General features: G+C 37.3%; 1 protein-coding gene, 2 long non-coding RNA genes and 1 pseudogene across 5 annotated transcripts; 2 read left to right on the top strand and 2 right to left on the bottom strand.

The window, feature by feature from the left end:
• Positions 1 to 14,328: 14,328 nt before the first annotated feature.
• On the bottom strand, positions 14,329 to 15,318 carry LOC129144170 (NADH-ubiquinone oxidoreductase chain 1-like; annotated as a pseudogene).
• Positions 15,319 to 15,474: 156 nt separating this feature from the next.
• Positions 15,475 to 59,599, top strand: LOC134810091 (uncharacterized). The gene is made up of 3 exons (XR_010157285.1): positions 15,475 to 15,675; positions 56,847 to 56,894; positions 58,101 to 59,599. It is a non-coding gene; the product is annotated as an uncharacterized LOC134810091 (long non-coding RNA).
• Positions 59,600 to 72,740: 13,141 nt separating this feature from the next.
• LOC129144001 (putative inactive deoxyuridine 5'-triphosphate nucleotidohydrolase-like protein FLJ16323) lies at positions 72,741 to 473,778 on the bottom strand. 3 transcript variants are annotated; one of them, XM_054684463.2, is made up of 6 exons: positions 473,258 to 473,745; positions 320,202 to 320,402; positions 216,754 to 216,830; positions 174,403 to 174,485; positions 88,498 to 88,591; positions 72,741 to 75,120 (listed from the first exon to the last, which is right to left on the bottom strand). In XM_054684463.2, the coding sequence occupies exons 1-4, from the start codon at positions 473,280 to 473,282 to the stop codon at positions 174,465 to 174,467; spliced, it is 324 nt and encodes a 107-aa protein (XP_054540438.2). In that variant the 5' UTR covers positions 473,283 to 473,745; the 3' UTR covers positions 72,741 to 75,120; positions 88,498 to 88,591; positions 174,403 to 174,464. The 3 variants fall into 3 exon arrangements, with proteins under 3 accessions (XP_054540438.2, XP_063667504.1, XP_063667505.1); XM_063811434.1 differs by lacking the exon at positions 216,754 to 216,830 and having other exon boundaries at positions 473,258 to 473,778; XM_063811435.1 differs by lacking the exons at positions 72,741 to 75,120; positions 88,498 to 88,591; positions 174,403 to 174,485; positions 216,754 to 216,830 and adding an exon at positions 283,511 to 285,533 and having other exon boundaries at positions 473,258 to 473,778.
• Positions 85,395 to 98,984, top strand: LOC107974789 (uncharacterized). The gene is made up of 5 exons (XR_010157284.1): positions 85,395 to 85,504; positions 85,588 to 85,643; positions 87,502 to 87,601; positions 88,107 to 88,212; positions 97,640 to 98,984. It is a non-coding gene; the product is annotated as an uncharacterized LOC107974789 (long non-coding RNA).
• Positions 473,779 to 541,167: the final 67,389 nt, after the last annotated feature.

Here is a 541,167-nt window from a genome sequence, read left to right on the forward strand (position 1 = left end):
CTCATCTATTGCCTTCTGGATTTTTTTTCCAAGATTCCCAAGGAATTATTCATTCTTGTAGTTCAGCAATTTCATAGGACACATTCAGAAGCTGATCATCCTGGATCATTTTTTTCTGGAATAGAATATAACTTTTTAATTTATAGTTTTAAATTGTTGTGTGTTGGTCTAAGTCAAGTTTGTCATGACAATTTTTAGTCTATTTTGATATACAACAGTAGCCTCCCACATATTTGGAGTGAGCAATAATTAGCTATTCCCCTACAACCTCACTACCAGATTTTAACAAAGGTAAGGTTCAGGCCACACTTACAGTGTTTAAATAACAAGCCAGCATAAAACATTTCAGTCAGCATTTCAGTCTTTTGAAGTACATGAAGTCCCAGTGCTCTGTACTTTTAGGTGACCCAATCACACATAGACAATTTACTTAAAGAAGATAGTACAATATTTGAGAGACGGGATCCTTTTATCCATATGGTTATCATCAGGCAATGAGGAATCTTCTTTCAATACCTAAACACCAGAATGTTTACAGATAAAGCTTTGTGTGTTATCCTCAAAGGTAGAGAATACAGGACTTGCTCGAGTCTTATATGCTGTTCACCTAAGTGTAGAGTGTTTAAAATATTTTAACCATCCCACATACCTTGAATATTTTTAATTTCACTAACGAGAGCCCATTTTTAACCTTCCACATGTTAACTAATTACCTACTAAGTGCTCCATGAAAACCTTTTTCTGACATTCAATATGCTAATTAGAAAAGTTCCAGGTGTTAATCAAGTTGTGATTAGCTGAAGCACTGGCAATAGATGCCTCTGGAGTGAGATCCTTCTGACATAACGTCTGGACTATATACATCATTCATTGGGGCACTGACAGGCAACAGGTACATAAATAACTCCATATTGTCTATGCTGATAAATTTTAAATTAAATTAAAAACCTCAATACAATAATACAAGTCTTCCTTCATTTCAGAAAAGATTTATTCAAATACATCTTTGAGTGTTTGTTTTTCCATTTGGTCTGTTATTTGATTCAGGAACAGTTTTTCGTATGTGAGATTGTTATTGCAGCATTCCGCAACTTTTTTTTTGTTTCTTTTCATTTTCAATACTTGATATAGTTAGGATGTGTATCCCCACCCAAATCTCATATTGAAATGTAGTCCCAAATGTTGGAGGTGGGACTGGTGGACGGTGACTCAATCACGGGGGCAGATTTTTCATCAATGGTTTAGCACTATCTTTTCTTGGTCTTCACGAAAATGAATGAGTTCTTGTGATATCTTGTCATTTTAAAGTGTGTAGCACCTCTCCCCTCACTCTCTTGCTCTTGCTATGTGACAGACGTGCCTGCTCCCTCTTTGCCATGACTGTAAGTTTCCTGAGGCCTCCACAGAAGCCTAGCAAATGCCAGCATCATATTTCCTGTACAGCCTGCAGAACCATGAGACAATTAAACTTCTTTTTACAAGTAAATATCCCATCTCTGATATTTCTTTGTAGCGATGTGAAAATGGACTAATATAATACTACACAATTTTTCAAAGCTGTCCTCCCTGATAATGACTGTTTTCTGCTACATCAGTTCTCTTCTTTTGCATACTGTTTTCTGTTTGTTTTTTGTTGTTGTTGTTGTTTGTTTTGTTTTTGTTTTTGTTTTTTATTTATTTATTTTTTTGGCAATGGAGTTTTGCTCTGTTGCCCAGGCTGGAGTGCAGTGGTACAATCTCGGCTCACTGCAACCTCCACCTCCTGTGTTAAAGCAATTCTCCCACCTCAGCCTCCCGAGTAGCTGGGATTACAGGCACTTGCCATCATGCCTGGCTAATTTTTGTATTTTTTTTAGAGAAGGTTTCACCATGTTGGCCAGGCTGGCCTTGAACCCCTGACCTCAGGTGATCCACCTGCCTTAGCCTCCCAAAGTGTTGGGATTACAGGCGTGAGCCACTGCACCCTGCCCACATTCTTAATTAATTGTTTAGTTTGTAAGTGATGTAGCTATTATCCTCAATTTGTTTCTCTGGCACCATCATCTCCCCTTTCCTCTCTTTCTGTTACCTGTTACATTACATTTGATCTTTTGCTTTTTAGATTTACATTATCTTTTGTGCCTTTGCAGGAGGCATTCTCCATGGAAATTCTTCTTTTTCCTGGGGTATAACTTCTCCCAACATGGATTATTATTCTGCCTTTGCACACTGTATTGCATCCTTTAATATTTCATCTTTGCATACCTAAAGTACCCAAAGCATACAATATTAAGTGCTCAACAAGTATTTGTTGAATCAGTGGGTTAATAGGTTCATAGTGATTAACCAATTCAGCATGCTTCAACATTCAAATTTAACTCATATTCTACATGCAGAAAATATCAAAGAAAGAAAAATCATAATAGTCATATTAATTTTTAAGCACTATAAATTCTATTTTAATAATGGAGGCCAGTAAACATATTCAACAGCAGCAAAGGGCAAAGGAAATAACAGTGAATATTCATTGAATTCTCAAAATCAAATGCACAGAAAGACAAAGGCTACATAATCTTTCTTATATGGGGAATTTAAAAAGTTGAACTTCTAGCAGCTGAGAGTAGGACAGTGGGCACCTGGGACTTGGGGGAAGTGGCAAGAATTGGGGAGGTATTGGTCAAATGATACAAAATTTCAGTTATGAGGAATAAGTTGAGATCTACAGTATACAATAGTGACTACAGTTAATAACATGTATTGTACACCTATTGTGCTACAATGTGGATCAACCTTGAAAACTTATGCTAAGTGAAATAGCAAGAAGCAAAAAAACAAATACTATATGATTTCACTTATCTGAAATGCCTAGACGGTCAAATTCATAGAACAAAATAGAAGAGATTACTAGGGGTTGCAGGGGAGATCGAAATGGGGAGTTATTGTTTAATGGGTAGAGTTTCAGTATGGTATGGTGAAAAATGTCTGGATAGTGATGATGGTTAAACAATGATGGGAATGTACTGAATGCTGCTGAAATATACACTTAACAGCGGTTTTAAAAAAACAATGTGTTATATACTTGAAAATTGCCAAGAGAGTAGATTTTAAATGTTCTCATACACACAAAAAAGTATATGAGGTAGTGGCTATGTTAATTAGATTGATTTAGCCATTCCACAATGTACACATGTATCAAAAATCATGCTATACTCCATAAACATATACAATTTTTATTTGTCGATTAAATATTTAAATAAAGTAAAAAGCATTTCCAAAGGGCTCCCTCATAATTTATTGTAAGGTGAGAAATCACATAAAGTTAAAACTGTGGAACTTGAGAAGTTGTAGGATCTATAGATCCCACAATATTTTAAAGATTTTGAATAGTTACTGTAGCCAGCACTCCACCCACAATAATCAATGGCAGAGATAACACAGAAGTTTTAATATACAGAAAATTTGTCATGATGTTAAATCCACCCTTGTAAGTGCTTTTCATGTTTTTTTAAACCAGCATTCATAATTGGTTTAAATTTCAACATTTTTATCCTCCCTTGTAACTAAGTAATGCCAAGCAATAAAATGGCAAAAGTATAGCAACCAAAATCATGAAGCTTATAAAATCTTGATAATTTCATTAATAAGTGCTGTGAAATTGATTTAATTTTTCCCAGAGCAGCTCCAAATATAGAGTGGGTTTCCAAAACCCTACAAGAAAAAATTGTGCTATGTAATCCTATACTCCCTACAAACTATACAGTGAAAACATCATCAACTAGCTGGACAGTTAAGACTGTGACTCCAAGAGTAGATATTATATTGGCAAATAGAGACAAAGGATAAGAGGTTAGCAAATGAATGGTGGCATTCAAGAAAGGCACCTAATTGCGGATTTGTATGAATTCTGTAATTCATGGGAATGCAAGGTTCAGAAGCACTATATTACTTTCTTAAAAAGAAAGCCTTTCTGGCCCAACTTTGACAAATACTCATCTAAAATGTGTTCCTTAACCGTTAACGAAGACAAACCTACCATACATGAAGGTCTGGTCAAAATAAACAATAATAATAATTTTATATGGTATAAATCATGGTGACAACGGTAGAAAATGCTCCATTTTTGAAGCTTACAATGAATTAAAGTCATCTATGAAGCAGCCTCGTTGTCAGGGGTGACAGCCGAGGTTCTGGGTCTCACAGTCATGGAGGTCAAGGACGTGGACACACACAAAGGGTGAGGTTTAGAGCAGAAATGTAATAGGCGAAAGAAAGAATAGCTCTGTGCTACAGAGAGAGGTCCCGGAAAAATGGGTTGCCAATCTGCGGTGACATGTAAGGGTTTTTATAGACAGCTAGTGGGAAGGCGGAACCTGATCTACATAGGGCACGAAAAACCGGTTAGAACCAGATGTGCCATCTGCAGAGGATCTGAATCTCTGACAGCCCCCACCCCAGTCTTTTATTATGCAGGTGGGTCCTCTGCCTGAACTACTCCATGTTGCTTATCTCTTTCCTACTGTGCATGTGCTAACAAAAAAGGGAAGGTGGAGCCTCCATGGTGAACATGCCTAGCCCCAGGTAGCCCTTTCTATCTGTGCAGCCGCCGGCATCCCCCTGCATGCAAGCTTCCAGCTTCTTCATCTATGTTTGAAGCCTGATCTTCCAGGCTGTTCTTTGTTAGAAAAAAAGTGATTTCTTGGGCTGCTTTTTGTTAGAAGGGAAGTTCTGCCAAGGACTCTTGTGCCCTCACTATCTGCCTAAATAATTTATTTCTATCTCCTGTATCATCTCTTTGCAAAATGGAAATATTTTAAACTGACAGAGATGGAAGGGCTAATATAAATGCACTTTTCCATCTTTGTGCTTGAACCCAACTCTCTGATACATTTTTCAGCATTGTTAGAAAAGGTTCTCATATGAACTTTGTATATTGGTAGAATTAACTAAAATGGCTCCTCGACCGTGACAAAATCTTGTAAATCAGGTAGAACAAGGCTGTGAAAGTTGATGATAGAAATCGGGTCACTCTTGTCATACCCAACTGAAACACAGTCGAGAAGCCGGGGGAAGAGCACTCAAGGCAGGTAACATTGCTCCAAGAATGTAATCCTCTGCAAGCCTCGTTGCAAAAAAAAAAAAAAAAAAAAAAAAAAAAAAACTCTTTGCTGTAACCTGAAACCAGTTGTGTCCATCTAATGGCTTCTGAAACTTCCTGCAGTTACCTGTAAGACTAGTTTTACCCACTGCTATCACTCATCAATCAGAGCTTGCCACCTCCTCAACACTTCACTAAGGCCAATGAACTTTCTGGAAAAACAGTAGGTAATATTTCTCTTTTTTATAAAACTTCCAAACTCCTCTTTGTTTTTCAGACATACTAAAGACCACCCAGCCTGAGTGTATGCCCCAAATGGCAATTTTTTTCTTCCCAAATAAAATGTTACATTTATAAATTCATCTCTACATTTTATTTTGACTTCCACAAGGATAAAAGCAGTGATCTCCAATATTCATCCTCTAGAGACTATGACTTAAGGAATCAGCTGTCTAAATGCAATTCTAATGTGCAATCTGGCATATTTACAATAAGTAATTTAAAAAATATTATACCATTATACTCTTGATGAGACACGTCACTAGTCTACAGTTACAAAATTTGAAACCCTGTAAGTGGGAAAATTTTAATGGAGGGTGTAGAATTATTTTTGCTGTGTGTTTTCTTTGATATTTTCCCAGTTCACCTCCACAAATATTTCAATAATTAAAGATGGAGATTTTACTATAAGTTTGCTCAAGATAGCAAAGTTTCAAAAATGCTTTAGATAAAACCATCTAATTAATATCTTCACTTACTTAAACAATTACTTACTAAACCCTTAAAAAGAAGTCAGTGATAAAAAGCCAAGTTTGCATGATCTATGAAAAATTGTCCAGGCCCTTGGAAAGGGTAGACTAAAACACTTTCATCAGTATTAATTGTGCATATTTCATGAATATCTTTTTTTGTTGTTGTCATCCAGGCTGGAATGCAGTGGCAATCACTGCTCACTGCAGGCTTGCACTCCTGGGCTCAAGTGATGCTCCCATCTCAGCCTTCCACAGTCCTGGGATTATAGGCATGAGTCACTGTGCCCAGCCAGGAATACCTAAAGAACATAATAATCTCTCTAGGCCTGATATTTTTAAACTTTATTGCATATAGGATTCACCCAGAAAATCTGTTAAATGTCAATTCTCTGGCCTAGAAACTGTATCTATTGGTCCGCCACTCATTATATTTTAGGGATGAAGTGGTCCTGAGAATCAACAAACTCCTTTAGGAGTTTCTGCTGCAGATGGCTTAATGATAAGTCTATGAGAAATTGTTCTAGGATCTTCCAAGTATCTTCATAAAGGCCTCAGAATATCCCTGGGGATGGAGGGATGTCCAAGACAAATGTCTGTATTTTCTCAATGTATTCATACAGGTAAAGCTAGGTTAAAACAAACATCAGTGTTAGACTTTAAAAAGTAAATAAGTCATAAAAGGACAATATGCAATCAGACATTCAGGAAACATAGAAAAGCAGCTCTACCATTTTACCTCAAGACAGGACTGAAACACATTAGTATATATGAGTCCCTCCAGATTTTTCTTGTAAAATTGCAGGAAAAAAAATAAATCCTTGTCACCTACTGCTCCCATCTCGAGGCTCAGCCCAAATAATGGCTCTGGAGCCCCACCATCACATGGGGAACTGAACGCTAGGGTGTGCTCCCCAGATCCTCAAAGGCACAGGGCTGAAGGATGGGAACCTCTGAGGAAGCACTGTGGCTGACAGCTCCCAACTATCAACTCTCTCCAGAAATTGCTTCAGCTGGAAAGAGCTCCTCACCTGGGGCTCCTTTCTGGGGCAGCCTGCATACAATGACTGATCAGAAGAGGAACAAATGTTTAAGCCACACTGAAGAGAGGAGGTGACAGAATACTACACAAACATTTAGTTCTGATTTGCATCAAATTTAAGAAGCTTGATTTCTGGGGAATGAAGTAGTAGGGACACCTATTCTACTTCCTTCCCCATGCACATATCATGCTGTGCAACATCTGCCCTGAGGCGTTATGGGTAAAGATGAGATGATTGTCAATATTACGATCTTGCTTAGAAAGACACATTGCTTAGCACATCAGGAAACCAAACAACCTTAGAGGTGAGTGTTCTGCTCTAGTAACTAACATGAAAGCCCTTATACTAGCTATTGATATTATTATCTTATTACTTTGCATTTATATAGCTACAGGGAGAAAAGGGGCTTTAAAAAGTCTGAGGAAATGGAAATAATACCACTTTACTGCCAAAGACACCCGGATACCCATTACAAATTCAGTTGTCAGATAAACGAGGTTGCATTGGAGGTGCCCTATTTCAGAATAAGCAGGATGGGAGGAACTTTTCAAATCCCTATTCTGGAAATCTGTCTTATCGCCTTTCAATGACATTGGATTTGTGCATTTATCTGGAAATCAGAGGTGATTTCTGTCAACTCCTTGCTGTAGTCACATTTCAATTAAAAACCTGAAAGAGCCCTCTTATCAGGCCCCAGCATTCGTCTGAGTCATCACTGAATATACTTTCCTCAGAAACAGGATTTGTATTTTCTGTTTCATTGACTACAGAAGTTATTCCAGATTAAATGTGGCTTTGCTCACCAACCTACTTCTCAAAATTCATAAGGTCTTCAGTTCCCAGGATACACTGCCTTCCTCCACCAAAGTAAACTCAACAGTTCGTGATTCTATTTAACACAAATTCTAGAAAACTTGAGATTCACTTAATAGTGATTTGTTAAAATAAATTAGTTTTTTTAATTAGAGTATTTAAACGTGGGCCCTTAGAAAAGACTATCAATCCAGTTAATAGAACTAATCATTAATGACAGTACATCTATTTGTTCAACCACTTGGGAAAAATACCTAATCTCTGTAATGTCAATTACCAAACAATAATCAAAACATTATCTATATTTTCAAAGAAACCTGTTAGTGGCATATTTCTAGGGGTTTTTATACCTCACAATTTCTAAAATCTTCATTAAGCTTGTAAATACTGAACACTAAAGAAGATATCACATCTACCTATGTTTGTATGTACACATATGATACATATTCACATGTGAGTAAAGCCCTTTTTGTTTTAAAGATAACCCACCTGGATGGAGTGTATCTAAATCAAGAGTATGGATGCCAAAAATCATATTTCTTTGCAAGATTGTGATTAATCTTAGAATTCATAAAATTTATAAATTATCAAGACATGGAAAAATCTTGGAAATTATATTGTTCAACTTTAATTTAACATACAAGAACACAGAGAACCATCAAGATCTCATCTGAAATATACTCAAATGAATATACTTGAATGAGAGTAGACACATTAAAGCCTGGGTTCAAATTCTTCATCTACCACTTGGCTTGAGGAAGTTATTTAAAGTCTCTCAGCCTCAGTGTCCTCATTTATAAAATGGGACTAAGTTCACTTGAAAACCGTTTTAAGATGAATTAAACATTGAACATCAAACCTGGCATAGGTGCTCAATTAAGTATGGTTGTAGTTATTATTACATGTGCCTAGTAACTTAGGAAGTACTATGAAGTAGCCACAAAATTAAATATAACACCAGGCTAAGAATAATTTACATATTTTAAAGGATCCAGAGCTGAGAAAATGTGAAATGGGGTAGTTAGCCTGGACTAGAACAATAATTTAGAGGATAGGGAAGAGAGGTGTCTCTTTCAGCTGATATAAAAAGCTCAAGAGATAAGGTCATATATTTTCTGAAAACAAGAAACAGAATAATTTCCACGACTCTGTCTGCATACATTCTGCAGCCTGCTGCATTACCCATATAAGCTCATTTTCCCTCCAGTGCAATGTATCCAGTAAAAATGTTTATAATATTTATCATTAACCACGGTTTTACCAAAATCAAAATGTTAAAGAGGTTGCATAACATATAATATGATATACTTAGACCCTGAACCTAATCGTTTTTTGGACTACTGATCCTAATATCCATCATGTAGTTTATCATTGATCTTAATGGAAATTTTACAGAGCCATTAAAATCATGGAAGAACTAAATGTATTTTAAATTTATTTGCAAAAGTGCTAATAAATGAGTCAATACTTTGGAAAAGGTAAGGAAAGAATATAACAATCTAGAATAACAGATTTTTTAACAAGTACTTTTCTCTTTTATCTCTAAATGATGTTTTTAAAGTGGAGAATGTTTTTAAATTGTCAATTAAACCTTTAGAATATATTATGCACCCAATATTCTGCACTAAGCCACAAACTATAATGCTCTGTTCCTACAAGTAACTGAGCATTTCCTCTGTCCTGCAACTAAATATTCTAAGCAAGAGGCAATATTATGTGCTCCAAAATTCTGTTTGTTGCCATCACCAGAGTATTTCAGTCTTTCTCATTTCTCCTTCATGCCAAGCCTGGACAGATAGTGGTCCTGCTCTGCCAAACAAAGGTCCTGGGCTAGTTCATCAACCAGCCAATGAGCCAAAAAGTATTTCTTAAAACCCTTACCTCAGGCTGGGAGCGGTGGCTCACGCCTGTAATCCCAGCACTTTAGGAGGCCGAGGCGGGAGGATCATTTGAGGTCAGGAGTTCAAGACCAGCCTGGCCAACATGGTAAAACCCCGTCTCTACTAAAAAAAAAAAACACAAAATATTCGCCGGGTGTGGTGGCACATGCCTGTAGCTACTCAGGAGGCTGAAGCAGGAGAATCGCTTGAACCTGGGAGGCTGAGGTTGCAGCGAGCCAAGATTGTGCCACTGCACTCCAGCCTGGGAGACAGAGCAAGACTGTCTCAAAAAACAAAAAAACAACCCTTACCTCCTTGTGTTCAGCATTGCAATGACTACTATTGGAGATTACAAAAGATGTAGAGAACATTGTCTACATCCTTGAGAAGACCATATTATGATTAAGACACAAAATGGCAATAATAATGATAATGATAGCTGTCATTTATTGGTGCATATTGTACCAGATGTTTTACCTACACTTCCTCCCTACACACACTTAATTAAATGGTAAGTATTTAAAAATTATATATAAGCACTTAAAAATGGCTCTGCGTATTGGTACTATAGATGTTTAGACAGAAAAATCAACATCAATTTCTAAAAATAGTGACTGCATAAGAGTGCTGAGATGACAAGGGATTCACTTCTTCATTTGTCAAATAATGTGTCATGTTTTAACATTGTTTTTAAAATTTAAAAAATGCATAAATTTGATTCATTGTACGAGTAAGTACATTTCTTTGAAAACTGAAGATGTCTCTTAGATACCAGGTATGTTGTATGAACAAATTTAAATGATACGCTGTATGCAAAGAGACTACCTGAGAACAGCGAATTCTCAATCAAGATAAATTATCTTTTCCTTTCCTGCAAAGAAAGAGTACCGTTCATTACTTTGCCTAGAAGAATGCCAGTAATAAATTTAGATAAGCCAATCTCATTGATTCCTAACGCAAAGGATTAGCATAAATAAAAGAAAAAACTCAAGAATTGACCTGTTTATTATAATAATTCAAAGCCATGAAGCATATCAGAGAGAAATACTATGTAACACAAAGGTCTTTTTTTAGATCATAAATGATAGCTCAGTTTTTAAAATTTCCCTTCATATCAGAAAGTGATTTCTCCTACCAGAACAAAGCTGGTAGATCATCAACACCAATATAAAATATATATGCAATGTAAAACCAAGGGAAACCTCTCAATAGATGCAGAAAAAGTATTTGGCAAAATTTTATACCCATTGTGGTAAAAAAATCTCTCAGCAAACTAGGAATAGAAAGGAACTGCCTCTATTTCATAAAGACTGACTTTTAAAAAAACTACAGTTAATAACATAATTAATGGTGAAAGACTGAACTTGCTTTCCCTAAGAGCAGGAAGAAGATGATGTCTGCTTTTAATATTTCTATTTAACATTGTATTAGAGGTTCCAGTCAATATAATAAGGCAAGAAAAAATAAAGACATATAGAAAATACCAACAAGTCTATAAAAACTTTCCATCCATCTATTATGTGAGTTTAGCAAAGTCACAAGATGCTAAACCAATACAAAAAAATCAATAGTATTTCTATACATGAGCAAAAATTGATTTAAAATGGAAAATTTTAAAATACTGGTTATAATACAAGCAAGATCATTTTTAAAAAATAAACAAGAAATAGTTGAGATTCAATTAACAAAATATATGAAAACTTTATACCAAAAAGCAAAGATTTTTGTAAGAAATTTTAAAGACCTAAATAAATAGAGAGATATATTATGTTCATGAATTGAAAGATTCAGCGTAGTGGTCAATTCTCCACAAATGGATCTGTGGATTCAAAGTTTCAATCCAAGTCCCAGGAAGCTGTTTTTGTGAATATTTAAAAGTTGATTCCAAAATGTATGTAAAATGTAAAGGACTTAGAATAGCCAAAACAATTTTGGAAAAATAAAACACACAAACACACACAGTTGAAGGACTTACACTATCTGAATTGTGAAAAAGCTACATTAATCAAGATAGTTTGGCATTGGGAAAGATTTGGAACATAGATCAATTGAACAGAGTTCAGAAATAGACCTACATGAATAATTCGTTTTGACTAAGATTAGAGGGTAATTCAGTGGAGAAGGCATGCTGGGACAAGTGGATATGCCAAAAATAAAAATAAAGAGCTTTAATCCTTACCACAACCTCATTGATTTCTTTCCAAAACAAGCCAGTGTTGACTTTAAGAACCAAGTCTAATTACCTAAAGTTAATTCTCACACAGTTTAATAGAAGAACCTTTTTTTCCTTTTAAAAAAATTTAAACTAGAGGTTACCTTACTTGACGTTTAATGTATTTTTCATGTTTTCCCCTATTGCTTTAAGATAATGCATATAAAATAAAGTTCAGACAATATTCTTGAATAACCATGCATTTTCACAAATTGTTAGAATACTGAAGGACGTCTTTTTAGGCTTAGTATTTTGCTTACGTAAGGAGAGAGTGAAACACAGATGTTGTCTCTTAAACTAACTCACAGAGGTGCCAACGTGGTCATCAAGAAAGAGGAGCTAAATTTGCTCCACCCTTCATTGGTTTTAAGTGGTGATTCTGAGTGGTGGTTTTGCCTTCAGTCAGAAACCAGCTGCGGTTGTTTTTAAAATACATTTCTGAGCTTCACCCAGACTTAATCAGAATCTTGGGAGCTGGCTTCAGGAATTTGCATTTAAAATCAGTTTTTCCAAAAGATTCTTAATATAGTTTGAAAACCACTAGAAGAGTGGGTATAATAAACTGTAATAACATGGAAAAAGTCTGACTTTGCATAATTTTGTAACAAACCTAAAATCTTATTGTTGTAAAAGAGAGACTGGAGAGTGGATACTCTATTGGTATGACTAAAGCAACGAGTTCATTCCTAGGGAGTCAGTGGTTCTGTGTCAAGGTATCAGGGTGCCCGGAGCCCGCCGCAAGGGCAGGCGAGACCTCCTCCGGCCGTATGACAGGGCTCGTTTGCAGCTGCCCCGCAGTGCCTGCCCGCGCTGTGACGAGCTCGCTGGTGTCTAGCTGGGGCAGTGCCGAGAGGCCGTGCGGGTGAAAGGCCGGGATTCGTGGAGCCGGGCATTCGAGCGCATCGCTGCATCGCGCTAGGGCAGACACGGGCCCGCAGCCGGGATCCCGGGCCGATCGGCCAACCGTGCCAGGATCCCACTCGAGGCCCGTCTGGCCCCCGCCCATCGCCCTAGAGCGAGCCTCTGTCTGAGCTCGGCCCCTGAACCTCGCAGAGCGAGGTCGACGTCCTGGCAAGGCGTCCTCCGCCCGTAGCCCGAAGATTGGAAAGCAAGGGCGCCATATTGTGGAATGTTCCGGAATGCCGTTAGATGTCGAAGTGGGCAGCGATTGACAACTGTGGGCCTTTGACAGTTACTGGCTAGGCTCTAGGCCAGGCTAGGCTGGCCTTGGAAAGCAAGGGCGCCATCTTGTGGAATGTTCCGAAATGCCGTTAGGTGTCGAAGTGGGCAGCGGTTGACAACTGTGGGCCTTTGACAGTTTAGGCTAGGCTAGGCTAGGCTAGGGAGATGGGTAGAAGCAGTGTGGTAAGGATAATGAGTGTAGGGAGGAAGGGGGTGGGTTTTGTATGTTCGAGTTGTCATTTTATTTTTACGTTGTTGGATATAGGAAGTAGTGTAATTGAGGTGGAATAGATTAGGCGTAGGTAGAAATAGAGGTTGAGGAGAGTGATAATGGCCATGATGGTGGGGATAATGAGGCTATTGTTTTTTGTGAATTCTTCAATGATAATTCATTTGGGCAAGAAGCCGGTTAGTGGGGGTAGGCCTCCTAGGGAGAGGAGGGTGGATGGAATTAGAGGAGTTAATGATGTTAGCTTGTTTCAGGTGCGAGATAGTAGTAAGGTTGTGGTGCTGGAGTTTGAGTAACAGAAATGCGGTAGTAGTTAGGGTGATGTAGATAGTTAAATTAAGAATGGTTATGTTGGGGTTGTATGGTAGAACTGCTATTATTCAGCCTATGTGGGTGATTGAGGAGTATGCTAGGATTTTGCGCAGCTGGGTTTGGTTTAGTCCACCTCAGCTGCCTGCTATAATGGATAAGATTGAAAGAGTGAGGAGAAGGTTTACGTTCAGTGATGAAGAAATTTGGTATATAATTGAGATGGGGGCTAATTTTTGTCATGTGAGGAGGAGTAGGCCGGATATTAGGGGGGTGCCTTGGGTAACTTCTGGAACTCAGAAGTGAAAGGGGGCTATTCCTAGTTTTATTGCCATGGCTATTATAATTATTAATGATGAGCACTGATTAGTAGTATTGGTTATGGTTCATTGTCCGGAGAATATGTTGTTGGAGAGGACAGCTATTAGGAGAATTATGGACGCGGTTGCTTGTGTGAGAAAATATTTGATGGCAGCTTCTGTGGAGCGAGGGCTTATTTTTTTGGTTAGAACTGGGATAAAAGCTAGCATGTTTATTTCTAGGCCTACTCAGGTAAAAAATCAGTGTGAGCTTAGCGCTGTAATGAGTGTGCCTGCAAAGACGGTAGAGTAGATGATGGGTTGGGCTAGGGGATTAATTAGTACGGGAAGGGTATAACCAACATTTTCGGGGTATGGGCCCGATAGCTTATTTAGCTGACCTTACTTTAGGATGGGGTGTGATAGGTGGCACGGAGAATTTTGGATTCTCAGGGATGGGTTCGATTCTCATAGTCCTAGAAATAAGGGGATTTGAACTATTATTTACTCTATCAAAGTAATTCTTTTATCAGACATATTTCTTAGGTTTGAGGGGGAATGCTGGAGATTGTAGTGGGTATGGAGATGTATCACATGAGTGATGCTAGGGTGAGTGGTAGGAAGTTTTTTATAGGAGGTGTATGAGTTGGTCGTAGCGAAATCGGGGATGTGCTGTTCGAATTCATAGGAACAGGGAGGTTAGAAGTAGAGCTTTGGTGACAAAATATGTCGTGTAGAGTTCAGGGGAGTGTGCATTGTATGTTGTTCCTAGGAAGATTGTAGTGGTGAGGGTATTTATTATAATAATGTTTATGTATTCGGCCATGAAAAATAGGGCAAAGGGGCCTGTGGCATATTCGATGTTAAAGCCTGAGACTAATTCAGATTCTCCTTCAGTAAGGTCGAAGGGGGTTCGGTTGGTTTCTGCTAGTGTAGAGATAAATCATATTATGGCCAAGGGTCATGATGGCAGGATTAGTCAGAGGTGCTCTTGTGTTGTGATAAGGGTAGAGAGGTTGAAGGAACCACTTATTAGTAGTGTTGATAATAGAATAATGGCTAGAGTGACTTCATATGAGATTGTTTGGGCTACTGCTCGTAATGCGCCGATCAAGGCGTAGTTCGAGTTTGATGCTCACCCTGATCAGAGGATTGAGTAAACGGCTAGGCTAGAGGTGGCTAGGATAAATAGGAGGCCTAAGTTAAGGTTGACTAGGGGGTTAGGCATGGGGAGGGGAGTTCATAGTAGGAGGGCGATGGTGAGGGCTAAGGTTGGGGCGGTGATGTAGAGGGTGATGGTTGAAGTGGAGGGTTTTAGGGGTTCTTTAGTGAAGAGTTTTATGGCGTCAGCGAAAGGCTGTAGTAGTCCGTAGGGACCTACAATGTTGGGGCCTTTGCGTAGTTGTATGTAGCCTAGAATTTTTCGTTCGGTTAGCATTAGGAATGCTATTGCGATTAGGATAGGTACAATGAGGAGTAGGAGGTTGGTCATGGGTATATTGTTAAGAAGAGGAATTGAACCTCTGATTTTAAAGTTTTAAGTTTTATGCGATTACCGGGCTCTGCCATCTTAACAAACCCTGGTCTTGGGTGGGTATTGGTGTGGTATTAAATTGAGATGATATCATTTATGTGGGAAGGCGCTTTGTGAAGTAGGCCTTATTTCTCTTGTCCTTTCGTACAGGGAGAAATTTAGAACAGATAGAAACCGACCTGGATTACTCCGGTCTGAACTCAGATCACGTAGGACTTTAATCGTTGAACAAACGAACCTTTAATAGCGGCTGCGCCATCGGGATGTCCTGATCCAACATCGAGGTCGTAAACCCTATTGTTGATATGGACTCTGGAATAGGATTGCGCTGTTATGCCCGCCTCTTCACGGGTAGGTCAATTTCACTTGTTGAAAGTAAGAGACAGCTGAACCCTCGTGGAGCCATTCATACAAGTCCCTATTTAAGGAACAAGTGATTATGCTACCTTTGCACGGTTAGGGTACCGCGGCCGTTAAACATATGTCACCGGGCAGGCAGTGCCTCTAATACTGATAATGCTAGAGGTGATGTTTTTGGTAAACAGGCGGGGTAAGATTTGCCGAGTTCAATTACTTTTTTTAACCTTTCCTTGTGGGCATGCCTGTGTTGGGTTAACAGTTGGGGTAATAATGGCTTGTTGGTTGGTTGTAGATATTGGGCTGTTAATTGTCAGCTTAATATTTTGGTCTGATGTAGGCTTATGCGGAGGAGAATGTTTTCATGTTACTTATACTAACATTAGATCTTCTATAGGGTAATAGATTGGTCCAACTGAGTGTAAGGAGTTCAGTTGTATGTTTGGGATTTTTTTTTTTTTTGGTTAAGTGTTTTTTTATTTTTTATTTATTATTATTATTATTATTTTTTTAATCATACTTTAAGATTTAGGGTACATGTGCACATTGTGCAGGTTAGTTACATATGTATACATGTGCCAGGCTGGTGCGCTGCACCCACTAACTCGTCATCTAGCATTAGGTATATCTCCCAATGCTATCCCTCCCCCCTCCCCCCTCCCCACCACAGTACCCAGAGTATGATATTCCCCTTCCTGTGTCCATGTGATCTCATTAATCACTGGATTAAGAAAATGTGGCACATATACACCATGGAATACTATGAAGCCATAAAAAATGATGACCTCATATCCTTTGTCGGGATATGGATGAAATGTTTAGGCTAGGCTAGGCTGGGCTGGGCTGGGCTGGGCTGGGCTGGGCTAGGCTAGTGGGCTAGGCTAGTGGGCTAGGCTAGTAGGCTAGGCTAGTAGGCTAGGCTAGGCTAGGCTAGGCTAGGCTAGTAGGCTAGGCTAGGCTAGGCTAGTAGGCTAGGCTAGGCTAGGCTAGGCTAGGCTAGGCTAGGCTGGGCTAGTAGGCTAGGCTAGGCTAGGCTAGGCTAGGCTAGGCTAGGCTAGTAGGCGAGGCTAGGCTAGGCTAGGCTAGGCTAGGCTAGGCTAGTAGGCTAGGCTAGGCTAGGCTAGGCTAGGCTAGTAGGCTAGGCTAGGCTAGCCTAGGCTAGGCTAGGCTAGTAGGCTAGGCTAGGCTAGGCTAGGCTAGGCTAGGCTAGTAGGCTAGGCTAGGCTAGGCTAGGCTAGGCTAGTAGGCTAGGCTAGGCTAGGCTAGGCTAGGCTAGTAGGCTAGGCTAGGCTAGGCTAGGCTAGGCTAGTAGGCTAGGCTAGGCTAGGCTAGGCTAGGCTAGTAGGCTAGGCTAGGCTAGGCTAGTAGGCTAGGCTAGGCTAGGCTAGGCTAGGCTATGCTAGGCTAGTAGGCTAGGCTAGGCTAGGCTAGGCTAGGCTAGGCTAGTAGGCTAGGCTAGGCTAGGCTAGGCAAGGCTAGGCTAGGCTAGGCTAGGCAAGGCTAGGCTAGGCTAGTAGGCTAGGCTAGGCTAGGCTAGGCTAGGCTAGGCTACTAGGCTAGGCTAGGCTAGGCTACTAGGCTAGGCTAGGCTAGGCTAGGCTAGTAGGCTAGGCTAGGCTAGGCTAGGCTAGGCTAGTAGGCTAGGCTAGGCTAGGCTAGGCTAGGCTAGTAGGCTAGGCTAGGCTAGGCTAGGCTAGGCTAGGCTAGTAGGCTAGGCTAGGCTAGGCTAGGCTAGGCTAGGCTAGTAGGCTAGGCTAGGGTAGGCTAGGCTAGGCTAGGCTAGGCTAGTAGGCTAGGCTAGGCTAGGCTAGGCTGGGCTAGTATGCTAGGCTAGGCTAGGCTAGGCTAGGCTAGTAGGCTAGGCTAGGCTAGGCTAGGCTAGGCTAGTAGGCTAGGCTAGGCTAGGCTAGGCTAGGCTAGGCTAGTAGGCTAGGCTAGGCTAGTAGGCTAGGCTAGGCTAGTAGGCTAGGCTAGGCTAGGCTAGGCTAGGCTAGGCTAGGCTAGGAGGCTAGGCTAGGCTAGGCTAGGCTAGTAGGCTAGGCTAGGCTAGGCTAGGCTAGGCTAGTAGGCTAGGCTAGGCTAGGCTAGGCTAGGCTAGGCTAGTAGGCTAGGCTAGGCTAGGCTAGTAGGCTAGGCCAGGCTAGGCTAGTAGGCTAGGCTAGGCTAGGCTAGGCTAGGCTAGTAGGCTAGGCTAGGCTAGGCTAGGCTAGGCTAGTAGGCTAGGCTAGGCTAGGCTAGGCTAGGCTAGGCTAGGCTAGTAGGCTAGGCTAGGCTAGGCTAGGCTAGGCTAGGCTAGTAGGCTAGGCTAGGCTAGGCTAGGCTAGTAGGCTAGGCTAGGCTAGGCTAGGCTAGGCTAGGCTACGCTAGTAGGCTAGGCTAGGCTAGGCTAGGCTAGTAGGCTAGGCTAGGCTAGGCTAGGCTAGGCTAGTAGGCTAGGCTAGGCGAGGCTAGTAGGCTAGGCTAGGCTAGGCTAGGCTAGGCTAGGCTAGGCTAGTAGGCTAGGCTAGGCTAGGCTAGTAGGCTAGGCTAGGCTAGGCTAGTAGGCTAGGCTAGGCTAGGCTAGGCTAGGCTAGGCTAGGCTAGGCTAGTAGGCTAGGCTAGGCTAGGCTAGGCTGGTAGGCTAGGCTAGGCTAGGCTAGGCTAGGCTAGGCTAGGCTAGTAGGCTAGGCTAGGCTAGGCTAGGCTAGGCTAGGCTAGGCTAGTAGGCTAGGCTAGGCTAGGCTAGGCTAGGCTAGAAGGCTAGGCTAGGCTAGGCTGGGCTAGGCTAGGCTAGGCTAGTAGGCTAGGCTAGGCTAGGCTAGGCTAGGCTAGGCTAGTAGGCTAGGCTAGGCTAGGCTAGGCTAGGCTAGGCTAGTAGGCTAGGCTAGGCTAGGCCAGGCTAGGTTATGCTAGGCTAGGCTAGTAGGCTAGGCTAGGCTAGGCTAGGCTAGGCTAGTAGGCTAGGCTAGGCTAGGCTAGGCTAGTAGGCTAGGCTAGGCTAGGCTAGGCTAGGCTAGGCTAGTAGGCTAGGCTAGGCTAGGCTAGGCTAGGCTAGTAGGCTAGGCTAGGCTAGGCTAGGCTAGGCTAGGCTAGTAGGCTAGGCTAGGCTAGGCTAGGCTAGGCTAGGCTAGTAGGCTAGGCTAGGCTAGGCTAGGCTAGGCTAGGCTAGGCTAGTAGGCTAGGCTAGGCTAGGCTAGGCTAGGCTAGGCTAGTAGGCTAGGCTAGGCTAGGCTAGTAGGCTAGGCTAGGCTAGGCTAGGCTAGGCTAGTAGGCTAGGCTAGGCTAGGCTAGGCTAGGCTAGGCTAGGCTAGTAGGCTAGGCTAGGCTAGTAGGCTAGGCTAGGCTAGTAGGCTAGGCTAGGCTAGGCTAGGCTAGGCTAGGCTGGGCTAGTAGGCTAGGCTAGGCTAGGCTAGTAGGCTAGGCTAGGCTAGGCTAGGCTAGGCTAGTAGGCTAGGCTAGGCTAGGCTAGGCTAGGCTAGGCTAGTAGGCTAGGCTAGGCTAGGCTAGGCTAGGCTAGTAGGCTAGGCTAGGCTAGGCTAGGCTAGTAGGCTAGGCTAGGCTAGGCTAGGCTAGGCTAGGCTAGGCTAGTAGGCTAGGCTAGGCTAGGCTAGGCTAGGCTAGGCTACTAGGCTAGGCTAGGCTAGGCTAGGCTAGGCTAGTAGGCTAGGCTACGCTAGGCTAGGCTAGGCTAGGCTAGTACGCTAGGCTAGGCTAGGCTAGTAGGCTAGGCTAGGCTAGGCTAGGCTAGGCTAGGCTAGGCTAGTAGGCTAGGCTAGGCTAGGCTAGTAGGCTAGGCTAGGCTAGGCTAGGCTAGTAGGCTAGGCTAGGCTAGGCTAGGCTAGGCTAGGCTAGGCTGGGCTAGTAGGCTAGGCTAGGCTAGGCTAGGCTAGGCTAGGCTAGGCTAGTAGGCGAGGCTAGGCTAGGCTAGGCTAGGCTAGGCTAGGCTAGTAGGCTAGGCTAGGCTAGGCTAGGCTAGGCTAGTAGGCTAGGCTAGGCTAGGCTAGGCTAGGCTAGGCTAGTAGGCTAGGCTAGGCTAGGCTAGGCTAGGCTAGGCTAGTAGGCTAGGCTAGGCTAGGCTAGGCTAGGCTAGTAGGCTAGGCTAGGCTAGGCTAGGCTAGGCTAGTAGGCTAGGCTAGGCTAGGCTAGGCTAGGCTAGTAGGCTAGGCTAGGCTAGGCTAGGCTAGGCTAGTAGGCTAGGCTAGGCTAGGCTAGGCTAGGCTAGTAGGCTAGGCTAGGCTAGGCTAGTAGGCTAGGCTAGGCTAGGCTAGGCTAGGCTATGCTAGGCTAGTAGGCTAGGCTAGGCTAGGCTAGGCTAGGCTAGGCTAGTAGGCTAGGCTAGGCTAGGCTAGGCAAGGCTAGGCTAGGCTAGGCTAGGCAAGGCTAGGCTAGGCTAGTAGGCTAGGCTAGGCTAGGCTAGGCTAGGCTACTAGGCTAGGCTAGGCTAGGCTACTAGGCTAGGCTAGGCTAGGCTAGGCTAGTAGGCTAGGCTAGGCTAGGCTAGGCTAGGCTAGTAGGGTAGGCTAGGCTAGGCTAGGCTAGGCTAGTAGGCTAGGCTAGGCTAGGCTAGGCTAGGCTAGGCTAGTAGGCTAGGCTAGGGTAGGCTAGGCTAGGCTAGGCTAGGCTAGTAGGCTAGGCTAGGCTAGGCTAGGCTGGGCTAGTATGCTAGGCTAGGCTAGGCTAGGCTAGGCTAGGCTAGTAGGCTAGGCTAGGCTAGGCTAGGCTAGGCTAGGCTACGCTAGTAGGCTAGGCTAGGCTAGGCTAGGCTAGTAGGCTAGGCTAGGCTAGGCTAGGCTAGGCTAGTAGGCTAGGCTAGGCGAGGCTAGTAGGCTAGGCTAGGCTAGGCTAGGCTAGGCTAGGCTAGGCTAGTAGGCTAGGCTAGGCTAGGCTAGTAGGCTAGGCTAGGCTAGGCTAGTAGGCTAGGCTAGGCTAGGCTAGGCTAGGCTAGGCTAGGCTAGGCTAGGCTAGGCTAGGCTAGGCTAGTAGGCTAGGCTAGGCTAGGCTAGGCTGGTAGGCTAGGCTAGGCTAGGCTAGGCTAGGCTAGGCTAGGCTAGTAGGCTAGGCTAGGCTAGGCTAGGCTAGGCTAGGCTAGTAGGCTAGGCTAGGCTAGGCTAGGCTAGGCTAGAAGGCTAGGCTAGGCTAGGCTGGGCTAGGCTAGGCTAGGCTAGTAGGCTAGGCTAGGCTAGGCTAGGCTAGGCTAGGCTAGTAGGCTAGGCTAGGCTAGGCTAGGCTAGGCTAGGCTAGTAGGCTAGGCTAGGCTAGGCCAGGCTAGGTTATGCTAGGCTAGGCTAGTAGGCTAGGCTAGGCTAGGCTAGGCTAGGCTAGTAGGCTAGGCTAGGCTAGGCTAGGCTAGTAGGCTAGGCTAGGCTAGGCTAGGCTAGTAGGCTAGGCTAGGCTAGGCTAGGCTAGGCTAGGCTAGTAGGCTAGGCTAGGCTAGGCTAGGCTAGGCTAGTAGGCTAGGCTAGGCTAGGCTAGGCTAGGCTAGGCTAGTAGGCTAGGCTAGGCTAGGCTAGGCTAGGCTAGGCTAGTAGGCTAGGCTAGGCTAGGCTAGGCTAGGCTAGGCTAGGCTAGTAGGCTAGGCTAGGCTAGGCTAGGCTAGGCTAGGCTAGGCTAGTAGGCTAGGCTAGGCTAGGCTAGTAGGCTAGGCTAGGCTAGGCTAGGCTAGGCTAGTAGGCTAGGCTAGGCTAGGCTAGGCTAGGCTAGGCTAGGCTAGTAGGCTAGGCTAGGCTAGTAGGCTAGGCTAGGCTAGTAGGCTAGGCTAGGCTAGGCTAGGCTAGGCTAGGCTGGGCTAGTAGGCTAGGCTAGGCTAGGCTAGTAGGCTAGGCTAGGCTAGGCTAGGCTAGGCTAGTAGGCTAGGCTAGGCTAGGCTAGGCTAGGCTAGGCTAGTAGGCTAGGCTAGGCTAGGCTAGGCTAGGCTAGTAGGCTAGGCTAGGCTAGGCTAGGCTAGTAGGCTAGGCTAGGCTAGGCTAGGCTAGGCTAGGCTAGGCTAGTAGGCTAGGCTAGGCTAGGCTAGGCTAGGCTAGGCTACTAGGCTAGGCTAGGCTAGGCTAGGCTAGGCTAGTAGGCTAGGCTACGCTAGGCTAGGCTAGGCTAGGCTAGTACGCTAGGCTAGGCTAGGCTAGTAGGCTAGGCTAGGCTAGGCTAGGCTAGGCTAGGCTAGGCTAGTAGGCTAGGCTAGGCTAGGCTAGTAGGCTAGGCTAGGCTAGGCTAGGCTAGTAGGCTAGGCTAGGCTAGGCTAGGCTAGGCTAGGCTAGGCTAGGCTGGGCTAGTAGGCTAGGCTAGGCTAGGCTAGGCTAGGCTAGGCTAGGCTAGTAGGCGAGGCTAGGCTAGGCTAGGCTAGGCTAGGCTAGGCTAGTAGGCTAGGCTAGGCTAGGCTAGGCTAGGCTAGGCTAGTAGGCTAGGCTAGGCTAGGCTAGGCTAGGCTAGGCTAGTAGGCTAGGCTAGGCTAGGCTAGGCTAGGCTAGTAGGCTAGGCTAGGCTAGGCTAGGCTAGGCTAGTAGGCTAGGCTAGGCTAGGCTAGGCTAGGCTAGTAGGCTAGGCTAGGCTAGGCTAGGCTAGGCTAGTAGGCTAGGCTAGGCTAGGCTAGGCTAGGCTAGTAGGCTAGGCTAGGCTAGGCTAGTAGGCTAGGCTAGGCTAGGCTAGGCTAGGCTATGCTAGGCTAGTAGGCTAGGCTAGGCTAGGCTAGGCTAGGCTAGGCTAGTAGGCTAGGCTAGGCTAGGCTAGGCAAGGCTAGGCTAGGCTAGGCAAGGCTAGGCTAGGCTAGTAGGCTAGGCTAGGCTAGGCTAGGCTAGGCTACTAGGCTAGGCTAGGCTAGGCTACTAGGCTAGGCTAGGCTAGGCTAGGCTAGTAGGCTAGGCTAGGCTAGGCTAGGCTAGGCTAGTAGGGTAGGCTAGGCTAGGCTAGGCTAGGCTAGTAGGCTAGGCTAGGCTAGGCTAGGCTAGGCTAGTAGGCTAGGCTAGGGTAGGCTAGGCTAGGCTAGGCTAGGCTAGTAGGCTAGGCTAGGCTAGGCTAGGCTGGGCTAGTATGCTAGGCTAGGCTAGGCTAGGCTAGGCTAGGCTAGTAGGCTAGGCTAGGCTAGGCTAGGCTAGGCTAGTAGGCTAGGCTAGGCTAGGCTAGGCTAGGCTAGGCTAGGCTAGTAGGCTAGGCTAGGCTAGTAGGCTAGGCTAGGCTAGTAGGCTAGGCTAGGCTAGGCTAGGCTAGGCTAGGCTAGTAGGCTAGGCTAGGCTAGGCTAGGCTAGTAGGCTAGGCTAGGCTAGGCTAGGCTAGGCTAGGCTAGTAGGCTAGGCTAGGCTAGGCTAGTAGGCTAGGCCAGGCTAGGCTAGTAGGCTAGGCTAGGCTAGGCTAGGCTAGGCTAGTAGGCTAGGCTAGGCTAGGCTAGGCTAGGCTAGTAGGCTAGGCTAGGCTAGGCTAGGCTAGGCTAGGCTAGGCTAGTAGGCTAGGCTAGGCTAGGCTAGGCTAGGCTAGGCTAGTAGGCTAGGCTAGGCTAGGCTAGGCTAGGCTAGGCTAGTAGGCTAGGCTAGGCTAGGCTAGGCTAGGCTAGGCTACGCTAGTAGGCTAGGCTAGGCTAGGCTAGGCTAGTAGGCTAGGCTAGGCTAGGCTAGGCTAGGCTAGTAGGCTAGGCTAGGCGAGGCTAGTAGGCTAGGCTAGGCTAGGCTAGGCTAGGCTAGGCTAGGCTAGTAGGCTAGGCTAGGCTAGGCTAGTAGGCTAGGCTAGGCTAGGCTAGTAGGCTAGGCTAGGCTAGGCTAGGCTAGGCTAGGCTAGGCTAGTAGGCTAGGCTAGGCTAGGCTAGGCTAGGCTAGGCTAGTAGGCTAGGCTAGGCTAGGCTAGGCTAGGCTAGGCTAGGCTAGTAGGCTAGGCTAGGCTAGGCTAGGCTAGGCTAGAAGGCTAGGCTAGGCTAGGCTGGGCTAGGCTAGGCTAGGCTAGTAGGCTAGGCTAGGCTAGGCTAGGCTAGGCTAGGCTAGGCTAGTAGGCTAGGCTAGGCTAGGCTAGGCTAGGCTAGGCTAGTAGGCTAGGCTAGGCTAGGCTAGGCTAGGCTAGTAGGCTAGGCTAGGCTAGGCCAGGCTAGGTTATGCTAGGCTAGGCTAGTAGGCTAGGCTAGGCTAGGCTAGGCTAGGCTAGGCTAGTAGGCTAGGCTAGGCTAGGCTAGGCTAGGCTAGGCTAGTAGGCTAGGCTAGGCTAGGCTAGGCTAGGCTAGTAGGCTAGGCTAGGCTAGGCTAGGCTAGGCTAGGCTAGTAGGCTAGGCTAGGCTAGGCTAGGCTAGGCTAGGCTAGTAGGCTAGGCTAGGCTAGGCTAGGCTAGGCTAGGTTAGGCTAGTAGGCTAGGCTAGGCTAGGCTAGGCTAGGCTAGGCTAGGCTAGTAGGCTAGGCTAGGCTAGGCTAGTAGGCTAGGCTAGGCTAGGCTAGGCTAGGCTAGTAGGCTAGGCTAGGCTAGGCTAGGCTAGGCTAGGCTAGGCTAGTAGGCTAGGCTAGGCTAGTAGGCTAGGCTAGGCTAGTAGGCTAGGCTAGGCTAGGCTAGGCTAGGCTGGGCTAGTAGGCTAGGCTAGGCTAGGCTAGTAGGCTAGGCTAGGCTATGCTAGGCTAGGCTAGGCTAGTAGGCTAGGCTAGGCTAGGCTAGACTAGGCTAGGCTAGTAGGCTAGGCTAGGCTAGGCTAGGCTAGGCTAGTAGGCTAGGCTAGGCTAGGCTAGGCTAGTAGGCTAGGCTAGGCTAGGCTAGGCTAGGCTAGGCTAGGCTAGTAGGCTAGGCTAGGCTAGGCTAGTAGGCTAGGCTAGGCTAGGCTAGTAGGCTAGGCTAGGCTAGGCTAGGCTAGGCTAGGCTAGGCTAGTAGGCTAGGCTAGGCTAGGCTAGGCTAGGCTAGGCTAGGCTAGTAGGCTAGGCTAGGCTAGTAGGCTAGGCTAGGCTAGGCTAGGCTAGGCTAGGCTAGAAGGCTAGGCTAGGCTAGGCTAGGCTAGGCTAGGCTAGAAGGCTAGGCTAGGCTAGGCTGGGCTAGGCTAGGCTAGGCTAGTAGGCTAGGCTAGGCTAGGCTAGGCTAGGCTAGGCTAGGCTAGTACGCTAGGCTAGGCTAGGCTAGGCTAGGCTAGGCTAGGCTAGTAGGCTAGGCTAGGCTAGGCTAGGCTAGGTTATGCTAGGCTAGGCTAGTAGGCTAGGCTAGGCTAGGCTAGGCTAGGCTAGGCTAGTAGGCTAGGCTAGGCTAGGCTAGGCTAGGCTAGTAGGCTAGGCTAGGCTAGGCTAGGCTAGGCTAGTAGGCTAGGCTAGGCTAGGCTAGGCAAGGCAAGGCTAGGCTAGTAGGCTAGGCTAGGCTAGGCTAGGCTACTAGGCTAGGCTAGGCTAGGCTACTAGGCTAGGCTAGGCTAGGCTAGGCTAGTATGCTAGGCTAGGCTAGGCTAGGCTAGGCTAGGCTAGTAGGCTAGGCTAGGCTAGGCTAGGCTAGGCTAGTAGGCTAGGCTAGGCTAGGCTAGGCTAGGCTAGGCTAGGCTAGGCTAGGCTAGGCTAGGCTAGGCTAGGCTAGGCTAGGCTAGGCTAGGCTATGCTAGGCTAGGCTAGGCTAGGCTAGGCTAGGCTAGGCTAGGCTAGTAGGCTAGGCTAGGCTAGGCTAGGCTAGGCTAGGCTAGGCTAGTAGGCTAGGCTAGGCTAGGCTAGGCTAGGCTAGGCTACTAGGCTAGGCTAGGCTAGGCTAGGCTAGGCTAGTAGGCTAGGCTACGCTAGGCTAGGCTAGGCTAGGCTAGTACGCTAGGCTAGGCTAGGCTAGTAGGCTAGGCTAGGCTAGGCTAGGCTAGGCTAGGCTAGGCTAGTAGGCTAGGCTAGGCTAGGCTAGTAGGCTAGGCTAGGCTAGGCTAGGCTAGTAGGCTAGGCTAGGCTAGGCTAGGCTAGGCTAGGCTAGGCTGGGCTAGTAGGCTAGGCTAGGCTAGGCTAGGCTAGGCTAGGCTAGGCTAGTAGGCGAGGCTAGGCTAGGCTAGGCTAGGCTAGGCTAGGCTAGTAGGCTAGGCTAGGCTAGGCTAGGCTAGGCTAGTAGGCTAGGCTAGGCTAGGCTAGGCTAGGCTAGGCTAGTAGGCTAGGCTAGGCTAGGCTAGGCTAGGCTAGGCTAGTAGGCTAGGCTAGGCTAGGCTAGGCTAGGCTAGTAGGCTAGGCTAGGCTAGGCTAGGCTAGGCTAGTAGGCTAGGCTAGGCTAGGCTAGGCTAGGCTAGTAGGCTAGGCTAGGCTAGGCTAGGCTAGGCTAGTAGGCTAGGCTAGGCTAGGCTAGGCTAGGCTAGTAGGCTAGGCTAGGCTAGGCTAGTAGGCTAGGCTAGGCTAGGCTAGGCTAGGCTATGCTAGGCTAGTAGGCTAGGCTAGGCTAGGCTAGGCTAGGCTAGGCTAGTAGGCTAGGCTAGGCTAGGCTAGGCAAGGCTAGGCTAGGCTAGGCTAGGCAAGGCTAGGCTAGGCTAGTAGGCTAGGCTAGGCTAGGCTAGGCTAGGCTACTAGGCTAGGCTAGGCTAGGCTACTAGGCTAGGCTAGGCTAGGCTAGGCTAGTAGGCTAGGCTAGGCTAGGCTAGGCTAGGCTAGTAGGGTAGGCTAGGCTAGGCTAGGCTAGGCTAGTAGGCTAGGCTAGGCTAGGCTAGGCTAGGCTAGGCTAGTAGGCTAGGCTAGGGTAGGCTAGGCTAGGCTAGGCTAGGCTAGTAGGCTAGGCTAGGCTAGGCTAGGCTGGGCTAGTATGCTAGGCTAGGCTAGGCTAGGCTAGGCTAGGCTAGTAGGCTAGGCTAGGCTAGGCTAGGCTAGGCTAGGCTACGCTAGTAGGCTAGGCTAGGCTAGGCTAGGCTAGTAGGCTAGGCTAGGCTAGGCTAGGCTAGGCTAGTAGGCTAGGCTAGGCGAGGCTAGTAGGCTAGGCTAGGCTAGGCTAGGCTAGGCTAGGCTAGGCTAGTAGGCTAGGCTAGGCTAGGCTAGTAGGCTAGGCTAGGCTAGGCTAGTAGGCTAGGCTAGGCTAGGCTAGGCTAGGCTAGGCTAGGCTAGGCTAGGCTAGGCTAGGCTAGGCTAGTAGGCTAGGCTAGGCTAGGCTAGGCTGGTAGGCTAGGCTAGGCTAGGCTAGGCTAGGCTAGGCTAGGCTAGTAGGCTAGGCTAGGCTAGGCTAGGCTAGGCTAGGCTAGTAGGCTAGGCTAGGCTAGGCTAGGCTAGGCTAGAAGGCTAGGCTAGGCTAGGCTGGGCTAGGCTAGGCTAGGCTAGTAGGCTAGGCTAGGCTAGGCTAGGCTAGGCTAGGCTAGTAGGCTAGGCTAGGCTAGGCTAGGCTAGGCTAGGCTAGTAGGCTAGGCTAGGCTAGGCCAGGCTAGGTTATGCTAGGCTAGGCTAGTAGGCTAGGCTAGGCTAGGCTAGGCTAGGCTAGTAGGCTAGGCTAGGCTAGGCTAGGCTAGTAGGCTAGGCTAGGCTAGGCTAGGCTAGTAGGCTAGGCTAGGCTAGGCTAGGCTAGGCTAGGCTAGTAGGCTAGGCTAGGCTAGGCTAGGCTAGGCTAGTAGGCTAGGCTAGGCTAGGCTAGGCTAGGCTAGGCTAGTAGGCTAGGCTAGGCTAGGCTAGGCTAGGCTAGGCTAGTAGGCTAGGCTAGGCTAGGCTAGGCTAGGCTAGGCTAGGCTAGTAGGCTAGGCTAGGCTAGGCTAGGCTAGGCTAGGCTAGGCTAGTAGGCTAGGCTAGGCTAGGCTAGTAGGCTAGGCTAGGCTAGGCTAGGCTAGGCTAGTAGGCTAGGCTAGGCTAGGCTAGGCTAGGCTAGGCTAGGCTAGTAGGCTAGGCTAGGCTAGTAGGCTAGGCTAGGCTAGTAGGCTAGGCTAGGCTAGGCTAGGCTAGGCTAGGCTGGGCTAGTAGGCTAGGCTAGGCTAGGCTAGTAGGCTAGGCTAGGCTAGGCTAGGCTAGGCTAGTAGGCTAGGCTAGGCTAGGCTAGGCTAGGCTAGGCTAGTAGGCTAGGCTAGGCTAGGCTAGGCTAGGCTAGTAGGCTAGGCTAGGCTAGGCTAGGCTAGTAGGCTAGGCTAGGCTAGGCTAGGCTAGGCTAGGCTAGGCTAGTAGGCTAGGCTAGGCTAGGCTAGGCTAGGCTAGGCTACTAGGCTAGGCTAGGCTAGGCTAGGCTAGGCTAGTAGGCTAGGCTACGCTAGGCTAGGCTAGGCTAGGCTAGTACGCTAGGCTAGGCTAGGCTAGTAGGCTAGGCTAGGCTAGGCTAGGCTAGGCTAGGCTAGGCTAGTAGGCTAGGCTAGGCTAGGCTAGTAGGCTAGGCTAGGCTAGGCTAGGCTAGTAGGCTAGGCTAGGCTAGGCTAGGCTAGGCTAGGCTAGGCTAGGCTGGGCTAGTAGGCTAGGCTAGGCTAGGCTAGGCTAGGCTAGGCTAGGCTAGTAGGCGAGGCTAGGCTAGGCTAGGCTAGGCTAGGCTAGGCTAGTAGGCTAGGCTAGGCTAGGCTAGGCTAGGCTAGGCTAGTAGGCTAGGCTAGGCTAGGCTAGGCTAGGCTAGGCTAGTAGGCTAGGCTAGGCTAGGCTAGGCTAGGCTAGTAGGCTAGGCTAGGCTAGGCTAGGCTAGGCTAGTAGGCTAGGCTAGGCTAGGCTAGGCTAGGCTAGTAGGCTAGGCTAGGCTAGGCTAGGCTAGGCTAGTAGGCTAGGCTAGGCTAGGCTAGGCTAGGCTAGTAGGCTAGGCTAGGCTAGGCTAGTAGGCTAGGCTAGGCTAGGCTAGGCTAGGCTATGCTAGGCTAGTAGGCTAGGCTAGGCTAGGCTAGGCTAGGCTAGGCTAGTAGGCTAGGCTAGGCTAGGCTAGGCAAGGCTAGGCTAGGCTAGGCAAGGCTAGGCTAGGCTAGTAGGCTAGGCTAGGCTAGGCTAGGCTAGGCTACTAGGCTAGGCTAGGCTAGGCTACTAGGCTAGGCTAGGCTAGGCTAGGCTAGTAGGCTAGGCTAGGCTAGGCTAGGCTAGGCTAGTAGGGTAGGCTAGGCTAGGCTAGGCTAGGCTAGTAGGCTAGGCTAGGCTAGGCTAGGCTAGGCTAGTAGGCTAGGCTAGGGTAGGCTAGGCTAGGCTAGGCTAGGCTAGTAGGCTAGGCTAGGCTAGGCTAGGCTGGGCTAGTATGCTAGGCTAGGCTAGGCTAGGCTAGGCTAGGCTAGTAGGCTAGGCTAGGCTAGGCTAGGCTAGGCTAGTAGGCTAGGCTAGGCTAGGCTAGGCTAGGCTAGGCTAGGCTAGTAGGCTAGGCTAGGCTAGTAGGCTAGGCTAGGCTAGTAGGCTAGGCTAGGCTAGGCTAGGCTAGGCTAGGCTAGTAGGCTAGGCTAGGCTAGGCTAGGCTAGTAGGCTAGGCTAGGCTAGGCTAGGCTAGGCTAGGCTAGTAGGCTAGGCTAGGCTAGGCTAGTAGGCTAGGCCAGGCTAGGCTAGTAGGCTAGGCTAGGCTAGGCTAGGCTAGGCTAGTAGGCTAGGCTAGGCTAGGCTAGGCTAGGCTAGTAGGCTAGGCTAGGCTAGGCTAGGCTAGGCTAGGCTAGGCTAGTAGGCTAGGCTAGGCTAGGCTAGGCTAGGCTAGGCTAGTAGGCTAGGCTAGGCTAGGCTAGGCTAGGCTAGGCTAGTAGGCTAGGCTAGGCTAGGCTAGGCTAGGCTAGGCTACGCTAGTAGGCTAGGCTAGGCTAGGCTAGGCTAGTAGGCTAGGCTAGGCTAGGCTAGGCTAGGCTAGTAGGCTAGGCTAGGCGAGGCTAGTAGGCTAGGCTAGGCTAGGCTAGGCTAGGCTAGGCTAGGCTAGTAGGCTAGGCTAGGCTAGGCTAGTAGGCTAGGCTAGGCTAGGCTAGTAGGCTAGGCTAGGCTAGGCTAGGCTAGGCTAGGCTAGGCTAGTAGGCTAGGCTAGGCTAGGCTAGGCTAGGCTAGGCTAGTAGGCTAGGCTAGGCTAGGCTAGGCTAGGCTAGGCTAGGCTAGTAGGCTAGGCTAGGCTAGGCTAGGCTAGGCTAGAAGGCTAGGCTAGGCTAGGCTGGGCTAGGCTAGGCTAGGCTAGTAGGCTAGGCTAGGCTAGGCTAGGCTAGGCTAGGCTAGGCTAGTAGGCTAGGCTAGGCTAGGCTAGGCTAGGCTAGGCTAGTAGGCTAGGCTAGGCTAGGCTAGGCTAGGCTAGTAGGCTAGGCTAGGCTAGGCCAGGCTAGGTTATGCTAGGCTAGGCTAGTAGGCTAGGCTAGGCTAGGCTAGGCTAGGCTAGGCTAGTAGGCTAGGCTAGGCTAGGCTAGGCTAGGCTAGGCTAGTAGGCTAGGCTAGGCTAGGCTAGGCTAGGCTAGTAGGCTAGGCTAGGCTAGGCTAGGCTAGGCTAGGCTAGTAGGCTAGGCTAGGCTAGGCTAGGCTAGGCTAGGCTAGTAGGCTAGGCTAGGCTAGGCTAGGCTAGGCTAGGTTAGGCTAGTAGGCTAGGCTAGGCTAGGCTAGGCTAGGCTAGGCTAGGCTAGTAGGCTAGGCTAGGCTAGGCTAGTAGGCTAGGCTAGGCTAGGCTAGGCTAGGCTAGTAGGCTAGGCTAGGCTAGGCTAGGCTAGGCTAGGCTAGGCTAGTAGGCTAGGCTAGGCTAGTAGGCTAGGCTAGGCTAGTAGGCTAGGCTAGGCTAGGCTAGGCTAGGCTGGGCTAGTAGGCTAGGCTAGGCTAGGCTAGTAGGCTAGGCTAGGCTATGCTAGGCTAGGCTAGGCTAGTAGGCTAGGCTAGGCTAGGCTAGACTAGGCTAGGCTAGTAGGCTAGGCTAGGCTAGGCTAGGCTAGGCTAGTAGGCTAGGCTAGGCTAGGCTAGGCTAGTAGGCTAGGCTAGGCTAGGCTAGGCTAGGCTAGGCTAGGCTAGTAGGCTAGGCTAGGCTAGGCTAGTAGGCTAGGCTAGGCTAGGCTAGTAGGCTAGGCTAGGCTAGGCTAGGCTAGGCTAGGCTAGGCTAGTAGGCTAGGCTAGGCTAGGCTAGGCTAGGCTAGGCTAGGCTAGTAGGCTAGGCTAGGCTAGTAGGCTAGGCTAGGCTAGGCTAGGCTAGGCTAGGCTAGAAGGCTAGGCTAGGCTAGGCTAGGCTAGGCTAGGCTAGAAGGCTAGGCTAGGCTAGGCTGGGCTAGGCTAGGCTAGGCTAGTAGGCTAGGCTAGGCTAGGCTAGGCTAGGCTAGGCTAGGCTAGTACGCTAGGCTAGGCTAGGCTAGGCTAGGCTAGGCTAGGCTAGTAGGCTAGGCTAGGCTAGGCTAGGCTAGGTTATGCTAGGCTAGGCTAGTAGGCTAGGCTAGGCTAGGCTAGGCTAGGCTAGGCTAGTAGGCTAGGCTAGGCTAGGCTAGGCTAGGCTAGTAGGCTAGGCTAGGCTAGGCTAGGCTAGGCTAGTAGGCTAGGCTAGGCTAGGCTAGGCAAGGCAAGGCTAGGCTAGTAGGCTAGGCTAGGCTAGGCTAGGCTACTAGGCTAGGCTAGGCTAGGCTACTAGGCTAGGCTAGGCTAGGCTAGGCTAGTATGCTAGGCTAGGCTAGGCTAGGCTAGGCTAGGCTAGTAGGCTAGGCTAGGCTAGGCTAGGCTAGGCTAGTAGGCTAGGCTAGGCTAGGCTAGGCTAGGCTAGGCTAGGCTAGGCTAGGCTAGGCTAGGCTAGGCTATGCTAGGCTAGGCTAGGCTAGGCTATGCTAGGCTAGGCTAGGCTAGGCTAGGCTAGGCTAGGCTAGTAGGCTAGGCTAGGCTAGGCTAGGCTAGTAGGCTAGGCTAGGCTAGGCTAGGCTAGGCTAGGCTAGTAGGCTAGGCTAGGCTAGGCTAGGCTAGGCTAGGCTAGGCTAGTAGGCTAGGCTAGGCTAGGCTAGGCTACTAGGCTAGGCTATGCTAGGCTAGGCTACTAGGCTAGGCTAGGCTAGGAGGCTAGGCTAGGCTAGGCTAGGCTACTAGGCTAGGCTAGGCTAGTAGGCTAGGCTAGGCTAGGCTAGGCTAGTAGGCTAGGCTAGGCTAGGCTAGGCTAGTAGGCTAGGCTAGGCTAGGCTAGGCTAGTAGGCTAGGCTAGGCTAGGCTAGGCTAGGCTAGTAGGCTAGGCTAGGCTAGGCTAGGCTAGGCAAGGCTAGGCTAGGCTACTAGGCTAGGCTAGGCTAGGCTAGGCTAGTAGGCTAGGCTAGGCTAGGCTAGGCTAGGCTAGTAGGCTAGGCTAGGCTAGGCTAGGCTAGGCTAGTAGGCTAGGCTAGGCTAGGCTAGTAGGCTAGGCTAGGGTAGGCTAGGCTAGGCTAGGCTAGGCTAGTAGGCTAGGCTAGGCTAGGCTAGGCTACTATGCTAGGCTAGGCTAGGCTAGGCTAGGCTAGGCTAGTAGGCTAGGCTAGGCTAGGCTAGGCTAGGCTAGTAGGCTAGGCTAGGCTAGGCTAGGCTAGGCTAGGCTAGGCTAGTAGGCTAGGCTAGGCTAGGCTAGGCTAGGCTAGGCTAGGCTAGGCTAGTAGGCTAGGCTAGGCTAGGCTAGGCTAGGCTAGTAGGCTAGGCTAGGCTAGGCTAGGCTAGTAGGCTAGGCTAGGCTAGGCTAGGCTAGTAGGCTAGGCTAGGCTAGGCTAGGCTAGGCTAGGCCAGGCTAGGCTAGTAGGCTAGGCTAGGCTAGGCTAGTAGGCTAGGCCAGGCTAGGCTAGTAGGCTAGGCTAGGCTAGGCTAGGCTAGGCTAGTAGGCTAGGCTAGGCTAGGCTAGGCTAGGCTAGTAGGCTAGGCTAGGCTAGGCTAGGCTAGGCTAGGCTAGGCTAGGCTAGTAGGCTAGGCTAGGCTAGGCTAGGCTAGGCTAGGCTAGGCTAGTAGGCTAGGCTAGGCTAGGCTAGGCTAGGCTAGTAGGCTAGGCTAGGCTAGGCTAGGCTAGGCTAGGCTAGTAGGCTAGGCTAGGCTAGGCTAGGCTAGGCTAGTAGGCTAGGCTACGCTAGGCTAGGCTAGGCTAGGCTAGTAGGCTAGGCTAGGCTAGGCTAGTAGGCTAGGCTAGGCTAGGCTAGGCTAGGCTAGGCTAGGCTATTAGGCTAGGCTAGGCTAGGCTAGTAGGCTAGGCTAGGCTAGGCTAGGCTAGTAGGCTAGGCTAGGCTAGGCTAGGCTAGGCTAGGCTAGTAGGCTAGGCTAGGCAAGGCTAGGCTAGTAGGCTAGGCTAGGCTAGGCTAGGCTAGGCTAGGCTAGTAGGCTAGGCTAGGCTAGGCTAGGCTAGGCTAGGCTAGGCTAGTAGGCTAGGCTAGGCTAGGCTAGGCTAGGCTAGGCTAGAAGGCTAGGCTAGGCTAGGCTGGGCTAGGCTAGGCTAGGCTAGTAGGCTAGGCTAGGCTAGGCTAGGCTAGGCTAGTAGGCTAGGCTAGGCTAGGCTAGTAGGCTAGGCTAGGCTAGGCTAGGCTAGGCTAGGCTAGTAGGCTAGGCTAGGCTAGGCTAGTAGGCTAGGCTAGGCTAGGCTAGGCTAGTAGGCTAGGCTAGGCTAGGCTAGGCTAGGCTAGTAGGCTAGGCTAGGCTAGGCTAGGCAAGGCTAGGCTAGGCTAGTAGGCTAGGCTAGGCTAGGCTAGGCTACTAGGCTAGGCTAGGCTAGGCTACTAGGCTAGGCTAGGCTAGGCTAGGCTAGTATGCTAGGCTAGGGTAGGCTAGGCTAGGCTAGGCTAGTAGGCTAGGCTAGGCTAGGCTAGGCTAGGCTAGTAGGCTAGGCTAGGCTAGGCTAGGCTAGGCTAGGCTATGCTAGGCTAGGCTAGGCTAGGCTATGCTAGGCTAGGCTAGGCTAGGCTAGGCTAGGCTAGGCTAGTAGGCTAGGCTAGGCTAGGCTAGGCTAGTAGGCTAGGCTAGGCTAGGCTAGGCTAGTAGGCTAGGCTAGGCTAGGCTAGGCTAGTAGGCTAGGCTAGGCTAGGCTAGGCTAGGCTAGGCTAGTAGGCTAGGCTAGGCTAGGCTAGGCTACTAGGCTAGGCTAGGCTAGTAGGCTAGGCTAGGCTACGCTAGGCTACTAGGCTAGGCTAGGCTAGTAGGCTAGGCTAGGGTAGGCTAGGCTAGTAGGCTAGGCTAGGCTAGGCTAGGCTAGTAGGCGAGGCTAGGCTAGGCTAGGCTAGGCTAGTAGGCTAGGCTAGGCTAGGCTAGGCTAGTAGGCTAGGCTAGGCTAGGCTAGGCTAGGATAGGCTAGTAGGCTAGGCTAGGCTAGGCTAGGCTAGGCTAGGCTAGGCTAGTAGGCTAGGCTAGGCTAGGCTAGGCTAGGCTAGTAGGCTAGGCTAGGCTAGGCTAGGCTAGGCTAGTAGGCTAGGCTAGGCTAGGCTAGGCTAGTAGGCTAGGCTAGGCTAGGCTAGGCTAGTAGGCTAGGCTAGGCTAGGCTAGGCTAGGCTAGGCTAGGCTAGTAGGCTAGGCTAGGCTAGGCTAGGCTAGGCTAGGCTAGGCTAGTAGGCTAGGCTAGGCTAGGCTAGGCTAGTATGCTAGGCTATGCTAGGCTAGGCTACTAGGCTAGGCTAGGCTAGGAGGCTAGGCTAGGCTAGGCTAGGCTACTAGGCTAGGCTAGGCTAGTAGGCTAGGCTAGGCTAGGCTAGGCTAGTAGGCTAGGCTAGGCTAGGCTAGGCTAGTAGGCTAGGCTAGGCTAGGCTAGGCTAGGCTAGTAGGCTAGGCTAGGCTAGGCTAGGCAAGGCTAGGCTAGGCTACTAGGCTAGGCTAGGCTAGGCTAGGCTAGTAGGCTAGGCTAGGCTAGGCTAGGCTAGGCTAGTAGGCTAGGCTAGGCTAGGCTAGGCTAGGCTAGTAGGCTAGGCTAGGCTAGGCTAGGCTAGGCTAGTAGGCTAGGCTAGGGTAGGCTAGGCTAGGCTAGGCTAGGCTAGTAGGCTAGGCTAGGCTAGGCTAGGCTACTATGCTAGGCTAGGCTAGGCTAGGCTAGGCTAGGCTAGTAGGCTAGGCTAGGCTAGGCTAGGCTAGGCTAGTAGGCTAGGCTAGGCTAGGCTAGGCTAGGCTAGGCTAGTAGGCTAGGCTAGGCTAGGCTAGGCTAGGCTAGGCTAGGCTAGTAGGCTAGGCTAGGCTAGGCTAGGCTAGTAGGCTAGGCTAGGCTAGGCTAGGCTAGGCTAGGCTAGTAGGCTAGGCTAGGCTAGGCTAGGCTAGTAGGCTAGGCTAGGCTAGGCTAGGCTAGGCTAGGCTAGGCTAGGCTAGGCTAGTAGGCTAGGCTAGGCTAGGCTAGTAGGCTAGGCCAGGCTAGGCTAGTAGGCTAGGCTAGGCTAGGCTAGGCTAGGCTAGTAGGCTAGGCTAGGCTAGGCTAGGCTAGGCTAGTAGGCTAGGCTAGGCTAGGCTAGGCTAGGCTAGGCTAGGCTAGGCTAGTAGGCTAGGCTAGGCTAGGCTAGGCTAGGCTAGGCTAGTAGGCTAGGCTAGGCTAGGCTAGGCTAGGCTAGGCTAGTAGGCTAGGCTAGGCTAGGCTAGGCTAGGCTAGGCTAGTAGGCTAGGCTAGGCTAGGCTAGGCTAGGCTAGTAGGCTAGGCTACGCTAGGCTAGGCTAGGCTAGGCTAGTAGGCTAGGCTAGGCTAGGCTAGTAGGCTAGGCTAGGCTAGGCTAGGCTAGGCTAGGCTAGGCTATTAGGCTAGGCTAGGCTAGGCTAGTAGGCTAGGCTAGGCTAGGCTAGGCTAGTAGGCTAGGCTAGGCTAGGCTAGGCTAGGCTAGGCTAGTAGGCTAGGCTAGGCTAGGCTAGGCTAGTAGGCTAGGCTAGGCTAGGCTAGGCTAGGCTAGGCTAGTAGGCTAGGCTAGGCTAGGCTAGGCTAGGCTAGGCTAGTAGGCTAGGCTAGGCTAGGCTAGGCTAGGCTAGGCTAGGCTAGAAGGCTAGGCTAGGCTAGGCTGGGCTAGGCTAGGCTAGGCTAGTAGGCTAGGCTAGGCTAGGCTAGGCTAGGCTAGTAGGCTAGGCTAGGCTAGGCTAGTAGGCTAGGCTAGGCTAGGCTAGTAGGCTAGGCTAGGCTAGGCTAGGCTAGGCTAGGCTAGTAGGCTAGGCTAGGCTAGGCTAGTAGGCTAGGCTAGGCTAGGCTAGGCTAGTAGGCTAGGCTAGGCTAGGCTAGGCTAGGCTAGTAGGCTAGGGTAGGCTAGGCTAGGCAAGGCTAGGCTAGGCTAGTAGGCTAGGCTAGGCTAGGCTAGGCTACTAGGCTAGGCTAGGCTAGGCTACTAGGCTAGGCTAGGCTAGGCTAGGCTAGTATGCTAGGCTAGGGTAGGCTAGGCTAGGCTAGGCTAGTAGGCTAGGCTAGGCTAGGCTAGGCTAGGCTAGTAGGCTAGGCTAGGCTAGGCTAGGCTAGGCTAGGCTATGCTAGGCTAGGCTAGGCTAGGCTATGCTAGGCTAGGCTAGGCTAGGCTAGGCTAGGCTAGGCTAGTAGGCTAGGCTAGGCTAGGCTAGGCTAGTAGGCTAGGCTAGGCTAGGCTAGGCTAGTAGGCTAGGCTAGGCTAGGCTAGGCTAGGCTAGGCTAGGCTAGTAGGCTAGGCTAGGCTAGGCTAGGCTACTAGGCTAGGCTATGCTAGGCTAGGCTACTAGGCTAGGCTAGGCTAGTAGGCTAGGCTAGGCTACGCTAGGCTACTAGGCTAGGCTAGGCTAGTAGGCTAGGCTAGGCTAGGCTAGGCTAGTAGGCTAGGCTAGGCTAGGCTAGGCTAGTAGGCTAGGCTAGGCTAGGCTAGGCTAGGCTAGTAGGCTAGGCTAGGCTAGGCTAGGCAAGGCTAGGCTAGGCTAGTAGGCTAGGCTAGGCTAGGCTAGGCTACTAGGCTAGGCTAGGCTAGGCTACTAGGCTAGGCTAGGCTAGGCTAGGCTAGTATGCTAGGCTAGGGTAGGCTAGGCTAGGCTAGGCTAGTAGGCTAGGCTAGGCTAGGCTAGGCTAGGCTAGTAGGCTAGGCTAGGCTAGGCTAGGCTAGGCTAGGCTATGCTAGGCTAGGCTAGGCTAGGCTATGCTAGGCTAGGCTAGGCTAGGCTAGGCTAGGCTAGGCTAGTAGGCTAGGCTAGGCTAGGCTAGGCTAGGCTAGGCTAGGCTAGGCTAGTAGGCTAGGCTAGGCTAGGCTAGGCTACTAGGCTAGGCTATGCTAGGCTAGGCTACTAGGCTAGGCTAGGCTAGTAGGCTAGGCTAGGCTACGCTAGGCTACTAGGCTAGGCTAGGCTAGTAGGCTAGGCTAGGCTAGGCTAGGCTAGTAGGCTAGGCTAGGCTAGGCTAGGCTAGTAGGCTAGGCTAGGCTAGGCTAGGCTAGTAGGCTAGGCTAGGCTAGGCTAGGCAAGGCTAGGCTAGGCTACTAGGCTAGGCTAGGCTAGGCTAGGCTAGTAGGCTAGGCTAGGCTAGGCTAGGCTAGGCTAGTAGGCTAGGCTAGGCTAGGCTAGGCTAGGCTAGGCTAGTAGGCTAGGCTAGGCTAGGCTAGGCTAGGCTAGTAGGCTAGGCTAGGCTAGGCTAGGCTAGTAGGCTAGGCTAGGGTAGGCTAGGCTAGGCTAGGCTAGGCTAGTAGGCTAGGCTAGGCTAGGCTAGGCTAGTATGCTAGGCTAGGCTAGGCTAGGCTAGGCTAGGCTAGTAGGCTAGGCTAGGCTAGGCTAGGCTAGGCTAGTAGGCTAGGCTAGGCTAGGCTAGGCTAGGCTAGGCTAGTAGGCTAGGCTAGGCTAGGCTAGGCTAGGCTAGGCTAGACTAGTAGGCTAGGCTAGGCTAGGCTAGGCTAGGCTAGTAGGCTAGGCTAGGCTAGGCTAGGCTACGCTAGGCTAGGCTAGGCTAGTAGGCTAGGCTAGGCTAGGCTAGGCTAGGCTAGTAGGCTAGGCTAGGGTAGGCTAGGCTAGGCTAGGCTAGGCTGGGCTAGTAGGCTAGGCTAGGCTAGTAGGCTAGGCTAGGCTAGGCTAGGCTAGGCTAGGCTAGTAGGCTAGGCTAGGCTAGGCTAGGCTAGGCTAGGCTAGGCTAGTAGGCTAGGCTAGGCTAGGCTAGGCTAGGCTAGGCTAGTAGGCTAGGCTAGGCTAGTAGGCTAGGCTAGGCTAGGCTAGGCTAGGCTAGGCTAGTAGGCTAGGCTAGGCTAGGCTAGGCTAGGCTAGGCTAGTAGGCTAGGCTAGGCTAGGCTAGGCTAGGCTAGGCTAGTAGGCTAGGCTAGGCTAGGCTAGGCTAGGCTAGGCTAGGCTAGTAGGCTAGGCTAGGCTAGGCTAGGGTAGGCTAGGCTAGGCTGGGCTAGTAGGCTAGGCTAGGCTAGGCTAGGCTAGGCTAGTAGGCTAGGCTAGGCTAGGCTAGGCTAGGCTAGTAGGCTAGGCTAGGCTAGGCTATGCTAGTAGGCTAGGCTAGGCTAGGCTAGGCTAGGCTAGGCTAGGCTAGTAGGCTAGGCTAGGCTAGGCTAGGCTAGGCTAGGCTAGGCTAGTAGGCTAGGCTAGGCTAGGCTAGGCTAGTAGGCTAGGCTAGGCTAGGCTAGGCTAGGCTAGGCTAGTAGGCTAGGCTAGGCTAGGCTAGGCTAGGCTAGGCTAGGCTAGGCTAGTAGGCTAGGCTAGGCTAGGCTATGCTAGGCTAGGCTAGGCTAGTAGGCTAGGCTAGGCTAGGCTAGGCTACTAGGCTAGGCTATGCTAGGCTAGGCTACTAGGCTAGGCTAGGCTAGTAGGCTAGGCTAGGCTAGGCTAGGCTACTAGGCTAGGCTAGGCTAGTAGGCTAGGCTAGGCTAGGCTAGGCTAGTAGGCTAGGCTAGGCTAGGCTAGGCTACTAGGCTAGGCTAGGCTAGTAGGCTAGGCTAGGCTAGGCTAGGCTAGGCTAGGCTAGGCTAGGCTAGTAGGCTAGGCTAGTAGGCTAGGCTAGGCTAGGCTAGGCTAGGCTAGGCTAGGCTAGTAGGCTAGGCTAGGCTAGGCTAGTAGGCTAGGCTAGGCTAGGCTAGGCTAGTAGGCTAGGCTAGGCTAGGCTAGGCTAGTAGGCTAGGCTAGGCTAGGCTAGGCTAGTAGGCTAGGCTAGGCTAGGCTAGTAGGCGAGGCTAGGCTAGGCTAGGCTAGGCTAGGCTAGGCTAGGCTAGTAGGCTAGGCTAGGCTAGGCTAGGCTAGGCTAGGCTAGGCTAGGCTAGTAGGCTAGGCTAGGCTAGGCTAGGCTAGGCTAGGCTAGGCTAGTAGGCTACGCTAGGCTAGGCTAGGCTAGGCTAGGCTAGGCTAGCCTAGGCTAGTAGGCTAGGCTAGGCTAGGCTAGGCTAGGCTAGGCTAGGCTAGTAGGCTAGGCTAGGCTAGGCTAGGCTAGGCTAGGCTAGGCTAGGCTATTAGGCTAGGCTAGGCTAGGCTAGGCTAGGCTAGGCTAGGCTAGTAGGCTAGGCTAGGCTAGGCTAGGATAGTAGGCTAGGCTAGGCTAGGCTAGGCTAGTAGGCTAGGCTAGGCTAGGCTAGGCTAGGCTAGTAGGCTAGGCTAGGCTAGGCTAGGCTAGTAGGCTAGGCTAGGCTAGGCTAGTAGGCTAGGCTAGGCTAGGCTAGGCTAGTAGGCTAGGCTAGGCTAGGCTAGGCTAGGCTAGTAGGCTAGGCTAGGCTAGGCTAGGCTAGGCTAGTAGGCTAGGCTAGGCTAGGCTAGGCTACTGGCTAGGCTAGGCTAGGCTACTGGCTAGGCTAGGCTAGGCTAGGCTAGGCTAGTAGGCTAGGCTAGGCTAGGCTAGGCTAGTAGGCTAGGCTAGGCTAGGCTAGTAGGCTAGGCTAGGCTAGGCTAGGCTAGGCTAGTAGGCTAGGCTAGGCTAGGCTAGGCTAGTAGGCTAGGCTAGGCTAGGCTAGTAGGCTAGGCTAGGCTAGGCTAGGCTAGGCTAGGCTAGTAGGCTAGGCTAGGCTAGGCTAGGCTAGGCTAGGCTAGTAGGCTAGGCTAGGCTAGGCTAGGCTAGGCTAGTAGGCTAGGCTAGGCTAGGCTAGGCTAGGCTAGGCTAGTAGGCTAGGCTAGGCTAGGCTAGGCTAGGCTAGGCTAGTAGGCTAGGCTAGGCTAGGCTAGGCTAGGCTAGGCTAGTAGGCTAGGCTAGGCTAGGCTAGGCTAGGCTAGGCTAGGCTAGTAGGCTAGGCTAGGCTAGGCTAGGCTAGGCTAGACTAGGCTAGTAGGCTAGGCTAGTAGGCTAGGCTAGGCTAGGCTAGGCTAGGCTAGGCTAGTAGGCTAGGCTAGGCTAGGCTAGGCTAGTAGGCTAGGCTAGGCTAGGCTAGGCTAGGCTAGGCTAGGCTAGTAGGCTAGGCTAGGCTAGGCTAGGCTAGGCTAGGCTAGGCTATTAGGCTAGGCTAGGCTAGGCTAGGCTAGGCTAGGCTAGTAGGCTAGGCTAGGCTAGTAGGCTAGGCTAGGCTAGGCTAGGCTAGGCTAGGCTAGGCTAGTAGGCTAGGCTAGGCTAGGCTAGGCTAGGCTAGGCTAGGCTAGTAGGCTAGGCTAGGCTAGTAGGCTAGGCTAGGCTAGGCTAGGCTACTAGGCTAGGCTATGCTAGGCTAGGCTACTAGGCTAGGCTAGGCTAGTAGGCTAGGCTAGGCTAGGCTAGGCTACTAGGCTAGGCTAGGCTAGTAGGCTAGGCTAGGCTAGGCTAGGCTAGTAGGCTAGGCTAGGCTAGGCTAGGCTAGTAGGCTAGGCTAGGCTAGGCTAGGAGGCTAGGCTAGGCTAGGCTAGGCTAGGCTAGGCTAGTAGGCTAGGCTAGGCTAGGCTAGGCTAGGCTAGGCTAGGCTAGTAGGCTAGGCTAGTAGGCTAGGCTAGGCTAGGCTAGGCTAGGCTAGGCTAGGCTAGTAGGCTAGGCTAGGCTAGGCTAGGCTAGGCTAGGCTAGGCTAGGCTAGTAGGCTAGGCTAGGCTAGGCTAGGCTAGGCTAGGCTATTAGCCTAGGTTAGGCTAGGCTAGGCTAGGCTAGGTTAGGCTAGGCTAGGCTAGGCTAGGCTAGGCTAGTAGGCTAGGCTAGGCTAGGCTAGGCTAGTAGGCTAGGCTAGGCTAGGCTAGGCTAGGCTAGTAGGCTAGGCTAGGCTAGGCTAGGCTAGGCTAGTAGGCTAGGCTAGGCTAGGCTAGGCTAGGCTAGTAGGCTAGGCTAGGCTAGGCTAGGCTAGGCTAGTAGGCTAGGCTAGGCTAGGCTAGGCTAGGCTAGTAGGCTAGGCTAGGCTAGGCTAGGCTAGGCTAGGCTAGGCTAGTAGGCTAGGCTAGGCTAGGCTAGGCTAGGCTAGGCTAGGCTAGTAGGCTAGGCTAGGCTAGGCTAGGCTAGGCTAGGCTAGGCTAGGCTAGTAGGCTAGGCTAGGCTAGGCTAGGCTAGGCTAGGCTAGGCTAGGCTAGTAGGCTAGGCTAGGCTAGGCTAGGCTAGGTTAGGCTAGGCTAGTAGGCTAGGCTAGGCTAGGCTAGGCTAGGCTAGGCTAGGCTAGTAGGCTAGGCTAGGCTAGGCTAGTAGGCTAGGCTAGGCTAGGCTAGGCTAGGCTAGGCTAGTAGGCTAGGCTAGGCTAGGCTAGGCTAGGCTAGTAGGCTAGGCTAGGCTAGGCTAGGCTAGGCTAGGCTAGTAGGCTAGGCTAGGCTAGGCTAGGCTAGGCTAGGCTAGGCTAGTAGGCTAGGCTAGGCTAGGCTAGGCTAGGCTAGGCTAGTAGGCTAGGCTAGGCTAGGCTAGGCTAGGCTAGGCTAGGCTAGGCTAGGCTAGGCTAGTAGGCTAGGCTAGGCTAGGCTAGGCTAGGCTAGGCTAGGCTAGTAGGCTAGGCTAGGCTAGGCTAGGCTAGTAGGCGAGGCTAGGCTAGGCTAGGCTAGTAGGCTAGGCTAGGCTAGTAGGCTAGGCTAGGGTAGGCTAGGCTAGGCTAGGCTAGGCTAGTAGGCTAGGCTAGGCTCGGCTAGGCTAGGCTAGGCTAGGCTCGGCTAGGCTAGGCTAGGCTAGGCTAGTAGGCTAGGCTAGGCTAGGCTAGGCTAGGCTAGGCTAGGCTAGTAGGCTAGGCTAGGCTAGGCTAGGCTAGGCTAGGCTAGTAGGCTAGGCTAGGCTAGGGTAGGCTAGGCTGCGCTAGTAGGCTAGGCTAGGCTAGGCTAGGCTAGGCTAGGCTAGGCTAGTAGGCTAGGCTAGGCTAGGCTAGGCTAGGCTAGGCTAGTAGGCTAGGCTAGGCTAGGCTAGGCTAGGCTAGGCTAGGCTAGTAGGCTAGGCTAGGCTAGGCTAGGCTAGGCTAGGCTAGGCTAGTAGGCTAGGCTAGGGTAGGCTAGTAGGCTAGGCTAGGCTAGGCTAGTAGGCTAGGCTAGGCTAGGCTAGGCTAGGCTAGTAGGCTAGGCTAGGCTAGGCTAGGCTAGGCTAGGCTAGTAGGCTAGGCTAGGCTAGGCTAGGCTAGGCTAGGCTAGGCTAGTAGGCTAGGCTAGGCTAGGCTAGGCTAGGCTAGGCTAGGCTAGGCTAGTAGGCTAGGCTAGGCTAGGCTATGCTAGTAGGCTAGGCTAGGCTAGGCTAGTAGGCTAGGCTAGGCTAGGCTAGGCTAGGCTAGGCTAGGCTAGGCTAGTAGGCTAGGCTAGGCTAGGCTAGGCTAGTAGGCTAGGCTAGGCTAGGCTAGGCTAGGCTAGTAGGCTAGGCTAGGCTAGGCTAGGCTAGGCTAGTAGGCTAGGCTAGGCTAGGCTAGGCTAGGCTAGGCTAGGCTAGGCTAGGCTAGTAGGCTAGGCTAGGCTAGGCTAGGCTAGGCTAGGCTAGTAGGCTAGGCTAGGCTAGGCTAGGCTAGTAGGCTAGGCTATGCTAGGCTAGGCTACTAGGCTAGGCTAGGCTAGTAGGCTAGGCTAGGCTAGGCTACTAGGCTAGGCTAGGCTAGTAGGCTAGGCTAGGCTAGGCTAGGCTACTAGGCTAGGCTAGGCTAGTAGGCTAGGCTAGGCTAGGCTAGGCTAGTAGGCTAGGCTAGGCTAGGCTAGGCTAGTAGGCTAGGCTAGGCTAGGCTAGGCTAGGCTAGTAGGCTAGGCTAGGCTAGGCTAGGCTAGGCTAGGCTAGGCTAGTAGGCTAGGCTAGGCTAGGCTAGGCTAGGCTAGGCTAGGCTAGTAGGCTAGGCTAGTAGGCTAGGCTAGGCTAGGCTAGGCTAGGCTAGGCTAGGCTAGTAGGCTAGGCTAGGCTAGGCTAGGCTAGTAGGCTAGGCTAGGCTAGGCTAGGCTAGGCTAGGCTAGGCTAGTAGGCTAGGCTAGGCTAGGCTAGGCTAGGCTAGTAGGCTAGGCTAGGCTAGGCTAGGCTAGGCTAGGCTAGTAGGCTAGGCTAGGCTAGGCTAGGCTAGTAGGCTAGGCTATGCTAGGCTAGGCTACTAGGCTAGGCTAGGCTAGTAGGCTAGGCTAGGCTAGGCTACTAGGCTAGGCTAGGCTAGTAGGCTAGGCTAGGCTAGGCTAGGCTACTAGGCTAGGCTAGGCTAGTAGGCTAGGCTAGGCTAGGCTAGGCTAGTAGGCTAGGCTAGGCTAGGCTAGGCTAGTAGGCTAGGCTAGGCTAGGCTAGGCTAGGCTAGTAGGCTAGGCTAGGCTAGGCTAGGCTAGGCTAGGCTAGTAGGCTAGGCTAGGCTAGGCTAGGCTAGGCTAGGCTAGGCTAGTAGGCTAGGCTAGTAGGCTAGGCTAGGCTAGGCTAGGCTAGGCTAGGCTAGGCTAGGCTAGGCTAGTAGGCTAGGCTAGGCTAGGCTAGGCTAGTAGGCTAGGCTAGGCTAGGCTAGGCTAGGCTAGGCTAGGCTAGGCTAGTAGGCTAGGCTAGGCTAGGCTAGGCTAGGCTAGGCTAGGCTAGTAGGCTAGGCTAGGCTAGGCTAGGCTAGGCTAGGCTAGTAGGCTAGGCTAGGCTAGGCTAGGCTAGGCTAGGCTAGTAGGCTAGGCTAGGCTAGGCTAGGCTAGGTTAGGCTAGGCTAGTAGGCTAGGCTAGGTTAGGCTAGGCTAGTAGGCTAGGCTAGGCTAGGCTAGGCTAGGCTAGGCTAGGCTAGGCTAGTAGGCTAGGCTAGGCTAGGCTAGGCTAGGCTAGGCTAGTAGGCTAGGCTAGGCTAGGCTAGGCTAGGCTATTAGGCTAGGCTAGTAGGCTAGGCTAGGCTAGGCTAGGCTAGTAGGCTAGGCTAGGGTAGGCTAGGCTAGGCTAGGCTAGGCTAGTAGGCTAGGCTAGGCTAGGCTAGGCTAGTATGCTAGGCTAGGCTAGGCTAGGCTAGGCTAGGCTAGTAGGCTAGGCTAGGCTAGGCTAGGCTAGGCTAGTAGGCTAGGCTAGGCTAGGCTAGGCTAGGCTAGGCTAGGCTAGTAGGCTAGGCTAGGCTAGGCTAGGCTAGACTAGTAGGCTAGGCTAGGCTAGGCTAGGCTAGTAGGCTAGGCTAGGCTAGGCTAGGCTACGCTAGGCTAGGCTAGGCTAGTAGGCTAGGCTAGGCTAGGCTAGGCTAGGCTAGTAGGCTAGGCTAGGGTAGGCTAGGCTAGGCTAGGCTAGGCTGGGCTAGTAGGCTAGGCTAGGCTAGGCTAGTAGGCTAGGCTAGGCTAGGCTAGGCTAGGCTAGGCTAGTAGGCTAGGCTAGGCTAGGCTAGGCTAGTAGGCTAGGCTAGGCTAGGCTAGGCTAGGCTAGGCTAGTAGGCTAGGCTAGGCTAGGCTAGGCTAGGCTAGGCTAGGCTAGTAGGCTAGGCTAGGCTAGGCTAGGCTAGGCTAGGCTAGTAGGCTAGGCTAGGCTAGTAGGCTAGGCTAGGCTAGGCTAGGCTAGGCTAGGCTAGTAGGCTAGGCTAGGCTAGGCTAGGCTAGGCTAGGCTAGTAGGCTAGGCTAGGCTAGGCTAGGCTAGGCTAGGCTAGTAGGCTAGGCTAGGCTAGGCTAGGCTAGGCTAGGCTAGGCTAGTAGGCTAGGCTAGGCTAGGCTAGGGTAGGCTAGGCTAGGCTGGGCTAGTAGGCTAGGCTAGGCTAGGCTAGGCTAGGCTAGTAGGCTAGGCTAGGCTAGGCTAGGCTAGGCTAGTAGGCTAGGCTAGGCTAGGCTATGCTAGTAGGCTAGGCTAGGCTAGGCTAGGCTAGGCTAGGCTAGGCTAGTAGGCTAGGCTAGGCTAGGCTAGGCTAGGCTAGGCTAGGCTAGTAGGCTAGGCTAGGCTAGGCTAGGCTAGTAGGCTAGGCTAGGCTAGGCTAGGCTAGGCTAGGCTAGTAGGCTAGGCTAGGCTAGGCTAGGCTAGGCTAGGCTAGGCTAGGCTAGTAGGCTAGGCTAGGCTAGGCTATGCTAGGCTAGGCTAGGCTAGTAGGCTAGGCTAGGCTAGGCTAGGCTACTAGGCTAGGATATGCTAGGCTAGGCTACTAGGCTAGGCTAGGCTAGTAGGCTAGGCTAGGCTAGGCTAGGCTACTAGGCTAGGCTAGGCTAGTAGGCTAGGCTAGGCTAGGCTAGGCTAGTAGGCTAGGCTAGGCTAGGCTAGGCTACTAGGCTAGGCTAGGCTAGTAGGCTAGGCTAGGCTAGGCTAGGCTAGGCTAGGCTAGGCTAGGCTAGTAGGCTAGGCTAGTAGGCTAGGCTAGGCTAGGCTAGGCTAGGCTAGGCTAGGCTAGTAGGCTAGGCTAGGCTAGGCTAGTAGGCTAGGCTAGGCTAGGCTAGGCTAGTAGGCTAGGCTAGGCTAGGCTAGGCTAGTAGGCTAGGCTAGGCTAGGCTAGTAGGCGAGGCTAGGCTAGGCTAGGCTAGGCTAGGCTAGGCTAGGCTAGTAGGCTAGGCTAGGCTAGGCTAGGCTAGGCTAGGCTAGGCTAGTAGGCTAGGCTAGGCTAGGCTAGGCTAGGCTAGGCTAGGCTAGGCTAGGCTAGGCTAGGCTAGTAGGCTACGCTAGGCTAGGCTAGGCTAGGCTAGGCTAGGCTAGCCTAGGCTAGTAGGCTAGGCTAGGCTAGGCTAGGCTAGGCTAGGCTAGGCTAGTAGGCTAGGCTAGGCTAGGCTAGGCTAGGCTAGGCTAGGCTAGGCTATTAGGCTAGGCTAGGCTAGGCTAGGCTAGGCTAGGCTAGGCTAGTAGGCTAGGCTAGGCTAGGCTAGGCTAGTAGGCTAGGCTAGGCTAGGCTAGGCTAGTAGGCTAGGCTAGGCTAGGCTAGGCTAGGCTAGGCTAGTAGGCTAGGCTAGGCTAGGCTAGGCTAGTAGGCTAGGCTAGGCTAGGCTAGTAGGCTAGGCTAGGCTAGGCTAGGCTAGTAGGCTAGGCTAGGCTAGGCTAGGCTAGGCTAGTAGGCTAGGCTAGGCTAGGCTAGGCTAGGCTAGTAGGCTAGGCTAGGCTAGGCTAGGCTACTGGCTAGGCTAGGCTAGGCTAGGCTAGGCTAGTAGGCTAGGCTAGGCTAGGCTAGGCTAGTAGGCTAGGCTAGGCTAGGCTAGTAGGCTAGGCTAGGCTAGGCTAGGCTAGGCTAGTAGGCTAGGCTAGGCTAGGCTAGGCTAGTAGGCTAGGCTAGGCTAGGCTAGTAGGCTAGGCTAGGCTAGGCTAGGCTAGGCTAGGCTAGTAGGCTAGGCTAGGCTAGGCTAGGCTAGGCTAGGCTAGTAGGCTAGGCTAGGCTAGGCTAGGCTAGGCTAGTAGGCTAGGCTAGGCTAGGCTAGGCTAGGCTAGGCTAGTAGGCTAGGCTAGGCTAGGCTAGGCTAGGCTAGGCTAGTAGGCTAGGCTAGGCTAGGCTAGGCTAGGCTAGGCTAGTAGGCTAGGCTAGGCTAGGCTAGGCTAGGCTAGGCTAGGCTAGTAGGCTAGGCTAGGCTAGGCTAGGCTAGGCTAGACTAGGCTAGTAGGCTAGGCTAGTAGGCTAGGCTAGGCTAGGCTAGGCTAGGCTAGGCTAGTAGGCTAGGCTAGGCTAGGCTAGGCTAGGCTAGGCTAGGCTAGTAGGCTAGGCTAGGCTAGGCTAGGCTAGGCTAGGCTAGGCTATTAGGCTAGGCTAGGCTAGGCTAGGCTAGGCTAGGCTAGTAGGCTAGGCTAGGCTAGTAGGCTAGGCTAGGCTAGGCTAGGCTAGGCTAGGCTAGGCTAGTAGGCTAGGCTAGGCTAGGCTAGGCTAGGCTAGGCTAGGCTAGTAGGCTAGGCTAGGCTAGGCTAGGCTACTAGGCTAGGCTATGCTAGGCTAGGCTACTAGGCTAGGCTAGGCTAGTAGGCTAGGCTAGGCTAGGCTAGGCTACTAGGCTAGGCTAGGCTAGTAGGCTAGGCTAGGCTAGGCTAGGCTAGTAGGCTAGGCTAGGCTAGGCTAGGCTAGTAGGCTAGGCTAGGCTAGGCTAGGAGGCTAGGCTAGGCTAGGCTAGGCTAGGCTAGGCTAGTAGGCTAGGCTAGGCTAGGCTAGGCTAGGCTAGGCTAGGCTAGTAGGCTAGGCTAGTAGGCTAGGCTAGGCTAGGCTAGGCTAGGCTAGGCTAGGCTAGTAGGCTAGGCTAGGCTAGGCTAGGCTAGGCTAGGCTAGGCTAGGCTAGTAGGCTAGGCTAGGCTAGGCTAGGCTAGGCTAGGCTATTAGCCTAGGTTAGGCTAGGCTAGGCTAGGCTAGGTTAGGCTAGGCTAGGCTAGGCTAGGCTAGGCTAGTAGGCTAGGCTAGGCTAGGCTAGGCTAGTAGGCTAGGCTAGGCTAGGCTAGGCTAGGCTAGTAGGCTAGGCTAGGCTAGGCTAGGCTAGGCTAGTAGGCTAGGCTAGGCTAGGCTAGGCTAGGCTAGTAGGCTAGGCTAGGCTAGGCTAGGCTAGGCTAGTAGGCTAGGCTAGGCTAGGCTAGTAGGCTAGGCTAGGCTAGGCTAGGCTAGGCTAGGCTAGGCTAGTAGGCTAGGCTAGGCTAGGCTAGGCTAGGCTAGGCTAGGCTAGTAGGCTAGGCTAGGCTAGGCTAGGCTAGGCTAGGCTAGGCTAGGCTAGTAGGCTAGGCTAGGCTAGGCTAGGCTAGGCTAGGCTAGGCTAGTAGGCTAGGCTAGGCTAGGCTAGGCTAGGCTAGGCTAGGCTAGTAGGCTAGGCTAGGCTAGGCTAGGCTAGGCTAGGCTAGGCTAGGCTATTAGGCTAGGCTAGGCTAGGCTAGGCTAGGCTAGGCTAGGCTAGTAGGCTAGGCTAGGCTAGGCTAGGCTAGTAGGCTAGGCTAGGCTAGGCTAGGCTAGTAGGCTAGGCTAGGCTAGGCTAGGCTAGGCTAGGCTAGTAGGCTAGGCTAGGCTAGGCTAGGCTAGTAGGCTAGGCTAGGCTAGGCTAGTAGGCTAGGCTAGGCTAGGCTAGGCTAGTAGGCTAGGCTAGGCTAGGCTAGGCTAGGCTAGTAGGCTAGGCTAGGCTAGGCTAGGCTAGGCTAGTAGGCTAGGCTAGGCTAGGCTAGGCTACTGGCTAGGCTAGGCTAGGCTAGGCTAGGCTAGTAGGCTAGGCTAGGCTAGGCTAGGCTAGTAGGCTAGGCTAGGCTAGGCTAGTAGGCTAGGCTAGGCTAGGCTAGGCTAGGCTAGTAGGCTAGGCTAGGCTAGGCTAGGCTAGTAGGCTAGGCTAGGCTAGGCTAGTAGGCTAGGCTAGGCTAGGCTAGGCTAGGCTAGGCTAGTAGGCTAGGCTAGGCTAGGCTAGGCTAGGCTAGGCTAGTAGGCTAGGCTAGGCTAGGCTAGGCTAGGCTAGTAGGCTAGGCTAGGCTAGGCTAGGCTAGGCTAGGCTAGTAGGCTAGGCTAGGCTAGGCTAGGCTAGGCTAGGCTAGTAGGCTAGGCTAGGCTAGGCTAGGCTAGGCTAGTAGGCTAGGCTAGGCTAGGCTAGGCTAGGCTAGGCTAGTAGGCTAGGCTAGGCTAGGCTAGGCTAGGCTAGGCTAGGCTAGTAGGCTAGGCTAGGCTAGGCTAGGCTAGGCTAGACTAGGCTAGTAGGCTAGGCTAGTAGGCTAGGCTAGGCTAGGCTAGGCTAGGCTAGGCTAGTAGGCTAGGCTAGGCTAGGCTAGGCTAGGCTAGGCTAGGCTAGTAGGCTAGGCTAGGCTAGGCTAGGCTAGGCTAGGCTAGGCTATTAGGCTAGGCTAGGCTAGGCTAGGCTAGGCTAGGCTAGTAGGCTAGGCTAGGCTAGTAGGCTAGGCTAGGCTAGGCTAGGCTAGGCTAGGCTAGGCTAGGCGGCTAGGCTAGGCTAGGCTAGTAGGCTAGGCTAGGCTAGGCTAGGCTAGGCTAGGCTAGGCTAGTAGGCTAGGCTAGGCTAGGCTAGGCTACTAGGCTAGGCTATGCTAGGCTAGGCTACTAGGCTAGGCTAGGCTAGTAGGCTAGGCTAGGCTAGGCTAGGCTACTAGGCTAGGCTAGGCTAGTAGGCTAGGCTAGGCTAGGCTAGGCTAGTAGGCTAGGCTAGGCTAGGCTAGGCTAGTAGGCTAGGCTAGGCTAGGCTAGGAGGCTAGGCTAGGCTAGGCTAGGCTAGGCTAGGCTAGTAGGCTAGGCTAGGCTAGGCTAGGCTAGGCTAGGCTAGGCTAGTAGGCTAGGCTAGTAGGCTAGGCTAGGCTAGGCTAGGCTAGGCTAGGCTAGGCTAGTAGGCTAGGCTAGGCTAGGCTAGGCTAGGCTAGGCTAGGCTAGGCTAGTAGGCTAGGCTAGGCTAGGCTAGGCTAGGCTAGGCTATTAGCCTAGGTTAGGCTAGGCTAGGCTAGGCTAGGTTAGGCTAGGCTAGGCTAGGCTAGGCTAGGCTAGTAGGCTAGGCTAGGCTAGGCTAGGCTAGTAGGCTAGGCTAGGCTAGGCTAGGCTAGGCTAGTAGGCTAGGCTAGGCTAGGCTAGGCTAGGCTAGTAGGCTAGGCTAGGCTAGGCTAGGCTAGGCTAGTAGGCTAGGCTAGGCTAGGCTAGGCTAGGCTAGTAGGCTAGGCTAGGCTAGGCTAGGCTAGGCTAGTAGGCTAGGCTAGGCTAGGCTAGGCTAGGCTAGGCTAGGCTAGTAGGCTAGGCTAGGCTAGGCTAGGCTAGGCTAGGCTAGGCTAGTAGGCTAGGCTAGGCTAGGCTAGGCTAGGCTAGGCTAGGCTAGGCTAGTAGGCTAGGCTAGGCTAGGCTAGGCTAGGCTAGGCTAGGCTAGGCTAGTAGGCTAGGCTAGGCTAGGCTAGGCTAGGTTAGGCTAGGCTAGTAGGCTAGGCTAGGCTAGGCTAGGCTAGGCTAGGCTAGGCTAGTAGGCTAGGCTAGGCTAGGCTAGTAGGCTAGGCTAGGCTAGGCTAGGCTAGGCTAGGCTAGTAGGCTAGGCTAGGCTAGGCTAGGCTAGGCTAGTAGGCTAGGCTAGGCTAGGCTAGGCTAGGCTAGGCTAGTAGGCTAGGCTAGGCTAGGCTAGGCTAGGCTAGGCTAGGCTAGTAGGCTAGGCTAGGCTAGGCTAGGCTAGGCTAGGCTAGTAGGCTAGGCTAGGCTAGGCTAGGCTAGGCTAGGCTAGGCTAGGCTAGGCTAGGCTAGTAGGCTAGGCTAGGCTAGGCTAGGCTAGGCTAGGCTAGGCTAGTAGGCTAGGCTAGGCTAGGCTAGGCTAGTAGGCGAGGCTAGGCTAGGCTAGGCTAGTAGGCTAGGCTAGGCTAGTAGGCTAGGCTAGGGTAGGCTAGGCTAGGCTAGGCTAGGCTAGTAGGCTAGGCTAGGCTCGGCTAGGCTAGGCTAGGCTAGGCTCGGCTAGGCTAGGCTAGGCTAGGCTAGTAGGCTAGGCTAGGCTAGGCTAGGCTAGGCTAGGCTAGGCTAGTAGGCTAGGCTAGGCTAGGCTAGGCTAGGCTAGGCTAGTAGGCTAGGCTAGGCTAGGCTAGGCTAGGCTAGGCTAGGCTAGTAGGCTAGGCTAGGCTAGGGTAGGCTAGGCTGCGCTAGTAGGCTAGGCTAGGCTAGGCTAGGCTAGGCTAGGCTAGGCTAGTAGGCTAGGCTAGGCTAGGCTAGGCTAGGCTAGGCTAGTAGGCTAGGCTAGGCTAGGCTAGGCTAGGCTAGGCTAGGCTAGTAGGCTAGGCTAGGCTAGGCTAGGCTAGGCTAGGCTAGGCTAGTAGGCTAGGCTAGGGTAGGCTAGTAGGCTAGGCTAGGCTAGGCTAGTAGGCTAGGCTAGGCTAGGCTAGGCTAGGCTAGTAGGCTAGGCTAGGCTAGGCTAGGCTAGGCTAGGCTAGTAGGCTAGGCTAGGCTAGGCTAGGCTAGGCTAGGCTAGGCTAGTAGGCTAGGCTAGGCTAGGCTAGGCTAGGCTAGGCTAGGCTAGGCTAGTAGGCTAGGCTAGGCTAGGCTATGCTAGTAGGCTAGGCTAGGCTAGTCTAGTAGGCTAGGCTAGGCTAGGCTAGGCTAGGCTAGGCTAGGCTAGGCTAGTAGGCTAGGCTAGGCTAGGCTAGGCTAGTAGGCTAGGCTAGGCTAGGCTAGGCTAGGCTAGTAGGCTAGGCTAGGCTAGGCTAGGCTAGGCTAGTAGGCTAGGCTAGGCTAGGCTAGGCTAGGCTAGGCTAGGCTAGGCTAGTAGGCTAGGCTAGGCTAGGCTAGGCTAGGCTAGGCTAGTAGGCTAGGCTAGGCTAGGCTAGGCTAGTAGGCTAGGCTATGCTAGGCTAGGCTACTAGGCTAGGCTAGGCTAGTAGGCTAGGCTAGGCTAGGCTACTAGGCTAGGCTAGGCTAGTAGGCTAGGCTAGGCTAGGCTAGGCTACTAGGCTAGGCTAGGCTAGTAGGCTAGGCTAGGCTAGGCTAGGCTAGTAGGCTAGGCTAGGCTAGGCTAGGCTAGGCTAGTAGGCTAGGCTAGGCTAGGCTAGGCTAGGCTAGGCTAGGCTAGTAGGCTAGGCTAGGCTAGGCTAGGCTAGGCTAGGCTAGGCTAGTAGGCTAGGCTAGTAGGCTAGGCTAGGCTAGGCTAGGCTAGGCTAGGCTAGGCTAGTAGGCTAGGCTAGGCTAGGCTAGGCTAGTAGGCTAGGCTAGGCTAGGCTAGGCTAGGCTAGGCTAGGCTAGTAGGCTAGGCTAGGCTAGGCTAGGCTAGGCTAGGCTAGTAGGCTAGGCTAGGCTAGGCTAGGCTAGTAGGCTAGGCTATGCTAGGCTAGGCTACTAGGCTAGGCTAGGCTAGTAGGCTAGGCTAGGCTAGGCTACTAGGCTAGGCTAGGCTAGTAGGCTAGGCTAGGCTAGGCTAGGCTACTAGGCTAGGCTAGGCTAGTAGGCTAGGCTAGGCTAGGCTAGGCTAGTAGGCTAGGCTAGGCTAGGCTAGGCTAGTAGGCTAGGCTAGGCTAGGCTAGGCTAGGCTAGTAGGCTAGGCTAGGCTAGGCTAGGCTAGGCTAGGCTAGTAGGCTAGGCTAGGCTAGGCTAGGCTAGGCTAGGCTAGGCTAGTAGGCTAGGCTAGTAGGCTAGGCTAGGCTAGGCTAGGCTAGGCTAGGCTAGGCTAGGCTAGTAGGCTAGGCTAGGCTAGGCTAGGCTAGTAGGCTAGGCTAGGCTAGGCTAGGCTAGGCTAGGCTAGGCTAGGCTAGTAGGCTAGGCTAGGCTAGGCTAGGCTAGGCTAGGCTAGGCTAGTAGGCTAGTCTAGGCTAGGCTAGGCTAGGCTAGGCTAGTAGGCTAGGCTAGGCTAGGCTAGGCTAGGCTAGGCTAGTAGGCTAGGCTAGGCTAGGCTAGGCTAGGTTAGGCTAGGCTAGTAGGCTAGGCTAGGTTAGGCTAGGCTAGTAGGCTAGGCTAGGCTAGGCTAGGCTAGGCTAGGCTAGGCTAGGCTAGTAGGCTAGGCTAGGCTAGGCTAGGCTAGGCTAGGCTAGTAGGCTAGGCTAGGCTAGGCTAGGCTAGGCTATTAGGCTAGGCTAGGCTAGGCTAGGCTAGGCTAGGCTAGTAGGCTAGGCTAGGCTAGGCTAGGCTAGGCTAGGCTAGGGTAGTCGGCTAGGCTAGGGTAGTAGGCTAGGCTAGGCTAGGCTAGGCTAGGCTAGTAGGCTAGGCTAGGCTAGGCTAGGCTAGGCTAGGCTAGGCTAGGCTAGGCTAGGCTAGTAGGCTAGGCTAGGCTAGTAGGCTAGGCTAGGCTAGTAGGCTAGGCTAGGCTAGGCTAGGCTAGTAGGCTAGGCTAGGCTAGGCTAGGCTAGTAGGCTAGGCTAGGCTAGTAGGCTAGGCTAGGGTAGGCTAGGCTAGGCTAGGCTAGTAGGCTAGGCTAGGCTCGGCTAGGCTAGGCTAGGCTAGGCTAGTAGGCTAGGCTAGGCTAGGCTAGGCTAGGCTAGGCTAGGCTAGTAGGCTAGGCTAGGCTAGGCTAGGCTAGGCTAGGCTAGTAGGCTAGGCTAGGCTAGGGTAGGCTAGGCTGGGCTAGTAGGCTAGGCTAGGCTAGGCTAGGCTAGGCTAGGCTAGGCTAGTAGGCTAGGCTAGGCTAGGCTAGGCTAGGCTAGGCTAGGCTAGTAGGCTAGGCTAGGCTAGGCTAGGCTAGGCTAGGCTAGTAGTCTAGGCTAGGCTAGGCTAGGCTAGTAGGCTAGGCTAGGCTAGGCTAGGCTAGGCTAGGCTAGGCTAGGCTAGTAGGCTAGGCTAGGCTAGGCTAGGCTAGGCTAGGCTAGGCTAGGCTAGGCTAGGCTAGGCTAGGCTAGGCTAGTAGGCTAGGCTAGGCTAGGCTAGGCTAGGCTAGGCTAGTAGGCTAGGCTAGGCTAGGCTAGGCTAGTAGGCTAGGCTAGGCTAGGCTAGGCTAGGCTAGGCTAGGCTAGTAGGCTAGGCTAGGCTAGGCTAGGCTAGGCTAGGCTAGGCTAGGCTAGTAGGCTAGGCTAGGCTAGGCTAGGCTAGGCTAGGCTATTAGGCTAGGCTAGGCTAGGCTAGGCTAGGCTAGGCTATTAGGCTAGGCTAGGCTAGGCTAGGCTAAGCTAGGCTAGGCTAGTAGGCTAGGCTAGGCTAGGCTAGGCTAGGCTAGGCTAGGCTAAGCTAGGCTATTAGGCTAGGCTAGGCTAGGCTAGGCTAAGCTAGGCTAGGCTAGTAGGCTAGGCTAGGCTAGGCTAGGCTAGGCTAGGCTAAGCTAGGCTAGGCTAGTAGGCTAGGCTAGGCTAGGCTAGGCTAGGCTAGTAGGCTAGGCTAGGCTAGGCTAGGCTAGGCTAGTAGGCTAGGCTAGTAGGCTAGGCTAGGCTAGGCTAGGCTAGGCTAGGCTAGGCTAAGCTAGGCTATTAGGCTAGGCTAGGCTAGGCTAGGCTAAGCTAGGCTAGGCTAGTAGGCTAGGCTAGGCTAGGCTAGGCTAGGCTAGGCTAAGCTAGGCTAGGCTAGTAGGCTAGGCTAGGCTAGGCTAGGCTAGGCTAGTAGGCTAGGCTAGGCTAGGCTAGGCTAGGCTAGTAGGCTAGGCTAGTAGGCTAGGCTAGGCTAGGCTAGGCTAGGCTAGGCTAGGCTAGGCTAGGCTAGTAGGCTAGGCTAGGCTAGGCTAGGCTAGGCTAGGGTAGGCTAGGCTAGGCTAGGCTAGGCTTCGCTTCTAAAAAAAAAAAAAAAAAAAAATTCTGGAAAGTAATGCAGGACCCACACAAAGCAGGAAAATTGGTCATTTGTCCCAGGTCTCATATTTCCAAGGAAGTTAATGATTTAGGTTATTAATTACAAACTAAAAGATGCCATATATGCAATAGTCATATTCATGTATTATGGATTAAGATGTAAATTTGTTTATAATACATTTAAAGAACAGCAATTTTATAATTCGGTTTGGATTTCTTCATTATTAACATGTTACAAACCTAAAAAGTTGGTAATGTTTTAGACCTCTCTCAGCTTCTTTGTCATCTCAGGACTCATGCATGTTCTTTATCTTTTTTTTTTTTTTTTTTTTTAAGACAAGTTCTTGCTCTGTCACTCAGGCTGAAGTTAACTCTCACTGCAGCCTCAGTCTCCTGGGCTTAAGTGATCCACCCACCTTAGTTTCCTGAAAAGTAGCTGGCACTACAGGCATGTGCTTTGATGCCCAGCTAATTTCTATATTTTTAGAAATGTGGGTCTATAATGCCCAGGTTGATTTCAAACTCCTGGCCTCAAATAATCTTCCTGTCTTGGCCTCTCAAAGAGCTAGAATTACAGGCATTCACTGCTGTGCTTGGCCTACTCCCAGGCTCTTTAGATCTTAAACTACCTTCAGATTTACACGGGGTTATGAAAGAAAATATCTGTTTTCTTCTTGGTCCACAGTGTTAGAAAGGAAGGTTCATTCCCTGAAAGAACCTTAAAGGAGCTTATCTATAACCACAGATGTAGCTGCCTCTCCAGTTCTAACTCTTGGTAACTTAGAATCACTATACTTACAGATTTTGTCGTCTTCTCAAGTTCTGTTAAATGCCTTCTCAACATAGCCCATTTCTGGAATATGAATGCTTGTCTTCAAAGGCATTTTATGCAATCATTTATAAAGAAGAAGCAAATCTTTCATATTTTGATGTAATTTGCTGTTATAAATTATATTGACGTTTTGACTTTTTATGAGTAATTAGTTGGATATAAAATAGCATTACTTTTAGTTAGTTGAACTATTTATTTCCATGAAAACCACTAATGCAAATAAAAAATATTTTATCACTGCTAAGGTTGCCAACATCATGTTAAGATTAGGCCTTTTATCACCCTCCCTTTGTTAATGCATTTCATATCTATAAATTCCAGATCCTTTTACTTGAGACAAATAGTGCCAAAGGAAACGTTCAATCATCTAGTATTGCCAACTGCTAGATTTTGTCTTTCTCAAGTGATCATAGCTGCTTATGGACATAATGATCACACTTTTCCATTATAATTAAAGGAAGATTTGAGTAAAAGGTAAAGAAAATGTTAGCGACTAAGAATAAGGGACCTTCTTGAAACAGCTTCTGATAATTCCAAGACACATTTGATACATTTTTCTTTGTGTACTTATTCCTTTATAACTTACTGGTGCCAAGTTCTTATGTTGTTTGTTTGATTTGATCTTACTGTAGGAACAAAAGCAATGTTTGATTATTATATTTTTAATATTCAAGGTTTCTAACATAAAAAAATAAAAATTCATACTTAATGGATGCACCTATTCTTAAAAATAAGGATAATAATTACAGATACATCAATTCCATACATTTCATTAAAATCCATTAATGTCAGGAAGAATCATTATGTGCATGAAGACTTTAGTATTTAACATTATTCAAGTTTTTGCTATACTCTGGCCTCTTTAACTTTAATAGCCCTTTCTTGTCCAGATAGGAATTTATCCAATTGCACAGATGCAGAAATACATTTCAGCTCATTAAAACAGAGAAGGACTTACTCTGGCAAAGTGTAGTATCTTCCAAGTGCAGCTTCTAAGTTACCAAGAGTTAGAACTGGAGAGGCAGCTACATCTGCAGTTATAGATCACTTGTCTTCCAAGTCTCCCCAGTACAGCTAATTTGTTCTTTATGTGAGAAGTTTATTATTATTATTATTATTATTATTATTATTATAAGTATGAAACACTCTAGTTATACAAAATGACATACCAGCCTTTTCCCTCTCCCTTTAAAAATAAAGTACGGAGCACTGAATTATTTTCAATAATTGTGTGCTGTGTATAAGAAGGTGGGTGTATTTTTTTAACATCTTGAAAAAAATCATGAAATGTAAAGTAGAACTCCCCCATTTTTAAAATCAAATTATCAGTTTCATAAAAATAAGTGTTTTGTGAAAGCAAGTAATGTAGTAATCATGTCAGCAATCAATTTATCTTTCTCTTAATACTTGAGTCTGTATCTTGAAATAAAGGCTTTAAAAGGTGTTGACCTTTTTTTCTAATTAGTAGTTTTGTATTTATAATTTTCATAGGCTATCAGTGGAAATTATTATTTACAATTGGGTAAATATGGGAAGCAAAATTTAAGTTTAGTCTTGAGGTAAGTGTAGGATTTCAGCAGCTAGAAATAAAAAAGAATGTGGAACAAAAAATTTAGGAAAGGGAACTGATGATGATAAGAGTTCCTATACTAATATGGTTAGGCTTTGTGTCCCCACCCAAATCTCATTTTGAATTGTAAACCCCATAATCCCCATAATCTCTATGTGTCAAGGGAGAGACCAGGTGGAGATAATTGAATCATGGGGGCAGTTTTCCCCATGTTGTTCTCATGATAGTGACTGAGTTCACATGAGATCTGATGATATTATAAGGGGCTTTTGGCTTTTCCCTTATACTGGAAGCTTTTGGTTTTCCAGTAAAAGTGTGGCTTTTACTCCACACTTCTCCTTCCTGCTGCTTTGTGAAAAAGATGCCTTGCTTCCCCTTCGCCTTCTGCCATGATTGTAATTTTTCTGAGGCCTCCTCAGTCATGCTGAACTGTGAGTCAATTAAACCTCTTTTCTTTCTAAATTATCCAGTCTCGCGTAGTTCTTTGTAGCAGCATGAAAATGGACTAATACATATCTACTACTTAGCTAATCTGTTCGGGCGCTATGATATTGGCTTTTCTTGTTATTTTGTAAAATTTTATCTTGATATAATCTTATTTTCTATGACATATGAGGAAACTAATCCAAGATATGTTATGTGACTAACCAGAATAAATTATCAACTACTTGAATTACTAGTATTAAGAAGTTACTTTTAGTCTAGGTCTTTCTGACATAGGTGAATGCTATTTCAAATACACCTATCAGGTGAACAGAAAGTGCTGAGTTTTCCATAGGTCCTCCAAAGAACCCAAAATTATTCTTATGACATTAGTTTGCATTATGTTGAAAATTGCTATGACTCTCTTTGTTTTGCTTTATATTACTGCATTTCATTTTATTTCATTTTACTTATTTTTTTCAGGGGAAAAATATTTCAGCTCTTGTCTTGAACTAAGTTATGAAAATTACGGTGAGGAAAATTCTGTATGTGCTATGCACTATATTCATATACAAATGTATATGCTATATTCTTTTTATTTACTTTAAGAAATTTATTTAAATAGGATTTTTATAACATGGTTGGGACATCAGAAACCCTTACCATTCGCAGAAATAACCATAATGTTATTAACTATTAATTTTTTGCAGTTTTTTGTATCATTGTAAGATCTCATTACAAACAATATCTAAATCTTATTTGGAAAAACAATGCATACATACATTTGGCAAATGCCAATATTCTTGCATGAAACTTTGACTCCTACTTGCATAATTACTGTTCCTGAAGGTACGTAAGAAGACTTATTCTCATTTGCAGGGACAGTTTGCCTAAAGACAGTTTGACCTCAACAACCTATAGTGGCATACATTTGGCAAACTCCAGTTTTCTTTCCATAGGGGAGAACAAGATGCCTTATTTTGGCCCTGTCTTTTATTTCTAAAGAGGCAGGCTCCTCTAGCCACTTTCCTACTTTTGAAATTAACAAAAGAAAATAGTCAGTGTCTATGTTCACTCAGTCTACGTTCAAGTGCAACCATAAACTCCACGGGGTATATCAGACTCTCTCAAGTATTCTCCATGTTTCAATCTAATAAATTTCCAAATCATTTCTTTTTCTTCCATTTCTTTTTCACATTTTCCTAAGTATGGTAATTGCAACTCTATTAAACTTATAGGCTATAACCTCCTACAGCTGGATCATCTGAGTCTTTTTCTGTTGTCTATTTTTCCCTTAGAAACATCATCTGGAACCTCTAAAGAGAGTAATAGAAAATTATAATCAATCTAAAATTACCAGATATTCTAAGAGAGAGGACGAGCCCCAGATGAAGGGAAAAACCAAGCTTTATACATATATATATATATAAATTAATAAATAAATAATAAATAGGGTTATGCAACACATAATAATGTTTTAGTCAACTACAGGACACATATATGAAGGTAGTTCAAATAAGATTATAGTGAAGATGAAAAATTCCTTTCACTTAAGTGATGTAATAAAATACATTATTCACATTTTTTGGTGATAATTGTATAAACAAATCTGCTGCTCTGCCAGTCATACAAAAATGTAGCACATACAATTATGTAGAGTACATAATATTGATAATCATAATGATTACTATGTTACTGATTTATGTATTTACATTACACTTTTTATTGTTATTTTAGAATATACACCTTCTACTTATGAAAGCAAAGGTGAACTGTAAAACAGACTTAAGCAGGTCCTCTAAAAGGCATTATCCTCATAGGAGATGACAGCTCTATGTGTGTTATTGCTCCTAAAGATCTTCCAGAAAAACAAGATGTGAATGTGGCAGGTGGTAATACTGATGATCCTGACCTTGTGTAGGCATAAGCTAATGTGTGTCTGTCTTCGTTTTTAATAAAATAGCTTACAAAGTCAAATAAATAAATATACTTTAAGAATAGAGAAAAGCCTATAGAACAAGGATACGAAGAAAGAAAACCTTTTGAATAGTTGTACAACATGTTCATGTTTTAAGTGTAATTACAAGAGTAAAGAAGTTTAAAAAATTAAGATTATAAAGTAAAAAAGTTACAGTAAGCTAACATTCAATAACAATTAACAAATTAATTGTTATTAAATTTATTTTAAATTTTTGTGTAGCCTAAGTGTACAGTGTTTATAAAGTCTGCAGTAGTGTACAGTAATGTTCTAGGCCTTCACATTCACTCACCACTCACACACTGACTCACACAGAGCAACTTCTAGTCCTGCAAGCTCCATTCATGGTAAGTGCCCTACACAGGGGCACCATTTCTTAAAATCTTTTATACTGTATTTTTACTGTGTCTTTTCTATATTTAGATATGTTTAGATAGACAAATACTTACCATTGCATTACAATTGCCCACAGTACTCCATAAAGCACCATATTGTAAAGGTTTGTAGCCTAGGAGCAATAAACTATCACACTTAGCAATCAGCTAGGTTTGTAGGAGACTATACCATCAACATTTGTGTAAGTACATGCTATGATGTTTGTACAATGACAAAATTGCATAACACATTTCTCAGAAGGTGTCCCCATTGTGAAGTGGCATATGACTATTTATGTAGGTGTGTATGTGTGTCACCCTCTCTCTCTCTCTAAAGATTTTTGAGAAATAAACAATGATATTTTAAAAAACTTAGAAGCCTGGAAAGAGAAACAAATATAGTTATTAATAACAATAATTTGGTTAGTATAGTGGCATTATCCGTGATACATATTTTTGTTATTACACAGGTTCTTTATAAGTAGTTATTTTAATGATTTTAGTCACAACAAAACAGAAAAAATATATATATTTCTAATTTTTAAAATAGATAAGTATTTCCTTTTATTTGTTCTGGTTTATTTGATGTGTGTCCTAAATAAAAGACTTGTTTTCCCAAAAAAAATATTCTGGACATGCAGAGCTCAGTCTCTATGCTCAATATAAAGGCTGATTTAAGTCTCACTAATAAGAAAATGGAGTCCAGTTTATAATGTGGAAATATTTCTTATTCTTTCACTTTGTGCTAGCCAGGATTTATCATTTCTGGCTCTTCAGAAGATGAGTATTCATAATACGAATGGTCATTACTTAACCAAGTTGTAATTCATTTCAACATTATGTAATATTTTTTCTTAGTAATAAAGCATCTATTTTTATTGTTATCTAATATGTCAAGTAGTGCTTATATTACCTGGGCCAATGTTAATTTAACAAAAACATTCTGAATATTTGTGCCAAGAGAGGTTCAATTATGTTATTGCTCAACCATTTCAGCCAATCTGTCTTTATTTTCAAAGAATAGAGAAAAGCCTATGGAACGTGGATATGAAGAAAGAAAACCTTTTGAATAGTTGTACAACATGTTCATGTTTTACAACATGGTTCTTAGAACCACCCTTTAATTAAGGGTCTGATACATTTCTCCCCTCTCATTATCTGTTTGTAAATCTATCACAAGGTAAACAATTTAAGATAGAACACATGAAAATTTACCACATCAAAACTAGTAGATAAATCATGTAGCTGTGAGCATGATAGTCAAGTTATCCCTCTCGGTAGCTAAATGTAAACTCCTTGGATAAAGTTATTAATGGAAGAGAAATGGGTTGGGAAAAGAAAAAGAGCATCTGAGGAATTACAGTAACTACAGATACTTTACCCTAAACAATTCCTGCTCAGAAACAACGACACATTATTCATACATTCATTCTACAGATTGTAAGTTCATTAAAGGCAGAGAAACCAAGGTCCTATTCATCACTGTTTAAGCAGCACCTAGCACGGTGTCTTATATATAGTAGAAAGTTAAAATAACATACTGAATAGCTGTTGGTATTTATAAAATTAGCTTACAACTCTGTGGGGTCCCTCATCCTGAAAACATTGCAATGATCTGCCAGTGAGTGTGAATTATAAGTCTCTAATTCCATTCTCTGTGTAATATTTTCTCCCATAAACTCCAAAATACCAGCATCATTACTGAGAATAATTATTATTAATTCAGAAAAACTACAGGTATTTATTAAGTATCCGCAAAGTAATAGGCACTATGTTAGGTAAACAAGTCAAACACACACTCACTTTCCTATAGCTCACAGCCTGTTAAAACAATCAAATTCAATATAATGGAATTAGTGGTATAATGGGAATAATAGAGGGTACACTCTAAATAGGAAGGTGCCTAAACACGTTGCATTATGTCAGGAAAAGCTCCAAAGAGAAAGTGGTATCTAATCTGAGAAGTGAATGAAATAGAAGCTGATCAAATGGAGATTTGAGAATGAATGTTTCCGGAAGAAGGTTCTGTAGCTAAAACAAAAACTTTAGTTGAGAGAAACTTTGGCTTCAATGAGAAATGGAAAGAAATTCAATAATTCTGATGCAGAGAATGGGTGAGGGGAGAGATGAGGATGAAATACTGCGTGGGGTAAGGGAAGGAAGGTAAAAAGAAGCTAGATTATAAAAGGCCTTGTAAATTCCCACATCTGTGCTTTTATGTCATCTTTGATATTTACAAATCACTTTTATCTTTGAATTGCCCAGTTTTTGACTTATTATTCATTGAATTTGCAATAGATTTTTCTCATATATCCTAAAGGACTTCAGATCAGATAAATGTGAAAAGTTATTTCTATATTTGGTAAAGTTTAACACATTCATTCGATTCTTGTGAGTTTTAAAGAATTTCATTGACTGGGATATTTATGGAAACCTACAGATGATAACCAGAAAAACCTCAGGAAAAAAGTAATTTTCAAAGTATACCTAGAAATAAATTATTTACATACTAAAATAATCTTATCTAGTTGAGATATTATATATTTTTATGTATTATAATTTGAATTTGAGTACTATTGGAATAAATTATTTAGTAAGCAAATGAAATACTATTGGTTGCAGAATCCCAAAAAGAGCACATGTAAAACAAATCATAGATCAAATCAATTTCATCTTTTAATAGTCCATTTAGACTTTGTGCTTTGTACACTGTAACAAATAGAATGCCCCACAGCTACAGGTAACAAAGTATTTAACTCGAAATAAGTTTAATTAATTTTTTCTGTCTTATAATGAAAAGGCCTGGTAGTAGAACTTTATGAAATATTACCCCAAATGTTCAAAAAAATGACTGAGAACCTTAGAACCCTTTTTATCTCTGCCATTCTCAGAGCACTGGTCTTGTCTTCTTTCTAACTCTCCTACTGTCACACACTGGGTGCTGCAGTTCCATGCATCACACAAAAACACAATAATGTCCAGTGGGGAAAATAAGGTGCAGCCTCCTCCAATTTAGTTATTTTAAAAACAGACATGTTTCCAAGAAACCCTCTTGCTGACATTTCTTCACTTCTCATTGGACGGAACTGTATTCACATGCCAGTCCTACATTAATCATCTGTAAATGGTTTGAGATTTCCATAATGAGTTTACCCTAAAGCAGATTTACTTTTAAATTTAGGACAGGGTTGTTATGTTTTTAAAGTAGATAACTGAACAAAATCAGATTCTGCTAATAAAAAAGAATGAAAGAAATGGTTGTTGGTTAGAAATAGAAATCATATACTGTCTGATATATTCACACCCACATGACTGGTAAAATAATATAATACAATTTCATTTTATTAATAATATAATATAATTATATTATTAATTTTATTAATATTTGGAAAAAATATGAAGTTAAGTTCAGTGGATAATTATGTATTTATTGTACTCTGAACATTACTAGTTTGATTCTTGGCTTAGTTGCTGTATCAGGCTGGTCTTGTATTTCTGTAAAGAAATACTTGAGACTGGGTAATTTGGCTCACGGTTCTGCTGTCTGTAAAGGAAGCGTATATAGGAGCATCTGCTTCTGGAGAGGTCTCAAGAAGCTTCCAATTATGGTGAAAGGCAAAGGGGAAGCAGTCACATAACATGGTGAGAACGAATGGGAGCAAAAGAGAGAGAGTGGTGGCAGGGAGGTGTCACGCACTTATAAATGACCAGATCTCTCAAGAACTGACTATCATGAAGACAGCACCAAGCAATGAGGGATCTGCACCCATGATCCCAAAACCTCCCACCAAACCCCACCTCCAGCACTGGGAATTACAATTCAACATGAGATTTGAGCAGGGATAAATATGCAAAGTATATAAGTTGCCAATAATATAATTATACAGTTTTCAAATACCAGCAATGAAATACAATTATATATATATATATATATATATATATATATGAGCATTTGCTTATAGATAAACATTTCTAAATTGCTTCATAAGGCATGAAAATATTTAACTTGAATAATATTATAGGGATAAAAGATAATCTGTAAAGTGCTATGCACAAAAACTGGCACATGCTACATGCTCAGTAATTGACAGGCAAATCGATGCTCCATAAAAGGCATAAAAGTAAATGATGGATTTTGTTTATTCCTGAGTTCTTCTTAATGCTCACCTACGTAGTAATATATGGCAAATGCAGTTCTCATCTTTTTATATTTTCTTAATCTAAAATCATCATATTTGTATGACTTTATAGTCAGTGGGCTAAGTTGTCTTCACTACATGTTGTATGAAAATATGTCTCTGGGAGATTTTAGTAGTCAATAATGTAATTCCCAAGGTGATGAAATACAGATCTCATGGATAAAGAAATGGTAAAACACAATAGAATAAATTTGTCAGGAAAATATTTTTGGCTGAGGGGTATACAATTGACTACCTATGTTAATAAGCAGTGTCTGTCATATTAAAAAGGGTTTTTACCTTTCCCAAAACAAAAATAGCAAATCAAATTGAAGCAGGTTGCATAGAATTTAATATATTGGCACGTGATTTTATTTTTGTAATTTTTTTTTAAGTTCGGGGGACATGTGTAAGTTTGTTTTGTAGGTAAACTTGTGTCATGGGGGTTTGTTGCACAGATTATTTCATCACCCAGGTATTAAGCCTAGTATCCATTAGTTATTTTTCCTGATCCTCTTGTGCCTCCCACCTGAAAACTGGAAAAGCCACAATGTGTGTTGTTCCCCTCTGTCCGTGTGTTCTCATCATTTACCTCCCACTTACAAGTGAGAACATACAAGATTTGGTTTTCTCTTCCTATGCCAGTTTGCTAAGGATAATGGCCTCCACCTCTATCCATGTCCCTGCAAAGAACATAATCTCATTTTTTATGGCTGCATAGTATTCCATGGTATATTTCTACCACATTTTCTTTATCCAGCCTATCATAGGTGGGCATTTAGGTTGATTCCATGTCTTTGTTATTGTGAATAGTGCCACAATGAACACATCTGTGCATGTGTCTTTATAATATAACGATTTGTATTCCTTTGGGTGTGTATCCAATAATGGGATTTCTGGGTTGAATGGTATTTCTGTCTTCAGGTCTTTGAGGAATTGCCACACTGTCTTCCACAATAGTTGAACTAATTTACACTCCCACCAACGGCGTATAAGTGTTCTTTTTTCCCACAACCTTGGAGCATCTGTTATTGTTTGACTTTTTAATAATAGCCATTCTGACTGGTGTGAGATTTTATCTCCTTGTGGTTTTGATTTGCATATCTCTAATGATCAATGATGTTGAGCTTATTTTCATATGATTGTTGGACACATGTATGCCTTCTTTTAAAAAGTGTCTGTTAATGTCCTTTGCCAGCTTTTTAATGGGGTTGTTTGTTTTTTTCCTGTGAATTTAAGATTTTACAGTTGCTGCATATTAGATCTTTGCTGAATGTGTACTTCGCAAACATTTTCTCCCATTACATAGGTTGTCTGTTACCCTGTTGATAGTTTCTTTTGCTGTGCAGAAGCTCTTTAGTTTAATTGAATCCTATTTATCAATTTTGTTTTTGTTGTAATTGCTTTTGTCATCTTCGTCATGGAATCTTTGCCTGTGCCTATGTTGTGAATGGTATTGCCTAGGTTGTCTTCCAGGATTTATATAGGCTTGAGTTTTACATTTAAGTCTTTAATTCACCTTGAGTTAATTTTTGTATATGGTGTACGGAAGGGGTCTAATTTTAATCGTCTGGATATGGCTAGCCAGTTATCCCAGCACAATTTATTGAATTCAGAATGCTTCCCCATTGCTTATTTTTGCAAGATTTGTTGACAATCACACAATTGTATATGTGCAGTCTTAATTCTGTGTTCTCTATTTTGTTCCACTGGTCTATGTGTCTGTTGTAGTACCAGCACCATACTGTTTTGGTTAGCCCTACAGCATAGTTTGAAGAAGGGCAACATGATGCCTCCAGCTTTGTTCTTTTTGCTTAGGATTGCCTTGGCTATTTGGGCTCCTTTTCAGTTCCAAGTGAATTTTAAAATAGTTTTTCTCTAGTTTTGTAAAAAATCTTAATGGTAGTTTAATAGGAATAGCATTCAATCTATTAATTGCTTTGGGCAGTATGACCATTTTAACAATGTTGATTCTTCCTATACATGAACATGGAATGTTTTTCCATTTGTTTGTGCCATCTTTGATTTCTGTGAAAAGTGGCTTGTAGTTCCCCTGGTAGAGATCTTTCAACTCCCTAGTTAGCTGCATTTCTAAGTATCTCATTCTTTTGTGGCAACTGTGAATAAAAGCTCTGACCTGATCTGGTTCTTGGCTTGATAATTATTTTTATATAAGAATGCCAGTGATTTTTGCAAACTAATTTTGCATTCTGAGACTTGCTGAAGTTCTTTATCAGCTTAAGAAGATTTTGAGCTGAGACTAGGGGTTTTCTAGGTATAAAATCATGTCATCTGCACAGGGATAACTTAACTTTCTCTCTTCGTATTTGGATATTCTTTATTTATTTCTCTTGCCTGATTGGCCTGGTCAGGACTTCCAATACTATTTTGAATGAGAATGGTAAGAGTGGGCACTCTTGTCTTGGGTCGGTTTTTAAGGGGAATGCTTCTAGGTTAGCCCATTCAATATGATGTTTGCTGTGCATTTGTCATATATGGTTCTTATTACTTTGAGGTATGTTCCTTCAATACATAGTTTATTGAGAGTTTTTAACACGAATGAATGTTGAAGTTAATTGAAAGCCTTTTCTTCATCTATTGAGATAATTATGTGTTTTTTATCTTTAGTTCTATTTATATGATGAATCACGTTTATTGATTTGCACATGTTGAGCCAACCTTGAATCCCGGGGTGAAGACTACTTGACATTTCTGGATAAGCTTTTTGATGGGTTGCTGGATTCGGTTTGCCAGTATTTTGTTGAGGGTTTTTGCATCACTGTTCATCAAGGATATTGGCCTGAAGTTTTTGTTGTTGTTGTTGTTGTTGTTGTTGTTGTATCCCTGCCAGGTTTTGGTATCAGGAGGAAATTGGCCTCATAGGATAAGTTAGAGAGGAGTCTCTCCTCCTGATTTTTTAAAAATAGTTTTAGTAGGAATTGTACCAGCTCTTCTTTGTACATCTGGTAGAATTCAGCTGTGAATCCATCTGGTCCTGGGCTTATTTTGGTTGGTAGGCTATTTGTTACTGCCTGTATTTCAGAGCTCATTATTGGTCTGTTCAGGGATTCAATTTCTTCCTGGTTCAGACTTGGGAGGGTGCATGTGTCCAGGAATCTAACCATTTCTTCTAGATGTTTGCAGAGTTGTTCATTATACTCTCTGATGATTGGTTGTATTTCTGTGGGGTCAGTGGTAATATCCCCCTTGTAGTTTCTGACTGTGTTTATTTAAATCTTCTATATTTTCTTCTTTATTAGTTTAGCTAGTGGTCTATTTTATTAGTTTTTTCAAGAAACAACAGTTTATGTATTAGTTGATCTTTTGAATGGATTTTCATGTCTTAATATCCTTCAGTTCAGATCTGATTTTGCTTATTCCTTGTCTCCTGCTAGCTTTGTGATTTGTTTGCTTTTGGTTCTCCAGTTCCTTTAGTTGTGATGTTACGTTGTAAATTTGAGGTCTTTCTACCTTTTTGATATGGGCATTTAGAGCTATAAATTTCCCTCTGAACACTGCCTTAGCTGTGCTCAGATATTCTGCTATATTGTATCTTTGTTCTCATTGTTTTCAAATAACTTCTTGATTTCTGCCTTAATTTTATTATTTACCCAAATGTAATTCAGGAGCAGGTTATTCAATTTCCATGTAATTGTATGGTTTTGGATGAATTTCTTAATATTGATTTCTAATTTTATTGTTTCTGTGGTCTGAGACACTGTTTGTTATTATTTCATTTCTTTTGAATTTGCTGAGGAGTATTTTACTTCTGATTATGTGATTGATTTCAGAGTAAGTGCCATGTGGTGATGAGAAGAATGTATATTCTATTGTTTTGGAGTAGAGAGTTCTGTAGGTGTCTTATCAGGTCCATTTGATTTAATGCTGAGTTCAGGTCCTGAATATCTTTGTTAATTTTCTGTCTCTATGATCTGTCTCATATTGTCAGTGGGGTGTTAATGTCTCCCACTATTATTATGTGAAAATATAAGTCTTCTTGAAGGTCTCTAAGAACTTGCTTTCTGAATCTAGGTGCTCCTGTATTTTGGTGTATATATATTTAGGATAGTTAGATCTTGTTGTTGAATTGAACCCTTTACCATTAAGTAATGTCCTGCTTTGTATTTTTGTTATCTTTATTGGTTTAAACTCTTTTTTTTTTCCAGAAATTAGATTTCAACCCTTGCTCTTCCTTTTTTCCATTTGCTTGGTAAATTTCCTCAATCCTGTTATTTTGAACCTATGTGTGCTTTGCATGTGAGATGGGTCTATTGAAGACAACATACCGTTGGGTCTTGGTTCTTTATCCAGCTTACCACACTGTGTCTTTTAATTTGGCCATTTAGCCCATTTACATTTAAGATTAGTATTGATATTTGTGAATTTGATTCTGTCATCATGATGTTAATTGGTTATTTTGCAGGCTCACCTATGTAAATGCTTTATAGTGTCACTGGTCTATGTACTTCAGTGTGCTTTAGTAGTGGCTGATAATGGTCTTCTCTATTCATATTTAGTGCTTCTTTCAGGAGCTCTTGTAAGGCAGGTCTGTTGGTAAAAAGTTTCCTCAGCATTTGTTTGTCTGAAAGGGATGTTACTTATCTTTTGCTTATGAAGCTTAGTTTGGCTGGATATAAAATTCTGGGTTGGAATTTCTTCTCTTTAAGAATGTTGAATATTGGTCCCCAATCTCTTCTGGCTTAGGATTTTAGCTGAAAGTTCTGCTATTAGTCTTATAGGCTTCCTTTTGTATGTGATCTGGCCTTTCTCTCTAGCTGCCTTTAACATTTTTTCTTTCAATTTGGCCTTGGAGAAATTGATGATTATGTGCCTTGGGGATAATCTTCTTGTGGAATATCTTACTGGAGTTCCTTGCATTTCCTGCATTTGAAAGTTAGCCTCCCTAGCTCAGTTGGAATGTCCTCATGGATAATGTATCCTGAAATAAGTATTCCAAGTTGGTTCCATTCTCCCCATCTCTTTCTTGTACACAATCAATTGTACATTTGGTTTCTTTACAAAATCCCATATTTCTTGGAGGTTTTGCTCATTCCTTTTTATGTTTTTCTCTATTCTTGCCTGCCAGTCTTATTTCAGAAAGCTAGTCTTAAAGTTCTGAGATTATTTCCTCCATGTGCTCTATTCTGCTATTAATACTTGTGATTGCATTATGACATTCTTGTAGTGTACATTTTACCTCTATCAGGTCTATCAGGCTGCTCTGCCAAGAATTCACACTCTGTGTGTCAGATTGTTGGAGTGAGTTCATGAGGGGATCTCGGACCTGAGGGATGCAAAGATTCATGGGAGAGGCATGGGTTCCTAGGGTCACGTGTTCACTCACAGCATCCCCAGATGGGAGTGGTTCCCTTGGCTCCCTGTCAGTCCTGACTGGGTTGTTGTCCTGCCTTGCTTTTTTCCATTTACTGGAGGTCACGTTGTTTCCTTGATTAGTCCCAATGTGAGAACCTGGATGTTCCAGTTGAAGGTGCTGTATTTACTTGCCCCTTTCATTCCTCTTTTTGAGAGTCATGCACACTAGCTGCCTCTAGTCAGACATTTTGGCCACTCCTTTCATGTGATTTTATTAACTGCATAAAGGAGAAAATAATTTTTGGATCTATTGCATATATTTACATACATGTATTTAATATATGTGTTAGCTTAAAAATCACACTAAGTTTGGAAAGGAGACTTCAGTTTTTATAAATGGTTACAACCTGCAAGACTGTTATCCTGCAAGCCGGGAAGCACAGGCTCCAACCAAAGCCCAGAAAAAGGCACTTCAAATAGAGGAAGATTTAGGGTAGGAGATTTATGCTGAATGAGTTGGCTAAGGATACATATTTAACAAGTTACAGGAGGAGCTATGTATATTCATGAAGGTGGTCTTGACACATATGTATTGAACAAACACATATGTAACATACAACTCATGTTCACATTGGAGCAGAGACTTATCATTAAATATATTACAATTAGGCTGGATATGTCAAAAAAATCATTTCAGAACACATAAGCACTCAAGTGTGCAGCCTCCATAAACTGGGAAGAATCAGTTTATGGTCAGTAGTCTTCTTCTTTTTTTTTTTTAAATTATACTTTAAGTTCTAGGGTACATGTGCACAACGTGCAGATTTGATACATAGGTATACATGTGCCATGTTGGTTTACTGCACCCATCAATGCATCATTTACATTAGGCATTTCTCCTAATGCTATCCCTCCACCAGCACCCCCACCCCACGACAGGCCCCAATATGTGATGTTCCCCAACCTGTGTCCAAGTGTTCTCATTGTTCAATTCCCACCTATGATTGAGAACATGCAGTGTTTGGTTTTCTGTCCTTGCGATAGTTTGCTGAGAATGATGGTTTCCAGCTTCATCCATGTCCCTGCAAAGGACATGAACTCATCCTTTTTTATGGCTGCATAGTATTCCATGGTGTATATGTGCCACATTTTCTTAATCCAGTCTATCTTCAGTGGACATTTGGGTTGGTTCCAAGTCTTTGCTATTGTGAATAATGCTGCAATAAACATATGTGTGCATGTGTCTTTATAGTAGCATGATTTATAATCCTTTGGGTATATACCCAGTAATGAGATTTCTGGGTCAAATGGTAATTCTAGTTCTAGATCCTTGAGGAATTACCACACTGTCTTCCACAATGGTTAAACTAATTTACACTGCCACCAACAGTGTAAAAGTATTCCTATTTCTCCACATCCTCTTCAGCATCTGTTGTTTCCTGACTTTTTAATGATCACCATTCTAACTGGTGTCAGATGGTATTTCATTGTGGTTTTGATTTGAATTTCTCTGATGACGAGTGATGATGAGCATTTTTTCTTATGTCTGTTGGCTGCAAAGATGTCTTCTTTTGAGAAGTGTCTGTTCATATCCTTTGCCCACTTTTTGATGAGGTATTTTGTTCTAGTAAATTTGTTTGAGTTCTTTGTAGATTCTGGATATTAGCCCTTTGTCAGATGGGTAGATTGCAAAAATTTTCTCCCATTCTGTAGGTTGCCCGATCACTCTGATGGTAGTTTCTTTTGCTGTGCAGAAGCTCTTTAGTTTAATTAGATCCCATTTGTCTATTTTGGCTTTTATTGCCATTGCTTTTCGTGTTTTAGTCATGAAGTCCTTGCCCATACCTATGTCCTGAATGGTATTGCCCAGGTTTTCTTCTACGGTTTTTATGGTTTTAGGTCTTATGTGTAAGTCTTTAATCCACCTTGAATTAATTTTTGTAGAAGATGTAAGGAAGGGATCCAGTTTCAACTTTCTACATATGGCAAGCCAGTTTTCCCAGCACCATTTATTAAATAGGGAATCCTTTCCCCATTGCTTGTTTTTGTCAGGTTTGTCAAAGATTGGATGGTTGTAGATGTGTGGTGTTATTTCTGAGGCCCCTGTTCAGTTCCATTGGTCTATATCTCTGTTTTGCTACGAGTACCATGCTGTTTTGGTTACTGTAACCTTGTAGTATAGTTTGAAGTCAGGTAGCATGATGCCTCCAGCTTTGTTCTTTTTTCTTAGCATTGTCTTGGCAATGCGATCTCTTTTTTGGTTCCATATTAACTTTAAAGTAGTTTTTCCAGTTATATGAAGAAAGTCATTGGTAGCTTGATGGGGATGGCATTGAATCTTAAATTACTTTGGGCAGTATGGCCATTTTCATGATATTGATTCTTCCTATCCATAAGCATGGAATATTCCTCCATTTGTTTGTGTTCCCTTTTATTTCCTTGAGCAGTGTTTTGTAGTTTTCCTTGAAGAGGTCCTTCACATCCCTTGTAAGTTGGATTCCTAAGTATTTTATTCTCTTTGTAGCAATTGTGAATGGGAGCTCACTCATGATTCAGCTCTCTGTTTGTCTGTTAATGGTGTATAAGAATGCTTGTGATTTTTGCACATTGATTTTGTATCCTGAGACTTTGCTGAAGTGGCTTATCAGCTTAAGGAGATTTTGGGCTGAGACAATGGGGTTTTCTAAATATACAATCATGTCATTTGCAAACAGAGACAAATTTGACTTCCTCTTTTCCTACTTGAATATCCTTTATTTCTTTCTCTTGCCTGATTGCCCTGCCCAGAACTTCCAACATTATGTTGAATAGGAGTGGTGAGAGAGGGCATCCTTGTCTTATGCTGGTTTTCAAAGGGAATGCTTCCAGCTATTGCCCATTCAGTATGATACTGGCTGTAGGTTTGTCATAAATAGCCCTTATTATTTTGAGATACGTTCCATCAATACCTAGTTTACTGAGTGTTTTTAGCATGAGAAGCTGCTGAATTTTGTCGAAGGCCTTTTCTGCATCTATTGAAATAATCATGTGGTTTTTGTCGTTGGTTCTGTTCATGTGATGGCTTACATTTATTGATTTGCGTATGTTAAACCAGTCTTGCATTCCAGGGATGAAGCCAACTTAATCATGGTGGATAAGCTTTTTGATGTGCTGCTGGATTCAGTTTGCCAGTATTTTATTGAGGATTTTCACATTGATGTTCATCAGGGATATTGGTCTAAAATATTCTTTTTTTGTTGCGTCTCTGGCCAGGCTTCGGTATCAGGATGATGTTGGCCTCATAAAATGAGTTAGGGAGGATTCCCTCATTTTCTATTGATTGGAATAGTTTCAGAAGGAATGGTGCCAGCTCCTCTTTATACCTCTGGTAGAATTCGGCTGTGAGTCCAACTGGTCATGGACTTTTTTTGGTTGGTAAGCTATTAATTATTGCCTCAATTTCAGAGCCTGTTATTCATCTATTCAGAGATTCAACTTCTTCCTAGTTTAGTCTTGGAAAGGTGTATGTGTCCAGAAATTTATCCATTTCTTCTAGATTTTCTAGTTTATTTTCATAGAGGTATTTATAGTATTCTCTGATGGTAGTTTGTATTTCTTTGGGAACTCAATTTTGTTGATCTTTTCTAAAAACAAGCTCCTAGATTCATTGATTTTTTGAAGGGTTTTTTGTGTCTCTATCTCTTTCAGTTCTGCTCCGATCTTAGTTATTTCTTGCCTTCTGCTAGCTTTTGAATTTTTTTCTCTTGCTTCTCTAGTTCTTTTAATTGCGATGTTAGGGTGTCAATTTTAGATCTTTCCTGCTTTCTCTTATGGGCATTTAGTGCTATAAACTTCCCTCTAAACACTACTTTAAATGTATGCCAGAGATTCTGCTACATTGTGTCTTTGTCCTCATTGGTTTCAAAGAGCATCTTTATTTCTGTCTTCATTTCATTATTTACCGAGTAGTCATTCAGGAGCAGGTTGTGCAGTTTCCATGTAGTTGAGTGGTTTTGAGTGAGTTTCTTAATCCTGAGTTCTAATTTGAATGCATTGTGGTCTGAGAGATGGCTTGTTGTGATTTCTGTTTTTTATATTTGCTGAGGAGTGCTTTACTTCCAATTATATAGTCAGTTTTAGAATAAGTGTGATGTGGTGCTGAGAAGAATGTATATTCTGTTGATTTTGGGCGGAGAATTCTGTAGATGTCTATTAGGTCTGCTTGTTGCAGAGCTGAGTTCAGGTCCTGGATATCCTTGTTAACCTTCTGTCTCGTTGATCTATCTGATATTGACAGTGGGGTGTTAAAATCTCCCATTATTCTTGTGTGAGAGTCTAAATCTCTTTGTAGGTCTCTCAGGACTTGCTTTATGAATCTGGGTGCTCCTGTATTGGGTGCATATATTTTTAGGATAGTTACCTCTTCTTGTTGAATTGATCCCTTTACCATTATGTAATTCCCTTCTTTGTCTCTTTAGATCTTTGTTGGTTTAAAACTGTTTTGTCAGAGACTAGGATTGCAGCCCCTGCTTTTTTTTTTTTTTTTTTTTTTTTTGCTTTCCATTTGCTTGGTAGATATTCCTCCATCCCTTTATTTTGAGCCTATTTGTGTCTTTGCATGTGAGATGGGTCTCCTGAATACAGAACACTGATGGGTCTTGACTGTTTATCCAATTTGCCAGTTGGTGTCTTTTAATTGGGGCATTTAGCCCACTTACATTTACAGTTAATATTGTTATGTGTGAATTTGATCCTGTCATTATGATGTTTGCTGGTTATTTTGCCTGCTAATTGATGCAGTTTCTTCATAGCATCAATAGTCTTTATGATTTAACCTGTTTTGCAGTGGCTGGTACCGGTTGTTTCTTTCCATGTTTAGTGTTTCCTTCAGGAGCTCTTGTAAGGCAGGCCTGGTGTTGACAAAATCTTTTAGCATTGGCTTTTCTGTAAAGGATTTTATTTCTCCTTCACTTATGAAACTTAGTTTGGCTGGATATGAAATTCTGGGTTGAAAATTCTTTTCTTTAAGAACATTGAATACTGGCCCCCACTCTCTTCTGGCTTGCAGGGTTTCTGCTGAGAGACCCACTGTTAGTCTGATGAGCTTCCCTTTGTGGGTAACTCGATCTTTCTCTGTGGCTGCCCTTAACACTTTTTCCTTCATTTCAACCTTGGTGAATCTGACAATTATGTGTCTTGGGGCTGCTCTTCTCGAGGAGTATCTTTGTGGTGTTCTCTGTATTTCCTGAATTTGAATGTTGGCCTGCTTTGCTATGTTGGGGAAGTTCTCCTGGATCATATCCTGAAGAGCTTTTTCCAACTTGGTTCCATTCTCCCCATCATTTTCAGGTACCCCAATCACATGTAGATTTAGTCTTTTCACATAATCCCATATTTTTTGGAGGCTTTGTTTCTTTGTACTCTTTTTTCTCTAATCTTGTTTTCTTGCTTTATTTCATTAATTTGATCTTCAATCACTGATACCCTTTCTTCCACTTGATTGAATCAGCTATTGAAGCTTGTGCATGCGTCACGAAGTTCTTGTGCCATGGTTTTCAGCTCCATCAGGTTATTTAAGTCTTCTTTACATTGTTTATTCTAGTTAGCCATTCATCTAGTCTTTTTTCAAGGTTTTTGGCTTCCTTGTGATGGGTTTGAACATCCTCCTTTAGCTCGGAGAAGTTTGTTATTACCAACCTTCTGAAGCCTATTTCTGTCAACTCGTCAAAGTCATTCTCTGTCCAGTTTTGTTCCGTTGCTGGCAAGGAGCTGCAATCCTTTGGAGGAGAAAAGACGCTCTGATTTTTAGAATTTTCAGCTTTTCTGCTCTGGTTTCTCCCCATCTTTGTGGTTTTATCTACCTTTGGTCTTTGATGTTGGTGACCTACAGATGGGGTTTTGGTGTAGATGACCTTTTTTGCTGATGTTGATGCTATTCCTTTCTGCTTGTTTGTTTTCCTTCTAACAGTCTAACAGTCAAGTCCCTCAGCTGCAGGTCTGTTGGAGTTTGCTAGAGTTCCACTACAGCCCCTGTTTGCCTGGGTATCACCAGTAGAGGCTGCAGAACAGTAAATATAGCAGAACAGCGAATACTGCTGCCTGATCCTTCCTCTGGATGCTTCGTCCCAGAGGGACAGCCACTTATATGAATTGTCTGGGAGGTGTCTCCCAGTTAGGCTACACGGAGGTCAGGGACCCACTTGAGGAGGCAGTCTGTCCGTTCTCAGAGCTCAAACACTGTGCTGGGAGAACCACTGCTCTCTTCAGAGCTGTCAGTCAGGGACGTTTAAGTCTACAGAAGTTGTTTGCTGCCTTTTGTTCAGCTATGCCCTGCCCACAGAGGTGGAGTCTTGAGGCAGTAGGCCTTGTTGAGCTATGGTGGGCTCCGCCCAGTTCGAGCTTCCTGACAACTTTGTTTACCTATTCAAGCCTCAGCAATGGCAGACGCCCCTCCCCCAGCCAGGCTGCAGTCTCACTGATTGATCACAAACTGCTGGGCTAGCAGTGAGCAAGACTGCATGGGTGTGGGAGCCACTGAGCCAGGCACGGGAGAGAATCACCTTGTCTGCCAGTTGCTAAGACCTTGGGAAAAGCACAGTATTTGTGTGGGAGTGTCCCATTTTTCCAGGTATTCTGTCACGGCTTCCCTTGGCTAGGAAAGGGAAATCCCCAGATCCCTTGTGCTTCCTGGGTGAGGCAATGCCCCGCCCTGCTTTGGCTCACCCTCCATGGGCTTCACCCACTGTCCAACCAGTACCAATGTGATGAACCAGGTACCTCAGGTGGAAATGCAGAAATCACCTCTCTTCTGCATCAATCACGCTGGGAGCTGCAGACTGGAGCTGTTCCCATTTGGCCATCTTCTGTCAGTAGTCTTCTTAACTGGAGAAAGTTAATGAAATCGGTTTCTTGTCCAATCAAAGTTGTAGTTATGGCTGGTGGAACAGGGTTTCAGTTAGTCATGATCTGTGAGGTAGATGATTTGTAATTGTTTTAATATTGCTTATCTTAAGGTCAGTGCTTATTTAGCTGCTAGAAAAAAAAGGAAAAAAAAAAACCTAAAGAATACAGTTTATTCTTTAAGTGTAGTGCATGACTTAACCCTTACCTGGTATAGCCTTAGGTCCTGTTTATAATTTTGTATCTTATTGCCACAGAGAGTCTGTTCTGTCAGTCTCATGAGGTTAGTTGTTGTGTCTAAACTGCAAAAGAGAGGGGGCATAATGAGCCTGTCGGACTTTCTGTCCTATCATGGCTGGGAACTTTGTTTTTAAGGTTTTTCTGGATTTATTTGGTGAGGGACTTAGGATTTTATTTTTGGTTTACAATGTTTAATTACTTTAATTAAATGGTGTCCAGAAACAGGCAACTCTAGGAATGTACATGTGCTCTTAATTTACACGTGACTGTGTTTTGTATCATTTGCATAGCTGTATTGGTATAGCTATTAAATTAGCAAATTTACTTCTAAGAACTGCCTATTACTGTTGTTTCTAGTCAACATTCTTATCTTCTAGACAGAAGATAAGAATCTCCTGGATCAAAGACAAAGTCCTCTTTGCTCACCGCACAACAATCAGGCTGAGTGTCAGTATATTTGATTAGGTTCATCTTGCCACTAAATCATACCCAGGGCATGCACAGGCCCAGAGGGAGTTTGTACTTTCAGCAAGCTACATTATAGAAATGGAATATGGAGAAATGCCTCTTTTTTATCCTGATGAGACACATTACCTCATCCCTTAAGGTTTATCACTGCAGACACAAATCTGAGAAATGGCTTGGGAAAAGAGGCATCAGGGCCATGAATTCTTGGCTCACTTGGGAAGAATATGCAAGCGTGCTCAGAAGCCATGCTCGGGCCCAACACCTGCTCTCTCAGCATCAAAAAATAGGCGTGACTTTGAAGTCTAGTATCCTTTTGTCCAGATTTTGTTTTATTTAACTTTTTTCACCTTTTATTTATTGTGCCATATATAAATCTTCCTAGCCACTCCAACCTTTCATATTATTAAAGAAAAAGCATTTAATTTAGTCATTTTAGTGAGTAATTTAAAAATATTAATTACATATAATATAGTTAATTTTAAGGTATTAATTATACTAGCATGATTCTATTATATCTTCTGGTTTAATTTTTCCTTCACAAATGAACACTATACCAGTTGGATTATATGTCTACGGGAAAAGAGAATTTGATAAAAAGAATGTTTTACTTTAAAGGATAATTAAAGGAATACATTAATGTGAGATACTTTTCAAATTGGACTGAGAGACACATTAACTTTGTGCTCCACATCAGTGTTTGACAGAGAATTTGAGTCCAATGACAGTAACAGCTGGCCCCTTACTGAGAAGAAAGGTGACAGCTGCCATGCCACTGGGATCAATAATTTCTATAGAAGATGGTTAGGATGCCAATCTACAAGTTGATTACTTTGGTGAAAATGTATATTTGTTTTCCTCAGTCCTTCAAATAGGCAGTTTACAAAAACTTGTCTTGTATTGATTTCATTGCAGAGAGAGCCATAACCCCATAGGCAAGTGACAGAAAGCCTTGGCTTTCATAGTTGAAAATAATCCTTTCTCTAATTAATACTAGACTATTCTATCCATTTTAAGAAAGCTATTTAATCCTCTACTTAACTATGTTTCCTCAGGGTTTTCTAGCTGCTCGTGTTACATATAATGATGCAACTCTGCTATAAACTTTCATAATGGAGTTCAATAAAGTTGTGAGTGAATACACAATCATAACCATATATCAGTGATGCCTCCACAAACTCATTGTGGTAATCAAAACACCAGTGGGCTATTTTTCACCATGATCTCCTGGGGTTAACATCATTGTGGAATGTCTGCTTTTACACAGTTATTGAGGGGACAAATTAATTTGCAGTTTTCTTCCTTTTTCAATTATCAGAGCCATCTAGATTTACATGAAGTACTGTTTTAAAACTATAGCCTGAAAATAAGTTGAGATTCACCCTACTACCAAGTCTTCTTCCTATAAAACTGTAACTACAATTTTTCCCAAGTGTATCTGAATCTAAAGAATAACTAGAATTATAGTAGATCTGCTTTGAAATTTTGCAACAATTATGAATGCTGTGGTACCCTTGAAACTGGAAAATAGAAACAGCAAACTGTGTTTACTTAATGTAAAAAGCACCAATAGCTACAAGTTCAAGAGAAAGACTAAATTGTAAGATAACACATTTTAACTAAGCTAAGGAAAAAAAAAATCAAGGCAGGAGTTTCAACACTGGTCCCCAGTCTAGCAATATTAGCATCTCTCAGCAACTTGTTAGAAATGCAGATTCTCATCAGGCCCTGCACAGACCAATTAAATAAGAAAAGTCAGGCCGGTATCTGGCAACCTATGTTTTAACAAGTCTTTATTGTGATGCAAACTAAAATTTGAGAACCATTGGCTTAGAGGTCTTCTTTCAACTCATTGTAGGTGGCTTTAAAAATATAAGGCAGGAGTGCATCAGTCTTTGGCAATCCATGTGTCTTGTAACATAAGTTCTGAGAAAAACAAAAGGGTTCATGTGGTCATTTCCAAGGAATCTGAAAGATGAGGTCAGTTTGATCAACCTCACACCAGAGAACGTAAGGCTATGGTAAAATCTCAATACATCTCCAGTTACCATTTTAGTAAGGGGTTGGGGAATAATCGTTGAGCCTGTGTCAGACCTGAAGTTTTCTCCATGTTCTTTATTTAATTTCATTTTATTGTATCTTGTTTTCTTTCTACTTTAGTTTATCATTTTTCTCATTGAATCTTTTCTTTTAGTAATTGTCACTAAATATCCTCTGGAAAATTACTTGTCACCTTTTGCAGGCTTGGAGTAGAGAAACTACCCAGAACAGAATACATGCTAGCTGACCCCAAAAGGAGAGATCAGGGTGAGTGCCCAGGCTGTGGGACAAAGGGTGAGAGCCAAGGGAGCCATCATACAGCTGCACAATAAAGAGTCACAGTAGAACACCTAAGGATTTGCCTCTTTAATCAGACAAAATGTTATTACATGGAAATTTACATCTACCACATTTGCTGTTCCCCTAGCCTGAATCAAAATTGTAGAGCAGAATATGAAACTAAATTCTTAGCTGGAAGGCCCTTGACATCACCAATCCAAATTGAGGAAAGCCGAGCCAAAAGAAAACAATTTGCTAATGTCGTACAAATAGATTTCTGTGACCTTGAGCAAAATAATGCAGTGATATACAAACAGGCCTAAATATGAAACTGCCCACTTTTCCATTATGCCATACTATGTATTACAATCCTTAGATGAGTTGCTGGTTTTCTGCTACTTAAATTATCTTAACCGTAAAATGAGGATAATACCATAGCAGTCTAATTGGTACAAGGCTCAAATGTGATAATATAAAAATGGCTTAGAACAGTATCTGGAACACATAATCAGTGCTCAGAAAAAGTGGCATTGCAGTCAATGTGCTGTGATAACAGTCATCTCCCAGGTCTTTGTATCAGTTTGCTATTGTTGCCAAATAACAAAAATTCAGTAGCTCATAAGCTGATGGGCAACCTGGGCAGCTCTACAAGAGTTAAGCATTCTCAGAGGGGATCGCTCACTCATCTGTAGTCAGGTGTGGTCATCTAGCGGTAGTTTCTGCTTATGTCTGGGCTCTCTTACATGCCTGGAATATTCCAACCAGGGAACCATGTGACCACACTGATAACATGTCCATGAATCAGACCTGATTCAGGCCCCATTCATAATAACAGGTGAGAAAGTAAAAATTTGCATGAATCCTGAAGGCAGAGAATTAGAAATATTTGGAGAACACCACCAACATTTCTCACAATTGTTTTCTTTTAGTTGTTATTGTGGGGAGCAAGTCACTTAAAGTAAGATTTATTTTGATATCATTCACCACTTATTTAACATATTCTTCATATGTTCCCTCTGTCACTCTGAAAAGCCCAGCACCATTATCCTTGCCTGAGTTGCAGGGATCATATAAACATACTACTTGAGGCTGACTTTACTGAGTTGAATCTAGATTTTCCCAATATCAAGTTATTTTTTACTAAGTTCACTCATAAAGAAACCTCTCACAACTTTATTAACATCAACCTGTTAATATTAATAATGATTCAAAGTGTTCAGCATTCAAAACATAGTCACATAATTGTGTTAATGAGAGATACTTTCTTAATCCACTGTAACAAATCTTTAGTAATGGACATTTTAACATGAATAATTGACTTAGAGTGTAACTTTTTTTAAATATGAAAACTCCTGAAGTCCTTTTAATCACACTGGCTAGAAGAAATGCAGGCCAATGTAGAGAGAGATATACATACCCAACATTCCATCTGTCACCCCACAAATCCAGCTCCTTCTCTATTTGTGTGAAGCCATCTTTATTAGGATGAATAGACTGCGGAATAGATAGGAATAGAAAAAAGCCGAAGAGTCTGTACCTGTGTCACCATTCATCTCTTTTTTTTGCTCCCATACTATAAGATCATCTGATACTGGATAAAATGTGAACAAACACCTTATCAACATGGGTGTGTGAATGACTCTGCATAAAACGAAGCTCCTCATCAACCAGCAAAGTTCAGGTGGCATGGGAGAAAAATATCTTTCATTGTACTAAGCCACAGATTTGGGGATTTTTTTTTAAAGCAACGTAGCCTAGGCTATTTGACTAACACCCTGACATATATAGTTGGTCTTCTCATAGACTCTTTTTCCTTCTGTCAAAGGTATTATTGTAGCAGAGACTACATGTACAGCACACAAAGAATAACAACATTGGGCATAGAATAGAATTTCTAGTTTTTGTAGCTTGAAAAGAGAATAATTAATGCTGAGTAGACACATACAAACCCCACATTATCATATTGCATCAAATCTAAGCCACTATTAATTGTAAACTAAATCTTAACATATATCATTTATAAAGAAAATATATGCTGCCAATTATAAGTATTACCTACTATTGGTTGTGAGATTATTCTCGATTTATGAAATATAAAAGATAAACCTTTCAGCATTGTCAACATATGGCAATGTTTAAGTCTCCATTGCTTTTCACCTTTCTTGCTTGAAAAAAAAGGAATGTCTCTTGAATCAGCATAAACAAATTTTTGTTTTTGTGGAAAAAGTTATACAAAGATATGGCATTAAAGATGGCTGCAATGTCTTTGTCATTTCTCCTACTGAGAGTTTGAATCTATTTCCTTTTTCCTGGAATCTGAGTTTATTTTGTAAATTGTTTTCACCAATACAATGAGGCAGAAATTACACTGTACAACTTCTGAAGATGGGCCTTAAGAGTTCAGCAGCTTCAAACTTTAAATTTTGGAAGGCTCCTTCTTGGAGTTCATCAGCTATGCTGTGAGAACTCCAAGCATTGTTGAGAAGCTACCTATAGGAGAATCAAAGCACACTGGTTGAGCCCAAACTGAAATCTGAAAATAAATCCAGCAATAATTGCCACCTGTGTGCATGGGCCTCATTGACAATCCCTACTCAATGGAGTTTGCAATGATCTTGTCCCTGACAACACTACATGAAGTTTAAGAACCACTCAGCTGCGCTCAGTTAACCCACAGAATAATGAGATATAGGGAATTTTTGTTGCTTTTACAGTTTTACATCATCAAGTTTTGGCAGTTGGCTTTATAATACTACACAACTTTAAAAAGAGAATTGCAGTAATAAAAGGGCCTAAATTGAGTGACGCTCATTAACATAAGAAAGGAAAGGATGTTACTTACAACATAAAGGACTTCATTGTATGGAACAAAAGTAGATGAGAAAGTAGACAGGAAAGCTAACACAGGTAGAGTTTTATGAGAGAGAGAGAGAGAGAATAAAGCTTCAATTCTGAAGGAAAATAGTTAAAAAAAAAGTTATGAGCAATACGTGTGGGACTTCAGGGAGATAAAAAAAAGCTAAAGAAATTCCAGAGTATTTTTTTTTTTTTTTTGAGACGGAGTCTCACTCTGTCACCCAGGCTGGAGTGCAGTGGTGCAATCTTGGCTCACGGCAACCTCCATACCCCGGATTCCAGTGATTCTCCTGCCTCAGCCTCCCGAGTACCTGGGATTACAGGTTCCTGCCACCGTGCCCAGCTAATTTTTTGTATTTTTAGTAGCGACGGGGTTTTACCATCTTGGCAAGGCTGGTATTGAACTCCTGACCTTGTGATCCACCCTGCTTGGCCTCCCAAAGTGCTGGGATTACAGGCGTGAGCCACCATGCCTGGCCTCCAGGGTATTTTTTTTAATGTCAGTTCTAGTGGAATTTCTTTTGTGACCTCTTTGGGTTAAGAGGTAAACTGAGGCACAATAAAATTTTAATGGATTTATTTAGTCAAACAGCAATTTATGAATGATGCAGTTTCAAATTAGCAATGGTTCAGAGGTTCAATGGACTAACACAAAGGGAGAACTTTTATAGGGTGAACGTAAAAGTAAAGCAAAGCAAATATTTAACTGGTTACAGTTATACCGTTGTCTTATTTGGTCAGTCCTCCCAGAAAGTTCTTAGTTATGTAACTATGATAACCTCTGATTGGTTAGCCTTAAGTTTCATTTTTCTTTAATATTGGCATTTACAAGAAATAGCTGACTCAGGTTAAGTTTTGTTTATGTTTGCAAATCAAGCAAAGTTAAGGTTACTTATGAGGCCTAACTGGCTTTGTCTACTCAGGGATTCTTCATGACTGATCTCCATTTTAATTTACTTTTATAAGTGTCATATTTAAACATTTAAATTACTTTTCAATGTATTTATGTGTCTGCTTACTTATTTTTTTCACACCTGTATTTCTTTTGAATGAGTCATGATGCTAATACTTGCCAAAAATTAATTCATTTTTGCATTTCTTAGAATACAGTTAAACAGGGTGTAATCAAAGTCTGACTTCATTTTTGATGTTTGATTGTTGACTTTTTTTAAACCTCAATTCTTTTTTTGTTCTTGGTCCTACATCTAGACAGACTGATAAGAAAGACTGTTAGGTCACATTCTCATTTAGTGCCAGTGGGAAATTTAAACTTTCTGCTAGTGAGAACATTCCCCAGTCCCATCCCTCCACGCCAGTCACTATATAGGCCCAACCCACTCCTTCTAGTAAGCCCAAGCCAGCTTGGATTTTCTCCTGCTCACCCAGCTGTCCCCAGGAACCCCTTGTGTGAGTAATTAACTTTTTAAAAGTGTAGAATATTATGGAAAACCTATTTTTTTTGCAAATAAACAAAGATCTGTGGCAACTTCAAAAATGAAGGTAAATATAAAAGTCAAGTTTTCTTATATTTTAATAATTATATTACTGTGTGCTCCAATACAGTAGACTTTGACCAAATGCAGCTATTTAAATTTAAATTTAAATGAATTAAAACTAAATAAAATTGAAAGTTCACTTTCTCACGTGTACTAGCCATGTTTAATATGTGTGATGTTAGAAACATCCACATATCAACAGAAAAATATACATTTTTTCCTTTGCCAAGGTGGACTATATTCTTAGAAAAATAAAATTCCAAAAATTGTAAAAGAATTTAAATTTTACAAATTAAATGTTCTAGCCAAAATGAAATCAAATTAAAACTCAACAGCAAAAAGATATCATTAAAATTTTCTAAATTCAAAACATGCAGACATAGAACTAAGTAATTCATGGATAAAAGACCAAGTCAGAAGAAAAAAATATGAAATATTTTGAATTGAACAAAAATTAAAGCACATAATATAAAAATGTATGGGAGGCAGATAAGCAGTAATTATCTTCTCTATAGAGAAATTTATAGCATTAAATGTTTATACTAGAAAACAGTAAAGACTTTAAATCAATAATCTATGATACCTTCTTAAGAAAGAAGAAAAATAATAATAGATAAAATTGACATAAATCTTTAGAATGGAAATAATGAAGTGAAGAGCTGAAACTCAAAATGGCAGAAAAAAAGACCCAACTATATGCTGTCTACAGAAACCCACTTTAAATATAACAATGTAACTATCATTTAAAAGTAAAAATACCATTAAAAGTTAATGGATGGGTCTTGGGGGTATGATGAAAATGTTCTAAAATCATATTGCAGTGATGAATGCAGAGCTCTGTGAATATTCTAAAAAACTACTTATCTTAAATGGGTGGATTTTATGACATGTGAATTATATCTCAATAAAGTGATTTTAAAAAATAAAGGATGGAAAAGAATATTCCATGAAAATATTTAAAAAAAAACTGAAACCACTGAAATTGAAAATAGAGAGAAATCATTATTGCCAGAATCTGTTTTAAGTTTTATTTTTATATTGTACATTGACCAATTATAGTTCTATATATGTATGTGGTACAAAGTGATGTTATTATTTATGAATACCATGTGAAATAATTAATAAAAGGAAAAACAAATTGACAGACTTCCAGTCAATCTAAAGTAAGATAAATAAAGGCAGGAATTATTAGTATTAGGAATGAAAAAAGGTACATCATTGAAGTTCCAACTAACATTAAAAGGATAATAAAGTAATGTTATGAACAACTTTATGGCAATAAATTCTACTACTAGCTTAAAGACAAGCATTTTGAATGATACAGACTACCAAAGTTCATTCAGGGGCAATAGACAACCTACGATGTAAACCTATGACTCTTAACTAGGTTGAATTCATATATAAAAAGCATTCCAGTCAGGTGTGGTGGCTCACATCTGTAATCCCAGCAGTTTGGGAGGCCAAGGCGGGCAGATCACCTGAGGTCAGGAGTTTGAGACCAGCCTGACCAACATGGAGAAACCTCATCTATACTAAAAATGCAAAAAATTAGCTGGGCATGATGGTGCATGCCTGTAATCCCAGCTACTGGGGAGGCTGAGGGAGGAGAATTGCTTGAACCCAGGTGGCGGAGGTTGCAGTAAGCCAAGATCCCACCATTGTACCCTAGCCTGGGCAACAACAGCGAAACTCCATCTCAAAACAACAAACAAAGAAACAAAAAACCCCAAAAAACCACTTTACAAATAAAATTCAGTTCCAAAATACTTTACTGGCAAATTATATCAACTAAGGAAAAAATATTACCAACTGTACAAAATCTCACGCAGAAAATTGTTTTGAAACTTTTTCATCTTGTTTTTTAAGGCCAGCATTGCCATGATGCCAAAACTATACAAAATAACAATAATAATAATAATAATAATAATAATAAAGTAGATAAAAATAAAACTATGGAACAATGATCTCTCAGGCACACGAAAGATTAGAAAATAAAATCTACCAATACATAAAATAATTTTTCATGTCCATGTAGGTATTATCACAGATACGCCAGGGTGGTTTAATTAGAAAATCAATCAACTTAATTTACTGCCTTAGTCGATTAAAAGAGAAAAATAATAAAGTCTATGAGTGTCTCATATTCTTTGGACCAGTAAGTAACTGAGACATACTTTTCTCATAGAAGACAGGAATTTAATTGGCCAACCCCAACAGCCGAAGCAGATTTTAAGCTCACAATACAATTGCAAACAACCCATTGATCAGTGCAAATTCTACAGCCAAACTCAATGTCAGTAGGATAGAAAAGTGTACTCCACTTACCTGGGACAGTGAGGTGAGAAAATATAAATATTTCCTGAGCAATAATCCAAACTACATCACTTATTATATAGTCATCTCCATAAAGCAACACCTTAGGCAAATACTATTGTATTACATATCATACAAGCAGAATAAATATGTCAATAAGATAGATTAGAGAAATGTAGGTTTTGTTACAGATAAATGACTTTTCATTTTCTGATTAACTGTATCAACAATTTTCAGTAAAAGCCTATCTAACAGTAACAGAACAGATGCTCAACACATTCTTTATGTGTAGGTTTGTTTAAAAGGCACAAAGTTAAAGTCTGATAGACCTTGTTTTATATCCTCTTCTGTCACTTGCTAGCCCAAGTAAACCTGAGCAAATTATTTTTTTATTCTGAACCTCAATTTTCTAATTAGTGAAATAATTCTATCTTATATTTTTCTTGAAAGAATTATATATATATACACATATATACATATATATATCTATTATACCATTTCATAATAGCTTCCATATATATGGTAGCCCAATGTCATGCCTACAACATAATAGGTATTCTCATTCATATGTGGTAGCTATTATGAAATAATGAAAGGACTATTATGATGAAGCAGTAGTTAGGTCTCCACCCTGAAGGAAAAAGAAAGAGTAAGGCAATTAACCTGATAACTATTTTTAAAAAAGACCCCAACTTAGACACATAAATTATCTGCAAAACAGGATGTTGTGGTAAGTCTAGTGTTAGAGTCTTCATTATTTTTATATTTATATTTCACCTGCAGCTAACTTTCAACTGGAATATCTTTCCGCAGGAAACAAGCAACTCCGTTGGAACTGTTCAACTTTCAACTTAATTGGAGAGCTAAAGGTGATATGTGTCACAGGCCCTGAAAAAGAACATGGCCTTTGACTGAGCAATTCCATTTATAGAAAGTTGTTTGTGAAGTAAACTAGTAGATAAAAGCTTAATAGCACCAGAGTTTGTAACATAAAAATCTGGAACAATTTAAAAGTTCAAAACATAAACAGTGCTTTAAAAATTCCAACATTATTATAGAAGGAAGACTAGAAAGTTGTTTCTCAAATAATGATATGGTTTAATACTTACTGACATGTAAATACACTTATGGAATATTAATTAAAAAGAAAAGTTGTAACAACATAGACATTAGGCCATGAGCCAATTTTCATTAAATTCATTCAAATATTCTTTGGGTACTAATACATCCAGGCATTTGTATTTTAGGCACTGGTGCTTCAACAGTAACTAAGGGAATCAACATGCTGACCTTAGTGGAATTTGCTGCTTATTATATGTAATATAAGCCTGAGAGTGTAGCCATCAACATATTAACAACCATTTGTCTCAGGTTTGTACAGTATAGGTGCATATTTTATTTTATTTCATAGATAATTTGCATTATTTGTGTAAGCAGCCATTTCAGAAGTCTGAAATGAAAAAAAAAACTTGCTTCACAAATCATCATGATGATACATTCTATTTGCATAGCACATATGTGTTTTTCTCACAAATGTTTCTATGTATATGTATGTCCCTAACCGAAAACTGGACCAGCTTCTTCCAGGAAGTAGCCTTTATCCCCTTCCCCTATGCACAGACACTAGGATCCAGATTATTCCAAAATTCAAAGCCAAGAACTAAAGCCAATTAAGTTTTTCTCCAATATATCACCACATTCTAGTGTTACTGTTTTTCAAAATCTCACTGTAGTTCATGGTTTATTAATTTTCCTGATTTGCTCATGTAAATAAGGCATACTAAGTATGAAGGAGCACAGATATCAACACATTCCAAACAAGGTAAAATAATTTAATTTCAAATTTACTTGAATAGATTATCAGGCTTAGAATCCTTTTCTTTTTGGCAAAGCAGTTTTTATTGTCCATTTCAATGTGTCTGGAAATAAGTTTGTAGGCTTTATCAGCCAGAATTAAAACTGCCCCTTGAGAGGTTTACCTTAATATCAAGGATATTTCCTTTTTGATAAGATCATAATTAAATATACTTTATGTACATACATTTGGTCTCTCATTGATTTTACTTTCTTAATTTTAACTGACCAGAAAATTGGGAAAATTGGACATATCAATTTTATGCTGAATAATGCTTTTGAAATTGTCACTCACAGAAGCTGTCATTGTCACTTAGGTTGTAGAAAATAATAAATGCAATCAACTTTACACAACTGACACTGTAGCCTAACAATGCAAAGATCTGTAGAAACAGGTGGGGAAATACAAACGCCATTTTACACTACATTCAATAGATATTGACAAATACCATTTATCTTTGTAGATCTGATGTGTTCACATTCAAACTGTTAATATAAATGTTGGGAGAAAATTATCCATGAGTTTATTGCATTTCTATATGGTCTGGCCCTTCTGAGCAAAGGAAATGGTTGAATAATAAACATCTTGGAAACTAGAGACAGTGTATCTCTATATATAGACATATACTTCCCAGAAAACATCCCCAAGTATTGAAGAGAAATTCTGGAAGCATTTTCTTGGTTTCCAGTGTAATAAATGTGGAGATGCCTTTCCCCTTCCCACTTGGAGGAGATTTGCTTACACACTGAAGTAATGAGTACTCTCTCACTCTAGAGGGCAGGATGAGCAGATGTGCCAGTAGTCCCATGAAATCTCAGTCTCTTAACAATTTGTGATTCCTTTCTTACAATGTAACCCCACTGCACATGCAGGCCCTCATTGAGTTACCCTGTGAGGAACTGATACAAAATGCTGATCTGGCTGCTGTCAAGAGGATGAAATAGATTAAGCAAGACATAGACAAGTTCAGAGGTAAGAGAAAGCATTGTATATATGGAGATGGAAATTGGTTGAGTACTTTTTAATCTTTTTCATGAGTGGAATTATAAGAGAAGAGTCCAAGGGAGGTGGACATCAGTGATGGCATCTTGTATTTTTTATTCCAAAGATTGTAGTATATCTAGAAGGCTGTGGTGACATCAAAGCATGTTAAGCTTTGGAAAAGAACAACATGGTCAGGTTTACATATTAAAGAAATTGCCTGATTGCTCTATTAGGAACAGATTAGAGAAACCAAAAGTGGAGGCAAAGATTGTGATTGAAGCTATTGCAGGAGTCGAGGTGAAATGTTGGAGGCCTACTTCAGAGACCAGCTACAATCAACTTTAAAATCACCAAATGACAATAATCAAACCACAAAAAAGAAGCAGCTGGTGCTTCTGCCTTTTATGGGAGTTTTTACTTCTACATTTCTTCCTTCATTCATGTATTCATTCACAAATCCAATGTTTACTCTCTATGTTTGGCCTTATTCCAGGTACTCGGTGTGCAGTGGTGAACAGAATAGCTGTATTGTCTGTACTCACGAGTAATAGGATTCTAGGAAAAAATGCACGGCATGCTCAGATTTGAAAAAAATAAAGGTAACTTTAAGCAAAAAATAAAAGCTGTTTACTTAAGTGTGGGCAAAATGTTTGTAAAATACAGGTTATTGTGTAAACTCAGGGTAAGTAATAACTATTACTAAGCTGAAGCTTGAAAGGATAAGGTAAGAGAGTGGTGTCCATAATTGGAGACAAGAAAGCTCTGTGGAGAGGGACAACTTTGAAGACAGCAGGAACCTTTGTAAGTAAGACATAGACAATCCAAAGGAATCATACAGGTGGAAGATAGATACACAAATAGCTCATCCTTGCTTTCCTACCCACCTTTATTCTCTTGCCAGGGATCTCTGGTGGCTGAATCCAATTGCAAGCTGAGCACATGGGAGCCCTGTGAAGTAGTCCTTTTTGGTCATCTTCTCTGAGAAAAAAAAAAGAGTAGAGATGAGTAGATTTGGGTAGAGAATGGATCTAGACAAGTAAACAGGAGACATCTGGCACATGGTTTTGCCAGACTATTTTACGCATTTGTCTCCCCTTTTATAGACTGTGCTTAGTATTTATTTTAACCTGGTTTCAGCCATATAGAACAGTGGGGAGATGGGGTTTGAGCTAAGATGTGTTGACTTTCCCTCAGTGAGTTATTTTTCCTGTCCTTACAGCTCTTTATTAGAAACAAGCAGATATTTGTTGCTAAATCCAATCTGAAATGGGGGTGAGAATTCATTCTTCTTGAAAATTAACAAATTGCTTTTCCACAGACCATAGTGGAAATACATACATACACACACAGACACACACACAACTTTGAATCTGCTTATATTTTTAAATAATTTTATTACTTCCTTGATAATTGGAAATTATGGCTTTTGATTGATTATGAACATATATTTTACACTTTGGGAGGCTGAGGCAGGTGGATCCCTTAAGCTCAGGAGCTTGAGGCCAGCCTAGGCAACATCGTGAAACCCCATCTCTATAAAAAATACAAAAATTAGCCAGGCATGATGGCATATGCCTGTAGTCTCAGCTACTCAGGAGGCTGAGGAGGGAGGATTGCTTTGAGCCCAGGAGGCAAAGGTTGCGGTGAGTCCAGATGGTGCCACTGCACTGCAGCCTAGGTGACAGAGAAAGATCTTGTCTCGAAAAATAAAATAGAAAAAAAGAAAATATATTTTTATTTTTTCTAATAATCTATATTGTTGCCTAAACAAAATTCTATCATTTGGGATAACATGGATGAATCTAGAGTATATTATGCTAAGTGAAATAAACTAGGCACAGAAAGACAAACACCACACAATCACATTTATATGTAGAATCTGAAAAATGTTGAATTCATTGAAGTAGAAAGTAAAATGATTACCCAAGTTGGGGCCAGGGGTGGAGAGTTGAGAGAATGGGGTGTTGCTGTTCAAAGAAACAAAGTTAAGCTAGACAGGAGAAATTGATTTTGAGGTCTATTGTACAGCAAGGTGACTACAATGAATAATGTATTGTATATTTTAAAGTAACTAAGACAGTAAATTTCAAACGTATCACAATAAAAATTGTTAAGTGAGGTGATGAATACATTAATTAGCTTAATTTAATCATTCTACATTTGTATACATTTATAAACATATCACATTATACTCCATAAATATAATAAAATTATGATTTATCAATTAAAAATAGCATTAATTTAAAAAGAAAGTATTGGAAATCAGATTATCCTATTATTTAAAGTTTTAACAATGACATGCCTTTAGAAATAGAAAAAACAAAAAATTTGATATAATTAAAATATGATTTCCTATATTTTATCACCATATTTTTACTGTTTCCCAATAATTTGAACCCTCATGTATATATTTTATTTCAATAATATTTTATACATTTATTAAGCTTTTTTGTGTGATTTAATATGTAATGACTATTGTTTTGGTAAATAGTTTATGAATCCACTACATAAACTGTGACTTAGTGTCTTCCATACATCAGGCATATTCTCACTTAATTTTTGTCTAACTGGTCAGTAATAGGCTCAAGGTCATTTTCTGACTGCAAATATCTGTGTTTTACCAGATTAGCTTTATATAAGTTTTTACAGTTTAGAAATCTGATTTTATCTTATTCAGCATTATGAATTCCATTTGTGACTACACAATGATTATCTTATGCTTTTTCATTCATGCTTTCACAGTTTGGTTCAATTAACATTGAATTCAATGCATTACATATTTCATTATTAGATAATTTTTCTTAAATGTGGATCTTGCAAATGGCTTATTGTAGGATTGTTTTTACATTCAAATGTGAGACTATTACCTTTTGATAGAAAAAAAATTGGGCTGCATACTTTCATTACTATAATTACCACACTAGGTTTGGCTTCAGCTTTTCTGATTAATGACTTCACTTTTAATGTTTTCTTGTTCTTTGTTTTTTTTTTCTACTGTGACCTCAGTATATGACACATCTTTATTCTGTTTATTCATGTTATCATTTGTAAGACAAATATTCTGGTTTTAATTTTTTAGCAGATGTTATTTAAAAACACACAGGTCACAAACATACTTAGTATATGCATTTACAAGAATCATATAAGAAATACAATTATTTTACTTTTATTAGAGGCTAATGGAAATAATTAAACCATTTTGCTATATAATACAAGAAAGATGTTATAAGAAAGAGTGTATTGAATTCAAGTTTCCCGAACTCTTAACTCTCCTGCATGAGTTTGTATAAATTGCCCAATTGTATGTTGTAAAAAATATTTCATCATAATAAGAAAATTGTCAATATACAGCATCAGAACACTCTATCATCCTTCCTTCATTCTCCTATAATGCTAGTAAACATGTAAGTTTTTATAATCACTATTGATAACTCTTGGCTACTACCAACTAAACTAAAACCTATGAATATTCTAAGAACCAATAATTCAATCTTTTAAGAAAAACACCAGAATTATGTGTGCAAACCCATCAGCCATTAACCAAGAAGTAATGGGTTCAGACTATCAGACTTGAGGATTTAGAATGCAAATTGATCAGCCTCAGAGAACCAGTGTCTATTCTGGGGTTAAATTGTTGGAATCAAAAGGTTAAAAATATAAATATTGGATATTCAAAAGAATCTTTCTGTAAAAAATATTACTGCATAAATAAAAACTACAGTATTTCTATATAAATAATTTGTTACCTTATTTCAAAAAGCCATCATGACACAAGAATGTCCATAGTCTGTTATGAGAAAATACATTTTATAGGAATAAAAAGTGTTCACATAGGCTACCATAAAAGCTGGTTTTTATGAGATTCCTAAGAAACCCATTGACAGGTAGAAATGGAATCAACTAAATAATGCCTGATGTGACCTCTAGCTGTTTGTTGCTTTTGTTTGTTTGTTTTATTTTTCTTTCACTTATCTGAATGTAATTATTTTGTATTATATAGTTTCTACACAGATTCCATACAGCAAAATTTCAGATCTCCCTATAATGAGATCTATAGATCAATTCTCTTTCTTGTGCGTTCTTAGAGCCAAGAGTATTACATTTTCTTGTGCTCTGCTCTTCATAGCTAAGAGGTGTATACACTATGTTGAAGGAGTTGAATTCAGACACATTTCTCTGTACGTTACTGCAAAGTTACAAGATAAGGAGCATTCTCAATTATATCCAGCCAGGTAGCAATATTGTAAAATAATGTTGGTAAAACCTTATTCCCATCCTTCCAAGTATGCAGGACTTTCTAACTAATGCTGTGTCTTTCAAAGTAATGTCATAACCCTTCAGGAAGACATGGTTTTCACCAAGCTGCAGAGTGAAAAAGCAGTTTGGAGCATCCCCACCTGGAATTTATCATCATTTCAAACTTTTTTTGTCTACCTTTTGTCTTATTTTTGCCACGATTCTCTTATTCAGTTTGATCTATCATTCTTTATTCCTTTGCTGTGCTGCAGTTTCTCCTTGCTATTCCTTCATCACTGGTTAGCACCTCCTTCTACCATTTCATTCTACTCTAACTCTCTCATCCCTTCCCTCCTTTTTCCCTATTATATTTGTTCCTCTCTCTTGGCTTCACACACACGAACACTCTCACATCACTCAAACACATTCTCCCACACTAGCTCACAGCCCTGATTTTTCTCTGGCTACTGGACACAAACAGTAGCAAACTTATAATAAGATAGGGTGTTTCTACCCATGTAGTTAATTTAAGGGACAAAATAAAGTTATTACCAATCAAAATGAACCTGAGGTGGCAGTGGTTCCCATTACCCTGACTACATTGAGGAGACACATGATCTGGGCTGGATAAATAATATATGTTGCTCTCCTGTCACAGAAGTTTGCCAAGAGGTAGGCAAGGGACTAAAGCCACACTCAAACATTCTGGCCTTTCTTATTTTTCTTCTTCGGTTGATAGCCCCAGAATCTCTTTGCCCACTCCTGATTGCAGCTACTTGAGTAAGAACCTAGAAATTATGGTAGACAAATTTCCTTTCTAGGAAGAAGCTGGTGGAAGTGAATCTGGAACTCTGAGAAAAGAAGAGATTAGATCAAAATCAGAATTCTAGTTTCACAGTGTTACTGATACCAGTCCCTGGGGACCACAGAGATACCTTACTTAAAGCATATATTTATTTAATTCAGTGAAGCTCCTTCAATTCATTTCAGTAAATTCCTTTGTTTCATTTATTTCTTTTATTTTCCTTGTTTATTTGTATTCAAGGTAAGTTTCGGCAACTTCCAATCAAAACATTCCTGCTCATATAATATATTTCTCCACCCTTACCACTAACTACCCATCAGATTCGCTGTTTAGAAACTGACTTGTAAAATTCTGTTTTTAGGGTTTAAAGTGAGAGGAAATTAGGCAAACATATATACTATTTGTAGGTGCTTAAATAGGTACCATACCTATAGAAAATTTGTATATGTATTAAAATTTAAAGTATATCCCTTTTTTGACCCAGCAACTTAATTTCTATAAATTTATACTATTTGTGTTTTATTATTCTATGAAATAACACATATATAGTATATCAACTACCATGTGGTTAATAGCACAAGCCTAGGAATAAACAATGATATTCAAAATATCGATTAAATATATTATAGTACATCCTTACCATAGATTTCTATATAATCCTATATGTAGTGTTACGGATTACTCAGATAAATAAAGAAAAAAAAACAAGGTGCATAATAGGGGTATAAGATTCAACCAATTGTGTAATGCACACACACACACACCCAAACACACACACGTGCACACACACACACACACATTCAACAGATCTAAAATACCATAAGGAGAGTCATTATTTTATATAACACTAAAAAGAAAAAAATTGCTGCCAATTAAACTATGACATAATGCTTTCTTATCTTTTGGAAATTTTATTTAACACATACTAAAACAGCTTTTTGATACTTTAGGCATGGATTTTGATTATATATTACTATTGCATATACAGAAATAATTATGTTAAAATTAACTTTAAAGAACTATTTTTGTAAGTCACTTTTGCCTCAGAAGCATTGATTCTGTGTCTTTTCACATACTCAAGGACATAGATCGTGCTGCATTTCTTTTTCTTTATAATTTTTTAAAATTTAACTCATCTTAAGTTTAGGGGCACACGTGCAGTTTTGTTATATAGGTAAAATTGTGTCATGGGGATTTGTTGTACAGATTATTTCATCACCTAGGTATTAAGAATAGTACCGATTAGTTGTTTTTCTTGATCTTTCCTTCCTCCCAACCTCCACTCTTAGATAGGGCCCAGTGTGTGCTGTTCCCCTCTATGTGTCCACGTGTTCTCATCATTTAGCACACACACACACGCACCCAAACACACACACATGGGGTGTGTGTTTGGGAAACTCCCACTTATAAGTGAGAACATGCAGTATTTGGTATTCTGTTCCTGTGCTAGTTTGCTAAGGAATAATGGCCTCCAGCTCCATCCATGTTCTTACAAAGGGCATGATCTCATTTTTTTTATGGCTGCATGGTATTCCATGATGTATCTCTATCACATTTTCTTTAGCCAGTCTATCATTGATGGGCATTTAGGTTGATTCAATGTCTTTGCTATTGTGAATAGAGTTGCAATAAACATACACATGCATCTTTGTAATATAACAATTTATATCCCTTTGGGTATATACCCAGTAACGGGTTTGTTGGGTTAAATGGTATTTCTGTTTCTAGGTCTTTGAGGAATCACTACACTGTCTTTCATGATATCTGAACTAATTTACACTCCCACCAACAATGTATAAGCATTCCCTTTCCTCCACAGCCTTGCTAGCATTTGTTATTTTTTGGCCTTTTAATGATAGCCATTCTAAATGTTGTGAGATGGTATCTCATTTGCATTTCTCTAATGATCAGTGATGTTGAGCTTTTTTCATATGATGTTGGACACATGTATGTCCTCTTTTAAACAGGAATTTAAAATGCCTGAATAGCTAAGGCAATTCTAACCAAAAAGAACAAACCTGAGCAAACTACCCAACTTCAAACTATACTGGAGGACTACAGTAACCAAAACAGCACAGTACTGGTACAAAAACAGAAACACAGACCAATAGAACAGAATGGAGAACCCAGAAATAAGGCAGCAAACCTACAATTACCTGATCTTCAATAAACCTGAAAAAAAAAAAAAACAAGCAATGAAGAAAGGCTTTCCTACTCCATAAATGGTATTGATATAAGTGGCCAGCCATTTGCAAAAGATTGAAGCTGGACCTCTTACTTACACCATATACAAAAATTTACTCGAGACACAATAAAGACTTAAATGTAACACCCAAAACTATAAAAACCCTGCAAGACAACCTAGGTGATACCATGCTGGACAAAGAATGGGCAAAGATTTCATGATGAAGTTGCCAAAAGCAATTGCAACAAAAGCAAAAATTCATAAATGGGATCTAATTAAACTAAAGTGATTCTGCACAGCAAAGGAAGTATCAACAGAATGAACAGACAACCTAGAGAATGGGAGAAAATTTTTGCGAACTATACATCTGTCAAAGGTCTAATATCTAGCATCTACAATAAACTTACACAAATTTACAAGAAAAAATAACCCCATTAAAAATTGGACAAATATGCTGAATTTCTTAAATGTGGGTCCATTCTCTGTCTAGGATTTCCTTCTGCTACTGACATGCATTCTGCACATTTTGATGCTTTGTACTTTATTGTACAGGTGAGAAGATGTCATGGAATAGTTTTAGGTCACAACCAGAACTCATATTACTTCAGTTTATTGGTTAAAAATGAAAACATTTGTCTAGATTGGCCAAGAGGAATGAAATCCAAGTTTATGCATGTGCAAGCAATAACAATCATATCATGTAAAACCTGGTCAACAGGGTTTGCAAGATGTCATTGTTGATGAAATACTTTCCAGTTTTAGATCCACTAAAATATGGAATAAAACCATATAGCTTAGAATAATTAAAATGCAATGAGTAATGGCATACATACACATTGGATTACATAAATATAAAATATCACTGGAGTTATACATGAGAAACTAGTAACAGTGGTTGTCTTTGGACAATCCAGGGACAGAAAAGAGAGACCTATTTTTTACTTTCTACCCTTTTATACCTTTTGAATGATATGTTACAATCATCTACTACTTATCCTACAATGACAAAAATAATTATTTGTTTCCAGAATAATAGATTTGTTCCTTATTACCAAATCAGTGTTTCAAAATAAATAACATGTCCACAACTGACAGAACATAATATTATTTTAGGTGATATGACTATTTTAAAACAGTTCTATGTATACATTTACCTTAATATATGTTAAAGACAATAAATCATCAAGTCCACTATTTTCATAGTTAAAAATTTCATTCTTCATTGAAATAAATGAGATCATAAGTTTAGAATTAGGATCAGGGAGAGCCTGTTGAATTCAGGGTATAAAGAGAAAATGGAAAATCCTTGGGGAGTGGAAGAGTGTATTTAGTTTTGCTAGATAGTACTAAAGGCCCAGTGAAAATAATCTCTGTTTATAAATTTGAAGTTAGATAGTTAGAAGAACACTGTGTTCTTTTTTAGTTTTACCAGTCATGTTTAGGTGGTTGTGTGCAACTAGTGAGAAGACGGAAAAGCGGGCTTAACAAGGTGTGGTACTTTTCTAGGGAGACCATCTGATGAACAGAGGGATGGGGATTTCTTTGCTCACCTCTTTTTTGACCTCTTAAATGCTCAACACCCCAATGTCTTGCTCTGGCTGACACCACCTCCACAAACACACTGAATTAAACCATTCTGAAGTCAGAGAGTTGTCTGGGCAGAGGTCATGAGAATGCTCATAAGTTTGTTGCATGCTTACCCTTGTTATTGTGTACAAGCCTCCTTAAAGTTTTAAAAACCATCCTGGAGTTGATTTCTCACAAAAGAGACAAGGCTGACATTTGGCTGACGAATTATGCCAGTCTTTAATCAACCCATAGGAATTGTGGGAATCCGGTATTGGATATATCAGAATGAATATAAACAATCAGCTGTTACTAAATAATCATTGATGCAAAATGTGATTGAGCCCTCCGTCTATTAATAAGGAATAGAATTCAGCAGCAAACCTATTTTCAAAGAAGGAAGATTTAAATGAATCTATTTTAATGAAAGAAAATACGTTTTAGAGTTTTAAATATTCTATAAATCTCCCTGTCATTCTATAGTTAAGAGTGACTGATTTACTCTCACCACAGATAGCTATTTGTTACCTCATTGCTGTATATAATTACTCAGTAAATAAGTGCAAATTATAGCTACTAAGGCAAGCTCACTAACACAAATGTTTCATGTCAAAGACAAGAACACCAATCACAAAATATTCCTTTTCTCCTGTTTTGAGAGTTTATTATTTCATAATAGCACTGACAGTATTTGAAAAGCCATTTCAAATATGATTTCCTCTATCAGTATACAGTATGGTGAAATGATGGTGATGATTATTATAATGATATGATGATGATGATGATTGTTATTATTATTGTTTAAAATACAACAGGGTAGTTATGTCCATTTTGAGAGGGGAAACAGAAGTGCTGGTATAACTCTATGCATAGTATAAACAGAAATTGGACACTTCACTTCAATGTTGTTAACATCAAAGTAGTTTTCTTAAACTATTTCTTCACTTTGCTTTTCTCTTAGCTGGAGCATACATGATCATTATATTTTGCTTCCCATAACTCATGTAGTTATTTCAGAAAAGATATTTAAATATAGATAACAGATAATAAATATTTTAATATTATAATAAAATAATGACCTACTCCTTTAAATGCCTATTTATTGACATTTATTTACAAATATAGATAAAGAAAAATGATTTGTGCAAACCACAAATAGTGTTTTTAAAATACTTCTTAATTTATGTTCTCTTAGCTGTAAGACAGTTTATCCTTTGCTCTTTCCTACCTGCAGTTGGGCCTCAGGAAAAAAAAGATGGAGTGAATGCCACGTCAGAAAGGAGAAGGACGATATAGAAAAGCTCTCTTCTTTTAAAGAGTGTAGGGGGTTCACCCACTAAGGAAGGGAAGTAATGCATTTAAATGTGATGGTAAACTTTAAACATCCATGTTCTTATATTTTTTCTGTGGAACTGACGAGTTAGAAAAAGTCGATCTTGAGAACACTAAGAAGTAGTGGTGGTCAGTGACATGATTATCTAGAAGTTTGAGAATGCTGCAGGACACTGGGATGTGGCCATATTTAGCATAGCATGTACGACATTGTGCGGCAGTAGGAGATGAGAGTGATTCAAAATATTAGCCTGAAGTAGCCCCTAGATCCCTACTACTTGTGAAAGGTGTACGCAGGATTCAAAACGATTATGTTTTTGTCCTGGAAAAGGCTTGCAGTGAATCATCACACACCTGGATTGGGATGAAGTGTTTGAAACTACACTATGTAACAGATGTCCACAAAGTGTTAAATGAAACAAAGAGCTCCGTTGCACCTCAGTGGTAATGAGCAAAAGGAACAGAAAGGACCAGCCACAATTTAGCAGAGACTAGGAATGATGCAGAGAGAATTATGTTGCCTACTGTCTCCTGACACTACTACAAGGTCATATAAACCTTATATCCAGCACACAAAATGTATCTTAGGAAAAGCAAATGGAGTGAGAAGAACTCTGTGCAGATTGCATCATTTGAAACAAATATGTAAACATAAAGAAACAGGATCTCTGGATATGAATGAATTTACTGGATTGTTCTGAATATACACGTGAGACTGTGGTTGTTATTTCATTCAACAGGCTTCTGACAAAGAAGTCGTAGAAAACAAAACAAAAATAGTTATATTCTCTTTAAACATCTGAGTATGCATTAACAAAAATACAACTCATTAGACATAATTTTAATTATCATGTGAAGAAATAATAAAAACCCAGTGGTTAGCCACTAAAGCCTGCAACACTCTTAATTATAAAAATAGAAAGAATTCCTAATGCAACTGTCCCCTAGATGTGTGGCATGGAGGACAAGTAGCAATTTTCAAAGAGCAAACTTAAACATACCATTAAGTTTCACACAATTCAAAATCGTATTTAAATGCCTGGTTCTATTGTAATGTCAACAATATAACTTTTTCTTAAAACTACCTTTTTCATTTCCAAATATTAAACAATAATATTGATTAAGAACATTAGAAACAGCTTAATAGGATTTTTGCTTTTATTTTTGTTATTTTAGTTTTTTACATTCAACAGTTGGACAATATGTTAAACACAGAATTTGTTTAAAATAAAGTTTTATATCAATCCAGTTTGTACTTGCTTTAAATTTAGAATTTCTAATTGTCTCCGTTTCAAAGTGATGGTATGAAAGAAAACATCAATGAATCTACCTTAGCACCAAATACAATGATGATCTAACAGCTTGCAAACACAATTTAACATAATATTGTACCTGAAGAATAAATAAGCTCAATTCTCCTAGAGGCATTTTGCAAAATATCGACAAATGCAGAGCATGCTGAGCATGACAAACATGCTCAACAAAGGTCTGCTATTATGGTAGTATATTTTATAATGCAAGTATTACCTGCTTTTTCTGTTAATTGGAAAATTTTTTTATTAGGATGCTCATGCAAAGGTGGAATAAATGACTTCAGGAACCCTTTCAGGGTCCCATTATTTTTGTGACTAGAGAAATGCATTACAAAAACTTCTAAGGGTATTTTTTTGCTTTGTTTATATTTCTGGAAATATATAAGAGAATAGCCATTCTTCAATTCACAGATTATTGACAAAACATTTTTCTAAGTTATTAGAAAATTATGAAAATGTAAGAAACAGAAACCTCCCTGAAGCCCTTAGCTTACCTATAACTCAGCATATATGACAACTCAGGGTCTGAGACTCAAAACGGAGATGTGATTTACATATTGTTTCTAAATGATTTTTTAATATATAAATATTCTGTCCCTAGAATGTTATTTTAATTGGAGATTAGGGTGGTGTATTAATCTGTTTTCACACTGCTATAAATAACTGCCTGAGACTGGGTAATTTATTTTTTAAAAAGTGGTTTGATTGACTCACAGTTCCACATGGCTGAGGAGGCCTCAGGAAACTTACAATCATGGCAGTTGGTGAAGGGGAAGCAAACACCTTCTTCACTAGGCAGCAGGAGAGCGAGAGAAAGAAAGCACCACACATGTATCAAACAACCAGGTCTCATGAGAATTCTATCAGGAGAAGAGCAAGGGGAAAGTCCACTCCCATGACTCAATCACCTCCCACCAGGCCACTCCCCCAACAGGTGAGGATTACAATTTGAGTTGAGATTTGGGTGGGGACACAGAGCCAAACAATATCGGGTGGACAATGTGCAAGCACCCATTTTATTATCTACTGTTATTAAACTTCATTAAGGAGGAGGTAACTCCTTCTTCAAACAGATAAACATAATGTAAGACTTCAAGGACCTGAAAAATCAAGGAAATATGACACCACCAAAGGAAGACAAAAAATATATTAGTAAGCAACCCTAAGAAAATGGAAATCTATGAAATTTCTGACAAATAATTCAAAATAATTGTTTTAGGGAAGCTCAGTGAGCCATAAAAGAACACAGATAAACAATTCAATGAAATCAGAAAAACAATACAACAAAACAAGACATTTAAAAAAGAGATAGAAATCATTTTAAAAAAAAAGTCTGGAGCTGAAGAATACAATGAATAAAATTTTAAAATGCAATCAAGAGTGCCCATAGCAAACTTAATCTAGTTGAAGCAAGAATCTGTGAACTCAAAGATAGGTCATTTGCAGAAAACTCTAATAAGAAAAGAAAAAAGAATCAACAGAAGTAAAGTAAGTCTATGGATATATAGTACACCATCAAGAGAGCTAATAATTTTCATCATAAAAACTTTAGAAGACAATGTTTTTTCCTTCCAAATTTTATTTTAGGTTCTGTTGGTACATGTGGAGGTATTAAACCAGGTAAATTGCCTGTTGTGAGGTTAGGTGTACAGACTATTTCATCACCCAGGGAATAATCATCGTACCGAAGAAGTCATTTTTCTATCCTCACCCTCCTCCCTCCCTCACCTTCAAGTAGGCTCTGGTGTCAGTTGCTCCCTTCTTTGTGTCCACATATACTCAATTTTTAGCTCCCAATTAAAGTGAGAAAATACTCTATTTGCTTTTCTTTTCATGCATTAGTTTGCTTAGGATAATGGCCTCCAGCTCCATCCATATTGCCACAAATGACATGATTCTGCTCTTCATTATGGCTGTGTAGTATTCCACATATATATCATTTTCTTTACCCAATTCACCATTGATGGGCATCTTGGTTGATTCCATGTCTGTGCTGTTGTGAATAGTGCTTCAGTGAACACATGAGTCCATGTGTTTTTTGGTAGGATGTTATATTCCTTTGGGTATAAACCCAGTAATGGTATTGCTGGGTCAAAGGGTAGCTTTTTAAAAGTTCTTTGAGAAATCTCCAAACTGCTTTCCACAGTGGCTGAACTAATTTACATTCCCAGCAGCAGTATACATGTGTTCCCTTTCACCTGCAACCTCATCAGCATCTGTTATTTCTAAACTTTTAGTAATAGCCATTCTGACTGTTGTGAGATAGTATCTCATTGTGGTTTTGATTTGCATTTCTGTAATGATTAATGATGTTGAGCATGATTTCATATGTTTGTTGGCCAGATGCATGACTTCCTTTGAGAAATGTCTGTTCACGTCCTTTGCTCACTTTTAAATGAAATTGTTTGGTTTTTGCTTGCTAATTTAAGTTCCCTATAGATTCTGGATATTATGCCTTTGTCAGATGCATAGTTTGCAAATATTGTCTCCCATTCTTTAGGTTGTCTGTTTACTTTGTTGATAGTTTCTTTTGCTGTGCAGAAGCTCTTTTATTTAATTAGTACCTATTTGTCAATTTGTGATGTCTTTTAACACTTTTGGATCTTTGTCATGAAATATTTTCATGTTCAGAATAGTATGGTCTAGGTTTTTTCTTTTGGGTTTTTTTCTAATTTTAGGTTTTACATTTAAGTCTTTAATTTATCTTTAGTTGATTTTTGTATATGAGGAAAGGAATGATACCATTTTCAATCTTCTGCATATGGCTAGCCAGCTATCCCAGCACCATTTATTGAATAGGGAGTCCTTTCACCATTGCTTACATTTTCCAACTTTGTTGAAGATCAGGTGTGTGGATTTGTTTCTGGGTTCTCTAACAGGTTCTATTAGTCTATGTGTCTGTTTTTGTACTAGTACCATGCTGTTTTAGTTACGGTAGCCTTGCAGTATAGTTTAAAGTCAAATCGTGTAATGCCTCTGGCTTTGTTGTTTTTTCTTGGGTTTGCTTTGGTGATTTGGGCTCTTTTTTGGCTCTATATAAATTTTAAAATACAATTTTTTTAATTCTGTGAAAAATGTTTTTGTTAGTTTAATAGAAATAGCATTGTATCTGTAAATTGTTTTTAGCAAGCAGTATGGCCATTTTAACAATATTGATTTTTCCTATCTATAAGCATGGAACGTTTTTCATTTTGTTTGTGTCATCTCTGATTTCTTTCAGTAGTGTTTTGTAATTCTGGTTTTAGAGGTCTTTCATCTCCCTGGTTAGCTGTATTCCTAGATATTTTGAGAAATCTTATTTAAAGAAATAGTAGTTAAAAGCTTCGCCAATTTTTGGAAAAATATAGACATCCAGGTACATAAAGTTTAAAACTCTTGTCACTTTCAACCAAAATAAAATTTCTCCAAGCTGTATTATAGTCAAACTATATAATTCCATACTTAGAAAACCCCCACAGACTCCAACAGAAGGTTCCTAGAACTGATAAATCACTTCAGTAATGTTTCAGGATACAAAATCAATGTAGAAACATCAGTAGCATTTCTATATACTAATAATGTCTAAGTTCACAGCCAAATTAAGACTGCAATTCCATTTACAATAACCAAAAAAAAAAAAAAAAAAAAGAATAAAATAGCTAGGAATACAGCTTACCAAGGAGGTGAAAGATCTCTAAAACCAGAATTACAAAACACTGCTGCAAGAAATCAGAGACGATACAAATGGAAAAAGGTTCCATGCTTATGGACAGAAAGAATCAATATTGTTAAAATGGCCACACTACTCAAATCAGTTTTCAGATTCAAAGCTATTCCTTTCAAACTACTAACATCTTTTTTTAAAAAAAGAATTAGAAAAAAAACTATTTTAAAATTCATATGGAACCAAAAAGGAGCCTGAATCACCAAAACAATCCTAGGCAAGAAGAACAAAGCTGGAAGCATTACACACAGGAAGAAAAATATTATGTGACCTCACTTATCTGTAGAATGTAGAAAAAAAATTGAATTCGTAGAAACAGAGAGTTGAAAGGTGGTTACCAGGGGTTTGGTATGGGGGAAAGAGTGAGGAGTTGGTCACAATGCACAAACTTGCAGTTATAAGATAATTTTTTTTTAAAAAAAGTCATTCTTATTTTTATGGATAAAGCATAGTAGTTTATTTTAGTAAAGAACTTTATTTTTCTTAAAGGGTATATTAAAGTTTGAAAAATAACATTCTAGTTTAAATCTATATTTCTTAATATTTTTTTCTTAAGTTTTTAATTCTGCAGAATATCTATTGCAAGTCAGGTTTGTCTGTTTATGAGAAATTTAATAGAATTGCCAGTGTCATAAAATAATTTTTATACAAAAATAATTTTATTTTTCCTCCCAGGATTAGGATTATAATATTCAAATCCTCTTTCTATGAATTCAATTTTTTTTTTTTTTTTTTTTTTTTTTACATTTTACAGATAAGTGAGGTCACATAATACTTTTTTTTCTGTGTCTGGCTTATTTCACTTAGGAAAACGTCTTCTAGGTTCATCTATGTTGTCACAAATGATGAAATTTTTATCTGTTTTAAGATTGAGTAGTATTCTATTGTGTAAATATATCACATTTCCTTTATCCATTTATCCACTGATGAATACATTGGTTGTTTCCATATCTTGGCTATTGTGAGTAACGCTGCAACAAACATGGGAGTGCAAATATCTCTTTGAGGTACTGATTTCATTAGAATTAGAATTTCCAAATACTTTTGTCTGAGGATAAACAAATACATTTATGTGTTTTTCTCACGTATTTTCCTTCTCCTCCCTCTCTTCATCCCCCATTTCATTCAGGTGGCCACATCCTTACCACTTTTCTCCTTACACTATAAAAATAAGCACAAAATCTGCTTGAAGATGAGCCTTAAAGAAGTTTGATAATCATTTAAACTTATTGAAGACCTTATGTCAAGACATTGAGGCTGGCATGTTGCTGGGGAGCGTGGATATTGAAACACACCACACACACACATTATGCAGGGACTTTAGATGGTAGTTGAGAGAGAAAGAAGAAATAGAATGTGAGTTAGAAGTAAGAGGAAACAACAGATGCCATTTTTCTCTGCCTGTCAGGAAAACCATGATGCAGAACTGTGAAAAATATTTTCTCTATCTTTTTTCTCTTCCCATTACACTGTTGGTGAAGAATGCTGAGAAAATAGATTGGGTGAGAGAGTACACAAGAGGAATCTGAAATTGCAACAGATGAAGATGGCCTGGACACAGATTTACATTACAATGTCTGAATTCCTGGGAACTGTCATATTGTTCACCATAGGGTGAGTGCATAATCAAATGTCAGTGTTCACAGGTGACACAAAAGGCAGGAGGACAATTTTACTAGGTTGGTGAGAGAAACTAATGAGTTTCTCTGGGAGGCAAGTATAGTGAAGTTTTACAAGGAGACCAGGAAAAATGTTCACACTTATTTTTCTAGGATCATGTGCTCTTAATTATTAACTGTAAACTTGAAACATGTTTAGGATTATTAACAATTTTTTGTTTGTTTTTTTAAATGTAATGACAGAATAGTGGTTGATTGTGATTAAAAAGATCAAATAAACGTTCTCTTTTTTTTAATGGTATTAGACTTATGTAGCCCAATTTCTTTTAAGCACTCAGCTAGTAGGTTAACACCAGTTGGCATGATTGGTATTTTGGGTAGTTACGTTGAATTCATCTTGGGAAAATTTGCAAAATATATTTTTTTGGCATTTTTATATACTTTATTACTATAGTTCTTAGTAGTACACGTTAAGGGAGACTTGAAGAAATCTGCCAAATTGCTATTAAGTAGTTAATAGTATTGAAATGCTATTAAGTATTAATAGTAAGGATAAAAGACATATCAATATGATATGAAAATTCATAAAATAGCAGATCCAAATGGCCAAATACACATAAAACATGCTCAAACACAATACTATGGAAATTTAAAATAAATGAACACTAATTTTTTAATCTAATTTAATTGGCAAAAAACAAGCCATAATATAGAAAAACGATGCTTTTATTTACTGTTAATGGAAATAAGTTTACATCCTTTTTGGACACAATTTGATGATTACAATGAAAAGACATATGGCTGTAAGTAACAGAAGTCTAATACGGCAGTGGTAAAATAAAATGCAGTCATGCTTCACTTAATGATGAGGACATGTTCTGAGAAATGCATCATTAGGTGATTTCTTTGTTGTGTGAATATCACAGAGTGTACTTACACAAACCTAGGTGGTATAGCCTACTATGCACCTAGACTATGTGGTGGCTCCTAGGCTAAAATCCTGCACAGTATATTATTGTACTTAATACTGTAGTCAATTGTAACACAATGGTAAGTATTTGTGTATCTAAACATATCTAACCATAAAGAAGGCATAATGAAAATATGGTATAAAAGATAAGAAATGGTGCACCTGCATAGGACACTTAACCATGAATGGAGCTGGCAGTACTGGAAGATTATCTGGGTAAGTCAGTGAGTGAGTGGTCAGTGAATATGAAGACTTAGGACATTATGGTACACTATCATAGATTTTATGAACACAGTACACTTAGGCTACACTAAATTTATTAAAATAATTATTCTTCAATAATAAATTAACCTTAGTGTATTATAATTTTTACTTTATAAACTTTCAAATTTCTTAAGCTTTTTAACTCTTTTGCAATTTTTAATATAAAGCATAAACACATTGTACAACTGTACAAAAATATTATTTCTTCAGATTCACACTCTATAAGCACTTCTTTTTTTCTTTTTTTACTTTTTAAATTTTATTTGGTTAGAAAGTAGGACAAGGACATACATCAGCCTAGCTCTACACAGGGTCAGGATCATCAGTATAACTGTCTTGCACCTCCACATCTTGTCCCACTGGAAGGTCTTCAGGGAGACCTTCATGGAGCTGCAATTCCTATGATAAAAATGCTTTCTTCTAGAGTACCTCCTGAAAAACGCAACTGAGGCTGTTTTATAATTAAATACACACACACACACACACACAGAGTACATTCGAAAATAACAATAAAAATATAGTATAGTAAACACTAGATGATAGAAATTTTTCAATTCTATTGTGATCTTATTGGGACCACAATTGTATATACAGACAGTTGTTGATAGAAAATGTTGTTATGTGACGCATCACTGTAAAAGTTTCTCTCTCAATTAAAAGAAGACTGGAAGTAGTCAATCTGGTTAGGACACTTGTGAATATTAGGTGTCAGCTTGATTGGACTGAAGGAGGCCTAGATGGCTGGTAAAGTATTGTTTGTGGGTTTGTCTGTGAGGGTGTGGCCCGAGGAGATTGACATTTGAGTCAGTGGACTGGAAGATGAAGACCCAACCTCAATATGGGTGGGCACCATCCAACTGGCTGCCAACATGGCTAGAACAAAAGCAAGCAGAAGAAAGTGGGATAAGCTGCCTTGCTGAGTCTTTCAGCTGCCTTCTTTCTCCAGTGCTGGATGCTTCCTCCTTCTCCTTCTGCCCTTGGACATCAGACTTGAGGTTCTTCAGCCTTTGGACTCTGGGACTTGCACCAGTGGTTTGCTGGGGACTCTTGGGCCTTTGGCCACAGAGTAAAGGCTACACTGTCAGCTTCCCTGGTTTGAGGCTTTCGGACTACCAGCTTCTCTCTTCCTCAGCTTCAGAGGGCCTATTGTGGGACTTTGTCTTGTAATAGTGTGAGCCAATTCTCCCTAATAAACTGCTCTGTCTACCTACCTACCTACCTACCTACACACATATATATATATATATATATACACACACACACACACACACACTTATATCCTATTAGTGATATAGGTAGGTAGGTAGGTAGGTAGACAGAGCAGTTTATTAGGGAGAATTGGCTCACACTATTACACACATATATATACACACACATATATATACACACACACACACATACTTATATCCGTGTGTGTGTATAGATATATATCTATATATAGATATATATCCTGTTACTTCTGTCCCTCTGGAGAACCCTGACTAATATAACACTCCATATAGTCATTAGGGTCCTGTCCATAGCTACCACCTTAACCCATAGGTTACATCTCATGACTCAAGGTGGATAATTGTGTTCCAGCCATCACATTTAAATTTCAGTTAGTATATGAAGAGAAATGCATAAAAGGGCTCATTCTTTCCTTTTAAGGGAATTTTCTATAAATTGTGCTTACATTACTTACTTACGTAGCCCCTTCTATCCATAACAAAAATATATGCTCAGTTAATATTTAGGGGGTATATGGCTAAGAAAGAAGATAAAAATGGTTAAGAGATAAGTCACACATCCTTTGATAAGGCAAAAGAAAAAATAATAGCATACAAAAATATATGGCCAGTGATATTTATTGCAGTGTTACTTACAGTGGAAGAAAATAGGAAACTAAATAAATGTATCTAAATAGCATATTGTTAAATACCTTGGGATGCATTTGGCATGTAATTCTTTGATGCCACTGAAATATATTACTCAAAGGCAAATAAATGTCTTAGAAGTATTTTCACAAACTGTTTTGAAGTATGAAAAAATTGTCATATCTACCTATACATGCCTATAATTATTATTATCTTGTGGTAATGACATGCACTGAAAACCCTGAAGGTGCATTGAAATATAACGAGTGCAATAGAAATGCAACGGATCTTTGTGATACACCCATAGTATAAAATTACAAATACTAGATTAACTCATTCGACAGATATTTAACTCTAGTGTTTTCTCTGTTCTTCATGAGCTGAAAACCTAAACGTTTCTTTTCCAGACTCTTTTAAATATGGAGTTCTAAATGTGATTTAGGTTCACCAATCAGAGGCATTCTGAAACTAAAATTCAGAACTGAGTTAAGTGGGAAGAGAAACAGTGAGGTGCCACTTTCCTGGTGTGAATGATGGCAGAGTCAGCAATGCCCCGGAGCATCAGCTGAGCATCAGATTTCTTACTCAAAAGACACCGTCCTCATCGTGGGCTCCCTTGGCTTCTCAGGTCTATAACGTGACCTGAGAGTTTTTCTGTTTATTCAGCCTGAAGTATATTTTATCAGCTTGCCTAATACTTCTTTAAGTCATTCAGTATTGTGTAACAATAATAATAATAATCCTTTTCTGTTTAAAACAGCAAGAGTGTATGTTTTTCTAGGAAAGTAAACCCTCTCCAGTGTAACGCTATTGCTATATTAATCTCAAAGCATTGGAAAACATCTCTGTATTTCTGTAATTAGTGGTCTTACAACAGAATCCTAAAATATAAAATTTGCCAATACTTATAAATGTTTAAGCTTTATAATTTTGCTAAAATGACTGAGTCATATCATGGCATAATAGCTTAAAAACTATTTGACCAGAGTCTTATCTCTATAAAACTACAATGTTAAATTATCTGACTGGATTAATTTACTAGTCTCTTTTATTATCTTACTTTTACCAATTAACAAATGGTTATGAGATTTTTACCTGTCTCTCCATTCCTCCTTTATAAGTCAAGTACATATTTATTACAATGCTGTGGATATTACCATAAGCCTCTTACCCAAGGGAAAAGTACACAGTCCAAGTTGTTGCCCAACTTACTTTCCATTTTTCCACCCACCCATATGGCCCACTGCAACCTTGTCACAGGGATAATAAGACATATTATTCATATTTATTAGAATATTATAATAAGATATTGAAAAAATGGCTTTACACCAATGTAGAAACATCCAGCCACCTGAGGGAGAGGCCTACTGGGAATAGCAATTCAATACAAGTTAGAAAAATGTCCTCTGACAGCACATCCTTTTATCAAGTGAAGAATTATTAATATATATGCCCAGCAGTTTTGTGACTGATGAAGAGGATATGACATTGGGAAAATCCTGCCTTCAGCTAGATAAGCATAGCCCACAGCATCCGTGCTCTTTGAGTTGACACATCCATATAATTTTCTTCCAGGTATCTAATTATCTTTGCAATGAAGGGAGGGATAAGAAGAAAAGGTGGGGCTGGGAGGACAAAAAGGATGTGTCCTTTATGCCATCAACCTGTATGCCATCAGCTACCGAACAAGTCTCTTCTTTCATAAATACTGCGTTCAAAATCATTGCCAGTGAAGGTCATTCACTTTAATCAGAATAAAAAACAATAGCTATGTAATTTTCTTAATCTTCTGTATGAATTTATTTGCATGCATTACATTTCCATCCCTTATTTCTTTTGTCTTATTGCATGTCTTCTATTATAGTGGCTTTAATATGCCTATTCCCCAATCTCTTACTGGTCCTGCTTCAAATCAGTTACTATAGGTAATTAGCTTTGGTGTGTCTGAGCCTGTCTTATCTCAGTCTGCTCTGTTCACAGCAGAGTCTTTTATGAGTTCCCTTCTTCACTTAGAATGCCAAAAAAGTCAGTGCAGAGTCAATGCATGCTGAGAAGTTTGTGGTTTAGTTTGCCTATAATTTCGAGCAACTAATTTCTCTATGTCATTTCCATGATTAAAAAACACAAATCCAGCAGTATATACACTTTTAATTAAAAAATAACAAGTGAAGTCAATCTAAAATTAAAGAGAGTAAGCGGCTGCCATGTAGCTGAATCCTTAAGTGCAAAACGAAATGTGAACCAATTGCAGGAATATACAGTATAAAAGATGTAAAGAGAGACTTTAGGACAGACTGAAACTGGATGACTAATTTTTGCCTCTACCAATATCAAACAAAATAATAATAATAATAATAACAGACAGCCCTTCATATCCATGGGTTTCACATCCATGGATTCAACCAACTGCAGGTTGATATTGAGATATTTAAAAAACTGTGTCTATAATGAACATGTACAGACTTTTTCATGTCATTATTCCCTAAACATTACACTATAACAATTATTTACATAGTATTTATACTGGATTAGGTATTATAATTAATCTAAAGGGGATTTAAAGTATACAGAAAGATGTCCATAGGTTATATGCCAATACAACATCTTTTTATGTCAGAGACTTGAGCATCCATGGATTTTGGTACCTGAGAGAGGTCCTGAGACGAGTCCCCACCAGATACCACTGGGAGACTGCATATACCAGAATCGTTTTTCACCAGAAGCAATTTATCAGGAAAAGAGGTACAGCATATTGCCATAAAGTTTGAAAAGTAATAGTGCAAAGGAAGCCATGTAAAAATTCTGACATGTTTGTGTGCTGATTCAGTCTTTCCCAAGAAAATATGTAAGGGGGCAGAAAATGTGTTCAGAAGATTCTGAGAATGTCCAACAGCACTCACAAATGCAGGACACGGCACACTGAAGTAATATCTAGAAAAAGTTAGGAAGGAAATCATTAAAGTGGGGTTTCAGTTAAAGCAGAAAAACATTCCAGGAGACAGTTTCATCTATTTTGTCTATTCAGGATGAAAGAAATGTGGATTGAAGAAATAAAATTATCATAGATCTGTCCAGATAATTATTGTGAGCAATAAATAAGAAGCACAGAAACCAGGAGACTTTCTAAGAAAGTGGACTGCTGAAGGTGGCGGCTGAGAAGTACATGGAGTGTTCAATGTCATTTATTCTTCACCCATCACTCTGCAGAAATCTTTCTTACTTTTATTTTTCTTCTTTTGCTGAGTAGGGGAGTGATATCAGCTGTTAGGGAGAGAGAGTCTGAGGAAGTAGACTAAACCATCAGAGGTCTAGGCCTCTAATTCAGTTTTCAAACCAAGGAGAGAATCCTCGAGAAAACAAATCTGCCAACACTTTCATCTTAGACTTCCAACCTCCAGAACTATAAGAAACAAAGTTGTATTGTTTAAGCCACTGAGTCTGTGTTGTTTGATTATGGCAGCCCTAGTAGACAAATATACTGGTTCAAAAGAACTTATATGATCTACATCTAAATAATTCTCTTTTGATTCATTGTGTCCCTCTGTTTTCTTCTTTCATTTTTTCCCCCTGAAACATTCCAACCACCCCTCCAAGACCAGCACCTGAGCCCTTATTTTTCTTCCCAAGATCATCATATGGCTGATTCATTTTTATCATCCCAGTCCCAACTCAAATGACACATAATAAAAGAGACTTTCTCTGATCATCCATTGTGTCCTTACATAATTTGTACCTAGAACACTGGGACATAGCTAGTACTTGATAAATATCCACTGAAGGAATGAAAAAGATAACAAGGGAGGCAAGAACACTTCACCCAAAATATGTAACAGACAAAAAGTTGGAATTGAAACTTTCAAGCATGAGAAAGATGGAGAGAAATGGTATAATATCTATGCAATAATTGTGTTATTGTAGGTAAATACAGGAGGTAGCAAGTGAAGGGTGGAAGAATCACAAAAAAAAAAGATGAAGATTTTGGCTTAAAAAAAAAAAACACAAAAGGAAAAAATATTCTCTGAGTCCCTCTCACTAGCAAAACATCTAAGGTAAACCTAAACCCAATACAAACAAAAATGAACAAAAAGGTAAAATGTTAAATCAACACAATGAGATGAAAAGATATATGCTGATCTAAGAAAACAAATAAGTATCAAACAATACAATAAAAGACGTGAGAAGTACATTAGAAACAATATGCATCAGAAATGATAGAGCAAAATAATCCAAATTCTGGAATGAAATAAAGACTTGAGATGGTCACTGTGCATACACCAGAATATTTTTTTCACCAGAGCAATTCATCAGGAAAAGAGATACAGCACCTTGCCATAAAATTTGAAAAGTAATGGCGCATAGCCAAAGAGTAAAGCAATTAGAATGAACACAATATATAATAAGATGTAAGACATATTGTTTTCACTATCTTCTTTGCATTCTTGTTTCATTATAAAAAGAGTATTTTCCATAGAAAAATTCTGTCTTTTTCTCTGATAGCAACAGGGGACAAACAAACTCCTAGGCAGACAGAAATGGGTCCCCAGTGAAACCCGATCTTTGAAGCCTGAAAACTCAGCTGCCAGTTCCAGGTAGAGCCCACAGCTGGAGTGAGAACTTTCTCAATGCCCTTTACCTAATCAAATGATGCCTTTTCCAAACCCAGCCATGACCCATTCAGGAAGCAGTCCCCCATTCTAAGTCCATAAAAATCCTGAATACAGCCTCACAGATGTCTACCCACTTTCGGACCCCCTCTCATACAGAGGGCTACCCACCTTAGGTCCCCTCTCATTGTCGAGAGCTTTTCTGTTACTCAATAAAATTGTTCTCTGCCTTGCTCACTCTCTAGTGTAACTCATTCCTCTTGGTCTTGGTACAAGAACCCAGACCTGACGAATGTTGGGTGTAAAAAGAGCTGTGATGCTCTTGGCTGACTGGCTGAGCTACAGGTGGCAGGAATAAAAGAGCTGTGACACTCCTGGCTGACTCTTGGAGCTGTGGAAGATGGGAATAAAAGAATTGTGACATGCACCTGCTCACCGAGCTACGGGAATAAAGAGCTGCAACATTCCTTATGTGCTCAGACTTCCAGACTCCCTGAGCAAGAGCTGTGACAACCCTTGGGGCTTTGCAACGGCTGGCCTCTCCGAATTTTCGGGCACTACTGCATTCTCCTAATCTAGGCACTGGTGCCCAATGCGGAAGCCACTCATTACATGCCTGGTCCAGCTGTGGGCTGAGTGTGAATCCTGTGGTGGGCATGGGACCTGGGCCGAGGCAGGAGCAGAATGCAGCCTGCCGGGATGAACAGACGGAGCAAGCCCCAAGTGAGGCCCCAGGCAGAAGTCGTGGTGGCCACAGAGATTTCAGGCTTGTGAAGGAGCCCTGAAAGAATCCTGTAACATGACTACTGTTTCCTGGCTTCCCAACAAATAAAAGAGTGATTTCTCTGCTTAGTGAGTGAGATCCTAATGTCCTTGTCCAAACTTGCTAGGTGGGGTCTATGTGTTAAATCCTGCTACTCTCTGGTGCTTTCTCTGGGCTTCAGTAGATGTGTAGCAGGCATTACACTTCATGCAGCCATCTCAGTAATTGCTTGGCAGGCCCCTACTAGAAATCAGTTCAGGATGCTGGTCTAAGACCTACTCACCTGATATGGTTTAGATTTGTGTCCCCACCCAAATCTCAGGTCAAATTTTAATCCCCAGTTTTGGAGGAGGGGTCTGGTGGGAGGTAATTGGATCATGGGGGCTAACTTCCCCTTGCTATTCTTGTGATAATGAGTGAGTTCTCACCAGATCTGGTTGTTAAAAGTCTGGAGAACCTACTCCTCCACTCCCTTCCTCCTACTCCAGCCATGTAAGACATGCTTGCTTCCCCTTCACCTTCTGCCATGACTGTCAGTTTCCTGGGGCCTCCTCAGCCATGCTTTCTGGACAGGCTAGGGAACCATGAGCCAATTAAACCTCTTTTCTCTATAAATTACTCAGTCTCAGGTAGTTCCTTTTAGCAATGCGGGAACAGACTGATACACCACCTATCTAGTTACACAGGAAAAGAACTGGATATTTTACACTCCTTGTCCATTTATCAGTCCAGAGGGCAAGGGTATAGTTATTAAAAGTACTTCCAATTCAGTACATGGAGTACAAATATCAGGATTTTAATATTCATCTGTACTAATTTTATCATACATGTGGACACAAGCTGTTCTAGATTAGAGATAGATAAGTAATCAACTACTTCACAGTAGATAATAAGTATATTTGCCTACTCTCAGTACAGGCCTTATCTGTAAAATAACATGATCAAAGAAAGGTCAAATATCTCATTAAAAGTAACCTGACAATCCAAAGATAAGGGACAAGAAAAATTATTTAATTTTTTTTCTCACTAAAAGGAAGAAGGAGGAAGCTGATACTTTTCCTCCTATACTCTATCCATTTGATATGGTAATAAAACCTCTCCAAGAGCCAGAAGGCTTTTCTTGACCTTTAATGACCTAAACACTCTTCAATTACTGGAGTTTTATCCCTTTTTCCTTCTAGGGAGATAATATTTTAATCTCCCTCTCACCCTCGGACTTAACCTAAGGATCTTATTAGGGCTATAACCATTTGGCCCTCAGGGATCAGAACAATTAAATGGAGGAATGGCTATAAATTTAATCCTTATGGTATGTGAAGAGAATTAGGAGCTTTTATAAGAGCACTGGAAAATACAGGAAAGTTTTATTTCCCAACAAAAGATAAATATGATTTTTCATAGGGATCAACTGTATGCAAAAAGGTAACATGCAATTAAAGAAAAAATCCTCAGAATTAAGATTTGAATCTAGAAAACTAAAGTACACATTCTTTTTAAAGAAAAATTAATTCCAGTATTCTTACCTGCAAAATTTATCTTGGATAAGTAATTGGATTTTAAAGATAAAAAGATACAAGTTCTTTAATCATTCAGACAGAAAAATCAAGTCACCTACAAAAGGAAAAAGTTAAACTGTCCTCAGACTTCTTTATAGCATTCTGTATCCAGACATAAAATAGTCTCTGAAATTTAGAAATAAAATGTGACTTGGGATATTAGACCCAGGTAATCAGTTTTTTATTTCAATGTGTAACAGACAAGCATCCTTATACATGCAGAAGTCCTTCTTGGAAAATGAAACAAAAACAAAAACAAAGCTACTAGACACATTCTAGCCAAGATAATATAAATGGTAAAAATACGGTAAAAGATTAATTTAATATGCTATTCCAAACAACAAAGCAATGTCTCTGAGTCCTGGGTGAAACTATATAAAACTCAAGATTTTTATATTCCATGAGACACTTATTTGAGTATACAGAGAACAACTATCAAATAAGGAAGAAATTAAAGAATAAATCATCAATGAACATTCCGGGAAATTACAACTTGCTAGTGGATTAGGAAATATATATCATATTAGACATCAGGAGTTGGATTCTGAATATTGGAAATGCTGCAGGATAACGGGAACTTTCTTTTTTTAGTGGAAGTATAAATTAGTAAACTGATTACAGGTCACAATTTGAAAAACAATGGATTTGAATGTTCATAATATCTGTTCCAATAATTTACTTCTAGGAATTTATCCTGAGGAAATTATTTTATAAAGGTATCTGAAGAAAGGCAGTGATGACAGCATAAGTTGTAAAATTGTAAAATTCTTAACTTTCTAATATATTATTGACCACTTTAAAAACTAATGCCATTTTAGATTGTATAAGTGCTAAGAAAAAAAGCTACAATATGTTATTATTATCATATCTATAAAAATAATGCAATATAAAATCCCCATTTAGCATATTTCTGGGGGCAGCCAAAGGCATATGGCCTGACATATAGAATAATATAATCCAAAGCATTTTAATTGTATGTTTAATTTTATAGTTTGCCTTTTTTAATTGATAGCAAAAATTGTATATATTTATGGTATAAAACATCACTTTTGATATATATATACACATTGCAGGATGGCTAAATCAAGCTTATTAACACATATCTTTCTTCATATACTTATCATTTTTTGTGGTGAGAACATTTACAATCTACTTTTAGCAATTTTCAAATTACAATAATTTAAATCTATATTTTAACTTAACTAAAAGAATATAATTGGATTGTTTGTAACATAAAGACTAAATGCTTGATGTGATGGATACTCCATTTACCCATCCATTTACCATGATGTGATTATTACACATTACACATCTGTATCAAAATACCTCATGTAACCAATAAACATATATACCTACTATGTACCCACAAAAATTTTTTTTAATTTAAAAATACAATATGTTGCTATTAAGTACACTCACTATGATTGGTAATAGATTTCTTGAACTTATTCCTTTTATCTAACTGAAATTTTGTAATCTTTGACCAATAGCTCCCCAACTCCATTCCCTGATAATCACCATTTTACTCTCTGTTTATATGATTTTGGCTTATTTTAGATTCCACATAATTAAGATCATGTGGTATTTGTCTTCCTGTGTCTAATTTATTTCACTGGCAAAAGGTCTTCTAAATTCATCCATGTTGTCCCAAATTACAAAATTTTCTTTTTTAAGACTGATAGTATTTTATAGTGTGTATGTAACACATTTTCTTTTTCTATTCATCCATTGATGTGCACTTAGATTGTTTCCAAATCTTGCCTATTATAAATAATGCTGCAGTGAACATGGGTGCCAGGTTGCAACCCAAGCTGGGGTCCGAAGTAAGCTGCTGGATGGGTGTCAGGTAGCTGAAAGAACAGTCAAGGGACTGTAGGCAGTTGGGACATGGATGTATTCTTTCTTCCCCTACAAAGTCAGCAGTACGGTTATAGTTTTCACAGACAACGGTGGCTCAAAGCCAGGTATGAACTTACACAAACAAGTTATGTCAAATGGCTACATAAATGTGATTACATAGTATGTGGGATTGTGCACCTGTGCTCCAAACCCACTGTCTCATACTGTACCTATGGCTGCCTCAGCCTACTTCTGACTAAAGCACAGCCATTTTCCTTACACTCCACACCCTAGGTCGAGGGAGTTCTCTTAGAGGGGAGACATGCCCACAGGGCAGAACTCTGGAGCCAAAGGCCACAGCAGCAATACCGGGAGCAACAACTCACTATTAATATTGCCACTATGCTGCCCATAATTATTAGGGTCCAGCACAGGCCAGAGCCCAGAGACGCCCATCATGTCTGTAGGGGGTTGTCAGTAAGGTTTTCAACTGCCTTGATTTCCTGGGAAACTCCTTGCAAAGCTGTTATTATGTTTAGTTGATTGTCAGGGATGAAGATACAACATTGCATTCCCAAAAGAGCACAGCTGCCACCTTGGGCAGCAGTCTCTGACTGGGGTACTCCTGTGCGCATGCTGGGCACCTCTGGCAGGACCCCCAGATATCTGGCGTTGGCACAGACAGACCCCAATGCTTATTGACCTAATGCATTAGTTTACCCCCTGCATAGCCCAATTTTAGATGCAGCCATAGGGCTATATCTTGTGTAGCTGCTGACTTCAACCACCGAACCTTGGCCAAGGCATTTGTCTCGTTATTTCCAGGGGCAGCCAAAGGCATACGGCCTGACATATGATAAATAGTTACATTCTTTTGGTGTCCCATTTCCCATAGGTCTTGCCACATGGCTTAGCTCCAAATGGGTTGGTGGCCAACTAATCAGTTCTGTAACTTCCAGGTAGTTAACCACAAGGTAGACCTTCATAAACTGCCCAGCTATAGGTGCAGATCACCATAGGTGTTTCCTCCTTGGTGATCACTATCCACACTGCCCTGAGTTCAGCTCATTGACTATTTTGACCATATCGTGGTCCAGGCAGCAGTAGCACCCCAGCTGGACCCATCTGTATATCATGCCCCATTGGGAATTGGGGGCCCCCCTTCTTTAAATGATAATGACTCAGGGTTTAAGGGGGCCTCAGGCAGACCCATGCCTTATCTTGCATTAGGACTACAGGTCCTAAGACTTCTTGTAATTCTGCTGCTAAGGGGCTTGTACTCAGGGTACAATGCTCTTATAAGTAGGTGCCCCATTTTGCTAAGGTGGATGTCTTTGCCGTCCCAGTCTGTGGAGTTGTTATCTATGAAGGTATCCACCCCATTATTGGGTAAGTTGTCCACGTGACAAATATAGCCCATCCCATCAGGCTCTCACAAGCCTGGAGTGTGGCATATGCAGCTGCTAATTGCTTTTCTATTAATGAATACCAGATCACAGCTCCCTTCCAAAGTTGGGACCAAAAGCTCAACTTTGTTCTAAAGTGCTTCATGCACTGCCATAGGCCCCAGCCAAAACCATCTGTGGTCACATGCACATCAAGTTCAAATGGGCACCCCAGGTCAATTACTCGTAGGGCTTGTGCTTGCTGTATGGCTTTCTTGGCTGCTAGAAAAGCCATCTCAGCCTCATCGTTCTAATCCCAGGTAGTTCCTTTTTTTGTCAACTGATAAAATGGTTATATCACCTAAGCCAAATGGGACGTGAATCAAATGCCTGCCAATATCCTAAGAGGCCCATAAAAGTCTGTAGCTGCCTCATTGTTGTGGGCTGGAGATATGCCTGAATTTTATCAATGATGGCCTCTGGTATGGCCTTTGTCTTACTTGACCAGATAACTCCCAAGAACTTGGCAGACAACCCAGGCACTTGGAACTTGGATTCACTGACAGCCCAACCACATGCTGCCAAATGCTGTCGCAAGAGAGGTGCCACCACTTCTAAATCTGCAAGAGAATCTGAGATTCTCATCAATATAATGAAATAGGTGGACCCCCTTTGGATATTTCCAGGTGGCTACAAGACCATGACATATGGTGGGGCTATGCACATAGTCCTGCAGCAACACTGTGAAAGTCCATTGTTGCCCTTCCCATATGAAGGCAAACTGTTCCTGGCTCTCTGGAGCAATGTCAATTGAGAAGAATGCATTGGCTGAGGCCACCACATAGTGGTACTGTCCCAATTTCATCATTAAGCGGTCCAGCAAATTCACTGATAGATGGCACTGCTGCATGTAAAGGGGTGATACTTTATTTAGTTCTCGATAATCCACCGTCATCCGCCAAGTTCTGTCACGCTTTCTGACTGACCATACAAGAGAATTGTAGGGGTTGTGGGTGTCACACACTATCTGCACCTCCTCTAACTTCTTAGTAGTCTCAGTTATCTCCATACGCCCACCTGGCAAGCAGTATTGGCAGGTGGAAGTAACCCGTCAGGGTTGTGGCAGGATTTGGGGACAGTGATGCATGTGTTCATGGAGTACCCCTTAACCACATGTACTCAGAGTCTAAATTCTCTGGTCGTGGTTTGTAAAGCCAAGCCATGTAAAATATCTACCCCTGGAATGTATTTAGGTATGGGCAAGACATACACAGTGTATAAGAAGGGAGCCAAGCAGCCAGTGCCAAGGTGGTTTTACTTTGACTGACTGTCCTCGATAGCCGTCTATATATGCAGTCTTTCCTGAAACTTATCCAGGTTTCCATAGACGAGGCTACAATCTGTGCCAGTGTCAACCAGCACCAGCACTTTCTGTACACTGGTGTAGGACCAGTGGGTTGTCAATTCCACATGTAGCCTCTGGTTGTCTGGTGTCCCTCCCAAGCTGGACACCTTGGCCAGTTTCCTAATTAAACACAAAAGACTCTATACCTCCACCCATCTGCAAGTAGTCCTTGAGCTGGAGTGTCCAGGTGGGACTGGGTTGAGCAGCATCATCCTGCCCACTTTGGGACATTTTCTGGACTTGCTGCTCTAGGGACAATTGCCTCCATAAAGTTAACAGCACTTCATTGGTTTGCCTATTAATTTTTTCCTGGTCAATCCCAGCCAAAATCAAATCAATCTACATCTATGTGCGTGTCACCTGCTCAGGTCTCCTTTTGTCTTCCTCTTTTTTATGGTGCAGACTCTCCAGTCCCATCTACGGCCCTCTGCTTTCATGAGGGCTATCATGTCAGTAGTCACCTCATGTAAGTGGTACCTCACACATAGAATGAAGACAGCAGCCAGGGAGCTGAAGGAACTTGGGATCACAGAGCCCAACACAAGGTCCCTCATTTAGGAGGTAAAGCATTCATCATCTGGCCCTTGGGTATTCAGATTGAACATAGCCTGCCACATACCCATCACCCAAATTACTTGCACCAAATTTATGTACAACTGCCACTTACTTACAGTTTCTGATATTTCTCCAGGATCGTTCCATACTGTTCGTATGGCTGCTATCAGCAATTCAATCAGGGTGTGGTCAACTTGCCCATGTGCTAACCACCCGCTCACCTGCAATCACTGATAGAGGGAGGAATGGGTCATAATGGAGGCCAACTTTTCTATTTCAGAGGCAGAGCAGACAATATTGTCAGCTCCCTCATCCCAAAGGTGAAGCATCCAGGTGGGTAGGGGTTCCCGCAAGCACTGCCAACACTGTTTACCTAATTCCCACAACTCAGTTGGGATATAGGCAGTGTATTACATGTGTTCTATCATGGTAGGGGATCCCTGAAACCATCCCTGGGGACCCAATGGGTGTTCATGCTCTATTTTCTAATGGACCACTGGGCAAGCCTGCAACAGAGGTTCTTCCTCCTGGGTATCGGACCAAGCAGGAGTCTCTGACTGGGATGGTGGGCTCAGGCCCACACTAACTGTGGCCCCTAATTCTCATTTCAAGCTTTGTTTCTGGGCCTCCAGGCATTCTACTTGCACCTGGAGGTGTTTTACCTGCGCTGCATCCCACAGGGACTGAGTGTACACTGCACTTCCTGTAGCACAATCAAAAACGTCCATCCAACTCTGCTGGCAAAGGCGTGCTCCTTCTTTATTTGCTGTGCATCCAGGTGCTTCAGTGCCTTCTCCATGTTCATGGGGGACCCGTCCACTGCCACCCATAATTACACCAGGACACATCCTAGCAACACGGCAGCCACTAGATACCATAATCCATGCTGGGGCCACATGGCCTACCCAGGATCACTGGGGGCCAAGGGCTCACACACCTTGGGATCCTGCCGACTATGCCAATTGTCAGGTTCCAACCCAAGCTGGGGTCCGAGAGAAGCTGGTGGACAGGTGGCAGGTAGCTGAAAGAATACTCAAAAGAGGCCGGGCGTGATGGCTTATATCTGTAATCCCAGCACTTTGGGAGGCTGAGGCGGGCAGATCACGAGGTCAGGAGATCGAGACCATCCTGGCTAACGCAGTGAAACCCCGTCTCTACTAAAAATACAAAAAATTAGCCAGGCATGGGGGCTGGCACCTGTAGTCCCAGCTACTCGAGAGGCTAAGGCAGGAGAATGGCATGACCCCAGGAGGCAGAGTTTGCAGTGAGCGGAGATCGCGCCACTGCACTCCAGCCTGGGCGACAGAGCGAGACTCCGTCTCAAAAAAAAAAAAAAAAAAAAAAAAAACATACTCAAGAGACTGTAGGCAGTTTGGACATGGCTTTATTCTCTCCCCTCTTACAGAGTCAGCAGTGCAGTTATATTTTTCACAGACAACAGTGGCTCAAAGCCAGGTATGAGCTCACACAAATAGGTTATATGAAATGGCTACATAAATGTGATTACATAGTGCGTGGGGTTGTGTGCCTGTGCTCCAAACCTGCTGTGTCATGCTGTACCACTGCCTTAGCCCACTTCTGACTGAAGCACTGCCATTTTCCTTACAATGGGAGTGAACACATCTCTCAACATACTTATTTTAATTCTCTTAAAAGTAGGTATGTGTTTTCCATGGAATAATATATTTATTATGAATTTATCAAACTGCTGGTTTACAAATTGAAAATTTTTATTAACTATGAAATGAAATTCTCAATAACAGTGGAAAAATAATTTCCACAATATATAGGAACCTTACTGAATAAAAGATATCTTTAATCAATTTAAGACATTGTAAATAATTACATATTTGCCTAAGGATAAATTGAAAATAAATTTTCTATGAATGAACAGCAATCATTTAAATAATACAAATATCTGCTAAATATACATTATATATTGGTATATGTATAACTATATTACTCATCTTTGAAATATTTATTGCAATCTGTCCCATTACTTTATGCTATAAGAAGTCATATTTTTCTATCTTTTAATAAGCAGATTGACAAGTCAGCTTATTTAAGGTAAATAAACATAAAATTCTGAACTCAGTTCTGAATCTGAAGTAAATACTTTTGAGCAACAATTCTTAACAAAATATTTGGTTAAAGTTGTAAAATATGTCTTGATTCTAGATAAGTCCTTCAACAATTAGTAATGACATTATTTCCATTATTGTTTGTTTTTGATAATATATTTAAAATGTAACTTAATATTTGTGTTATTTTTAGTAAAATTAGGTACCAATACAAAAATGCAAAAGGAGTATTTATGTGCTGGGATGAGAGGGAAAGAGGCATTATATTTCAAGATTTGCCCAAAAATATATTTTTTAAATGGTACACTGTTAATTTTGATAAAGAAGACTAAATTAAATACATCATTTCCAAGAAGCATTATGTTTTCAAGATAGAAAGAGAAATAGAGAAAGACAGAAATAGTTTTTTAAACATACATATTGCAATTAATGACGAATATGTTGTAATATTTTATATATAATAATAAAATATATAATATAGTATATTGTTATAAAATGATTTGTATATTGTTATAAAATGATTTGTATATTTCTAGAAGTATATATTCAGTGAATACAGAGAATAATTACAGCTTCTCAGTATGTTTTTTTGCAAGAATATAGTATATATATAACACACAAAATATGTATTAATTTGCTATTTATGCTACTGGTAAGGCTTCAGGTCAGTGATAGGCTATTAGTAGTTAAGTCTTTAGGGACTCAAAAGTTACATGCAGATAGTCAGCTGTGCAGAGGATTTGCACCTCAAACTTTGCATTTTTCAAGGGTAAACTGTACTTATACATCAAATATACGAGCTGAGGAGTTAGTTTTTAGGCAAAAAATTTACATAAAAATTTTATTCTCTCATTACCTGCAGCATGGTATAGTGAAAAGAGCACTAGGCTTACAGATAGATCACCAATATTTATGTAATGGGTAAGTCATTTGTCTTCACAAGACCTGAATTGGCTTATTTGAAATGTGAAGATGTTATAGTAGATCAATTATATTGCCTATTCTAGGTTTCTATTTAAATACACTATGATGGTATTATGTTTCATCTCTTATTGTTATTTTTTACATATGTAATCTTATATTTTTTTGTATACTTCTCTCTTCCTTCAAAATTACCCAGCACCAATCTTTGTGCTGTTCTTAGTTTATACCAAAACATTTAAATCACTACTTTTCATTGCTAATACAATATTGATATAAATAGACTAAAATAATATTAATGATAAATCGATGTTCTTTACTGAAATATATTTATTAAAATATAGAAAAAATATAATTTGAGACCTTTAATGGGCTCTGTGAACATAAATCCATTCATAATATTTAAAATTATATTTTATATAAAAGTAGCCTGCTAGGATATATTTACAAGAGGGTTAGAAAAACATTTAACCTGTCAGCTAGGTGAAAACAGAACCTATTATTTTCTTATGTGACATACAATCAAACTACATCTTGAAAATTGAAAAGCAGCTCTCTTTAACAATAATCATATAGCTTTCCTCTAAGCTTAAATCAATATTTTCTTAGCACAAACCAGAAAATAATAAAATAGTAAGTCTAATTAATAAAGACAGTCAACAGTTCCTAAAACTTTTTAAAAAATTGATAAAACTCATATTTGGATGAACACAGACTTCTTTGCCAAGGCAAAAGAACATTGCCTGAAATCAATATATGTGGAAATATTAAATATAAATCAGACAAAAGGAAGTGGTCATATGATACAGTCACCCTTTGACCAAATCCATTGTGTTCATACTACCTTGGCTTTTCTCTGTTAAAATTAATGTTATTAATATGACCTGAAATAAACAAAATATTTGTAAGAGTTTATACTCACTTCAGTGTGAGTACATATAAAGAAAAACAAATACTATCTTAACTAAAATTTAATAAAAGTCATTAGCTTTTACCAATGTCAGCAAGAAGTAAAAAAGAAAAAAATCGTGAGATAAAAGGACACTGAGAAACAAAAATTTCATAAATATCTTGATCAAGTAGTGATTCCTTTCACTTACAGCCAATTCAATAATAGCAGTGTTGACATTCTTTTTATAAATTTAAGATAAAGATTATCCATTTGATTAGAATATGTATGCTAATCAAATGTATTCAAGAATACATTCTTGAAAATCAACTGAATGTAAATATGATTTTTTTGACTAATGACTATGAGCAAATCACCCTATTAAGTGTTTGGGAGACAAAGATGAATGAATTTTAGTCTGCACTCAGGAAATCAGATGAATGATAAAAAAAAGTGTAACTTTTTTTTATTATCTGTAGAACAGTCTTACAAAACAAATAAGTAATTGAAAGTTGACTTTAGCTAATTTTTCAGAAACAAATTTTAAAGGACACTTTCATGTTCTATAAGTATTTACAAGTACCATATATACATCATATATATATTTAGGAATACATATAATATAGAAATATGTATATTTAGGACAATGTACACATATAAGAATATACATATTTAAAATTAAAGTTCTTTAAACTTTTTAGGTATAAATCTAATGATGATTATACTCTTATACCGAAAGCTTTACATTTGTGAAAATATGTGAAAAGATAAAATCTGCATATTTAATGATAGGAAAGGGCACAGGTTAGAATTTAGTATTTGTGTTTTCAATTTGTTTAAGGTAGGCCTTTTGGTTTATTAAATTATTGCTCTAAAGTATTGTTTTTAAATCTACAAGGATCATAGTTTTATCTTCATACTTTGCACTTTTAATATAGAGATATATGTATACAGAATGTTACATAATTAAGTGTAAAATATTCTTATCCATATTTCTCTATAAATTACAACTTAAGGAAGTCTTCTTTTTAGAATCATAAGGTTATGAGACAAGTCCTCTTGCCCAGTTGCTGGTAGTAAAAATTCACTTATTTATGTATTAACTTTTACTTTAGTTTCTGAGGTACATGTGCAGGTTGGTTCTATAAACAAATTGCATGTCACGGGGATCTGGTGTACGTATTATTTCATCACCCAGGTAATAAGCATCGTACCCAATAGGTAGTTTTTCAATCCTCATTCTCCTTCCACCCTCCACCCTCAAGTAGGCCCGAGTGTCTGTTGTTCTCTTATGTCCATGTGTACTCAGTGTTTACCTCCCAGTTATAAGTGACAACATGCGGTATTTGGTTTTTCTGTTCCTATGTTTGCTTGCTTAGGATAATGTTCTCCAGGTTCATTCATATTGCTGCAAAGTACATAATATCATTTTTTATGGTTGTATAGTATTCCATGGTGATTACATACAATATTTTTATTACCCAGTCCACAGTTGATGGGTATTTAGGTTGATTTTATGTCTTTGCTATTATGATTAGTGTTGCAATAAACATATACAAAAATCATCTCATGATGATTTAAAGACTTAAATGTAAAACCAAAACCTACAAAAAAACTCTTCAAGAAAACCTATAATTTTTAAAGGAAACTAGAGATTGTCTGATGAGCATATCAAAGGGCAGAAAAAAATATTTTGTAAGTGTTACCTAAGGGCCTACTGGAGGAAGTGAAACTCATCATGAATCTACTTCAAAACAAAAGAAACAGGTGAATAACTAGGTGAACAGCCAGCTGCTTATGTATTAATACACTTCATGGGAAAAATATTTAATAAAATAGAGCCTTCTGATGTACCTTCAGAACAAAAAATAATAATGATAAAATAGAGCCTCATGTACAAGTTTAAATATGTTTCTTTCTTACTCTTAAATATGATAATGCAGCCAGGCATGGTGGCTCATGCCTGTAATCCCAGCACTTTGGGAGGCCAAGGTGGATGGATCACGAGTTCACGAGTTCGAGACCAGCCTGACCAACATGGTGAAACTGGTCTCGACTAAAAATACAAAAATTATCTGGGCATGGTAGCACATGCCTGTAATCCCAGCTACTCAGGAGGCTGAGGTATGAGAATAGCTTGAACCAAGGAGGCAGAGGTTGTAGTGAGCTGAGATCACTCCACTGCACTCCAGCCTGGGTGACAGAGCAAGACACCTCTCAAAAAAAAAAATGTATATAATAATGCATGTGATTTCCACCAATAACACCTTTCTAACTTTCAACTGAAGCATCATGAAAGAAAGAGAGAAAATAATTTTAAGTCTGAGTGAGGAAGTTACTATCAAGTCAATTCAAACACATCATACAGATTGAATATTCCTTATCTGAAATGCTTGAGACTGAAAGTGTTTGAGATTTTAATTTTTTCTTTGAATTTCGGAATATTTGCCTGTACATGATATATTTTGGGAATGAAACACAAACCTAAGCACAATATTCATTTGTGTTTCATATATACCTTATACACACAACCTGAATGTAATTTTATAGAAAAATTTAAATAATTTTGTGAATAAAAGTCTTTACTGTGTTTGAGTGTGACCCATCATATGATATCAGCTGTGAAATTTTCTACTTGTGGTGGTGTATCAGTCTGTACTCACATTGTGAATAAAGACATAACTAAGACTGGGTAATTTATAAAGAAAAGAGGTTTAATTGACTCACAGTTCCACGCAGCTGGAGAGGCCTCACAATCATGGTGGGAGAGCAAGGGATGTCTTACATGGTGGCAGGCAAGAGAGAGCTAGTGCAGGGGAACTCTCCTTTATAAAACCAGCACATCTCATGAGACTTATTCACTATCACTAGAACAGCACAGGAAAGACCTGCCCCCATGATTCAATTACTTCCCCCTGGGTCCCTCCCACAACACATGGGAATTGTAGGAGCTACAATTCAAGATGAAATTTGGATGGGGACACAACCAAACCATATAATTCTGCCCCTGGTCCCTCCCAAATCTCATGTCCTCACATATCAAAACCAGTCATGCCTTCCCAACAGTCCCCCAAAGTCTTAACTCATTTCAGCATTAACTAAAAAGTCCACAGTCCAAAGTCTCATCTAAGAAAAGGCAAGCCCCTTTCTCCTATGAGCCTGTAAAATTAAAAGCAAGTAAGTTACTTCCTAGATACAATGGGGATACAGGCATTGCGTACATACACCCATTCCAAATGGGAGAAATTGGAAACAAAGGGGCAAAGCCAGTCCAAAATCCAGCAGGGCAGTCAAATTTTAAAGCTCCAAAATGATATCTGACTTCATGTCTCACATCCAGGTCATGCTAATGGAAGAGGTGGGCTCCCACAGCCTTGGGCAGCTCTGCTGCTTTGGCTTTACAGGATACAGCCCCTCTCCCGGCTGCTTTCACAGACTGGCATTGAGTGTCTGCAGCTTTTCCTAGTGCACAGTGCAAAGTGCAAGCTGTTGGTGGATCTACCATTCTGGGATCTGACAGCACCTCCCATCACAGGCCCAGAGGCCTATAAGGAAAAAATGGTTTCTTGGGCCAGGCCCAGGGTCCTCCTGCTGTGTGTAGTCTCAGGACATGGTGTCCTACATCCCAGCTGCTCCAGTCATGCTAAAAGGGAGTAAGGTACAGCTCTTCTCACAGCTCCACTAGGCAGTGCACCAGTGCAGACTCTGTGTGGGGACTCCAACTGTACATTTCCCTTCTACACTGCCCTAGCAGAGGTTCTCCATGAGGGCTCCACCCCAGCAGCAAACTTTTGCCTAGACATCTACATTTTTCCATACATCCTCTGAAATCTAGCTGGAGGTTTTGAAACCTCAATTATTGATGTTTGTGCACCTGCAGGCTCAACACCACGTGGAACCTGCCAGGGCTTGCAGCTTGCATCCTCTGAAGCCACAGCTGAGCTGTACCTTGGCCCCTTTTAGGATGGCTGGAGCAGTTGGGATGCGGGAGACCATGTCCTGAGGCTGCACACAGCAGGGGGTCCTGGGCCAGGCCTGGAAATCACTCTTTTCTCACAGGCCTCTGGGCCTGTGATAGGAGGTGCTGCCATGTCTCCAACATGCCCTGGAGACATTTTTCCTTTTATCTTGTTGCTTAACACTGGGCTCCCTGTTACTTATGAAAATTTCTGCTCCTGGCTTGAATTTCTCCCCAGAAAACGGGATTTTATTTTCTATCACTTTGTCAGGCTGCCAATTTTCCAAACTTATGTTCTGTTTCCTCTTGAATGCTTTACCATTTAGAAATTTCTTGTGCCAGATTCTCTAAATCATCTCTCTCAAGTTCAAAATTCCACAGATCTCTAGGGCAGGGACAAAATCCTGCCGGTATTTTTGCTAAAGCATAACAAGAGTCATGTTTGCTCCAGTTTCCATCAAGTTCCTCATCTCCATCTGAGACCACCTCAGCCTGGACCTTATTGTCCATATCACTAACAGCATTTTGGTCAAAGCCATTCAACAAGTCTTCAGGAATTCCCAAGTTTCCGACATCTTTCTGTATTCTGAGCCCTCCAAGTATCTGGGAAGTTCCAAACTTTCCCACACTTTCTTATCTTCTTCTGAGCCTTTCAAAAAGTTCCAACCTCTGTCTATTACTCAGTTTCAAATCACTTCCATATTTTTGGGTATCTTTACTGAAGCGCCCCACTACCTGGTACTAATTTACTATATTAGTCTGTTCTCATGCTGCTAATAAAGATATACCTGAGGCTAGGTAATTTATAAAGGAAAGAGGTTTAATTGACTCAATTCCACATGGCTGAGAGGCATCACAATCATGGCAGAAGAGCAAGGGACATCTTACATGGCAGCAGGCAAGGAGAGCTTGTCAAGGGGAACTCGTCTTTATAAAACCATCAGATCTCATGAGACTTATTGGCTATCATGAAAACAGCATAGGAAAGACCCTCCTCCATAATTCAATTACCTCTCACTGTGTCCTTCCGACAACATGTAGAAATGCTGGGAGCTACAATTCAAAATGAGACTTGGGTGGGGATAAAACCAAACCATATATGGTGTCATATTGATGTTTAAAAAGTTTTGGATTTGGGATTATTTTGTATTTCAGATTTTCATATTAGTGATGCCCAACTTGTATAAATTAATCCTCATTACAAATTGAAAAATAATTTCATGTATTTTGTATAGTAGATGTTGCATCTGGGATTAATGAGTTGAACCAATCATTGTTAACAGGACTAACTGGTAAGAGCTGCCCTGGAATTGGAATGAAAGATCAACCTCAAGCCTATATGACTATCTAAGTTCATTTTCTTTTCACCACAATGCATTACCTTTAAGATTGCAAATTTCACATAACTTAGATTTAACACAGAAGAGTATCAGTAAGAAAGAAAATTCCAAGAAATGTAAGTAAGTTTGAATGCAGATTTTACCATTTTCAAGGTTTTGTTTCAGAAATAGTTCTTTCTGCAGCAGATGTTACCTGTATTGCTCTTCTAAGAAAGAAACAGTTGACAAATATCTACATATATTGTTCATAAAATTTCTAAAAATGTATATCTTTGAATTTTTTATTAGTGTACATCATTTTTTTTGCAAATATAGAAATATTCTCATACTCTTTAAATCTGTATAGAGATTGACAAAGAGAGATTATGCATATACAGACACTGATATGGTGGTTTGGCTGTGTCCCTACCCAAATCTCATCTTGAAGTGTAATTCTCATAATCCCTATGTGTTGTGGGAGGGACCCAGTGAGAGGTAGTTAAATCATGAGGGTGGTTTCCCCCATGATGTTATTGGGATAGTGCGTGAGTTCTCACAAGATCTCATGTTTTTATAAGCATCTGGCATTTCCCCTGCTGGCACTCATTCTCTCTCCTGCTGCCCTGTGAAGAGGTGCCTTCCACCATGATTGTAAGTTTCCTGAGGCCTCTCCAGCCATGTGGAACTGTGAGTCAAGTAAACCTCTTTTCTCCATACATTACCCAGTCTTGGGTATTTCCTTATAGCAATGCAAGAAGGGACTAATACACACACAGATACACACACACACACACACACACACACTCTCACTGATTCAGAAACCCAGATATGAAGATAGGACCACCAAAATTCACTGTGGAGTATTCAACAATCATTTATATCACATAATGAAGTAATATAGCCTTTACATTTGAAGTAGAAAAATTGAAAAAAATTATATCCTAATAAATATTTACAGATATTTTATTTAAGTAATATACATCTGCTTGTAGTGTAATTGCTAGCCCAGAATTCTTTGCAGAATTTAGGTCTCAGTAGTAAAATATAAAGCTAATACATTTTATAGGTAAATTTGTTTTTAATGTTTATTTTTTAATATGTAGTCTCAATGTATTTTATATTTATAAAGCATTTCACAGGGACAAAAATAACTTATGAGCAAATAAACTTCTATATGAACTGGTTGACTTTACCAAAAAAAAAGTCAGACAAATAGGAAATTTTGGAAATAAAAGTCACCTATTTCTCCTAAGCAATATTTAACATATAACTTCTGATTGCAATGACAATTAGCATAGTATGTGGTAACAGTTGTAAAAATTAAATTAACTGTAATGAACTCATGAATATATGCCATGCAAGTGTGTTTTATTTGCCAGGTTTTTTTTTTGTTTGTTTTGGGTTCTGCAACTTGCTGTGCTTGTCTATTTATTTCTAGTTATATGATTAAAACTTCCCCTTAAAGACTCATGTCCTTGTCATTCTTCTCTTGCAAACAATTAATCAACAATATTAATCAAGATTTCATATACTAAACAACTCTAGTTGTTTATCCAGCCATCACAGAACCAGTATGCAGCAAGATAGTTCTGATTTTATGGTGTGGATCAAGACAGGTTATGGAATTTATTTCCCTTTAACTATCATGAAAATTAAATTTCCTAATGTCATTTTGAAGCCAAGACATTCACAGAATCCTGTGTTATAAGTCTTGGTTTCGAAGGTATTAAAAATGTTCCTATGTCTCTTTTTATGCTTTCATTAGTTTGTTATAGTGTTGAACTTATTAGTATTATTCCCAAGACCAAAACCGCATATAAATGATGCATCTATAAGGTTTATTATGATTCATAACTATCACTATTATGATTTTTTTTCTGACAAAAATTTTAATCGTCTCTAGATAAACATCCCAATTGCTGAATTTCTTCAGGCTAGGTAATAGGAAAAAGCTGAAATACTTCTCAAATTCTGGTTTTATTTCAATATGTAGATTAAAACCTAGGCTTTGGAATTTATATTGTATATATTACATATGTAATTTTAAAGTATTAGTGTGTGTACATATATATATACACACACATGTTGGTATGTATAGATTACATTCGTGTATACATATATAAAATGAACATACACATATAATTTATATATCTACCTGCATATTTATGTTGATTGGTAAAGAAATCTGAGGTGATTGAATATTATATTTAATTTAGTATGTATTTACTGACATAGAAACATTTATGTTTATTAGGAAAAGAAATACTGTTTTATTATATAATCCTTACATATTGTGTTCTCTCATATTGTAGTATATATTTCTCTAAGATTCTCTTATTGGTAATGCTGACACATTGTCTACCAAGAGGTTTGGTAATTGGAAGAGCATTTGTTGCAGAACTGTTACATTAAATTAAGAAACTATAATAAAATTGTAAAGAAACTATAATAAAATTCTAATAAGTTCTCTTTCACTATTTAACTACATTGAAAGCAATAGCATCTGAATAAAAAGGATGCATCTTAATCTACATTTAAAATCAGAGTCAAAATTAAGATCAAATCAGTGATTAGGATACTAAATATTGTATGTCACGGTGTATCACATAAATAATCATTTATTAAATACCTATTATATGGACTACGGCAAGTTAGAATAAATGGCCACTGCCTTCAAAGAGTTAAACATGTATTTGAGGAAAACAATATAATAAGTTAAATAACATTTTCCAACTATAATAAAAGTGATGTCACAAAGAAGTTCAGGAGTAACTGCCAAGTAAATTGTTCAACAATATTACTTCTAGAGTATTAAGGAAAGCGAGTCCATGTTGATGGGAGTGGTCTGGGACTGCTTTATGCGCAGGGAAAGGACATGGAGGAAAGAATAGGCAGTGCATAACTCTACTGGAGGGTTCAAGAAAGCCATCTATAAATATGTGAATTTATTATTCCCCAGAGTTAACATCATAAAAACAAGCAAAAACAAGCTACCTTTGCATTTCTTTTTTGGAATCGAATTTAAGAAACTTTTATTTATTTATTTATTTATTTATTTATTTATTTATTTATTTATTGTTTGAGAAGGAGTCTCGCTCCATCGCCCAGGCTGGAGTGCAGTGGCGCCTTCTCGGCTCACTGCAAGCTCTGCCTCCCGGGTTTACGCCATTCTCCTGCCTCAGCCTCCCGAGTAGCTGCGACTACAGGCGCCCGCCACCACACCCGGCTAATTTTTTGTATTTTTAGTACAGACGGGGTTTCACCGTGTTAGCCAGGATGGTCTTGATTTCCTGACTTTGTGATCCACCCACCTCAGCCTCCCAAGAATTTAAGAAACATTTAAAGCAGATAAACATTGGGTTCCATCTCATCCAAAGGAAGAGTAGTGATAAAGTGAAAGAGTTGCAATTAGCATTACAAGACATTGCAAAGTTTCCCAGTTCTCCTTCGAAGGTAACAAATAAAATAAAAACAACCTATATTTAAAATTTCTAATGAAAAGTTCAAATGTTGTTTTACTATTTATTCACTCAATGAAAAATAAAACATATTAATTGAGAGAATAGACAAGATTCATTGATGGAATAAACAAAATAAGACAAAAGTCTTCCATTGTTGGATTTACCTTCTAGTGAGAGAGGAAAGCATTGGGAAAGACAAGTGTATAAAATCTTACATATATATATATATATATATATATATATATATACACACACACTATATATATATATACACACACACACATTATATATAAAAAACACACACATACACATACATATATATGAAACACCTCTCAGTGATAAGAAAATAAGGCAGAGTAAGAGAAATGAAGAGGAGGGAGGCTACTTCAGATGTAGTAGACAGGTTGGACACTGTAAGTACATGGTATTTTAGCAACACATGTATCAGCTCTCAGTAAGTTTAGAAAATAAAATCCTTGTTTAAAGTTCCCTCTAGACCATATAATTTGTACAAGGGAGATAATAATTTAACTTCTAATAATTTGGCTGGTGGGTACATGTGAACATACTTCAGCAGAGCCCTTTTCTAGCATGTTTAAATGTTACAGAGATTTATGTCCTCAACATAGCTATATAGAGTAAATATGCCATCACATTATGCCACATTCCTTTACGCAAGTGTTAAAAGGACATTCCTTGAATTAATATAACCAAAAAGATAAAGGTGAAGTAAAAATCAGGGGGAAATGGATAAGAGAGAAGAACAAGACTCCAAGAAAAATAACCTCAAAGTAGACTCTATTACAAATCTGCAGTTGAAGCATCATCTGCTAGCTAGGCTTTCCCGTCCTCTTTCCTTAACCTGACCTCCTGAGAACAAAAGGCAGATTGAGCAAGTATCCATCTGTTGTAAAACTATGGCATCTTCAAGAGAATGTAGAAAAATAAAAGTCTTTCCTGATAAATATGGTATTATATTTTGATTCTGGCAGCTGTCCAGGACTGTGTATAAATCATTTTTTTCATAGAACATAAAAGGACTGTATAAAAAGAAAATTCCACTCTACAACCAACTATAGATTATTCATTGTGCCATTTTTGTCAATGAGCGTAATCCAGAGACTCAGGTTACATATCCAAGTTCACACACAGCCTCTCCTTCTGTTTTTTGTTTCTTTCTCCCTTTGATGCTTTTTTCTCTCTTCCTCTCTCCATTTGTCCCTCCATTTCTTCCTCCCTTACACCTTTTCTCCCTTCTATCCTTCCCTCCCTCTTACCTCTTGCTCTCTTTCTTTCCTCTTTCTTTCTTCTCTTTTCCTTCCTTCCTTTCTATTTTTTCTTTTCCTTCCTTTCTTCTTTTGTTTTTTTTTCTCTTATTAATAATGGAAGAATATAATTTTCCTGATTTCCAGATTCAATGTTTTTCCATGTTGCCTCTTAACAGTACAGTACAGTACAGTAGAGTACCATCCATCACATAAATCCTAAGCAAATACACTTCTCCATTTTCTCATTTAATTTAACCAATACATATTAAGTACATGCTAGGCACTTTTTAGGTACTAGAAATACAGAGATTTCAAAATATTTTATACTCTCAGGGAAATCACAGTGTACAAATACAGATGGGCAGTGACCAATATTTGCAAATTGCATTTTGGAAGCACTGGGGTAAAATGTGTAAAACAAGCCACATTTTAGGAAACAGTGGCTGGAGAAACTAATGCCTGAGATAAAACTTCAAGTATGAGGAAGGGAGAAAGTGTAACTTCAGATGAAGCATTAAGTGGAGAGACAGCATCTTATGTGGAGAAATATGCACAATATCTGAAGCAAAGAGTGGTGGGAAGTGAAGTTGAAAATGAGTAAAATGTTTGTTTTAAGAAAATATTCGAGTTGTATAGGATTGTAGACAGATTTGGGAAGTATGTTAGATATAATATAATCAGGGTTTGATGTCTGCATGACTGAAGATGGGGACTGGATAGAATAGTAAGGGTGACTATCAAATGTTTAAATTTGGTTTTAGGAAATCAAAAATTCAAACCAGGATAGAAATATGTTTGATTTTAAATATGTTAAGGTAAGAGCCTCAAATTCACAGAAGAAATCTGGCCTGAATCTAGTGACCTCAATAGTTATTAGCATATAAATGGTACCAAAACCTTGAAGCTAGATAAGATCAACCAGATAGGATGTAGACTCTCTCTAGAGTATAGAAGGCTGCGGAGCATTCACACATAAACTGCTAGATGCTAGGAATATATTACAGATGTAATTTTTTTTAATTTTTTGAATTTAATTTTTAAATTGTTAAATTTTAATTTTTAAATTGTAAATATATTTTAAAATTTTACTCATTAAATATATATATAATTTTTCTCATTTATATGTAAATATATGATTTTACTCATTAAAAATATATAAGCATATTTAATGAGTAGACATATTTAATGAGTAAAATACATATATAGTACATACATATATTTATACATATGTAATACATATATATTTAATGAGTAAAAATTTATTTAAAAATTTATTTTAAAAACAGGTGAACACTATAGAATTTAGAAGATAAGTGATATTTTGGAGATGGTAATATTTAAGAGGTAGATAGAGGAAAAAGGGCTCATGAAAAAATGCTGGAGAGAAAGGTCAGAGAAATTGAATAAAAGGCAAGTTTGAAGAAGCAGGTTAGCAGAACAACAAATTGCAGCCAAAAGTTTCAATAAGATATGACTGACAAAATAAGCAAAATCAGAAATAACAAAGGTAACATTGCAACCTATCCCACAGAAATACAAAAGATCCTCAGAAATTATTATGAAAAACTTTATCTACTCAAACTAGAAAATCTACAGGAAATACATAAATTCTGGGAAACACACCTACGATTGAATCAGAAAGAATTTGAAACCCCGAACAGACCAATATTGAGTTCTAAAATTGAATTAGTAATAAAAAAAACTTACGGTGAAAGAAAAGCCTCCAACCAGATAGATTCACAGCCAAATTCTACCAGATGTACAAAGAACTAGTACCAATTTTGCTGAAACTATTCCAAAAAACTGAGGAGGAGGGATTCCTCTCAAATTCATTATAGGAAGCCAGCATCACCCTGACACCTAGAACTGCCAAAGACACACACACAAAGAAAAAAAAAAAAACAGCCCAATATCAGTGATGAGCATAGATGCAAAAATCCTCAGCAAAATACTAGCAAACCCAAACCAGCCGCATATCAAAAATGTAATTCACCATGATCAAGTAGGTTTTATTTCTGGGATGCAAGGTTGGTTCAGTATGTGCAAATCAATAAATGTGATACATCATATCAACGTAAGGAAGGACAAAAACCATATGATCATCTTAATAGACATGGAAAAAACTTTTGATGAAATACAACACCCTATTATAATTTTTTAAAAACCCTCAAGAAACTAGGCATTGAAGGAACATACCTCAAAATAATAAGAGTCATCTATGACAAACCGACAGCAAATATCATATTGAATGGGCAAAAATGGAAGCATTCCCCTTGAGAACTGGAACAACACAAGGGTGTCCACTCACACCCCACCCCCCATTCTATCTCTCTGCACGTAATATGCATATCTAGACAACCCTAAAGACTCCTCCAAAAGGCTCCTGGAACTGATAAACAACTTCAGTACAGTTTCAGCATATAAAATCAATGTACAAAAACCAGAAGCATTTCTATACACCAATAAAATTCAAGCTGAGAGCCAAATCAAGAACACAATTCTATTTACCATTGCCACAAAAAAATTATATTTATGAATACATCTAACCAAAAGGTGAAAGATCTCTGCAAGGAGATCTACAAAACACTGCTAAAAGAAATCATAGATGGTCCAAGTAAATGAAAAAATATTTTATGTTCATATAGTGGAAGAATCAACATCATTAAAACGGTCATACTGCCCAAGCAATCTACAAATTCAACACTATTTTTATCAAATTACCAGCATTTTTCACAGAATTAGAAAAAAAACTATTGTAAAATTCATATGGAACCAGAAAAAGAGCCTGAATAGGCAAAGCAATCCTAAGCAAAATGAACAAAGCCAGAGGCATCACACTACCTGACTTTATACTATAAAGCCACAGTAACCAAAACAGCCTGGTACTGGTACAAAACAGACACATAGACCAATGGAACAGAATAGAGAACCCAGAAACAAAACACCACACCTATAGCCATCTGACCTTTGATGAAGTCAATAAAAATAAACAATGGGGAAAGAACTCTCTATTCAATAAGTGGTGCTGGGATAGCTGGCTATTCATATGCCGAAGAATGAAACCAAACCCCTACCTTTCACCATATACAAAATATAGCTCAAGATGTATTAAAGATTTAAATGAAGGACCTCAAACAATAAGAATTCTAGAAGAAAACTTAGGAAACACCATTCTGTACATCAGCCTTGGGAAATAATTTATAATTAAAACCTCAAAAGCAATTGCAACAAAAACAAAAATTGAGAAGGGGGATCTAATTAAATTAGAGAGCAAAACAAAAGAAACTATTAACAGAATAAACAGACAATCTACAAAATGGGAGAAAACATTCAAAAACTATGCATCCAACAAAAGTATAATAACCAGAGTCTATAAGACATGTAAACAATTTAACAAACAAAAACAAATAATCCTCATTAAAAAGTGGGCAAATAGGCCAGGTGTGGTGGCTCAGCCTATAATGCCAGCACTTTGGGAGGCCAAGGCAGGCAGATCACGAGGTCGGGAGTTCGAGACCAGCCTGGCCAACATGGTGAAACCTCATCTCTACTAAAAATACAAAAATTAGCTGGGCATGGTGGTGCACACCTGTAATACAAGGTACTCAGAAGTCAGGAGAATTGCTTGAACCCAGGAGGCCAAGGTTGCAGAGAGCCAAAATAGCACTACTGCACTGTGGCCTGGGTGACAGAGCAAGACTCCATCTCAAAAAAAAAAAAAAAAAAAAAGGAGCAAAAGGCCTGAACAGACACTTCTCAAAAGAAAACATACAAGTGGCCAAGAAACATATAAAAAATACTCCATATCACTAATCATTGGATAAGTGCAAATCAAAACTACAAGGAGATATCATCTCATACCAGGCAGAATGGATACTATTAAAAAGTCAAAAAACAACAGATGCAGGCAAGACTGCAGAGAAAGGGGAACATTTATATACCGTTGTTGGAAATGTAAATTAGTTCAACCAGTGTGGAAAGCAGTTTGGAAATTTTAAAGAACTTAAAACTACCATTCTACCCAGCAATCACATCACTGGGTATATGTTTAAAACAAATATATATACCCAGTGAAAATATAAAATACATCATTCTGCCAAAAAGACACATACACTGATATGTTCACTATTCACAATAGCAAAGACATAGAATCATCCTAGGTGCCCACCAATGACGGATTGGCTAAAGAAAATGTGGTACATATACTGTATGGAATACTACACAGCCATAAAAAAGAACAAAATCATGTTATTCAGAGTAACATTGATGCAGCTGGAGGCCATTGCACTAAGTGAATTAACACAGGGACAGACAATCAAATACTGCATATTCTCACTTATAAGTGAGAACTATACATTGAGTACACATGGACATTAAGATGGGAACAGCAGATACTGGGGACTACTGGAGAGGGGAGGGAGGGAGAAGGTAAGGGTTGAAAAACTAACTATTGGGTGCTATGCTCAGCACCTGGGATCAGTACTGAGCATAGTCATACCCCAAACCTCAGCATCACACAATATACCCATGTAACAAACCTACACAGTTTGTTACATGGTATATGGGGTATATGGGGGGTAAACTACCCCCAAATCTATAATAAAAGTTGAAATTATAAACTGTATAAAAGAACTTAAAAAAAGATATTACTGACAACATAGCATTGTCAGTCAAATGCTGGGAGCAGAGCCAGTTAATTTAAGAATGAAAGTGAGGTCAAAAGAAATGACAGTGCATGCACACTAGAACTTTAATAAGATGAGATGTGTGGGATCAAGGAATGAATGTGTGTTTGTTTTAGATGAAAGAAAATTTTTATAATTACTGGAGGACAATGAATCTTCCAACTTACTTCCATTCTGATTGTATAAACTAAATGGCTAGTTTAAGAATAACAATCTCTGTTTGCAAATAACTTATATTCAGAGATAGATAAATAAATATACCTGTGCAGATAAATCAATATTCTCTATTTAGTAATTTTTAAGTTAAAATATTTCCATGTGTAGTTATTTTATTGATTAGTAGGTAATTATTGAGTAGTTAGTATTTGATATACTAACTCTAAGACAGTATACTATGTGCTGAGAAATAAAGATATTCAGTCCATATTTTGTATTTTCAAAGGACTGTCAATTTAGCTTGCATTTTTTACAAAGATTTATTCCATTAATTCATGGGGAAACTACATTATTAGAAAAATAATATATATATATACATGTATATCTTAGTGATTGAATTTAAATGTGCCACTAGTAGTAGAAGCAAAACATTAATTAATCATTTCTGAACTATTATTCCATAATTATGCTTAAACTTTAACAAAAGATTTTCCTAAACTCTTGCAGTATTTTAATAGCTGTGACAATAAAACTTTAGCTATATATATGCTGGGGCCAAAATAATATTATGTCAAGTTATGATATTTTACAATTACTGGGAGGGTCTAACTATGAAGAAAAAAATCACCTTTACTACTTCTAACTACAAAAATAAACCCTCAAAATAATTAGTAATTAATGAGTTTCTAAAACTGTACTTAGAAAATGACCCTTGATTCAAAACAGTGCCATGCCTATAGCAAGAACATAATAAAATCTGAATGAATATAGATATTAATATACATTTCCTAATATGATATGTTATAAAGGATTAATCTTAATGTTTCAGAGTACCTTGATAAACAGGGCATAAACTTGAGATTATTTTTAATGCTTCTGTTAGTTATGGCTGCAAAAACTTTGTTTACCTACCTGCATTTAAATGACGTTGTATACCTCTACTAGAAATCTCATATCTCCACAACCTCTTCTTTCACCCAGTCTCTAAAGAGGTATGTCCCAAGGTCTTTAGTCTTTTCCTCTTTTCACATACCATTTCCCATATATAGACCATTTTGACATAAACTGTCCATGCTATAGGCATTTTGATATCCAGAGCAAGGAAGTCAAAATTAAACATTTTTGTTCATAAGGTTGGAGACTGAGAAACGCAACAGTTTAAATTTTACTTCTTGATACTTAAAAGAAAACTACAAACTTTTACCTTTTTTTCAACATCAATTAGCATTAAGGAAACAATATTAAGGCCAGGAATAGGCATTTTTTCCTTTTCCCTTTTCTCCATATTTTTTAGTGACCAACACTAACTACCCCATCTCCCACGAACTGACGAATGGCTTCAAGTCACTTTCCTCTTTCCTTAGGGTAGGGACAGCTGACTGCCAAATGGTTCTCCATAAGACTATTTTTTTTATTAGGGTCATGTGCTATTAATTCTTTTGATAGTGCTTTCTGCTCTCTTACTAGAGCATACAGGGAAGTGCTTCTTGGGAAGTATTAGGCCAAAGTCATGAGAGTGAGAGCCAGGTCTGTACAACTTATTTCTTCTACTTACTTTCAACACTTTTTGACACTTTTTCTTCTATTTTCTGACACATAAAGTTCTATTCAAACTAGTTTCTGAACAATGTCTTAGCATGTCCTCTATGCCTTTTCCCCTTTTCTCCAATTTTTATGTGTCAAAATTCTATTTATTCATAGAGAGTAATTTACGTTTCATTTTCTCTATTAGATGAGGTAAATTCTTCTGGCATAATGAAATAGTAAACTGTCCTTCCTTTTAACCCCATTGCATTTTTATTTCTTCTAGTACCTAATATAATTCACTGTTTTATTTTCCAATTACTCTCTTTAGTAGGGATTTTGTCCAAAGAGGCCCATACACAGTCAACAGTCATTGATAAATATTTCATTGATGTAGGACATAAACCTAAGCATCATTTAATCTTTAAAGATAAACTAATAAATATTTAAAGTATCTCCTGATTGTTTTATTTCAATTTTAATTCAATGTTTTATCTAGCTTATTATAAGAACATTTCCCATCGGAAAGCATATCTTCTTAAAATTTACTTCAATTCAGTTTTCCATCTAGCTTATTATGGGAACATGTTCCCATCAGAAGACATCTCTTTTTTTAAAAAAAAATAGGAACATATAAATTTAGATCCTCCCTGGAAGACCATTAAGTACAGAAATAATAAGATGCTAAGTATAATTACTTTATTAAGCATCTTAATGTATCTGCGTGAAGACTATGCATTTGAAACTCACAAGCGGATCCCTTAACATGCCAATCATGTTTATGAATTCACATCATTCACTGACCATTGTTAAATTGAGCTTGTGCTCTCTTATTAAAATATCCATATTTAAAGTATAAATCAGTGTTCAATATGTTGCTCAAGCAAAGGCATTCCATAACATGATGCAAAGTTCATTGTGCAACTTTGCAGAGCACAAAAAGATTGAAGAAGCATTAACAAAAGATCAATTCAGAGTTCATCTGTGAAATGGAACACACAAAAATGTCATCTCCATGAAAATAAAACTAATTTTAAGAAGCATAAGACATCATTTACTTTTATTAATAGCTAAAATAAATTAAAATTCTATTTATTGTACATAATTTTAAGGATAGCAGATGAAAAGAACAAAGAAAGTATGAAGGATAAGGGGAATTTATTTACATTAGGACAAGCACCTACACCTTTACTAAAATTTTGGCATGTCAACTTTCTCATATAAAGAGAGTTAGAATTTCTAGAAATGGACTATTAAATGAGTTTATAACCAGGTTCATATCCTTAGAAATAGTTCCAAGCTATGTCCACACAACAAAATTATAGCCACTTCCTGGTAAATTTCAAAATCACTAAGGTGATGTTTATTAAACTAAAAACTCTACCTGGGTAAACACAAGGGAAAGTTTATTAGATAAGTTGATGTATGAAATAACCAGTTTCTACATGTACACTCAAGTCTATAAAAATCTTTATTCCAAGACAAGGCAAATAATGTGGTTTCCTTAATAGTACTGTCGTTTCTGATTCAATACATAAATCTACTGTAGCCAAGAAAAAGGTAAGAAACAGGAGGAAGGCATCTCTGCTTTCAGAGCTTTAACTTAAGCCTTTTGGGAAACCAGCATTCTCTAGCATCTTTTTAGAGCGTTGGGGCAGAGAAAATAGGAAGGTCAACAGGATGATGAATACTGACATCTCGCTTAGGGTCTGCCCACCGATTAAAGGAACAAAGGTACACGTTTTTGTTGACATTTCTGCAGTGACTCTTCTTTTGTCATAGGAGTCATCAGCGCCAGTACAACTGTCAACACCGCTGCACTTGAGAAAGTTGAGCTTGTACTGGGAACAGCTTAAAGAAGCCCACACAGCACAACAGCCTTTGTTGTTTAATTCATGATTCTGAACACACAAAAGCTCACAGGATCACACACACTGTCTCAGTTTTCACTCTACTGTCTATAGTCTCTCATTTCATTTATTGCTTAACTTTTTGTCATATCTTAAATTACCCCATGAGTTGCATTCCCCTCTGTCCCTCTGTTCTTGCTATTTATTTTGTCTTAAGATCAGGAGCAGACTTGAGCACATCATCCACCTCTTTCTGACGGAGCGCATATTGGGTGCCTGGGAACGTCCTGTAAGCACCAACTTCAGCACCTTCTCTTCATCAGACAGAAAAGTTCTGTTCAAGGAAGATAGAGCGAAGGGAAGAAGTCAGTAAAACGCGTGAATTGCGTGGAGCAGGCACTCCCAGAACAAGTTTGGAGGATCCGTGATGGCTGAGCTCTTCCGAGTCCCTGGAGATGTCCCTCCCGCGCGATTGGTGCCTGCCCCGCCCCTGCCAGGGTCACTCTGCGCCACCTCCCTGGGGCTCAGGTTTCTTTTTAGAGGACCCCCCTTGTGCACTGGAGATGACAACCGCCTCTGCAGTTGGGCTCAGGGATGTCACTGGTCCTTCCCCCTTCCTCACAGAGAAATGAGGGAAGAAACAAAACAAAACAAAACAAAAACAGCCAATCGCTGGACTGAAAGGGTGGAGGCTGCGGACGTATCCTGTTGCAGGCGCTGCCTACCCAGTGCTGGGAGAAAAAGAAACAGTCGCAGACACGCACACTCACACTCGCAGGCACCTGGGGCTCCAAGAGAGAGTTAAATCTCCTTCGTGGAGTACCAAAGCCTCAGTCCATGGTGTCAGCCCTGAGACTGTCGACATTCGCATGGAGTGGGCACCTCCGCTGGGGACAGATTACAGACGCGTCCGGCCCAAGGAATGCTTTGGAGAGCTGGGAGTGGGGCTGCAAGAAGGGTACTGTCTTCCAAGCGTCTTGGCTCAGCACACACGCCCACACGCAGTCTCATGCCTCTGAGGTGGAGTGAAACAGGGCAGGGAGGGGTAAGGAAGAGGACGTTTATTGTTCCGTGCACAGCTCAATCTGGAAAGTACAAATACACACGTGAACCTGTTAGCCGATCGCCCACTCAGCATGGGTGGTGGACGACAACCCTAGCTCATGATGGTTCCGGAAACAAGTGTTGACAGAAGTGCCATTAGGAACTTTGTATCTATATCATTCTTTCCTGGCCTTCGTGAATTCTCCTCCTGGGGAAGTGAAGGAAACTGTTCTCACGCAAGTTTCCCAGAGGAGAAACAATTATGAATAAAAGTAGCCACTAAGGACCTCCCTTTTAAACTCAGAGCACCTGCTTACGTTCCCTACTCAAAGAAAGGGAGTGGCAGAAAGACATTCAAAGGTCTCCACAATCGGTTTAGTCTGTTATTTGTCTTTGTAATAGCTAATACTGGAAGCTGTTATAACCCTTCCTGAGGGAAACTTGCTGTTCTATCTCTCCCTTGGTCCGGTGCCATCTTTTACCTGTGCCTTGGTGGTTGGTCCTGGGAATGGGGAAAAGTCTCCATCATCTCAGGATCCTCCTGTCTCCACAGAAACTCCCCCCTGGATTCCCTTGTTGTCTTTGGCTAGGCAGCGGCTGCAGCTATCAGGCAGCCCTACCCTTTGGGTTTACAGGGCCTCTAGGTCAAAAAATACTAGGCACAACTAGTAATCTTCCTCCCTAAGAGAGGCTATCATGCCCCCTGAAGATTTAGAAAATAAGAACCTCTGAATCTAGAACTTGCTGAAGAGTCAGCTGTGTGTTTGGATACAAATCTCTCCAAGGATCCAATAATTATGAACTTTCTTTGACATTTCGGTGTATCACAGAAAGCATTTCTCCATTATGGATACCTTGGCAAATCCGCTGTCACTAATACACTTTTGTTTCTCTTGACTATTTCTCAATCAGCAAAAATTGAAAATTAAACAAAAAGAAGTTGGCATCTGTTGTGGTGATGTTGGTTAGGATTTCAAATCCTCTACATTTTTTTTTTTAATTTTAAACTGGTAAATAAGTATAATTAAGATTAAAATAAAACACCAATAGTGGGCGCCTATGGAGAAATATTCAATATGTCATTAAATTGATCCAGCCTTATTTGATCAACTTCCATGGGGCAGGCTGTGTATGAAAGTGTGAGAACACAGACATGAATATATGGTAGCCCCTGATCAGACAAGGAGGTCATTATCTCAGAAGGAAATCACACATTAAAAGAAATAAATTGCAACATTGTGCAGCTCACTAACAGCAGCTTGGAAGTATGTATCTGGGTAAGCTCCTAGAATGGCAAGAGTGTTAGAAGAAACGAGGACAGCTTCTTGGAGGAGGAAACCTCAAGGCTGTTTTCAAGGATGACTATGGTGTTAAACAAGCAGACAAGACAGAACATCCTAAACAGAGCAGAGTACGTACAGTCAGAGGCATAAAAAGAATGGTGCTTCAGGGAATATCAGGCTGTTCAGTAAAGTTAGAGCACTAAGTGGGAGGGAGACTCTCAAAAATAAGATTAAACATTCAAATGACAATGTTTTACTGTAGAAATGTTTGTAGATGGAACTGTAGCAGGAATTCTCAATGGAAATGTTGGTTAGATAATGAACTTTAGATAGAAATAAAAACAAAAACAAAATATGAACTCCTCACTAAGAAAAAAAAATCCAAACAAGAACTTACATGAAAGTCATATAAAAATTGAAAACCATGAAGAGAAAAAAATGAAACTTTGCGATTTTAATGCTGTTCCTTCTGAAGATTTTATAGAATATGGTGTGTTGGATTGAAAATACAGGAATTCCGCATCCCGTATTAGGATAATTTAGTGACTAGAAAAGTGTTTCCTACATTGTTAATATAATAGGTAGATTAAATACACACCCCATCAATTTGCCAATTAAAAAAAAAAAGTAAGGTGTAACAAACAGGCCAAGTTGAAGACAGTTTGGCGCTACTTAACATGCTACTAGATTCAAGACTACACAGATTAAGTACTCTCTATAAAATGAATTTTAAAATATTTTTTCAGCTAGAGCTATGCAAATGAAACTTTGGGAAGTAGATGTTAAATGTTTCTTGAGAGCTTCCTATTCAGATAGCTTTTGTAATACCGAGGTCTTCACTAATGGGCAGCCTGGGGATGGTTATAACTTACAGAAGTGTGTTTCCCAGGATAAAACTTCAAAATTTTGAAATGATTTGCCAAGATTTCAAAACCAAGAAATTTTTTATGAAAAAACTAAGATTTCAAGGTTCTCTTCAAAAAGAAAAGCAAACCTACTAACATTGGACTAACCGTCCCACATAATAACAACGGTAGTTGAGTAGAAGCTGTCTCTTTTAAACAGGAGTCTTCCTAAATTTGGCCACTATTCCATTCTTACTACTAAATCTAGAAAATTTTCTATTTAACATCTTACTTTCTGAGTTATTTTTCCTATATACGTTTTTCTTTATTCACATAATTTAGCTACCAGGTCTCTCTCTGCATTTGAATGTAAAACTTTCTCAAGGAGGAATCTCATCTGATTCATAATATAAGAAAATAATGTATGTGATGATATTCTCAATTACTTAAAAGATGTGTTATAACTAGTTCCACTCTGTATACATGGGAGAGAAGTTAATTCACCACATACAGTAGATGTCTTAGAGCTTTAGGGTTTAATTCTCTCATGGACCTCATCTCAGAAAGACTTGGATAAGCATGCTTCCATTTTCCAGTTTTCTAGGTAGAACTTTTCATAAACTCCATTTACTTAACGATAAATAGTTGAGAGAAATAACTAAATGAAGCATTTTTGACTTGAAAATGTGAATGCAGGGTTTAGGGGAATTCACACGTTCAGAATGATCTAATGAATATTTACTGATGGGGGTCTATGGCAATCTGGAAAAATAATGAGTATAATTCATATCTGACCTGCTTCTGCCCAAAGTAGTATAAATAATTGATCTGTAATTGGCATTGTCACAATCTTTTTTCACATTCCTTTCAAAGCTTTTCATCAATACATATGGATAACTTAGAGCAAATTGTGCTTTTATAATAATACAGCTTACCCAAATTGCATGTTAGTTACAATTGTTACCTATAATTAGAAGAGTCAAGAAAATGCATTTAAAATTCTCTCAGAAAATTTTAAAATGTATCTGGTCGTTACCTTCAGTGAAACTTAAAGTATAACTACTCACATTTTGTATACATGCCTAGGTAGATAAAAAAGTTATTGCAGTAAGGCATAGCGTTGGAAGTAGGGTGACTTTGCTTACTTAGGAGACACACACACACACAAATATATGCACACACACATATATACATACACATGATATATATGAAATTATATATCTCATATATATCCATTTGCTTGTAAAATATACATGTTTTATATATTTGATATATAATACATCATTTATTCATGAGAAATATATAATATGTATGCTTATGAGATTTATATTATATATAACATCGTATATAACATATATACTGTAATATATATGTAAATAACATAAGTAAACAGATTCACCATACTTACAGCCCTAGGTCTCCACTGCAATGCTGATATGGTTTAGCTCTGTTTCCCTACCCAAACCTCGTGTCAAATTGTAATCCCTAATATTGGAGGAGAGTTCAAGTGGGAGATGATTGCTGTTCTCATGATAGTGAGTGAGTTCTCACAAGATCTGGTTGTTTAAAAGTGTTTAACACTTCGCCCTTTGCTCTCCTCCTACTCTGCCATGGTAAGACATGCTTTTTTTCCCTTCACCATCTGCCATGACTGTAAGTTTTCTGAGGCCTGCAGGCCATGTTTCCTGGATGCCTATGGATCTATGAGTCAATTAAAATTCTTTTCTTTGTAAATTACCCAGTCTCAGGTAGTTCTTTATAACATTGTGAGAACGGGCAAATACAGAAAATTGGTACAAGAGAAGAGGGGCATTCCTATAAAGACACCTGAAAACGTGGAAGCAGCTTTGGAACTGGGTAATGGGCATAGGTTGGAACTGTTTGGAGGGCTCAGAAGAAGATAAGAAGAGGGAAAGTTCTGAACTTCCTAGAGACTTGTCAAATGGTTGTGACAAAGTAACATGGACAGTTGTGAGAAACACACTCACCCATGCAAACCCAAAGAATGGGCCCAGAGACACAAAGAACAATAGAAGCAAGACTTGTAATTGTGGTCTCGCAAGATCGGGTGTCTGGTAGGCAGGCACACCCTCGGCAGTTACAGCAGGTAATTTATCTCCTAACATGCAAGTCCCTCCCCCAGTTCCTCATTAGTCGAGTACCTGGATGTCACCTAAGTTTCATTATCCCCCTTATAAGGTTATATCCCAGTCCACTTCCCTGCTTAGTTTTCGGTTTCCCAATAATGAAACTGTCTTCCCTTTTATAGGCTGACCCCTCCTCTACATTTGGTTTGCTTAGGTGCATGAGCTGTGCGGTTTGTCACATCTGCGGGCTGGCTGCCATTACTTGGATTTATCATGCTTTGAAAATGGACAATTTAAAATGTTTTCTCACACAGTGAAGTCCATGCTGAGGTAATCTCAGATGGAGATGAGGAACTTATTGGAAACTAAAGTAGATGCCACTTTTGCTTGCTTTAGCAGAGAGACTGGCGGCATTTTGCCCCTGCCCTAGAAATCTGTGGAACTTTGAATGTGACAGTGATAATTTAGAGGATCTGGTGGAAGAAATTTCTAAGCAGCAAAGTGTACAAGATGTGGCCTGGCTGCTTTTAACAACTCATATGCATTCACAAAGAGATGATCTGAAATTGGAACTTATATTTAAACGGGAAGCAGAGCAAAAAAGTTTGAAAAATTTGCAGCTTGACCATTTGGCAGAAAAGAAAAACCCATTTTCTGGGGAGGAATTTAAGGCTGAAGAAATTTGCATAAGTAAAGAGAAGCCAAATGTTAATAGCCAAGACAATGGGGGAAATGTTTCAAAGGCATTTTAGAGACAGACCTTCATGGAAGCCACTTTAATCACAGGCCCAGAGGCCTAATAGGGAAAAGTGGTTTCCTGGGCCAGGTCCAGGACCCCGCTGCTCTGTGCAGCCTCAGGACCTGGTACCCTGCGTCCTAGCAGCTTCAGCTCCAGCCATGGCTAAAAGGAGCCAAGGTGTAGTTCAGGCTGTGGCTTCAGAGGAGGCAAGTTCCAAGCTTTGGTCACTTCCACATGGTATTGGGTTTGCAGGTATGAAGAAACAAGAGTTGAGGCTTGGGAGTCTTCACTTAGGTTTCAGTGGATGTATGGAAACGCCTCCAGGCAGAAGTCTGCTGTAGGGGTGCAACCTTCATGGAGAATCTTTACTAGAGCCATGCAGAGGGGAAATGTAGGGTTGGATCTCCTACATGAGTCCCCACCAGAGCACTGCCTAGTGGAGCTGCAAGAAGAGGGCCACCGTCCTCTAGACCCCAGAATGGTAGATGCACTGACAGTTTGCACCATGAGCCTGGAAAAGCCTCAATAACAATGTCAACCCGTGAAAGCAGCCATCAGGGGTGCGCCTCACAAAGCCCCTGGGGCAGAGCTGCCCATGGCCTTGGGAGCTCACTCATTGGATCAGCGTGTTCTGGATGTAAGACAGGGTGTCAAAGGAGATTATTTCAGAGGTTTAAGATTTAAAGACTGCCCTGCTGGATTCTGGACTTGCATGGGGCCTGTAGCACTTTTATTTTGGCCAATTTCTCCCCTTGGAATGGAAGCATTTACCAAATGCTTGTACCCCCATTGTATCTTGATAGTAACTGACTTGTTTTTGATTTTACAGGTTTGTTAGGGGGAAGGGACTTGTATTGACTCAGATGAGACTTTAGACTTGGACTTTGAGTTAATGCTGGAATGAGTTAAAACTTTGGAGGACTGTTGGGAAGGCATGACGGTGTTTTGAAATGTGAGATAACTCTTGCTTATTTCTTACACATACCCCTATATAAACTGAGCATTGGAGACAGGTAGAATGAATGAAGAACAGGAAGGTTACTAGAGTAACTAAATCAGCACAAACTAGAGCCAGAAGGGGGAGAAAGAAGCCTTGTCCAGAATTTAAAGGAGGAAAAAAATATAATTTGAGGAAGAAAAGTGATAATTTTAAGTTACAACTCATGCAGTCAGTTTTAAGAAAAAGGAAGAAGGATGTCAACTGGGTTCCTCAAATGAAATAAAGTATTGCTGCCATATAAACTAGAAAATGCTTCAGAAGTCTAGAAAGTATAAAGCAGTGTCATAATTACTTAAAAACACTCTCAAGATAATTCTGTCTAATAGAATGGGATAACTTATTTCTAAGTTCAATATATATTAGGAAAACCTTTTGATGGGCAAAATAAGCTTTTTGTTTTGGTTTGGTTTCATTTGGTTTAGAAAATTTGTAATAGAATTTATGGAGAAAACAGTGATAATAAAATGTGCCCAATAATAATTTCAAAAGAATCTTATGGCATTTTGTCCTAGTACTTTTTTTCCCCTGTCATAACAGAGCACCACAGACTGGGTAACTTATTAAAAAAAAAAAGAAATTTATTTTTCATTACTCTGGAGGCTGGGAAGCCCAAAAGCACAGATGCCAGCATATGGTGAGGGTCATTCCATGGTGGAATGATGGAAGGTAGAAGTGAGTGCATGAGAGAAAGAGGAAAAAGGAAGCAAACTCATGATAACTAAGTCAGTCCCACGATTACAGCATTAATGCATTTATGAGGGCAAAGCCCTCATGACCTAATCACTTCTAAAAGGCCTCAGATCTCCCCTCCCCTCCCAACCCTTTGGAAACCTAGGCTGGAGTGCAGTGGAATGATCATGGCTCACTGCAGCCTCAAACTCCTGGGTTCAAGTGATCCTCTCACCTCAGCCTCCCAACTAGCTGGGACCACAGGTGTGCACCATTATGCCCAGCTAATTTATTTTTGTAGAGATGGGGCCTCACTCTGTTGCCCAGGCCAGTCTTGAACTCTTGAGCTCAAGTGATCCTCCTGCCTTGGCCTCCCCAAATGCTGGGATTACAGGCATGAGCCACCATGCCCCGCTAGGGCCTCGCCTTTTAATACAGTTACAATGACAATCAAATTTCAACATGAGTTTTGAATGAGGATATTCAAAGCACAGGATTCTACCCCTGGCCCCCAAAACATGTCATTCTCACATACAAAATTTATTCATTCACTCCCAATAGTTCCAAAAGTCCTAACTTGTTCCAGCATCAACTCAAAAGTCCAAAGTTCAGAGTCTCATCTAAATAAGATATAGGTAACACTCAAGGCACAATTCCTTTTGAGGCAAATGCCCTCCAGCTGTAAATTCAAAACAGGTATCTACTTCCAAAATGCAATGATGGGACAGGGGTAGAATAGATAAACCCATTCCAAAAGGAAGACATAAGCAAGAAAAGACAGAACTAGTACCAGGTAAGCCCAAAACCAAGCAGAGAAAACAACATTAAATATCAAAGCTGAAGAATAATCTCTTGATTCCATGTGCCACTTTCTGCATACATTGGGTTTGAGTCCCTAGGCCTCCCTTGGCTTTGCTGGGCTCGGTCTATGCTTCAGCTCTCTCAGGTTGGAGTTGCATGCTGGTGCCACCCTACAATTCTGGGATCTCAGGTGCTTCCCCACTCCCACAGCTCCAGTAGACATTGCCCCAGTTTCATTGCAGCAGGTTTCTGCCTGGGCTTCCAGGTGGTCTGTGGCATCTTTTGAAATATAACTGAAGGAAGTCACAGCCTCCACAGCTCTTGCATAATGCATACCTGCCGACTAAATATCAGATTGATGCTGCCAAGGTATATATGGTCTGTACTTTGCAGAACAGTGGGTCTAGCCACACCTGGGCCTCTTGACCCACAGCTGAGGCATCCAGGGATCACTGTGTGGGAATTCCAGGAGCAGTGACTCAAGATGCTTTTGACTAGCAAGGGCATGGAGGGTGCCCCAGGACCATCCTTTCAAACCACTCACCCTTCTAGAGCACTGGGCCTGTGATGAAAGGGGAAGCCTGAAGATCTCTAAAATACCTTTGGGGTCTTTCTTTCTCTCATTATCTTGACCTGGATTCTTTTATCCATAGTAATCTCATTAGCCAGTGGTCCCTTACAAACACTCTTAGTATGGTCTGCTGAACATATTTTTTTCACTCTTTGCATGGCCAGGCTGCAAATTTTCCAAGCCTTTCTACTCTGCTTTCCTTTTAATTATAGATTCCATCTTTAAGTCATTTTTTCTGCCCTCGTGTCTCACTGTACGCACTTAAAACTAGCTAAAAAGCAGACTGAGTGCTTTGCTGCTTAAATATTTCTTAGTCAGTTCTTTGTTCATCACTCTTAAGTTATGCATTCCAAAAAGCCCTAGGAGACACCATAATTTTGCCAGGCTCTTTGCTACTTTATAATAATATTGACCTGAACTCCAGGTTTTTATACCTTGTTTCTCATTTCCATCTTAGACCTTATCAAAATGGCCTTCCACTGTCCATATTTTTACTAACATACTAGTCATGGCCACTTAGGTAATCTCTAAGAAGATTCGGACTTTCCCTATAGCTCTGCTCATCTGAGCCCTCAACAGAATCACCATTAAATGTCTATTGATGACAACAAAGCATTTTCCAGGCTGCCCCTCCAAATTCTTCTAGCCTCGACCCATTATTCAGTTCCAAAGCCACTTTCATATTTTAGTTATTTGTTATAGCAACAGCCCCACTCCTTGGTACCAATATACTGTTTTAGTCTGTCTTTTGCTGCTATAACAGAATAACACAAACTGGATAATTTATTAAAAAATATTTCTCACAGTTCTGGAGGCTAGGAGCCAGCAGCTGGCAAGGGTAATCCCATGGTGAAAGAGAGGAAGGTAGAAATGCACACATAAGACAGAGAAAAGAAGGGGCCAAACTCCCAGAACAACGAAACCACTCATACAATAATAGCATTAATCCATTCACAATGGTGCAACTTTATTGCCTAAGCACCTCTTAAAGGCCTCACCTCTTAATATTGCTACAGTGGCAATTAAATTTTAACATGAGTTTTGGCAGGGACATTCAAACCATAGCACGTATACCAAACAATTTATTTTCTTCAACTTTAAAGTTCTAGGTTACAAGTGCAGGATGTGCAGGTTTGTTACCTAGGTAAATGTGTGCCATGTTGGTTTGCTGCACAGATCAACCCATCACCTAGGTATTAAGCCCAGCATGCATTAACTATTTTTACTGATGCTCTCCCTCCCATCGCACTCACCCAACAAGCCCCAGTGTGTGTTGTTCCCCTTTATGTGTCCATGTGTTCTCATCATTCAACTCCCACTTACAAGTGGGAACCTGTGGTGTTTGGTTTTCTGTTCCTGCGTTAGTTTGCTGAGGATAATGGCTTTCAGCTCCATCTATACCCCTGCAAAGGACACAATCTCATTCCTTTTTATGGTTGCGTAGTATTCCATGGTGTATATGTACCACATTTTCTATATGCAGTCTATCATTGGTGGGCATTTGTGTTGATTCCATGTCTTTGCCATTGTGAATAGTGCTGCAACGAATATATGCATGCATGTATCTTTATAATAGAATTATTTATATTCCTTAGAGTATATACTGAGTAATGGGATTGCTGGGACAAATGATATTTCTGCTTCTAGATCTTTGAGGAATTGCCACGCTGTCTTCCACTATGGTTGAACAAATTTACACTCCCAACAACAGTGTAAAAGAATTTCATTTCCTCTGTAACCTCACCAGGATCGGTTGTTTCTTGACTTTTTAAATAATTGCCATTCTGACTTGTGGGAGATGGTATCTCACTTTGGTTTCTATTTGCATTTCTCTAGTGCTTAGCTTTTTGTCATGTTTTTTGGCCACATGAATGTCTTCTTTTGAGAAGTGCCTGTTCATGTTCTTTGTCAACTTTTTAATGGGGTTGTTTTTTTCCTGAAAATGTTTTATAAGTTCCTTGTATACTCTGGATATTAGACCTTTGTCAGATGGATAGATTGCAAAAATTGTCTTTCATTCTATTGATTGTCTGTTCACTCTGACGATAGTTTCTTTTGCTGTGCAGAAGCTGTTTAGTTTAATTAGATCCCACTAGTCAATTTTTGCTTGTGTTGCAATTGCTTTTGGTGTTTTCATCATTAAATCTTTGTCCGTGCCTATATCCTAAGTTGTTTTGCCTAGATATTCTTCTAGGGTTTTTATAGTTTTGCATTTTCCAGTTAAGTCTTTAATTCATCTTGAGTTAATTTTTGTATAAGGTATAAGGAAAAGGTCCAGTTTCAGTTTTCTGCATATGGCTAGCCAGTTATCCCAGCACCATTTAGTAAACAGTGAATTCTTTCCCCATTACTTGTTTTTGTCAGATTTGTTGAAGATCAGATGGTTGTAGATATGCAGTCTTATTTCTGAGTTCTCTATTCTCTTCCATTGGTCTATGTGTCTGTTTTTGTACCAGTACCATGCTGTTTTGATTACTACAGCCTTGTAGCATAGTTTGAAGTTGGGTAGTGTGATGCCTCCAGCTTTGCTCTTTTTGCTTAGGATTGTCTTGGCTATTCAGGCTCTTATTTGATTCCACATGAATTTTAAAATATTTTTTTCTGATTTTGTGAAAAATGTAAATCATAGTTTAATGGGAATAGCATTGAATCTATAAATTACTCTGGGCACTATGGCCATTTTAACAATATTGATTCTTCCTATCCATGAGCATGGAATGTTTTTTCATTTGCTTGTGTCCTCTCTGATTTCCTTGACCAGTGGTTTATAACTCTCCCATAGAGGTCATTCACTTCTTTTGTTAGCTGTATTCCTAGGTATTTTATTTTCTTTGTAAAAAATGTAAACTGGAGTTCATTCATGATTTGGTTATCTGTTTATCTGTTGTCGGCGTATAGGAATGCTAGTGATTTTTGCACGTTGACTTTGTATCTAAAGACTTTGCTAAAGTTGCTTATCAGCTTAAGAAGCTTTTGGGCCGAGATGACAGGCCTTTCTAGATATAGGATCATGTCATTTGCAAACAAAGATAATTTGACTTTCTCTCTTTCGATTTGAAAAGCCTTTATTTCTCTTGCCTCATTGCCCTGCCCAGAACTTGCAATGCTATGTTGAACAGGAGTGGTGAGAGAAGGCATCCTTTTCTTTTGCCAGTTTTCAAGGGGAATGCTTGAAATTCCAGCTTTTGCCCATTCAGTGTGATATTGGCTGTGGGTTTGTCATAGGTGGCTCTTATTATTTTGAGGTATTTTTCTTCAACACCTAGTTTATTGAGAGTTTTAAACATGAAAGGATATTGAATTTTATTGAAGGCCTTTTCTGCATCCTTTGAGATAATCATGTAGTTTTTGTCTTTAGTTCTGTTTATGTGATGAATTACATTTATTGATTTGTGTATGTTGAACCAACCTTGCATCTCAGGGATGGAGCCAACTTGATCATGGTAGATAAGTTTTTTGATGTGCTGCTGGATTCAGTTTGCCAGTGTTATTGAGGATTTTTGCATTGATGTTTGTCAGAGATATTGACCTCAAGTTTTTGTTTTTTTTTTTTTGGTTGTATCTCTGCCAGGTTTTGGTATCAGGATGATGTTTGTTTTCTACTTGTAATAATTACTGGGTAATTTAGAAAGGAAAAGAGATTCAATTGACTCACAGTTCAGCATGGCTGGGGAGGCCTCAGAAAACTTACAATCATGAAATAAGTTGAAAGGAAAGCAAGGCACCTTCTTGCAGGGCAGCAGGAAGAAGAAGTGCCCAGTAAAGGGGGAAGAGCCCCTTATGAATCTATCAGATCTTGTAAGAACTTACTCAGTATTATGAGAATAGCATGGGGCAAACCAGCCCCATGATTCAATTAACTACACCTTGTCTCTCCTTTGACTTGTGGGGATTATGGGGATTACAAGTCAAGATGAGATCTGTGTGGGGACACAAAGCCTAACAATATCACCTACCAAGCAAAAAAAGCCGAGTACCAGATGGATTTACAGCTGAATTCTACCAGAGGTACAAAGAAGAGCTGGTACCACTTCTACTGAAACTATTTCAAACAATTGAAAAGCAGGGACTCCTCCCTAACTTATTTGATGAGGCCAAAGCCATGTAAAATAATTTTTACTTAGCCTGATTTCCACTTTAGAAATATGCAAGTACATATCTGGTTTGTCAGCAGGTATTATAAGTCTCCATAAAACTCATGTAAATACTGCTTTACTTGACAAGAATTTAATTAAACATACAGTTGGGGTATAAAAAATAAAATAAAAACAACAATAAAAGATTTGGAAATATATTAGGTAATAATTTAATTGTAAAATCACTCTGAAATTTTATTTTTATACATGCAATAACTTTATCTTAAAGTATGAGTACAGTTCAATAAAAATAATATTTTAATATAGATTATAGTGCTTTAATTGCATTTTAAATATATAAGGAGTTATAATATTTTTAGCAATCCCAAACTACATTTGTGAAGTTTATTATCTTCAAAAATAATTCTTTTTCCAATAACTTTAATTTGGAAATGTTTACAAGAACAGTTTCATGATTCATAGTCATGGTAAATACTGTTACCCAGATAATCATGAAAAATGATTATGTAACTAGCCATTTGTACTATTTATATATTTAGGTTCCTCTTTCCGTTTTGCAACCCTATCTGAAATTTTGAATTGGACAAAGCAATCATCATGAACAATGCATATTTGGAGCAGAGAATGGCTCTGAATTTATGGCTTATAAATAATCTTCCACACTTTTTCCTTCCAGCAGGCTTTTGTTCTAATGCTATATTCCAGAGCCATCATATGAAGATTGGACTACATTTTAGTCATTCTGGGTGCAAGAAAAGAGACAGCTATGTTTCATTCTTCCCAACTAATAGTTGTGATGAATTAGATTAATTTGCTATGCCCCTGCTTATTTTTGTAATTAAAGATTTTGTATAATTAGAAAAAACATTTTGACTAAGTCTTTCAGACCTAGGTGCAAATAATTAAAAAACTAAAGGTCAAGTATTCTATTTCAAAATTTCTGGAAGTACTCACATTCGATTGATCCATACTTGACCAAATTGTTCAGAAAACTGAACTGAATCTGAGCATTTGAAAATATTTATAATCTTGTCTGTTCTGTTTTTTCTCTTTGGTTATTTAAAATATCTTTATAGAATATCCTTGCTATGTGTCCCTCCATTCCTAACACTTATATCACTGCTTGATTTTTGAATATTGTACACTCTCCCATAGTTCTGTTGTACAAAATCGTGACTGTAATTAATAACAATTTATTGTATACTTGGAAATCGTTAACAGAGTAAATTTTTAGCGTTCTCACCACAGACAAATAAGTATGTGAGAAAATGAATATGTTAATTAGCTTGATTTAGTCATTTTACAATGTATACTTATTTCAAAACATCATAGTGGGAGTGTAAATTAGTTCCACCATTGTGGAAGACAGTGTGGCGATTTCTCAAGGATCTACAACTAGAAATACCATTTGACCCTGCAATCCCATTACTGGGTATATATCCAAAGGATTATAAGTCATTCTGCTATAAAGACACATGCACACATATGTTTATTGAGGCACTGTTCACAATAGCAAAGGCATGGAACCAACCCAAATGCCCATCAATGATAGACTGGATAAAGAAAATGTGGCACATATACACCACGGAATACTATGCAGCCATAAAAAATGATGAGTTCATGTCCTTTGCAGGGACACAGAAGACACTGGAAACCCTCATTTTCAGCAAACTAACACAAGGACAGAAAACCAAACACTGCATGTTCTCACTCATAAGTGGTAGCTGAACAATGAGAACACATGGACACATGGAGGGGAACATCACACACCCAGGCCTATTGTGGGGTGGGGGGCTAGGGGAGGGATAACATTAGGAGAAATAACTAAGGTAGGTGACAGGTTGATGGGTGCAGCAAACCACCATGACACGTGTATACCTATGTAACAAACTTGCACGTTCTGCACATGTATCCCAGAACTTAAAGCATAATAAAAAAAAATCATGTTGTTCACCATAAATATATACAATTACTTTATCAATTACAACTAAATAAGTAGGTCATAAACGGTGGCATATATTCTTCATCTTATATATTTGGCTTATTGAAAGGTGTTTGAATTTGTTTACTTAAAAATAGCTGTTGGATGATTGTATAATGAATTGAAAAATAAAATGAAATAATTCCTTGAACTAGTCACAATTTATCTTCTCTTCTCTGAAATCCTTCCAAATTCTTCTATGCTATTTTTGTGTGTGTGTGTGTGCGTGTGTGTGTGTGAACAACCTTGACACCATTAGGAGCTCCAATTCACCTACTCCTAAGACTGTATGTGCATTTGTATGTGCAGCTCAAGGATTCTCTCCAAGCCCAGTCTCATAACTGCTCTGAATTCTCTAGTTTTCATGGGGTATTTTGTTACTCTGCTTTGTTACCCTCAAAGTCTGACATTCTTCATAGCCCAGTTTGGTTCTTTTTTTTCCTAGTTACTGCGTCTTGGATAACCCTTTTCCCATGTTCATGTCTGTCTATATCTAAAGTCTACTTTACACAGCTGCAATACATTTTTCCCCTGCATATCCATACATTTTTATCTTTCTAAACAGTTTATAAATTGAACTTTTTGATAGTGTGTTCTCTCTTAGAAAAAAACCCTTTATTCAAACTGTTCACAAAAGATACTTTGCACTTTATTTTCAAGTGATGCAGATAGTTAGAAATTAGATAAATATAAAATCACAAAATTGTATTATTTTTACAGATACAATTTGAACACATAACTGTATATTCATACCTAATATACAAATTTATACATTTTAAAATGTCAAAAAATTTAATTTGAACATTTTACTTTTAAAATTTATTTTTGAATCAGACAAAGCAATCATCACAAACAACACATATTTTGAACAAAATATAAAATTATAATAGAAGTCAAACTTAGAAATGGCCCTGCATATATGATTCATAATAAGTTGTTTATTTTTAGTAATACAGTTCTTTTGAGACAATAACATATACCTTGTAGAGCTAGTCAAGCACATTCTTTTAATAAATTGTGGAGCAGCTGCAAATTTGGTAAAAAAAAAATCTAATGAATGAAACACATTAATGAGCTTTACAGTCTTGGTCATTGGAGAAGGCCAGGAAGAAAATCCCTCCCTTATACCACAAGATTTTTTTTTCTGTAATGTAAAAACCCACTCTCCTGTATAACCATGTCCACGCTTAACTGTGAAGGGTGACCAAGATTGCAGTAGCCTTCATCTGGTCATTCTCTGAAACCATTAATAAAGTTACTCGACATATATACTTATTGTGTCAATATACATATTCCCAAAGCTAGGCTATCCAGAGCACCCCAATCACCATTTCCATCTATCCCCCTGTGCCATAAATACAAACTTTTATATCCAGTATGCATATTGACAATTGTCTTTGTTGAGGTCTGGCATTGTTCCCATTCAGATTTATGTAGGTTCTAAGAAGAGGGTAACATGGAGAAAGGAACTATATAATACACTCTTCCATTTGTGTTTTGTTTTTGCCTTGGAAAAGTCAGCTAACAGCTTGTCCAAAATACCTGGTCTTCTCAAACCACTGTCAAAGGACATTTGTTATTCATAATGATTAATAACAAAAATGCAATTTGATATGCTATTTTAATTTTATAACAGATTTTATTTTTAAAGCAGTTTTAGGTTCAGAGAGAAATTAAGAAGGTACAACAATCTCCTGTATACCTCAGTCTCCCACACAAGCATAGTCCCTCATTATTAGCATCTCCCACCAGAATGGTGCATTTGTTACAACTGATGAACCTATATTGACACATCTTTATTACTCAGTGTCCATAATTTACATTAAGTTTCACTCTTGGTGTTGTACATTTTATGAGTTTGTACAAAAGTACAATGACGTGTATGTTGCATTATATTATTATACAGAACAGTTACATTGCCCTAAAAATCCTCTGTGCTCCATCTACTCACCTGTCTCTCTCCTAACCCCTGACAATCACTGAATCTTTTTACTGTCTCCACAGTTTTGCCTTTTCCAGAATGTCATATAGTTGGAATCATATAGTACATGATATTTTCAAATTGGCTTCTTTCATTTAATAATATGCATTTAAACTTCCTCCGAGCCTTTTTACGACTTAATTACTTCTTTCTTTTTAGCACAAAATAATATTACATTGTCTGGGTGCACCGTAGTTTATTAATCTATTCTCCTACTGATGGGCATCTTAGTTGCTTCCAATTTGGGGCAACTATTAATAAAGCTGAAGTTTTTTTGTGGACATACATCTTCAATTTTTCAATTATCTTGGGTGAATATCAAGAAATGTGTTGTCTATACGGCATACTAAGAGTATGTTTGGTTTTGCAAGAAACCACCAAACTGTCTTCCAAAGTGGCTGCACCATTTTGTATTCCCACCAGCAATAGATGAGAGTTCCAGTGCTGCACATCCTCATCAACATTTTATACTGTCAGTGTTCTGAATTTTGGCCATTCTAATAGGTGTGCAGTGATATCCCATTTAATTTGCATTTCCTTGATGAACTAGGATGAGGAGCATCTTTTCATATCCGTATTCTGTATATTTTCTTTGGTGAGGTGTCTGTCAATGTCTTTAGCAAATTTTTAATTTTTTTCCTTATTACTGAATTTTAAGACTCTTTTGTGTATTGGGGATAAGAGTCTTTTATCTGATATGCCTTTTGAAAATAATTTCTTTAAGTCTGTGTCTTGACTTTTTATTCTCTTTCTTAGAGCAGAATTTTGTTTTATTTTAATGAAGTAGAGCTTATCAGTTCTGTTTTTCATAGATCATGTCTTTGGTGTTATGATTTAAATGTCATTGTCAAACCCAAAACTATCTAGCTTTTCTCCTGTATTATCTTCTGGGAGTTGTATAGTTTTTTGTTTTACCTTGAGCTCTATAATCAATTTTGAATTCACTTTCTTGAAGGTGTATGGTCTGTACCTAGATTAATATGTTTGCAAGCAGATGCCCAGTTTTTCCAGCACCATTCATTGAAAACAACAACAACAGCAACTCCGATCTGTTGTATTGCACTTGCTCCTTTTTCAAATATTGGTTTACTGTATTTACGTTGATTTATTTATGGGCTGTTTATCCTGTTCCATTAATCTATTTGTCTTGTTTTGTTAACTGATGTCACACTGTCTCAATTACTGTAGCTTTATAGTAAGTCTTGAAGTCAAGTAGTGTCAGCCATTCAGCTTTTTTCTTCTCTTTCAATGTTGTGTTGGCTAAACTGCGTCTTTTACCTCTCTATATAAACTACAATCAGGTTGTTGAAATCTACAAAATAACTTGCTAGGGTTTTGATTGGGATTATGTTGAATTTGTAGATCCAGTTGGTAAGAATTGAAAACTTCACAATATTAAATTTTCTATCCATTAACATGGAGTATCTCTTATTTAGTTATTCTTTGATTTTTTTATTTGAATTTTGTAGTTTTTGTCGCATATGATATATACATATTTTGTTACATTTTTACCTAAGCATTTTATTTTGGGGGAAGCTAGTGTAAATGATATTAACTTTTTATTTTCAGATTCTATTTGTTCATTACTTGTATATACAAAAGCATCTGACTTCTGTGTATTACTGTTGTATCATTCAACCCTACTATAACTACTTGTTCCAGGTGGGGTTTTTGTTGTTGCTGCTGATTTTTCTGGATTTTCTGCATAGATGATCAAGTCTTCAAGGAACAAAGAGTTTTATTTCTTCCTTTCTACCATTTTATTTTATTCTATTGTCTTATTTCATTAAGACAAGACTTTGGGTATGCTTTTAAGATGAGTGGTTGACATCTTTGTCTCGTTCCTATTCTTAATGGAAAAGCTTTGGGTTTCTCAACATTAAGTACGATGTACTGACAGTGCTAAAATAATTGAATTTTATTTCTAGTTTTTTATCAGCTTTAACTATTAATATAATTTTCAATTATAATGTTTTCAAGTCATTTTTCTCTCTCCTATTAAATATCATATCTGAGCACTTCAAGTTTGTGATATTTTGACTACATCATTCCCCACAAATCTATTTATTTATCTATTTACCTAAATTGAAATAGCAAAGTGATAAGAGTTTGAATATATTAGTAAAATGGCCTTCTTCAAACATGCCTATACTTATGTCTCTGAATAGAAACTGAATGCTTCAATGTTACTTTTCTCAACATGAATTTGATTACTTCACAATATATACATATATTGAAACATCATGTTGTATCCCATAAATCCATGTAATTATTATTTTCCAATTAAAAATAAAACTTAACAAAGAAAATGCCAGAGTCTTACAATATTGTTTTTCATTGCCAGATTTTGAAAAACAATGTGTATTTTCTTAAAAAAAAATCCATGAACTGACATTGTAAAGGTAAAAATGAACTTTATATAGAACTGGGAATACATTAAAATAATGGACAGGTGCTTGCTTACTGCTAATTGAGTTTCAAATAACTTTCAGTTATTTGAAAATAAACATAAAAAAAGTATGTCATCTGTATATCCACATAAATGATTACTCTTATTACTCAACGTATATATACAGTTTATGTCATCAAAAATTTGTCATTTATTATTAAACACCTTGAAGGAGCTGAGTATAGGAACTATACAGTTCAATTTTGATTGTGAATCTAAAGGGACTTGAGTTGGATTGCCTCCCTGTCTCAAACATCCAAGGGAGAAACCTCAATACTCTCCGCTACTGTCTCAGACTAAAATGTTGTAATTATATTAAGTTGCTGCCTTCTGACAGCTAGAAAGTGCTAATTTCTTTTTTTTTTTTTTTTTTTTTTGGGATGGAGTTTTGCTCTGTCACCCAGGCTGGAGTTCAGTGGCGCGATCTTGGCTCACTGCAACCTCCGCCTCCCTGGTCCAAGTGATTCTCCTGCCTCAGCCTCCTGAGTGGCTGGGACTACAGGCGAGCACCATCAAACCCAGATAATTTTTGTAGTTTTAGTAGAAACGGGGTTTTGCCATGTTGGCAAGGAGATGGTCTTGATCTCTTGACCCCGTGATCCGCCTGCCTAGGCCTCCCAAAGTGCTGGGATTACAGGCGTGAACCACCACACCCGGCTTTTCAAAAGACATACATGTGGCCAAAAATCACATGAAAAAAATTCAACATCACTGATCATTAGAGAAATGTAAATAAAAATCACAATGAGATACCATCTCACTCCAGTCAGAATAGTTGTCATTAAAAAGTCAAAAAATAACAGATGCTGGTGAGGTTGTGAAGAAAATGGGACACTTACACACTGTTGATGGGAGTGTATATTAGTTCAACCATTGTGAAAGACAGTGTGGCAATTCCTCAAAGACCTAAAGACAGAAATGCCATTCAACTCAGCAATCCCATTACTGGGTATATAACAAAAGAGTGTAAATCATTCTATTACAAAGAGACATGCATGCATATGTTCACTATAGCACTATTCACAATAGCAAAGACATGGAATCAACAGAAATGCCCATCCATGATAGACTTCATAACAAAAATGTGGTACAAAACACCATGGAATACTACGCAGCCATAAGAAAGAATGAGATCATGTCCTTTTCAGGGACGTGCATGGAGCTGGAGACCATTATCCTTAGAAAACTAACACAGGGACAGAAAACCAAATACTGCATGTTCTTACTTATAAGTGGGCCCTAAATGATTAAAACACATGGACACATAGAAGGCAACAACACACACTGGGGTCTATCAGAGGATGGATGGTAGCAGGAGGGAGAGAATCAGGAAAAGTAACTAATGGGTACTAGTTTAAGTATCTGAGTGATAAAATAATCTGTACAACAAACAACCATGACACAAGTTTACCTGTGCAACAGACTGCACATGTACCCCTGAACTTAAAGAAGTTGAAAAAGATAAAAAATAAAAATAAAAAGTTAAAATCCCTTTTAAAAAATAAATAGAAGTTCTGTTATTGAAATCTAGCTGATCAATCTTTTCCTTTTGGGTTAATGCTTTATTAACAAAGTTAACAAGACTTTCCCTACCATAAAGTCATGAAGATAATCAACTATTTTATCAACTAAATATTTTCCTATTTTACTTTCCACATTGAGATCTGCACATTTTAGAACCATTTTTTATAGTATAGTTTGCAACATTTATCAAGGTTCTTTTTTTCCCATACTGATTTTTAATTTTCTATCACTTATTGAAAATGATATTTTTTCCCTATTCTGAATCATACCCAATTTCTAGAGATGTCACATAAAATACAAGGCTCCCAATTACATTCAAATTTCAGATAAACAACAAATTTTTTTAGTACAAGTATGTTCTAAATGAATTGAAATATTGCATGAGACATATTATATTGCAAGATACACATTTGTACTAAAATATTGCTATATTTAATTTTTGTTATATAAAATATAAATGTTATATCTGATACTGAAATGTAACTTGGTAAAGTATCTTGAACTTTTTCACTAACTCTGGAACATTCTCGATTCCAAAATTTCATATAAAGATAAACAGAATCAGCATTTAGGGACACACAATATTATTTATCTCTTTATACCTTCAAGTTACTAAGGAAAAACTCTGTCATCAGTATGGAATTGGGGATAGGTGGTTATACCATAGGTGTTATGGGGGTTAGGGTCAGATTTATGAACCATGATCTGGGGCAAGGCTCTTTAATAGAAATATATTGTGGGCTACATATGTAATTTTAAATTTTCAATTAGTCATATTCAAAAAGTACAAAGAAACAGATGCTATAAATACTATCACTATAGTATATTTTATTTAAATAAATATATCCTAAATGTTATTTCAAAATGTAATAAATATTATTAGATACAGTAATGAGATAATTTCATAATTTTTTCATATGAAATACTTGAAATATAATGTATATTTGAATTCAGGTGCTACATTTTCATCAGAAATACTTAACCTCAAATTTAATATAAATATAAATTTACTTTAAAAAGTAGAGCCCTATATCCAACTGTTTCAAAGTTACTTAAAAGTTTTGTCATAATTGTAATAAATATGTCTTTAAATTTAAATTTATATTAAAGGAAATTAAATATTCAGATTACTAGTAGCCATAGTCATATTTAAAATGCTCAGTAGCCAGAAGTTCTGGGTGGCTACTCTAATGGATAGCACAGGTCTAGAGGCACTTAAAGAATATCCAAAAATAAGCACAAATTTAAAAAGTAAAAATATTAACTGAAGAGGATTGTTGAAATGATGCTGACACCACAACTCATTCATATATAACATTCCAAAGCAGTAGTTTGTACCACTTATTTTCTTCACTAATAAGATTGTGGGCCTAAAAGCCATTTTATGTCATCGTTGTGGTATATAAAGGTGTAATTTTTTTTTTTTTTTTTGAGACGGAGTCTTGCTTAGTTGCCCAGGCTGGAGTGCAGTGGCATGAGATCTTGGCTCACTGCAAGCTCCGCCTCCTGGGTTCACGCCATTCTCCTGCCTCAGCCTCCCCAGTAGCTGGGACTACAGGCACCCGCCACCATGCCTGGCTAATTTTTTTTTTTTTTTTTTGGTATTTTTAGTAGAGATGGGGTTTCACCATGTTAGCCAGGATGGTCTCGATCTCCTGACCTTGTGATCCACCCACCTTGGCCTCCCAAAGTGCTGGGATTACAGGCGTGAGCCACTGTGCCCGGCCAAAGGTGTAATTTTAACACCCCTGAGCCTGTTAAGGATACGCAGGATGGGCCAGTTTTTCTCCCTTGCTTGGAATAAAACTACAGTGCAGTGTCCCTAGCATCATTCATAAACCCAGCCCGATTTTTTCAGTGCAGGGAGTCATCCACCATTCCTGGCTTCCTGGAGCAACTTCCTGGTTGGTTGAACCAGAATATCTTTAAAGAGCTCTCCCATCATACAAATCTATGATTCAAATGCAATGATACATTTTAATGTATTTAATACATTCTGCCTAAGAAAAGCAGAAAAGAATTTGTCATGAAACTCCCCATGTCTTATGTTTTTTGGCTGAATATCAACATATTTGGTTTCAGGTTTTTGAAGGCACATTTTGGAAACTCTGAATGGGCTGTTTCCTTAGACAAAGATGTATTTGAATTTTTCTAGGCAAGTAACCAAATAAAATTATCCTGTAACATTTCAATAGTTCAGGCTAAGAATGAAACAAACACAGTTACTGATAATAAATATTATCTAGCATCTGAAGAGGTGTATTACTTTCTTAAGGTTAATATCCATCCCCTCACCAGGGTTATTATTTCACCTGAACCTTAACAGTGATGTAATGATGGCAGCCATGGCCCATCCGGAGTAACCACTGCTAAGATGCCAGCTGCAGCAGGGAAGGCATACCTGTGCTGTCTGATTCACAGAACCAGAGGGAGCCAGGAACTGGCAGAAACTCACCTCTTCTGAGTTGGAGGGTTGGGAGCCCCATTCTCCCAGGTTTGGATACAGCTGCAGCTACCCAGCCACGGCTGTGGACTTGGGCATTCCTGTGCTCTTGGACTCCCAGAAGTTGCCCCTGCCCCTGCAGGCTTGGAAATGCCTATTCCCTCTGCCCAGCCTGTCCCCACTCCTGGTGCCCACTGAGATTTCAGAGCAAAGTTGAGGGTGAGCCCTAGCACTGTTGCAACTGGCTGGGTGTGCACGTCCTCAGGGCAGTGCTGACACACCAGTCCCCTGCCACCTCAGCCTCCTTGGGACTTTGAGCACCAATGACCATGGGAGGAAGGCCAAGGGGGTGCTGAGGGTGGCTTGGCACCAGCCTGCAGGTGCCCCTCAACACAAACAGCCTGCTGTTTGTGCAGGCCGAAAGTGGGGGAAGACCCACTTTCAGGTCTGAGATGGCCTGAAGCCTGGGGGCAGGCTTCCAGTTCCATGGATCAGAGTGAGAATTGATGGTGCTTTTTCTGGGCCTGCCCATGTCTGTCCATGGTCCAGTTAGCAGGCACTTCCTCTCCTCTGAAGCCCATAATAACCCTGGACTTAGCCAGACTCCTTGGGACAACCTGCCTGCAGAGAGGAGCTACCCCACTGTGGGTCTCCTCTCTGCTAAGAGCTGAACACTCACTGGGATGCCCTGTCTGCAGAGAGGAGCTACTGTCAGTCTCCTCTGAGCTGTTCTATTGCTCAATAAAGTACCTCTTCACCTTGCTTACTTTCCACATGTCCATGTGCCTTATTCTTCCTGGATGTGGGACAAGAACTCAGGAACAACTGAATGGTGAGGCTGAAAGAGCTGTAATGTGAACAGGGCTGAAACAGACCCCTTGCTTGTCACAGTGCAGGTGATTAGAAGTAGACAAAAGAGAAGGAGAGAAGATCTGTGACCTGCTGGGGAACTCAGACTTAGGAACTCCCTGAGCCAGGGCTGTGACACCCTCTATGCTGTTCCTGGCATCTCCAAGCTTCCAGGTGCCACCACATTCCTCAGTGCCAGCCATGGAAGCTGCTTGTGGTACACCTGGTCACAGCTTTGCAAGGAGCCAGTACCTATGCCAGCACCTGTAGCTGCCTACCCAGCAGCAGCCAGCATGCCTGGCTCTGCACAGTGGCTGGACCGCATGCTCGCTTGCTCACACATCCCTCACTGGTCAGTGCTAGGCTCATCCTTGGCAGACATGAAATCCAGGCTGGTAGTTTGAGCTAAGCACTGCCTGCCAGGCCAGATGTAACAAGCCCAGTGGGCTCAAGAAAACTTGGGCAAAGGTGTCACTGGCCACAGAGGTTTCCAGCCAGAAAAGCAACACCGCAAGGATCCTGTGACATAACAGCCACATACCAGACATCTTATTTAACAATAAGAATGTTGAATATTGGCCCCCACTCTCTTCTGGCTTGTAGGGTTTCTGCAGAGAGATCTGCTATTAGTCTGATGGACTTCCCTCTATAGGTAACCTGACCTTTCTCCATAGCTGCCCTTAACATTTTTTCCTTCGTTTAAACCTTGGAGAATCTGATGATGATGTCTGGCTAGCCATAAGCAGAAAAGTGAAACTGGACCCCTTCCTTATACCTTATACAAAAACTAACTCAAGATGGATTAAAGACTTAAATGTAAAGCCAAAAACCATAAAAACCTTAGAAGAAAACCTAGGTAATACTGTTCAGGATATAGGCATGGACAAAGACTTCATGACTAAAACACCAAAAGCAATTGCAACAAAAGCCAAAATTGACAAATGGGATCTAATTAAACCAAAGAGCTTCTGCACAGCAAAAGAAAATATTATCAGAGTGGACAGGCAACCTACAGAATGGGAGAAAATGTTTGCAAACTATTCATCTGACAAAGGGCTAATATCCAGAATCTACAAGGGAATTTAAACAAATTTACAAGCAAACAACAAACAACCCCATCAAAAAGTGGGTGAAGGATATGAACAGACACTTCAAGAAGACATTTATGCAGCCAACAAACATATGAATAAAAGCTCATCATTACTGGTCATTAGAAAAATGCAAATCAAAACCACAATGAAATACCATCTCACACCAGTTAGAACAGCAAACATTAAAAATTCAGGAAACAACAGATGCTGGAGAGGATGTGGAGAAATAGGAACGCTTTTACACTATTGGTGGGAGTGTAAATTAGTTCAACCATTGGGGAAGACAGTGTGGCGATTCCTCAAGGATCTAGAACCAGAAATACCATTTGACCCAGAAATCCCATTACTGGATATATACCCAAGGGATTATAAATCATTCTACTATAAAGACACATGCGCATGTATGTTTATTGCAGCACTATTCACAATAGCAAATACTTGGAACCAACCCAAATGCCCACCAATGATAGACTGGACAAAGAAAATGTGGCACATATAGACCATGGAATGTTATTCAGCCATAGAAAAGAATGAGTTCATGTCCTTTGCAGGGAAATGGATGAAGCTGGAAACCGTCATTCTCAGCAAACTAACACAGGAACAGAAAACCAAACACCACATGTTCTCATTCATAAGTTGGAGTTGAACAATGAGAACACATGGACACAGGGAGGGGAACATCACACACCGGGGGTCTGTCAGGGGGTGAGGGGCAAGGGGAGGGAGAACATTAGGGCAAGTACCTAATGTATATGGGGCTTAAAACCTAAATGATGGGTTGATGGGTGCAGCATACCACCATGACATACATAAACCTGGGTGCAGCATACCACCATGACATACATAAACCTATGTAACAAACCTGCACATTCTGCACATGTATCCCAGAACTTAAAGTATAATAAAAAAGAATATATACATGTATTTTATTATATTGTGTATGTATGTTCTATTGTGTATTTCCTACTATACATATTGAAATATTTTTATTTTAGCTAACTTACCAGTATTTAAACCTGACACTTTAAATATTTAAAACGATGATATTCTAAATTCTGCATAAATACAAACACATTAATACAACAGGAATTCAAGGTTTCAGCCACTGTATTATATGGGCGCATCATAAACAAATGGCATGTTAAGTTCTACTGCCATCACAGTGACAGTATAAATAACGGAAACGTACAGCTAGGATTGCCAATTTGCTCAGTAATGATTAAAAATAAGTGAAGCATGCACCAGAAGGCGTAGGATCATAGATTGCTCAGAAAAGAAAGAATAATAAATTTAGAAATATGCATCTACATTTTCATTTACTTTGTTTTTAAAAGATTTAAGTATTTAAAAAAGTGAAATTATTTTTAAAATATTTTTCTCTCCAGAAGTCTTTCTTTCACCTCTGTTAAGGTTCAGAAAACAATTTAAACTACTTTTTAACTCACCCAAGCTGCTAAAGAAACCATGAAAAGATAACTTTCCTGAACACGTGTTTGCTTGCTTGCTTTCTACCTAGTAACAAACTCAAGGAGCAGATAACATGTCAAAAAAAGGTGGTATGTTCAGGTAAAATTTATTGGAACAATAAATTATTTTGCACTTTTATGAAGACAGTATTCAAGGAACAAGTGTTAGCAGATTCCTATATTGTTCATAACCTTTTAGAGCATGTTTCAAAAGAAACAATTTTTAAATTTGCTTCTTTATAGTTTCTTAATATTTCTTTTTGTTTTGGTAGGTTTTGGCTTAGTATCTATCCTAATTAATCAAGGTTTTTGAACCTAGAATATCTGTAGAAAAAGGTTTGTTTGCATGCATACATACCTGTCGCATTCACAAGCACAGAGAATAAAGTGAAGGAAAGTATTCAGATATCTCATCTGAACATGGTTGGAGAAACCAAACTGGAATCTTGAAGAGTAATGCAATTTAAACATATAGGTGTCAGAAATGCAAAAGGAGAACTAATAACAGGTGGACTATAACTGCATTATAGTGCAAAGTCTGTCACCCTTTCAGAGAGTCACATTAGGGTGATACTCGATAGTTATTTTAGCATATTTATAGATTAAAGAGATTATCTTCCTACCTCAAGAAATGAATCATTAAATTCAAGGAACTATCACAAATGGATGGTATATTTTTACAGTGGTTCTCTTGGGAGTCTACAAAATTATTTAGTGTGGAGAGTTAGTGTTGTTTTGTTTTCTTCTATGAGGCCAGCCCAACAGATATTATCTAATATTTCCCTTCCACAGCTCCAGCTTTCCTACTTCCTGTGTCATAGCTTAGGTGGATGTTTTTTGTTGTTTTGCTTTTTTAAGACAGAGTTTCACTTTTGTGGCCCAGGCTGGAGTGCAATGACTCGATCTCGGCTCACCGCAACCTCCACCTCCTGGGTTCAAGTGATTCTCCTGCCTCAGCCTCCTGAGTAGCAGGGATTACAGGCATGCACCACCACGCCCGGCTAACTTTGCATTTTTAGTAGAGATGGGGTTCTCCATGTTGGTCAGGCTGGTCTAGAGCTCCCGATCTCAGGTGATCTGCCTGCCGCAGCCTCCCAAAGTGTTGGGATTACAGGTGTGCACCACCACACCCAGCCTGGTGTATGTTTCATAAACGTCAATGGACAGAACACTTACCTGGGAAGTGTGTTTAAAACAGAAATGATAGGTCTTAAATGGGTCTTTACCCTCAACCAATAATTCAGAATCAATGAACTAGGATCCTATGGCAAAGAGGTCACAAACCCTGTGATCAACTATGTTTTATGAACATGGAATTTAAAACTGCTTTCTTTCTTACTATTGGAATTTTTGGGGACTTCACTGGGATGATATGCCTTTTGAAACTTTAGAGGTGTAGAATTCAGAATCCTATTTTTTAACAGAATGTCTATCAACATATTTCAAATTATAAGTTTCTGTTTAGCTCTATGTTTATCAATATGTTAAACGGTTTTTCCTTGAAGTAAAATCAACAACAAAACTTTTGTGTAAGATGAATTTTATTTCTTATCTCATATTCTAGTGGCAGATTATGCTCAAAATCCTGAAGTATATTTTGGAATGCTCATGACTCTTGAATATTTTCAATTTTATTAAAAACTTATTTCTAGTTATTTTCTGGTTTGTTCTTTTAGTTTACTGCAGTTTTGTGAATTGGCTAATTCACAAAAGTATTGAGACAATGAAAATAAATATAAACTTCTGACATGTTTAACATCTGGTAGTTAGATGTAAATGGATCAAGTGCAGATGTTTTCAGATATTTGGCTAAGTTCCCCTGTGAATCATAAATCATGGTTACAACCAAATGCTGCATAGCTAAAATAAAGAAATAACTAAACAAACAAATGACAACTTGATGTAAAGTTTTTTTTTTTTTTAACAGAGAGAAGGATTTTGGGATTTTAAAAAACTACATTAGTACTCCATCTATTTGTGTCCCTAGTTTTTGTTGTTGTTGTTTTTTCTTATACCACTAATATTTTCTACTAAGATTATGAGAGAGTACAAACAAGATATCACATCTCAAATTCTGTTGCTGTCAAGTTATCCCTACACAGGATTATATACCCTGATGCCAGTAAGAGCTAATGCTTACCCAACGCTTACTCTGTACCAACGACTTTTCCAAGCGCTTACCATATATTAGCATATTTACACTCAAACCCTCCTCATGATATAGCTTATCTTATATTCATCCTTATTTTCAAGAAATAATTGAGAAGCAGACTGTCTGAGACGCCCAACTTCACATGCTGGTGGTATCTAGGTCCATTTCCAAGATGTCTGACTCCAGAATCCACAGCCTGAATACACACTATTGTGCTTAGTTTTGTTGATTCACTCGAATAGGCTATTCAGTTATGTAAAAAGACACTAACCTAGGTGTTGTTGGGAGAGTATTTTGTAGATGTGCTTAATATCTATAATCAGTTGACTTTAAGTTAAACAGATACCTCTGATAATGTGATGATCCTCATCCAAATGTTGAAATGACTTAAGGATGAAAACAGTATTTCAGGAGAAGAAATTCTGCCTCAAGATTGAAGAATCATCTCCTGTTTGAGTTTCCAGCATGCCAGCATGTACTAAAAATTTAGGACTTGCCTGTATTATAGATTTCAAACTTGCCAGCTCCCCGTCACATGAACCAATTCCTTAAGATAAATTTCTTAGTACAAACACATGTATTTTATTGGTTTTCTTTCTTTAGAGAACTCTGACTGATACACATACCATGCTATAAAATGCCAAGATATATAATGTTTCTCTTCATTAACAAAAATGTGCCCTTACTGGCATATGCCAGCTACTAAATGCTTAAAAAAAAATCTGTCCTTGTCACAGAGTAGTTCGTTATCAAAGAAACCTGGTATGCTGAGGTAAACTAATGCCTAAGTTATGTTCCAAGAACAAATTCTAATGTAATAGTCTGATGTTCATCCCATGAGATAGAGAATAGCCTACATTTATTGATGGCTCTTTATGCTCTTCCTACTTGCTAAAATTCTACTTCTCTTTCAAGATCTGGCTTAGCCACATGTACTCCATTAAAGCCCTGCTGATTATCCAAGTAACATGGACTTTTCTCCCCCTTGAAATAACAGAGCATTTATTCTACACTTTTTATATTGTCCTCTAATTATTTATGACTGAGTATCTTTATTCCACATCAGATTCTGAGTTCCTAAACCATGTCTCGCTAATATCCATAATGGATTTTAGCAGGTGATTCACTAAACAAGTTTTCAGGAAGTACCTGTTGGTTTGTCAATTTGACTTGTAGTAACCTGGAATAAGCCTGTTTTTTAGAAATGCACCCTTTATGAGAATATCTGATTTGCTGTCTCAAAGCAATAATGCTCTATTCAAATGACATTGAAAACCTAAAATAGAGTATGGCATATTTATAGAGACAGAAAAACGAATGATCTTAAGATCACACACTAAACAGTAGCCCAAGAATGTGTCAAAGTTTCATTAAGATTTTCGGCTGCATATGTGTTTTACATGTTATGCGTTACGTAGAATTGATTTTTAATTGATAAGGATTTCTGGTAATCCTTACATTGCTCTTTTTACATAGCTAATCACCATAAACATTTATTACCTTAATGACATTTTACATGATCTAATCATATTAGACTAGTGACATTCATGATATGTTTCTTCAAAGCTATTCACAAATATAAACATTCACTATTTGTATTCTATTTTATGCTTTTGTGTATAAATCCTATGTGATAGCTGGGAGCCATCATTGGTAGTTAAATTGATTTTCAGAGCCTTTCATATACAGAATAAAACTTAAATTTCCTTAAGGGAGTTTTCTACGTTCCAACAAGTAGTAGCTCATTGCAGTATACATGGTAACTATCAACTGAGCAATTTAATACTTGTACAGATTTTCAGCATTTGAGTGTCAAGTTTATTCCTCAAAAACATCTTACTTTACTACCTCTCAGGACTCAGTGACAGTATATTATTGATGAAAAGATATATGTCTTTTGTTTGGAATTATAAAAATCTAATGCACTAACCTAAGCTGAGGTGGCAAAAAATGGAATCTTAGGCTTTAGAGCTAGATATTTTTTTAAAAAATTTTATTTTCTATTGTTTTCTTTTTAAAAATTCTATCATTACTCTGTCATCAATGTTTTTTAGTTAGGAGATTTCACATAAAATTCTATATTTATAAGTTATTTAGTGATATCAAGATATTTGGCAATATGAATGTGTTCCTGCATGGCTAGCACTAAGTAAATTTTCTTTAAAGACAAACATTTTTCTTCCATTAATTCTAATCCTCATTTTATTCTATTACAACTGACTAAAGACAGTCATTGAAATGACCTAGCTGTGCTATAAGATTTTGAGGATAGTGACAAACTTTATCTATATTATTATTGTAGATTCAACTTTACCTTTAAGGCCTATCCTCTGATTCATGGCCCACCATATGTAAGAGTCTCATATAAATAAATTTTTTGTGTCCCAACTCCTTTACTATCATCGTAGGTGTCATTAGTCTATAAAAGATAAAACTACGACTGAAGTCTCCTAATGCTTCAGAAGATAAAGGACATTTGCATAATGATACATTTGGATACACTGCCAACACTAACAATTTTAAAATTCATAATTTAAAAAATATTCTTACTGAATTAGTTGCTTCTATTTTCTCATTCTTATCACTGACAACTTCAGTTAGGGAGGAGTTGATACAGAGGTTTCAGAGTAACATGGTTAGTCTGAAAGTGCTAAATAGGTTATTTAGCTCTTATTTTGCTTCAATTAATAGAAAGTCTTGTGTTTTCAATAACAAGGGAGCTTAAAATGAAGATGTAATTTCACCGATCATTAAGACACTGAAATGCAGAAATGGAAAAGTGACACTAGCCTAGTAGATAGCTCCAACATTTAGCATATCATGTTGGCTGACATGGTGTGACAGTGGCAGAGGAGGAATTGATTAATTCATGAACAAAACAGGCTAGAAGATAACCCATAGTGTTAATTGTACTTATAAATAAAAACCAAAGACTTGTTAGTCCCCATGATCATTGTACCCAGGCACTTCATGTCTGATAGAATAATGCATGACACCATAGGTAGTTCCGCATACCATCCACAGAGCAACACTTTCATCTCTTATTACCTTAAACAATGCAGAATTGGTTCTGTATGGCAGTCATATTTTTGAAAAATGAAATAGAAATACCCAGTATTTAAAAATTGGGGAGTAGGCCACATACATCAAACATTTTGTGTAAGAGATTTTGGGTTATTTTATTTTTTTTCATCCTCTAATAAAATTTAAGAGTGTTAGCCTGCCATTTCCAATTTCATGCTTGCATGCTGATTTTTCTAACTACTTACCATTCTGTTTCAGACAAAGGAACAACAGAAGGACTAAAGTGTAGGAAATTTGTATTTTTCTAAGTAAAATTGATGCATCTCATTTATACACCACACACAACATATGAGCAAAACTTTTAAGAAGGTTTTTATTCTTCAAAAGAAGAAATGTACAGCTTCTGGAATCGAAGACTCAGCTTCATTATTCATGAACCAACGAATTTTATCTAAGTCATATAACCTGCCTGAGCTTCATTTGGCTTTTCTATAAAAAATAATAATAGAATAATAGAACACTTTACAGAATTATAGGAAACAAAAGTAGATATACAGATAAAGGCTACAAATGCCAATCTAAGTTATATATACTACAAATTACTATCATCTTAATGTTTTCTCACCTGAATCCTCCGGATTTCTCTCAGCACTCCATCCCAGGACACTAAGTGTTACCACTTGGAATTCATGTTGACTGTGGTTTTGTCTACAAGAAAAAAAAATCCAAATCAAGAGGTTCTTCTTTTTCAATTTACTCTCCATAACAGCAAAATAAAGCTATACCTCATTCAATCAAGGTTATCCTAGGAACTTATCAAATAAACATTTATAGCTAAGTTGTTTCTGGATTAGGAACTGATTTAACACAAGAAAAAATAACAATGATAACTGTGATAATGAAAATAAATAAAATGTCAGGGTTCTTGAAATGGACAGCAGCCTTTTACATGTAAATTTATCACATATAAAACCATGTACATGTAAACTGACTTTATTTACAAACATCATCTCATATATCTCATAGATACCACCTTTATTTTATTTTTTAAAATAATAGTTGTAATTCATTGAGATATTACTGTGCATAAAGATATTTTTAAATCTTACAAAGAGGTTAATAGTAATCATCATGTTTAAAAAATAAATAAAGCAATGAGAGTCAACTGTTACATAACCAGAAGCATAAGATGATAGAATAAAGGTTGTTTGAGTAGAAAATCCATGACTTATTAACAATTGTGTATCAATTAGTGTGAAGAAAGTATGGTGATTATCAAGAAAAGGACATAACTGTCTTCAATTATTTTGAAAGGCTCATACAAAAGAATAATTAGTTTACATCTTCAGATTCAAATAGGAGAATTAGAACCAGTGAGTATTAGAAGATTGAAACAACAGATTTCTGCTAAATTAGAAGAAATCTGATAAGACTACACATTTAGAATGGAATTGGACTACCACTTGGCTGAGTAAAGATGTCTTTGCTCTGTGCCCTGAGGTTTACCATCATCTTTTGGATCATGGTGAAGACAAAACAAATGGCAGCCATGGACAATCTGGAGAGTAAGAAGTACATAGGCTTGTGGAGGTGGGAGTCAGAACTGATGGCCAGGATAATGAGCAGGTTTCCAAGCACCGTGACCAGGTTCATGGACAGAAACAGCCCAAGAAGGGGCTGCAGTTCTGGATCTCCTGAGAGGCTCAAAATGAGGAATTCTGAAAATTCTGTAAGGTGTTCTGATTGCATGTAGCTGGCATGTCTGCTGGGTAAGGAGGCAAAAGCAACATTCAATGAATAGCCAACTGACACTTCACCTCATCATCACTTTACAGTATCACCCTTAGATAGACATTTTTCATCCTCTTTGGAGTCCTCCTCAAAACTGTGATACCACCTTTATTATATCATATCTATATAAACCCTGTATTATCACCTTTGTCTAAGTCATTCTACAACTAAGTGCTGGATCTGAGTTACCAGATAGAGTTTTTCATCACACAAAACTACCAAAAACAAGGAAATTCACACTCAGTGACTGTTAGCAGAAAACTTTTAAGAAGTTTTTCCTGACACATTAGCGAAGTGCCTATCTGCTCACACTATACAGAGGGCTGGAATAACATTCAGGCGGGTCCAAGCATGGAATAGAGTGAGAATATGTGAAGCAAAAAACACCATCTTGTGTATTAAGGTAATTTACTCTAGCTGTCCTAATAGACAGGTAAAAAAATTTCAGCGACTTAACTATAAAAGTATATTTGTCATTCTTTATAGTCTGATGAAGATCAGGTATCTTTTCTTAGTCTCAAGACCTAGTTAAATCAACTGTAAAACACGGTCCCATGGATACGTAGCAGGGAAAGTGAGATATGAAAGAGACACACCAGCTACTACATGCTTGGATCTCAAAGTTACACATTCACTTCATTTAAAAAATAGCCACATGGGACTATCTTTTTGAAAGTAGGCTGAAATTACAGGTAAGTCATTGCTGTCATTTAACAGTAAGGAGAGGGACCACCTAACCCCATATTTGATGTAGATATATAGACTGGTGATACCACACATGCACCAAGAGGGCATAAACAGATTTCTTACTCATATAAGAAGGTTTTGAGGAAAGAATATGGGAAAGGCTCTCACATAATTCCAAGTAAGTGCAGATAGAGCCAAAATATCAGAGAGGAGTGACTGGCTTGGGGTTTTATAGTGGTGAAGGGATAAAGCTGCGCTAAAGGGTGCCTCACAAGAGCCAGGTTTCAGCTTCCTACCGGCACCAAATAAGAGAGCATGCAGGCTTTCTTATCAGCATTCCCAGCTGTGGGAAAGAAAGGGGAAATGGGGCTTGAAAGATATCAGAAGTCAATCATCAAAATTAGAGTCAAATGCTTTATTATAATTTACTTTTGATGTTTAAGTGATGATTGAAATAGCTTGCTTCATTTATTTGCATTTGAAACTGTTTAGATAAATCATTGGGATAGTCTATGAGGCCTGTAGCCTCAGGTTGATAAAGAAGCCAGAAGTTCCATTGAACGTCTTGTTCAAAAGCCCAGCGTTATGTATTTTAAGTAATAAACTGAATGCTTTGACCATTCATTTTAATAATGCCTAAAGAGGAATTATGTAATTCGAATAACATTACTCAAAATAATAATGACCAATTCTGAAGGGGAAAGGAGCATGTTTGTGGGGACTTACATTGTAGCTTTAGTATGTGTAGAGACATGTGTGTCTTTGATTTGTAGTACACATGTTCAAAATCTGTGCAGTATGAGACTCCGGAATTCTTTGCCCTAAAGGAATACACTAGCATAAGAAATTGTGGTTTCCATTGGCTATATCAGACAGTCAAATAAATGGCCATTGCCCAAGAGTCTGTAAAAAGTGTTCTGACAGGGCTTATTATTTTCAAGAAAATTCATTGTTAAGATGACTACTCGAAGTTCAGGTAATTGTGCTAACTCTTGGGCCTCATCATTTATCAGGTATTTCAGTTAAGCGGTGAAAAACAGTAGCTCCCCAACAAGCTTCATGACATGTAATGGTGGCACTGTCATCCATAAATGTACAATTTCCCTTTGAAATTCACAGGAAATTTCCCAAGTAGTCAAGAGATCTAAGAGATGAGTGGCCTTCTCCAGCATCATGTCATTTGGCAACGGACTAAATATGATACACCAAACTGTCCAGTACTGGTTCTAGCTTATAGGTACAATTTTCTTTTCAACAACAAGGCTTTTGGCTGTGCCTAGCCATAGAATAAAGCTTCTATAAACCAAGGCATAATGGACATCTGGAAATGGAGGGTTACAGGCTAAGGGCCTGTGAGAGACTCTATTTCCAGGTGATCAAAATATGCGATCACCAATTGTCACTCTAATAGCATATAATGTGAAGCTGAGGCAGGTAATTTCTTGCTTAGAACCAATGGACCATTTTTGGTCATCATGGGTAACCCAGAGACTACAGGAGGAATAACAGAATATTGCTAATTTCTTTGCAATAAAGAGGATTCTTGTGAATACTAAAAAGAGTGCCCATGATATTGCAATTTGGATTCCAAGGCCTTTTTAGTAAAAGTTTTATTCAAGGTAGTCCAAGTTGTAAGTAACACCATAAATGGGCTTAAGTAAAATTTAAATAAAGAATTAGTGGCAACTAGAACACAAAAAGGTGAAACAGATGCTGGGCTTATTTTAATATTGTGGTTTTTGAGAGGGTAAATAAATGTCTTGACAGTGTTAGGGATGGAGTGGTCCTCAGATAACCAAATAATTTTCAGGAATGAATGGAGGTGGTGCAGCCTTGTGGTATGTGTGGGGCTATGTCTATATCCTCTTTGCCAGCTCTTTTCTGACCATTTTCATATCCTGGATGAGTATGGAAAATAAATCTTGGAGGTGGAGGATATCATCAGGGTGATGTCACACCTGTGCTCCTAGCAAGAGTTAGATGCAATTAAAACATATTCATAAAATTGTATTATTTACAGTAATCTAAGTTATAATACCTGGCAACTGAAAAATACACAATTCATCAATTCATGGAACCCTTTAAATAACCAGTCACCTTTTCCTTCAAATAAACTCTCTTGACTGCCCCACGTGACCCTCAAAGTTTTCTCTCCGTTCCTCAAAGTTATGACCTTCACCTCATCCACTTCCTTATCTATTCCACCTCATTCACTTTTCTTATCTACAGACTTTATAAAGAGCTTTCAAATAAATTTCTTCATTCGATTATTACAACAGAACTAAAGGTAGTTATGTTCTACGTGCTAAAAGAAGAGAGAACTAAAGTTCTGGAAGGTAAATGGATTACTTAGGGACACTGCTACTAAATAGGAGAAAAACAGCACTAACGAAGTCTTCTAATTCTCTGGCCTATTTTCTTCTGTCTTTCTTATGTTTAAACCCAAAACCCACAGAGTTATGTCTGCACCTGGCTAATGTTAAGGACATGAGGATTTTCCTTATGCCTAGGTAGGTAGAAGAATGCTTTCATGGAAGCTATTAAAAGGTTCTAACCACCAATTTTTTTTCACTACTTATTACTGTGACCTCACTCCACCATCTGTAATATGTGTATCTGGATTAAACCAAAGCTCATTCCAGCAATAATCTGCAAAATACAATTGGAAAAGAAATTCTATTTAGGATAATTGGTTGATTGATTGATTTGTTCATTATGAATTAACTTGTTATATTGCTTAGTAAAAATGTATAAATATAGTTTATTGAACAAGTAACTTTGGTAGGTAAGAAATAACACACGACTGGATGCAGGATTTGGATTTCCTGCTTTTAATGGATATGCCAAATAAAGTTTCATAAAATGTTTTTTGGATAACACAGTTTAGGCTTCAGGAATTAAACTGAGTAAAGATATGAGAAAGCTGATAAAATGATCTCCACTGGTCTTAAAATTTTGCGTAGGTTGATTAACTTCACAGATAATACGATATTAACAGCATTTTAGAAAAAGTTTTTAGTCCATAGTAGAATTTCAAGCAAATGTTTTGAAATCCATAGGATCATAAATAATTATAATTTGAAAAAAAGGTAAAGAACTTGTTTACCTACAGTATTTTTTATATGAGGACAAGAGGACACTAGATAAAGCAAGTAACTTGTTAAAAGTAAGAGACGGGCTGGGCGCGGTGGCTCACGCCTGTAATCCCAGCACTTTGGGAGGCCGAGGCAGGCGGATCACAAGGTCAGGAGATTGAGACCATCCTGGTTAACACAGAGAAACCCCGTCTCTACTAAAAACACAAAAAATTAGCCGGGCGTCGTGGTGGGCACCTGTAGTCCCAGCTATTAGGGAGGCTGAGGCAGGAGAATGGCGTGAACCCGGGAGGCAGAGCTAGCAGTGAGTGAGTTGAGATCGCGCCACTGCACTCCAGCCTGGGCAACAGAGTGAGACACCGTCTCAAAAAAAAAAAAAAAAAAAAAGGAAGAGACAGGGTTTGGACCAGGGTTGATTTTATGGCCATCTGTACTCTATAGTGTCACTACAATGAACTACTTGCAGTTCTCAAATTTGGATTATGTCTTTCGTTTTTTTCTTTTCTTTGCCTATACATTGTCATGGCCCTCTACTCTATTGGGTTCACATGGGCCCTACTTGCCCTATAAGGCTTACTTCAGGATATCTCTAATAACTTACTCTGGGTTAGGACATCAGTCTTAGTCCATTTTGTGCTGCTAGCACAGAATACAGTATAAATTACAGACTGGGTAATTTATAAAGAACAGAGATTGATTCCTCACAGTTCTGAAGGCTGGGAAGTCCAAGATCAAGGGTCTGGATCTGGGGAGGGCCTTCTTGCTGCATCAGGAGACAGTGGAAAGCATTAAGTGGTGAGGCAATACATTCAAGACAGCAAAAGAGGGCCCAGCTCACTCTATTTCTATTTTTATTTTTTTTAGAGATAGGCTGTTTCTAAGTTTTCAAGGCTGGCCTCAAACTCTTGAGAACAATAAACCCTCCTGCCTCAGCCTCTTGAGTAGCTGAGACTACAGGCATATACCACTATACTTGGCTTCAATTCACTTTCATAAGGAACCCATTCCTACAATAACTACATTAATCAATTCATGAGAGCAGAGCCTCATGACCCTAATTATCTCAAAGTTTCCACTTACTAATATTGTTGCACTGGGGGTTAAGTTTGTAACACAAACTTTGGGGGACACATTCAAACCATAGCTGCCTTCCTCAGTGTGTCTTTTATGCCATATGAGATTAATATTATCTAGTACTTATTACATAGAATATACTTAAATGTTAACTTATCTACCCTTTAGACCTCACATATATCCTTATATTCTTAAATTCTATTCTTCTTTTTTAACTTTAATGGTAATTACTATCTCTAATTACTATCCCTAATCCCTCAATGGCTGACAAAAAGTAAATGCCAAATAAATGTTGAATGCAAAATGAATGGATAGATAATTAGAACTTTCATTTTATACAATACAAATTTTCTCTTGTTTCTATATTACTATAATGTAAAATCCCCTCTATGCAACAAGAAATTTAAAATGGACCTTTTTTTCTACCAGACCATTATTTACAATATCATAATGGCTACTAGTAGTTATCTCTTCAAGTTTAATAATATCTCTGTTCATCATAGGTTAATGAATTTATTATATAACTTTAAATCACTGTTATTTCTCAAATTTGTTATAGTTCTTCCATTTCAATTTCCCAGTAAGGTCTCCAATACAGAACAAATCTGTTGGGAAGGATGTATTATAATTTTCAATTGTCATCTTTCCATTCATTTATTCTACATAACCAACAGGCATTTACTTCTATATTTTGACAGTTTCAGTTTCACTGAAATATTCATAATGTTCTTAGCCCCAAGCAGTATTTTCTTTAGAACCTTCTGTAAATTCATATCACATCAGGAGGATAAGGCATTTTAGGTTATTTCAACTACTTTGCATTGAACACAAACACATTCATCAGATTAAAGGGACATTGTCAGAGGCACAATAGAGCATTGGGGATCTCCACGGAAAAAAAGTAGCTAATATTTCACATGTGGAGAAACATTTTATGAAAGTTTTGTCATAATTACTTTCCAAGTAGGAAAGAAAAGGTATATATTTCATCCAAGTATAAGACAACTATGTTGATTTTTCTAACATGCTCAACTTATGTTTTAGAGAAAATTTCCTTTAGTTCCTCTAAATCTATTTTATTTGAGATGTTTAAATATATTCATCAAAAGTGGTATAAAAATTATACATTACATACTTCCTTAATCATGTATTCTATGAGACCATTATATAATTCAAATTAATGTCTTAATCATTTTTAGAAAACATATTTAAGTATCCATTTACTGTTATTTTAGGAATGTAGTTTACAGATGTCTACAATAGTAGAAAATTACGTGTTGTACTTAATTATAAATCTATAAAGTATAGGTTATATCAAGAACTACAAACACCTGAGATTTTATAATACCTGCAAACTAACAAGATAGCTTGTCACAACGTCATGAATACTAAAAGAATACAAAATATTTCTGGATCAGAGACAAAGGGGAGTAATTCCTCATAGAAATAGCAGTAATGGGAGTACCACCATTTTCCTACCCTTATTGCCTGAGCCTCAGTTCCCACAAGAAGATCTGATCATCCTGAAATCATCAGGTGAAGCCTGCACCTGCAATGAATTGTGTTACAGAAGAGAGAACTGAAGTTTAGAAAACTTGAGTCTTTTATATGGATCTGTAAGTGAACTTGCTGTTTTTCCTGAAGCTAGGCAAATTATTGTGACTGAAACACCAGGTGTTTGGGCTACATACTGCTGTTTGCTGCACAGTTTGCTGCACAGAAAGTCAATCACTGAAAAAATGAGTATTGCCAAGTAAGAAGGCTTTAATTGGGTGCTGCAGCTAAAGAGATGAGAGATCAGTCTCAAATCCATCTTCCTGACCAATTAAAATGAGGAGTTTATATGCCAGGAAAGAAATGTAACCATGCGTAGGGAAAAAGGAATTAGAGAAGGATAAGAGAGGGGTTGGTCAACAGAGAGCAGGTGGTCATTTAGGCTATCATGATGGGTGAGGGGTCTGACATCTCATTGTCCAAATGCAGTGAACTGGTGAGTTTCAGCTCCTTGCTATCTCTGAAGCCTGTTGGTTGGTTTCCTGAGAAAGGAACTCAGATAAAATGAATGTAACTAGAATTTCTAAAGTTTTAATACTGGGAGGAACAATATCAATATTTATTCAAAGAAACTATAAACACGAGCTTGATGGGACAACTGGGTCAGATTCATTATCTTTGTTACACTGGAGTAATTATCCGCATTACACTAGAGAGTAAACAAATCTGCCCTCTGCCCTAAATGAATGTACTTTCTATATTTTTAATTATTTATAATCCTTGAAAACAGAGCTCAGAATGAAAGCTGTCAGTGTCTCTGCTTGCAAGATGTGTAGAAATGTGACCCCCATGGATAACTGACCCATGATATGTGACTATCTCATTTAATTTTCACTTGAGATGAAGACATTTTATTCTCCAAAACCTTGTAACTGTGTATTACGCACTTCTTTTAATATTTCTTGAGCTAAGTGGCAGTTGTGGACTGATTTGGAAAGAGTTGTTCAGTAAAATCTAGAATTAGAGAACATATAAATATTAGTCTGGAATAAAGTATTGTTTCTTTCTCTCTTTTTTTGCCACTCATCTCTATTTGATGAAAAAAAATCAGACTTGTTTATAACCATACAGAAAGATAAAGGTGTAACACTCCTGAAAAAAATTCTACCTCCCAGGATTGTTTCAAGGATTAAATGGTAAACCATTATGATTATTTTATTTTATTTATTTTTATTTTTATTTCTTAAAATTTAATTTTTTATTTCAATAGTTTTTGGGGGGGACAGGTGGTGTTTGGTTACATGAATAACTTCTTTAGAGGTGAGTACTGAAATTTTGGTGCACCCATCACCTGAGCAGTGCACACTGTACCCAATGTATAGTCTTTTATCCCTCACCCTGGCTCCCACACTTTACATTGAGTCCCCAGAGTCCATTGTATCATTTTTATGCTTTTGCATCCTCATAGCTTAGTTTCCACTTATGACTGATAACATACAATGTTAGGTTTTTCATTCCTGAGTTACTTCATTTAGAATAATGGTCTCCAATTCCATCCAGGTTGGTACAAATGCCATTATTTTGTTCCTTTTTATGGTTGAGTAGTATTCCACGGTATATAGATATGTGTGTATATATATATGTGTGTGTGTATATATATGTGTATGTATATGTGTATATATACATATATATACATCTATACATACTATATATGTGTGTATATATATATACCCATATACCACATATTTTCCTCTGTGTAGATACCCAGGAGTGGGATTGCTGGATCAAATGGTAGATGTGCTTTTAAGGAATTTTCACACTGTTTTCCACAGTGGTTGTACTAGTTTACATTCCCACCAACAGTGTATAAGTGTTCCCTTTTCACCACATCCAAGCCAACATCTATTATTTTTTATTTTTTTATTATGATCATTCTTGCAGGAGTGAAGCCATATTGAATTGTGGTTATTTGAATTTCCCAGAATAATTAGTGATGTTGGGCATTTTTTCATATGTTTGTTGTCCATTTGTATATCTTCTTTTGAGAATTGTCTATTCCTGTCCTTTGCCCACTTTTTGATGGGATTGTTTGTTTTGTTGTTGCTGATTTGTTTGACTTCCTTGGAGATTCTGGATATTAGTACTTTGTTGTAAAACTATAAAAAACTGCTGAAAAAAATCATAGATGACACAAACAAATGGAAACACATCCCATGGTCATGAATGGGTAGAATCAATATTGTGAGAATGACCATACTGCCAAGAGCAATCTATAAATTCAATGCAATTCCTATCAAAATACCACCATCATTCTTCACAGAATTAGAAAAAAAATGCTGTAATTCATATGGAATGAAAAAAGATCCTGCATGGCCAAAGGAAGACTAAGCAAAAAGAACAAACCTGGAACTATTATATTACTTGACTTCAAACTATACCATAAGGCCATAATCAACAAAACAGCATGGTGCTGGTATAAAAATAGGCATATAGACCAATGGAACAGAACCCAGAAATAAATCCAAATACTTAGAGTCAACTGGTCTTTGACAAAGCAAACAAAACCATAACGTGGAGAAAGAACACCCTATTCAACAAACGGTGCTGGGATAATTGGCAAGCCACATGTAGAAGAATAAAACTGGATCCTCATTTATCTTTTTATACAAAAATCAACTCAAGATGGATCAAGGACTCAAATCTAAAACCTGAAATCATGAAAATTCTACACAATAAATCAGAAAAACACTTCTAGATGTTAGCTTAGGCAAAGACTTCATAATCAAGAACCCAAAAGCAATTGCAACAAAAACAGAGATAAATAGATGGGACTTAATTAAACTAAAAAAGTTTCTGCACAGCAAAAGAAATAATCAGCAGACTAATCAGACAACCCACAGAGTGGGAGAAAATCTTTGCAATCAATCTAAACTATGGTTTCTTGATCTATATAGTCTTGATCCATTTGCATAAGAACTTCTTAGGGAGCTTCATAAAATGCTGCCTTTTGAGGCTCAGCCCCAGATTCACTGGATCAGTGTCTCTAGTGTTGTGATCTGGAAAGTAGACATTTTTTAACAAGCCCTATAGGTAATTTTGTGTGCACTTACATTTTAGAACAGCAGGTAAAAGATAAATAGATAGATATTTAAGGTGATTTCAGAGTAAATTTAAAGCCACTAGATAAGAAAAATATTTTAAATAAAGAGGAAAGTCAGCAAAATCTGGGAAATACAATCTAGGAATATTTGAAAGTTTTGGCTCATTTAATGACTACTTATACACCTCCTTCTGGAATGTGAACCATCCTCAAAGGAGTGCAGAAATTGCAGCAGTCCTTACCCCAGCACATGAAATTTTGCAAGTCACATCCTAAGCCATTGTAGGCTAATTGCCAAAGCAAAGAAGGTATAATTTGATAACAAAAGAAATTGAAATGCTTCTATCCACTAGTGTTAGTTAGTTTTCCAAACCTTGCTAATGTACCTCTCCCAAAACCTTGCTAATGCCTGGCATAATATCAAATAAGTACTTGCTAAACACATGTATCTGTATTTTTATTTATAACTAAGTCTATCTATATCTACATAGGGTAGTGGAAAGCAAACAATTGAATGTAAAAAGTGAGAACGAGTAAAAACAGTATTTTTATATATTTTTTGGAATTAATATTTATGGAATGTGTCTCCGTATCATTGTTTCAGTCAAATGTGGAAGTCAATGTGGCAATTCCTCAGGGATCTAGAACTAGAAATACCATTTGACCTAGCCATCCCATTACTGGGTATATACCCAAAGGGCTATAAATCATGCTGCTATAAAGACACATGCACACGTATGTTTATTGCAGCATTATTCACAATAGCAAAGACTTGGAGCCAACCCAAATGTCCAACAACGATAGACTGGATTAAGAAAATGTGGCACATATACACCATGGAATACTATGCAGCCATAAAAAATGATGAGATCATGTCCTTTGTAGGGACATGGATGAAATTGGAAATCATCATTCTCAGTAAACTATCGCAAGAACAAAAAACGAAACACCGCATATTCTCACTCATAGGTGGGAATTGAACAATGAGATCACATGGACACAGGAAGGGGAACATCACACTTTGGGGACTGTTGTGGGGTGGGGGGAGGGGGGAGGGATAGCATTGGGAGATATACCTAATGCTAGATGATGAGTTAGTGGGTGCAGCGCACCAGCATGGCACATGTATACATATGTAACTAACCTGCACAATGTGCACATGCACCCTAAAACTTAAAGTATAATAATAAAAGAAAAAAAAAGGAGTTTCTAATTAAAACCCAACTTGTGAAAATTGGTTCTATTTAATGGCCTTTAAATAGAAAAATATGGAAGCTCTTCTATTACACTATAGCGCACTACAAGGTCTGTTGATGGCCAAGTTATGTTTACTAGTTCTTTTCAATAATTGAATTTTCTAATCATTTAGCAACAGGAAAAGTTGCAAAAATAACAACTACAGAATTTTCTAGGGCTGATTATCTTAACTCCATTCGGCCTTATGAAACAGCATTAAAGATGTCCTTCCTTTAGCATTTCTGCAAAGTACATTTTGTTCTCCCTTCTCTTCCTTTCAGAGCTGGAATGTGCTTCTCAAATAATCCAAAGTAGCTAAATAATTTACATTATATATAATGTAAATTCTATATGTAATATATATTTAATATATCATATATTTACTTTGTAAATATATAATAATAAAGACAAGATACTACTTTGCCATGGTTTGGGATAAAGGAACAACACTTATTTTAGTCAATGTATTTTTACTCATTGACTAGGCTTCTGATTTTATGCAAGTTTCTACAAACTACAACTCACAGGCTAAATTGTACCTACCACCTATTTTTATAAATAAAATTCTAATCAAATCATAAACCTTGCCAACGATCAAAGAAGGCTAGAAGTCTCAGAAGAAAACAAACAATACTACTGGAAAAGGTATAGTAAGAATATGTCCTAAAAAGTTAAAAACTACTAACACTGTCCTAAACTATGAAAGTGCTGTGGCATTATTAATTTTCTTGAAAGAAATTTAAATCATTTTATGTTATTTGATAAACATCTAACTATTACAATCATATACCAATATGCATTTCCCTTTTATTTAATACATGTTCAAACATTTTTGTAACAGTGAATTGAGAAAGGAGAATGAAGAATTATTTAATTCTAACAATTACATTTCTCTATATTTTTATCCATCACATATCTTACATTTTTCTCTCATTATGATTCAATAAGAGAGAACAGGGTAATGTAGTAGACTACAGGCAGTAATATAAATGGTCAGAATTACCCGAATTCATTGGCATTTCACATGGAAAGCTTTTATCTCTTTAATTATTGAAAATCATTCAAACAAAAATTCCTCTATTAAAGATCACTTATCTTTGGATAAGATACTTGAAATTATAGAATGGTCAAACTGATATTTTCTATGTCAATAAAATTTTAAAATAAATCATACTAGATACTAATAGATATAAATTTTAAGATTCAAATTTTGACTGTTCTATGCTTAAAATGAGAAAATCCTTTTTTAGATATAAAGGTAACTAAGAGATTGGGAATGTAAGTCTCCTATTAAGTTAATGGCTTTACCTAATTCTTCTGTCTGATAAAAGGCAGTTCATTGTATTTAATCCTCTTTTAAAACATTTTTTTTCTTTTTTTATTATACTTTAAGTTCTGGGGTAGATGTGCAGAAGATGCAGTTTTGTTACTTAGGTATACACATGCCATAGTGGTTTGCTGCACTCATCAACTTGTCACCTACATTAGGTATTTATCCTAATGCTATCCCTCCCCTAGACACCCTGAAGTATAATGTACATACTTTATATTTCACCCATTACAAGTACACAATTCAATGATTTTTTGTGAACTTTTGGAGTCGTGTAACCATTTCCACAATTCAGTTTTAGAACATTTTATGACACAAAATGAAAGCTTGTACCTATTTACAGTCACTCCCTTATCTCACTACCAGGCCCAAAGGGCCAATGTTATGCTTTTTGTCTCTATAAATAGACTTCTTCTGGATATTACATATAAGTTGAACCATACAATGGGTCATCTTTTGCATCTTTCTTCTTCCACTCAGCATTTTTGGAGGTTAATCTATGTTGCAGCACATATTATTAGTATTATGTAATAGGTATTAGAATTTTATTCCTTTTTATTGTGAAACAGTTGATGGTCATCTGGATTGTTTTTGTTTTTCGGTTGTTATGCATAATGTTACTGAAAACATTCTCACATATATCTTCACGTGGATTTTTAAAATTTTTCTTGGAGAATATGTAGGAGTGAATTTGTGGGTCCTACGGTCAGTTTATGTTTAATTTTTAAGAAACTGTTAAATCATTTCCAAAATAGCTTTACTATTTTATATTCTCACAAGCAATATTGAGGGATATAGTTTTCTATATTCTAGCAAATATGGCATTTTCTGCTAGTTATTCCAGTGTTCATTTAATTGCTTCTCCCTGATGTCTAATTAAGTTGAGCATCATTTTATATGCTTGTTAGTAATTCATATTTCATTAGTGAAATATCTATTCAAATCTTGTACTCAAATTTTAATTGGGTTGTTTGCCTTATTATTGAGTTTTAACTGGATAAAAACTTGAAATATTCTGAATAAAAGTTTTTGATCAGATATATGATTCACAAGCATTTGTTCCTATCTGCAACTGCTTTATTTTCTTAAATTTGTTTTGTTAAAGTGCAAAAGTTTTCAATTTTTATTACACCTTATCAATGAATTGGGCTTTTAATGTTGTATTTATCTCATTTTCCAATCCTACATCATAATGCTTTATTGTTATGTTGCAATCTAGAAGATTTATAGTGTTAACTATTAAATTGAGGTCTATGATTCATTTTTGGTTAATTTTTCAGTATGGATCTCAGATTTTTTAATGTGACTGTTCAATTTATTTGCTGAAAAAAGTGTCATTTTGTCCTTAAATTGTTTTGGCACCAATGTTAAAATGTTATATTGATCTATAAGCCTGTTTTTGTGCCAAAAACACTCTCTTTGATTGATTACTATAGCTTTATTGTAAGTTTTGAAATTGGATTAAGTCCTTCAATTTCATTCCCTTTTATCAAAATTGTTTTGGCTATTCTAAATCATTTAAATTTCTGTATTCATTTTATGTTAGGATATCAATTTCTGCAAAATAAAAACACTGCTAGTTATTTAAAAGGAATTGTGTGACTCTATTGATCAATTTGGGAATGAGAAAAATCTTGACAATATTGAGTCTTCTAATTCAAGTATATGCATTGTCTCCTATTTTATGTAAATCTTCATTTATTTATTTATTCATTCTTTGCTCAACAATAAATTACGGTTTTCAGCATAGAAGTCTTTCATTTCTCTTGTTAAATAATTTCTAAGTATGCTATTTTGATGCTATTTTAAACAAAAATAATTTCTTTTTGGTGTTTTATTTTAAATTGACAGATAAGATTATATGTGATGTTTTGAAGTATATATGTTGTAAAATGATTAAATCCAGCTAATTAACATATGCATTACCTCACATAATTTTCATCTTTGTGGTGAAAACACTTTAGATCCATCCTGTTAGCATTTTTCAAGAATGCAATATATTAACTATAGTCACTATTTAGTACAATAGATATAGTTATTCCTTCTATCTAACTACAGTTTTGTATCCTTTAACAAACATTTGCTCAACCACCACCCCAACAACCCCAGCTCCTAGTAACCACCATTGTATGATCTACTTCTAAGAAATCAAACATTTTAGATTCCATATATGTGAGATTATGAGGGATTTGTCTTTTTGTGCCTGCCTATGTCACTTAACATTATGTCCTGCAGGTTCATTCATGCTGTCACAAATAACAGGGTTGGATTCTTTTTTATGACTGAATAGTATTTCATTTTGTATGAATACTACATTTTTCTTATCCACTCACCTGTGGGTGGACAATTAGGTTTATTCCATATCTTAGCTATTGTGAATAATTCTATAATAAACATGAAAGTGTGTTTTTGGCATTTTAGCCAAAGATCAGTTGACTGTACATGTTTGGGTTCATTTCTCAGCTCTACTCTGTTCCATTGGTGTATATGTCTGTTTTTAATGACAGTACCATGCTGTTTTGGTTACTGTAACTTTGTAGTATGTTTTAAAGTCAGGTAATGTGATGCCTCCAGTTTTGTCCTTTTTGCTCAATATTGCTTTGGCTTTAGGATCTTTTGTGATTCTGTGCGAATTTTAGGATTTTTTTTTCTATTTCTGTGAAGAATGTTATTGTTATTTGGATAGGGATTGTGTTAAAGCTATAGGTCACATTGGCTAATATGAACATTGTTACAATATTAATTCTTCTAATCCATTAGCATAAATTTTTAAAAATTTATTTGTGTCTCCTTTTTTTTTTAGTTTGCTTTTTTTTTTTAATTTTACTTTGAGTTCTGGGATACATGTGCAGAACGTGAAGCTTTGTTACACAGGTATACATGTGCCATGGTGGTTTGCTGCACCTACCAACTGGTCATCTAGGTTTTAAGCCCTGTATGCATTAGGTATTTGTTCTAATGCTCTCCCTCCCCTTGCCTCCCACCCGCTAAAAGGCCCCGGTGTGTGATTTTCCCCTCCCTGTGTCCATGTTTTCTCATTGTTTAACTCTCACTTATGAGTGAGAACATGTGGTGTTTGGTTTTCTGCTCCTGTGTTAGTTTGCTGAAAATGATGGCTTCCGGCTTCTTCCATGTCCCTACAAAGGACGTGAATTTATCCTTTTTATGGCTGCATAGTATTCCATGGTGTATATGTGCCACATTTTCTTTATCCAGTCTATTATTGATGGGCATTCGAGTTGGTTCCAAGTCTTTGCTATTGTAAATAGTGCTGCAATAAACGTACATGTGCATGTGTCTTCATAGTAGAATGAATTATAATCCTTTGGGTATATACTCAGTAATAGGATTGTTGGGTTAAATGGTTATTTCTGGTTGTAGATCCTTGAGGAATCACCACACTGTCTTCCACAATGGTTGAACTAATTTACACTCCCACCAACAGTGTAAAAGTGTTCCTATTTCTCCACATCCTTGCCAGCATCTGTTGTTTCCTGACTTTAATTATCATCATTCTAACTGGTGTGAGATGGTATCTCATTGTGGTTTTGATTTGCATTTCTCTAATGACTAGTAATTTCTTTCATCAATGTTCCCTACTTTTAGTGTAGATATCTTTTACCTCTTAAGTTAAATTTATTCCTATTTTATTTTTGTAGCTATTATAAATAAAATTATTTTTTAATTTTTTTAGGTTGCTTGTTTTTAGTGTATAGAAAAACTTAATTTTTTCATGTTTATTTTGTATTTTTCAAATTTACTGAATTCATTAATTATTTTTAACAGTTTTTTGGTGGATTCTTTAGAGTTTTCTGTGTATAAGATCATCTTTTCTGCAAAGAGGAACAATTTAGCTTCTTTCTTTTCAATTTGGATGCTTTTTTATTTCTTTCTCTTGCCTAATTGCTCTGGTTAGGACTTCCAGTACCATGTTGTGTCCTTTTCTGAATCTTAGAAAAAAAGCTTTCACCTTTTCACAGTTGACTAAGATGTTAGTTGTGGGCTTGTCATATATAGCATGTATTGTGTTAAGATACATTCCACGCCTAATTATTAAGAGGTTTTTATTATAAAATGATTATAAATTGTGTTGAACAATTTTCTGCACTTATTGATCACGTGGTTTTGTTCTTCATTCTGCTAATGTGATATATTATATTTATTGATTTACATTTGTTGATCCATTCTTGCATTCTTGGAATGAAACCAATTTGATCATGGAGAATGATCATTTAAATGTGATTTTGGATTTAGTTTGCTAGTATTTTGTTGAGAATTTTTGCACCAATGTTCATTTATCAGGTATATTGTCCTGTATTTTTTTTTCTGTATGTCTTTATCTGGCTTTGATATTGGCAAATTTGGTATTGGGATGATGCTGGCTTTGTAAAATGAGGTTGAAAGAGTTCCCTCCTCTTCCATATTTTGGAAGAATCTGAGAATTGGCCCTCATTATTTAAATATTTGATAGAGTTCGGCAGGGAAGCCATCAGATCCTGGGCTTTTCTTTGGTGGGAGACTTTTTATTATTCACTCAATTTTCCTATTATTGGTGTTAAGGTTTTCTATTTCTTCATAATTGAGTCTTGGTAGAGTGCATGCATCTAGGAAAAAGAAATTTTCCTGTTACTTCTAGTTTGTCCAATTTGTTGGTGTAATTTTTTTCATAACGGTCTCATGACCCTTTGTATTTCTGTTGCTTTAGTTGTAAGTCTCCTTTTTTCTTTTTTATTTTGAGTCTTATTTTTCTGTTCTTAGTCCAAGTACAGGTTTCTCAATTTTTTTCACAAAGTCAACTCTCTGTTTTTTAATTTTTTCTCTTGTTTTTCTAGTCTCTATTTTATTTATTTCTGCTCTGATCTTTATTAATTTATTACCTCTGCTAACTTTGGGTTTAGTTTGTTCTTGTTCTTCCAGTTCCTTGAGGTGCAACCTTAGGGGAAGGTACTGTGAACATTGTTAAAATGACAACAAAGGATTTAAAATGTTACATAAACTTAGGTGATAAAGCAGTGTCAGGTTTGAGAGGGTTTACTCCAATTTTGAAAGAAGTTCTACTGTGAGTAAAATGTTATGAAATAGTATTGCATGATACAGAGACATTGTGCATGAAAATAAAAGTGAATTCATCCAGCACACTTCATTGTTGTCATATTTTTTTAAATTGCCACAGCCATCTCAATCTTCAGTAACCACTGTCCTAATCAGTCAGCAACCATCGACATCAAGACAAGACCCTCTACAAACAAAAAGATTATGACTGACTGAAGGCTGGGATAATTGTTAGCACTTTTAAGCTATATTTTAAATTAAAAGACATACGTTTTTAATGTAATGCTACTGCACAATTAATAGACTATATTAAAGTGTAAACACAGCTTTCTTTTTCCTCCCGACTTTTATTTTATGTGTGGGGGTACATGTGCAGGTTTGTTATATGATTAAATTGCATGCCATGGTGGTCTGGTGTACAGATTATTTAATCACCCAGAAAATAAGCACAGATTCCAAACAATCCTCACTGTCATCCCATCCCCCAACTGCAAGTAGACCCTGTTGTCTATTGTTCCCTTCTTTGTGTCCATATGTACACAATGTTGAACTCTCAATTATAAGTGAGCATACGGTATTTGGTTTTCCGTTTCTGTATTAATTTGCTTAAAATATTGGCCTCCAGCTTCATCTATATAGCTGCAAATAACATGATCTCATTTTTTTCTTATGGCTAAATAGTATTCCATGTTGTATATGTACCACATTTTCATTATCCAGTCACTGTTGATGGTCATTTGGGTTGATTCAATGTCTTTGTTTCTTGTGAATAGTGCTGCAATAAATATACAAGTGTATGTGTCTTTTTGGTAGAATGCTTTGCTTTCTTTGGTATATATACCCAATAATGGGATTGTTGGGTTAAATGGTAATTCTATTATTAATTCTTTGAGAAATCTTTGAATTGCTTTCCAAAGTGACTGAACTGATTTGCATTACGAACAGCAGTATATAAGCATTCTCTTTGCCTCACAACCTTGCCAACATCTGTTATTTTTTGACTTTTTAGTAATAGCCACTCTGAGCATTGTGAGATTGTATCTCATTGTGGTTTTTATTTCATTCCGCTAATGGTCAGTTATGTGGAACATTTTTGATATGTTCTTGGCCATTTGTATGTCTTTTTTTTTTCAAGAAGTATCTGATCGTCTGGGTGTGGTTACTCATGCCTGTAATCCCAGCACTTTGGGAGGCCAAGGTGGGTGGATCACCTGAGGTCAGGAGTTATAGACCAGCCTAGTCAATGTGGTGAAATCCCATCTCAACTAAAAATACAAAAAAATTAGCTGGGCATGATGGTGGGCGCCTGTAATTCCAGATACTTTGGGAGGCTGAGGCAGGAGAAACGCTTGAACCCAGGAGGTGGAGGTTGCAGTGAGCCAAGATCAGGCCATTCCAGTCCAGCCTGGGTGACAAGAGTGAAACTCTGTCAAAAAAAAAAAAGAAGTTTCTGATCATTTCCTTTGCACACTCTTTAACGGGGTTATTTATTTTTATTTTTGGATCTGTTTTTCTTTATAGATTCCAGATATTAGATCTCTGTCAGATGGGTAGTTTGCAAATATTTTCTCCCATTCTCTGGGTTGGCTGCTTACCTTGTTGATAGTTTACTTTGGTATGCAGAAGCTCTTTAGTTTAATTAGGTCCAGTTGTCAATTTTTTGTGTTGCATTTACTTTTGAGAATTTAGTCATAAATTTTCTTCCTAAGCCAATGTCAGAAAAGTATTTTCTAGATTTTCCACTAGAATTTTTATAGTTTTAGATATTGTATTTAAGTCTTTAATCCATCTTGAATTAATTTTTATATATGGTGAAATGTAGGGGGTCCAGTTTCATTCTTATTAATAAGATTAGCCAGTTTTCTGAGTACCATTTATTGAATAGGGTATCTTTCCACATTTCTTATTTTTGTCCACTATGTCAAATATCAAGTGACTATAGGTGTGTGGCTTTATTTCAGGGGTCTCTATTTTGATCCATTGGTATACGTGTCTATTTTTGTACCATGCTGCTTTGGTTGCTGTACTCTTACAGTATAGTTTGAAGTTGGATAATGTGATACCTCCAGATTTATTCTTTTTGCTTAGGATTGCATTGGCTATTTGAGTTCCTTTGTCTTCCCACATAAATTTTAGAATAGTTTTTTCTAATTATGTGAATTATACTAGTAATTTGATAGAAATAGCACTGAACCTGTAAATTTCTTTGGGCAATTTGGACATTTTAATGATATTGTCTCTTCTACTCAATGAGCATGGGATGTTTTTCATTTATTTATGTCATCTATGATTTTTTTCAGCAGTGTTTTGTAGTTCTCCTTTTAGAGGTATTTTACATTCTTGGTTAGATGTAACCTTAGATATTTTAATTTATTTTTAATGAGATTATTTTAATTTTGCTCTCTGATTATTATTGGTGTGTAGAAATGCTACCAATTTTTGTACATTAATATTGTATCTTGAGACTTCGCCAGATTTTGGTGTCAGGATGATACTGGTTTCATAAAATGAGTTAGGGAACAGTCTCTTTTTCTCAATTTTTTGAAATAGTTTCAATAGGCTTGCCACTAGCTGTTTTTTATATATATTGTAGAATTCAGCTGTGAGTCAATCTACTCCAGGGCTTGTCTTGGTTGATAGGTGTTTTTATTACTGAATTTCACTACTCACTCTTGGTCTGTTCATTATTTCTGTTTCTTCCTGATTCAATCTTAGGAGGTTGTGTATTTCCAGGAATTCATAATATCCTCTAGATTTTCTAGTCTGTGTGCCTAGACATGCTCATAGTAATATCTGAGAATCTTTTGTATTTCTGTGAGAGCAATTGTGATGTCTCCTTTGTCATTTCTCATTGTACTTATTTGATCTTTTCTCTTTTTTTGTTAATCTAGCTAGCAGTCTATCACTCTTATTTATCTTTTCAAAAAAACAAGTTTTCATTTTGTCAGTCCTTTGTTTTTTGTTGTTGTTTTTTTCTCAATTTCACTTAGTTCTGCTCTGATTTTAATTATTTCTTTTCTTCTGCTAGCTGTGGGTTCCATTTGTACTTGTTTTTCTAGTTTCTTTAGGTGTGAGGTACGGTTGTTAATTTGAGATATTTCTATCCTTTTAATGTAGACTCTTAGGACTACAAACCTTCCCATTTAAAACTGTTTTCGCTGCATCCCAGAGGTTTTGATATGTTGTGTCTGTATTTTCATTTGTTTCGAAGAATTTTTTTAATTCTGCTTTCATTTTCTTGTTTACCCAAAAGTAATTCAGGAGCAAGTTGTTTAGTTTCCATGTATTCATGTGGCTTTGAGAATTCCTCTTGGCATTGATTTCTATTTTTATTCCACTCTGGCCTGAGAAGATTCTTGATATGTTTTCAAGTTTTTAAAAATTTATTGTGACTTGTGTTGATTGAGCATGTGGTCAGAGTATGTTCCATGTGCAGATGAGAAAGATGTATATTCTGTTTTTTGGGTGGAGTAGTCTGTGGATATCTATTAGATCCAAGTTGTCAAGTGTCAAATTTATGTCCAGAATTTGTTAGTTTTCTGCCTCAATAAACTGTCTAATTCTCCCAGTGGGGTGTTGAAGTTCCTGACTATTGTTATGTGACTATTAAAGTCCTTTCTGAGATCTAGAAGTAACTGTTTTAAAAGTCTGGGTGCTGCATTGTTAGGTACATATATATTTAAGAGAAGTAAGTCTTGTTGAATTAAATCCTTTATCATTACATAATGCCGATTTTTATTCTTTTTTACTGCTGTGGGGTTAAAGCCTATTTTATTTAATATAAGAATAGTGAACCCTGCTCTTTTTTGTTTTCTATTTGCATCATAGATCTTTATCCATCTCTTTACTTTGAGTCTATGGGTGTCATTACATGTGAGATGGGTCTCTTGAAGACAGCAGAAGGTTGGGTCTTGTTTTCTTATCCAATTTGCTCTATGTCTTTTAAGTGAAGCAGGTAGGCCATGTATGTTTAAGGTTAATGTTGATATGTGAGGTTTCATTCCTGTCATAATCTTGTTAGCTAGAAGCTTTGTCATCTTGACTGTGTAGCTGCTGATGGAGTCTGTGGGATATATGTTTGTGTGTGCTTTTGTAGTGATAAGTATTGTTATTTCATTTCTATGTTTAGTAACCCCTTTAGTATCTAGTGTAGGGCTGGTGTGGTGATGATGGATTCCCTTAGCAATTGCTTGTCTGGGAAACACTTTAGTTCTCCTTCATTTATGAAGCTTAGTTTGTCAGGATATGAAATTCAGAAATGTGTATTCTCTATTGTAGACAAATAACATTTAATGAAGATTACCCTGGCTTACAATTTTTAAAAATCCCTAACTATATTGCACAGAATATAAATTCGCATCATGTTCTAAATATACAGTAAAGAAATATTCACTCAAATGTACTTTTCAGCAATAGTGCATCTGCCTGAAAATGATGTTTAAAATGGATTGCTACTTTGTGTTATAGGGTATAATGAGAAGGAAATTTCAAATTTACAAGATTTTGTGTTTATTTTTGTTCTCCATCTTGAAGTATAGAGAAGCGAATTCCTCCACATTCTTCCAGCACTAAGTACACTGATGAGCTCAGAGTTTCTAAGCATTCTTGGCCTCATTTCAGAATTCAGTAGTACTTAAAGCCACAAATGCCAAATCTGTGTCAGTTTCTTCAATGCAAACACGTGTGGAAAAACAAGAAAGATAATGCAGAGAGGCTCAAGACCAGGAAAAGAAAGAAGAAATTCTAGCCTGCATGTTTATGAATTAATCCAAATCCAAAATACTTCAGAGCAGGGCAAAGTTCCAAAATATTTTGATCGCATGTCTGACCTCCCTGTCCTCTGCGTGCGTGCACACACACACACACACACACATACACACACACCAACGTGCTTCTGATGTTAACTGCTAAACTATGCATTATTACTTTTCTTTCATTAAACCATGTTTCCACCACTAAATATTAATTTGTTTCATTTTATGTATATTTCCTATTAAGCAATAAAAATAAGTGATATATACTTTATTCTACTTCTCTTTGCTTGTCATTATCTTAAAGCACTGATTCTCATATTTGACCTTTTTTATCATTTTCTAGAATTCATTAAAGAATTCTAAGGTGTATCCTTAGCCAAGAATAATCTTCTTCTATCTAAAACATAGACCTTGAACTCCATCTAATACAAGCTAAATGGCCATTTTTTGCTATTAGTTTATGAATGTGAAAAGAGAAGATTAACATCTGAGTATATTATCTTAATAACACCTAGAAAAATATATACCATTTGATAATGCTAACGCATATTTCTATCTGCATTTTGAAAAGAAATACTAAATATCTAAGAAGGTAATAACATTTTTCTAAGTGCCCCATTATATCAAAATACATTTGAGCCTTCATCAAATCAACTAAGTATCTGACATCAAATGAAAATGCCACAATCAAGTAGAAATTTAACTCAGAGAAGAAAGGTCAAGCCTTATAGATAAGCAAAATTATTAAATAATTTTTCCTAAACTTGTATCGTGAACATAAAAAACTTTTAGAAAAAAGAAATCGTGGTATATTCGTGTGCAGGAGATAGCAACAGCAAAATGTCCTTAAGAAAATGTTAATGAAATGATTACATAAATTCTAAGACAAAGAAAGGTATTTATTACCACAACCTGTCTTTGGTTGGTTCATATAATATGTGAATACTTTTGTGTAAGTAGGGACTATTAGCCAGTATTTATGGTTGTTCCATTCTTCTGGGAATAGAAGCAATATACAAACTGACATCAAATGCCGCCTATCTCCAATTATATATAATGTAGCATTGTTTTAATGTGTACATGTGTCATAAATATGGACAGAAAGATCATACTGCACTTTTATTCCAAACGATGAAATAAAATTTAAGTCAAAATGCAGATTTTAAAGAGATAGTTCTTTAGTTTTAATAAAGTTGTTTGAGTTGTTATGCTTACCAGAATTTAATTTCTGTAGTTTATGCTCTGTTTTTAACAGAGCAGTGGTAGAAACTAAAATTTAGCCAATTTCTTTTATAGCATATGCCATCCAAACAAGATTTCAAAAAGATCGGGCACGTGAGTTCCAGTGGAAAAGTTGTATCTTCACATATATATGTGAAGCCATATATAAAGACTCATATTATATATATTTATATATATAATATGAATCATCACATTTAATTGTTATAAAATATACATAATATAAAGTTTACAATTTAACTATTTTAAATTACGTTTATTAGCATTAATTACATTCACAGTTTTGCAATCATCACCACTATCTAGTTTAAGAATTCTTTTATTACCCCCAAAAGAATTCCCTTTACCTAACAAGAAATCACTTCCCATTTTCTCCTATTGCATTCTCTGGCAACCACTAATCTGCTTTCTGTATTGAATGATTTGCTGTTTTTGATTCCATGTATATTGAATCATACAATATGTGGCCTCTTGTGTCTCTCACTTAGCATAATGTTTCCAAGGTACATCTGTGATGTATGATGTATTAGTCTTCATTTCTTCTTAGTCCTGAAAAATATTCCATTGTATGAATATACCAGATTTTATTTATCCACTTATCAGCTGATGAACATTTGGCTTATTTCCACCTTTTGGCTATTGTGAAGAGGGCTGCTTTGAAACATTGACCAAGATTAACAAATCTATTCGTTTTCAGTGCTAACCAGTGAGGGGGAGAGCTATTAAGTTATAAGAGTATAGAAATAATGTTATAGTACTATAGAACAGGAGAGAGATTCAACATCCAAATTTTGAATGTCAAGGAAGATTCCCAGAAAATAATGAGATAAATGCTTAGATGTGAGGGATAATTTACACTGGTAAATTTTATATAGAAATATGGGGTCATATTTTGGGCATACATCACAGTGCGCTCAGACTCTTGGGCCACAAGAGAATGACATTTGGAATAAATTTATGTAATCTTAATATGAACAAAGAATGTATGTGTGGAAATCATGAAAAGTAAAGGGACTGAAAATATGCAGCATGTTAAGCACATATGGACTTTAACCTAAGAAAAAGAAGCATATGCTGCCTTAATCTAAAATGGAAAGTTGGAAATTACACCACTCACAATGCAAGAAGAAGAAACACGCCAGGTTATAGTTTGAATAAATTCACTAGATAAATGAAGTTACAGGGCAACCAAGTAGCATAAAATATATGAAAAAATTGGTCCCTCCAAAAAGAGGGCACACATAAGCACTGGTCTCTGTGCTCTGTGGTAGAGCACAGGAGAAATAAAAGTCAAAATAGGAATTGATAGAAAACTTCTTCACACTGATAAAGTCACTGGACCTACAGCTAACATTATACTTAATGATTAAATTTAATGATTAAACTCACTTATTTCTCACAAAGTTTAGGAAAAAGACAAGATGTCTGCTCTCACCATTTCTATTCGACATGATACTGGATTTCCTACAAGCACTGTAAGGTAAGTAAAATAAATAGAGAAAGAAATAAAAAGTTTTCAATTCAAAGAAGGTATGATTATTATAGTGAAAATTGTAAGGAATCTATAAAAAGCTAATAGCACTATTCAATGAATCCAACAAAATCTTAGAATACAAAAATATATTTATATAACCTAGTAAGAAACAGTTGAAAATGAAACTAACAAACTCATATCATATATAATAGCAGTACAATTATAGAATAATATAAATCCAACAACATATGTTCAACTACTATATGATTAAAATACAAGATACTGATGAAAGATGTCAAAGAAGATCCACATAAATGCAGCAATATAATGTGTTTGTATGTCAGAAGACTTAGTAATTTTAAGACGTGTATTTCTTCCCAAATATTTAGACAGATTGTTATCGAAATGAACAAGCTAATTCTAAATGTAAGAAAAAGGCAAATGAGCCGGAATAGCCAATACAATTTAGGAAACAACACAGTTGGAAGACTCAACTACCTGATTTCCAAACTTATTCTAAAGTGTACAGCAGTTCAGACAATGTAGTAATGGCAAAATTAAAGACATGTAGATTTATATTTAAGAAAAGACAGTGAAGAAATAGATGAACACACACACACATAGAGACAGAAAGAGAAGATATATGTCCTTTTATTTTATTCTAAGGCACAAAGAAAATTTGATAGAGAAAAGATCAACTCTTCAAAAACATTCGAATACACATATGCAAAAAATAAAAATAATTTTTAAAAAACTTTGACACATACTTCATACAATTTTTTAAAACTCAAGAAGGATATTATACATTTATAGAAACCCTAAGATTTTAAAACTTCTGGAAGAAAACAAAAGACAAAATATTTGTGACTTCACATTGGGTAATTTTTTTAGATACCATCAATAATACAATTTATTAAAAAATAGATAAATAGGCCGCATTAAAACTAAATCTTTTGCTTTTCAAAACATACTGTTAAAAAAATAAAAAGACAAGCCAAATTCTTGGATAATATATTTTCAAAGTACATAGCTGATAAATAACTTGTATCTATAGAATATATGACTTCTCAAAACTCAATCATAACAAAAAAAACTTACCAAAAGCATAGGCAAAATATTTGAATAGGTATTTTTCAAAGAATATATCTATAGATGTCTAAAACACACATGAAAAGATATGCACCACATTTTACATTAGAAAAATAAATGCAATTACAAAGCATAAGAAAGTACTATCACACTTAGAATAGATGAAAGCAAATATATTTGACAATACCAGCATCTAGCAAGAAAGTAGAACAGTTGAAACACTTACGCATTGCTGTTGAAAATGCAAAATTGTAAAGATAACTCCTAAAAGAATTTTAAAAATTCTCCCGAAGTTAAACTTACATCTACAGTATGACCAAGTTTTCCCAATTATAGAAATTTATTGATCAGAAAGGAAACTCAGGTGGGCACTGTGGATAATGCCTGTAATCCCAGCACTTTGAGAGGCGGAAGCGGGCAGATTACTTGAGGTTAGGAGTTCGAGATCAGCCTGGACAACATGGTGAAACCCCGTCTCTACTAAAAGTACAAAAATTAATTGGGCTTGGTGGCGCCTCCTGGCTACTCAGGAGGCTGAAGTAGGAGAATTGCTTGAAGCCAGGAGGCAGAGATTGCAGTGAGCCAAGATCATGCCACTGCACTCCAGCCTGGGTGACTGAGCAAGAGTCTGTCCAAAAAAAAAAAAAAAAAAAAAAAGAGAGAGAGAGAGAGAAAGAAAGAGAAGAAAGAAAGAAAGAGAAAAAGAAAGTAAGAAAGAAAGAAAGAGAAAGAAAGAAAAAGAAAAAGAGAAAGAGAAAGAAAAAGAAAGGAAGGAAGAAAGGAGGAAAGGAGGGAAGTAGGGAAGGAGGGAGGGAGGAAAGGAGGGAAGGAGGAAAGGAGGGAAGAAAGGAAAGAAAGAATGAAGGAAGGAAGGAAGTAAACTCAAGTTCACTCAAAAATTTAAACACAAACATATATTGTGGTTTTATTCCTAAATGTTCAAACCTTTCGCCATAGTAAATTTAGGCTGCCATAACAGAATTCCATAGACTGGGAGGCTTAAACAAAGGTCTATTTCTCACAGTTCTAGAGACTGGAAAGTCCAGGATCAATGCACCAAAAGATTCTGTGTCTAGTGAAGCCATGTTTCCTGTATCTAATATGTCAGAAGAAAGGAGAGATATCATTCTGGGATCCCTCTTACAAGGGCACTAATGCCATTCATGAGAGTGTCACCTTCATAATCTAATCATATCCCAACGGCTTCATCCCTTAATGCCATCACATTGGAGGTTAGGGTTTCAACACAAATTCTGAGAAGATACAAACATTCAGCCCATTACACCTGGAAACAATTCAAATGCCTTTTCATAAAAGAATAGACACAAACTTTGTGACACTTCCATATAATGGAATACTACTTAGCAATAAAAAAGGAACAAATTATTGATTTCTACAATCACATGGATGGATCTCAGGTGCATTATTCCGAGTGAAAGAGGTCACAATCATTTACATTTTGAATAATTCTACTTATATGACATTCCAGAAAAGTCAAAAGTATAGGGATAGGAAATAAACAAAATGGTGCCCATGACTGAGGGTTGTTCATTTGAGTACAAAGGCACATGACAGCATTCTGAGGGATAATGAAACTGTTTTACATATTAATTTTGGTTTTAGCAACACAAGTGCATGTGAATTTAAAACCCATACAATGATCTGCTAAAAAATAAGGTTTATTTACCAAAGTAAATTTTACCTCAAGAAACCTGTTCAAAAATAAAGAAAAAAATGCCATTGAAAATGGAGTGAACTGTGTATTTGTAAGAAGTTTTTTTTGAAGAGTATTTCCTTAATAATGTAAATAATTTGTTTAGGAGTGGGTCTGAGCGAAATAAGAATTTCAGTTTCTTATTAGGGTAGAGCAGTGGCCAGTAGAATAGTGTATTAAGATCAGAGGGTGAAAACAGAATCCATGAGTATAGATGCACAATTTGAAGTGCCATTGTGACATCCAAGTGAAGATATTGGGTATGTAATTAGGTATTTAACTTATTGGCTTACAGACTTGTAAACTATACATTTAGATTTAAGAACTGTCAATATGTATTGAGTAAAGCCATTGATTTCCCAATCATTAAATGTATTATCTTTTTATTTACCTGACCTGCATTTGTCACCATTACTATAAACAAGTGTAACACAGATGTAGTGTCATAATCTATATAAAACTGGTATTAATAACCACACAGGCTTCCCAGGAGGATGGATGTGTAAATCCTTTTAGCATACTAGCACAACTTGGATTTAGAATTAACTAGGAGAACCCTTGACTGTGGTTATTAATGATGTTTGGGTGGACATGGAAAAGACAAGCCCTTCCACTTAGGAGAAGTGAGCATGAAGTCTGAGATAGAAAATTGATCAGAATTGTGAGGCTTCTCACTGTCACTATTTGGCATCATGATGTTGCCTCAGAGTGTAATGGCTAACAAGAAAACAGAACCACCGAAGGCATATTTTAGGTACTTGGGCTGATAAATCTACTCTTTTTTGGCTGCAACAGGTCTATTTTTTTTTCTCTGTGTTTTTTATTAATCTAATTATCTGATTTACATTTTAATCAGAAAGAGTCAAAATAAGCTATATTTAAAACACTTTATATTGATCCCAGGGAGTGATGTCAGAAAGACAGCAAAATAGAAAGTCCCACCCTTGTTTCTCCACAGAAACACAGATTTAACAATGATAAACGAACCAAGATATCTGTATGAGATGTGCATATTCATTGAAGAAGTTGCAGGGCTGTACATAAGCACAAAACTGAGAACGGCCACATTGAAATGGATAAGAAGAGCAATCTAACTATACCTGCATTAGCTGCTCTCCTAAACCAGTGCAGCTCAGTACTGAGAAAGATCACCTAGACATGCAACTTTTCACTTGGGGGAATAGAGAGAGTAGAGCATGTGTCCAAGTTCTCTGGCCTCTCAGAGCGCTGCCCGAAAAACCAGTTTCATTCCATACAGAGTACTGATGGAAACTGTGTCATTTTAACACCGGAGAGTAGGTTAGAACAAAGTAAAGGGACAAATGACTTGCTGAAGGCTGCATGGCTTGATGAGATTGGGAAAAAAACAGAACTTGAGGCTTCACCCCAGAAAGTGAGGGAAAAGAGTGTCTCTCCAGTTATAATCCGTGGTACAGCAGCCACACACCAGAGAGAGGAAAAGATTATAGGACTTTTTTTAAAAAATAAATTGTACTAATTATTTTTTTAAAAGAAAGAAAACTACATGCACAGTCTAAAGAAGGCATATCCATAGAAAAGATTTGCAGTGCTCCAAGAATCTCTAGCCAGACTGACTGGGGAAAGTTCTTCACTGTAGAAGTCAGTCTGTAATGACTGGGGTGGCTATCTGTTTCTTCAAATAAATGGATACCAATGCGCAGATAAGAAATATAAAAAATAAGAGAAGTGTTAGACTATCAAAAGAACAAAATAAATCAAACTAAAAAATGAATTACTTGAAAGGGTTTAAACATAATCATCTTAAAGAAGCTCAGTGAGCTACAAGAGAACACAGAGAAAAAACAGAATGGAATCACAAAAACAATTCATAAAGAAAATGAGAATATCAACAGAGATAAAACTTTAAAAAAATTATGAAGCTAAAGAATATAAAAACAGAATTAAAAATTTACTACAGGGAGTCACTGCTTGTGATGGTTGGAATTTTCATCCACTCTGAAGTTCATGTTAAAATGTAATCCCTAACGTGGAAATACATATTTTTTTATTTTTAAAACATGTTTGTTTGAAATAAATGAGCTTTGTTCATAGCTCCTCTCTGTTCTATTTTCCCTAATGGCTACCAGTACTGTTCTCTTTACATATTGTCCCTATTTTTAATGATAGCTATTTTACAGAGATGACAATTTTTCCCCTACCTCCAAAAAAATCCACACACCCATCCCATACAAACATAGATGACAACATTCTAATATAAAGTGACTGTGTAATGAATTTTCACCTCCTAAATAATAGAGACATCTCTGTCTGAAAAAATGGATATAAGAGGATGTCTCCAAAGATGAAGAAGGACACTACTGGTTTCTAGACAGAACAGCCTTGCTCAAGGGAACCACAAGCCTTAGCCAATTGACCAGAATTCTTTTGATCATTTTGTTCTTAACTTCCACTCCATTTAGGACATTATTGCATCCTCTGCTTGATCAGCTGTACTCCCAAGGCTCCTTGGCTACAGCAAATTCATGAAGCTGTCAGCATGCCTTTGTGCACTAAGCAGCCCTCAGTGAATGTTTGTATAATAAATGAATGATGAAAGAATGATTGGAGAGTGTAAGGAAGCCTCCTGCCATTAATTACAGTATCTTGCCATAACACAAATTCTCCCACATGCATTTCTACTGGTCCAGCATATTGTTACTTACATTTAGTTAGCCTGCTTTTAGGGTGAGAAAATACAAAAAGTATGAGAAATGATCTAAGATGCCTGCAGCTTAATAATTTATTTGTGTTTTCACATTATTTAAGAGATTACCAATGCAAGATGTAGGGCTTTCTTAAGAAATGATATATCCTCAGTGCACTGAATGTTTACAAGAAATTAAGAATAAAACTTTTTTAAAAATTACAAATGCAATATTACTGCTGGTGATTATTTTGTGCCAACCAGGAAATAACTGATCTAATTAAACCCACCTGATTGCCAGCCAGAAACCTAGGCCTACCATACTTAAGAGATTTGACATGTAGGACCTTTAAGAAGTAATTGGATCATGAGGGCAGAGCCCTCAAGAATGGATTAGTCTATTCATGGTTTAATGAATTAAGAATTAATAAGTTAATAGATTAATGGCTGTGATTAGTGTGGCTCTGGCGCCTTTTTTAATTTTTAATTTTTATAGGTATAGAGTAGGTATATATATCTGTAGGATACATGAGCTATTTTGATAAAGGCATGCAATGCAAAAAAATGACATCATGGAGAATGGGGTATCCATCTCCTTAAGCATTATCATTTTTGTGTTAGAAACAATCCAATTGTATTCTTTTAGTTTTTTTTAAATATACAATTAAATTATGATTGACCATAGTCACCCTGTTGTGCTATCAAATACTAGGTCTTATTCTTCTATTACTTTTTACCCATTAACCATCCTACTTCCTTTCTACCACCCCACTATCCTTCTCAGCCTCTGGTAACCATCCTTCTACTCTCTATCTATATGAGCTTAATCGTTTTGATTTTTAGATCCCACAAATAAATGAGAACATGTGATGTTTGTCTTTCTGTGCCCTACTTACTTCACCTGACATAATGATCTCCAGTTTCATCCACGTGGTTGCAAATAACAGACTATCATTCTATTTTAAAGCTGACTAGTACTCCATCATATATAAGTATCATATTTTCTTTATCCATCCATCTGTTAATGGATACTTAAGTTGCTTCAAAATCTTAGCTATTGTGAACAGTGCTACAACAAACATGGGAGTGCAGATAGCTCTTTGAAACATTGATTTTCTTTCTTTTAGATATATACCCAGCAGTGGGATTGCTGGATCATAGATTAGCTCTATTTTTAGTTTTCTGAGGAACCTCCAAACTGTTCTGCATTGTGGTTGTACTAATTTGCATTCCCACCAGCAGCATACAAGTGTTCCCTTTTCTCCACATCCTCCCCAGAATTTGTTATTGCCTGTCTTTTGGATAAAAACCACTTTAACTGGGGTGAGATAATAACCCATTGTAGCTTTGATTTGCATTTCTCTGATGATCAGTGATGTTGAGCAGTTTTTAATATGTCTACTTGGTATTTGTATCTCTTCTTTTGAGAAATATCTATTCAAATCTTTGGCTCACTTTTTGATCGGTTTCTTAGATTTTTTTCCTATAGAGTTGTTTGAGTTCCTAATATACTCTAGTTATTAATCCCTTGTCAGAGAGGTAATTTGCAAATATTTTCTCCCATTCTGGGAGTAGTCTCTTTACTTTGTTGACTTTCCTTTGCTGTGCAGAAGCCTTTTAACTTGATGTGATCCCATTTGTCCATTTTTGCTTTGGTTGTCTGTGCTTATGGGATATTACTCAAGAAATTTTTGCCTAGACTAATGTCCTGGAGATTTTCCTAATGTTTTCTTGTAGTAGTTTTGTAGTTTGAGGTCTTAGACTTAAGCCTTTAATACATTTTGGTTTGATTTTTATATGTGGCAAGAGATAGGGGTTCAGTTTCACTCTTCTGCATATAGATAACCAGTTTTATCAGCAACATTTATTGAAAAGACTGTTTTTACACCAGTGTATGTTCTTGGCACTTTTGTCGAGAGTTCACTGTAGCTGTATGGATGTTTGTGAGTTCTCTATTCTGAACCATTGGTCTGTGTCTGTTTTTATGCCACTATGATGCTGTTTTGGTTACTATAACTCTGTAGTATAATTTGAAATAATGGAATGTAATTCCTCCAGTATTGCTCCTTTTACTTAGGATAGCTTTGGCAATGCTGAGACTTTTGTAGTTTCATATAAATTTTAGGATTTATTTTCTATTTCTGTGAAGAATGTCATTGGTATTTTGACAGAGATTGCATTGACTCTGTAGATTGCTTTGTGTAGTATGGACATTTTGACAATATTGATTCTTTCACTCCATGAACATGAAATCTTTTTCCATTTTTTGATGTTCTCTTCAATTTCTTTCATCAAGGTTTTATAGTTTTCATTTTAGATGTCTTTCACTTCTTTGGTTAAGTTAATTTCCAGGGATTTAATTTTATATGTGGCTATTGTAGATGGGATTTTTTTATTTCTGTTTCAGATTATTCACGGTTGATTTTGTATGTTGAGTTTGTATTCTGCAACTTTACTGAATTTGTTTATCAGCTCTAATAGTTTGTGTGTGTGTGTGTCTGTGTGTGTGTGAAGTCTTTAGGTTTTTCCAAATATAAGATCATATCATCTGCAAAGAAGGATATTTGACTTCTTCCATTCCAATTTGGATGCCCGTTATATCTTTCTTTTGTATCTTTATATCTTTATTTATATCTTTCTTTGGTCTGATTAGTCTAGCTAGGACATCCAGTACTATGTTGACAGTGGGCATCCTTGTCATGTTCCAGATCTTAGGAAAAAGACTTTAGTTTTTCTCCATTCAATATGATACTAGCCATGGGTCTATTGTATATAGCTTTTATTATGCTGAGGTTTGTTCCTTCTACCTCTAATTGTTTTAGGGTTTCTACAATGAAGTGATGTTGAATTTTATCAAATGATTTTTCAGCATCAGTTGAAATGACCATGTGGTTTTTATCTTTCCTTCTGTTGATGTGATGCATGACACTGATTAATTTGCATATGTTGAACTATCTTTGCCTCTTAGGCATAAATCCCACCTAGTCATGATGAATGATCTTTATAATATATTGTTGAATTTAGTTTGCTAGTAATTTGTTGAGGATTTCTGCATCAATATTCATCAGATATTGGCCTGTAGTTTTCTTCTTTTGATGTGTCTTTGACTGGTTTTGATATCAGGGTAATACTTACCTGGTAGAATGTGTTTAAATTATTCCCTCCTCCTCTATTTTTCAGAACATTTTGAGTAGAATTGGTATGAGTTCTTCTTTAAATGTTTGATAGAATTCAGAAGTGAAGCCATCAGATCCCAGGCTATTCTTTACTGGGACACTTTTTATTACAGCTTCAATGTCATTACTTGTTATTGGTCTGATCAGGTTTTGGATGTCTTCATGGTTCAATCTTGTCAAGTTGTATGTGTCTAGGAATTTGTCCATTTCTTCTAGATTTTCCAATGTATTGGCATATAGTTGATCATAGTACCAAATAATGATCCTTTGAATTTCTGCAGTATCAATTGTAATGTCTCATTTTTCATTTCTGATTTTATTTATTTGGGTCTTGCCTCTTTTTTCTTAGTCTGGCTAAAGGTTTATCTTTTTTTTAACTCTTCAGAAGTCAACTTTTTGTTTATTGATCTTTCATGTTGTTTTCTTCAATCTCATTTATTTCTGCTCTGATCTTTATTATTCCTCCTCTTCTACTAATTTGGGTTTGGTTTGCTGCTGTATTTCTAGTCATTTAAGATGAATTGGATTGTTTATTTGAAAATTTTCTTCTTTTTTGATGCAGACACTTACAGCTATAAACTTCACTCTTAGTACTCTTTTTTTGCTGTATCCCACAGGTTTTAGTGTATCATGTTTCCATTATCCTTTCTTTCAAGAAATTTTTCAATCTTCTTAATTTATTCATTGACTCACAGGTCATTCAGAAGCATATTGTATATAATTTCCATATATTAGTATAGTTTCTAAAATTCCTCTTATTAATTTATTTCATTCCATTGTGGTCAGAGAATATGCTTGGTATTATTGCAATTGTTTTGAATGTTTTAAGACTTGTTTTATGACCTAACACATGTTCTATCCTTGAGAGTAATTCATGTGCTGAGGAAAATAATGTATATTCTGCAGTCATTGGATAAAATATTGTGTAAATATTAATTAGATCCATTTGGTCTACAGCGCAGATTACATTTGATGTCTCTTTGTTGATTTTTTTTTTTTTTTGGTCTGGAAGATCTGTCCAATGATGCTTTTTTTAAGAAGAGAAAGAGAGACCTTAACTAGCACACTCAACTACTTCACCATGTGATGTGATATGCCACCCTGATGCTCTGCAAAGAGTTCCCATGAGCAAAGAAGGCTTTCACCAAATGCAGCCCCTCAATCTTGCACTTCTCAGGTTCTGTAACTATAAGAAAGAAATTTCTTTTCTTTATAAATTGCCCAGTTTGGGATATTCTGTTATAAGCAGCAGAAGATGGACTAAAACATAATCTGACTTGAGAAGGAATCAGTGAACTAAGAAAATAGGTTATTAGAAATTATCTAGTCAGATGAGGAAAATAAATAAATAAAAGAGTAAAGAAAACCTAAAGGACTTATGGTACACCATCAAGTGGAACAGTGTATGCATCATAGGAGTCCTTTAACAAGAATACATGTTTAAAACACACACACACAAAACTGAATGCTGATTTTTTAAAAAATATTTTTGAAAACTCCAAACCTAAGGAATCTGAAATGGGCATCCAGACTCATAAAGCCCAACAGCCCTGAAGTAGGTTAAACCCAAATAAGTCTATACTAAAAACACTAAACTGAAATTCTCAAAAGTCAAAGATAAAAACAATTTTGAAAGCAGCAAGAGAAAAATATTTGTCATGTATAAGGAAGCCTCCATAAGAATATCAGATTTCTCAGCAGATATCTTGCAGGTCAGAAGGAAGTGGTATAATATATTCAAAGTGCTAAAAGAAAAACAAAAAAACAAAAATACCACATAAGGGAAAACTGTCTCTCAAAATGAAAGAGAGATAAACACTTTCCCAGACAAAGACTACGGAAGTTTATCAACACTAGACTTGTCTCAAAAAATTTTGAAAGGACGTCCTTCAAGTTGAAACAAAAGAATGCAACACAAATGTATATGAAGTACAAAACTCACAAGTAAATATAAACAAATACAGAATACAGTAATACTAAAATGGTAGTATAAATCACTTAATTATGATACAAAGTTGAAAAACAAAAGTATTTGGAATAACTGTACTAACAAATATATGTTAATGCATACACTATGAAAGGATGTAAATTGTGACAGTAATAACAAAGTGTAAAGGGAAAATACAAGAGTAGCATTTTTGTATGAGATTGAAGTTAACCTGTTATTAGCTTAAAATGGACTACTATAGCTAAAATATGTTTTATGTAAGTTTCATGGTGAAAATATCTACAAAAATACACAAAGAAAACAAAAATGATTGAAGGCATATCACTGCAAAAAAAATCAATGAATCACAAAGGAAGTCAACAAGAGAGAAAAAGAGGGACAAAAGAACTAGAAAACTGACAATTAACAAAGTGGGAAAAGGACGTTTCTCCATATAAATAATTGCTATAAATGTAATTTCTTAAACATTTGTTGAATCAAAAGACGTAGATTGGGCCAGGTGCAGTGGTTCATGCCTGTGATCCCAGCACTTTGGGAGGCCGAGGAGGGTGGATCACGAAGTCAGGAGATCTAGACCATCCTGGCTAACATGGTGAAACCCCGTCTCTACTAAAAACACAAAAGATTAGTTGTGCATGGTGGCACACGCCTGTAGTCCCAGCTACTCAGGAGGCTGAGGCAGGAGAATAGTTTGAACCCAGGAGGCAGAGGTTGCAGTGAGCCGAGATCGCACCACTGCACTCCAGCCTGGGCGACAGAGCAAGACTCCATCTCAAAAAAAAAAAAAAAAAAAAAAGAAGGCGTTGATTGGCTAGATGGATTTTAAGAAAAAGATACAACTATATGCTGTCTACTAAAACTTACTTTAGATCTGAGGACACACATAGCCTGATAATGACAGGATACAAAAATATAGTCCATGAAAATGGTAACCAAGAAAGCAGGGTTGGCTATCCTTATATTAGACGAAGTAGCTATTAAGTCAAAAATTTTCAGAAGAGATAAGAAGAAATCTATTTAAAAGAAGGCCCTCACCAGACACCTAAACTGCTCATACCTTGATCTTGGACCTCGAAGTTCAAGATCTTTGAGAAATAAATTTCTATTATTTATAAGTCATTCAGTCTAGGACATTTTGTCAGGGCAGCCTGAACAGAATGTGACACTTCCAAACTCATCTGTGAGGCCAGCATTATCCAGATACTAAAACCAGATAAGACCAGTACAAAAAACAAAACAAAACAAAAATAACTATAAGCCAATTTTCTTGATACATATGGAAGCAAAATCTTCAATAAAATACTAGCAAACCAAATACAATAGCATTTTAATAAGCTCATACACCAACACCAAGAAGGATTTATCCTTGACATGCAAGATGTTTTAACATGTTCAACCCAAACAAAACAATACACCGCATTAAGAGAATGTAAAATAATAAATCATGTGATTGCCTCTATAGATGCAGAAAAATATTTGAAAAAAAATTAACATATTGGCCATAATAAAACTTTCTATAAACTAGGTATAGAAGAAATTTACCTCAAAGTAATAAAAGCCAAGTATGACAAGCCCACAGCTAACATCATTCAAAATAGTGAAAAACTGAAAGTTTGTTCTCCAAGACCAGGAACAGACAAGGGTGCCCATTCCAAACACTTCTATTTCCCATAGTACCAGAAGTCCTAACCAAAGAAATTACCAAAAAAAAAGAAATAAAAGTCATCTAAATTTGAAAGTAGAAACAAGTTCTGCTTGTTGATGACACAATTTATATATTTTAAAAAATATAAAGACTCCACCAGAAAAAAGAACTACTAAAAAAAGCAAAGTTGTAAGATACTAAATCAGCATAAAAAAATCAGTCAAGAAAGTGGCATCACCAAAATGGCAGAGTAGAAGTCATCTGGCCCACCTTTCCCTTCGGAAAACCAAAAACAACTATTCGGTGCCATCCTTATCCCAAGGAATATCCCGGAACTCAAAACGGAGACAGTTATGATCCTTGGGGCTAAGGGGAAGTAAAAAAACTGCAAGCAGAAGTAAGAGAAACAGATCTCTGTAACCACAACAACCCTTTTCCAAACTGGCAGAAAACATGTCGAAAATATACCCTGGACTCGTGGTTTCTACAGTGGAAAACATGAGATCAAGTCAGGCATTCACCTTCCCCACCACAGGTTTCTTCACAGGACCAACTCTTCCTGTCTCGATGCATGAGAAGCAGAAACCAAATCATATTGGCTGTTCAGCATCAACACACTGTAGGAAGCATGCTCCATGGGTCTTCTGACACAAAGATCACAACACACATGGTGTCCTTTTCGTTTTCTTTACAGAAAACCTCTGGTTGAAATTTCTGTTGTATCCAAGGCACCCTATGGAATGGGAGAAAATTTTTGGAATCTATCCATCAGACAAAGGTCTAATATCTAGAATCTACAAGGAACTAAAACAAATTTACAAGCAAAAAACAACCCCATCAAAAAGTGGGCAAAGAATATGAACAGACACTTCTCAAAAGAAGACATTTATGCGGCCAACAAACATATGAAAAAAACCCATCATCATTGGTCATTAGAGAAATGCAAATCAAAACCACAATGAGATAACCATCTCATGCTAATTAGAATGGCGATCATTAAAACGTCAGGAAACAACAGATGCTGGAGAGGATGTGGAAAAACAGGAACGCTTTTACACTGTTGGTAGGAGTGTAAATTAGTTCAACCGTTGTGGAAGACAGTGTGGCGATTCCTTAAGGATCTAGAACTAGAAATACCATTTGACCCAGCAATCCCATTACTGGGTATATACCCAAAGGATTATAAATCATTCGACTATAAAGACACATGCACATGTATGTTTATTGCACCACTATTCACAATAGCAAAGACTTGGAACCAACCCAAATGCCCATCAGTGACAGACTGGATAAAGAAAATGTGGCACATATACACCATGGAATACTATGAAACCATAAAAAATGATGAGTTCATGTCCTTTGTAGGGACATGGATGAAGCTGGAAATGATCATTCTCAGCAAACTAACACAGGAACAGAAAACCAAACACCACATGTTCTCACTCATAAGTGGGAGTTGAACAATGAGAACACATGGACACAGGGAAGGGAACATCACACACTGGGGCCTGTGGGGGGGTGGGGGCTAGGGGAGGGATAGCATCAGGAGAAATACCTAATGTAGATGATGGGTTGATGAGTGCAGCAAACCACCATGGCACGTGTATACCTATGTAACAGGCCTGCACATTCTGCACACGTATCCCAGAACTTAAAGTATAATAAAATAAATAAATAAATAATAAAAAAATTTAAAAAAAAGAAATTTATGTTGTATCCAAAACACCTTGATAAATCATGTATTGACTCTTGTCGTGCATTACTCTAAATTTAATGTTTGCTAGACAAGGAATATGAAATTACTAAGCAATATAGAATTATTGAATTTTGCCTTCTCTATTTGAGGAAATCAAGAAACATTGTCTCCCTATTGTTTCTTTCATCATTTTATAAGAGGGCATTTTATTATTACAATTGTCAATTTTGAAAAGTAGATCCAAAAGTTGTCTTCTTATATCCCAGTATTTATCAGATAGTCCTTTATTGTTTGCTTTATAAGTGAGAATACACAACCATGACATTTACATATCTTTAGGAAGAATATGCCATTTAAGCAGTACAGTCTAGTATGTCACAAACTAACAATATCATCTGCTTTTTAAGAGAAAACATTTAGATTGTCTTATGCAATTTGAAGTTTTCAGTATATTATCATTATCAAGCATGAAGGGTATTGTTTAGAAATGTTTATTTTTCAGCCAAACAGAATCAAACTAAATGCAGATATTTTATGCTCCATAAAGTAATTTAGGAAATCACTTAGCAAACACATTTTCATCAATGTTACAATTCAAACCATTTCATGGCATTTGCATTTGCAATTCAATTCTCATAAAAGCAAACTACAAAACCACAAATCATTGGTCCACTAAGTAGTACCTGGATATGGGAATAGTAACACTTAATGCATTCTGCAGATTGCTGGACTGCAATAAGCCAGGTACTCCTTTGTACTTCAGACTCTTTGTAAATTATGGAATATAATTGTTTCTGTTTGGCTGTTTGTATTTTATTAAGAGTGGAAGAAAGGGTGTGAGAAAAAGACAAAGATAAAATTTCCCAAGTCCATATGAAATAAAGAAAAATATAATAAAAAATAATTTAAAAATGAAGCTACATGTCTATCACTTTATGAAGACTATTCTACTAAGGTTTCCTCTAGTCTTTCTCAGAAGTGCCAACAGAATGATCTCATTTTTTCCTACTCAAAGGTATATATTATTATTTCTAAACTCATTCTTTAACATTTTGCATCATTTCACTTCATAAATTATTATCTGCCCACATTAGGACACTGTACGACTGAGAGAAAAATCTGAGTGGGGGATATTTCCACCAGTGCCTTCTTGCAATGGACCAATCACAGGCTTATAAATACAAAAATAAATTAGACAATTGTAATCATATTTACTGAGTAATATTGTTTGCAGAACATCAAGTGTTCAAAAAGAAATGCCATTTTGAAATATCTTTTGTCACTTTTGAGATTAAATTTGAAGAATGATAAATTAACTTTTCCCCTAATAATAAAGTATTCTAGTTTTTAGGCTATTATTTAAACCAGTCTTAGTACATAACATTCTACTGTCCAGAAAGGATTAATACCCATAAAGTGATTATCCAACTCTAGTGATAATTAGCACATCAGGGGAATAAGATTTCCATTTAAGGTATAATTTATTCTATTTCATTTGATTCTAGGGGTCATCAAAGTAGCTTTTTATGTACCTATGAGCTAGCCTACTGGCTTCAGTCACTAAATTTCTCTACCATGCACTCTGCACATCCCTTTTTTTCTTTAGCTATTTCTTGTTGATTTGGTTTCTCACAAGCCATTAAGCAGAACTGCATAGTATAAACCTGTCACAATTTTGGACTATACGTTATGCAGAGAGTTTCTAAAAATTTTCTCATAAAAATACTTATTTCAACTTGTGCTTTCAACAGGAGATATTACCCTTCATCTCCAGTGGCAAAATTATTTGAAGCTGATGAGTCATATAATAGTTCTCAACTCCCCAAAGCACCTTTATTATGGGAAACTACTCCTGTACTGTCATTTAGTTTGTGAAATATGAAATGCTACTATGTGATTTTTATCTCCAAATACCTAAGAGAAGAAAATATAGATGACAATTGCTCACTAGATAGGAATCTTAAAAGGTTGAACTTACACTGTTCATGCTAGATTTCTCAAGAGTGCTCTCACATGGATTTAAGGGATGCAACCGTCTGTTAATATTTTGCTATTACCTTCAAAAACTTACTTCTTAGAAATTAAATACAGTTTTAAAGATCCTCTGCTATCTCTTTAATGTATAAACTGAGCATCATAGGAAGCAACTAAAATAATAAGACCTAGAGGGAAAAAAGACCCTAATAATGGTGATAATATAAGCCTTATTTGCTTACTAATAGAAGGACAGTGTGGAAGCTTAATAAATTTCCCCATTTACTCAAGATCCACACTGGTGGTAGAAAGGTGTTAAATAAACACAATGAAATATGAGGGAAGCAAATTAAAATAAATAAACAGACCATTCTGTACATAATGTAATACAAGTTAAAATCTAGAAATAAAAGTTAAAAATATTTCAACTTATAGTCTAAGCTAATGTTATATTTTCTGGATATGTCTATATTGTTTTAAATTGACATTTGCTTTTATACGTTAATGGACATTAAAACTTTTCTTACTGTATTAATGCATTTCTTATGTTTGACCACCACTTGGCCAATGACTTGTATTGATGTAAGAGGTAGAAAAATATTAAAGGAAGCTCCAAATTGAACATTTAATAACTTAACGAAATAATAGTTCTGATAAGGGCAGTATATTAGTCAGTTCTCATGCTGCTGAATAAATACCCGAGACTGGGTAATTTATAAAGAAAAGAGTTTTAATTGACTCACAGTTCCGCATGGCTGGGGAAGCCTCAGGAAATTTACAATCAGGGCGGAAGGCGAAAGGGAAGCATGGCGCATTTTACCTAGCAAGGGGAGAGAGACAGAGAAGAGTGAGGCGACTGTAAAAACACTTTTAAACCACGAGATCTTGTGAGAACTCACTCACTATCAGGAGAACAACATGGAGGAAACCGCCCCCATGGTTCAATTACCTCCCAACAGGTGCCTCCTATGACACGTAGGGATTATGGGGATTACAATTCAAGATGAGATTTGGGTGGGGACACAGCCAAATCATATCAGGCAGTTAGAGAGAAGGAGAAATACAGAAGGCTCAGTTTGAAGAGATGGTATTGAGAAGTGATTTGCAAATTTGAGAAGTAACTAATTTCACATGAGGTAGTGGTAGCTCAGCAAGAAAATAGCATTAAACTAGTTACGTTATTTCATAAGTGTAATTTTTCTTTGCCACTTCTTGGTATAATTCAGAAAACATCTGGAATAATTTCCAATGACTTTGGATGATTAACAAGATTACTAATCAAATGTAACATTGTGCTGATCTTGTCTGATAGTCAGATTAGCTTTATACCCACTACATATATTACTTACTATAAATCCCTTTTGGAATAGTGGGAAGACATACAAAAACAGATAGTATGACAGATTAGAATGTTTCTATCAGGATTCCATAAGGTTATTAAAATTTCATGACTCTGTGAATCTAGACACATAGAATTAAAAACAATACTATTTTATTCCAGAAAATGAATTGCCGTTATTTTAATAAGAGACAGAGAGACCAAAATTATAAATTTTTGGAACAAATAAATTTAATTTCTTTAATTTTTAATAGCTCAGAATACTTTAAAATCTGCTAATTTTGATTCTAAAAATATATAACACTTTTTCTAGGAAAAAATTTCATAGATAGTTAAGGTTTTCTTTTGATTTGTTTGCTTGATTTTGCTTTTTCTTTAGTGACACGTTCAAAGTGGATTCTCTGTTAATTGCTTTTTTAAAGAAATAACTACTCAAATCTTTAAGTGTATGTTATATTTTGATGCATTTTTAAATAACAAAGTAGAAGATTTGATACCATTCTTATCAATTAATATATGGTATACCAAAGTAACAGACAATCCTGTAATTTCAGTGGCTTACACTAACAAATATTTATATTTTTGCTCATGCCACCTGTCCCTCACAGATGATGATGTGGGGAGGCATGTGGGGTGTTCTCGGTTGTAGTCACTTAGTAACCCGGGCTGATGTAGTTTTCACCATCATCTTGGCACATTCATCCATGATTACCAAGGCAAAGAAGTAAGATGTGGTGAATTTTGCATCTTAGCACTCCGAATTCTATGTAAATGTGGTTGTAATCATTCATGCTTTATTATCCAAAGCAAATCAAATGGCAACTCGTAGATTGAAAGGGGCTGGTAGTTGAAAGCCTGTATTATACCCGGATGTGGGCAAAAGCAGGAATATTTGGTGAGCTATATGAATCATTTACATATCCTTTAAAGAGATTTCTATATAACTGTGTAATAGCATATAAAGCTACAAGTAAATGAAAACAATAAAATGAGAGTGGTCGGGGAGAGGGCAAGATGGCCGACTAGACCCAGCCAGGTGAAACTGTTGCCACTGAGGAACTAAGACGACTGGTGCACTCCTACCAGATCTTCAGAGGGGAGGCACGGAGAGTGGAGGAAGGGAAGACGCAGAAGCCGGGCTGAAAGGAGAAGAAGCTGGGAACCCTGCAGAGAGATACTGTGCAATGAGACTCAATGTGGGCTCCCAATGACTCTGGGGGACCAGGTGAATTTGAACTGACAAGGAGTAACCCACTCTCGCCATGGGCCTCCAGAATGCCAACAGGAGGAGACCCCCTTGACCACCGCAAACACTTGAGTTGGCAGGGAGAGCTGTTTACAGAAGTGGTAGGGGCCTCAAGCCAGCTGATGTGAAGTTCAGAGGGTCTGGTGCCAGTGTATCTGTAGCAGAGCACAGCCAGGGAAGGCCATTCCCCTAGGCTCAACTTGCTCCGGTAGGAGACTTCAGCCATAAGAAAACTGTCGGTCCTGAACTCTGCAGAGTGGTCTTCCCTATCAGATGGGGCCAGTTCAACCTGAGCAACTGTTGGTCTGTGGCCTCTGTAGGGTGCCAGCCTGGCCACACCAGCTTGCAGGGCATCTCAGGTGCCTTGGGGGCACGCATCATAGCTCCTGCACCAGTGGATGTGCCTAACCTGAAGAGAACTCTAGCAGGGCAGCCCCCATGGTTATACACCAGCATACCTGCTGCCTCCCCGCACTGCAGCTTACCCCAGGCCCACAGCAAACCCCTCATATTGTTTTGCCAGCACGTCGGCTTGAGGAGGCGGGTTTTGCCTTCCTTGCCCTACCAGCACGAGCGTGTGGATACGCCCTGCCCTGCCACAGCTGTGGCAGGAATGCAGTTTGCCCATATCTCCCCACTAGACCACCGTTGCTGTCAGATCCACAGAGCCAGCTAGCCCCATCCCTGCCAGCAACCCGCTCTTGCACCAACACTACCGTGGGAGTGAAACTAGGCACAGAGAACAGTGGACCTTCCCCTGCCCTGAGCAACCACTCCTGCCTGTGGTGCACAAAGAGCACACACAGACTTGTGCCGTCAGCTCCCTGCCCCCATGCTAACACTACTACCAGCAAATCTCACTCACAGTTTTAAGCAAGGGCCCCCAACCCCACAGCCGTGCTGCCTCCACCACTGGAGTGAACCCCCACATGGAAGCAGGCACCCCGGCACCCACTAGCATCCTGCAGCAGCCAAAGAGTATGCACCCTGCTGCACTGCTGCTGCTGCGGCTGCTGCTGCTCATACTTGTGAAAAAGTAAGGATTCAACTGCCACCTCACTACAAAATGCTTTGGGTGGACCCATTGGAGTTCAATGACAAACGGTCCAGGAGCACCTCATCACCCCCCTCCCCCACAACCAGTGCAGTGGATTCCTAACCTCTAGGAGCTAGATAACAAAGTCAGGCCCCAATATAAGGTCCCCAGAGTTAGAGCATGTAATCCAGGAGTTGAGAGCTGAGGTGCTGGCCACCTAAAATCTTCTAAAAAGGTAGTTTATTGGATGAATTCACCTTATAGCACAGCTAAACCCTCAAGGTTATCAAATAGGATAAAAGAAAAAAAATCCAAAGTTCAGCAACTTCAAAGACTGAAGAATCATCAGCCCATAAAGATGAGAAGAAACACAAGAACTCAAACAACTCAAAAAGCCAGAGTGCCTTCTTTCCTCCAAACAATCATATCACCTCTCCAGCAAGGGTTCTTGACCAGACTGAGAAGGCTGAAATAACAGAAATAGAATTCAGAATATGGATAGGAATAAAGATTATTGAGATGCAGCAGTATGTTGAAGCTCAATCTAAGGTAGCTAAGATCACAATAAAATGATCCAGGAACTGCCAGACAAAATAGCCACTGTAGAAAAGAACATAATTGATCTGATAGAACTGAAAAACACACTACAAGCATTTCATAATGCAATCACAAGTATCAACAGCAGGATAGACCAAGCTGAGGAAAGAATCTCAGAGCTTGAAGTCTGGCTGTCTGAAAACAAACAGCAGCAACAACAAAAAAAAGCCAGTCAAGAATACAGAAAAAAATGAAAAATAATAAACAAAATCTCTGAGAAATATTGGATTATGTAAACAGATCAAATCTATGAATCTCTGGTGTCCGTGAAAAAGATAGGGAGAGTGTAAGCAACTTGAAAAAAAAAGACATTTGAGGGTATCACCATGAGAACTTCCCCAATCTAGCTAGTGAGGAAAATATTCAAACTCAGGAAATGCAAAGAACCCCAGTAAGATACTTAACAAGATCTTCCCCAAGACACATAGTCATCAGATTGTCCAAGGTCAAAATGAAAAAAAAAATGTTAAAGGCAGCTATAGAGAAAGGTCAGGCCACCTACAAAGAGAAGCCCATCAGTCTAAGTGGGCCTCTCAACAGAAACTCTATAAGCCAGAAGAGGCTGAGAGACAATATTCAACATTCTTAAAGAAAAGAAATTCTAACACAGAATTTTATATCTGGTCAAACTAAGATTCAGAAGCAAAGGAGAAATAAGATCCTTTTCAGACACATAAGGCAATTCATTACCACCAGATGTGCCTTACCAGAGCTCCTGAAAGAAACACTAAATATGGAAAGGAAAGATCATTACCAGCCACTATAAAAATTCACTTAAATACACAGGTCAGTGACACTATAAAGCAACCACACAAACAAGTGTGCATAATAATTAGCTAACATCATGATGACAGTATCAAATCCATATATATCAATACTAGCTTTAAACATAAATGAGTTAAATGACCCAATAAAGTGATGCAGACTGGCAAGCTGGATAAAGACCCAAAACCCAACACAGGAGCACCCAGATTCACAAAGCAAGTTCTTAGAAACCTTCAAAGAGACTTAGACTCCCATGCAATAATAGTGGGAGACTTCAACACCCCACTGATAGTATTAGACAGATCACTGAGGAAGAAAATTTACAAAGATATTCAGGACCTGAACTCAGCACTGGATCAAATGGACCTGACAGAGTCCATTTACATCCTATCTACAGAACTGTCCACCCAAACACAACAGAATATACACTCTTCTCATTGTCACATGACACACACTCTAAAATCAATCACACAACAGAAAATAAAACAATCTTCAGCAAATACAAAAGACTAGAAATCATAACAACCACTCTCTTGGACCTCAGCACAATAAAACTAGAAATCAAGACTAAGAAAATCATCAAAACCATACAAATATGTAGAAATTAAATAACGTACTCCTGTCCGACTTTTGAAATTAAGGCAGAAATCTAGAAGTTCTTTGAAAATAATGAGAACATATAACATACTAGAATATCTGAGACACAGCTATGGCAGACTTAAGAGGGAAATTTACAGCACGAAATGCCCACATCAAACGGTTAGAAAGATCTGTTTAACAACCTAACATCACAACAAAGAGAACTAGAGAACCAAGAACAGACCAACCCCAAAGCTAGCAGAAGACAAAAAATAACACAAATCAGAGCTGAACAGAATAAAATTGAAGCATGAAAAAACATACAAAAGGCTAATGAATGCAAGAGTTAGTTTTTTGAAACAATAAATGACATAGACCACTAGCTAGACTAATAATGAAAGAAAGATAAGATATAAATAAACACAATCAGAATTGATAATAGTGACATTACCACCGATCCCATAGGGGGAAAAAAAAACTCTCAGAGATGACAGCTATGAACACCTCTATGCACACAAGCTAGAACTTGGAATTGGATAAATTCCTGGAAAACTACAATCTCCCAAGGTTAAACCAGGAAGAAATTGAATCCCTAAACAGACCAATAATGACTTCCAAAATTGAAGCAGTAATAAAAAGTCTACCAACCAGAAAAAGACCAAGACTACATGGATTTACAGACGAATTCTACCAGATGTACAAAGAACAGCTGGCAATATTTCTACTAAAACTACTCCAAAAAGTTAAGTAGGAAGAACTCCTCTCTAATGTATTCTATGAGGCCAGCATTATCAAACCAAAACCTGGCAGAAACACAACCAAAAATGAAAAAATCATGCTAATACCCTGATGAACATGAAGGTAAAAACCCTCAACAAAATACTAGCCAATCAAATCCAGCAGCACATCAAAAAGCTAACCTGCCAAAATCAAGTAGACTTTATCTCTGTGATGCAAGGTTGATTCAACATACACAAATCAATAAATGTGATTCATCACATAAACAGAACTGCAGACAAAAACTACATTAATTATCTCAATAAATAGAGAAAAAAGCTTTTGATAAAATTCAACACCCATTCAGCCGGGCATGGTGGCTCATGCCTGTAATCCCAGCACTTTGGGAGGCCGAGGCAGGTGGATCATGAGGTCAGGAGATCGAGACCATCCTGGCTAACATGGTGAAACCCCGTCTCTACTAAAAAAATTCAAAAAAAAAAAAAAAAAAGCCGGGCGTGGTGGCGGGTGCCTGTAGTCCCAGCTACTCGGGAGGTTGAGGCAGGAGAATGGCATGAACCCGGGAGGCAGAGCTTGCAGTGAGCTAAGATCGTGCCGCTGCACTCCAGCCTCGGTGACAGAGTGAGACTCTGCCTCAAAAAACAACAACAACAACACCAACACCCATTCATAATAAAAACTCCCTATAAACTAGGTATTCAAGGAACATACTTCAAAATACTAAGACCCGTCTATAAAAAACTGCAACTAACATCATACTGAATGGGTAAAAGCTGAAAGTATTCCCCTTAAAAAGTAGCACAAGTCAAGGATGCCCTCTCTCACTACTCCTATTCAACACAGTATTGGAAATCCTAGCCAGAGCAATCAGGCAAGAGAAAGGAATAAAAGCCTTCCACATAAGAACAGACAACGTCAAATTATCCCTGTTTGCAGATGACATGAATCTATATCTAGAAAACCCTATAGCCTCATCCTTAAGCTGATAAACAACTTTAACGAAGTTTCAGGATACAGAATCAACATACAAAAATTAATAACATTCTTATACACCAACAACAGTCAAGCCAAGAGCCAAATCAGATATGCAATCCCATTCACAATTGCCACAAAAAAGAATAAAATACCTAGGAATACAGCTAACCAGGGAGGGAAAAGATTTCTACAAGGAGAACTACAAAACACTGTTCAAAGAAATCAGAGATAACACAAACATTGAAAAACATCCCATTATCGTGAATGGGAAGAATCAATACAGTTAAAATGGCCTGCCCAAGGCAATTTATAGATTTAATGCTATTTTTATTAAACTATCTATGGCATTTTTTACAGAACTAGAAAAAGATATTTTGGAATTTATATGGAACCAAAAAAGAGTCCAAATAGCTGAGGCAATCCTATGCAAAAAGAACAAACCTGGAGGTATCACACTACCTGACTTCAAACTATATTACTGGCCTACAGTAAGCAAAACAGCATGGTACTTTTATAAAAACAACACATAGACCAATGGAATAAAATAGAGAACCCAGAAATAAGGCTGCACACCTACAACTAAATGATTTTCAACAAAACTGACAAAAACAAGCAATTGGGAAAGGACTTCCTATTCAACAATTCAACAAATGGTGTTGTGATAACTGGCTAGCCATATTCAGAAGATTGAAACTGGACTCCTTCCTTACATCATATACAAAAATTAATTCAAGATGGATGAAAGACTTAAATGTAAATTCTAAAACTAAAAAAACCCTGGAAGACAACTTGGCAATACCTTTCTGGACACAGGAACAGGCAAAGATTTTATGACAAAGATTCCAAAGCAATTGCAACAAAAGCAAAAATTTACGAGTGGTATCTAAGTAAACTAAAGAGCTTCTGCATAGTAAAAGAAACTATCAACAGAGTGAACAGACAACCTACAGAATGGGAGAAAAATTTTGCAAACTATGCATCTGACAAAGGTCTAATACCCAGCATCTAGAAGGAACTTAAGCAAATTTACCAGAAAAAAAAAAATCACTTCATAAAAAGTGGGCAAAAGACATGAACATATACTTTTCAAAAGACATACATGAGGCCAAGAATCATATGAAAAAAGCTCAACGTACTGATCATTAGAGAAATGCAAATCAAAACCACGATGAGATACCATCTCACACTAGTCAGAATGGCTATTATTAAAAAGTCAAAAAATAATAGGTGCTGGCGAGATTGTGGAGAAAAGGGAATGTTTATAGACTTTTGGTGGGAGTGTAAATTAGTTTAACCATTGTGGAAAACAGTGTAGCAATTCCTCAAAGATCTAAAAACAGAAATACAATTTGACTCTAATCTCATTACTGTGCATAAACCCAAAGGAATATAAATTTTTCTATTATGAAGACACATGCACACATATGCACACTGCAGCACTATTCACTATATCAAAGACATGGAATCAACCTAAATGCCCATCAATGGTAAACTAGATAAAGAAAATGTGGTACATATACACCATAGAATGCTATGCAGTGATAAAAAAGAAGATGATTATGTTCTTTGCAAGAACATGGATGAAGCTGGAGGCCATTATTTTTAGGAAACTAACATGGGAACAGAAATTCAAATACCACGTGGTCTCACTTAAAAGTGAGAGTTAAATGATGACAACACATGGACATATAGAGTACACTGGGGACTATCAAAAGGTGGAGGGTAGGAGGAGGGGGAGAATCAGGAAAAATAATGAATAGATACTAGGCTCAATACCTGAATGACGAAACAATCTGCACAATAAACTCCTATGATACAACTTTACTTATATAACAAAGCTGAACACGTACCACCGAACTTAAAATAAAAGTTAAAAAGAAACCGTCTGCATTTTAGTAAGAAAGAAATTTTAGTGAAGAGCATGGAAAGCAGGTGAAAATGATAAAATTTCAAATGCCATTTAAGAAATCCTTCTCTTTCTCTTCCACAGGACAATTAATAACACCTAAAGTACAGTGCTCTAAGGATTCCACATATGCTGTGTGGATTTGAACATTTGCAATGTTACTGATATATTTTCAGGTTACCAAAATTTGGCTTATTAATTGATGTTTACTTGAGAATATATATGACATCATAATTTAAACCAAATTTTACCTAGTGATGAATAACTAAATCAGCATTTCATTTTATTTTGTATTCTCAACTATCTTTATTTTTCTCTCTTTTTTTTTTTTATTCAGGGATGTCACAAATTTCTCAGCAGTGACCTATTTTCATTCCTATTTCAAACCTATTCCTAATGAAACCCTGGTGACATTTTCAGAAGCATCTTATGGATTCTCTTCTTTTCTTTCAGACTTTTCATTTTACCATACTTGTTTACTCCAGGTTTTATTACACTATTATGTCCGTGTGAGCTTATAAGCAATATTTCTCTTTCCCTCCTTATTATCTTGTGAAATATTCTATTAAAATTTGCCTCCCACAAAGATCTTGCATATTCCATTTACTCCATGTTGCTATTGATGGTGACTGCCATTATTCTAGTTCTTTATTGTCATGTTCTTAGCTGTGCCTTGGCTTCTGATGTTTGCATTAATTTAAAAAATCTGTAGTAGAAAGGGTGTATCTAGAATTCTCTTTCTTGTATTATTTCCTGCACTGACAAAGTAATTGTGTACTTGCTCTTGATGAAAGGGCCAATTTCCCAAAAGTGCCACCATGAGAATTATTTCCCAGACAATAAAACAATCATCTTGGCACAATATATATCAGTTCTTCCTATACGCTACGGGAGGAAGTTCCTTCCCATAGCATATGAAGCCAAGTGACAAGAAAAGTTGGGATAAGGAAAATATCTTTTACTGTTTTATTGTTTACGGTTGTTAGTGCACAAAAGAAAATGTTGCCGTCATGAAATACACCTGGACATCAGCTGGAACTGTCTTGAATGAGTCTTCATAGAAAGCCTAAGGCATATATAACACCTAACTAAATATTCAATGTGTTTAGAAATTTATTCTTCTGCCAAAGTTAATTAAACAGAAGGAGACCTGTGTAAAGAACATCAATCCTGATAACCATGGTTTTCTTGGGCTGCCTAAGCATAAACAAATGATATTCTAGTGAAGAATCTAAATAATTTGTTGCCCAACTGGAGGGAAAGCTAACAAAATGACAAGCAATTTCATCTACCTATGGAAAAACAGAAATCAGAGGGTCATCTGAATTATATAGTGAAAGAGCTGGAGAATATCTCAATAATCCATAGAACCAACACGTCCACTGTGCATTGGGAAAAGAAAAACAAGACTTAGAGTTAAAAATAATGGAGAAATTTCATTCCTGGCTGTGTTAGTTTCTAGGGCTGACATAACCAAGTACCACAGATTGAGCGGCTTAAACAACAGAAATTTATTGTCTCATGGTTCTGGAGAATACAAGGTTCAGATCAAGGTGCCAGCACGGTTGACTCCTTCTGATGTATGTCAGAGGGAAATTTGTCCCATGCCTCTCTATTACCTCTTTTTGGTTTGCTGGCAATTTTTGAAGTTCCTTGGCTTCTGATGCACCACCCAAATCTTTGTTTACATCTTAATATGACATTTTCCCTATATGCATGTCTGTGTCTCTGTGTCTAAGTTGCCTTTTTTTTTTTCTTTTTGGAAGGACATCAATCATATTAGGGGCACACCCTACTTCAGTATGACTGCATCTTAACTAATTAGATCTGCAATGATTCTACTTCCAAATTAGGTCAAATTCTGAGGTACCTTGGGTTTAGAACTTAATAAGAATTTTGTGGGGATGCAATTCTACTCATAACAGTAGCTAATGACAGTCCTTCTATTTTAGAGAGCATTTTAAATCAGGAGTTAGCCAGGCGCAGTGGTTACTCCTGTAATCCCAGCATTTTGGGAGGCTGAGGCAGGTGGATCACTTGAGGTCACAAGTTTGAGACTAGCTTGTCTAACATGGCGAAACCACGTCTCTACTAAAAATACAAAAATCAGCTGAGTGTGGTGGTGCACACCTGTAATCCCAGCTACTCAGGAGGCTGAGGCAGGAGAATCGCTTGAACCTGGGAGGTGTAGGTTGCAGTGAGCCAAGATACGCCTCTGCACTCCAGCCTGGGAGACAGAGCAAGACTCTGTCTCAATAAAAGGTACATAAATACATAAATAAATCAGGAGTTAGACTTGTTTCAAAAAACTAGTCATTATTAGAATTGATGAGGGACCTTTAAAATTACACATCATTGTGCCCCACTCCCAGAAATTGTTGTTCAAGCGGTCTTCAGTGGGACTTGAGTGTGGATATACATTTTTTAAATTTCCTGAATTATTCTTAAATGCAGAAAATATAAGAACCACCAGGCTAAAGGAATATGAAGTATTTTAATACCAAAGCATCTGTTAGTTTATTATTCCATTACTTCTAACCTGATGATATTTTCCTATGTTTGAAAGTTTTAAGTTCAAAGCTGCACCACATATTCTGCTGAATGCCGCTAATTCATCTAAGTTTACTGGACTTAACATTTTGTTTGCTTTTCTTTATCTTTCTCCAAATTCACTTGACTCTGTTATTTATTTAAGTCACTTACATTTTACTGTGGATGGCATTCAAAATATTCATTAGTTGATACAGCAAAAGTATTGACCCATCAGAATAGACACCAGGCTGATCAGAAAAGGTTATAAACACTGAGAAGGCATTCTAATATGTGCCAGCTGAATGTCAAGTATGTGAGTATGTCTTCTCTGCCTGAGACTGCTCTGGTTTATCTTATTACTGATTTATTGGTTTTTGAGGGAAAATATTATTTCTGGGCCATGCAACTAAGTAAGAGGCCATTTGGTAGTTTCTGCTCCAAATCATGATGCACCACCCTAAAGAAATTATATTTTTCAAAAGCCATGTTTACCTAATTCAAAACTCTTAGGGAAATATAGTTATTAAAAAATTTTTAGTCAAAATATTTCATTTATTTTCAATGGGTGAAGCAGGCCACCCATCCCCCACACTGCGCTCTACCTCCATAGAGCCTCCTCTTTATATTCACTATATAATTCAGTAGCCTGAATGGCTGGACTGAATGACTAAGGGACATGGAAACCATTTGTAGTTACAGCTCTATCATCAGATGCCACTGTTTGAAAATTGCTTCAATTCCCTCCATTTTCATTGATATAAATCAAATGACAATTCCAGTTACTCTTTATAAAGTTCTTAGGTAAATTAGATAGGCAGGAGTAGTCTTACAGAAACTATAAAATGTGCTAAGCTTTTCTCTTTTATTCGTGAGCGGAATTCTTTTTTCTTTTACTAGCTCATAAAGATATGTTAAAAAAATTTTAATAAGGTGTATCTGAATGATGTACATGTTGGCATAAGGCCAAAAGATTTTGAGATGCTACATTTTATTGAGAAAATTATGATTCTCTGACCATGAAATCTCTTTAGACTCTTGAACATGAAAATGGGGCAATCTTTCTTTAAAATAGCTATCAAGAGTAAGGGAAGGTGAAATAATACATTCTCTACCAATTCTCCAGGAAAAAGTAGATGTACTTTATCTATAAATTCAGCTCAAGGGAATAGTTTAGTGATATTTCCACTACAGCAGTCTGTCACAAAGATCATCAAGTCTGAAAGAAGCTAAAATCTCTGAAACTAAGTGCCTTATTGTAGTCTAAAAATACAATATCATGGATATAAGAATCAAAAACTTCCTTCTCTCGTGTACTGTCCCAAAAGGTATCATTATGGTCCTCATGACATTCAATACCTAGGAAAACAATAATTTTTATAATTCATAACGTGCCTGCATCATTAATTAATTCCTTCTATGCAACCATGTTTTCCTGAGTCTTTGCCTAGTGTGTATGTAACATTGCAGATATGTAATGTATTTTTGAGTAAATTACTTCTGTCAAATTAGAAAATAATCTCTATTAGTCGGTTCTGGCTGATACAACAGAATAACCATAGACTGGGTGGCTTAAAAAGCAAACAATTATTTCTTACAACTTACACTGGAAGTTCAAGGTCAGGATGCCAGCATGATCCAGTTTTCTCTTTTTTAAAAAATTTCAACTGTTATTTTAGATTTAGGGGGGGTACATGTGCAGCTTTGTTATATTGGTATATTGCCTGATGCTGAGGCTTGGGCTTCTATGGATACCATAACCCAGGTACTGAGCGAGTATCCAATAGGTAACTTTTCAACACTTGGCCCCCTACCTCCCTCCCCACTCTAGTAATCTTCAGTGTCTATTGTTTCCCTCTTTATATCTAATGTGTACCCAATATATAGCTCCCTCTTCCAGGTGGGAATATATGATATTTGGTTTTCTGTTCCTGTGTTAAAGGGCTTAGGAAAATGGCCTCCAGCTTTATCCCTGTTGCTGCAAATGACATGATTTTGTTCTTTTTTATGACCTACATAGTATTCCACGGTCTATATTTATATTTTCTTTATTCAATCCACCATGGATGAGCACCTAGGCTGGTTACATGTCTTTACTACTGTGAATAGTGGTACAATGAACACATAAGTGCATCCATCTTTTTGGTAGAATGATTTATTTTCCTTGGGGTGTATACCCAGTAATTGGACTGATGAGTTGAATAGTAGTTCTGTTTTACATTCTTTGGGAAATCTCCATATTGCTTTTCACAGTGGCTGAACTAATTTACATTTCCACAAACAGTGTATAAGCATGTATGAGCACTTCCCTTTCTCTGCAGCCTTGCCTGTCATTTATATATTCATACTTTATTTCAGATATAATTAAGTTATATGAAAAGGAAGTAAATATTTCTGACTTTAGCAGGTAGGTTGGTATTGTCTCCCAATAGCTGTTACCTAATTCATAACAAGTGACTCATAGTGTTCACTATCATGCATTATGATGTATGAAGGGTGACCTTGTTTATACACTTTCACTTTTGCTCTTTCAACACAGGACACTTCCTCTGTGCTAACAAGGCTGAAGTAAATTGCTAATAAAACAAGTTCAGCCCCTTAGTTGCTACCATCTTGCCATTAGGTAAAGTTCCAGGTACCATATCTTTTATCTTTTATTGGACACTGAACTTTTTTGGATATCTTTCCTCAATACTTTAATTCTATTTTGCTGAGCTAAATCCAGAAACTATTGTGCAGTCTCTTGGTATTTAAATTTTTGTTCTTTTTTCTAGTAAAACGGTAAAGTTTTAGTTAGGGATGTGTGTGTGTGTGTGTGTGTGTGTGTGTGTGTGTGTGTGTGTGTGTGTTTGCGTGACTTCAAGCCACACCTGACCTTTTTTAAATCCCAGTTTTTGGGAGCCGGACCTCAGCCAAGATCCTATGTCTTACTTGGCTAGGAGGTTGTTAAAGGCAGTGATGTGCTGGAGTCAGCTAACCTAGACTTACGAAAGCCAAATGTGTACATTTTGTTTAATATTTTTATTGACATAATATTTATACATATTTATAGGGTATATGTGATATTTTGTTGCATGCATAGAATGGCTAATGATTAAGCCAGGGTATACCTCTAATATTTATCACTTCTCTATGTTTAGAACATTTCAAGTCCTCTCTTCTAGCTAATCTAAAATATACAATACATTGTTGTTGTCTAGTTACCCTACTCTGCTATGCAACTTATTTCTTCTATCTAACTGTATGTTTACACCCATTAACCAACCTCTCTTTGTCTCTCCCACCCCCATGACACACCCTTCCCAGCCTCTGATATCTCTCATTCTACTCTCTACCTCCACGAGATCACATGTGGAGTTAGTCCCCACATGTGAGTAAGTACATGCAATATTTGTCTTTATGTGCCTGGCTTATTTCACTTAACATAATGACCTCCAATTCCATCCAAGTTGCTGTAAATGGCATGACTTTCATTCCTTTTTCATGGTCAAATAGTTGGTAGAAATGGACATTAGTATAGGCACTATGGAAAACAGTAGGAAGATTTCTCAAAAACTAAAAATAGAACTACTATGTGATCCAGCAACCTGACTACTGCATATTTATTCAAAGGAAGAGAAATTATATAAAAGGAATATTTGTACCCCCATCTGTATGGCAGCACTATTCACAATGGCAAAAGTATAAAATCAACCTAAGTGTCTATTAAGAGACAAATGGATTAAGAAAATATATCATATACACACAATAGAATACTCTTCGTCCATTTTTTTCCAATTTTTTGTTCAAAGACTTCACTTTGGCAGCTTGGAATTGCCTATGATGGAAGTACTTACATAAGGCATAATGGTAATTAATACAGATCAGAGCCTTTTCCCTTATGGAGAGCTATTATGATTATGAGGGTTCAACTGTGAGGTCGGGGTCTATGTTTACACATATTTTTGATTTGAGAGTCAAGAATGGCAATGCTAATGCCTTTTATCATCCTATAACCCTGTCTTCCCTAAAAGCCTAGGATATTATGAATATGTTTTTATTATATCAATTGCATTTGTAGAATATCCAAAACTAAATTCTGGTAAGATGGATTACTTGGTAGAAAGATACCTGCAATAAACATTTTGATTTTGACAGATAATTGTCCTATATTTTAAGATTTTGTACCTCTACTAGCAAAACAGAAAAAAGGTACATTTACTTCTCAACACTGTCACGAGGGTTTGGTGTTTCCAAGTGTTTAACCATGCTGAGAAGTGAAAAAAAAAATATTCTTTTGGCTTGCATTTCTTTCATTACAAATTATAGTGAATTATCTTATGTATTTATGACCATTTTATATTTGTTTCTGTTTTGGTGCCTAGCACTTTCTTTTGATTCTTTCTCAGAGTTTCCATCTCCCTGCTTGCATTATCCATGTGCATACGGTACTCTTTTTCCTTTAGAACACTTGCCACATTAACCATAGTTATTTTAAATTCCTATTCTGATACTCCAAAATCTGTGTCACATGTGAGTCTAGTTCTGATGCTTGCTTTGTTTTCAGACTGTGTTTTTTGTCTTTTATATGCTGTTTAATTTTTTGTTGAAAGCTAGACATGATATAGCAGATAAAAGGAAGTTAGGTAAATAGTTCTTTAGTGTAAGGTTTTGTTAATCTAACTAGGAGTTAGGCTATATTTACTATTCACTGTAGCCATAGGGGTGAGAAGCTAAATTTCCTCTAATGTTATTTTTTTCTACACTGTTGCTTTTAGGCTTTTCTATAGACTTCTTCTTAAATAGGACTGAACCTTGCAGTTCTTTCAGCTGTAATTCTTTGTTCTTTTACAGAATCTCAATTAATGTGCTAGTAAGGTTTAGGAAGAAGGGAATCATTCTAAAATCCTACAATGAATTCTAATTATTTTAGTGTGCCTGTACCCCTGGGCTGTGACATTTACAAATGCTTTTCACTTTTTTCTCTCACATAGACAAAACATGAAGTCTAGAAGGGGCTGGTGTTTGGTATTTCCATTCCTGAAAGGTCAGTTGGGTTCTGGTAAAATCCAAATTACTTAGGCTCTGGTAAAATAGTTTTCTTGAAGGACGGACTTTTATTAAGAACAGACTCTCTGGGTGCATTTCAAAAATGAGTACATGTCTCATCCTCCTGCCATAAGGATATTTTTCTCCAATTTTCTTAATGAGAACCTGGTGAGGCTCTTAGAAGTAAAACTCATGAAAGTCTGGCAGCCCAACTAAGACTGGACATGCAGGAGTGTTTACCTCCCAAGCTAGCTCTTGCTCGATCTCCAGCAATTGGTCACTCACCTGTTAATTGTTTTTACTTATGCTGGCTCCAGATATGGGCTTCTGCTCGTTGAATAAGTAGTTATTCTCTGTATTTGCCTATTCTCCAGTTTTCAGGGTACAGTTTGCCCTGTGACCTCAATTTTCTGATAGATTAAAGGAGAGTTATTGATTTTCAGTTTGTTTGGCCTTTTTCTTGTTGAGGATGAGGATGATGATTTCTAAACTTTTTTATGTTGAACAGACTATGAAATATTTATTTTTTCAGCAAACTGATTTTTATCTCTTTTAAAAGTATTAAACTATTCTAAATTCTACTTCATGTATCCATTGGAAAAGCATATTTAATGTACAGATGAGAAGCTTAGAAGTTAGTTTTAAATACATTCTATGACTAATTTGGAAGACCTTAGGGACATAATTAGCCCATCCTTGTGTCAGTTCCTCTTCTATAAAATGATAGTAATAACAATTTGTCTATAAGCTAAAGATGATTATATGTTCTTTTGCTTGATAAACACTAGGTATCCAGATTTAACACTAGTTGGCAAACTAAGACCTTTAGTCAAATTCAGCTCACCACCTGTTTCGGTAATTACAGTTTTATTAAAATACAAGCATTGATATTAATCTATTTATTATCCATGGCTCTTTTGTGCTACAATGGCAGAAATTGATAGTTGTGAGGGACTGGATGGAAAACAGTGTCTAAAATACTTATCATCCACACTATCTGTGTCCCAGAGATTCTGGTATGTTGTGTCTTTGTTCTCATTGGTTTCAAAGAACATCTTTATTTCTGCCTTCATTTCGTTATGTACCCAGTAGTCATTCAGGAGCAGGTTGTTCAGTTTCCATGTAGCTGAGTGGTTTTTGAGTTAGTTTCTTAATCCTGAGTTATAGTTTGATTGCACTGTGGTCTGAGAGTTTGTTATAATTTCTGTTCTTTTACATTTGCTGAGGAGTGCTTTACTTCCAACTATGTGGTCAATTTTGGAATAAATGCGATGTGGTGCTGAGAAGAATGTATATTCTGTTGATTTGGGGTGAAGAGTTCTGTAGATGTCTATCAGGTCCGCTTGGTCCAGAGCTGAGTTCAATTCTTGGATATCCTTGTTAACTTTCTGTCTGGTTGATCTGTCTAATGTTGACAGTGGGGTGTTAAAGTTTCCCATTATTACTGTGTGGGAGTCTAAGTCTCTTTGTAGGTCTCTAAGGACTTGCTTTATGAATCTGGGTGCTCCTGTATTGGGTGCATATATATTTAGGATAGTTAGCTCTTCTTGTTGCATTTTCATTTACATTTATAATCAGCTTATGAATTTCTACAAATATGTCTGTTAGTATTTTGATGGAGGTTTTATTATATATATATATATAAGGGGAGAATTATATTAACAATATTTAACTACCTACTATGTGAATTAATTGTATCTATTTATCTGAGTCTTTTTTGTTAAATTTTTTCTTAAGTATTTTATTATTTTTAACATTATTGTGAATGAAATTGTATTCTTAATCTTATTTTTCATTATTTGTTGCTAGTGTATAGAAATGCAATTGATTACTGTGTACAGTGGTCAATTTCTGTATCTATTGGGATGACCTTGTAATTTTTATGGTATTATAATAACATATTAATTAACATATTAATTAATTGATTTTCAGTTAGTAAACTACTCTTGCAATACTGAGTTAAATACCACTTAGTCTTGATTTATGTTCATTTTTATATATGTTGCTAGATTTGATATGCTTATATTTCTTAAGTGCCTTTATGTTTAGGTTCATGAGAGATATTGATTTAAAATTTCCTTTCTTGAGGTTATCTTTTTTCTTCCAAATTTAGTATCAGAATAATACTGGAGTAATAGAAAAAATTGGAAAGTGCATCCTTGTTCTTTACTTTTGAAAAAATGATTTTGTAGGATTAGTACTTTTTTAAAAATATTAAACACAATGCACCACTAAAGTTTTCTGAGCTTGGGCTTCAATTAGTGGGAAAATGTTTACTTAAATATTTTTACTTGTTATTGGTCTATTCAGATTATCTATTATCTTTTTATTTAGTTTTGATGAATTTGTGTCTAAGAATTTGTTCATTATATGTATATTGTCCAGTTTTGCAGAAAGTTTTATTTTCATAATTCCATATGTTTCTTTCTTTTAATTTCTGTAGATAAACAGTAATATAACACTTTTTGTTCAATGACTGTGTATTATTTCTCTTTTTTTTTTCTTGGTCAGTCTAGTTAATGATATATCAGTTTTGATGTTACTTACCAATAACCAACTTTTGGTTCCAGTTATTTTCTCTATTGTTTTTTCTGTTTATATTTCATTGACTTCTACTTTGAATTTATTGTTTCCTTTTATCTTCCTTTTTTGGTTTAATTTGATCTGTTTATTTATTGATTTATATGCTTATTTTAGTATTTTTAAATTGAGGATTTGATTGTTAATTTGAGAACTTTCCTTTTTTTAAAGCTCTAAGTTTCTTTCTAAACACTGTTTTACCTGAATGCCATAAATTTTTATATGTTGTATTTTCATTTTCATTCAGTTCAAAATATATTATGTTGTCCTCCATTGAGTTCTTCTTTGACCCACGGGTTATTTAGAACTGTGTAAGTTGCTGAATACTTGGGGATTTTCCAAATTTCCTTTTATTGTTGATTTTTAACTTAATTCATTGTAATCAGAGAACATACTGTGAATGATTTCAATTATTTTATTTCATTAAAGTATTTTTAGAGCCATGCATGTGGTCTATACTGCAAAATGTTCCTTTGTTCTTGAAAAAAAAGTATATAGTTCTGTTTTTATGTGGAATGTTCTACAAATATCAGTTCAGTTTTTTGATAGTGTTATTCATGTCTGTTATGCCCTGATTGATATTGTGTCAATTATTAAAAATTGTATATTAAAATTTTCAACTCTATGTTACTTTCTGCTCTTGATTCTGTCAATTTTTGCCCCCTGTATTTTAGGGCTTTACTTTGGTTTGTACATATTTATAATTGTATAGCTTTTTGATTCATTGACGCTGGTACATTGTAAAATACATCTCTGTGAGTAGTGCTGCAATTGACATGGAGTCAAGCTAAATGCCCGTAAATGGCAGACTGAATAAAGAAAATGTGGTACCTATACACCATGCGATACTATGCAGCCATAAGAAAGGTAGGAATCTATTATCCTCAGCAAACTAACACAGGAACAGAAAATCGAATACTGCATGTTCTCACTTATAAATAGGAGCTACATTATGAGAACCCATTATGAGAATCACAAGGAAACAACAGACACTGAGGTCCTCTGAAGGGTGGAGGGTGGGAGGAGGGAGAGGAGCAGAAAAGATAACTATTGGGTACTTATTGGGCTTAATTCCTGGGTGATGAAATAATCTGAACAACCAATGCCCATGCCATGAGTTTACCTATGTAACAAACCTTCCATGTACCCCCAAAACCTAAAATAAAAGTTCAAAAAAAGAAATATATAAATTACCAAAGGGATAAAATGATAACACGAGTTTATAATGACAGTTGAGAACAAAGTATTTTCATGACACTGATGATATTAATAAAATCCACTTTTGTTATTTCAAAAATAAAAATCTCTTTGTATCCAATAATACTTCTTGTTCTAAAATATGTTTTGTCTTACATTAAAATAATTGCTCTGGCTCTCTTAACGCTACTGTTTGCATCGTATAACCTTTACCATAGCTAGCTATTTTTATCATCTTGATTTCAACAAATACTCTTATTCTTCACCTTTAACAGTTTGGCTATGTTGGGTCTATGTGTTTATATTTATTCTATGTTAGAATTGCTGATGTGCTTAATATGTAGATTTATGTTTCTCATCAAACTTGGACTTTTTTTACCATTTATTTACATTTTTTGCCTGTCTTTTCTCTCCTTCTGGGGTCCTCATTTACTATACAGGTATACTTAATGTTGTCCCACAGTATATTTTCTCTGGCATAGAAGTTGCCTGTGTCACCTTCTTATGCGTAAGGTCACTGCTCAACTATTTTCTCCTCTTTCTTAGAATGTCTCTGATTTTTTTATTGTAGAAACTTAGACATTTAAGGTCACATAGCTTTGTAACTCTTAATTCTAATATTTTAGAAGGTTTGAATTTTCTTCTTTTCACTATTGATATTTTTAACTATAATAACTTGTAAGATCTGTTGAATTTCGCTTCCTCTCAATGTGCAGCCGCTTTTTACATTCTTTTTTATTTTTAACTTGGATTCCTAGGGGATGCACCTGTGTTTGCATAGGTTAGTATTCAGCCACAGGTTTGGCAGAGGTTATGTTTGAATATCTTACTTTAGTCATGGTTCCATTCTCTATCAAAGGATCTCACAGTGGATTGGACAGTGCATTCAAGAATTAGGCATTTTCCAAGTCCATCCTGGATGTTACTTTTGAATAGGCATTTTCTGCCTCATTTGTGTGCATGTGAAACCTCCTAATAAGCCATGAATTGTGCGGAAATAGTCCCACACATAATGGATCACCTGATATTGCAGACAAATATCAAGTAATTCATTGAGGGGAAAGAATAAAATTTGATTGACACTTTACAAAAGGGAGTTAGAAATGCCCAATAAGCATATGAAAGAATGGTTAATATTTAGTCATCTGGAAAATGTAAGTTATAATCATAATAAAATAACACTATTCATAACTTGAATGGAAAAAGTGAAAAAAAAGTCTAAAATCACAAAGTGTTGAGAGGATAGTGAATAACTTCAACTCTCATACATTGCTAATATCCATTTTACATATAAAACACCATGGAAAAGTGATAGTTTCTAAAAATGAGCACTTGACATTCAATCCAAACATTCCACTCTTAGGTATTTATTTAAGATAAACAAAATCACAAAGTCCAGTGTATAAATGTCCATGGTAGCTTTATTCATAGTGGCAGAAATAAATCCAGATATCTACCAAACATAGTGTTGCACATCTACATGGTAGAATGTTATTCAGTAATAGAAATAAATATGTATATACCAGAAAATACTTACTGATACCTGAAACATAGATTGATATAAAAGTCAGTGTTCTAAATGAAGGAAGCCAGAATCAAAAACTTATTTTATGATTCCACTTATATAAAATTCTAGAGATTGCAAATGAATCTATAAATAACAAAAAGGCAATCAGTGATTGCCTGTGGCTAGGGGCAGCAGAAAAGATGGACTGCAAATGGCCATGGGGAAAATTTTGTAGAGGATGGAAATACTCTGCATCTTGATTGCAGCAGTAGTTTCATTTGACAAGACAAAACTCACAAAATTGTAGATTTGATAGTTTTTGTATATCTGTATGCACATGTGTATACATATATAATATTCCATGTCATTGCAATTGATAACATCTATAATTTACACACATATTATTATCCTTAATTATACAGTCTCTTTCTCTTAGTATGCCTGCTTATAAATTACAGCTGTCCCTCTGTATTGGTTGGGGGAATGGTTCCAGACCCCTACATATTCCAAAACCTAAGCATATGCAAGTCTTGCAGTGGTCCCAAAGAGCCTGCACATATGAAAAGCTGGCCCTCCATATACATGGGTTTTGCATCCTGTGAATACTGTATTTTCCATCCAAGTTTGGTTGAAAAAAATTCACATATAAGCGGACTGGCACAGTTCAAGGATCAACGGTGAAGATAGATGAATACCCTCCAAGGGTGACAAAGAAAGCAATATAAAGACAATAGGGACACCTAAGTTTTAAGACTTTAGAAAGCAAAATGTTAGTCCTTCTATGCACAAATAATCAGCTTAATCCAGATTTGACAAGTTTAAATTAGTTTGGCTAAAATAAATTATACACGATATCCTAAGTATTTTAAATCTAATTTATGCTTCATAAATGATTATTAAAACCAATTATACATACTATTATAAGAATAAACAAGCAAGCAATAAACTTCCACCTAGTTACAGAGCACTGTGGAACTATAAATAATAAAAAAATTGAAATATTATGGTTGAGTTGATTATCTAAGACAAAAATCTAAGTCTTTGCTTTACTTTATATAATTTTGCAAAGCAATCTTTTTTTAAAGAATGATTCAGGAAAAACCCCAATTAATATGAGATTTTTGAAGATGCAAAATTTATTTACTTGCTTGACAACCATCATTACCTGAGTTTTTCACCCACTGTTTCAAGCCCTGGGATACAGACAAATAAGTCTGTTATGGTTCTTGGCCTCACTGAAGTTAAAATTCAGTAGGGGAAAGCAGACAATGAAAAATCAACTATATAAAAACATTTTAAAAATATTTTTCTAAGTACTATAAACAGAATATACATGTGATAAAGAATGGTGGTAATTGTGAAGTTGAGGGTGGCTACTTATAATTAAGTAGGTGTGTACTTTCCAAAGGGACTGCTTCTCTGAGGAGTATGAATGAGAGTTACTTGTGTGACTGTCTCCAGGAAGATCATTCAAACATAAGTCATAAATAGCAAGCACAAAGTACTGGAGACCAGAATGGGCTACATATACTTCATGTAAAGAAGGGAGTCAACTGAGCCTGAAGATAGTGGATCAGATTGGGGTGGGGTGAGAAGTTGGGTGAAAAGAGTTGACGCATTAATTTCATTGATTTACCAAAGAGTATTTTTTTCTAACTAACATTCCTCAAATTCTAGTTCTCCTCAACTTTTTTTTTTAACTTTAAAGGTAATCATGCCTATTGAATAGACATTCTAAGTATACCAAAAAAAAAGGAAGCTAAAATAAAATTGGAGTTCTCGCAAAATTTTTTCTACAAATAACACTTTTAAAAATCTGTACTTGCAAAACTCACAAATACTTTACGTTTAATATTTGCTAGTCTGATTATATAAATGTTGTTACAAATTGGAGATGTCTACTTCATTAATTGAACATGAGATTGAAAGAATTGAGTTATGTCTTGGTAATCTGAAACACTGATGGACATACATATTGGCAATTCACATCATAGGTTATCTGGACCTCAAGCAGTTTAGCAATCTAAAATCTAAGAGACTGTTTTTACTTCAGGCAGAAATTGCTCTTTAGATTTAACTTAAATCTCTCAATAATTTTCCAGAGTTTGAGCAAATGTATGTCTAATAAAAGTTGCATATGTAGGCAGGGCGCGGTGGCTCACGCCTGTAATCCCAACACTTTGGGAGGCCGAGGACGGCAGATGGCGAGGTCAGGAGATTGAGACCATCCTGGCTAACACGGCAAAACCCCGTCTCTACTAAAAATACGAAAAATTAGCCGGGTGTGGTGGCGGGCGCCTGTAGTCCCAGCTACTCGGGAGGCTGAGGCAGGAGAATGGCGTGAACCCGGGAGGCGGAGCTTGCAGTGAGCCAAGATGGTGCCACTGCACTCCAGCCTGGGCGACAGAGCCAGACTCCGTCTCAAAAAAAAAAAAATTGTTGCATATGTAAATATAAAATTTAACTTTATATTCACTGCAGAATTGACTTTGAACTGCTCATATGTTGACCTGCTCAGAAATTTCTGGTTGGCTGATTTGAAAGCTTTAACCTTTGGAATTTATTAAATAAAAATTTTATCCTATGGCCCCAAATATCAGATTTAATTAATGTTTTTAAAATATTTATTGCCTTAGCCACATTTATAATTTAACTCAGATACCCAACTTCTTTAAGATGTCAGCTTCTAAGTGTTTAGAGATCTAATACTGAAGCAGGAGTTCATGTAATGCTTGATTAGTGATATTTAACCAGCAGCTGTCTCCTATCTTCCATTCACTTTTCATGTTTCAGACCTTTGGAATTTCTTACAAAACCCGAAATACAAGTTTACTTAATAGGTCATATTCTAAAATAAATGGATTTTTATTGCTATACCCATTTTATAGGAGAACAAATAAGCTTCTTAAGTAAATAAATAAATGAATATATAAACACATATAAGTATATATGAATAGATAACTAACAAAAAGAAAAAATGCAAGAAAAGAGTTGGTGCCATCTTTGAATTAAGTAGTACATACTAGGCATGGAGTTAGGTGCTGAATATGCATTGTCTTTAAAACTAAGAGTTGTTACATATATATTGTTATCACATCAAATATAAAAAGCAGAGATACAAAAAAAATTCGTTAAACTAAATAAACAATATAAGACAGAGAAACCTGATTCAAAACCTAGTGCTTATGACCCCAGGGCTCTGCTTTTGTCCTTCGTGCCATTTGCCACTAGGTGGTTTAATGTCAAAAGCTGTGAATTAATTGATATCTCATTATTAGTATGAGTCTGCTTTGGTTTCATGTCTTAATGGATATTAAAAGTTATAATAGCATTATTCATAAGGACAGTAACCTGGCATTTGCCTTAAGCAGAATGGGAGAGGGGGTCCTATGTATCGACTGGGTCCCAAAGAGTTTATTTTCAGGGCCCTTTACTTGACCACAAGTCATCAAGTGATTATATTCATTTTACTCATGACCACCTCTACCGAGAAACAGTTTAAAAAACATATTAATAGGAATACATATTTTAACATGTGTTTTTCTACCCTTTCCTCTTCTCTCATCTGTATCATCTAAAGATAGTTCTGCCTTTTTTACTTAGTGTTTTCTGACTTTAACCTTCTTAGAAGGGTCCTGTCATCAGGAATTTTTGGTGTAAGATTTGGAGAAACTAGAGGAATACAAGCAATAAAACAAATTTAGTGTATTCTAGATAGAGATGTTGTGGGATCAAAAGAAGTGTACAAGTTCTGGGCTCATAAAAAGGTGAGAGAGGATGGAGTGGGCTGGGATGGGTTAAGATTAAAGCACTGAGACAGCCATGAGCACCCAGTGTTGAAGGGAGTTTTTTCTGGCTTGGATAGTGATAATCTTTGGGATGTGAGAAGTAGATGGAGAATTGATGAGTTGATAAAGGGGGATTTTAGGAAGTTTTACAGGTGCTCTAGATTATTGCATGACACCCTTGGAAAGGCCACATACCACTAGCTATACAGCAATGCTTATATGCTTATTTATACGCTTATTTATCTCTCTCTCTCTCTCTCTCTCTCTCTCTCTCTCTCTCTCACACACACACACACACACACACACACACACACACACAGAGAGAGAGAGAGACTAGAAAGCTGTTGCAGAGACAGACTGGTACAGTGAAGCTATATTGTAATATCTCTTAAGGGGATCTGTGCTTTAAATAAGAAAGGAAAGTTTGAAACTGCTTATCATTACTATGGATGGCCTTAGATATAAATGACTAAGGCAATTTCTACCTCATAAAGAAAGGAGTGATAAGATCTATTTGTCTGTCCTAAATTTGGATTAGAGATGCTCAGACTTTTGAAGCTATTCAGAAAGAATAATCTACTCACCAGATTCATTATCTTGTAATGACTCACTCTCGTTTTAAACACAATTTGAGGTGCTTTGTTAAAATACCCTTCTGTCTATGAGAGCTGCATATTTCATCCGCAATTTTGTATAAAGAACGTATTAAATAATTTACAGTTTAGCAAGAAGGGAGTCTCTTACTACCTTTTAAAAAAACTATTCCTAATACAATACACTTTAATCCTTTAAATATAATAAATGAACTGATCAATTTCAAAATCAATGTATGATCTTGGATTATGTTCCCTTGAAGTAAATCCCACTACAAAGCTGAATCCTGTAGGTTTCGTTCACGACACTTATAAAAAGATAAAGAGATGAGACCAATGAGTGACCAGGCTAATGAGAAGGGAAAGTAGAGTTAAGTGAAAGTAGGAATGATCTTATATGGAAAAATATTGAGCAGCCTCAATCAGTGAACTTATCTCTGACAACAGAAAAAGATAATAAAACTTCAACTGATCAGAAAATACTATAGTAGGTTATACATTTATTGGATTATTTTCTTTTTTCAAACATCAAGCAGATATAAGCATATTAGGAAATCACATTTGAAATCAAAGTCATTACCTCTGGGATCTTATTTCAGAGCTATATTCTTACAAAATACAGCTTAGAGGGCAGCACTACTTTCTCAGGAATCACAAAAGCAGTCAGGTGTGCAGATGAGACCAGAGACATATATTTGTTTTATCTCAGCCAGTTTAGTCCACTCATTCACCGTCATATAAATCATTTTCAAACCAACATTTTCTTGAATTCACTGGAGACATGCAAAAACAGATTGTGAATAACTCAATAAAATGGATACAGTGATATAAGCCTAATTTTAAGACTTGCTCGAGAAATACCTAATAAAAATGTTTTTATGTAAATAGTTTTCTATTTCTACAGAAATAGAAAATGCAGTACAGAGAGCTACATGTTTAGTGCATTAAAATAGCGTGAATCTTCTGGTACTTATATGTAAAGTACTTTAAAGTACTTCAACACATATTTAACATTAACATATATGTAAAGTAACATAACATATACGTAAAGTAACTTTAACAAAGTGACCTAGGCCTATTCTAGAATCTGAAATTATTTCCAAATTGCTCTGTGAAAATACTTTACATATAAGTTCAAATATAAAACCATTGATACAATGTTATGGTTATAACTTTCAATATAAAACTAAACACATTTGTAGTAAATGCAAACAAAATGGAATAGGGGGAATCCTAAATGTCTGGTTCTAAATTTCTTGCTTTTCTATCTTCCTCTCTGGAGCCACACAATACTCAATAGAGACTACTGTTAGATCTTGGAAGGTGAGTCTCAGGCTTAAAATTCTTAAATATCATGGGGAAAACAAGTGAGAATTCCACTGGCAAAGGCTGAGGAGGTAGCAGCAGAAGACACAGTGGCGTTTCTTAGATACAGGTAGGAAAATCAGTGGATTTCAAGGTGACCTGAGCCAAAATTGCTGGTTTATTTCATTAGAGAAGAATTGTAAGTACCAGCATGCTATTTATACTCTCAAAAAGCTTTGCCTGCTGACATTTTGTGCTGGAATAAAATAAGAACCTCCATCATGTTGAGAAAGAAATGACTGCCCCCCGCTCTTCCTGATGGGTTTTAGACCAGAGATGTGCCCTTGCGGAGACAGTAAATCTGCCAACTCATTAGCTACTGGCTTACTGAAAGAAAGGGAAAACAAAATGAAATACAGAAACGAGACAAAACAACAATAAAAGAAACTACTTTCTGCTGCCTTTGATTTATAAAATAGTGGTAAAAAAGAGAAAGAGAATATTCAGAAAGCAAAAGAGGAAAATGACAAAATGCCTTCAAAGGGACGCGAATAAAACTTACAGATAACTTTCAACTTAAACAATTAAAAACAGAAAACAATGTAATTAAATAACATACCAAGCAACATAAAATTTTATAACCAGTGCTATGGGCTGAATTGTGTCCCCCACACAATCCATATTAAAGCTGTAACCCCCAGTATGACTATATTAAAAATAGAGCCTATAGGGAGGTAGCTACTGTTAAAGGAGATCATAAGGTTGGAGTCCTAACAGGATTAGTGTCCTTACAATAAAAATACGAATGGCTTCTCTCTCTCTTTCTCCCCTCTCATGTACAAAGAAGTCATGTGAGCACACAACACAGTGGGATGGCAGACACCTATGAGTATGAGAAGAGGCCTCCGAATGAAACCTTCCTATCTGGCACCTTGATCTCAGACTTCCCAGTCTCCAGAACCGTGAGAAATAAATTTCTGTTGTTTAAATCACCCAGTCAGTGGTATTTTGTTATTGCAGCCCAAGAAGACTAATATAACCAGCTAAATGGTATCTCCAAATGAAACAAGATAAAGGGATTTTTGAAAAAAAAAAAAAAACTTGAATTTTTCATTGACAACCATATTTAAAAAGGTATTATTTCAGTAAAAATGAAATGAGACCAGTTCAATGATAGGGTAAAGAGTGATTTTAAGAATTAACACGAGAAATCTAAATTAGTATTATCTATGTTAAATAATGTGACAATATTATATGGATTAAATCTATGTAGAATTAAAATGGTGGATATGTGCTGGAAATCGCTTGGCTATTCATGTCCCTCTACGTTGGATACACTGCTGATCTCAAAAGACATTTCCCATATGGAAGTGCCATGTTTATTCTCCTCATACTTATTCAATACTTTTATAAATTCATTAAAATGCATATTTTTAAAAATACACTTTTACTTTTGAATAGCTTTAGATTTACAGAAATGTTGTGAACCTAGTACAGAAGGCTCCTATATACCCTAAAACCAGTTTACCTTATCATTAACATTGATATGCTACATTTGTCACAAGTAATAAACCAGTACTGACATATTATTATTAAATAAAGTATATACTTTACTCCAATTTTCTTATTTTTTAACCTAATGCCTTTTTTTCTGTTTTAGGGTCCCAATCAGGATACCACATTATGTTTAGTAATGATGTCTTCTTAAGCCCCTATTGGCTGCAGCAGTTTCTCAGTCTTTTCCTTATTTGAATGACTTTACGGTTTTGAGGAGTAATGGTGAGGTTTTTTTGTAAAATGTTTTTCATTTGCGTTTGTGTAATACTTTTCTCATGGTTACAGAGGTTTATAGGTTTTGGGGAGGAAGACCACAGATTTCTGTTAAGGTTTCTGCATTTGCTCAAGATATTTTTTCTTTGTGAGTGTGGTGTTCACTGTAATCTTTGGAACATAAAATAATATATTTGAAGAATGATAAATGTTCAGTTAAAACTTGTGACTCACTACAAAAAGTATGGTATTAGCTTAATTCTTTATTCGGAGCAAGTGAACATGTTTGGGTGAATAACTGCCAATGAAGACCAAGTTGGATGTGTTTATTTCTAGTTATTTTTCCTTAGGGACAGAACAAGCTTATGTGAATAAACTTTTGCTAGGTTTTTAAAAACCTGTTATGCATTGGAATAGTGAATTCCATTATATGAAATATCAATGCTTTCCCAGGAAAACTGAGCACAGAGCCATTTTCCCACAACTTTGTCTACCATTATTCACAAAATAGAATATACAGACAAGGCAGGGCCATCGTGTAGGTCCAGGCATAAGGTATTCTATTTAAAACAAATCAGAATTTTTACAAGAGCATTTGTTTCTTGATTCTCTTTGGACATTAATAATGGAGGCTCTCATTTTATATGAATCAATTAAATTTTCACTAATTTTTGAACTGTCAAATGAATAGCCATTTACTGAGCTCTTATTGTGTGCCTCACACTATAATAGTCAGTTCTGTGTATCACAGAAACTGAGAATACGGTTTCTGTATTCAATAAAAAGAATATTTGGAGAGATTCATTTGATATAGAGAAAAGTGCAAAATGAGATTAGAGAATGAATAACGGGAAGAGGCTTCTGAGACTAGAATTGTAAGAAAGTTTTGATGAAGAAAGCAGAACACTTTCTGGATCTGACTTATATGCCTTGGATCACAGAGCAGAAACAAAAGAATATTATTCAGGGCAAACATCACTCTGTGTCAAGGGTAGAATGACATAAATCATCTTGGAGACCATTAGTCTAGGACCTGGGAGGACCTGAATGGTCTGTGTCAAAGAGCAGAGATTAATTCCAAGATTTTATTTTGCTTCCTGGGCTAACAACTACTCATAGGAGACATGTGTAGGAACTCATGAATCATTTCTGACACATAATAGGTCAGTGTAATATAAAACATTACAGAAAACAATGGTCTGAATGATCACTGGCATTTACTTGGGGTGTTTTAGGTTTATATGTTCAAGTGAAACATAATAGTCTAATGAGTAAAGTTTGGCAATCCTGGAAACATGAAATTTTATCTCATCTTTAATTATAACAGATAGCCCTAAATTGTGTGTGTGTGTGTGTGTGTGTGTGTGTGTGTGCTTATTGAAAATGAAGTATCATGACAAGTGCCTGATTATGCATTTCAATATGGGAAATATTCAAAAAAGGAACAGAGTTTAATAAAACCCTACATTAAAATTATTGATAAATGATTTGTATAACATAATGTTTCCTTAGTCTTATGGAAAAAAATTCATTGGTTTGGGTGATTATGTGAAATAAGAGAGTATTTGTACTTTGTCTCCTCCAGAGTGCTATAGACATTTGTTAATCATGAGTATTTGAGCACATGGTACGGTAATCACAGAATTACACTAATAGCTATATAAATACAATTTAGGAAACTGAATAATAACACAAATATCCAAGTGAAATTTCCACACTGATTTCTTTCTTGTTCATTTGGCACAGTCTATGAGTAAATAATAAAACAAAAAGTTGTGCTGAGAGAAGAAAGAAGATCAACCTGCTAATAGAAAAAGATACTTTGGTGCTTCATGAAAGAGAAAATTAAAACTCCAGGTTTCTCATGGGTGATAAGGAGTGAAGACTGCTGCAACACCCACTGCTCATGTTGTTTGGGGGCTGATTAAAAAAGCAGAATAAAGCCAGTGTAGAGGCTTTTCTCTGTGTGGCTCACAGAACCCGGTGTGACGAAACAGGACTGTGAGCTGGCAATGGAGCACGGCCACTTGGAGCTTATTTCTTTAAGTTTTCTATAAATGTGAGTTTTTGGCTGAGCAAACCTTTGTGTGAAGTAATCCACTGATCATACAAGGAAGCAAGGTATAATGGGCTTGCTTTGCTTATTCTTAGCCAAAATGTGCTTATTTTTACAAGAGGAGGCATAAAAATATCCCACACAGTCTTCTAGAGGCCTAGCCATCAGTAGATCTCAGTTCAGTTTTTTGGTGGGGGAGTACTCTTATCTCTCCAGATTTTGTCATGGTGCTTTGACTTGTGACATCAGATCTCTGATGAGTTTGACCAAGAAAGCCTTTACTTTTCTCTCAGCTTTACTAAACTTTCCATAGGCTTCTTCTTGCCACTAGGCCCCTATTCTCCTTCTCCTTAGAGCATTTACTTTAGAAAACTTGCATATTATTTCTCTGGCCCTTTGAGGGCATAAATATTTCTAAACTCTCTGGCCACTGGTAATCACCCTTCTACTTTCCGTTTGTATGACTTTAACATTTTTATATTCTATATATAAAAGATAATGCCAAGGGTTTGGGAGTGGGAGAAATGGGGAGATGTTAGTCAAAGAGTACAAATTGGTCATAAGGTTGAGAAGTTCTGAGGGTCTAATGCACAGCATGCTACTATAATTAATAATAATGTATTGTACACCTGAAACTTGCTAAGAGAGCAGGTAAGTATTCTCACCATAAGCACAAAAATAGTTAACCACGTGAGGTGATTGATATGTTAATTGGCTTAATTGTGATAATCATTTCACAATTTATCTGTATATGGAAGCATCACATTGTACACCTTAAATATATACAAGTTTTATTTGTCAATTATACCTCGATGAAGCCGAAAACAATCAAATAAATAAACCAAAACCACACAAAACCAAGAAACAATGCTCTAGAGCTATTCTAAGCAATACGACAGCTACTAGCCACATGTGGCTATTTAAATTTAAGTAATTGGTTAAAATTAAATAAATCACATATTCAGTTCTTCAGCCTCACTAGCCACATTTCAAGTACTCAATAGCCACATGTGGCTCAACCATATAAGACAATGCAAATTATAGAATATTCCCATCATCACAGAAACTTCTCATGGGCAGTACTGCTTTAAGCAATGGTAGAGCAGTCAGATAGCAAGAAGCTGGGTGCCTAAAGGACAAAACAGGCAAAGCCATCTGCTCATCTGCTATCCCTGCTTACCTCAGAATGCTGTCTGAAAGACAAATAAATGTCTATTTTAAATCCAAAACATAAAACAAACTTTAAAAGCCTCTGGCCAGTTTTGCAACCCATGAATGTCTTTCTCAAGCACCTGGGAGCTATCCTTTGAAATGTACTCATGAAGAAAGATAAAGCCCTTATCTCTCAATATTGTAGGAGTTAGGAGCCTAACAGGTGGACACTTTGCTGCTCCAATGTGTAAAACTCCCTCTTGTCATGAAGATAGGAGAAAATTTACCTTACCTTCTGGTAAAGCCAATTAACATACACATATGGCCTGTGATTCACCTCATCCCAGCTCTTAAAAATTCTTCAGTTATTTGTTTTAGCAGAATTTGAGTTTCTTTCCTCTGTTCTAATAACCTTAAAGTTTTTCCTGCCTGTTTCAGTGTGTCTGGTGTGATTTTTGCTTTGACAGGTTAAAGGACAGTGGCTGATTTTCAGCTTGTCCCATTTTTCTTGTTGTAAGGATGTGAGTTATTATTTCTTAGCTTCATTTATGTCAGAGCTAAAACTAGAATATATACTTTTAACAAAACTATCATCCAACTAGACCTAATTGACACTTACATAGCCTGAAACAGAATACAATATTTCTTAAAGTACACATGGAACGTTCACCAAAACAGATTTTGTTTCAGCCTACAAATCGTACCTTCATAATTTTAAAACAATAGAAATAATACACTTCGGCTGGGCACAGTGACTCACGCCTGTAATCCCAGCACTTTGGGAGGCTGTGGCAGGTGGATCACAAGGTCAAGAGATCAAGATCATCCTGACCAACATGGTGAAAGCTGTCTCTACTAAAAATACAAAAAAATAGCTGGGTGTGGTGGTGCGGGCCTGTAGTCCCAGCTACTCGGGAGGCTGAGGCAGGAGAATCACTTGAACCTGGCAGGTGGAGGTTGGAATGAGCCAAGACTGTGCCACTGTGCTCCAGCCTGGTGACAAAGCAAGACTCCATCGCAAAAAAAAAAAAAAAAAAAAAAGAAAGAAAGAATATACTTCATATTCTTAGATCACAAAATAACATGTAATTTTAAAAAACTACGTGGAAGGCCATGTGCTGTGGCTCACGCCTGTAATCCCAGCACTTTGGGAGGCTGAGGCGGGCAGATCACAAGGTCAGGAGATCGAGACCATCCTGGCTAACATGGCGAAACCCCATCTCTACTAAAAATACGAAAAATTAGCTGGGCGTGGTGGTGGGCACCTGTAGTCCCAGCTACTTGGGAGGCTGAGGCAGGAGAATGGCATGAACCCAGGAGGCGGAGCTTGCAGTGAGCTGAGATCGGGCCACTGCACTCCAGCCTGGGCAACAGAGCGAGACTCTGTGTCAAAAACAAACAAACAAACAAACAACCAAAAAAACTACATGGAAAATTCTCATATATATAGAAATTAACAAACAACCCTCTTATAGGTCAAACAGGGGTTAATGGGAACATTTTGGGAAAATTGAAAATATTTTAAACTGAATAGGAATGAAAATTCAAAATTTGTGAGAAATAACCAAAACAGCTAGGACAAAAACTAATGCTTACAGTCGAAAAGAAGAACAGTCTCAAATAATAATCTAAATTTCCAATTTAAGACATTAGAAAAGGCAGAATAAACTAAACTTGAAACAAGCAGCAAAACAAAACTCTAATATTGCTATCCAAAGGACATTCTGAAAAACCGTGAAATAGCAACACTTCTTTTTCCTAATTTTAATCACTTATTCACAGAAGAGGAACATAATGCAAGCAAAGGCCCATTTACATAATTAATTAGCCAGTGGTGTGAACATAATTATATTTACTTTCCAGTCTATTTAGAAATATCTCTTTATGGGGAATAGCAATGCTAAAATATTGCAGGCCAGTCAAAATGTGAATCTAGGTTTCATTCCCTGCTGAATAAATCAAACTTTAGCCAATTTTATATTTGCCCCTGGGATGTATAATAACAATGAGCTATTTGACTTCTAGAATCAGTGTTTTTAATTATCTCTGTTAATAGAGATTTATTCAGTAAATAAATGCTACATTTTATGCCGCATCTACATAAACATAGCCAATAGCAGTTATTAGTTTCATAACAACATAATAATCCAAGTGTCTCCTATTAATGTGTTCTGGACTCACACTGTAAAGTATGAAGAATAACTGGCTAAGAAAATATAGCCACACTAGCTATTCAAAAACCAAGATATGAAAGGCAATAACATAGTGTTTCAAGATTTCCATTCCTTAGAAGAAAGTTGCAAGGCTGTTTGTTGATGTTCAAATCATTTATGGTAGAGGAAACCTTTACACTTTTTAAATCCTGTCAATGTGTGGACCAAATTACACGTAATTAAATGAGGCTAGAAAATAAATGTGCCATTTTTATTTTTATTTTTTTGGTAAAATGTAGAGAGATTCCAGGCAAAACTGAACACAATTGAAGCAACTGCATAAATTTGGTCAGTATAACGTCTTGCAAAACCATATTTTTTCACAGTTTCAAAGAAGAAATTGGAAAATGTTTATTTGGTGGAAAAAATAAATAAAGGAAATAAAAATCTAGGTTGTAAGTCATTATCTTGGTAATTTAAGTAAATAGGTAATTATAAATATCACTGTCCATTTCTAAGATACCCTCCCTATATCAGGAGAAAAGAAACATTTGTACTGCCAGAGATGGGCAGTCAAAGCTGTGAGAACCCTGTACAAATAGATAATTATCTTCCTTTTGTCTTCCCATATATTTTAATTTTCTGCAATTGCTATTCTTTCTTTAACCTAGTATATAACCACTCAGGCCTATCTACTTCTTTGGGTCCTCATTTTTCTAGTGAGGGCTCCCACATACATGTAAAAACTACTAAATAAAATTTGTATGTTTTTCTCCTGCTAATCTGTCTTATATCAGTCCCAGCTGGATATCCTAACAGGTTAGATGAGGAATTTTACCTTCCCTATAAGTAAAATGAAGAAACTGGTTTAGAGCAGAAAAATGATCACGGTCATTTAGGGCCAGCTTCAATATTTAACTCAAATAATTTTCTTACTCTGTACTAACTTATTGTTTCTTGAACAAGTCTATGTATAAAGGATTGAAAAATTAAATAGCCCTTATCAAAGGCATACAGGTTTTTTTTACTCTACTATAAAATAAAAAAGATAAGCTAGATGATTTCTCAAGGATTTTTCTGTTCTTAGACTGTGATATTTTGAATAACCTAAACATTTGAAGCCTATCTGTAGTCAGACAGTTTAAATGATGAATGATATCTTATAACTTCGTAACTGCCTCCTTAAGGTAGACAGTTTTAGGCTACTGGAAGATATTCTAACCAAGATGTAAGCTAATTTCAAGCCAATGTAATATATGGATAAGAAAACATTTTTTTTCAAATATGTGCTAGAAATAGCATTTTACCTTCAAAGGAAACAATTTTCTCTTTAATGTTGGTTAAATAAATAGACTGTTATTTTTTGTTGATAGGCAGATAAGTGCCTATTTTCATACTAAAATTAGTTACTGAATATTAGTTTATGACCTATGTATTGACATGATTTTATTTTTTCCTTATGTAGTCTTATGTGTCTTCCTATTTCCCATGATTTAAATGTCTCCTTGAAGCTTCCTCAAACATTAGAGGAAAGAGATTAAAATATTGCTACCTAAATTAAACTAGTTTTTGACATTTTTATTATATTACACCATAAAAGGAATGTTTTCATTAACTTTGGAGTGTATGTTTGTGATGTTAAGTCTTAAATCATAAAATTATCTTACGTAATCGAAGTAACTTTTTGAGACTTGGTGCCTGAAACAAGGGTGGGCAGCTCAAAGTTATAGCTGGTCATTTTCTTAATTCTCCAGAGAATTAGGAAGTGCTTCAGGAGACCTTTAGTTAATGCAAATCAAGAGACATAACAGATATGTTGAGATTTAAGTCCTTCAGAATTATTTAAGTATTCAAAAAAAATAGAACTGCTGTGAATAAACAGAAAAAAATATCAGGTTCAAATATGAACCCTAAGTTAAAAGCCACATGATATATTTAACAGCTGACATGGATTTATGATCAAGCTACTTCTCAAATGGAAAACTCTACACTCCTGGGTGAGTAGCTGCAGTGATTTACTTATTTATCTGTGGTTCCTGTGCTGAGGAAGGCAGATAAGCACACAGAACACATGTATTAAAACACATGCCATGGTAACTGTGATTTCATCCTGGAAAGTGAGAAAAAGAAGGAGAGAAACACAAAACTATTTATATTTTATATACTCTTAGGTTGTTTGCATTTTTACCGGGGAAGTTGTGTTACATTTGTGATTCCTTTATAAATTCTACACACTTTTTTAAAACCTACTATGTACCATGCACTGTTCTAGGCTTTGGGAAAATGCAGTGAACAACAACAACAAAAAAATCAGTATTTCCAGTTTAACAGAGCTGATATTTTCGTAGATTAATCAGAAAACAATAAGTTTGTAGATGTAAAAGGCAGATATGTAAAAACTCAGTTCCAACAATACTTCATTAATGATAATAACAAAATAATTTTCTAGCTAGAATTGTTTTTTCAATTTTGCCTAATCTTCCATAATTTTTATAAAAATATATGTATTCATTTATCAGATAATCATAATCATGAAATAGTTTTGTTTGTTAATTCATTCTAAAAGAATGAAATGATTATTCAGTACCAAAAGGTTAATCTTTTAAATTTATTTTGTCACATAATGAAAATGATTTTATGGCAAATGCTGCCAAATTTTCTTCCTTTTTATAGCCTGAGATTAAAAAACAACCACACTAATTATTATATATAAGTACTTTGTTAATAGTTTTTTTTAATATTTATAACTTGGAAATTTACAGAAAAAGACATGGAGAAGCACAGAATTACAGTAAGTCCTCATGTAACCTTGTGGATAGATTCTTGGAAACCACAATTCTAAGCAAAGCAAAGTCTAAGAAGACATATTTGACCCTAAACTAGTTAATATAAACAAGACTTCAGTTCCTATGAAATATTTCTGGTAATAAAAAAAATCATCAAACTTCTAAAAAAAGACTCCAAACTCTTTTAGTATTAAACAGTGACATAAATGTGAGCTATACACACATTTTAAAAAGATTCATAAAAACAAGTAAGATAATTATTTACCCACTTACTTCAGTTCAGAGTCACAGGTGGCCAGAGACTGTCCCGGCAGCTTAAGGTTCCAGGCAGTAACCAATCCTGGACAGGACACCAACCCATCACAGAGCACACTCACGCCCACACTCATACTCACACTGGGACCATCACACAGGCCAACTCATCTCACATGCACCGCTGTGAGACGTGGGGGGACAACAGAGTACCTAGAGAAAACCCACACAGACATAGGAAGCACCTCCAGACTCCACACAGACAGTGGTCCTCGCTGGAAATCGATCTTTATTCTCATCAACATTAAAATGAAATGACATTGAACAAAACAATGTTATTCGCGGACCTGTTGTATTAAATAATCTAAACACCAAGGTCCACTTTTTCTCAGTGTACAAACATCACCAGGATCTATAATCTCTTCAGATTTCCTGAACTCCTTTAGGGGCTGTTTTCCTCTGATTTGGATCAGAAGATGTAGAAGAAATATAGCAAACTGTGTGTCATGCTGCTCAAATATGGAACGTAACTGCATTATATATTGTATTATTTTTACCACGACTGCCATAACAAAGCACCACAGACTGGCTTAAGCAACAGAAATTTATTTTCTCACAGTTCTAGAGGCTGGAAGTCCAAGATAAAAGTACTGGCACAGCTGGTTTCCTTTGAGGGCTCTCTTCCAGCTTGCAGATGTCTGCCCTCTTTCTGCATCTTCACTGGGTCATCCCTCTGTGCACCTGAACTTCTAGTATCTCTCTGTGTGTCCTAATCTCCAATTACAAAGACAACAATCAGATTGAATTAGAGCGGCCTAATGGCTTCATTTAACTTAATCAATTGTTTAGAGGCCCTGTCTCCAAATACAGTCACATTCTGAGGTACCAAGGCTCAGGGTTTCAGCATATGAGTTTTGGGTAGCACAATTAAGTCCACAACAGATTTTTTTTCTCTCCTCTTCTTCCTCCTCCTCTTCCTCTGCCTTTTTCTTCTTTTCCTCCTTCTTTCTTAGGTAAATTTTCTAGTCTAGGAGGGCTGGTAAATTCATCATCTCTATATTGATACATACAACCCCAACTTTAGTTTCCTAACAGAATCCATCCCCATCCCTTATCAACCTACCGGTATAACCCCAACCTCCAAGGCTCTGGTAAAGTCATGTTTCTTCCTAAAAGTCCTCGCATGTCACTTCAGATCCTGCAATGTTTCACTCCCCTGACCTACATCCCCCCTGCCCCTGGCACTTCCCACCAATAAAATAAGGCCTGGCTTCCTCAGAGGTATAGTACCTCAACATCACGCATGAATTTCTGGCTAAGTAGATCTTTAAGTATAGAGATATATTATTTTAAAAGGCATTTCAGAAGATTCTGATGGAGCCCTCTAGAACTCTTATCAGACACTCAATTAATGTTATGTCTTGTGATATCTGCAGGTGACATTTTCACAATTTTTAAATTTTTTTGGTACATATATTTTCTTTTTCATTATTATTATTATACTTTAAATTCTAGGGTACATGTGCACAACATGCAGGTTTATTACATAGGTATACATGTGCCATGGTGGTTTGCTGCACCCATCAACTCGTCATTTACATTAGATATTTCTCCTAACACTATCCCTCCCCCAGCCCCTCACCCCCCAACAGGCTCCTGTGTGCAATGTTCCCCTCCCTGTGTCCATGTGTTCTCATTTTTCAACTCCCACTTATGAGTGAGAACATGCGGTGTTTGGTTTTCTGTCCTTGTGATATTTTGCTGAGAATGATGGTTTCCAGCTTCATCCATGTCCCTGCAGAGGACATAAACTCATCCTTTTTTATGGCTGCATAGTATTTCATGGTGTATATGTGCCACATTTTCTTTATCCAGTCTATTATTGATGGACATTTGGGTTGGTTCCAAGTCTTTGCTATTGTGAATAGTGCTGCAATAAACATGCATCTGCATGTGTCTTTATAGTAGCATGATTTATAATCCTTTAGGTATATACCCAGTAATGGGATTTGTGGGTCAAATGGTATTTCCAGTATAGATCCTTGAGGAATTGCCACAGTCTTCCACAATGCTTGAACTAATTTACACTCCCACCTTCAGTGTAAAAGCACTCCTATTTTTCCACATCCTCTCCAGCATCTGTTGTTTCCTGACTTTTTAATGATCACCATTCTAACTGGCATGAGATGGTATCTCATTGTGGTTTTGATTTGCGTTTCTCTGATGACCAGTGATGATGAGCATTCTTTCATATGTCTGTTGGCTGAATAAATGTCTTCTTTTGAGAAGTGTCTGTTTATATCCCTAGCCCACTTTTTGAAGAGGTTGCTTATTTTTTTTCTTGTCAATTTGTTTAAGTTATTTGTAGATTCTGGATATTAGCCCTGTGTCAGATGGATAGATTGCAAAATTTTCTCCTATTCTGTAGGTTACCTGTTCACTCTGATGATAGTTTCTTTGGCTGTGCAGAAGCTCTTTAGTTTAATAAATCCCATTTGTCAATTTTGGCTTTTGTTGCCATTGCTTTTGGTGTTTTAGTCATGAAGTCTTTGTCCATGCCTACGTCCTGAATGGTTTTGCCTAGGTTTTCTTCTAGAGTTTCTATAGTTTTAGGTCTTACATTTAAGTCTTCAATCCATCTTGAGTTAATTTTTGTATAAGATGTAAGGAAGGAATCCAGTTTCAGCTTTCTACATAAGGCTAGCCAGTTTTCCCAGCACTGGGAATCCTTTCCCCATCGCTTGTTTTTGTCAGGTTTGTCAAAGATCAGTTGGTTGTAGAGGTGTGGTGTTATTTCTGAGGGCTCTGTTCTGTTCCATTGGTCGATATATCTGCTTTGGTACCAGTATCATGCTGTTTTGGTTACTGTAGCCTTGTAGTATACTTTGAAGTCAGGTAACATTATGCCTCCAGCTTTGTTCTTTTGGCTTAGGATTGTCTTGGCAATGCGGGCTCTTTTTTGGTTCCATAGGAAATTTAAAGTAGTTTTTTCCAATTCTGTGAAGAAAGTCAGTGGTAGCTTGATGGGGATAGCATTGAATCTATAAATTACCTTGGGCAGTATGGCCATTTTCACAATATTCATTCTTCCTACCCATGAAAATGGAATGTTCTTCCATTTGTTTGTATCCTCTTTTATTTCGTTAAGCAGTGGTTTGTAGTTCTCCTTGAAGAGGTCCTTTGCATCCCATGTAAGTTGGATTCCTAGGTATTTTATTCTCTTTGTAGTAACTGTGAATGGGAGTTCACTCATGATTTGGCTCTCTGTTTGTCTTTTCTTGGTGTATAGGAATGCTTGTGATTTTTGCACACTGATTTTGTACCTGAGACTTTGCTGAAGTTGCTTATCAGCTTAAGGAGACTTTGGGCTGAGATGATGGGGTTTTCTAAATATATACAATTATGTCATTTGCAAACAGAGACAATTTGACTTCCTCTTTTCTGAATTGAATACACTTTATTTCTTTCTTTTGCCTGACTGCACTTGCCAGAACTTCCAACACTATGTTGAATAGGAGTGGTGAGAAAGGGCATCCTTGTACCAGTTTTCAAAGGGAATGCTTCCAGTTTTTGCCCATTCAGTATGATATTGGCTGTGGGTTTGTCGTAAATAGCTCTTATTCTTTTGAGATGCATTCCATCAACACAGTTTATTGAGAGTTTTTAGCATGAAAGGCTGTTGAATTTTGTCAAAGGCCGTTTCTGCGTGTATTGAGATAATCATGTGGTTTTTGTCATTGGTTCTCTTTACGTGATAGATTATGTTTATTGATTTGCATTTGTTGAACCAGCCTTGCATCCCACGGATGGAGTAGACTTGATCGTGGTGGATAAGCTTTTTGATATGCTGCTGGATTCAATTTGCCATTATTTTATTGAGGATTTTCACATCAATGTTCATCAGGGATATTGGCCTAAAATTCTCTTTTTTTGTTGTGTCTCTGCCAGGCTTTGGTATCAGGATGATGCTGGCCTCATAAAATGAGTTAGGGAGGATTCCCTCTTTTTCTATTGATTGGAATACTTTCAGAAGGAATGGCACAAGCTTCTCTCTGTATCTCTGGTAGAATTTGGCTGTGAATCTGTCTAGTCCTGGACTTATTTTGGTTGGTAGGCTATTAATTATTGCCTCAATTTCAGAACCTGTTATTGGTCTATTCAGAGATTCAACTTCTTCCTGGTTTAGTCTTGGAAGGGTGTATGTGTCCAGGAATTTATCCATTTCTTCTAGATTTTCTAGTTTATTTGTGTAGAGGTGTTTATAAGTATTCTCTGATGGTAGTTTGTATTTCTGTGGGATCGGTGGTGATATCCCCTTTATCATTTTTTATTGCGTCTGTTTGATTCTTCTCCCTTTTCTTCTGTATTAGTCTTGCTAGCAGTCTATCAGTTTTGTTGATCTTCTCAGAAAGCCAGCTCCTGGATTCATTTATTTTTTGAAGGGTTTTTTGTGTCTCTGTCTCCTTCAGTTCTGCTCTGATCTTATTTATTTCTTGCCTTCTGCTAGCTTTTGAATTTGTTTGCTCTTGCTTCTCTAGTTCTTTTAATTGTGATGTTAGGGTGTCAAGTTTAGATCTTTCCTGCTTTCTCTTGTGGGCATTTAGTGCTATACATTTCCCTCTACACACTGCTTTAAATGTGTCCCAGAGATTCTGGTATATTGTGTCTTTGCTCTCATTGGTTTCAAAGAACATCTTTATTTCTGCCTTCGTTTTGGTATGTACCCAGTAGTCATTCAGGAGCAGGTTGTTCATTTCCATATAGTTGTGTGGTTTTGAGTGAGTTTCTTTATCCTGAGTTCTAACTTGATTGCGCTGTGATCTGAGAGACAGCTTGTTGTGATTTCTGTTCATTTTCATTTGCTGAGGAGTGTTCTATTTCCGATTATGTGGAAAATTTTAGAATAAATGTGATGTGATGCTGAGAAGAATGTACATTCTGTTGATTTGTGGTGGAGAGTTCTGTAGATGTCTATTAGGTCCACTTGGTCCAGAGGTGAATATCCTTGTTAATTCTCTGTCTCGTTGATCTGTCTAATATTGACAGTGGGGTGTAAAAGTCTCCCATTATTATTGTGTGAGAGTCTAAGTCTCTTTGTAGGTTTCTAAGAACTTGCTTTATGAATCTGGGTTCTTCTGTATTGGGTGCATATATATTTAGGATAGTTAGGTCTTCTTGTTGAATTAACCCCTATACCATTATGTCATTGGCTTCCTTGTCTCTTTTGATCTTTGTTGGTTTAACATCTGTTTTATCAGAGACCAGGATTGCAACCCTGCTTTTTTTTGCTTTCCCTTTGCTTAGTAGATCTTCCTCCATCCATTTATTTTCAACTTATGTGTGTCTTTGCATGTGAGATGGGTCTCCTGAATACAGCACACCAATGGGTCTTGACTCTATACAATTTGCCAGTCTGTGTCTTTTAATTGGGGCATTTAGCCCATTTGGCCCATTTACATATATTTCCATATTTGTATCTTTTTCTTTAATTAGAATTCAAGATTGTGAGAAAAGTGTCTAACTACATCTTTTTTTTTTTTTTTTTTTTTTTTTTTGAGACAGAGTCTCCCTCTGTTGCCCAGGCTGGAGTGCAATGGTGCCATCTCAGCTCACTGGAGCTTCGGCCTCCTGTGTTCAAGTGATTCTTCTGCCTCACCCTCCTGAGTAGCTGGGATTACTGGTGCCTGCCACCACACCTGGCTAATTTTTGTATTTTTAGTAGAGACGGGGTTTTACTATGTTGGCTGAGCTGGTCTCAAACTCCTGACCTCATGTGGTCCACCCATCCCATTTTCCCAAAGTGCTGGGATCACAGGCATGAGCCACTGCACCCGGCCCTAACTACAGCTTATATTTCTTATATTTCCTAGTATGTTGCTGAATATTTTTAAATTATACATTCACATTTTTAATTGATTAATAAATAAATTCCCTTTTAAAGTAGCTGGTTGAATCTCTAACTAGAGAAGATATTTTTTCAAAGTAATTTTTCTATCTAAATTTAGGATTAAAAAATCATTCTCTAAATTATGAAAATCACATGTTCTATTTTTAGTTTTCTGAGAAATAAACATAATAAGATGGTGAGGTTAGTTAGCTATCCACTATGTACCAAGATCCTAACTGCTCTTTACACTTGTCCCCTAAATGTATTTGTGAATTCTGTCACCTTTTGCACTATTACTCTCCATGGAATTAATCATTTTAGCAACATTTCCTTACATCATAAAATAATTGGCTTATTGTTTTGGAAGAATATTCATCAAATATCAGTAATCTTATTCCTTTGCAGGCTACAGTTACACACCATAAAACATGAAACACAAGCAGTGTAATATGTTTTATAAAGAAAAATTCTATCAAGAAACTATAAACTACATTATGTAGAAAAGTACTGAGACCAAGTTGAAAGGATGCATTTTTTCTTAAAAGAGAACAGAGAACTACAATTTTTTTCAAAGTCCACTAATGCTGTAGCAACTGTACATAACATGCTAAGCCACAGAATATTCCTGAATTAGACCCCAGTTTCCTGGGAAATAAAAGAAATGATTTCTATAAAAAGGGAGGATTCCATATATGAAGGTCAACTGCCTCTTACTTAAGGAGTAGGGCAAACTAGAACCCCTCTTTTTTAAGGATAGTATATTAGTCTAGATCTATCACAGAAAAGAGAAAGTCCTTCTGGAAGTTAAAACAGAAGAAACAGAATGCAACAAATGGATTCCACAGGCAATAGACGTTATCAAAACAAAATAGAGAAAAGAGGTAACTACAAGATTAGCAATATGCCAAGAGCACTGTTTCCTTTTTCACCTTTGATATCTAATTGAGAAATTAAAAATTATAAATATTTAAGGTGTACAAGGTGATGATTTAATGCATGTATATATTGTGAAATGATTACCACAATCAAGCCAATTAACATATCTGTCACCTCACATGATTACCTTTTTATTATTATGGGGAGAACACTTAAGATCTACTCTCTTAGGAAATTTCAAGTATACAATACAGTATGATTAATTATATTAATAGTCACCATGCTCTATTAGACCCTCAGAGCTAATTCATCTTCTAACTGAAAGTTTGTAATCTTTGACCAACTTCTTCCCTCTTCTCCCCAAGCCCTAGACAATAACCATTCTACTCTCTGCTTCTATGAATTAAATGTTTTTAGATTCCACATATAAGTGGGATTGTAGAGTGTTCGTCTTTCTATGTCTGGCTTATTCTATTTAGCATAATATTCAACCATGTTGTTGCAAATGGCAGAATTTCCTTCCTTTCTAAGGATGAATAATATTTCATTGTATACATACACCACATTTCTTTATTAATCAAAGGTCGCATAGGTTGTTTCTAAACCCTGGCTATTGTAAATAATGCTACAAAGAACATGCAGGTGAAAATATTTATTTAAGACAGTGACTTCATTTTATTTGAGCATATACCCAGAAATGGGATTTCTGGGCCACTCTTGGTCTGAAGGAAAGAAAGGGAGAAGGATTTAGTGTTACCAGAGTCTGGAGGTTGGATCCTGTGATGGGAACTGAAAATAGGGTGGACCTATCCAGAGGAAGTAGGACCCACAGATCGATACAGGAGCTTCCAAAGAAGTTCCCCAAGGAAGAGAGCGAAGAGAAAAACATCCTGGCTCATCATTTGCTTTCTTATCCCTACAAGCTAAGATTCCAGTGATTCCTATTAGCCCAACCTGCCAGAAGAAGGTGACAGTAGAGCCTGGGAAATGTGTCCTTCGGGTTTCAGCATCAGAGCAGAGCAGGAGAAAGGAAGAAAAATAGATTTGAGAGCTAGCAGGCTCAGATATGGTGGTGTGGCTGTCAGTTTCTGCTAAGTTTTGAAAATGAATACAAAGCGGTACAAAGACATTGGTGGAAGGTGCTGGATGACAGTTTACTTCTGACAGTCCTCACAACTTGTTCACTTGGCTTTTACTACAAAAGTCCTTGACAAATTTATATAGTTGTAATAATGTCAAAGAGAAGGAATTTACTGTACTACGTTCTGTACTGTTTTTAATAAACACAAGAAGAAGGTAGTATGAACATAATTTATAGGTGAAGGTAAAGTTTGGCCAGCTAAAACAATTGCATGTCCAGGATTCACTTTTTTTTTGTCTTTGGGGGTTATTTTATTTTATTATTATTATTTTTTTAAGTTTCCTCAACCACGTTATACATTCTTCAAGAGAAAGAATCCTCAGAATTCTTAGAGTCTTATATGCAGTAGGAATTCTGTAATGGAACAGAGGTCCAAATACTTTCCACTTGCAGAGTCTAATTAACAAAAGCAGGGGTTGGTAGAAAGAAAGTGACTTTACTAATCAAAACTAGTAAAAGAGAAGTGGCTGGATTCTCATCCCAAGCAATCACTTCTGTTTTTACGGGCAAGACAGGGGATTAAAAAAGAAAAACTTGGCCAAGCAAGGTGGCTCACGCCTGTAATCATAGCACTCTGGGAGGCCGAGGTGGGTGGATCACTTGAGGTCAGGAGTTCGAGCCCAGCCTGGCCAACATGGTGAAACCTCATCTCTACTAAAAATACAAAATAATAGCCAGGCATGGTGATGGGTGTCTGTAATCCCAGCTACTTGGGAGGCTGAGGCAGGAGAATCGCTTGAACCCAGGATGTGGAGGTTGCAGTGAGCCAAGACCGCGCCACTGCACTCCAGCCTGTGCAACAAGAGCGATATTCCATCTCAAAAAAGAAAAGAAAAGAAAAAGAATAAAAAGCTTGATAAGGAAGGTATAGCTTACAAGAATTGTGCTGAGTATGAAGTCTGTGTGTCTGGTTCTGGTAGCTATTCTGGGTCTCAGTCCACATGGATCCCAGGCTAGCATCATCTCAACAATGGCTGGGTTGTTAATTAGCTGCCTTGAAGTGATCTCTGGAATTTTGCAGCTGGATATCCATATTTGGTCTGTCAAGATTAGCCCCTGAAACTTCTAAGATGGCACATAATTAGATACTAGAATGCAGTTAGATGAATGTGAAGGGAGTATATTACAGGGAGAAAGGGAGAGACATGGAGTCGATTTTAAAGCTAAGGAGAAAGGCTTCTGCAGTTTACCTCAAGGTTATATCTTGAAACCCAAAATAAAGAGGAAAAAATAAGCTTAAAATGCATTTTGAAGTTAAGCTGCCTGGTTACAATTCGTCTCCATTTTTTTTCCTAATAACTTTCGGAAAATATGAGTATTCTAAAATTGTTTTTACCTACTAGTTTTAATATTTATTTGTTAGTCATCAAATAAAATCAGTCATAAACCTGATATATAAAACATAAAGGAATAAGCCCTCCTGCTTATTCTCCTTAATGTTTCCACTAAGTCCTAGGCCTTCACAGAACACAGTGTGAAAATCACTGATCTAATTAAATATATTACGCAATTCAAGGGGAGACTGAGGCCTAGAGATATTAAGAGTTGAGGATACAAGATCACTCAGACTAATCCTGGTGGAAGTGGGAACATAGTCTAAGTGTTCTGACTCAATCTAGTGCATGTTTTGCTATTGTTTTTTTCAAAAATAATTTTCCACAGATTATATAATTCAATTAACTAGCATTTAACAGCACTTAATAAATTTCTGATTAAGAAACAATTATAAAGTATTAAAATTAAAAATGAAGTAGAAATTAAAATCATATAAGCATACATATTTTTTTTTCCTTTATTCTAGTTACTTAGTTAACTCCCAGATTTAAAGGTGGGACCTTATAAATGAATATAAATCCAGCTGTGATAGGTTAAATAATGCCTTCCCTACGATGTCCATGTTGTAATCCTGGAAACCGGCAAATATGTTATTTTACATGGCATTATTGGAGAAGAACTACAGCTGACACTTTTCTAATTACACTCTTAAAGGGCTAGGTCTGATGATATTTCCTCCTGGACTAAAATGATAAATGTTACTCTAGAAGAGCTGCTGGGTACAGAATTCCCTAAATCTTCTATCATAAATTTTTCTATAGCCTTGATATTTGAAGGACAGCTTGAGTGCATATAAAATCCTTAGTACACACTTTCTTTTACTGAGCTTTATAAAAATGCTGCTCTCTTGCTGCCATGTTTTGCATTTGGGTTTTGAAAAGTTTGTTGATAGTCAATTCTTTTATCACTTCAAGTTATTTGATCTTCTTGCCTAAAGGCATTGAGGATTTTATCTTCTATAAAATTCAATAATTTTAGTAGAATGTGTTTCATAGATGATTATTATGAGTTGATTTTCTAAGTTAACTGGCAGTCCCTTTCAATATATAGATCCAAGCATTGTTCAATTTTTTTAAAGGTTTTCTTGAATTATAGTTTTAAATATTGACTCTTTTCTATTGTTTTGATTCTTCAGGTTCTCTGCTAATATTAATATCACTCTTCTTTTTCCCAACTATTATTTCTACTACATTTTCTATAACCCACTTTGCATATTTCTTTATTATTTCCATTCCTTTGGTTGTTTTCCTGTCTTTCCCTAATGTTCCTATTACATTTTATTTCACTCTATTCTCCCTTGAGCACCTTGGCATTTATTCCTCATTTCTTATTATTTTTTCTTTCTTTTCTTTCCTGAGTTTAGTTAACATTCTTTGCCTTATATAGTTTTTGACTTTCCGATTCAAGGTGATTTTTTTATATCCACAAATACTCCTTTGAGTATATATAATTCTGTTTGAATTATAATTTCCTTTTTCCCAAGATTGTCTTTTAGAGGTGGATTTCCTCATTTGATATGTGTGCACTTTTATTTCTTGAGATTGTACAATAGGTCTGTGTGAACTGTACATTACTTTTGTTAATTTTTACAATTTTAGTGCATTTTATGATATTTGTAACTTCATAATATCTTCTCTCAGTTTTGCAAAGTTCATGTATTCTGATAGTATTTCATTTAATTGTTTTGGTTCTGAAATAAGTCCTCCAAACCTGCAATTGACTTTTGTCCTATGAGATTTTTATTTTTCCTCTTCACTGGTAGTTACTCCTTTTGCTTTTTGTTGTTGCTGTTTCATTATATGTTCATTTTTGCCCCTGCAAAAGCTGTTTTGAAAGCACTCCTTTAAAGTATATCTGCTCATTTCTATGTCAAAGTATTCCCATATGCATACTTTGAACTCACTTCCCTGTAGTTCATGTTCTAATCTGCCTAAATATATTTTAGTATTTCTAGGTGAAGGGTGAACTTAGTATTTCTGGCCAGGCTTCTCTTTTTCTATCTTTTTATTTCTATTTCTTTATGCTTCTCCTTATTACATATTCTATCATTTGCCTCATATGGATTTCATTTACTTTCTCTTCCATTTTCCAGATTCTGTTTTACAAAGTCTCAAAACCACTCTGAAAGACACATTCACCCTAAAGTATAGGGAAAAGTTGAGCAGGCAAGTCTTGAATTCTCTAGCAGCAGGGATTTCAAAGGAGACTGTAAGCGTTTGTACAAAAATATGTTTTACCTGGCATTTATGCATATACACATGGTACAAGTTCAGATCATGCCCTAATCAGATCATAAATATTTTCTTATCAATAAGTATTTGTCAATAAAAGGTAAATTATTTTTCTTGTAATATATACAGCATGGTGAAAGCAGTTCATAAACAGTAGCTTATAATGCTTCTAGAAAGAATTAATCAGATCTTTTTGCACTGATATAGAACATATGTTATATTAAGTGTGTAAAATCAAATATATACTTATAAATATGCGAATCATGTAAATTAAATGATTACAAACATCTTTACATATTTTCACTTTCCCAGATTTAATCTTTTTTGAGAAACATAGATGATACGATTAATATGTTATATGTACATATTATTCTTGCAACTGCTAATTTTAAATAGAAAAATATTTTGAACATATTTCCATGTGATAAAATTTATATGCGTATAAATTTGCATACTATTCAATATGAGGTGTGCTGGTTTTCTAGCTCTCAATTTTATCACTGTTCTGTGTTCTCCTCTGTGCCATAGGAAGGATAGAGGCTAACAAACTATGTTATCTAGACTCATTTGCAAATTGACTTCAAGTTAGAGTCTTCCAGTGAGAGCCGCTGGCAGGGTACTGCACATGGGGGAGAAAATATGAGCCATTTATTTTTGGTGTCTGTAAACAGCTCTATAAATGCCAGGTAAGTACGGACTCCGAGGTGCCTGCTCAGACAGCGTGGTTCCAACAACAGTAGTGACAGGTGTACTCCAGCATTCTCAGCAGCACACTTCCTGGGTTTCTCTTTATAGGAGCAGCATGTGACTATGGCTTACTGTGAGTTGCTGCCATAATGGCAAGAAGTGGCAATGTGTCTGAGAGCAGAGCTCCTGCTGCCTAATAAAGAGGCATCTGGTAGTGTTTCCAACAGCAGTATCACCAGCTGCTGAGACCACACTGACCTCTGGGGAATACCATGTTCCATTTTGCTTCTCTGGTCATCTGGAAAAGTCGCAGTTTTCTAACATCACTGATCCCTCTATACATTCACCTTCTCTTCAGAATTTCAGCTGCTCTATCGCTTCCCTTTTTCTAAAAATATACATTCTCTATAAGTTTTGTTTTTTTAAAAAAGTGCCGCTGCTTACTATACTATTTACTATTTTTTGCAATTTACTCTCCTCTATTGTTATTTATGCTTACAGAATGCAAAAGTTCATATTCTTTATATACAGATAAATTATTTTTAAAAATGTGTTCAGTATTTGATAAGGTTAAGTTATTTAGATTTACAGATGTTCTAGATTATAGGCTTTTTGAAGGCAGAGACCGTGTCTTGTTCCATTTCACAAATACTTATTTAGCACCTCAATGTGCCAGGGGTTGGGCATGGAATAAGACATAACATTCACCATAAGCAGCTCACAGGCTAGTTGGAGAAACAGACATATAAACATATAAATATAAATAATGTGCAAATAATATATATATATATATATATACACACACCAGTGCACATAGTCATTTTCCATTCATGTGTAAATATTTATATCAGAGCTGTACACATTCACTGAGACATTTTCTAAATAAGGGATGGGATGAGGAGAATATTTAAGTAATGTTTTTATGCTAACTCCTCAAGAACTATGTCTCAAAGTGCTTGTTTGAACCCCTTCAAATCCTTGTATAATATCAACCACAAAGAAGGCAAAAAAAAGTCACATTTTTAGATTGGATCTTTTGTATATTTTCTGTTTCTAAATATGCTATCTCTATGTATTTCATGTTTAATCATCAAAAGTGAAAGTGTGTATACTATATATTAGCAAAATAATGGTACTTATATTTTAATATTATTTTCTCTGAATCCTTCTTCTAGTTCTATGATTACAATCAGGTAATTTGTATTTTCATAAGATCAAGTTAATACTTTTTTATTCCAAATATATATACATTCTCTCTGTGAAAATACATAAAATCATTTTTATTTTTCAGCATGGACAACAACAAATATAAATAACATATCATATGTATAAAAAATATGTCATATATTTGATGTGTTATATATGAGAAACATGTTTCATATATATGACAGTATTCATTCAAGAGATTCCCTATAAGTAGATAATGGCTTTACTTCCATTTTTTCTTCTATAAAGAGTGTTGAAATTAATATACTTACATGAATACTCATTTGATCATTTTCTTAGAAATTTAACAAAATACACAATTAGTAAAGAATATAGGTGTTTTTATGTATGCACTCATATATTCTGCTCAAAATGCTGAAACAGTTTTCACCCTCCAATATAGAACACTGTATTTGACAACACTGATGATACAATGTTGTTGTTTTTAATCTGCAATATTTCAAAAAGATTAAAAATCATGGCTAACTGATCTTCTATTAGGAAAAAATGTGATATTTTACAACTTATGACTTAAAATCTAAGATTTAAAAGATTTTATAAAACGAGATTTTTCTGTTTAATAAAATATAAACTTCAAGGAGAAAAGTTCCATTTCCTAGGTGCTTCCCTTGGCTGAATCGTTGAGTTTATTTTAGGCAATTAGGCTTATAAGGTTCCAGAATAGCTGGGGAATAACAACCATCACTCTTGTATAAAATATTTTTAACATTTACTCTGAAGGTCTCCACATCATCTTGCTTCAGGGTGCACTTAGCATGTTAGTAATGTTTTTCATGGAATCCTTAAACCTAAACAAACCCTAACAGTTTATTTTAAACAGTAGTTAATTCTAACATCTTGATAAGTATTTATGTCTTAACAACTGAGCATGTTTTGATCACTGTACAACTTTTCAAATCTTTGAGTCCTATTGGACATCACCATGCATTACCTATCCCAGATAAGTTTTCATATGATACTTGTGTTTGTTTTTTTATCAAGCAAACTGTTAAAATCCAGCTCTGCAAATATATGTCATTATGAAAATTAGTTTAATGTTGAAACTATAAACTACCTCAAGATAGTAGCTTATGCTGCGTCCAACAAAGGTAGTTATGTTTCCCTTGGAAATGTAAAATACTGCAGAGCACTTTGCTTACTTTGCTGAGTTTTTTTCCAGGTGCCTTGACCCATAGTTTGAAAACTTCAAGTTTAGAGATTTTTGTTTTCTTTGTTTTTAGTATTTTTCTGCAGACTGAAGGAGCTGAAGGTTATTGCCGCACTTGCTTTCATCAAGCAATTTGCTCAGCTTGGAGTGAGGTTATTGTCACTACAATAAAAGCTTTCTGAAGGCCAGCAACTTCTACCCGTATTTTTTAAGAACCATTCTTAATATAGATATCTCTGTTAAATCGAGCAGGCTTTATTCCTGTTATATTTTAATAGCCTTATTGTAGTTTTCCCTTAAATGCTAATGGTTCCATGATTTCTGCTCTGTATTGTACTGAGAGGCTCTGTCCATATCTTTATGTCTTTTAGCTTGCTTTAAAACCTAAAACTTTCTTACATTATACTCTTCATTCAATTATCCAAATGAGATATTTTGTAATAATGGAACAGATGTACTTGCATACTTTCTTAAGGGTATCAATTGGAGATAAAAAGGCCTTCATATAAGATTTATAACTAATCCTCTTTATTTGTTTGGGTATCTTTTGAAGAAATTTGGGATGCAATGTTTTAGTCAATATCATACTCTCTAAGTTTCAAACATCAAAAACATCTGTGATCCCAAATTAAACAAAGATGTGGAATATCATCTTTATTTATTGGTTTCTATTTTCCGTACATTACAGAGGTTCATGTTTACAATGGGTTTGTATTATCGAATTCTAACTAGAGAAACTTTGGAGTCTTTATTATAAATAATAGTTTTGATGTTGTCACTTGTATAAGTTTGTTTGGGCTGTTGCAACAGTATAAAAATTGGGTGGCTTAAAACAACAGAAATTCTGGAGGCTGGAATTCTAAGATCAAGATGTCAGCAGGTCAATGATGTCTCTGAAACATGCAGGGGAATCCTTCCTTGCCTAGTCTAGCTTCTAACGTTTTGCTGGCAATCTTTGGTGTTTCTTGGCCTGCAGCTGCATCAATGCAATCTCTGCTTTGGATGTATCATAATGTTCTTCCTATAAGTCTCTGCCTTCACATGGCCATCTTCTTGTAAGCATATCACTCATATAGAACTAGGGATCTACCCTACTTGAATGGCTTCATTTTAACAATGGTATGTATGAAATCCCTTGATTGATAAATAATGTAGGACATACAATAGAATAGCATTCACTCAGTGTGAGTGATAATGTAGATACACATTTATTGACATGAAAAGTATCAAATACATATCAGTGGGAAAAAGGTACTTAAAAAAATAATGTATCTATTGTTGTTAGCACACACACTAATCATATTAAAAATTGTCGGCCAGGTGTGGTGGCTCATGCCTGTAATCCCAGAACTTTGGGAGGCTGAGGCGGGTTGATCATGAGGTCAGGAGTTCAAGACCAGCCTGGCAAACATAGTGAAATCCCATCTCTACTAAAAATTAAAAAAAAAAATAGCTGGGCATGGTGGTGGTCTCCTGTAATCCCAGCTACTCCGGAGGCTGAGGAAGAAGAATTGCTTGAACCCGGGAGGCAGAGGTTGCAGTGAGCAGAGATAGCACCACTGCACTCCAGTCTGGGCAACAATGCGAAACTCTGTCTCAAAAAAAAAAAAAAATTGTCAAATACATTTGCCTATTAGAATTACCTAACTTATTTAGGTGGTAATATTGTGGGTACTATAAATTTTCTCTCTTTGTCCCATCTTTGAGTTATAGTAGTATGTACAGGAAAAATTTAAGAAGCTCACATTCTCAACATCGGTTATGTTAGCTACATGTTGGGCTGGTCTTAACGTGCGGTACTGTGGAAGACAGCCAAAGATATGTAGCATAATTTTTTACGTGCAGTTAAGTCTAGTCTGAAATTAATAAACTTAGGTGTTTTCTCATATAAACTAAAGTGACAAAAATCTAGATCATTAAGATGTCATAATGATTAAATAGTAATACATAAATATATAGAGATAGATATATAAAAATACATATATGTTTAGAGATGGTGTTTCACTATATTGCCTAGAGTGACCTTGAACTCCTGGGCTCAAGCGATCTTCCCACCTCAGCCTCTTGAGTAGCTGGAATTACAAGAACCTAGAAAAGTATTTTCTAATATGGTTTGTAAACAAATGTTAGATCAAACTTCTTTTTTTTAACACCCTGGTTGAGAAAGAAGTAACACATTAATTAAATCCGCCCCCAACACTCATCTCAGAAACATGTGTAAATCAACATATTAATTAGTTTGAAGAGAAAAATGCTCTCAAAGCCAAAAAGAAGATCATACAGTGTATATAAGAGTTAGCAATATAAAAGAGAAAACCTTGAGTTAGAGGGAATCAGACTTAAGGTTCTAACATCTCTATCTCTCCAAGCTCTGTGGCTCTTTCTTTGCCTCATAATTCCTTTTCATCTTTTATGCTGGCATGATATTGATGTATTCAAAGGGAACCACAGTAAAAATTTAAAGGCAAAGCAAATAGAAAGAGAAAGCCATGGGAATAGAAATACAGTGTTTATTCATCTCTTTATATATAAAGTAGTTAGATACAGATATAGAAATGGAAAATAAAGATAATAACACAGATAAGCTTGATTATAGATTGATTTGTAAGAAATCATCTTACAAAGAGTGGTATACTTCCAAGATGGTATCATGGTATACGTACAAAGAATGCCTTCCATATATGTGGCATTCTGTTTCTTTTTTTACATTAGCTCTTCTTCTACATCTCCTTTTCTTTTTAAAAAAATTAAATCAACCAGCTTTTTAAATTATGTTAATCAGCCTTAATGAAGTGTATTCTCTTACCCAAAACTGTTGCATTTTATTAGAATTTAGAACTAACTTTTCTAATTACTGCACATTTTAACGGTCAGGGTCATGATTCCTAGAAATTAAGTGACATTTTTTTCTCTCCAATAACCAACAGTAAGCATTCATTTCTGAATTTTCATTATGTGTTTCTTCTTCCATTTTTTCTCTTTCTTTTCCTTGCTTTCTTGTTTTATTGCTTTTGTTTGTTTTTAGTATGGGAGACTAATTTCCATTGCAGAGCTGCCATGAGCATTAATGAAACAGGATGTGAACACTTGCTTTTGTGTAACCAATGCCAGACAACATACAGACAAGTAAGAATTCAGTTGAAACTACAGGAAGGGCTACATTTCATCTCATTGCCTTTCTTTTTTCTAAATTTTCCTCAAAAGGAGAAGTCCACAGGAACTAACAAGGATTTGCTGTCTGTATCTCTGTGGAGAAATAGGTTTGCATGATAGAAAGAGTAGCCTATCCTGGAAAATGCACAATTCTTCCAAGTGACTCCTGTCTGGATAAACTGCAGTGTTTGCACTAAAGCCATTATTCCCTCGGGCTGCTCTTAGTCAATGACTGCACATGCTGGGGATAGTTCAGGACCATTCCTGTAAGATATGGAACTCCCCTGATGCATAACTCATCTTGAGAACTCCCCGTCAGTCTGATTGGTACTACTCAGGACTGCAATACAGCACTTTCTGACCAATCTTTTTTAGTTCCCTCTCTCTTCTCATAGGTGTCAGGTCTGCATTAACTCTGAAGTCTCTTCATGCCTATTTCTGCATCCCCTTTATTTCTCTGGCATTCCTTCTCCCCAACCCCAGTAAATATTTCACGTATCTAACTCTGTCTTGGCGTCTGCTTCTTGGAGGAACTAAATTAACACATTCCTAAATTAAATTATAAAGTCTTATAGTATAGAAATAGTATATTTTCTTTGTATATGCCTCTCAGTATATGCCCAATGCCTCAGTATATGCCCAAATTTTTACTTAAATTCTGCATGATGTTATAAAAGTAAACAACTCTCATTCGCATAAGAAATTTTGCCATGCAATGTGGACCGAGGATAAGATGTTTATAATGTGTTTTAGTTAGATTAAAGGATCACTGAATTTTCCATGTATCAATTTCATAAAAGAAAACTTTTTTAATCTCAAATTTCAGCTCACAAACTATTAGGGTAGTCATTAGCATCACTCTGAAATGGCCACTTTTCAACATTGAACATTACATTTACACTGATGTGAGATAAATATAGAATTTTATAAGTTATCAAAATATTAATGCTTTCCAATTTGTTTTTCAAAAAGTGAAAACAAAAAAACACCCTATATCTCCATAGATGTGCTTTACTGCAAAAGCTTATTAAGATTTTGTTTATTATATTTTACAGTAAATAGGACCAGAAGGAAATTCCAAATCTATACCTGTTCCCATGCCATTTCTAGGTTACGAGTAAATTTGAATGAGTAATGAAGTTGGCTTTCTTTCTTCCTAAATAATCCTGTGACTGAGAAGGCACCTGAGAATACCAGAGCTTTTCAGTTTAGTTTTAGGTTTTAGAATGTGTGTGAGAGAAAATTAGGGAGAGTGAGGATTAATGAAGCGGCATTTACAAAGGCTTTCTAGCATTCCTGCTATACTTTTGCCTCTCCCAGTGTCCCAGAGGTGACTTGACTTAGCTTTCTTAAAACAAGTCTTCTCCTGGCTCCCGTTTCCATCTAGACCCTTTACCAGTGCCCAGCTCTGGGAATTCTTTCTTAGGTCCAGAACAATCTCAGTAATGCCACATCATTGTTTCCTTGAACTACACAGAAAGCAGTAATTGTGCAATACTCATGGAAACTGCCAAATGAGATCTGTGTGCCAGAAACAAGAGAAAAGATTCCAGAACTGTTTTAAGGTATTTCCAGGTTTCTGTAGCTATTTACAAAGATTTGTCTTTGTTTTTTTCCCAGGCAAAAGACCTACTTTAAAATAGCATGAATAAAACAGTAAATGTGTTACACAATGGTCTGACCTTCCATTGTTAGAATATGGCAAATAAATAACTTCCACCTTCATGACTAAAGACAAAAGCTCTGGAGGGTCTCACCCTTAATATGAAGTTATCTATTGTGAGTAATCTCCAGCTGACTCTGTGTAGCTGCTATGGTTCAAAAATAAATTGTTTCTAATATCTAGAACACTAATCTGAGTTAAATAATATGTACAACACAAATTGTGAAAAAGGTGAAAATATAATTTAGGTCAGAATGGAGAACATATTAAACGTCTGAAAGTAAAACATCTTTCTTTAAAACTGAGTTATTTATTTCTATTTTGAAATAATAGCAAGCTAGAAGTTTGCTATTAGAGCTGAAACCTTTTTGCTAGTCGTGTTTCTCTTGTTTTGGAAAAGGTTGACTTGAACATTGAAATTTTGTACAAAACAGGGTGGATGACTTTTGTTATTTTAATCAATGGAGGCATTGATAAATGCCACTTACAGAAATGTTCTAGTTTTTGTGTGTAAAAGCAATAGGAAAAAAAACACAATATTCCCAGTATTAGAATATGGTTGCCCCTTGAGGAACAGCATGGTGTTGAACTGTGTGAGTCAATATAGACGCAGATTTTTTTAATATATATGTTGGAAAGTTTTTTTGGATATTTGCAACATACTGAGAAAACCTGCAAGTAAACCATGTAGCCTAAAAATATTGAAAAATTTTTTAAAGTTAGGTGTTATGAATGCATGAAATTTGTATAGATATTGCCAGGCATAGCGGCTTACGCCTGTAATCCCAGCATTTTGGGAGGCTGAGGGGGACAAATTACTTGAGGTCAGAAGTTCGAGACCAGCCTGGCCAACATAGTGAAACCCTGTCTCTACTAAAAATAGAAAAATTAGCTGGGCATGGTGGCACATGCCTTTAATCCCAGCTACTCGGGAGGCTGAGGCAAGAGAATTGCTTGAACCTGGGAGACAGAGGTTGCAGTGAGCCAAGATTGCACTTCAGCATGGGTGACAGAGTGAGACTCCATCTCAAAAAATAAATAAAAATGAAGTATGTGTAGATACTACTCTCTATTAATATTTACTACCATAAATATACACAAATCTATTATAAAAAGTTAAATTTTATCAAAACTCATACACATAAATACTTAAGAGCATACACAGTACCATTTGCAGTCAAAACAAATGTAAAAATATGTAAATATACAGTATTAAATTATAACTACATAAAATTAAATGTAGTACATACTATATACTACTGTCAATAATTTTATAACCATTTCCTGTTGCTAGTGATGTGAGCTCAAGTGTTGTGAGCATCCCCTAAAATGCTGTATGATGCTAATTGTCTTCCTGTGAACAGTTCATCTCTCCAGTGAATTACATATCACAGTAAAAATGATCTCTTATGGTTCTAGCATATGTTTTTCATCACATTTAGTGCAATACCACAAACCTTGAATAACACCATGGACCCAAGTGAAGTACCACTAGTGATGCTGGAAATGCTCATAAGAAGCAGAGAAAAGTCAAGACATTACAAGAAAAAGTTTCATGGATTGATATGTACCATATATTGGGGTCTTCAACTACAATTGCCTGCCATGTCAAAGATAAATGAATCCAGCATAAGGACCACTGTATAAAAAAAGAAGAAGAAATTCATGAATCCATAGCTGCAGCTATGGTAGCATGCATGGAAATCTTGCACTTTTTGTGAAATACCTTTTTATCTTATACTGAAAATGCAGTGTGTATATGGGTGTAGGATTGCTATAATAAAGATATACCTATAGATTCTCATATGATGTGAGGAGAAGTGATTATATGACAACTTAAAGCAAAAGGAAGGTGAACAAACTAAAACTGAAGAATTTAATGCCAACAAAGGATGGCTTGACAATTTTAGAAAGAGGTTTAGCTTTAAAAATGTCAAGACAGGCCGGGCGCCGTGGCTCACGCCTGTAATCCCAGCACTTTGGGAGGTCGAGGTGGGCAGATCATGAGGCCAGTAAATCGAGACCATCCTGGCTAACATGGTGAAACCTCGTCTCTACTAAAAATACAAAAAATTAGCCGGGTGTGGTGGCACACACCTGTAGTCCCAGCTACTTGGTAGGCTGAGGCAAGAGAATCACTTGAACCTGGGAGGTGAAGGTTGCAGTGAGCCAAGATCACGCCACTGCACTTCAGCCTGCTGAAAGAGCGAGACGCTAAAAAAAAAAAAAAAAAAAAAAAAAGTCAAGATAATAGGAAAACAAGCTTCTATTGGCCAAGAGACAGCAGACAAGTTCCCAGATACCATTAAGAAAATCATTGAGGATAATGGATATCTGCCCAAATATGTTTTTAATGCCCTTGAAAGTATTCTATTCTGGAAAAAAAATGCCACGAAGGATATTTATTAATAAGAAAGAGAAGTGAGCACCAGGATTTAAGGCAGGAAGGAATAGGTTCTCTATTGCTTTGTGCAGATGCAGTCAGGTTTATGATCATAACTGTCCTTATCTATAAAGCTACTAACCCCCAAGCTTTGAAGGGAAAAGATAAACATGAGCTGTCAATCTTTTGCTTGTACTATAAGAAAGCCTGAATGAAACCCCTTTTTTTCTGGATTGGTTCCATTGATGCTTTGTCGCCAAACTCAGAAGTAGCTTGCCAGCAAGGAACTTCCCTATAAAATTCTGTTAATATTAGACAATGCCCCTGGCCATCCAGAACTCCATGAGTTCAACACCAAAAGCACTGAAGTGGTCTACAAATTCCCAAACACTTTGTCACGTAGTGACAAGGAACGTTAAGTCTCATTACACATGCTACTCTAAGAAAAGGATCATCAATGCTGTGGAAGAGAACCCTGGTAAAGAGAACATCATGAAAGGCTGGAAGGATTATACCACAGAAGATTCCATAGTTGTTATAGAAAAAGCAATGAAAGCCTCAAAAATAATAAATTCCTGCTGAAGAAACTGTGTCCTGATGTACACGTTTCATAGGATTTATGAGAGAGTCAAGAAAATCATGAAAGAGTTTGTGCGTATGACAAAAAGGTGGAGGGTGATGGATTTCAAGATATAGATCTAATAGACACCACATCAGAAGAATTAACAAAAGACGATTTGATGGAGACGAATGCTTCCAAATCAGTGCCCAAAGATGAGGAAGAAGATGTAGAAGAAGCAATGCCAAGAAACAAATTGACACAAGATAATCTGGCAGAAAGGTTCCAATTATTCAAAAACACTTTTGACTTATTTTACCACATGGACCTTTCTATGATTTGGGCACTGAAACTGAAGAAAATGGTGGAAGAATGATTGGTATTATATACAATATTTTTAGTGAAATGAAAAAGCAAAAATGTAAAACATAAATTAGGATGTATTTTCATAGTTACATTGAGTGTGTCTACCTCTCCTGACTCCCCTTCCACTTCTTCTGCTTCTGCCAGTCCTGAGACAGTAAGACCAACTCCTCCCTCCCCTTTCTCTTCCACAGTCTGCTCAATGTGAGGGTGGTGATGATGAAGATGTTTACGATACACTCCCACTTAATAAATGATAAATATATTTTCTTTTCCTTATGATTTTCTTAATAGCCTTAGCTTTTTTCTAGCTTCATTGTAATACAATACAGTATATAATGCATATAACATTCAAAATGTGTGTTAAGTGACAATTATGTTATTGGCAAGACTCCTGGCCAACAGTATGCTATTGAGAGTTAAGTTGTTGGGGAATCAAAAGTTGTGCTCACATTTTCCACTGTGCAAGGGCTTGGCATACATTTTTCAAGGCAACCCTAACCTCCACATTGTTCAAGGGTAATTCTATTTGAATGACTTCAAGAGTTTGCTGAGCTTTTGAATAAGAGTTCTTTAAAAATCCCCCTTGATAATAAGGAACATACTTTGTAATAAATGTATCATATCTTGGGGGTAAGTCACTTATTTTGTTCCCTAAGGGCATTTCGTTTCATGTTCTCTCCTTTATGTGTGTGCGTGTATCTTTATATATATATTTATAAATATACATATGTTTATATGTATATAAATATAGATTTTTAATTTCATTTTATGGCCACTGTATATAGCTGTACAGAGCTCAGGGAGGCAGCACTTGCATGTGCATATGTGTTATGATAGTTTTCAAGGAAATGGAAGTAAACTTGAGGCAAAGAAGAGACAAGCATTTTTTCAATTTAATTAGAGGCACCATTTAGGTTAGGAAATTTTATTTGTTATTTATTTAAAAATTATTATAACATTTTTATTAGATTTCTTTCATACTATATATATTCTTCTTAAAATATATTAGTGTTGAACTTTTGATTGTTACTAATAAACTAAAAGTTTTAAGAGTAGAGTATGTGTCTTACTTGCCTCTTCTTTCCCTGAAACATTAGGCATAGCAACCTGCTTGCTGTAAGAATATAAAAATAAAAATAAACTTAATGGAGTCAAATGGAATTGAAATTGGAATTGGTAAAGTAGAGAAAGCAGGATCTAAGAGTACCTAAAAGTCAAAAGCACCAGCAAATATCTTTCAGAATCACAGCAAATTTTCTCAACTCTGAAATATTATTTTGGATGATGTATCTAAGTTATCAATGACCCGATATGAATTAGCATGAGGAAGACAAAGACATAAGACATCAGGGTATCATTCTTCTGACCATAGTTGTTTCTTGCATTCCTCAGAAATATCTTAGTTTTTCTATCTTCTTTGTATTTATAATATATACTGGAGTTGGGCCAGGTGCGGTGTCTCACTCCTGTAATCCCTGCACTTTGGGAGGCCAAAGTGGGTGGATCACTTCAGGTCAGGAGTTCGAGACCAACCTGGCCAACATGGTGAAACCCCACCCCTACCAAAATATAAAAATTAGCCCGGTGTGGTGACGGTCCCTAATCCCAGCTACTCAGCAGGCTGAGACAAGAAAATTGCTTGAACCCAGGAGGTGGAGGTTGCAGTGAGCCAAGATCGTGCCACTGCACTCCAGCTTGAGGGACAGAGCTAGATATTCCATCTCAAAAAAAAAAAAATCTTATCCTCATGAATTCAGGTTACTCATGGTGAATGTGTTCCAAGTTTTCAATTCAATAATTCACCATTTGAGGGTGGTTATTGTACGTTCTTGGCTATGCTAACAGGACTTCTTTTTTAAGTTTTATTTTAGGTTTGGGGGTACATGTGAAGGTTTGCTACACAGCTACTCATGTCACTGCGGTTTGTTGTACAGATTATTTCATCACTCAGGAATTTAGCCCAGTACCCAGTAGATATCTTTTCTGCTCTTCTTTCTCCTCCCAACCTCCACCCTCAAGAGAACCCTAGTGTCTGTTATTTCCTTGTTTGTGTTCAAAAGTTCTCATTATTCAGCTCCCACTTATAAGTGAGAATATGCTGTATTTGCTTTTCTGTTCCTGCATTAATTGGCTGAGGATAATAGCCACCAGCTCCATTCATGTTCCCACGAAAGACATAATCTCGTTCCTTTTTATGCCTGCATAGTGTTCCATGGTGTGTATATGTACCACAGTTTCTTTATCCAATCTGTCAATGGGCATTTAGGTTGATTCTGTGTATTTGCTATCGTGAATAGTGCTGTAGTGAACATTCACGTGCATGTATATTTATGAGAGAATGCTTTATATTCCTCTAAGTATATACCCAGTGTTGGAATTGCTGAGTTCAATGGTAGTTCTGCTTTCAACTCTTTGAGGAATCACCATACTGCTTTCCACAATGGTTGAGTTAATTTACACTCCCACCAGCAGTGGATAAGTGTTCCCCTTGCTTTGCAACCTTGCCAGCATAATTTGTTTTTTGACTTTTTAATAATAGCCATTCTGAGTGGTTGTGAGATGGTATCTCATTGAGGTTTTGATTTGCATTTCTCTAACGATCAGTGATATTGAGCTTTTCTTTATATGCTTGTTGGCAGCGTGTATGTCTTCTTCTGAAAAATATCTGTTCATGTCCTTTGCCCACTTTTTAATGGGGTTGTTTGTTTTCTTCTTGTAAATCTGCTTAAGTTCCTAATAGATGCTGGATATTAGACCTTTGTCAGATGCATACTTAGCAAACATTTTCTCCCATTCTGTAGGTTGTCTGTTTACTCTGTTGATAGTTTTTTTTTTTTTTTTTCTGTGCAGAAGCTCATTAGTTTAATTAGATTTCATTTGTCAATTTTGGCTTTTGTTGCAATTGCTATTGGTGTCTTTGTCATTAAATCTTTGCCTCTTCCTATGTCCAGGATGGTATTGCCTAGGTTGTCTTCTAGGGTTTTTAGTTTGGGGTTTTACATTTAAGTCTTTAATTCATCTTGAGTTGATTTTTTTTTTTTTTTTTAGAAAGAGTCTCTCTCTGCTGCCAGGCTGGAGTGCAGTGCCGCTATCTTGGCTCACTGCAACCTCTGCCTCCTGGGTTCAAGGGATTCTCGTGCTTCAGCCTTCCAAGTAGCTGGAATTACAAGTGCATGCCACCATGCCCAGCTAATTTTTGTATTTTTAGTAGAGACGGGGTTTCACTGTGTTGGCCAGGCTGGTCTTGAACTCCTGACTTCAAGTGATTCTCCCACCTCGGCCTCCAAAAGTGCTGGGATTACAGGCGTGAACCATTGTGCCCAGTAAAACACATCTTGAGTTGATTTTTGTATATAGTATAAGGAAGGAATCCAGCGTCAGTCTTCTGCATATGGCTAGCCAGTTATCTCTGCACCATTTATTGAATGGCAGCCTTTTTCTCATTGCTTGTTTTTGTCAGCTTTGTTGAAGATTAGATGGTCTTAGGTGTGTGGCCTTATTTCTGGGCTCTTTACTCTATTCCATTAGTCTATGTGCCTATTTTTGTACCAGTACCATTCTGTTTTGGTTACTGTAGCCTGACAGCATAATTTGAAGTCGCCTAGAGTTATGCCTCCATCTTTGTTCCTTTGGCGTTGGATTGCTATGGCTATTTGAGCTCTATTTTGGCTCCAGAAGAATTTTAAAATAGCTTTCTCTAGTTCTGTGAAGAATATCATTGGTGGTTTGGCAGAAATAGCATTGAATCTGTAAATTGCTTTGGGAAGTATGGCCATTTTAATAATAATGATTTTTCCTGTCCCTGAGCATAGGATGTTTTTCCATTTGTTTGTGTCTTCTCTGTTTCTTTTTAGCAGTGTTTTGTAATTCTCATTTTAGAGACCTTTCACCTCCCTAATTAGCTGTATTCTTAGATATTTTATTCTTTTTGAGGGAATTGTGAATGGGATTGCTTTTCCGATTTGGCTCTTTTCTTGGATGTTGTTGGTGTATAGGATAGGAATGCTAGTGATTTTGTACATGGATTTTGTATCCTGAAACCTTGCTAAAATTGTTTATCAGCTGAAGGAGATTTGGGGCCAGAACTATGAGGATTTCTAGATACAGAATGATGTCATCTGCAAACAGAGAAGTTAATCTGAAATCAAATAATCCTCATAAATAATGTTTTAACTTTTTCTTTACCAAAATATTTTGAAAGATTCCTTTATTTTCACTATAAAGTGGTATTTATATCATTTGAATGGAGATCTGTGAATAGGTAAAATTGACTTTCACTTTTTAAGTTTACCAAAAAAAAAAAAAAAAAAAGAGTACTTAAACACTGGTTCTTTTCCAAAGCTACTTCATTCTTCCCTTTCCTACATGGAACCCTGAAGAGGAGAGCCAACTGACCCTCCACAGTCAGTAGCTATTTTTTTTTTATTATTATACTTTAAGTTTTAGGGTATGTTATTTGTCAGTGTTCTTTTTTTTTTTAATACTTTAAGTTTGAGGGTACATGTGCACAACGTGCAGGTTAGTTACATATGTATACATGGGCCATGCTGGTGTGCTGCACCCATTAACTCATCATTTAACATTAGGTATATCTCCTAATGCTATCCCTCCCCCCTCCGCCCACCCCACAACAGTCCCCAGAGTGTGATGTTCCCCTTCCTGTGTCCATGTGTTCTCATTGTTCAATTCCCACCTATCAGTGAGAACATGCAGTGTTTGGTTTTTTGTCCTTGCGATAGTTTCCTGAGAATGATGGTTTCCAACTTCATCCATGTCCCTACAAAGGACATGAACTCATCATTTTTTATGGCTGCATAGTATTCCATGGTGTATATGTGCCACATTTTCTTAATCCAGTCTATCATTGTTGGACATTTGGGTTGGTTCCAAGTCTTTGCTATTGTGAATAGTGCCGCAATAAACATACGTGTGCATGTGTCTTTACAGCAATATGATTTATAATCTTTTGGGTATATACCCAGTAATGGGATTGCTGGGTCAAATGGTATTTATAGTTCTAGATCCCTGAGGAATCGCCACACTGACTTCCACAATGGTTGAACTAGTTTACAGTCCCACCAACAGTGTAAAAGTGTTCCTATTTCTCCACATCCTCTCCAGCACCTGTTGTTTCCTGACTTTTTAATGATTGCCATTCTAACTGGTGTGAGATGGTATCTCATTGTGGTTTTGATTTGCATTTCTCTGATGGCCAGTGATGATGAGCATTTTTTCATGTGTGTGTTGGCTGCATAAATGTCTTCTTTTGAGAAGTGTCTGTTCATATCCTTTGCCCACTTTTTGATGGGGTTGTTTGTTTTTTTCTTGTAAATTTGTTTGAGTTCATTGTAGATTCTGGATATTAGCCCTTCGTCAGATGAGTAGGTTGCGAAAGTTTTCTCCCATTTTGTAGGTTGCCTGTTCACTCTGATGGTAGTTTCTTTTGCTGTGCAAAAGCTCTTTAGTTTAATTAGATCCCATTTGTCAATTTTGGCTTTTGTTACCATTGCTTTTGGTGTTTTAGACATGAAGTCCTTGCCCATGCCTATGTCCTGAATGGTAATGCCTAGGTTTTCTTCTAGGGTTTTTATGGTTTTAGGTCTAACATTTAAGTCTTTAATCCATCTTGAATTAATTTTTGTATAAGGTGTAAGGAAGGGATCCAGTTTCAGCTTTCTACATATGGCTAGCCAGTTTTCCCAGCACGGAAAGGAGTCCCTATTTAATAAATGGTGCTGGAAAAACTGGCTAGCCATATGTAGAAAGCAGTAGCTATTTTTCACTCCTAGCAAGGATGACATTATTCACTTTGCAAATTGTGTGATCCAACCCTAGCCTGCCCCACTCTATGGACTAGAACCACTTCCATCACTTAGGTGACTCAGGCCATTGGTTCCCCACACAAGGCATTTCTGTAATAATGAAATAATGAACTTCATTTTTTGGCAGATTTTTAAAAAGTAAAGTCTATAAATTTATATATATTTTTATATATTTATATTTTCATATACAAATATACACATATATATGTTTGTTTTCAAATTACCTTTGAGTGCCTGGCAGAGATATTTTCGGACCGGAATTAAATAGGGAATTTTCCACAAGTAACACTTTTCTATATGCAGCAAAGGTTTGTTTTCAGTTCCAGCAACCATATACATTTTATTCTACATTCACATTCTATTGAGGCCAATGTGCTTTCTGATGTAGGACACTGTAGTGGACTGAACTCTTTCAAGCCTGACAAACAGTAGTTTGGTATAGTTGGAAGATCTCATTTAGCTTTGGCAGGTTAGGGAGTCCAGGGCTAAGAGAATTCTCCTAAATTCTTGGCTGAAATATTTCTGTTACTTAATTGCACATTTGTTCTTTCCCTAAATTTAGAGATTAAGTTTACTCCCTGGGAACTGCATCTTAAGTTAGTAACAAGTAGAACTTCACCATCTAATATTTTCTTCTATTTTATTAGGTCAAGGACTTTCTATCCTGATAAAAATATAGTTTCATTATGCTCCTTTTTAGATATTTTGCTTTCATAATTTGGTTGTGTGTGAGGATATCTGTGTCTTTTATTAATACTGCTTACCCATGAGTTTCTCAAGTTGCAATTTTACAGAGTGCATGAGGTCAGCTGACAATTGAGTTGTGGGCATGCTACAAGCATCTTTAGTTGCCTTTTTCATCATGTCAACTGGAACAAACAATTTCTCTGTCTTGAAAAAGACAACTTGTCATGGACCTGAATGATGGCTGATGATAGCCACAGTCACAGAGATGAACAAATGATGCAGCCTCTGTAATAACTCCAACTACTCAGAATAATTTGAAAATTGCTTCAGTTATAATATTTGCTTTTCAAATGTCATTCTTTGATGTAAATATTCATAACCATAGATCCTCAAAGAACCAAAAAGGCTTAATACCCCAAGTGAAAAAAGGGTAATGATTTCACAACCATGTAAAATTCAGTACAATGGATACAGTTTAATGTACAATAGAATACAGATTGTCGAAGTTTTTTGTGAAATAAGTCCTCCACACTCCACCCTCACATTTCTTTCTTTTTTGTGTTTTCCCTTCTAACTAGCTGTGAGTGATTGTGTGTGTGTGTGCGCCTGGAGAGTGTATCTGGTTTCTGTGTAAGTTGTCCCCAGCTTGTCTGTACACAAGGAAGGGATATTAATCTTAGATAATTCCTCAATATTCCATGGTTTCCTTTTCTCAGTCCTTAGCAAAGACAAAACAAAATGAAATAAAAATAGCTGGAGATCCACAGTCTGCTTTGAGTATGGTCTGCATGTTACCAGCCTCCAGAAGTGCTCCTGCTGATGCTTGCATGTCTTTCACGTCTGAGTCGTGAGTCACCTTATAAAAGCCTAACATCAAACCACACCGAAAGAAGCCAGTGAAACTCCCCGCATAATAGACATGGAGAAAAAAAAAGTCATTCTTTCTGTTTGCGTAAAATGTTTATTTCATTTCTTCCCTTATAGTATGAGGTGATTGGGCAAATTAATCTGTAAATCGCTTCAGGAGCAAACATTCTAATTTTCTTCTAAGAACTTCTGTTGTTACATAAGAATATCTCATTAAGCTTTACATTTCCAAGAGAACAGGAAGGCAGTAGATGATAATGAAATAGGAAAGAAAAAGATTTCAAAAGTTATGCTTTTACTAATGAAAATAAGATGTTAAACACACTTTTAAATTAAGCATTTTCTTAAATTTAGGATTCGAGCATCTGTTTGATTTCCTTTCTGGAGGCTGTTAATGACAATTTCTCCTCTATGAAGAGACAATGTGAGTGCATTGACATTATTAAACCTGTTAAAGCCTATTGCCTAATTTAGAATTTATCTGGTAAGCTGATTAAAAGAATAATTTTCCTTTTGATTGGAGTAAATTATACAGAAACTTTTTATCTCTTAGAGTTTTAATATCTTGAGTTTATCATTTTTATTCAAGAATCTAAAATGGGATGCTTTTTGTAGCCTCAGGCAGAGATATTATATAGCAAGATGAATAGTAAAATCAAAATATTGTCATACATTAAAACCCAACGTGTTTGAAACTGCTTCATCACCCACGATTCTCCTGAACTAAACATCACAGTTGATTTAAAATTTGTATTCCTTTAAATTCTTATTTGTGATATTCAAATGAAACAATTTATTGTATTTTAAACATGCTTTCCTTATTGTATATTAGGTATTTTTGCAGTATGTTACTAAATATGTTGATAGATTCTTAAGATTTTGCAATGAGTAAATAGTCATGCAGTATGTGTGGTTTTCTTTATCTCCTAAGATTAGACTCCCTTTTAAACTCATAGATTCCTAAAAAAATCAATTCAAAAATTGTTATAATGGTAGACAATGATTTACATGAAAAATATTTGCCCTTTGGCACTATCATTTTACTTCACAAAACGTTAGTGTTGCAGGACGGTGAATCTATATCTACCTATCTATATTATAAATGTGGTCAAATTTTAATAGATATAGCTATATATAATTTTAATGGTACTGTAAACAGGTATTGATGGAAGAACTTGTAGTTTCGTGTTCAGTCTGGCTTTCTTTATAACTGGAATAAGGCCATATACATTTTTATAAATTATGTTATTTTAAATAAGAGGATTTTCCTTGTAGATATAAATCTATTTCACTACATTCCATTTTTAAGTGTGCCATAATAATTTTGCACCATGACATAAGGAACAATTTTGATACTAATAGACATTTAGTCTATCTCCAAGTTTTTAGTATTTCTTTGTACAAATATTTTTCAGGATATTTTGAGAAAGCATTTCTGAATTTAAAATTATGCAAATTTTAAACATAATACATACTGTGATATTGCTTTCCAAGAACACTGAACCAATTAATAGTCCTTTGAAATATTCATGAGGGTTTTCTCACGACTTGGCCAATTCTGGACTTTATCCAATATGTCAGATGTATCTATTTTTCTTCCTTTATATTTTGCAGTCTGTTGGAGAAAAGTATATAATTATCTTTGCTTTTATTTTCCAGATGGCATGTGAGGTTAAATATTTTCAGATGTTTAAAAGTAATTTTGATATTCTGCTGTGTGATTTTCTTGTCCACAAACTTTTCAAGTTGTTTGGTTAAGCTTTATCTGGTTTTCTTCTTTCCATTATTTTCCTACACATTCTTTGTTTCTGATATATGCTTTAAATATTTTCCAGCTTGTGATTAGTATTTAAAATTTGTTTCTGACGTATTTTGTAATATAAAAATGTTTAATGTTATGTAAACAAAGGCATCTGTTTCTTTATAATTTCTTCATCTTTTGACTTAAGTGGATCTTCCTTATCCTAAAATTATAAACATATTATATTTTCTTCCAGTATTTTTAAAGTTTTGTGTTTTATATTTCAGTGTCTGAAATTTATGTGTTATGTGACTAAATACAGGTTTCCAACCCATTTTTCAAGGTTAATATCCAAGTTTTATCATATCATTTTCTGACTTAGTGCATATTTTATATTTAATGCCAATTTATATATGGTAAAGTATACTCTTTTCAGTATATAGTTCTGTGAGTTTTTACAAACACCTGAAGTTCCGTAGTGACCACTATAATCAAAATACAGAACAATTCAGTCACACCAGAAATTCCTAACTGGCCTTTTGTAGTCCAACACTTGTCAAACACTCAGTCTTTGAAAATTCCTAATCTTTTTGCTATTCTTAAATTTTTCCTTTTCCAACATAGCATACAAATAAAATCAAATGGTGGTATGCAGCCTTTGAATCTGGCTTCTTTAACCTACCATAATATATCTGAGGATTATCCATGTCATCATGTTGTCATGTGTGTTAATAATATATTTATTTTTCTTACTGAGTACCATTTCATTTTATTTTTATTTATTTTTATTTATTTTTTATTTTTGAGTCAGAGTCTCACTCTGTTGCCCAGGCTGGAGTGCAGTGGCGCCATCTCGGCTCACTGCAACCTCTGCCTCCCGGGTTCAGGCCATTCTCCTGCCTCAGCCTCCCAAGTAGCTGGGACTACAGGCGCCCGCCACCATGCTCAGCTAATTTTTTATATTTTTAGTAGAGATGGTGTTTCACCGTGTTAGCCAGGATGCTCTCAATCTCCTGACCTCGTGATCCGCCGGCCTCGGCCTCCCAAAGTGCTGGGATTACAGGGGTGAGCCACCGTGCCCGGCCGAGAACCATTTCATCTTATTGATGAACCAGAGTTTATGTATCCATTCTCCAGTTGACAGACAATTGGGTAATTTCCAGTTTGGGGCAATTATGAATAAAGTGTCTAAATATTAGAATAGAAGTTTTTGTCTGTTGATTTTTATTTCACTTGGGTAAATAGCAGTGGGATTGTTGGGCTACAATAAGTACATTTTTAATTTTATAAGAAAGATCTTATCAAACTCTGCAACCTTCAATGTCTAATATGACTGTTTTGACAATATTCAATTTATCAATTGTTAACCATTTGTGCATTTTGCATATTACTTAAGAACTGTTTGTCTAACTCAAGATTATATGAATTTTCTCCTATGTTTTCTTCCAGAAGCTTAATATATTTTTATCTATGATCCATTTGGACTAAAGTGAGTGAAGTGAATTTTTGTATTTTGTGTGAGGGAAGAGTGTAGTTTCTTTTTTAAAATAATACAAAATAAATATATGTCTATCCACTTGTTCTAACGCCATTTATTGAAAAGATTTTTCTTTCCCCAGTGGCAACTTTGTCAAGGAGAAAGAGGAAAAGAAGGAGGAGAATGAGGACAATAACAACAACGTCAAGATGCCTGTGGGTATATTTATGGGGATTCCAATAGAGATGAACCTGTTCTGTATCTTGATTGTGACAGTTGTCACACAAAGGTACATGTGGTGACAAAATTGCATAGAACTAGATATGCCCATATACTAGCCTACACACATGAGTTCATTTAAAACTGATGAAATCTGAAGAGATTAAGTAGATTGTATCAGCCTCAGTATTCTGGTTGTTGTGATATTTGATTATAGTTGTACAATATGTTGTCACTGGAGAATACTAGGGGAATAGTATAAGGGACCTTTCTGAATCATTTCTTACAACTGCATGTAACTCTCACATTCACCTTTGGGAATTATCACAAAATAGAAAGTCAAAATTAGTTTTGAAATATTCTAAAAGTGAATGCTTGTCACAAAAATAACTGGAAATCCTTCAAATAAGAGCCAAGGGTGATATGAACATAGTGGCCATAAGAGACATAGTAGAATAAAACAAATTTCTCAAATAATGACATATTTAATAAACAAGCAACTATTGGAGGATAAATTATGTTACTATCTATTCAATAATCTCATTTGCTACAGTAAGCTTTTTCATCTCAGCAGAATGACCTAAAAGGAACAGTACAGGGTGAAGAGGTCAGTAAGAATTAGCTAAGACTTTCATAAAGCAGGCTAATGACCAGCTAAATTCTATAAAAGTAGAAATGTACTTCACATCTCCATGCAGCACTGGTTTGATTATTTAACTCTCCAGTCAATTAGTTCAAATAACACATTCAGTAAAAGCTATTAAACTAGTTGTGCATGTAAATAAAATGGATAAAAATCCAGTTGCAACAGAAAAGTAATTAAGATATTAATTAGTTAGAATTCTGCCTCTCTTACAATTATTAAGACATGTCACCTTGAGCAAAAGTTTCTTTTCTCAGGATGTCTATAAAATGTTTCTTTTTTCAGGATGTCTATAAAGTGCCTAGGAAAACAATTGTACAATGAGTTTCCATGATAATTTTTTAAAAAAATTCGCATATCAACACATCCATGAGGCTTCTACAGGAAGGCAGATGACCATTCAATATAAAATACGTGTTCTACCATTCAAAAATGTTTGAAGATGAAGTGAGCTCTCTTTTGAAGATAGCACGCTCTTTTCTTGGATGTGTTCAATCATAGCAGTTATATAAATTTTAACTGGAAAAAGTATAAATTGCTTTAGACATGCGGATTGTATAAAAATGTACTTCCTAATTGATATATTTTGAAAATGGAAGACTTTACGTCTTAATGACTAAGTAATTATCTAATAAATCTAGCCCCAAACTACATTTGAAAATGCAAACAAAAGAAGCCCAGATGTTAGTGTTGCAGCTCAGAATAGAAGCCAGGTATCCTGAAACCAGACCTTGTTACTAGTCCTTTTCTCCCTGAATATTAGCCAACATTAAGTCTCCATTGCATATTTAACTGTTCAGTTCCAAAACAAAAAAGAAGAAAGCAAGAAGTTGTAAATGTAATGAATGGTTGTTAACATTTTTCATATTTCCTTCCACTTTTTTTAAATTCTCTATTAATTGCCTCCCCTCACAGGCACTGTTACTTGAATTGTTACACACAACTTCTTTTAATTTTCATTCACAGCAACCTTCTGAGGTTTGTACTAATTATTCCATATAGCTGAGAAGAAGTGAGGCACAGGAATGGCAAATGACTTGCTCAGAATGGCATAGTATATGAAAAGAGGACGTAAGATTTTTTTCATTTTACCATGTGTCAGCAATCTAAAAGGAAGAAGCTGAGGCAAAATTAACATAAAGAGTTTATTTGGGTCAAGGTTGAGCACAGCGGCCCAGGACACACTTCCAAGATGCCTCAGGGAGTGCACCAGAGAACAAAAGAGAGGTTCAGATTTTTAAAGATAAAGGAATGAATCAGAAGTGATGGGGGCAATTTCAAATATATGCACCCAATACAGGAGCACCCAGATTCATAAAGCAAGTCCTGAGTGACCTACAAAGAGATTTAGACTCTCACACAATAATAATGGGAGACTTTAACATCCCACTGTCAACATTAGACAGATCGATGAGACAGAAAGTTAACAAGGATACCCAGGAATTGGACTCAGCTCTGCACCAAGCAGACCTAATAGACATCTACAGAACTCTCCACCCCAAATCAACAGAATATACATTTTTTTCAGCACCACACCACACCTATTCCAAAACTGACCACATAGTTGGAAGTAAAGCTCTCCTCAGCAAAGGTAAAAGAACAGAAATTATAACAAACTGTCTCTCAGACCACAGTGCAATCAAACTAGAACTCAGGATTAAGAAACTCACTCAAAACCGCTCAAATACACGGAAACTGAACAACCTGCTCCTGAATGACTACTGGGTACATAACGAAATGAAGGCAGAAATAAAGATGTTCTTTGAAACCAACGAGAACAAAGACACAACATACCAGAATCTCTGGGACACATTCAAAGCAGTGTGTAGAGGGAAATTTATAGCACTAAATGCCCACAAGAGAAAGCAGGAAAGATGCAAAATTGACACCCTAACATCACAATTAAAAGAACTAGAGAAGCAAGAGCAAACACATTCAAAAGCTAGCAGAAGGCAAGAAATAAATAAAATCAGAGCAGAACTGAAGGATATAGAGACACAAAAAACCCTTCAAAAATTAATGAATCCAGGAGCTGGTTTTTTGAAAGGATCAACAAAATTGATAGACCGCTAGCAAGACTAATAAAGAAAAAAAGAGAGAAGAATCAAATAGATGCAATAAAAAATGATAAAGGGGATATCACCACCGATCCCACAGAAATACAAACCACCATCAGAGAATACTACAAACACCTCTACGCAAACAAACTAGAAAATCTAGAAGAAATGGATAAATTCCTCGACACATACACTCTCCCAAGACTAAACCAGGAAGAAGTTGAATCTCTGAATAGACCAATAACAGGATCTGAAACTGTGGCAATAATCAATGGCTTCCCAACCAAAAAGAGTCCAGGACCAGATGGATTCACAGCCGAATTCTACCAGAGGTACAAGGAGGAACTGGTACCATTCCTTCTGAAACTATTCCAATCAATAGAAAAAGAGGGAATCCTCCCTAACTCATTTTATGAGGCCAGCATCATCCTGATACCAAAGCCTGGCAGAGACACAACAAAAAAAGAGAATTTTATACCAATATCTCTGATGAACATCGATGCAAAAATCCTCAATAAAATACTGGCAAACCAAATCCAGCAGCACATCAAAAAGCTTATCCACCATGATCAAGTGGGCTTCATCCCTGGGATGCAACGCTGGTTCAATATACGCAAATCAATAAATGTAATCCAGCATATAAACAGAGCCAAAGACAAAAACCACATGATTATCTTAATAGATGCAGAAAAGGCCTTTGACAAAATTCAACAACGCTTCACGGTAAAAACTCTCAATAAATTAGGTATTGATGGGACGTATCTCAAAATAATAAGAGCTATCTATGACAAACCCACAGCCAATATCATACTGAATGGGCAAAAACTGGAAGCATTCCCTTTGAAAACTGGCACAAGACAGGGATGCCCTCTCTCACCACTCCTATTCAACATAGTGTTGGAAGTTCTGGCCAGGGCAATTAGGCAGGAGAAGGAAATAAAGGTAGTCAATTAGGAAAAGAGGAAGTCAAATTGCCCCTGTTTGCAGATGACATGATTGTATATCTAGAAAACCCCATTGTCTCAGCCCCAAATCTCCTTAAGCTGATAAGCAACTTTAGCAAAGTCTCAGGATACAAAATCAATGCACGAAAATCACAAGCATTCTTATACATCAACAACAGACAAACAGAGAGCCAAATCATGAGTGAACTCCCATTCACAATTGCTTCAAAGAGAATAAAATACCTAGGAATCCACCTTACAAGGGACGTGAAGGACCTCTTCAAGGAGAACTACAAACCACTGCTCAAGGAAATAAAAGAGGATACAAACAAATGGAAGAACATTCCATGCTCATGAGTAGGAAGAATCAATATCGTGAAAATGGCCATACTGCCCAAGGTAATTTATAGATTCAATGCCATCCCCATCAAGCTACCAATGACTTTCTTCACAGAATTGGAAAAAACTACTTTAAAGTTCATATGGAACCAAAAAAGAGCCCGCATCGCCAAATCAATCCTAAGCCAAAAGAACAAAGCTGGAGGCATCACGCTACCTGACTTCAAACTATACTACAAGGCTACAGTAACCAAAACAGCATGGTACTGGTACCAAAGAGAGATATAGATCAATGGAACAGAACAGAGCCCTCAGATATAATGCCGCATATCTACAACTATCTGATCTTTGACAAACCCGAGAAAAACAAGCAATGGGGAAAGGATTCCCTATTTAATAAATGGTGCTGGGAAAACTGGCTAGCCATATGTAGAAAGCTGAAACTGGATCCCTTCCTTACACCTTATACAAAAATTAATTCAAGATGGATTAAAGACTTAAATGTTAGACCTAAAACCATAAAAACCCTAGAAGAAAACCTAGGCATTACCATTCAGGACATAGGCATGGGCAAGGACTTCATGTCTAAAACACCAAAAGCAATGGTAACAAAAGCCAAAATTGACAAATGGGATCTAATTAAACTAAAGAGCTTCTGCACAGCAAAAGAAACTACCATCAGAGTGAACAGGCAACCTACAAAATGGGAGAAAACTTTCACAACCTACTCATCTGACAAAGGGCTAATACCCAGAATCTACAATGAACTCAAACAAATTTACAAGAAAAAAACAAACAACCCCATCAAAAAGTGGGCAAAGGATATGAACAGACACTTCTCAAAAGAAGACATTTATGCAGCCAACACACACATGAAAAAATGCTCATCATCACTGGCCATCAGAGGAATGCAAATCAAAACCACAATGAGATACCATCTCACACCACTTAGAATGGCAATCATTAAAAAGTCAGGAAACAACAGGTGCTGGAGAGGATGTGGAGAAATAGGAACACTTTTACACTGTTGGTGGGACTGTAAACTAGTTCAACCATTGTGGAAGTCAGTGTGGCGATTCCTCAGGAATCTAGAACTAGAAATACCATTTGACCCAGCAATCCCATTACTGGGTATATACCCAAAGGATTATAAATCATGCTGCTATAAAGACACATGCACACGTATGTTTATTGTGGCACTATTCACAATAGCAAAGACTTGGAACCAACCCAAATGTCCGACAACGATAGACTGGATTAAGAAAATGTGGCACATAAACACCATGGAATACTATGCAGCCATAAAAAATGATGAGTACATGTCCTTTGTCGGGACATGGATGAAATTGGAAATCATCATTCTCAGTAAACTATCGCAAGGACAAAAAACCAAACACCGCATGTTCTCACTGATAGGTGGGAATTGAACAATGAGAACACATGGACACAGGAAGGGGAACATCACACTCTGGGGACTGTTGTGGGGTGGGCGGAGGGGGGAGGGATAGCATTAGGAGATATACCTAATGCTAAATGACAAGTTAATGGGTGCAGCACACCAGCATGGCACATGTATACATATGTAACTAACCTGCACATTGTGCACATGTACCCTAAAACTTAAAGTACAAAAATAATAATAATAGTAATAAAAAGAAGTCTACATAATAAACTTATTCCTCAATTAAAAAAAGAGAGGCTGATCATTTCATTATTGCATGGCATTTTAGTGAATTATGTGTGCGCACAGAACCTCACTATCAGCAGAGTCCAATATGGCATAGGAAGCTAAGACTTATTGCTGTTTTCTCTCTCTTGTGAAAATTATTTGACTGTAAATAAATATTGGCTTATTTTAACAGCTAAGACTAGTTTCTCTATGGGCCTTATTATATTTTGTCTATGTATAAATTAATCTTGTCAAGTAGAAGGAATCGTGGTCATACATGTCAAGGATACTAATACAATGTTATTCCTATAAATTTTTGCCATACTCCTTTTGTTCCTGACATGACTTGTAGGTACCAAGAACGTTCATGCAATTTCCTGGCTTCAAAGACAGGCACCTTGTCTGAGGTCAACATCTGACTAATTGTAAAAAGCCACTCAATCTACAGTTTTAAGGTACTCTAGAATAGTTCCTGGAGGGCAGAGCCTTTATTCGCCTTATCCTATCCCCATAACAGGTGTTAGTGACTCCATCCAGCTCTAGAAGTGATGAGTGAGTGAAAGGGAATTTTGAGGTTTTTAAATGTATTTTCCAAATTGTTTTGCAGAAACATTGTGTTAAATTATATTTTTATCAATTGTGTGTGAGAGGGTTTCTGCCCATTTTAAAAGTCTTATTTGATGGGAAAAAATGTATTGTTTAACTTATGCTTCTTGGTTAATAAAGTTGGATATTACTTATCAAAAAGTAGTATTCCAATATTTACTGCAAAAATAAATGGTACATTTAAAAATAACTAAAAGAGTCTAATTGGATTGTTTGTAACACAAAAGATAAAGACTGGAGGGGGTGGATGCCCAATTTACCATGATGTGGTTATTACTCATCGCAGGCTTGTACCAAAATATCTCGTGGACCCCATAAATATATACACCTACTATGTACCCACAAAAATTAAACATAAAAAATTAAATAAATAAATAAAAATAAAAAGAAATAGAAAAAAAAATGGTGATTCACTAGACCATAGAGCTAATCTCTGTATGCCTGGGTCCATATTCTATTTGTCATGAATTGAGAAAGAACATTTGCAAATTTTTCCAAAGAATTTGAAGAAGGACTAGCATGGGGACATTCAACATCACTGATAATTATACCTATTAATACCTTCCAAAGAGTTAAAAAGCTCAAGTTCTGTTCTTAGTCACTATGAAACAGTGCTTGATTTCTTCTCAAACACATTTTGTTGAAAATAAAAGTCAGTGTTTATTAGCCCATAAACTGTGTATATCCTTCAAGCATTTAGTGAAAAACCCAGTGTTAAATTATCATATCTGTTTCATGCTGTTTACCTTCACTTGTCTTCTGTGCTTTTATGAGATCATTACTACTCTAAATCAAAGCATTTAAATAGTCATACAAATATCTGCTCGTCTACTCATCTGGAACTCATTATGATTTATGTTGAGAGAATAAAGAAGCCTCTGGTTTCACTGACATTGTGATTTATAATGCCTTGAGGAATGAAAAAAATACAATAATTTAAAGCCAGTACTGTCTGTCATTTTTAAAATGCAGACTTCAACATTTTTGTAGGTAATAGCTCCTCTTTTTTCTAGCACAATATTTGGAAACTTTAAACGAATGAGTAAAAGAAAATTGGTTGTCTACTCACTGCCAATCTTCCCATTTTCACATTCCCAGATTGACAGGATTACATTTTATAATTTTCAATAAACCTCCCAAGCATATGACTCATAATAATAATCTTAGTTATATGATCAAGAGAATTAACGCTTGAGTATCAGGTCTATGTAATAAAAATAATTCACATTGTAAGAATATACTTTGGAAGTTTATTTAAAAATGTATGCTAAATCAAATTATACTTGTTGCTTAGTACTATCAAAGAGAGAACAATGATAAAATCAAAATTGAAACAAGTATTGCAAGTTCAATCTTGCTTACATCTTGACATCCCAATTTGTGATTTTTTTTCACTATGTTCAAAAAAATGGAAAATTATAATTCTGAGGGAGGTTTTTTCTAAATTGGACATAACACTAATCCATGAAGTAGTGTACTTCAAAGCACAAAAACATATTTTGAGTATATAATCCCTAATGTACATTTTTTAATTACTAATTTACAAGATGTTTAAATGCGCATAGGTGATTAAGTGAATTGTTTATTAGGATAATTTGAGTTAAACAGGTGCCTCGATTAACTAGCTATATCAGACAACATGTTCTCTGGCCTCATTCACTCAAACTGTCTACATTTAAATTTAAATTTTCAAACAAGAACATAGCTCAAATAATTTGATTAGCTGGTAGTATAAATTTCCCACTCCAAATTTTATTTATGAAATACCTTTTAAAACTCATTAAACATATGTAACTTTTATCTTGACATTGTTTCTTTATATATTTTTAGGTACAGATTAAGTGTAGTCATATATATAAATACATATATATAGCTTATTTCTAACATAACCTATATATATTTATAGAGAAAATTTAAAATAGCTATAGAACTTTATAATACACATTGTATTTACACAATCTTTGCCACCTCTCTCTTAGTTGTACAATATAGAATATAAGCAGGTCAGAAGCTAGGCATATGCCTACAGTCCCAGCTACTTGGGAGGCTGAGGTGAAGCTCATATGAGCTTGAGAGTTTGAGAGCCACCTGGACGACAGAGTGAGATCCAGTCTCGAAAAAAAAATTTAAAAGCAAATAAGCATATAATTAATGAAATATTTTGTTAGCCTTCAGACAAATGGAAATATACAATTTTAATAGGACATATACTTTTGTGGAAGGGACAGATCTCAGCAATCAAATGATAGTATTAGCAACACAAAAAGAACTATCTATGAAAGAGCATTGACAAGATGAACTTTTAAAACATTACAACCTTCTTCTCTGAAAAAAACTTTTAAGGGATCAAAGATAAATATAAGCCTAGAAAACAAATATGTGGAAAACACATATCTGATAAAGAGCTTGTACCCAATACATACAAATAACTCTTGAAACTCAAAAATAAGATTAAAAATAACTCAAGTATTGGGCAAAAGACCAGAACAGATATCCAATGAAAGAAGATACACATATTGCAATTAAGCATATAAGATGCTTAATATCATTTGGCATTGAAAAATTGCAAATTAGAACATCACTGAGAGCGCTGCACACCTTGAAGAATGACTAATACTTTAAAAAAATGATAATACTAAATGCTTGCAATTATATGGTACAATAGAAATTATAATTCACTGATAGTGAAAATGCAAAGTGGGCCAGCCATTTTCGAAAATGATTTGGCAGTTTCTTACAAACCTAAAACTTGTTTTACCATATAATCCAGCAATTACACTCCTAGGCAGTACTATGAAAATTCAAGCCCGCACACAAATATTCACATCAGTTTTATTCACAATCATCACAATTGAAGCAATCAAGATTTTCTTCAGTAGGTGAATGTATAAAAAATCCATTACATCCATAAAATGGAATACTATTTAATAATAAAAAGAAAAGGGCTTTCAAGCCATGAAAGGACTTACAGGAACCGTAAATGCACATTTCTGAATGAGAGAAGCCAGTTTGAAAGAATTATAGACACTGTGTAATTCCAATTATTTGACATTCTGGAAAAGAAAACTATAGGGACAATTAAATATTCAGAGTTTGATGAAACACAGGGCATTTTTGACAGTGGCAAATTATTCTGTATGATGCTGCAATGGTGGATATATGATACTACACATTTGTCAACCCCATAAAACTTCACTGGACAAAGACTGAAACTTAATGTATGCAAACTTAAAGAAAAAGTCATTTAGGAGAAAAGATCTGAAATAGAATGCAAACTGTAAGAAAAGAATCTATCTGTATTACAAACATGGAATGGCATTGCTGAAAATAGTTAGGAGAGAGGACAGTAAACCTGCTGACCTTAGGAAGTTTAGAAATGAATGGCTTCTGTAAGTTTAGAGGCAAATGGAATTGAACATAATGCACTGCATTGCTGATAAGGCTGTTTCTTGCAAGGTGCGGATTAAAATGGTGATACTGCTATACATACATAGCAAAATTCAGTAATTAAGTAAATACATTGTAAATGGTGGGAGTCAGGTTTCTCACCATTGGTGTGGGAATTTACAAATAACCCAAACGAGTAGCATAGAATGATAAATTTGGCAATGGATTAGAGCTAGAGACGTTAATATGAAGTAATATTTACCTTAACATAGATAATAGTTGTGTGCTGAATAAAAGGAACCAGGGTTTCCTGGAAGAATGACTCAGTGTCATTGTGGAAAGGTACAAACTGAGCCTGGAGTGTCTTGTATAGCCAAAAAGTAAATACGCACTAAAACACATTGATAGGGGTATGTCAAAAGGACACAGGAGCCAACTGAAAAATCTCTCAATGGCCAAAGCTGAAAGAATCAGAACAAGAAAACAAATAAGTAGTACTATACAATAATCTTCAGTATAAAATAAATATTTATATATCCATATTGATACAAATAAATTAATTAATAAGTAAAAGTGAGATGGAAGACCAATCTCTCATGGAGAAAAAAATCCAAAGAACTTATATAAATACCCTGCCCTCAGGAGGGGAACTTAACTCTTTATTAACTAAGAGTGGACTTCCTTCCAAAGATGGAAGTATGAAAAGAGGCCATGGGGAAGAAAAGTAAACTTACAATGAAAAAACCTGGCAAATCTTTCCTCAGACACATCATTAAGGTCAACATCAACAACACCAAGAATGATAAATCACATTGGTAGTACCCTTCATACGATGTAATGAATATGGCAATTTACCTCTGTGGTAGATCCTCTAAAATCCATAACCACAGTCTAAATATGAGAAAAACATTTGACAAATTTCAACGAAGGAGCATGCTACAAAATACCTGGCCAATGTTCCTCAAAACCATCAAGGTCATATAAAACAAAGAAAACTGGAGAAGCTTTCAGTCAGGAGGAGCCTAGAGAGACATAATGACTAAATGTAATGTGCTATTTTTGGTGCATTCCTGGAACTCATAAAGGACATTAGATAAAAAATAGAAAAATATGAATTAACTGTCAATGTTAATTAATAATGATGTATTATATTTGTTCATTCATTGTAACAAGTGTACCAGGTAAGACGGAACACATACATGTATTAATGTATTTATCACATTCTCTTTGTAGGAAAAAGTCCTCCATAAAATGTTCCTTCCTTCTATATAAAGTTTTATTTCACTTTGGATCTCTCTATTTTCTTTCTCCCAAATTATTTTTATCTTACATATTTACCTTTTTAGTCCCTCTTGCTTTGAGTATGGATTTTCTTCTCTATCGAATCCCTGGGACTTCAAAACTGATACTCTTTATATATTCCTGTGACTGCCACACTCAGAATTCAATTTTCATCTGGCTTCTGCTATAAGATTCTGTTTTGCTCCATGGACATAACAAAAGGACAGAGTCACTCTGTCTCCTGAACATAGTATCATCCAGGAAGATCAAAGCAAGGGACAGAAAGTATTTCACTTCTCTAGAAGGAAAATTTGAACACCTTTAGCTTTTAGCCAAGTTTATTTCTGGCCAGAGTAATGTAAGTCATAGCGCTTTACTGTCTTCAAATATCTGGAAAATTGTTGCCCTGACTTAATCACCAAAGAAAACAACAATAAAATAAATAAGGAAGTGTTCCTTGCAGGTTTAATATAGAAAATACTTTTTATTTGATAATAGTTAATACATTCCGCCCCCCCGCCCAACAAAATGGCCTTTCTTGTAAAGAATCATATCCCTGTGCCTAGACATATTATCAATGATACGATATGATCATTTTTCAAAAGAAATATTTTAGAAAAAGATTCTGAGCAGATTTGAACAATTAGCCAGGTCCATGATCATCAAACTGTGCTGGGGGAACCTCAGAGTCCTATTGTGGGGGATGAAGCCAAGCTTGCTTCTTTCTCTTGAATCAGAGCTGCTGCACTTTCTATCTGCTTTATTATTGGGATTCCATATACAATTGTATCTGAAAATAAAAGAGTTGTGCTGGCAAAGTAAAGTTATAACTCACTGGGCTGGATGACTTCTAAATGCTTTTCCATCCCAAGAATTTTATGGTACAACTTTAAGTGTCTATGATTCAATGTGCAATATAAAAATATAAAGTTAAGAAAAAAATGTAAAAGGTAGAATTGCCATTGTGTCTAATGATCAATAATAACTTAATTTTATTGCTATAATTTAATTAAAATAGTTAATAAAGTTTTGAGACAGTATGGCAAAAATGCACTATCCAGAATAAAGGACGCTTTGGCTAACGTGTGCCTATGTGTCAGGAGAGAAATGAAGATTAGCAAGAGGTTACTAAATCCATAAAGTACAAAAATGATTTCCCAAATACATATTTATGTGCAATTATTGTATACGGACTCAATATTTTACTTAAGATATATTTTAGAAATATTTAGATCCATCATGGTTCAACTGTTTAAAAGGTGTTTGTTTTCAAAGGAACCATCGAAATATTTATGGTAAATAAATTTTCTTTTAATCTGAAATGCTTTACAGACAATTACACATTCATTAACAGCAAGATCTAGACCCTCTTTAGAGTCTGAAGTATTAAAAACTATACTTTTATTCTGGTATACTTGAGGAATAGTAATTTCCATATGAAAAGCCATGATGGTGAATTTCAATATGAGTAAAATTCTCAATTCCATAAAATGGAACCATCCAATACTTAAGCACATTTGTAATAAGGAAAAAAATAAGCCAATAGTTTGACTCAGCATTTATTGAGTATAGATAATATAGATCAAGTATGTAAGCCAGTTTATCTTTTTCTTCTTGCCACTGGTAATATGAGACATTCTCAACTGCATTTCAGCTTCTGTGTATTACAGAACTTATACCACTCACTGACTTCAGATAACTAGGAATCATATCACGATGATATTGTTTTACTGTTTTTTCTGTGGTGAGAACACATAAGATCTACTATCTAACAAATTCCAAGTGTACATTACAATATTAACATAGTCTCTATACTGTATATGAGATCTCCAAAACTTATTCATCCTATGTAATTTAAACTTTGTACCCTTTGACTAACATCTCCCCATTTCCCCCTGCCCCTGCTATTAGAACTACCATTCTACTCTCTGCTTCTGTGAATCTGACTTTTTTTAAATTTTGCATATAATGAAAATCATGCAGTATTTTTCTTCCTGTTCTGGCTTATTTCTCTTAGCATAATATGCTCCAGGTTTATCCATGTTGTCACAGATGGCAGAATTTTTTTAAAGGTTGAATAATATTTCATTTTATACACACACAGACACACACACACACCACATTTTCCTATCCATTCATCTATTGACAGACACAGGCTGTTTCTGTATCTTGGCTATTGTGAGTAATGCTATAATGAACATGAGAGTGCAGACATCTTCAAGATAGTGATTCCATTTTCTTTGAAAAAAATGTATATATATATATATCTTAAAAGATATATATATATATATTATTTTTTGATGTCATCCTAACAAGTATGAGGATATATCTCATTTTTTTAATCATATATGTTTATTTATTATTATTATTTTTTCCGAGACAGGATCTCACTCTGTTACCCAGTCTGGAGTGCAGTGGCGCAATCATGGCTCACTGAAGCCTCAACTTCCTGGGCTCAGGTGATCTCCCACCTCAACCTCCCAAGTAGCTGGGACTACACCACCCAAGACCAACTAATTTATTCTATTTTGTTTATTTATTATTAGTTTTTTTTGGTAGAGACAGTGTTTCACCACATTGCCCAGGCTGGTCTCAAACTCCTGGGCTCAAGCAATCCACCCACCTTGCCTCCTAAAGTGCTGGGGTTACAGGTGAGAGACACCACATTCAACCTATTGTATATATTAAGGTGTACAACATGATTGTTTGTGTTTTTTTATTTTAGCTTCAGGGGACACATGCTCTGGATGTAGACATCCCCAAGGTACATAGTATATGGTGGGATGCTGAGGTTTGGGCTTTTCTTGTTCCCATCACCCAAATAATGACCATAGTACTCAGTAGGTAGTTTTTTAACCCTTGGCTACCTCCCTCACCCTATTTGGAGTTCCCAGTGTCTGTTGTTCCAATCTTTGTACCTGCATATGCCCACTTATAAGTGAGAACATGTGGTTTTTGATTTTCAGTTTCTACATTAATTAATTTAGATTAATTACCTCCAGCTTCAGACATGTTGCTGAGGGGGACATGATCTCATTCTTTAATACGGCTGCATAGGATTCCCTGGTGTATAGGTACCACATTTTATTTTGGGAGGTAGAGACTTTTAATTTTTTTATTTCAACTTTTATTTTAGATACAGGGGATAAATGTGCAGATTGGGAGTAATGCATAATTCAGAGGTTTAGAATATGGATCCCATCATCCTGGTAGGGAGCATGGTACCCGATGGGTAGTTAGAACCCACCTACACCTCCCTCTGCCCTCTAGTAATCCTCAGTGTCTATTCTTCCCATATTTATGTCCATGTGTGTTAAATGTTTAGCTTCTACTTATAAGTGAGAACATATAGTATTTGGTGTTCTGTTCCTGCATACATTTGTTTAGCATTGTGGCCTCCAGCTCTAACTATGTTGATGCAAAGGACATGATTTCATTCTTTTCATGGCTGCATATTATTCCATTGCGTATATGTACCACATTTTCTTTATCCAGTCTACCATTGATGGGCACCTGGGTTGATTCCATGTTTTTGCTATTGTGAATAGTACATCAGTGAACACGGAAGTGCATGCATCTTTTTGGTAGACTGATTTATTTTATTTGGGGTATATACCCAATAATGGGATTGCTGGGTCAAATGGTAGCTCTGTTTAAAGTTCTGTAAAATATATCCAAACTGCTTTCCATAGTGACTGGACTAATTTACATTTCTACCAACAGCATATAAGCATTCTCTTTTTTCTACCAAGCATTACCAGCATCTGTTTTTTGTTTTGTTTTGTTTTTTTGACTTTTTAATAATAGGCATTCTGACTGGTGTGGGATGGTATCTCATCATGCTTTTGATTTACATTTTTCTGATTAGTGATGCTGAGCATTTAAAAAATATGTTTCTTGGCTACTTCTATGTCTTCTTTTGAGAAGTGTCTATTTATGTCCTTTGCCCCTTTTTTAAAAGGGTTATTTGTTTTTTGCTTGTTGATTTATTCGAGTTCTCTATAGATTCTGGATATTAGACTCTTGCTGGATACTTAATTTGCAAATATTTTCTTCCATTCTGTAGGTTGTCTGTTTACTCTGTTGATAGCTTATTTTGCTGTGCAGAAGCTCTTTAGTTTAATTAGGTCCCACTTGTCAATTTTTGGTTTATTGCAATTGCTTTGGGGGAGTTACCTAAAAGTTTTTGCCAAGGCCGATGTTGAGAGGATATTTTCTAGGTCGTCTTCTAGGATTTTTATAGTTTGAGGTCTTACATTTAAATCTTTAATCCATTTTGAGTTAATTGTTGTATGTGGTAAAAAGTGTCCAGCTTCAATACTCTGCATATGGCTTGCCAGTTATTCCAGCACCATTTTTTTGAATGGGGAATTCTTTCCTCATTGCTTGTTTTTGTCACCCTTGTTTGAGATCAAATGGTTGTCATTGTGTAGCTATATTTCTGAGTTTTCTATTGTGTTCCATTGGTCTATGTGTCTGGGTTTTTTTTTTTTTCCAGTACAAAACTGTTTTGTTTACTGTGGCTTTATAGTATAGTTTGAAGTCGGGCAGTGTGATGCTTCCAGCTTTGTTCTTTTTTATTAGGATTGCTTTGGCTATTTGGGCTCTTTTTTGGTTCCATATGAATTTTAGAATAGTTTTCTCTAATTCTGTGAAGAATGATGTTGGTAGTTTTGTAGGAATAGCATTGAATCTCTAAATTGCTTTGGGCAGTATAGTCATTTTTATGATATTGATTCTTCTAATCTATGAGCATGGACTGTTTTTTTTCCAGTTATTTGTGTCATCTCTGATTTCTTTCAACAGCGTTTTGTGCTTCTCCTTGTAGAGATATTTTACCTCTTTGGTTAGCTGTATTCCCAGGTATTTCATGTTCTTTGTGGGTCTTGTGAGTGGGATTGTGTTCTTGATTTCACTTTCAGCCTAGATGGTGTTGTTGTACAGATATGCTACTGTTTGTGTACATTGATTTTGTATCCCAAAACCTTACTAAGACTGTTTATCCATTCTAGAGCCTTTTGTCAGAGCTTTTAGGATTTTCTGGGTACAAAATCATAACATTAGTGAAGAGAGATAGTTTGACTCCTTCTTTTCCTACTTGAATGCCTTTTATTTCTTTCCCTTGCCTGATTGCTCTGGCTAGGACTTTCAGTACTATGTTGAATAGGAGTGATGGGAATGGACATCCTTGCCTTGTTCCAGGCCTCAAGGGAAATAGTTCAAACTTTTGCCCACTCAGTGTAATGTTGGCTGTGGGTTTGTGATAGATGGCTCTTATTATTTTGAGGGATCTTCTTTTAATGCCTAGTCTGTTGAGAGTTTCTACTTCGAAGGGATGTTGTTTCTTATTTAATGCTTTCTCTACATCTACAAACATGATCATATGGTTTTTGCTTTTGATTTTGTATACGTGGTAAATCACATTTATTGGTTTGTGTACGTTGAACCAGCTTTATATCTCAGAAATAAAACCTACTTGGTCATAGTGTATATTAACTTTAAAAAAAAAACTTTTATTTTAGGTTCAGAAGTACATGTGAAGGTTTTTAACATAGGTGAACTCGTGTCACAGGGATTTGTTGTGCAGATTATTTCATCACCCACGTATTAGGCCCAGTACCCAATAATTACCTTTTCTTTTCATCATTTAGCTCCCACTTATAAATGAGAACATGTTGTATTTGATTTTCTGTCTCTACGTTAGTTTGCTAAGGATAATAGCCTCTAGCTCCATTCATGTTCCCAAAAAAGACATGTATTAAGTTTTTTTATGTGCTGCTGGATTCAATTTGCTAGTATTTTGTTGAGGACCTTTATGTGTATGTTTGTGAGGGATATTGGTCTGAAGTTTCCTTTTTTCGTTGTGTCTTTGTCAGATTTTGATATCAGGCTGATGGTGGCTTCATAGAATGTGTTAGGGAGGAGCCCCTCCTCCTCAATTTTTTGGAATAGTTTTAATATTGTTGGTATATTGGCATTTCTTTGTGTGTCTGGTAGAATTTGGCTGTGAATTTATCTGGTTGGGGCTTTTTTTTTGAGGGGGTGCTCCTTATTACTGTTTCAATTTCAGAAGTTGATATTGGTCTATTCAGGGTTTCAATCTGTATCTCATTCAATCTTGGAAGATAGTGTACTTCCAGGAATTTGTCCATTTCCTCTAGATTTTCTAATTTGTGTGCATAGAGTTGTTCATAGTAGTCTCTGATATCTTTTGTATGTTGTAATATCACCTTTGTCATTTCTGATTGTCCTTATTTCGATCTGTTTTATTTTGGTTAGTTTAGCTAGGGGCCCATCAGTCTTATTTATTTTTTTCAAAAAAACCATCTGCATTTCATTGATCTTTTGTATGGAATTTGCATTTCAATTTCAACAAGTTATTCTCTAATTTTAGTTATCTATTTTCTTCTGCTAGTTTTGGGTTTGGTTTGTTATTTTTTATTCCAGTTCCTTTAGGTGTAACAATAGATTGTTAACTTGAGACTTTCTAATTTCTTGATGAAGGAGTTACGAGCTATAAACTTTCCTTGTAACACTGCTTTTGCTGCATCCCAGAGATTTTGGTAAGTTGTGTACCTATTTACATTAATTTCAAGTTTTAAAAAATGTTTGCCTTAATTATGTTTACCCAGGAGTTATTCAGGAGTAAGTTGTTTAATTTCCATGTATTTGTATCATTTTGAGAGATATTCTTGGTATTGATTTCTATTTTTATTGCACTGTGGTCCAAGAGTGTGCTTGGTTTGGTATGATTTTAATTTTTTTGGATTTATCAAGGCTTGCTTCACCACCAAGCGTGTGGTTGATCTTAGAATATGTTCCATGTGCAGATGAGAGGAATGTATATTCTGTAGTTGTAGGGTAAAGTATTCTGTAGGTGTCATTAGGTACAGTTGGTCAAGTGTCAAGTTGAAGTCCAGAGTTTCTTTGCGAGTTTTTTGCCTCCGAGATCTGTCTAACACTGTCAGTGGGGTGTTAATGTCTCCCACTATTATTCTGTGATTGTCTAAGTCTTTTTGTTGGCCAGGAACCCATTTTATGAATCTGGGTGCTCCAATGTTGGGGGTGTATATATTTAGAATAGTTAAGGCTTCTTGTTGGATTGTACCCTTTATCGTTATGTAATGCCCTTCATTGTCCTTCTTAATTTTGATTGGTTTAAAGTTTGTTTTATCTGATACAGGAATAGACTCCTGCTCTTTTTGGTTTTCCATTTGCATGCTATATATTAGTCTACTCTTTTATTTAGCCCTTGGATATCATTATATGGGAGGTGGGTCTCTTAAAGACAACAGATGTTTGCGTCTTGTCTTTGTATCCAGTCTGACACTGTGTCTTTTAAGTTAGACATTTAGACTATTTATACTCAAGGTTAGCATTGATATGTGTGATTTTTATCCTGTCATAGTGTTGCTAGCTGGTTGTTACGTAGACTTGATGCGTAGTTGCATTTTATAGTGCCTGTGGGCCGTATGCTTAGATGTGCTTTTGTGATAGCAAGTGTCCTTCTTTAGAATCCATATTTAACAGTCCCTTAAAAACTTCTTGTAAGACTGGTCTAGTTGAAACATATTCCCGCAATATTTGCCTGTCTGAAAAGGATTTTATTTCTCCCTCACTTATGAAACTTAGTAAGGCAGAATATTAAATTCTTGGTTGGGTTTTATTTTCTTAAAGGACACTGAAAATAGGCCCTCAATGTCTTCTGGCTGATAAAAGTTTCTGCTGAGAGGTCTTCTGCTAGCCTGATGGGGTTCCTTCTTTAGGTTACCTGAACCTTCCTCTCTAGCTACTTTTAAGATGTTTTCTTTTTCACTGGCCTTAGTGAATCTGATGACTATGTGTCTTGGGGATGGTTGCCTTGTATAGTATCTGGCTGGAGTTCTCTGTATTTCTTAGATTTTCATGTCAACCTCTCTAGCAAGATTAAGGAAATTGCTGTGGAATATATCCTCAAATATAATGCTCAAGTTGCTTATTCTCCCTTCTTCTCTCTCAGGAATGCCACTGAGTCACAGGTTTGTCTCTTTAGATGATCCTGTATTTCTCAGAGGTTTTGCTCATTTTTCTTAATTCTTCTGTCTTTATTTTTGTCTGACTTAGTTGATTTGAAGCATTAGCCTGAAGACTCTTTCCTCAGCTTGGCTATGTTGCAGTTAATACTTTCAAATGTATTATGAAATTATCATACCGAATTTTTCAGCTCAAGAAGCTCAGTTTGGATTTTTCTTAAAATGGGAGTTTCATCTTTCAGCTCTTGAATAGTTTTACTGTATTGTTTCACTATGTTAGATTGTTTCAAGTTTCTTCTTGATTTCAATGAGCTTCCTTGCCATCCAGATTCAGAGTTCCATGTCTGTTATTTCAGACAATTCAGACAAGTTAAGAACCATCACTGGGGAGCTAGTGGGCTCATTTGGAGGTAAGGGAACACTCTGGCTTTTTGAATTGCCAGAGTTATTTCACTGATCCTTTCCCACCTGGCAGGGCTGGTATTTCTTTAGTTGTGGTGTAAACTGAGAATTGCCCATTGCCTTCATTTTTGGAATTTCAGAAGACTAATGCTTTGTACAGATTCTTTGTTGTAGCGTTCTTGCTGTTTCCAATGAGAGAGAATTTTTGATGTAGTTTGGGCTGCGATCCAATAGATGGCACTTGAGAGCCATAGGCAGTTCCTAGCCACACAGTTCCTTTGTATATCTTCACATTTGCAGTTGTGTTCTGCAGTGCGATGGGGATAGAGGTGACACCCTCACCAGATCTGCTCAAAGGCCCCGGGGGAGCTACCCCTGATCACCAGCAATCTTCTCATGATTTTCTTTCCTGTTGCTTTTAGGTCTTTCAGGCCACAGGGCTCCCTTGGGGAGAAGTCCCTTAGAGAATCAGGCCACACCCCAACCGAGTGGAAGGAGGCACAGCCAGGTCCCACATCAGCCCATCAAACTGTGCAACCCAGCTCTTCCAGTTTTCTGAGAGTGTGACTCCTGCCCCTTTCAAATGCAGAGCACAGCTCGCAGCTCAGTACTTCTGAGCCACAGGCCATAGCTCTAAGGTACTAGGACCCTCTCACAGCTCCCTCCTCCGGGCGCTTGGAGTTGGGTTTTGGGTGCAGCCTGACATCTAAAGGACATCTACGTTGCTGGAAAGTATGTAGGTGGAGCAAAGCAACTGAGCTGGGAAGCAGAGGCTGCATTATATACAAACTTGTATGGAGTAGCCAGGCAGTGGCCCTAGGAGAGGCTGGCGGATAGGTGGGCCTGCAGGAAAGATAAGTCCCAGTCCCAGGGAGAAACTGGCCTGGCTTTCCCCATAGCCATAAGCTGGGGCCACAGCCTCTCAAAGGTAGATGGGCAGCCCTAGGGAATGGGTGCTTACAGCTGAGCTTTGCCAGAGCTGATCCACTCAAAGGTCCCCAGCTTTGTGCTTGCTGCAGCTCCAAGTCCATCTAATCTCCAGGGAGAATCCCCTGCCGGCTCACACATTCATGGGCTGTGGGGTCACTGCAGCTAGGATTCCAAAGGTTTGCAGCAAGAGTGAACAGTCCCCCAGTCCCTTCACTCATCCATACCCAGGCATCTTTTGGAGCAGTGAACCAGATGTAGCATTTAGATAACCACATAGGGTTCCTAGTCTCCTCTCTCATCAGCATCAGTGACTGTGTCTTCACCATCCACATTTGGCATTTTTTCCCCAAAGGTCTGTACAAATTATGTTGGTATGGCCAAAATCCTGGTTTCTCTCTGTGAGAGTGGCGCTTCCCAGTTGCATCTAGTTACTTATCTTAAACACATAACCACATTTTCTTTATCCAGTTGACCATTGATGTACACTTGGGTTAATTCCATGTCTTTACTATTATGAATAGTGCTGAGATAAACATATAAGTAAAGGTATCTTTTTTATGGAAAATTTATTTCCTTTGGGGTATGTAATCAGTAATAGGGTTGTTCAGTCAAATGATAATTCTATTTTTAGCTCTTCGAGAAATCTTCTGATATAGTTTGGATATGTATCCTCTCCAAATCTCATGTTGAAACGTGATCCTCAATTTTGGAGGTGGGGCCTACTGAGAGATATTTGGGTAATGAGGCTGGATCCCTCAGGAACAGCTTGGAGCCCTCCTGGAGGTAATGAGTGAGTTCTTGCTGAGTTCAAAGGAGATCTGGTTGTTTAAAAGAGTGTAACACTTCCCCATCAATCTTGCTTCCTCCTTTGCCATGTAACATGCTGACTCATTTCCCCTTCCCCTTATGCTATGATTGTAAGCTCCCTGAGGCAGATGCCAGCACCAAGCTTCCTTTACAGTCTACAGAACCATGAGCCAAAATAAAACTCTTTTCTTTACAAATTGCCTAGTCTCAGGTATTCTTTTATAGCAGGGGTCCCCAACCCCTGGGCCACAGACCAGTACAGATTTGTGGCCTGTTAGGGACCCTGCCACAGAGCAGTAGGTGAGTAACCAGCAAGCATTACCCCTGAGCTCCGCCTCCTGTCAGATCAGGGGCAGCCTTAGATTCTCATAGGACTGTGAACTCTATTGTGAGCTACACATGCAAAGTATCTACGTTATGTTCTTTATGACAATCTAACTAATGCCTGATGATCTGAGGTGGAACAGTTTCATCCCAAAACTATCTCCGCAACTCTGCCCTGTTCATGGAAAAATTGTGCCAAAAAGGTTAGGGACCACTGCTTTATAGCATCTCCAAATGGCTTCACACAGAGGCTGAAATAGTTTACATTCCTATCAACAGTGTATAAAGTGTATATTCCCTTTTCCCTGCAACCTCGCCTATGTATGTTATTTTTTGATGATGTTATTTTTGATGGTTATATTTTTAATAATAGCCATTCTGACTGGTGTGAGACGTTATCTTATTGTGGTTTTGATGTTTATCTCTCTAATGATTAGAGATGTCAAGCATTTTTTCATCTTTTTTTGGCCACATGTATGTCTTCTTTTAAGAATTGTCTGTTCATGCTCCTTGCTCACTTTTTAATGGGGTAATTTGTCTTTTATTGTTGATTTGTTTAAGTTTGATTTGTTTCATTTTATTGATTGTTTCCTTTGGTGTGCAGAAGCTTTTAAGTTTGATGTAGTGCCACTTACTTATTTTTGCTTTTGTTACCTGTGCGTTTGGTGTCATGTTCAAAAAAATCAGTGCCAAAACCAATGTTAAGAAGAGTCTTCCCTATTTTTTCTTATAGGAGGTTTACAGTTTCTATCCTTAAGTATTTAATCCACTTTGGGTTGATCTTTGTGTGTGGTGTAAGATGAGTCCTATTGCATTCTTTTGCATGTAGATATCCAGTATTTCCAACACAATTTATTGAAGAGGCCACCCTTTTCTCATTGTATATTCTTGGTGTCCATGTCAAAATTAGTTGACCTTATATGCATGGGTTATTTCTGGGCTCTCTATTCTACTCCATCAGTCTATGTGTCTGTTTTCATGCCAGGACCATACTTCTTTGGTTACTATAGTCTTATAGCATAATTTGAAATCAAGAAGTGTGTCTCCAAACTTGCTCTTTTTTTGTCAAGATCGTATTGGCTATTTGGGGATTTTTGTGGTTCCACACCAATTTTAGAATAGGTTTTTCTATTTCTGTAAAAAAAGTCATTGGAATTTTGATAGAGATGGCATTTAATCTGTAGATCTTTTTTGGTAGTATAGATATTTTAACAATATTAATTCTCCAATCCAGTACACTCTGCTTGCTGCAATTCAGACCATCTTCACGGCTCCTTCATGAATCATGTTTATCTAAAATAACCCAATAAATGTGCACTTGAAACCTGCCAACTGATTTTTTTATAAAGTACAACATGTTTAAATTCCCCTCAGGTAAACTATTGTCTTAAAAAATGCTCCTATAATATGAAAAAAGTCTTACTGGTACAGTTAATCACCATGAGTTATCCGTTCCACATAATTTATTGCTAGGTTTCCTAGGTTTTTTTAGAATTTAATTGTGATGGAAGATGTGATCACAAAATAATGATTACATTTGACATTCTGTTGTCTCATAATACATCTGTTTAGCCCTTATTAATTGCATAAATTTGAGCCAATCAATCTCTAAACAAAATTTGTTCATTTGTAAAAGGAGGACAATAATAGTTGCAGATTCATGGAGCTCTTGGGAAATTATAGAGAAATAATCCAAGTAAGGTAGTGACCACTGAATCTGGTACAAGGTATATACTAAATAAATGGTGCACATAGTCTTGTCTTATTTTGTATTACATCATGCATAAAATGCATACAAGCATCATGAAACTCAAGCACTCATTACTCTCTTGGAAAATATTATTTATAATTTATTTTTATTTTTTGAGATGGAGTTTTGCTCTGTTGCCCAGGCTGGAGTGCAGTAGTGCAATCTCAGCTCACTGCAACCTCCACTCCCAGATTCTAGTGATTCTCCTGCCTCAGCCTCCCAAGTAGCTGGGCTTACAGGCATGCTCCACCATGCCCAGCTAATTTTTTTTGTATTTAGTAGAGACGGGGTTTCACCATGTTGGCCAGGCTGGTCTCGAACTCCTGACCTCAAATAATTCACCTGCCTCAGCCTCCCAAAGTGCTGGGATTACAGGCATGAGTCACCACACCTGGCCTGGGAAATATTATTAATAGTAGTTACTTACTTGTTATTAGAGACATTATTAAATTTTAGTTAAGACAATACTTCAATGTATACAAATGCCCATATATACTCTGTATAACATGATTACATTTTTAAAAGATAATATGTTCTAAATAACTTTACTATGACTATAAGAAGTTATAATTTAAGTAACACATAAAAGTAAATTGAAATGGTATTTGTATAACTATAACTCAATCTTAACATTCATAATGGTCAGAATTATTGTACATAAATGTAGCTTTATGAATGCAGTTAATTTGACTTAATTTGCAAATGAGCACTTTTAAATAATGATTTTGAATGTTCATATAATAAAGAAAAGGAACACACCATTCTCTAACATTTTTAAATAAAATATTATTCACTTATAGGGTTAATTTATTGTCAAGATATAAACAAAAAATACATGTGATTATCTAATGACATATAAATATTATAATTATATATCAAGAATTCTGTAGGAACTCTCAGGAGAGTAGACTATACATCTATACCCCATTAACTTTGATCTTGGTCACACGACTTGCTTTAACCAAGGAAACTCTCACCCACATGAAATGGTGCCACACCAGGCAGGGACTTTGAAAGGTGCTACATACTTCTATTTGCCCTCTTGCCTTCTGCTATCTGCTACAAAAAGAGCATACCCCCAATGACTGCTATTTATTTTACCTCCGTTTTAGAATCAGAGATACGTAGAACAACCTTGAATCCAAACCTAGCATATGGCACCCAAGCCACAAATTGATTATCCAATTCATGGCTAAAAAATATTGTCACAGCAAAATGATTAACAGAGAAATGGATTTCATTTTACTTTTTCTTCATAGAGAGAGGCATTTTCTATCAGGATGACATGTATAAGCATAACAAATTAAAAAGTATAAAAAAGATATAAATAGATACCTTATATAAAAGAATAAAAATTACTCTGTTCACATTAAAGACTAGTTTTTTTAGATGTCAAATTTATCATGAACATTTTAAGAGAAACTTGAGTTTACTTGCACTGCTAAAATATCCTGCTGCACTTCTTTAAGAAGAGCATACTTTGAGTACATCAAATACATGTGCTATTCTCACAATGTGTAGAGTTGGAGAGTTGAGGTTATAACAACCATAATATGCGCTTTAAAAGTCCACCTATAAACACCAGTTAGACCTGCTAACTAACAAATTCAAGGCTCTTTATCTCTGTAAATGACCTCTTTAATCATGGTACCTGTATACAGTTATTTTTCTTGGATCTTCTCCTAAAACTTCCAGCAGGATAAGCAGTCAAGCCATACTTGATGACTACAGTTTTGACATGTTGACATGCTTTATTCACTATCTAGCTTCTTGGTTATTTCAGTCATTTAATATATTAAGTGATTTCAGCTCCTCTATGTAGAAGTCTTAAAAACCTATACTAGTGCTAGAGCAGTCTATTGAGGGAAGTAACATAAAATAACTCCAAAGACAAGTTTTCCCGTTTTCTCCATTTTTTGTAGGTTTTTTTTTGTTCCAGTTCTCTACCTTATCTTATCTTCTAAAATTCTTTCTATTTTATTAATTATTTAAATGATGGAGAGCTCTGAAAATTAGGCCAAAGACATTACTGGTTATGTAAAAGATAGCATAAATTAAAAGACATAGTATATCTAAATGAAAATGACCTACTTGCTGTCATGTTACCATATACTACACAGTGAGCCAAAGGACATTAATAAATATCTAAAGTACCTTGTATCATATTTGCCTGATTTTATTTTCATAAAGATCATTATCCATGAAGGTAGAATAAATGTACTTCATCTTCCAGTAGACCCACAGAATACTATCATAACATGATAATTATCATTTAATAGAAAGTATGTTTTAGGACTTTGCACTAAACATAGGTGTTAGAATCAGCTACATTCTTTTGTGGTAACAAATAAAGCATAAATTATCAGTGACTGAATACTATAAAAATTTATTTCTCATTTGTGAAAAGTCAGTGCAGCCAGGTAGGGGTTTCCCTCCACCTTCTGATGGCTGCTTTCCATGATTTCTAGGATTGTCAAGGCAGAGAAAGAGAGATGGAAGAGAAAAAGAAACATACTAACTTATACATGCCTCTGACTAGAGGAAACACATCATTTTAACTCACATTCCCATTCCAGAACAGTCATATGGTCCTGCACTAACTTTGATTTTGACTTCTGAATGTTGTCATACTGTCAGTCCATAAAGCGAAAATCATCAGTTGAACAATTAGAACTGTCTTCACTAAATGATGAAATATGCTATCCTTTTAAATATATTCATACTTCTATGAATTTATTCTCATGATTATTAATTGCATGCAATCCCAGAACTCTTCCAAACTCAGGTCTGCAATTTTGTACCTTTCAGCATATTTATAATCATAGGATTGTTGAGAAAATTTTAAAATATACTTCTAGAAACAGATTAGCTAATTGGCCATAGTTCTGCAGTGGATAAATCTATGTAAACCTGACCCCAAAGTCTGAGGAATCTTAGGCCAAAGAAAGAGGCTGACAAATCCAGTTTCCCACAAAGAAACATTTAATAGGGACTTACAAACAGAAGACCTGTCTGTGTCTCAGGTGGCAGTGAGACAAGATGGTAGATCCCCATGCCGTTATCCTGCAGACCATAGGAGAGGGATAGTTTAGAAGAGATGTGTAGGACAATTGAAATACAATAACATTAAGGTTATTGACCTAAGGGCAGGATTTATGGTAAGTACCTGCTGTACCTGCTCTTACACAACAAGCAATAGATAGACTGAAATCTTAGAGGTCTTCCAGGAACAGGGGTTAATCAGAAGCCAACATGGCAGATTAGCTTCCAAGATAGAGTTGCTTTGCCCTCCACAGCCATCTTTATGTAACTCGAGAGCATTTAGCCCCACTCTGATATTTGCCCTCAGACAAAAATTTTGAGAAACACTCCCCTGGTGGAGAGCTGCCATTTTCAGAGTTGGGTAGGTTATGATGTTCACAGACGCATTAGCCTCACGCATGTAATAGAAATAGTAATAAGTGTCAAGGTTATAGCAGATATTATTAGGCTAACTGAAAGATGTCACATGACAGATCATGTAAAGATGAACATTTAGAAAGAAAAATAAGAAAACAGGTATAAGCAAAGAGAGACGAAAATGAACAGTGATAGCAAGAGAAAAAAGTCAGCAAGACGAACTGAGCTGCAAAAGAGCTGAGAAACTTTGACCATCTCTAACAATGTGGCAGCTTGACAAAGACTTTTCAGGCTTTCTCTTTTTTAATTTCTTCCTGCATTTGGTCTTGTTCTGTTTGCTTTTTTTCTCTCTTCTCTCATATTTGTCTTATTAGAAACTGTACAGAAATATTATTTAAAAATTCTCTTCTTTAAAACAAACTTTGAAAGATGAGATTAGTCATCATATGTAGAACTTTATAGATTAATATTTAGTAAGTGGTTAAAATGCCAAACAACTAAAAAATTTCAAGTATCTCCCTAATTACTTCTTTCCCTCTCATTCCTTAACCCTGACCTCCTTTCCTTACTTCCGTAAGAACAACTGAGTGAATGTCAGTGAGTGACTTCACTTACTGTGAGGGAGGAGACAACAAAATCAGGCCTTTAATCTGAGCTTCCAAAAAATAAAAGCTGGGTTCAGGCAGGCATGTGCTGCACTACTGCATCCTGAGTGCTGACATACTTATATATCTCTCTATTTTCAGTGACAACATCCAAAGTAATTTCAGCAGTTGATAAAAAAAAAAAAAATGACTTCCCACAACATTACCATTAGAGCATTTTACAGTGCCATGAAAGAGGCACTAATCACCATAGGAAGTCAGGGACAGCTTTATATTATTCCCTCTAAATGACATAAACCATTGTAAACTCTAGAGTTAGTATTATTCTCCTCATAAGCTTTTTTTAAGATTTAAATACAGATTATTTTCAAGATCATTTTGCAAAACCCATGTTTGAAGAATCATGAATGACAAATTTACCCTACAAACATTTCTTAAAAATTGATATAAGGAATTTATTTCAGTTACAAAACAAAAATGTTTACTTGTGTTAAATAATCACCAGAAAGTGTTTCATATTCAGTCCTCCAATTTTCTACTTGATTCCTTATTAAAAACAAATGAAGTTTTGCAAAAAAATGGAAAGGATTTAAACATGGCAACTTCCAATAGAATATTTCAAAAGTTGTTTTCATTCTGCAGGCACTAAACCTGGACAGGAGAGGGTTTTATTTTATTGAATTATTAGGACAGAATAAGATCATGCTTAAATGTTTTTAAATGTACTTTTGACATACTAATAAATTCTGTAAGATTCTTCATGTCATAGAAGTTTTAATAAAATAAAAAGGAAAACAAGACAGCTCTGTATACATTACAGAGACATTAAATACTGGCTGAAAACAAGATTTGTTCAATCAGAGGCTGAATACAATCATACTTTGAATACAGTCTGTTGTTTCTTCTAATGTTTAATCCTATTTTAGGCAATTTCAAATCAATAATTCTATTTTATAACCAAGCTACAATTTGTCAAATTATTATATTTTACCACAGACTGTGCTGAGCTTAGAGTCATTAAATAGTCACTTAAAATGTATAATTAGTAAAGATTGACAGAGGACATAGATCCCCAATTTTATCACTCAAAGTGCAGCCGCAAAATAGAAGAAAAAAAAAGTAAAATAAAAGAGGCTCAGCATAAAAATTTTACTGTTAGCTAGCTATAATAGTATTTTAAGGCATAGTCTTTATAAAAGTATCTTAAAAAGAAATAAAGCACAGAGAAAAAACACGGCTATGTGTCATCAGAAATATTCTTCGTTACTCCAAAAAAAAAATTCTAATGTTACTTAAGAAAGTAAGAGAGTGAGAAATAAGCAATACCATGCGTTCATTAAATGCCAACTATGTGCCAGGCACTATGCTCTTTTCTTGGAATTCAAACATGAAATGCAGTCTCCTCGCCCTTAAGGAGCATGTTTTGGGAGTAAGCAAGAAAATGTACACACAGTTCTAATTCAACTTAATCATGACTATAAAGTAAGTATGTAAAAAATGTAGAAGAATAGATTAAATACTTCTGAGCTTAAAGCTTCCACTTGTTCTGTCTCATAATGGCTTTTTCTATATTGCTTTTGAATATATGAAGATTACTACAAAATATGTAACTGTCCTATGAATTATTTTTCTTTTTGAAAACCAGGCATACGTCTTAATCAAGGTAAGATTGTGAGAGAAAACTAAAAGGAGAGTTTGTCTGTGTTCCTATTCTATGAGATTATATTGCCATTTTTTTCTATTTGGCCTGAAATTAAGTAAATTGAAATTATCAGCTGGGATGATTCACTGAGCTTTGTAGGATGTATACTCTACAAAAACTATCTGGAAAAAAATGGGTATGTAAAGGTAAAATCCAGCCTACATGTAGGACCATGTACCTTAGCACTGAGAGTTGTCCATGGGCTGTGTCTACTTCAGGTAAAGATTCCTAATGGACGAATGAAAACCCTGTTAGGTCCCCAGTTATTGGGCATACCCTCAGAAGCATGCCCCTATGAAATATCTACAAAATGAAGCCAAGCTTTCTAAAGAATTCATCCACACTCTGCTCATAGGGTTCACAACCCCAGTAATTGGGTTCAGAATGTCCTTGGAGGATATATCTGTTCATTTTAAACTTCCCTTTTGGAAAGGATGCAAAAAGAACCTATAAACCTGTAAAAGAAATCATCTTCCTTGGGAAATGCAGTTCAGGATATGTAAACATTAATTATTGCAGGAAAATTTTCAGATGGCAAAATGTTCCTTATGTCAAAGTGACCCCAGTTATTTCCTTTATTATTTCATAAGTCTTACTTTAACCTTGGGAAATTGTATACATTGTTAAACACTTTGTTCCAAGTGGTGAATCCTAGGATCCATTTTTCCAAACTCTCATATTCCAACCCAATTTGTTCCCAAAATATCTTTTCATGATTCCCTTCATAGTAATGTGACATACTAGATGGCTTAAAAATTAAGCATGGACAACAGAATCATTAAACAAACAAATAATAATTTGCTTTAAAACTGTCTTTCTGCACCTTCCATGCCCAGTTTGTCACATATTATAAAGACTATTCTATCATTAGCAATCTTGACAGAGTCAAATACTGCGCTCAAAGACATCAGTTCCTCAAAAGCTACTGGACTGGATTCCTCATTTCCTTTCTTGCTGGCCTCAAACTAGGGGATACTATTTCATATTTCATCATTAAGGAATTCTTGTATTAAAAATAAAAACACTCTGAGGCATCTGTGCTCAAGAAGACTGAGACAGATTTTCATTCTATATCACACCTATGCTTTCCCTGATGTCGTGTTTCTTGTATGAGAAATGTTCCCTTTTACCCGCAACTATTAAGAGCTATTAAGGCTATTATCTCAGGCTTTTGGGCTGAAGCCCCTAAGGAGAAGCTCTTGGCCTTAATGGCTTCTTGTAGGAAGATAACGACATATCCTGCCCTTCTATGGCCTCTTTCCATGCAGCTACTGTCATCTACAAACCATATGTCTTCCAAGCCAGGAAGAAGACATTCTGCAAATCCTTTCTGCAGGAGTATTTCCTCTAGGGTGGCAGAGCAGTTGTGGATTAGGCTAGGATTAGGGGATCTTGGGTACTGGGAATTAGGGTAGCAGGGTTAAGGGTTTAGCATGTATACTCGCAGATGTTGGGGTGTCTACCAATCGGGCCTGATACTGCCACACTCTGCTGCTTGTCAACTAATGATGCCTTTTGGCCTCTAATACATTTGTCATTTGGTGGGGGACCTGAAGAGTTGAATCCTGGCCCATTGTGCACTTCTTGGCTTTCTGGATAAGCACACAAGTGGCGCCACTGACTTAAGGCAGGGGCTGAGCCCCTTGTTACAACATCAAGTTTTCTAGCGAAGTAGGTCACTATAATTTTCACACGTCTTAGCATTTGGGTCAGTCTGAAAGCTGTTTCTTGCTCTTCATGGATGCAAAGAACAAAAGGCTAAGTTGAGCTAGCAGTCCTAGGGCCAGAGCCTCTAATAACAGGTTTTGTTAGCTTCCAACAGGTCTGATCACATTGACCATCTCATTCAAAAGCGTTAGTGTTGGTGCTCTGAAGTTTCTTATAAAGCAGCTTTGCTATGAGCTTAAAATTTGGGATCGAGATGCAGCAGAATCCCACCATGCCCAAAAATCTGCACAGTTGCTTGCAATTTCTGTGAGAGGCCAAGCAGCAGAGAGCCAATTTCTGGTCTTAGGGAAGCCTTGCTGCCCCTGAGAGATAACATACCCCAAGTACTGGACCATCTTTGAAATCTGAGCCTTTTTCTTTAACACCTTACAGCCCCTTGCTGCTAGAAAATTCAGGATTAGAATTGTAATTTTATCAGAATCTTCCTTAGTGAGTCTGGCCATAAGGATATAATCTACTTATTGGTAGAGCCATGCCCTGCTCCTATGTGCAAGTCCCACAGATACCAACTCAAGATTCCCCCCAAAATCGCTGGGGAGTTCTTGAAACCCTGGAGAAGGACTATCCCGCAATACTGCTGCCCCTGATGCATCTTAGAATATTTCCATTCAAAGGCAAATAATTTCTGAGAGTCAGGGCTTACAGGGACACAAAAGAGGGCATATTTGAGATGTAGCACAATAAAGGTTTTTGTCCCCTGGGAGAATGGCTAGAAATGTATAGGAATTGGGCACTGTTGGGAGAATGTCCTGAACAACACTGTTGATTGCTTAAAGGTCCTGCACAAACCTATACTCTCCTGCTCCTGATTTCTGAAGAGGCGGGATAGGGGTGTTATATGGGGATGGGTAAGACCTGATCTGCCCCTGGTATAAGAAGCTTTCTAACATGGGCTATATTCCTGTAGTGCTTCAGGTTTTAGGGGAAACTGTTTTACCCTTGGTGTTGGGATGTTTGGTTTTAACGGTATCTTTACAAGTTCTGCTATGACAGCCCTTCTTACTTTGCCCTGTAACCATACTTCAGGGTTCTCTTGTGCTAAAGTATTGTGTTAGTCAGGGTTCTCTAGAGGGACAGAACTAATAGGACAGAGATATATATATATATATATCAGCCCAAGGTTTGCCTTATTTGAACATGGTTTGAACATATAAATATAAATATTTTATTTATATATAAATATATATATAATATTTATATAAACAGGTTTATATAACTCAGATAGATAGATGATAGATAGATAGATAGACAGATAGATAGATAGATAAGAGTTTATTAAGTATTAACTCACATGATCACAAGTTCCCACAGTAGGCCATTTACAAGCTGAGGAGCAAGGAGAGCCAGTCCAAGTCCGAAACTGAAGAACTTGGCATCCAATGTTCAAGGGCAGGAAGCATCCAACATGGGAGAAAGATGTAGGCTGGGAGGTTAGGCTATTCTCATCTTTTCATGTTTTTTCTGTCTGCTTCATATTTTAGCTGTGCTGGAAGCTGATTAGCTGGTGCCCACCCAGATTAAGGATGGGTCTGCCTTTCCCAGCCCTCTGACTCAAATGTTAATCACCTTTGGCAACACCCTCACAGACACACCCAGGATCAATACTCTGTATCTTTCAATCCCATCAAGTGGACACTCATTATTAACCATCACAAGTCCACGCCTTCTCAACTTGAACCCATACACCTGAACCACACACTCTCCTGAGATCATACATAATCTTCAAATAAAGACAATAATAAGGTCATAATTATTCCTAACATAACTATCCTTCATACAACTGAAAACCCACCAGTCCCCAACCCAAATAATATTACATAAAGTTAACAATACTTAAATGCTGATGTGAAGTCAGTAAATCTTATGTCACATGATAAAGGAAAAAGGAATGAGAAATGAAGACATTTTCTTAGTACAAGTGTATACATGCACAAACATATTTTCAACAAAAGAAGGAGGAAATATTAATGACCATTACAATCCTCATTTCCGCAGCTGGTCACGTGGCCATAGCTAGTATTGATGACTACCTTCTTCTACTGCCCATTCTGATTTCCCTTCACCTTCAGCAAGCACCTCAGCAGGTCGTGGTTTTTTTCCTGGTGGAGTGACCCAAACCTTCATTCCTGAAGGGTTTAGGCCATTTGTACCCCTGCCTAAATTGGACTGTTGTAGTTTCCCATTGACCTTAATCATAGGGCATGGTAATACCAAGAGATGCCCTAATGGATCTCCTGTATTCCATGCATACCCTTCCTTACCTCTGTTGTGCAGTAGTAGACTGATTTCATCTTGATAGTCCAAGTCAATCACCACAGCCAACACTGTAACTCCTTTCTTAGCCTGTTGACTTGAAGGTAGGAGGAGCACGAAGTGTCCAGGTGGCAATCTTAACTTCCAGTTTAATGGAATTGTTGTTGTGTCTCTTGGTGGCAGCATTCCTCCCTTTGGGACTAAGACCTCTAGCAAGAAAAAAATAAAAGAAAAAACAATTTGAGAATCTGGCAAGTCCCATAAACACAAGAGATTCAGAGAGACTTTAGAGCTGTCACATGGCCAACTAAGATTTATGAACAGGAAAAGGAAATCGATGTACAGAAAACAGAAGTGAGTTACAGAAACATCTGGATTGGTCACAGCTCAAGATTTGCCTTATTTGAACATGGTTTGAACAGTTAGCCAACTGTGAGTGAAGGATGTGCTGTGACTGGCTGAGACTTGGCTATTGTTACAGAAGTGTACTCCTAAGTTAGATTTTTAAGCTTGTTTATGTATAGAGTTAGGTTGTGGTTCCTGCATAAAAACTCAAGTCTGCAAGTACAGAAGCTTTCTCAGGCCAAATTTTAGTTTGATTTAACAGTAATATTGGCTAATTCTCCAAGTTCCAGCACCTCCTTGGACACAGCTTAAACCCTCTATTAGCTCTCATAGTGCCCTGAGAAGCTGATTTGTTTCATCAATACTTTTTCCAGGCGGGGTGCAGTGGCTCATGACTGTAATCCCAGTAGTTTGGGAGGCCAATGCAGGTGGATCACATGATGTCAGGAGTTCAAGACCAGTCTGATCATTACGGTGAAACCCCAACTCTATTAAAAATACAAAAAAATTAGCCAGGCATGGTGGTGAGCACCTGCAGTCCCTGCTACTCAGGAGGTTGAGACAAGAGAATTGCTTGAACCGGGGAGGCGGAGGTTGCAGTGAGCCGAGATCACTCCACTGCATTCCAGCCTGGGTGACAGAGTGAGAGTCCATCTCAAAAGGAAAAACAACAACAACAACAACAAAAAGTTTTCTCAGAATGCTAACTCTAATTTCTGCTGAACAAACTGCATTTCTCACCTTGATTTCTGGTTAGTTTACTTGTTTTTTGCAATATTGCCAGCTTAATCAAAACCAACATTTCCACACTGGAAAAGCGGAAACTGGAAGCCATTATAGTGCAACACATTTATCCCTGAAAGTTCTAAAGAAATTTTAAATTTTAAAAGAAGATAATTCTAAAGTTTTCTACTAAAGCCACATTTTCAGAGACCTAAATAAGAATAAAAGGTTGATTAAATATGTCAGTCACACAGAGAAATCATAAAAGCAGGGAAAGTGCCTAGGAAATGGGACAATTTTTTTTAGACAGAACACAGAGTTAGTAAGAAAAATCTGTGGACATAATAGCCTTAGATTTAAGACCATTTTCAATAGAGTACAAAATACCAAAGACTAACCTATGGGGTCATGAAATATGATCATTTGTAATGAGCATTGAGAACAATCATAGGTATACTGGATGGCAAGAGATTTTAGGCAGTGAAATTGACCTAACCTGAAAAGAGAATTGTTATCCATATGGGGATTTGGTTCTAGAGAACTTAACTTTAATACCTGGGATGAGAGATGTGGCATAAAATAGCAAAATGTGTAACTGCAGGGCAGTGATACATCAGTAAAAGTAAGATAAACATAAAGTAAAATAGAATGATATAGTTAAAACAAATTTTCCCAGAGCTCAGTGATTAGTATTTAAATAAATATTCATGGAGTAAACATAATTTGAAAGGCAATAAAAGTATATGTAGAATAAGAATAAACAAAGAAATAAAGAAAAATATATAAACATTTTTGCAAAGAGGTTAGCAAAGGGCTATAGGTCTCAATAGTTATTCAGAGTAAAATAAAATTTTTAAAGTCAAATTATTAAAAGTTAAAATTGTTAAAATATAATAAAATCATTTAACTGACCACATGTAATGATACAGATACTATGCTGATTAATAATCATTGCTTGCTATCACAAAATGCATTTTATATTTTTTCAGACAACAATTTCCATACTTTTTAAAGATTTTTTTTAATATTTTAAAATTTGTTCAGGCAAGTAGAATTTACAAATAAAAGATTACTTTAGTAAGCACTTAAGAGGAAAAACATATTAGAACACAAGTTGACATTAATGTTTTTGAGAATATAAAGCACTGAGATCTTTTATTTTAAAAGTAAAAGATATGATTGGAGATTATTTAAATATCAGCTGTTATAAAGCTTACATTATTTTTTTGAAGTCTGTTTATCTTTCATCTTTGTGTATTATCTATTTCAGCAAAACAAAATTGTGTTTCTGGCTGGACTGATTGATTTGGTAAGAATGGCAGAGTAGCCTTCTATAATAATTACCAGGACTCAGAAAACAATATCCCAAAATGAAGACCTCAGCATCAGCCCCAGAAGCAATTTTTTTATCTGACCTTCTCCTGACCTTCTATCTCTCAGCCCCATTCTCCCCCAAAGCTAACCATAAAAACTAGAATTCCTTTTCCCCAAGGTGGGCGGTAGAAACCAGAACCTCTTTTCCCCAAAGCTAGTCATAAAACCTAAAAATGTTACTCTTTCTACCTTATCTTTGTAAAAATTGGCCATAAAGAAATTATCTGAACTTCCTTGTTTGAATGTAGGTCATAAGACCCCCATTCCAGAGAGGGTCCTGCCTCATACCTCATACCCAGAAGGAAGAAATGCTTGCTCAGAGAGGCCAAGACGATTCTGGACAGAAAGCCCTGGCTGAGTTTTCCCACTCAGTCTGTTAGCATTCTATCACATCCCTTTTTGTTCAGTCATATTTCTAGATGGCTGCCCATACTTTATTAAACCTAAGCATAAAAATGGGCAATATTCCCTGTATCTTTAGGTTTGTATTCCGTAGTGTCTCATGTATACATGTTATATAAATTTGTATGCCTTTTCTGCAGTTAACTTGCCTTTTGAAAGTTGATTTTTCAGCAAACCTCCAGAGGTCCAGAGGGAAAGTTCTCCCTTGGTCCTTAAATACCAAACATGTTTTAGTTATTTCTCAGAACTGTATCTTAAAAATCACATTATATATATATATAATACATTATATATATAACATATTACAAACAACTATAATTATATATATATATAATGTTTCATTTATTTTTGCCTAAAAATACATTAAGGAATGAAGCAGAGTAGAGACTTCTACATCCCATAAGAATGTACTATAAGAAGAAAGAAATTTGTGCCTGTGCAAATAACAATATCTTATAGCAAATATCTCCTATGTGCTGTTGGAGAAATATAGTTAAAAACAAAAGCTTCTCCCAACCCAGAAAACATCTCCATGAAAGAAAAGAGAGAAAAAAAAGACGAACTTATTATTATTATCGAATAAGCATCAAACCAAAATGTAATGCTCATTAAAGGCAATCTGGCTAAGAAATTGAAAACAAAAATAAATAAATAAACAAGCAAAAACACCTCACCCCTTTTATAACTAAATAGATACAACCCGTTACACACGTTTTGAGGATAAACAACTCGTCCTCAAGTAAGAGGACTTGACATCAGCATCAGTCACATGCAGTTTGTCTTAAGTTTACCTCATAATTTTGGTGACAGTTTTTGTTGCCTACTTGGCTTTATCCAAAGGAAAAAATACTCATACTTTTACAACAATAAAAAATAGTTTTGCAATTTAATGCAAGACCCACTAGGGAAGTTAGGCTCCTAACCTTCCACAGAGACTAATGAATAGGGGGCCCTATCTTCTCTGTATGTTTATATTCCAGTGAGATGGTTCTCAGGTCCTGCAGAAAGTCATTCCCGAGACATTAAACTGACAAGTGGTACATTTAAATTTTTAAAAGATTTTCACACATTTCAAAGAGACAGAAAGAGAACTTATGCTTACATGTTTTTAAAATAAATGCTCTCAGAAAAAAGGGGCAAGGAAAAAATATCCTCCCTTATTTTCAACAGAGCAAACTAAGGCTCTTATGTGTATTTGCCCTTCAGGTGCCAAGTCCTGCTGGATGCTCTGAAGCTCCACAAAAAATAATATGTAATCACTGCCCTTAAGAAATTCACATTACAACCAAGTAATAGTTTAATCTGATTAATATGTTCTTTCTTTGAAGTCATAACATATTTATTACAAGGTTAGTAGAGACTGACAAACATGAATATTGTAGATATGGTAAGGCATCCAACATCTGTTTCAGTTGCCTTTAGTGTGTCTTTGTGAACTACAGAATCTATAAGGCTAAAAACTATATTGTTCACATTGCCTTGCAGCTATGTTTGTAGAGGGAAATTAGGTTCCAATAATTAGAGGTATCTATGTTTAAGCAGTGGCCGTCTTTCTCTGCTTTTTAGCTATTGTACCTCACAAGCTACTTTGCAGAGGTAGTAAGGTTGTTTGCAATGGCACATAGGTGTGCATGTGTTGGCATCATGGATTTCAAGAGGCAGATGCAATAGAGGAGGCAGGATTTGAAGCTGTAATTTCCTATGATGGATGAAAAACTAGGACAATGTATCCTTTGATCTAACAAATTCCATGGCAACCTTCTGATTCTCCATCTTAGCGGAAGCAGCATTTCACCTTGAACACCTGTTAAGTGATCTTTTTCAAAACGATTTTCTTCATGGTCCAGGGCCACTCTACCAGCACCTTCACTGCTTATATAAGACACTAATTCTGTCTATATTAAATTCATTTCTTTTTAAAATATTTAGGATAGCTTCTGGTTTCTGCAACTTAGTCTCTGGTCTTAAGCTCAATTGTTGTATTCGTTTGTTTTAATCAGTTTTTTGTGCACTTAAAGCCCTAAAACAGACTTAATAATTATATAGAGAAAAGAACTATCAATGCAAGCAGATTTTATTAACATGTGAATCCAGAAGGGAATAGCCAAAACCACCAATGTTCTTAAATAAATTAAATTTATAATTATACATTGTATTTGTTATTTTAATATATGCAATATATGAAGGCTCATTAAAGCTAACGTCTGTCTTCTCTTAAATGTTTTACATATGTGGATTGACATAAGTGATACGTGATTGGAGATAAAAATAGGAATAACAAGTACAAATTCAGTACTTTTTAATGTAATTTTTAACAATGAGACAAAGAGTGAAAGAAAACAAGTAGAACAAGAATTTCCAAGTAAGTTACACTGTCCTTTTATTTATTTCATTATTTACAAAGTAGCAACAAAAAACTTTCCCATGATAAGACTTTTGTCAATTAATAAGCTCTTGACTATATCTTATGACATGACTTAAGCAACATTCAAATACAAATAATTTTAGAAATTCAATACATAGTTTTTAAAAGTTAGCTTTAAGCACAAAGAATAGAGAGAAACTATAGATTACGAGACCCCACTTCTTCTTTGTTCATATTTTTCTCACAATACTACTCTAAAATCAGGGGTGGCATATAATGCTTTTTTATTGTTTTGCTGTTTCATTTGCAATGAAGAAAGCATATCGATTTTTACATAGTTGATTGGCTAACACAGCAACTCATTGATCAAACTGGGTTCTAGCACACCTTTTTTCAAGACAAATACATATGTGTCCGGAATTGGTGGGTTCTTGGTCTCACTGACTTCAAGAATGAAGCCGCAGACCCTCGCAATGAGTGTCACAGCGCTTAAGGTGGCGCGTCGGGGGTCTGTCCCTTCTGATGTTCAGATGTGTTCGGAGTTTCTTCCTTCTGGTGGGTTCGTGGTCTCGCTGGCTCAGGAGTGAAGCTGCAGACCTTCGCGGGGAGTGTTACAGCTCTTAAGGCAGCACGTCTGGAGTTGTTCATTCCTCCAGGTGGGCTCGTGGTCTCGCTGGGCTCAGGAGTGAAGCTGCAGATCTTCCCGGTGAGTGGTACAGCTCATAAAAGCAGCGTGGACCGAAAGAGTGAGCAATAGCAAGATTTATTGCTAAGAGCGAAAGAACAAAGCTTCCACAGTGTGGAAGGGGACCCAAGCGGGTTGCCAGTGCTGGCTCGGGCAGCCTGCTTTTATTCTCTTATCTGGCCCCACCCACATCCTGCTGATTGGTAGAGCCCAGTGGCCTGTTTTGTTAGGGTGCTGATTGGTGCGTTTACAATCCCTGAGCTAGGTACAAAGGTTCTCCACATCCCCATCAGATTAGTTAGATACAGAGTTTCCACACACAGGTTCTCCAAGGCCGCACCAGAGCAGCTAGACACAGAGTGTCGACTGGTGCATTCACAAACCTTGAGCTAAACACAGGGTGCTGATTGGTGTGTTTACAAACCTTGAGCTAGATACAAAGTGCCGATTGGTGTATTTACAATCCCTGAGCTAGACATAAAGGTTCTCCACGTCCCCACCAGAGCATCTAGATACAGAGTGTCGATTGGTGCACTCACAAACCTTGAGCTAAACACAGGGTGCTAATTGGTGTATTTACAATCCCTGAGCTAGACATAAAGGTTCTCCAAGGCCCCACCAGAGCAGCTAGATACAGAGTGTCCATTGGTGCACTCACAAACCTTGAGCTAAACACAGGGTGCTGATTGGTGTATTTATAATCCCTGAGCTAGATATAAAGATTCTCCAAGTCCCCACCAGACTCAGGAGCCCAGCTGGCTTCACCTAGTGGATCCCGCACAGGGGCTGCAGGTGCAGCTGCCTGCCAGTCCTGTGTCGTGCGCTCGCATTCCTCAGCCCTTGGGTGGTCGATGGGACTGGGCGCCGTGGAGCAGGGGGTGGTGCTTGTTGGGGAGGCTCGGGCGGCACAGGAGCCCATGGAGTGGGTGGGAGGCTCAGGCATGGCGGGCTGCAGGTCCCGAGCCCTGCCCCGCGGGAAGGCAGCTAAGGCTCGGTGAGAAATCGAGCGCAGCGCTGGTGGGCTGGCACTGCTGGGGGACCCAGTACACCCTCCGCAGCCACTGGCCCGGGTGCAAAGTCCCTCATTGCCCGGGGCCAGCAGGGCTGGCCGGTTGCTCCCAGTGCGGGGCCCGCCAAGCCCACGCCCACCCGGAACTCCAGCTGGCCCGCAAGCGCCGCACGCAGCCCCGGTTCCCGCTCACGCCTCTCCCTCCACACCTCCCTGCAAGCTGAAGGAGTGGGCTCCAGCCTTGGCCAGCCCAGAAAAGGGCTCCCACAGTGCAGTGGGGGGGCTGAAGGGCTCCTCAAATGCCACCAAAGTGGGAGCCCAGGCAGGGGAAGTGCCGAGAGCAAGCGAGGGCTCTGAGGACTGCCAGCATGCTGTCACCTCTCACATATGTATATGCCATAATCTCAAAAAAAACTGAATATTGATGTTTATGGAATAGAGGCATATTGCCGATAAGCGCATTTCATTTACAAAGCTTTTATTACAAAGGTTGCTAATTTACATTAAAAATGTCTGATACAAATTTTTTGATAACACACTTGGAATCTTTGCAGGCGCTTGCAAATAAATACATGCTGTCCTGATTTACCAACAGCTATGTTCCAATCATCCATTCATAAGGAGCTCTTTGAATGTTAATGAACCTTATTATAAACAGAATATTCGCATTATAGATTAAATCTGTATTACTGAAATTCAAGTATGCTGCTAAAATGACATTTATTGTCTTTCTGAGGAATCAAGATATTGTTTTATTATACTGATTTTATTGGAATACATCAGAAATTTCAATTTGTCCTGTAAGAAACTGAGACCTTCTTCATACTCTGTACCTTTTCTAGTGTAGTGAAACTGGACTATAGGAATTTCTCTCATTTCTTTCTTAGAATGTGTATTCCACGTAACATTCCAAATTTTTCATTTTTATTCATGGAAATCCCAAGAAATTGTCTACATATTTTTTAGAGTGAACATCACACCTTAAACAGAAAATAAAGCCAAAGAGACTGAGAATTTATGCCACTCTTAAGGGCCATAAATAGAGACAGGCAAAGCAGCCTAAGGCTGTCACAGGTATTACTGTCAAGGCTGAAAGCCATCCGAGGCTGTAATAATTAACAATGAATCACAAAATCAAATTTAGAAAATTCAGAATACTCAGAAGCATGCATGTTTGACCAGCCATTCAATTTTTATTGTCTCTTGGATGTTCATTTAGTTATTCAGTCACTCAGCAATTATTTATTGATGATGTCCCAGCCAAAGTGTACTATCGAGTACCATAAGGAGATGAGCATAAATCAGACGAGGACACCTATAATGAAGACTGTGTCAACAATGGGGAGATTAGGCTGGGCATGGTGGCTCATGCCTATAATCTCAGCACTTTTGGAGGCTGAAGTGGGAGGATCACTTGAGCAGGTGTTGAAGACCGGTCTGGGCAACAAAGTCCAGACCCCTTCTCTACAAAAACATTTTTTTTTTTATAAGCTGGGCTTGGTGGCATGTGCTTGTAATCCAACTATTTGGAAGGCTAGGGGATTGAGGCTGCAGTAAGCCATGGTCACATCACTAACTCTATCTCTTTAGAAAAATAAAATAAAATATAGGGACATTGGGATGGAAAGGTAAAGAAAGAGTATAGTATATGCAAATCATGAGGAAATTTTTGTCAAAATACACAGTTTCCTCCTAGTCTACCAGCAATCCTGTTATAACCTCTGGAGACAGACACTAAGCATGTGTATTTATAATAATTTCTGACAACAATTCCTGCCTCACTCCTTTCAGAAGCACTATCTATGAGAGCTAAAATAGTGTCCATCACACAGTAAGTGTTCAATATTGAATTTAAAATATTAATATGTTGTTTGTGCCTTTTAAGCAGTTTTGAAACAGGGTTGTTCAAGGTTGTTCTTCTGTTTATATTCTCAGCTAATCCTACTTTTCAATTTAACCAAGAGTAAGTATTCATTTTATACTATTTTTAAATATTAACAAAATATATATAAACAACAGAAAAGTTAACTCAAGGCTTGGATTAGCTTGTTTGCAAAAAGAAAAGAGCTTCATAAAGTTTTTACAATTAATAAACATGAATAAAAGAAGAAAATGACATTGAGAGAGTAAATAATAAATGAAGAGCAGGAGGAACGTGAGTATCCAGAGAAATAAAACCTTGGCATCCCGAAGAAAGATATTACTAGAAAAGGAAAAGAATTGCTATAGAATGAATGCATGTGTCTTCTCAAAATTCATGGGTTGAAATCCTAACCCTCAATGAGATGGAATTAGGAGGTGGGGTCTTTAGGAGGTGATTAGCCATGAGGTGGGAGACTTCATGAATGGGACTAGTGCCCTTAAAAAAGAGAACTTGGAGAACTCCCTCCGCCCATTCTCCAGGAGAAGACACAAGGAGAAGAACCAGGAAGAGTGCTCTCACCAAACAGTAGATGTGTCCAGTGCCTTGATCTAGGGTTTTCCAGACTCTAGAACAGTAATGCTTAAATTTTTGTTGTCCATAAGCCACTCAATATATGGTATTCTCTTATAGTGGTTTGACTGGACTAAGACAGGAGGAAAGAATCAATGTAATGCATTACTTCTTTTATACAGTAAAAGTTCTTGAAATCTAAGAGTGGCCTAGGCCACAGAGTTCAAATTTTCCTATTATTCAACACGCATATATTAAGTTAGGGAGAAAGTAGAAGAACATAATCAATGCGTAATGGTTAGGAATCCTGGTGAGGTTACAATTTTAACACAATGTTCATGGAATATTTTCTATGAAGGAGAAACCTGAGTAAAGACCTGAAGAAAGAGATATTTAACAACATCAACTGTTAGTCAATGATCAAATAATAGTTAATCTATTATTAAATATGACTTTCATATTCACCATCAGCAGCAAGCAAAGACATATTAGTGATTAAATATTAGCAGGCTCATCCTTTCTGTGCTTATTGCGAGGTAATGGAGGAAGAGTTGAAGAGCAGATGAGAGTGCAAGAAGAGATTAAAGATGATAGAAATAAAACAAAAAATAAAACTACAGCTGTGAATCTCTACATATCAATACATATTGGTTCTTGAAATATGTATTATTTTTGCAAATATTTGAGTCAGTCTACTACACAAATAATGAAAACTCATATAACATGTAGAATTTTGAGAACACACTTCTTGGTTATTCTGAAATTTCATGAAGATTATGATAATCTTATAAGGTAGAATATGGGAGAGAAGATAAAATACAGTACTATTTTAAAGATAGGAGAAAGAAGCCTCTGAATTTGCAACTTCAATTTAAATAATAAATAGCTAACCATTAATATTTGTAATTTATCCCTTTTAATATTCTTTAAAGTTTTTCCATATGCATGTATTATATTTGAAAATAATTTTGATCATCTGAGAAATTTATATGTAAAGAACAGTAAACCATTGTGCAAAGTAGGAAATCATATAGGGGTCTGTCAATTAAAACCTTCCACCTTACACTTTTATTCCTCTGTCTACCTGGCCAGTGACATTGTGGAGTATAATCCTTTTTATTATCCTTTCACAGATAGGCAAAACATATGTATATATCACTTTGTTATGCAGATATTCCATACTATGGACTCTGTTCTGTACCTTTTATTACTTAATATATGTCAAAAAAATTATATGCCAATGTGAAGAGACCTCATTTGAATGTCTGCAAAATATTATATCAATTATATGGATTTTACATATGAATTGTAGTTTTAAAATTGAATTCCATACTTGGTTTTGCAAAGAACCAAGTGTTATTACTGGAAAAATGTGGGTAATGAATAATCTCAAGTCTGCTAATAAACATGAGGCCTCTAAAAGACTTGTAGCATATTTTTATGTTTCCCCTGGTAAGTATATGCAAGACGCAGTTAAAATTAAGCCCACTCTTCCATCCTGATTCCTGCATGAACAATGTACTTTACACAAAGGTTTGCTCAGCTGACAACTCAGATTTATAGAAAACTAACAAAAAGAAACAAGTTCCAAGCAGCCCAGTTTTGTTTCCAGCTCATAGTGCTCTTTAGTCATGCTTGGTTCTACGAGCCTCACAGAGAAAAGCCTCCACAGTGGCTTTATTCAGCCTTGTTATCAGACCCCATACAACACTGAGCAATGGGTGACGCAGTAATCTTCATTCTTCAATACCCATGAGAAAGCTAGAGTTTTAATCTTCTCTTTCATGAAGCACCCAAGTGTGTTTCTTTCGGCATATCGATCTTCTCTTCTCTCTCTCAGTGTGGCTTTCTGTTCTGTTCTCTACCCGTAAATTCAATATCAAAAAAGAGAAAAGAAGTCAATTTGAGAATATGAACTAGATATTTGTGTTATTTTTAAAGCCTAAATTGTATTTCTGTCAGTATATTTGCCAAATTATGGTTAATGTATATGGTGTTCCCAAACACTCATGGTTAACAAATGTCTGTTGCACTCTGGAGAAAATAAAAAACAAAGACTTTCTTTCTTCACATAATCCACGGGAGCAACAAAATTCTCTCCCAAGGAATATACTAAACATTTTACAAATTCTTCACCAAAATTAGCCTCTAGGATTTTTGAAAACGGGTATATGTTCTTATAATTTCTACACTGATATGTCATTAAAATTAACAACTTGTTTTGATAGCCCTTTCCTTTGTTTGTTTGTTTGTTTTTATTATTATTATACATTAAGTTCTGGGATACATGTGCAGAATGTGCAGATTTGTTACATAGGTATACACGTGCCATGTTGGTATGCTGCGCCCTTTAGCCCGTCATCTACATTAGGTATTTTTCCTAATGTTCTCCCTCCCCTAGCCCCCCAGCCCCCGACAAGCCCCAGTGTATGATGTTCCCCTCCCTGTGTCCATATGTTCTCATTGTTTAGTTCCCACTTATGAGTGAGAACATGTGGTGTTTGGTTTTCTCTTCCTGTGTTAGTTTGCTGAGAATGATGGTTTCCAGCTTCATGCATGTCCCTGCAAAGGACATGAACTCATCATTTTTATGGCTGCATAGTATTCCATGGTGTACATGTGCCACATTTTCTTTATCCAATCTATCATTGATGGGCATTTGGGTTGGTTCCAAGTCTTTGCTATTGTGAACAGTGCTGCAATAAACATACGTGTGCATGTGACTTTATAGTAGAGTGGTTTATAATCCTTTGGGTATGTACACAGTAATGAGATTGCTGGTCAAATGGTATTTCTTATTCTAGATCCATGAGGAATCGCCACACTGTCTTCCACAATGGTTGAACTAATTTACACTCCCACCAACAGTGTAAAAGTGTTCCTATTTCTCCACATTCTCTCCAGCATCTGTTGTTTCCTGAGTTTTTAATGACAGCCATTCTAACTGGCATGAGATGATATCTCATTGTGGTTTTGATTTGCATTTCTCTAACGACCAGTGATGATGAGCATTTTTTTTTATATGTTTGTTGGCCGCATAGATGTCTTCTTTCGAGAAGTGTCTGTCAATCTCCTTCTCTCATTTTTTGAGGGGCTCATTTGTTTTTTCTTGTAAATGTGTTTAAGTTCTTTGTAGATTCTGGATGTTACCCCTTTGTCAGATGGATAGATTTCAAAATTTTTCTCCCATTCTGTAGGTTGCCTGTTCACTCTGATGATAATTTCTTTTCCTAAGCAGAAGCTCTTTAGTTTAATTAGATCCCATTTGTCAATTTTGGCTTTTGTTGTCATTGCTTTTAGTGTTTTCGTCATGAAGTCTTTGCCTATGCCTATGTCCTGAATGGTATTGCCTAGGTTTTCTTCTAGGGTTTTTATGGTTTTAGGTCTTATGTCTAAGTCTTTAATCCATCTTGAGTTAATTTTTGTATAAGGTGCAAGGAAGGGGTCCAGTTTAAGTTTTCTGCATATGGCTAGCCAGTTTTCCCAACACCATTTATTAAATAGGGAATCCTTTCCCCATTGCTTGTTTGTGTCGGGTTTGTCAAAGATCAGATGCTTGTAGATTTGTGGCCCTATTTCTGAGGCTTCTGTTCTCTTTCATTGGTCTATATATCTGTTTTAGTACCAGTACCATGCTGTTTTGGTTACTGATAGTCCAATTTTAAGGACTGCCAAAAAATGTTTAAGGATATTTGATAGGATTAAAGATGAGGTAAAGATATTTTGCCTCTGGGATTGCAACATTTTATTCATTGAAATGTTATGTTTTACTTGAACATGTAAACCCAAACCACCCCAAGCATATGCAAGGTTGTTGTTTTCAGTAATATCTTGAATTAGATTGATGTACTACTTGTCATAAATGGCTAACAAGTCCACACATGTCACACATGTCCTCTTCTGAGTAGTTTCCAGCCTAGAAAGGAAAACAAAATCTTGGGGAAAAAAAAAAGTCTTTTTTCTTTAACACAGACCATTCATTCAGGCCCTTCCAGGTCCTGGTATAATGGAATCAAAGATTATTTATCTTATTCCAACCTCCACAAAAATTGATCCTTGCCCTGAATAATATCGTTTTTTCTCTTCTGGTGATTCAAGGCATACTTTAAGTCAGACCTAGCAAGTTTCTGGAAGCTTACTGAGGACTTTCATGAGAATAAAAAATTTCTGATGACTAAATTCTTATGGAGAGAGGGTGGTAGTGCTCACACTTACATTCTTCCCATGACCCCATCAAGTTTTCACGTGAAAGTCTAAGAAAGAGCTCCACTCGACCCAGGCAGAGTAGAGGGAGAATAACCATTTTGAAACAAAGACCTCTTTCCTCAAGCAAACCTTTTTTGACAATTCTAGTCATGAAAGCCTCTTTTTATTATTCATTCTCTAAACTCATTTTGAACTTCATGTTTATCTCAAGCAATTTGACAATGTATTACTAAATTTTCTGAATTGTACTTTTTTCTTCAAAATACTGTGTTTTATTGGAATACAGGAACCATATTTTGTTTTCCAATATAAAGTGACTACCACAATTCTAGTCACATAGTAAGAACTCAGTAAATTCCTGTTAATTTGATAGCTTTAAAGTGAGTGAAGAACGGTGACTTCATTATTAATATCTTATCGATCAAGGACCAAATACTACTTTAAAAATTCTAATTTCATCTTTAAGTAGAACACCTACCCAAGAATCCTGCTATGTATTAAAAAATCTATGTTTTATAAATAATTATAGATGAAGTTGTAGATAAATGGCTTTGTGCTCCATTATTCTGGGAAATACTTAACATTTTCAAATAATGCAATTTACTTTTCCAATGCATAATAGGCTTTTTAAAAGCTACTGCCAAATATTGTTTACATTATACTGCTTTGTTCCCAGGAAAAGCTGATGTTTAACTAGAAGCAAATATATCCCACTTGGTCTCTGTTAGTGGCTCTTAACCCAAATATGTTCATTTGATTCCCTGAACAGAATTAAGCTGATGTCATACTCTACAGTAAATCAAATGTTTTAAGTGAGTGCTTTCCTTTCTGCTCATATTCTAAAGATTACAATAAATCCAACACTCAGATTAAAAAATGTCTTGATCAGATTCAGAAATCATGCTTTCTACTCTCTTACCTAGATGATTGCTGCTAAAAAATTCTGGAGAAACATGAAGGCACCTAATAAATTTGTAACAAGTTAATGGCTTAATTTGATGGAACTTTTTGGCATTTCAGCATATGGATTGTGCACGTCACTTTATTGTGCATTCTTACAGCAATCCTTATTTTTGTTATATTTATCATTTTTGTTATCTTTATTTTATACAGTATGCATGAAGATGGATTAGATATATTTATAATTACTTATTTAATGACTCTTTTCCACATTATAGTCCATAAGGGCCCAATTCATGCTTGTTTTGTTTACCTTTGTATCTTTAGTGATTAAGAATTACCTGCATAAAATAGGTTCTCAACAAATATTTGTTGAAAAATGAATGAAATGAGAAATTCTGGTGTTAACTCCAGTTGTAAAGAACTTAGAAACATAATTGCCATCCTTACAACAAGAAAGTATAGAAACTGAAAGTCAGTGACTTTGTGGGCCCATCAAAAACTGAGATCATAAAGCAAATTGCCACTCCACTCTGGAGAGACATGCATATCCAAAAGATGCACATCCAACAAACACCTGCTGAATAGAAGCCACTGAAGCCATAAACTGGTAGGAATATTTAATTTGACAAGTTTGACAAGTTTTTGTAAGCTTAATGAAGACTTTCATGAGAATAAAAAATTTCTGATAGCTAAATTCTTATGGAGAGAGGGTGATGGTGCTCACACTCACATTCCTCCCAGGACTCCATCAGGTTTTCACAGTGAAAGCCTAAAAAAGAGCCCTGCTGGACCCAAACATGGTAGAAAAAGAATAACCATTTTGAAACACAGGAAGAGACTTATCTATAGCAAAAGGACTTCACCAGAACACAATTCTGAAACCATATCCCAACTAGGGAAAGGGAATACCTTCCTACTTCAACTTCCTCCAGCCTTCTTGTCTTACAATGGGGGAAAAATAACATGTAGCAAATTGAGAACAGGGACTCAAAAGAAATAGATTTGGAATAGCACAGGAAAACAAAAACCAGAGGAGTAACAGAAACATTAGTGAAGCCTATAATACCAAAACACAGGCCCACTAAATTAGAATAGTATAGAATGTTCAACCTCACCCATATCAAACCACCCCACCAACAAGCACCAGTATGATAACATGATATGTTAGTATTATATATGTTAGTATTATACTAACATATCATGTTAATGAGAGGAAAATCTGAAAGTGGGATATATGTGAACTTGGCACTATCTTCTGAACCTTTATATAATTCTAAAACTATTCTAAAATACAAGTTTATTGTAATTAAACTGACATTACAAAAAAGAATGAAGCAAACACACTAAGTTTATTTGATGCATAAACATAGAAAATTAGAATCCCTCAGGGACAAATACTATTCGCTATCACACCATAGATATACTAAAACCTGCTAAGTTATTGATGGCTATTAGTTTTTCAGAAATTTTACCTCATCCTTCGCCATGTTTCAGTGATTATAGAACTTAATGCTGGTCAAGCTCAGCTTCATCACTCACTAGATGCATAACCTCAGACAAGCCACTGAATGCCTTCATCCTTCCCTGGGTCTTTTATGAGTTGTGCAATGTAATACTAGTATAACTTTCCGGTATATCTACCCTTCTCTCATCCTTGAAGTCGCCCTGGGAATTTTAGCCTTGTGTTTTGCTGCATTGTTTGTCTCTCTAATCACATCAGGGAAACTAACAAGTTTATTTTATTTCTCTTGGTAAAATACCTATAAGTATAATTGCTGTGTTGTATGTTAAGTGTATGTTTAACTTATTAAGAAACTGCCAAACTGATTTCCAAATTGTTTGTAGCATTTACATTCCCACCAGCACTGCATGAGTGTTTCAGCTGCTCCACAGTCTTCTCCACACTTAATATGGTCAGTATATTTAATTGCAGCCATTCTTTTTTTTTTTTTTTTTTTTTTTTTTTTGAGATGGAGTCTTGCTCTGTCGCCCAGGCTGGAGTGCAGTGGCGCGATATCTCAGCTCACTGCAGGCTCCGCCTCCCGGGTTCACACCATTCTCCTGCCTCAGCCTCCCGAGTAGCTGGGACTACAGGCACCTGCCACCATGCACAGCTAATTTTTTTATATTTTTAGTAGAGACGGGGTTTCACCGTGTTAGCCAGGATGGTCTCGATCTCCTGACCTCGTGATCCGCCGGCCTCGGCTTCCCAAAGTGCTGGGATTAACAGGCGCGAGCCACCGCGCCAGGCCTAACTGTAGCCATTCTTATCAGTGTGTATGTCACTGCATGTCCCTATTGATTAATGTCATTAAGCATCCTATTATATTAAATCAGCCTTTCTTTCCCAAGATAAATCTCGTTAGCTACCATGGATTATTTGTTTTTATATTTTGTTGAACTTGATTTTTTAAAATTGTATTAGAATTTTTGCATCTATGTTCATGGTAAATATTAGTCTGTAGTTTTCTTTTCCTGTAATGTCTTTATCAGGTTTTGGTATCAGGGTAATGCTGCCGTAATGGAATGATCTGAGAAATATCTCTCTTGAGGTAAGAGTTTAAGAAGGGTTAAAGCAACAAATCCCATCAGAATGTTAAAACCATACAATCACAAATACATCTATTCAAGAAGAAAAACATTTCCAATTATCTTCAGTAGAAGGTTAAAATCCAAGGAAATATTCTGTCAGTTATATCACTACATTACAATATTATAACATTTATCAAGTAATTTAACTTTTTAATGCAATAATTATGCTTTATTTTTGTTAACCAATTACATACAAACCGGTATTACGTGTAGCATCACACTGTTATAGAATTAGAGAGGTTTATATAACATTCCTAGGCATTTAAAGTGCAGGGCCCCATTACTGGTGAATCCAAGGTGAGCTCTATTTTGAGTGTTGCAAAAAACCCAGATATGAGCCAAAGAAAAACTCTGAAGTTAATTATTTTTTCTTCTGTTAATTTTTCATTCAATGCATTAAACTTCAACTTCCAATAGGAGAGAAAAAACATCTCCTCATGTGAATCTCTAAAAATATCCTGCAAAATGTCTTGAAAGAAGGTTGTGCTAAATACACGTGGGTTCGAACGGTACTGATGTCCTGCTAGAAACACTTGTTAAAAGGTTTGTTGAGGAATGTACATATTTTATTCTGTTGCCCTCTCCCTAATCCATGTGCCCAAGAACATGCCTCCTATTCTAATTAGTCTTCCCATAGAATGTTTTATACTCTGTACTTCCTCTCTTTATACCTTCTACATACAAATATTTTCTCCACTAGATACTGTTTTTAAAAGGAACTTAAATTTCACTGTAAGTTAATAATACTTGTTAACAGGTAATATGGTTTGGTTGTGTCCCCACTCAAATCTCATCTTCAGTTGTAGTTCCCATAATCCCCATGTGTCATGGGAGGGACTCAATGGGATTTAATTGAATCATGGGGGCAGTTACCCTCATGCTGTTCTCATAACAATGAGTGAGCTCTCATGAGATCTGATGGTTTTATAAGTGGCTTCTCCCCTTTCTTTGCTCAGCACTCTTCTCTCCTGCCACCATGTGAAGAAGGATGTGTTTGCTTACCCTTACACCATGATTGTAAGTTTCCTGAGGCTTCCCCAGCCATGCCTAACTGTGAGTCAATTAAACTTCTTTCCTTTATAAATTACCCAGTATTAGGCAGTTCTTTTGTTTTGTTTTGTTTTGAGACAGAGTCTCACTCTGTCACCCAGACTGAAGTGCAGTGGTGTGATCTTGGCTCACTTCAGCTTCCATCTCCTGGGTTCAAGGGATTCTCCTGCCTCGGCCTCCCAACTAGTAGGGATTACAGGCCTGGGCCACCATGCCAGCTAATTTTTGTATCTTTAGTGGTGAAGGGGTTTCACTGTGTTGGCCAGGCTAGTCTCGAACTCCTCTCAGGCAATTCTTTATAGCAGCGTGAGAACAAACTAATACAACAGGTAAGCTTTTTCTACCCCAAAAAAAACTTCGTGAGCTTCTACAAATAGATAGTGTTACATCAGCAATAGACAGGAGATATTTGGAGCATTCATATCTTTCTAAATCTAATGAAATTATGTGATTTACTTATATTTACTTATAAGCTAACTTATTTACTTTTTCCTTTATTCAACAATTTAATGTTTACAGTGTCGACCATCTATGCCAATTATTCAACAATTGAATGCCACTATGTAGACTCTGGTGATACCATTTACTTCTTCATCAGTAAGAAAATAATGAAATTAACTTTCCCAGGAGCCTAACATGAATGAGTAGAGATAGATAATAAATAAGTAAACACATAAAATCCAATATATCCATAATGTGATGAATACTATAATTAAATAAACAGAGCTATAGGATAATTAGAAAGCTGGAATGTGCTAATTTAAGACAGTGGTAAAGAAAGTTGATATCTGCGAATATGACATTTGAGCCAAAACAAAAAGTTAGCTACTCCAGTGCCTTTTCATGAGGTCTCCTTCCTTTTGATTTATTGTAAATTTGTCTTCAGGAAATTTCCTCTCTTCACTCATTTATCTAAACATTTGCTAAACAGTGCTTTATACAGAATACTAGTTCAAGATGCATAACAGAAGATAAAAATTTAACCAAATGTTAAATGTTACTTTTTAAAAATAAATTATTGACATTGTGTAACATGTGAGCCACAAGCCATTTATATCACTGTCTCAATTGCTGGTCTTGTCAATATTCCATCTCCTATTGAGAAACAAAAAACAGATGGGGTACCCTGTTGCCTGAGCGAAACATACACCTGATTTCCTGTCCACTGATATCCTCTTTTCAGACTTCTCTTCATTAACATATTATTGCTTTAAATCATCAGTGCACTTTTGCAGGTAATAGTGGGTACTCTCAATTTATGATCTCTCTCAGAATCTTCTAAGATTCTCCTTAAGAAAGAAAATTTTCAAAACTTACCCCACAAAAATTCTAATACAATAGATTTCTAGTGCATCAAGAAAATCTAGTTTTAGCAACCACCAGAGGTGATTTCAACGTAGAGGGTACTCAAAATGCATTGATAAAAATGGGTTATGCCATTTTTCACATGATCATGTCATAATTACTCTCTTGCTGTTTTGGCATGGCAGACACCAACAATTTATTTACTTATTTGTTTATTATTTTATTTCAATAGTTTGGGAGAAACATGGATATGTTCCTTAGTGTTGATTTCTGAGATTTTGGTGCACCTGTCACCTGAGCAGTGTACAGTGTACCCAATTGTAGTCTTTTATCCCTCACCCCCACTCCCATCTTTCCCCCTGCATCCCAAAAGTCCATTATATCATTCTCATGGCTTTACATCCTCATAACTTAGCTCCCACGTATAAGTGAGCACATGCGATATTTGGTTTTCCATTTCTGAGTTACTTCACTTAGAATAATGGTCTCCAACTCCTTCCAAGTTGCTGCAAGTGCCATTATTTTATTCCTTTTTTATGGTTGGGTAGTATTCCATGGTGTGTATATACCACATTTTCTTTTTCCAGTGTTTGTTTGATGGGCATTTAGGCTGGTTCCATAATTTTGCAACTGCAAATTGTGCTACTGTAAACATGGGTGTGCAAGTGTCTTTTTCATACAAAGACTTCTTTTCCTTTTTGGATTTTCTTGTGGAATTGTTGGATCAAATGGTAGTTCTACTTTTAGTTCTGTAAGGAATTTCCACACTGTTTTCCATAGTGATTGTACTAGTTTATATTTCCACCAGCAGTATAAAAGTGTTGCCTTTTCACCACATCCATGCCAACATATATTTTTTTTTAAATTATGGCTTTAGGCAAAAGAAATAATAAGCACTGTAAACAGACAACCCACAGAGTGGGATAAAATATTTGCAAACTATACATCTGACAAAGGACTAATATCCAGAATCTACAAGGAACAATTTGTTGGTCAAAAAAAAAATTATTTCAATAGCTTTAGGGGTACAAGTGGTTTTTGGTTACACGGATGAATTGTATACTGATGAAGTCTGAAATTTTACTGCACCTGTCACCTGGGTAAAGATACCAACAGTTTAAAGACTTCTATAGAAAGTAACTCTGTATGTAGACCTTTCCAAGGTAAAGAGAAGGATAATGGTTGGCAGAAGGGACATCTAACAAGATTGCATGTTTGGCAGAAGGCACAGCAAGTAAAAAGGAGTTATTATCTATGAAAACAATACAAAAGAAATGTGAAGAACTACAGAAGAATACAAAGAAATTGGAATAAGAAGTAATAAACCTTGAAAGCCACACAGAAATAAATATGGCAGAATGTGGACAATTAGAACAGTATCAATCAGAGACTAAAGAAAGAGCAAGACAGGTAATAGTAGAAAAATTAAATGAAGTCAATCTGTTTTTACAGAACTAATGAGAGACTAGCAGAGGTCAGTACCAAACTTCTTGTGGAGAAAGAGCAGACCAGATCTTTATTTACTAATCATACTACAAGGCCAGTCCTAGACTCACCTTGTGTTGGAAATCTTAATAATAGTTTAGGGCTCTACAGAAAACATATTCCAAGAGAAAACTTAATGATCCCTACCTCAGGCCCACAGACTTCAAATAACAGAATAAAGAACTACTTGTTGAAGATACAGCAAGAGTTGCAAGAAAGCACAACTAGAGAACTAAAAAAAGATGTTGCTGAATTTGAATCTGGATCCTATGTAGCTTCTCCTCTAGGGTCTACTGATGAGTCAGATTTAAATCAAGATCTAGTTTGGAAAGTATCATGAGAATATGTAGAGATTTTTAAAAAACTATATGATCTGAAAGATAATAACATTTTACTGGGCTTTTTTAAAAAAAATGTTCCTCTAAACCTTTATGGTTTTATTTTATTACCATAACTATTAAGGCCATGCCTCATTCCCAAGTACTTGGAGGGAGTACAAACATACAAATTTACAGAGCGCATTTCCTACATGAGCACCTGAAACCCTCTTAGCTTAACAAACACACTCCAGGTCTGGGCATGTCTGAGTATTAGACAATATCAGATTCCTCACTTATTTCTCTTCTTTAGACTTTGCCTTCTCAAATATACATTATTAATTCCTATTAATAAATGATATTTTTCTGACTACTGTGGCCTAAAGTACATTTCATGCAATTCCTATAACTCTAAAAGATAAAAAAATAAGTTAAATTCTATTAGAATTGGATGGTGCCTTAAAGATCATTTAGTTTATTAAAACATTTCTAAGAACAGGGGAGATTAAATAAATTGCTTCATGTAACCCATTTAATTAGTGGCCCATCTAGATTATCTTCTAATTCATGAAATGATGCTCTCTTGAGCAAGCCATATTTACTAATAAGAGATCATATTTAGTACGAACAAGATATTCCATGTTTTTGCTTTTTTTTCTTTTTATGACATAAAACTGATTTAAGAATCAGTTTGTAAACTGCTGCAGACCATGGCCAAAACTTCCCCTGTATTCCCCTCAGAAGTGACTGGCACATAGTGGTTACTCCAAAATGATATACACCACTTTCTTTTTTCTCAATTTTTTTAAAATAGCAACCCATATAGAAACCCACAGTATAAACCCATGTGCATTAACAGAAAAAAAAATTAATTGGAAAAAGGATAAAAAGGAGGCAGAGACAGAAAAATGGGCACAAGGAAAAGCAACCAGACCAAGCTAAGCAGGTTGCCTTGGTAACACCAGTTTCAAGGGTTTTGTTCTTTTAAAAAGCCTCACATTTCTGACAGGATACCGAGCACCATCTAGTGGTGATATTTCAAATTCAAACAATCCTCACTTTCAGGCTCAATTTCAAACAAAACTAAAATGTGATACTTTTGTTTGTTGGTTTTTGTTGTTGTTTTAGTAAGATGCAACCCACCAGTTCTGAAATACACACATAGAGACTCAGTGACAGAGACAGAAATTGTTTTGTGTGCATGTGCAAAATGAAGACTTGGAAGATTTGTGATTATAATTTACTGAAGGGTCTTTTAGAAAATACTATTTATCACAAAAGACCAATCATATGAGATTTGCTTAAAACTTTTGAATAATATGTGTATAATATCTAAAATTACAAGTTTATTATGTCAAATATATAAAAGTATAAGTGTATGACACACTCAGAGCTCTATTCAAATAAAGTACCCATTTTGATTAATTTGCATTGATTATATTACACAGCGAAACAGGGAGGGAGGGAGAGAAAGAAGAAACACAGAGAAAGACCCCTTATTTTGGAGAAATTTGGTGCATTTGCAAGGGAGATGGAGGTTCAATTTTATAAATACTTTTCTCTTAATACCAACCATACTAAGCCTGCTTTGGGTATTAGCTACCCAAACATAGGTATAAATGAAAAACTATACTCAAAGTAAAACTTATTGTATTCCAAAGATATACTCACAACAAAAACTTAACCAAGATTATTCATTTTACACATTTCATTCAAGCATAATAATACCTTGTTTTTGAAGCTTATATAAGTTATGTATATTCCAATATTGTAAAACTCTCTTAAATCTCTTAAATCTTAAAACTCTCTAAAGCTTTGGGGTGAAGATTTTCAGATTTTATATTAAATTTTAATATTTTGATAATTTTTTTATATCATGTATGTAGGAGCCAGGTGGAGAAAGACTAAGAGCTGGAAGAAAAGAGGTATGCAAAGATGATTTATATAAACATCAAGATTTCAAATAAAGTAATAAGCTTTTGTCAATTTTCCAGGATATTTTCTCTCCTTGTAATGTTCATTTCACCATCCTTGTCCAAGAGAAGTCTTTTTCATCCCACAAGACTTAGAGTCACTTGCAAAAAAAAAAAAAAACTTCCAGCCGTCCATAATTTTTTCCATGTTCCCATTAGTGATTATGAATGCCTCTGTTTCTCAAGGATCCCCAATCCTATCTTCTGAGAAACTTTGGAAATTACTAGAGATTTGTATTGAGTTGGTCAGGATTAAGCCTAGATATTGGTATTTTTAAAATTTCTCCAGAGACCCCAAAGCTTGGACAAAATTGTAAATACCTGCTTTATATTACCCCTTTCACGTTACATTGCAATCATGAGTTTATGTGTTTGTCTGTGTCCACTTAATTGGAAACCTTTTCAGGGAAGAAGAATTATCTTATTTGGCATTTTTACCTTTAGCCCTTAAAGATTGTTGGTATATATTAGATACTCAGTAAATATGAATAGTATTAATATAATGTAACAATCCTGAGAGGACCTTAGGTTAATATAGGAGATAAATATTTTGGAATCCTGAACCCTGGGATTGAGACAGTCTAGTATAGGGTTGATGTGGTTTGGCTCTGTGTCCCCACCCAAATCTCATCTTGTAGCTCCGATAATTCCCACATGTTGTGGGAGGGACCCTGTGAGAGACAATTGAATCATGGGAGTGTGTCTTTCCTGTGCTGTTCTTGTGATCGTGAATAAGTCTCAGGACATCTGATGGCTTTACAAATAAGAGTTTGCCTGTGCAAGCTCTCTCTTTCCCTGCCGCCACCCACGTAAGATGTGACTTTCTCCTCCTTGCCTTCCGCCATGACTGTGAGGCTTCCCCAGACACGTGGAACTGTGAGTTCTCCATTAAACCTTTCCTTTGTAAATTGCCCAGTCTCGGGTATGTCTTTATCAGCAGCGTGAAAACAGACTAATATAAGGGTGCTGTTAGAAAAATGTGGAAGGAGATATAAGCTCAGGAATCCTGAAAGTGATGTTGGTTAGCTGAGATAAAGGCTGAAAATATTGGTGAAAGCTGAATAAAAAACAAGAATTGGGGAGTAATTTCTTACACATTTAAACACCATATACAAAGAAGGGAATGACATTAAGATGTTAAGCTGCCACTTTACCCCACCTAGTATTAATTTGTGCTAAGGGATGCCTGGCACCTGATTAGGTACCTGGTTTCTCAGTTCTTTCATCATAAGGCCTTAAGAGACAGAGAAAAAAAATAACTAAATGAGAACTATAGGTCCAACAGCCATCCCCTTCTACCTAGCACCAGCACGTGGGTCACCAAACATAAGGAACAAAGTGTTCAGAATGAGACATTTTTAATAACACTTTATTAAAAGGGAACATGAACCTGAAATCTGAAACTTCCTCATGTTACTAAGATGCTTGGTCACTTGATATTTACATGGGCATAACTAAATTATCCTACTGCTGAGGCTCAGTGCAATCAGGTTAACAATATTTTTATATTTCTTTTTAAAGTGAGAATTTTCCTAAACTATATTAAATCTGTTTCTATCTTATCAAATCTTCTTTTATCAAAAAGATATTAATACTAACTCTTTTTAATACTTCATAGTGTCAACTTGTGGTTACCCAACTTGTTTACCCTAATATATTTTCAGCTTCTTTAGAACAAGGTCTGCGTTTTATATTTATTTGATAAAATATGACCACATCCACCACTAACCTCCACACCCTTAAAGTAACTAACATTAAGAACTGTGTTCAAAACATTTGTAGAATGATTAACAGGCATACGTCATTGACTGTTCAGTGACTTTCTCCTGAAATCACTAATTCAAAAATATAATCAAAATAGTTATTTATACTAATATACAGAGTGATAGTGCTGAAAAGGCATTGGCTTCAAGATACAGAATTGTCGAAAATTAGCCCCAACTTGAAAAGATTTGGAAGAAAGTAGTATCTTCAAGCAAATGACTTTAAAATTATGGCCATTCTATCCTTTCATTTACTAAAGAAATAGAATTGAGAGCATGGGAATAAAGATCAAGTGAAGAGAAAGAAGTAAAAGCCTTTTGTAAAACTTATAAAATGCTACGAAATTTCCACTGAAATTTGAAAGACCATTGAAGATGAAGATGTTTCTTGAGACTTTTATTGATTTATTGAACCTGGTTTTTCAGAGCATTAGAATGATATATTAACATTCTATGTAACCATTTTAGAAAAAAACTAACATAGATAAAAACAGCTCCCATGATTAGCCAGTCATCCACAGGAATGTTCATAATAATTTTACATTTAGTAATAGTGTTACAATAATAATGCCAACATTACCTGAGCTCTTAATATTTACCATGTTGTGCTAAGTTCTACGCAGTCATCGTACAATACTAATAAAATTTCTGAAAGTGTAGGTACATTTTGTTAGCCTTTTTATAGATGAGGAATTTCATTCTTCCCATAGTAAATAATTATTGAGAGGCTGCTATGTATCAGAACTTTTCAAGGGCTAAAGATTTTGCAGTAGTTAAGTTGCACTTATTTCTTCCATGGAGCTTATTTTTCAGTAGGGGAAGGCTGAAGATATAAACATGCAAGCCAAGAAAAAAATAATAGAGACAAGTACTATACAACCAAACTGTGTAATTAATAATTAGTAACCGATTGATCAGAGAGGAAGACCTCTTTGAGAAAGTGGCTTTTAAACTAAGATGTGACTGTCTAGACAATATAAAACCTGTAAAGATGAGGCGAAAGAGCATTCTGGGGGAGAAAAGGGTGTAAGAAGGCTGTGAAAAAGGACTGAGTGTGGCATCTTTGAAGAAGAGGAGAAAGACCAGCATGGCTACAGGGGATAAAGGGGAAAGAGAAAGAAGAAGAGGACAGAGAAGTAGACAGAGACTGGTCAATCAGGGATTTGTAATAACATTCAAAGGGCTGAATTTTATTCTAATTGCAAAGGTTGAAAGGGGTAATATTGAGTGGACATAATATATGATTAATTTTTTTTAATTTACATTATACAGAAGCAAGGGTGCAAATATAGAGAGCAATTTAAACACTATTGCAGTAGACTAAGAGAAGTGTGATTAAGTTTAGGACCAGAACGGTAGAGATGGAGATGAGCAGGTGTAGTCAGATTAAAGTTATGCTTTGGATTCAGAATCATTAAGACTGCGGATGGATGAGATACGAACTGAGAGGCAAAGAAGAGTAAGTAAAGATAGTGCTGGAAACGCTGGCCTGAGAAACTGAGGAGAAAGGTTTGCTACTGATCTGTAAGGATCAGAAAGAGGGTGGGCTTAGGGATTGGAAGTGCACTCTAGAGCTGTGACTTGAACGCCTATCTTCTTATGCCAGGGTTCCAACTACCAGAAAAAGGGTCACTGAAGAGATGATATTTTGTTCAATTTTTACATAACTTTTTTATTCATATTTATGTTGTTTATGCCTTTTTTCTTCTTCTGTCTGCATCCAGCTAGTCATTAAAATTATTCAAAGTACACAAAATATTTTTTCTGAATTCTAATGTCATTAACAAGTCTACACACATTTTACCTACACACACACACACACACAAAAATAATAATAATGATAATTCAGAATTCTCAAGGGCTAAAACAAGAAGCATATTCAAATGCTTCCATAGCTGGAAACTTTTATGAAGGCTAGCATTTTTGTAAAAATACAACAAAACCAAAAGAACAGAAGGATCATCTTATGTCCTCAGCAACATGCCTGATGCATAGCAAAGACACAATAACATTTTTTGAATTGTAAACACAATAGTTACTTGTGTTAGAAGGGTTTAATCATCATCATAATCATCAAAACTAATATTTAATGAAAATTTAACATTATACTCCACTGCTTTTCAAAATACATAGCAGAGCCCTTGGGTTCCGTGTGCATACTCAGAAGCTGAACCAGGGAAGAGGAGAGCTAGGTGGGCTGCCACACGTGCCCAACTGTGTAAAAAATACTGAATTTCTACAAAGGGTTCATATGCACAATCAGCACTTGGAAAGTACTGTTCTAAGCTAAGATGGTAAGTTTATTTTTATGTTTATTAATCCAGGTTTGTTACTTGATTATCCTTATATTTTCATAGGTTAAGTTGAGGAGAAAACACTTAAACTGTTACTTAGCAAATGTAATTATTTATTGGACTCTACAACTTTTAATATTCCTGTATATTTTAGTGGTATTAGCAGTTTACCCTTAAAAATCAACGACAGTAAAAGAAAATGTGTACGGGTGTATGAGAAAAGGGGAAACCAGAAATAGGATAGGAGTGCCTTTCCTCTCTTCTTGAGCACATTCAGGGTTTGAGTAATTTTCCACCAAAGAATGATATACCATGGAGCTGCTGAAATTCCATTCCATCTTGGCACTACAGTATGTCAGGGACTGAAGGCTTTTGGAGAGTGACTTCTCACTCCAGCCTATGGCAACGTGTATAGACACTCACCCTTTCTCATCCCCAGTAGGAACAAACATATTCTTCTCCCTCTCTTGGCAGTACGAATTTGTATCTGGAAAAAGAGTAAACGAGCTGTTCTTTTACATATGGATGTGTTTCCTTTATTGTTTTTAATGTATGTGAAAGGTATTTGTGGAAGATATGTGAATATGTAAAAAGCACATTATGCCTGCGCTAATGCTTTAAAAGTGAGATAACTATTTAGAGCTTATTTTCTGAGTGTAACAATATGAATTATATCTAACTATCACAAATAATATTTTGCTATTACCCATGTAATCAGGAAATGCTGTTACACAGTTTCTTAAATGATAAGGTCATTGAATGTTACTGTTTTTATCACCTATCCTATCAAATGGAAAAATTCCACTTGACAAAATTAGATTCTTAGATAGATATATAATGGGAAAATAGTTGTACCAAAAGCCATATTCAAAGATATGACCCAGTTATGTCCAAGTAAATGGTCTTATTATTGCATTATAATTTAATACTTCTTATACTGAAATTGCTGATTTAACTTTGAATGTAAATTTTGAAGAGTGATGTAGAAATGTTTACGAAAATTAAAAATCAAACTATAGCACTTATTTCCCATGAAAAGTTATATTAATTTTATCGTGTTGTGGTAAAATGATGTATTTATTCCATAAAAGAAAATGTCCAATTGCACAAAATATATGAGTAATTGTTAGATAAAATACAGTGTATATTTCATTCTACCATGGCGACACCACTATATATTTTCATCATTCTAAGACTTTCAGAAAGGATTCTTAACTATCGCATTCTTACTCTGTCTACATAAAATTCTATGTGATCCAATTGAATATGTTGAGTACTTAATATGTGTTGGAAATAAAAGCAAATGCATGAATAAGAAAGAAAGTCTGGATAATTAAAGAGTTTGTTAATTATACTATGTTCCCAAAGTTCAATTAAAGTATTGAGCCAGAATTCATTAGATAGCATGCCTTGTTGAATACGAGTTGTGTTGACTGACTCTCACATAAATGAGTTCATAGAGATACCATCGCTGTCAAAGTAGGATTTAGGAATCCCAATATTGGTGATATTAATGAGAATTCTTATATCTCTGTGGAAAGCATGACAATCTGATCACGCTAAAAAATTCTTATTAAACTTAAAAATTTGGTGAAGGCATACAAATCCCTTTTTTATAATTGCTAAATAAAAAATTTGAAAATCCCTGCTGTTCTGTGTAAATGAGCAGAAAACTCAGGAGACCATGCCATACTCTTTCCAGAGATTTCTTAACTCAAATTTACCATCGTTAGAATGGTAACATTATATATTCAGATATAACTGAATCTACTTACTATCACTAGAGAACAATGATAATTTAATAAGCACAGTGAAGTATGTAAGCTTGTTATTAATAAAATTTCCCAGCCTCTGTTACTAATACTGTGAAAAAAATCATTAAAATTTTAAGACATGTATTAAGAATTTAAAAGAATTTAATATATTATTAGTTCTATCTTTTAAATGACCCATATTTGGAATATTGGTATTTATTTCAGCTTCTTTTATCTATAACAACTTATACAAAAAGCATTCTAATTTATTTGTTTCTTTTAGAGACCAGGCTGTCATTTAGGCTAGAGTGCAGCAGTATGATTATGGCTCACTGCAGCCGCAATCTCCCAGGCTCAGGTGATCCTCCCACCTCAGCTTCCCTGAGTAAGCTGGGCCTGTAGACACACACCACCATAACCTGGCTCATTTTTTTTTTTCTCATTATGTTGCCCAGACTGGTCTCAAACTCCTAAGCTCAAGCAAGCCTCCTGCCTCAGCCTCCCAAAGTGCTGAGAATACAGGCATGAGCCACCATACCTGGCCAAAAAAAAAAAAGCATTCCAATTTAGAATAGAAAAAACAATAACCACACATAATTATACTCTCTTTACCCAGTTTTAGGTAATGCATGACCAGCTTTCTGATTATAGACAAACCTCAGTATCATCTTTGAATTCTCCCTTATCAACTATCAATTTGTCTGCTCAGATACGTCACTCTCTCTTGTTGTGCCTCTGACACACTCTTTGTTTCTTCTGGGTTTCCTTCACTGATTTCTTCATCTCCATCTCTAAATACACATGTCCTGGGAATTATTCTTGGATACTTCTGTGTCTACATGTACTATGAAGATGATCATATATGGTTCTTTGGCTTTAAATATTAATTATTTCTGATGATGTCAAATTTATTTCTCTGACTTTCTCTTAACTCCATTTCCATGTACACATCAGCCTGCTTGATATCTCCACCTACATGACCAATAGATATCTCAAACAATTCACCCCACACTCGCCTGTCTTACAAATCTTTGTCTTACTTTCCTTCTTACCTCAGTAAATGATACCACCAATTTTCTAGATATTCAGAACAAGAAATTTGGGGTCACTTTGTTATTTTGTTTTTTTTCACATTTACATCTAATTTAACAGCACATCATATTATAAAAACATATCCAGAATCCAACTACTCTCCACTACTTCCGCTGCAACCACCCTAGTCCAAGACACAATTACCTTTACTTGGAATATTTTAAAAGATTTGAAAATGCTCTCCCTATTTCCACTCTTGCTCTTCCACAGCCCACTTTCCACAAAGAAATCTGAATAATTCCTCCCCATAAAATATTTCAGAGTGTCATTCTGCTCCAAACCTGCTAATGGCTTCCCACTTTACCCAGGGTAAATCCTAAGTCTTATATGTCTTATTAGACAGTTTTGTTTTAGAATTATATACATTTTCTCAGCATATTATTTTTTCATCTTTTTTGGATCATAAGCTCATTGACATGATAGGAAGGCTTTAACTTCTATTTTATAATTGAATGGAAACTGCATTCAATGAGCGGCACTTCTTCATCTTTGCCTCCTTCATCTTCCTGAAGTGAGAGACATGATTAATTTTTTTTTGCTGTCATACCCATTTTTTGAGGGTGTAGATAATAAGAATTTGTCCAGCACTGTCTTTTAAGCCCTAGGCTATTCAGTATCAATATATAGCCACGATTTCAATTACTCTGACAGAAAATATAGCTCCATCCCAAGGAAAATACCATAATGGAAATTTCACAGGATACAATTTCTTTGAGGCTGAGAAAGCTACAACATTTCAAGTATGGATAAATCTTCTCTTGGCAGACACAAGAACTATCTCAAGGTCAATGTTAAGCAAAGGTTCTACACAGCTATAAGTTTTGATATAATTAGCTATAACTACTTAAGCTACATTTATTATAATCAAAATTATTTTTCAAGGCAAGGCATGAAAAAAAGATCAAATTAAATTCTCCTCATGAGAATATTTTGTATGCATACTAATTCTTTCCACTTATTTTATACCTATGTTTTTTAGTACTATTTCCCTTAGTGTGTGATCTACATGTGAAAAATTAGTTCAAAAATAATTGAATACACAATACTCTTTGAAATGGATTATTGTTAAATTTTGAATAGATAATATACAAATATAATTATCTAGCAAACCATGCTTTTATCAAAGATTAAAGCAAAGTACTAGATTCTTTTTTGTATTTTTAACTAAATGAGTTATTTGAGAGACTATTTGTGATAGTTTATGATCTCGTGTGTGTGTGTGTGTGTGTGTGTGTTTATGTCCTCAGTTCATAGGGACACTAGAAAAATTTTAATTTTAATTAAATTAAATTAAATTTTAATTTTAATTTTAGCAGTTGTAAAATCAATTAATTCTATTAAGATAATGTACATGTAAAGAAATATGAAGGGACAGCAGAGAGTTTTATGTATTAGAGTGAAATTTTCAAATGCAAAATAATAAGATGCCGTACTTGAAATGGCTTACGGAGAAGAAAATTTTAGTTTTTATTATAAGTTAAAAGTTCAGTTATAACTAAGATTTTTTACTCTTTTTTTTGGTCACAAACCAACTTACCTCACAGGAAAACATGTTTGCTATTTAACTCTAAGCCTATATCGTATTCTGTCAGCAACCACAGAAAAAAAAAGAGAAGAGAGACCTTCTCCTTCCAAAAGGTGTCTATAAAATCAGGACTTACGGGAAGCTGGCCAGAAGTAGGTCAGGAGCCCTTCCTGAAACAATCACTCTGCCTAGGTGATGACAAAATAAGTTGAAAAATAATTGAATAATTGATTGACTCAGGTCTGATTACATTCAGACTCTGCCATGAACACTAGACCCAGAGTGAGAAGAATGATTCCCTCACAAAGAAATCAAGATTTCCTTGTGTGACAAAGGAGACATAGCAATCAAGTAGGCAGAAGCAACATATGTTAATTCCATCAAAAACTGCCACATTCAGCCAGGCGCAGTGGCTCATGCCTGTAATCCCAGCACTTTGGGAGGCCAAGGCGGGTGGATCATGAGGTCAGGAGTTCGATATCAGATTGGCCAAGATGATGAAACCCCGTCTCTACTAAAAAACACAAAAATTAGCTGGACGCGGTGGCAGGCGCCTGTATTCTCAGCTGCTCGGGAGGCTGAGGCAGGAAAATCGCTTGAACCCGGGAGGAGGCGGAGGTTGCAGTAAGCCGAGATTGCGCCATTGCACTCTAGCCTGGGCGACAGAGCAAGCCTCCGTCTAAAAACAAAAAACAAAAAACCTGCCACATTCAATTCATATACAATTAGAGAAAAGGTGACTTTATAGGATAACTGCACAAGCAAGTGCAGGGTAAGCCTGATTAAAGTAGTTTACACTTTTCCATTTTTATCAGGGCTACAAATGGCAACTTTGACTCCCTGAAGCATTCTTCCTGTTCTGCTTGGAAAGCGGGTCTAATTTTTTTCCAAGCACCCGCAGCTATTTATTATAGTAATAGAGGCCAATTTTTGAGGCAGAGTTAAAGGAAGAAAGAGAAAGAGATGTCCTTATGCTCTTGTTTTCTTCGTCACGCATCATGTATGCTTATTTGGGGATGCTAAAACAGAATGAAAGCATTAACTAATCCATAGAAAATCTGCCATCCTATTTTAAAAGTTATTATCAATATTCCTATAAGTTGTGATGTCTTAAAATTATTTGCTCATTATGAGATAGAGTTGGGCCTTTTTATATAAAGTTTGAAAGTACAGTTGACCCTTAAACAACACAGTAGTTAGGAGAACTAATTTGCCCACACAGCCAAAAATCTGTATTGAACTTTTGACTCCACCAAAATTTAACTACTAATAGTCTATTGTTGGTTAGAAGCCCTACTGGTAACATAAACGTCAATCAACACGTATTTTGTATGTTATATGTATTATGCACTGTATTCTTTAAATAAAATAAGCAAGATAAAAGAAAATGTTATTAAGAAAGCCATAAGGAGGAAAGAATATTATTTACTATATATTCAGTGGCAATGGATCAATATAAAGGTCATCCTGTTGTTTTCACGTTGAGTAGTCTGAGGAAGAAGACGAAGAGGAGGGGTTGGTCTTGGTGTCTCAGGGTGGCAGACACAGAAGAGGCAGAGGAGGTGGAAGGGGAGGCAGGAGATCCAGGCACACTCAGCGTAACTTACAAAAATACACTGTAATCTCTGACTGTTTCGCTTTTGCATTTCTCTATAAATGTTCTAAATAGTACCAATCCTTCCACTCTTTGCTTTAGTTTTGGCGCCTATATCTTAGAAGGCTCAGTGTCATAAAATAAGTCAAAAGCAATTCTTGTGTAATCAAAATCTTTCTCCAGATTTTCCAATGTCAACTTGTTTTCTGGTATTGCATCTTCCATGTCTTTCCCTCACTGTCTGGCAGTGGTTTGGAAGCACTAATCTCCATCGGTTAATTCCTCTGGTGTCATGTCTATGAGCTCTTGAATTTCTCCAGGATCTGTATCTTGAAATCCTTTATGCCCCACCCTTTTTTTCATATCCATAATCTCTTTCATGATTTCCTTGATTAGCTTTGTTATAAATCCTGTGAAATTATGCACAAAACATATGGATATAGTTTTCTACAACAGGAATTTACTCAATTTAGTGTTTTAAGCTTTATGCTTTCATAGCCTTTTCCTACAACAATGATGGCATCTTCAATGATGTAATCCTTTCAGACTTTCATTATGTTGTTCTCTCTACTGGGATCTCTTCTATAGTGTTGACAATTCTTTCTATAGAATATCACATGTAATGAGCCTTAAAGGTCCTTATGACTCTCTGATGTAGAGGTTGAATTAGACAGACTGTTTGAGGGCAAGGAGACCACTTTGACATCTTCAGTGCTGAACTCAAGGGGTTCGGGGTTGCCAGAGGCATTGTTCAATATCAAAGGAACATTAAAAAGCAGTCCTTTTTACCGGCAAGTTAATTCCTGACTTCACCGACAAAGCATCAATGGAACCAACCCACAAAAAGAGTTCTCTTGTGTGGGATTTATTGTTATGCAACAAAAACACTGGTAGCTGGTGTTTATATTTTCCCTTCAAGGATCAAGGGTTAGCAGCTTTATACACAAGGGCAATCCTGATCATAAAACTGACTACATTTGCACAAAACAGTAGAGTTAGCCTATCTCCTCCTGCCTTAAATCCTGTTTCTTGTTTCTCTTCCTTACTAAATGTTCTCTGTGGCTTTTTTTTTTTCTTTCTAGATAAGACACTTTTACCTGCATTAAAAACTTGTTTAGGAAGCTATAATTTCTCCTCAATGATTGTCTTAATAATGCCTGGGAACTTGTGTGCTATCTCTGGATAAGCAGAAACAACTTCTTCTATCTTGACATTTTTCTAAAATTATCAAACCATCCTTTACTGGCATTAAATTCTCCAGCTTTAGAGCTTTCGCCTTCCTTTTGCTTTAAGTTTTTATTTAATAACTTTGCTTTTATTCAAATCATGTTGAAGTCTATAGGTATATGACTCTAATCATCTATGTATGAGCAGCTCATCTCTTCAGTAAATTGCGTATCACAGTAAAAAGTGACCTCTCATGGTTCTCATATATTTTTCATTGTTGTTAGTGTGATACCGTGGACCTTTGATAACACCATAAGACCCATACAAAGTGCCATTAGTGATCATGGAAGTCTCTCAAGAAGCAGAGAAAAGTTATGTCATTACAAGAAGAAGTTGAATTGCTTGATATGCAGCTGTGTCATGCAGCTGTAGTTACCTGCCATTTCAGAGAGACAATTCACCTTGTAAACAGGCTAAATGAACTTATGGTATCAACAAATACAGTTTTTTTCCTTGTGATTTTCTTCATAAAATTTTTCTCTAGCTTACTTTGTTTTAAGAATACAATATATAATTCATATAACACATAAAATACATGTTAATTGACCATTTATGTTATCAGCAAGGCTTCTGATGAACAGTAGGCTATTAGTAGTTAAGTTTTGGGGGAGTCAAAAGTTATACACAGATTTTCAATTGCATAGGGGGTTAGCACCCCTAAACTCTGCATTATTCAAAAGTCATCTGTAATTAAATTTTAAAAATTAATATGACAATAGCTGTAACTTTAGTATTTGAAAGTTCTAAATTTCAGAGTAATTTAAAAATAATGAGTTGTTCTTAATAAAATAATATTAGATTACATGAGTGCAAATCTACTGTACAACTCCTTCAGTCTATTTCAGTAGCTACAAACTAATTCAAAACTTATTAACTGTGTGTGTAATTACTACGTGACCAACATTTATGGAGATTCTACATGGTTACAGAAAAAGACAGACTCTTTTTCCCAAAGCTTTAACAAGTAGATCAGTTAGACAAATTGTACAGAGAAACCATTTGAAAAGAATACAGAAAAGCACACAAAAAGGGCTACCCTGTATAATTCAAATAGATGAACATCAGCATTTTGAAAGGATAAAAAAGACATTTTCTTAAAAATTTTATTTATCCAAATCTTTTGCATTCATTCACACTTTGTTTCTCTTCTGTTCTACTCCAAGTCAGTGATTCTCAGAGTTTGGTCTACTGACTCCTGGTCATCTTGACACCCTTCCAGGAAGTCTACAGGTAAAAATCATTTTTTTATTCATACAATTATATTATTTGTTTTTCTTGTCATATTGTTATTTGTACTAACAGTGCAAACACAATGGTAGGTAAAATTGATGGCTTTTTAGAAGTGGAAACAAAGTACACTGATTGATAGTCATTTTATTCTTCACTGTCATGCACTCTCAGGAAAAATAAATAGCAGTTGCACTTAAGAATGTCCTTTATGACCAAACAAGCCTGGGCAACATAGTAAGTTACCAGCTCTATAAAAAATGTTAAAAAAAAAAATTGGCTAGGCCTCGTGTCACACACCTGACACTCAGCTACTTAGGAGGCTGAGTACTCTCAGGAAAAATAAATAGCAGTTACACTTAAGAATGTCCTTCATGACCAGACAAGCCTGGGCAACATAGTGAGACTCCATCTCTACAAAAAAAAAAAAAAATTAAAAAAATGGCTAGGCCTGGTGGCACATACCAGCTACTTAAGAGGCTGAGGCAGGAGGATCCCTTGAGCTCAGGGGTTCAAGGCTACAGTGAGCCATGATCACACCACTGCACTCCAGACTGGGTGACAGAGTGAGACTCTATCTCAAAAAAAAAAAATGTCCTTTATGAAACAAAAAGTTTACTTTTTGTTTAAAATTTAATTAAACCTTAGCAATGAATACATCTTCTGTGTGAGAAAATGGAAAGTACACACAAAACATTTCTTTTGTATACTGAAGTACAATGGTAATCTGGAAGAAAACCATTGTGTGATTAAGTTTTGGGTTGCCTTTTTTTTTTCATACAACAACATGTTATACCTGATAGAATGACTGATTGTTGGACAAATTATTGTTATTCAGACTTCGGTATTTGTCAGACACTTTTTCACAATTCAATGTTGTGAGCCTGTAACTTAAACAACTGATGATATTTGTTGCCAATGACATTTGAGATTTCCATTGAAAATTAAAATTTTAGAAAAACAATTTTCATCACCATTAGTTTGACTGCTTCCAGTTCTTAAAGGCTTTTCTGATGAGATCTGATAGAACAAACAAAATTTCCTAAAATATTACATAATGATATGTCTCAATATTTGAAAGGTGAAAAATGTAGTGGCTCAGTACTTTCCAAATGACCAGTTAATTATGCTATAAAGTTATTCATGGAACAAAGATCTACTAAAGTGCAAGATGATCAAGGAATTTTAACGTAAGAGGATATGAAAAGTTTATTGATGTATTTTCAGATTTCATATTAAAACTAAACTTTAGTGAACTCTCGCTTGTTAAGTTTTGGTGTAATGTTAAAGAGGAATATTAAGGGTGATCTGAAAAGATAATTAAAATAATCCTTCCTTTTTCAACTCAGATCTACGTGAGGCCAAGTTGTTTTCATAACCATCAGCCAAAAGAAAATTGATTGTTTTGGATGCAGAAGCAGATATAAAGATCCAGGCAAACATTGAAAAGATTTACAAAACTGTAAACAATGTTACTCTTTTAAGTGATTTTTTTTTAATGTGGAAAATATAATTACCTTTCCAGAAATGTAAAATATTCTGTAGTAACTTTGTTATTGATATTTTAAGTTAATTACAACTATTAATTGTTAAAATTTGTATTAATTTTTCATACAGAAAATATGAAGGAAAGAAAAAAAAGCAAAAGCTTTTTGCAATCTCAATAATCTTTAACAGTGCAGAGAGGTCCCTAGACCAAACAGCTTGAGAACTGCAGCTCTAGGTCTGTATATTCATTATACACTAATTGGATGATTATAGCAACCTTCCCAAGTGGTCTCCCTGACTTCATTCTCATTTCAGTCTATCCATGCTGTTATCAGACTGGAATTTCTAATAGGTCCAACTGATACTGGTGAGTATAGACTCACCAGTAACCAGCTATTTAATAATGACTCTCCGTCCATTTACGAAAAAGGCCATCTGGGTCTGGTGCCCAACTATCTTCAAAATTCACTGCAAGTTCTTTGAATCACCATTTGACAGACTAGCCGACCAAATTATATCTTTGTATTGTCCTTGTGCCTGTTTATCTTAAATGCCCTTTCTTCTTTCATCCCCTGTCCAACACATCTTACCACAGACATTCATCTTTTCCACTTCAGGACTTTTGTGAGTGACATCTTTATGAAGGCTTTCTTGCTGTTCTTGCTGCCTACAGAGAAAACCAAACTGACCACTTTCTCCTTGGAGCTTTCTTTTTCTTCCTATATATGTTTCTATTATGGTATTGCTAACCCTGTACCTACTATACACAAACACATAGATAATTGAGCTCCCCATAATTCTAAGGGAACAGAATTTTGCCAACAATATTGTTATAAGCAGATTGTGGTTTTTGATTGCTGTGATTCCCCGTCTAGCTGGATACATATAGTTATTTAGATTATTGTATTTAAGCCACAATCCCAATCTTTTTTATTACACTCTATAAACTACAGTTCAGCCTTGCCATCTACTTCTCTAATAGACTCTTTGATATTCAGCATACTTTTAAAAACAAACACTTTTCAGTCTTCTCTACACCTTTAGTTAAGTTCTGGTGTGCTGAAATATTTGTTTCTGTCCATTTGGTACAACTTTATAGTTGTTTTTGGAGAGCATATTTCCTGATCATAAATCACTCAGTCATAGCCAAAAGTACAACCCTTTAATACTTATTTTCAAATGATTATTACTGACTTGTTCCTATTTTAACATTGAAGAAATAAGTATTTTTAAGACATTGCTAATGACCCAATTAATTAATTGTATCACTATATGTAATTATCAAATGATACTTTTATGTGTTTAATGCAGACGCTGGTAACACTTGTTTTAAGAGTCACACTGAGAGCTTTGCATTGTGAGGAAGGCAGCTGTCATATCTTCTCTAAGTAGCATTGTAAAAGATGTCCTATCCTTCTGGATATAATTAAGATGTTTTATATTATTATTTGAGTGTGTCAGACAAACGGAAGGGAGTTCAGAATAAAAATAAAACTAATAAAGGAACTGAAAGGGAAGCTTTGAAAGGAATGTTGGCTGATGCATATTAAGAAAAAAGTGGAGGTAATTATGATGTTTTGTTTAATAAGTAGAGGTTTCAGAATTAGAATGCCCATTTATCTCATATTATCATGTCAAAAGTACAATTTGACAGGTCAAGAATATCTGGCATCGACCCACTGTTGAAATACTGAAACCTATATATTCTTTACCTGCAGATAAAGGTTAAAAAACCCACCAGGACATAATGCTTTAAAGAGAATAAAAATAGCACTACTGTTAGAAACTCTACTTAAAATTGGGGGAGAATTTCAGATCAAGGTTTCCCAATAGGATGACAAATGACTGCCCCAGGCAAACATTGTATAAGATACTGATGGGGAACCTGTAGATTTGATTTAGGGAAGGGGATGTTCTTATAGATCTTTCTAAATCAAAGCTAAGCTAAGGCACATCTCCTAACAAAGAGCAGCCCCCTCTATGAAGTTTATTGGGTGTTTTTCTGACCCCATTAATCAAGTTATTGCTATACCTTGATCTTGTTTTCCAGGTTTCTTATAAACCCTTATTATTTATAGAGATGACAGTGGGAACTCTCCTCACTACTGTATTCCAAACTGAGACCATATGAGAATTCAATGACTTTGTTTTCACTACAGAAACAATAGTAGGTTGGAGGCAGAGGTTTGAAAATGATCCTAAATTGTTTCTTTTTTTCCCCCCCTTTTCTCAGAATTCAACTGATGGAGCCACCCTGGTAGGGAATGGAACAGTTGGAGGGATACAGACCCCATTTATCCTCAAATATATAAAGAAGCCTTGCCCCAAAGTGAGTAGTGACTGATGAGGATCATCAGAGGAAGACATATGAGCTAATTGTAGATAGCATGAGTGAGAACCAGAGAGAGAGAGGGGAGAAAAGGGGATGAGAAGATATGAGGCCATACAGGAACTATGACTGTAAACACAGCAGTAGATATTTAGTAATAGTAGACATAATAGGAATTCATTTTTCAACAAATTTTTCTATATATTTACCTTCTTCGTTCCTTTTCTTTCCTTTTTTTTTTTTTTTTTTTTAGGGGAGAAATCAATGAGAGAAGTGGAGTGAAAAAACAAATGTAGTTTTCCCAATACTATTTCCTCTTGAGATTGGAGGTTTAGAACAAAAATCATGTCATGGAAATACAAGGAAGAAGAATCAAAGTATCCCTCCTGTCTAAGAACAATTATTCTGACACTTGTTAAAAACAGTAAGGAAGACTTCCTTCAAACAGTAAGGAAGATTTCCTTCAAGGCTGCTGCAATAAAGAGAGAGATTGAGCTGGACTCTGAACAGAAGGAAAAGTGGAGTTTTATAGCAAGGGAGTAGAGCTAAGTGGTCAGCAAATCGAAAATTACTACGAGAAGACATAAAGAATAGGGAGATTCTTGTAAAACTGGCCTAACAGGATTCTTGCTAAAGCAAGCAAAGGACTTAGGTATTAAGGGTGTGGGAAGAAATTTATCAGCTCTCAATGGTAGGTGATTCTTGCTAAGCTTAGTAAAATTCTTGCTAAAACTGTTCTCGGCAAAGATAAAGACAAAAGGCCAATGTTGAGGTATACTCAAGAACAAGGCTCACAGAAGCCTAAGGTTTGGTCAAGGATAATGTCTTTGTCACTCCCATGAGAATCTTATTTTTGGTTGTCCAGCATGCGAACACACTACAACCTGAAAGTTTAATGAAATTATCAAAACTATGAGAAGACATGTTAAGAAAATTGGCTATGACTCAAATAAGATTTATATTAAGTTTGAGTTAAAATGTGAGCATTAAATAAAAATTTTATATTACTTACAAATAAACATAGCAATATTATTTGAAATTACTGTTTGAAACAGAATTGAATATACTGTTTGAAACAGAATTGTCCTCTGCCACCAACACAACCTGTTGATAAGTGTCTATAATTACCTCTCAAGACTTACTTTATTAGTGATATTGTATGACAATTAAGATCTTAAAACAGGCATAAAACTGACTATGATCAGTGTTACCACTGGAAAAATAATATATGTTAAGATGTGCCATAAACCATTAAGCCCTTTCTGTTGACAATGAAATTTCAAAGTTAAAAACTGATCTATCAAAGATTTCTGCCCTGACACTGTGCATTTAGAAAATAAGGACTTAGGGTGAGAAGCTGCTGACTTTTCTACTCACATTATCATCCTACATAATCCATGCCATATCAATAGGGATGTTGTCATCCTTCTGATATTTCTTACAATTTTGACCATTGTCAAGGCTAAAAATGTTTTTTTTTTCCTCTTAACATTTCTGAAATTGTCTGTTGTTAGTTGAGTATAATATAACAGGACCCCATAGCAGGGTCCAATGACATTCAAGACTTTCCGAGTAGTTTTTTTTGTCATTTCTTTTGGTTTACTGCTGCTTTTTTGTTGTTGTTGTTGTTGTGAGATAGATCTTTGCTTTTCCTGCTGCCAAGGCAGATGACAGAATATTGCTGGAGTTGATAACATTACAGTCTGTCCAAAACTGCCATTGAATACTCCTCACAACACCTTTATCCTCAGACTCTTATCAGCTACGGCAGAATGAATCCAAAATATGAATTTAAATTCAGCAGTTGAAGACTGGTAAATTATTACAGTATATTTTACATTTTTCAAAGAGGAGAATGCTTTGTGAGTCATTTGTTTCATAGCAGTTATAAGTTGCTAGCATTCAAACTAGCTTAGTTCATGCTAGATGAAGTCTTTGCATGCAACAGGAAAATTACTTTTCAAATAATTTTTAAAAGATTAAGCCAAAGTTCTAAACATGAGTAAGGCACTTGAAAAAGAAAGAATAAAGAGAAAGAAAAAGAAATAAAAAAGAAGAAGAAAGAGAAGAAGAAGGGGGATAAGGAACAAAGAATGAGGAGGAAGAGGAAGATGAGGAACAAGTGGGAGGAAAAGGAGAAGGAGGAAAAAAAAGAGAGAACAGAGGGATAGAAGAATCTAGGTTTTCTCACACACAAAAAAATGCACTTTATCACTTGGATATGTACATTAATGGATCCTGTGCCAGAATTTATTTGTTCATGATTATCCTTTGTTGTATATATTTGGAAAGATAAATTCATCAGTGTTGTTAGTCTTACCTCTTTCGCATCCTATTTAGTGTTCTCTCCCTTGCAACTTACCCTTCCCTCCCTCCTTCCTTCCCAACTCCCCACCTCTTTCTCTCTCTCTCATTACTAATTTCATTAAATAAGCTGGCTTATGAAAAGAGTTGTCAGTGTGTAATCTTTACTTTAATCGCCAAATTTATCCCAATTCTGAATTTATTTATATCCATGAGTCTTTTCTTTCACAATGATGATCATCATATTCAAAATAAGGGTAGAAATTCCATTAGTATTTAAAGCACATTTCATAATTTCTTAGTAAATTTGTGAGTGATGACTATTTTGGCATTTCTATTATCAACCTATTCATTACAGAAACCGTAAATGAACACATTCGATACACATAATGAAAGTGGTTAATACTGCTCCTGGTTTGAAAAACTTTTTATAAAATGTGAGATTTTATTTTATAGATTGTTTATGGAAAATGGAAACCAAAGTGAGAAGACAGGTCAGCGGAAAAGGGAAAATTCATATTAATTCAAATAATTTTTTCTGATGGGTAACCTGGAAATGTTAGATTCCAAGCTGTTTATCCACATCATTATCATTGAGTATTTTAAATTATTTTCTATGTTTCTGGTAATAGCTAGCAAACGTTACATAGAGACATTTTAGTTGACTCCTGGCTTTTGACATTTTACCCTTATATGTTCTAGAAATAGCAACTGAGGCTCTTAGTAAAAATTGTTGTCAGGTCACTATGTTATTCTGTGATGCATGGTAGAAATGACTTGAAAAAATGTAATTCATTGTTTTATGAAATTAATGCTTTCCAGAGAATGTAAGCCATTAAAGATAGCTTAGTTCATGCTAAATGAAGAACTTATTAAATCATTTACTTTACATATTAGAGCAAAGCTAAATGTAAATTTATTTTGTCTTTACTTTGATATACATAGTTGCTGAGTAATTTGCCTTTTTAAAGTTTCAAACTTTCTGCAGTTTCTGACAGATGTAGTGGATACCACGCTACCCATAACACCTCTTCCCTTAGGATGGAGGCCTTCCTTCAGCTGCTACACAAATGGCTGATGATAATGGCCATAAAACATTTGGTGACTAGAGTTTGTGACACAGAGTAAATTTGACAGATGTTAAGCTGTCTTTCTGTACTGTTTATTTCAATGGACTCTTCCAATAACTTTCTGTGACTGGATTATTTCACTTAGCATACTGTCCTCAAGGTTCATCCATGTTGTCGCATATTGCAGAATTTCCTTCTTTTTTAAGGCTAAATAGTATTCCCTTGTTAAGTATATAGAGAATTTTCTTTATCCATTGATCTGTCTCTTAAGCGGACATTCATGTTTTTTCCCACATCTTAGCTATTGTAACCACTGCTTCAAACAATGTTTTGATTTTCATCTATTTCTTTTCTTTCTCCTTTCAACAATTCAATTCGACAAACATTTGATGATAGTCAACTGGAGTATCGACTAGAGAAATACAAGGACCATAGAGCCTAATTTTCTTTGAAGGACAATGACGTTTTGTGGAAAATGGAAATTGAGCTATGACTTCTAAAGACAGATTCTGGAGGAACTTCCAAGTGTGTTAGCCTGAGAGAGGACATTCCAGAAAAAGAAAGCAGAGACAATATATTGAAAAAGTTCTGAAAATTTCCCATTATTATAAATTAGAATTACCACAGACTTTTGTAGCTGGAAAGTATCTTGGAATTCACTGATTCCATTGGTCTATCAGTCCTGTGACTAAAATCCCTGCAGTTGGCAGAAATGACTCCAGATCAGGGAAACAAGAGTGGTAGATTATGTTTCCTAAAAATATATTATGTTAAAAATAAAATGTTAAAACAGTAGTCTTTTCTATTTATTTTGCATATAAGAAAGCAGCACAATGGCAATTTAATGTAAACAGAGATCCTAAGCAGAACAGGAGGACTTCATGCTATAAATGTCACTGTTAGGCCACATTTATTGATGCAATAGAAGTCTAGAGGAAAAGGCCTGTTTTCCAATAATTTTCAAGAAAGAGAAAATAAATGTCCTTTCAAAGTCAAGTGCTACTATGAGAAAGACAAGGAAAGTCTAATTTTCCAAAGCCATTTTATATAAAGGATAAATATATACAGCCCAAAACACTACAATTTACCAACATCAAGAAAAAAATAAAGATCTACTGACCAAATAAAAATATTCATTATACTGAGGAAACATATTTCTGAATGTTATTATAGGAACAGATTTCTTATCTACCTTCAAAAATATATTCATTATTCATCTTTTGAAAGACAATAAAGGCAGGCATACTTTATAATGAAGGTTAGCAATGAAAGAAAACTTCAAAGCTGAAGATTGGAAACTGAAAGAATTCTTATAAGTTCAAAAAATAATTAAGTTGACCTAAATATATGATTTAGGAAAATTTATTTTGAAAGCATACGGAGTTTCTTTGTTTTCTACTTGTGCTGGCTCTAGATTAAGCATCACAAAAGACTCAAATGGTTAAATCAATCAAATAAAATATATGATTTTATTTCCTTACTGATTTGGCTAGTGAGTTTTGACTGAATTGATTTTCATCAGATCAAAAACATGCAGTCTTTGCTGCCCAGGGTTCTCCCCTGCCTTCTAGAGCCTGGCTTATTCTGCAGCTATGAGAATAATAGTCAGAAGCAAAGAAAAGGATAAATTCATGCTTTCTTTCAAATTTTGCAGAAAATATAAAATGTTGGCTTTTGAAAGGTAAATATTCTATTATATAGATAGCTCTTTGAAAAGTTGGCTTTTTTCAGGTTAAAAATATTCAGTTATTTTTTAAAAATAAATAACAGTAGATATATTTTGAAATTTTAAAAAATATTTAGAGACCCCTCTTTTAAAAAATTGTCGTAAGAATTCTTAACATTAATTCTACCCACTTAATAAATTTCTAAGTGTAGTATACCATATTATTAACTACAGGTAAAATGTTGTACAGCAGAACTCTAGAACTTACTTATCTTGTTTAACTGAACTTCATGCTTATGGATTAGTAACTCTCCATTTCTTCCACTTCCACCCGCTTGCGAACACCATCCCACTATTTGCTTCTATGAATCTGACTATTTTAGATACCTCAAATAAGTGGAATCATGTATTATTCGTCTTTCTGTGACTGGCTTATTTCACTTAGTATACTGTCCTCAAGGTTCATCCATTTTATTGCATATTGCATATGCATATTCCATGCAATATGCATGGATTCTACTGAATCCATGCTGCAACAGTGGTTTGTTATGCAATATGCATATTGCATATTGCAGAATTTCCTTCCTTTTTAAGGCTAAGTAGTATTCCCTTGTAGGTATATCATGCATTTTCTTTATCCATGGATCTCTGAAATGGACATTCAGTTTTTTTCCCACATTTTAGCTATTGTAACCAGTGCTGCAATAAACATAAGAGTGTTAATATCTCTTCGAGATCCTGATTTCAGTTCCTTTGAATAAATACCCAGAAGTGAAATTGCTGAATCATATAGTAGTTCTATTTGTAATTTTTTTAGGAATCTATAAACTATTTTTCATAGTAGCTGTACCATTTTGTATTCCTACCAACAGTGTGCAAGCGTTCCAATTTCTCTGTATTCTTGCCAATACTTGTCTGTTTTTGCTTTTAAAAATTATATCCATTATAATATGTGAGAGATAATATCTCTGTGAGACTGTGATTTTGATTTGCATTTCTCTAACAATTGGTAACACTGAACATTTTTTCATGTACCTGTTGGTCACTTGTATGTCTTCTTTGGAGAAATGTATACTCAAGTTCTAGTCTATTTGTTAATTCAGTTATTAGTTTTTTATTTTTATTTTTTGCAATTGAGTTGTAGAGGTTCCTTACATATTTTGTACATTAGCCTTTTATTAGACATAAGAATTGCAAATATGTTCTCTCATTCCATTGGATGCCTTTGACTGTGTTGATTTTTTTTCTTTGCTTTGGAAAGCTTTTCAGTTTGACATAGTCCTAATTATTTTGTTGTTGTTTTCGTTGCCTGTGCTTTTGGTGTCATATCCATGAAATCACTGAAAAATCAATGTCATGAAGCTTTTTCCCTATATGTTCTTCAACGAGTTTTACAGTTTCTGGTCTTACGTTTAAGTCTTTCATCCATTTTGAATTGATTTTAACGGATGGGGTAAGTTAAGGGTCAGATTTCGCTCTTTTACATGTGGATATCCAATTTGCCAATACCATTTGTTGAAGAGATCATCCTTTTCCTATTGTGTATTCCTAGCACCCTTGTTGAAAATCAGTTTGCCACATTTACATGAAATTATTTCTGTGCTCTCTATTCAACATAGTACTGAAAGTCCTAGTCAGAGCAATTAGGCAAGAAAAGTCAATTTAGTGGCATCCGAATTGGAAAGGAAGAAGTAAAATGGTCTCTGTTTCAAGACAACATGGTCTTATATATAGAAAAGCCTAATAACTTCATTTAAAAAAAAGAATTCTTAGTTCTAAGAAACAAATACAATAAAATTGCAAGATACAAAACCAATATCCAAAAATCAATTGTGTTTCTATATATACAAACTATCTGAAAAGACAAATAGGAAAACTATTCCATTTACAATAGTATCAAAAAGAATAAAATACTCAGGAATAAAACTAACTAAAGAGGTAAAAGTCTTGTATACTGAAAACTAAAAACATTGATGAAGCAAATTAAAGATACAAACAAATGAAAAGACATTATATGTTTATATACATAGCTATATAAAAATTCATACAACAGTTTCAACAATACAATAACATTGCAATGCTATCATTTCAGGTTGTTTGGAATTAAGGATTTCCCCCCTCTAATTTGACATTTCTGCAATATTTATGTTGACTTTATAATAAACAGGATTGTTGCCATTTATAAGAAAGTATTAGTTTATCTATAAAGTGACTCTCATTTAGTAAAATTAATAATTCTTGCAGCCAACTAATGGGTTAAAAATGTAACATTCTGAAGTCTTTGAAACGAAATTATTGGAATATGGATTATGAAAAGATTTTGAAGCAGAAATATATTCCAATAACTTTATAAAATTGCAAGTCAATTACCTGCAAAACTAAAAACAATTATGTTTGATAATTTAGGAATATAAATTTCAGGAAATATGCAATTGTTTTCAATTTTATCTCATAACCATATAGACTCAATTATACTGTTTTCCATTATAGAAAACTAATTAGCTTCACAAACACTGGCATGTTTTGCAGTGCAAGGTAACATAATCATGATTTCAGCTTTTAATTTTGAAGTGTCTATCTTTTGATTTACCACCTTATGCTGGATTATATTACATACAACTTTGGAAAAAATATTTTTTAAATAATTACTTCAATCTTTCTTTTGAACATGTGTTTAGTCAGAGGAAAAACAGAGTTTCACAGAACATTAAAAACTCAAAAAGAAAGAAGAAAAATGTATCTTCTAAGATCTAGAACAACATTTTAAATCTTCCCCATCCTACGTATTTTCAGTTATCTCTGGTGAATTTTGTCCCAGGAAACTTCCCACTAAATTACAATTTTATTTCAGTTTTGAATAAAGATGATCAGGTAACAAAATAGATAAAATAAGATGAAAATGAAATAAAACACATGGCAGAGCATAAATTAGTGAGGAAGAAGGTAATAAGCTGATGAATGTTTCATTAGGCAATATCTCACCTCCACAATTGCTGCATTGCTAAATTGGATATTATTAATATAAGTAAAGTGTGACTAATGGAATATTAAAGCATAAAGACATTTTCTTGAATTCACACAGGTTCAAACAGCTAATTAGCTAAAAGACAAAGAGCAAAGAAAACCACTAATAAATATAAGCAGTAACTGATAAGGTCTCAATAAAGCTATAAAAAAGAAATTGTCAGTAAAGTGAGATAAATAATTGTAGTATAAATTGATTTTGTTCATTTATGCCTTATTCCTATGGCTGATGATAAAATCAACACTTTCATAAATAATTTTAATCACGAATTTAGATTCAGCTATAAATAGCCTTTTTTCTGAAATATTTGAATTTCATATACACATAGAAGCTTCCATGTAAGAGTCAATACATGCACAGGGTAAATGGATGATATTTGAATTAAGATAGATTCATCTTTTCTGACACAGCATGAATCTGAAAATACAAAATTTAATTCTATAATTAAATCTCTGGAAACATTCCTTTCTGAATAAATAATCAATTTAACTAATTAGAGCACTTATATGTAAGACTTGGTATAATAAATGTCACCTGAGCTTGGTTAACACCAAATATACTGTGATATGTTCCATATAATTTGAACCCAACTCATTTAAAAATGCAGGTTCATGTGCAAGTATACAAATTTCATAATATGAAATTTAAGCATCAAAAATATTATTTCTAAAGGGTATAAAAGTTACTAGACTAAAAAAAAATTAGTGAATCCTTGCTCATTTGTACTTTCTAATATGCTGGAAAAATGTAATTTGAATTTTAAGTAGGAGTCTACTGAATCCATGCTGCAACAGTGGTTTGTTATTTTTAATTTTAAAAATTTAAAACTATTATAAAAGTGGCAAGAAAATAAGCCATTGTTGAAAGACAAGAAGGGTTGGCGAGGATGTTTTTTAAGGAAATTAGATAAGATTAACATAGACACAAATAGTTTCCAAAGTTTTCTAATTTTAGAAACATAGAAACTAAAGAAATCTGACTTCATGCCAGTACCATACTGTTTTGTTTGCTGTGGCTTCGTAATATATTTTAAAATCAAGAGGTGTAATGTCTACAGCTTTGTTGTTCTTTCTCAAGACTTATTTTTCATTTGTGGTCTCTTGTGATTCCATATGTATATTAGAACAGAGTTACAGAGAGTTTCAGTAACATATCCAAGTTTACCAAATTAGTAGGTGCTGGATCTGAGCCATAAACATTGAGTCCACCATCCACCACTATAATGTATTCTTTCCCATGGATTACTGAAGACAGGGTGCTAGAAGTCTATATTATAACCAAAAAGTATCCAAAAAAAGGAGGATGACAGAGAGGGGGAGGCAGAGGGAGAAGAGGAAGAGGAAAAGCACAAAATTCAAGAAGTAAAAAAAAAAGATAAAAATTACATTAGAAGTATGACCTTGTATTATTTAATGGAGTTTTAACACATATATAATTAAAAGGTATATTATTTTTCATGTATTAAAATATTTTTCTGGAATATTTAATTTATTTAAGCTTTGATATTATTTCTTTCAGGAAAATAAATTACCTCATTTAGCTTAGACTGAGTAACATCAGATTTTGCATTACAGCAATTTTTTATAAGCTAATGATTCATTCACAATCTTTTTGAACCAATCTTGAACTAATTCTCATTGCCAATCATAATTCAGAATCTTTTATCTTTCACTTATATCATTGCAAGGGTCCTCTAATTGGTCTTCTTACCTCTATTTTTTCCCAGTCTCTCTTTTTTCTCTCTCTCTGCCTCTCATAAATTTATCCTAAACAACTCTTTCTGAAACATACTTCAAATGAAGTATTGAAATAAGTCAAAATATAATTTGGGCTTTTTAATCATTTGATTCTTATTCATAACCCTGAAATTCTGCCTCTATGTTAGTGCTCTCAACTTCCAGCTAGAAATGAAGAAAGCAGATGTTATCTAGTTTATTTATTTAATCAGGCTCTGACAAGTGATAGTTTAAAAGCGTATGTCAGATTTTTTCTTTTTTGTGTGCTTTTATAGTAAAGAGAGTATCAATAAGAAAAACACATTGCTGTATCAGTTAGCTATTTCTTTATAATAAATTATTCCAAAGCTTAGAAGTTTAAAACAAGAATTTAAATTATCTCATAATTGGGGGTTTTAATGGGTGGTTTTATAAACTAGATCATCTTGGGTGGACTCTGCTTAGCCTTCTCATATATCTATTGTCAGTTGCTAGGTCATGAGTTACCCAGAAGATTTAAAGTGTCTTCACTTAGGTTTATAGCCATAGACAAACTGTTGTCTCAGGTGCATTGGTTTTCTCCACATATTTTCTCATCCTCCAGCAGACACTGGATTCTTCACCTTAAGATTTCCACATTTAACAATAACAAAACAGCATCAAATGCCAAAATTTTTCAAGCATCTATCTTTGCCACTTTTACTGAAGTCCCATTGGCTTAGTAAATCACATGGCCAATCCAGATTCAAGGGCTGGTGAAGCAGGAGCCACTTCTTGATGGAAAGTTGGGACAGAATTGTAATTTATATGTCTATGAATTTGCTTATTTCATCTAAGTTATCAGTTTTTTGCATGAAGATTTTCATAATATTCCTTTATAATATTAGTGATATTACTATGGTGATCTGTCTGTTTTTGAAGATTGGTATTATTTTAACTTTATGGAAATAAAAGAATTGTAGTTAATTCCACTTAGTATATTAACTGATATAACATTTTGGGATATATTACAAAAAATACTGAAGCAGTTTTACAGTAGTTTGGTAATAGATGGTGAGGTACATTTAATAAACAGAAATAAGTTTATGTACAAAAGTACAACTAATTCACTGATGTAACCATAAAATATACTTTTCCAGAGTTACTGTAAAGTTAATAATATCTCGACACATTTCTTAAGAGAAACCAGATAAAAAATTAATTCTGCTTCTTGTACTGGGACTATATGGTGAGTGCTGAAAAAATGCATTGACACATATGGTTGCTGCAGTGAAGCAAATCTCACTACCTGTAGCCCATATCCAATAAATCTTTTATTAATGAATCCCTCATTTATTATGAATTGTTATTCATGCCTATGCAGTGTTAGGAAAGAAGAATGGCAGTATGTTCAGGCTGATATGAAACTTAATGATTTTTTAGCCAAGATGAGGAAACATGGGATTATGACATTAAAGTCTGGCCAATTTTCTACCATTCATCTCTCTTTTACAACAAGATGGGCCATTCATTACAGCTGCAAAAACATTTTTATGTTGCAATAAAATTGCATAAAGTATCATATCTTTTCCCAATTCTTATCAAGTACTTCACTTAAAGTACACATGAATGCAAATTCTTCCATCCCAATATTTTAAAATTTTTATGATGATCAAGAGATTATATTCATCATATATATATTTGTCCATGAACGTTTACTATGCCTTTCTCATACATTTGTTGTATATCATACTTTTTACGGCTATAGTTTACATGGTTATTTGCTTACTAATTTCATAGAAATAGACATGACATGCTAGATAACATATCATGATATGTAAGTTCAGGCTATGAATTCTCTCCTGAGGATGATTTATTATTCTATAATTCTATGAAAAACTAAGATACTATGAAAACAAAGTATACTTTAATAAAGACTGAATCTTTTGATTTATTGAACACATAAATGCAAAATTTAGAGACATGGTCAGAATATGTGTGTATGCATAGATACACATATAGGTATACATACACAAATAGATACATATGTATTTGTGCTTGTTTGTGTCCATGTTTATATAAAACATTTATATATCCATTAAATATAATGATATAATTTTATTTAATGAACTTAGACCAGCTAGTCACAAAAGATGTTATTTTTATATTTATATTTATTTTAATAAATAAGTTATATTACTATAATATAAAATAAATTATTGTTAAATACTTTTGAAGATATGTGTTATGTTTTCCCTAAAAATCCTGTACTTTTGTATGACTTCCACTCAAAAAAAGGTGTTTTTGTGAATCACACCAGTAAACTGACATAAAGATGTACCTTACTGAAAGAAATCAGTACTTAAAATTATTCATAAAATATGTCTTAGGAATATAATCCTTCCTTCCCGATATTTATCTGTAGCTGACACTACCCTTCACTGCCAGCTTAATGCTTATGCTGTTGTTTAAAGGCTAATATTTTGGTTATCTCACAGGGATGTCCAATTCAAACTAAGAAAGACTACCTCATAAACTCTTCCCCACTCTGTGTTGATTGCTTCACCACCTCTTCAAGGAGAACTACAAACCACTGCTCAAGGAAATAAGAGAGGACACAAACAAATGGAAAAACATTCCATGCTTATGGATAGGAAGAATCGATATCGTGAAAATGGCCACACTGCCCAAAGTAATTTATAGATTCAGTGCTATCACATCAAGCTACCATTGACTTTCTTCACAGAATTAGAAAAAATTTCTTTAAATTTTATATGGAACCAAAAAAGAGCCCGCATTGCCAAGACAATCCTAAGCAAAAAGAACAAGCTGGAGGTATCATGTTACCTGACTTCAATCTATACTACAAGGCTACAGTAACCAAAACGGCTTGGTACTGGTACCAAAACAGATACACAGACCAATAAAACAGAACAGAAGCCTCAGAAATAATGCCGCACATTTACAAACACCTGATCTTTGATAAACCTGACAAAAAAAAGCAATAGGGAAAGGATTCCCTATTTAATAAATGGTGTTGGGAAAACTGGCTAGCCATATGCATAAAACTGAAACTGGCCCCCTTCCTTACACTTTACACAAAAATTAACTCAAGATGGATTAAAGACAAAACATAAGACCTAAAACCATAAAATCCCTAGAATAAAACCTAGGTAATACCATTCAGGACATAGGCATGGGCAAAGACTTCATGACTAAAATACCAAAAGCAAAGGCAATAAAAGCCAAAATTGAGAAATGGGATCTAATTAAACTAAAGAGCTTCTGCACAGTAAAAGAAACTATCATCAGAGTGAACCGACAATCTACAGAATAGGAGAAAACTTTTGCAATCTATCCATCTGACAAATGGCTAATATCCAGAATCTACAAGGAACTTAAGCAAATTTCCAAGAAAAAAACAAACAACCCCATCAAAAAGTGGGTGAAGGATATGAACAGACATTTTTCAATGGAAGACATTTATGCGGCCAACACATATATGAAAAAAGGCTCATCATCACTGGTCATTAGAGAAATGCAAATCAAAACCACAATGAGATATTATTTCACACCAGTTAGAATGGCAATGATTAAAAAGTCAGGAAACAACAGATGCTGGAGACAATGCGGAGAAATAGGAACGTGTTTATACTGTTGGTGGGAGTGTAAATTAGTTCAACCATTGTTGAAGACAGTGTGGCGACTCCTCAAGGATCTAGAACCAGAAATACCATTTGACCCAGCAATCCCACTACTGGGTATATACCTAAAGGATTCTAAATCATTCTACTATAAAGACATATGCACACGTATGTTTATTGCTACACTATTCACAATCACAAAGACTTGGAACCAACCCAAATGCCCATCACTAATAGACTGGATAAAGAAAATGTGGCACATATACACCATGGAATACTATGCAGCCATAAAAAAGGATGTGTTCATGTCCTTTGCAGGGACATGGATGAAGGTGTAAACCATCATTCTCAGCAAACTAACACAGGAACAGAAAACCAAACACCACATGTTCTTACTCATAAGTGGGAGTTGAAGAATGAGAACACATGGACACAGGGAGGGGAATATCACACACTGGGACCTGTCATGGGGTGGGAGGCTAAGGGAGGATAGCATTAGGAGAAATACCTAATGTAGATGATGGGTTGATGGGTGCAACAAACCACCATGGCACATATATACCTATGTAACAACCTCCAAGTTCTGCACATGTATCCCAGAATTTAAAATATAATTTAAAAATATAAATAAATAAATAAACATAATTACTTTTTAAATGTAGCTGCAAGTAAGCTGTTTTCATAAGTCGGATGCTTTCTAAATGATATCAAGAATTAGACATAGCTTTACAAAATAATGAAAAGATCTTTAAATCAGTGTCTAAATGGACACCTTTCTTTTTAGATAGGCTATTATTGTTCACTGCTCATTTCATTTTCCACAATTGGTAACCTCTGTTTTCAATTCACATCTATGGCAGTTCTTGACCTTTGCAAGTTGGTCTAAAATATCTTCTCAGTCCCCTTTATCTGTGCTTCCCCTAACCCCATCTTAAAAGATGAGGCGGCAGATTTATAACAATCTCATCTGAAATCAAGCATCCAACATAGTTTTATGAATTCAAGCAATTAATTATCTTAAATGAATACTTAGACATGTAGGAGCTCTAAGATTACTTCCTAGCTCCATTGCCTGGGCAATATATGGTAAACTGTATATTAGAAGATTACTTGCATATTAATTTTATTCTGAAATGTGGGATAGATTATTTGCAGTTATTTAGTATTAAAATTTCAAGATTTGTCTTCACAAAGCTTTGATAGAGAAGTTTGTTATATTCTTTTTTTTTTTTTTAAAGACAGAGTCTTGCTCTGTAACCAGGTTGGAGTGCAGCGGCGTGACCTTGGCTCACTGCAACCTCCACCTCCTGGGTTCAAGCAATTCTCCTGCCTCAGCCTCCCAAGTAGGTAATTTTACTCCCAGGTAATTTTTGCATTTTTAGGAGAGACGGGGTTTCACCATGTTGGCCAGGATGGTCTCGATCTCTTGACCTCGTGATCGGCCTGCCTCAGCCTCCCAAAGTGCTGGGATTACAGCTGTAAGCCACCACGCCAGGCCAACATTGGCTATATTCTAAGAAAGCATTATGATTTAAACTTAAAATCTTAAAATCAGTATAGAATGCAGAAAATCTCCAACATAAATATCTAATTTTATTATTTTTAATTTCGTTTTTAAAAATAAATTTGTCCTTTTCCAATCTGTTTTTGGCTATGTACATTCTTTGATTCTATCTATTAATTAATTTTATTATTATTAACAGAAACACACACACACACACACACACACACACAGAGTACTGGGATAAATTTTTTTAAATCCCACAGAGCTATCTGTATCAGCCTTGTGTGGTGATCACTTAAACCTAGAAGAAAGCCACTCTTGCTTTTCTCTTTATCTTTGAATTCCCAAAATTAATAGGAAAATAAGTCAAACTTCCTGGTAAAGATTATTTTAAACCTGTACCTTAAATGACTATTTAATAATCAAGGCAAATATCACACACTTATTTTTAATACCCAGGTATATTAATCCTGATAATGTAAGAGCAAGTTATACAAAAATCAATCCTAATATGTTTCTGTTGGAAATCAGATTATTCCTCCCCTGGAGAGTCTCTCTTAACCCAGAGGGACAGAAATTACTTCTGGACTACATTCCTGTAATGATTGCATCACTCTCTGAAAACTGCTTCCCTCCTTAGATGCTCTCCAATCATATGCCTCCTTTGGGGGCATTAATGTAGCAAGTGCTCTAGACAGAAAGCTCATTTATCAAGTTCAAATTCTCAGGCAGCCATCTGTTAAGCGTAGAGATGTGTGATTTAGTAATCACTGTTGTCACTGTCCCACAAATCACCTCTTTGAAGTGAAATAACCTCTATCCCATTACTCCAAGAAAATAGATTGAAATTATCCCAATTCAATACTTTCTTATGCAGATGATGATTAATTTGTAGCAATAGGAAGTATAGTGTCAAATATGTTATAGGATTAGGCAGTACTGGTAAAATGCTCATTCTCCATCCTCATGTCTTGAAGAATTAGCATAGTAAGAATAATTGTGTTACACCTAAGCTGTATGTTACTAAGCATATATATAGCCATGGCTTTCAGGAAAGGGAAGGAAGTGAGTGTAACATCAATTATAATCTCTTTTTAGAAGAAGAGAGTTTGTATATTAAATAGATTGGAATATTGTTTTCTATTGTTGCAAAGAAAATCTATGAGAAATAGATAGAAGAATCCAGAGACTGATAACCCTGCATTTTACTACATCCATTAAATACCAATATATCTTAAACTAATTGCAATGTGATTTAACTTTCTAGTTGGGAACTTCATTTCTAGTGCATAATTTCATATTCCATTAAGCAATAAAAAATCTGATCATCTCTGAATACCATGATCTCATCAGTTTTCCAAAGGAATTAAGAAAAGAGAACATAGGAAACTCTGCAGTCTTTAATAATGACTTCAGATTTATGGTAGTTATTTATGTACAATTTCCAAAGGATGGCTTTATGTAATGACAACAACAAAGAAAAAGAAGGATACTGTTTAAGATAATTACTAAACATTTTTTCAGGTGCCAGAAAATATAAATTGAAAACAAAACAATAGGAAGGGTAATAATTCTATCTACCTGGGATGTTACAACATCAAATCTGTGGTCACAATCCTGCTGGGAGTGAAATCAATGCATACTCTTTTCACATGTGTAAATATATTACAACTTGGCAGCCAGACGACATTGGCCTACTCATATGAAAAAGTCATAGATATTCTTAGTCAATTTGGCCATTATTAACTTGAATTTTCTCACCATTTTTTTTCCATTTCCGTGTGTGTGTCTGTGCGCGTGTGCACGTGCACGTGTTTGTGTGTATGTGTGCACGTGCACACAGGTAGGGGTGGGGTGATTAAAATCACAGAATTAGAAGTTCAATCAACCATACATAAAATATACTGACGTTTAGGATCTATGATTAATTCCAGTGGACTTTACACTTGTTAAAAATCTTGGTTAACTTTCTTAATCTTAGTACATTAATCTATGAAATGAGTTAGATAAACTGATGTTTCTGTATTGGGCAAGCTGTTTATGTCTGTTTTATTTAGGTTTGTTTTTGCCTTTTGTAGCTTTGTTTGTTTTATTCTGTTTTGCTTTGCTAATCAGCATTTTTTTTCTGATCATATATCTTCCCCATGCTACCCCCTACCTTTGGAATGAGAATCATTCCTCTCTATTGTCATTTCATTAAGAAAAAACATAATAGTTTTAACTAGGAGATTGGAATAAGAGTGAAACTTGGGACTTTTGCTAGAATGATCAAGAAAGAAGTACTCTCTTCAAGTTGGCATATTAGCTGGTAGAATATATGCATGAGACTCTGGGTGCCCTTCTCACACATTCATGTCAAAATTCTACATGAACATAAAAATACAATAAAAAAGAACACAGCTGAGCAATGAAGATCAATAGTTGCATAATTTCAAATGATGCTGTCATTTAAAATCTTGTAACCAGTCATGCTTTAAGCTAATGAGATTCACTCTTTTGTACCCTCTAGTTTTATGAGCCAAAATATTTCGCTTTAAATCAAACATGTGATTTGAGTTAATATTATCTGTAACTGTAAAAATTCCAACTTATCCACTCTCAAAGGCAGAAAAATTAACATAAAGAATATATTCTCTTTAAAACTGAGATAACTTAAATCCATTAATTTCATTTTATGCTTTGTATAGTTATTTGACACATACAAAAAAGTAATACTATGAAGCAGCCCATCATTCATTTGCTACACAAAATTTTATGTGGGTAACATGAAGTTATTTCTATTTTTTAAATTTTTTCATTTTAGAGTGATTTTATTTGTAACTTTTCAGAGGCTTGGCCTTGCAATAAGACAGCATATTAAAATTTCACCAATCCTAAAGTCAATTGCCAGTACCACACACACACACACACACTATATTCTTGTTTCCTAGAATTCCTTCAGATCCACATACCATAATAAGAAAATATATTCTTATCACATACAATCTCTACTTTTAGATAGTGGTTATTGCTGATGTGAGTGGGTTTATGTTCCTTAAAGCGCTAACCAACACATGCCTTAGTGAAAAAGTAATAGACTACCAAATATCTACACATTTAATGTAAAAGTAAGTTCTAAATTCACGTTTCTATAAAGGTACTACAAACCTGTTTTTAAAAATTTAAAAAAAATAAAAGAAAACTTGCCACTCTTGAAGGACAATACAAAGATATTTCCTTTCACTACTCTTTCTTAACATAGTACTTGAATTCCTAACTAATGCAGTAAGACTAGAAATGGAAATTAAAGGCATATATTTTGGAAAGAAAGAAATAATACTAACTTTTTTGCAGATAACATGATTATCTACATAGAAAATCATAAATAATCTACAAAAATACTCCTAATTTTTGTAGGAGTGGCACTACATAAGTGGAACTAATAAGTGGCAACAGTAAGGTTGCAGAATACAAGATTAATATAAAAGTCAATCACTTCCTATATATCAGCAATGAATGAACAAGTGTAATTTGAAATTAAAAATGTAAACCTTTATATTAACAAGACCATAAAATGAAATGCTGGTATAAATCTAACAAAATATGTAAAAGATTCATATAAAGAAAACAACAAAAGTCTAATGAAAGAAATTAAAGAGGAATTACATAAATTGAGAGACATTCCATGTTAATGGATAAGAAGACTCAATATTGTCTAGATGTCAGTTCTTCCCAATCTGATCTATATTTTCAATGTGATCCCAACTGAAATTTTAGCAAGTTATTTTCTAAATACCAACCAACCATTCCGATGTGTATATGAAGATGAAGACAGCCAGCACAATATTCAAGGAGAAGAACAAAGTCAGAGGACTGATACTCTCTGACATCCAGACTTACTATAAAGCTACGTAATCAATACAGTGTGATTTTGGTGAAACATAGATAAAAAGACCAGTGGAACAGAATAGAGAGCCCAGAAATACACCCACATAAATATAGTCAAGTGATTTCGACAAAGAAGCAAATGCAATACAGTGGAGTGAAGATAGTGTTTTCAGCTAATGATGCTGGAACAACTGGGCATCATATGCAAAAATGAATCTAAACACAGGCCTTCCACTTCTTACAAAAATTAGCTCAGAATAAATCGTGGTTCTAAATGTAACACACAAAGCTATAAATCTCCTAAAAAATAACACAGGAAAAAGTGTAGATGACCTTGGATTTGGCAATCACTTTTTAATTAAAACACCAAAAGCACAATCCATCAAATAAATAATTGATAAACTGTACTTTATTAAAATTAAAAACTTAAGCTCTGCAAAGGCACTGTCTATATTTGAGAGTGAGAAGACAAGCCACATAATAAAAGAAAATATTTGCAAAACATATCTGATAAAGGGCTGTTATTTAAAATATAAACAGAACTCTCAAAGCTCAACAACAAGAAAAAAAAACTCAATTTAAAAATGAACCAAAGATCAAACAGACATCTCACAAAAGGATATACACAGATGACAAATAAGCCTATTGAAAACGTTCCACATCACATGTCATTAGGGAATTGCAAATTAAAACAACGAGATGCCAATTTACACCTGTTAGGAGGATAAAAATCCGAAACACTGAGAACATCAAATGTTGGCAAGAATGTGGAGCAATAGGGACTCTCATTCATTGCTGGTGGGAATGCAAAATTGGTACAGCCACTTTTGAAAACAGTTCGGCAGTTTCTTACAAAACTCTTGCAATATGATATAGCAGTTGTGCTCCTCAGTATTTACACAAAGGAGCTGAAAACTTAGGCCCACAGAAAACTCTGCACACAGATGTGTATAGCAGCTTTATTCATAATTGCCAAAACTTGGAAGTGGCAAAGATGTCCATCCATAAGCAAGTTGATAAACTGGTACATCCAGACAACAGAATGTTATTTGGTGCTAAAGAAAAAATGAGTTATCAAGCCCTGAAGAGGCATGCAGGAAGCTTGAATGCATATTACTAAGCTAAAGAAGCCAATTTGAAAAGACTCCATGCTATATGATTCCAATCATATGGCATTTTGGAAAAGGCAAAAACAGTAAAAGAATTAGTTGTCTGAGGTTGGGGGAAGGGAGGGATAAACAGGTGGAACAAAGAAGATTTTTAGGGCAGTAAAGCTACTTCCCTACTGATATTACAGTGTGGATACATGTTACTATACATTTTTCCAAACCCATAAAATGTACATCACCAAGATTGAACCCTAATGTAAATTAAGCACTTTTAGTAATAATAGTGTGTCAATTATCCATTGATTGTGACAAATGTACCACTGTGGTGGAAGATGTTGACAATGAGGAAACCATGCATATGGGGAGCCAAGGGGTATATGAGAACGCTTTGTATTTTCAAATTTTGCTATGGATCTAAACAATTCTACAAAATAAAGCTTATTTTAAAAAATCTGAAACTCAAGAAGCATAGTACATGTAAATTAAATTTTCAACTGGAAAAAATATTTTAAATTATGTTTGAATGTGATGCTATAAGCTTTTATTAGTCTTAATTACAAAACATAACCATTGAGCATATATTTTGCAATTAATATAAAGCTTATTAAACAATGTCATCTGTATGAGGCCTCCACAGGAAATTTGTTTCCAAATATAGTGTCAAAAATATCCTTAGAAATAGTGATATGTTTATTACTTCTGATAAGATGATTTTCAAACAGGCTGCTAAATCATAGTCCAAGGTAATAATCACAATAGTGACATTACCATTTCAGAGTCTGAGCATTTTATTCCCTCATTTCATGTCCTTAGTTTATCAATTAATGAGAGAAAGAAAAGTGTTGAAAATTTGGCAGTTTTACTAACATGGTATCTACTCTTTTTGCATTAGATCATATCGAAACCTAATTAGAAGGTATATCTTTACGTTAATATAATAAATAACATTATTATTTGCTATGACATTTGGAGTACTAGAACAGAGTTCACTTTTACCTTCTTTACTTTTGGAACTATTAATATATTGTGGCTATATCTAGTTTAAAAGTTATTAATTTCCAGTGTTCTCAAGTTACCTATAGTCACACAAAAAATTGCTATCCTAGGGTTACAAGAAATTTATGTGGATGTAGAAAAAAATGTTCTGGCCTCCATTCTTGCATTGTTTTTTATTTGAACATTCTCAGACATTAAATGACTCCATAAAATTGAAGGTCATCATTTTATTTTATGTCTCCTTATCTGCAAGACCATTACAAACATATCAGTTTAAGACAGAAACATCTAAAGCCATGTGGCATTAGTTTTTTGGTTTCTTTATAATATCTAGTGGACAGATACCAATATATCATATTCACTGCCATCACCAATATTATGAGTCAGGTGGGAATGATGAACCAGGTGAATCTGCAAAGTGAAACCCAGGGTGAAGGTTGTAACCATCAATTTTGTGTTATGATGTTCTATTTTTTCTTATATTTATTTTTCGATAGAGTTTGGTTCCAAAGAATTAGCCTGTGGCCATCAAGGCAGGTTAGAGTCTGTTCTCAAAGCTGGGAAAACATATGCCAATGAAACAAAAAAAAAATTCTTTTAATGGAGAATCAGAATGTTAATTTAAATTCTATAAGGAGTGCTATAAACAATCGTTAATTCATCAGAGACATAGGTTTAGGGGATATTGCACAAAGGCAGTGTTAAGATAAACTTTAAAACAGCTCTTCACTAAGAATATTATGAGAGTCCCTTATAAAATCTTTGTTAGGAACCACAAACTACATTTGAGGAGTCTACCTCCAGACACTACTTGGAACTATTGACAAAGAGCTTTACAGGTTAGTTTCCAAGCAGCTGATGGAAGAAAATTGCTGTTATTTATGCTCCTTTTCAAAACAAGCACAGCTGGGCTATTTAATTTCTTTAAGTTGAAGGAATTTGATAATTTATGTAACAATTTTTCACTAATTCTCTAGACCCAATGACAATGCTGTATCTTCATCAGCGCTACTTTTTCTCCATTCAAACAAAATATTTTGTGACAGTATAAATAAGTGTAATCGTTGTTAAAAGGGCTTTACTTGTCTGCTTAAAGATTTTAGCCCCCACACTGAATGCACTGTATATTAAGTTCCCACACACTCTAGGCATCATTGCAAATTATTAATAAGATGTGTCCACATGCACACGTATGTTTATTGCGGCACTATTCACAATAGCAAAGACTTGGAACCAACCCAAATGTGAAACAATGATAGACTGGATTAAGAAAATGTGGCACATATACACCATGGAATACTATGCAGCCATAAAAAATGATGAGTTCATGTCCTTTGTAGGGACACGGATGAAACTGGAAACCATCATTCTCAGCAAACTATCGCAAGGACAAAAAACCAAACACCGCATGTTCTCACTCATAGGTGGGAATTGAACAATGAGAACACATGGACACAGGAAGGGGAACATCACACTCCGGGGACTGTTGTGGGGTGGGGGGAGCGGGGAGGGACAGCATTAGGAGATATACCTAATGTTAAATGACGAGTTAATGGGTGCAGCACACCAACATGGCACATGTATACATATGTAACAAACCCGCACATTGTGTACATGTACCCTAAAACTTAAAGTATAATAATAATAAAATAAAATGTGTTCAGATGAAAAAAAAAAAAAAAGATGTGTCCAAAATAGTTCAGTGTATGCCACTCCACCCGGGCTAAATAAGAGGGGCTAGGGGTTCATTAGTACAGAAGATGATGCTTTGAAAAAAAATTGTAGCAGTGGAGAATACTGTAGTCAAGTAAGATGGGCATCGAGAGAATGCTCTGGTGTGATTGGGCAGGGTTTCTTTCTGGAAGGAGAGATAGGTGTTTTCCTCCAACTGGCAAGCTTGCTGAGCTGTAGAAATGGGAGACTCTGCTATGACACCAGAGTAATCCACAATGAGAAAGAAGTTGAAAAGGTTGTTATGGTTATCTAAAATTTTGAAGAACATAGAGACTGGGACTGAATTCTCTCTTGAACTGTGAAGATAAGTGGCTGGCTGGAGCTTCCCATAACACAGGATAAGGAAAGCAAAGAAACAGGAGTGGTCTGCACTTCCAGGTTTGGATGGAGAAGTGATGCGTGAATTCCTGTGAACCACATGTTCTGTGGCATGTTGAATCATCTTGTAGACTTTGCCCAGGATATCTGCCTTTCAGATAGAGGTACTCCAGTAGATAGAATGGAGGTATGGTGCCAGAAGGCAGGAGCTTAGGAGTACATGTAAGAGGTTATTCAGGGCCGGGCACAGTGGCTCACGTCTGTAATTCTAGCACTTTGGGAGGACAAGGCGGGTGGATTACCTGAGGTCAGGAGTTCAAGACCAGCCTGACCAACGTAGTGAAACCCTGTCTCTACAAAAAATACAAAAATTAGCTGGGTGTGGTGGTGGGCATCTGTAATCTGAGCTACTCGGGAGGCTGATGCAGGAGAATCACTTGAACCCGGGAGGTGGATGTTGCAGTGAGCTGAGATTGCGCCATGGCACTCCAGCCTGGGCGACAAAGTGAGACTCTGTCTCAAAAAAAAAAAAAAAAAGGAGGTTATTTAGAGATATTAACCACAGAGAGAACGGTGCAACACAGAAGTCTCTAGAGGAAGAGTTTTCAAAGAACCTACAAAAAAACTTCATGCAAAAGACAGTACTTCATGCAAAAGACAGTCAACATTTAGCCATCTATCATATAGGACCCAGTGATAGCCAGGTTAAATTAACCCAGGCAAGAAATACTTTACCAGTTCTCTCTAATCTGCTCTCCCCTTGTTCTCTGACAATGGATGAGCCAAAAAGAGCAGAATGAGCTAGTGGAGAGGAAGAATAACAAGGGCTAGAGGACACACCATGCTTTTCACCCCATTATTAGTCTAACTATCCTAGGAGTTGGGCAGAAGGAGATCTGAATTAGCTGAGAGATTAAAATTTTGATTTAGATTGGACAGAATATTTTAACAATGAAACTGTTTTAATTGTTGAAAGACAAAAACATTTGAACAGCTGAAAGGATGAGACTGTTGTAACAGCTGAAAAATCACTGGAAGCACATGAGATATTCTTGCAACATTGGCAAGAGAAATGGGAGATCTGGGAAAGTGAAATGTGAAAGCAACATTGAAAAAAATGAAAAGCAATTTCCATATCGTTTTATGCTGATACCAGGTCATTCTATAAAGCAGACACATAAAGAAAGAAAATAAAAGCACAGCTAGTCTTATTGAAGTAAAAGCGGTATTCCCAGTCTCAGCTGTTCATCCCTTTCTGTCTCACAAAGGTCTCTGATCATCATCCCCTGAGCTGTAAGAAATATAAATTTAAAACCACCTATGTCAATATTCTTCAGTACTCATGCACAGACTAGCACCAGTCCCTTACAAAGTTTTTACTGGTTCAAGACGAAAAGAGAAAAAAAATAAGAAAGATAGAGTACATTTTTTAAATATTAAATTTAAATCTCTACAATGTATTCTAACTTTCAAATGCCAATTATTTTAGAAAATGATGAAATAAGAGAGTAGAAAGAAGATTTTGTTGTTTTTTGTACAGAATACTTCTTGGAAAAAATTAAAATTTGGCATCCCTATGTCTAATACTACACATTTTATATAGATTTATAAAAGTCCACTTCTTAAGCCTAAAATCCTCTGATTAACATTTTTCTACTCTCATTTTACTGATTTAATGTAGAGAAAATATTTTTAAATTTGGTATTACAAAACAGAAAAGCAAGCATTGAGCAATGCTATAAATTTCAATAGTAATAGAAACAGATTATTTTATATTTCCAATAGATAATCCTGAGGTTTCATCTCACTGTGCAGCAAACTTATGTTCACTGTATTTATCTCCTTTTCCGTAAAATTCCCTTATCTTTACCCAACCCCTCAGTTGAACTATCTTCTAGTACCACATTATAAAATTATCTGTAGCACATTTACACTCCACGTTTATATCTAAGGTAATCAATGAATGGAATGAGTACTGAAATATCATATTTAGAGTAATCTGTTCTCATTCAAGGAAACACATTTCACTTCAAGGAAAAACTCTGACTGAAAATACCTTTGTCACTTTCCTATTACATATTGCATTTTATCCACAATTCCCATATACAATGACATTATTTTTCTATAAATGCACATAGCTATTCAAGCCACATTGCTGATTATCACGAAATAAACAGAATTATTCAGTGTTGAATGAGTCAATTTCAAGAATGAACACCAAGAGCTATTCCTCTAATTTTTGTTTCCAACAGTACTTTACTTCATAACCCAGTGACTTGTGCTAATATAACTTGTGGATGGAGCTGCAGAAAGGGATGTGGAAATCTAAAAAGAATTTACAATTTATTGGAAATCTGTAAATTCATACCTTTTCATCTAATCCTCTTGTCCCTTTTGTCCCATGAGTACCTTAGGCACTGTGCCTTGTTTCTTAATATTTTCCTAATGGAGATGCTTTTATTCCCCACCCTTCCGCTACAATGTCCACCTTGAATGGCCAACTCAAAACTTCTTTTAATAAGCTGTCTATGTCATTCATCCATTGATGGATACTTAGGTTGTTTCCATATCTTGGTTATTATGAATAATGCTGCAATAAGTGTGGGAGTGCACATATCTCTTTGACACACTGATTTCTTTCTTTTGAATATATACCCAATGATGGGTCTGCTAAATCATATGTTAGTTGTATTTTTAGTTTTATTATGAACTTCCATGTTGTTTTCCATAATGACTACACCAATTTATAGTCCTACCAAAAATGTGCAAGTGTTCCATTTCTTCCACGTTCCTTGCCAACCCTTCTTATCTTTCTTCTTTTTGATAATGACCATTCTAACAGATGTAAGATGATAACTCATTGTCATTTTAATTTGAATTTCCATGATAATTACCGATGTACATTTTTATATATCTGTTGGCCATTTTTATGTCCTCTTTGGAGGAATGTCTATTCAGATTACTTTCCCATTTTTAATTGGCTTATTTATTTCCTTGGTAGGTTGTATGAGTTCCTTATGTATTTTGAATATTTGCTCCTTATCAGATATATAGTTTGCAAGTATTTTCTACGATTCTACAGGTTGTCTCTTCCCTCTGTTGTTTTCTTGGATGTGAAGAACCTTTTGGTTTCATTTAATTCCATTTGTATATTTTTACTTTTGCTGTCTGTGTTTCTGGGATAGTATCCAAAAAAAAATCATTACCCAGACCAATGTCACAGCAATTTCCCTCTCTATTGTCTTCTATTAGCTTTACAGCTTCAGATCCCACATTTAAGTCTTTAATCCATTTTGAATTGATTTTTAAATGGTGTAAGATGAATGCCTAATACATTCTTCTGCATGTAGACATCCAGTTTTCTCAAAACCATTTGTTAAAAAGACTGTCCTTTGCCCATGGTGTATTCTCGGCATCCTTATAAAAAATCAGTTAAGTGTAAATGGGTGAATTTATTTCTGGGCTCTCTGTTCTCTTCCATTTGTCTATTCGTCTGGTTTTGTGCCAATGCCATACTACTTCAGTTACTAAAGCTTTGTAGTATATTTTGAAATCAGATAATGTGATGGTTTTACCTTTGTTAATTGTTTCTGAAGATTGCTTTGACTATTCAGGGACTTTAGTGATTCCATATAAATTTTAAGGTTCTTTTTTATATTTCTATGTAAACAATGCCCTTGGATTTTGGATACAGATTGCATGAATTTGTAGTTTGCTTTGGGTAGTATGAATATATTGATAATTTTTTTTCAATCCATGAATATGGGTCATCTTTCAATTTTTTAATCTCTTTCAATTTTTTTATCAATGTTTCACATTTTTCAATATACAAGGTTCAGTTTATTTATAAGTATCCTATTCTTTTTAATGCCATTGTAAATAGAATTGTTTTGTTGACTTCCTTTTGGGTAGTGCATTGTAAATGTAAATAAATGTTACTGATTTTTGTATGCTCACTTTGTATTCTGCAACTTAACTGAATTCATTAATTAGTTCTACTAAGTTTTTTATAGACTCTTTGCAGTTTAATATTTAGGATCATGTCATCTGCGAACAGAAACAAGTTTACTTCTTCATTTCTGATTTGTATAACTTTAATGTATTTTTCTTGCTTAATTACTCTGGCTATAACTTCCAGTACTGTGTTGATTAGAAGTGCTGAAAATAAGCATGCTTGCCTTGGTTTGACCCTTAGAGAAAAAGCTGTCAGTTTTTTACCATTGAACGTAATGTTTTCTGTGAGATTTTCACATATGACCTTTATTAAGTTCAGGTAAGCTCCTTCAATACCAAATTTGTTGAGAGTTTTTATCACAAGAGTGTTGAATTTTGCCAAAAATTTTTTTTGCATCTATTGAAATGATCATGTGATTTTTATCCTCCATCCTGTTAATGTGGTATATTAGATTGATTGATTTGTGTATGTTGAATCATCCTTACATTCCAGGGATAAATCCCACTTAGTCATGGTATATGATACTTTTAATGTGCTATTATATTCGGTTTGCTGGTATTCTGTTGAGAGCTTTTGCATCTATGTTCTCTAGAGATATTGGCCTGTAGTCTTTTTTTTTTTAATTGTAGTGTCTTTGTCCTTGCTTTGGTATTAGAGTGATGCTGACCTCATTAAGTGAGTTTTGACCTCTTCCATTTTTTGGAATTTTTTAAAGTATTGATATTAATTCTTTATTAAATGTTTAGTATAATGAAGCCATCTTGTCTTGGACTTTTCTTTCTTAGAGGATTTTGGATTACTGATACTGCCTCCCGTGTTGTTAAATGTTCCTTGACAGATGAATGGACAAAGAAAATGTGGAGATATATACATATATAGACAAATAGGTAGATATATACACAATGTATATACAGTATATATACAATATATGTATGTATGTATGTGTGTGTATATATATATATTATATATATACAAAAAATGAAACATTATTCAGCCTTAAAGAAAGAAAATCCTGTCATTTGGAGCAAAATAAAGAAACTTAGAGGGCATTATGCTAAATGAAATAAGCCAGACCCGAAGAACAAATACTACATGACTTCTCTTACATCAGGAAATTAAAATAGTCAACTCAGAAGCAGAGAATAGAGTGATGCTTACCATGGTCAGGGACAACAGGGAATTAGGGAAGTATTGGTCAGAGGGTACACAGTCTTAGTTATGTGAGATGAATAAGTCCTACAGACCTTACTGTGTAGCATAATACATATAGATAACAATACTGCATTGTATACTTAAAGATGTGTTAAGCACATACATCTTATATTAAATGTTATCACAAAAAAGGGAGAAAGGAAAATTTTAGAGATAATGGTTATGTTTATGGCATTGTTTATGGTGATGTTTTCACTGGTGTATACTCATCTTCAAACTCAAGATGAATTAAGAAAATACGTACAGCTGTTTTGTATGTCAATCATGCCTCAGTAACATTTTTTTAAATAAAAATATTTTAAATTGTCTTTATTCCAGTGTTCACTGAGTTACTTATTTTTAATTCCTCAGTACTTAATAGTCCATGTCATATATATATACATGTATATACATATATACATGTATATATGTATATATGTATACATGTGTGTATATATATACATATACATATATATGTATACATATGTGTATATATATACATATACATATATATGTATACATGTGTGTATATACATATACATATATATGTATACATATGTGTATATATATACATATACATATATATGTATACATGTGTGTATATACATATACATATATATGTATACATATGTGTGTGTATATATATATACACACACACTTAATCATATACTTTTACATTGCGTTTGTGGATTATCTCCACAAAAGTGAGGGAAAGTTTTCTTTCAGTTTGATTTGGTTTTGGTTTTGAACAAAAGATGAGACTTCTTTTAGCTTCAGTCAGTCTGCCAGGATTTAGACTTTCCCTACACCAATGCTATGTCTATAGCTTTGGATGAGTGATTTGACCTTTCTGAATCTTATCTATAAAATGGTAATGAAAACAATTCCTACTTCTTAGGTTTGTTAAGAGGTTTATATGAGCAAAGTCACTAAATATAGCAGAATGCCTGCCATATTACAATCTTCCCCAAAATGCTCCTCCTTTGTTATCTTCCTCTCCTTGTATTCAATTGTTATTATTTGCCCCAAGAGGCCTAACACAATATTAATGACTTAAGAGTTATTTAATAATTACTCAATTCTACATTTAAAAATGGTCTAAAAATGTTTTATAAATCATTCAATCTTTGCTCCTCCCATTAGCACCACTACCATTATCCCATCTCCACTTTGGACTGATTTTGAGCCCAGCTTTTATTAAATTCATTCTGGTACTATGAGTTTATATTTCTCATCACTCTCATTGAAAATCTCAATCTTCTTTCCTTTCCCTCTTCAAAAACACAAAAGTTGTTAGAAATGTGTGCCAGTTTTAATGTATTGTCTCTCAGCTCCAAATTGACCCTTTTTACTTCCTTAGTGAAAATAAGTATCAGTCCTCTAAACATTTTTCCTTTACCAGCAGGCACTGAAGCTTTAACAGATAGGGCACTGGTGAGTTATTTCAGCAGGAAAAGGTTCTGCTACCTGGTTCCTGTGTGCTCTCTTGGCAGACACCTGCAGCACACACCTGTGCCCAGGTCTTGTAGTACAGAGGCCACAGCACTCAGTGGCCAGTAGCTTTCCTTAGCACTCACCATGGGAACATTTTAGTAGAGTGCATCAAGGAGATAATTCCTTATGAACAGCATTTCCACACACCTTCAGTGCAGGTTTCCAGTAAGTTCTGCTGGCGTGGAACCACAATGGATTATCTGTTATCCAGTGATCCATGGCTGTGCCATCTCTATCAGGGTCTGGACTCATCCTTGGGGAAAGGAGGAGTGTGGGGGCTCTCTTGGGTGCTCTGTGTTAGCCCTAAGTTTAGTGACCATCCTTGTATGTGCTCTTCTTAAATTCTCTACCTTCTTTAATTCTTACTACCAAATCTCTCATTACTTCACTCCATTATTATACATAGTTTATTTATATAACTTTCCCTCTTCAAATTATTGTGTCTTTTTTTCTCTTCTGTTGGACCCAAGCAGATCCAGAGTTCATCATAGTTTCATAGTTTTACTTAGCAACATATTCCAGACCTTTATCACATTTTTAATGATATAATATATTTAATGACAGGTATTAGATACCATGTGGACTCTATTTATATAATCAATTTTTTAAATGCCAAATAAGGAAGAAATAGCAATTCTTCAAAATAAAAATGGTAATCGCATAGAAGTATTTTAATTCTCAAGTATGTAGCTGTAGGGAAAGGAAAATAATTTTTTTCCAACCTTCAAATGTTCTTAGTTGGAATGGACCCCTGTAACAAAAAACAGATTAACAAGAGAAAAACAAACAGAAGTTTATTAACATGTATATTGCACATACACACAGGAAACACCATAGAATGAGTAGTTCTCAAAGAAGTGGCTTTGAATTCCAGCTATTTATATAGCTACTTCAACAAAGAAGAGTCAATTTTTTAAAAAGTGACAAGACAAAGGAAAAGGACTTTGAGTCTACAGGGGCAGCAACTTGTGGAAGGCAAATAACTAGTAGAGAAAGGCTAGTTAGTAAAGCTTCATATTGGTTTCCCTTGTGCCATATTAAAGGCAATAATGGTCTAAAGTTGTCTTCAGTCGTTAACCTTTGTTCTCCCTGGTGTAAGCAGAAGCAGGCTACCTTGGTCTTTGTACAGTTATGCCCTGCTTTTAAGACAAAGAAAGGAAGGGCAGAGAGCTTTCCTGCATCTGCTGTTTCTTAATTGCCCTCAGTGCAACAATTCTTTGTAGTTGGGGGTGATATATTCTGGTCTCCCACATAGCTCATTCAGTCAAAAGATAAAATAGCCACCTATATCTTGTATTTTCTACCGGGAGAAGCCATTTATTTTTTCAACATATAATCAATTGTAATTTTTTAAAAAATTAGCAGCATATTTTAATTAGAAGGAGTTGAAAGCTTAACAGCTCCAAGTGATAAGACATAGTACTGCATTTTAACCAACATGAGCATTAGAATTAGATCCAAGGGCAAATGAATCCAAAAATGGGTGAGTTTCCTGAGTACAAAAAGAAAAGAATGAAGAGGAAGAGCGGGAAAAGGAGAAGGTAGAAGAGAAAAAGCAGAAGGAGGAAGAGGAGAAAAATAAAGAGAATTGGGTGTTATTTTCTCAGCAAGATAACTGCTATCTGCTGATCAAGCCATCTCTGTCTCAGTGCTCCTTGGTATCACTTTCTTGTTTTTCTCAATTTATTCAAAAGTCCTTTCAAGTAGCATTTCTTATTATAACAATACATCATGCAACTCTCTTTTCTGAAACTTAAAATTTTGAAATAAAATTATGTAAAAACAAAATACTTGTTTTCATCTTTTTTTCTTGTGTGTTCAATTTAAGAAAGCAGCAGGCTTAAGGCATGAGTAGTGTTGTTTTGCCTTCTCCATCTATCATTTGCCAGATCTGCTCTACTAGAAGTATATTCTTTTGTTTCCAGGATGAGAGTGGAACTCACTGGCCTTAATGCAATCAAGTCATCTTTCTTCTTTATCAAGAACACTTCTGAGTCCCAGGAAACTGCCAAGTAGCTGCTGTCAGGAGCAGGTGCTATTAAGGTTAGAAAACAAAGTTAAAGTGGGAAGTGGATGATCCAATCTTCTCTTGGGGGAACTGTGTTTACCTTTTTCCAGAAACAGAGCAGCTCTAGTAAATATGTAATAAAAAAGGCAAGCCTGAAAGGACCCCAGAATATGCAGTTTTATATTGAAACAGATTTGTCAACTTATTACATATTGGTGTGTTCACATAGTTTTGAATATTCACTATCAAATGCCTTTTAAATTCAGCAGTGAATTCTGCTGCCGCGCAGATGATTTCAGTTATTATAAAAAAGGACATGCACACATACACATGCAACAGGCAATATCAAAATATAATGATTGCATTCCAAAGATACCTATTTGTTTATAGCCTCAAAGTTTAAATCTCTTTAGTACTCTGGAGATACAGCATTACATTAAAAAGCATTAGCATTTAATGACCCTTTCATACTAAATAGGAAGAAAATAATAGGTACTACAGAAGGAAAGAAAAATAGTTTAAAAGCCTTTTTCCTCACTTTACTCTGACACATATGCTTTCAAACAGTAAAACTGTACCTGGTATAAGCATAATAAGTATATGATTCTCATTATTTTGGGAAATGTTACTGTCAAAGCAGAAACATCCTCCAGGATGTGTGATGGTTAACTTATTCTCCTGTACAATGCACACTAAAGATTCTGGTACAAATATTGAAAAACATAAGTCATAAACACTGAAAATGTCATAAAAGATATGTTAATTTCATACTCAAACTTTTACTTTAAAACTATACCTCAAGAAGAATAATTTAAACAGCACAACCCTTTTCTGCACATGGCATTTTTACCTAACCTTGAAAAATAAGTGAGTCTTTTCACTCTACAAGACAAGCCCATGGATGGCATATGTTGTTTATCTTAATGGATTTATTCAAATATATTTTAAATTTTCTCTACTTAATGAATATACTAATGCCAAGTTACCACACAAAGAGTACTTACACTTAACAAAGCCAGCCGTTATTATGATTAAATATTTTATCAGAAAACATGGAATTATATTTTAACAGAAGTTCAAAATCATCAAAATCACTTTAATAATACAAAGTATGCATTATCAATCCTTAGTTTACTTGTTTTTATTGCTATTTTTCTCCTTTGCATTTTGATGCCGGAGTTCCTTCATTAATATACATGAAGATTGTTTCCAAATCTTAATTGCCCACTCAGATACCTGACAATAAAACAGAAGGATCAAGTCAGGTTACTTATTAGTCAGGCTCAAATGGAATACGGTTTGCTCTCACGTGTAATAACTGTAAATAAAGGCAAGTATCTTTTATAGGTCTATCAAAATCCAAAATGTTGTATGAGCTACACTGATTGATTTATCAAATATTTATATAAGCACCTTCTATGTATTAAATTGCAAGGCTAGGTACTGATGATACCAAAATGAATAATGCATTTCCATTTTTATTTTTCATGTCTTTAAATAAATGAACAGACTGGTAGCCATGACTGGCATGTAAATAGATAACAGTAACCATACTGTTAGTATAATATATCCCAGAGCAGGCATTGGGTGGAGAGTATCCACCTGCTCATAAAGCAGATAACTGAACTGGGCTTTCAGGTATATACAGAAGTTCACTAGGCAAAAAAAAAAAAAAAAAAGATTCTAAGTCACAAAAAATAATAGGTAAAAAACAAAAATCCCAAAAACAACTTGAAAAATTAAAGGGATTGCCAGAGGTTAGGTAGATATGACAGGAGTTTTTGGAGGCAAGTGATGAGATGCAGGACATGAGTTGAGAAAAAGAGAGGCAAAGACCACATCATGGAGGCTCTGAAAAAGAAACTGCCCTTTATCCATAAGACTACCAATCGATGACTCAGGGCATCAGTGGAAATCAGATAAGCATTTTAAGATCAGCTAATTCAGACTTCACAGTGTTTACAATAGAATGAAGAAGATCAACAAGAGCAGATCAGAAGACGTTCCTATCAACCAAGTGCAAGGTGTTGAGGGAATAAACTGGGACACTGGCTGATATCAAATAGGCAACACATAAAAGAACATAAACCCAAACTAATTCCCACCTTGGGATCCCAAGATTACACACGTGTGAACCCAAGGGGAACAAAGGGAGATAAAATACAAACAAACAAAAACAATTCCTGAAAGTTCAGAGGAAGTATGACCGTAATACTGAATGTACAAAAAACGTTTCATTGGCCCTTAAAGTTGGTATAAGCCCCTGATACAAACTACCATAATGTGTGTACTACTACTGAACCTAATGTTAATTTTCTGGAAATGGTCAGTCACTTCTTTCTAGTTGCCTCTGTTATTCATTCCACAATTAAAATAAAATTTCTTTCAAATCCACAGAAAACATATTAGAAGAAAATACTCGAGATTTTCAATTGGTAAACAATTCATTCAAAAATAACCCACGTAAGTATAAAACAGTGTTTTCTACATTTTCTACCTATATTGTACTAGGTTGTTTAAATGATAATATAAGAATATTAAATATTCCTCAAGTTATAACATCATGTTTTCACATTCACCTTTCTTGTTGATTTATTGGCAAAGAAGGAAGGATTACTTAAAGGAGCTACAGAATTTGAAGGCCATTTGATTTTCTTTAATCTTTTCTTTTATCATACAGAAATCATTTAAATAAGCTACATCTGTAATGGAAACTGCCAATAAAGATTAAAGTGGTTTAGCTATCAGGTTACAGAAATTTAAAAGCTACCAACCAAAGCTAAATATCCAGTTTAAGGGAATTCACATGCTCTTACATTGTAATTGAAATCACGTGAGGGCTATTTACTACGAAATGAAAATGAATGTCTTGTGAGCTGAGTTAAATATAATTATAAATCTGCATTTCTGAAACTGAAGAAGTATCTCTTTGTGCCAGTGCCCTGACTCAGAGTGTGGACAAGACAACTACAAATAGCTCGTATATTGTAGGAAAATAATCTGTACAAAATACCAATGTAAACATTATTTATTTTCTAAATGACGTCACTCTTGAAGGCTCTTTTTTTATCATTGCTCACAGTCACTTACCTTTGAAAGCTCTAATATTCACAGATGTTTTAAATATTTCATTGTCTCCTAAACCAAATGCATTTCTAATATTCAGATTATTAAAAGGTTTTTCTACCAATGCCACACTCACCACCACCACCCTCTCTGAATTTTTTGTATTATTGTTTTATATTTTGAGGCAAGTAGCTGAGTTTGATTAAAATATATTGATGCTTGGGTATGGGCTGAAGAACCACCTGTTGGGTACTATTCTTACTGCCTGCGTGATGGGATTGTTGGGACCCCAGGCCTCAGCATCACTCAATTTACCCAGGTAACATACCTGCATGTGTACGCTCTAATCTATAATAAAAGTTGAATTAAAAAATAGAGAGAGAGAGAGTGGGCTGAGAGAGGGCTATTCTTGAATTATTTTTGTACAAATTCCCGTAAGTTCACATTAGAAACTCTCCGAAGAAAACTTGTACATAACTGGAAAATTCTAAAGTCTGGCAAGATATCCCTTTACTATATTAGCATAGAAAATCTACTATTGTGTAATTATAAAAATTTAAGGTTTTACTCAGATACGTTTGTTATTTTCTAGTAAAATAACAACTTCTAGTATTTTCCTTAAACATATTTAAAAGAATTTGACTTGATTTAACTGATCATAGAATCTAATAAGTAGCAGCAGGCTATAGGTTTACAAAAAACAGACCTTCTAGTCTTTTTCTAGTCATTTTTTTCTAGTGAGAAAAACATGAATGAAAATCTCTTCTCCCCTTTTTTAACAAGGGAGAAACTTAGGGATCAGAGGATAACATCTGTGGGTGATGACATGGCATCATCCACTTCATGTTTACTCTGCCAGAAACATTTCCATCTTATGTGAAGGTCCTTTGGATAAGAATCTACCCAAGAAGGTATCAAAAGGTTCTCAGTGTCAGAATTAAGTTTTAACAACATGGACAGCAAAGAGAAGTTCATATAAAGAATATATTTCCCTTATGTACAGCTTTACTGGTTTTACTCTAGAATAAATTTGAAAAAGAATATATGTTGCATTTCAGGCTTGTTTGCTCTTTAGAAAGTAGGAAACCAGCCAAAGTCTTGTTGGTTATGATTTAGAACTAGAATTGGAACCCTAATCACCATATTTCTACCTCTTTAATTGGAGTCAGCTGATCCTCAACTGACTCCTCAGCCAGAAAAAGCTTTCATTAACATCAGGGTAAAGCTTGGTATATTAGGATGTTCAAGAAGATATATAATTCAGGAACATCTTTCTTACATGAGAAGGAGTAGTTTCCTGAGTGAGAAAAGTGATGGTATAGAGAGGTGGAGGGAGAAGGGTCCATTGAATTAAGTAGGTGGAGTGAGCAGTCAGAGTTAAATTACAGTGTAAAATCCAAGGTTGTCTTCTTGTCCCTTGCCTCTTTCTCTTGCAAGGAAACCATATTTATCAGTTCTGCTCCGTCTTCTGTAATGCCTTAAGTTGCTTCAATAACTGCTGAGTAAAGAGTGCCCAGCATGCAGTGGAGCTCACTGTGGAGTCAGACTAGGGAAGATAATACAATGCCATGTACTGAATGATAGCACCCATTTCCTATTGAACTGGTGAGGCTCACTTGGACCACTAGGCAGCATGGACCAGAGACCAGCAGGACACTCCCCAATTACAAAAGCCCATCATTCTCTTCATCTTTCTCAATGACCTATAGTGTCTTAGGAAAAAACCTACCCGCTTCTTGACCGGCCATAGGTCAGAAAAGATAGAGGTTCGTCCTCCCGAATTATTTACATCTGTCTGGAAAATAGAAACACTATTTTTACCCTTAGCATCCTTCTTCACCTCTCTGAGAGGCAAGCATTTAAGAAAAAAGGGGTGAGAAAATGAGAAGTTTTTCTAAACTCCAGCAAAATATTTTTTTCTGTGATGCTACATGCAATCAACAAGTATCCAATGATTTTTAATACATCCAGCATGTGCTAGACCATGTGCAAAGATATAAGGGAAAATAAAATATAAAATATTACAGCCACTTAGAATCTATTTAAGCAGTCAAGACATGTATGGCATGATTAGAAAATATGGGAAAATACATAATTGAATGTTAAATTCTATAAGAATTCAGAACTAGTAAGCAAAGCTTTTAATGCTTGCAATGGTGTGGAAAGTCTTTCTATAGAAGGTAAGACTTGAGGAAAACCTAAAAGAAAATGAATATAAAGAATATAAGTATCCTACTACCTACTCTCCAAAAATAATGAGAGAGATAGGATTGACCTCACTTTTTCACCATGCCGTAATTCAAAATCATTTCTTTCTTATATAAGCAAGCCAGGGAAATAGAGCCTCGGGTAAAATTCCACTCTGCAAACTCCTACACATCTCTAGGAAATATATGTCCCCTTTTCTTTTAAGCAGAAGAGTCAGTAGGATTTTCTTACCTTTGACACACAAAAAGAGCTGAACTTCAATTTATCTATCTCTTATCCTTGCAATGGAGGAAAGAATAAAATTCTTTTGTGTGGAAACTGGATTTATTATAAAGTTCTATCTTGTGCTATGACTTTGCACTTTACATATCCTTTCTTTTATTTTTCAAAATAATTTTAAAAAATAGATGTTACTATCCCTGTTTTATTGTTGATGAAATTGAAGTTGCAAGAGGTTAAGGAACCCTGGATAGGATAAAGATTATTTTCTCTTACACTCCAATGCTTATACTCTTCCTTTTATCTCATGTTTTCATTATAAAGAACAAAAATCTTGGGGATGGTGGGATAGTTTTACAAATATCCTACCTTTCTGAGAAGGGAAATAACAGCACTCCTTAGAAAAACTTTTATGAGAAATATTCCTTGCATATAACTCCCCCTGAGATCATGGCCCCTTCCAGATTCTTCCCTATCCCCTTCTGGATTCCACGGCCCAAATCCAGATCACATACTTACACACCCCCAACATCCGATGACAGCTAAGTAGACATGGGGGTTGTCCTCCCTTCCTAGATACATAAAGCTATTGGCATAAAGCTATCCAAGTTGTATTACTCATAAGTGTCTTATTTACAAATGTGTTTGTTCAAATAGGTATAGAAAATACTTGTTAAACAATGCTACAAGTATTTAAATGAAAGGTTTCTCTGATTCCCTAATAAGCTAATGTGTAATGTGATACTACTAAAAAAACAAACATTATGTAGTAGTTCCCAAATGCATTTGACCCTCAAATTCTGTTTCAGGGATGGACAGTGGAGGATAGCTTATATCTATTAACATCTAGAGAAAATATTAGTATTTTCTGAAACCTAGTTTTGGAGATATAATCCTAGGAAAGGAGTTGGAAGATGTGAATGTCCATTCTAGGCATTACAGAAGGATCTGACCCTAGAAATGAGTCTAAAAAACAAAATGAAGATCAACTGAGTGAGGTAAACTCTTTTGTATTGAGTTGTATCTTTATGGTTTGGAAGAAATTAGCCTAATCCTAGATAGTTCTTTAGGGTCTGACTGACCACTAATAACTGATCACTAATAACTAATGGAGCTAAAATCAGGATGGACCAGCCCATGATTCAACTGCAGAGTATTGAGAGAAGATACTATTGAAAACAATTATTACTGGCTGGATGAGATGAGAGGAATACAATTTCAGCTGTAAATCTCAAGTCATACTAGAGTGTTGTGGTACATGCCATAAGAAAGAGTAGAGATTTTGCCAAAGATAGGCAAAGAAGAAGCTGGTGTGGATTCAGTAGTCATGACAAGAAGATCCTGGATAAAGAACCAGAAGCCACCAATCTCTTTGAGTCGAAACCAGATAGCAAACTTTGTGCAGGATCTTTTTTTTTTTTTTTTTTTTTTACTTGATGGTATTCCATCTCTCTTGTTTTATGCTTTTTTTTTTATTATACTTTAAGTTTTAGGGTACATGTGCACATTGTGCAGGTTAGTTACATATGTATACATGTGCCATGCTGGTGCGCTGCACCCACTAACTCGTCATCTAGCATTAGGTATATCTCCCAATGCTATCCCTCCCCCCTCCCCCCTCCCCACCACAGTCCCCAGAGTATACTGCACACGACCTATTGGGAGAAGGTATGAGGTATAAACCCCTTGGGTATGGCTGAACTGAGGCTAGATAGATCAATCCTCTCCTAACAGATTGAAGAATTGGGAGATGCTCACTGTGGCTCCTGTGGAAACCTTAGCATCATGATATCCCTGATTACCATGACATTACTAATTACCTAGAGAGTGATGGCTAATTTTTTACCTAAACTGATCTCCCACTAGAATTTATGCAAGGGGAAGTGGCTACAAGTCTCTGGTGGGGAAATTTTTCACATTTCTAATTGGGAACTCAGTATAGCATACGCTAACTTCCCAGAAAAAAAACCTGATGATTGAGTAAGTCAGTTGACACTAAACTTATACATGTATTCTTTAAATCTAGGACACAAAATTAAAAGTTAAATACATTTAAATTAACATTAAATTAGTTAAAATACATTTAAACCCCCAACACTTTACTTGCAGTCACAAGAAGTATCTCTCCTTTAAATTTACATTGTCTCTCTGATTATTTTTCTCCTACCTTCTACAGCTAGATATGCAACTGAAGAGAAAAGCCAACCTTTCAGCCATATCTGAACACTTTAGAACCACAAAATTTAATGTATCAATGAATATGAAATAAAAACACATAATAGAATAATAACCAGTGCTGAAGACCTGGAAAATTAACTCTAGAATAACCTGGACATAGTCTGGGAACTAACATAATAAACCTTATTATATTTTTTCCTCTGAATTGAATTATTCCACATACATTTTAGCCACCTGACTAACTAAATAAAAAGTGGTCTTATTTTAGTAATGAGTATCTGCAGCATGGAGAGACTAACTAACCTCAGTCATGAACCAGGTAAATCGGAAGGAATTAAATTCATGTTGTTACATCAGTCTTAAATCATAAAGACAATGGGTAGCAAAACCTGGCTAGCTGTGCACCAGAAAGTTTCCCTTTTCCTCTTGGGCACACAGGTAGTCCATATTTACCAGCCTTCTTTGTTGTGAGTGTAGCCACAAGTTCAAGTCTTAGAGAATGGAATATAGGCAGAAGCAATGTACACCACCTCCAGGCCTAGCCTATAAAATCCTTGTCATGAAATCTTTCATTTACTTTTCCCATCTACTACCTCTTTCCCAGACACAAAGAGTAAGAAGTACCATATTATTGCTTCAAGTCATTGACATTGGAGGACTTTTTATTATTTCATATCTTTTCATAAATTAGCACGCCCTGATAATACAGAAAAAAATACTTGTGATATTGTAATAAAAATGAATGTTTCCTCATTTGCTGCTAGGATTCAAATTCACTCCTATCTTTCCTAATGTTGACATCTTCTTTATAGACCAAAATGGAATATGGCTCCACTGCTATTGGTCTTTCATAGGTCAAATGATGCAAAGTTGGATCCCAGAAATGAAAACTTAGAATCAATATGTTGACCTCTGCTATCCAATTTATGATTCAGGGATAATAAACATTTTTCAACGTCATAAAAATCCTTACGAATGAGGAGCTTTTTATTTTCCTCTTCTGATTTACAGAGTAATATCTCAATACAATTGTTATTACTTTTCTGTGTAAATGTGGCTTCACCTTTGTATGTCCTATTTTAAAAATATATTTATAACTTTTTAAAAATATATAGAGAAAACCCAGTTGACAGTAAAATATCAATAAATGCATCATTTTCAAAAATGGAAAGTTGTCTCTCAAAATGATATGGATATGAGTACATTCTTATTTGGGGGAGTTAGGACTGCTGCATGATACACAGGCATATTTTACATTCTTTTTGAAAATTTGTCTTTTGGCTTTATGTCAATGAGATAATAAGGTGGTCTGGCTTAAAATTATAAGCTCAAATTGAGTTTAGCAAAACTGAATTGTTTTGTTGTCTTCATAGAATCTATATCTTACCATAAGCTGCAACAGAGTTGAGAAGGATCTGTTCAAAATTGCTACAGATTTAAAAAAAAGTTGTAATTATTTTCTGTGTGAGTCTATTCATTCCTGATTGCTACTTGAGTGGTCTCAAGACTCTTAAGATAAGAAAGTGACTTATTCCCAACTCATAAGCAATTACCCAACTCATATGAGAGAACAAATTTGAGAAACAAACTCATTTGTGACATATTCCTAACCCTGTTTAATGTGGACGCCCTGAAAATATATTGTTTCCAAATCCACAAAATTACACTAGATCATGAAAACAGCAGGGATATGTGTCCTGTGGAAACAGATGCACACAGAAAAGTGTTTACAGAAAATGAAGGGGGTATAATTTGCTGAAGACAAGTTCAATGACTAAAACACAGACTGTTCAAAACATTATTGTGCCTAATTGGTAGGCCCTCAATTTCTATCTCATCATGATAAAAATTATGCTTTTTCATATTTGAAAACTATTATATTCTGTTTAAATATATTTTCATTTATATTTTCTAAAATGGCTATTATCCCTTTAAAAAGCGAGAGCAGATGTGGAAGAAAACACAAAGCATGTTAGACACACCAAGAAGGGAATATAAAGCAGAAATTAAGAGTCATACTGTCCTTATTTTGGTGATGTGTTGAGAAGGAAAGTGATCAATTTAGAATCATTCTGGCCTCACCTGACAAAGCACTCTGGCATAAGTCTGCATCCTCAGGGAAGAAGCGAGAAGCTGTCTTTCATTATGTGTGCACATGTACACACACATACAGTTCTGCTTGGCAACTCATACTTGTATGGAAATTCATATGTCCTCCAAGGTGAGGCATTTTTTAAGTTTCATGAAGGTCCATCTAGGCCAACAGAGTCCTTTAACTTGGCTAAGTCACCCTGAGTTCCTAATGCCAAAATTCTAGGGTTAGCATGTGTGCAGTGAAAGTGTAATTGGCTGTGAAGCAACAATTTAAAAAGCACTGAAATTAGTCACTAAATATGGATTCTAGTTCCCACTCCATCATCACTAATCACTGTGACCCTCAGCCTTCTCATCATAGACATACTTCCATTTAACCTACCATAAAGGGTGGTTGTATGCCTCAAATGAGATAAAATAATCACATCAAAAGCTATAAAGAGGCAAAGAAGGTGATGTAAATTTAGAAGAGTAAAAACTACCTTTCTTTACTTTCTTACTATTTATGAGTCAACAGAATAAAATTTTTTCTCAATAAGAAGATTAGAGAGAAGGAGGGAAGAGGGCTGACTACATGCAGCCAGAAGGAACATCTAGCACTGAAGGAATGGGACATTGGGAAGATTAGCAAACTCTGAGCATATCTTTGGAGAGAAGGCATTGAGAGTGGATGGAGGGAGGACACAGATGCTGGCTGAAGGGGGAGGAAACTGGGAATCCTGCACAGTGATACCATGCACCAGGACTCATTCTTGGCCCCTAGTGACTCTTGGGGAAGAGGTGAGTTGAGTAGGCAAGGAGCAACCTGCTCTTGCCATGGACCTCTGAAAACATGGGAGCAGGAGACCCCATGACCACCACAGACATTTGAGCTAGAAGCGAGAGATGCTTAGAGAGGTAGTAGGAGCAGAACTCCAGCTGCTGCAGAGTTCAAAAGGTTTGGTGCAGGAATGTCTGCAGTGGAGCACGGGCAGGGATGCCCATACCCCAAGGCTCGCCTTGCTTCCCTAGGAGATTTTAGCCTTAGAGGAACTGTGGCCCCAACCAGAGCAAGGTGATCTTGCCTGTGAAACAGGGCTGGTCCAACCTGAGGGTCCCATTGTCTGCTGGCCTCTCTCAGGGCCCCAGCCTGAACAGTGCCAGCTTGCCATGCAGCCTTGGATGCCCAGCCAGGGTGCCTCCTGGGGCCCCCATTATAGTTTTTGTGCTGGCGGACCACACCTGACCATCAGAGAACTCCAACAGCATGGCCCCTGCAGATGCACACCAGCCTACCCACACCCTAGCGCCACTGCATCCTCCCTTATGCTGCTTTGCCAGCACACACTTGCCCACAACCACCCCCAACACCGCTTCACCTGCATGCATGTGCATTGGTAGACCTCGCCTCTCCTTCCTGGCTGGTGTGCATGTGCACATGCACCCCACCATGACACTGCTGCTGATGTAAGCACACCCTGCCCACCCCACCATATTAGCATTGCCAGCACGAGCACATGTACAGAGACCAGTGGCCTCACCCCCTGTGCTTCCCCACCACGGCTGCCAGCATGAAGGTACCCACAGGAGGTGCTGGCTTAACACCCACCAGTAACCTACCACTGCACTGATAACACCACTGTCATGAACATGCACACAGATGTCACTGGCTCCACCTCACACCAGAGACTGCACCACCAATGCCACCATTATGAATGCCTGCATGGACGGAAGCAGGCCTTCATGCCAGTCATTGAGTGTGCCCAGCCCCAGCCAATGAATGTGCACCCTGCCACAATACTGCTGCTGCTGGGGTGTAGAAATGAGCATAGATCCTGCTATCGGCCCCCAACAAAGCACTTTGGCTGGCACCACCCATCAGAGTGTTGTGCCTAGTGGGCCAAGAACACCTCAATCCCACCAGCACAGCAGTTTCCTAACCCCCAGAGGCAAGAGAAAAAAGTTGGGAGCCTGCTACCAGCCCCCTAGATAGAGCATGCAGTCCAGGAGTCCTGAACTGAGACATGGCCCAGTAAAATCTTCCAGCAATGAAGCCAGTCAACTGAATCCACATTATACTACAACCAAACCCCCAAGGACACCAAAAAAGATAAAACAAAAAGAAACCCAGCTGGGCACAGTGGCTGACGCCTGTAATCACAATACTTTGGGAGGCTGAGGCAGGCAGATCACAAAGTCAGGAGTTTGAGACCAGCCTGGCCAACATGCTGAAACCCCATTTCTACTAAAAATACAAAAATGAGCCAAGCGTGGTGGCACATGCCTGTAATCCCAGCTACCTGGGACAGTGAAGCAGGAGAATTGCTTAAATCTGGGAGGTAGAGGTTGCAGTGAGCCAAGATCACACCACTGCACTCCAGCCTGGGCAGCAGAGTAAGACTCCATCTCAGAAAAAAAAAAAAAAAAGAAAGAAAGAAAGAAAAGAAACCCAATCAAAGGACAACAACTTCAAAGACTGAAGGAACATCACCCCACAGAGATGAGAAAAAAACAGTACAAGAACTCTGGCAACTCAAAAAGCCAGAGTGTCATGTTACCTCCAAACAACTGCCTTAGTTCCCCAGCAATCATTGTTAAATAGGCTGAATTGGCTGAAATGAAAGAAATAGAATGCAGAATATGGATAAAAACTAAGATCATCAAGATTCAGGAGAAAGTCTAAACCCAATCCAAAGATTCTAAGGAAAAAAAAAAAATACGGGAGATGAAAGACAAAATGGCCATTTGAAGAAAGAACCAAACGGATCTGATAAAGCTGAAAAACTCATTTCAAGTATTTCAGAATACAATTGCAAGTATTAACAGCATGATCATCCAAGCTGAGGAAAGACTCTCTGAGCTCAAATACTAGCTCTCTGAAATAACTAAGTCAGAAAGAAATAAAGAAAAAACAAAGAAGAATGAACAAAACCTTCGAGAAATATGGGATTACGTAGAAATGAAATCTATGACTCACTGGTGTCCCTGAAGGAGAGGGAAAGAAAGCAAGCAACTTGAAAAACATATTTCAGGATATCATACATGAAGACATCCTCAACTTTGCTAAACAAGCCAGTGTTAAAATTCAGGCAATGTGGAGGACCTTGTGAAATACTATACAAGAAGATCACCCCCAAGATACACAGACATCAGATTCTCCAAGGTTGAAATAAAATTAAAAAATGGTAAAGGCAGCTAGAGAAAAGGGGCAGGTAACCTATATAAAAGAAACCCCATAAGGCTAAAAGCAGAACATTCAGTAGAAACCCTACAAGTCAGAAGAGATTGGGGGCCTATATTTATAATTATTAAAGAAAAGAATTTCGAACCAAGATTTTCATATCCAGTCAAACTAAGCCTCATAAGTGAAGGAGAAATAAGATTCTTTTCATATAAGCAAATTCTAAGGGAACTCATGACCACCAGGCCTGCCATATCAGAAATTCTGAAGGGTGCGCTAAATATGGAAAAGAAAAACATTACCAGCCACTACACAAACACACACACACAAGCTAGAAAACTTACAAGAATTGGTTAAATTTCTTGAAGAATAATGAAACTATAAAACAACCGCACAAAGTCTGCATAATAACCAGCTAACAACACAATGACAGGATCAAATCCACCTGTACCAATACTAACCTTGAATGAAAATGGACGAATGCCCCAATTAAAAGGCACAGAGTGGCAACTTGGATAAAGAAGCAAGACCCACTGGTGTACTGTTTTCAAGAGACTCATCTCACATGCAATGACACCCAGAGGTTCAAAGTAAAGGGGTAGAGAAAAATCTACCAAGCAAACAGAAAACAGAAAAAAAGCAGGAGTTCCTAGTCTAATTTCAGACAAAACAGGCTTTAAACAAACAAAGGCATTACATAATGGTAAATAACTCAACAAAAAGACTTAAGTATCTTAAATAAATATGCACCCAACACAGGAGCACCCAGATTCATAAAGCAAGTTCTTAGAGACCTATAAAGAGATTTGGCAAACCACACAATAATAGTGGGAGACTTCAACGTCCTACAGAGAGTATTAGACAGATAATCAAGACAGAAAACTAACAAAGATATTCAGCACCTGAACTTGACACTTAACTGAATGGACCTAATGGACATCTACAGAACTCTCCACCCCAAAACAACAGCATATACATTCTTCTCATCCGCATGAGAATAATGGCACATGTGCCACATGGCACATACTCTAAAATCAACTATACAATTGGACATAAAATACTCAGCAAATTCAAAGAAACAAATTATACCCACCACACTCTTTGACTACTGCACAATAAAAATAAAAATAAATACAGAGAAAATCGCTCAAAAGCATATGACTACATGGAAATTAAACTATCTGCTCCTGAATGACATCTGTGTAAATAATGAAATTAAGGCAGAAATTAAGAAATTCTTTAAAATTAATGAGAACAAAAATACCACATACCAGAACCTCTGGAGCACAGCTAAAGCAGTGTTAAGACGGAAGGTTATAGCATGAAAGGCCCACATCAAAAAGTTAGAAAGATCTCAATCTAAGAACTTAACATCTCAACTAGAGGAACTAAAGAAGCAAGAGCAAAAAAACCCTGAAGCTAACAGAAGATGAGAAATAACCAAAATCAGCTGAACTGAATGAAATTGAGGCATGAAAAACCATACAAAAGATCAATGAATGTGTGAGTTGGTCCTTTGAAACAATAAATAGGATAGACAGGCCACTTGCCAGACTAATAAAGAAAAAAATAGAGAATAGCCAAATAAACGCAACTGGAAATGACAAAGGGTATGTTTCCACTGACCCCACAGAAATACCAAAAACTTTCAGAGACTATTATGAGCACCTCTGTATACACAGAGCTAGAAAACAGAATTGGATAAATTCCTGGAAACATAAAACCTCCCAAGACTGAACCAGGAAGAAATTAAACCTTGGAACAGACCAATACAACTTCTGAAATTGAAGCAGTAACAAAAAGCCTACCAACCTGTATTAGTCTGTTTTCATGCTGCTGATAAAGACATACCTGAGACTGGGCAATTTACAAAAGAAAGAGGTTAACTTGGACTTACACTTTAACGTGGATGAGGAAGCCTCACAATCAAGGAGGAGCAAGTCATGCCTTACATGGATGGCAGCAGGCAAAGAGAGAGAACTTGTGCAGGGGAACTCCTATTTTTAAAACCATCAGATCTCTTGAGATCCATTCACTACCATGAGAACAGCATGGAAAAGATTTGCCCCCGTGATTCAGTTACCTCCCCCTGAGTGCCTCCCACAATATGTGGGAATTCAAGATGAGATTTGAGTGGGGACACAGCCAAACCATATCGCAACCTGAAAAAGGCCAGGACCACATGGATTCACAGCCAAATACTACCAGATGTATAAAGAAGAGCTGGTAACATTTCTACTAAAACTACTCCAAAAAGTTGAATAGGGGAGACTCCCTAATTCATTCTATAAGGCCAGCATTATTCTTATACCAAAATCTTGGAGAGACACAACAAAAAAAGAAAACTTCAGACCAATGTCCTTGATGAACATAGATGCTAAAATTCTCAACAAGAAGCTAGCAAACCTAATCCAGCATCACATCAAAATGCTAACCACCTAATAATCAAGGAGGCTTTATTTCTGGGATGCAAGTTTGGTTCAACACACACAAATCAAAAAATGTGATTCATCAACATAAACAGAACTAAAAACAAAAAGTACATGATCATCTCAATAGATGCCGAAAAGATTTTGGTTAAAATTCAACATTGCTTCATGTTAACACTCTCAGCAAACTAAGCATTGAAGCAACATGCTTCAAAATAATAAGAACCATCTATGACAAACCCACACCCAACATCATATTGAATGGGCAAAAGCTGGAAGCATTCCTCTTGAAAGTTGGAACCAGATAAGGATGCCCTCTATCACCATTTCTATTCAATATAATACTGGAAGTCCTGACCAGAGCCCTCAGGCAAGAGAAAGAAATAAAAGGCATCCAAATAGGAAGAGACGAACGCAAACAATTCCAGTTTGCAGACAATATGATTCCATACCTAAAAATCCCCATAGTCTCTGCCCAAAAGCTCCTCGATCTGGTAAACTGCTTCAGCAATGTTTCCAGATACAAAATCACTATACCAAAATCAGTAGCATTCCTTTACATCAACAATATCCAATCTGAGAACCAAATCAAGAACATAATCCCATTCATAATAGCCACAAAAAGAATAAAATATCTAGAAATACAACTAACCAGAGAGGTGAAAGTTATCTATAACTAGAATTTTAAAACACTGCTGAAAGAAATCAGAGAAGACACAAATAAATGGAAAAACATTCCATGCTTATGGATAGGAAGAATCAATATTGTTAAAATGGCCATACTGCCAAAAGCAATTTATAGATTCAATGCTGTGCCCGTTAAACTACCAATGACCTTCTTCACAAAAATAGAAGAAATGATTTTAAAATTCATATTAACAAAAAAAAGAACTCATATAGCAAAGGCAACCCTAAGCACAAAGTTGGAAGCATCACATTACCTGCCTTCAAACTATATTACAAATTTACAGTAACCAACACAGCAAGATACTGGTACAAAAACAGACACCTAGACCAATGGAACAGAACAGAAAGTCAAAATACTGCTGCACACCTACAACCATCTGACTTTGAAGAAAGTTAACAAAAATAAGCAATTGATAAAGGACTCTCTATTCAATCAAGGATGCTGGAATAACTGGATAGCCGTACACAGAAGACTGAAATTGGATCCCTTCTTTACACCATATACAAAAATCAACTCGAGATGGATTAAAGATTTTATAAAACCTAAAACTATCAAAAACCTGGAAGATAACCTAGGAAATTCCATTCTGGTCACAGACCCTGGCAAAGATTTCATGATAAAAATGCCAAAAGCAATTGCAAAAAAAGCAAAATTTAGTAAATGATATCTAATTAAACTAAAGAGCTTCTGCATAGAAAAAGAAAGTATTAGCAGAGTAAACAGACAATCTGCGGAATAAGAGAAAATATTTGCAAGCTATGCATCTGACAAAGGCCTAATAATCAAAATCTATAAAAAACTTAAATCAACAAGCAAAAATCAAGCAATCCCATTAAAAATGGGCAAAGGACATAAACAGACACTTTTTTTTTTTTTGAGATGGCTTCTTGCTCTGTCGCCCAGGCTGGAGTGCAGTGGCATGATCTTGGCTCACTGCAACCTCCACCTCCTGGGTTCAAGCGATTCTTCTGCCTCAGCCTCCCAAGTAGCTGGGACTATAGGCACACACCACCACGCCCAGCTAATTTTTGTATTTTTAGTAGAAACAGGGTTTCACCATATTGGCCAGGCTGAAACAGATACTTTTCAATATAAAACATACACACAGCCAAGAAGCATATGAAAAAATGCTCATCATCACTAATCATTAGAGAAATGCAAATCAAAACCACGAGATACCATCTCACGTCAGTGATAACGGCTACTTTTAAAAAGTCAAAAAATAACAGATGCTGATGAGGTTGTGGAGAAAAGGGAACTCTTATTCATTGTTGATGAAAATGTAAACTAGTTCGGCCATTGTGGAAAGCAGCATGGCAACTTCTCAAAGAACTCAAACCAGTATTACTATTTGACTCAGAAATCCCATTACTGGTTATATATCCCCCAAAATATAAATTGCTCTACCATATAGATACATGCATGCATATGTTCATTGCAGCACTATTCACAATAGCAAAGACATGGAAACAACATGAATGTCCATCAGTGGTAAAATGAATAAAGGAAACATGGTACACATACACCATGGAATATTACACAGCCATAAAAAAGAACAAGATCATGTCTTTTGCAGCAACATGGATGGAGCTGGAGGTCATAATCCTAAGTGAACTAACAGGAACAGAAAAATAAATACTGCATGTTATCACTATAAATGCGAGCTAATTATTGAGTGCACATGGACACAAACAAGGGAAACACAGGTATTAGGGCCTACTTGAAGGTGGAGGTTACTATGATTACTACCTGAGTGGTGAAATAATCTGTACACCAAAGCCCCATGACACACAATTTACCTATATAACAAACCTGCATATGTATCCCTGAACCTAAAATAAAAGTTTTTAAAAATAGTAAAAGCTAGAGCAAAGCAAAAACTTTTAGTTCAACATATTCCCTAAATTTCAAATGTCAAAGCCAGAAGCTAATTTGTGATACTCCTGAAGGATGTTTAATGCTGGAAAAGATTCAGGCTATGTTAGAAGTTGTTTCCTTCTTAAATTTATAAGCTCTCATCATATATATTTTTAAAGTAATGAGATCTCAAGAAAAAGAACAACAGAAGACGATAGACAAGGGAAGAAACTCTAATCCTCTCAGTGAACATGGACTCCATTGCAAGCGTGAGTAGACAGATGTAAAATATTGTTCTCTCAGTTGTTATCAATTCCAATGTACTTCTCTCACTGTAAGCAACTTATCAGGATGAGTACTGAAAGATATAAAGTTGCAAAAAACAGCTACGTATTTAATGGGCAAAACAAAACAGTGATCTGTTCAAACCTAGAGTCAAAAATGTGTTTGTTAAACTCTGCTGCAATTTGTGACGGAATTGAAGAATTTTTCAAAGTAATTTTCATTGTATTTGAATTGCACCTTCCCCATTTTGAAATTTAAATCACGCGTAAAATAAGATTTCACTAATTTTATGAAATAATTTTTAAAACTAACTTCCTAACTAATCTCTTCTGGTTCTAGCCTTGGCCTTTTCCAACTGAACGTTTAAGAGCTACTAAAGTGATATTTCTAAAATGAAAATCTGATCTTCTGTCTCCCCTGATTAAAATATTTCCAGTGAAGCTGTATTACATAGAGCAAATGCCAAGTTATTTAGTTTGGTATAAAAGGTTCTCCTTAATTTGACCCTTAATGTTTATTTTCATTGCATCACACCAACCATTCCAAGATAATGCTTAATGCTTCAGCCAAATGAAACACCTTATATCTTTACACCTTCCTTCCTGCCTGCGAAACTGTAATTCATCTTTTAAAACTCACCTCAGGTATTGCCTTGATTAAGAAGTCTTCCATGAGCCCTAAACCAAATTAAATTGTTCTCTTATCTGTGCTTCCTTTATATTTTGCATGCTTGTAATCTTGCATTTTTTTTATCCTCGTCCTGTTTACTGGATTGTGAACTTCTTAAAAGTGAACACTATAATGTTTCTTTACTTTTTCAGTGTCTGGTATAATGCTTGATTTATTAAAGGTGCTCTGTAAATCATTTATAAATGAATCCATAAAGTGTTGCTTCATTAGCATCTCACTATCCTAATGTTTTAAAACTAGGTTTTCATATATTTGGAACAAAGGAAATGTTCTCAATTACATTTCTTATGCATTGAGAGTTTATTTTCTCCCAGTCTTTGCAAAATGGAGAGTGGCACTACCAAGATATGACATCGCTGAAACTTACTTTCCTAGTTAAGGAGAATCTTGCCACAATTTCTGTATCTTTTTATTTAGCTCTAAGAGCCTTTTATCTTGTCTAAATTGTATCCACGTTAATCAAATATAATTCAAAATTATTATAAAACTTATTAGAATAGAGAACTTTCTCTGCTCACTAAATCATACATATTAACCATACATCCAGAATGAATCGATATCTGGGAAAAACATTGGCTATCAAAGCCTGAATGACAAGGATCAGTGTATCTACTGGTAAATTCTGGGAGGGTATGAAATGTGCAATTTTGATTATATATGTCAACTTGTTGGTGTATAAACCTGAAATTATCCATCTTTCCTGTATAATGTAGACAACTATGTTGACAAATGCTCTTTTTCCACTAGATAGACTGCTCTTGATGTTATCTCAGCATAATTTCATTAATTTCAGCTATGAAAACCACAGCATATCAATTATTAAAGTATATTCTTAAGTATTTTTAACATTTACCACATATATGATTAAATATCAGTATAATCTCATGTGGCTGGACTTGTTGTCTTACAGGCTTGGTGTAAAGCTGTGTTGTGCTCACTCTCATTTTCCCATCCATCTTAACTTACCTTAGACTCAAGTACTGGGATGAGGAGAAGGGAAAGAAGAAACAATATCTATTTGTATGAATGCCCATGGAAAGTTTTCTTTTATCTTCATATTGATCTCACCATTGATCTAAACTCACTGGCAGGCACGGAATTATAAGCAACTACTGTAAGCAAAAATTAATGTCTTCAAGATCAACTATAAATCTCCCAACCCCACCCCTAAACTCCCACTCAAGACACACACCTCAGTCTCACAAAGTATCCCTTTGGTGTGTGTACCTCCTTGCTCTGGTGCTGTGGTGAACCCCAGAAATCCCACTGCTATTATGTCACTTGACACTTACGGCCGCAACATGGTGAAATTAACCTTTCATAGCCCTCGAGATGAGGAATTTGAGGGGTAGTTTTTATGTCCTCTTCAACTGGCCTATTTTCACATATACTACCCTACGATCATTCCCTAGTGCTTTTTCTCCAGATTCAAGGTGTGAGGCATATGGACAAATATAGTGACTAAGCAGGCATGCAACAGAGAAAAGACCTGTCTTCGATTTTTTCACGTACGCACAAATTTTATGAACAGATCTTTCCCCACCCCATCCCTTTAATTGCGGAGACAAGAACCAATAGCGTACCTTTTTCTCTTTCTTAAAAGAGAGAGAAAGGGATGGGTGTTTAATTCCTTGAAGACTGTCCACTCCATAAAGGTGATCTACCTTACCTTCCAGTCCTACTGCTAATCGCTCATGGTAAAAACAAAACAAAAGAAAACACAGAAGTAATTTTGGCTTATTTTACAACTGAGACATCAACTCACTCCAAAAATTGAGTCTTCTTTAAAACATCCTTTGAAGAATTTAGTAACTGCTTTTATCAGGCATTTCTGCTGTATTCTCCAGGCACTTTGGAAATCTAAGTAACTCACATTATTACAAGACACTTGCATAAAGTAGAAATATTCTAAATAATAAAATGTGATTTTAAATATTCACACTGTACACTGTATGTATATATTGTTTTGGCAAAGGAGGTACTTTTCCACAACGTTTAAAAGTCCTGTAGCCTTCTAAATTCCTATTGTAATTTGGTTTTGAAAGCAGATGGGTTTATCAACGTGGCTTCAATGCAGTAGTTGTGTATCCAGGGAAAAGTAACAATACTACTGGAAAGAGCAGTTAGAATTTATTGCATATTGAATATTCTCACAAATTCCATTACACACAAAATCTATCAGGGAATTGCGTGAAAAGGAAAACAATTAGTAACTAGAAATGTAATTTTGACAGAATATGAGCCATGTCTCTATTCAAAAGTAGTAACATCAAGCATGTGTCAGTATTACAGACCTGTTTCAAATCATGAAAGAGACTGAGGAATAGACAGCTATTCACCATTCACCATGATTTACACTAACAAATTAAGTGCCTAGGAGCTATAGTTTTACAGAAGCTCAGAATGAGGCACAATAACAGATTTATTGTCACTCTTCTAACCTTTAAATCAGTGCTTGATTACTGAAAGGTCTGTAGAGCTTTGGAATATGCAAAAAGCACATAGGAAATTTTACAGCAAAAAAAAATCCATGCATATTTTCAAGGCATAAACAATATTCAGGTCACTCAAATTTGAATGAGAACATGTTCATGCATAACACGGCTACAGTAATACAACTGAAATATTTTATATTCAGTAAGTTATTTTATTTTCTTATTTCCTCTGAAATTAAATTCTATGTGTTTCCCTGAATCACAGCTCTTAACAGCAAGCCAAGAAACCACTGTCAATATGTTTATTGCTTATGATATTCCAAGAAAAATGGTTATGCTGAAAACATACACATTTGGAAGTACTTGTTAGCACTAAATAGAATTTAATAATTAACTGAATAAATAAATCTTCCAAATAAGACTCATAAATCTTCCAAGTATGCCTGTGGAGTGCTCAGAGTAACCTTTAGTCTGTGTTCCTTTATTACCTCCATGTGGAAGTACCCAACATTACCACCTCCCAAATGCTAACTTCAAAAATTCACAGCAGGTCACACAGAAATGGCAAAGCACCACACATGGATTATATATTACACTTTTCTCAAAGTCTGAAGTCATGGACATTCCATGATTTTTACAAAATTCTTAGAAATACCTTGAAAATAATATAAACCCTATGTTCAATCTCCCAGAGGAAAATTTTATTACAATATTTGCAATCATGGTTCTAATATAGTTCTCTGGAAAAACAAACTTTATTGGAGTATATGTTACTTCCTATTTGATTTCTCCCTTAGCTCCATCAGTTTTTGATTTATAGTTCCTGAAGTTATTATTGATTTTAGAATCTTTACATCTTCCTAAGAAATTGTTCCTTTTATCATTATGAAATGTGATACTTTATCAAATATCTTAATATACTTTCTCTGATAGTAATACAGCCATAGTATAGTGCATATTAATCCCAGCGTTTATTTGTTGATTTTCTATTTGGAATATTCTTTCATTGCCAAAAGTGGGGTGTTGAAGTATCCAGCTATTATTGTATTGGAGACTATCTCTCTCTTTGACTCTAAGAATATTTGCTTTATATATCTGGGTGCTCCAGTGTTGGGTCCTTGTGGCTTAAGCTGTCTTTCAAATTTATTTTGAGCCCCAGAGCAACTTAGCCCACAGTGACATGGCTTACAGGAACTCAAGTTCCAACCACTGGAATTGGCAATTTTTTTTCTGGCCAGAGCTGGCTTAAATGCTCCTTCGATAGGTGGGTGTCAGCTGAGTTTGGTCTGGTTTTTCTTTCTGCAATAAAAGGGCAGCACTGAGTTCAATGCCTCACAATTGCTGTGCTCTCCCTCCAATGCCCAGAGATGTTCTCTGCACCATGCTGCCACTGCTGGGGGGTAGGAGAGGGATGGCATCAGTGATTCAAGACTGTTTGCTGCTCTATCTCTTTGTGCCTCTTTAAGTGATACAGAGTTAAAACAAGGTACTGGGAATGCTCACCTGATGTTTGGTACTTAATAAGGAATTTTTCTGTGTAAATAGTTGTTCAATTGGTGCCCGTGTTGGGGGTACAGTTAGTGGAGCCTTCTATTCTGTCATCTTGTTCCTGGATTTGCTGTCATTTGTATGGGGCTTTGTGATTTTATGCTCCTTATTTCCCTTGAGGGCTTAACTGATTTAAGTTGGGTATAATCTGTTGGCTTCATTTTTGGATGCTTTCAGAGGGCTGTGTCTCTGTACAAGATATTTATCCGTGGTTAGATTCTTGCCCTGGATTTCACCAGCAGTGTATATTGAAAGAATATTTTTGATGTTGTAATTTGGGCTGTGATCAGTAGATATGCCTAAGAGCAATGACCAGCAGTTAGGCTCTTACTCAGCCATGGGGCTTTTTTGTATTTCAGGGCATTCCAGCAGTGCTTTCTTCTTTAGGAGCTGTTAAGCTGCAAAACTATTCCTGTTCTCCTACTCCTGCAGGGTTACCAGCTTCCTTTTTCTGCAGCGTCAATATCTGCATCACCTCTCTATCGACTCTCAGTGTTTTAGTTACATTTTCCTTTTAGACTTTTTGTTATAATTTTCATTGCTACCCTGAGGCTCCATCTATTCACTCTATGGCCATTTTTTTCTTACTCACTGAACATATTTATAATAGTTGTGTTAAAGTTTTTTAGCTAATTTCAAAATCTGGGCATCTCAGAGTTTGTTTTTAACTGTTTTTCTGCTCACATGTTCATCCCATTTTTGTTTCTTGGAATATCTGTCAACTTTTATTATATAATGAACATCATGAATTATGTATGCTAAAGACTCTGAATACCTTTGTCTTCCTCTGAATATACTGTATTTTGTCATAATAGGCAGCATAATTGCTGGTGGAGTTTCTATAGGTTTGTGTAGTGTTGGTTTATGTTCTATTAGAGCAGATCTGTAGCAAGCTCAAGATATCTTTCAATACCATTTATTTCATGGGACTCAAGTTCCAAATTCTGACTACACTATGGCTGTTTACACAGTTTAGGTTTATGCTTTCTAAAGAAAAATCTAGTTTAGACATTACTCTAGGAAGCAATCTTAATGCCTAAGTCATGGCTTTTCTTGTTTCTCAACTGTATACCTAGCTGAATAGATCATCTCTCCACTCAGACTGTACCACAATTACAATGTCCCATAGTACTGCACAACCTCAGAAAATTCTTGTCCATTCTCAACTCTGTAGCAACTGCTCTCAGACAATCCTTGTGCAGTCTGGCCCTCTATTTGTGCTGCCCAGTGTACAAGTATGGACTTGCATAGGGCTCCCCCCAGTGGTCTATATGCATACCCCCAACACACATCTCTTTGATCTCTGGTGCCCTGCCCCCAGAGAGTCCTACTGATGCAAATTTCCCAAAACTCTATTCCTTCAGCTCACCAGGACCATCTGTCCTCAGGCAGAGAGGAACCCTCAGGAGTTCCTATTGTCAACACCCCAAAATAGTTGTTCAAGATATATTTTTTTGTTTTGTGGTTGTCTATTGTAATGGGACTAATCTGGTACCAATTCCTTTATAGCTGGCTGGCAAACTTCTCATGTGTAGAGATCTCCATATCCCTGAATCGACCATACATCCAATGAGCTTTAGGATTTTAAATACTGTCTTTAATTTACTCATACAAAAAAGTTGTGCCATGTTCATAAAAAAGATTGTTGTTGTGAATCTCATTCCACAATCCTTGGTAATCATTTAAAGGCATCAACAATTTGGGAGAAAAAAACTGTATGAGAGCCCTCAGTGTCACAGTTAAGTAAGTTAATTAAATTAGCTATCAGAGAGACTACCTGTTCTAAGCCCATGTATTATTTATGTAAGAAATTTAACAGGAGCTAAGTGAAAAAGTAAAGAAATATAATAATTCATTTTTTTTAATTTGAGATTTTGGGTTGTTTCTTAAAGAAATGTAGAAATGGGATTCCCATCTCTTCATCTACAATCTGATTAGATTAAGTCAGTAGAAGACTTTTATATATATAAGATTGTGGACACATAAATTTCAAGGGAAAAAAAAGACAGTCAACAATTTCCTGGAGCTTCTGACTCATGGTGGAAAGAAGATCTCCTACAAGGGAGCTAATATATCCTACATACAGTGTTATTTTATTTGCTTTTTGTTTATTTGTTTGTTTTTCACATGATGTTCTTTGTTTGTGAATTGGTGTTGAAGAAGAGATAGTGAAGAAAGATATTCTGTAGTATTCTAAGATATTTAGGGATAAAATCATAGGTTTTCCTTCCTGTTGATTGCAACCAGGGTATATCAAATTGATTACCTGGTTACAAGAGAAAACTGAAGTGATGAATAAGAATTATGACATAGGAAAATTTTGTTATAAAGTATTTTTATCATTTTATTATCAATTTTGAGGTTTTTAATAAATGATAAATGAAAATACGTAGAAATGTATTAGTTCATTTTCATGCTGCTGATAAAGAGAATGGGAAGAAAAAGAGGTTTAATTGGACTTATCATTCCACATGGCTGGGGAGGCCTCAGAATCATGGCAGGAGATGAAAGGCAGTTCTTACATGGTGGTGGCAAGAGAAAAATGTGGAAGAAACAAAAGCAGAAACCCATGATAAACCCGTCAGATCACATGAGACTTACTCACTATCACTATTATGAGGGCCTCACCTCTGCAACAAACTTTTGCCAGGACCTCCAGGCATTTCCATACATCTTCTGAAATCTAGGCAGAGGTTCCCAAACTTCTGTGGTGACTTCTGTGCACCCACAGGCTCAACACCATGTGGAAGCTGCCAAGGCTTGGAGCTTCCACCCTTTGAAGCCATAGCCCAAGCTCTATGTTAGCCCCTTTCAGCCATGGTTGGAGCAGCTGGGACACAGGGCACCAAGTCGCTAGGCTGCACACAGGATGGGGACCCTGGGCCTGGCCCGTGAAACCCCTTGTTCTCCTGCGTCTCTGGGCTTGTGATGGGAGGGGCTGCCATGAAGGTCTCTGACATAGGCTGGAGACATTTTCCCCCTGATTTTGGGTTAACATTAGGCTCCTCACTATATATGCAACTTTCTGCAGCCAGCTTGAATTTCTCCTCAAAAAATTGGTTTTCCTTTTCTACTGCATCATCAGGCTGCAAATTTTCTGAACATTTATGCTCTGTTCCCCTTTTAAAATGGAATGCTTTTAACAGCACTCAAGTCACCTCTTGAATGCTTTGCTGAATTTCTTCTGCTAGATACCCTACATCATCTCTCTCAAGTTCAAAGTTCCACAAATCTCTAGGGCAGGGGCAAAATGCTGCCAGTCTCTTTGCTAAAACATAACAACAGTCACCTTTGCTCCAGTTCCCAACAAGTTTCTCATCTCCATCTGAGACCACCTCAGCCTGGACTTTATTGTTCATATTACTATCAGCATTTTTGTCAAAGCCATTCAACAAATCTCTAGGAGTTTCCAAACTTTCCCACATTTTCCTTTCTCCAAACTGTTCCAACCTCTGCCTGTTACCCAGTTCCAAAGTCACCTCCACATTTGCAGGTATATTTTCAGCAATGACCTACTCTACTGGTAGCAATTTACTGTATTAGTCCATTTTCACACTGCTGATAAAGACATACCCAAGGCTGGGAAGAAAAAGAGATTTAACTGGACTTACAGTTCCACATGGCTGGGGAGGCCTCAGAATCATGGCAGGAGGAGAAAGGCACTTCTTCCATGGTGGTGGCAAGAGAAAAATGAGGAAGAAGCAAAAACCCCTGATAAATGCATCAGATCTCATGAGACTTATTCACTATCATGAGAATAGCACAGGAAAGACTGGACCCCATAATTCAATTACCTCTCCCTGGGTCCCTCCCACCACACATGGGAATTCTGGGAGACACAATTCAATTTGATATTTGAATGGGGACACAGCCTAACCATATCAGAAAAGTCATATGTAAATCACCAGTAATTGCAAAGGATGAGTAGACTATGACCTCTTCATCTTTGTAACTTCCAGAGCTCCCTGGTGTCTGGAAGATAACTCAGTATAATATATGGGAAAATGCATTGAATTAGAAACTAATTAAAAGCAAATTGAGCTCTATATGATATGTAAATAAAATTATTGCTTCAAGTATTTTAGTCTAGAAAGTTGACAGAAATGCCTGACTCCAGCATTATCAACTTCAATCTCAAGTTCTCTGAAAAAAGCAGTATCCCCATCTTCTAGTAATCTATATAACTTTATCTCCCTTATAACTTACTAACTTATTTTTAATACCTAACTGGTATTTCTCACATATCATTTTATTTTTGTATCTTTGATACTAACCATAGTGTTTAGATTAGAACAAGTTTTTGATAAACTGTTGTTGAACATAAATGCATAGTTTCCTCATCCTATCCCTGCTACAGTCCTGAGAAAATGCTGTCTTTTTTTTCATGATGTGCTTGAGAATATAGACCTTGAACAAATTAGAAAGTTTATAACTGGTTATAACTTATGTAAGCATTTAATTTTGAAACCATTTTAGAAGTAAGATAAGAAGTATTGGTTGTGATTATTTTGAATGTCAAGGCTCACCCTCTTCAGTCTCACATAAGCAATGAGACTTCTTATTGTATTCCAGACAGAATAAGGGTGTTTATGGTCAGGGGGAAGAGTCCAACACTACCTAAAGTGTTGAAGATTTTTAAGACAATTCAAAAGAAACTCCAATTCAGCACTGGCGTTTCTTTTGTAATATGTAATGATAAATGATAATTATCATTACATATTGAAAAAATGTGTATCTCACACTGAAGATTTAATGAAATGTCAGCAGGAAAAGGCTCTGCTTTTAGTAATACCCCAAAAAGATTTTCTAACTATGAACATTCTTTACTTTAAGATATTTCCTGACAAAAATTGTTTATCATATACAAATACATATGAATAATTTGTGTGTACCACAAAATGCAAATACTTTCAAAAGAAATTTTATTAAGTATATATCATTTTTGGAAGACTCTAGTGAACTATAAATCATAACATACTTCACTCAACAGAACTATAAAAGTAATCTGACTATAAACTCCATAATTCAAAAATGTATTTATGAGACTAATATTGTTTTTTCTCCAAGATTTTTCATGTCTGCTTTGGTGTGTTTGTGTGCACATACATATGCATACACATTTACCCTAAACAGTTTTTTTAGGTCCATGATCAACTTCCTCAATGCTTCCACTAATAAAAATACCAGAGTATATCACAATAAATAAATAAATAAAAATAGATATAGCACTGAACAGAAAACTAAGGTGATTTGGCTTATTAACATGGATTAGTATTCTCATGATTTTCTTTTAAGAACACTTGTATATTTGCATCTCTGTGTCTCACCTCCTTAAGGGGGCAAGAAGGAGGAAAGAAGAAAACTACTTTCGATATATTTCTGGAAAAAATGTGCTCGATGCTAAAAAGGAAAAGTTAAATAATGAATAAGTTACAATGTAAATACACAGAATCTAGTAACAATGAATTTACAACGTCTTACCTCTTAAAAGTTCAGAGAAGCTGCAACTCAAAGGATCAGACACTTCAATTTAAAATTTAGAAGTTTGTAGCCAAGGATTGTGACATAAATTCATAAAGAAGGATAAGGAAAAAAGTATGAAATAACCAGGAAGTCCTGGTGCAAAGGGATGAGAATTAGAACTATAGATACTACAGATAGGCTCTATAGAGTAGATACTCAACAGATATTTATTGGATGAATAAAGGAGTGAATGTATCAGTTTCAAAAATCTGTTTCCTATGTAATAAATCACAGCAAACCTTTACAGGTAAAAACAATGATATTATATTTTTATGATTTTGTGGATTTATTGAGGTCATTTCCCATTGTCTGAGGCCAACTCAGTTTTCCTACCCATTCATTCTTACTTTCTCTCTCTCTCCCCCAGCCACCATCTCTCTCTTCCTCAATCTCTGTATACTCTTTCCCTCCTCCACATGGTTTCTCTTTACTCTCCTCCTTCCCACCCTGCCCCAGGCCCTTCCATGTGATCTCTCTCTGCAGCAGGGTAGCTGAACTTCCTCAGAGTACTGAAGTTTAAATCATGAAATTATAGTTTGTATGGAGGTTAATAAACTATATCTAAAAATACATTGTATTTTCTAAAAGAAAGGCACTATACCAATATATTTAATCATGATATGGTAAGACCTATGAATGATACCTTTTTCTTATATTCTGACCCATTAAAATTAATTGAAATACCTATATTTTAAAGTATCATATGTAACCATACATTCCATTTTAGCTATTTGAAGTGTGCAATTCAGTGGCTTTAATAACATTCACAATGTTGTGCAACCACTGACACATCTATTTCCAAAACTTTTCATTACCCCAGACAGAAACTCTGTGCATTAAGCAATGACTTTACATTGCTCCTATCCTCAGACCCTGGCCACCTCTAATATACCTACTTTCTCTCTCTATGACTTTGCCTATTCTGGATATTTCATATAAATGAAATCACACAATCTTTGTCATTTTGTGTCTGGCTTATTACTCAGTGCTTTCAAGGTTTATCCATGTTGCAGCATGTTTCAGCAATTTATTCCTTTTTATGGCTAGTAATATTTCATCACGTGTACATACCACATTGTGTTTATCCATTCAGTTGGATTGTTTCCACCTATTATAAATAATGCTGCAATTAACTTTGGCATACACATACCAGTTTGAGTCCCTGCTTTTATTTCTTTTGAATATATACCTAGAAGTAGATTTGCTGGGTCACATGGTAATTCCATGTTTAACTTTGTGAGGTAGAGTGCATATTTTATATCAAGCACATCAGTAGGTACTAGATTCCAATAGTCTTTCCATTTAAACATGTTTAAGTATGTATCATGTGTTTTGTTTTTTTACTTAAACATTTTTCTTCTTGTGTTATTTATCTGTACACAAATACTCCATGATAGATGTTTTCAGCTGTGCTTTGTTTTCTATTTATTATTATTTATTTGTTATGTATTTTATCATAGTGTTGGCAAAACGTAAGTCTTAATTTATAATTTGATTATTTCTACACACCTCTTAAACTGACTGAAGTGCTTAAGGTGCCTTTCGCCTTTATTTTCTTCCATTTCTAAATCTAAGCTGCCTTTTATCCCCTGCAACATGTTGCACGTAGTCATATAGTTCCTTAGAGTTTTGATGCTCGAACTATGGCACCTGAACTGAGGTAACCCATGACTAACACAAAATGATGGTGATATTTTACCATCCTTTAAAGAAAAAAGAAGACACTACTGTCAATATCAATTTTAAAATATATTATTAACTTTTAATTTCTCTATATTGTTCTTAAATCATTGGAAGCCACTACCACTTTCTTATTAATTATTGCAAGCAAATGGCAAACAAATGGATAAATATTTACAGAAAGAAGCAGAAAACTCAGAAGACAGATTTTATTTCTATTCTATATGTATTTATTTTTATTGATATGGTGTGCTGAGAGCTTATGTTCATGATTTTTATAGAGGCATAAGATGTCAAGTAATTTGCCAATAACTGAACAAGCTCCTGAGAATATGCTTTAAAAAATTTTCACCCAGGGCTCCTTCAATTTCAGATCTCTACACTAAGCATACTTCACAACCCTGAACCTGGGACGTTAGAATCATTATGACTATCAACTGTTTGACAATTCCTAAGATGAGAAGAAATGCCATTATAGAATAATTGGAGGGCAGGTAAAAGACAAAACAGCATAGCAAGTCTATATAGCAAATCGGAGTCACTCTGAGCTCACCAAGACTGAGATATTCAGGCAAAGAATTAAGGAACAACATTTTTTTTTTGCCCTGTTATGTCTTAAAAGACATCTTAATAAAAGGGAAATGATTAATGAACAGCCAAGCAAGCCCTCTGCTAAGATTAATAAATGGGATACCCCTATTACCAACCTCATCTAAGGAGGCACTGATCATAACTTGTCACCTTAATAACATTTTAATGCCAACTCCAGATTCATTGCACTTTTATGGAAATTTAAATCATGCCCAAGTGTGGAACGCTTCCAATAATGAGCATAAAAATGCAAAGAGATTTTGATTAACATCGGCTACTTAAAAACCAGGAATGTTTCACTGGGAGCTACACAAATTATTTCAGGGGTCTTTTAATGACATCAGTTCAACAAAACTATATTTTTAGTATGTGTGAGCATTCAGATTTGGGTCTGTGAGTACTACTTTTTACTGAGATTTAAGACAAGAAACTTTTCCCCATTATGTAGAGTTCCTGTCATGAAGCAGTTTGCACAGATAGGTAATTTCTCTTCACAACTTTAGTTTTAGAGCTACACCAAATAGAATACAGCTCTCTCGGTTTTCTCTGAAATTGTGGTAGAAACACAAAGCAGCTTAACTCAAGATTACGGAAACCAAGAAGAAAAAAATTATGATAGTCCTACTTCAGAAATCACATCAGAAGGAGTACTTCAGGTAACTTCAGAATCTGGTCTCCAAATTACGTGACTATCATTTGTCATGTAATACACAGCAACACGGTATTCCTGAACAAGTTATATCACACTAACAATCTAACACAGTGGAAGTTGTGAAAATCATCAATGTTTTGCATAGCAGTAATGTCAGTGATGATATCAGGCTTGCTGGCATTTCTGAAGCTGACAGAACCTTGGAAGGATGTCATCATCTACTTCACAGAGGACAAGCCAGGTACTAATATCAGTGGTACTTTGGCAGTGATAATATCTTTTCTTCTTTTTTGCAGTGTGTATACATTGATGCCTTTCTAATGCCTTTTAAAACTCTACTACCTTGGATAATATTTATTGGGGGAACCCACCCCAATATTTCAACATAGGTTCTTTCTATTTTCCATAAGTGTCGGCTGGCTGAGAAGTAAAGAGAAAGAGTATAAAGAGAGGAATTTTACAGCTGGGCCTCCAGGGGTGACATCACATATCGGTAGGACTGTGATGCCCAAAACCGGCAAGTTTTATTAAGGATTTCAAAAAGGGAGGGGGTGCAAAAACAGGGAGTAGGTCACAAGATCACATGCTTCAAAGGGCAAAAAGGAGAACGAAGATCACATGCTTCTGAGGAAACAGGACAATGGCAAATTCAGAACTACTGATAAGGGTCTGTTCAGCTGTGCACGTATTGTCTTGATAAACATCTTGAACAAAAGAAAACAGGGTTCGAGAGCAGAAAACTGGTCTGACCTCAAATTTACCAGGGTGGGGTTTTTTCCCCACCCTAATAAGCCTGAGAGTACTGCAGGAGACCAGGGCGTTATTTCGGTCCTTATTTCAACTGCATAAGACAGACACTCGCAGGAATGCATTCCTTCCCCAGGGTATTAATTATTAATATCTCTTGCTAGGAAAAGAATTTAGCGATAACTTCTCTACTTGACCGTCCATTTATAGGCTCTCTGCAAGAAGAAAAATATGGCTCTATTTTGCCTGACCCCGCAGGCAGTCAGACCTTATGGTTGTCTTCCCTTGTTCCCCGAAAATTGCTATTATTCTGTTCTTTTTCAAGGTGCACTGATTTCATATTGCTCAAACACACGTTTTACAATCAATCTGTACAGTTAACACAGGTATCATAGTAGTCCTGAGGTGACGTATATCCTCAGCTTATGAAGATAACAGGACTAAGAGATTAAAGTAAGACAGGCATAAGAAATTATAAGAGTATTATTTGGGAACTGATAAACGTCCATATTAAAATGAAATCTTCAAAATTTATGTTCCTCTGCCACGGCTCCAGCCAGTCCCTCCATTCGGGGTCCCTGACTTCCTGCAACAAATATTTAGGTAATTTTCAAACAAAAATGATGGGATTAATTTTTAAAACAAAAAATAATATTTCCAACTTCTAAGCCATTATCAGGCATATGTCCCTTATGCAATATTGAACAATTTGATGGCATAAGTAGATAAGTGGCTAGTGATGACTTTATATGATAGAATGAGTATCAGGTGAAGGACTTCTCACAAACTTCATCTCTTCCACCATTCTCGGAAACACTAATGAGCCAGGATATTTCCCTGGACTTTCATGGGACTTGCAACAAGGGTGCCTCATGTAGCCCATAGCTCTCAGCTCCTCGCAGGCGGGGGTCACATGTGGGAACGAGGTGGGAACTGGAGTGCACAAACGCTGGAACCAGCTGGTTGCTTCTGTACTGGCAGAGGCAAGCTCAACTCACTCGGAATCGCTGTTCTTCACCCCTCATGGGAGGGGCACACAGGTGAACAGATGCAGGAAAAGCATTTTTGGGCGCCCGCAGGAGCCAATTTTGTTCCAGCCTCCCAGCAGCATCTGAGGGGATGCCCATGACCCCAGAAGCCACAAAGGGAGCATAACATTGCTCTTTTAGCTCTACTATCTGCAGACAGCTTAAATATTAACAGATCAGTGGACCCTCTGCCTTTTCATGTGAGGTGGCTGCCTTCCGCCAGCAAGGGCAAAGGGTCAATGTGACAGCCCTTTGCATCCCCACTCATGGCACCCGAGCTCTTGGCTGGCATCCAGGAGAAATAAGGTCACATGAATAAATTGAAGGATGGTAGATATGGGAGATTTCATTGCTGATGCAGGTGGCTCTTAGTGGAAATTACATTAGTACTACTAATGTACCTTTCTTTACCTTTTGAAACATGACTTACTTTCATTTTTTGAACATATTTAAAACTACTTCCTTGAAGTCTTTGTTAAATATGATACCTGAATACCTTTATTGGGAGTTTCTGTGGCCTGCTTTTTTGTCTTGTGTATGTGTCACATTTTCCTTTTTTCATGTCATGCCCCATAAATTTTTTGTTAAAAACTGGATATTTGAGACAACATGTTGTAGCAACTCTGGATGTTCATATCCTTCTCCCCTCCATGTTCCCACTATTGTTTGATTGGTTATTTGTTTAGCAACTTGTCTGAACTATTTAAGTCAAGTCTATTTCCCCCATAATGCGTAATTTCTGATTCCATTCCTCAGTCTTGAAGGTATGCACCTGTGTCTTAGTTCATCAGGATGTTACAACAAAACAACATAAATAGCAAACATTTATTTCTCATGGTTCTGGAGGCTAAGAAGTCCATGATCAAGGTTCAGGCAGATTTGGTATCTGATGAATGTCCATTTTCTTAAAAACGGTGACTTCTCACCATCTCCTTACATGACAGAAGTGGCAAAAAGTTTGCTTGGGCCTCTTTTACAAGGACAGTAATCCCATTCATAAGGGTTCTCCCCTTATGACCTAATCACCTCCTAAAGGCCCCACCTTTTACTATTACTGCAGTGGGGATTAGGTTTCAGCATATGAATTTGAGGAAGACACAAACATTTAGATCCTGGCACTCTTTTATGACAGTGACTTTTGGTGGACTCTCTTGAGCCATCTCTTTTCTTGATCTCTCTTCTTTTAATTTGTCTTCCTGTGTTGGTAACATACTCAGTTAATTACCTCCACTAATTACCAGACGATTGACATATTGTTCTCAAAAATGCCTTGCAGCATAAGTTACTTCTAAGTCTGATCCAATTAAATTCTGGATCCTGCAGGAGTAATTTTTCTGATTAATCTTTGGGGCTTGTTCTGACTGGAGCAGGGTTCCTCTTGGCTTTCTCTTTTTCTGGCACTCTTTGTTTAAACCTCTAGCTTGTGTATAGTTTAGCTTGTTTTTCTAATGAACCTATCAACTTTTACTTAAATATTTACCACCAAAATCCCTATGGTTTTCAACAGTGCCCTTGGATTTGGACTTCCTCACACTCTGTTCAAAGTAAAGGCAATTCTCCTGAGGAGAGCTATGGAACTCTGTTCTTAAGGCCTGCTTCTCCCTCTGAGCAAAACCTGCACTGCTGCTCTGATGCAGTAAATGGGAACAAAGACTTACTCCTCTCAGACATGCTTTACAAGTGGGGTACAGGGTGGGGTCAGTACCCTCTGTTATTGTAGGCTTGCCTCTCTTAAAGTAAAATCTCTACCCTATGAGTAAGTTAAGGCACAAATGACTGGGGCTCAGTATTCTTGGCCTGCTGTGCCTAGGGTAGAATGTCCACCCTGCAAGTTAGAAATAAATGGAAGAAGAAAGCCCCAGACATCTCAACTTTTCTGGTGTAGAACAGATTCTAAAACATGTAACTGAGTGGAAGTGAGAAATGCTAATGGTCTGCTCATCTCAAGCTAAGACTATAGTCTAAACTGGGATCTGGGGTAAGAAAGAGCCCATTCTTCTAAGTTGCACACACTTTGAGTGTGGCTTCTTTTATGCTTAGCTGGGGATGGGGAGAGAGTGGGCTGTGGCCTAAATGCCACAGGCTCTCACTGCAGTGATTTAGTAAATTTATTTTAATAAATATTTTTTACACTTGCCATGTGCCTTCAGGACAATTTCCATGAACTTCAAATGATTGGGTAGTTAAATGTAATTATTACTTGTTTGGTTGCTTCACTGGGGAGAAGGTTCAAAGAGTTCTTGAAGCTGCATTCTGAAAGGTACAGTCCCATTGCTTTTTACTTGCAAGTTTTAATAATTATTTTTGTATACAAATATCAACTTTTCAGAATATTCTTTTTCAGATCTTTTTTACTGAAGTACAATTTCCATGCAATAAAATTCATAGATCGTAAGTGTTTAGGTCAATGAATTTTGACACTTGTATTATACCTGTATAACAACTACACAAAATAAGATATAAGTCACTGCCATCACCCTAGAAAGTACCCCTTATATACCTCTTGAAGAAATTGATGGTCCTTGCTTCCATTCTCCCTGCCTTTCCAAAATAAAATACTTTCTTAACTTTATCGCCATAGGTTGGTATGGAAATGGAGGGACTTTTTTGTTCAGCATAATGTTTTTGAGATTTGTCCAAGTTGTTGCATTTGCAGCTATGTTTTAACCCATGACTTTTTAGATTTATTGGGGAAAATATGAACTTCAGGTTGTTACTTGAAGAACAATAAATCCTTTTTTAACAAGGAATCATAAATTATTCTTTAGAAATAAATCAAAAAAATCTATATTTGACTGGATTCTTACAAAGCATAGCAATTGCTTTGGAAGAAACAGCATCAATATAGAAAAAACATAACAGTTATTGGCATCAACAAGGCTTAATTCAGACTAAAGCTTGGAAAACACCTAGACTTCACCAAGTGTCTTAATTTAGGATTCAGCTAGGCTACCTAATTTTTCTACATTGTATTTTAATAAATTGGTGCTACTCAAATGCAACATTGAGCATTAATCTCCACTGTCACTGGAAAACACAGTGCCCTTTAAAGTTTTCAAGGGTACTCATACATACACAATTTGAGTACTGATTTCTGTGTCCTGCAGAAAGATGCATTTCTTCTATCACTGACTGCAGTCATCTACCCACAAGACTCACTATAAGATATATACTTTTTAATACAAAGTGCTATAGAAGCACAGAAAACTCCATTTTGCTTAAGTCAACCAAGGACACTTTAAGACCTTCACTACCACCGTAGCATTGGCATAAGTAGCTGAAAATGCATTGGTATGATGATGTAAAATATGTCAAGAGTTAGAGAGTGGACCATCCGCTTGATATATGTTGTCTTTTAAGTATAAAACTGTCAAGAACAAGTTGATATAAAACCCAGTGGCTTCAGAATGGTATGCACATGCTATTTCTCATTTTTTAAAGAAGTAGCTAAATATATTTTAAAGCAAGTGCAGTACTAAGGATTCAGAGTTTAGCTCAGGATTGAATGCTTTATTTAACAAGAGTGGTGAGAGCCATGGTAGAATCACACAATGTGTGACTGCAAAGAAAGAATATTTTAAATCCCCCATTGTACTTAGAATAAATCAGGTCCATAGAGTCACTTTGCTGGTCAATGGCAGAGTGGGACTACAGTTAAAGTCTCTTGATCCTTAATCCTGTGCTTTTGCTATGATAATATATTATATTACATTGAAAATCCTACAATTAATCCTGCTTACAAAGTTTATTTCCTCATTCTTATTCCCTTTAAAATTGTAATAACTGTTTCCTACATTTCTTGGATTAGAGAATTGTAGGTAAAACCCCTCACAAAGGAAAACAAGGAAGAACTTCTTCATGAGCTCAAAACTATAAAATTGTGGAATCTTCAGCTCCTTACTATCCCTTCCAGCATGCAGCCTCTCTGCACTGTATGGTTATTTTTATCAGAAATAGCCGTAAGGTGCAGAGAGGAAACAAAAAAGGGAAGGCAAGAAGAATTATTCTATTCTATAGTTATGCCAGCCAAGGTGTATTTATTAGAACAAGACTCTGGTCTTCACTACACTACTGTTACCAAGGCTAAGATCATACTGCTGATTCAATAGTAAAAGCACAGCTTCTTAAGTAAGTGTTTCAGGGCCTCTGAGATTCCAGGTGGACCTAGAGAATGTGTATAAGGACCTCAAGTCCCAATTTCTTAGTCCATTTGGGCCATAGACTAAATGGCTTAAACAACAAACATTAGTTTTTCACAATTCTGAAGACTGAGAAGTCCAAAATCAGGACACCAGGAGATTGGCTGTCAAATGGCTGATGACTCACTTCCTGATTTGTCAATGGCTGTCTTCTCAATTTTGTTTAATTGTTCAAAAAACAAACTTTTTGTTTCATTGATCTTCTATATTGTTTTCTTCATTTCAATTTCATGTATTTCTGTTCTGTTCTTTTCTTCTACTAATTTGGGTTTGGTTTGCTTTTACTTTTCTAGTTTTTTAGGATGCATTGTTAAGTTGGAGCTTGTTTATTTGAAGCTTTTCTTCTTTTTTGATGTATGCACTTACAGCTGTAAACTTCCTCTTAGTACTGTCTGTGCTATATCCCACACGTTTTGGTATGTTGTGTTTCCATTGTCATTTGTTTAAAAAAAATTAATTTTCTTCTTAATTTCTTCAGTAACTCACTGGTCATTTAGAAGCATGTTGTTTAATTTGCATGTATTTGCACTGTTTCCAAAATTCCTATTGTTCTTGATTCCTAGGTTTATTGCATCATAGCCAGAGAAAATGCTTGATATTATTTCAATTTTTTTTAATGACTTATGACTTGTTTGTGGCCTAATATATGGTGTATTCTTGAGAACAATCAATGTGCTAAGGAAAAGAATACGTATTCTGCAGCCATTGGATGAAAAGTTCTGTAAATATCTATTAGGTCCACTTGGTCTATAGTGCAATTTAAGTCTGATGTTTCTTTGTTGATTTTCTGTCTGGAAGATCTGTCCAATGCTGAAAGTGAAGTTCTGCAGTCTCAAGCTACTACTGAATTGAGGTCTCTCTCTTTAGCTCTAATAATACTTGCTTTATATATTTGGGTGCTCCAATGCTGGGTGCATATATATTTAAAATTATCATATTCTCTTGCTGAATTGACCTCTGTATCATTATATGGTGACCTTCTTTGTCTCTTCTTGAAATCTATTTTGTCGTGAAATCTATTTTGTTTAATGAAAGTATAGTGACTCCTGCCCTTTTTTTGGTTTCTCTTTCCACCCTATTATATTCAGTGTATGCGAGTCTTCATAGGCAGTGTGTTTTCTGTAGGCAACAAATTACTGAGTCGTGTTTTTCAATCCCTCCAGCCAGTCTATGCATGAATTGCTTCATTGTTTAGTCTTTCTACATAAAAGTCCACACCACAGTCACAGTATTATAATATTCTGTGTTTTTCACGTATGTACTATTACTAGTGAGTTTTGTACCTTCAAATGCTTCTTTGTTGCTCATTAATATTCTTTTCTTTCTGAATGAAGTACTCGTTTTAACATTTCTTGTAGGACAGGTCTGCTGTTAATGAAATCCCTCATCTTTTGTTTCTCAAGGGAAGTGTGCATTTCCCCCTCATGCTTGAAGGACATTTCCAAGAGATATACTATTCTAGGGTAAGAGTTATTTTCCATCATCACTTTAAATATGTCTTTCCTCTCTCTCTTAGCCTGTAACGTTTCCACTGAAAAGCAGACATATTGGAGCTTCATTGTATATTGTTTGTTTCTTTTCTCTTGCTCCTTTTAGGATCCTTTCTTTATCCTTGACCTTTGGAGGTTTGAATATTAATACCTTGAGGTAGTTTACTTCTTTGTGTTCTATAACCTTCTTGTACTTGGATATTAATATCTTTCCCTAGGGTTAAGGAAATCTTTGTTTTTATCCCTTTGAATAAACTTTCTGTCCCTATCTCTCTCTCTACCTCTTCTTTAAGGCCAGATCTTAGATTTGCCCTTTTGAGGCTACTTTCTAGATCCCGGAGGCATGTTTTATTGTTTTTTATTCTTTTTTTCTTTTGTCTCCTCTGACTGAACATATTCAACTAGCTTGTCTTCAAGCTCACTGATTCTTTCTTCTGCTTGATCAACTCTGCTATTCAAAGACTGATGCATTCTTCAGTATGTCAATTGCATTTTTCAGCTCCAGAATTTCTACTTGATTCTTTTTATTTCAATCTCTTTGATGAATTTATCTGATAGAATTCTGAATTCCTTCCCTGTGTTATCTTGAATTACTTTGAGTTTCCTCAACAGAGCTACTGGAATTCGCTGTCTGGCAGGTCACATATCTCTCTGTTTCTCCAAGATTGGTCCCTGATGCCTTAGTTCATTCAGTATATTTGGTGAGGTCACGTTTTCCTGGATGGTTTGATACTTGCTGAAGCCAGTAAGTCTCAGTTCATCTGTCTCTGAGCATTAAAGAGTTAGGTATTTATTTTAGTTTTTGCACTGTGGGCTTGTTTGTACCTGTCCTTCTGGGGAAGGCTTTCCAGATATTTGAAAGGACATGTATGTTGTGATCTTAGCTGGATCTGCTTTACAGAGCTCCTCAAACCCAGTAACACTACGGTTCTTGCAGATTCATAGAGATACTGCCTTGAAGGTCTTGGGCAAGGTCCAGAAGAATTCTCTAGGTTATCAGGCAGAGACTCTTTTCTCTTTCTTTATGTTCTGTCAAACAACTGGACTCTCTCATTCTCTGTTCTGACCATCTAAAGCTAAGGGTTTAGCTTTAGACACAAGCATTACTGTGTCTAAATGACACAAGCATTACTGTGGCCACCACCACTAGTACTGTGCTGGGTCAGACCTGAAGGCAGCACAGCACTGGGTCTCACACAAGACCTGCTGTAACCACTCCCAGGCTACTGCCTATGTTCACTGAAAGCCCTGGGGCTCTACAACCAGCAGATGGCAAAGCCAGCCAGCTGGTGTTCTTATCTATTGGGAAGCAAGTCTCCTTAAGCCTCAGGGAGACCCTGAAATGCCATCCAGGAGCCAGGGACTAGAGTCAAAACTTTGAAAATCTACTTAGTGTTCCACTGTTCTGCAGCTGACCTGGGCACTCAAACCACGAGATACAGTATGTCCCACTATTCTCTCCTCTTTACAAAGGCAGAAGAGCCTCACCCTGTGGCCACCACCACAGGCCCATGGAGAGTACTGCTAGACTACTGCTGGTGTTCCCTTAAGGTCAAAGTGTCCTTCATTCAGCTTGTGGTGAATACTGCCTGACTTGGGGCTCACCCTTGAGAGCAATGGGCTCCCCTCTGGCCCAGGGTAGGTCCAGAAATGCCATCCAAGAGGCGCGTTCTAGAATCAGGGACTCCAAGAGCCCACTTGGTGCTCTACCCACCTGTGGCTGTGCTGGTACATAAGGTGTAAGACAAAATCCCCTTTACTTTCCCCTCCACTTTCTCAAGCAGAAGGAGACTCATCACATAGCAATCACAGCTGGTGATGTGCTGTCTCGACTGAAGCCAGCAAGCCTCAGTGTCTCACCTAAAGCTCTCAATGTAGTATCTGAATATTGCTGCTGGTCATTCAGGGCCCGTGGGCTCCTCAGTTAGCAGACAATGAATGCTGTCAGGATTCAGGCCTTCCCTTCAAGATAGCGGATTCCTCTGTGGCCCAGGCTGTGTCTAGAAATGTTTTCCAGGAGCTAGGTCCTGGAAAGGTAGCCTCACAACACTGACCAGTACCGTATCCTGCTGTAGCTAAGCTTGTATCCAAGATGCAAGACAAGTCCTCCCCATTCTTCCTTCCCCAACCCTCAAGCAGAAGGAAGGGATCTCTTTTAGAGCCCTGACCTTTGCAGCCTGGAGTTAGGGAAGGGGTGATGCCAGCACTCCCTTAGCTACCCTGCTGTTGTCTCAGTGGGTCACTTAGTGCCCCAGTTCACTGTCTCTCACCCAGTTTAGCACTAGAACTCACCTAGGAGTTGCAGTCTTTGTGGCCTGAACTGTATTTCAAGTTCATTCTGATCCCCAGAGCCCTTTAGTCCACAGCAGCGAGGCTTGTGGATAGTCAAGTTCCAGCCGCTGGGATAAATGAGTTCCCTCTGGCTAGGGCTGGCTTAAATGCTCCCTTTGTAGGCAGGTGTCAGCTGAGTGTGGTCCAGTTTTACTTTCTGTTATAAAAGGGCAGCACTGAGTTTAATACCTCACCATCAATGTGCTTTCTCTTTCCCCAGGGCCTGCACCAGGCCCTCACTGCCAGTGGGTTGGGGAGGGGTGGACTTGGTGATTCACAGCTTTTTTGCTACCTCTTTAGTGCCTCTTTCAGTGATATGAAGTTAAAACCAGGTACTGTGAGTGATAACTGATTTTTGGCTCTTATGAAGGTGGTTTTTTGTGTGTAGATAGTTGTTAAATTGTGTCCTTGAGGGGCAGACAATCGGTGGAGTCTTCTATTGTGCCATTTTGCTCTTCCCCTAGTCCCCCGATGGCTGTCTTCTCATTGTATCCTCACGTGGCGTAAGCCAAAGAAAGATCCTGATATCCTGTGTCTCCACTTCTCTTTTTAGGGACATTTATCCCACGCATGATGGTCCTACCTTCAAGACCTAATAATTTCCCAAAGTCTCCACCTCCAAAAAGCATTACTTTGGGGATTGGACGTCAACATATAAATTTTAGGGGGGGCACAAATATTATATCCATACCACCCAGACAGGGGACTTAATATTTTACTGTGGTGTTTTTCGTTTTTGTTTTCATTTGCCTTCTTGATGGCATTAGGTTGGTGCAAAAATAAAATTACAGTTTTAACCATTACTTTTTAATGGCAAAAACCGCAATTACTTTTGCACCAATCTAATAGTTACCATCTCACAAAGGCATGTTATTTATCAATGTGATTTTCTACATTGATGTGTTGTCAAGCCCCTGAGTTTTAACTTGAATTCCTAGTTTTTAATGAGCTCTGAGTTCACATTACCTGTGTAGCATGCACTTCTTAGACTGAGAGTAATGAATTGTATCAACTAGGAACTCATATTACAAATCTACTATTATACTACAATCAATGCCACATTCAAGGAATACAACAAAGTCATCTACTTTGTCATTGAGAAATTCAACTTCAATAAATTATTACACTTTAATCTGAAGACTTCATAATGTATGAAAACTATGGCTTATATACCTTACAAACAGGTTGTCAAATTTTCTAGGGCAAAAAGCTTATTCATCTTCTTAGTAGATATGGGCATCTATTCGAGAGTCAGAGCTGGAGCTACAAATTACCACAGGAAGTTATAAGCCAGAGGCAAACCAAGTCTGTTGAAACAATCCAAGGATACAGATCTGTTCCATTACCCATAACTGGCTTCACAAAATGATTTAGACATAACAAAAGAATCACAGAAAATGAAAGGCTGTCAGAATAGAACCTTACAAGATTGGAAGGTAAAAACAAATAATATTAACAACGAGAACATAAAACAATATAGAAGATAAATGTCTCTCAGGCATTCAATATGACCAAAATGAAATTTTTAAGTCAATGAGAAAATAAATTTTGTTTTATAGTATTTTCTAGAATAGATTGAGTCAACCATTGTAAACTCCATTTTAAACAAAGAAGGGAGACAAGTTATCTTTAAAGCTTATTTTATAATGTTAGAGTTTTATTTTTGTGCTTCTCTTTAGCACTTAATTTTCTATATTTGTCTAAAAGAACAATGCCTTCACATAGGTCCATCTGATTTGACAGCATAATCTTTGTCGCTATAACAATCAAGTTCAACTTGATTTTATCACTTAGGTGGAAATTGGTTTCCTAATGGAAAAAAATGCTTCAAAATTGTGTCAAGATAATTCCTGAGAAAAGTCATTTAATGATGCAAGATTTGACATCAACTCTTCACTTTGCAGAATATACAAATTACCCTCCAAGACACCAAGCATTCTGTCTTTATTTTTTGGTTGATTGATTCATTTTTGGCTTTGTTTTGCTTTACTAGCTATTATCTTATTAGTCTGTTTCAGAAACCTGGCCATTAATATGAGAACTAACAAAGACAAACCCTTGGTGATAGGAAAATCAATGACATTCGAATGTCCTTATAAAATGAATTGCAAAATAAATGAATGTCCTTATAAAAAAAGAATGGCACAAATTTTAAACTATTTTTTTAAATAACAGCTTATACTTTTAAAATGAAATTACAGTCTGCTTTAATCCAAGCTGCTGATGTGATAGTCAAATATAAAGGTCACTGGAAATTCCAAAGAACTTGCAGAGGAAACACTATGGAGTTTCTTTTGCTTTTTCAATTTTAGCTCTCTGTTTATGTCTATATTTTAGGATCATGAAAGTTTGCACAGAAAATTAAAAGCACCTCACACTTAAACGATACATTTTCCTAATTGCATATCCATATCCAGTTAGGTATGCAAATGCTCTACTACCTAAAATTCAATAAAAAAAATAGTGAATACAAAAGGATCTTATTAATCAACTAAGAATTCAAGAATTATTTAAATAAAACTGCTCTTTACTTCCAAATCTCTGCAGCAGGAAGCTTCAGAAAATGAAGAAGATTAGCAAATAATACTAAATGATGCTGAACACAGTACTGTTCGCACGATCCAAGATGGCCAATTAGAAGCAGCTGTGGTCTGTGGCACTCATGAAGGGGAATGAAAACGGGCAAGTGAATTCAGCACTTTTTTTTTTAATATAGATATAGACTGAGAATTCACTGCTAGCACACCTGCATTGTAATAAACACTAGAGAAAGTTTTTCAGGATGAAAGGAGATGATATTAGATGGTAACAAGAAAAATATCAGGAATTATAAACATATTAGTCAATGTAAAATAAGATATGTGTATGTATATATTCATATATGTGTGTACATATACATATATATCCCTTTATTTTTATATACATATTTCTTAGTATACTTTAAGTTCTAGGGTACATGTGCACAACCTGCAGGTTTGTTACATATGTACACATGTGCCATGTTGGTGTGCTGCGCCCATTAACTCGTCATTTACATTAGGTATATCTCCTAATGCTATCCCTCCCCCCACCCCCCACCACAACAGGCCCCAGTGTGTGATGTTCCCCTTCCTGTGTCCAAGTGTTCTCACTGTTCAATTCCCACCTATGAGTGAGAACATGTGGTGTTTGGTTTTTGGTCCTTGTGATAGTTTGCTGAGAATGATGGTTTCCAGCTTCATCCATGTCCCTACAAAGGACATGAACTCACCATTTTTTATGGCTGCATAGTATTCCATGTTGTATATGTGCCACATTTTCTTAATCTAGTCTATCATTGTTGGACATTTGGGTTGGTTCCAAGTCTTTGCTATTGTGAATACTGCCGCAGTAAACATACATGTGCATGTGTCTTTAGAGCAGCATGATTTAAATTTCTTTCGGTATATACCCAGTAATGGGATGGCTGGGTCAAGTGGTATTTCTAGTTCTAGATCCCTAAGGAATCGCCACACTGTCTTCCACAATGGTTGAACTAGTTTACAGTCCCACCAACAGTGTAAAAGTGTTCCTATTCCTCCACATCGTCTCCAGCACCTGTTATTTCCTGACTTTTTAATGATTGCCATTCTAACTGGTGTGAGATGATATCTCATTGTGGTTTTGATTTGCATTTCTCTGATGGCCAGTGATGGTGAGCATTTTTTCATGTGTGTGTTGGCTGCATAAATGTCTTCTTCTTAAAAGTGTCTCTTCATATCCCTGGCCCACTTTGTCATGGGGTTGTTTGTTTTTTTTCTTGTAAATTTGTTTGAGTTCTTTGTGGATTCTGGATATTAGCCCTTTGTCAGATGAGTACATTGCAAAATTTTCTCCCATTCTGTAGGCTGCCTGTTCACTCTGATGGTAGTTTCTTTTGCTGTGTAGAAGCTCTTTAGTTTAATTAGATCCCATTTGTCAATTTTGGCTTTTGTTGCTGTTGCTTTTGGTATTTCAGACATGACGTCCTTGCCCATGCCTATGTCCTCAATGGTATTGCCTAGTTTTTCTTCTAGGGTTTTTATGGTTTTAGGTCTAACATTTAAGTCTTTAATCCATCTTGAATTAATCTTTGTATAAGGTGTAAGGAAGGGATCCCGTTTCAGCTTTCTACATATGGCTAGCCAGTTCTCCCAGCACCATTTGTTAAATAGGGAATCCTTTCCCCATTTCTTGTTTTTGTCAGGTTTGTCAAAGATCAGATAGTTGCAGATGTGTGGTATTATTTCTGAGGCCTCTGTTCTGTTCCATTGGTCTATATCTCTGTTTTGGTACCAGTACCACGCTGTTTTGGTTACTGTAGCCTTGTAGTATAGTTTGAAGTCAGGTAGCATGATGCCTCCAGCTTTGTTCTTTTGGCTTAGGATTGACTTGGCAATGTTGGCTCTTTTTTGGTTCCATATGAACTTTAAAGTAGTTTTTTCCAATTCTGTGAAGAAAGTCATTGGTAGCTTGATGGGGATGGCATTGAATCTATAAATTACCTTGGGCAGTATGGCCATTTTCATGATATTCATTCTTCCTACCCATAAGCATGGAATGTTCTTCCATTTCTTTGTGTCCTCTTTTATTTCGTTGAGCAGTGGTTTGTAGTTCTCCTTCAAGAGGTCCTTCACATCCCTTGTAATTTGGATTCCTAGGTATTTTATTCTCTTTGAAGCAATTGTGAATGGGAGTTCACTCATCATTTGGCTCTCTGTGTGTCTGTTATTGGTGTATAAGAATGCTTGTGATTTTTGCACATTGATTTTGTATCCTGAGACTTTGCTGAAGTTTCTTATCAGCTGAAGGAGATTTTAGGCTGAGACAATGGGGTTTTCTAGATATACAATCATGTCATCTGCAAACAGGGACAATTTGACTTCCTCTTTTCCTAATTGAATACCCTTTATTTCTTTCTCCTGCCTGATTGCCCTGGCCAGAACTTCCAACACTATGTTGAATAGGAGTGGTGAGAGAGGGCATCCCTGTCTTGTGCTGGTTTTCAAAGGGAATGCTTCCAGTTTTTGCCCATTTAGTATGATATTGGCTGTGGGTTTGTCATAAATAGATCTTATTATTTTGAGATACATCCCATCAATACCTAATTTATTGAGAGTTTTTAGGATGAAGCGCTGTTGATTTTTGTCAAAGGCCTTTTCTGCATCTATTGAGATAATCATGTGGTTTTTGTCTTTGGTTCTGTTTATATGCTGGATTACATTTATTGATTCACGTATGTTGAACCAGCCTTACATCCCAGGGATGAAGCCCACTTGATCATGGTGGATAAGCTTTTTGATGTGCTGCTGGATTCGGTTTGCCAGTATTTTATTGAGGATTTCTGCATCGATGTTCATCAGGGATGTTGGTTTAAAATTCTCTTTTTTTGTTGTCTCTCTGCCAGGCTTTGCTATCAGGATGATGCTGGCCTCATAAAATGAGTTAGGGAGGATTCCCTCTTTTTCTATTGATTGGAATAGTTTCAGAAGGAATGGTACCAGCTCTTCCTTGTACCTCTGGTAGAATTCAGCTGTGAATCCGTCTCGTCCTGGACTTTTTTTGGTTAGTAAGCTATTAATTATTGCCTCAATTTCAGAGCAACAAAATCAGAAGAGACAAAGAAGGCCATTAAATAATGGTAAAGGGATCAATTCAACAAGAAGAGCTAACTATCCTAAATATATATGCACCTAATACAGGAGCACCCAGATTCATAAAGCAAGTCCTTAGAGACCTACAAAGAGACTTAGACTCCCACACAATAATAATGAGAGACTTTATCACCCCACTGTCAACATCAGACAGATGAATGAGACAGAAAGTTAAAAAGGACATCCAGGAATTGAACTCAGCTCTGCACCAAGCGGACCTAATAGACATCTACAGAACTCTCCACCCCAGATCAACAGAACATACATTCTTTTCAGCACCACACCACACCTATTCCAAAATTGACCACATACTTGGAAGTAAAGCACTCCTCAGCAAATGTAAAACAACAGAAATTATAACAAACTGTCTCTCAGACCACAGTGCAATCAAACTAGAACTCAGGATTAAGAAACTCACTCAAAACCGCTCAACTACATGGAAACTGAACAACCTGCTCCTGAATGACTACTGGGTACATAACGAAATGAAGGCAGAAATAAAGATGTTCTTTGAAACCAACGAGAACAAACACACAACATACCAGAATCTCTGGGACACATTCAAAGCAGTGTGTAGACGGAAATTTATAGCACTAAATGCCCACAAGAGAAAGCAGGAAAGATCTAAAATTGACACCCTACCATCCCAATTAAAAGAACTAGAGAAGCAAGAGCAAACACATTCACAAGCTAGCAGAAGGCAAGAAATAACTAAGATCAGAGCAGAACCGAAGGAGATAGAGACACAAAAAACCCTTCAAAAAATCAATGAATCCAGGAGCTGGTTTTTTGAAAAGATCAACAAAATAGATAGACCACTAGCAAGACTAATAAAGAAGAAAAGAGAGAAGAATCAAATAGACGCAATAAAAGCTGATAAAGGGGATATCACCACCGATCCCACAGAAATACAAACTACCATCAGAGAATACTATAAACACCTGTACACAAATAAACTAGAAAATCTAGAAGAAATGGACAAATTCCTGGACACATACACCCTCCCAAGACTAAACCAGGAAGAAGTTGAATCTCTGAATAGACCGATAACCGGCTCTGAAATTGAATTCAGCACTTTCAACTGAAATATCCAGGTTCTCACACTGGGACTGACCAGGTAAACAACTTGACCCACAGAGAATGAATAGAAGCAGCAGGAGGTGGAGGGGATGGAGCAGCGGGGTGCAACCAGCCAAGGAAAGCCGTGAGTGATTGTGCGGCCCCACTGGGGAAACCGCGCTTCTTCCATGGATCTTTGCAACCCGTGGATCAGGAGATCCCCTAGTGAGGCCACGCCAACAGGGCTATGGGTCTGATACACAGAGCTGAGTGGAGTCTCTGCAGAGCAGCTGCTTAGGGTCACACAGAGAACCAGGGGTTTCACATATTCTGGCCCTGGGATCCCCGGCAAGGCAGAAGATCCATCTGTACATATTCCTAGGAAGGATTACACTCTCTTACTTTAGTGTTGGTGACAAAGGAAAAATGGTTTTTCATCTTGAAGGAAAGATGGCTTTATGTAAAGTTACATGCAGTGCTGTGTTAGAAATTGTTTACCAACCAGCAATTCACGGTGGAGAAGAGTGCTCTGATTCGTAGCATTTGTTAGTTTCCATGAAATTAATGTTCCCACCATGACCAAGTTTAAGCTAGTAACATGACTTCCCTGAGTGAGAACTGGGGAACAGATAAGCAATATTGTGCTATTACATGGCATTTCCACCATATAAATTTAATAGATATCAATAACTTAAAGAGCACAGATCATAATAAAATATAATAAAATGATTAAGAAGTAATGAGGTTTGAAATGTTTATTAATTTTGCTATTATATAATTTATGGTTAATTTTATATTATCTAATATTTTTGGAGACAGGGTCTCACTCTGCCACCCAGGCTAGAGTGCACTGGCACAATCAAGGCTCACTGCAGCCTCAGGTTCCAGAGGAGGTCCATTATTCAAAAGAGAGAAGAAAATGCATGATAAGCAAATTAAAATGCAACACTAGAGATGATTATATGTATTTTTTAAAATCTCCCCTCTCTCTGCTTTCTGCTAGTTTGTACTGTCAGTCCTTCTTTTTTTTTTTTACCCTTATCATATTTCACCTTTCTTACATTTTAACCTTGATAGAAGGTAGGACCTGGGAGTGAACTATAATTTTTAGTAACAATAAGCATACCAATAAATTTTTCTTCTCCAGATAAAATGGAGTTTGACTTCATCTTCTGCCTTACCTGTTATCAACTGTTTTTTGTTTTCTGTACCAATAACCGACAGCTTATGCAGAAATAAACTTAGAAACATTATTGAATGTAATTGCAGTGTATGAGTCACTTAATTGGAAATTTGTTTTCTCCACAATCTGGAGAATTTCAAACACAGAGATGAGGCTGTCAGAAACAATTAATGTTCTTTCTCTCCCTTTCCCTAATTGCTACACTGCTACTTCTGATTCCATATTAATGTGGCATTATTGTTGGAAAGTTGTCATTTTTGTCATCACTGGTGGTGCCAATGCCTTTTTGCCTTTTTTCATGGTGAATCAGTAAAAAGTACACTGGAATGCCCTTTTCTTCTTTTCTTTCTTTTTTTTTTTTTTTTTTTTTTTTTGAGACAGAGTCTCACTCTGTCACCCAAGCTGGAGTGCAGTGGTGTGATCTCGGCTCACTGCAACCTCCACCTCCCAGGTTCAAGTTATTCTCATGCCTCAGCCTGTAGCTGAGATTATAGGCGCACTACCATGCTCAGCCAATCTTTTTTGTATTTTTAGTAAAGACAGGATTTTGCCATGTTGACCAGGCTGGTCTCAAACTCTTAGCCTGAAGTGATCCATCCTCCTTGGCCTTTGAAACTGCTGGGATTACAGGCATGAACCACTGCACCCAGCCTATCCTGGAATGCCTTCTACTCAGCTGTAATCAAAAAAGTGAGGTGACATCTTTTATAATCCAATTGACCAAGCTACTTAGTTTAGCAGATTCTTAATGATACAGCCATTGACAAGACTGAATTGATTATACAATTTTAGACTTGTTTCTCAATATTACATCATAATGCCTATAGCAACTATAATTAATGATACTCATAATTATGTTAGAAAAAAATGCAATTCTACTAGATTGTATTACATACAAGACAATTACAATGTGTATTAAAAGTGTTATTTTGAATAATGTATAGAAAATCGTATCAATTACATAATAGTGATTAGCATTTCATTTTTAATAACCTTTATTTTATTTTTGAATAATTTCAAATTTTCAAAAAAGTTGCAATATAGAGAGAATTCATAGGTGCCTCTCATGCAGTTGCATGACTTTCTCCCATAGACTAGGGCTCAGAGTTGAAGAGTTCAATACAAATGTACTCAATGAGGATGACAGAATCCTAAAACGAGAGAACACATGGTCCCGCTAAGCCTTCAGAAACCAGGGGGACTTATTCTACAAAATGGCAAAGTCAGGAGTGGATAATGAGGCAAAGAAACTAACCTGAAGATAATTAATGTAATAAATTGTCCCTCCAAAATTGGGAGACAACAAGGGTATAAATCTATTTGCACCACAAAAAAAAGTCAAAGATTGATGATCACAAGGCCAAAAACAGTTTTCCCAATAAAAAGATATTGCCCAGTTTTCATCACACAGTTTTTAGACTAATATGGTTTGGCTGTGTCCCTTCCCAAATCTCAACTTGAATTATATCTCCCAGAATTCCCAAGTGTTGTGGCAGGGACCCCAGGTGGACATAATTGATTCATGGGGGCCAGTCTTCCCTGTGCTATTTTCACGGTAGTGAATGAGTCTCATGAGATCTGATGGGTTTATCAGGGGTTTCTGCTTTTGCTTCTTCCTCATTTTCTCTTGCTTCTGCCATGTAAGAAGTGCCTTTTGCTTCCCACCATGATTCTAAGGCCTCCCCAGCCATGAGGAACTGTAAGTCCAATTAAATCTCTTTTTCTTGCCAGTCTCGGGTATGTCTTTATCAGCAGTGTGAAAACAGACTAATACATAGACTTAGACCCATTTTTTGAAGAAAAGACCAGTTCCTCAGGAGGAAGCTAACCAAACCATTTTAAAATATATAGTGTAGTAATTTTCCCCAATCCTTCCCCAAAGAGATGGATAACCATTTACTCAAGGAACTGTGTGCTTAGAGAAGATAAATATGCAAAAATTTTGAGAAACACTGAATACAAGATTCAAACTGATATTTACATTGAATGCACACAACGTTCAGATCTTGCTCTAGAAAGTCTCTGCTTTTAACTATTACCCTTTATGGTCCCTTGCCAAATGAAGAAAGCAATCTCCCTCTTCTCCCTCTTTTTCTGCCTTTTTTTCTTCTCTTGTTTTCTCTCCTTCCCAAGAAATGCCTTTCTCTGGCATCTTGCTATTATTCTATTTTACCTTAGATTAAATAGATGTGTGCATAGGTAGGGTAATTAGCAGTCTTGAGTAGTGAACTTGGTTAAAGTACTGTGCTGGGTCTTTCATAAACATTTAATTATTTAAGTCTCATATTAACTTATTCAGGTGGGGATTATTTCCTCCACTGCGTAAAGTACTGTATAGAATGGTGGTTAATAGTTGAGACCCTCTGCAACCCGGCTGCCTGGGCTTAAATCCCAGCACTGTAGCTTCTTGACCTTGTGGAAATAATGGCTCCAAAGATCATACACTTTTTCATTCATTATTTACATTCTCTCAATTTTTCTTTTTAAAATATGTGAACCATTCTAAGTGATTCACTATTAACAAGGTAGAATGAAAAGGTGTCCTTTCATTGCTTTCCCCAGACCCTTGGCAAACAGAGTTTTGGCAAAACAATAGCAACAGGTGTTCCTCATAGTAAAAGCATACTGTCTTTCTTGGTTCAAAGTGTATGAAAGGCAGAAAAATGACCCCCAAAGATGTTGCAGTCCTAATATCCAGCAACTGTGAATATGTGACCTTACATATTCACTTTTGCCGATATGATTAATGGTACGGGCCTTGAGAGATTATCCTGGATTATCTAGGTGAATCCAATCTAATCACTTGTGTCCTTAAAAGCAGAGAACATTCTCTGTCTGGGTCAGAGAGATGAGACATTGCTAGCTTCCAAGATGCAGAAAGAGAACACAAGCTATGAAGGCAGTTTGCCTCTAGAAGCTGGAAAAGGCAAGAAAATAAGTTTTCCCCCAGAACCTCTAAAACGAAAGCAGCTCTGCTGATACCTTGATTTTAGTCTAGTGAGACCCATGTTGGATTTCTAGCTTATAGAAGCACAAGTAATTTGTGCTGTTTTGAATCACTAAATGTGTGCTAATTTGTTACAGCAGCAGTTGAAAAAAAAAATGATGCAGTGTTAAAAGAAAGGTACATCCTCTGAGTTCAAATAGTGCCTGCTGTAATCATAGGGAAAAAATCTTCACATTTTTATCTTTAGCATAGACTGAAATCAAATAAGATAAAATGTTATCAGGTGAGAATGGGGGTTATGCATATCTGCTAATTTATTGCTCTTGAATTTAGGTGTGGAGAAGAACTGGTTTCATACTATGTATTTTTTACTTAACCTACTTGGGATATGTTTAGTTGTTAACTGTCTTGTAACTTTGCCAAGGCTTGAATGGTTAAAAAACTGGAAACATTCTTCTTTTAAAAAAATTAAAAGTAATAAACATTGGGGTTCATTTTTAAGCTACTTTAAATACCTACTTACTAATTATACAAACTTATTTGAAATATGTTAATAATACTAGGAAAAATTATGATGTGAGTGAAGATGTTTATTTGTCATTTGCTATTATTCTAGTTTGGGCTGTACTCTGATCTCTTCCGGTTTAATAGCCTGGTCTCCTGGTAGGAATACATCCAATTATACAGAAACAAAATATGACTCAGGTCATTAAAAGAAGTACTTACAATGGCAAATTTTAGTGTGCTTGGCATTCTGTTTCAAGTAAAGCTGAAAAATATGCATAAACACAATTTTGTTATTTATAGGAGCTTTTTTATTATAGTCATTAGGACCTGTAGTTATAATCTCCTTAGTCTCAATAGAGTCTGTTTTAAAAATTTTCTCTTGTGCAATTTGTGTGTATATGTTGTCATAACAATTTTAAAATAAATTGTAACAATGTAAAAGCTTCCTTCTGTTAATTAAAAAACAAACCAGTTTCCTGAAAACATCTCTTCTCTGAAAAAAAAAGTCACCAAGTATTTGGATTAATTATTCTTTGTTTCTTTTAAAACTGGGGTAAATCATGCAATAAAAGACAAAAAAAAGTTTGCATTTTTAATTTTTCCTTTTTATGTTTTTGTTTTTAATTATTTCAAAATATTAGAATAATATTTTGTTTACAGCAGGGAAAATAGAACAAATCTTGGAGCAAGAAGTAATTTTTAAATTTCAAACTGAAGTAAGATTTTAGCAGGTGGAGATGAGAAAATTGCAGAAAACAGTTTAACACATGGATGATTATGACAAGAGCCGCTATTTACTGATTGCCTACTTTGTCCCAGTATTGCTATTTGGTTTTCTCATATCATTTTATTATACTTTTTTTTTAGAACAACACTAAAAGTTAGGTGAAATTATCTCCATCTTACAAGTAACAAAACTGAGTTTATGATATGATAAGATTACCCAGAGTCACCAATTAAATATTTGAATTGTACATATAAAATACAAATATTTAATCCAGGCCTATCTGACAGCAAAAACAAAGTTATTTTCCAGTGGGAAACATGAGCTCCTTTGTTACTAGTTTACATTATGGTTATTTTCTATTTTTTTGACAATGGATAGACATTATGCAATAGCGCTATAAAGTTTCACTTTTATTTATTTAGTTTTTGAGACAGAGTCTCACTCTGTCACCCAGGCTGGAGTGCAGTGACATGATGTCGGCTTGCTGCAACCTCTGCCTCCTGTGTTCAACTGATTCTCCTGTCTCAGCCTCCTGAGTAGCTGGGATTATAGGTGGGTGCCACCACACCTGCCTAATTTTTGTATTTTTAGTAGAGACGGGGTTTTGCCATGTTGGTCAGGCTGGTCTCGAACTCCTGACCTCAGGTGATCCACCCACTTTGGCCTCCCAAAGTGCTGAGATTACAAGGGTGAGCCACTACGCCCAGCCTAAGTTTCACTTTTAAATAAATCTTTTTAAACATAAAGTGAGTCTATGGTTTTAAAAAATCTAAAAAAGTAAACAGGAGTATAGATAATATGCAAATATAGCTAAAATTGTCATGATGATACTTAACTCAAGAAGTTTGGGTTATACTTCATATTACACCATTCAAACCCTCCTAGACCCCTTGAAACTCAGCATTTCACACTAATTGTAGCTATATTAAAGCCTCAGGTAATGTCTGATCTCAGGGTCCTGAGAATGACACACTTTGCTATCATAGTCAACTTCCCTCCAACTGACTCTCCTTGACAGAAGAAAAGTATTAGAAAAACTTTGTTTTTTCAAGTATTTTGAAAATTAAATAATTGTTTGTGACGCTATTGCAGATTTCCAAAGAGTTCAGATTTCATTCTATCATTTGGAATTTTGGTGAACTCTGAAATTTTATGCATTTTTTTGGAGTTCAGCATTCGGAGAAGAAACCTGTATTATTCTGTATCTTAACAGTGTTCCAAAATCATGGCATCAACAGAAATTGTGAGATTTCATCATGGGACTTCTTCATGAGAAGTCCAAGAAAGAGTAGCTTTATGAGAAGAAAGCTATGAACTTTCTTGATAATGAGTATGATACTGCAATACTGACTAACCTTTATGCACCACTTAGGATCAAGTGTTAGAATGCATATCAAATCTATTCAAAAATAAAAAACTTCAGGTCTTCCTAGGGCTATGCAATTTCTAGTATAGTTTATTTTCTTTTTAACAAAATGCAAAAATTGATAGGGCTTTTCATGGCCCACTGGGGAAACACATACTCTGTGGCTCTGAATGCCACCAGCGTGACGAAACTTCTAAAACCTAAAGCAAAGTGGCTCTGCATATCAAGTTGTCCATAACAGGTCAAGAATGGCCTATTGAGGTCCCTCAGCCTGCATATTGGTACCTGAATATCACCTGAAGTTGTTCCTTACTCACAAATTGCTCTGAGATGTCAATAATTCCATTTTATATTACATGCTTAAATTATGAGTCTAGGATCTTAGATTGTTTAAAAAGAACCCTACTAATCCCAAATAAATATCATAAATGAAAATAAAAGTTTCATATTTCACTCATCTTCTTTTTCTCTCTCTTTCTATTTTTCCCTCCTTCTTTCTCTCTTTCTCAAGCACTCACAGACACACACTCCTGAACAAGTATCTTCTAATGTCCAAAAACAGAAATCTGATCCATGGGTGACTACAGTTCAAACAGCTCATTTTCTACAGGTTAAATACTTGACACCATTTAGTAAACTGCTACATCAAATATTTTAATGGTATCTTCAGATTCAAAGAGGCAATAACATGACAAAGTATGTTATTTTTTCCATAGACTCAACGAATACTGCTGTAAGTCCTTATCTAATGGCTGAACTATATAAATATGACATCCTTTAGGCTAACCTGGTTGTTTAAAGCACATGAGTTTCTGAATCCTCTAAAAAATTCAGAAGAAACTAGATCATGTAATCTAGGAAAGTAAAATAATTTTCAGTCTCTAAGTGACTGTTTTATAATAACTTAGAAAAAGTTCAATTAGGGTCTTAAATAAATTAGATAATCTTTCTGTCTTGCTTGCCTTACCATTTTGCGACAAGTCTTCGCAATTAAATTTGAATAAAAGTTGGAGATCAACACGTTATTGATATTTAGTGGAGAGTTAAAGATTTTCTTTAATTTAAAACTAAATTTGTTCTTTATGATATTAATATGAAAAATTTGTCATAATTTTTGTTTTTACAGATTCACAGTTTTTATAAAATACTTGAATTATCCTGGAATGTAATATAAATGTAACATTGCCTCATGATTTCTGGGAACTTACCACATTAAATCTCAATTCAGTACATAAAATTTATTTTTTTATAATCTCTGAAAAATTTCTAGCAAAATTACTAATTTAATTGATCTGATAGAATGCACCCATATGTTTATTAAAGCAAGAATAACAAGACATGGAATGTAAATTGCAGTTAAGACTGTCAACATATTTTTTGAATTTATTTTAAAATAATTTCAAGCAACATAAAATTTGTAAAATTTTTTCAAAAATTGTTAAACTATTTGAGTGTAAATTTTTCATATGATACTCCTCTTCCCCAAGTACATTAGTATATGTTCCATACCAATGAAGACAATCATCTACATAATCCAATGTGAAAACAGAAAAAAAGGAAATTAACATTTATACACTACTGAGGTTGTTGTCTTTACTTTGCATTCGAACAGGAGTCTCAGAATTTAAACTTACTGATTATTGACAATGTTCAATTGGATCACTTGATTAAGGTAGTGTTTGCCAGGCTTCTTGTCTAAAAAGTCATCCTTTCTTCCCTTGGATGAGTAAGTTTTTGTAGGAAGTTATTTTAAAACAATGTAAAAGTCACATTGCTTTTTTGTACATAAATTTTATTGTGTATATTTAAGGCATATGATATCATATTATAGATATAGATAGTAAAAAGATTACTATAGTTAAGCAAATTAACATATCCATCATCTCACATAGTCACTCATTTCTTTTCATTTTTTTGTGACAAGAGCATCAAAATCTACTCATTCAGCATGCATCCCATATTCAGTACAATTTTATTACTGAATATGGCCCTCTATAGAACTCATGTTGTACATTTGATCTCTAGACTTGTTCATCTCACATATCTGCTACTTTGTATCCTCTAACCAACATCTCCCCATTTGCTCCCCACCACTCCTGGTAACTAACATTTTGTTCTTTATGTCTGTATATTTAACTTGCTTTTGTTAGATTCCACATGTAAGTGAGCAAATGCAATACTTCCTTTCCATGTCTGACTAATTTCACTTATTGCTCTGTTTGTCTTTCACCACACTGTCTTGATTACTGCAGCTTTATAGTAAGTCTTGAAGTAGGGTAGTGAATGTCAGTCCTCCAACTTCATTATTCTCTTTCGAAATCAGCTTACTATTCTGGGTTTCTGCCTCTCCATGTAAATTTTTAGAGTCAGTTTGCCAGATCCACAAAAGAATTTGCCGGGCTATTGACTGGAATTCCATTGAATCTATAGATCAAGTTGGGAAGTGACATCTTGACAATATTATCTTGTATCTCTTGTATCCATGTATATTGAACACCTCCCCCATTTATTTATTTCTTCTTTAATTTGTTTGTCAAAGTTTTGTGGTTTTCTGCATAGAAATCTTGTATGCATTGTATTAAGTTTATACCTAAGAATTTCAGTTTTGGGAGTGCTGATGTAAATGGAATTGTGGTTTCAGTTTAAAATTCCACTTGTTTATTGCCGGTATATAAGAAATCAGTTGACTTGTATGTTAACATTGTATCCTGGAACCTTGTTGTAATCACCTATTAGTTCTAAAATTTTTAAATGTCAGTTCTTTTGGATTTTCTACATAGATGATCATGTCATCTGCAGAGACATTTTTATTTACTCCTTTCTACTCTGTATTCATTTTATTCCCATCTCTGATCTTATTGTATTAACTAAGACTTCCAGTATAATGTTAAAAAGGGATGATGACCACAGAATACTACTTAGACATGAGAAGGAATGAAATGATGTCTTTTGCAACAATTTAGATTAAGCTGGAGACCATTACTCTAAGTGATGTAACTCAAAAATGGAAAATCAAATGTTGTATGTTCTCACTTATAAGTGGGAGCTAAGCTATGAGGATGCAAAGGCATAAGAATGATATAATAAACTTTGGTGACTGATGGGGGAAGGTTGGGAAGAGGAGGGATAAAAGACTACATATCAGGTACAAGGTACACTGCTTGGATGACAGGTGCATTAAAATTTCAGAAATCACCAATAAAGAATACATCCATGTAACCAAAAACTCTCTGTACCCCCCAAAACTACTGAACTAAAAATAATTTTTAAACAAAAATTTTAAAATAAAAAATAAAAAGCAATGAGTGGAGACATTTTTGCCTTGTTCCTGATCTTCAAATTTTAAATTTCTCACCATTGTGATATTATAACTTTTCCTTTAGATATTCTTTATCAAGCTGATTAAATTCTCCTTTATTCATAGTTTACTGAGAGTTGTTATTATGAATGTGTTGAATTTGGTCAAATGCTTCTATGCATCTATTGATATGATCATGCATTTTTTTCTTTTTTAGCCTGTTGATGTGATAGATTATATTAATTAGTTTTTGAATGTTGAACCAGCCGTGCATACCTAGAATAAATCCCACTTGGTCATGGTGTATAATTCTTTTTATAAACTGTTGGATTCTATTTGCTAATATTTTGAATGATTTTTGTATTTATATGAAGAAGTAATAAGGGTCTAAAGTTTTCTCATGTCTCTGCCTGATATTACAATAATCCTGGCCTCACACAATGAGTTAGGAAATATTCCCTTTGTTTCTAACTTTTGAAAGTGACTGTAGAGAATGGAAATAATTTTTTTATTAAATGTTTACTAGAATTTGACAATGAACACATCTGGGACTGGTTCCTGCTGTTTTTGAAGGTTATTAATTATTTATTCAATTTCTTTAATAGACATAGGCCTGATAAGATTGTTTCTTCTTGTATGAGTTTGGCAAATAGTGTCTTTCAGGGAATTGGTATATTTCATCTAGGTTATCAAATCTGTGGTCATAAAGTTATTCATAGTGTTTCTTAATTATCCATTTAATACCCATAGGATCTATGATGGCTCTTTCTGATTCTGATGTTAGTAATTTATGTCATCTGTTTTTCTTAGTTTCTCTAGCTAAACCCTTACCAATTTTATTAATCTTTTCCAAATACTCAAATTTGGGGTTCGTTGATTTTTGTCTATTGATTTTCTATTTTCAATTTTATTGATTTCTATTCTAATATCTATTTCTTTTTTCTGCTTATTTTGTATTTAATTTACTCTTGTTTTCTAGTTTCCTAAGGTAGAAATTTATATCATTGACTTTAGATGTTTCTTTTCTAATACCCTCTTTTCTAATGTATATTATAGGTTTTAGGTATTTCCTCTTTTCTAATTTCCTCTTTTAGATATTTTTTCTCTTTTCTTCTTTTTCTAATATTTCTGTGTTTCAATGCTATCAATTTCCTTGTAAACACTGCTTTTGCTGCAATCCACAAATTTTGATATGTAGTGTTTTCGTTTACATTTAGTTTGAAATAGCTATTGATTTCTCTTTAGATTTATTCTTTGAACTAAGTGTTATTTGGAAGTGTTATTTAATTTCCATGTATTTTGAAATTTTGTATTTTTCTCTCTGTTATGGATTTCTAATTTAATTCCATTGTGATCTGAGAACAGACATTCTATGATCTCTTTATTTTCAACTTAACTTGACTTTACTTTACTTTTAATTTTTGGAGGTATGTTTTATGTCCCAGAATATGGTCTATCCTGAGGAACGTTTTATGTGAGCTTGAGAAAAAATGCGTATTCTGCTGTTGTTAGATGGAGTAGTCTATGGATATTGATTTTATCTAGTTGATTGATGGTGTTATGGAGTTCAACTATATCCTTACTGATTTTCTGCCTGCTTAATCTGTCCATTTCTGATAGACGGTGTTGTCTCCAACAATAACAGTGAATTCATCTATTTCTCCATGCAGTTCTATTAGCATTTGCCTCATATAGTTTGATGCTCTATTGTTAGGTGCATACACATTAAGACTTGTTACGTCTCTTGGAGGATTGTCTCCTTTACTGTTTTGTAATGCTCTTCTTTATAACTTTCCCTGTTTTGAAGTCTTCGCTGCCTGAAATTAACATAGCTACTTCTGCTGTCTTTTGATAAGTGTTAGCATGGTATATTTTTCTTTATCCACTTATTTTTAATATATATGTGTCTATGTTTAAAGTGGGTTTCTGGTAAAGAACGTATAGTTGGGTTCTGTTTCTGAGGAGGACGTAGGTGTAAGTCTTATCTTTCTTCCTGTGTAGGTAAAGTATTTACCTGTTCCACCACCCCCTGCTTTTTTCAGAACTTTTCTTTATCTTTGATTTCCTGTAGTTTGAAATAATATGCCTAGGTGTAGATTTTCTGGCATTTATCCTGCTTGGTGATCTTGGAACTTCCTGGATCTGAGGTTTTGTGTTTGGCATTAATTTGGAAAAATTCTCGGTCACTATCATTTCACCTACTTCTTTTGTTCCTTTTTCTCTTTTCTCTCATAAGCATGTTACACCTTTTGTAGTTGTACCACAGTCCATGAATATTCTGTTCTGGTTTTCCCAGTCTTTGTTCTCTTCACTTCTCAGTTTTTGAAGTTTATATTGATATATTCTCAAGCTCAGAGATCTTTCCTCAGCTGTGTCCAGTGTATTAATAAGCCTGCCAAAGGTATTCTTCATTTGTTAGTGTTTTGATCTCTAGTATTTATTCTTGATTTTTTCTTCGAATTTCTATTACTCTGCTTACATTGTGCATCTACTCTTGCATGCTGTCTCCTTTATCCATTAGAGCCCTTGGCGTATCTATCAATCATAGCTGTGTTAAGTTCCCAGTCTGATAATTCCAACACCCAGACATAGCTGGTTCTGATTGCTCTGTCTCTTCAACTTATGCTTTTTGCCTTTTGGTATACAATGTAATTCTTTTTTGATAGCCCTACATGATATACTGGGTAAAAGGGATTACTCAAAATAGGATTTTAGTAATATGATGGGGTAAGGTATCAGGGAAAGGGAAGCATTCTATAATTAGGTCTCAGTCTTTTAGTGAGGCTATGCCCCTGGACTGTGAACTTTGCAAGTGTTTCTCAGTTTTTTTTCTCTCCCATTTAGGTGAAACAGCATGGCTAGATGGGCTGGAGTTGGATATTTCCCACATGGAAGCTACCTGGAGTTGGGTATTTCATTTCAGTTTCCCAGATCAGCTAAACTCTGATAATACCTCAGCCAGTTACGCCCTGGTTAACTACTTGCTCCTGAGGACAGCCCTTGTTAAGAACAGAGTGCTCTGGTGTATGTATATGTGTGTATGTGTGTGTGTGTGTGTGTGTGTGTGTATGTGTGTGTATAATATATATATTATATATATTATATATTATATATTATAATATATATATTATATATTATATATATATTATAATATATATATTATATAATATATATATTATAATATATATATAATATATATTATATATATTATATAATATATAATATATTATATATTAATATATATATAATATTATATATTAAACGGAGTTTAGCTCTTGTTGCCCAGGCTGGAGTGCAATAGCACGATCTCGGCTCACCACAACATCCGCCCCTCGGGTTCAAGCGATTCTCCTGCCTCAGGCTCGTGAGTAGCTGGGATTACAGGCATGTGCCACCACTCCCGGCTAATTTTCTATGTTTAGTAGAGATGAGGTTTCTCCACGTTGATCAGGCTGGTCTCGAACTCCTGACCTCAGGTGACTCAGGTGATCCTCCTGCCTCACCCGCCCAAAGTGCTGGGATTACACACATGAGCCACAGTGCCGGACCCACTCTGGTGTATTTTTAAATGGCTCCTTTTCTTCCCCTGCTGCTGGAACCTGGTCAAGCTCCTGAAGGTAAATCTCACAGTATTATGGAAGCATCCCATGACTGGGTGCGCTGGAGTTTTTAACTCTTGAGTTGTCGGCACTGAGCTTCCAGCAATTCATCGATTACAGTTCAGGTTTTTCTATGTACCACTGGTTCCCGCAGTGGTTTCCCACTTGTGAGCCTCTGGTAAGCCATGACTCCCTGTATTTGCCTATCTATCTCTCCAATGTTGGGGAAGCTTTTCTCCATGTCCTCCCTCTATCTTAGGGGTCCAAGAAAAACTGTTGATTTTTCAGACTGTTTAGCTTTTTACTTGTCCTTAGGACAAAGTGGTGACTTCCCAGCTACTTACATATAAAACTGGAAACTGGAAGTAAAAATCTATCTTTATAGAAAACTACAAAATTCTCTGCCTTCTAAACTGTATAGCCACAAAACGGCTATACCATTTTTGCATTTCCAGAAGCAATGGATTACAGTTCTTTTTTGTTCTGCATCTTAGCAACACCCACTATTGTCAGATTGTTGTTGTTGTTCTTGTTGGTATGTAAGTAACTGTGTAGTGGTATCTCACAGCTATTTTAATTTGAATTTCTCTAATGATAAATAGTGTTGAGCATCTTTTAATTTTCATGTTTGGCATACACATATCTTCTATGAAACATGTGTTCAAATTGTTTGACTATTTTCAACTGTTTCATTTTCTTAATATTGAGTTTTAAGTGTTCTTCATATATTCTAAGTCTTTTATCACAGTTGATTTGCAAATATTTTCACAGTTTGTCACATTAACAAACTATTTCTATTGTTCGCCACTTCATTCTCCTAACAGTGTCTTTTTTAGATCAAAAAAATTTTCATTTTGACAAAGTCCAATTTACCTTTTTTCTCTCTCAAGGATAACATATTTTGGTTTTGTGTTAGTTGTGCCCTGGGGGCCACAAGGCTTGCTGCTGTTCTCTTGGAGGCTAAAGGCTTCAATTTCACAAAGGATGGGAATTCTTTAAAGCCTTTTTCACAGTATTGGCTTCTCCTCTTTCAGGTCTACACCACAGGAGGATGATTTTCCCACTTTCAGCATTTCTTGTGAGTAGCCATTGGATTTTCCTGGAGAAGAGCCAGAGAGTAAGTGCAAATTCCCCATTTGTCTGTGGTTTGGCAGCCCAGGGGTATCCTCTCACTGTAGCCCACACTCAGCCTTTATCAATTTGGTACACTGTTTAACTGGATCCCTCATGCCAGTACAGTGCCCCAGATCCTATCCTCCCATCTCTGCACAGTTGAGACTATGTTTGGAGCCTTATACCCTTGCAAGGACTTGCTTTTCTATTAGACATCAGATAACTTGTCCTGTAACTTCACCTCTCAGGTGTGTACAAAAAAGTTATAATTTTTAAGCTTATTTAGCTTGTTCTTGTGTTTGGTTGAGAGTGACGGACTTTTTCCAGTTTTCTATGTCCCAGGCAGAAGCAGATATCTGAATAATCTTTTAAATTATTTGTGAAATAAAGGCTTAGTAATAGTAAATTCCTCAAATAATTAACCAAATTTGCTATGTGTGTGTTTGTGTGTGTGCATGCATATACAGGAAAGTGAAAAAAGGCACATTTCCATTTTATTTCAATAAGTTACAAAGAGGTTAATGATGATTTTCAAAAACTCTAAAGTGTGACACAATTTATTAGGCTAATTTCATAGTTGATTTATACACTGGCATTTTTTATTAGATGCCAGTGAGCATAATGAGATATAAAATTACAGGACTGCATGAAGCTTGTAAAGAGGACAGGAATATATATCAAATGTAAGTTACTGTTCAAGAAAATTGCTGATTACCTGTCCTTTACCCTGGGTTATTAAATATCAATGTTTTCAAGCATAAACTGAGGAAAAGATAGTCTAGGGATTCCATCTCTTTTATATTAAAGGTAGTTTTATTATATATGCTAAATGCACAAATATCAGTACTTTATGTATTTTCCTCTTCAAATAGTTGTCTTTGGTATATTGCCTGACAGCATAACTTTTACAGATTTGCCCAAGCCAACTACTGAAAGAAATAATGTCTCCTTCCAAAAACATTTTTTAAAAGATTTAAAATGCTTAAGAAATGAAAAAGAACCACCAAAACCATGCTGTTATCTTCACTAAAAATGCAAGCCAGTTGGTACCATCAACAAAGCATTGGCTATGGATGGTAGACCAGCAACATGAGTATAACTTACTGAAGTGCCAATCAGAAAACCTGCTGAGAAAGTGAAAGATTAAACTGTCAGAATAGAGGGAAGGAGAAAGATGAAGAGTAGTGTGAGCGTACAACATGGAAAGGCATACTAATGGCTTCTTGAATCATTCATTACTCCAATGAGTGGGATTCAAGCCACGTTTAGACTGCGAGTTGGTGTAATACATTCCTTTAGTTAAAATAATTTTTTAATCAGGTCTATTCTGGGAGCTTAAAAATCTCCATCATAAACTTCTCCAGATTTTGTAAAAAATGCTCAGCTTGAATCATCAGAGAAAAATGAGCATCCTGCCTAGTCACCAAGAAATTAAACTTGAAATGGTGTAAGCAGCTTGGGAAGTAATTTGACTGATTCAGATTTTGTAGCAATTTATCCAGAATGACGTAGATCCATGACTAAAACTCACCAAGGTGATAAAGCTAAATAGGATTTCATGTTTAACTCTCTTAAATTACACATACAGCATTCATAAAATGTACGCTTTCTTGTTTGTTCTTCCACTTTAGTTCCTATCAATCCTATGGTGGTGGTGTTCCTCTCTCTCTCCCCTCTCCCCCACTCTTTGTAAGAATAGAACTTCCCCATGACTTAAAAAAACTCCTCATTTGACCTAATTCTATTATCTTTTCCAAACCTTCCCCATACTTCAAACCCTCTTTACATCTGTGAGTAAATGCATCATTAGCACCTGAATTAACCCTTCCCTCCCAGATGCGTATAGACTCTCCTTTCCCATCCAAGTACTAACCAGGCCCAACCCTACTTAACTTCTGAGATCAGACAGGATCTGGGGCATTCAGGGTGGTATGGCCGTAGACTCTCCTTTCTGTTGCTGTCTTCTTTAGTTGTTCTTCCTTTTTAAAACTAAAATTTCACCTCTTTATTTCTTTATATTCAATTTCTTACATTATCAATTGTTTGCATTTTTATTCAAAGATGCTGATGTTTGAAACTGGAATGAAGTGTTACCTGTCTCATTGCTGGGTCAGTCTTAATGGAAACTTCCTTAGAAGTTATAGAAATAAGTACCAGAAGAGAAGGTAGCGGGGTGGAGATAAAGACTAGTGGCTCAGTTTACTTTGGGTGATCAATGGATACCACATATATTTTGCACAAACAAAACAATTTCAACCTTTTTATTACACTGCTGATGAAATAAAATTATTCAGAAGGCATAGCACTGACTAATTATGCTATGGTGCTTCAAATTCAACATACAAAAAATCCAGTGATCAAGGGGAGCATCACACATGGGGGCCTGTTGTGGGGTGGGGGGAGGGGGGAGGGATAGCATTAGGAGATATACCTAAGGCTAAATGACGAGTTAATGGGTGCAGCACACCAACATGGCACATGTATACATATGTAACAAACCTGCATGTTGTGCACATGTACCCGAAAACTTAAAGTATAATAATAAAAAAAAATCCTGTGATCATAATATTACCAGTTTATTGAGACCAGGAAATGGATTTATTTTTCTACAAACCCTGTCTTCAAACATACCCTGTTCAATCTTCATTCCTATTCCTCTGGCAACATTTTGTTCATACCACATGATTTCTGAGCCACTTTCACGGAACAAAATCCATGTTCAGCAAGTAATATTCACCTTCAGGTACTAAAAAAGCATTCATCCTAAATCAAAACTTTAATCTCATTTTCAATTCAAAACTTTCTTCTCCCACTGCAGGCCTAACCCATTGCTCAAAATCTACAGTGGAAGAGATAAAATCCATTTCTTCACTTCTACTTGACTATTTTCCCTTTTATTTTCTGGCTTTTCTATAGCTATTAAAGTTTAAAGAATTGGGGTGAAATGTTATATTTACATTTCTCTCTTCATGACTGACATTGGATGGCCTCCAAGGTCCATCTGCATCGTGGGTATAAAAATGTGGGATTCTTCGGGAGGTAGAGCTTGCAGTGAGCCAAGATAGCACCACTGCACTCCAGCCTGGGCAACAGAGCAAAACTCTGTCACCAAAAAAAAAAAAAAAAAAATGTGGGATTCTTTTGTGCAGCATTGATAGCATTCCATGGAGGCCCTGGGAGGACTCTGGCCCTTCACGTTCCCTAGATGCAAGCCATGTACACTGGCTGCAGTCTTGTACGCCATTCCTGCTTGGTTTATATTTGCGAAGAACACAGCCTTTTACTTTTGGATTCTCATTGTCCCAGCAGGTACAATATTGCTCAATTTACAATGTTTGCTGGTGAGAGTAAAGGGCAGGGGTAGCTTTTGTAAAACTTCTATTTTGGGTTCAAGGGTATATGTGAAGGTTTGTTACATAGGTAAACTCGTGTCACAGGTGTTTGTTGTACAGATTATGTCATCACCCAGGTATTAAGCCCAGTACCCAATAGTGATCTTTTCTGCTCCTCTCCCTTCTCCCACCCTCCCCACTCAAGTAGACCCCAATGTCTGTTTTTCCCTTCTTTGTGTTGGTAAGTTCTCATCATTTAGCTCCCACTTATAAGTGAGCACATGCAGTATTTGGTTTTCTGTTCCTGCATTAGTTTGCTAAGGACATACTTTCCTATTTTTAAAACCTCATGGAAGTTCTTTTTTTTTTTATTAATGTCTGTGATTCCTCCATGTAACTAAAGTATATTATAGATGAAAAAGTGATACTCCCCAAAACACTGGAATATTCTAAAGAAGTAAATCATTGCAATAAATATCTGTGTAGTTGATCAGACTCAGCCTCCTTTCCTTTCTCATCAAAGCATTTTATTAACGTTTGTTTGCAAGACATCTCTAAATATGATTGAAGTCTTCAATTCTTTATCATCTAAATCTTTCCTTCCAGCATTCTGAGAATGCTAACAATCTCAATGAGTAAATGAATGAGTAATGAGTAAGCAGGAGTAAATGGTATATTGCCTGACAGCATAACTTTTACAGATTTGGCCAAGCTGACTACTGAAAGAAATAATGTCCCCAACCAGAAACAATTTTTTTTTATTTTAAATGCTAAAAAAAATGAACCACCAAAACTATGCTATTATCTTTACTAAAAATGCAAGCCACTTGGTACCATCAATATAGCATTGGCTATAGATGGCAGACCAGCAAAAGTTTATTTTTGACAATTTAAAATGTAAATACACAATTTTCCTATACCTAGGTAAATTTACTCTGCTGTCATTTTTGCATCTTTTACTTTATAGCAGACCAACTAAAAACCTGAATGTCAGTTCTATTCAAAATAACGGATTTGAAATTGCCAGTGACAAAAGCTGCTATTGTCACCTTCTATTTATATAGAAAAAAGTAATAGAGGGCAATAGATTTTACAGGCCTGACACTGAAGCCTTTCATCATTACAGCCTCAAAACATTGAGGAAAGCAAAAATACCAAATAAGTCACACATGGGCAAACATAGGCCACAAGAAAAGGAAGCAAAGTCCTTGCAAACAATTTTTTGACTCAAATTCTTCTTGAAGTCTGCCTAAAGTGCAAGATGCTGCAGAACCACATCAATACACGAGTGCCATTGCATATTACTTTGAATACAATGTTAACAAATATATAGTTTAGCATATCCAATTTGTTTATAAAGGAACCTGCCTACTTCAAAAAGAAAGCTATCTTGAAGAAGGGGATGCCATCCAGAGATACCTGTAAGATGAAGCTAACATAGAGAAAACCACAGTATACAAATATTTCTTCCCCCTACATTCCATATGGGTGAAATCAAGGTAAAACGAACATTAGACAAATTCTTGAAAGGATAACCATATGCACTCTTATACAGAGAAAAGCCACCACATATCAAGCTATTTTCAAGGCATGACACCTTTAACTCCTCCCAGTTAACTCTTCAACCTTCTGCAACATATTTTTTTTTTTTTTTTACTTTAGGTTCATGGGTACATGTGTGGGTTGGTTACATAGAGAAGTTATATGTCACAGGGGTTTGGTATACAGGTTATTTTGTCATCCATGTAATAACCATCGTACCTGATAGGTAGTTTTTTTTTAATCCTCTTCTTCCTCCCTCCCTCCACCCTCAAGTAAGACCTAGTTTCTGTAGGTCCCTTCTTTGTGTCTGCATGCATTCAATGTTTAGCTCCCACTTATGAGTGAGAACATATGGTATTTGGCTTTCTGATCCTGCATTAGTTTGCATAGGATTATGGCCTCCAGCATCATCCATGTTCTCATTCATCTTTATGGTTGCATAGTATTCCATGGTGTATATGTACCACATTTCTTTATCCAGTCTTTCACTGATGGACATTCAGGTGGATTCCATGTCTTTGCTATTGTGAGTAGTGCTGCAATGAACATATGTGTGCATGTGTCTTTATGGTAGAATAATTTATATTTCTTTGAATATATGTACTCAATAATGGGATGGCTGGGCTAAATGGCACTTCTGTTTTAAGTTCTTTGAGAATTTCCCACCCTGCCTCCCTCAATAGCTGAACTAATTTACATTCCCACCAGTAGTGTATAAGCATTCCCTTTCCTCTACAACCTCGCCAGCATCTGTTATTTTTTGACTTTTTAATGATAGCCATTCTGACTGTATGAGATGATATTTTACTGTGGTTTTGATTTGCATTTCTCTAATGATTAGTCATGTTAAGTATTTTTTCTTATGTTTGTTGGCTGCAGGTATGTCTTATTTTCAAAAGTGTTTGTTCATATCTTTTGCCCACTTTTTAATGGTGTTTGTTTTTTTCTTGTAAATTTGTTTCACCTACTTCTGGATTCTGGATATTAGACATTTGTCAGATGCATAGTTTGCCAAAATTATCTCCATTCTGTAGATTCTCTATTTACTCTGTTGATAGTTTCTTTTGCTGCGCAACACTTTGTTAGTTTAATTACATTCCATTTGTCGATTTTTGGTTTCGTTGCAACTGCTTTCAGCAATTGCAGTTTTTATCATGAAATCTAATTCATCATGAAGTTGAATTCTGTGAAGAAGGTCACTGATAGTTTGATAGAAATAGCATTTAACCTGTAAATCGATTTCAGCAATATGGTCATTTCCTATGCCAGTCCACATTACAAAGCAAAAAGACATGTTATGGTAACATGTTTGCTCTGGGATGTAGACCAGCATAGAAAACATCACACAGCCACCTTGCCTTTTGTCTCCCATTTCTTTGAGCTGAGAGCCCCAGCAGGATATAGAAGAGAATGATAGGGCAGAGTGATAAAGGGGTAGTAGGGATATTTATTCTCCAGCCCCCACTATGAGAAGTAACCTGAGATTAGCAGAAACCTCCAGCCCCAATGAAAGTCACAGCTTCTCTCAAGGTGGCCCCTCTGCACAAGGCTGTCTACTTCCAACTTACCGATACCACTTCCCTTCCTTATTTCTCCAAGTCAAAACTGATTATACCTGTCACCCCAGGAAACAGCCTCCTACTCTGTGATTTCCATACACACTTTAGAAATGTTTCTTTTATTAAAACACTCTTAAATTATGCAATTTGGAATGTCTCATTGTTCCCTGCTAGAACTCTGGCTGAGATACATGAGGTACATAGTATTCCTGCTTCATTTCTTACCATACACATAGTGGCTGGAATAATGCATGACAAGGGTATAGAATAGCATTCAATTTATGAATGAGTGAATGAATGAAGTCTACCTATGAGACTTATGTTTAAAGTTAACACTGAAAAGTGATATCTACTTGTATGTTTCCTCCTTTGGTGATTATCTGGGAGGGGCATTAGACTGATTATACTGGGTCTCTGCCTTAGGGGTCTCCTCCAATTTCTTACCTGGACTCTTAAAATAGGTTTAACTGATTTCTCCGTTTTTATTTTAGGCCTTCTATAGTGCATTTTCTGTACAGCAGTCAGGGTGATTTCTCTTAAAATGCGCATTTTACTCCTATAGCTCCCAAGCTCACTACAGGCTTATCCATTAAGCCCAGACTCCTGAATGTGGCATCTCTGGTACCCATCATCCTTTTTAGAGTCAACTATCAAACCCCTAACATCAACCCTCAAGCCCTGTTCAACTCACACTGAACTATTTCCTTTCTTCAAATATACCATCCTTCTTTCCTATGATTTTGCACACATGCTTTTTGTTCTTTCTTTCCACATTCTTTGCTGAGATACTTCCTACACATTCTTCAAGACCCCAACAAGCATCGACTCATTTAAGAATTCATCTTTGGCTTTTTCAGGAGCCTCCGGGGCTCCCACAGCATTCCATGCGTCCACTTCTCAGGGTATTTCTCATCCTGAATTGAAATTTACTGTTTTTTCACAATATCCTTTTAATATCTAATATATGCCTGGCACACATAAAGTTCACAATGAATACTTGCCCAATGAACAAATAAATAGCTGAATCAATGATCAACATGAGCTACTTATGGTCAACATAGTTGCTACTTGATTCAAATCCTATTCCCCAAACCTGCTAACCTGAATATCCTAATGACCCTTCACTCTGACAGTAGTCTGGCATATCCCTTCCCACAATAAAAAAAAATCAGTAGAGTTAAGAGATGTTCTTGGGTCAAATATATCATTGAAACATATAAGGAAAAAATATTCTAAAAGTAGATTAAATGACCCAGAAAGAAAATGAGTAATAGAGTTATTAAATGACAAACTTCAAAATTATTTGTCTTTACAACACTTTAGATGGAATAGTCCCCTATTTTATGTTCCCTATAGAATTCTGACATTTGATATTTTTATGCACTCTTAAAATTTTGAATCAGTCAGATATTTTGTTTTTATTGCTATCAACATAAAGTGGCTGGCTAACATGATTGAAAATGGAATTTATTAGAAAGTTGTCAAGAAACTTAGGACATCAGTAGGAATAATCAGAGATCCAATTTGGGTAAAAGGACCAAGGTGAAGTGTGCTTTGAAGGTCAAGGATGCTAACACTGCTGAACATTCTCCCACCAGCCACCAACACTGTAATGCATGAATTCCAATAATTTTTTATTTTTTCTGTCCGTTAATCATGTGCGGGGCATCTGGATATATAATCCCACTATGATTTTCACAGTGAAGGAGGCATAATTCTTTAAAAAGAAATTGAATGACATTATAAGTAGAATGGAGACTAAATGCAGAAATCAGAATACAAAGCCACTATGTGAAACAGCAAATGTCCACTGAAAATAGATTTATTTTTTAAAAGTTAGAAAATAAAAAGTAGATATATTAGTAAATAAAGGAGGTAAAAATGGACTAGATATCTTTAAATGTAGCCCATAGAAATAAAGTAAGTATGATAAAGGACTAAGAAAGCATATTTTTAAAAAATTTATTTTTAATAACAAAAATTATGTATATTTGTAGTGTACAACATGATGGTCTGATATATGTATAGATTGTGGAATGACTAAGTCAAACTAATTAACATACCTGTTACATCCCATACTTATCCATTTTTGTGGTGAAAACATTTTAAATATATAGTTAGCAATTTTCAAAGGGCTTAATTTTAAAATATATTTTAGATTATAAAATTCCACTAATTCACGTTACTGTAACAAAATAAAAACCCCCTTTGATATTTAGATTTATTATTAAATAATTTATTTATAATATAAAATAGACCTTATAACTTTTTAAAGGTTTTTTCATTGATTGAGGTACATTAATACTTGTTTTTCCCTTTATAGGAACAAGATGCAGTGGAGGAACACCAGCGATCCCAGGAGACGCTCAATAGAATAAACACACTTGAGACATCAAAGAAATATCATATTAAGAGAACTGTTCAGAAAAGCAATTAATCAACAAAGTAGGATACATTTATTGTGTTGTTCCTATCGTGATACGCATACTGAAATTGTTGTTGTTGTTTCACATAGTTTGCAGATTGTAATTACAGAATTATAGGCTGTCTTACTCAGGATGGATGTCTAATCTCAACATAAACAGATCACACACAGCTTGTCCCATCTTTTGGCCCCCTTTAATATCAATTACAATGGCTGTTGCTTTGACACAATTTTGAAACAAAAAATTATAAGATTATATCTTGTTATATATCACCCATGGAAGAAAAATTTAATATTTCTTAGCTCTATTATAATAGTTTTTTCCCATCTGCCTTCAACATTTAAAGCCTTCTAGGGAAACGACGCATCAAAGTGCTAAGGTTCTATTAGGGCAGACTACAATAAAACATAGGTACATATCTTAATGTATAAATTCCTCATCTGTTAGGTACATTTAAGATTCTTTATTATAAACAAACTCACACAAAGCTAAACCAAAAGGCAATTGTTTAGTGTAACAATATACTGAGTGTGGGAGCTAAAAGTTAAAAAAAAAAATTAAACTCAAGGAGACAAAGAGTGACTTTGCATTTTGCCATAAAATTTGTGCCTAGGACCCCAAAGGAAAATTGGAGGCTTTAAATTTTCCCCATTCTAATAAGATTACCCCAATTTTTAGTGAAAGCTAAACGTGAGATCTCTGGAAAGCAGACTCCAAGATAGAGTTTATCTTTCTTTTTTCTTTTTTTGAGACAGAGTCTCGCTCTGTCACCCAGGCTGGAGTGCAGTGGCGCCATCTTGGCTCACTGCAAGCTCCGCCTCCCGGGTTCACGCCATTCTCCTGCCTCAGCCTCCGAGTAGCTGGGACTACAGGCGCCCGCCACCACGCCCGGCTAATTTTTTGTATATTTTTTAGTAGAGACGGGGTTTCACTGTGTTGGCCAGGATGGTCTCGATCTCCTGACCTCGTGATCCACCCGCCTCGGCCTCCCAAAGTGCTGGGATTACAGGTATGAGCCACTGCGCCCGGCTGATAGAGTTTATAATACAAGATGTTTATAAGGGAGCACTAGTTGTTTCAGCAGGTGTGGATGGGAAGGGAAGGAAGCAGAAGTGCACAGAGGAAAAGGTCAAACTGCAGTGCAGGTCTGACAGCCTCACCAGACCGCAAAAATCACCTGAAGCTAAAATGGCCCCTCAGAGTTGTCCTGCTTTTGAACAAAACAAATGGGCCTTTACACCCCTACCTGTATCAGTCAGTAGATGTAAAATGACCCTGGAAGAACATGCTTTTAGCTGAAAACAGTTGTGCAGTGGAGACAATAACGCAATAAGCTGACAGCTGAAAGCTATTTGCTGCAGCACCTGAGGCAACAACTTATTTCTTGAAGGGAGATCTCGGTGGTTCATATTCCTATCCATATAGACCCCTTCACACCACTGAGAATCACGTCTGCATATATGTTCATAGAACTACATCTTCAGGAATTTAGCCTCACATCCTGGGAGATATGTAAGAAGGTTAGTAGTAGATAGAGACTGCTGATTGATCTATCATTGATAATGATTTTTCACATTCCTCCACCACTAATCTAGATTCCCCTGACTCTCAGCTACTACATCTGCTGGTCTCAGGGGCTATTTAGTGGCATGACCCGAACTCTTAGACCAGACGAAACTGGGCCCAAGTCAGCATGCCATTCTTAGGCTGGAGTTGCTGTAACTGATCATTTACAGTAATAATTGGGCAACAGGAGTACATTAGTCTGCTTGGGCTGTGTCTTAGTCTAATTTGTACTGTATAACACAATACCTGAGACAGGGTAATTTATAAAGGACAAAAATATATTGGCTCCTTGCTCTGAAGGCTGGGAAGTCCAAGATTGAAAGCATGCATCTAGTGAGGGCCTTCTTACTGCATCATAACATGGTGAGAGAGAGAAAGAGGGGAATGAACCCTCTTTTAAAACAACCCACTCTTGTGATAACAACATTAATCCATTCATGAGAGCAGAGCCTCATAACCTAATCCCTTTATATAAAGTTCCCACCTCTCAACATTGTTGCGCGGGGGGTTAAGTTTCCAACACCTGAACTTTGGGGGTCATATTCATACCACAGCAGGCTGTCATAATAGAATACTACAGACTGGATGGCTTAAACAACAGAAATTTATTTTCTCACAGTGGTGAAGACTGGCAGTCCAAAATCAAGGTTGGTGTATGGTGAAGCCTCTTCTCCTGGCTTTCAGATCGCCAGCTTCTGTGCCCTTGCATGGCTTTCTTTGGTGTGAATGCCACGGAAAGAGCGAGTCTGGTATCTCTTTCTCTTCTTACAAAAACACCAGTCTTATCAGATTAGGGCTCCCTAATTACTGGAACTTATAAATGTTACCTTCTAAGGAAAAAGAGTCTTTGCAGATATAATTAAATTAAAGATCTTTATATGGAGAGATTATCCTGCATTTTATGGATGGGCCCTGTATGTAATCACCAGTGCCCTCATAAGAAAGGAGATTTCATGCTCACAGAAGAGGAAGAGGCAATGTGACCATGGAGGCAAAGATTGGAGTGATGTGGACACAAGTCAAGGAATGTCAGTGGTCACTAGTAGCTGAAAGAAGCAAAGAATGGATTCCCCTAGTGACTGTTGATGGGGCACAGCCCTAAGTTTTGACCCAGTAATAATGATTCTGGGCCTCTAGCCTCCAGAATGATGAGAAAATAAATTTCTGTTTTAAACTACCAAGTTTATGGCAATTTGTTACAGCAACCATAGAAAACTAAGACAATCTCTTTCCTCCCTCGCCAGGCCCAGTATTTCCCCAGCGGGGTTGTGCTGTGACTTCATCTCAGTTGTTGCCTAATGACCAGGAGGCAAATTCTGAGGGAGTCATGTTGTCTTATTAAAGATTATAAGTGTTTCTAAAGGAGAAAATTGCCATTTTATTGAAAAAGATAGGGAAAAGTACTATTACTTTATTAATAGTAAAAGTGGCTCCATATTAAAAAGCTATAACTATTAAAAGGCTAATAACTCAAAATCCACCAAAGGAAATGCTATGAGCTATGGGGATTGAAAGTATTTTTTCCCCCTCTTCAAAAGATAAACTATATTCAGAGACTCAACTGGTATGTCAGTTCCAGTGGACAGGATTTTTTCTCTGTTTTTCTGTTGAACAAAATAATTTATTTGTAAATGGAAGAAAGAAATTATAAAAATAAAAATAGAAAATAAAGCAACAAAAACTAATAACTATTAAGCCCATATATGTTTCAAGAACTGTCATAATACTTTTTTATATACTTCCTCCTTCAATGTTTATCACAACACTACATGGAAAGTACTAGTTTTATGTATGGGGAAACTGAGGCAAAAAGAAATTAAGTCATTTGCCCCAGGTCTCCCACCTAGTAAGTGTGAGAGCCAGGGTTTAGCTCAAGGAACACTGGCTATAGAGCACCACACTGGCCGTTCATTATGGCCAAGTTAAGTGCGCTCTTAAGTCAGAGTGACTTTAGTTTAGGCTCCAGTATTTACTAGCTGTGTAACCTTGTACAACCTTTGTAATCTGAGTCTCAATATTATTATCCATAAATAAGAGTAATGATAGTATCCAGTGCAAAGGGTACTTGTAAGGATTAAATGACACAGCACTTCACAAAAGTAAAAATTGGCAAATAGGATCTAATTAAACTTAAGAGCTTCTGCATAGCAAAAGAAACCATCAGCAGAGTCAACTGACAACCTACAGAATGGGAGAAAAATTTTGCCAACTGTGCATCTGACAAAGGTCTAATGCCCAGAATTTATAAGGAACTTAAACAAATTTACAAGAAAAAAACACCATTAAAATGTGGGCAAAGGACATGAACAGACACTTTTCAAAAGACATACATGCAGTCAACAAGCATATGAAAAAAAGCTTAATATCACTGATCATTAGAGAAATGCAAATCAAAACCACAATGAGATACTATTTCACACTAGTCAAATAGCTTCAAAGACTTAAATGTTAGACCTAAAACCATAAAAACCCTAGAAGAAAACTTAGGCAATACCATTCAGGACATAGGCATGGGCAAGGACTTCATGACTAAAATACCAAAAGCAATGGCAACAAAAGCCAAAATAAACAAATGGGATCTAGTTAAACTAAAGAGCTTCTGCAGAGCAAAAGAAACTACCATCAGAGTGAACAGACAACCTACAGAATGGCAGAAAATTTTTGCAATCTACCCATCTGACAAAGGGCTAATATCCAGACTCTACAAAGAACTTAAACAAATTTACAAGAAAAAATCAAACAACCCCATCAAAAAGTGGGCAAAGGATATGAACAGACACTTTTCAAAAGAAGACATTTATGCAGCCAACAGACACATGAAAAAATGCTCATCATCACTGGTCATCAGAGAAATGCAAATCAAAACCACAATGAGATACCATCTCACACCAGCTAGAATGGCTATCATTAGAAAGTCAGGAAACAACAGGTGCTGGAGAGGATGTGGAGAAATAGGAACACTTTTACACTGTTGGTAGGAGTATAAACTAGTTCAACCATTATGGAAGACAGTGTGGCAATTCCTCAAGGATCTAGAACTAGAAATACCATTTGACCCAGCGATCCCATTACTAGGTATATACCCAAAGGATTATAAATCATGCTGCTATAAAGACATATGCACATGTATGCTTATTGTGGCACTATTCATAATAGCAATGATTTGGAACCAACCCAAATGTCCATCAATGATAGACTGGATTAAGAAAATGTGGCACATATATACCATGGAATACTATGCAGCCATAAAAAAGGATGAGTTCATCTTCTTTATAGGGACATGGATGAAGCTGGAAACCATCATTCTGAGCAAACTGAAAACCAAATACTGCATGTTCTCACTCATAGGTGGGAATTGCACAATGAGAACACTTGGACACAGGGTGGGAAACATCACACAGCGGGGCCTGTCAGTGGGTGGGGGGCTATGGGAGGGATAGCATTATGAGAAATACCTAATGTAAATGACGAGTTAATGGGTGCAGCAAACCAACACGGCACATGTATACATATGTAACAAACCTGCACGTTGTGCACATGTACCCTAGAACTTAAAGTATAATTTTCAAAAAAAAAAAGTCAAAAAATAACAGATGCTGGCAAGGTTGTGGAGAAAAGGAAACACTTATACACTGTTGGTGAGGGTGTGAATCAGTTCAACCACTGTGGAAAGCAGTGTGGTGACTCCTCAAAGAGCTAAAAACAGAAGTACCATTCAACCCAGCAATCCCATTACTGTGTATAAGACACATGCATGTGTATGTTTATTGCAGCAGTATTTACAATAGCAAAGACATGGAACCAACCTAAATACTCATCAATGGTAGACTGGATAAAGAAAATGTGGTACATATACACCATGGAATGCTAAGCAGCCATAAAAAATGAATGAGGTCATGTCCTTTGCTGGAACATGGATGGAGCTGGAAGCCATTATCCTTAGTAAACTAATGCAGGAACAGAAAACAAATACAACATGTTCTCAATTATAAGTGGAGGCTAAATGATGAGAACACATGGACACAAAGAAGGGAACAACAGACACTGGGGCCTATCAGAAGGTGGATGGTGGGAGGAGGAAGAGGATCAGGAAAAATAAAGAGTACTAGACTTATTGGCTGGGTGATGAAATAATCAGTACAACAAACCCCTATGAAACAGGTTTTCCTACATTACAAACCTGGACATGTACCACTGAACTTAAAGTTCCAAAATAAAAATAAAAAATAAATGAGATAGTACTTAAATGTTTATTCCTGGATGACATTCAGTAAATGTAAGCTTACAGTAAATACTGTAAGCATTCAGTAAATGCTTACTATAGGTGGTACATTTCCAGAGTGGCAGTTTGAGGAGCTCTGCAATCATGTTCCCCAGCAAAACAATCATAAGTGGTTAAAATTCTTTACAAATAACCCCTTAAAGTCTGGCAATTTTCCTAAGGACATACAGTAAAAGAAGAAACATTTATTTGAGAAAATCTATTAAATCCTGTCAAGAACCCCAAGAATTCGTGGCACTTGAGTCACAGTGCATTCCCTGTCTCCCCCACACCAGCTCAGTGTCACAGAAGCTCAATTCAAGTTTGATGTGGCCCCTCAGCTCCCTGTCAAGGAGTATAGTATCTCCCTATAAGACAAGGAAAGCTTATTTCTATTTCTTGTCACTTCAGCTTCAATTTGCAGAGGTTAATTCCTGCTTATTTCAGCTAAGAGGTCAGGACTCCCTTTACTTACCCAGCCCACACTCATAGAGCAGAAGGTCTACCCCAGGAATGGTAGTTTTCTTTGTTCATTTGGGCTGCTGTAACAAAGCTACCATAAACTGGATGACTTAAACAACAAACATTGATCTCTCATGGTTCTGGCGTCCAAGATTAAGGAGCCAGTAGGTTTGGTGTCTAGTGAACCACTTTTTGGTTCACAGATGACCATCTTTTCACTCAGTTTTCCATGGCAGAAAGAGGTCAGAGAGCTCTCTGGGATATCTTTTATAAAGGCACTGTGAAAGGAATATATTTTGGGCCCCCAAAATCACTAAACTAAAAGAAAAACTCAAGCTGGCAACTGCCCTGGGCAAACCTGCCTCCCATTTTATTCAAAGTCATCCCTCTGTTCACTGAGATAGATGCATATTCTGATTGCCTCATTTGGAAAAGCATATCAGAAACTCAAGAGAATGCAACATTTTTCTCTTACCTACCTGTGGCCTGGAAGCCGCCTCCCTACTTCAAGTTGTCCCTCCCCCTGCCTTTCTGGATGGAACCAATGTACTTCTTAAATAGATTGACTGATGTCTCATGTCTCCCTAAAATATATAAAACCAAGCTGTGCCCCGACCACCTTGGGCATATGTGGTCAGGACTTCCTAAGGCTGTGTCACAGACGCGCATCCTCAACCTTGGCAAAATAAACTTTCTAAATTAACTGAAACCTGTCTCAGATTTTCTGGGTTTACAGCACTAATTCCATTCATGAAGGCTCTACCCTCATGACCTGATCACTTCTCAAAGGCTCCACTTTCTCATATAATCAATACCAGCATGTTGGGGGTTAAAACTGCAACGCATAAATTTGCAGGGTGGGCAAAAAATATTCAATTCATAACAGCAAGATAAAAGTGCTGGGGCCCCAAATGCTTTTACACCAGCTCACTCTAGAGTGGAGGTTCTATATGGGAAGAAAAGCAAAAAAACTAGAGGCTACCATCCCTGCCCAGTACTAGGCTCATAAAACAGGGCTGTCACTTCTGTCCCCAACCCTGGAGAAGTGGCTCAGAGATTTTGCTAAAGTGTGGAGGCAGTGCAAGGCTCTCCCTAAAGGAACTAACTTTATTTGAAACAGAGCATGATAAAGCTTACACATAAGCGTGATTTCAAAACAATGAAGATTTGGGTAGAAAGCAATTAAGAGGAGGCTGGTAGCTCTAAGAGAACAGGCTGAGCTATAGGATGCACATTTATTAGAGAGAATCAGGTAAAGAGACACCTAAGAAGAGATCTCCTGGGTTTATAACACATCTCAAAAACTCATATCAGTCCTCAAAAACCAACCCTATAAAGGAAACCAAATGATCATGGAGCAATTTGTGTCCAAGGCATTGTCAAAAACAAACAGCAGTGAACTGTCAATTAGCAGAGGCCAACAGCAGGATATGATACCAACCAAGGCAGACACCTTTATTTAGAGAGAGCTAGGGGAAAGATAGGGTCCAATAGAATCTTGCCAAAACTGCCATCATCCCAAGGTGACTGCACATGCCCAATGCTGCCCTCTGAGTGTTATTACAACAGAGACTGTAGACTGGGGGGGAATATTCTTCACTTAGACTTCCATTTAAATCATTAAACAAATAATAACAACAACAACGACAAAAACCTGAAGATGGGTAGATCAGTATTCATTGTTGCTACATAGATTGCCTGAAACACCCAGTTTCAACAAAAAATTATGAGATATGCAAAGAAACAGGAAGGTGTGACCCACTCACAGGAAAGACAACAAGCAAGAGAAACTGCCCATGAACTGACCTAGATGTCATATTTAACAAAGATTTCAAAGCAGCCATTGTAAATATGCTCATAAAAACAGAAAACCATGCTTAAAAAAGTAAAGAAATGTATGATGACAACCTCCCATCAAATAGATCAATAAAGAGATAGAAATTAAACAAAGGAAACAAAAATTCTTATTGTTTTCACATATAGAGATATAATGTACATATTATTGATATTGCAGTATAAATATGTATATAGCGTATGCGTATATATATTTACACGCCTCATAGTATTGTGAAAATTAAGCAAGATTATTTGTATAAGACATATACCTTACCATTTTTAATCAACATGAATTAGCTGTCCATATTACTGTCTTTACGTTTCCAAAGCAGATAATTGGGTAAGAAATTTTATCTGTGACTTTGTGACAGAGTCAAGCTGTTTCCCATAGAAAAGCATAAATGTTACATCAACTACAAACATAACAACAGAAATAATAATATTATAATAATTAACATTTGATGTTCGATATCTATGTGCCAAGGACTACACTGTTTTACATGAATTATTGTCTTGATCTTCACAAACTTTCTATTAAGCAGTTAGTTTTTATATTTTTTTGAAATTCTAGGTTATAAGAAAGGAAATATACCCTAAATTTACTAAAAAGTAAACACATACATGCATATTTCACACTGTGTGGTCCTCAGATAAGTTAAACATTTCTCTATAATGAACAATTCTGTATTCTACAACACAGATTCAAGTACCTAAATGATACATTTTTCATAAAGTAAAGCTCATCATACATTCACTCACTGAGAAAAACAATGAACTTTGGAGGAGTTGTTAAATGACTTGGTTGTAAAGGGATAAGATTTATTGCCCTACAAAAGCTAACTCCTTGCTGGGAATTTACTCAGTCTGACTGCATCTCCCAGGAAGAAAAATAAGACCACAGTGACTGCCATTGTCCTCTAACGCCAGTCAATGTCATCTGAAACCTTCTCATTACTGTGTAAAAGCAGAATCCACGGACTTTTGCATCAAGCATTATACAGGAGCACTTTAGACGAGAAACCAAGAAGGCAAGAGGTGTGGCTGTAGAATCATATTTTGTCCCAGCCTGAATCACTCTGACTATAGAGGTCACTCATCTCCTGAACTACACACAAACATTAATACATTGTGGAATATCATTCCCAGTTCAGGTAAACTATTTGCTTTGAGTTTTCCACAGTCTTTAAAAGCCTCCCAACTACATGAAACAGAATTCTAGATTGTATTTAAATTGTCACATTGCCATCTTGTGGCTGCCATGGGTAAAAGAGGAAAACTGATCATTACTGTGGGGCCCTGAGGCCTTGCCCCTCTGCATGATGCTATCGCAACTGCCTGAGTTCTGTGAGGATAATAATGCTCTGTTACTCTCACAGGGACCTGATACAGTATTGAAGAACTTACGTATTATATAGGGAGTGTAATTGCTGTGCAGGAAAAAGCATCTAATAAGTATAAAATAAGTGAAAATTAAGTTGAAATCTGAAAAGGTCTTGATACAAAGCATTACACTGTACTCCAGAGATGGACCTATGAGGTCAAAATTTGTTCAGCGGCCTCTACTATTTTCTTTAACTCTGACATTTACAGAATGAATGCTTCCAATGGCATAACAGATTTCCAGACACCTGATTCAGGCAGTTACAGGTCCAGTTTAAAGCAGAGGTCCCTCTAGTGCAAATTCCCCCTGCTTGGCTGATTCTGAGAGCTCCACTAAGGCCTGCCTCAAGACAAATATAATTCCCATGCCCACTCTGCTGCCTTAAATTCCCAACCCTATTTTACTTTGAGTTATTATTTTCAAAAAACCTTTATCTGAAACATAAATGGCATGTTCTAGTATGGCTACATATAAACATCTAATTACATTTGCCTGTGGAATCATTAATTAATCAAAATTTGTAAACTTGCATATTGAGATCTAATAAGAAAAGTATAAATTTTGAAAAGTAGAAGTGGGTTGTTTTTCAATAATGTTCCAGGGCAGGACAATTTTCAAAAAGTAGATGATATAGCTGGGTGACAAAGGAAGAAGCTCCTGCTAAGTTGACTGGAGAGGTGGAACAGGGGTTAGGTAGTTACTCAGGAAGCCTGGAAGGAGGAAAGGGGGAAAAAAAGGCAGCCCAGGGCATTTAAAGAAAAATTACAAAATCTGGAACAGTGCATCTTAGTGTCTCAGTTTGAGACTACTTTGCAATTTCAGACCCATAACTGTCTCCCTATGCACTCTAAGGAAAGAGTGCAAGTGATAGAAAGCAAGTGGCAGTTCCCAAGAAGCTGCCACTGTGAAGAGAATGAGCAACCACAGGATGAAAAGGCTCAAAGACCTCCAGCTTATGTGGTAGAGCATCTCTGGAAGTGAACTCTCAAAAAACACAGCTTAACCATTACGCACGCATTATATTTATTTCCAAAACCCTATTCATCATGGAAGATTTTTACTGAGTAATAATCTCAAAGTAAAAAATAATTATTGCCACTCTTCAACTTACCCCAGCTATTGAGAGGTGACAGCATACTGGCAGCCCTCACAGACCTCGCTGGCTCTCGGTGCCTCCTTGGCCTCAGCGCCCATTCTGGCCGCGCTTGAGGAGCCCTTCAGCCCGCCGCTGCACCGTGGTAACCCTTCTCTGGGCTGGCCGAGGCCGCAGCCGGCTCCCTGGGCTTGTGGGGAAGTGTGGAGGGAAAGGCACGGGCGGGAACCGCGGCTTCTCAGGGCGCTTGCGGGCCAGCTAGAGTTCCGGGTGGGCGTGGGCTTGGCGGGCCCCGCACTGGGAACGCCTGCGGGCCCTGCGGCCCCGGGCAGTGAGGTGCTTAGCACCCGGGCCAGCAGCTGTGGAGTGTACGCCAGGTCCCCCAGCAGTGCCGGCCCACTGGCGCTGTGCTCTATTTCTCGCCGGGCCTTAGCTGCCTCCCCGCGAGGCAGGGCTGGGGACCTGCAGCCCGCCATGCCTGAGTCTCCCGGCAGCCCGCCGTGGGCTCCTGCGCGGCCTGAGCCTCTCCCGGAAGCACCGCCCCCTGCTCCACGGCGCCCGGTCCCATCCACCGCCCAAGGGCTGAGGAGTGCCAGCGCAAGGCGCGGGACTGGCGGGCAGCTCCACCTAAGGCCCCTGTGGGAGATCCACTGGGTGAGGCCGGCGGGGCTCCTGAGTCTAGTGGGGACTTGGAGAATCTGCATGTCTAGCTAAGGGATTGTGAATACACCAGTCAGCACTCTGTATCTAGCTCAAGGTTTGTAAACACACCAATCAACACCCTGTGTCTACCTCAGGGGGTTTGTGGATGCACCAATCGGCACTCTGTATCTAGCTAATCTGGTGGGGACTTGGAGAATCTTTATGTCTAGCTAAGGGATTGTGAATGCACCAATCGGCACTCTGTATCTAGCTCAAGGTTTGTAAATGCACCAATCAGCACTCTGTGTCTAGCTCAGAGTTTATAAATACACCAATTCGACACTCTGTATCTAGCTAATCTAGTGGGGAAGTGGAGAACTTTTGTGTCTAGCTCACGGATTGTAAATGCACCAATCAGCACCCTGTCAAAACGGACCAATCAACTCTCTGTAAAATGGACCAATCAGCAGGATGTGGGTGGGGCCAGATAAGAGAATAAAAGCAGGCTGCCTTAGCCAGCAGTGGCAACCCCCTGGGGTTCTCTTCCACACTGTGGAAGCTTTGTTCTTTCCCTCTTTGCAATGAATCTTGCTGCTGCTCACTCTCTGGGTCCACACTGCCTTTATAAGCTGTAACACTCACCGTGAAGGTCTGCAGCTTCACTCCTGAAGCCAGCAAGACCACAAACCCACCGGGAGGAACGAGCAACTCCAGACACGCCACCTTAAGAGCCATTAACACTCACCGAGAAGGTCTGCAGCTTCACTCCTGAGCCAGTGAGACCAAACCACCAGAAGGAAGAAACTCCAAACACATCCAAACATCAGAAGGAACAAACTCCGGACACGCTGCCTTTAAGAACTGTAACACTCGCCGCGAGGGTCCATGGCTTCATTCTTGAAGTCAGTGAGACCAAGAACCCACCAATTCCGGACACACTATCATCAAACGGTGGGAAACAAGTTAAATGGTTTATTAGGTTTAAAGTGCCATTTTCCATTTACCTTGAATCCCCATATTTCTTTTAATCTTAAAAATGTTATGTTGTCTTACTTGGTCTCCCATTGACTCTGGATTTGTAATTTTTTGTAAATAATAGACATGTATCTCCAACTCATTAAATTATTTCTACTCCTTGTATTTATTGTCTACTCTTAAGAGGTATGTATCAAAACCATCCTTTGTGGAACCTCACTATGCTTATATTTGTGAATGCTCACTTTAGAAGTTCGATCTTGGCCAGATACAGTGGCTCACACCTGTAATCCCAGCATTTTGGGAGGCCCAGGCAGGCAGATCACTTGAAGTCAGGAGTTCGAGACCAGCCTGGCCAACATGGTGAAAACCCATATCTACAAAAATTAGCTGGGCATGGTGGCAGATGCCTGTAATCCCAGCTACTCAGGAGGCTGAGGCAGGAGAGTCACTTGAACCCAGGAGGCAAAAGTTGCAGTGAGCTGAGAAGATTGCGCCACTGCACTCCAGCCTGGACGACAGAGCGAGACTCCAACTCAAAAAAAAAAAAAGAAGAAGAAGTTAGAAGTTAGAGCTGTCACTCCACCCCAAATATCTACCTACAGTTTGATCACTATGGTAACTGCCTGCCAGTGGTCAACAGATCACTAGAAGCATTTAGAAATGAAATTACAAAATTGACCTGCTCTTGAAGTAGAAGAAAATGATGAAATCATTTTAATAGAAATAGAGACTCCACTCATCTCAAATATCAATCCTCTGAAGAACATTAGTTTTAGGAAATTATTATAAAGCTAAAGATTATTACAGGAATTTCTGGCTTAAGAAAATTAAAAATAAACTTTTAACATTTTGGAACGTTGAAACACTTCAGTCTTAATTGACATCTTTATTTGGGTGCAGTAGTTTGTCAAAGAAACAAGCTCTGGAGAGTAAAGTGAGATCACTGGGTCTTGGAATATTTGTATTACTAAATTTACAAAATCTCGAGTTAAACTTAAGATTTCTGAATATTTCTACTAGTGTGTTTCAGAGGCCCCATCTTGAGCCCACCTTGTGTTGTTTGCTGAGAATCAAAGTTGACCAGGCAAGTCTGAAATCTGCAGAAGAAAATGAACAAGCAGATAGTTTTGTAGCCTGAGCTGATCTTTATGAGAAGTAGATACACAAAGTCTTAGCCTATTCCAGACTGGAATCTGAGCCAAGTGGTGAATGCGACTGAGGGCAAATATAATTTATGGCATATGAGCCTTGGTGCTAGTCTTTGCAGAAAATCAACGTTCTCTCCAGTTCGACTAAATACTCGGCATTGGACTGTAGCACTCACCACTCTGAATCTCAGTTTTTCAAGTGTCAGAATCTGGGTTCTGACACTGACCCTGGCATTGTCACAGTGGGCATTAGCTGTACTGACAGACACATACCCAAAGCTTTTATAGCCAACAGCTGCAGAGAGGGTCAGAGACGCAAAGAAAGAATATGGCAAATGTCCACAAGGTAACTGAAGAGAGATAAACATTTTACATCTTCTGCCCTCTCTTTATCATCTTGTGGATTGGCAGTGAGCAGCATAATGAAGAGCAAGCCTTCTAACATACAAAATCAGCCTTTAGCCAAGCTCAAGTCTAATAAGGTCATTTTCCTGGCCTGGTATTTTACCATTTTACAAAACCATAAACTCTCCCCTCCCAATGCCTCAAAAATGAGTGCAGCAGTGTGACTGCAGGTTACTCACCTGAAGCCTTTACCAAGAGTCAGTACTGCAGAACAAAACCAGTCCTTTATGTTCTAATCCTCCTTCTGCATCAGTATGATTGCAAACTTCATTCATGCTTCAGGATTTTTAGCATTGGTGATGTGTATTAATTAGAAAGCATACAGCTTAATTTTGTGACAATCAGTTGAGCTCACAGCACAGGCTCTGAAAAATTATGCCTTTAGTCTGACAGTGCAATTGATATAGAAATTATAATTGGTTAATGAATATAGAACACTTGAATAATATTTTTCAGATTACTTTCATGGGTTTTCTTCAGTTAGTTTTATTATAATCACATAGTCTTTTCATTTTTAACTGCCAAAATAGAAAAGATATAGACACTAAATTGAGTAAACCTTAGAACAGAAGCGTATACATCTACAGTTGCCCTGACAACACTGAGCAGGAGGCTGCTGGTGTTCTCACTCCATTTAAGGCCTTGTTGCTGGCTACCTTGTTACCAACACTCTTCAATCCATAAGCTTGAAAATGGCATGTTGTTGAACTGTATTGCTATTTAACTACCAAATCTGAGACTCTTCAGGATACAAAATCAATGTGCAAAAATCAATATCATTCCTATATACCAACAACAGTCAAGCTGAGAGCCAAATCAGGAACGTACTCCCGTTCACAATTGCCACAAAAAGAATAACATACCTAGGAATACAGCTAACTAGGGAGGTGAAAGATCTCTACAGGGAGAACTACAGAACACTGCAAGCAATCAGATGACACAAACAAATGGAAAAACCTTCCATGCTCACGGATAGGAAGAATTGATATCATTAAAATGGCCATACTGCCCAAAGCAATTTATAGATTTGATGCTGTTCCTATTAAACTACCACTAATATTCTTCACAATACTAGACAAAACTGTTTGAAAATTCATATGGAACCAAAAAAGACCTCAAATAGCCAAGGCAATCCTAAGCAAAAAGAACAAAACTGGAGACATCACACTACCCAACTTCAAACTATACTACAGAGCTACAGTAACCAAAACAACATGATATTAGTACAAAAACAGACACATAGACCAATGGAACATAATAAAGAACCCTGAAATAAGGCCGCACACCTACAACTATCTCATCTTCAACAAACCTGACCAAAACAAGCAATGGCGAAAGGATTCCCTGTTCAATAAATGATGCTGGGATAACTAGCCATTTGCAGAAGAGTAAAACTGTACCTCTTCTTTGCACCATATACAAAAATTAACTCAAGGTGGATTAAAGACTTAAATGCAAAACCCAAAACTATGAAAACCCTGGAAGAAAACCTAGGTAATACCATTCAGGACATAGGCATGGGCAAAGAGTTCCATGACGAAGACACCAAAAGCAATTGCAACAAAAGCAAAAATTGACAAATGGGATCTAATTAAACTAAAGAGTTTCTGCACTGCAAAAGAAGCTATCGGTAGAGGAAATAGACAACCTGCAGAATAGAAAAAAATTTTGGCAAACTACACATCTGACAAAGGTCTAATATCCAGCATCTATAAGGGACTAAACACATTTACAAACACACACACACACACACACACACAACTCCATTAAAAAGTGGGCAAATAACATGAACGGATACTTCCCAAAAGAAGACATAACTGTGACCAACAATTATATGGAAAAAATACTCAGCATCACTGATGATTAGAGAAATGCAAATCAAAACCACAATGAGATACCATCTCACACCAGTCAGAATGAGATTTTTAAAAAGTCAAAAAATAACAGATGCTGGCAAGATTGTGGAAAAAAAGAATGCTTATACACTGTTGGTAGGAGTGTAAATTAGTTCCATCATTGTGGAAGACAGTGTGGCAATTCCTCAAAGACCCAAAGACGGAAATACCATTCAACCCAGCAATCCCATTACTGAGTATATACCCAAAGGAATTGCATCATTCTATTATAAAGACGCAGTATGCCTATGTTCATTGCAGCACTATTAACAATAGCAAAGACATGGAATCAACCTAAATGCCCATCAGTGATAGACTGGATTTAAAAAATGTGGTACATATATACCATGAAATACTATGCAGACATAAAAAAGAATGAGATCATGTCCTTTGCAGAAACATAGATGGAACTGGAGGTCATTATCCTTAGCAACTAACACAGGAACATAAAACCAAATACCACATGTTGTCACTAATAAGTGGGAGCTAAATGATGAGAACCCATGGACACACAGAGGGGAACAACACACACTGTGGCCTTTGGAGGGTGGAGGGTGGAAGGAGTAAGAGGATCAGGAAAAATAACTAAAGAGTATTACCCTTCATGCCTGGGTGATGAAATAATCTATACAACAAATCCCCAAGTCACAAATTTACCTATATAATAAACCTGCACACATGCCCCTGAACTTAAAATAAAAGTTAAAAAATAAGTAAAAATAAAAATCTGAGATTCTTTACAAGTAATTTTAAAAATTTAGACTGCATACTCTCATTGCTATAATAATTATATTGTTTGATTGCAGTTTTCCAATTTAATATTTTCTATTTCCATTTTCCTTTGACACTTTTAAAAACATTTGTCCTCAATGTATACATTACAACATGTTTATGTTTGCTTTTATCATTATTTTAAAAACAAATATCCTGGATATTTTTACTATTAACTATTTTAGAACATAATTTTTTAAATAGCCTTAAATAATAGACTTCTATTTTAAAGCACATAATTAACAAGTATCATTTTTATGATTCAGAAAAAAATGACTTTTAATTTGCTTTTATTGAAGGTTACTATGAAAAATTAAACTTCATTGTCACATATTACAACAGGGAGACATCTTAAAAATTCTATGTTGAATTCAGGTAACTGAATTTGAGACTGTGTGATTTGTCTTATTATTGGTCTTTATCCTTAGAAAATAATTCCATTGAAATAAAAATAAAGCATGAGTATTATTATTGTAAAGAACTCCACCTTGCCTCTTTTCTTGTGTTTACCATAGTTCTTGACACATAAGTTCATTTATTTTGTCATAATATTTAACATAGATCTACTGCTTCATGTTGATTCTCCATTTATATTCTATTTCTCTTTCACAACAATGATTGTCATGTTCCTTTTACTGTTCTATTTCTATCTTGATTGGACAGCTGTTGCTAAATTATCTTAATTCTCATATTCATCATACATGAAGGAAATCAAAAGTGCTTTGAACTCTATTTTAAGCTGTTTATACCACTTTTAGTCTTATGGTTTAGATGCCTACCTTTTCCAGAAGTACAAATAATCTTCATCTCCCCCAGAATTATTGTTCTAAAAAATATCATTGTAGGACTTCCCCTTCAGCTATGGAGAATTAAATTGTGTCAGACATACCTTCCCAATGAGAAAAAAAAAAAAACAGAAAATGATGATAAAATATTTTCTAAATCTCTTTGGTACCATTAAGGGCTTACAAAGACAGGTTAAAGTTTTCAGATCTTTGTAGCAGACCAATTTCAAAAATGGCCTCAGGGCCCCACACTTCTTTTTTTCAACCCACTGCCTTTGCAGTGTGACTTTGTAGATCCTATGATCAAAAGATAGACTGTCTTCCCATATCTCTTGTATATAGGCTGTATTTGTGACTTGGAAAGTTTTTAAGTTTTCTGCTTTCTCTCTTGGTTCCTGCTACTGCCATGTGTACATGTTCAGTAAATGAGACATATACGTAAGATGACATACTAATAGCTAAAGTGCTCAGGCTTACAGCCAACCAACTTTTAGAAGGGGAACTTTCTCGTTGATTGGTAACTGATTTAAGACAATTGAGAAAACCTAGTTGAAACAAAAGTTGTCAGCAGAGCCTGCCTAAATTGCAAAACTACACAATCATAGTTAAATAAATGTTTGTTATTTTAAGTTGCTAATGCGTGGAGTGGTTCATTACATAGCATTTGCTGACTGGTATAATCCTGGAAGAAAGAAAAGTATAAAAAGTGAGTTCTAGTGAAACTATCCTTCAAGAATAGAGGAAATAAAGACATTCTCAGACAAAGAAAAATTAGAAGAATCTGTCACTAGAAGACCTAACATTAAAGAATGGCTAAGAAAAGTTTTACAAACAGAAAGTAAACGATAAAAGAATCTTAGAACACAAAGAGATAAATAGCAATATAAAAAGCAGAAATATAGATACATACAATAGCCTATTTTTCTCCACACCAGTTTTCCAAACTACATGCAATAACTGAAACAAAAATGTTTAACACTAACTGATACTTAGGACAATAGTATGGAGAGTAAAGTTCCTAAATGAAAGTAAGTTTTCCACACTTCACTTGAAATGTTAAAACACTGGTATCAGAGGACTGATGAGTTGCATATGTATATTATAATACTTAGAGAAATCACTATAAAAACTATTCAAACAGCCCAGGCACGGTGGCTCACGCCCATAATCCCAGTACTTTGGGAGGCTGAGGCGGGCAGATCACCAGAGGTCAGGAGTTTGAGACCAGCCTGGCCAACATGGTGAAACCACATCTCTACTAAAAATACAAAAACTAGCCAGGTGTGGTGGTGGATGCCTGTAATCCCAGCTACTTGGGAGGCTGAGACAGGAGAACCTCTTCAACCTGGGAGGCAGAGGTTGCAGTGAGCCAAGATCATGCCATTGCACTCCATCCTGGCAGCTTGGGTGACAGAGTGAGACTCCATCCCCCAGAAAATAAAAAAATAAACTATAGAAACTATACACTCAAAAAATTATTAAATAAATTAAGATAAAATCCTCAAAAATGTTGAATTAACCAACAGGAAAGTATAAAAAGAGTAACAAAGCATGAGAAACAGGGAATGAAAAGATATCGTATAATAAAATGACAAACTTAAACCCTAAGATATCAATAATTACCTTAACTAAAATAATTTAAATACACTAATTAAAAGACAGAGATTGGCAGACTGAATTTAAAAATAAAAAGAACACCGACAAACCCATCTCACATGCAGAGACACACATAGGCTCAAAATACAGGGATGGAGGAAGATCTACCAAGCAAACGGAAAACTAAAAAAGGCAGGGGTTTCAATCCTAGTCTCTGATAAAACAGACTTTAAACCAACAAAGATCAAAAGAGACAAAGAAGGCCATTACATAATGGTAAAGGGATAAATTCAACAAGAAGAGCTAACTATCATAAATGTGTATGCACCCAATACAGGAGCATCCAGATTCATAAAGCAAGTCCTTAGAGACCTACAAAGAGACTCCCACACAATAATAATGGGAGACTTTAACACCCCACTGTCAACATTAGACAGATCAACCAGACAGAAAGTTAACAAGGATACCAAGAATTGAACTCAGCTCTGCACCAAGCAGACCTAATAGACGTCTACAGAACTCTCCACCCCAAATCAACAGAATATAAATTCTGCTCAGCACAACACCACATCTATTCCAAAATTGACCACATAGTTGGAAGTAAAGCACTCCTCAGCAAATGTAAAAGAACAGAAATTAAAACAAACTGTCTCTCAGACCACAGTGCAATCAAACTAGAACTCATGATTAAGAATCTCACTCAAAACCGCTCAACTACATGGAAACTGAACAACCTGCTCCTGAATGACTACTGGGTACATAACGAAATGAAGGCAGAAATAAAGATGTTCTTTGAAACCAACGAGAACAAACACACAACATACCAGAATCTCTGTGACACATTTAAAGCAGTGTGTAGAAGGAAATTTGTAGCACTAAATGCCCACAAGAGAAAGCAGAAAAGATCTAAAATTGACACCCTAACATCACAATTAAAAGAACTACAGAAGCAAGAGCAAACACATTCAAAAGCTAGCAGAAGGCAAGAAATAAATAAGATCAGAGCAGAACGGAAGGAAATAGAGACACAAAAAACCCTTCAAAAAATCAATGAATCCAGGAGCTGGTTTTTTGAAAAGATCAATAAAATTGATAGACCGCTAGCAAGAATAATAAAGAAGAAAAGAGAGAAGAATCAAATAGACGCAATAAAAGCTGATAAAGGGGATATCACCACCGATCCCACAGAAATACAAACTACCATCAGAGAATACTATAAACACCTGTACGCAAATAAACTAGAAAATCTAGAAGAAATGGATAAATTCCTCGACACACACACTCTCCCAAGACTAAACCAGGAGGAAGTTGAATCTCTGAATAGACCAATAACAGGTTCTGAAATTGAGGCAATAATTAATAGCTTACCAACCAAAAAAAGTTGAGGAGCAGATGGATTCACAGCCGAATTCTACCAGAGGTACAAGGAGGAACTGGTATCATTCCTTCAGAAACTATTCCAATCAATAGAAAAAGAGGGCATCCTCCCTAACTCATTTTATCAGGCCAGCATCATCCTGATACCAAAGCCTGGCAGAGACACAACAAAAAAAAGAATTATAGACCAATATCCCTGATGCACATCAATGCAAAAATCCTCAATAAAATACTGGCAAACCGAATCCAGCAGCACATCAAAAAGCTTATCCACCATGATCAAGTGGGCTTCATCCCTGGGATGCAACGCTGGTTCAACATATGCAAATCAATAAACGTAATCCAGCATATAAACAGAACCAAAGACAAAAACCACATGATTATCTCAACAGATGCAGAAAAGGCCTTTGACAAAATTCAACAACCCTTCATGCTAAAAACTCTCAATAAATTAGGTATTGATGGGACGTATCTCAAAATAATAAGAGCTATCTATGACAAACCCACAACCAATATCATACTGAATGGGCAAAAACTGGAAGCATTCCCTTTGAAAACCGGCACAAGACAGGGATGCCCTCTCTCACCACTCCTATTCAACATAGTGTTGGAAGTTCTGGCCAGGGCAATCAGGCAGGAGAAGGAAATAAAGGGTATTCAATTAGGAAAAGAGGAAGTCAAATTGTCCCTGTTTGCAGATGACATGATTGTATATCTAGAAAAGCCCATCATCTCAGCCCAAAATCTCCTTAAGCTGATAGGCAACTTCAGCAAAGTCTCAGGATACTAAATCAATGTGCAAAAATCACAAGCATTTTTATACACCAATAACAGACACACAGAGAGCCAAATCATGAGTGAACTCTCATTCACAATTGCTTCAAAGAGAATAAAATACCTAGGAATCCAAATTACAAGGGATGTGAAGGACCTCTTCAAGGAGAACTACAACCACAGCTGAATGAAATAAAAGAGGATACAAACAAATGGAAGAACATTCCATGCTCATGGGTAGGAAGAATCAATATCGTGAAAATGGCCATATTGCCCAAGGTTATTTATAGATTCAATGCCATCCCCATCAAGCTACCAATGACTTTCTTCACAGAATTGGAAAAAACTACTTTAAAGTTCATATGGAACCAAAAAAGAGCCCACATTGCCAAGTCAATGCTAAGCCAAAAGAACAAAGCTGGAGGCATCACGCTACCTGACTTCAAACTATACTATAACGCTACAGTAACCAACACAGCATGGTACTGGTACCAAAACAGAGATACAGACCAATGGAACAGAACAGAGCCCTCAGAAATAATGCCGCATATCTACAACCATCTGATCTGTGACAAACCTGACAAAAACAAGAAATGGGGAAACAATTCCCTGTTTAATAAATGGTGCTGGGAAAACTGGCTAGCCATAAGTAGAAAGCTGAAACTGAATCCCTTCCTTACACCTCATACAAAAATTAATTCAAGATGGATTAAAGACTTAAATGTTAGACCTAAAACCATAAAAACCATAGAAGAAAACCTAGGCAATACCATTGAGGACATAGGCATGGGCAAGGACTTCATGTCTAAAACACCAAAAGCAATGGCAACAAAAGCCAAAATTGACAAATGAGATCTAATTAAACTAAAGAGCTTCTGCACAGCAAAAGAAACTACCATCAGAGTGAACAGGCAACCTACAGAATGGGAGAAAATTTTTGCAATCTACTCATCTGACAAAGGGCTAATATCCAGAATCTACAATGAACTCAAACAAATTTACAAGAAAAAAACAACCCCATCAAAAAGTGGGTGAAGGATATGAACAGATACGTCTAAAAAGAAGACATTTATGCAGCCAAAAGACACATGAAAAAACGCTCATCATCACTGGCCATCAGAGAAATGCAAATCAAAACCACAATGAGATACCATCTCACACCAGTTAGAATGGCAATCATTAGAAACTCAGGAAACAACAGGTGCTGGAGAGGATGTGGAGAAATAGGAACACTTTTAAACTGTTGGTGGGTCTGTAAACTAGTTCAACCATTGTGGAAGTCAGTGTGGTGATTCCTCAGGGATCTAGAACTAGAAATACCATTTGACCCAGCAATCCCATTACTGGGTATATACCCAAAAGATTATAAATCATACTGCTGTAAAGACACATGCACACGTATGTTTATTGCAGCACTCTTCACAATAGCAAAGACTTGGAACCAACCCAAATGTCCAACAATGATAGACTGGATTAAGAAAATGTGGCACATATACACCATGGAATACTATGCAGCCATAAAAAAGGATGAGTTCATGTCCTTTGTAGGGACATGGATGAAGTTGGAAACCATCATTCTCAGGAAACTATCTCAAGGACAAAAAACCAAACACTGCATGTTCTCACTCATAGGTGGGAATTGAACAATGAGAACACATGGACACAGGAAGGGGAACATCACACACCAAGGCCTGTTGTAGGGTGGGGGGAGGGGGGAGGGATAGCATTAGGAGATATACCTAATGTTAAATGACGAGTTAATGGGTGCAGCACACCAACATGGCACATGTATACATATGTAACTAACCTGCAGGTTGTGCACATGTACCCTCAAACTTAAAGTATTAAAAAAAAAAAGAACACTGACAAATAACATTAAGGGAACATCACAGTAATAAAACATCTTTATATTATATACCTTTGATATAATGTGATTTAAAATGACACTACCTCTGTCATATTCATCCCCAAAATCCACAACCATAGTCTTGTCATGAGAAAAACAACAGACAAAAGTCAGTTGAGAGACATTCTTCAAAACTTCTGACCAATAATCCTCCAAACTGTCAAGGCGATCAAAAATGAAATTCTGAGACACTGTCAAAATCCAGAGGATCCTGCAGAAACATAGCTACTCGATAGGAACAGAAAAAGGACATTACAGAAAAACTAAGGACGTTTGAATAAAAAGTGGATTTAAGTGAATAATAGTGTATCAGTTTTGACAAACATATAATAATATAGTAACGTAAATGCTAATAAGGACAACTGTGTTCAGGGTATCTAAGAAAACTTTTCTTGCAAAAATTTGATGCAAAAATTCTGTAAATCAAAAACTGCTCTAATTCAAAAATTGTTTTTTAAAGATTAAAATTATAAAATTATTATTCTAATCTAGTTGAAACAGCTGTCTTATACCCTTCCTTCTGAAAATCCTGAATCTGGTCTCAAAAAAAAAAATCCTGAATCTGATTATTTTACATTAGCCCTAAACCAAGGAGTGACAATAAAACAATCAAATTTGTGCATTTGGGAAAAAAAAATAGGTACTGCTTAATATATCAAAATTATCAAAAACAGGCGGGGCTCAGTGGCTCACACTTGTAATCTCAGCACTTTGGGAGGCCAAGGTGGTTGGATCACTTGAAGGCAGGAGTTCAAGACCAGCCTGGCCAACATGGTGAAACCCCATCTCTACTAAAAATATAAAAATTAGCTGAGCATGGTGTTGCATACCTGTAATCCCAGCTACTGGAGAGGCTGAGGCAGGAGAATCTCTTGAACCTGCGAGGTGAAGGCTGCAGTGAGCTGAGATTGTCACATTGCACTCCAGCCTGGGTAACAGAGCAAGACTCCACATCAAAAACAGAAATAAATCTATTGAAAGAAGAGGAATACAATATTATGCATAATAGAGTTGTGCAAAGCATACATTTTAGTCCAAAATGGACTGCATATATAAAGGTGATTCCATAAAATTATAACAGATCTGAAAAATTCCTAGTGCCTAGAGACATCTTGATAATCCTGACCCTGTGTAGGCCTAGGCTAATATGTGACTTTGTGTCTTAGTTTTAACAAAAATGTTTAAAGAGTAAAAATAAAAAACTCTTTTAAATAGATGTAAACTTATATAATAAAGATTAAATATTTTTGTACACTTGTATAATGTGTCTGTGTTTGAAGCAAAGTCTTATTACAAAAGAGTGAAAAAATTTAAAAAATCACTTGAGCTCAGGAGTTCAAGAGCAGCCTGGGCAAAAAAGTAAGATTCCCATCTCTACAAAAAATTAGCTGGGTGTGGTGGCACACACCTGTAGTTCTAGCTACTCCGGAGACTGAGCTGGGATGATCCCTTGAGCCCAGGAGGTCGAGGTTTGCAGTGAGTTGTGATTACACCACTGCACTCCAGCTTGGGCAACAGAGCCAGATGCTGCCTCAAAATAAATAAAATAAATAAATAAATAAATAAGTTGAAAAAATAAAAAAGTTTGTAAAGTACAAATGTTACAGTAAGCTAAGGTTAATTTATTATTGAAGAAAGAAAAATTATTTTATAAATGTACAGTAGACTAAATGTACAGCATTTCTGAATTCTATAGTAGCATCCTGGGGCTTCACAGTCACTCACCACTCACTTCCTGGCTCACCCAGAGCAACTTCCAGTCTTGCAAGCTTCATTCATGGTAAGTGTCCAATACAGGCATACCAATTTTTATCTTTTATGCCATATGTTAATTGTATCTCTTCTATGTTTATATATGTTTAGATACACAAACACTTATCAGTGTGTTACAATTGCCTCCAGAATTCAGCATAGTAACATGCTGTACAAGATTGCAGCCTAGGAGCAATACCACAAGTGGTATTGCCCACTACACACCTATGCTATATGATATATCCTAAACTATATAATATATGTGGTTTGTGTAGGTATACTCTGTGGTGTTCAGACAATCAGGAGATCACCTGATTGATCTGATCTGATTGATTTCTCAGAATGTATCCCCATCATTAAGCAAAACATGACTATAATAATATGTATGTCAATATACTATATATTATATACATAATAATATATATCATTGTATATTAATTGGTATACACTATTATGTAGTGTATATTGCTAATAATAAGAGTATATGATATTTCTGAAAGAAATGAAGGAAGGTCTAGATAAGAATAAGTGGAGGTATATACCATGTCCATGGATTAGAAGCCTCAATATTACAAAAGTATCTTCTTAATTCCGCAAACCCAATCAAAACCCCAATAGGATTTTTACAAAATTTGACAAATTGACTTCAAAGCTTATAAAGAAAATATTATTGAAGAAGGAGGAAATAAGTGAAGGAATTAATTTCTCAGACACAGAAATTTAGTTTTAAAATTAATAATTAAAAGCATGTGATATTGGTGCAAGAATGAACAAATAGACGAATGAACAGAATTGACAGGTTGATTTATTATTTAATTACAAAGACCATAATGTAGAACATTAAATGTTTTTCAAAATAAATGTTATTGAGTTAATCATTTACCCAAAGAGAGGAAAAATGAATCTTAACTCACACCTCACATCATACACAAAATTTAATGCCAAGAGGATTGTTGACTTATATGCAAAAAATAAAAGGAATAAAGTTTCTGAAATATAAGAGGGCAATATTGTCATAGTTTGATGTAGAAAAATATTTCTCAAGTGGAGCATAAAAAGCATAAAAAGAAAAATTATAAATTGAGATTGTATTGAAAATGAATTTCTGTTGTATATTAAAAACCTATTGAAATAATGAATGAGCAATCTACATATTTAGATAATATTTGTAATACAATTGCTTAAAATGTAAATACAAAAACAATCTCTACAATTCAGCAAAATGTCAATCTAACCGAAACATAAAAACCAGACTTAAAAAGGTATTCTACAATATAGCATATGCATTGGTATATTCTAAAAGATATGCCAATGATCAGTAAGCATTTGAAAAGGTGCTCAAGTTCATTATTTATCAGGACAATGCAAATTAAAACAAAAGATACCATTATACCCCCACAAGTTTTGCTAAAATTTGTAAGACATTTTCAAATGTTGGCACAAATGAAATGCAACCAAATTTGCATTCTTCTCTACCACTGAAGGAGAGTAAATCAATAAAATTATTTTAGAAAACTGCCAATTCCTCATATTTATGAATGTACTCATATTACATTCTAAGAAATTATTACCCAAAGTGTGTGCTGAACAGAAATGTATAACGATATGCCTAAAAAATATGTATAAGAATAATTATAGCAGCATTTTCTGTAATTTCCCCAACTTAACAAGTACAATGTCAATTTTAAAACTGTGTGATATTTATATGATAGAATATTGTATGAGCTGCAACTATATGAAATCACTGGATAAATATGACAACTATATTGTGAAGAAATAAGACACAAAAGAATGTCATGTTTTAATTCTTGAATATTCAAAACCTTGCAAAACTAACTCAGAGTGTTCAAAGATGAGATAGGTGTTATCTTTGCAGTAACTTGACGTGGATGGTGATTACATGAGTATATTTATTTTGTATACTTTCTAGTATACATGCTATTCCTTAATAATAAAAATATTAAATTTAAAATAACATTTCTAACTATATGCTGTTTTTCCCAGAGAATGAAAACATCAGAAAAATGTATATATGAATGTTCATAGCAGCTTTATTATAGCTAAAACTAAAAACAACCTAGATGTTCCATAATGAGGGGATATTAAACGAAGTGTTGTACATTTATACCATGAACTGCTATTTAGCAATAAAATTGAATAATTCCCGATATACACAACAACTTGGATAAATGTCAAGGCAATTATACTAAGTAAGAAAAGCCAATCCCAAAAGGTTATGTACTGTATGAGTCCATTTATATAAGATTCTTGAAATGACAGAAAACAAAGAGATGAAGAAAAGATTAGTGATTGCAATTGCTATTGACTGGGGTGAGGATCAGGCTGTCAGAGGGAGGGGTGTGTGGTTTTAGAAGGTCAATGTGAAAAATCTTTTGTGTGGTGACGCAGCTGTTCCATATCAGATGTGATATGGTTTGGCTGTGCCTCCACCCAAATTTCAACTTGAATTGTATATCCCAGAATTCCCACGTGTAATACCCAGTGGGAGGTAATGGAATCATGGGAGGCCGGTCTTTCCCATGCTACTCTCATGATAGTGAATAAGTCTTACGTGATCTGATGGGTTTATCAAGGGTTTCTGCTTTTGCTTCCTCCTTATTCTCTCTTGCTGCCATCATGTAAGAAGGGCCTTTCTCCCTCTGCCATGATTGTGAGATCTTCCCTAAACATGTGGAACTGTAAGTCTAGTTAAACCTCTTCTTTTGTAAATTTCCCAGTCTTGGGTGTGTCTTTATCAGCAGTGTGAACATGGACTAATACAATAAATTGATACCAGTAAGAGTAGGGTGTTGCTGAAAAGATATCCAAAAATGTGGAAGTGACTTTGGAACTGGGTAACAGGCAGAGGTTGGAACAGTATGGAGGGCTCAGAAGAAGACAGGAAAATGTGGAAAAGTTTGGAACCTCCTAGAGATTTGTTGAATGGCTTTGACAAAAATGCTAATAGTGATATGAACAATAAGATCCAGGCTGACATGGTCTCAGATGGAGATGAGAAACTTGCTGGGAACTGGGTCAAGGGTGACTCTTGCTATGTTTTAGCAAAGAGACTGGCAGCATTTTGCCCCTGCCCTAGGGATTTGTGGAACTTTGAACTTGAGAGAGATGAAGTAGGGTATCTGGTGGAAGAAATTTCTAAGCAGCAAAGCATTCAAGAGGTGAAAAGCATTCCATTTTAAAAGGGAAACAGAATATAAAACTTTGGCAAATTTACAGCCTGATGATGGAGGAGAGAAGAAAAACCCATTCTTTGAGGAAAAATTCAAGCTGGCTGCAGAAATTTGCATAAGTAGCAAGAAGCCCAAAGTTTATCACCAAGACCATGGGGAAAATGTCTACAGACCATGTCAGAGACCTTCATGGCAGCCACTCCCATCACAGGCCCAGAGGAAAAAGTGGTTTCATGGGCCGGACCCAGTGTCCTGTGCTGTGTGCAGCCTAGGGACTTGGTGCTTAGTGTCCTAGCCACTGCAGCCATGGCTGTAAGAGGCCAACATACAGCTCAGACTGTGGCTTCACAGAGTAGAAGCCCCAAGCCTTGGCAGCTTCCCTATGGTGTTGAGCCTATGGATGCACACAAGTCAAGAATTGAGGTTTAGGAACCTTCGCCTAGATATCAAAATATGTATGGAAATGCCTGGATGTCCAGGCAGAAGTTTGCTTCAGGGAGGGGGCACTCATAAAGAACCTCTGCTAGGGCAGTGCACAAGGGAAATGTAGAGTTGGAGCCCCCATACAGAGTCCCTACTGGGGAACCACCTAGTGGAGCTGTGATTAGGGAGCCACAATCCTCCAACCCCAGAATGGTAGATCTACCAACAGCTTGCCTCGTTCACCTGGAAAAGCCACAGACACTCAATGCCGGACCATGGAAGCAGCTGAGTGGGGAGGTTGTACCCTGCAAAGGCACAGGGGTGGAGCTGCCCAATAGCATGGGAATCCACCTCTTGCATCAGCATGACCTGAATCTGAGACCTGGAGTCAAAGTAGTTCATTTTGGAGGTGTAAAATTTGACTCCCCCACTGGATTTCAGACTTGGATGGGGCTGTAGCCCCTTTGTTTTAGCTAATTTCTCCCATTGGAAATGGCCGTATTTACCCAATGCCTGTACCCCCACTGTATCTAGGAAGTAACTAACTTGCTTTTAATTTTACAGGCTCATAGGTCATTATTTTCCAGGTTGGATAAAGAAAACATGGTGTGTGTTTGTGTGTGTGTATGTTTCTGTGGGTGTGTAGAGAAGTGTGTGTGTGTGTGGAGAGAGAGTATGTGTGTTCGTGTCTGTGTGTGTATACATGCACAGTATGGTTACCACTTAGCCATAAAAAAAGAATAAAATCACATCTTTTGCGGCAATGTGGATAGAATTAGAGGCCATTATCTTAAGTGAAATAACTCAGAATGTCAAAATATCACATTTTTCACTCATAAGTGAGAGCTAAACAACGTGCACACATGGACATAAATGGTGGAGAAACAGACAGTGAAGAAGCAGAAATGTAGGTGGGTGGGAGATGAGGAATTACTTAATGGGTACAATGTACGCTATTTGGAAGATGGCTACACTAAAATCCCTGAGTAGAATTAGGATATAATAAATAAAAACATAAAACATTGATGAATCATAAAACTCAATATTGTAAAGATATCATTTTTTTCTTAATTGATTTATAGATTTAATGTTATTCCAATCAAAACCTAAGCAGGTCTTTTTACGTACATGCTGATTCTAAAACGTCTATGAAAAGGCATAAAGGCAGATATGCCTCAGACAATGTTAAATAAGAACAGTAAATTTGTAGGACTACAGCAATTAAGAGTATGTGGTACTGGTATAAATAGCACAATAGAACAGAATATGCTGTGAGAACCACACATCAAACCTGATTTATGGCAAAGTTGGCATACAGTAGAAAACAGATATCTTTCAAATCAGTTTTGTATGATTTATTGTCTATCCATTTAAATATGAATTTATTGCTATCTCAAAACACACACACAGGAATCCGTGTTCTATATTTTAATCTTGATGGTGATTACATGGGTATGTTAACTTTGGGGAAAAGTCATACTTCACAGTCATTATTTGTGCACTTTTCTCCATGTCTATTATATGTCAGATTATGTTAGGTAAATATGTAACATTTTACATATTTATGTAGTAAATAGTATGTATTTATGTAGTAAATATTTAGTATTAAACATTAGAATACAGTAAGAAGTGTACTCTAAAAAATACCCTTGTAGATTTATTTTATACATTGATGGCACTAATGTCCTATCTATAACATATTCATTCCTTTTCTTCTGAAATTTTATACAACCCACCTACATTAGTCTGCTGGGGCTACCATAAGAAATACTACATATTGGGTGGCTTAAGCAACAGGAATTAATTTTTCACAGTTCTGGAGGCTGGAAGTTCAAGACCAAGGAGTCACCAAGTTTAACTTCTTTTGAGGTCTCTCTCATTGGCTTGCAAATGACTATCTCACTACTGTGTTCTCACCAGTCCTCTTCTCTGTCACTTACATCCCTGGTGTCTCTCTTTCTTCTGGTGAGGACACCAGTACTATTGAATTAGAGCTCCATCCTTATGACCTTATTTAACCTAAATTATCTTTTAAAAGGCTCTACCACCAAATATAGTCATATTGGTGATCAGGGCTTCTACATATGAATTTTAGTTTGGGAAGATGGAAGGGGCGGGCATAGTTCAGTCCTTAGCTGGACCAATTCTGATTTTAGGACCAGCCATGTGACTTGCTTTACCAAATTGGATATAAGAAAACAATGCAGAGCCATGAGGCTTGATTCATCTATAAACATACAACAGTGAGGAAATAGCAAGCCATTAATCTATCAAAGAATATAATGAGAAGTTTCAGTAATACAAGCAGCAAAAAATAAGTCACATAATATGGCCCTATAGACTGAAAAAAAATTAAGATATAAAGAGAAAGAACATAAAATGACTCAAATATCCTCACACCCTCCTTTAGCTTTTACCAAGATTAGGGTCACAGGTAGTATATTGGATAGCTTGAAAGGAATGTCAAGGACATTGGGGTTAGGGAATCTCATTATCTGGAGAGAAATCACTTTGTAGGCCGACCCCCACCATCTTGCAGACAGTCATGTTAAGATAAGGTAAGCCACATCAAGTCAATGAAGATGGATTAAGTATACACCACATGCTTAGATCTGCACTAGACATTTTTAAGAGCATATGGAAGATAACGTTTTCTCCCTGCTTTCAATGAATGCACCATCATTTTGGAAGAAAGAAGACTACACTCATCAGACAACAGTACTACAATAGTGGACACAGATGGTCAGATTTAAGAGTCATCTAATTAATCATAGAGAAACTAATGTTTTTGCTGCAAAGTGTTGTGATGAAAACTTTGTTTAAGATTAAGCTTGATATTCAAAAAAGAATTCCTTGCCAAAAATCTCATTGCAATATGTTTTAAAGTATATTTGTACATAAATATTTCATGTCACTTTAGATCAATAAAGCCAAATGCCACCAAGATTTCCAGCCTCCCTTCTATTAAACAACATGTTTATATTTATGGAAACTGAGTTCACATTAACCACCAAATAAGTATGTGTCTACTAGCTTCTTAAGAAAACTATTCACAAATAGAAATGAGGCCAATTACGTGATGTACTTGGGTGTTTTTTTTAATTTTATCATTGATTTGAGAGGAATAATTGGTTTAGATGTTATCATGTTTCTCCATGGCCTTAGTCAAAGAATTCAGATATGCAGACCAATTCTCGCTCTTTATGCATGGTTTTAAAACAGAGTGTAAAACGTACTTGGTGCTTTGCTCTTCATGGCTAAGAGATGTATGGAGTGTGCCGAAGGGGGTCAGTTCAGGGCATATTTCACTACACATTATAAAACACTTATGAGATAATAACAATTTTCAATTATATCCAGTGAGGCAGCAACACTCAAAAGAGATTTTAGCAAAATATCCATCCTAGTCTTCCAAATAAGCAGTGCTTTTTCATCTAGAGGCATGTTTTTCAAAGTGTAGTTGCAATTTTCCATGGACTTGTAAGTTTTTCTTAAAGCATAGAGCTCTGAAGCAGGACTGTATATTCAATTTGTTGATAATTCATGTTCTTTCTTTCCCCGTCATTTTATTCTTTTTTTTTTTTTTTTTTTTTTTGAGACGGGGTTGCCCTGTCATCCAGGCTGGAGTGCAATGGTGCAATCTTCTTGGCTCACCGCAACCTCTGCCTCCCGGGTTCAAGCGATTCTCCCGTCTCAGCCCCCTGAGTAGCTGAGATTACAGGCACACGCTACCACGCCTGGTTAATTTTGGTATTTTTAGTAGAGATGTGGTTTCGCCATGTTGGCCAGGCTGGTCTCAAACTCCTGACCTCAGATGATCCTCCCACCTTGGCCTCCCAAAGTGCTAGGATTACAGGTGTGAGCCACCACACCTGGCCCACTTTTTTCTTTACTACCATAAGGATCCTTGTTCAGTTATCCTCCATCCTCCACCATTGTTTTGCTTTCTCTAGTTTCACCATCTCTCTCCTTCATTTACTGGTGTTGCTTTACTGTCTTTTCTCTCTCCTCCCCTTCTCCTTGTCCTTTTCTCTTCTTCCTGTTCTTCTTCATACATAGCCACAAGAACTTTTGTCTTCTGCTGTCTCTAGAGCCAGATGTTAGGAAGTGTGTTCCCCCCATACAGTGTGCTCTGAGAGACAAATGGAAGTTATTCATGAGCAAATAATGACACCCCTGCAGTGGCAGCAGTTCTTATTTTCCAGATGATCTGTGGACAGGTGATCAAGGCTGAGCCAATAATAGCACCCTACTCATAGTTGCTAAGTTTGGGGCAAGGGACATGAACCAGGCTAAATAGAATCTTACCCTGGTGAATTTTCTGTTGCTGCTGATAAAAAAGGACTTCCCTCTGGATAGAAACTAAAAGAACATGACTTCAGGGATGCTCAGGGCTAGGCTCTTTATCAGGAAAGAAGTCTGAAGGAATGAAGGTGGCACTCTGAGAGAAAAAGAAAGGAGTGGCAAAGGAGGATACATGTTGCATAATTTCCTAATTTTAGTCTGTAAACACAACAAGCTTTTCGGTTTTTTACATCCATTTTTATCAAGACTCCTTCCTATTTTTCGAATAAATATTTTACTTACTTTTAATTATTTTGCTATGTTTATTAGAATTCAAACTGTTTCAGTTATTTGCAATTGAATAAGTTCTAATTAATGTAACTATTTTATACAGTCCTATTCCTTGCCAAGACTTTCTGATACTACAAATTCCACTTTTAAGTTGTAAGGAAATTGTAAGGAAATGTTCACAAACATTCCGGTAGAGATGTAATAAGACACTACATCTATGGAGAATGATTTGTTGATATTGACCAGAATATAAAATGAACCAAATCATTGACCTCACAATCCCACTTCTAATAATTCCATCTAAAAATATACCCACTCTGTGATAGAATTTATATATGTGAGTATGTATACTTCAGTATTTCTTTTTTTTCTTTTTCTTTTTTTATTATACTTTAAGCTCTGGGGTGCATGTGAAGAAGGTGCAGTTTTGTTACATAGGTATACACATGCTCTGGTGGTTTGCTGCACCCATCAATCCAGGTTGAAAATTCTTTTCTTTAAGAATGTTGAATATTGGCCCCCACTCTCTTCTGGCTTGTAGGGTTTCTGCTGAGAGATCTGCTGCTAGTCTGATGGGCTTCCCTTTGTGAGTAACCCGACCTTTCTCTGTGGCTGCTCTTAATATTTTTTCCTTCATTTCAACCTTGGTGAATCTGACAATTATGTGTCTAGGGGTTATTCTTCTCGAGGAGTATCTTTGTGGCGTTCCCTATATTTCCTGAATTTGAATGTTGGCCTGTCTTGCTAGATTGGGGAAGTTCTCCTGGATAATATCCTGAAGAGTGTTTTCCTACTTGATGTCATACTCCTCGTCACTTTCAGGTACACCAATCAAACGCAGATTTCATCTTTTCAAATAAGTCCACGTTTCATGGAGGCTTTGTTTGTTCCTTTTTATTCTCTTTTCTCTAATCTTGTCTTCTCTTCTTCTCTCTTTATTTCATTAAGTTGATCTTCAACCACTGATATCCTTTCTCCCGCTCTATCGATTTGGCTATTGATATTGTGTATGCTTCACGAAGTTCTTGTGCTGTGTTTTTCTGCTCCATCCAGTCATTTATGTTCTTCTCTACACTGGTTATTCTAGTTAGCCATTCGTCTAACCTTTTTTCAAGGTTCTTAGCTTCCTTGTGATGGGTTAGAACATGCTCCTTTAGCTCAGAGGAGTTTGTTATTACCCACCTTATGATGCCTACTTCTGTCAATTTGTCAAACTCATTCTCCATCCAGTTTTGTTCCCTTGCTGGTAAGGAGTTGTGATCCTTTGGAGGGGAAGAGGCTTTCTGGTTTTTGGAATTTTCAGCCTTTTTACTCTGGTTTATCCCCATCTTTGTGATTTATCTACCTTTGGTCTTTGATGTTGGTGACCTTTGGATGGGGTCTTTGAGTGGATGTGCTATTCCTTCTAACAGTCAGGCCCCTCTGCTGTTGGTCTGCTGGAGTTTGTTGTAGGTCCACTCCCGACCCTGTTTGCCTGGGTATCACTAGCAGAGGCTGCAGAACAGCAAAGATTGCTCCCTGTTCTTTCCTCTGGAAGCTTCGTCCCAGAGGGGCACCTACCAGATGCCAGCCAGAACTTTCCTGTGTGAGATATCTGTCAGCCCCTACAGGGAGGTGTCTCCCAGTCAGGATACACAGGGGCCAGGGACCCACTTGAGGAGACAGTCTGACCCTTAGCAGAGCTCAAACACTGTGCTTGGAGGTCCACTTTTCTCTACAGCCATCAGGCAGGGACGTTTAAGTCAGCTATAAGTCCCTGACTGGGGCTGCTGCCTTTTTTTTCAGAGATGCCCTGGCCAGAGAGGAAAAATCTGGCAGTCTGGCCACAGCAGCCTTGCTGAGCTGCAGTGGGCTCTGCCCAGTTCGAACCTCCCAGAGGCTTTGTTTACACTGTGAGCATAAAACTGCCTACTCTAGCCTCAGCTATTGTGGACACCCCTCCCTCAATCAAGCTCTTGTCCCAGGTCGATCTCAGATTGCTTCTGTGCTGTCAGTGAGAATTTCAAGCCAGTGGATTTTAGTTTCCTTGGCTCCATGGGAATGGGACCTGCCAAGCCAGATGACTTGGCTCCCTGGCTTCAGCACCCCTTTCCAGGGGAGTGAGCGGTCTGTGTAGCTGGCCTTCCAGGGGCCACTGGGGTATGGAAAAAAAAAGAACGCCTGCAGCTAGTTCAGTGTCTGCCCAAATGGCTACCCAGTTTTGTGCTTGAAACCCAGGGCCCTGGTAGGGTAGGCACCAGAGGGAATCTCCTGGTTTGCAGGTTGCAAAGACCATGGAACCAGAGCAGTATCTGTGCTGGAGCTCCTTAGGCTCAGTCCCTCATGGCTTCCCTTGGGTAGGGGAGAAAATTCCCCCAACCCCTTGCACTTCCTGGGTGAGGCGATGCCCCACCCTGCTTCAGCTCACCCTCCGTGGGCTGCACCCACTGTCCAGCCAGTCCCAATGAGATGAACTGGGTACCTCAGTTGGAAATGCAGAAATCACCCACTTTCTGCATCGATCTCCCTGGGAGCTGCAGACTAGAGCTGTTCCTATTCAGCCATCTTGCCAGCAAGTCCCCAGTATTTCTTAAGTAGCAAAATATTAAAAATAGCTTAACCAAACTGAAATAGTGGTGAAGAGTAAATTGTTAAACTATAGTATGTCATCAGTGAAAATATAATGCAATATTTAAAAAATGAAACAAACATATATGAAGTTATGTGGAATGATATCAATATAATAAGAATAAATCTAAGTGAGGTGGCAAATGATCTGTTCATTAAAAACCATAAAACATTAATGAAAGAAATTTTAAAAGACATAAATAAATGGAGAGATAGCTCATGTTAATTGATTGGAAGAATCAGTATTGTGAAAATGTCTATATTACTCAAAGTGATCTACAGATTTAATGCAACACCTATCAAAATCCCAATGGCAATTTTAATAGAAATAAAATAAAAATTTAAAATTCATATCAAACTATAGAAGACCCTGAATAGTTAAATCAATCTTGAATAAGAAGAAAAGAGCAAGAAGTATTATACTACCTGATTTGAAAATGTATTACAAAACTACAGTAATAAAAACAGTATAGTACTTATTTAAGAATAAACATATTGAAAAATGAACTAGAGTAGAAAGCCCAGAAATAAACCTACACATATAAGGCCCAATGATCTTTAAAATAACACCAAGAATACAAAAGAAAAAAGGATGCTGTCTTCAATAAATGATGTTTACAAAATTAGATATCCACATGCAAAGGAATGAAATTGAACTTTTATATCACACCATACACAAAAATCAACTCAATGTGGATTAAAGACTTAAATGTTTTACCTGAAATCCAAGAAGAAAACAAAGGACAATGCTTCTTTGACATTGTTCTTGGTGTTATAAATAAAGTTTCAGTGCTGTAAAAGAAATGGCACTCAAATATAAAATGTTATTTTTAATTCTCAGCAAGGCAATGTACTTCTATAGAAGGGTGCGCCCTTACAGACAGAGCAGTGGTGAGCACACACCTGGACAAGAGGGGGGAAGGGGTTCCTATTCCTGATGCTCATGGCCCCTGCTGCTGTGTCATTCCCCTATTGGCTAGGGTTAGACCTTACAGGCTGAACTAATTCCAATTGGCTAATTTAAAGAGAGTGACGAGGTGAGCAGTTTGGCAGGAAAAATGGTTATGGCAGAGCAGGAAATTGGAATGTGTCAGGGTGGAGAATGAGTCATGGTGGAGCAGGTAATTGGAATGAGTTAGGGCGGAGCAGGTAATCAAAAAAGATTGCTTTACAAGGAAGTTAGGATTAAAAGTAGAAGGCAAAGAATTGAACATACTGACATATTGATTCATTGAAGAGAAACTTAGAACTTATATCTAACATTGGAAATAGTTGTTTGGGTATGACACCAAAAGCACAGTCATCCAAGGAAAAAATAGACAAATGAGATTGCATCAAACTAAAAAGTTTCTCTACAGCAAAGGAAACAGTCAAAAAAAAAAAAAAAAAAGAAAAGAAAGAAAGGCAACCTAAAGAATGGAAGAAAATATTTGCAAGCCATACATCTGATAAAGGGTTAACATACAAAACATATAAGGAACACATACAACTCAATAGCAAAAAATAACAATAAGCTGATTTTAAAATATGCAAAGGAACTATGAAAACACAGACATTTCTCTAAAGAAGACAGACAAAAGAATGGCCAACAGGAACATGAAAAGGCTTTCAACAGCACTGTGAAACGTGTTGTGGAAATGTACATCAAATCTTCAATGAGGTTATCACCTCATACCTGCTAGAGTGGATATTATCTCTGGGATTTTCCTTCAAGGGGCTGACACTCATTCTGCAGATTTTAATACTAGTGTTCTCTTGGTCTCCCAGAATGTATCAACAAATTTCTTTTCCAAATAATCAAAATCATTCATATTCCTGTAAGTAAGTAGTTTGTTTTTGTTTTTGTTTTTGAGATGGAGTCTCACTCTGTTGCCCATGCTGGAGTGCAGTGGTGCAATCTGGGCTCACTGCAACCTCTGCCTCCCAGGTTCAAACAATTATCCTGCCTCAGCCTCTGGAGTAGCTGGGATTACAGGCATGTGCCAACATGCCTAGCTAATTTTTGTACTTGTAAAGACGGGGGTTTCATCACGTTGGCCAGGCTGGTCTCGAACTCCTTGCCTCAAGTGATCCACCCACCTCACCCTCCCAAAGTGCTGGAATTACATGTGTGAGCCACCGTGCACAGCCTGTAAATAACCCTTAAAACTGGTTTGTCTGTTAAAATATATTTCAGTTAAGTTGTCCAGTTATGCCACATAAAAACCAAATCAAGCAAAAATGGCAAGCATAATCGTTATAGCCAGGAAAAAAATCTCCCTGATTTCAGAAATGTTAAATGCCTGGGAGTATGTATGTATGTGTAACTATTTATGTACACATGTTTGATTACATATACAGAATATTTCTGGAGATATGGGAGAGAGTGGTAATAAGGGTTTTCCCTAAGGAAAGAGCCAGATGTTTTGGAGACAGAAAAGTGGAAGGGAGTATTATTTTTTTACCTTATAGCCTATATATCCATTGAATTTTATTCTGTGAACAAATATTACCTTTTCAAACATAACTTTTCAATATTAATTAAAATTGTACTCCTATTGATTTATTCTCTTGTGTTAAGGCAATGTTTTTTAAGGGATACTGTATTAGAGTTCTTCAAAGAAATATAACCAATAGGATATATATCAAGAAAGATTTATTTTAAGGAATTGGCTCATGTGCTTGTGATGGGCTGGCAAATCCAAAATCTGTAGACCAGACCAGCAGGCGAGAAATTCTAGCAGGGTTTCTTTGTGGCAGTCTTGAAGCAAAATTTCTTTTTCTGCAGGAAACTTCACTCTTTGTTCTTATAGCATTCAGCTGATTGGATGAAGCAGGCTATGGAGGGTAATCAGCAACACTTAAAGTCCACTGATCATAAATGTTAACCACATCTGAAAAATACCTCTACAGCAACATCCAGACTACTGTTTGACCACACAGTGGGCACCGTAGCTAAGCCATGTTGACACATTATATATTCACAGATAGTATATGGACAACTAATTGTGTACAACTGATTTGAAATGAGATATTAATAAATTTTTTGAAACAGTTATATACTTCTTTCTACATGTACTTGAAAAAAGATAACTAAAGTATTAATTCTAAGATATCAAGCAGATTACTGCAAATAATAATTCCAAGTCTATTTAAGATAGAATAAAGGTGTTAATTAAGTAATAGTACAAGTGGTATGTGGCAAAAAGTTGGAGATGGTGCTAAAATGACTGGATTTTGAAAAACCTTGGCCTAACACCTGTACCCTTACAAAGAAAAATATCCTTTAATAATGAAACTAACAGATACTTTCCCAGGAGTGAATTTTGATGAATGAAAGCTGTATGCTAAGGATAGCATAGCAGAGTATCTTAGTTCATTCTAGCTGCTGTAACAAAATGCCATAAATTGTGTGACTTATAAATAAGAGAAATTTATTTGTTATAATTCTGGAGGCTGAAAACTTCAAGAGTAAGACCCCAGAAGATTCAGTGTATTATGAGGGCACATTTTCTGGTTCATGGTTGGCAACTTTTCATTGTGTCCTTACACAGTGGAAGGAACTAGCTAGGTCTCTGTATTCTCTTTTTATAAGAGCATTAATGTAATTCATGAAGGCCCCACCCTCATGATGTAATCACTCACAGAATCTTCACATACTGATACCATCAATTCTTATCACATATTTTGTTTTTAGTTTTGTTTCTCTCATAGCTGTTCTTTTCTTTCTAGTTTTAGGTCAAGGAAAAATACATGAGAAAAATAGTTTTAAATGAGACACATCATTTAAGATTACAGTAGGAAATAAATACTGATATGGTTTGGCTGTGTCCCCATCCGAATCTCATCTTGAATTCCCATGTGTTGTGGGAAGGACCAGATGGAAGGTGATTAAATCATGGAAGCTGGTCTTTTCCATGCTGTTCTCATGATAATGAATGAATCTCACAAAATCCAATGGTTTTAAAAGGGGGAGTTGCCCCATACAAGCTCTCTCTTTGCCTGCCACCATCCATGTAAGATGTAACTTACTCCTCCTTGCCTTCTGCCATGATTGTGAGGCCTCCCCAGCCATGTGAAACTGTAAATCCATTAAACCTCTTTTTTTTCCCAGTCTCGGGTGTGTCTTTGTCAGCAGTGTGAAAACGGACTAATACAGATGCTGAGAAGCAGTGGGCTAATTGCAGGAGGTTCATGATGTTCGAGTGAATGTTATTGACTGGTCACATAATGAGCAATACTTGGGTGGAAGCACAGACTATTCAACCACAGTTATAGAAGACAAGACAGAGTAAAAACATGATGATGCAAGTCAGTGTGCAGAGTTGGAGGTGCAAAGATAACATCATTTCTTAGGATTGCTCAGATTTTCTTGGGAAAAGTAGAGATAAAAATCAGCAAAGAGTTAAGATGAGGGAGAGTTAGTCTAGACCTTTGAGATGGGATGAAATGGGCAAATAGTTTTCTTGGAAGTAGAAGAATGAGTGGACACTGCCTTTACCTCTGTAACTGTGGTTACGTAGTTCATGCCCTTACTCAAGTCTTGCTCATCCTGTGACCAATGGATACCATCCACTCTGACAATCAAGAATCAAACTAGACCATTGCTCCTCAGCATGTTCAATGTCTTCTTCTCTACTGGGTAATGGTTTTGCTAGACAATCCTGAGGACCACTTAAGATTTATGATGATAAATTTAAAATGAGAGCAATAATTGGATGTTTTTATCTAACCACATTCAGCTAGTTGGGGGCAAGTAGCTAGTGGATAGAAATTTGGATTTAAAGAGGTCAGTCTTTTGCTGAATGAGTACAACTGATGGAGAGAAAAGCAAGGGAGTTAGATGCTCCTGTACTTCCAATTCTCGTAGCTAATCATCACCAATCCTTCCTGCTACCCTGGCAACCCATTGCTTGCATGCATGCACAGACACACACACACACACACACACACATCAGATAAACATAGCATTTACATGTCATATGGATATTCATAAGTTTGCTGCATACTCAAGTATACTATGTACAAGCATCTTGAAGTTTTTAAACCATGTTAAGTTGAACTCACAAAGGAGACGATACAGCATATGTTGACAAATCAAAGTCGCTTTTGATCAGCTCATGGAAACCTTAGATACTAGGTAACATATGAATTCAAGCATCCAAACATGACGCCTTGTGAATAATTTCTGATGCAAAAATTATAACAAAACCCTGCTACTATTAAGAATTGGAACATTAGTCAACCCAATTTAATGTGAGGTTAAGAAATATATAAATAAGTATGTTTTGATGGAAGAATATAAACTATAAATTTTAGAAGCTGATACACCATGTGTGGTGTAAACACAATTTGAGCACTGCACATACTTGCTAATGCTACAATATTATTCCCAAATTCTGATTAGTTTTTCACTTACTTAAATCATTCATGATCATTATGTTTTACTTAATTTATTTGAGAAAAAAGAAAGATGTGATGTGAATATTTTAGCATTACTAGGAAAAACAAAGTAACAATTTAGTCTTTCAAGTGCCTGTTTATTGGTACTAACTTACACAAGTAGGAAAATCAAAGAATAACATCTGTTGAAATATCTCCCAATTTATATTTCCTCTTTGTGAAGTTGCTTCCCCGCTCCATACTCCCTGCCTGTGATCTGGATATAAAGAAAAAGAGAGAATACAACTAAGAAAGGACATATTGACTTAAGGCAATTGCTGGCACACAAGAAGAGAATAAAGAGGTACCCCTTGAGGTCCCAAGAAGAAAAGATGATGGTGAAAGAGGTCGACCCATGTTCTCATTTTTCCTTTCTGGAAAAATCCTAATGGGCATGGTGAATCTTGAGAACAGGAGAGAGGGAGAGAGGATAGTGACACATTTTATCCAGGATACCCTGGGAAGGCTGTAAGTCTCTAGAGCAGGAGTCAGCCAATGTCTATGAAGGGTCAGATAATAAGTTTAGGCTTTGTGGCCCAGGTGGTCTCTGTCACAACTACTCAAACTTTGTCCTCCTAGCACAAAAGCAGCCATAGATAACATATAAATGAATGTGTGGCTGCGTTCAAATACAATACTTTTTCACATCAGGTGGCAGGCAGATTTGGTCTCTAGGCTGTAGTTTGCATACCCCTGTTCTAACAGAAGACTTGTATGTGGCCATGTTCAACATGACATGTCAGGAATCATACAGGGTTGGCAGCAGGAAATGGTCAGAGAGATAGCCTAAGGTTGCCCTCTCCTCTGGCTCCCTTCCAATTGTGAGGACCCTAAAGAGGTTTAAATAGTTTTCTTAAACCCTCCTAAAGAGATACAGTGGACCTTTGGAAGAATATAGGATTGGGATAAAGAGAATGCTCTGAGTACCTATTTTCTTATCGATGGCAAAAGGTGGTGTCCATATATTTCAATAGTAGATGTCAGCACAATGCCCAAGCATCCATTGACCCAGCACAGCAATCACTAGTTCAAAGAATCTATATAACTAGTCACACCAACAGCAGAGGTCAAAGAAAATCACTGGATTCCACAGAACTTGTATCCTGATACCACTATGGAGACATGTAAACCCCATATCATATTACCAGAAGGCACGATGGCAAACAGCTGAGGATGACAGAAAAAACATTTGAGAAATTAAGTCATCCGAAAAAGAATTAAGTTTCCAAGTTAACTGGAATAAAAGGACTTAAATTGCTGGATTTGAAGAGTTTACTGTATTGCAAATGAACATAGTGAGGTGTGGATGGGAGGACATGGGGACTCTGTTCCATCCTACAATGTCAAGGCATTGAAAAGATCATATAAATTATAGGACGTAAAGAAACCTTTTTATTTGAATAGATAAGTATCAAAAATAAATATTTAACCCTACTACACATGATTTCGCATAGAATATTTCTTGTTTCTAGAAAACTAATTTTGTGAAGAAAAGATGTTAGTTCAGTGGCTATATTGACAATTGTGTACCCTTCCTATATATCAAGATAGAAAAAAAATCCCAATGCAATTTTCACCTTTAAGTCAAAGATTGTTACATGGCTTGAATTCTAATGGGAAGAGAAAAATCAAACAAATAGTATGGTCCCACAGAAAAAAAATTTTTTTTTAGTTATACTTTAAATTCTAGGGTACATGTGCACAATATGCAGATTTGTTACATAGGTATACATGTGCCATGTTGGTTTGCTGCACCCATCAACTCATCATTTACATTAGGTATTTCTCCTAATGCTATCCCTCCACCAGCCCCCCACCCCCCAGCCAGCCCTGGTGTGTGATGTTCCCTGCCCTGTGTCCACATGTTCTCATTGTTCAACTCCCACCTATGAGTGAGAGCATGCAGTGTTTGGTTTTCTGTCCTTGTGATAGTTTGCTTAGAATGATGGTTTCCAGCTTCATCCACGTCCCTGCAAAGGACATGAACTTTCCTTTTTTATGGCTGCATAATATTTCATGGTGTATAAGTGCCACATTTTCTTAATCCAGTCTATCACTGATGGACATTTGGGTTGGTTCCAAGTCTTTGCTATTGTGAATAGTGCCGCAATAAACATATGTGTGCATGTGTCTTTATCATAGAATGCTTTATAATCCTTTGGGTATATCCCAGTAATGGGATTGCTGGGCCAAATGGTATTTCTAGTTCTAGATCCTTGAGGAATTGCCACACTGTCTTCCACAATGGTTGAACTAATTTACACTCCCACCAACAGTGTAAAAGTGTTCCTATTTCTCCACATCCTCTCTAGCACCTGTTGTATCCTGACTTTTTAATGATCGCCATTCTAACTGGCGTGAGATGATATCTCACTGTGGTTTTGATTTGCATTTATCTGATGACCAGTGATGATGAGCATTTTTGTATGTCTGTTGGCTGCATAAATGTCTTCCTTTGAAATGTGTCTGTTCATATTCTTTGCCCACTTTTTGATGGAGTTGTTTGTTTTTTTCTTGTAAATTTGTTAAGTTCTCCGTAGATTCTGGATATTAGCCTTTTGTCGGATTGGTAGATTGCAAAAATGTTCTCCCATTCTGTAGGTTGCCTGTTCACTCTGATGATAGTTTCATTTGCTGTGCAGAAGCTCTTTAGTTTAAGTAGATCCCATTTGTCAATTTTGGCTTTTGTTGCCATTGTTTTTGGTGTTTTACTCAGAAGGCTTTGCCCATGCCTATGTCCTGAATGGTATTGCTTTGCTTTTCTTCTAGGGTTTTTATGGTGTTAGGTCTTACATTTAAGTCTTTAATCCATCTTGAGTTAATTTTTGTATACAGTGTAAGGAAGGGATCCAGTTTCATCTTTCTACATATGGCTAGCCAGTTTTCCCAACACTATTCATTAAAGAGGGAATCCTTTCTCCATTGCTTGTTTCTGTCAGGTTTGCAAAAGATCAGATGGTTGTAGATACGTGGTGTTATTTCTGAAGCCTCTCTTCCGTTCCATTAGTCTATATATCTTTTTTGGTACCAGTATCATGGTGTTTTGGTTACTGTAGCCTTGTAGTATAGTTGGAAGTCAGCTAGCGTGATGCCTCCAGCTTTGTTCTTTTTGCTTAGGATGCTCTTGGCTATGCAGGATTTTTCTTTTCTTTTCTTTTCTTTTCTTTCTTTTTTTTTTTTTTTTGGCTCCATATGAACTTTAAAGTAGTTTTTTCCAATTCTGTAAAGAAACTCAGTGGTAGCTTAATGGGGGTAGCATTGAATCTATAAATTACTTTGGGCAGTATGGCCATTTTCATGATAATCATTCTTCTTATCCATGAGCATGGAATATTCTTCCATTTGTTTGTGTCCTCTTGTATTTCATTGAGCAGGGGTTTGTAGTTCTCCTTGAAGAGGTCCTTCACATCCCTTGTAAGTTGGATTCCTAGGTATTTTATTCTCTTTGTAGTAATTGTGAATGGGAGTTCACTCATGATTTGGCTCTCTGTTTGTCTACTATTGGTGTATAGGAATGCTTGTGATTTTTGCACATTGATTTTGTATCCTGAGACTTTGCTAAAGTTTCTTATCTGCTTAAGGAGATTTTGGGCTGAGATGATAGGGTTTTCTAAATATACAATCATGTCATCTGCAAACAGAGACAATTTGACTTCCTCTCTTCCTACTTGAATACGCTTTATTTCTTTCTCTTGCTTGATTGCCCTTGCCAGAACTTCCAACACTATGTTGAATAGGAGTGGTGAGAGAGGGCATCTTTGTCTTGTGCTGGTTTTCAAAGGGAATGCTTCCAGTTTTTGCCCATTCAATATGATATTGGCTGTGAGTTTGTCATAAATAGCTCTTATTATTTTGACTCTTTATCCAATTTGCCAGTCTGTGTCTTTTAATTGGGGCATTTAGCCCATTTACATTTAAGTTTAATGTTGTTATGTGTGAATTTGATCCTGACATTATGATGCTAGCTGGTTATTTTGCCCATTAGTTGATGCAGTTTCTTCATAATGTCAATGATCTTTACATTTTGGTAAGTTTTTGCAGTGGCTAATACCGGTTGTTTCTTTCCATGTTTAGTGCTTCCTTCAGGAGCTCTTGTAAGGCAGGACTGGTGGTGACAAAATCTCTCAGCACTTGCTTGTCTGTAAAGGATTTTATTTCTCCTTCACTTATGAAGCTTATGAAGCTTCATAAGCTTATTTCTCCTTCACTTATGAAGTTTGGCTGGATATGAGATTCTGGGTTGAAAATTCTTTACTTTAGGAATGTTGAATATTGGCCCCTACTCTCTTCTGGCTTGTAGGGTTTCTGCCGAGAGATCTGCTGTTAGTCTGATGGGCTTCCCTTTGTGGGTAACCCGACCTTTCTCTGTGGCTGCCCTTAACATTTTTTCCTTTATTTTAACCTTGGTGAATCTGAAAATTATGTGTCTTGGGGTTGCTCTTCTCGAGGAGTATCTTTGTAGTGTTCTCTGTATTTCCTGAATTTGAATGTTGGCCTGCCTTGCTAGGTTAGGGAAGTTCTCCTGGATAATATCCTGCAGAGTGTTTTCTAACTTGGTTCCATTATCCGTGTCACTTTGCGGTACACCAATCAAATGTAGATTTGGTATTTTCACATAATCCCATATTTCTCAGAGCCTTTGTTCATTTCTTTTCACTCTTTTGTTCTCTAATCTTGTCTTCTCACTTTATTTTATTAATTTGGATATCAATCATTGATATCCTTTCTTCCACTTGATCGAATCGGCTATTAAGGCTTGTGCATGTGCCTCGAAGTTCTTGTGCCATGGTTTTCAGCTCCATCAGGTGATTTAAGGTCTTCTCTACACTGTTTATTCTAGTTGGCCATTCCTCTAACCTTTTTTCAAGGTTTTAGCTTCCTTGTGATGGGTTAGAACATGCTCCTTTAGCTTGGAGAAGTTTGTTATTACCGACCTTCTGAAGCCTACTTTTGTCAACTTGTCAATCTCATTCTCCATCCAGTTTTGTTCCCTTGCTGGTGAGGAGCTGCAATCCTTTGGAGGAGAAGAGGTGCTCTGTTTTTTGGAATTTTCAGCTTTTCTGCTCTGGTTTCTCCCCATCTTTGTGGTTTTATCTACCTTTGGTCTTTGATGTTGGTGACCTACAGATGGGGTTTTGGTGTGGATATCCTTTTTGTTGATGTTGATGTCCTGCTTCAGCTAGCCCTCTGTGGGCTGCACCCACTGTTCAACCAGTACCAGTGAGATGAACCAGGTACCTCAGTTGGAAATACAGAAATCACCCGTCTTCTGCATCGATCACGCTGGGAGCTGCAGACCAGAGCTGTTCCTATTCAGCCATCTTGGAAGTGACTAGAAAAATGTGCTAAAAATTCAAATAGCTGGTTTCCTTCTGTTTGTTAGTTTTCCTTCTAACAGTCAGACCCCTCAGGTGCAGGTCTGTTGGAGTTTGTTGTAGGTCCACTCCAGACCCTGTTTGCCTGGGTATATCACCAGAGGAGTCTGCAGAACAGCAAATATTGCTGCCTGATCCTTCCTCTGGAAGCTTCATCCCAGAGGGGCACCCACCTGTTTGCGATGTCTGTCGGCCCCTACTTGGAGGTATTTCCCAGTCAGGCTACCCAGGGGTCAGTCATCCACCTGAGGAGGCAGTCTATCCATTTTCGGAGCTCGAACGCCATGCTGAGAGAACCACTGCTCTCTTCAGCGCTGTCAGACAGGGATGTTTAAGTCTGCAGAAGCTGTGTGCTGCCTTTTGTTCTACTATGCCCTGATCCCAGAGGTGGAATCTATAGAGGCAGTAGGCCTTGCTGAGCTGCCGCGGACTCCACTCAGTTCGTGCTTCCAGACCTCTTTGTTTACACTGTGAGCTACTCAAGCCTCAGCAATGGCAGACACCCCTCCCCCTGTCCAGCTGCAGTGTCACAGGTGGATCTCAGACTGCTGCGCTAGGAGTGAGCAAGGCTGCGTGGGTGTGGGACCTGCTGAGCCAGGCACGAGAGGGGATCCCCTGGTCTGCCAGTTGCTAATACAGTGGGAATAGTGCAGTATTTGGTCAGGAGTGTACCATTTCTCCAGATACAGTTTGTCATTCCTTCTCTTGGCTAGGAAAGGGAAATCCCCCGACCCCTTGCGCTTCCTGAGTGAGGCGACACCCTGTCCTGCTTCAGCTCGCCCTCTGTGGGCTGCACCCACTGTTCAACCAGGACCAGTGAGATAAACCAGGTACCTCAGTTGGAAATGCAGAAATTACCCGTCTTCTGCATTGATCACGCTGGTAGCTGCAGACCGGAGCTGTTCCTATTCAGCCATCTTGGAAGTGACTAGAAAAATGTTCTAAAAATTCAAACAGCTGGTTTTACTTGTAAGGTTAGAAATTTGCTTTACTTTACCTTAATATTAGTTTGTCTACTTCCAAATTTCAAATAATGAAGTGCCAACTTGTGAATACTACCAATGACTAAACAGTTTTTAAGTATGTGACTTTAATCCAAACAGTGATGAACAGACAGAAATTTTGACTTGGTAACAGTAGCTTTTCCATCCTAGGTAGACTTGTTCTGCCTTTAGATTAAGAAACCCTGAAGACTATCCCATGTCATCTTTGTATCACAGTGGTGGTGGTTGGGAACAAAACACAGAGTTGATCCATGTTATTCTAAAGGCAACTTTCCTCTAGCTGTTTATTGTAGTCACATGCCAGTTTCTAAAATAGTATAACCAAAGACAGAAATTGAGCTCCATTTTCCCAGATGACTCTTCCAAAATATCAGTGACAGGTAAGTACAAGAGTCTGGCATTATGGCAGTAGTTTAGAATTAAAATTTTGGTTTTTTTTTTCATTAGTTCTAAAGCATTTCTATTAGGATACTTCTTTAAAGCCTCAGTCAATGAGGTGAAAAGCCTTTCCAGAAACCCCATGACTATTATTATGTTACTACAATAAAGCTTTTGCAAAGGTCCCTGCAATTTTTTTACATTAATAGATGCCTCATTCTTGAAAACAGAGATTCTCACTCAGAATATTGTGAAAAATGGAAAGAACAGATCCTCAAAGTTACATGTAACTAACAGTATGTGAAAAAGCAGGGTTGAATGTTCAAAACAAAGTGGTAAATCAGATATTAAGAAGTAATACCATATTTAATTATAAAAATCTATATTTTTCCTGATAATTTCTCTCTAATTGAAGGGTAAGTAAGAGGTATACAAGCATCCAGGTTCTGATCTATGGATACTTTCAACATATTCATTAAATCTTACCACTGAATGAAGAATAACGACTGTATTTAAGAATTCCTTCTAATTGATGATATAGTTAATTAAAAATAAAAGAGCACTCTTGAGACCTCTATTTCCTAATATTTATTCCTTTTAACTATCTAATTCCACACAGTAAAATGTGTCTAATCATGAGGAAAAAAGATCAATCATCAGAACTTTCTTTTTAAGTTTTGAACTTGGAATTTTCAAGCAACATTTTTTGTGAGATAAATAAAAACAAGTCAATGTACTTATACTTGTTAGAGTTTATCCTTTTCTACTATCAAGGAGATAAGTAGATCTGTAATATTTCGCTTCTAAGAGAGTTTTTCAAGGAAGGAAAACAAAATATTCTTGAAGTTAAGACTTTTTTCTGATTTTTGAGAAATATTAGTATAATGAAGAGAATATTTTAAGTGTGATTAGTGGGGACAGAAAGAACCAAAGTTTTTAGAGGATTATGACCCTTGATACTGGGAAATAGGCAATTGGGAAGTAAATCAAAAGAAAAGGAGAAAAATCTAATGCAGTCATTTTTTTTTCTGAGACAGCAACCTTGCAGAGTTTCTCTATGGATGTTTCACAATTTCCCAGCTCTTCATATTTGCCAGTGGCAATAAAAGCCAAAAGAATGGATTGAGAGGGTGAGGAAGGAGCCAATCGTAGATTAGAGGAAGGTGAAGAGATGTCTAGTAGAGAAAGTAGCATTCACATTTCTATGATGAATTCCCTGCAGGGGCAATGCTGGCCTAGATGTCTTTGATACCGATATAACCTAATTTCTAAGTTATTTTATGAAGAAAAGTAAAAGTTACAAAATATAATATATTAGAGTATGAAATATTCTAATATATCCTTGCCTACTTTATAGTGGGCACTTAATGAATCAATAAAGATTAGGTATGTTATGAACCTGTTTTGTGCCTGAAACCAGTTCAATTGTCAATTGGTGTATTTCATTTTGTTGTTTCTTTTCATTTAGTTACCAGAAAATCAAAAATATCTTTTTAAAAATCTAGATTATTTCTATTGTTTTCTACTTATTCAGGGTTTCCATTAGTATACAGTAAATTTTATGATGTATGCTATTAATTATAAGTATTGAAACTCACTTCCTGGGCTATCTTTATTCTTTGCTCTCAGATTGACTGCAGGAGTAACGTTGTCTGTAGATGTTTTAGGGTAGTTGTCTTTGAGATGGTCATGATCCTGTTGGTTAAAAATCTTTGAAAAAGGTTAATTAGGCAGGGTGAAAACATTAGTGCTAGGCATATTATTAGGAGATGGCCCAGTGAAAGTTAAATATTTTTTGTAAAATATATTTTGTAAAAGTTACAAAATATAAAATATAGTGATTGCAATTGATGTATTTCATTTTGTTTCTTTTTATTTAGTTACCAGAAAAAGAAAGTCAAAAAATTTTTTTTTTAAATCTAGATTATTTCTATTGTTTTCTACTTATTCAGGGTTTCCATTAGTATGCAGTAAATTTTACGATGTATGCTATTAATTATAAGTATTGAAGCTCACTTCCTGGACTATCTTTAGTTATAGTTGTTAAGAGCAATTATTTACTAGACCAAAAATTGCTCAAAGACATCTTTTCTGTGTGTTGTGTGGAGGGAAGAGGGAGTGGAATCTTGATGTTATTGTACCTATACAGCCTTAAAGTATATTATTTCATTCATTTTATAGTACTAAGTTTAGATAACAAATAGCAATTTAACCTTCTCCAATCTCTATTTCTTCATCTGTTAAAACCACCCGGAACAGTTATGCAGACTAAAGAAGTTAGTATATGTGAAGCCACTTGAACCGGTTTCAGGAACAAAACAGGTTCCTAATATACCTAATCTTTATTGATTCATTAAGTGCCCACTATGAAGTAGGCAAGGATATACTGGAATATTTCATACTTTAAATTTCTGAGGCACATTCATGACTAGGTTAGTAGCAGAACCCGAAGCATGACCCAGTAACCTTGTTACATACTAGTATTCTGTCCCTAACAATGGTTTGTGAGAAGTCCTTTATGTACTTCCTACCTAGGCTATCGGGAGCCTTTCTACCAGAAACTCAGAACTATTACAGCACTGACTAGTCAGCAATACCAGCATCATCTGCAGCACATGAAGATTCTTGCTGGGCTAGAGGTCTGTATAAGGCACCCTGGCTCTAGTTCCACCATGTTTCTCTTCCCTGACCCATGGTGCTTCACTACCATTCCAGTCATGACTTTGCTTTTCTGCATAGGAAATAGGAGCCTCATAATAAATATGCCATAGAACAAAATGACTGACAGATAACATCCTGCTATAGGAACTAGGGGGATAGGTAACCCATTTGCTAGATTTGTGTGACAATGAGTGTAATTTTTGTGATTTAAGGCAAGAATGTCCACATCTTCTTTAAAAGATTAGGCAACACAATAAAATAAATGTATGTGTTATGCTAGCATCATAAGGACATCTTGACATTTCTTTTCATTTTATGACAAGTGTTTTACAAGTTTCTCTCTAATGTTTTCAGAAATCAGTAGTTAAGTATATAAAATTATGATTCTATATCTCTGGAAAAAATCACAGAAACCTTTCTTTAGGTGATTAACTTCAATATTTTCGAAGTTCATAGATCTTAAATGTTAGCTTAAATTTTAAGCCATCAACCTTCTGACACTTCCAGCTTGCCCTATACATGACACAAGCATACTCCCACCATCAGAGACTCAGGGACTTTCCTCATGGGATGAACTGAAGGGATATGGTTGGGCACCGACACTATCTTGGTAGAGTAAGGAATGCTTGTAAGAGTTAAAGAAAGAGAAAAGAAACATGAAAAGCAGCTTAACAGTCAAAGACAAGTTTATTTGGAGAATAAATCTGAGAGGGTCTTCTGGCTGATTTCGATCAGGAGCATTCTCTCTTACAGATTAAAGGTATTTAAGGGTTTAGAGGGTGGGAACTTACTGCAGGCTCGGAATGTTTCTGTGTGAAGGAGAGTTTGATTGTGGGGTTGGAATGTCTCTGGTCAGAGGGGAGGTTATCTCAGGATTGGCATGTTTCTGGTCAGAGGGAGGTTTATCTCAGGGTTGGAATGTTTCTGGCCATGCTGACATTAGCCATTAGGCTGTTTTGGGAATGGATTTAGATGGTTTTTAATTGAGGGGGAACTTAAAATGACAGTGTTTGCCCAAGATGGTGATGCTCCTGCTCTGTCAATCCACACCCTATAGTTATAAAAGGACAAGGGGCAGTGTGTTCTTTCTGGCTACTTCCTGCTGAGGTGGGGACGGAGAATTCTTTGGTCTCAGATTGACTGTAGGAGTAACACTGCCTGTAGATGTTTTTGGGTAGCTGTCTGTGAAATGATCATGATCCTGTCGGTTAAAAATCTTTGAAAAAGGTTAATTAGGCAGGGTGAAAACATTAGTGCTAGGCATATTATTAGGAGATGGCCCAGGAATGGGATGACCCATGATATGATTTTGTTCCCAAACCAAGAATCTATTTGGTTGTTTTGGTATTCTTTTAGCATTTTAGCCCTTTCTTTAAGTTTTTCAGCAGCATTTCTTAGTTGGTCCAATTGGATGAGATAGAAGCAACATTCATGCCAATGTTCCTGCTCTGTCAATGCTAATGAGTCAAAAACATTTAAGATTGTTTCAATCTGTGTGACTGAGAGGCAAGTAATGGAATAAGTAAAGTCAAAAAGAACAGCAGTGTTTGGACTCTAAATCTAGTCTTGGTAGCACTGGGCAAGTGAGGCTATTGGGACAATCAGAAACATATGTCTGAAACTTGAGAACTGATGTGGGTAATACACAGCATGAACAAGGCTGAGGTTGGTAACAGTAGAAAAATTGACATCTAGGAGGCAAGAAGAAAAAAGACCCCCTAAAAAATAAGCATAAAGATTGAAAGAGAGCCAGATTTTAGTGGCATTGAACTAATAGCATTATGCTAATTTTGTAACACAGAATTTTTATCCAAGTTGATTTTCTTTGAATATTATTAGGTTGGGGCAAAGTAGTTGTGGCTTTTGCCATTGAAAGTAATAGCAAAAGCCACAATTACATTTGGACCGATAATAATTCAGAGATGTACCAAAGTTTATGGAATATTAAATTTTAGGATATTAAGTTGCACCTATTGCTGATTTAAGAATGGCAATAAGATGAAATATACAGATTAATATTTACTAAAATAGACACTGTTTCCTGAGATTCAGTTTTCTAGTACTGCTCAATATTTTTCCACTTTCAGAAATATTATCCTCAGGACAGCCATAGAACAAATGTCAAAAACTTACAACTAGATTTTAACTCGATTTCATTTTAGTTAAACAAGGTTTTAGCCACTCGGAATTAACTAAATTCAAACCTAGTTTTAACACCAGCTTAAAAGCATTATTTTAAATCACTTGAAATTAACTAAAAAGAGAGAATTTTGTATAAATGCCTGCATAAAAAGGAAACAAGGCCGCAAACAACCTAAATGTTTACCTTAAGGCACTAGAAGAACAAACTAAGCCCAAAGTTAGCAGAGGGAAAGAAATAATAAATGTTAGAGCACAAATTAATCAAATAGAGAATAAAAAAAGAATAATCAATAAAACTGAATATATTTTTTAAAAAGATAAATAAAATTGACATAACTTTAGTTAAACTAAGAAAGAGGACTCAAATTCATAGAATCAGATATAAACGAGGCAACATTACAACAGATGCCTGAGAAATATGAAGAATCATAAGAGACCATTATTAACAAACACATGCCAACAAATTAGATAAGCTGGAAGAAACAGGTAAATTCCTAGAAACACACAACCTACCAAAACTGAATCCAGAAGAAAAATAAAGCTTGAACAGACCAATAACAAAGAAGAAGACTGAATTAGTAATTAAAAATCTTCCAAAAAAGAAAAGCATAGGGCCAGATGGCTTCACAGCTGTATTCTATCAAACATTCAAAGAAAAATTAGTACTAACCCTTCTTAAATTCTTTCAGAAAATAAAAAAAGGAACACTTCAAAACTTACTTTATGAGCTTATCCACTACAACCAAGGTGGCTTCATCCCTGGGATACAAAGCTGGTTCAACATATACAAATCAATAAATGTAATTCATCACATAAGCAGAACTAATGACAAAAACCACATGATTATCTGACTAAATGAAGAAAAGGCCTTTGATAAAACTCAACATCACGTCATGTTAAAAATTCTCAATAAACTAGGTATTGATGGAGCATATCTCAAAATAATAAGAGCCATTTATGACCAACCCACAGCCAATATCATACTGCATGGGCAAAAGCTGGAAGCATTCCCTTTGAAAACTGGCATAAGACAAGGATGCCCTCTCTCACCATTCCTATTCAACATAGTATTGGAAGTTCTGGCCAGGGCAATCAGGCAAGAGAAAGAAATAAAGGGTATTCAAATAGGAAGAGAGAAAGTCAAATTGTCTCTGTTTGCATACAACATGATTCTATATTTAGAATATCACATCATCTCAGCCCAAAATCTCCTTAAGCTGATAAGCAACTTCAGCAAAGTTTCAGGATACAAAATCAATGTGTAAAAATCGAAAGCATTCCTATACACCAACAATAGAAAAGCAGAGAGCCAAATCACAAATAAACTCCCGTTCACAATTGCTACAAAGAGGATAAAATACCTAGGAATACAGCTAGCAAGGGATGTGAAGGACCTCTTCAAGGAGAACTACAAACCACTGCTCAAGGAAATAAGACAGGATACAAACAAATGGAAATATGGTTCCATGCTTGTGGATAGGAGGAATCAATATCATGAAAATGGCCATACTGCCCAAAGCAATTTACAGATTCAATGCTATTCCCATCAAACTACCATTGATATTCTTCACAGAATCAGAAATAACTACTTTAAAATATGGAACCCAAAAAGAGCCTGAATAGCCATGACAATCCTAAGCAAAAAGAACAAAGCTGGAGACATCATGCTACCCAACTTCAAACTATACTACATGGCTACAGTAACCAAAACAGCATGATAGACTAATAGAACAGAATAAAGATCTCAGAAATAAGAGCATGCATCTACAACCATCTGATCTTTGACAAACCTGACCAAAACAACCAATGGGGAAAGGATTCCCTATTTAATAAATCGTGCTGGGAAAACTGGCTAGCCATATGCAGAAAATTGAAACTGGACCCCTTCGTTATACTTTATACAAAAATTAACTCAAGATGGATTAAAGACTTAAATGTAAAACCCAAAACGATGCAAACCCTAGAAGAAAATCTAGGCAATACTATTTAGGATATAGGCACAGGAAAAGATTTCATGATAAAAACACCAAAAGCAACTGCAACAAAAGCAAAAATTGACAAATGGGACCTAACTAAAAAGCTTCTGCACAGCAAAAGAAACCATTATCAGAGTGAACAGAAAACCTATGAATTTGAGAACATTTTTGCAATCTATCCATCTGACAAAGGTCTAATATCCAGAATCTGCAAAAAACCTTAAATATACGAGAAAAAAAACATCAAAAAGTGGGCAAAGGACACGAACAGACACTTCTCAAAAGAAGACATTCATGTGGTCAGCAAATATATGAAAAAAAGCTCAACATCATTGATCATTAGAGAAATGCAAACCAAAACCACAGTTAGATACCATCTCACACCAGTCAGAATGGCGATTATTAAAAAGTCAAGAAACAACAGGTGCTGGTGAGATTGTGGAGAAATAGGAACACTTTTACACTGTTGGTAGAAATGTAAATTAGTTCATCCTTTGTGGAAGACAGTGTGGCAATTCCTCAAGGATCTATAACCAGAAATACCACTCGAGCCAGCAATCCCATTACTGGGTATATACCCAAAGGAATATACATCATCCTATTATGAAGATACATGCACGTGTATGTTCATTGCAGCGCTATTCACAATGGCAAAGACATGGAATCAACCCAAATGCCCATCAATGATAAATTGGACAAAGAAAATGTGGTATATATACACCATGGAATACTATGCAGCCATAAAAAGGAAAAGGATTATGCCCTTTACATGGACACAGATACAGCTGGAAGCTGTAATTCTCAGCAAACTAACTCAGGAAAAGAAAACCAAACACTGCATGTTCTCACTTATAAGTAGGAGCTGAACAATGAGAACACGCGAACACAGAGAAGGGAACAACACATACCGGGGCCTGTCCGGAGGGTGGGAGAAGGGAGAGCATCAGGATAAATAGCTAATGCATGTGGGGCTTAATAGCTAGGTGATGGGTTGATAGGTGCAGCAAACCGCCATGGCATACATTTACCTATGTAACAAACCTGCACATCCTGCACATGTATCCCAGAACTTAAAATAAAATAATATTTTTTTAAAAACTTTTTTTGTGAAGCTAGCATCATCTTCATACCAAAACTAGAAAAAGACAACACAAGTAAATAAAGCTAAAGGCCAATATCCCTGATAAACATAGATGCAAAAGTTCTCAATAAAATACTAACAAGTCAAATTCAATGGCACATTAAAAGGATCATAACCATGACCAAGTGGTATCTATTCCTGGGATACAAGTATGGTTCAACACACACAAATCCATCAAGTGATATATTACACTAACAAAACAAAATGGGGGAAAATCACCTCAATAAATGAAGAAAAAGCATTTGAAAAGTTCAATACTCATTCATGATTAAAACCCTTAACAAAATAAACACAGAAAGAACTTACCTTAACACAACAAAGGCCACATATAAAAAGTACTGCTAGTATAATCAATGGGGAAAAACGGAAAGCTTCTGTCTCAGATTCGATACTAGACAAGTATGCCCACTCTCACCACTTTTGCTCAGCATAGTACTGGAAGTCCTAAGCAGAGCAATTATACAGAAAAAAAAAGAAACAAAAGTTATCTAACTCAGAAAAGAAGAAATAAAATTAACTCAGAAATAAACTCAGAAATTAACGAAGAAATAACTCAGAAATAAAATTAACTCAGAAAAGAAGAAATAAAATTATCTTTGTTTGCAGTTGACATAATAATATATGCAGAAAACCTTAAAGACTAAACAGAAATTTTATTAGAACTAAGGAAAATTCAGTAAAGTTCCAGGATACAAAATCAGGATACAAAAATCAGTAGCATTTCTTTCTTTTTCTCTTTGAAACAGTCTCACTCTGTCACCCAAGCTGGAGTACAGTGGTTCAGCGGCACGATTATGGCTCACTGCAACCTCTGCCTCCTGGGTTCTAGCAATTCGCCTGCCTCAGCCCCCCCAAGTAGCTAGGATTACAAGCGTGTGCCAACATGCTCAAGTAATTTTTGTAATTTTGGTAGAGATGGGGTTTCACCATGTTAGCCAGCCTGGTCTCGAACTCCTGGGCTCAAGTGATCCACCCACCTTGACCTCCCAAAGTGCTGAGATTACAGGTGTGAGCCACCATGCCCAGCCAATCAATAGCATTTCTATACAATAATAACAAACTACAGAAATTAAGAAAATAATTCATTATAGCAACACAAATAATAAAATAGGAATAAACTTAACAAAAGAGGTTAAATACTTGTACAATGAAAATTATAAATTTCATTACTGAAGGAAATTACAGAAGACACAGATGAATAGAAAGGCATCCATTGTTCATGGATTAGAATTAGTATTGTCAAAATTTCCACACTACCGAAAGTGGTCTACAGATTCAATGCGCTCCCCATCAATATCGCAATGCCATTTTCTACAGAAATAGAAAAAATATATTAAATTCACAGGAAATCTATAGAGACTTGAATAATGAAAGCAGTCCTGAGTAAGGAAACCAAACCTGGAGGCATCACACTTTTTGACTTCAAAATATGTTACAAAGCCACAGTAAAGTAATCAAAACACTATGGTGATGGCATAAAAACAGACACATAGACCAACAGAAGAGAACAGAAAGCTGAGAAATAAATCCACTTAGTTACAGTCAATTGATCTTTGACAAAGATGCCAAGAACACACAAGGGGAAAAGAATAGTCTCTTCAATAAATAGTGTTTGGAAAATTAGACAGCCATATGCAAAATGAAATTAGACCTTTATCCCAGACAATATACAAAAATGTATTCAAAATGTATTAAAGGCTTAAAAGGAAGACTGGAAGCCATAAAACTGTTAGAAGAAATTATGGGAGAAAAATTTCTCGACACTGGTTTGGGCAATGATTTTTAAAATATAACACCAAAAGTATGAACATCTAATGCAAAAATGGACAAATGGGATTGCATCAAACTAAAAAGCTTCTGCAGAGCAAAGGAAACAATTAACAAAACTAAAGGCAGCCTATGAATGGGAGAAAATATTTGCAAGCCTTACCTCTAATAAGAGTTTAATATCCAAAATATATAAAGAGGGCTGTGCACAATGGCTCACACTTGTAAATCCAGCACTTTAAGAGGCCTAGGCAGTTGGATCACTTGAGGCCAGAAGTCCGAGACCAGCCTGGCCAACATGATGAAATCCCGACTCTACTAAAAAGACAAAAATTAGCCGGGTGTGCTGGTACACACCTGTAATCCCAGCTACTCGGGAGGGTGAGCCACGAGAATTGCCTGAACCCAGGAAGCCGGGGTTGCAGTGAGACAAGATTGCACCACTGCACTCCAGCCTAGGTAACAAAGCAAGACTCTGTCTCAAAAATACATACATATGTTTTATTAAAATATACATATATGTATACATTTTTATTAAAATATACATATATACACATATGTATGTGTGTATGTGCGTGTGTGTGTATATATATATATGTAAATGGATCTCACAAAGCTCAGTAGCAAGAAAACAAACATCTAATCTTAAAATGGGCAAAGAACTGGAATAGACATTTCTCCAAAGACATACCAATGGCCAACAGATTTTTGAAAAGGGGGTAATCATCACCAATTATCAGGGAAATGCACATCAAATGGAAGTGAGATATCATCTCACACCTGTTAAAGTGACTATTATCAAAAGGAAAAGAAAAGATGTGTTCCAATGATGTGGAGAAAAGGGAACCCTTGTACACCGTTGATGGAAATGTAAATTGGTACAATCATTATAAAAAAACAGTACAAAGGTTCCACAAAAAATTTAAAAGTACAACTACCTTATAACCCAGGAATCCTACTTCTGGGTATAAATAAAAGGAAAATGAAATCAACATCTTTAAGAGATATCTTCACTCCGTGTTCATTGCAGCATTATTCGCAATAACCAGGATATGCAATCAACCTAAGTGTCCATCCATGAATGAATGGATAAAGAAAGTGTGGTATATATACACAATGGAACCTTATACAGTCTTTAAAAGGAAAAAATCCTGACATTTGTGACAATATGGATGAATCCAGAAGCCATTGTGCTAGGTGAAATAAACCAGACAGTAAAAGACAAATATTGCATGATCTCACTTATATTGGATTCTGAAACAACCAAACTCACAGAAATAGAAAGTAGAATGGTGATTTCCAGGGACTGGTAGTGGAAGGGAAAAATGAGGAAATGTGAATGATAGGTCTGAACTTTCAGTTATGCAAGTCTCAGTTATGCAAGTTCTGGAGACCTTACATATAGCACTGTGAATATTGTTAACAGTACTGTATTGTACACTTAAAATTTGCTAAGAGAGTAGACCTTAAATGTTCTCATTACACACACACGCACACACACACACATACACAAATCAATGATTAGGAAATTTTTAAAATTAAAGACAGCATATTTTGTGAAAAGCTAGTTTATAATCCTAGCTATTGTATTCATTATTACATAACCATAATATAGTCATTTGGTCCAAACAACTTTTGCCTTTGTTTAATAAGAAAGTTGTTTCCATTTTTTCCTAATTCAGAAAGAACTTAAAATGGCACTGCCACTGCAAAGTTAGCTATTGTTGGGATTGCAAATGTTGCTCTCCTAATCGATACCGTACTTCAGGTCCAGGTGCCTAGCAGTTTTGTGACTACAGAAAATATAAGGCAATAAAAGCATGCCAGAAATGTGCTAGCAGGAAGACAAAGGAAAAGGACAATGAGGTCCTTTTTGAGAGATTCTTCAGGCTTATTATCTCTCATTGTAGTATCTTAGCAGCATAAAGAACTGGTTTTCTTTTTTTGTTTAATGTTAAAACTTCTAATATCCAGATATCAAATGAACTCCGTGATAATTTTAGTAGATTAGTTCTCATTTTTTCAGCCTTTTAGCTTAAGCCCGCTTATCAGTAACGGAAAAATGATGATTACTTTCTTCAGAGTGTTTTATGGTAACTTATCCACAGATATTAGGTTAACAAATGTGCTGTTAACCTAATGTGCTCCACTATGTGGAGCACATAGTTCTTAAAGCCCATATTGAGCCAAAATTTATCTCACATTAAAAAATCACAGAACTTGCCTTTCTGACCAATTCCTGATTATTTTCATGCCACAAGCTGACAATATTTAGTTTTCTATCAAATAAATTTAAGGTCGTGCTTCTGACCATAAAGTATTCTGTCTCCACATATTTTTATTACTTTGTTTAAAAATGTTTACTCCCATAGGATTTTGTGTGTATGTACAAAAGCTAGAAGTTATAATATTTAATCAATTACAAAGCAGATTTACTTTCAAAAACTTTTGCATAGATGCTAGAAATGACTAAATGCATGTCTATAAAAGACTGAAAAAAAACTTGGCAATGAGACAAAAGACTTTTTGCATTCCCTTGATTGCCTAAATTCTTCACTTTGGAGCTGATTATTCTGGCATCATGTAGAGTGTAGACAGAATATTAGTATTCTGTCTATTCTAAATTTCCAGACAAATCACAGTTCTCACAAATTGGCACTTGGACAATGTCTTCAAACTCCATGTTTCACTTTGAGATCCATCCATTTTTGGGCAACCTCATCTTATGTACACAGGAGAAGTAGAGTGAAAGAGGATATCCTACGAAAGGTGTCGCAAAGCTTCAGCAATCACAACTGAAGGAACATTCTAGATATTGCACTAAAAAATTCACTAAACCCTTGTAAGTCATTTTTCCCTTTAAAATAATCACTTCTGCTCTAAGAATCAAGAGGTTATTTAACTTTTAGTCTTTATCAAAAAAATTCAAAGTTTGAAATGTCAAATAGTTCTGAAAGCGTAACAAAAACAAGTTTTCACGTATCCCTAACTCTTCACCTCTCCCATACACAATCACCATCCTACTTACCATAGGCAACCATTTTCATGTTTATTGCCTATTTCATGTTATTTATTTACTTCTCTATTACTAAATAATATATTTGTTGTCAGATCTTTGTTCATCAATTCTAGCTATCATCCTTTTGCTTCCCATTATAGTAAGTGAAAATATCAGGTGCCTTACAATCTATCTTGCCCTCCACTCATCTACCCACCATAATATAATTTTTGCCTAATCTCTATTTATTCATGTATTGTTTGTATTACCACATATTTCTTCACCAAATAAGTATATTACAATTATGTGTCTTTCCTGTCAACCCTTGTGTAGTGTTTGCCTGGCAATTTTTTTTACTTGCATGTTACTTATTTTTGAACCACGGGCAGTTTTTCCTGAAACAGGACCATTTTCCCATAATGAGCTAAAAGCGCTTCTTGGGAAAATGTAATTAAAATAAAATCTCGTCCCCGTCCAGAAAACTTCTTCACAAAGGTAAAAGAGAAATAAAGCAATTTTATTATCTAATAAGCATTAAAACCAGAATGTGATGTGCATCATAGCATAATCCACTAAAGAGATTGCAAGAGCAGAAAGGTTTATCGCACTGTTATACAGCCAAATAGATATAACTCACATGCATATTCTCTGAATAAACAATAACTAGTTCCCCAGTAAGAGGACCTATCAGCACCATCTGTCATACGTAGAATTAAGATTTGTAAATTTACTTAGTAACTGAATTGGCTTTATCCAAAGGAAAAATAAACTTCTCATATCTTTATAACAGGAGGTAGTTTGAGACCAAGGACCTGACTACCTTAGGTTCCTTCCCTTCTATACAACCTAGGAGATAGGGGCTTTATCTTCCTTGATGATTACATTTCAAAGAGATGGTTCCCAGGTTTTGAAGAAAAAGACATTCCTGGGTCATTAAGTGGGCAAAAGGCTCTTTTAGCTTTTGAAAAGATTTACATACATTTCAAAGATACAGAAATAAGTTACAATTACAGGTTTTCTAAAATAAATGCTCTAAGCAAAGGGAGGGGAGAGAGGTCTCTTACCTTATTTTCAACAGGGAGAATTAAACTTTTTATTTTTAATTTGCATTTGCCTTTACACACCCCATCGTGTAGTAGCAAACTCACAAAAGCCCTGTGGAATATTTACAAATTTTTAGAAAAGCAAAGCAATACTTCATATCTGTTGAACTTTGTACAAACTGGCTAGATTGAGGAATTCAGAGTCTTAACATTTAATTGTACTGTATTCCTTAGGTGACGTTGTATCTTTGCAAAGTTGGGTCTTCAACAATCGCTATGATAAAAAGAAATTACTTGTGAAAATCAATGTGAGATATAAAAGGAGGAAGTCGGTATCCAATCCAGTTTCGAGGTTTAAGTTGTGCAGTCTCCGGAAGGTACACACATTAGTAATTGTGATTATTTAAGAATGAAATAAAAATATATTAATTAATATACTTTATGAGTATTGTTTTCGTATAACTATCTAATTTTAGGAAATAAATATTTACTAATTTTTGGACCTATTTAGTTAATAAAAAAAAATGTTAGCCATTTCTTAGGGTCTAGGTACTCCAGGAAAAAAAATTACGGAAACATTAAGTTTGCTGTGAACAGAGAAAATGTGGTAACCCCTGGACTAGTATCTAATCTATGCAAAACTGCTGTACTAATTTATAGGGTTACAGTAAACTCACCTCGGTGTGTACGCCTTTTCTTCATTTTTTTTTTCTTTGAGACGTAGTCTCCTCTTTCACCCAGGCTGGAATGCAGTGGCATGATCTCGGCTCACTGCAACCTCCGTTCCCGGGTTCAAGCAAGTCTCTTGCCTCAGCCTCCTGAGTAGCTGGGATTACAGGCACCCGCCATCATGCCCGGCTAATTTTTGTATTTTTGCAGAGACAGGGTTTCGCCATGTTGGCGGGGTTGCTCTTCAGCTCCTGACCTCGGCCTCCCAAAGTGCTGGGATTACAGGCGTGAGCCGCCGCGCCCGGCCCTTTTCTTCACATTAATGGCAGAAAGATATTTGCTCTCTCCTATCCTCTGAGAGTTAAGGTTATATTCATTAGAACGGGAAAAATTTGAAGTCAATCTTTTTACCTAGGAGGAAAAAAACACAAATCCAAGATGGCGCCTAATTTATGCTTTGTTTACCCTCCCCACCCCCAGCAGGGGTCCGCTGCTCTATTGTCATAGGAATAACAAGGCTTATTATTCACATTTATATGTGCATGAGAGTGAATTTATGAAAAAATAACTTTCCACCAAAATAGAAACATCCGTCCAACAGAGCACCAGACCACCTGGGCCTATTAATTCACTGAAAATTGGGGAAATGCTCTCAAAACACATCCCTTCATAAACCAAATAGTTATTAATGTAAAAGTACAGCAGTTTTGTGACTGGTGAGGAGGATATGACATTGGAAAAGTCCAATCTTCCGCTAGATAAGTATAGCCCATTGCATTTCCATTCTTGGTGATTTTATGTATACACATTGTGTATCTGCAATGTAGCTAATTATCCAACCCATAAAGGGAAATAGATAAGGAAAGAAACAAGGAAAAGATAAAAGAAGTTGGCCAGGCGCGGTGGCTCACGCCTGTAATCCCAGCACTTTGGGAGGCCGAGGTGGGCGGATCACAAGGTCAGGAGATCGAGATCATCTGGCTAACACAGTGAAACCCCGTCTCTACTAAAAATACAAAAATTAGCCGGGCGTGGCAGCATGCGCCTGTAGTCCCAGCTGCTGGGGAGGCTGAGGCAGGAGAATGGCGTGAACCCAGGAGGCGGAGCTTGCAGTGAGCCGAGATTGCGCCACTGCACTCCAGCATGAGCGACAGAGCGAGACTCCATCTCAAAAAAAAAAAAAAAAAGTTAACCTGTATGCCATCAATTATTGTATGACTCTGTGTTCTTTTATAAATACTAGATTCATGAACCATTGCCAGAGGTCATTCACTTTAACTGGAATAAAACACAATAGCAAAGTGATTTTCTTAATCTCCTGTATGAGTTTCCTTTCGTGCATCACATTTCCATCCCTCGTTTCTTTTGTCTCATTTCATGTCTTCCATTATAGTGGTTTTAATATGCTTACTCCCCAATCTCTTATTGGCCCACATTCAAACCATTTACTGTAGGTAATTAGCTTTAGTGTGTCTGAGCCTGTGTTATCTCAGCCTGCTCTGTTCACAGCAGTCTTTTATGAGTACCCTTCTTATATCAGAATTCGAAGCAGAAAAATAGGATCAATGTCTGTTGAGGACACTGTGGCTTAGTTTTGCAGTTTCTAGCAACTAATTGGTCTGTTATACTCATTTGATTAAAACCACAAATCCATTGACAGATATGCTGTTTAATGAAAAGATAATAGGCTAAGCCTGACTGAAATTTCAGAAGGGCTTCTATGTTAGTGAGTCCCAGAATCCAAAATCAAATACCTAGAAACCACAGGATAAGCTACACAACACGTGCTTAGAGAAACTTTAGACAAATTGAAACCAAGTGAAAGAATTTGCATCCCCCTTACTCTCTTAACAGCTTTCACATTTCCCTCAGTTTGACTAAACTTTAGACTTGCTTTTTCCTGATTCTAGGCACCTGACATCTCTTTTCCTAGCGCACTTACTCTGAAAAACTTGTAATTCATTCTTTCCCTGCTCCTGCGAGATGTAAATACTTTCAAAGGTCTCTTGCTGATTTTACAATTCAGAAATGTCTTTCTCAAATAGCTAGGGGCCATCCCGTGAAAATTCAATCATCAAGGAAGGTAGTACCCCTATTTCCCAGTTTTTGCAAGAGAATAGGAGCCTAACTTCAGTGGGCTTCTCTCTCTAAGTTGTAAAACTACCTCCTGTCTTGAATATAAAAAAAAATTAAAAAGTTTACTTTTTCTTGGATTAAAGCCAGCTGGCAAACACAGGTGGCCTATGATCTTTCTCTTACTCCACCTCCTAAACACTCTACCTGCTTTTGTTTGAGCAGAGTTGAGTTCTGGTCTTCCTCTTCTATTGCAAATAACCTTGAATAAAGTCTTCCTTGTCTATTTAACTTTGCCTGATGCAGTTTTTGCTTTGACACCCCAAGGCTGGACAAAATTATAAAAATTTTTAAAACTACAAGTTTTACTTTATAGCTTTTTCTGGGACTGGTTCTGGGCTATCAGCCAGGTATTGTAAAGCTGGAAAATAAGAATTCAAAAAGAGCAAGCATTTCCATTTCCAGTTTACATCAGAAAGTGATTCATATTGAAGATTATTAAATTGTCATATATTCATGAGAGAAATAATGCTTGCAAATAAAATTAAACCAAGAAATTAAATTAAATATTTTGTCACTCTTGATTTTTCTCTAATTATTTCTTGAGAATATATATATAGGTAATACAGGAAAATGTTTAGTCTATGTCTACATACGGCATTCCATTTATTCTGCTTTTACATAGTAAAATCCAATATCTATTCAATGAAGAAATTTTAAATGATGTTTATATATTATCCTTTCTTTGAAATTATAGTCACTACATGCAATATTTGATGCTAGTTTATAGTTCACTGTTGACATAGGGATTGCTGATGGATTTAGAATGCAAAGGCAACAGGTAAGGTACTGTCATTACTCAAAAAGAAGAAAGCAAGCAAGGTAGAATGGTGGGAAGGGAAGTTAGATGTTGAGTTCAGTTGCTGACAAATTGAGTTTATGATGCTTATGATTTACCCCAAAAGAGATGTCTGCTATGAGCAAAGACATGAGAAGACAGATTAGGCTTGGAATAGGGCATTTGGTAAGCATGAGGGGAGGGGGAGAATATTCTACAGAAGAGAGAACTTGAAGTCTTCAGATGGAAAAAGATGAAAGAGAGAAGAGATTAATATATTCTAGAGAGCAGAGAGAATCAAACTGAGCAAGGTCACAAAGAAGATCATCAGGAAGATTCATAATAGAATGAAAGGACTAGGTTAGTAGATGACCCTGAAAAAGAAGGGGCCTCTTTGCCACTGAGATGAGATGAAATAATAGATATATGTTAACTTGTAAATGGGAGGTAAAGTGGTGTAAATGAAAGCTGAGAATGATCCTATTTAATAATCTGTCTTTTCTCTCTGAAGTAAGAAGTAATACCATCCATGGCAAATAATATTAGGATGCAAAGCACAATAGAAGCTTCTAGATGTCTGCTCCATTATGGAGACAGCTCTAACTAAACCAGTTTCGGCATAGGGCTGTGCAAGTCATTTGTGATCAGGCATTGCTTTGTAACATTATGTCAGTTCATCACTTTCTAAATCACTAACACAGCTGTCACTGTCCTGCTTAAAAATCTCAGAGTTGGTGAGTCACTTTCATCATGTGGTGACAATTTGAACACTCTCTATTGTATGCTTTTACTGCTTTATTGACTGTATGTAAGCACTGGCTGGCAGGGGTGGAGTATACTTCTGTATAACTGGTGTTAAGCTTGACTCTCTAAACACCTCCTCAATAAGATACCTTGTGAAAAATTGAATTGTTTTAATAAAATTGACTAATTCCACATCTGCAGACATATCTTCCTTACTGTGCTTCACTTTATCATGCTTTGCAAGTTTTGCAATTTTTACAGATTGAAGGTTTGTGGCAAACCTGTGTTGAACAACTCTATCAGTGCCATTTTTCCAACAACATAAGTTCCCTTTGTGTCTCTGTGTCACATTTTGGTAATTCTCACAATATTTCAAAATTCTTCATTATTATCTGTTCTGGTGATCTGTCGTCAGTGCTCTTTGACATGACTGTTAAAATTTCTTCTGCAGTTTCCTCACCTCTCTTAGCCTTCAAAAAATTAAAGAGAGTTTGAGCCTTGCCCTGGGTTAGGCTTTGGCTTAAGGGAATGTTGTGGCTGGTTCCATCTTCTATCTAAACACTCAAACTGTCTCTGTATCATTAATAAGGCTGTTTTGCTTTCTTATCATTTGTGTGTTCACTGTAGTAGCACTTTTAATTTCTTTCAAAAGCTAATTCTTTTTGCATTGACAACTTGGCTGTTTGGTGCGGGAGGCTTAGCTTTCAGCCTATCTTCACTTTTTGACATGCCTTCTTCACTAAGCTCAAACATTTCTAGCTCTTGATTTAAAGTGAGAGATGTGTGACTCTTCTTTTCACTTGAACACATAGAGGCCATTGTAGGGTTATTAATTGGCCTATTTTCAATATTATTGTGTCTCAGGGAATAGAGAGACCCGAGGACAGGGAGATAGATGGGGGAACGCCCTGTCATGGAGCAGTCAGAACACACACAGTATTTGTTTATTGTTTGCCATCTTAGAGTTGTATGTTTCACATAAGGCAAAACAGCCTTATTAATGATATGGAGAAAGTTTGAGTGTGAAGGCTAAGAGAGGTGAGGAAACTGCAAAAGAAATGTTTGAAGGTCTTTGCCTAAACCAATGTCTAGAAGGTAACAGATATTGGTTATTGAGGTTTAAAGAAATAAGCCATCTTCCTACATAGAAGTGCAATACGAAGCAGCAAGTGCATAGAAGCTGCAGCAGGCTACTCAGAAGATCTAGCTTAGATCATTGATGAAGGTGCCTAAACTAAACAACAGATTTTCTTTTCTTTTTTTAACATCTAATAATTCATTTTTTTTATTTCAATAGGTTTTTTGGAATCAGGTGGTGTTTGGTTACATGAATAAGTTCCTTAGTAGTGATTTTGGAGATTTGGGTACATCCATCACCTGAGCAAACTACACTGTACCCAATGTGTAGTCTTTCATCCCTCACCCCTCTCCCACCCTTTCCCCCAGGTCTGCAAAGTCCATTGTATCATTCTTATGCCTTTGCGTCCTTATAGCTTAGTTCCCACCTATGAGTAAGAACATATAGTGTTTGGTTTTTCCATTCCTGAGTTACTTCACTTAGAACAATTGTCTCCAATTCCATTCAGGTTGCTGCAAATGCCATTATTTTGTTCCTTGTTATGGCTAAGTAGTATTCCATGGTATGTATATACCACAATTTCCTTATCCACTCATTGATTGATGGGCATTTGGGCTGGTTTCACAATTTTGCAACTGAGAACTGTGCTGCTATAAACATGCATGTACAACTATCTTTTTTGTACAATGACTTCTTTTCCTCTGGATAGATATCCAGTAATGGGATTGCTGGATCAAATAGTAGTTCTAATTTTGTTCTTTAATAAATATCTACACAGTTTTCCATAGTGATTGTACTAGTTTACCTTCCCACCAGCAGTGTAAAAGTGATCCCTTTTCACAATATCTATGCCAACATCTATTTTTTTTATTTTTTGATTATGGCAATTCTCACCAGAGTAAGGTGAGTGTTATTTGCATTTCCCTGATCATGAATGATGTTGAGCATTTTTTCATATGCTTATTGGCCATTTGTATATCTTCTTTTGAGAATTGTCTATTCATGTCCTTAGCCTACTTTTTAATGTATTGTTTGTTTTTTCTTGCTGATTTGTTTGAGTTATTTGCAGCTTCTGGATATTATCCATTTGTCAAATGTATAGATGGCAAAAATTTTTCCCACTCTCTGGGTTGTCTGTTTCCTCTGCTGATTGTTTCTTTTGGTGTGCAGAAGCTTTTTAGTTTACTTAAATCCCATTTATTTATCTTTGTTATTGTTGCATTTGCTTTTGGGTTCTTGGCCATAAGGTCTTTGCCTAAGCCAATGTCTAGAAGGGTTTTTCCAATGTTATCTTCCAGAATTTTTATAGTTTCAGGTCTTAGATTTGAGTCCCTGATCCATTTGAGTTGATTTTTTTAGAGAGATGAGGATCCAGTTTCAGTCTTCTACATGTGGCTTGCCAATTATCTCAACACCATTTGTTGGATAGGTTGTTCTTTCCCCACTTTATGTTCCTGTTTGCTTTGTTGAAGATCAGTTGGCTGTAAGTATTTGGCTTTATGGGTTCTCTATTTTGTTTCATTGGTCTATGTGTCTATTTTTATATCAGTACCATGTTGTTTTGGTGACTATGGCCTTACAGTATAATTTGAAATCAGGTAATGGGATTCCTCCAGATTTGTTATTTTTGCTTAGTCTTGTTTTGGCTATGCAGGCTCTTTTTTGGTTCCATATGAATTTTAGGATTGTGTTTTCTAGTTATGTGAAGAATAATGGTGGTATTTTAATGGAAATTGCATTGGATTTGTAGATTGCTTTTGGCACTATGGTCATTTTCACAATATTGATTCTACCCATCCACGAGCACAGGATGTGTCTCCATTTGTTAGTGTCATACAGGACTTCTTTCAGCAGTGTTTTGTAGTTTTCCTTGGAGAGGTCTTTCACCTCCTTTGTTAGGTACACTCCTAAGTATTTTGGAGTTTTTTTTTTTTTTTACAGCTATTGCAAAAGGGGTTGAGTTCTTAATTTGATTCTCAGCTTGATTGCTATTGATATATAGCTGAGCTACTGATTTGTGAATGTTTATTTTGTATCCTGAAAATTTGCTGTATTAATTTATCAGTTCTAGGAGCTTTATGGAGTAGTCTTTAGGATTTTCTATGCATACAATTGTGTCATCAGCAAACAATAATAGTTTGACTTCCTCTTTACCAATTTTTATGCCCTTTATTTCTTTCTCTTGCCTGATTGCTCTGGCTAGGATTTTCAGTACTATATTGAATAGAAGTGGTGAGAGTGGGCATCCTCATCGTGTTCCAGTTCTCAGGGGGAATGCTTTCAACTTTTCCCTATTCAATGTAATGTTGGCTGTGGGTCATAGCTGGCTTTTATTACATTAAGATAAACAACAGATTTTCAATGTAGACAAAACAGCCTTCTATTGAAAAAGATGTCATCTAATACTGTACTAGCTATAAAGAAGTCAATGCCTACGTTCAAAATTTCAAAGGGAAGGCTGACTCTCTTGTTAGAGGTAGCCAGCATCTTTAAATTGAAGCCAATGCTCATTTACCTTTCTGATTTTTCATAAAGAATTTCATAATTTCATGAATTTCATAATTCTTTAGGGTCCTAAAGAAGTATGCTACATCTACTCTGCTTGTGCTCTACAAATGGCACAACAAAGCCTGGATGACAACACATAAACAGAAAAAGCTCTTGGTTTACTGAATATTTTAAGTCCATTGTTGAGACCTACTGTTCAGATAGTTTCCTTTCAAAATGTTACTGCTCATTGACAATGCACCGAGTCACCCAAGGGCTCTAATGGAGTCACCCTCATGAATGATTTTGAGACATTCAAGATTTCAGTGAAGGAAGTAACTATATATGTGGTAGAAACAGCAAAATAATTAGAATTAGAAATGGAGCCTGAAGATGTGACTGAATTTCTATAATCTCATGATTAAACTTGAAGGAATAGGAGCTGCTTCTTATGCACAAGCAAAGAAAGTGATTTCTTGAGATGGGTCTACTCCTGGTGAAGATGCTTTCAACATTGTTGAGATAACAAAGGATTTAGAATATTTCATAAATGTAGTTGGTAAAATAGCAGCAGCAGGGAGTCAGAGGATTGACTCTAATTTTGAAAGTAGTTCTACCATATGTCAAATGCTTATCAAACAGCATCACATGCTGCAGAGAAATCTTTCCTGAAACAGTCAATCATTGTAGCAAACTTGATTGTTGTCTTGTTTTATGAAACTGTCACAGCAACCCCCGCCTTCAGCAACCAACCACCACCTTAATTATTCAGCAGCCATCAACACTGAGGCAAGAACCTTGACTATCAAAAAGATTACAACTCCCTGAGGGCTCAGATGATTCTTAATATTATTTTAACAATAAACTATTTTTAATTAAGTTTACCCACTTTTAGAAATAATACTGCATATTTAGTAGACTACAGTGTAGTGTAAACATTAACTTTTATAGGCACTGGGAAACCAGAAACACTTGTGTGTCTTACTTTATCACAATATTTGCTTTGTTGCAGTGATCTGGAACCAGACCCACAGTATCTCTGAGGTATGCCTGTATTTACAGAAACCCATGGGCCTCTGAGAATAAATATTGACAGAGTACCTCTCTTTTTCTATCTCCCATTGCTCAATCATTTTTGGAGCTCACAATAGTTCTTTGCATTAAGTAAAGGGTCAATAAATGTTTCTGGAAGATGACTGTATTGTCTTTGACTTTTTGTTTAAATCTTGTATTGCTTTACTTTTAAACTTTTCATATATTTATGCTTTATTTCACCAGTTAGATTTTAAGTTCTTGAGGAGAATAACTCTAGTTACAACATTGCATATTAAAGCCTGAATTGACTTAAAAAAAAACTTTGGAAGAGGCATTTTGCAAGAAAATCACATTACGTAATTCATCCCATGGCTAGCCAAAAATGGTTTGAGAATTATAAGCACAACTGAAATATTTTTAATCGAAATTATATAAAAAGTATGAGAACATATCAATTTTTTCAGATTTGATTTTTAAATTTTATTTTGAAGCAGTCTTACTGATATTCATGGGAGGAGATGCTAGTACTAATAGTAGAACATGTTAATATTTTTAGTATATACAGAATTCATGCTCATCAGTGAGAAGACAATCTTGTAAAAATTTTGGAGTTTTTTATTTTTTAGTACATTTTTCCAAATTCTTTTTATGGATGACAATATAAATAGCTATTCGGTATCTTAAAATAAACTATAGAATAGTACAAAAATTTGCTTTTGGTCAATATCTACAGTGAAACTTGTGAAATGAGAAACATGTGCTATTCTATTTCCAACCTAGAAAGGAGTGAAAATAGTAAAAACTGCATCCACAAAGTAATTCTCATTCGTTACTAGTTTTTCTTTTAACTGGAAATCTTTTCCAATGATCTGCAATGAGAAAAGAATTCTTGCAAAATTAGTAGGAGTATGGGAACAAAGAAAATGAACAAATGTAAATGCAAATGCAATTTTTACTCCATCAAGAACAGAAAAAAGTTTAGCAAACAAAGCACCTTATTGTCTTAGTATTATAAAAGCAACACCACCACCTTCTGGTAAAAATAGAAATTGCAATCCCAGAAAAACAAAGGACATTTGACACATTTTTTTCTTTTTTTCTTTTTTCTTTTTTTATTTGTTGATGGTCCAAAACTTAGTGAACATTTTCTTTTCTTGAGAATATCACATTTTTATGTCTAGGGCCTCAAATTTGTTCAATTTCTTTATTAAATATGATTTTTAGGATTAAAAGAGATACTGTATAATACCCATGACTAAAAGTTGTGGGTTGTGTTCCTTTTAATCTATAAAGTGAACTTCAGCCTATACTAGTGAAAAGCGAAAGCCTGAACTTTGGAGCCACAGATACCTGGATTCAAATTCTATCTCTGATTCTACCTTTGTGGCCTTGAAAAATTAATTTTCCTGGGTTTCAGTTGTTTCACTTGCAAAACAATAGTGGTGTCATGAGCATAAAATGCGTGATACATCTAGTACATTTTGTCACACCGAGTAGATAAGCAATAACTGATAACTATCTTATTTTCATTAGAATTACCTGATTTCTGCTATACTTTTTTTGAAAGTGTTTTCATGGATAATGTTATTCAACATGGTTTTACTCCTTTTAATTAATTTTCAGACCTTCAAATCACCTGTCAAAGATACCTGGTAGCTGGGCGTGGTGGAGCATACCTGTAGTCCTAGCTATTGGTGAGGCAGAGGCAGGTGGATTGCTTGAGCCCAGGAGTTCTAGTCTGCAGTGAACGATGAGGGTGCCACTGCACTCCAGACTGCTGTCAAAGTGAGACCATTTCTCAATAAATAAATAAAGACACATGGTAATTATCAATACATTATTTACTTATACAAAAGGAAAGCCAATAATAGATTTATTTGATCTTACCAGGCCCCAAACAGGATGTATATAGGACAAGGAAAAGAGAGGGAAGAAGGAAAAAATTTGAACATATCTGATATTGTGATTTATGTTCCCTTTCCTTGGGTAAGCTTTGCTGACAACAGTCAGAGACCAGTCAAAATATTGTGTCATTGTGCAGCCAGATGGATCAGTTGTTTCCGTATTACTAGCAAAGTATGTCCTAGGATGTCTTTTTTATGTCTGAGTAGAGTGTCTTTAGCACCTGTACCTAGTTATGCCAAATCTGCCCCATTTTCCTTATCATAATTTCTCATATTACTACCACCGTATGTTGCCTGTACTCTGCCAAACTACTTCTGGATCTATTCATGAAATATCCAGTAGTGTCATGTTCATACTATTACTGAAGTAGCTCACCAATGCAGAGAAAGAAGGAATTTACCAAGCGGTGTTCTCTAATTTGTTGTTGTGGTTATTTCTGAAAAGAAGAGCCCTGGGCAAAATTTAAAAACAAAGAAATTTCTCTTTACTGTTTCCCAATTTTCGGACACCCTTTCGTCCCCAATTAACCTCATCCATCCCAGAGAGCACATGCTTCCATATTTTCAGATGAAGCCCGAGTAATGTCTTAACCTCAAAATTACCCCATTATTTTTCATGTCTCTTTTATTTTCAAAACTAAATGTTTATTCTCTGAGACTAAAGTTAGAAATAAGAAATCATCATTAAATCACTGACAACAAAAAGTGAGTCATGTCTGCCTCCTGCACTGCATCTTCTTCAATGCGATAGTTTATATTCAGCAGTTTGCAATCCTAACTTAACTTTAGAATCACCTGGGAAACTTATAACAAGTTAATTTCATTTGTCCTGGATGGAGCTTGAGCATTGTTAATTTTAAATATTCCACGAGTGACTTCAATTGTAGCCATTGTTGCCAATCCTCAACCCAAACCCTAGTTAATAAATTTCACGAGGTAAGGAATAAGTTTTTTCATAGGTTTGGAAGGGAGAATTGTACTAAAATTATGTTTATTTTCTCTGTATAAGTAAAGGAAGAATACAAAGATAGTAAAGTAACTGGAAGAGGTGGGGCTGATAGGATTCAATCTATAAAGGGCCTTATTTTTATCCCATTGCTATCTTCAGGTATATTTTGTAGGATCTACCTTCCCCACTCCCTTGACAACAATCTAAAATTTCATAGCTATATGGCAATTTTAGGCATTAGAAAAGTCTCATTTCTCTTATAACCCCAAATTAGAACTCACTCATGAAAAAGGTACCAATAAGGGAAGAGAGGGTAGTTCTTCATTAGTCTGTTTTGTTTTCTGTGCTCTTAGCATCAGGAAAAGGATGAAAGAAATACAGGAAGAGGGACAAAATCCTTACCTGACCAAGGCCTACACCGTCTTCTCTTGGCAGACACTGGCTGACTTCCATGCGCTCCGTTATGGCATGGCTTCAAAGACTGCTTCATTTATGAGGTGCAATATTAGGTCCATGTTTACCTCTGACCTGATCAATTCCCAGAAAGATTGACGCTCTTACAGAACTATCCTCCTTTGTTCCTTAATTTAGTAGGAAGGACCTCACAGCAAGGAGCACCTGAGGCAGAGTTCCATCAAGTATAGTAATGCCTCATGGCATCTTATTGCATGGGAAATTCTCATCCTCAGATGTTAGGAATGCAGCTATTCCTGTAAGACTCCCTCTCTTTGCAGTGGGGGCCCTAGGCTTAAGACGGTAACCCATTTCAAAGTTCCTTTACACTTCAACATATTGGGAATGAGATGCAGTCCATTCTGATTGGACTGCAATTCAACAAGCATCCAACTAGAAATATCTTATCAGCCTCCTCTCTTACACCTTCATCACTAGGACTTTCTCATTCAACTTGGTGGAACCCATCAACAGCTGTTTTGTTGTTGTTGTTGTTGTTTGTTTTTTCTTAAAATAGCTTATTTTTAAAAATATCATTGTTTCTAATATTACATTCTAAAATTTTCAAATCGGTGTTATTAGGAAAAAATACATTATCACAAAATGCACCATTTTTAAGTACACAGTTCAATGATTTAAAAAAAGACACTAACATTGCCATCACTGTTGTGCCCTTCTCCAATAAAGCATTAGCCATATCGCCAGAGAGTGCTAGTTTTGTTTTTTTTTTTTGTTTTTTTTTTTTAATAAAGAATAGTTTTTGTTTGGAAAGCAACATCTGTCTGCTTACATGTGCTCACTACTGCTGGATTACCAGTATCTCTAACCTCTTCAACAAACAGAATCTATTCCATCTTATCATGCGTTTATTTGCCATATGTGTATCTTTTTTGGAGAAATGTCAATTCGGATGCTTTGCCTGTGTATTCATTGGCCCATTTATCTTTTTATTGTTGAGTTGTAACAGTTCTTTATATATTATGGACGCAAATGAGTCCCTTATCACATATATAATTTGAAAATATTTTCTCCTGCTTTTGGGTTACCTTTTTATTTTTTATGGTATTGTTTACGGCATAAAGTGTTTAATGTTAAGTCAAATGTTTCCATTTTTTAATGTTGTCATTGTGCTTCTGGTGTCATATCTGAGAAACCATTGTCTAACCCAAGATCATCAAGATTTATCTTTTTTTTCCTTCTAAATGTTTTAGAAGAAATATTTACAAACTTTAGCCCTTACATTTAAACTTATGGTCTATTTCGAATTTAGTTTTATATAGATGTGAGGTAGGGGTCTAACTTCGTTTTTTTGCATATGGATAAATTATCATTTAAATCAGTTAAGATAAATATGAGAAAATATATGTTTATATAGTCTTTCATATTCACCCATGTACTTACCTTTTCTAGTGCTCTTTATTTGTTCATGTGAACTATTTACAATCTAGCGTCATTTCTTTTCAGCCTTTTCAGTACGTCATTTCATTTCTTTCAGAACTTACTTGAGTGTTTCTTGTAAGGCAGGTTTGATAGGAGGAAATTCTTTCAGTCTTAGTTTATCTAGGAATGTCATTTCACCATCACTTTTGAAGCATATAGTTGCTAAATATATATTTTATATTCGTTTTTTTCTTTCAATACTTTGATTCTGTCATTTCCCCCTACCTTGTAGCCTCGATTATTTTTGGAAAAAAGTCAGCCATTAGTTGCATTGTTTTCCTCCTGTGCATGTTGACCAGGTTTCCATTTGCTGTTTTCAAAATGTTCTCTTTCAATAGTTTCAGTAAGATGTGTGTAGCTATGAATCTCTTTGTGTTCACCCTTCTTTGGACTTTGATGATGTTCTTGGCTATGCAATTTAAATTGTTCAGCAAATTGGGAAGTTTTTAGCCATTACTTCTTAAAATATTTTTTGTCCCTTTATTTCCTTCTATGATTCCTATTGCCTTATATATTGGTATGTGTGATGGTTTCCCATGGTTGCTGAGGCTCTTATTTTTACTTATGCTTCTTATTTTCTAGTCCTCAGATAGAATAATTGGGAGATCTTCAAGGTTGCTGATTATTTCATCTGACATTTCTAATCTGATGTTGTTTCCCCAGTGAATTTCTCATTCATTACAGTTATCATACTTTTCAATTCCAAAACTCCCCTTTCTTTTCTATAATTACTCCTTATTAATATTCTCTGTGAGGTATTTTTATCATAATTTCATATAACTCTTTAAACATGGTTTCTTCAGTTATTTGGGCATATTTGTAATAGTTGTGTTGAAGTCATTGCATGCTAAGGCTAATATCTGCTCCCCTTCAAGACAGGTTTCATTGACTATTTTCCCTGGGTATGGGTGATGATTTCCTGCTTTAGACGCTTTGCAATTTGTTGTTGAACTCCAGATACTGAAGAAAATATACTATAGCAATCTTTGAATTCATTTTCCCTGCTGGGTGTGTCCAAAGATCCCTTCTTGCTAGTCTGCTAGCACTGCATGTTTCAACCAGCATCTCAACCTCACACTAGCTGCAACACTGGCCACTGAGATTGCCAGTGACCGAGAAAATGCCCATGGGCCTTGAGTTTCACAGTATTCCACTCCAAATCAAGTCAGGCTCCTCTACCTGCAAAACTGCTGGTTTTCACAGGCTGACACCCTTATGGTACTACCACGATGATGAAGCTGGTGAAGGAACAAGAGCATCCCCAGGCTAAAATACATCAGAGACTCCTATCTGTTTTCTTTTTTCTTTTTTTTTTTTCGCCTCAAGACAGGGTCTCACTCTGTCATCCAGGCTAGAGTGCAGTGGTGATCACAGCTCACTGCAGCCTGGACTACCCAGGCTCAAGTGATCCTTCTACCTCAGCCTCCCAAGTAGCTGGGACTACAGACGTGGGCGATATCCCCGGCTAATTTTTCATATTATTTGTAGAGACAAGGTCTCCCTATGTTGCCTAGGCTGGTCTCAGACTCTTAGGCTCAAGTGATCCTCCCGTCTCGGCCACCCAAGCTAGTGGGATTACAGACATGAGCCACCATACAAGGTCCGCTTTTCTTATACAAGATTTAGTAGGGTTTTTTTGGTGAATAAATATTTCCCAGTCTGTCATATGCCTGTGTTTGATTCCCAGGGACCTGAAGTGATTGTTTTTGATAATTTTGTGTAGTTTTGTTGTATTGCTGCATTTTTGGAGAGGATTTGATGAACCCCTCATTCCATCATTCCAGTAGATCAGGTTTTTACAGTGTATGTGCAGAAATACTGAAACTAATTTATGTGTTTATAAGGTGTATTAGACAGAATTCTCAAGATGCTTCTTCCCCAATATTCCACACCCTGGGCTACTCAAAGAAGCTCTTAACTGGATACTGTGGTCAAGAGACTTTGTAGATGTAATTAAGATGATGGATCTTAAAGTAGAGAGTTTATCCTGAATTGTCCAGGTCGGCCCAATGTAATTACTTGAGCTCTTAAAAGCAGGTAATTTTATCCAGCTAGAGTCATAAAGAGGCAGCAAAAGAGGGAGCAGGAAAGATGAGACAGAGGGGAAGTCAGAGAGATTCAAATCTTGAGAAGGAGTCCACATGTCATTGCTGGTTTTGAAGATGGAGGAAGTGGGGAGAGGTGCATAAACCAGGAAATGTGGATGTTCTCTAGGGCCCAAGAACAACCTCCAGACATTGTTGTAAAAAAAACAAGGACCTTAGTCCTACATTGCTATGTGTATTAGTCTGTTTTCACACTGCTATAAAGCACTACCTGAGACTGAGTAACTTATGAAGAAAAAAGCTTTAATTGACACACAGTTCAACAGGCTTAACAGAAACCGTGACTGGGAAGTCTCAGAAAACTTACAGTCATGGCAGAAGGTGAAGGGAAAGCAAGCATGTTTTTTTTTTTTTGTTTTTTTTTTTTTTGTTTTTTGAGACGGAGTCTCGCTCTGTCGCCCAGGCTGGAGTGCAGTGGCGCGATCTCGGCTCACTGCAAGCTCCGCCTCCCGGGTTCACGCCATTCTCCTGCCTCAGCCTCCCGAGTAGCTGGGACTACAGGCGCCCGCTACCACGCCCGGCTAATTTTTTGTATTGTTAGTAGAGACGGGGTCTCACCGTGTTAGCCAGGATGGTAAAGCAAGCATGTTTTACCATGGTGGAGCAGAAGGGTGGAAGGAAGTGTTAACACTTTTAAACTACCAGATCTCATGAGAATTCACTTATAAGACAGCACTAGGGGGATGATGCTAAACCATTAGAAACTGTCTCCATGAGCCAGTCACCTCCCATCAAGCCCCTCCTTCAACATGTGGGGATTACAATTTGACATGAGATTTCAGTGGGGACACAGCCAAACCATATCATCATGCAACTGAATTTGCCCAACAACCTGAATGAGCTTGGGAGTTAACTCATCCCCAGAGCCTCCAGAAATGAATACAGCCTTGGACAACAACTTGATTTCAACTTGTGAAACCTGGAACAGAGAACTACCTGAACCACACTATTCCTGGGCTTCTCAACTACAAAACTGAGAGATAAATGGATATTATTTTATGACATAAAATTTGTAGTAATCTTTCATGTCAGCAATAGAAACTAATACTCTATCTAGTATTGGACAAATAATGTGTTGTGCATAACAAAAGCCAGTTTTCTCACTCTTTAAGAAAGTATTTACAAATGAGGAAAAGGAAGATTAACATGAACTCTATGGTGTTGGATTGCAATTGGAGGTATCCATATTCATACACACATAAATTAACATAGAAATAGATGTTATGTATGTTAACATGCACATCTTGGTTTTCAATTGTTTGATCCTTAAATAATGGAAAGTATAAGAAGAGCCTGGAGTATCTTGTGGTGCTAAAAAGTAAGGATGTCGTCAAATAATGATGTAAAGATGTCCAAAAAACACAGGAGCCAACATAATGTGGCTCCAATGTCTACATAAAAACCATTTGACAAAAAAACACT

The sequence above is a fragment of the Pan troglodytes genome, chromosome 4 (assembly GCF_028858775.2).
Source record: "Pan troglodytes isolate AG18354 chromosome 4, NHGRI_mPanTro3-v2.0_pri, whole genome shotgun sequence".
In the NCBI taxonomy this organism is placed as follows: Eukaryota; Metazoa; Chordata; class Mammalia; order Primates; family Hominidae; genus Pan; species Pan troglodytes.

What these genes read in the sequence shown, in the direction of transcription:
- LOC129144001 (XM_063811434.1), bottom strand. Translation starts at nt 473,715, where the DNA reads ATGGCGGGCTGCAGGTCCCCAGCCCTGCCTCGCGGGGAGGCAGCTAAG.